General features: G+C 43.0%; 1 protein-coding gene and 3 long non-coding RNA genes across 56 annotated transcripts; 2 read left to right on the top strand and 2 right to left on the bottom strand.

Moving 5' to 3' along the window:
- The first annotated feature begins 65,647 nt into the window (after positions 1-65,647).
- On the top strand, positions 65,648-67,307 carry LOC146758350 (uncharacterized). The gene is made up of 2 exons (XR_014934589.1): positions 65,648-65,775; positions 67,245-67,307. It is a non-coding gene; the product is annotated as an uncharacterized LOC146758350 (long non-coding RNA).
- A 60,872-nt stretch (positions 67,308-128,179) lies between these two features.
- Positions 128,180-136,404, top strand: LOC107319937 (uncharacterized). The gene is made up of 2 exons (XR_001558044.3): positions 128,180-128,297; positions 134,712-136,404. It is a non-coding gene; the product is annotated as an uncharacterized LOC107319937 (long non-coding RNA).
- Positions 136,405-142,986: 6,582 nt separating this feature from the next.
- On the bottom strand, positions 142,987-163,955 carry LOC146758349 (uncharacterized). 4 transcript variants are annotated; one of them, XR_014934587.1, is made up of 3 exons: positions 159,633-163,955; positions 146,994-147,109; positions 142,987-143,464 (listed from the first exon to the last, which is right to left on the bottom strand). It is a non-coding gene; the product is annotated as an uncharacterized LOC146758349 (long non-coding RNA). The 4 variants fall into 4 exon arrangements; XR_014934588.1 differs by lacking the exon at positions 159,633-163,955 and adding an exon at positions 152,538-152,831; XR_014934586.1 differs by lacking the exon at positions 142,987-143,464 and having other exon boundaries at positions 146,658-147,109.
- Positions 163,956-190,194: 26,239 nt separating this feature from the next.
- On the bottom strand, positions 190,195-474,963 carry MAGI1 (membrane associated guanylate kinase, WW and PDZ domain containing 1). 50 transcript variants are annotated; one of them, XM_015875213.3, is made up of 25 exons: positions 474,204-474,947; positions 337,715-337,831; positions 271,009-271,128; positions 260,262-260,468; positions 257,793-258,003; positions 254,897-254,979; positions 251,934-251,972; positions 247,927-247,984; positions 246,252-246,346; positions 245,324-245,416; positions 242,864-243,046; positions 241,554-242,174; positions 226,605-226,636; positions 220,640-220,856; positions 214,993-215,070; positions 212,171-212,262; positions 211,337-211,529; positions 208,049-208,342; positions 204,398-204,601; positions 198,896-198,986; positions 198,711-198,774; positions 197,747-197,893; positions 196,645-196,783; positions 194,534-194,622; positions 191,535-193,042 (listed from the first exon to the last, which is right to left on the bottom strand). In XM_015875213.3, the coding sequence occupies exons 1-25, from the start codon at positions 474,490-474,492 to the stop codon at positions 192,986-192,988; spliced, it is 3,813 nt and encodes a 1,270-aa protein (XP_015730699.2). In that variant the 5' UTR covers positions 474,493-474,947; the 3' UTR covers positions 191,535-192,985. The 50 variants fall into 50 exon arrangements, with proteins under 50 accessions (XP_015730687.2, XP_015730689.2, XP_085372384.1 ...); XM_015875214.3 differs by having other exon boundaries at positions 197,747-197,890; XM_085516270.1 differs by having other exon boundaries at positions 204,398-204,565.
- Positions 474,964-551,580: the final 76,617 nt, after the last annotated feature.

Below are 551,580 nucleotides of genomic sequence, written 5' to 3'. Positions count from 1 at the left end.
TTGTGCTTCTGCAATTAAAGACATAATACTTGCACACATTATCATTGAGAGGAAAAGCACGCATCAGTATAAATGCACACGAGATTAGATCTGGAATCGAACTGACCGCCTCCAGCCACTGCCTTGAATGCGTTCTTCTCCCCATGGTCAGGACCTATTGTTAGAAATTCATCTTGCCTTAATTCATTGCTCAGAGCAGAGAATTTACAGAGACCTTTTGGTTCTTTGTAACATTGTTAGCAAGAGCAGAAATAGAACCGCTCTTTTGGGATAAAGCACCTTCTTTTCTACAAACATTTCACTGCAAGCTCTTAAGTAGGCAATAAAATGATGTTTAGTTCTATAAATCTTCTCTTGTTTAGGTTCCTAACGTACTAACTCACCACTTACATTCCCCACATTCAGAACACCTAGAAAGCTCTATCAGTAACCGGTCCCAAAGCAAACATGCTATTAGATTCCAAGATCACCTATTCTAAAGAAGCATGTAATCCTCCTGAGTGTTTTAGCTGAGGAGCTGGTGGCTCTGCACAATTCCTTCTTGAGAGACAGCAAGAAGTTAATGCCTGCGGCAAGCAGCGCTCAGCCAAAGCAAGCACTGAAAGTGTTAACTCAGAGGCAGGATAATGTCTTATTTGGTTAAAGTAAAAAGTAAATAAATACAGGATTTACTGCAATTTAAGGCTTAAGATGAGATCAGATGCCTGTCATCTCCAAACACCTCTCAATCAGCAAAAAATAATCCTTCACAATATAGATTGTTATTTCTTGGTGCGAGTTTCTCTTTTTCTTCATCTTTTTTTTTATTTTTCCCCCTGGAGAAAATGGAGCCATATGTAATTCCTCTACAGGCTGGAGGGAGGCACAGTATAAACTCAGCTAAAAACTTATCCAGGGCTTCTGGCAAGTGCAGGCCAGGAGCGTGTGATTTGTGCTGCTTACCAGATCTCTGCTGTTCATGAATCCCAGATGATGTGCGGGGGGAATCTCTTTAAAAGGATGTAGGAAGATGAAACTGTCATCAGCTAATGAAGAGGGCAGGGAAACAAAAGTGGAGCAAAAGGGAAAGTGGGTCTAAAGCTCTGCTCCAGCCATGCAAGAGAGAGAACTAGCTGGGAACTGCTGACTTGAGCCACCTGACTACGTGGTTAACTTTCCTCCCTTCTTTATTTCAGATTAAAGGAGTCAACCCAAGCTTTACTTCCAGACCTAAGTCTTGATAACAAGCACAGCAGTGCAGTCCAAATGCAAACACAGGCTGCAGCAGACCTATTTATAAATACTTTAGAAGGACACCATGAACTGCAGAAGGAGGGGAATTCCTTCCCTCTCCCTTAAGTTTGCTGCCTCAGTGCACATGTTGGCATGCTTGAATTTACTCTCTCACATACCAGAAGGCCTGCAGCAGAAGATGAACTTAAGGCCACGCACACAGGCTGCGGCGGAGCCAAGTGGCAGCGTTGCAGCACAGAAAGGGGCCATGACCACAGCCAGGCTCTCATCCTTCAGCACAGGACTCCAGGCTCCATTAGCGATCCTGATGGTGGGAATGGCCCTGTACAGGGGAGCCCAGGGGAAAGTCCTGACCCAGGTCAGCCGGCAGGGAGGAGATCTGCCCTGAAGGAGGCCAGGAAGAGCCTCCCAGGCTGCCTTTAGCTTCCAGCTCACTCCAACTGAAAATGCTTCTCTTTGTAGAGTTCATAAAGAACAAATAAACAAGCCTCTCAACTTAGCTGCATACCATATTAACATGAACAAATCACAAAGCGAGAAAATAACCCCAAATAGCCAACACCCAAAGCCCTTACAGGTTTGCACAACAATTCAGATTTATCGGAGCCATAGACTTGAAATGCAGCTCTGCTCACATGTACCATTAGCAGCACTCTTCTACTTCCAGTTTTGAACCTCTGCCCTACAAGGACTGACCAGATGGCTAACCTTTGTTTTAAAGCATGTCATATGTAAAAACATACTGGCCTTGCAATGCTTCCTTGTTTATATCCTTTTTGCCCCCAGATTACTCAGAAAATAATCCAATAGATTAACTTTCCATTTCTGAGAAGCATTATCTAAGTAGCAAAGCAGCACTGGTGTCATCAGGCAGATGATACAGTCACTTTAGTGCAGCTACTTGGTCAGTAGTGAAAATTCAGATGTTGGAAATAAACATTACAGAATGAGCAAAAACCCCAAACACTTCCAGCACGTTCCTCATGGAGCTTTGGCATTTACGCTTTCGTTTCATCCCTCCTTCGAATGCACCACGTACACAAACACAGAGGATCAAGGGAGCTTTTTGGTGCTTAACAAAGCTAGAGCAGATCAGAGAGCTGTCTGGCTGTATTCTGTATGGCTGAAGAACAACACCTAGTTACTCATTATAATAGACACATCTTTTTCTCTCCTACCTGCAGACATCATAGCTCTCTCTTCATCCAGTTGAATCACAACACTTTTGCAGCTGTACAACATGAGTGCTGGGAACAGAAGTCAATTAAAGGTGAGATGCAGAGAAGAAAACCACACACCTCTGGTTCATTACTGTAAACAAAAGGTTAATCCACACGCTCCTTTTTGCAGGTCAGTTTTAAAGCAGAGGGAGTTTTTACCATAGCAGACCTTTGCTTTTACCTTTATTTTCTTTTTTCCATTTCATTTCTCCTTAAACCTCTCTCACAAAGTTCATGGGGGGTCTCAGGAGCCAGAGTGTTGTCTTTCTATTTGTATTTCATAGCCCTCAATAGAATTGTTTTCCATTTGGTTACTCCTGAACTTAGGAGACTCACAGAGATCCAGCTGTAGAAAGGAATAGAAATTAGATTTTTTCTTTTTTTTCCAATGGTAATAGATGCAGACAGACTTCTATCTGCAACCAGCTGCCTGAATCATTCCATTTGATTTCATAGCAAATTATCTTCGAGCTTAGCTAGAATGGTCATTGAGTGAGTTGCTGGCTACATCAGTGGCAGACTTGCTCTTCTGGGATAGCTGCAGCTAAGTTACATTACAAAGAGGAGAGCCAGGTCCAGGTGTGGCATCCCCAGCTCTGGACAAAAGCAGAGTCCCCAGAAGTTGATCTGTGTCACAGGTCCTCTACAGACCAGCTCCAACAGGGACCTGTTAACAGCAGGGGTGGCAAGGGAGAGAGTCCAGAAAGTGCCATGCCAGCATCAAAGCTCCTGATATTACTAGCAAAGAAACCATTCCATTTGTGGGCTTTGGATTAGACTGATTAGAGGAACAGCTGGTAAGGTGAGTGTCTTTAATTAAATGGATGATAATTTATGGACTACATCGGATGCCTCAATGTAAAAAATAAACTGTTTATTAATAATGGTTTTAAGGCTCAGTTCCTGTTTTTAGCCAAATAAATTTAAGTAAGCAATCCCAGCTGAACTTCTGGAGAGAAGAAGTTTACTGGAGAAAGTAAACAACCTAAAAACTAAAAAAAGAATAAGAGAGAGAGAAAAAGAGCTACTCAGAACTTAATAGCGTTCATTTGCCATCAACAAGTTCTTAGAAGAAACCACATGCAACACAGCTCTCGCAATTCAGATGTTCCAGTGAACCGCTACCAAAAGGAATAATAATCCTTCTTTGGAAGGGAATATGGAGTCTCCAAAGTTCTCTTACTTCCTTGACTTGTTTTCTTGCACCTAAGTATACTTATTTCTGATGCAAAGCATTCGGGGACTGTGAAGAATTTGATAGCTGAAATGTGCCCAGTTCAAACTAGCAGCTCTTCAGAACACAGCACATGGGGCAGAAAGGCCAGAAATTAAACACCGTTTTGTTGCTGGAGAAGGATCACTTCCTTGCAATACTTCAAATTCCTTCTGTAACTAGAGGGGAATGATTTAGTGACAGACATGCAGTAGGATTTAGGTTTGCAAAGATGCAAAGATGTATAGGAATGTCTTTAATTCCTGGTGCCAAGGGAAGCAGGACATCTGGGGAGAATTCTGAGGACAGCTCTGTGTACCTCTTTCCATCTGATTTAGTTTTCTCTGCCCCAGCTCTTCCTTTTTAGCAAATAGCAAAAGCAGCACTTTTCTCCCTCAAGAAGAAAGATCAGGGAAGTGAGGTGCTCCAACAAACGAGCTGAAAAACAGAGAAAGAGGTTGGAAAACTCAATGTGTCATCTCCCCTTTACCAGGCATCAGTGACTGCTAATGTACTTGCTAGCAGAAATATACAAAAAGAACATCAAAACCACTACCTTCATGTTAATCCGTGCTACCTGGAGCCTATATGGCGTCATTGCTTCCTGTATATTGCCTTCTTTCTTCTTACTCCTAGCAATAAAATGTTCACACAGACTTGGAGGAGAGCTTCAGACCTGAAAGTGACATTCAGCTCCAGCACCTTTTCTCAGCAATGCTTTGTCAAGCAGTTGGTCAAGCATTTTGGTTTTAAAGAGGCCCCTGTCCCACTCCACGGCAGAGATGAGGAATCTGTTGAGGTCTTCCAGGCTATTGCAATCCCTGATGTCAGGTTTTGGAGGTTTATGTGACACTGGGAGCAATGGTCACATTGGTGGAGCCTGTTCACCACTCACAAGCAGCAGTCTGTGCTACAAGGCGCCAGGTGTTGCCTCTGATGGTGACTGTCAGACACAGCCCGTCTGCTTTCTAAACTACATGAAGAAAGCTCAGTCTGCTGGCAAAACACAACAGCAACATAATTCTGCCTTGAATGTTAGCAACCAAATAACCAAAATATGCATTATTTCACAATCCTCTCTCAGAGAGAGTGATGACAGAGCTCCAGGAATTCAGTCTTTCCTTCCTTAATGTACTTATCAGGAGAACATCTCACCTACCTCAGTTTTACAGTGTTTTTACCTCCCTTTCATTCCAGCTTTTCACCAGGCTCCAGCCATGCTATAGGGCAGAGCTGGAAAAAACAAGTGATTACGTGAATATCTTGAGGAAATGCAATCAGTGACTAGAAATAGCAAATATGTTATTCAGCTATTGCTTGTTCGACATTATGCTCATGAAAAAACAAAAATCCTGACCTTAGTTTATTTCATAACTTTAAGTCTAATATTAAGCATTTTGATGCATATTTCTGAAACTTCTGCTGAAGCCTAAGGAAAGATTCCAACCACTTGAGAGTTTAGAGCATCAGAACAACCAGAGTTTTCAAAATGACTTGCAGATGTCCACTGTCAAAATTAATAGGTGCACTACCATTTCATGGAGGTACATGTTCACTGCTTTCCAGAAGTCTGGCATCTTTGGCTTGAGCAGATACATTTGCTTAGTGCAGATAGGAGCCTTCCTTCTCCCTTGGAGAAAGTTCAAGTTCATTTTCTCATACGAATTTTCTTTCTGGTTTTGATTCAGCACCACTCAGCTGAAGCCCTGACCCACATCACTGTGCCTGACTACAGACCAGAGTGCAAAAGCATTGGCAGCCATGTCCTATCTTTATCTGAACATCAAAATGTTGTCTTTTCTAAGATATCTTCAAACAATTTGGATCTTCAGACTACTTCACTACCTGTACACCTATACATTAGGCTGGAGTATTAATGTCATAACTGAACCACATAAATCCTGAAAGGTTTTTAAAGCTTAGCTATCTTCCAACACCAAGAAGGTCCATTGCAACAATATATGCTCTCTTAAGCAACGTAGTGCTCACATTCCCAATATATTTTAAAATGATATAAAACTTTTCATATGTCAAATTAAAACATACACAGAAAGCTTCATGTGGACCATCTGTGTTTGACCACTCAGTTAATATTCGCTGCTGGAATCCTGGGTCACAAAATTCTATTCATTTCAAAAGCTGGCTAAAACATCACTTGGACTTCATCCTGTTGGCTTGAGTCTTGTATATCTCATACAACTTCCTGGCTGTGTAGATGACATGTTGCAGCAGTAAGCACAGAATGCTTAAAGGAATAAAACTGAGCAGCCTTTGGATACTGGGACAGTTTTCAAAGGGCATTGCAAATACACTCAATCCATCATTCGCTTTACATTACTTGAGAACACTCATATTCCCAGGGAATATAACTAATTCTGGGGGGAACATTGATTGGGGGCAGGCAATAGGGGAAGCGGAAGAGGACAAGAGAGGGAAATCAAGTAAATGTAAATATTCAAGTTAAACATTAATAGTGGATAAATACCTATTTGTGCTAATCAGACAGTCCCAGGCTGAATATGAAACATTTTCTAGCAAATACAGACTGAATTATCTGTTTTATATAAGTATAGTTGAAATAATAGTTAATTTCAAGAAAACACTATTTTTATAAATAAAATAATTAAAATAATTAAAATAATCACTCAAACTCATGAAATACCTCAGTACTTAAGAAAGGATCTGCATCACTGCTAGAATTCTGAGCATTCGGTTTCCCTTTCTGCTCCCCTCTTGGCTTGGAAGAGCTCTTAACTTCCTTTTCTTTCACTTTCCCCGGTTCATGAACCCAATAATCAGTTTATCTCATATTGCCTTTTTCCTTTGGTCTTTTCCTCATTGGGAAAGTGCTTCAGTTTTTGTCCAGCTCTAAAATTAAATCAGCTGGAAACAGTAAGCAGTACCCAGTTTAGGGAAATAGCTGAGACAAGGGACAAAACCTGGACTCCTCCTCCTGTCATCCTCTCAGTTTCTAGAAGTCTTGGGCCATCATTCACAAACCATTCACAAGTGGTTTCCCACGAATTTGAGCAGTTCCTTTTGATCTCATTCATGCTTTGACTTCCTCAACATCCAGAATTAAAGATCTTTGCAGGCAAATCTTGCTTTTAGGGCCAACCATGCTGGAAAATGAACAATGTGAGAGACAGATGGCATTTAGCTTTCCTCACTATTTCCCCATAGTCCACTCACAGATGCAGAGGCTCATGCTGAAGATCTGCAAACCCAACCCATGCAATCAGACACCCCGAGCTGGGCATGCACTGAGGAGACACATCAAGATGCTTATCCAAATAGTCTTTTTGTTAGTCCTGTCCACAGCTCCCTCCTTCTTTTATTGTAATCATAAATCTCAGAACTGAGCAGAAAGGGACAGCTTCCTTGAACACGAACAGAATTTTTCTTGCCCTTACTCTGCTCTGGAGTGACATTCCCAGCAGCTTTTATCTTCTCAGGCACCATCAGTGATAGAGCCTCACCCTCAAGAGACAAACCGATCCCATTCTCAAATACTCTTGCAGCTACAAAGCTTACCTTAACATCTGCTCTGAGCCTTTGAGTAAGAGAGCATCCCATGGAGATAGTGAAGTATAGCATGAAAAATGCAAAGCAACAATAGGAGCACATCAAGTCTAGCAAGAAAAACCTCATTAGAAAGAAATGGTTTCTAGTCTGGAACCCTCAGTGAACGTTATCTTCAGCAAAGTGGGTTTCTTGGTTCTTTTGATCAAATGAGTTTCAAAGGTGATCACAGACCCATAAGTGTTTTCCTAAGCAGCATCCTGTGGGATGGGGAAGGCCAGAATTCAGGCAGAAGCTTTCTTCTGTACTTGCCACTGACATTGTCAATGGATCTGTTGCACTCCATTGTGTCCATAATCTTCAAATTAAAGCTCCCTAAATCCACAATAGTCTAATAAACCACAAGCCTGTAACAGCCCCTTCAATTTTCCACGTTAATAATCCATGGATTAAGAGCCCCTCTGCTGCTACAATAGACAGAACTGATCTTCTCTACTGTGTCAATGACCCATGAATTATAGGGCTGTGTCTCAGATGGTTAGATAATACTTCATTCAAGTCCTTGATGTAGATTTTTCTAATGCTGCAAATTTAGGACTCTGTTTTGGAGTAAAGACACACTGTGACTTTCTCATGTTTTGGTCATCTCTTCATATTGCTCTTGGCAGGATCCAATCTCTGTTTTCATCATACCAATCCATTTGGTTTTCAATAAATTGCCCAGTCACCTTCCATTTATAACTGTACATTTAATACAGCATGTGAAAGTTGAGTCAGAGAAACAGTTTCATAGCTAGCAAATGAACTGATGCAAAATCCTTCTATATTCTTGTAATAGGGCCTTATAATAACCTAGAATATTTTATATTGATCTGTGGATAGCAATTCTTAATGCATTTGCTCCACTTAATAATCCTTTATTATATCATTTACTACTAAGTACGTACAGCCAAATCAGAGGGCAAAAGGAAGCAGAGTGGAGTCACTCCAGATGATAGGTTTGGGCAGCTCTTCTGTAAAATGCTCATCTATGTTTCTGGTCAGGAGCAAGCAAGCTTCTTCAGCAGCTGCATGATTTCACCTTTACAAATATGACTGCGGCTGGTAGCCTGGATATTGCATATGGATGGAAGTGTGCCGCCAGCCACCGGCATGGAAAGAAATGTGATGGGTAGGAGCGGACAGATTGTCTCCATGGCATTGCCACTGGGGAGCACAACCCCTATGGCACATTGTTTGCCAGAACAGAATGCCAGTGTAACGTTTTTCTTGTTTTAAAGCAGAAATCTGAGTGCTGAACTCAGTGCTGCACAAATCATTGCACGTTGCAGCAGGGCTGTTAGAGACAAGGAATGCCTGTTAAGTTAGTCAGCCATGTCTCCATCAAAGCTGTTTCATACCATTTCTTTTACAGCATTTGGTCCCAGACTTCTGTTACTTAGGATACTTAAGACTACACTGTTAGCTCAGACAGGCATGGGAAGAAGATCTGCTCTGCTCTTCTGTCTCTTTATCTGCATCTCAAAGTGTGTTTGGTTGTTTTTTTTTTCCCTACCATTACTGAAGCAAATAAACATCTAGTTAAAAGTTAGAGCAGACAGTGCTTTGGGAGAGATAATATATGGCCAGGATGACTTCTAGTAAGGAGGGTTCTATTCTATTACTGGCTGAGGAAACATATTTGCTGATACTATGTTTTTCCAGAGTCAGTGAAGATGAGTTTTGTAAATCACCCTTAGTAGCAAAGAAAGTCTATTAAATAAAATTGCCCCAAATAAAGACTTGTTAACATCGATTTTGGAGCTTCACTCCACCATTCAATCTTTTAGTGTCAGAATAAAGCTCTGTGCAGCATCTATAGACAATTAAAATTACAGTCAAAGCAGTGGCAGTCACAACCAGTATGGTGGCTGTCAGGGAGTAGTGATAAATCTCTTCTAACGCTACACCACGAGAGCAATAAGAATATGGAGCAGTGATAGATAATGTGTTTTTTCTGGTTGTATAACTCTTGAGAACAAGTGCCGAGCCAAAGTAAGGTAAGTCGTATGCTGCTGGCTGCCACATGTGATGTGCTTCTACTACAAAACCCAGCAGTGCCATAAATAATTGGATTCACCTTAGCTGGCAGCCTGGTTTACAGCTATCAGAATCTCACCTCTTATTTGACCCTGGTGGAGATGTCCATGACTTACTTTATCATACTTTAGAAGATGATAAAACAAGGTTTTGAATTGCTTCTGTCTTGGGCTGCATTTCAGATTTGTGAAACAGGATGTACAAAGCTAACTGGCAAGAAACAAATATAAAACCTGACTCCTTTGCCTCATGGAGAGGCACTGCAGTTCTGTCCTCAGTTCGTTTCCCTTCCCAAACAAATGTAAGAACAATAACTGTATTGTCATTAGCCAACATATAGAACAAATAAAAGGAACAAGTTCATACTAGCTGATCCATATGTGACAGAAAGTGCTGCTTTATCTCCCATTAGTACTGGGACCTGAATGATGGGTCTCTGCTGACTGTGACACAAAGTCAGCATTGTCTTCTGAACACATCTCAGCCTTTAAGTTGACCCTGCAGTATTTTTCTTGGTTGTCATGCTGAGCACAATGTTTATCTAGTTATGCTATTTATATAGAGCTATTTCCATAAGAGAAATCTCAAGTATCAAGCACCTGAAGTTCCAGGAGGCCATTCAGTTGGGCCAGGATCCCTGCTCCACAATTGGGCCATACGCAGTGGGAAAATCACACCGTGGAGATGGCTCTGGGACCTCCCTGCAATACAGACATGAGAGGAATCTGATACATTCACTATTCAGCCCCGACTGGAAGAGTAATTGCTACTGAGTCCTTCAGTAGCTGGGATGTTATACCCATTTTACAATAAAATACTAAGCTCAGTGAAATAAGGACAGTGTTGACCCACAGAGAGCCTATCACTTTACCTGTGCAGAAACCTGGTTTATGGATAGAACCAATGTACTCTCAGCCAAGCAGGTTTCCATTGGAGCTGAGGGCAAGAAGGACACCTAAGGAAGCTCGGGATAACCCTAGGCCCACAGTGCTGAGCGCGATGCAATTTACATCTCTGCTTCCAATTTTTACTGCCTTGTATCCATGTACGCAAAGCTTGTTAGCTGCTTCACAGGGTCCCAGCAGCAGTAAACGAATGGCAGCCAGGATCCTACCAACCAGCTTGGTTTCTTTTGCCTTCTGAACCTCCCTCCCCAGAAGGAACAACTCCTGAGGAAAGGCCATGCATCTGTTGCTTCCCTGACCACAGAGCAAATGACCTTGTTTGAGCTACATGCAGCATTCCCTGCTACTGAGCCAATAGCTACCCTACAAATGCTGGTAGTACATAAACCACCCCAACTCCGCCGTCTACTCTTCCCTCCCAGTGCAGCTTAATAACCAGCGTGATGCTGCTGGCTGCCTCTGTCCTGCTGGGCTACAGGAGCACTTCAGGAAAAATCACTTCAGGAAATATCACTTCCCTTCTCTCCATGGCATGTGCACAAAGACGATGCACTGAGCTGGGCTGCTATCAAAAAGTAAAAGGGTTCAGAAAGCTTCATGGGGGAGCGGAAAAGGTGGTGGGAGTGTTATAGGAAGGGGGGAGAAGTGGGAGGGACCCCCAGTCCAGAAAAATAATGTCCTTACAAGTGTGCTGCAGTGCTGCCACTTTCCTAAAAGCAGTGAGGGATCCCCAGAGCTCACCATTCACAGGGGGGATGCATTGCTTTTACAGTCCGTAAGGAAAACTCAGGGACACAAACTCTTAGCTGCAAGTTGTGCTCCCATCATCGGCATCCAGAGCTAAGTGGATTAAGGCTGTTTGTTAACCCCTCCTCTCTGATACACATGCCCTGTTATTAAGAGAACACACCACATCCCCACTGCTCTTGTGGTGAGAGCAGGGTTAAAATGCTTTGCTGGTCCTCCTTAATCCCTCTCACATGATTTAGTCAACACAAGTGGGGGAGAAAGGCAGCAGATTTTGCATCCACTATTCCTCCCCTTCATTGTACTGGAGCTGTGTCTGCAGAGCTCCCACTCCTAAACTCCTCCTGCACAGACACAACACTTGCTTATTTTTTCCACTACAGCACCATTTAAACCTTGAAACAGCAAAAGACAAGTGGAAACTGAAAACTCTGATTCCTGCTCCTGCTCAGAGTTGCTGAAGCATTAATTCAGTGATAGGGAGAAGTTCATCATACAGGAGAAAAAGCCAGCAGGTAAGGGGAGCAATTGCACAAAACTGTGCTGGATACATTCCTTATCAGTGGTCTTGATATAGCAATGATCTAACCACAGAATCTCCTTTTCAAGAGCAATAAAGCTCTGTTAGAGAAAACAAACGTGGGCCTTATTTCTGGGAACTGGAGGTAGCCCAGAGTCAGCAGCATGATAACATACTAAGCAGAACTTTGGAGAAAAATAAATAATAAAAATAAAATAGGAAACCAAAGCAGCTCACAATGTAATGACTGGTCTTCACTTATTAAAAACCACACCAATAATAAAAAAAATAAAAAAATAAAAAAAAAAATCCTTTATTACTATATTTTTCTATTTCTTTCATCCCCCTCCTATTTTTGTTCCTTGAAAACCTCTGAGACATATATTTCAATCACTTTATGCTTGCTACCGGCCAGCCCCTTTGTCCTGATGATCTAACAGCAACAGAAATAGCTTAAATCCTGTATGTTTAACTTCCTTCCAAAAGCAAAACACAGGATGGGTAGTGCAGTCTCTCTCAAAGAGCTTTATAGGCACGAAATGAGGACAGTTTTACAGACCCCATTCTTGTGCTGGATGATTCGCTGCTGCTGCAAGACAAGGGTCTTTTATTGAAACCCCAGCAGAAAAGTAAACATTTGTGAAATAAAGCTGAACAAGAGTTCAGTTGTTGTGGAAAAGACAGTCATCTGTCAGCATTTGGCAAACATGCTTTTCTTAAGAGTGGCCTTCCGCAACGCTGGACTGGGACTCCAGCAGTCAGATTTAACCACTGCAGCCTGAATCCCTTCTACCTAATGAGAGGGCTCCCTGCTGTATTGAATTTGCAGCACTGTTGGCTGCTGGAAGCATTATTCATTTGCCAAATAGATCTTAGGAAAACAAACTGGGGTTTCAAGTCTTGGGAATACCAAAATATGCTACTGAAGGATATTTCTAAGGAGGAGACACAGAGCTCGCCACCTCTCTTTGAAAGCCATTTGCAAATGGTGGTGTCTTTCTTTTGGTTGTGCAATCACTGCCTTCCCTCTTTGTCCCACCAGAACTTTTATGTGCTATCCTCTACCCAAACTGACCCCTTATGGGAGATGCAGAGACATGTGGAACAGGTGTGTGGGCTCCAGGCTCAGAGATAGCGGTCAGCGACTCAGTGTCCAACTGGTGGCTGATTACCAGTGGAGCTCCTCACTACTGGATACTGGATACCACTCTGTTTAGCCACATAATCCTGGTTAATGTGATGGAGTGTACCTTCAGCATGTTCTCATAAATACCAAGCTTTGAGGAGGGGTTGGTTTAGATTAACTGCAGTCTTTCTTTCCATCCTTAATCAATCCATGAGTCTATGAATTTATTCCACTAAGAATCATTTGCAGAACATGACATTTGAAGCTACTTGACTCTTGAAGAGCACATAGAGCTCAAAGAAAAAGCCACAGGGCTGCTTCTCATCTACCAAGTCTTTCTCTTGAGCACTCTGGGTGATGTGCCAACCCAAACACCTGTTTCATGTGGCCAGGGTGCAACAAATAGCTCACCCATATCTGTGATTAATCTTCAGGAAATTTCGATGTTTCAGAAGATTAATGCACCTAATGTTCTCAGTTGGAAAAAAAAAAGGTAGCCTAAACAATCCAACCTTTCTCAAAACCGAGCAAAACCTGAAGCAGATGGGTAGACAACGGCTGCAAAACTAACAAATGTTCTACGGTTCAGCTCAACTTCAAATAAGTTCAGCATTAAAAACCTGAGTAAGCAAAGGCAGCATGTTACCTTTGGCAATCTGCATGGCTTCAGCTTCGTAGTATCATTTCTGATCTATGCAGTCTGCTAATCAGAAATGACTATTCAGATCCTAATCAAAATAAACGTCCAGATTACCCTCAGATGCAAACTATGGCTGAGACTGAAATGTCAAGTGCTCAAGTGTTTGAAAATGTTCTTTGTCTGCATACCCAAACTCAATCCCCTCACATCAACAGATTGTGTTCGGTTACATGAAGTGTGTGAAAACTAATAGGGGAAGCAGCTTACAAGCCCCATTTACTACTCTGCTTTATAGGAGTAACATAATTTGACCTTGTAAAGAGTAAGGCACCGTCTCACATGCCCAGGAGACAGCAAGGCTGGGACATGCTGATAATCGTGAGATGACTTTTTCACGAGGCATTTTTCATAAATACCGATCCAGGGCCTGAAAAACAAGTTCCTTTTCAAAGCCGTCTTTTACTGCAATAATTGATTGAGTCACATGTTTAAAACTTATTTACTTTAGAAACTATACTTTTCTTCCTCTTCAAATTTTCACTTGCTACCCAATTTCTCTGTCAGAAGAATGACAGGGAGAGCACATCTTATTAAAGATGCAGAAGTGCTCTGTGAAACCCAGCGCTGGATTATATGGATGAGGAGGGAGAAAAGGGAAGAAATATAGCACGAGCACTTCTCACTCTGGAAGAAACTGGCATCCTCATGCATGCTTTTCACACCATGATTCCTGCAGGTGTTGAAAGGCGTAGAAAATTTTGCCTAGAATGGAGGATGTGCAAAAGATTAGTTACGGCCTGTGTTAGTGCATCTGATCTGTTTCTAATTGAAAAACCTCTTCTGAAATTTCTGTTGGTGTGGCTACAGGGAAAATCCTTGTTGCCAGATACTCAGTTTATCTGTTATCTTATGCTTTTTGGTGCCTACCTGCAATATAAAGGCTGGCCTGCACAGAGGCATGACAAAGCAAGTTCCTTCCTACTGTATCCCAGCCCCACTGAGACCAACTTAAGGCCATGTACAGCTTTTTTTCAAGCATGCATCTTCTTGTCAAGAAATGTTAACAGTATTTTGGTACCAGCCTCTGGCAGGCACAGCTAAAGTTTCAGTGTGTAAATCAAACTCCTCCACACTGTCTTCACTCATCTTGGTGCACAACTCCTTTTCTTGGGGACTCCTTAAACCGCCACATCCACTGGTCTCCAGTACCTCCAAGGATGTGGATTCCTCCACTTTCTTGGGCAGCCATTCCAATGTTTGACACTATCTCCAAGAAGAAATTCTTCCTAATATCCAAAATTCATATTATTCCCAGTATCCAATCTAAACCTCTCCTACACAACTTGAGACCATTACTTGTAATGTCTTTCAGCAACAAGACCACCACCTGTAATCAGATACATTGCACACATCCATGTGTATAAGAGCTCCTTTGATCTTCAAAAGAATTGTGCTTCTTTGATTAGGAGTTTATCAGCAGCGCGTAATCAGGCTGTAGACACAAACCTCAGCTTAGCCTTAACCCATTTTGTCTGTAGGTACACAGCCAGCAAATGTCCTTTTTGTTTTATCCAAGCATTCATTGAGATAAACTGCCTTCACTTTTCCAGGAGACAGTCTCTCTTGGCAGGTGTAACAGAGTCAGTTTCTCATGATATCAAGAGCTATCACAGCTAATAAACTACCTGCACTGTGATTTTTCTCCCTTAAAATAAACTTTTAAATATTCCATATCCCACGTCAATCCTGATGGCAGCACAATACACAGACAGCATCTTTTCACATGGTTTGGCTCTCAGGCTGTTTTTAAGAGAAGATGGGTCAGAAAACAAAAACAACATAACATACCCTAGTAAAAATCTATAACTGGAGATTAAAAAAAATGTTTTTTTCTCTTTTGACTTTGTTGAAAGCCAAGCCAGAGATACTAACCTGGAAACTTTCCTGATTGAAAGGTACAGCTCATAAATGAATAGAGAGATCCTGCAAAGACAGAATTGGAAACTACTGCAGAAGCAATTTGTGTCATATTTAGCAGCCAGTTTGGTTTCTGACTCACGTGAAGTGCTGGCAGGACAACTCAGGGCACCCACTGCCATTTAGGCAAAAACTAAAAGCATCAAAACAAGGGCAAAAAGTAATTACTATTTTATGTCTGCAGGCCTACAGCTCATCAGTTAATGTTCTGAAATCTATTAGATGTTAATAGCATCCTGTTCAACTGTTCTTTAGAAGGAGATGAATTTCTGGGTGAGCTGCATGGTCAAAGTTGTGTTACATGAGCACATGGGGAAGAGTGACTCTCATTAAGCCAGCCCCTCCAGCTGTGCCCTGCTTCCCCCTTCCTGCTCTCTTCAATTCATTGCTGCTTTCTCCAGCTCACTGCTGCTAAATCAAAGCTCTGAGCTCTTTGCATGTCTTTTCCCTAGGCAGCATCAAACCAAATACAAGGACCCTGTCAAAACACGACCTTCTGAGAAGTATTCAGAATAAGGAAAAATAAAGGTCAGGTTATTTTTCCATAAAGAAGATAAAACCTTTCTATAGCAGCCGAGAGAGGATGAGATTTTTCAGAAGAGTGCAACATGCTGTTTATTATATCCAAATGCCTCAGAAAACCTGGCCTCCTTTGTGAGCACTGAACACCTGGAACTGACCATGATTGTTTTTGGATGTCTGGTCTTAAAAGCAACAATAGCTTGTGCTACATTGGATAATTCAGCTTTGGAAGCAAAAGCCTTGTTTTACACAAACTCCATGCTAATGGAGAATTACTTCCAGTTTGTTACAGATTTCAGCACTGAAATTAAGTGACTTTCTTGCCAAATTCAGGACCAATATGATTCCAATTGAATGGGTTTTGAAGAGCTCCAGCTCCATTATGCACTATAGCTCGCAAGCAGCTTTTACAAGTTTGGGGTTACCCAGTGCTACAAATTGTTGTTTTATCAGATGCAGCTGACTGAAAAATGAGGGGAAAAAAATCCACTCCCTCCTTCCTCCCACTCTAAAAGCATTTAAAACACTGAGTTTCCAGGAACCTGGTTGGGTGGAGGGAATTGGCAGAGTAGATTGGGCTGTATTAAGTACAGAGGGACAGATGTTCAACTGAACGCTTTAACAGATTCCATGGTGACACGAGGATAACAGCTCTATTAGATTTCAGGAGGTGGTGTGTCACTCGTTCAGTAGGCCACTCCACATCTTCATAAAAGCAGTTTTTATGGGGTGAGACAAGAGAAGTTCTGATAAGGGCGACGTAAGAATGGTAGTCAGCCATAATCACGAACGTGATGCAAGATTTGTTAGAAATCGCATTAAATGGGGGCTCAGATCTGCAGATCACTTGCATGGCATTCCCAGCCGGCAGCAGGCCTTCTCTCCTTGCAGCCCAATGCTCCCATCCATGCTTTCTCTTCTTGAACTTGCACTTTTCGTTGCTCTTTTCAAGCGTAGTGAACTTTTCACTGCCCAGATCATTGCTGCACAATGGACATTTAGAGAAGATCCATGCCTGAGACAACAATATCCCAGTAGTGCTGTGTCACTAGAAACCAAGGCTGGAAATTCCCATGAGACAAGGAACAGCCCAATTATGCCTTCTCCGTGCTATTATTTTAGGTACTCCCATCTTTAATTTCTGCCTGCGATCTTCTCCTGCTTCAGTTTGCATTTCCTTTTGGAATTGATTTTTCAGCTCTTGAATCCCAGGTGTTTCTCTTTCTTCAGCTGACACTAGGGCTGTGCATCAGGCAACCATCACCACTTGGCAATGGCTTACTGGGTCAGAGGAGGAAGATTCTCAGATCCAGGTTTCTACTATTAGAGTTGTCAGTCACACAAGTCCCTAGAGACTGCAAGAGTATGGAAATGTGATCTACAGATTGAATTATCCTGCGTTGTTGTTTTTTCCCCTTCCCTAAGTGCACATGTGGGCTTGTCATCTTGTCATTTTTTATCATTGTTAGTGACATTCCTGAACAAAACACAGAACAAAACCATTCGATTTGGTACTCCTGCTGGGAGCTGAATACCAAATATGAGCTCCTCAAATTGCAGTAACTTATTCTACTCTGACCGTCGCACCATTAAACACAATGCTTATGTAGCATTTGCAATAAACAGTTAGAAAGGAAAAAAATATATTTTTATAGGATAAAGCAAGGAAGGTTACCTATTTCAAACTCCAGTTCTACTAAGTTGAGGTTCATAAAAAAAGAAAGTAAATACACCAACAACTCAGAGCATAGAAGGAGAACTACGTCACAGGCATCAATGCAGGAAACTATGCCCTTATATCAACAAGTGGTGCTACCTGAGAACATTTGCAGCATGCCTAGCAATCAGTCAAGTTGGAAGAATAGGTAAGACTAGTACAATGGCTCTGACCTATAGATCTCAGCCTCTGACCAATCACACGCAGTGATTACTAAGACACTTACAAGAGCCCCTGGAAATCCAGGGCATGGAAGATACGGTTGACAGCTATGGAAAAATTGTGCTGTTCATTTTAAAGGCAAAGTTCATTTTTACCAAGCTTTCAGTCCAAAATGTCAAGTCAACCGAGAAGAGACAAAGACACAAACCCATGAAAAATTCTGCTTCATATTCATGAATTCTTCAGCAACCTCATTTTTGCTAATATTAACATAACACCCTATTAAAATAGACAAAAAAGAAATCTAAACAGTTCTTTCCTTTGGAAAAATAGAAAGCAGATAACAACCAGCTGCATGCAAAAGCTGCACAGCAAATCATGCTCTGCAGATGCAAACAGTGTGCTGAGAGTGGCTACAGAACAATATGGACAGGCTTCAGTACCTCTACTGTAGGCATGCTGGGTCTAAACAGAAAGAAGAAAGAGGTGACTAATTGACAATAAGAGTTTCAGGTGTGATGAATATTTTTTTTTTAAATCAGCTTCTGACAGAGCAATCTTATATAGGGTAAATAACTCACAGACACTGAGGAAAAGGTTGGTTTGCCACAAGGCTGGATTTCCTAGGAAACTAGCAACAGAGGACAGGATTGGGGAAGTCAGACCATCGGTGAGCTGAGGTCTGTTGCCTTCTCTACAGGTCAGCTGTCATCTGTTCAATGTCAAATCATGCTCTGTTTATCTGGGTAAATGTCAAAATGAAGTGAGGCTTCATAACACAGAACAACAGAGTTGAGCACCCTACACATGGGCATTAGGAGCCAAGAAACCCCTCATTAAAATGTAACAGGTTTTGTCTTAGATTCATTATCTGGGACTTTCATCGGTCTTGAACAGGACAAACATCTTACATTGATAAATGACTGCAGCATGTCAAGCCCTAAAGCAAATGATGTTGTGTCTGTACAACCAAGCAATCAATCTGACATCTTATGTCAGCACTAAATATTCATGTACGATTGAAGAGGAAATATTTGAGGGAGTTGGCTCTGAGAAGCAAGCTTGCTTCTAAAGTTTCACAAGATGTTCTATAAACAATCTCATCAGTAGAAACCAACTGTTTCAATACACAGCAGGCCTTAGAGCTCGTCTTCATGCTGAAGTACCCCAGAATGTCAGATTACATTGGAGCATTATATATGTAGCTCCTCCAAATATGTCTCTCCCATACCTGTGTGTTGTGCCTACTCTCAGCTTCTCCCACCCTTCCCAGCATTTACTGACTCCTGGTTCTAATAAGTCCAGAGTTCTGACAGGCAATATGGACATAGGTGTGACCCGTCTATTCTTAAAAAAAAAACAACACTACAATGAAGAGTTGTGATAGACTCATTCTGGCAAATACAAAACATACAGCTCCACAGTTTGGTCACATCTACTCACTTTTAGGGTTCAAGGATAATTAGGCAATTGAAAGAGATGTCTTGATTGTGTCCCTCACCTGAAGGGGGATGAACATGGATCCACTTCTCACCCTCTACGATGAGGAATTTATTTCCTAATTCTTAAAACTTAGACCAGCACATAAGATCAACTCTAACCCAGCGGTAAGGATTTCTACATATCAACTACACTGCTACATCATTTGTATTCTGTCTCCTGGAGTAGCTCCAACACAGATTTATTTCTGATTAAATTGTATTTTTTATTTTTATATAAGAATTGTGTAACTGTAAAGTTGCATTTTGTTTGCAGTTTAGTACACTGCCCCACTGGTGCTTGTTACATGAAGAACTCGAGGGTACAAATACAGAAAATGTTGTGCAAAATGTCAAGGTTGTTTTAGCAGTTTCTTTTCCAGGGCTGCATTGCAGGAGAAAGGTAGGTCCACAGGGAAAGGGGAAAAAAAACAAACAAAAAAAGAATATACATACTCAGTAAATTCTTTATGCTTTATGAAAAATCTTGGCCAAGATTCAGCCATGGCTAATAGCCCAAAATTAGGCTAGCAGGGAAAAATTTCTTGTACACAAATGTGTATTACTACACCCACACAAAGTATAAGGCATGGGTGATGAGGTATCTGAAGAGGTGTGTACCTATGTCATCTGCATGTCACTATTCCCATGGAAAGCTTCTCCAGCATGCAATAAATAACACTACAGGAACTTTGTGGGTATATTTGGGAAGACAATAGAAGACCTGTGTATGACTCTTCCCTCAAGGGCAGAACAACTGCTAAGCAATGTCCTCACTATAGGCATTGATAAAAAAAAAAAAAAAAAAACCAGAGCTAGAGATAACCAAAATCAAATGTTTTCTTCCTAAAACAAAAGCCAGCCAACCAACAAAAACAAAACACCAACATCTGTCATTTGAAACCAGACAGGGTTAGTTTGTGTTCCTCCCTCTATGAATAGTCAATCCAGCCTGGTAGCCCAGCCCACCATGAAGGATTGGAATGCGAATCCCTCATACTCTCTCCCGTAGTGGCACCACTCTGAATGAAAATGTTTAGGCTGTTAAGTGAAATATTATTGTGCCCATAGGAAATACAAACTTGAACGAAACAAAAGAGTAACTTTCATTGGAACAGCACAATTTTCTATTAAGAAAGCTATTAAAATTGGGCTTCTTAACAGCCACAGCAGGACATCATTTCTTCCACTGTTTTACTCTATCTCCACAAAGAAGAAAACAAACAAAAACAAGAAACTAAACAATATCCTAAGTTGTCTCTTCACAAGAAATCCATCCCTTGGCTTGATATCTCAAGCAAAAGTTCCTTCAAACAAAATAAATAAATAAATAAAATGGAGAACAGCTATGGCCTTTAAGAGCATCAGGGATTTGGCCCTCAGACGTTCAGAAATCAAAAACATACACAGCAGATGCAATTTTGTCTCATAGCAGAAATGAATATTCAACTTACTACAGGAATGTCCCAAAGGACATCTTTTCTAGAAATAAATTTCAACCGGAATTCATTTAGTTTTGCAACAGATGCTTTGAATCTGAGTCTGCCTGCTCTCAAAAGCATGAGGCAACAGCTGACCATAAGCCATATTTTTTTTTCTATCTCCTTCATTCTTGTATCAATTTATGAACTGCTGAATGAAGTCAAGAATAGAATTGATCACACATTTAGGATTTACAAATCACTTGGAAGAGTTAAGGCTGCCCTGACTTTATTTCATTCACGTTGCTAAAACAGTCATTAACTACCGTTAAAGAATCACTAAATGGCATCTAGAGTTTGTAACACAGCTATTAAAAGCCTTTTGGATCTGAACAGTAGTTGTTCAGCACCAATCCATCTCTCCAACTCTTGACAGGCATCACGCAAGAGGAGCTGATAAAAGTTTAACTGAGCGACCTGCTGGCAGCGGTGAGGTTGCACACCTCCAGTGTTTGTGCAGGGCTTAAGTCAGGGTGCACAGTATGAAGGTGCCCGATGTCCCACCAACATTCGGTACACTCAATCATTTGTGCTTGAAATGAAAGCAAATCTAAAACCTCTCTAGTAAACGTTGTTTATAATCTTGGACAGAAAACAATGTAGGAGTTAACATGCACATATCATATGTATTTAAAACTCCCTTTCTGTTGTCTTACTTGTTTGAAACAGTCCAAATGAAAGTAGTGATATTCCTTTTTTGTTATCTGACAAAAGGAAACATTTACGTTTGTGCAACCAGACATTTAATATCCTAATTAGAGGTTTGGTTTGCTATTGATATTTGAAGAAAAATATACATTCCTGATAACTACAGAGTAAATATTTACACCTCCTAATTAATAAAAAGAAACAGTTCAGAAACAGCTTTAATCCACTGTTATGCTATTTGCTAGCAGCATAATGACTTAAAGCATCGTGAGCATTAAAGAGAAAATCAGTGCTGAGAATAAGGATCGCTGTGATGCGTGAATAAAGTGACTCCTCAGAAATTAGTTCAACATGAACTTACAATTATTTATGTCTAGAAAAAACACACATTTACACCATCACTCTTAAGTGTGCATTTAGGCCTAAAGTGTTCTTCAGTGCTTAACTGCAAAGGGGTGAAATCTGATTTAGAGACCTCATGAGATAAGAACTTAACAAGAAGCAATTCTCTCATAATTGGAAAGTTGTTTACAGCTAAGAAGCCACACAGAAAGCTTAGTCACTAAAACTGCTGAGCTAAACTCTGGCCTGTTGATCTTATCCTATTTCTCAATAAAAAAAAAAAATAAATAGATAGCAATCAGGCAACATACTTGGATTATCCAAGCCATGAGTGAGAACACGTACTTAGAGCAGTTCTGAAATTAGAAATTTTCTGTTGGAAGAAATAAGAATCTTCAAAGCAATTCTGAAGTCCTCCTGTGGGGAATCGTTTTTCCTCCCTACCCTTACCATTTGCCTATCCCAAATTCTATACGTCTGCAAAGAGTGGGGCATTACTGACTAATGATGCAATTTTTTGTGTTGACAGAGAAGAAATGAAACAGGAAAAATAGGAAAGCTTTGCCCTCAGACTGCTGCTGAACAACAATCATTGCCCAAAGCTTTTTTCCAAGAACATTCCCATCCCCCAAAATCAAAATTAGGGACATCAAACAACTCAGGGCAGCTCTTCGCTTTTCTTGAAAGTTTTGCTCTATCACCTACACTTGGGTCATGAAACACTGCATGCTTTTGGACTCCGTGCAGAAAAGAACTCTGAACATTTCACAGTTTGCAGGTATCTGTTATCAGCTGTCACTACACCACTCCCTGGGTTTCTTACTGCTTTCATTCTCCCAAAGCACCTGGTTGCACCAGGTATCAGGAGAGACCAGACAAGTTTGTATGAGGTGTCTCCATCCCTGTGTGGGACCAATCTCAACCTTCCATTTGAGATAAGGAGAGTGCTCTGTATGTGATCATGGCACAACCACATTATCCTCCTAGTTCCTCCTTTCTCTCTACCCTCCCATGGCTGTGTTCCCTTCCTAAGGCACAAAGCAGCATTGGGTGTTCCAACCCACCTGTCTGATTCTCACTTCAGTGCAAAACCAAACCTGCAGCTGAAGTTTTCTGATTGCCAAGTTAATTTGGTTCCATGGAGTTGTTTGGTAATGGTGAACATACTAAGCAGGAAGAGGTATATAGTCACCTAACCTTGGCATTCCACACTGCCAGTGAGCACAACATCCATTCATCTGCACTATGCACAAGAATCCCCTGACCAATGTTTCTTATTCTATTTTAAGTCAGCTTCTATTAAGTTCTTCACTTCTGAAACCTGAAGCAGCAAGCCTTGGACACTATATTATACATGAAAAATACACTGCCTTTGCCCCTCATAGAATAGTCTGCTGACTTACTTAAAAGAAAGAAAATAAAGAAGAAGAAGAAGAAATGAAATCACACAAAGATGCTATTAAAAAAGTTCCTTACTTTGAAGGACTTTTCTAAATAGCTCAACAAAGCATAGCAGATGAATGGCTGAAAAACACTTCAGACAACTGCCTAAACAAGAATCATTTTTCTTATTTTAATCTGTGTGATGCATACACAAGCAATGTTAATGATAGCAAGGAAACAATTTCTGTAAGTACTCTGTGATAGAGTATAATAGAGTAAATAGGCTTTTGTTGGCTGGGATTAGGCTCAGGTGGGTTCCTCAGAAGAAAACCCCCCAAGATATGGCTGGACAAACACCAGACACAAATACATGCAGAAATTCCATGAAGCACTTTATTAGCAGGACCATTCACTGAATGGCAGCCGATAAGATTTTCAATAACATGGGCACTGCTAGCTGTATAATGCTCTGTAATCTAAACATAATTAAAAGTGTTAACAATTTTGTAGCCTTTATCTGAATGCATTTTTCCCACATGCTTTGGGTGACCGGGTCATAATCTGAAGACAAGCAACTCTCTTGTTTAACTCTATTAGAGGAGCAAGCAGCAATTTTGTTCCTGTGCTCAGAGGTCATTGTACCCCAGGCAACATCTCTTGTCAGTGTCTTCCACAAATCCAGGATGCACCAAAACAAACACAGATGGATTACATGGTGTCTATTAGCTCAGCATTTCTCTTCCTTTCCTCAGATGCCAAAAAATAATTAAAGAGCATTTGTGTGCAAATGGTGGTAATGAATTCATATAATTTGGCAATTATCTTGTCAGCTACCTTTATTAGATTCTCAGTACTGTAAATTGCTTTAAAGCATGTGCTATATGGCTCTGCTGTACTTACTGAACTATCTTCTGCAACTGCAAGCTCAGAGATAAGTTTTAAGGGTAAACAAATTTTAGAAAATTTTGGGATGTATTTATATAAAAGCCTTCTATTTGTACTGTTTAAAGGAGCCAAATCTTCTCTGGGAGGTTAAGTGGACCTTCTCTCTTTGATATTTTGAGAGGAACTCAGTGCCCTTCTAGATATGTACACCAATTACCAACTTGGAAGGTTGCACAGCACTCCAGAGACCTACCCCTTAGGCATCAGTACCAAGTTTTTCAGTGGATTTAGAAATCTAGTAGAAGTATGTCATCACAAAATGGGGCAGTAGGACAGGAAATGAGGATGTGCATCTCCATGGAAGCCCAACTTAAAATATAAAGCTTCAGTCAAAAGGAAAAAACAGAAAGGCTGGGCCACTGGTAGGCAGAAATACAGGGATATGAGAGCTTGAGTCCTCTCCTTGGGAACTGGAAGGCCACAGGAGTAAAAACATGAGATTCTGGAGAGAACAGCATAATTTCTGATTACTATTCTGGGTTCATCAGAAATTATGTACCCAGTATAATGATCATCTTCCCCTCCTTTCCCCAACACAGCAAATATGAAAATCTCCAACAAAAGAGTTCTTGGCTGGCTCGGTTTCCCTACATATTTTAAGGGAAGATTTATCTGTCTCCAGTTTCCAATACTTACTGACATAATGAAATAGACCACAACAACAGCAAAGCCAAACTGCTGCTGTCATGCTGAGACGCATGCAGTGCATCTGAGCCAGTAAAACCTACTTCAGTGCTACTTGGAACACTGAAAGATACTCAGAGGATAATTACTATCTTGCTTTAATTTGCAAATGCTTCTCATAAGCCAGGATAATTGAATGCTCTATAAAACTATTTTAATTGTTTGAACAGTATGTTCATACTCCAGTGCCCACCTAACAAATGCTGATGTTATTTAGGGTATCTACTCAGCTGCTCTCTTAACTAATGCCTACAAAATGCAATATTTTCTGCTCTGTAGAATATGGGTATTCCTAAATAATTGTAGGTAGGACCATAGTATCTCTCCCCATGGAAAATTTTCCTTCCTGGATGACATTTAACCACACCCAGTGTATGCAAGAAAAACACAGATGTGCGAAAAGTGAAAGATCCTAGGAGTCGCATGCAAAGACAGTCCAGTTCAAACATAGGAGTTTCTGCCTTTTCCATCATGATACAGAAGCACAGAAGTGGACATACCATGCTTGATTTCATAAGGCACAATCACAGCACTGAGTATGCAAGGCTTGATTTCACAATGCAGGCAAAATCACAGAGCAAAAGCTGACATACTCCTCGTTTGACTGCCTCCATTTCTCACCTGCTTCATGCAACATGCGCAAGAGCTGCTCCAGATCTAAGCTGAGACAGCTTTGCCATCTAAATGACATCCTCAAGCATGAGATCTGGCCTCTCCAGCAGTTTGGGATGGATACTTATGAACCCAACATCAGGCAGTGGTGATGGGTGACAAGACTCGGATCACACAGGCAACATATAGAAACCCACAGTCACCACACATGTAGGAAGATACTGCATTATCCCTACCAAAGGTCAGCAATAAGGATGGCAGAAGTTACAATAACAGTCATAAGCGCAATGGGAAGCTGGAGCTGAAAGTTCCTGGGTTGGGACTTTGAGGAACAGACAGTCTAGAAGGGTAGCAGGGTTACATCCTATGCCTGATCTCTCCAAAGTTCAGCTCATGGATTTATATATACTCTCTTCTCAAAACATTACGGCTATCAGATAAGCTTAAGACATTAAAAAAACCATGAAGAAAAGCACTGCTGCTCTGTAAACATACAGAATACATACTTTCAGTGTTTATAACTAATTAGGTTCAATACAAAAGTTAACAAGAGTTCATTCCAGATACAATGAAACAGCATCATTTGAACATTCAATGGATGTACATGGAAATTTTGTAGCTATAGCACAGTTTCCCAATTTATAAGTTATGCAGTTTAGTACTTATTTAGATCTGCTAAATGAGCACATGAATATTACTTGTGACTTCTATGGATTGTCTGTATCTGGAAATCTTAAGTAGGGGAAAGAAAAAAGACATATTTCCAAATTGGAAATCTCAGTATTTCAGCTTCCAGGTGAGTGTCTTAACCAACACCTTCCAGACTCACTCTCATTATTTTGCACTGTCTTTACTCTCTTCTTTGAGTCATTTGATGGAAATAAGCATAATTGTAGCTGAGGAGCCCCCTGCCCTGCCTTTCTCATAGCATGATGGTTTGGGCAGCCCTGGTAAAAGCAGAGAAAGGAATATCAGCTTGATGGGGGCTGAGGGACCCACTCCACCTGGATCCATCAGCCATAGGGAGGATGTTCCACTCCCGGAGCTGGCGGGCTAATGAGGCCTGGCTAGTTGTTGCCTTTTCTCCTATGCTACACAGGCACATGGAAATCCAGCAGTAGATTATTTTCTCTATGATATCTTCACCAGCCAAAAACATAGATAGCATTGTTCTTGTACTGTGTTAAGTGTTGCTAATCCCAAAGGCAGTGCTTCCTTTGTTTGTATGGAGAGGAAATATTGCTAGCTAAATAGTTCAGCTTTTCCCTTGGCATTACTCATTTGTGTAAGCAACCACCACTTAGCATTGCCTGGTCAACTCATTTTAGTATGACACTGTCACTATCACAGATATTTTTCAACTAGAACTGATCTCTGCCAGCCTGCTTCCGAACTCACATTAAGTTCAAGCTCAAGCCATATTGTGTCTAATCCCTAAAATGCCATTCCTAGTTATAAGCCTGTTAACGCAGCACATTAGTCACTGTGCTTTGGGTACAGCTTAACACATCTTCCCAGCATCAATGCCACTTGCACCAGTTAAACAAATGGGATGAGTCATCCTTCCCAGGAGAACATGTACCCTAGCACGATTGTCCTTTGCCCCACCGAGATAGTTCAGGTGGTAAGCTTTGCCTCAGTGATACCATTGCTTGGAAATGGGATTAAGGGGAAAGAAACAACAATTGCAGAGCCGGTGCTAGAGGTCAGCTCACACATGCTTCCCTGTACATATCTGGCAGCCTCGGAGAGGCAAATACATAATCACAACGGTATGTAATCTGTATGGAAAGTTCAGACCAGATACAATTACACCATCAGGAAGAAAATAATCAGCGCTCATTTGCAAAAAGCCACATTAGGAGGGGACAGTCCGATACCTCCCCGATGATTTATAAGCTACGATTGTAATTACCTCTTTGAAACAGCACAGTGAATGACCTCTCACCAAATGTGCATACGGCACCCAGCCGTAATTTCTAACCTCTTCTTGGAAGAAAGAAAGGAGATGATTATTTCATTCCAGTAACAAAGACCTTCCACAAAGGGAAAATGATTCACATTAAACAATTTTGAAGTGTTGAGGGGCCCTGGAAACAACAGTCCTGCCTTTGAACCTGAGGGAAGGGACCCATGATCCTGTCTAGTAGAAAAAAGATACCTGCTCCATGCCAAAGGTGGACATGACTATAGTTCCTTGTCCAGATAGCTGAAGCCTTTGAAGATGAAGGCATTAGTTGAGCTTTGAAGATGAAGACATTAGTCAGAGGTGTACCACTGTTCGACTGTTTATTTATACTGGTGCATGAAGAATAGATGAAGAGTAGCCAGGGGAATGAAGTAGAGGAGGAGGGAAAAATCAATTAAAACATACTCAGGAAATTGCTAAAGAGAAGAAAACAAGCTAGTGAAGTAATGGTGGGGCAGAGGTAAAGGTCAGGACAAGATCCTTGGTGCAAAGTTTGGGCAGAGGAAGCAGAAATGACCATACACTACCTCTGTGTAACAGGGCTCCCAAGAGCAGAAGGTGCAGAGGATCCATAAACCTCAAGCTGATCCTGCCTCATACATGATGATCACCCTAAAACTGCCTTTTCCCTCAAACAAGAGGAGAGGACTGGAGCACAGCCTGAGGATAGCCCAGCAGCTCCTAAATGCCCTGCTCAAGCAGTGCTGGCAGAGAACTTCCCCCAGAACCACTGGTTGCCTTCAGTGAACACATTCACTCATCAATCAAGATACTGCAGAGAAGAAGGGTTTGTTAGAATGTTTCACAGAGAAATAGTGAAATACCAACAGTTTTCAAATATTGCCTCGATGGACTTGCTGTTTCAGAGCACATTGCAAGACATTCCTTGATTGCATGATGCATTTATTTAGTTTTGTATTACTTATGCTCATTTAAGACAATAGGAAGGAAGGAAATCGTCCCTAGGATCTCTTCTTTAAAACAAACATTTACTACCAGTGTTTCCCCCCATCCCTGTCTGACTCAGTCACTAATGCACATTGCTTCCCCCAGCCACCCACTCTGTGTATTCCAAGACTGTAACAAGAGCTTTTCTTTTAGGCAATGAGACAACTCAGAAGCTGGAACTGATTGAGCTAAACTGGGGAAAAAAGAGATACAAGTCACTCCATATCCTCATCCCAAGGGTTCCCTAGATCTCTTGAGGTTTAAAGTCAGGCCTACCTTTGTTAAACTGAGATAAGGAAGCATATCTCCCCTGCCTGAGGGATGTCTTCCCTCTTCCTTCAGATAACCTCCCAGATCAGCCATTTGACAAAGTCTGAAATCCTCTGTCATTCTGCAACTGAGAGCCAATTACATACAAGTTCTACCTGGATGTCTCCAGAATGTGTGCAGGGGCCGATATCAGGAACCCAGTACAGAGTGTGGATGCACTGAACTCCAAGCAAAGGACAGCAAGAAATTCTTTTAACAAGACTAAGAGAATGAAGGCAATGAATTAATGAAATAAATGGATGTAATTAAGCCATTCATAAGGAATCAGGTGGGCAAAAACTCATTCTTGTCCAAATGGACATAGAATAAGAGTTATTTCTCTGTTCTGCAAACATTTCAGAAGCGCTTAAGTGGAATGAGATAGTTAAGTAAAACAAAAGCAAAAGAAATGCAGAAAATGTACAGCTGGTGGGAAAGATTTCCACATCGCTTTTGCCAGGAAAAAGATGTGTTCTCATGTGAAGACCAGGGGACAGAGTAAACACTGAGGCACAAAGAGTGCAATGCATATTGTACGAAAGACAGTGCTACAGTCTGTGGGTAGCGGGGACAGAGCATGACTTGTGAGCTCCTGCGTACCAGGTCCATAGCAGAGTCAAACTTGACTTCTGTCTGCTTTCTGTAGACAGAGACTTAGAATCATACAGCACCAGGGTGCAGGTTTTGTCATTCAAAAGCTTGACACAGAGCCATCTCTAGCAGGATAAAGAGCCACAAATGATGTGGATGAAGATGAATCTCCACAGCACGGTGGAAAGGAGAAAGCCCCTCACAGCTGCCAGAAGGGGACTCCCAGCCCTAAGCCCACACCAAATGTCACAACTGAATGCTTCTTCCCTGAACCAATTCTCCCAAACCCAGAGCATTTTCCCCATTCTCCACCGCAGACATTTCCCCATTCTGAGAGTCTGCTTCTGTTCAGCACATTTCACTTGAATGCAACACCTTCTGGCACGAGCCTTGGTGTGTGTGTGTGCATGGATCTGTACCCTCACTTCATTTGCTAGCTGTGAGTCACAGAGAAATAGAGCACCCTCTGGTTTTAATGAAAACAAAAGGTCACACAAAACCCAGGAAGATGTCAGGAAAGGCTCGAAACAGCAAAGCTATTAACAAACGCAACTGGATTAGTAGTTATTTTCCCAAGGACCACACAATAAGAATTAAAACTACCGCAACAATAGAAAACCCCAACACGCTGCTCTGCTTCACTTCTGTCTTCACACTGACTCACAGCTGGCTCCCACTGCCAGTGGAGTTCTGGGATGCATGTTAATCAAAACTTCTGTTGGTAATCGGCTGAAGGTTACATCACTTTCTACAGACACCACTGATTGTGCCAGGTTACCGGCAGGTTGACAGATGGCTGCTTGGGAACAGCCTTATAAAATCCCCCAACCCTGGCAGTTTGCTTTGACAGAGCATTATGGGGTGCAGAAGGCAGATTCATCCCAGTCTCTGAATATCAGAGCAGAGATAACAGATTTCCACATTGATTTTGCCATCTCTGATCCTTGAAGGTCAGACCACCCATATGCCAAAAAAAAAATATCCATTTTGTCAGCACTGAAGCGGCCAGTAGAACCAAGGTGACTGCTCTAGTCTTTCCATCCCTAGTAGCCTGGGTGATGAGCCTGATGTTAGATACAGGAGTTAACAGTCAGCTCTCACAGATATTTATCCTGCACAGAACTCAAGAACTGGAAGCCCACCACAATGTACTGTATGTATTACTCAAGAGGGCTATTGAATAAAGTCATATAAAAATGCACAGGGTTACAGCTGGACTGCAGCTTGTTTCCCCTAACCCCTGCAAACCAGGAAAAAACTCTCTGTGCAACTGGAAAGTAAAAAGAGAGGGAAAAAAAATTATCAGAGATTTATACTGGCACTGAGAGGCTCATGGACATTGTTCAGCAATATGAAAAATAATGTGCAAAATTCACACAGAGGCAAAAGGGACCCTGTCTTAACCATAAAAAATGTCCGTGCAATTCCACAATTGCAATGTATACAAAGTGAAGAGGATGAAGAGGACACTCTGGGAAACCGAAGAGGCCACTGAGTGGGGATGGGAGAGCTGGCTCCAGGAAGCATCTAAAAGTAATACAGCTGATGAGAGAGGAACCTTCAGCACTTTGCTTATCCATCTTGTCACATCTCAGAGGTGCATGGACACTCAATAGAAGCACTGGGAGCTCCTGGTGGATGAGTTATGCATCAGACCTCTGGGCAGATAGCTCCATTGGAAATTTACCTTTGAAATGTACATTTAAATTACCCTGGATTGAGTCACTGAAATGCCCTCACGTTGATGAGCCATCAGACTGCTAGACGACACATCCACAGACACAAGGATGTTCAGTAACCATCTCACAGTACACTGTGGAACATGGAAGATTTACTTCCTCGGGTAAAGAAGGGTATTTGAGAAGAAAAAAGAAGAGTTAAGGAAGAAGCCATATCCTCACTATTCTTTCCTCACTGGGAAGTCATGGAAATCCCCTAAACTTGTCCCTTCTCAGTCACCCTCTTGCCAGGAAGGCTGCTCTCGCTGCCTGGGAGTCCCGCAGGAAATCACGATCATGTCCCAGGGCAACTGCCAGTCTGGGCAAGGGATAAATTAGGCAAAACAAGCTCAAAGCAAGAATCCGTGACCGCATTACATTTCCAGATTGACTGCCAACGTGTTCCCAGAAAGGTGCAAACGAGTGAATCGCCCATCCCTTGTGGGTTTTTTTAAGTGCATCTGAAGACAAGTACCAGTATTATCTGCTGCTCACTTAAGATGGATGTTACAAAAAACTTTCCGTTGTGAATTTCTTTTCTTTCCAAGAGTAAAAATATGTTTTTGATAGAAAACAAAGCTTCCAAACTAAGATTTCACCCTGGACAGAGCTAATTCAAGTGCTTTCCGACTGTGAATTCACAGTGGGAGAGAGAAAACTGCTGAGCACAAAACTACAAGAGCTGTTTAGCTGAGACCTCTTCAGATTGCTAAGAAGTGAGTCATAGAGGCAACACCACTAAGCTGGTCATTCATCAAAACCAATCTGGCCACAGACACCACAAGCCCTGTTATCTCGCTGCCAGACACTACATTTTCCCATATCAGTCTGCCTTGCAGCCTGGTCTCCTTGCGGTCTTGCAGTCTTCATCATTTTGCCTTTGTATGGATTTCTTTCCTTTTTTCAAACACTTTAATTTTGCCCCCAGGTAAGAGGGAGAGGCTCAAACAGAGCATTTCCATATATATGTGTGTGTGTGTGTGTGTGTATGTATATATACATACACACATATATATACATATATATGTATACATACGATATCTGGTAGGCATAAAGAAAGAAATATTCTGCCTACAAATAGCAATGAGGTTCGTGTTACTAACTTTCCTTCTCATCTATTAGAGAAAAATACAAGGCAGAGGGGAAAAAAAAAGGAAGAATAAAAAGCATCTTTTAGCCAGATCTCTCATCTGAAAGCGAGCAACGTATGAATTTGGGGAAAGAAGTCACACTAAAATTAAAGCAGTAAGCAGATAGTTGCCCCCAGATGAGAAACACATCAGATTGATATCAGCCATGTCACTTAGTGCATGATTAGTGAGTATTACAGTGACGAGACAACTGCAATAACATACAATCAGGAAGTGAGTGTATTTTTTCCCCTGAAACAGACCTAAATTATATAAGTGCCTTCAGAAAGAACCTTTGCAGAGCATCCTGGATTTTAAGCTGGCCAGTAACATGTGGGCAAGCCATTATTTGCTTGCACTGTGCAAAAATCAGACATCCTGAATGGCAGCTTTGTTTCTCCATTTTTAGATTTAGGAACCAGTTCTGCATTAACTTCTCATGCATGACAAAGCCAAAGTTGCTCTGTGCACACATTAGGCTGCCACTCATCCAAGATGGCTCAGCAGCTCCAGGCACATGTGTGGAGCTCCACTGCACCCCATGATGTGCAACACATTTAGGGTACCTGCTCACTTTGAAACCTCGCACTTGGAACAACCACAGTTTCCAAACACTGCTTTTGCTGAATGCAATAGAAATCAAATAGCTCCCTAAATATTTGTACCAGTGCTCCTACTCAATTTGTCTTGAATGCATGAGCACCTGTTACACAAACATGCCATCTTCAGCTGGGGAATGTGAACACGGCTCCAGTGACAGCACTGTGCTGAAACCATCTCACACCCACCAATACCCAGACCCAGTGCATTTTCCACCATGTTACAGCAATTGATTCAACTTCCACTCCTCTTTATGGCATCTATGCTTGTCTGATTAATTCTACTTTCTTACAGGAAGTCCAGCTGCTGTAGACTACCATTCTATTTGGTAGAGAACACACAGATGATTTCAATAAAACACTTTAAAAAAAGGAGTCTAGTTTCCTGGTATTACAATAAAAAATTACTCGGAAGGAATAATTTCAGATGATAAATCTGCTGCCATTCATCAACTTTTGTATAGCTGATTAGAAACAGTCCATTGTCCAGAGCGTGCCCTCTCCAGCTCCCCAGTGCTGCAATGCCCATAAGTATAGACATGGAACATATGTCTGTAGGGTGAATATAACACTGGTGATAAAATGGGAACACCTACAGTTTTGCACTAGGCTTCCTTGCTTGTTTGCACATATCCATTTTTACATATAATATTTAGGTCCCAATATGTTGGGATACCTCCTAACATCTTTTTTTTTTTTCCTTTGTGAGTTTTTATGAATCAATACATCAAATCTGGAGACATTAGAACTACCCACTGCCTACATGGAAACCATCAAAAACCAACAGATTACATTGAGGACAATGACAATAGTGTCAGTGGTGCACACAATAGAACCCAATTGCATCCACTATAAATAGCATATTCTGGCCTGGGTCTAACTTTTCATTACGCACTGAAGTACCATTCTGCCACAGCAGTACTCAGGAAGGCACACAGGCAGTAGAAAGAAGAGCATGAATAAGGAAGAGGAGGAAAATGAGCAACAAAACCCGACCAGTTTCCTGCTTTGACCCCGTTACAGCACAGCTGATGCCTCTATAACCACACATTCAACATCCAGACCCCAAATATGAGTTAAACTGATGAGAACTGGGTGATTGAAACCTCATCGTAAGACTAAGCACAAATTTGGAGTCAGAAGTCTGTGATTAAGTTCAAAAAGACTTTTAAATGCTTATTACAGAAGTTATTTGTACGGCAAGAAGAAGACAATCTGTCTGCCCATAGATGTGCTTAAAAGAGAAAACAGAATAGATTCTGAAGTAGGAATCTCTGCCTAGCTAACATAATAAAGGCTAAATTCATGGGCAAACAATTGACATAAGTCAGCTTCCTGGTTATCCAAAAGCCTGTAACTTTTGAAAGAACACCCGGACACCACAATCTATAATCAGCCTGCAGTAAATGCATCTCTCTGGGCAGAAGCCTACACATCATCCAACCTCATTTTAGCATCAATAACTGCAGCTAACAGTCAGAGTGAAATCACAGCAATGATTTTCTATCATATCTTGGAAAGCACTGCTTTAATTAAGACCTGAACTAGATCACTGTGTTTGTGTAGGTTGCAGCTCTGGGCCATCCCTGTAGCGCTGAATGTTTGTGGTCTGTTCAGCTTCCTGCCTCTCAGTTGCTTCTTGCTTGGTGTTTGCCATGAGACGTGTTGGATGCAACATCTGTGCACATAACATCAAAGATCCGCTCTAGTTTACATTCTGGTGAGATGAAGTAAATGCAAGTTGTTTGAGTCACTTTTTAATTTATTTTTCCTCCAATTTTTTGCTCTTTAGATAAAAAAAAAAGCATGTCACTGATGGGTCTGAGTCCAGCTCCAGGCAAATACAGCAAAACGTTATGGTTGCCTGCCAAGATTCTTGCATGTTCTCCCCATGATATGGGGGGAAAAAAGAAAGTGAATATACATAAACACACACACACACACACACACACACATATATATATGTCATACATTCTGGTATAGGGGGCATTACAGGAAAACATCATCTATTCCAACTCAAAAATGAGAACTAGATTAGCTGTAGCACTTCTACTGTTGTCCTTAATTAGGGACTAGAATATTTTGATGAATCTGGATGCGACTCCCAATTTGATACTCTACTGTTAGAAAGAAAACAGTACTATTTTACTAATACACGCATAGAAAAAGTGTTCATACTAGGATATGCTTTCCCAAGGGCAATTTCTGGCTATTTCCATATCACCATGCACTGAAAAGTAAGAACTGCAACTCCTAAGCTTGGTAAGGCTCATGTCCACATGGGCAAAACCCCTCGTTTCACAGTAAGGAAAAAAAAAAAGCCACAACACCCTTAACATCTGTTTTTTCTTCTTTGAAATGTGCATATCTCTGCACTTCTTCATCATTCATACATACATGCATTTATTTCTATATCCAGTTATAACCATCCCTGAAATAGTCTTTCGAAACTTAAGGCAGGAAAAAGCCACTGATTCAACACAGAATATTGACATTTTATTCTTGCTGGCCTGGATATCTGCCCAAACAAAGGGCTGGTTAAAGGCAAATTACAAAGAACTCTTTTGTGAAGGGCTAAGTTCACCTGGGAGAAGTATTAATGAAGCCCCACAGGGGTGGGGACTCAAACTTCCTAGCTTTTAACTAGAATAGAAACCAGGCAGAGAACACCAGACTCCCCTACCTTTCTCACCTCTCTCTTTAAATGGCGAGAAGGAGGGTTAATGTAATTGAGAATTAGGGGCCTTTCTGCCATTAATCTACAGGGTTTGTGGTGAAAGACGCTGGATTTTCAGATGACATGCCAACTACAGCATAGCAGCAGACAGCCTAAAATAAAGTTCATCAGCCGGTCACGACAAGATGGCTGTTAGCTCAGACAGAAAGACCTTTTGAGAAATCAATACCATAAGCAATAATTACACGCAATAGAGGTACGAATGACTGAACTCGGAATATGGATGTTCTGGGGTATATTAGGTCATTGGATCAATTTTCCTGCTGTTACAGAAGACAAGAGTGTTGCTCTGTCAGATGAACATCTACTCCAGCCAAATATAATCTACAGCATCACTGTGCAAAATAACCCTCCTAATTAAGTGAAAAATAGGAGACTGCTCTTTTTTTGTGCAGTACAGTGAGATTTATGCAGTGCACAAAGAGAAGCCTACAGAAAATAAGATGCTTGCAAAAGATGATAGAGGTTAATTAATTCCAAGAGCTGAAGATTTACATGCCTCTTGGACTGGAAGAAGTGGTTTTCAAACACAGCCATTCTTATCATCACCATACCTATTCTATGGGCTTTCTCAAGAGCTTTCAGATACAAAGGCACTACACTAGAAATACCATCTCGCAAGGCTGCAAGGCCAAGTCGTCGACAGGTTGGATACCAGGAAGAAATTCACCTCAAAAGGAGTGACAATGCTTTGGGTACAGGCTGCCCAGGGAGGTGGTGGAGGTGTTCAATAACTGTGCAGATGTGGCACTGTGGGACGTCATGGGGATAAAGTGACAGACAGACTTAGTGATCTAAGTGGTATTTTTCAGCCATACTACTTCTATGATTCTAAGACTTGGCTACGGGAATAGCAGAGCAGCCCTGGGAAGAGGGGCTGATACACCCTTCTTTGCTGAGGCTGAATATATCGGTTTCAGCTGTGACAGAGTTAATTTTTTTTTCCTTTGTGGTGTCTGTTATGATGCTATGTTTTGGCTCTAGGAGAAAAACACCGTTGATAACAACAGTTTTTTAGCTGTGCTATACCAAGCCAAGGCTGCTTCAATTCCTCAGCCTCTCATACTGTTCTGCCTCCCAGAGGGCTGAGGGGACAATCTGAGCTGGGAGGGAACAGCGGACGTAAACTGGTCCAAGGGATAACCCATGCTATTTGACATCATGCAAATAAAACTTGAAAACAGTGGCAAGCTGGCAGGGCTGGGTTCAATCACAACAAAGAGCCGGGCTTTCAGCTGTTGGTGTACCCACAGGAAGAAACCATCCCTTCAAAAGAGAAAGGAAGAGATCTCCATACAATGTTGTCACTTCAGAAATGGCACAAGAGGACAGCCAGGCTGATAAGTTTTTCCTTGGAAACAATAGACTGTGGTGTCTGAGCTACCAGAAAGCTTTGAACCAGCTTCACCCACCTGTGGCACAACCATACCACCTACTGTGCATGAACGCAGCCCAGCTCTCAGAGACACATCCCACTTCCAAAGGCCTTTTGTAGCATAAGTTCAGCTCCTTAACAGGAGCATCAAAACCACTCCCTGCAGCTCTTCACCTGCGCAAAGCATAAAGAAATCCATACAAGGCTTGAGGATTCAGCTACTTCTGCAGCAGACACAGCTTTAATGAGAAGGGCACGTTTCCAGGTCATCTCCTTCATTCTGAAATCCACCACTTCAAACTGCCCATCTCTGGAAGTACACTCACATCACAATGCACTGAGGAGGGCTACAAGACAGCCCTGACAGAGTCAGGCATGGCTCTTACTGAAGCTTTACACACACACTCCTCTGCTGAGCACAAGCTGAAGATACAATCGCACATCTTTTTCATAATGGCTAAGTATCACAACTGAATGTTATTAAGGACACGTATCTTGAATGAATAAGTCAAAGCTAGGAACAATTAAGACAGGCTGCCAAAGCAGAAAGATTTATGGCATTCAGGAAACCACTATTTTGCAGCAGACATTTTTCAGACTTGCACTAGAAAATAAAGCAAAATGGTTTTGATGAGCCAATTTCCTTTTCTCTTTCCATACATTCAGACCATACACTACTGAGTTTTTTCTATTATTTAACTTCCAGCAAACTCAGAAATACCAAGAACATAGCAGCACTTGACACTGATGCACTGTCATTTCAAGTAACCCTCATCACTCAAGAGAAATACTACAACAATGAGCTTGTAACGTGCTATTAAGTGAGACTCTCACTGAAGAAGCACCATAAAGGAGTTCCGACTGGACTTCAAAAAGTGAAAATTCCATAGCTGGTAAAATGCTTTTGTTCTGGGTAGCTTATTTCATTCTGACTGCAGACCTGAATCAAAATGAATCTGGTTATTGTTCCTAGATAAATTATTCTGTCATTTAAAAAACAAGTCTGCAAAGGTAACTACTTTTTGAAATTTGATAGAGGTTACAATGACACCATTCTAGCTACACTAAACAGGCAGCCTGTTACAGTAAGTCAATATAACATTAAACAGGATGCAGTATGCTGCCTTTGTTATAAAAAACCTATTACGAGGAAAAAAGAGGATTTTCCCTCCCCCCCCCCAAGCACAATCCAAGACATGCTGCAAAGAATCCATGGATATCACACAATCTTCCAATTCCATCAATATTCTAGGCTAAATTGTGAGCACAAATTCCTTACTGTAGCTGCACACCCACATGCAGATCTCCCATCTTCACACAAAAAAGGGCACAAGGTAGATTTTCGTTTAAACCGTGGCACCTAGCGATAAGCTTTGCTTCTGGGAACACAGAAATCCCTTTTCCACTCCAACCCCAAAGGACTCACCACAAGACCAACTAATTTCCCCCCTCCTCCCCCTTAGAGGAGAATGATGGATATGTACTTATCCCCAAAAGAAAACACCTTGACTTCCTTTGAACCTGCAAAGTTCACACTTCCTCTGTTAGAGCTAGATTGCATAGAGAGCTGAGGGGCTACAGGTGGGCAGTGTTACCACCACGACTAACAACCCCCCCACCACCTGCAAGCACAACTTGAATGATGACACTTTAGCTACCATATATAACGCTGTCCTCAAAATTCTTACAAAACCAACCTGCATAGATGCATAAATATATATTAGGAAAAAAAAAAAAAAACAAACACACCACACTGACCAGATTGGAGATACATGAATGAGAAGCTCTACGTGTATCAAAGTTAACAGGCATCCTACTTATATTGTCTAATGGGATTTGTCCCACAACCACTTCTTAAAAATTTCACTGTGTAACTGTTGTAAGTAATAACAGTATCAGTACAAGTTTGGCTTTCTTGGTTTAATCTAAAGACTGATGGATATTCTCTGGACTCTTGTTGAAAGACTTTATTTGATTAGGTCATTTGCAGAACTGTCTTGCTGGAGAATGATAGAAATTCATCTCCTTGGTGATAGCATGCATGACTGACATGATGCATTCACCAACATCTTGCAGACAGCTGTGAACATTTTCAGTGGTGCCAATTAATCTATGATAGCATCAGTGAAGAGAGTGAAACAAAGGGGCAAACACAAAAAAGCTCTATTGGATAACATAATAAATGAGCGATGCAGGTGTTCTGTGACTTGGTTTAATTTTTTCCATCTTACCAAAAGATAATGAGTCAGCACTGGTTGTGGTGTTTCCCAGTCATTGCCTTCTATCAAACAGCAATACACAGCCTGTGGGTTTTACATACATGTACAAAGGTTGTAGCTATAAACACTGTTTTATTCATGGCACAACTGGATGTACATTGGTTTCTTGAGCAGCCCCCACAGCTCTGACTTTGATGATTTTCAAAGGATATATAGTAACATTAAAAAAAAAGTAATCTGCACTAACCATTAGAAACAGCTAAAATGTCCAATTAAAAAAATAAAAGGCAAAATGCAAAAAGATGAACCTAAAACTCACTTAATATAATGGGACATAATGGGATGTACTTTTTGCTTTGCTGAGTGGGGACCTTACGGTCATAGCATAATGAGTTGCTTTGTAAGCTCAAAGCTAAATGGAGCTTGGAATCTTTAATGACCAATCTGTGTAAACAGCAGCTACTAAATAACATTTTAATGCCCTGATGATCTTTTAATTCAATAGACAAATGATGAGACAATTTTAAGTAGCATCATAGCATTAGTGCAATAGGGAATGCACACTGGGAAGAGCAAACAGACTAAGAAAGCACAAAGGATGAACAGTATCTGATACAACTTAAGTACTCTGATCTGCTTCCCAGAAATCAGATATCCAACATTTGTCCCAGTTCAGAATGCTCATATATTCTAGCAGAATTGCGGTAAGGTGGTACTTTAATCATGATGAACACTGGGTCAAGGTTTTAGAGCCATGTTTCCACTAATGCTAAAGGATACAACATGATTAAAGCACAGCATTGAAAAACCTCTTGGCATGCTCACAGTGAAAACTGAGATGCAGCCTGGTAATATCACAACTGTGTCAGGCAGGGCTGTGCAAATGAGGAGTAATAGAGCAAGGTCATGATGATCGGCACAGTCATTTACAGCTCCAAGTGCCTCTGCCACAAGGACTGGGTTAGTTGTCAGTCAAGCAGTGAAATAAACTCTTTAGGAAAAAGGTGTGGTTGAGACCACATTGAAAGCAAGGCTCTATGCTTACAGTGTGTTGCAATGTCTTTAAAGAAATGCTGACCATTCACCTGGAGTGCCTGAGCCAAGAGTACACCTAATGTCTGCATTTAATCTGCTTATGTGCAAACGGAGACTGCATGTGAAATAAGCAGACTGCAGGTGCAAGTGCTTTGTCAACTTACGCTTCTGAAACCTGGCTGCAGCTCTTTTCTCTTTAAAATCCATTATGGTCTAATCCTATGGAAGATGCCAGCTACCTACGGGGTCACTTGGGTTGGATCAGATAGGAGAAAACACTTCCAATACATACTGGAATGGCCTCTCAGCTCAGGCTGTTCCTTTCTTCTTCCCAGTTCTGCTCCCTCTCCCCAAACTCTTTGAACCCCATTAGACTCCTTGGTGCCCATCAGAGTGGTCTCATGGGCTGGTGCTGACAAATAAGGCTCTAGATCCACGGAAAATACACTTTCAGGCTTTTCAATGGAGCTTTTCTTTTGGAGATCCTCTCCCCAAGCTGTCCACATTGCTCCCATCTGGCTTAGGATATCAGCATCTACCTGGATCTCCCAGCTGCAGGATGCTTGTGCTCCAGGTAGATGAGCTGGCACAGACAGTGGTGAGAAATTTCTTTCCAAAACTCAGTTAAATGGGTTTCCACAAGTAGATAAGCTGTTCTTTTGCATTTTCATTATGTGGCTGCTGATCCATTCTATGTTAGTTTTTATGGGTACATAAATGCCTCTTCTTTGAAGGCTTGCCAGTTCATTATTTAATGGCTCCATCAAGACTAAAATTCCCTCTCTGCAGAATAAGGTCTGGCAAAGCCTTTTGCCCCAGACAACATGCAAAGGGATGGTCATCCTGTACTTAAGCCAAATGTGCTGTCACGTCACTCTATGGCCATGCCTACGCCTTATCTGTACTGCTGGAGGTGGCAAATCTCTGTGCCAGCAGCCAAGGCAGCTGTCCTGGGGGCTTCTTATCTCCAGCCTACATTTCCTCATTGCCCTCAGGATGTATTTCTGAAGCCTTATTTTTTCTACTTATCAGATGACAGCCCAGCTGGAAGGGAAGAGCCTGTTGATTCCATAATGCAAGTGAAAAAGCAGCTGAATGATTGGCAGTCCTTTCCTACCTCTTGACTTACTGAGTTCATATCTGACAAATTCACACTGCAACATCTTCCTTTGCATTGGTTTCCTCTTTAGTTTTTGCAGTTACTAAAGCTTTGGGACAAAGAAAAGGTGCTTTCCATGCTCTTTGCACTGCAGCTCAGAGATTTTCTATTCCCTTCAAGATAGGGTTATTTACAGAGTGAGGGACTTCATCAATAGTTAACAAAACTTCCTGTCTCCAAACTTGTGGTTCTAGACATTATTTCTCCTTGACTGAAAATGAGAACATCACTCACCTCCTCTTTAAGACTGATGTGCTTATCAATCACAAATGATCATGGACAGCAGATCTGGACAATAAGGCTCTCCTTATCTTCTTGTTATGAGATAAATGCAAGACAATAGCTAGGACTTTTCTACCACCCCAGGCTCCATTGACAGTTCTGGATACAAACTCACCTCTTACACAAAGCTCACACAACACTAGTCTCGCTGTCTCTAGAGGCTGAATCCCACCAGACTGCCTGTTTCCTTCCCATCCTGCCTTTTCCCATTCTCCAAGCCTCCAGACGCTGCTCTGTGTTTTGACGTCTCTCTTAGCTGGGGATGTGCTGACTATTAGCCTTCGATAGTCTCTGATGGACAACACCAGCGACTGTCTCTAAATTCTCTCCCTCCCCCATATTAATCCACATGTGTATAAATATGTTCTTACTTACATCCTGGCCTCAGGAAAGATTCGCTTCCTAAAACTATTCAGTCTGCCAAAAATCATCCCCAAATTTAAGTGCTGCTGCTTAAAATGTTTTGTTATTCATCAAAGGCTACTTATGACAGCGCATGATAGAAGAAAATTATGTGTCACATTCAGAATTATCATGTAAAACCCTCTGTAAACCATCATGTGGATGTTTTTTAAACTGCTGGCAGACTCCATCAGAACAGCTGTCTATCGACAAATCCCCCACCAGCAGAGCAACAGAGCAACAACTAGGGGCCACCACACCACGTGCTCTCTATGAATTCTGCTGCTGGGAACACAGTACTATTTCTACTTCTAAATACAAAAAGCATTCTAAGAGGACATAAGCTCGTTTTACCTGGCCATATGTACACATAACTAGTATGCACAAAGAAGAATGGAGGACTGGCAGTCAGCATAGGACAACACTATGATTTAATTTTGTCAGAATCTGTCTAGCCTGCTGACTGCAGTACAGAGAGCTGGGAGCTTTCCAGGACTTCACGTGTGACAGAATTATCATAAAGCAGACAAGCACTGAAAGTGAAATGCTCTGGGAGGCTGATCAAACCAAAGGCAACATTAATAGCCATCTCTTTCACTGCGATCAGCATTCAGATTGAAGGTTTTGTTACAGGATGCTTTAGATATTTTCAAACAAAGACAGCGATACTTCTTGGATGTTAAGTAGCCAGTTCCTGTGCCTCACCATCATTATTGTAAAAAAAACCTTTGTCTTAAGCCCAATCCAAATCTACTTTTTGTTGTTACTATAATATAGGTCCAAAGCTTTTAAAGCAAAATCCTGAGCTCTTTCCATTCCTCCTGATACCCATAGCAGGCAAGGATGCTAGACCTGCACTTACACACCCATCACAGAGACTCTGGGCATCACAACTCCCCCTGCAGCACCTCCTAAGGTCCAGGTCTCTCCTGGACACTGAGGTCAAAGCAGAAGGTTCTCCCATTTCTTGCTTTGCCAAGCTGGGTTCATCTCTGATATAACAGTAGCTAGCAAGAGAAAAAGCACGCTTGTATTTTTAATGACTGTATGTGGCCGGGGAGTTTGGACTTTGGAACTCAGTTTTCATTTTCCAAAAAGCCATATGTTTTTTTCTGCACTCTAAGCAGCCTTATTTAATATGGAAAGTAGAATATCTTTTAAAACAGAAACCAGCTGTGCAGTTTATGGGTATCATCACATGGCTCTGCTTTTTGTTTCTTTACTTAACCGGAGTTTGGGGTTTCCAAGTTGCCAAGCTGCTAACACTAGTAAATGGAGTTTATTAGAGACAGTGTTTGTTGAACAATAACATTTTATATAGTCTGTCACTGTCTAGTACCTTAGATGAGTTACACATTTCTGGTCTCTATTTTTGCCTTGATTGTTTTGGCGCTTTAGATTCCATTTTCAGCTGTGCTCACTGAAAAGCAAAATGAAAGTCCTGATCTCGTGCTTAAAGCCGTTCCCAATGGAGTCACCCAAATGACTGAAGAGAATCAGGCCTGCAAGGGTTAACCCTGCAGCGCCTTTTGGCTGAGCTCAGCCAGCAGGAAGGGATTGGATGGCAGAAGAAATACCTCCCCGGGAGATCTCTTCCAGGAGAGGGGCCCCTTTGCCCAGTTGTAAAAGATAATGGGTCCATCAAAAGGCTGTGGGCTGGGGCGGGTGGGAAGTCTGGGAGAGATGGGGACTGTCCCCACTGCTGCTGTCCCCTCCAGGGTCCTCCCAAACACTGTGAGGGTGCAGCGTGTGGCCAGCATGCAGAACAGGGTTACACAAAGTTCCTCCCGCTCAGGAATTATGGCTTCTTTGACTACTGCTAACTCAGCTCTAAAGGAGGTGATTTATCTTCATGGTTCATAAAAATACTTCTTGAGACATTTCCCTTTTCCTGTCTCCTTTGGAATAACCAGACTGCAGCATGCCTCAGATTTAAAAACAAATATGGCCTGAAAAATTGTATCTTTGGATTTCCCCTGCTCATACTACACGATGGCTTCGCTCCCAGCTTCGAATTAGATGAGTCCTATGTTAGCAATATACTTCACATAAGGACTGAGAGCAAGGCATAAATAATCCCAGCAAATGGGCTCAGCAGACAATTGTTTGCCAAGGGTAAGTTGTCACTAAAAGGTAATTTTGATTCCCAATTTTTAAGAGGCCCTTACCAAGAATAACAATAAAAGAAGTTTTACAGCTTTAGTTTCTTTGAATTATCTTTAAAGAAATAGAAAAATTACTTGTACTGAGAGGAAGCTCTGACATCTGGTGAAGTCTGTTGAACTGATTCAATGTATTTATTTTATCCCATGTACCTTAATCGTGGTCTGTGCAGGGATTGGAGTTAGTCACTCTGTTAAAGGAGCTCTAGATCCTTGTGCACATGGAGTGTGCATCCTTGGGTGCTCTGTTGCTTTTCTATGTTGCCATTTAGTACAGAATTCATGGGTCAGGAATTCATCACTGTTCAGGCACAGCACAAAAGGGATGTCTCTGTCCTAAAGTTATGGGAGAGGTTTTGTTTTTGTTTTTTACTCTTTTGGAAAGATCAGAATACGTTTCTGATCCTTTCAAAACCAGACATGCCTTTACACCATGCTGTGCACAGTCCAGTGAGATCCATAAAGGCAGTATCCATACAAAAAGTGGAACATATAAACACACTTTTGCAAGTCTGAGGAATAGCAAATGTATCCCCCTGAGTTTTAGCAATCAGATAGCATACATATTAGTGATGTGCAATACCCTGTGTGGTGCATGGAAATCCACAAAAATGTGGACCGCTGGAGATGAGTTCCTGCAGACAGAATTCCCATGCTCTCAGAGGTATATCCATTGATATCTACACACAAATCAACTGCAACAGTAAGAATTTGTTTGGCACAGACTTCCAGCAACTAATGGATAACACAGACCACAGCACTTCCCTGGCCTTTTGTTTGCCCTGGAATGTTGCTGTCACTGGAGACATCCACAGCAGAAACATACCCTGGGGCTAAACTGGGAGGGTAGCTACAGTTAGCCCATCTTTGTCTATAGAAACCTTCGAGCCACATAAATGTGTTTTACAGATGTCCAGTGGTAATTCACTCAGCTCAGAAGAATACACTCCACAGCACAAAGAGGGATGCTGGGTTTAATGCGCAGCCAGCGAGCTGCATGTCACCACCACCTGCAGCTACAGCAGACGCTGGAGACCATTTTATAGCCAAGGGGCCTGATCCACTCCTATTGGCACAAGGTGGTGCCAGCTCCCCGTTCCCATGGAGCCGAACATCAAGGGGTGACCCTGCCTTCAGTCCTGCACTGCAGGTGCTGCTGCTGGAGCCATCACCCCCTTCCACTCTGCTTTGAAGCAAACAGAGCAAAAGCGATTTGGACTAGCATGTTCCTAGCAAAGAGGATGGAAAAAAGAAAAATAGATATAACCATACTGGGAACTAGAAAAACAAATCTCCCACTTTGTTCTTCTGCATCTAGATCACTCACGTTGACACACACATTTGAGCCTTGCAATTGATCCTGTGCAAGCATTTGTATCCTCAATCTGGCACTGAACATGGAAAAGGAAACTACTAGTCCTTTCCTGAAAGTTAATTACTGCTGGTTAAATCTCAGGCAAACTGGAGATCTCTCAAGTGGCCATCAGTACATCCAAGGCCAAGTTTCTACAGGTGTCCATGCATTTACAGTCAACTTGAACTTCTATGAACTTTGTGTCATCACAAAGATGCAGAGATTAAAAATAAAGAAGTAAATATAAAAAAAAAAGTATTAAGGAAGCCATTAATTTCTTGTCAATTCCTGAAAACACTGAATGTGATTTGTGAAAACATCCTTGATACCAGTTGGAGCATAAGGGGTATTTCAGATACATGCTGAGAAGTTGGATGAGTATCTTAACTTCCCCCCAGTTTCTGATGTGGTTTACAGATCTTTCTTGTAAAGGACCCAGAGTCATCTGATGGGGAGTAAAAAAAGACCTCTGTAAAGGTTGAAGAAATCACTGAGCCTACCAAAGCTGACAGGAGGACTCAGAGCTCAGCTGCTCCCCACGGGAAGGACAGATCAGACCCCAAGTTCTGCTTAATAAAGGAGTTCGCTTACAGAACCCTCCCTTCAGCAGCTAAGCCAAAATCCTCTGCAGGAAGGAGATACCAACAAACAACAATTTAGAAAGGAAAAAGGAACAGCTTAATGGGCAAAGCTCGCTTTGCCAAGGCATGCCCCCACGCTCACCCACCAGAGCTCTGCCATTGTATCCAGCAGGGCTGGTCCCCCACACACAGTCACAGGGTGGGACACACAACCACAGCAGCCTAAAGGGCTCCAAAAACGTTCCAGTATTGGCAGCTTTCATTTCCTTTGCCCATTCCTATTCAAAGCATCTCAGAGAAAGATTTTCCATCCTCAGGCTGGCTTACATCACCCCCTGCAGCATCAGACATCGCACTGAGTGCCTCTATGGTGATACAGGTAAATACAACCTTGTCCACTCTTCATTTTTTACAGCATTAACACACTTAGGACCAGCAGATTTATTTTTTCATAGAGAGCCTTGAAGATCATGTTGAAACTCGAACCTAACCGTAAAGATTAAAAATTGCATATTGGAAATGAGATGCAAAGGTTTTTAAGGGAAGCATGAACACATTGCAGAGGTTGAAGTTATGAGCAAGAACAGCAATGAAATTGCATGTTAACAGCACAGTTCTGATAATGCTGCAGGAATCATTAGTTTATAATGGAGCTTATTTCAACCTTATGTGAAAAGATTCAGCAGCAGAGTAAGTGCAGTCATACGTTTCTAAAAGAGCTACAGGAGTTCCTTTGAGAAACTTATCTATTGGTGAGCTGCTCTTCCAGAGCTGCTATCTGGCTGAATAAATTCACTGGATGCACTGTGCGTGGTACAGACGCATGAGGCAGAGCTGAATGAGGGTATTGGAGCAAGCAGGTTTCTGTCTTTATGTATCTCTCAATTAGATACAAACCTTAATGCACTGCAATCAGTAACTGTAGGTGGTAAAAAGCTCAAGCAGCACAACAGCACTCTGCTGTTTTGCTTTATAGGATACCATGGAAGCATCACTAGTGCTTGTGAAACAATATTAGAATAGTTGTTTGGACATCATTCATCAGAGAAGGCTTTAAACTGCTGCTAAACACCTGACAGTCTTTTATTTAGAGGAGGCTGGGAATCTGCCAGAGAAACATCTACACTGCAAAACGTCAGCTCAACAAAAATCTTTAGGATAACACATTGATGCCAGTGTGACTTAGATCAGGAAAGGTTTCTCAGCTCCTGGCCAGTATTCTACAGCAAAAAAGCCAAGAGAGACTCACTGCAGAGCAAGGAACTTCCTACTCATTGGGCAGCTCCTGAGGAACGTGGGAGAACCAAACTCAAGATCCTGCACTGTGACTCAGAGTAAGCTGCACCTCCCCAATCCCACGCAGCTGGCCCTGCCCTTGGGCCCTCCCTTGCTCCTCAATAGGCCTCTTTCAATCTTCTTGTTTTCTGCAGAATCATTTGGGATGCCTTGACTTTGTGTTGAATCAGAACGGGAAAAAAGAAATAAAAAATCTAAAGAGTAGAAAAACTTTGTGGACAGATCGCATGTTTCTCTCCCTCCTCTTCACACCAGCTTCTTTTTCCTTAAGCTATTGATTCAATAAGTGGAGTCTGCAAAGAACATCATCACTCCTCTTCACAGCTCAGCTGCAGTCATTGCCAGCATCTCAACCAGATCAGAGCTCTAGAGCAACTGCTTGATTCTCAGTTCTACATTCACTCACCATCTTAGGATTGTTAGAATTATTAAGGTTGGAAAAGACCACTAAAATCATCTAGTCCAACCATCAATGTCAGATTCATTTTCTTCCACCCCAGCCTTCCTGAAGGAACGGCTCAAAGCTGCTCAGGGTACACTGCCTGCAGCCCACTCATCAGCCAGCCCTGACTGGGTCACTCTGCACATTTGCAGCCCCTGGCTTGGTGCTCTGTCAGCAGCTAACAGCTTGGCACACAGACCCAAACCTCCTCCTGTTTATCACTGTAGTTGCCAAGATACACTTTAGACATGCCTGGCTTCTCTGTGGAGCAGGGCATGACCAGACGTTGCAGCCATAGAAAGACAGGCGTGGGGGAAGGCAGGAGAGGGCTTGTTGCACATCAACAGAGGGTAAAACTTTGTAATTCATTAAAAATCTCTCTGGAGGACTCTACTTGGATAATTCCTTTCAGCACAAAACCAGCATCCAAACTCCTCGTTCTCTCACCTGTTGAAAAGATCATGGAGGGATAAAATATAACTAAGAAGCCAGCTTTCACTTCATTTTCCACTTGAACTTCAACAATAAACTAACAATGTTTGCAGGAAATGTACCTTTACAGCTGCAGTATCTGCAGGTATGCAGCGTCTAGACCTGTAAAAGCATCTTGGGTTTGTGCATTGCCATGGGAGCTGAACTACCAAAGAGTTCTTGTGGCTCTGCCTTGGTATTAATAAAGAGCCGTGATCATTTTAGGAAGCTCAAACAAAATAGTTAAATATATATCTAAATAAATATAATATATATATATATATATTAATACACTTTATTGGCTGTTTTCCCCTCAGCAAGTGGGTTTTGATCTCTAGGAAGTTTTATCCATTTCAGAGGTTGTTTCAGCTCAAATCCTTGGCTCTGTTAATGCTTCATTGGCATGTACAATTGCAGCACTTGCAGACATGATTGATGGAGCTTTCCACTTGTACAGTCCCACAGAGAGCCCAGACTCAGACTTAGAGGAGGTATTAGCTCAGATACCTAAAACACATGCTTACCACCTAAATCTGGTGTCTCGTTGCCATTTGGGCACTATTTCAGGACAGTGTTTTGGCTCACATCAGCTCAGATCCTACCTGCCACTCCTTAGATTAACTGAGATTTTCTCCTCTATGGATGGAAGGGCAGCAGCATTAAACCAACCACAGTAGCACACAGCCTTCTGCCACACCTCCTACCACATGTCTGTCACCAGCTTGCCATGCATCCCACTTGTATCCCATGAAGAGGGGAATGCATGCCTTGAGCCTCTTGCATCTTCCTCCCTATGAAAAACCCTACGCCTCTTTTCTAGACACTACAACTTTCTTGGTAGCTCCCCACATCCATACACACATTTTATTGCACTACTCCTGACACAGGGAAGTAATGAGAATGGGTGATAGTAAGATATCCACGTTTTCTTTTGCTGACTCAGAAACTGGAGAACAACAAGAAGCAGCAGCAGACGACAACATAACCGTATAATGCTGGAATCCAGTTGTGTGGCTCGCACGGAGAATTTCCAAGGCAGGCCATCACTCTTACTGTTTACATTGCATCACAGAAACAGCTGGAAAAACCGTAAACTCCTTCGTTTTGCTAACTGTATAGGATACTGGTTGTTTCACTTCAGAGTATTACACAACAATGGCAAAGATTCTTCTTTATATTTTTTAAGGAGGGAGAAGAGGTGGAGAAAACTGTTTTTGTTGTTGCAACTGCTGCAAAGGTTCAGACTTGTTTAAAAAAAAAAGAAAGAACTCTGATGACTGCCAACTATAATTGCCAAAAATGTGCTTTCAGTTATTAAAGTCCTAATGAAGTAAGTAGGGGAAAGGACAGTTTCTTATTTCTTGTTTAGGAAAAAAAAAAAAAGAAAAAAAAAGAAAAAAAAAAAAAAGAAGAGAAAGAAAAGCAATAAATAGCTAAAGAAGTTCTTGGGGTGCAGATAAGGCCATGACCTATTGGTCAAAGCCATAGGCCCATCGGTGCTGCAGTGCCAGCCAAGCCATTTTTTTCCTAAGGATATGTCTCTACTACCTAATAGCAGTAGTGAGGTATTGCCCCACCTCCAGAGAGCAGAACCATTTTTCTGAGGCCACTGATTGCCTCCTGACATGTTGGGAGAGATTGGAGCATAGAAGGGGGGAAAGCAGTGAGAACACAGGTGAAGGACAGACACATTTTCTCATTTCTGGCCAAAACTCATTCCCAGCAGCTCCAGTGAAATAAGTAACCTCTTCTCCTGTGTGACTAATGCATCCACAGCTCAAATCAAACTGCAAGGAGACTAGACAGCAAATCTTAAATCTCTACAGCCAGGGAGCCCCCATGATGAAATAGGATGTAGTCCTCCCCTTAGCATCTGTAACACTTGTGCAGCAATAGGAGTGGGGGTGAGAAATGCTGCTGAACATCTTTGTGTGGAAATAACACTGTTCTGGAGACCGTGTTAGCTTTTAAGAGTCAATGAAAAGACAAGGATTGTTTGGTTCAAAACAGAAACCAAAAAAATCATCAAGGTCCACACAGTTCATCACTACCTATTGTTTTCCTGATCCAAACATTTGCTCCACTGAAAACCCTAATCCATTACCTGCCATGGACAGCCCTCTTGTAATGCCCTCAACCATACTGCAATGCTTTGCTAAGCTTTGATATTTTGGAAAGACCACGAGGCTCTGAGATTTGGGATTCACAAACACCCACCAGGCACAGTGCAGACAGTCCAGCATGAGCTCATGTTCCAGCATCTGAACCTAATAATATCATGCCAACATTTGCAAGAGGCAGCAGGGTGATTCCTCTATTTTGGGTGGCCAGGAGCACTACTTGAAGCCAAGGCAGGCTGGAAACATGCAGTGCTATCTGCAGCTGCTCTGCCAGAGGGATGTCATGCACCCTGCCATCATCCATGCGCCTCCATCCTAGGGATGCTCAACATGGTTAAACACTGAAATTGATTCTGAAGAGAAAGATATTGAGCCTTGGGCAATGCTGCCCCAAAGAGGCAACACTTTGCGTGTGTGTGTCTGCAATGGTGTTTCTTAATCCCTGTGCACATACTATTCTTAAAAAAAAAACTAAAAAAACCACCAAACTACAGTATTTCCAAATGGTGGCTTACGTGTCTCAGCCATAGGCTAAGAAGACATACTTTCAGCACAGCAGGCTTTGAGCTTAGCTAGCTGTTTGCACCAGACAAAGCAATAGCTCCAGCAGGAACAGAATCTAGCTTGCATATACAGCTAGGTTGAACAGCAGTATCAAAGACATGAAAAAAAAAATACATATCACACTAATCCCTTAAACAAAGCATTCAGCATCCTTTGCACTAAAAGGAAACCCTGGAGATCCAGACAAGAAATCATAGATTACTATTTCTCTCTTAGCTGAGAAGGTGCCCTTGCTGAGCTCTAAGGCTGGCATCAGATATGTTGTCTCATACCAGGATAGGGTCTGTTTATAATGTTCAGAAAGAGCAGGAGTAGGTAACGTTCCAATTTTGGGATAAACAGCTGCAAACTAAACAAAAATCAGTTTTGGTTTTTACTAATATGTATTTTCTGAGAGCATGGGGCTCATTCCTGTTGTTGCAGCTGGAAATATCAAGGCAGCTGCAAGGTAAAAAAAATTAAAAACCAACAACAAAAAAAACCAGAAACAACTGAAATTGTACAAGCAATTAGTTCACGGTAATGTCTAATCACTGCTGGCATCTAGAAAATACGAAGCAGCAGGGATAGTTAACATTGAAAGCCAACTACTACACAGATGCAGGAACTTTGTTCAGGAAGTTTTACTTGGCGTATTGATGCGAGCTGTAAGAATTGGCTCAAAACACAGTGATATAAAGGCCACAGATCTGTAGAAGAAAGTATCATGGCTAATCGCATCAGCATTTCAGGGCAGCTCCCAGGAAAACTATTCCCAAGGATCAAACTGTTCCTAAGGGTCATCAGCTTCCACCACATCAGTCAAATTATTCCCAGCTGTTGTGAATAAGCCTTAACTTTGTGCTCTTCTGAGCCATGAAGATCAAAGGTGTGACCCTGCATTTGTCCCTTCCAGGGACAGGTCCCTTTGCACAAGCTCTGCAGCAGCCTCCAGGGGAGATGAAGTTCACACCATGGCAGCAGTCACTCTGAGCCATGGGCACAAGTCCTGTTGCAGTGGTGCTGACTGGGAGAACCAAAGCATCCCTACGTTTTCAAACATGGCAGAAGGCCAGTTTGTTTCCACTCATTCAGTACTTCATGACTGCTGTGTGATCTCCCAGTGAGCAGTGGGGTGGGTGTTGAGCTCACCACATGAGGATGCTGCTATTGTTTTTACTCCTATAGTTACTGCTGTGGTTTATTGCTGTTTCCAGAAACGTGTGTCCTAGAAGGATGGGCTGCAGGATTCAGAGATGCAGCAGTTGATACCTTATTTCTCCAAATTAACTCAACTACTAGAAAACACTGGAAGAAACAAAGATTTTCTAATTCCAGACCCAGAAAACACTACATCAATATTTCATTGTCACATAACCCACACAAAGCACAAGAAAGATCTACATAGCTCTAGTGACTGCACAAGAACCATCTTCAAGAAGAGAGACTTATCAGTCCTTTCCTCTTGTGATCCAACCCAACACCAGCACCCAGCTGTATCAGAGCATGTCATCTTACATATCACACTAAATCCATTCTGGCTATATTATTACTCTTTAAAAACCTTCCCTGCTTTGAGTTAAACCAGTACAAACTAATGAAGTCAGTGGGACACAACTACATATAACTACTATAACACAACTACACCAACTACTAACCCCACATTTTCAGCCGAAGCAAGAAAAAAAAAGCATCACACAAAGCCACTTAGAATTACATTAGAAAGTAGAGAAGTAGTTAAATACACTCCACAAATCTCCTACCTGATACAGCCACTTTGGTCAAAGCATGTGGTACAAGTCATCTGAAGCGTATCTCCTTCCTCCCCACGTGGGACCATGTGGTACAATGGAGGACCTGCTCCTGCACTCTGGAATCCTCAAAAGTAGAGTAAGGACAGGACCAGCAAGTAAGGCAAGCTCAGGCCTTAAAGCTTTTAAAGGATTTTTGTGAATCCCTAATGCTCTACCATGAGTGGCTGAGCTTCAGGCTGCTCCCCAGCTGCATTGTTCATCAGGCACAGGAGTACATCATTTGAGCAGGTGCAACATCTTAGTAATTGGGTTTAGAAGGCACATTCATTTGTTTTCTAGTTAGAGGTTTATTTTCCTCTATCAACTCCCACAGGTTTCATGACCCAGTAAAGATGAAACTGGTATTTAATTCGTGTATATTATGTGTCCATCAGAAAAATATATTGGTAGTAGGTGGACAGCTAGACTAGATGATCTTAGAGTTCTTTTCCAACCTTAACAATTCTATGATATTATGAGTCTATGAAAACAAAACTGGAGAACCATCTTGCAAAAACTGCATAAAGAGCCACTGTGTATATAGTATTAACTTTCTTTAATCCACAGCTGGGCATGCTTTCAAGGCAGAGAAAAGGAGATGAAGACTTAAGTACTTTTAACATAATCCTCTAACATCACGTAAATCATGGAATTAAAAACCAACTCCCACAAAACACCAACCTGAAAATGTACATAGGTAAATCTGGTGATTCTACAGATCTGATGGAATTTTGCTGAACAAGTCAAATAAGCAGGTTCAAGGCTGGCTGAGCATCAGTATTATGTTCAAGTCTAGCCCCACCATCATATATTTAATCTTCAGTAATTAAACTTCTAAGTGAATCCATTTCACTGTGCATATAGTGAATTGGTGAGTAAAAGTTTGTAACCCCCTGTTTGACCCCAGGTTGGGCTGGAGCTGCTCTCTGCAACAGTCTATGGAAGAGATTAAGTGGTAATTGGCAAAATAAAGGCAAAAGAAACAATACAAAGAACTTTCGTGTCTCAACATTTTCAAGTTCTCCCAGAAAGGGCACAGCCTTCTTTAGGTGTGTGTGAGCAGCAATGCGATGCTACCAACAGTGCTGGTGTTTGTCTTCTGAAGGATGCAGAAAAGCAGGAGGTGCATTTAGTGACCTGAGCACCAGGGAAATACTTATTCAGTCCATTCTTAGAGAGCTTGTTCTTTGCAATAAGAATAGGACAGAAAAAACCTTTGGGAGAAAATACTAGGCACTGAAAGGCTATTCAATAATGAGGGAAGACAGTGAGAATGACTGGGTAGGGACTGAAGCCAGAGAGATTCAGATGAGAAATAAGGTATCGCATGTTCAGAGTGAGAAGGATTAACCTTTGAAATGAAATACTCGATGAAGTGATGGATCATCTGTCTCTTGGTATCTTTAAACCCGGACTGGATGCCTTCCTGGAAGACATGTGCAAGCCAAATTTGGATTTCTTGCTTTACACAGTGATAGATGGGTGAAGTTATACATCCTGAGACACAAGGAGGCTAGTTTGAGTAATCTAGTGGTCCCATCTAGTCTTTAAATTCTCCTAATGTGTGGCTCAATGAAACATGATGCAATGCAGAAAGGCCCTCAGGTCTTTGGATTACTGTTTGCTACAGGTTGCTGTAAATTGTCCCTTGCACAATAGGCAGTCCTACAAATCTTCATGGCATTGCTTACAAAAGAAGCTGCTGTGCCACATGGACAATGATGGTTCCATCTGGACATACGGGATCATAAAAATTAGTCGATTCTCATCTCTGCAGGACAAAAAGAGCTAATGAACTGCACAGGTCATCAAAACTTAATCTTATTGTCCTTACCTTCTGGCCTATTAGGCTCAGAAATACTTAAAGCAGAATATTAACAGTCTCATTTTAAACACATCATTTCTAACAGGGAAAAGATTCTTTCCCCCACTCCTTATAAAGTATGCCCTGATTCCAGCAGACACCTAAGCCTCATTGATCCCAAGGGGTCACATACCTGTCAGCTCCCCCACAAACTTCCCTACTTGCTGTACAGGTGCTAACAACTCCCTGTAGACATTCCTACTAAGAAACAAATTCATCCATAACAACACTGGTAGGAACTCCCAGGACTTCAAGCAAAGTTCAAACTTCAATGAGAGAATAATAAGGAGACACATGAAACATGAGGCTGGCAGCGTGCCCCAAGTGTCAGACCTCTAGGCTGGCCCAGGAGCAGAAGGGATAATGCTTCCATCAGCGATGAAGGATGGCAAATCCAGAAACTCTTCCCCAGAATCAGCAACATGTGGCAAACAAGGCCACGCAGTGCTACCCTTCTATGTTTCACCTCAGTTTTTATCCATTCCATGTGTTGCTTTCTTGCCATTTAGAAGCTTAGTTCTCATTTGTCAGCATTTTCACATTTCACTTCTGGGCGCTGCAATCCATACATTAACCATCCTTTTTATCTCGCTGTTTGAACTGTGTTCTGCAGCTCTGTTTCAGTTTTACTATTCATTCATCAGCATGAAGTTAAACAATTACTAAATGACTTGGGTAGCTGGCAAGCAGCGAGGAAGCAAGATCCATTTCTGCCCAGAGGGAAGAAAGATTTTATACAATAGCATGGCCTTTGTTTTGCATCTCATGGGCGACGCTATTGATGTGAAGGTTATATCGCATTATGTGCCAAACCGCTTGAGCTAGTTTCAGATTGCAGTTCCCCTTGGGGTATTTCCACTTGATATATAAGAAGATAACCAGATCTGTTCTCTGTCCACTCCTAGCCTGGACAGTGCTTAGTCAGCTCCCCCAGTCTTGGCAAGACAAAGCAAGAAAGTGGAGCTGCACTTCCCCAGTTATTACCGTTTTATCAATGATCATTCCTCTTAATGCTTTGGAGCACAACACAAAACAATGAGCAAATTGCCTGTTCTCTTGCGGTGAACAGAAAGCAGTTATGTGACCGTAAAATACAATACCCCATACGTGTCAACTTTTTCTGCTTATGTCTGCAGAACAGTAATACTTTGTTTCAGCTTTAATTTTTGACCACAAAACTGTTTATTTTCTTGCTGTGAAGAAATGGATTTCGGGTGCACAGCAGAGATGCAATTCTGCTTCCCACGCATTGAGAACATCAGGATTTGGAGAGCTGATCTGTGTCACTTTTTATTTTTCTTATTATTTTTTTTTTTAATAGAATTACATCAGTTAGTATTTCCCACTATCAGGATATACAATATAGATAATAGCAATATTCGCTTTGTTTTGTAGACCTTGATATATTTTTTTCCCCCCTGAACCTTTCTTTCATATTGTAATTGCTGTTTTGCTTTGTTCTTTCACTGTGCTACAGTGAAATATCAAAGAGATTTTTGCAGAGTTTAATACCTCATGGAATAACTGCCACTGGCTTGCTTGGAGTGAACCATCACTCCAGAAATGAAGCATGAAGAGAGGCCACCCAGCTAAGGGCACCCTATGGCTCCAAAGAGCTGCAGTGCAGGAGATGGGATGTGTGCTTCAGCCCAGGGACGCTGTCCAGACCATGTGCTTGGAAGGAGAGGGGAATGGGGTTGAGATTTTTGCTGATTTAACCCTCTCAAGCTGTTTAAAAATAACATTTCCTGCACTTAAAACATATCTCTGCTAATCCGGCATCCCTTGGTCTTTTATCACATTTTTTCTTTTTTTGGGTTAATGAGGTCTGGAGGCACGTAGCTGCTCTAGCAAAAAAGCTTTGGGCTTAAGGGTCTGCACCTTGGGGCCCATCTGTCCAGGAAAGATGCCAGATATGGGACTTTGCCTTGAAGGGTGTGCAGAGGTAGTTACAGGATCAATAACTAGAGGGGGTTTCTCCAGCATGAGGGACTGGGCCAAGGTTAAGCAGTGCTGGAAACAGCCAGCATATCTAGTCAGGGTCTGGTGGCAGTCTTAATGTCAAACAAACACTATGAGCACAAGGGCAGTGGGTCTGCAAAGGTCTTATTCTAGTGCCCTGAGTCTGGAAATTTAATAGGTCATTGGGAGACTACAAAGGGAAATGCCTTAAAACTTGAAGCCATTACTAAAAGGCTGAACTAAAAACCTCCCTAAAGAGCCTGAAAGCACTGACAAATCCATCATCTGAATACCGTGGGCTGGGCTTCTTAATGGTCAAAAGCAAAACCTCCTCTTTCATTTGAAAAATATGCATGCAAGTACTCATCTCAGAGCAGGAGGCTCAGGTTCACTTCCTATTTTTGCTCATTACAGGCTTTTTTTTTTTTTTTTTTGCTCCGTCCTGTTGAAACTGCTTAATTTGTCTGAACAGTGAAGCATTCACCGGATTAGAGCGCCTGCCAGCATAATCTGGTAGTCAGGACAACACCAGGGAGATGGAAACCCCCGTGCAGGTCTCCAAACCAAGCACAACAAGGCCTCTTGCATTGCAGGGAAGCATTGTAGCTCTTTCTGAACCCCCAAACCATCCCAACCAAATGTTTCCCACCATCCCATTATTGAGCCTGGCACATTTCCATCGATCAGCCTCACGCAAAGCAACTCCAGTGCAGGAGGACATTTCTCACTGTATCTAATCAAGGTCAGCAGAAAGGGGATGGTGATTTCATCCCATTACAAGTGCGAGTTCAAAGGCACCTTTCACTTTGAGTATTTGCTACATGTAGACGTGGCCAACATTTGTTAACAGTTAAGCTGTGTTGCTTATCAGAAAATAGAACAAAACAGATTCACTCTGTTTTCTCGCCTCACCTAATACAAATCTATTGTTTATTTTGAGTTGAGAGAAGAAACAGCAGAGGAAAGTTCACTAAAAAGTTCGCTGACATTTTTTTACAGAAATATTTTCCACTGGAGGTCAACTCCACATTTCCAGCAGTAATTTAATAACCCAAGGCCATCGTATTGAAAATCCCTCTGGACTCGTAACAAACTAGACAGACATCCATAGGTCATTTTCGAAACACTTTGAAGACGACTCCAGAATCCATGCTGCACTATGGATCCATGTTGGACAAATTGTCCCTGAATCTATTTATATTTGTTTTGTATTGTTATGAGGAAGCATTGGCTTATCCAGTTAGAAGGGTCTAGCACTGGTCACACAACTTAGCTAAAGTCTGGCAGAGCACAGCAATGGTGATCGAGAAAATGAAGGAACAGATAGGAAGGCATCGAGGAAAGATTTCTTTACTCATTTCTTTTTAGCAGAACTACACAGTTTAAAGTCACTCAGAAAGTGAAAGAGATACTGACAGTGGCTTAACCGAGTCCCACTGCTTGTCCTTCCTGAAATGAAGATCCATTCATTATGTCAGTGTTTTTTGAATCTTCAACATGCATACTTCTGTGGTGGATTTCCTTCTTTTTTATTAAAAACAATATAAGGGAATTCAGGTTTACTCAAAAACATGATGTACTCAAACCTGAAAAAAAGCCTTGCTCAAGGCTGGATTTGCCAACCTACAGATTACACTGAGCAGCAGCAGGCAGAAGCTGGAGTCGATCTGTGCTTTCCATCAAGCAGCCCTATGCCATGGAATGCTTCTTGCTGTGTCGGCCAGGCAGAGCATCCCAGGTCACTGAGCCACAAAGGACAGCACAAAGTCCAGCTCCAGCCTTTTACTCTGTGACATGGAAAGAACATGAGTGAGAAAAACCCTGATCTAACCCATTTTGTTTTTCAATCAGAGGATTCAGGCAGGAGTCAAGCACTGGACAAAAAGGAGATGAGCAGCTTTTCTCCTCCCTCATACCTGCACCATGAGTAAGAGTCACAGTTAATATTCTTTGTCTGCTCCTGGAGCAGCACACGCATCTAATATATTTTTTCCTAGACCAGAGGGGACCCTATAAAACAAGCATTTCCTCTAAAAAACAGCTCCTTGCATGGCTCCGGATAATACACAGCTGATGTGAGTTGATCTGGCTGCAGAGCTTGGCTGGAATAACACTAACAAACCCAGAGTGCAGGCATCCTCCGGCTGCCCCAGGAAAGCTGTCAGCAGCCAGAAGAAAATCCGGCACCTTCAGATGCTGCCTGACCGGTGTCTGCGGTGGTCTGTCCATTCATCTACCCATCCACACATCTGTCCATCCATCCACACATACATCAGTCCCTGACTGGTGAGGAGATCCATGCAGGGTGCATATCGATGTCTCTGCTAAGCAGCAAGGACACACTGGGTTTCTCCAGAGGAAAAACTGGAAGTGTTTGTGTCCCTGGACAGAGTCTGGAAGAGCGTGGGTGTTTCTTCAGGCTCTGAGGGCCTGGCCCCACAAAATACTTAGGCACATGTGTAACTAGAAGTGACGTCCAACAGAGTGCTGCAGACACAGGCGCTTCCAGATCCAGCAGGATCCAAGCAGTTTCCAGGATCCCAACTTTCCAAGAAGTTTTAATTTGCTGGGTTTTTTGTTTGTTTGTTTTTTGTCCAAGGCTTCTTTCTGCCTGCCCATGCAGCAGCCAGATTGGACTCCCTGCAGGGTATGGCAGGTCTTACCCCGCATGAGGAAATACATCCACAGAACAAGACTTTGCACTGCTGAACACTAGTTATTAATGAGAAAACCAGAATTAATTCTGGACCAGAAAGCTGGGAGGAAAGCAACAACAATGATGGGCACCATCTCATACCACAGCTATTTTACAGCAATTCCACTTTACATTTTCTGGCCAGCAGAGCTGCTTGAATAATGACATAGCCAGATGACACACAAGCAGAAAAGGCTTGAATGTGAATGAATATCAGTTTTCCAGTTCTGAAAGGAATTTAATCATGCAAACTTTCTACCATATTCCAGAGAGCCAAAAAGCAGTGATAGCCCTGAGCTCATCTTTGTGGCGCTTTCTCCAGCACCAGAGGAAACCAGAACTGTTGCCTTGTGGGGAACCTGTCCATGGGGTACAGCTCCTGAAGACCTGGGGGGGGGAACCCCTCATGAAGATCTAAGGGGAGACTTCTTTATAAAGGAGATACCAATCACAATCCCGATACAAGAAATATTGTTTCACCTAACAGTATCCAGCATGCATTGCATTGCAAATGCTGTCTGCTAATCATCTTATTTGAAGACACAGCATTTCTCAGCATATAAAACATCTAATTGCGATACTGACTCACATTTGAACTGCAAAGCTAGGCATGCATGTTTTCTGAATGTGCCAAATAGGCCAAACACCATCTAGCCTCCGTATGTAGTTAGAACATGCTTACACCACACGCTGAAGGAAACATGAAAGCTGAACAATTTCTCTGTGTGTGCCCTAACATTTTCAAATTGAATCAGACAAGTATGAAAGTGAAACCATGGAAGATCTCCCATTTTGTTTTGAAAGCTGTCATAAGGGGAGCTGCACAGAAACAGTTTGTGATCTGCACTGACTTAAACTACACAACGTTTATGGGAAACCCACTTCTCATCCACAGCATTAATTGTTATCTGCCAAGTTTTTAAACTGAGCACATTAAAACTTTCCTTGCTGGATCTACATTTTTGTTCATGTAGGACAAGATTCACTGTATTCATTCAACTATATCACATCTGATAAACATACTTTTCCATCATACCTTCTGGGTCCTCCTTAAAGAAACTACTGAATCAATGCCCAGACCTGTGAGTCACTGCAAGAAAGCTGTTGGCGAAAGGGCAGTATAAGAAGAATTTACAGCAGCTGAATCTTGTGGCAGATCAGTGACTGCATTACGATGGTGTGTCATAAACAGAAAAGGTATTTCCAGTCTTGGATTATAAGGCAAAGGATGGGAGATCTGACTTATGAAGGGAGAATAAAACGGTAAAGCCCCCAGTTACATATAACTGCAAGAGCATAAGCTCTGGTTAGAAGTGCACATGGGGATCCAAACTTCCAATGAGTCACTTCAAAAAGAGCAGTTTGCACATTTGTTGCCATACAGCCTGGGACGGCCTGCAGAACAATAGCTGTCTTCCAGCCCTTCCAGGCATCAAACACAGGGCTTCAGGTGGGTGTTAGCCAGTGGTGCATCTGCACCCACCTGCCAGCTGCCTCTGTTTTGAGAAGATCTGCTCCTGTCAAACATGATGTGGTGGTGCTGCTGTTACACATCTTGGGTTAGCAAAGCCAGCATGAGGCTTTCCTGCCTCTCCATCACTCATGCCTGTCAGAACACCTTCATCTGTTAGCCCAACTGATGCCTGTTAACCTGCTGCCCCAAGTCCAGATGCACCAGTGCAATCCACAGGTGAATCCTTGCAAGTCTTCCTAACGTGTTCTGACCAGCACCATAGAAAAGACCTGGCAGGAGCCTTGTGAAGATAATATCCAGGCTTCTGGCTGTGAAAAGGCTTGCAGAGAAATACCAAGGAAGAGGATGGTGGTCAAAACCTTCCCAACTACATTTCTGCATAAGGAGGCAGAAGCACGAGACAGGTCCACAATAGGGTATGTGGGATCCCTGCACAAAAGCTCGTTGGCCTGAGCTATTCAGTACAGTGAGGATCTTCATTGCTGGGATCTGGTCTGAAGCCTGCCTCTAGGATTCCACTTAAAAAATCTGTTTGATTCTCATTTTGTAGATGTAGCATCTGTCCTGCTTTTTCTACTGGGAGGAGGGAAGGAGTTGTGTAATTAAGTGCAAATAGGGTTCTCATGATGCAATACAGACCCATATAATACTTCCCAGGTGCCACTGTCTCAAGCAACTTGGCAGGAGTTTCCCAGTTGTGAGGCTCAGCTTAAGAATAGCAGCAAACTTGTGTGGTCCTGCAGAAGTGCTCCTTACGTGCGGTGCTCTGATAGTGCACTTGGGAACAGCTGTGCAAGTCCTTGCGTATGGCTGGGATGGTGTTTGGAAGGGAAATCTGGGTTACTTCTTGTGCTTTCCCATCTCCCTCTTCCCTTACAGCCAGCCTTCACTGAAAAACCAAATCGTGTAAGTTTATCACAGGGTGATGGTGCTGTGAAGCTGCTGCAAGTGGCTGGTTGGTGTGGTGTTCAAAAAACAGCCTAGGACTTAAAAAAAAACCACCCAACAACAGTAGAACAAATCAATGCAATCGCTTTATATAAATAATCCTTACAGGAAGCAAAGTGTGGTGGAGTACAGTAAGTTGCATCCAAATACAGGATGGCAATTTAGGAGAGCTGACTGGTTTGCCAGTTGCAGGCATGCAAGAAGATGGGGAGTGGACTGGCACCAGTGCTGTAAGTGTTGTGATTCCTGAGCCCACAGAGACTCTGTAGGGCCATGCTGAGATTTCCATCTCCCTCAGCACCACCATTTCCTCTCTTCTGTGACCATGCTGGTTGAAATAGCCTTATTTTTCTGGCAAATTCTCTGCTGACGGATTTCAGCTGCTTACCACATTCTTTGCCTTTTGGCTGGATCCCAGAAGCATTTAAACTTTTGGCAATGGAAATAGACAGGTACAATTTTATTTATTTATTTTATTAAGTAAAAGTACGAGCCGTTATTTTTTCTCCAAAGTGATGGCTCATCCCAGCTTATGTTCTCACTGCTGCTGCTCCTGTCTCAGGCATGGCAGGTGGCACAATAAATAGATAATACACTGCACAATCTGACATGGAGCTTTATCAATCAAAACAAGCCTTGCTTTTTTGCTCAGCAGGAAAGTTCAATCGCTCTCCTCTGGTGGAATCACAGAATCACAGAATCACAGAATCACAGAATTACCCGGGTTGGAAGGGACCTCAAGGATCATGTAGTTCCAACCCCCCTGCCTGGCAGGGCCACCAAACATACACATTTACTAGATCAGGTTGCCCAGGGCCCCGTCCAACCTGGTCTTGAACACCTCCAAGGACGGGGCATCCACAACCTCACTGGGCAGCCTGTTCCAGGACCTAACCACCCTTCTAGTAAAGAACTTTCCCCTAACATCCAACCTAAATCTTCCCTCCTTCAACTTAAAACCATTTCCCCTAGTCCTGCTATTATCAGCCCTTTCGAAGAGTTTACTCCCCTCCTGGGAGTAAGTTCCCTTCAGGTATTGAAAGGCTGCAATGAGGTCACCTCGCAACCTTCTCTTCTCCAGGCTGAACAAACCCAACTCCCTCAGCCTGTCCTCATAGGGGAGGTGCTCCAGCCCCCTGATCATCTTTGTGGCCCTCCTCTGGACCCTTTCCAAAATTTCCATATCTTTTTTGTACTGAGGGCTCCACACCTGGACACAGTACTCCAGATGGGGCCTCACAAGAGCAGAGTAGAGAGGGACGATCACCTCCCTATCCCTGCTGACCACCCCTCTCCTGATGGAGCCCAGGATCCCATTTGCTTTCCGGGCTGCCAGAGCGCACTGCTGGCTCATGTTAAGTTTCTCATCTATCAGGACCCCTAGGTCTTTTTCAGCCGAGCTGCTCTCAAGGACAACTCCTCCCAGCCTGTACAGGTGCCTGGGGTTCTTCCGGCCCAAGTGCAAAACCTTGCACTTTGCCGTGTTGAACCTCATTAGGTTCACCCGAGCCCAGCTTTCCAGCCTGTCAAGGTCCCTCTGAATGGCATCTGTTCCCTCCACCGTATCGACTGCACCACTCAGCTTGGTGTCGTCAGCAAACTTGCTGAGGGTGCACTCCATTCCCTCATCGATGTCATTAATAAAGATGTTAAAGAGCACCGGTCCCAGGACAGACCCTTGAGGGACGCCGCTTGTTACCGGCCTCCACCTGGACATAGAGCCATTGACCACCACCCTCTGTCTGCGGCCTTTCAACCAATTGCTTATCCATCTAGTTGTCCACCCATCAAATCCACCTCCCTCCAATTTGGAGATGAGGATGTGATGGGGGACCATGTCAAAGGCCTTGCTCAGGTCCAGGTAAATGACATCGGTCGCCTTCCCTTCATCCACCAACGCCGTCACTCCATCATAGAAGGCCACAAGATTAGTTAAGCATGACCTTCCCCTGGTGAAGCCATGCTGGCTGTCTCGGATCACATGCTCGTTCTTTATGTGATCAAGCATGTTGTCCAGGAGGATCTGTTCCATAATCTTCCCAGGCACAGAGGTGAGACTCACCGGCCTGTAGTTACCCGGGTCGTCCCTGCTCCCCTTCTTGTAAATGGGAGTGACGTGACCCTTCCTCCAATCATCCGGGACCTCACCTGACAGCCACGACTTCTCAAATATGATGGAGAGCGGCTCAGCAACCACCTCAGCCAGCTCCTTCAGGACCCTGGGATGCACGCCATCTGGCCCCATAGACTTATACTCATTCAGTCTAAGGAGGCACTCTCGGACTTGCTCTACCCTTACAGTGGGGAGGGATTTACCTCCTTGGTCCCCACATGGAGGTATGGGGGTGCAAGACTTAGGGACGTGAAAAAGACTAGAATCCTGGCCACCAGTGAAGACCGAGGTGAAGAACTCATTCAGCACCTCAGCTTTCTCTTCATCTGTTGAAGCCATTTCTCCTTTTAAATTTACCAGAGTAGGCACGCCCATTTTGGCCTGTCTCTTCTGGCCAATGTACCTGTAGAAGGTTTTCTTGTTGTTTTTCACATCCCTCGCCAAGTTCAGTTCTGCCTGCGCCTTGGCTTTCCTGATCCCACATCTGCAAGTTCGGACGGCATCCCTGTATTCTTCCCGGGTGACACAGCCTTGTTTCCAGAGCTTGTACACCCCTTTCTTCACCCTCAGTTCTCTTAGCAGGTCCTTGCTGAGCCATGCCGGTTTTCTACCTCTCCTGCCCACTTTCTTAATCAGGGGAATGGAGACCTCTTGTGCTGCCAGGAGGGCATCCTTGAACAGTAGCCAGCTCTCCTCAACGTCCTTATCTTTGAGGGCAGCGCGCCAGGGGATCTTGGCCAGCATTCCATTGAGAAGCTTGAAGTCTGCTCTTCTAAAGTTGAGCATCCTGGTCCTGCTCTTCGCCAGGCCCACATCGCTTGAGATCACAAACTGAACCAAGGCATGATCGCTGGAGCCCAGGCAGCCTCCAACCTTGACGCCTTTGATGATCTCCTCAGCGTTGGTGAGCAGCAGGTCCAGCAACGCTTGACCTCTGGTCGGTCTGTCCAATACCTGAACCAGAAAGCTATCATCAATGGATTCTAAGAGCCTTCTGGAGCTCTTGCAGCTCGCCGTGTGGTTTTCCCAACAGATGTCAGGATGGTTGAAGTCCCCCACCAGGACAAGAGCCCGTGAGCCAGACGCCTCACGCATCTGGAGCAAGAAAGCCTCATCAGCAGCCTCCCCTTGATCAGGTGGCCTGTAGTATACCCCTAATACCAGCTGACCTTTATTAGTCCCATCTCTAATCCTAACCCACAGGCTCTCAACCTGTTCTTGACTGTTTCTCATGGGGAGCTCCTCACAGTTTATCCAATCTCTGACATAAAGGGCGACTCCCCCACCCTTCCTACCTCGCCTGTCTCTCCTAAAGAGCCTATAGCCATCGATGGTAGTATCCCAATTGTGGGAGTCATCCCACCATGTTTCTGTGATAGCAACAATGTCATAATTTTCAGAGTGCATCACAGTTTCCAGTTCCTCCTGCTTGTTACTCAGGCTCCGTGCATTAGTATAAAGGCACTTCAGCCGGGCTGTCCGTCTCACCACCTTCATAAGCGATCCAGGATCCACTAGAACAGTGGCATCCCCAGCATCCCTCTGCCCTACTCCCTCCTTTTGCACTCTGCAATCTTTGCCCACAGAGTTTGGTACAATCCCTCGAATGCACCGTTCAACCCCAGTAGCCCTTATTTTGCCCCCTTCCCCCTTCGTTCCTAGTTTAAAGACCTATCAATGAGTCCCGCTAATTCTTCAGCTAATACCCTCTTACCCCTCAGGGACAGGCTGCTTGCATCAGCAGCCATCATTCCAGGTGCAGTGTAGATTGCCCCATGGTCAAAATAGCCGAATTTCTTGTGTTTGCACCAGCTCTTAAGCCATCTGTTTAAGAGAGTCAATCAGTCAACACATAATGCTTTCAGCCCAAGATAATGTCAGACTGCAGATTTGGATCTGCTCTCTTGCTGCTTCAGGGCTATTTATATCTTTGTGCCTTGAGGGCTTACTAATTAGCAGCCTTCTTCCACACCCTTTGATATCATTAACGTAATCTCAGTGTAAGTGACTGCTCTCTGATGATATCTCTGGGGGAGTGGAGAACAGCTGGAACCGTTCTACATAGCAGAGCTGGAGCACTTCTCCCAGAGCGGTGGTTGAAAGACGGCAATAATTTTTCCTGTGCAAGCAAAGCCAGCAAAGCACCCTGCCCTGCTCAGAGCGGCTGTGGCCAACGGGCTATCACAGAATCATTATGGTTGGAAAGGCCATTAAAATCATCTAGAAAGACTATCACTCTATGGCAGATGTCATCTCAAACTGAGTCCAGAACTGGGAGGTACTGAGGAGGCCAGTGTGGGTTTTTCAGGCCATTGCCAACATTATCAGGTAAGTGCCTTTCAATACAATTGTTCTTCTTTTGCTCTCCCTCACCTGCTTGTCTTGTCTTGTTGGTTCTTTTATAGTCAAAAGACCCATCGTGTATTAGAGGCAAAGTAACAATGGAACCAAGATGTGAAAATCAGGAATTTGAGACAGCAGCTGAGAGCTCAGTGCTGGAATTACTCAGCATTTCCCAAACTGTTCAACCCTGTGGGGCCCAGATTCTCACTTGGGAGAGCTGAGGACAAATGTAACACCGCTGAAATCTCAGCTCAGGTAGTTTCTAATAATGCAGTGGATAAGGTTTATTTAAACCATAATTGCTTCCATTCTTTTTTTTCCATATTACTCGCTCTGCTGCCCCATAACATTAGTTAATTTAAAGGCCTGTCGTTAACTTAGCAACTCGTCCTACAAAGAACAAAACTGGAGATGGGAAAATGTTTTCTCCCTGTTACAAATGCACTTCAGACCAGAGCAACATTGCTGCCTTCTGATAGCAGCTCCTCCTCAATAAATGAGCCCTTGTAGGAAAACATGCGGTTTCCAATAGCTGCTTTGATATCTGCCATTAATTCCCTACTCTTGCTTGCATGGTCTCTTAGCAACTTCCTGCCCTTTGCTCCTTTTTATTCTTGTTCCTGTTCAAGCACTTCCTTTTGTCGCCAGTCTTTTGCTCCTCTTCAGACTGCTTTAGAGAAAGATAATAAAATCCTTGTGCAGATACAGAGAACCAGCTACAAATGGCTGTGCTAGTGTATTTATGTTTATAGTACGACGCAAAAGAACAGGCTGTCCTGGGTTCTGGTTTCCAACTACAGCGTAAATCCATCAGCAAATATGTTACAACTCTGAAGAAGGGAGCAGAAGCATAACAGCAGACACTGAAGGACTCCAGCAGAGTCGTGTCTTCCAGGGCTCCGTATCTCTTAACTCCTCAGAAGTGTGAAAAACTGAGACTTTCACCCCAAATTAAAAGAGCAGCCATCTTCTGTTCTCTCATCCTAAAGCAGTTGTTAATTCAGTAATGTCAGCCCTCCCGGTCACTCAGGTAGCAGCATCCATTTGGTGACTCCCCTTTGCCAGGCTTCAATGCCCACTCTGTTTACTGCTCTGTGACTCTGTCCCAGGATGACAATAAAATAGGGAGAACTGGTACAGATGGGTTTGAAGGCTCAGAGTAAAGACATGGCAATGCTTTATAATTTTTTACTTCCTTCAGATGTTTCGTATGCAGAGCCATGCTAAGCACAAACCCAGTGACAAGGTAAGAGCATATTAGCGAGTCTGCATCAGGAGTACATCCCTGTTCTGATGGAGGGAGATGACAGCAACATGTGCAAGAAAGGCTGGCTGAACTGGAGCTTTAGTGCAAGGTCTCCACATCTTAATAGACTTTGAGATAAATGGCCTTTTCTTGTCTCCCATATGGTTTTGCTTTCCATGTAACGGGGGAATCATTACTCTGGCTGAAGGAAAGGAGCTGTCTGGAGATGGAGCTGTGAGTGGAGGGAAGAGGAGGTGAAAGAAAAGGAAAATCTGAAAAGGAAGAGAGACCACGTCTGGAGAAGTCATTGTGCAGATGGGGAGTAACAAGATGAGAATGATGCAGAAACTACAAGCAGCCGAGTAGAGGAGAGCCAGCAGTTTGGGTACAGAGTGGTGACTCTGGCTGTGTCCCTGTAGTGCTTCACTCAGAAGGGTTTGCACCAAACACCCTCACACTGAGGGGCAGAGAACAGTGGCTTTCCAGTCCCTATTCTTACCCTACACTTTTCTATTTTCTCTGCTTTCCCCTAAACTTCTGGTTAAGGAAAGAATTTAAATACTGGCTTTCTTAGCTCTAAGTATATACATAAATCCTGAAGTGCTCAGTGTGCTTCAGGCAAAGTCCTTGCTTAAGCACTTTGCTGGTTTGTGCTCTCAGAAAAACAGTTGAGAGGATCTTATTGCCACCAACAGCATTACAGGTTTTTCTGTGCATGTCACTGGTACCATGATCTTGCTGATGCTCTTGAAGAGATGGTAGAAGCAAAGCATGAGTGGACTACGCTCCAAGGCTGTGCTTACACCATTAGCACCTCATGCACAGTGTAAGTTGGGAGCTCCAAACACTGTCTTTTACCCTAGCAATATTTTATGCTTTAACACATTATTTGTCGACATTAAAAAGACATAAAACATATTAAAAGTCAAAGCTAATGCACTCAGTGAGAGGGCAGATCCATGCTTCAAGAAGTCTTCAGTTTTATAAACCAATTTAGCCTGGGTCTATTAAGAGCTTTTCCTGGTGACAGAGTGAGAGCATTTTCTCCACTATAATCATATCAGCCTATATTCTGGGTTAATGGAGATGAATATTACTGCCAGATTTTGTTCTTTCCCTGCATGTAATCTAATGCCAGATGGTTCTGAAGGGGTATTAAATCTCCCATGTGCATGACCTCCCCGAGGTTTTTATCATTACAACCTTAAAATAATTCAAGGAAAGCTTTCCCAAAGCCTGATCATAAACCTCCTAATGAGGTACTGAAGTCACAAAGAAAATCCTCTTGTTAATTCCTGTTTGGTGTTTTTTCCCCTTTATGACAAATAAGCAAAAATCACAGCAGCAGAGATGCTTTTGAACAGTTTCAGCAGAAAACATATTAAAATGAGCATTCAGGTTAACAGTTCAGGTTCCCAGCAGGGTTGGGAGCTGCAGGAATGGATCAGCTATCTCCAGCCTCCAACACAGGGCCCAGCAATGCCACCATCCCTCACTGTGAGTACAGCTTAACTCTGTCAGCAAGTGTCTGCTTTACTCCTAGTGCAACATAACGCCTGGTGTCAGAATGAATATGACCCTATGTCAGACAAGCAGCTGAACTCAGACCTCATCTATGCAACAGTACAAGGATGTGCACGAGCACTGTAACTTCAGTTCAGCAACAGCAGTCAAGTTTCTAAGAAATTCCTTAGAGTTTTCCTAAGAATTTTCTGCTCCTCATCTGCACGGAGCAGATGGCACATTTTTAATGACTTTATGTTTGGTTTTCTATTTCATGTTTACTGCATGACACCATGCCTTATTTCTGAGATCAAGTAACAGCAAGACAGGTCTGTACAGAGCCTCGTGGGCTTTCTGTACTTCTCATTAACGGGTCATCCAAAAACCAACATAAGTTTTCCTGCAGTCATATCACATGTTCTGAGAATAGGGACAGATGAAACATAATCAGATTAAAATAAAAAAGTTCTTCCAGTCTTGGGGTATCCAGACTGGCCAGAAATCTTGTTTCTCAGAGACATATATGTTATGCTTGTAAAACCCTAATCTCATGAATAACTACTGTGACTGGGAACACTCGATGCCTTTGAAAAGCAATCCTTTTCTCAAAAATACAAAAGTAAGCTTCAGGTAGCTGAAGAAACTAAACCCAGTTCATCAGGATGACATTCAGGTGCATGGGAACACCCTGCCTTGCCCTGAAGCCCCAGACTCACCTCTCAGCATGTAGGAAGTATTGGTCACTACTTGGTCAGTACTTGACTTTCAAGGTCAGACTGGATGGGGCTTCAAGCACCTGATAGAGCACTGCAGGGCAGTTGGACTAGATGAGCTTTAAGGGTCCTTTCTAAGTCAAACAATTCTCTGACTATCACTAAGGATTGACTCACTGAGCAGTATATAGTTCCCTACATCAGAGATGTTCTTGCTTGCTTGTTATCACCTCCTCTATCCACATGGTGCATGTGTGCAGATATCTGACATGTCTGCTGGCAGACACAGGTAACCTTTGGGAAGGTTAGATCTGAACCATAGGTGCTGAGCTCTGTACAGGTACTGGAGAAAGCACCATCTCGGTAGACAGCAGCTCAGTTCCTTAAACATCTCAACGGGAGTCTATCCCAAATACCTCAACTTGACCCTTTCCCAACCATGACTTCTCCACCCTAAGTCTGTCCCTGTCACATTCATTAACATCCAAGCGGACCTGAAACCACTTCCTTCCCTCTCACAAGTTCCTTATTAGCCTCATTAGCAGCACTTTAGATCCCAGCACCACCACTGAGCCCTAAGCTCACTTTGTATGGCTCCACCACACCTCATTTTCCCTCTGCCTTGCTAACACATCTCCATCGAGTGCAACATGATAGCAGCCTGCCCCATACAAAGCATCATCTCACCTGGAGGGGAAACATCTTGATTTGTAGGGATGATTCCTGGCAAAGGTTTTAGGGCCAAAACCTTCTCTGAGGCTGGAAAAGGCCAGAGCATGCAGGGCCAGTAGCAGATTGGCATCATTTCTCTGGGTCTGTCTGTACCCCAGTGGCAGCAGCACAGAAAAGGCAAAACTGAGTATGGAAGAAACTGATGACAGAACACAGAGCCTGCAGCCTGTGACATCCTGCCCTGAGCTCAGTCTTTTACAGCTGCGTGTGTTATTTGCTATCCCGTGCCAAAAACCAACCAAATAAATAAATAAATAGTCTATGCTTTCTGTCTGCTGAACCTTCAAATGAATCCACGAGCAGTGCTGCTACCAGCCCTGGCTGGGAGGGACCTGATGGGCTGGGTGGACTGGGGCTCGGGCAGGGCCACGGGCTGCGCGTCCCAAAGGACCGCGGGTATTTCTGGCACATGGTGGGGCCAGCAGCACTTGGACAAGGAGTGATTTTACTAAAAAAGGAACTTGGAGAGCACTGCGGTCCTGCTCTGCCTACATCAGGAGGGACATGGAGGCAGATGCCTTTCTGCATCCCCCTGCACTGCACAGAGCCCAGCACTCAGCGGCAAACTTCTACATGGAAACTATTAGCAAATAATAACACTTCCCTTTATAGCTGTGCATTTCCACATTGCTGCTTTCATTTTCTTTCTTTTTTTCTTTTTGCGTTTGGTTTTTCTTTCTTTTTCTCCTTAACACTTGGGTTTGTTTTGTGTCACCGTGCACTAGCAAGGACGGAGAGACTTTTAAATTGCAGTAATCTGAATTCTATAAATAACAAAGCGACAAAGGTCTGTGATGAAACACAGCGTACACCGTATCCACAAAAAATAAGTACTCTGTGTTCCTTAAGAGATCATTGAGATAACAGTGACACAACTGAGTACCTGCTCGCATCCACTTAAATCAGCTAATATGCTCCCAGAGCAGAACTATCTACCTTAGGAAAAGAAGCAGCAGAAAAGAAGCAGCAGAAAAGCCCCTACCAGTAGGAGAAATTATTGCATTCCACTTCGACAGAGATTAATTATTATGAATCAGTCTAAAAATACGCTTGTCCCGTGTGGGAGTAAGCGCTCTTCTATTCATCAAGTTGCTTTCAAATAATCATTAAACATCTTAAGGCAGAAGACAATTTTGCTCATGCAAAATAAATGCTGCTTATAGTTATATGACAAAGACCATCTATTTTTTTTTTTTTTCTCTTTTTATATTTTAAAGCATCTGCAGCATTTTTGATCAGGAGAAAAATGTACAGGGGGCTCTGATAACTGCAGTGCTGTCTTTTCCAGTTGCATATCACAGCTGATTTTTCCCAGTAACTTTTATTGAATTAAATTAATATTTGGTAATAATCTTCTAGTCTCAGCTATAGTCTCGGTGGCTTCTCAAATGGAAACAAATCAGATTTAAAGGCCAAAAGTCACTTTTGTGGTGTTTGGGGGAAAAGAGCATGAGTAGGTTGATGTTTTTTTTTGGCTTGGTGGGACAAGTACTTGCAGGTATGAAACGACTTATTAACAGAGGTGCTGGCTCCCCTGCACCGCTGCTTTCTGGCACTTGATTTTCCAGGTGTCTCTGGGCGGACCCTGCAGATTCATCTTGGTGGCAGTGCTCTGGGAGAAGGTTCCTGGCTGAGGAAATGTGGATGAACAAGAAGTTAGGCAAAATAAAAGGGATTAACCATTAAAAATGATGATAATACAAAGATGGAAGGACATCAGGAAGCAACAAGAGACTATTAAACTAAATTCATGTATACAGAAAATTTATCCTGTGAATCATTCCCCAAAACTTTGCTCTGCATTTAGAGCTCAACATTTCTGGTAGAAGAGGAACAATAAACCTTTTCCCACCTGCTCTGCAGGGCAGGTGAAGCACAGAGTGGGCAGATACTGCCCAGTACTTAGCCTGCAGATCTGGTGTTACTGCTGAGGCTGATTCCACAGATACCTTTATTTGGAAGAGTGAGAGATAGGCCTCTTAGCTGCAGCATTTCCAGCAGTCCTCCTTTTCTTCAGCAGTACAGTCATAATTTAAGGCTTAGCACTCATCCAACCCAAGCAGCACTGAGAGGCGGTGCTTCCACTGACGCTTTTTCCATTACAAAATAGCATTCTACCCAAACATACTTTGTTTGACACCAATAAATCAGGGCAGCTCTTTTAATCAGATCTGAGACTGAACGAGGCTAAAGTTGGTTTTTGTTTTTTGCTTGCTTGGGTTTTGTTTTTTTTTTAAGCTTATAAAATTTGGTGACTTTTCAAAGAAAACTCTTTCTGTTATTGTTGAAGTGGCACAGCCCAGCACTCCCTGTTCCTGGCAGCAGCTTAGAAGGTCTCTGAGAAATGCATCTCTTGTGGCAGCTCTGACCCAAATGAAATCAAGAAACCTTGGAAATCTCCCAGGAGATGGATTTCTGTGGGTTTTCCAATTTAAACAGGTGCAGATAAGCGAAGATAAGTGTCTGAGAGAGATCTGCAACATATGGAAGGTTAATCTCTAACAGAAATGTCTATTTTTGTGATCTTCTCCTCCTTTTGAGATGTGCCTACAGACACCTGATTCACGGTGGAGAGAGTTATGTAAATTAATGAATGGGTAAAATAGATACAGTAGAGTGGAGCTTTCATTCTCAGCTGCAGTCAATGCTTTCCAAAGGAGATATTATTTTAATTGACCAGTCAGTGCTTCAGGATGACAGGGAGAAGATCTTCAAAAGCTCAGCACTTCTGATGCTTTTCCCAGGAAACAAGGACAAAGGGAAAAAACGCTCTTGTTCTGTTAGTTATGTATTTTAAATGTGCTGCTTCAGATCAGATCTCAAGCTCTTCTACCATGCTCACTATGCCAAAAAGAGAAACAGACAGCTTTATTTGCAGAACAGCTTTCACAAGTTGTACCACAGTTTATTTTATGATTTCAATATCTTCTGTATTTCTTTAACTCCATTTCTTCATGACTAACTCAACGACACCAAGTGTTGCTAAGTAACATCCTGTAGGCATCTATAATTTTCCTACATGACTGCACTATAACTGAATGTTAATACTTTGCAAGGCAGTAACTACCAGCAATAGCCAATGTCTTACTTCAAGGCCAGGTTGTACGGGATTCTGGGCAGCCTGGTCTAGTATTAAATGGGGAGATGGTGGCCCTGCCTGTGGCAGGAGATTGGAGATTCATGACCCTCGAGGTCCCTTCCAACCCAGGCCATTCCGCAATACTTTAAGGGGAACCATGGTACATTCTCATTACAACAGTATTATGCCTCCAAATAGCACCCATCACCAGGGTAATTAACCATTCACCTCCTGGAGCTTGATGTCCTAGAATGTCCAACACCAGAGGAATGCACTTTCCTGAAGAAGGAGCTGAAAAAGACATAGACCAAGATATATTTTAGCTTAACTCCTGCCTGGAATGATTTGCTGGTGTTAACCAGCATGGACAGAGTGAAAAATCCATGTCTCAGACAATAGGTGATGATGGCACTGTGGTGATGTAAAGCGAGATGCTATGGTGTGGGTCCCAACACACACTGAGTTAAGAGGGAGTTTTCTGCCCACATAAAATTTGAGAAGTCAGCCACATAATTAATTACTGGGGAAATACATCATTTTTCACCCTTTTCATTCTGTGGTAAAAGAAATTAAAGGAAAAAAAAATTACCTTTAATAATTTCAAAATGTGTTTTCTCATCAATCTCCATTTGGTGTAACCAGACTTGCAGGAAGTTCTAAAGCTGCAGTGGAACAGAGGAGGGCTTTGGGAATTCAGAGCATTTCAGAAACATAGCTCAGATTGTGCCAGGTGATGTCTGCCTGTCTCAATCTTAATGATACTTTACAGTAAAACTTATGCTAGAGTAGAGACGCTTTGCATGCATGAGAATCTGTGTGTTCAGACACGCACAGGCTGTACATGCACAGGCCTTACATGCATGTGTGTGCTGCTGTATACATGTTCACACATGCACAACCTCATCTAACAGCAAAGGGAATGGAGTCCATCAATAATTGTACAAATTGTACTTTCCCCCTTTTCTCGGTTGAAGGTCTACCATCGACATGTTTCGTTATAGAAATCAGATTTATTCCATCTCAAGAAACTGTTTGTTTTGCCATGTTCAATGAGGTAATGAAAAAGTGAATAAATCTTTCCAGTGGAGTAACTGCATGATACTAAACCAATGTTTTATCTTATCCTCACCGTGTACTTTGGTTTCTTTAAACGCATCTTTGCAGCAACCAAACGAGCCATAAATTAGTCATGATGATATTACAGCTGAATTTAATTTAAAGTCTCTCAGCAAGTTGCTAAGGGTTTCTTGCCTAGGTCACTCCTAAGGAAATTTGAAAACTCTGGTATGATTTATGAATATTGCTATATTACTAGAGTATAAAGGACTATGGGGAATACAAGCACATAAACCTCTGTTTAATTCAGCTCCAATAAAAATTTCATTCCTTATAGCAAAATAAACACGTAAATCAATGTTTAATGATTCTGTTGTTTTATTATGTAACTTATTATTTGCCTTTAAACATCCAAGCCAAATAAAATCTGGGACCCTGCTCATTTCTGCTGAAACATAATTAGTTAACAATTGGATCTGTTCTGCAGAGGTTGCTTCCTTTAGTGGAAATCATAACACAAAATAAGAGAAGACAGCCCAGGAAAAAAAGGCCTGGCTTCTCTTTTTCCCCCATGTATAAACACATTAGCTCTGTTATTAGCCAATTCTTCAATGTAAACATCTTTTTTTTCCCCCCCCTGGAATTTAGTCATCTGTCTAGGGGATAATTACTTCCCTAAAATTACCATGCATTCAGTATTCAAGTTCAGAGGTGCTTTTACCTCGAGACTCCTGTAGGTTCTCTGGACACGCAACTTCTTTTGCTCCTCTCATCTTGCAGTCTCTCCTTGTATATGGGAAATAGCCCCATTGGTATTAATCTCCTTCAGGTAATGGGACAGCGGCTGGCTGCAGGTGACAATGGGAGAGAAAGGGTTAATTTCTGGATAAAGGACTTGAAGCTTTAGCCACTTTTTTTCCCAGACTTCAGGATATACCTGAATAATGTATAATTCCTTCCGAAAGAAGTCAAAGTCACAAAACAGCTCATCACAAATTTAGACTCATTTTGGTCACCTGCTGATGTTCTAGATCTCCTTTAAAGAAGTAAGGACCATGGGACTTCCACAGGCAGTAACGTGGGGATGTTTTTCATCACCTACCCATTGCCATCCATAAGCACAAGGATCTGCTGCCTTTTGCAGTACTGTGCCATCTCTGTGTACTTGCCCTGGTGAGTACGTAACTTTGCAAGCTAGTGTCATTTCTGACTTACCATAGGGACATGCACCTTAGTTTCTCTGAAATACTGCACACAATCCCACAATCTTTGGTGACTGGGACACAATAATTCCCCAGGATAAACCAGATTTTGTCTTGGCAATGTTGCTTGGCCTTAGATGAGCCACTTAATCTGCCTCTTTCCCTATTTAAGTTGGATAATACTGGCACAACTAACCTGCTGAAGAAGGTGACAGTCTACACAAATAGTTGATGTAGGTTTAATATTTCTCAAGTACCAAACTGCTGAAAAATACTGTCAGTCCCAAGCGTACGCTGCTGTAATTACAGTATATGATGGAAATTGGGCAGCTAGGCAAATCACTTTGTGCCAGCCTTTTTCTTTCCTGCTCAGCTTCGCATGTACATGTTCAATGGAAAGGAAATTTGAAAATTTAAGTGCCCTTGAAACTAGATCAGAAACTTTCAACCAATGGAAGATATCTATTAACCACGTCTATCAACATCGACTTGGCTGTTTCTTCTAGCTGACTCTCTCTGATCCTCTTGCCACATGTGCCAAAATCCTCTATTCTTACTGGTAAGGGGAAAACATTTGGAGGAAAGGATTATGCTAGCTCAGGGGTCACCCCATCTCTTCCCAACACCTTGCTCTGCAACCTGCTTGTCAATGAATTCAGATGTCATTATCCCATTTGGTTGGAAATTCCCAGCAGAAGAGTGCCAGCCCTATATTTCTTCCATCCTCAGAATAACAATCCAGTTTTCTGAGGTTAGTATTACATTACTTGTACAAACCTTAATGCAGTATATTCTGTTTCTTCTGCAGGAGGAGCAGGAAGGTTTTCGGTTCTCTGTAAGAAAAATGTTTCTTTTAGTGTATAAAGTTATCAGAAAGGGCTGAAGTTTTCTGTGAACAAGACTGTGCACCCACTAAATACATGCTGTCTTGAATCCCTTCCCTCCCTCTCCCACATCTTCAGTTGTAACTTTCTTCTGTTTGCAAAACACCTGGCCCATTTTTGGGCACCACCAGGAACAAGAACAACCTTTGTACATTTCAGTCACAGCCAGTTGGAGGCATTTTAGATAAACAATCTACTTTGTCCTCTCTTTGGGCACAAGTTTGACTGGGGAGCAAAGATGGCCTTCTCATTTTCTCAGTGCCACATTCCCACAGGGAATTCCTGGGATTTCTCAGCTTCCACCTGAACGATTCACAGTGTAGCTATACCACATTATGTCAACCAAGTGTTCTACTGCCCATCAGGTTTGTGCATCTTCAAGCAGAATAAAGCATGGAATAATTTGATTGCATGCTATTTTGTTATGAAGATGAAAAAACTGGGGCTATTCTCTGGTAAAATGGCCAAGAAAAGAAAAAGCAAACAAAACAATAGCCTAGAGATAAAAAAAACCCCAAAGTCCCAGAAAATGTCAACTCCAAGAAATGTGGTGGGTGTAAAAACCACAAATTAAGCTTTACATTCATATACAGCATCAACACTTGTTCCAAACAATGCTCAATGGTGAGAGCTGGGAACACCGCAAGTGCTGCCTCCCACTGCGGACATGCCTCCCATTCCTTGCTCTGTGTGTCCCACGGCTGCTCCTTCCCACAGATCCTTCCCATGGTCAGCCAAGCACAGCCACCATCTGTTCTGCACTATGCCTGGAGCAGTTCTGCTTCCTCCTTGTGACACCCTTTCCAGTAGGATGGAAGTGGGGTTGCTCCAATAGCTGGGGTAATACCTCATGGCACTGTGCAAACAGGGATTAGAAGAAGTCACTGGATACAGATCTACCTTTTCCTCTGCATAAATTTTTGGGGATCTGTAAGCAGTATTTATAAAACTGTAGAATGGCCTGTGTTGAAAACAATGTCAAAAATCATACAGTTTTAACCCCCTGATATGTGAAGGGTCCAAACACCAGACCACACTGCCCAGAGCCACATCTAGTCTGGCCTTGAATCCCTCCAGGGATGGGGCATCCACAGCCTCCTTGGGCAACCTGTTCCAGTGCATCACCGCCCTCTGTATGAAAAACCTCCTCCTGTCTTAGTTTCATACCATTCCCCCTTGTCCTTTCTCTATCTACCCTCATGGATTTCTGGACTAAAAAATAAATCACATCAGAATATTCTTTTTTTCCCCAGCAAAATCTCCAAAATTTGACCAGTGTTGTTTTCTCTTTGTTTGCTGAGCAAATACTTACTGTTATACTGACAGAACAAATACACTAAATCTGTACAGCATGAACATCCTCAGCTCTGCAAGACCTCAGTAACTACTAACGATATTATGGAAGCTATAACACACAATGCTTCAGTGGAAAAAAAAAGTACATTTCAACAGGCTGTGTTTTATTATGTACAGCCAAAGCATCAGAAACTATTTTAAAAGTCTTTATAAATATTTGTTTTAATGCAGTTGGCATAAGTTCTCACTGAGTGGAAAAGAATATTCTTATATAAATCTACATTTTCTCTGACCTATACATTTTTTGGAAGTTAATCTAGATGCTGTTACATCATGCAGAGAAAGCAAATACACAGTAGGACTTAAAATCTTCAATCAAACTCACTTGTGCTGTGGTATTTGTGAAAAATAAATGCTTGCCCACCTTCAAGACATTCCCAGAGAGTTTGCTTGGTAGGTGTGCTCAAATTTTTCGAGCGTGAAGGAGCTGCTGAATTGCTGGCAAAGTGAGCTAACGTTGAACTAACATGAACTTCATGCAAATTTTTGAGATTGCCAGAGCTGCTGGTTGGGGTGAACTTGTAGTAACAGGCTTGTCGGAGAGCTGCCTGTCTGGCAGGCTGCATGCTGCAGCTGGAGCTGCCTTGGCTTGATTCTGCTCTGAAGCTGGGACAAGCTTGTCCAGCCCAGCAATAAACATCGAGCTACAGAGCAACTCAATAGCCCCAGAGCAGCTAATGTCAGGGCAATCCCAGAGCCAAGTCGAACCTTCAGAGAAGCTCCGAAGTGGAAAGTTTTTTGAGACCAGATTGGGTCAAAGCCCATTTCAGCTGTGCTTAGGAAGCTGTGGTCTTGGGAGAGATGACTATCTGGGATGCCTATAGCTGTAAAGGCATCTCCGTATTGAAGCCATGGAGCTGGACAAGTGGAAATTAGCTCTATTCAGCACAGCAGCGAGGCAAGATTTCCAGGGAGAAATGATACCTTAAATAAAACCCAGTATAAAAAATGAAACAAAAGCCAAAATGGATAAAGGGGATAAGACAAGGGGGAATGGCTTTAAACTTAAGGAAGGGAAATTTAGGCTAGATGTTAGGAAGAAATTCTGTACTCAGAGGGCAGTGAAGTAGTGGCACAGCTGCCCAGAGCTGTGGGTGCCCATCCCTGGGGGTGCTCAAGGCCATGGGGCACCTGGGCAGCCTGAGCTGGTGGAGGCAGCCAGCCCACGGCACGGAGTTGGAGCTGGGTGGGCTTTAAGGTCCTTTCCAACCCAAGCCTTTCTATGATTCTCTATGGACAACCTTCACCAGCTTCTGTTGTTCTTTTCCCAGCTCATTGTCAGAATGACTTCGCTGATATTTCGCCAAATGACATATAACAAATGGCCGACGAAGCAAACAGTAAGACCAGACCAGAAAGAAAAGAGGAAACATCTCAAAGGAGGAAAGGGACAAATGAGTCTTCAGAGAATACGAGAAGCATAGAATGCACTGACTTTGTGTCTGGTACATTTTGCTTCATTTCCAGTAATTCACGCCCTTTAAGATTTCTAGAAACAAATAGATCAAACATTTACAAAAAAGAAAAAAGAAAAAAAAACAGAAAACCAGCCCAAAAAACAAGTTGAGCCACTGCAGCCAATGAAAAAGTAGATCCAAGATGAGCAGGGAGAAAAATACAAGATTTCCAACAGTTCTGACAGTCAAAACTGACTGTCATCAGGTCAGCAACTTAGAATTCTTCCACTTCTAATTTCAGACGGAAGAAGTAAATAAACAAGATCATTTCTTCTGTCCCTGAACTCTGTCATTAGGATTCCTCCCACCCCTACTGCTTTGCACTAGATGGACTGCAGACCTCAGACAACTTTGGGCCAAGGTCTGTGATTCTTTTTTGGAGCTGACCACTGTTTAGCACACTGCTGGAGCTAACCAAGCCTCCAGTGACAAAGCCAACCAGTGCTATGAAGGCAGCAAACCTTCCAATATCACCACTAGGTACCTCAGTGAGTCGCTGCTGTCACCAGTGCTGGGTGTTTTAATATACCCTTCAGGTGTGACACTGGAAAGAACTTTGGAGATCTGAAACAGGAAACAAAGTGGGCACAAGGTTGAAAAAGACAACAACAACAACAAAAAAACTGTAAAATTTGTATATAAACACAAATACACAAATATAAACATATATATATATATATATGGAAATAAAAATAGAATATAAAAATATGGTTAAATTAAAATATCAATGAGAAATGTGCTGGAACAGGCTGCCCAGTGAGGCTGTGGATGCTCCATCCCTGGAGGTGCTCAAGACTAGGCTGGATGGGGCTCTGGGCAGCCTGGTCTAGTAACAGATCTGCAGGTTGGTGGCCCTGCCTGTGGCAGGGGGGGTTAGAATCTGATGATCCTTGAGGTCCCTTATAACTCAAGCCATTCTATGATGAATTATAATAACAAAATAAAGCTCGTTCATATCCTCATTGTGAACAAGCAGTAGCTGCTTATGGGCAGAATCTTCATAGGACCACTTTCCACATCTTTATTTTCCATTAGGACAGAGGAGGTGTCTCTGAAGCACACACTGTTTATGTCTCTCTCTACCCAGTGAATGTGAAAATCAAAACTGTGTCTGTTACACAAATATTGGGAAATAACTCTCTAGATAAGCTGTGCATGTATTTGCAAGTAAAATATGCAGCCATACCAGTCTGCGCACACAAAGCACACAATCTGAACGTGCAAATAGGAGCTCCTGGCAGGTTAATGCTTTACAGGAGACCAAACTCCCAACCAGAAACACAAATCCAGAGGAACTGTCACTACAGCCACACCACCAAATGACAGCAGAACAATTACCCCTAATAGCTGTGTCTTCATTTCTGTTTGAGCTTCTTGCATGATCCTCCCTCAATTCCCTTATCCATGATTATAGCTCAGATAAGAACTCTCCTAACCTCACCATCTAATATCTGTACAATCTAACAGGCATGGATCAGACCGAGAGCACTTGGCTACTAGACAGAAAATTGCATTTGACTTCTGGTTTTCCATTTCTCCTCTGGTTTTGTTTTCTCTTAAGCTTAAAAACATTTTCCATTAAAGAAATCATTTCCTTTCTCTGGGAGGCTGAACGAAAAGCCACTAAAATCTCTGACAGTCTTTTCATTAGGGTACCAGGGCTTTACATTAGAATTTCAATTAGACGTAGTGAATGTAGAAGCATAAAGAAGTGAAAGATAAAGGAGGGGAAGGTAGGAAGTTGAAAAGTCCCACCAACATTTACAAACCTCTAGGGTTTCATTTGGCTTTACCTTAAGTTTAGGTCAAAGGTTTGGGACAGCTTTTATTCTCCTCATTCCCCATTTGCTCTGATCTTCTTTTCCAGAGGGAGAATCCTGACAGATGAGCTGTGAAAAGGGAAGAATCGATCTGATAAAGTGGGACTCAGAGCTAAGTAATGGAGCAACCATCACAAAACCAGGGCTTTGCATTGCTCTGAGCTGAGAGCACAAGATGAGGTTGCTACTGGGAAACAGTTTGCTTGGGGACAGTATTTTATAAAGCCTCAGCCAAGGGGATAGATATTTTATCCTCCAGAAGTGGAGGGATCCAGGGTGACCCTGTTGCTGTCCTGCCAGCCTTGGCTTTATAAGAGGGACAAGGCAGAGAGAAATGGATTTTGGTGGTCGAGACAAGGAGATATGAATGATACAGGTCTGTAAGGAGAGACTGTATCTTCAGGTTAACTTACTGGTTTTAATTTTCAGCTGATACAGTGTGAAAATCAGAGCAGATTCTGGCTTGTCTCCTAGCTAGCTTCAAAGTAAGTACAAATGAATTTAACCAAATTAAGCTAACCTATTGGATTTAGAAAAGAAAATATAGCAGGAACATGGGAGGAGTGAAGGATGTTCACAAAAGGAGCTGATAAAACCTGTCAATAAGGGGGTGCAGTGAGGGAAACAGGGACCTTTCAGACCATTTTCTAACTATCAATACTATCTAATAGTCCATCTTCTGAGAAACTTTTAATATTTTGGGAGCTGATTCTTTTCAGACGCCTGGTTTACAACCTGATGGAAGCAATGCTGACTCCACGGGACAGACAGCCCTGAACACCTGCACCTTCAGCTCTTGTTTTCTCCTTGAGTTTGCTTGTACAAGTGTGGTGAAGCCCCTCTTGGAGCAGAGGGACCAGATGTTGCTCACACACACATGCAAGCAGCTCCATTATAACCAACCAATAAGATGAGATAATTTAAAAACAAGCCTTCCTTTGTCCCGAACAAATAATATTTTCATTATTCACATTCAAGTAGCTAAGCAGCAAAAATGTGACTTTCTTCTTAATAAAAAGCTTATGCTTTAAAATCAAACAACACCAAACTGGGGCTGCTGGAATTTTGCTCACTGGGGAAGGCACAGCAGAACTGATGAGGAGCATTGCATGGTAACACACCCTCAAATCTCTTTGGAATAATTAAAAACACCATTTAACACAATACTTTCAATTTGTTCCCATTCATACCTAGGATGGCATTTCCCTAGGAGTGAGCCTCTGGGCACTGCATTATCTCACCTCAATGCGCCAAATCCCAGGAGGTTTCTCTCCATTGGGGTGCTGGGCTGCTCCATACACCCACTCTGTAAGCAAACAGGTCATTGCAGCAAACCATAAGATACCTGAAGCCCCACTTGCACAACCCAAGTGAGATCTTTTTTGCATTAGGGGTAATCAGAGAAAGAAGCCTCACCCTTCCTTTGGCTGAGAATCGCAGTTCTTATATGTCCTACAGACATGGCTGTTTAAGGTATGCAGGAAAGACCCTGGTATGTCCTTAATGCATTTCCTGAGCCTTTTTACCTTTAAAAATGTGCACACTGCCACTGATATTGATGCCACTTAAGCTCTGATTTGTGAAATATATATATACATATGTATATATTTTCTTTTCCATTAAATAAGTACCTACCTGTACACTTCTCCAGAGGTTTGGGGGAATTACATGTAAATGGCTGCTGCTGAAACACGAGCACTATGTGCTGGTGCAGGAATTCAGAGCCAGCTTTCCGGGATTAGATGTCCCTGGCTAACCTCAGCTGTTAGGAATTACTTTGGAGCTTGGCCCTAACAGGTGAGGGGGAACCACCAGGAAGAGAACAAAAGGGTTTCTCTCCCTTCTGCCCCTGCCTCCTCCCTTCCAGGCCTTGGGCAAATGTGGTTTTAATTCAGAAATACAAATGTCACCTCCAAAATCACTCCAGGGAGGAAGGAGAGCTAAAGAAAATTCATTTGGATTGTAATTTATCAAGCTTTTTTCCCATGAAATTGAACTGGAGAGTCTTAACATCTGCAGCAATGAGAAACAGGGGAAGCTGGAGCTGGGCTGTTCCACACTGGCAAAGCAAAGAACTTCTCTGCTATCCAAAACAGCCTCTAATTCTTGGTTTTCTTCAAGGGCAACCCTTTCCTAATGTAAATAAACTTGTCATCCTGTGTAGCATAGGGAAAACAGCTCTACCTTAAGTGCTGCTTTTGGAACACTTTGAGCTACAGGTGGCACTGAAAGCCGTTTGGGAGAGTAAAGCAGTAAAGAGCCACATTCTTTTTTCCTACATTATCCCCCACCTTGTGCTTTCAGAGCTCTCCAGGCTGGGAGCTATTTTTGTTTCCTGCAGGTTTGGACAGCCACAAAGCTGGGGCTGTGTACGTGCTGCAGCTCTGACAGCAGATGTGAATAATAGAAACGGGCTCTGAGCATAAGAAGCCATTCGGCGCGCTCGCTGTACTTTCCTAATGGATATGACATTGACATAATACACCCCAGGGCGTTTTGGATCAGACGGCATTTTCCTGTTCCACGTGCTGGTTTTATGAACAGCCATCAGGTTGCGGAACACATGTCGCAGCGTGGGTGGCGGGCGGCTCTCCATCCCGTGTGCAGGGCATGGAGCTGCAGCATCACTCCACCTGAAATCCTTCTGGCATTAGGGCTCTGACTCCATGGCAGGGCTCGTGGTGGATGCTGCTACAGGCTGATGGGTAGATGGGGCCATACTAAATGACCATACCTAGAAACACAGAAGTGTAACCAAACACACCCCAGTGGGGCTGACCTGTGAGTTGAATTTGCTCCTCATTGCTATAAAATTATTTCCCAAGCACACAGGCTGGGCAGGAGCATCACAGTTCAGCAACGATCAGCCCAAACCCCTCATCTCCAGGCTGTGAGGCAGCATTCCCCCAATTAGATATGGAGCTGCAGTGGTGAATCACCAGCATGGAAAAACCTCTCCCCTTCCACACCCCCACTGTTTGGAAGGAAATATCCATTTCTGCACAGGCAGGAAGCAGGACTAATCCCTTTGTGATTTCCTTCTCTAGCCCCTTCTCCCTGACACCCCATTCCAGCTTTCATCCTCCTATCTGGGCTATTTAGTCTAGAGCAAGGGAGGCAGAGAGGAGTTGTGATAACAGTCCTCAGTTATGTAAAAGTCTTCTCCAAAGAGATAGGCAATAAATTGCCGTCCATAGGGAAAACGCAAAAAGTAATGGACTTAAATGCAGCAAGGGAGACTTAAAAAGTATATATATATAATCTGTGAAAATCTTCCTTGTTGCAAAGACCATTGGAAATCACCTGGGAGGCTGGGGGGGTCTCACTGCTGCTGGGAAGGTTAGGGAAACATGTCAAATAAACAAGTGTCAAGAACTGTTTGCATTGGGTCAGACGAGATTACCTCCTTGGGTATCTTCAAGCCCTGTTTTCTTCCATTCTGTGGTAATAACAGTCCCAGCCTTGTTCTTCGTTAGCCACGTTAGCCAAAGAGATGTCCGTGATGGAGGAAGGAGTGAATGCCCTACCATGGCAGGCAATGGGCTTCCTTCCCCCTCATTGTCTCCTGATGCTCTTTGTGCTTTTCAGCATAGGATAGCACTGATGCACATGGTTCAAGGTACTCCAAAGCCAGAAGATCTGATGAAGTGTCCAGATGTCACACAGCAAACACAGCTGCTGGGTCCTGCAGGACTCAGAAGATTCCTCTGCCCACTCCTAGATTATTTTGTTGTCTCTTTGATAGTCAGCAAAAGAAACCCAAACGTACTAAGAGGTGTGCAGTCACAAATGTGCACTTATGAAGAAGTCACACTTCACCAGCCTCCCCTGAGGCATGGAGCCATCACTGCAAGCAATACTGTTGAGCAGAGTTGCTTTGATGAATGCAAGACAACCAGACAATTTGGACTGAGATTGCATTTGGTGCTGGTGAACCTTGGTCTTACACAGCCCTTCCAAGAAGCAGCGTCTTCCGAGATGCTCCACTCCAAAAAGCACTTCTTGCCAAATCCTGCTAAAAATGGGGCTCATCATATGTTTACTTGAGGATATCCTTAAGTACTTTGCTGGACTGGGTCCTTATCCAGCTACATTTCAGATTCTTGGAGATCAGTAGGGACTGATTAAACTCTCTGCATGACTGGGGCCTGGACATCTGCATGTGTCAAAATAAAGACATTATCCTGAAGATATTTTTTCCCCGTGTTTCAGCTATCCCAGTCAGAAAAGATGGTCAGAATCAGAAAACAGTCATTGCCTTCTGATCAGAAAAAAGATGCAAGTGAGCTTTAACAGATGTAATTTATATCATTACTGCTGATGAAGTTAGTAACCTTTAGCAAGGAGACATGGATCAATAGTTATTTGAGAAGATGCAGCTGCAGATATCTAAATAGGCATGGACCAGGGAGCGAGGTGTAAAAGGTAATAGCAGAATATTTAAACCAGATGAGAGCTATAAGGTAGGTTAGTGACCTTGAAAGAACCAGATAAGTAAAAAAAGTAGAGAAGGGCAACTATGATTTATATACTTGCCCTGCACAAATATTACAATGCTTATTGAATGGTATAGTAAATTATGAACAAAGTAGTGTTTTATTAGATTAATGACAAGGGAATTAATATAATAAGGTATGTTCTTTTGAAAGTAGGCAAGAGAAATGAGTTTTTTATTAACTTATGTGTTTCCAGGCTTGAACATTTCTCTTTCTGCCACGGAGTAATATGACTTACACTTGGCCATTGCACATCCATCTTCAGATCCTTGTAACACTGATAGAGCTCAAGGCACAAAGAGAAGTACAACACCAGGAGGGGACACATGGAGATAGGAAGTGTCACAATCCAGAGGCTCACCAGAGACCTGTTTCTGCCACTGCGGAATCAGGAGAGTGTAGGGCTTGCCCAAAGGCTCCCATTAACTCCCAAACCATTCTGATGATTACTATAGTGATGTCCTGACTCATCTTGGTCTTGTATCATACCTGTATCTAAAAAAGACAACAGAAAGCATCCACTCCCCATAAATATTTACATCTAGGAAGGTAGGGTAAAGCTTAGTAGGAGACACCACAGCACAATCACACATAAAGATGGGTCAGCATCCCCAAATCCCACTTTTCCCTATGAACCCCAAGTGAAACTGGTGGCCAAATTCTTGCTGCTGTCACCAGGATCAGGCCTGAGGAGATGGCACCAAGTGTTTTGCTGCTTATTATTCACTCCTTACTTTGTATGGGTGACCCAAAAACCTGACCCACAACGCAGATAGCCCACTTTGGGTTTCACTGCACTCTGGATCAAGCCTCAAGAGGACAATTAGAATGTATGAGCTCAAGTAAAAATGGATTATTGTGCAAGTATTCTTATCATTTCCATATGCTTCTCTTTGCTCTCAGTAAGAGCTGTTGCCCAGGTATAATGCAGTCAAAGTAAGGTTAGCTAAGAAATAAAAATATTCAACAGCATCGCCACCAGCAGAGAATTATTTTCACAGGTAGGATAGGACAGACGCAGCTATTATGGAAACATGGATCTTCAGCTCCATTACGTTATTCTGCTTTTCCTTCCTTGTGAAGTGCATTGAGAAAGTGGAATATGCTAATAATCCATTCTAATTCATCTCCCCCGAAGTTTTGTGTGAGCAGAATAAGTCATTCTGCTTGAACTCCTTAATTCCTATATAATTATTTTCAGTTCTATTGTCTTTAACACTCTGCAGGCTTCTAACAAATCTAAGAAAACTTATGGTCTCCTGGAATTACATGCTGTAATTTCCCACTGCTGACAGCTTGTGTTTAGCTGGTGGTTGCTTTCTGTTTCAAAAACTGTTATTAAAACCCTTAGCAGTCCATGAGGGGGATCTGGACAAGGAGTGTTACCCACTGCCCTCTCATGTCTCATCCTCAGCCATTCCAGGCTCTGGGATATAAAAACTGAAGTATTTCAACCCTCTTTTTCCTCTGAATTAAGCAAAGGGTAAATATGCATTTATCAGTCCCCAGCAACTACAGTCACTCCTGAAAATCACATCCCATAACACATAACTGTGTGTCTGCAGAGAAAGTGGTCTCATGGGACTGGGGCTGGACAACTTGAATCCATCTGGGAATGGGAAATGCTGGGACAGGGCCCACCACTTCCGCACAGCAGTGACACAGCCTGCAAACGCACCCTTCTGCCATGAGAAAAGGCAAACAGGAGGCATGAGAAAAAGGAGGACAACTCCACTCACCCCACGCTCATTCCATCCCTCCTGCAGCTCCATGAGAAATGGGAAGCTTTGGCCTTGCAAACAAGGAGTCCCTCACACCTGCAAGTTCCACCGGTGGCCTCATTTCCTCTCTCCTCCAAGTCCTCCCACTCAAACGGCTTTATCTGTTCAACAGAAATAACACTGTGGGCTTTTTCAGTGGAATATTTCAAGATATCCATCCCTGTATCTGGAAGCTGGGGACTGCTTTTACTAAGGAATCTGCATTTTCTGAAGATTACAGGAAACTCTTTTAAAAGGAAATTTGTTATTCTTTGAGAAATCTTTGCCCTCCCAGTCTCTTCTTCGTTAAAAGCAAGTCTCATCCAGATGGATTAGTTGGAAGTTCAATATTCCTGATTTAAGCAATCATTAAAAGCCAATCAAGCAAACCTCACTGTTGTTTAGAATAAAACATTTTAGCCCGATGGTGCAAAAAGTGCCATGATTGCAATGCACTGAAAAGTAGAGCTAAACCTGAAATGGTAAAAAACACAGAACACAAAATAAATAAATGATTATTGGAACCCATTGCAATGAAATACAACATTCAATAACGCTTTAACACAGAATAGTAAAAATGTCAAACTAACTGTGAAGTACTTGATTCTGATGAAATTGCTTCCTATGGAAAATAGTCCCCACAGAACTTTTTAACCCTACTTAATCAGTGGGAAATAATAATAATAACAACAATAAAAAGAAAAAAAAAAATCAAAGAAGAACATTCTCATTTCCTTTTCTAAATGAAAAATGTCCATTTCATGAAGGAAAGGTCAGCTGTTCTTCAATGGAGTGCTGGGGCACTTTAAAGAACTTGAAATCTGCACCTGGACTTCCTCACATCCTCAATATTCCCCTCCTTCAGCACAGCTGGGAATCTCTGTTTAAACCAAGTTTTTCGTTCTTTGTGCCTTCATTATGCTGCTGGTTGCAACACTTTTTCTTAAAATTTATTCCTCCTGTAGTATTTGCTGGATTGCATACAATAAATACTGCCTGATGTCATAATCCCAGCTAGACAGCTATAGATGTGTTAAATATATACTGTGACAAGTCCAACAAATAGCCATCCATTCAAATTACAAACAACCTCAATTTCAGTCCAATGAATATTGCAATAAATTTGTTCTTACTGGGGCATCTGTATAAATATCAGTAATAAGATAGATCAGAAAGGCTCACCATGCCAAGTAGGTTTTATTTTTGTAAAGAGACTATAAGAACTACTTAATTCCCCTTTGTGGAAAAAAGAAACCCAGCGAGGAGTGCAGGATAAGGGAAGGGAGAGTTTACTGAGCAAACTGCAGTTTATTTAGATGAGAAAAATGAGGTATGCAAAGCAAGACGTGTTTAACTAAGTGTCTACAGATGTTGCTCAATTTTTTGTATGCACTGAAAGAGAAATCACTTTGTTTACTTGTCTGGCTCTTGTTCCTAGTGCCATTACCAGTAGCTGAAAACATCTACTGAACACAGGTGGTGGTTGTTTTTTTTTTTCACCTGTGGTGGTGATGGGGTGGGGTTTGCAACCAAGGGCTGTCTGCCAAAACTGATGGAAAATATTCCAAGCATTTGGCTGGCTGTTCAGCAGCCTTATCAATACCTGCTGCATCAGCTTTTCTTCACCTGCCATCCACTATTTGAGATGCTTTGACAGACACCACAAGCACCTCACAACCCCAGCAGGAAGGGCAGGGCAGTCTGTACTTCTCACACCTGAAATACTATTCACTTGCTGTCAGTTGCAATGCCAATACATGCCACAGTTCTGTGTTTCTTCAGTCTGCTTAGTTTAATACCACTGTTGGTTCCCTCTTTGGACCCCCCTGAGTCCTGGGATCAGGAGATAACATTACTGATTTCCTCTCAACGTCTGTTGACCCACAGAAGAGATACAAGAGCTCTATTGTTGCACAAGGTGTGTTCATAACCTAACATTTTCCACAGGGCCAAACTAATGGGTCACATTGGCTTCTAACTGCTCAGGTCTTTTAAGGACTGCAGAGTGAAATTAAATGAGGAAAAATAAGGAATGTTTCTTCCACATTCCTCTTCCCTGATCAGAAGTGCACACTGGAGCTACTAAAGGCTGTCTATAGGAACTGAAGCCATGGGCAGAGCACCAGTGATGTGAAAACAACAACTTTCCAGAAGCCTGTAGACCAGGGCAGTAGAATAAACCATACATGCTTATGCAGAAAGCTCTGTTACCTTGTCTTTTGTTCCTTGGGACAGTACTGCATGGTGAGTTTGAAGTCGTCATCAGTTGTGTCATTTGTCAAAACCTTCCTGGAAGTTGACGTATCTACAAGAGAAGAGGCCAAAACTGTTTGCAGTGTTTGCTCCTTTCTTCCCTCTGAAGTCATCCATGCACATCCCTCCATGAGGGACTGCAATTGTTGCTTTCATTTGAGAGCATCTCCATTTTTCTCAGTGTTTGGGCATGATGTGGTGCACTCAGAACTGACAGAGCACTGTAGGATTCTCAACAAAGCATGGAACTGGCAGATTTTAAGCAGATTATCAAGTGGGGAAGGAAGAGCCTTTCTCTACTGATAGCTTTAGAGTGGCACCTTGTTGAATGTGGGGTATAGTTACAGGGAAGTATGAGCTTCAATTAATAGGTCAGAGCCTGTGTGCATCTAATTATAAACCCATCTGGCCCTAGCCTAAACATATTAATCTTAGTCCCAAAATACAAATTTGCCTGCAGAGACACAAAGTACCATCAGCCCATGCAGTGACTTGCCAGCCTCAGACTGTCCATGTTGTTCTCCCTGTTATCAGAGTTTATTTTTTGGACAGATAGACTCCAGAGGCTGCCTGATGCAGAGCAGGAAAGCAGCACGGAGGATATGCTGGTCTGTGACAAATCACAGCAAGGACAAGGGGAACCTTTCCAGAGATTTCACTGTCTGTCTGTCTCCACATGACGTGCTGCAAAGGTTAATTTGTTTTGAAATCCTCATTTTTTATTTGCGTTACTGATCAACTTAGCAATTATAAATGTTAATATATTCTTCAGTGGCCTTAACTTCAGATATTGAGACTGTTGCACTAAATAAGGATTCCACACCTTGCTGTGATTTATTAAGACTGGAGTTATTCTGAAAACTCATTGAGTTACAGCACTGAAAGAAGCATGTTTTCAAGGTACATCCTTAATTATCTTTAAAGCGAGACAGACCCATTTATAACACTGTGGTTTAAATCAATTCGGTTAATTGTCATTTAAATCAGAACCAAGAAAACCCAATTCAGGTAACTTGGTCTGTGTTGAATTTGTGTCTTCTAAGGGATATTCATAAGAAAGTGTTATTCTCAAGGACTAAAAATGAATAGAAATATTTAATTACAAAAAAATAAAAGGCAGCTTTGATGTTGTGAGCAATTGCTTTTGTTCACTGTGAAAACACATTGTAACTGTGTGTACATCACTGTATACATCAGCATTTATTTCGTCCTGATTTTTACATCTGACGTGCTAAAAAAGAACACTTTTAAAAGTGTTCTGTGTCACGCCTCTCCTAAACAAAAACATGCACGAGACTAAAATCATTTAATTGTGTCCTGAATATTTTGGGAAGTATTACCAAAACATTCATTGCATGCCAAGGCAGCTGATGTACCTAACATCAGAAATATTATTGATGATTAATGACCTGGGCTATTTTTTCCTTGCTTCTATGTTATCTGAGATCAGAATCTGTTGATCACAGACTCCTACACACACCTCTTACTCATAAGACAGGAGTGGGTAAACTGATTTTCCTCTTGTTTCAACTCCCGTCTGTTTTCACGACTAGGAAGATTTTAACTAATGGAAAGTGGATAAAATAAAAAGATGCTCCTTTTGCACCTGCAAGAGGCTACAGCTGTCAAGAGCTGCTTATTACTCACGGAGCTCCTATTCCAGGTGTCTAAGCTAGTCATTTCTCCAGATTAGTCATTTGACATTCTTTACAAATTCAGCAGTGAATGTGTGCTCTCAACTGCTGTTTTTGTGTAAGGTACGTTAATGTGAAAACAGGATTATTTTTTTAAAGGCATTTGTACTGAATTTAGGCTGTCACCATTCCAGACATGTGCACCTTCAAGTTTAATTTTTAGGAAACTTATTAATTTAAAAATTAGAAGAAGAAATTATGCACGTTGTGAAAATTCTCAGAGCTAATCACAGAGCAACTGACAGATGGACACAAACCTGAATGGATTAATTCACATCTGCTTTAGAGGGAAACCCAATAGAAATACCCTGGGTTGCAACTGAGACTCTGTACAAGCCTCAGGCTTCCTGGAAATGACAGATCAAATGTGCAGGATGGATAAAAGTAATCAGTAAATATCTCAGTCCTGTTTTTGGAAGGATGCAAGATAAGATACAAGACCAATGAAATCATTTTAAAGCTGAGAGAGTAGCTGGAAGAGTTATATCTGCTGAAATCATCACGACTGCAAGGCTTGCATAGGAGAATCATAGCAGAATTTAGCAAAGGAGGCTTGGCACAAGTGTAACTATTAATGTTTAGAAAACACAGGAAATTCCAGCAATCATTGAATCAACCTTGAATGCCTTTCTGAAAGATGTGCATTAGTCAAATACAAACCACTAAGTAAATGCATGGAAAAAGTAATGTCCTGGAAGAAATAAACTAGTGATATATACCGCATCAGACTAAACAAGCTGGCTGTTCTTTCTTGGCCTTGTACTAACTTTTAAAATTGCTGGAAAATAATCACAAGGAAAAGCTTGAAAAAATAGAGTAGAAAACAGTTTGTTTTCCCTACCTCTTACATCTTCTCACTGTGCACTGAATAAATGCACAGCAGCCTAGAGCCTGATGTACCACCTTGCTTTAATCCCTTCCTGTTGACAGTGAAAAATGTTATACAAGTGTTCTACAAAGATATACAATATCTGTTCATCAGGAAATCACCTCCCTGTGCAAAGATTCCTCATTGTACCATGCTAAGGACGTCAGGCAGGGATGCCTGGAGAGCTATCCTGCAGTGGGGCAGATACTCTGTTTGGGAACAAACAGGCATGCACTGAAACAGCTAATGCTAAATGACAATGAGTACGTGCATCTCATCCCAATCAGAACCAATATTCAAGTTGGATCTTCTGACAACGGCACTGTTAAGAAATCAGCTAAGTGGTAGAACTACCCAAGATATCTATGCCATCTGGATACTTGCCCTCCTGCATGGGGAGGGAAAGTGAATAGGAGAAAAACTAGCTGACAGCAGGAAAACTGAGAAGCAGCAAATCATGCAGAATTCGCCAAGAAATAACCATTTATTTGTACCTGGACTGGATCCATTCTGACTAGTTAAGCTCCTCCTCAGCACAATTCAGAGCTTTGCATGTTGATGTAATGAAGTGATGGGTCATACTGCTGCTGTCACATCTGGGATTTATGAGGAGAATTTTTCAGCTGAAATCAGGGAATGGAGGGGGTAGAGACATTTTGATTCTGCTACGCAGACAGGTTTGTAAGGCAGATTTAAATGGGTGGGATGGAACCAGTCTTATTAAGGTGTTCTGTGTAGATGTAGCTGCACTTACCCCAGAGATACCAGCGTGCATCAGGAAAGGATCTGACCAGTCAGGCATTCATTCACGAAGCAGCAACATCTGTTAGCAAAAGCAGGCACACCTCCTACAGGTAACGCAGCATATTTCCTCCCTTTCCTTAAAAAGAAAATGTTCAGTGCAGACACGAAAGCTGCCCTCCCTGTTGATCGCCTCTTGTCTCTCCCTTTGGCATGTTATGTGCAATATTCATGCAGCAACAGATGTGCACAGAGAGTAAAACACTCAGAGATGTTTGTCAAACATTTCCTAAGGCTTTTCATGTCCTTGCTTTCCTGTGAGGTGCCCAAACATAAGTCATCTCTGTAGGCTTTAGAGTAGATTAATTCAGAGCACAGCCTCAGAACAGCGTGTGTGAGGGGAAGGGGGGAGGGTAATTTTGGAGCATTTTTCCTAAGAAGGACAATTAAAGGGTAGGAAAAGCATTTTTGAATTAGCACATTTTCATCCAGGTAATACAGCTCCCTGCAGAGCTGTACCTCTAATGCAAGCTCATGGACAGTCCTTTCATTGGACACAATCTGAGAAGCCAATGGAGGTGGAAAAAAGTGAATCAAAACAGAAGTATGATTTAGCATTTCTCAAAAGCTCAACAGGATATTAAACAGGAGACTCAAGCATTTGGCCCTGAAATACACTGCATTTTCCTGATCCATGGGGATGGAAGGAGGAAACCTCCCAGTAATGTCACTTCCCTACCTATTGGAGATGCCATGAGGCAAGGTTTTCACCAAGAGAGGCTATGAGCCACCAAGTGTCAGGGTTAGGGGCATGGAAACTCTGCAGCAATCCTCAGGCAAACAAGAGCATAATACAGAACGAAGGGCCTTGGTGGTCCAGCCATGCACAAATTTTGCCATGCAGTGAAGTGGGAAATGGGCCATATCTGCAGCATCTTGGAGCTCTGATCTAAAGCTAGTCAACTAGAAATAGGAATCTTCTGTAAAGAAAAGGAACTTGCCTTCAATTTTCACTTCATGAGTCCTTATACCAAATTTATGCCCAAATTGCATCATGTAATGTCAGGCCAAGTAGGTTTACAGGTTTTTGAGTTGGGTGAAGGATTAAATTTCACCCCTCTGTCTTCAAGTCCCCAAAAGATTAAGGATGTGACAAAGTTTCTCACCTTAATCAATGGGAATATTCACATGAATGGAGTTTGATGGGTACAATCAGGATCTGACTCCAGAGAAATGAAATGGCATAAGTGCAATTATTTATTGCAACCATTCTGCTTCTGTGGAAAGGGAAAATGGAGGGGGGAAGGGAGAAAATGAAGGGAAGTTTGAATGATAGATGTTGGATAGATAGCACTGCAGAAGACAGGCTAATCCTTGTAATCCACCATCAGAAAAGGACTAAATCAAAAGATGTTGTTATCCATCTTGTATATCCATTAATACAATCCACTGCAATGGTTATTCAATATTTATGCCGTCTCTGTGAATTACTGCATATTTCATTCTCCTTTGAAAACTGAGAGAGTTGAAATAGCAGAGCATTTCTTTTTAACCGACTGAGCTTTAATCTTTTGCTCATCATGGTTTTACCTGAACCCCGGCTTAAAAATAAATAAATATAAAATAAAAAAAAATACACACATGATTTTTTTGCAAGATAAGGAATTCCCAAATTACAACTCTATAGTCATCATTCTGAGTCATGATACATCCGCCACTCCTTATAAATAATAGATATACGTAGATCTGTTTTTTCTCAAAATAAGAGTCAGTGAATATGGCATCCACCACATTGAACAACATTCAGTAGGGTTCGTATTGTAGCCAAGGAAGGCACATTTGACCTTGTAGGAAGTAAGAAAATTACTTGCAGTAGTCAAGAAAGACCTTCTATTCTACTTATGGGAATAAACATAACTTTTGACTCCTCTCAGCAAAACACAAGGATCCAGCCTGGCACTCGATACAGAGCAAAATATCCCTGAGAAAAATAGACCACATTTCTCTACATCTTTAGAATATAGCTTGTCCCACACTCCACCCTTTCATCATTTGACCCAAAGAAGATTCACCTGAATGTTAGGACTGGAGGAGAACAACTGCAAACACAGACCTTGGAAAGAAAATCACCCACCTTATTCTAGGTGCCCATCAGGGCATGGGTGTAAGGTCTGCATCAAACATAGCTGAAATTTCTGATATTAGCTCCTGAATGGACTTTGTTGTATGTTTGAGGCTGGCTCCAGGCTGAGGAAGACAAGAGAGACCCTGAGAAGCCATCAGGAAGGTCCAGCACGACCCACAATGGAGGTTGTAGAATCAGTCAGCAGGTCACATTTCTCTTAATTCCTGTGGGAGGATTCAAATGAAGATCTAATCATGATCTTAAAAACTGGAAACAAAAACAGGAGACAGCGCTGCTGTGCCATAATCCATGCTACCCCAAACTATCCTCTGAGGCAAGAAACTGAAAAACCCCATCAAGGAACCAGCTCCATAAAACAAAAATAAAGCATAAACAGAAAAATAAAACCAGACGCCCATGTGTACCCAAAGGAACTATTAAAAGCAAAATGTTTGTCAGTATAGGATGCTCCACCGCACACATCTGGTGCTCTCAGCAATACAGAACATTTCTTTAATTGCTACACCTGAGACCAAGAGCAAGAAATAGATCTAGGTACTGATCTCAATGTATTTTGAGGCAGGTGGAGATGAGTAGTGGCATGAGGATTCCATTGTCAGTAACCAAGCAGTTATATATTACTGCGTTAAGCAGATACTTTCAGGATATAGCTATGTGTCTATAATTTGATGTCTGTTTTTCAGATCCTCCTGGTAAAAGACCATGGGGTCTTTGATAACAAGCCTCTTCTTTGGTATATATCGCTCAATACTTCTTAAACAATCCAAGAGGTCAGTACGGCAATGTCCAGTGAAAAGGCGACTGGGGAGACTCCAGGCTGCTGCTTCCTCTCGTGGGGTTGTTGCACCTCACTGAACTTCTCCGTTCCCTATTTACGTGCTCAGACTGTAAGCTCTGGCTACACCTATAGGGAACACCTCGCAGAATGGACCCTTAAGCTCTCCTGGGCCCTTAAAATGCGCCACAATTTAGCGCTATCCATTCAAATTCATGACTTCTGTGAATGAGGCTTCAGTGCAACAAACACACAATGAAGACGATAATGCACCCATTGAGACAAAAGGATCAAAACGCAGACAAAAAAGCAACAAAGGAGATAACTACCACTCACCTCACTCATTGTCTGATATTTCCAAAGAGGAAAATGAGCTCCTGCTTCTCTTGTTCAGCATGGTTAAGTGAGTGGTGAGTCTATACAAAGGGAACTTTAGACATCTCTTGACCTGCGACTGCCTGGGATTATCCTCATTCTTTGTAAAGCTTTGTAAAGTTTATGTGTTGTATTATGGTAATTTTGAGGTCTGGAAAAGGTACCATGATGTTCCCAAGCCTCCTAGTTCAGGTTGGTACCCAAGCGTATGCTCAAAGTAAAGCACACATCCTTGTACCCTATGCATTCTAAGTGCATGACCAGGAGGTATCCTTAAAACACTCGTTACCTTTGAGCAAACTCGAGGCAGTTCACATAGCCTTTCCCACCCACTTTGCCCTACTCTGTCACAATTCATTAAAAAGAAAAACCTTTGATCTTAAAAGCACATCGGACACTTTAATTTTATTATTTTTTTCCTTAAATGATGGAAAATGTTCCCAGATATGACGGCCCATCACTGTGATTAATCACAGCGCAGCCAGAGCAGAGGACTGAGCAGGGCGTTCAGCAATCAAAGCCATCAGTCCTGCCTGTTGGGATCAGATTGCAATTTCTGGCGAGTGTGGGAATCAGTTTCCTGATTTCATCTTCTGCAGAGAACAAGCAGAATAGGAGATCAACAGCTCCTTTGGTGAGTGCCTGTGGCTCATTCCATCTGCATCTGTGGGATGTCTATCCCTGTGGAACGATGCTCCACAGACCTTACCACGTTTGTATTGGCAACGTCAAAGAAAATGTACTTTAAAATTGTCAAATCAGGGCGAGCATGAGGCTTGCTGAGCATTCCCTTTGATGTTCAGGGGAACTGAATGCATTTTGAATGTCTGATGGGATTTGCAAGGAATACTGTGCTTTTCATTTTGTTTTGAACAAAGCTCGAATTTTCCACCCTGAAAATAAAATCAAGGATCCTGATATGTGCTCTTGTGCTGATTCAGAAGGAAAAAAAGAACCACGCAAACAAGAACACACACAAAAAAACATCAACCAAATCAATACCAGAGCTGGAGAAAAACCCACCAAAATAGCAAGAACAAAAACACCCCCCTCCCCAAAACAGGAAGAAAAAATCACCATCAACAACCTAAAAAGCCCATACAAGAAACAAACAAAAAAACAACAACCTGAAACCCCACCTAGGCTAGTCCTCTGTTTTTTTCTTGTAATACAGTCATCACAAACTATTACACAATAGTTACGTTTTTGCATACTAAATATTGAGCATAGACATGCTTTGCCATTACAGACAAAATTAATAAAGACTTTATACATGCTGGAGTTACCAAACAATATCAGAATGAAACATTTCACTTCTCCCCATCATCTAGGTTCAGAGCACTTCTAGACTATATTCCCTTCCCTTTCTAATGTAAGCTTCTCCTATCCAGAGTTTTGCAACAAGTTCAATGACACGGTAATTGTTCCTTTCCTGTTTAGAAATATCCCAAAATAGGATGAAGTTCAATTTCTGGCTGCAGATACCTCTACATAATTATTTTGTAACTGGCTACCCTAAAGAATGATGTTAAAACTATTTTAGGCATTTATTTCAGTTTTATTTAAAATAGATTTCTTGAAGCTGAAGAACCTTTGCATTTGCTTTTGGCTTTCTCCTCATTACTGTTTCCCTTGTAATGATGCCATAATGATTCACTATTTGATGTTCTCCAGTTTCAAACTTATTTATTGTAATTGCCCAATTTCTTATGAGAATGACAGATAAGGAAATATTTCAAGAGGCTTGTAAATAACTGCCAAGGACCACAAGACTGCAGTTATTCTTGATTTATATCTGGACTGTTTTGCTGTGCTAGCTGAAATAATGTGTTTATATAATTTTTCAGTGCAGTTTGTGGTATTCATCACTCAGCAACCAGTATGAACTATGCATCTTGTTTTAAAACTTCAAGGTATTTTTCAGGTTATCACTACTGTGATGTATTCTTCTAGAAAACCACCATAGGGTACTAAAGTGACTTCAAAAGAACAGGACAGTCTTTAATACAACTCCAGGAAGTCTTACCATGAGAAGAAAAGTATCCCAGGTCCTGCAAGTTGTGTGGTTGCTTGGCTTCCCAGTGCAAAAGGAGTCAGAATTCAATCTTCCTTAGAATTCAGCTCTGAAAGAGTTTGTTTTATAAAATATATAAAAAAATGCATATTTTAATATATTTTTATTATATGTATTTACTTTGAATGCATATATATGTTACTGCACCCCTTACAAATACTTAAGGAGAAAATACCTATCCTGAAAGCATGACCTTGCAATATTCTTCTATTTTGCCTATGAAGGAAACTGGCGAGCTAATAAGTGCAGCTTCCAGCCTCATGCTGCTAATGTGATTGATGTTGCAGGTGGTGGTGCTTATGATAATAAGGAAGTTAATGAGAAAAGCCAGGATGGTTCATGTTTCATAAGAAACAGAATAAAACCCAGCATTTCTTAATGGGGAAAAGATAAACACTGAAAAGAAAAGAAAGGTTGCAGCCCAAAACCCCCCCTAAAGACCTAAATAAAGGAGAATGAAAGTACTGTAGCTAGAAATATCAATGAATAGTGCTGTATATCAAAGCAATGATGTTTTGTTTACATGGTTTATATTAATATTGTTAGTTACTTCCTGAACAAAGACTGGGGATCTGTTGAAGAAAGGATATTTAAAAATAGAGAGAAGGGACAAAAGAAAGGAATGTTCAGGAGTCCAGAATAAATACTGTTGAATCTGGATGGTGCTCTTCAGATCTCTAGCTTACTCATAGACTAAAACTGCAAAACATACAAAAAGAGTTATAAGCCAGAACCAACCATCAACAAAAAACACACCACCAACATAAAACACGACTAAAATTTTTGCCATAGGTGCTTGGTAAATCTGGAAGAAACATCACAGAAATGATAAAACTGGGAAATTAAAATTCTGCCCAGCCTGCCTTTATTTCTGCATCTACTGAGCTCTGCAGCGATCAATACACAAAGACCAGACACAGTCAGGTAAGGTCTTTCTCTTCCACTGCCTTTGTGCACAGCTTTCCAGAAGTGAAATGAAGTGGTGTACACCTTTTACAACAGAACCCAATGGAAAATAATGGCTCTGGGGTGATGCCATTCACTCCTCTTTCTGTAGGCAGAGGTATGTTACACCTCTAGACAGGACAAGAGGTACTTAAGTTGTCGTAAGGAAAGTTCAGGTTGGATATTAGGAAACTTTTCTTCTCCAAAAGAGGAGTGAGGTATTGGAAGGGACTGCCTAGAGAAGTGATGGAGCCACCATCCCAGGAGATTTTCAAGATAAGGGTGGATGTCATGCTGAGGAACATTATCTAGAGCAGATTGAGGTATAGGTTAATAGTTGGATTAGATGATCTTATTGATCTTTAAAACCTTCATGATTCTATGATTCTATATACATTATTTAACTGGAGCTATGGCTAAAAGTCATCTTAACATCATAACAACAGATTTTGTTATGATATACGTGACTGTGTGCTGTATTTGAACCTCCCTTTGACTAAATCTGATTGTCAGACACTTGACATTCTTCTTTGTGAGAGAATCTCAGTTTTGGCAGAAGTTCTGTGAAAGATAAAGAACCGCATCCAGAAATAATTCTAATATGGAAAGAAGAAAAAAAAAAAAAAAAAAAAAAAAGAAGAGAGGATGGGTGAGCAAGTTGAAAGATATGGATTAGGTTATACTAAAGCGCACTAGTATAAGTAGTGGTGAGAATAAAGGGAAGGGTTTGTCAACACAGATAGGCCTTGAATTGTTCTAAGATAATCCTAGGGGCTGACCTCAGTGCATGCTGAGACAGGCTAACAGCAGCAGCAGATGCAGGTTTGGACAGCAGAGCATCAGGACCTCATTTTGTTTAGTAACACTTTTCACCACTCTCCTTGAGAAGAGTGTAGAATGAGACTCAAATAACGTCAAGAGTTCTTGCTCCACTAGTCAGTGTTTTGGTCCACAAGCATCTTACAAACAGTTCTGGCATCAATTCCAAGGTGCTGAGTAAAGATACCAGCACACGATCCCCAAAGGAGGACCTTTGTACTGTTACGATCTGCCACAGCCTTTGGGGATCTCTAAAGGATGCTAACTCCCTGAGAAAAAGGAACAAAGCTCATAGCCTTTTCCACTTAAAAACAAATCTGTTAAATGAGAGGAAGCAGGGCAGGTGTCTGGCTTCCTGAGGGCTGAGGGCTGATTGCAGGGTGAGCCCAAGTGTTGATTCACAGCCAGCTTGGAGCCATTGTCCCTATCCGCCCGCGCACAGGAAGGAGTCTGGTCCTGGCCAGCCACCGCCCCATACACCACAATGCCCTGGGCACCCAAAACCTCTGTGGGACTTAAAAATGTGGTGACAGAGCAAGGCACCTTACCTCAGTTGACCACCAGCTCACTGCTTGAGGAGAGCACAGTGCCGCCATGTTAAATGGGATCCAGTATTCCCAGGAAACAGAACAGTGATAGCATGTGCACGCAATGCATGTCAGAGAACTCATTGATATTTCCCTCTTCCTTGGTTCTGGTCAAAAGAACAAGCGTCAGACTCGGTGACAAAGCACTTCCTATCTCTGCTGCTCTGTTTCAGGACGTGCTCACCCAGCAGCCACAGCATGGACATTCTGTGAACATCTCTCACTAAAAATAGGAGTGGGAAAGCACTGATTTACAAGCAAGCCCCTCCTCCTAGTTTAAAATATGTTTTACAGCCTCATGGGTACTTCTTTAGGATAGCTTTCCCCTTCAGTCAGGGTTATTCTACATGGCAGGGGGTAATGAATGAAAGAGAACAACGTGGGCTGCTCAGCCTGGCCTTTTTCTCTGCTCCATGCTACCCAGTTCAACCAGATTGCTGCCCCACACAAGGCCAAGGAACAGTCTGCACTGCCATAAATCCAGGCATTCCCAGCAAGATCAAGGGGGAAGAGGGCTGTGGGAGGCCTTGGAGGAGGCAAGGGAAGCAGTAACAAATGTGTGAAAATTAACTGGATGCGTGTTTACATTGATATATCCATTCATGTGGGCAAGGGCAGCGATACACCCGCTTAGCCCTGCTTGGGTCCCACCAGATGTGAGCTGCTTACAGCTGGGAAGTGCCTTTTAAGTTTTCCTTTCATTACGGGGTCTCCGTTAAGCTGCCTCAGCACATAAAGCCCTGCTGCAAAGCTCCCAGCCTGGACTGCTTCGTATCCAGATGGAGATGATAAAGCAAATGTTTGCACCTGCTTGTGTGGATGGAATTCCAGAGGTTTTGCTGACCATGCCAAAGCAAAGCCTGACTCCAACACAGAGTGAATGAGAAATAAGAAGATAAAAACTCTGTGACCACTTTAAACTTGGAGTTTGAGTTGACGATGAGCATACAAAGAGAGGCATTCATTTTCACTGTTGTTATTTTTCATAGTCCTTCTGAGAAAAATGTCTAAAGTAATGACAGTGCAATCTACTTTGTTAGCAACAACCTCACATCTACTATTTTCTGTAAATAAAAAGGGGAGGGAAAGGTTCAGATTTGATATTCTTCAAAACTGAATACATCACTATGCAGCTATTTGCAAAAACAGACCCAATCTTTAATCAGCTTTTCTCTCCTCTTCTGGAGGATTAATAATGCCTCATGCAAGAGCTATAGTCCTGTTAGCAACATCTTATTAGGAAAAAAAAGTGTTGTTTTTTGTTTGTTTTGCCAGTTCATTACTTAAATAGTGAGTAGTCACAGCGTAAAAGGACAAAAATGGGAAAGGACATTCACTTGCAGATCACCTCCTGTACACCCACCTGATAAGAGATCAAATGAAGCACAGCTTTATTGCTCCCTGGGAGAAGATTTTCATGTTGGCTTGCCAGCTTCATTATGAATGACCATTCCTCCCCCCCCCATGCTTTTCTATGAACTATAACGGTTATTGTCCAGTAGAACAAAGTCGACCCAAAGGGACAGAGCTGATGGCTCAAGGGGGCTGTGGCAGCTGTGGGAGGGGTGGCATGGAATCTGCTCACCTGCTGGATCCACCCAAGGACAATAACTGCAGAGCTCACAGAGTGCAATCAAGTGCATTCTTTTCTTGGGTGATTAAAGAAATATCCAATTTGATGCAACTGAGGTACAAAAGCTCTCTGTATCCTTCTTCTGCCAAGCGCAGAAGAATGCTTTGCTTTAAGCAATCTACAACAAGTGTGGTATGCCAAAGACATATCACTTACATGGAATCCAGGTAGCTTCATGCAATCACTGCTTATGCGTAATTATACCAAAAGTAATGGGGAAAAAAATCTAAATGGAGTAAGTCAGCTTAGCAGTGGTCAAGCTTTATTGTACTTCTCCAAAGGGGAAGCTGTGGAGGTTCACCAGGAAACCCTCTTTTATACTAATGCTAATTAATACTAATCAATCTAACATTAACAAAGAAAGATATTCCTTCATGCTGGTTTTGTAACTACATCCAGTTCAAAATCTGAAAACAATATAAAACTAATACAAAAACTCTTTCAATTATCCAAGACAAGATGTAAAGACAACAAGTGAAAAATTCAAATGAGTCATGAGAGTTTTCCCTATTTCTCTTAGGTTTCTGTCCTCCACAGTCTCTAGCAACAGTATAAATCACATCTCTGTCTCTTCAAAGTGTGATTAAATGTACAACATTATATTCTGCTGTTAACAGCAGTTGTGCCCTAACGTATTCAAAATCAATTACCTTTCACACATCATGCTGTCTCAACTTTTAGCAGTTGTTTGTGGTGCTAATTCAAGTTGTCCTGGATAATTAGAGGATCTGCATCTCCATCATTATAAAAGATTATGTTTGGTAGGGTTTGTGCAGAGGTACTAACAACGCTACAGTCACAGGAATTTTAATAAGGGCCAGCTTGTGTCCCACACTAACACTCCAAATCTTTAATGACTTTAGCCCACAGAATCCACAGAAGACAATTAAATACCTATATCAACGTTTGCTGTCAGCAAGAAACAGAAGCTCAGAGGTAACGTGGCTAGATGCTTACAGAATAAGCACCCCTGCTTACCTACATCTCTAAAGCACATACTCTGGGGAGAAACCACAACACAAGTGTACTGATGGTAGAAGAAGAAAGAGTTTGGATCCATTCAGACTTGAGCTTTTGGCACCAATATACCCATGTCTTAAAGTACTGCAATAGTCCCAGGCCAGCCTAGCTTAATTAGGGAGGATTCACAGGCAGGAGTCCTAACTAAGCTATAGTACGTGAGGATGGGGAAGAATTAAAATAAAAAAACCATTGGAGTTTTGCCTGCAGCAGGGGAAGGAAGTTTCCCAAGGAGGGTTATTGTTTCAGAACTGTTTGATGAAATAATAAACAAAGTATGGCATTGCTAATAATTTCTGTAGACCCATGATGCCTTGCAACACAGAGGAGTAGGTATACTCCCTGCATAGGAAGGGCTTCCTCACAGTTTCAGTCTGAAGAAACACACTCGTGTATCAATGACAAAAGGGTAGAAGGTAATTTCTTAGAGTTAGTGCTTTCTCTTGAGCAGAAATGGCCCTATCAGCGTTCAAGGTGTGTGAGAGAGTCAAATGGGTTTAACGCTCAGGCTTCTTTCCCAAATCAAATTGAACTGCCCTGAACAAATATTGCAAAGGACAAAGGTCAAGGCTTTATTTATATAATACAAGGATGTAATGCAATAACCGGCTGTTTGATACACGTAACTAAAAGTCAGGGACAAAGCTGCAGACAGGATGTCAGCACTGCACAGGGAATTAGCCACACAACTCCCTCCCATTAATTACAAATACGCGCATCCGAATCACCATACATCATCATGAAAATGTACTAAGTGATAACTATGATTCATACTTTACCATTAACAGTGCAGCAAAAGGTGAAAGAAGATGGTGCTCTTCCATCACCATTAGGTAACTACAGCTGCATGTTCTGCCTATGTCCAAGAGCAGTCATGGAATAACACGGTAGTTGTCCCTTTCATTATGTTTTGCAAAATGTTACTTCTATTCAAGGGGTAAATATTCCCATACCAGTTGTCAGGCACCAATAAAAATTTTTTCTACAAATCCCTAACAAAAGTTAAATTTTGTTACAGCTTGCAAGATCACCAAAAGCCCATTGTGTATCCTCACATCCGCCAGAGGCAAAAGGGATTTATAAGCCCAGAAACACTTTGAAAAGTTTAATTTCCAAATCCTTTGTGTAAAGTAACTTCCTTCCTTAACATGGGGCATATGCTGCAACTCACAGTGAGTAGATCTACAATTTGGAGCACGCTATATGTTTTGGGTAAAGGAGTACATCTTAGTTCTGTGACATACATTCTCTTAGCAATGTTCCTGTCCAAAATAAATAAGTAAGTAAGTAAATAAATAAATAACACAAAGAAAATTTCCCTACATATTATCAACATATGTAAGGGATAAATTATCATGCTTATTACCAGGATCAATTGTGCTCAAATATTCTTGCACATTTGTCACTGATGTGAATAAGAGGATGAGTGCATTAAACAGCCTGAACTTGATCCCTGAAAATCCCAGTGACCAGATTCAGACAGCAAGGAGCTATTTCTCAAGAGCTGGTATCTCTTGCAACAAAGCTCCTTGGGTGTACAGAGTCTGTTTGATCTTGGTTCTTATAGTAAAACTGAGTTCAAAAGATAATGAAAAATGCTCAAAACATAGAAAAGGAATTTATGAAAAATGGATTGAAATATCTCTAACAACATAGAAATGTAATTGATTTGGTTGGACCTGCTGTAAATGCCGGTGTTCTCTTTCCTTCTGTAATGGGATTACTGCATCTAATACAAATGTTGACTTTCTGATTTATGCAGGACCGCCACAAAGACAAAACCCATCAAACGTTAACAGGACGTCTCTAAAGCTTTGCTGCATTATTCCACAAATCTGTTGACATTTGGCTTTGTCCTCATGACATCTGTAACTAATGCAAAATTGGAGCCCTTAGAAGGGCTTTAAAATAATGTTTATCAGCATTAGTTTAGGTGAGGTCACGTATTTTCAGATGTTTTCTATATGCTTTCTATTCTTGCTGTGGAAACCATGGCTCTTCATGCAGTCTCTAAGTGATGGAAAAGACCCATCAAAGCTTTTCTGGTAACCAGGTGTATCCCATTTTCCCAGGAGCAGTGTTTCTCTGGCAGCAAAAGATAACTTTACCTCAAATGAACTGCACCCTGTAGGCCAGGAGAAAACTGAGCCAAGAATCTGCTCCTCAGCTGAGCTGTTCTACAGGTGAAGTCACTGGTTATGGCTCACATTCACCAAACTGAGCCTTGAAGGGGTCTGTGCTTGGAAATGGGAACCCTTTAATTACCCCTTGTTCCTGCTTGTCTCCACATAGGTCCAATATTCACTGTCTGTAGGCTTTGCTCATCTTTCTCAGGGCACCCTCCTTCACAGGACCCCTCTCACAGTACCCATAAACATGACAGTGCCTGTAGTCACCGCTTCTGGAGTAGCACAGCCACTGACAAAGAACATGGGGAACAGCTTTCTGCTTTGCTCTCTCTCCTTGTCACAGTAAACAACAATCAGACAGCATTCCTAACGACATTATTTACTGATGTTTCTATAGCATAGCAATCAATACATATATCTCTACAGAGTACTTAAAAAACTTCAGTTCCAAGTTCTTTTTGTTTTGTTATTGTTTTTTAAACTCAAAACTTATCTTCAGACATGAAAAATGATTGTGACCCTTTATGCTTTACCAGTCTTTGCCAAGCTGACAACAGATATCCAAATTACCAATTGAACTACAAAGTTTTTGGTCACTGCTGCTATTTCATTATAATTACATCACACTCCAGCTTTGAGATGTAAAGGCCTTAAATTAAGGCACAGAAGATGAATAATATAAGAAAGGCGAAAGGTGTGTTAGGAATATTGATTTTTGACATTAGAACTCAGTTCCTCAGGATGGGAACATGCTCAGTCTCCAGGGTTTTTGACAGCTGAAGATGCAGAGTGTGCAGTAAAGGCTGACTAGCACCCAATTAAACCTGCCCTTTAATTTCTATAACTAATCTCCTGTCTAAATCTACTAAAAGAGATTCTCAAGAAAGATGAAAGCTTACCTCAATTTACCATATCTCTTGACCTGCTCCAGTGAACTACAGCTCTGCCGTTTGCAGCCTGAAGTACTTATGTGAAACTTTGCTGAACACCTTTTTGTAGACATAAAACTCATGAGTCCAAGTTATCATTTTTGTCAGCTTCAGGCTGCCCTGAGTCCTGCACTACATACATTAACCCACGCTCAAGAAAAGAGCCCCATAGCCTAGCTCAATGTGAAGGGTAAAACCTTTCCACATGAGGAGAATACACTTCTCTAAGGTTTGTTCCTCTATATCAAATAGGGAGGTAACTCACAAGTTTCTGACCGCAAGTTGAAAGGCATTTTAGCCAGCTGCTCATCCATTTATCTAAATGTGAGCTATCACAGATTTCAGAGTCTTTAATGGGCTTGATGACATTGTTATGCCTATACATGATTGCTTATAGGAAAGAATAAAAGTGGACTGGGGTTCCGGAACCTATGCTTAATCAAAAAGGAGAGATGAGAAGAAAGTGAATGTATAGAAACATGGTGCCTCAGAGAGAAGGGAATATAAATGTTCTTTATCCCTGCTCAGCGTCAAAAATAGCTGAACATTTCACGTATGACACAAATTTAAGCACAGCATTGAGAGACGATATTATTATTCTAGGTCTGCAGAGAGAAACCCGATCCCAGAATAAGGCTGCCTAAGTAGTGGGAAACTCCCAGAGACCGGGCATTCCCTAATTCAATGCCTGTCTTGTGCATTTTGACATTTGCATGATGGAAAGTACAAAGGGTCTTGTGTTTACTTTTTGCCTCTGGCTGCTATTGTAAAACACAGGAACATAAATATTGTTCATGTTATTTCAGCAATACTCTACAGCAAATCTAGAAAATGAAATGCTAAATTCTGTGCTAAGAGTCCAGAGTGTCCCAACCAACAGTTCATCTGTCCTCCTTACAAAGGAAGAAGAAACAGCAGTGGGAGCAGAAGGAAGATGGGAACAGACAGAACTTCTCACAGATCCATCTCTGCAGGATGCCTTCTACTGCCCCAGGCACCCAACTGCTGGAATAAAAAGAAAGGTCAAAAAGCAAGCCAAGCCTCCACAAATCAAACTGCATCCAGAAGCTCATTCCTAGAGAATACAGATGGATGCAGCAGAAAAATATTGATGCAAACATCTGAAATGAATGCAACTGAACCTGAACCATGCAAACTCAAGGGGATTTAAAGAAAGGCCATTGAAGAGATGTTCAAGGCCTTAGAAGAATAGGGAAGGCTCCAGAGATGCCACTGTAACTACAAATAGGGACAAAGTTTCTTGAAGGCCTTCAGAAAGAAATTAACATCTCCATGCTGACACACACACACAGTGCATAACCAGGTACCCCCAAACTGCCTTGTTCTGCAATTTCAGCACAGATGTATGAGTAAGAACTACAAGTACAGGGGAGCATGATTATATGCTCCCACAGCATCCACTGCGCCTTTGTGCAGGTATAAAATCAAGCAAAGTGGGAGATTACTTCTCCTTGCTACATTCACATGAGAGGTTCTAATCCCAACTGGTTTGGATCTGCCCAAGGACTGAGTCAGCTCTTGGACCATCTAATTACCCAACGCTGTTTCTGTATACTGGAGATACATTTGCATGCTGAGGGGAACACAGTGGGGTCATCACTACGCAGCACCAAGCCAGGTTAGCTGGGATGGGGAGCAGCCACAGTCCAGAGGCAGTATGGTGGCCTAATGAGGCAGCAGGCTCAGTCCCCAGCACAGCATCTCACCTCATGCAGAACTGTCACCGCAATTGGAAATAATTGGAGGTCTTTTCGCCAGGCTCAGCAGGGAGCACAAGGAGCAAAAGGGCAGAGGTGAGCAGCTGCTGGGGCCCGGCTTCTGTCCTTGGGGTGGGGGCAGGCTGGTGGCAGTGTGCGGAGAAGGTCGCGGTGCCACTGGGCTACCCTGGAAGACAGGGTGCAAGCCCTGGGGCTGTCAGCCACAACCACGAAGGAACTTAAAAATAAACCTGAGCTAAAGTGTTGCTGACATCCTCTGTTATATAAAGGGCTGGCTTTAGAAAACAGCCTTTCCGCTGTGTCGTTATGGACTCCCTTCCACCTTTCTTGCTCCATTTCTCATCTGTGGCTATAGCTCAGCCTCAGAATAGAAAGTCCCATGCTTGTGCTGGTCTCCTCACCACACACAGAGCAGGAATTTGGAGCAGGTTTATTGTTTGGGGTACTTCAGGACTCAATGTTCTCCTGAAGTGGGCTTTGTTTCTTTTAAAAGCATTATTATTTAACAGTTTGAATAAAAATAATACTGAAGTGTGAGAAGGGGCACTTGTGCTACACCAACCTGACCTATTAAATTCCAAAGTATTCCAGTGCACCACCCATCAAATGGAAGATGTTTTGTAATTGTATTTGCTACAGCCATGTGGAATGGTATTCATCTCAGGCCAAATCTTTTGTTTTTAATACAGCTGAGGTTCTCCAGAGCATCCTCTACCCTCAGGCTGCAGCGTAGCTGAGGTGCAAAAGCAGAAGCTACAGGCAGGGCTTACTCTGGGTTGGTTCTACTGTGTTCCATGTTAGAAAACACAGTTATTCATTAGAAAACAGCATTCAAATTGGCTTTCAGAGGAAACGGGAGCAAGACATTTTCTGTAAACACCGAAAGAAGAGCCAAAGCAATGACAAAATAATTGTAATCTGCTATTCCAGTGCCACATTCTTGGATTTTGTTGCTCTGTCTCAATCTTTAGACTATATACATTTACTGAGGATATCTTTTTAAGTCTTACATTCGCTGCTATAGGATATAGCTGCTTTGTGCCCAAAGAACATCCTGAGGCAAAATATTATGGTAAAACTTAATATTCTGGAAGGCTGCATAGGATTTCTGATCCCAAGTGAGTCTTCGAGTTTGCTTTATTGATTTGTTTTGGCTGTACGTGAACAAAGAGCTGAACTTTATCTTATGTTGACACTGTATTACAGAAATGGGAGCTTTTGCTCTGGTCAGAATCAGGCCTTCAGTCCTAGAGCAAACAACAGCAAAAGACCCAAATATGACCTCTGCATGAAAGAGCTGTCTGAAGAATGAGCTGTGCTAAAACCCAGCCTCGCATCTCCTCTTAAAGTGGTGCACACTCCCACTCCCTTTCTGGAGCTCTGCTCATAACTTGTTCCTGGAAACTCAAAAGGCAAAAGATGAGAGCTGTGATTGATTTTTCATGAGATACTCTGCTTTCTCTTTTGTCACGAGGAAATCTCCTTTTGCCAGATTTCATCATCCTCCGCTTGCCTCCCATGTGTCCATTTTAGCCAGTCTCCACTCTTCCCTCTAGTGCCCAACACTGCTGTCTTTGTCAGACAAGGTGCACAGAGTTCAGGTTTTCCCCTCTTCATTTCTCTTTGGACCTGACATCACTGCTGACCCCTGCTCAGCCTTCTCTTTGAAGTGCTTTCTTTGCTCTCGGCGTTCCCACTGGATCGCGTTAACCCTCCTCCTCTCCCCACTCCATCAGTTGGCTTCAATAAGGGAGAGGAGCTCACTGGAACCCCCGTTTTTGTCTTATCAGCTCTCTTTCACTTCTCATAAAATCCTACCCACCTTCCACATAAAACAGTCTGGCAAAGAAACAACCACTGGGGAGGCCTGGAAGCCTCTGCTAAATGTCTCACCAGGAACACTGCCCGCTGCATGACACAAGCTGACTGAGCAGGTCTCCCTTTGACCCACTCTCCAAGAAACCCACTCTCCAAGTTTTACATGTTATTTTGGCTGCGTGCTCTAAATGATGCTGCTCTTGCAGTTCTGAATCATTGTTCAGCTCTACTGCAATTTTAATAGTAAAATAAACCAGTAAACTTGGCTTAAGTATAGATGGCTGATTTAATTCAGTGACATTGGTGCTACAGCTACTAACTGATGGATGTTCGGGCCTAAACAAAAAATGGTATCAGCACAAAGAGAATGGTTTTTCTCTCACTCATTAAAGACTCCTGAAAGCTTTCCAGATCTATAAATATTCACATTATTCCCACAGAGGGGCAGAAAGAGAATGATTTGTATCCTTCTGGCTTGTTGTGTTAACACATTCCCATTTTTCAGAGTTTCCCAGTTGGATAAATACCATGACAAACAGAGGAAACCCCTGTGAGAGAAAATACGTTTTAAAGTAAATTGCGCTGATGTGTCATTTATAAATATTTGCAATAGTAGAGGGAAAATATCTCTATTCATCACACTAATGTATGCTGAATACAAAGATGACCGTCTCCATTGATGCTCCCCCTTCCCCCACCACCACCACTACGAAGAGAATTTCCAGCATAGGAAAAGAACTGTAGATTCGTGCATGTCGTGTAAACATCTATAAACTTATACACAAACCAAAACACTTCAAAATAAAAAATACACTTTAAGTACAACAGCAAAGCTTGATTTGTTTCCTATACCTCTTCTGCCAGAAAGCAGAAGATATCACAGAACCTAAATCATATCGCCTGAGGATCAAAAACAGAAAAGAAATTTCAGAGCTCAACAAATATAACCTCTTAATTACTCCACTAATAAGAATGGATGATGACATTTAAACAAGCATGCACAAACATTGTTTTGATCAAAAATCACATTGCAAGGATAAACAGTAGGGGCTTGGGAGTACTCCACTTAACAGAGCAGGACACGTATGGACACCTCTCCCCATCTCTTCAGCATTTATCATGATTGCTTTCCATATCACTTACTGATTTATAGGATTATCATAGCTACTAATCCTGCCTCTGATTTCTTCAGACACCACCTGAGAATAGCCTCAACTCTGGCTTGTTTGCAGAGAGTGAACACACTTCCACACATAGATGTGACGTACATACACACGTGGCTCTCCAGGTACAGCATATGTATGTAGAGAAGAGCATTCAGACACCCCATGTGTAAGACTGGGCTTAAGTGTTCCTTTGCCATAGCTGGACAAGTTAATCCTTTTGCGCCGTACAAATGTACCCATGGAGAGACAAAAACAACCCCGCCTTGCTCCCACCTTTTCACTACCTTGCCCATTTCGTGCGAGCACTACCTCCTACTACTCAGGTAATCACGTATTCCTCCCAGTTGCTCATTCTCTAGTTCCCATCATCATCATGCAATTAAAGGATTTCTGACGCAACTCATTAAAAATCTGCCCCATTAGGCTGTTCAAATTACAAACTGTTCAAAAGGCACCAGGCACTGCACACAGCCTGCTCCTGTGCAGCAACTTCCCACCTCCAACAATAAAAAATAAATAGAAACCAAGACAACTTCCCCAGCCTTGATTACCCCATGCTCCCCATGAGCACCAAGGTAGCCGAGGCCACTGGAACAGCTCTCCCTAGAGCAGATGCCTGAGGGCTGCAGGAGCCTTTCCATCTCCTTCAAGGATTTTAGCAAGGTGAACTCTTGCTGTTCCAGAGCTGGCTAAAAGCCATCAGTCATTTTGCACTGGCCATTAAGCAGCCTGCAGGCAACCAGCATAGATCCAAAGTTGTCTCATATGTTTGTTTTGCTGGGGGGAAAGCAGGTAGGGAAGGGAAATGCTGGCACAACCCATGCCTCAATTCCTTACACAAATACCATCTCACATCCTTCCTTTCTGGCTTATAAATTTCATTACATGTGTTTTTAAGCTCTCAGCACTGTCCCAGATAGTGTCAAAGCAGCATCTCTCCACCACACAGCTTGTGGGCAGAGACAGCCATGTCCACATTGGTGAGTTCAGGGCATCAGAGGAGGGCAGAAACCTGCAGCCATGAGCAGAGGGAGTAGTCATGGGCCATGCCCTGAGCTGTTCCTCCACAGCACGGGGGAAAGCCACTTCAGAAACAACAAAGAGTACGTACATTTTGTACCACGTTAAAGAGGGAAAATAACAGCAAGGAGAAGAAAGCCTGGGTTGTGAGGGATGTTCCAGCAGAGGTGATTAATGGTGTTGAAAGAAACCCCAACTGTTGTTTCAGATTTCTTTCCAGTTAGCCACAAATTTACTCCCTCTCCTTTTCCTTTTGTTTTTATTTATATTTCTTCTTCCTTTTACCTGTGTTTGATTTAGAGTTAAGTTTGCTGATTTGTATGTATTATGACCGCAAAAATAAAGGATCTGCATACTGTATGCATGTGGGTTTAAAGCATTGCCTTTGATGGCTCATTAGCTGCATGTGGCTACATGCAACACTGCTTGGCTGAGATATATTGCCCAGCATTTAATTCCAGAATAATTTCAAAGGCATTAAATTGAATGCTTGCCCTTTTCACCATGGTATTTAAATGGTACTTTGTATGCCAAGCTGAAAAAAAAAAAAAAAGAAGCAGAGGAAACACAGATGCAGTACTGTGAGCATATAGTGAACTTTGTTTAAATGTTAAACATTTATTAGATTTTTTTAATTAATTAATTTATTTTTTAACCAGATAGTGTTGAATCACTTGTTACTTCAATTAACTTTCTTTTCTACAAGGGAAAAAGGAGGGGGTTTGTACTAACAAGCACCACTCAGAACTAGTGAACAGCATCTTGTTTGTTCAAGGAGGCTTAAAGACAAGAATGGTTTCAGGCTGGAGAGAAGGAAAAGGAAGAAAAAACAGTCCATGCACACATTTCTGTGCTGACTGAGTAGAATCAGTCAGACAAAGCTTCTCCCACAGTAGATGGGATATCAAGACCCAGAATGAGATGAAGATCCCAAACCACGTGGCTTGGCAGACATGGCCATGGCTGCCCTGGTACATGCAGGCAGAGCCGAGGGGAGCACTCAGCTGGCAGCCCCACGGGGAAGGGCCGGGTTGGAGGCCTGCCCCATGCTCAACAACAGTCCTAAGTCAGGCTGCACCCTCAGTCCATGCTAATCTACAGACCTTGTGTTTTCTCGTTTTCCCTCCACTTGCCTCAATCCCTGCAGCTCCATAAATGACTTCTGGTGAAACATGATAAATCTCACCTTATTGATTTTTAAGGTCAACCTTTCACTTTTGAAATGAAACAAACTCTAAAGCACAGCACTGCTTGAACTTACAGCAATGTGTCACACTGGCACAGTCAAACATGCAGCCACAGCAGCCCAACACTTTGTCCTCATGCCTCATCTCTTCATCGGCATCCCTGCACAACCAGCACTTTGACATCCCAACAGTGGCATGGAAATCTGGTTACAGTGATTTAGAAACAGAGTAGCTGCTTTCACCGCTTTATCTTACATGTGGTTACAGCCAGGATGAATGCCCAAAAACCAGAGCTGGTGGGTCATGTGGAGCCTGAATGACAGCAGACATCACATCAGTCCAGATATATCCAGAAGTCACATTAACCTCTTGAATTCCAAGATCATTTAAGTCTCCTAACAAAATTTCATTAACAGAGAGTCCAAACTTCTTCCCATGCCTGAAAGCACACTCATGCAAACACCAATCCTTTCCATTTCTGCCCTGCACTAAAGGAAGTATGAAAAGCAAATTTGCACACATGACACTGGCTCTCTGCCCTGTCAGCAGCAGGGCAAATGCTGGGGGCAGAGAGGCTGCACAGACTGCTGAATTCCTGTGTGTCTACTGCTAATTGGGAACTTTGTGTTACCTGTAACCAGCATATATCAATGATTCTATCAGCCATTTAGTAACTAATGAGAGCTTTCCTCTATTGAACCATTCTATCATGTACAAAGGTTGGAAAAGAGACCTTGCATTGCTCGACTTGTCACAAAGATGCAGAACTGCAGCTGATCCTAAAAGGATGGAGCTATCCAGTTATGATTTAAATGTAACATACAGCCAGCTAAAAGTATACCTTCAATGTCATGTCAACAGTATATCCTACTTTCATCCAGCCATGGGATGTTTCAACATAAGGGCCCTGCAGAGTCTTCCCTAAGATCTATTTCATATGCTTAAGAAAAGCTTCAGCTTCAAATAAGAAGGGTTTAAAGTCTTGCTTTTACATGATTTCATGGCATGTTGAAGCACCAAGGACTAGGGTTTAGGACAAGTGATTTACTGACATGGGGTTATCCAGAGGTTTAATTCGTCATGCATCTCCCACACACAATTTGTTTCCCTCTTCTCTTCCTTAGGAGGCAGTACGCTGCGCACCACCAGCAGTCAATGCAGTGAACGAGCCTCCCTTTGCACAGGAGCAATTCATTTTTCTCAGCTTCCCTCCAGCTAGATATCAATGATTCCCCAGGATCTGCAAAACCTTTAAGAGCCTGTCAGAAATATGGGAGCCTCCTTTTTTCCTGCTGCTCAGTTCAACACAGCCTCTGCACTTACATTACCCAGCTTTGTGCATCAATCTCATTCCTTCCACGTTTATAAAATATGAGGCGTCAGTGTTTTAATCCCATGATCTGCCAGCCATAGTCCCATTCATCTACCAGGATGAAGGCAGCCCTGCTGAGAGCAGGCTGAAAGTTACGCCTGATCCATCACTGCCTTTACTTTTGGAAGCCGGATTATTCCAGTGCCTAAAGACAAGATCCTGTCCCATGCCTTGCCACCAGTCACCACAGCTGGGGAAGTTAGATTTTGCCATAGCAGCATGCAGAGAGGCAGTCAGAACTGACATTTCCTTGCTTTCTCTGTCTATCTCATGCCTGCAGGTTAGAGATTTGCATCACAATGACTCCAGCCACAAAGAAAACCATCACACATTCTCCACCTTGGTTCTTGTACAAGGCTTATATCACACACACGAGTCACTACATAGGGATGTCCTCAAGGAGTTAAGGCTCCACAGAACAGACCTATTTCTGGTTGATACTGCCTCAAATCTTCTGAGTGACCAGCTGCTCCAGACCCTGCTCTTAACTCATGCAGAAGCTCCAATCTCTTTCTGCAATTCATTTAAGTCATTGAATGAATGGAAATTGATGGAAAACGTGTTAGTAGAAATGACTACTTATTTTACAAGGATATGCCAACGGTTGGGACAAACTGTCACATCACAAATATACCGTTGCATGCACTAACATGAACCTTAAATGAAACTAATTAGTGAGGCTAACTTAAAACTGATTAAAGTCTACTAAACCAGGCATAATTTCCTCCACAACCTGCTCAGTTTCAATGTGACATATTCTATAATAGTGTTTTTCATTGGGTTTGTGCTTTACCCTTCTGTATCCTTCTCCAAAGAACTCCAAAGATCTTCTCCAAAGTTACCTCTATGGAACAGCCCAAGGGGTTCTGCTGAGGACCTTCGTGGCAATAATCATGCGAAGGAGAGAATAAATGTGTACTTATTGAATCTTATAAGGGCCTTTGAAACACACAGATGGGATTAGTACTCATCTCTTGCTGACACCTGAAGTCATGCATCTTCCTCAATTAACCTGCAGACTTAATTTAACCACAAATTCAATGGATCCCAGAAATAAATGGTGAACACTCACAAGGCTGCAGCGCCACAACACATGCAGGCAGATGCCTGCAACCAAACCTGAAAGAACACATCTACAGAACCCTCCATCTGCAGTAGTTAGGATTGTATTACAGTAATACCTTAAAAATCCCCACTGAGATACAGAGCTGTCAGCTACCATAAAGCCACAGAAGAAGCAGAACTGTCTGAAGGCTACATCCCTTGGGTGCAGGGCATGATTACCTCCACGTGCTGCTATCCCCTGGGTGCACCGGTTACCTCAGGATGCCTTTGTTGCTTGCCTTGTATGCCCAGCAGACCATTGTGCAGAAAGAGAGGCAATGAAACTGTTTCCACACTTTTTATTACAGAGAATTTCTCTGCATTCATCTGCACTTTATATCCTATGGCCCTCTGCCACAGATTTGTGATAAGCAGAGAAGTATCTCTCCCTTACAGTTTAACATCTTTAATGTGAAATAGAGATAATACAGTCCACCTCAGTTCCAAATCCAGCCAGAACATTTTTCTTTTAAAAGCAGTCCAGTAATTTTAAGGTGTTTTTTTTCTTTTCTTTTTTTTTTCTTTTCCTTGGGGCAGTGAAAATATGAAATAGAGCACTCTCCAATTTTAAAATAGACTTTGTTCTAGGTTTCGGGGTATTTTACTGAGCAGTGTGCCCTCAGTATAGACCAATAAAAGGGGAACTCAATTTTCTGTCACAATGAAGCTGGCCAATAACATTTTAGACATGGACAATACCTGTACAGCTCTATAAAACCTGAGCAGATTCATAAAGCTCCCTTTAAAAGCCTAGAGACCCTCACAGAATGTATTCTATAGGAGTATAAATTCTCCCATTTTACTGTAGAAGAGGTACACTGCCCATCACAATACACTCCTCAGCGTTGCCTGAATTTCTATCCTGAAAGGTTAGGGTTTGTTCTTTGGTACCAGGGGGCTGCTGGACAATAGCAATCAGCCAGCAGTATGGAACGCCTTCAGAGCAGAACACAACGCACCAAGAGAATACAGGCTGCTAATTAAATTAAAGCAAATGTGACTCTGCATTACACAGCTGCCTGCAAGGTTCATCTGAAATCATGAACCTCTTGGAAAAGAGAGCGGATCGCTGGCCTGCAGTCTGAATAGAAAAGACAGATACAGAAATGTGGGGAAAAGTGCTGCTTAGAAGTAAAGTCAATGTGGTGACTGCTTGCAGATGTTTTGAGTCCTGTATATGCTTTCTGACGTTCACTTCTTGAATGTGAGCGGGTGCAATTCTTCCAATCCAATCAGGTGGAAAAGGAAACAAGCCAAAATGGAGCAGGCAGAGAGGCAGCAAGAGGTTTGGGAAGGTTCAGGCATCCCCAAATGGCAAAATCCAACATGCTTGGAGCTTGCTTGTCTGCAGCAAGACAAGGCTACCCCAGAGTCCACCAGAAACCAGTCTGGCACCAAATAAAAAGGGAGATGATGCAGAACAAGGAAGGGATCACTACTGGCTGGTACTTCATAAGAAGATGCTGGGAACCAAATTTAAGGCAGTAGAATAGCAATCAAACATTTGACAGAACTTTTACAGTTGCATGGAAACCAAAGCAGAGATATTCAGAAAAGACCTTTAGCCTTGGAAGGGAAGGTTGGTGGCTGGGAGGTATTTATTAGGTTCTGCCCCTCTGTAGAAGGCAGACGTGTGTTTGGTGCAGCCAAGGGTCAGATGCTGATACTGAAGTGCTCTCAGCTCTGGAGCAGCAACATCAGACTACAGTGAAGGGTCTGTCCTGATGGTACCTACACAGCACAGCAGATTTATTGCCTGTGTGCTTAGAGACAAGGAGCCAAAATGCCTTTAAGCACTGATAAGAAATTTGTGAGGCATGCCAAGGAGAAAAAAAGAAAAGCAAAAAAGCCAGCACACACTTGGCTTCTGCCTAGAAAAGCAGAAATTCTCCCCAGATCATCAAGGAAAGGTCTCTGGGAACATCTGAATTAGAACGTGAGGATTTGATTAAGCAAAGCACTTTAACATACTTAAAAATCTTTGCTGCGTTAAGGCCCAAATCAAGCAAGGTACAGATGTAAGGTAATTAGAGAAAGAGGATTAGAGGGTCAGATTCTCTCTTCATTATGGAAAAAGGATGCACAGAGTTTACCATTTTGCAGGGCACACAGAAAATAAAGGCCATTGGTCTGGGCAACCCAAGGATTTTTCTTCCTGATTTCCTCCCTCGTGCTGATTGGAGCTGTCATGTCAAATGCTTGGATGCCTGCACCAGGCTGAGCTGTGTTTGCTTCAAAGCAGTCTTCACTGCAGTGTAAATATTAGAGGACTATGCTATGATAGCAATCATATATATTAAAAAAACACCACATTTCCCTATTTTTAGTTTAGATGCATCAAATATAAACACCCTTTTGAAAGCCCACCAGACTACAGAACATGCATGCTCTCTATTTTTGCCTGCTGAAATGACTGAAGCCTTGCTATGCAAGCAGTTGGTGCTGTGCTTCACCTCAAAATGACTCGGATGTGGTCCTTGCAATACTGGAACAAGACTGCATCATTGGCAGGATGCTGATTCACTTCAAGTGGCTAATGATGGCCTGAAGAATAATGAAATCCAGGAACATATGAAATTCTTATCCTTTTGCATTAGCCAATCAAGAACTGTTACTCCTTAATTGCACTCTTACCTACTTCTTTTCCTTTAATGTCATATTTGCCTGTCAGGGAAGATAAAATATATCTGAATTTGGGGATTTATGCTTTGAGTCGCTACTGAAATGTTCTTGTTCCCTTCTTTTGCAACCCTAGGCACTGAATTTTCAACACGGAGAATGTGTCAGAAAAAAAATTAAAAGGTAATGATGGAAAAATATTCAAGAACATGTGCAAGAGCACAGATGCCTCAGAAACAGGTTCACAGAGAAGAGCTTAGACAGAGAAGCAACATAGGGATCAAGAAACACATACAATAATCACATCTCCAGATAGGTAAGAATGCAGTGAGCACACAGCCCGCTGAATACCTGGTAATGCTGATGGCCATGGACATGAGGTGGCAGGAACATGATACACCTGGTTGGCACAGGGGGGTCCCCAAGAAATAATGCTTGTCAGCATCAAGGTAAACTATCATTGCAAGCTCAGCCTTGTTACTGCTGAAGGGATGTCAGCGCCCGGCTCATTCAACATAATATATTGACACTAAACAGCCTTAAATCCAGGATGCAGCAAGTGTTCACAAGCACCAGTGACCACTGATAAAAGATTCTGATAAGAGAAAGATACGGACCATACTTTGTCATAGGTATTTGTGTGTTATTAGGAGGAAAGGAAAATAAAATACCAGGAAAAGTTTACCAATGGCTTAAAAAGTGAAGATTAAACATTTGCAGTTACACTAGGTCTGCTGTAGAGTACCATAAAGAAAAATCCCACTAAGAATTCAAAATATGCCTTCCAAAAAGAACAGAAAACAAAGATCTAAGTCTGATGTGAAGCATTCACAAAGAGTATTTGCAAGCAAAGAAAAAAAAATGAAACCCTCTCAACTGGAAACATAGGCCCTGAGAAGGAATCATCCCCTGAGAAGCTCTATTGGTTATAGCTCTCATGAAGTCCTTACAAATTCCCACTCAACCTATGAATGCAAATGGGTCTGGAGGGTGCTTTCACAAAGGGCATCCCACCCGCCCAAGCGATGCTGCCCTGCATGGTGACGTGTGTGTGCCGCTTTGCCTGGGGAAGGCTGGCATTGTGCTGGAACAAGGATTCTCAGCATGGGCTTCATGAGCAGTGCTGAGGAGCTGGGCCATTCCTTTGCTGCTGAGGACAAAGTCTTCTTGGTAAAGCGCAGCTGAGATGGAGGAAGTCTCAATCAAAGCATGGGAAAGAAGAGCTTTGCTGTGCAAGAAGCTGGGATGTGTTGAATAGAGGAGGCGAGGGGAATAACGGATGGCTAAACCAGCAGAAACAAGAGGATGAATTCAGTTTCTGCAGACACAGTGTTTCACCAGCAAGATAAGGCTGAAGGACTGCATTTTAACTGGCTTGGTCCCCGACCAAAGAGCTATAAATCTAAAGCCCCAGCCCCAGCCAACATGAAATAAGTTTGTGTTTCCCAGTTTATTGAGCCTCTCACTAGAAAAATGAAAACACCAGGAGAGACCCAGGCACCCAAGCAGAACTCCTTGCGATAATGAATGCAGTGTTCAGCACAGAGGATCGGTTGCCAAGGAAGGTTATCAAAACCACTGGATAAAGACAGTTTTAAAGAAACATCTGGACACTGTTATGACAAGAGCCATTTGAAGCACACGGGGATAAAGTTTTAATGAAATATTCTTAATGGGACAAACTTGCTTGGCTTAGTCAGATGAGAAAAAGCCACAGCTCCTATAAGAGCAATTCATCAACAAAGGTAAAACCCCACTTAAGAAACACCAGCATAAAAAAGGTGCTGGCAGGGACATTCCTCTGGCATCAGAGAGAAAAAGAAATAATAAATAAATTTCCATTTATTTAAGAGGTGTTTATCCACCCTGAGGGGTTGGCTCTTCCTCAGAAAATGGGCTAGCTCCAGTGAAGTGCTAGTGCACATACATTAAGGGGAATGGATTTTGTGGAAAGAGAAGGAGAGGTCTTATCAGAAAAGCAAGGCGAAAGAAACTACCAAACAACAACATAAGTAATCAATACGTAACATCTCTTTGTGACCCTAAGCAGTCTACAGAAGCCCCGAACTATTCAATCCAGCAGCCAGGAGCAAAGCTACCTGCAGGTCACTCATGGACATGAGAAAATTTCTGGTTTTTATCCACATATGTGTGGTATAAAATGCAGGCCAGAGCACGAGCAGAGCTTTTTGTCTGACCCAAGCAAGACCTGCAGCTTCCATAGGCAGTGGCCAGACCAAATTCACAATGGAATCACAGAATATCCTGAGTTGGAAAGGACCTGCAAGGGTCATCGAGTCCAACCCCTGGCTCCACACAGCACCACCCAGAATTCAAACCCTTTATCTGAGAGCACTGTCCAAACACAACTCCGACTCCAGCAGTTTGGGGCTGTGACCACTGCCCTGGATGACCACATACCCACCACACTCTGGTGCAGAACCTTTCCCTAACCCCCCCACTCCTTCCAAATCCAAAAGAACAAAGCCAGACCTCCTAAGCCTTTCCACAAGCACTCACAGATTGAAGCTTTGGGCATTGTCAAGATAGCCTCGAATATAAAAGACAGACTGAGCTTCCCACTGCACACACACATTTATTAAACGAGCACTTGGGAAATCATTGCTGTTGGCTGAATACAGTTATGAATCCCATATCACTATTTTTCACAAGGAACCATTACAAATCCAGTCCCTGTTGTAGAGGTGAGAAGTAGTGCAGCACTCCACACCATACAAAAAGACTATGGATCCCAGCACACCTATGAACTTCAGAGCTAAATTTATGTTCCTGGGGAATGTTTTTCCACCGAGGACAGCAAGATATCCAGCTGCCCATTCTGTGGGTGTCCTGAGACACAGGGTGCAGGAGTACAGCAGGCAGCTGGTTCTTCAGGGGAAATGCTGGAGGACATTTCTCATTAAGGAAATGTTCCTGTAAATAAAGGAGACTACTGTATATCATCTCCCACCCGAGGCAGATGCTCTAACACAAGCCTGGGAGGCAGGACTGCTCAAGATCAGAATGAGAGTTAAGTCCTCAAAAGGGATCTGGAAAATGCCACAGCTGACAGCAGAGGGGAGGCAGAGGAAGCTGATTTAAAAAAAAAAAAAATCACATAAAGAGCAGGCTGCATGTGGACAACAACACACAGGGGCAGAAGGAAGTGAGGGGTGCAGGTATTCAGTCTTAATCACCAAATACTGGTTTGCCTCTCCATTGTGTGCCTGCTCTAAGGAAAGTCTAGCTCAAGTTGTGCCATCAGTTTGCTCTGAGTCCCATTTATTGTACGTTTATTCAAAATAACAAACTTTTTCCTCCACTTCAGAGCACAATTCCCCTTCCACAGACAGATCTCCTGGCTGAAAATTGACCTGGGTAGGCTCAGATGGAGTTAGCTGGTCTTAAAAGGAGAACATTATCTTATTAAAATCACCAGAAGTTTATCCCTGTGGCTTTCAATAATCAGTCTAGGAGATACTTTAGGCCTTAATGCTACCCTTCTTAATTCTGTTGAGCAGCATTCTTGCTTTGCAATTGAAATCCTTCTTCCACACAGAAGCAGCAGAGCCAGAGATGAATCCCTCCTAACTTCAGCCATGCACATTCAAGGCACTTAAGTAAAACTGTAATCTATGCTGCTAATTCAGCCAGGCAGCGTAGAGAGAAGTCTTGACTATAGATTTTCAAAGATAAGAAATCCCACCACAGAAACACCTCTTTCTGCCCTTGCTTGCAGAAGATACTGGAAGCTTATGGTTGCATTACTGTAACACGTAATAAAACACTCAAACCACTATTTCCACATCTACTGATGTTCAGCACACACTTAGCTGCTTTGTTAATCTGAAGCCCTAAAAAACAGAAATATAAATCACTTCAGCTGCAAAAACCCCTCCCAAAGGCCAACTGACTCTGTTTTATTCCAGAAGAACAGTTTGTACATATCTAATTAGATAATTTACAAGTTTTACAGCAAAGCACTGACTCATCTGTACAACAAACTCAGAACAGCATTAGCAAGAAAGTCACAGAAGCTTTTCATTACGGAGAACTTAATCACAGTATCACAGAACTAATTCCTTGCTTGGAAAACAGACCAGAATTATTCACAAATTTCCCTAAGATGACCAGTGAAATTGGTCAGATCTCAATGACAAAGACTTGCCATACAGACGCAAGGTAGTAACAACTCAAGAAGTCAGAGAAGTGCTGGGAACAAATACCCACAAAGCATTAGTGGTAGTATACAAACCAGAAAACCACACAATGCCAAGCAGACAAACTACATGCAAGTGACACAAAAGCAATGCACACAAGAAGGGAAAGAACGGAAAAAATCCTGATACCACATTTCAGGCAGAGCTTGTTCCAGGAGCGTTAGAAGGTCTGTCCAGACAGCGATGACCATTTCAAAGGTCAAACATTCCAGTTTTCCCATGCTTCCCTTATAACTGCTCCATAGTCAGGGTTAGTCAAACCTTGCTATTATTGAATCAAGTATGAGCCCAGGAAACATAGTTCTAATAAAGGTTAACTTTCTTCCTGCAGATGGGGTGGGAAGGGGGGAAACTCCATTCTTAGATGCTTCAGTTGCCTGAAGATTTAATAGTTTCCACTTGCAAGAAGAATTTTAAAAAAAAAAAGAAAAAAAGAAAGAAAAAAATGAAAAAGAATTTGAGTAGGACCAGAGTTTTCCAGAGTAAGAATTTAAATACATGGTTGTTGTGGGTGTTCCCTTTTTGAAGAAGTGATTTGCATAGTTGTGTTTTGTCACTTCTCCAAGATATTTGCTTCTCTTAGGACAGAGAATCAGCAAAGCAGATGGTGGTGTGTCCCTACGGTAGTTCAGGCATTCCTCTGGAGCAGGGAGCACAGCTCAGCGTCACCCTGGCCAACCTTCTCCAGAGAGAACAGAGTAAAGATGCGTCCTACAAATCCCACTCTATGTAAACAGCTGGGCTTTGCTCCCCTGCCAAGCTGCAGACTGTCTCAGCCACACTGCTTTCTGCATCTGAACCAGTAAACTTTCTCCCTCCCTTCCCCCCCCCCCCCCCCCGCTTTCTATTTCTATTGTCACTCTCAGGTCATTCTTCTAAAATTGAACACACACCATTTATTTTCTGCAGTACCTACAGTGTTAGTTAGTTGTTATTACAAGTAGCAGATAAAAAAAATAACACCTAGCTTATGTTGAAAGCTTGGGTATGACCTTTTGTTTATTCACTTCTCCTAGGAAATAACTAAAAATAAAAGGAATCTGCAGGGAGGTAAATTAAAAGGCTTTCCATGAGTAAATTTAGGTAATTCACTGCCACCAAGTGCTTTGAAGTTTTGTTTTTCAAGGGTGATTTGCGTGTGCATGTGTGTTAATGTTTAAAACAGCATCAAGCACAGATTAACCTCAAATATGAAGGTGTCAAAACTCATCTTACATCCAGTTCTTCCGCACCTTTGGTGATCTGAAACATCCATTTGCCCTATTTCCTGTGCATGCATCCCTACTGCATGTGCTCAGCCCCATCAGGCTGGCAAACCCCTTCCCATCTACACTGCATGGGACAAATCCAGACATTTTAATCTGCTTAACAATATGTATAAGTCAACACTTGCTGGTGATTCTACTGACATGCAGTTGCTTTTGTTCCCATCAGCAAGAAGGAAGAAGAGACCATTTCCTGTACTTTGAAAGGCACTAAGAAAAAATAGGCATTAAAAATAACTATGTAACAGTTTCTAGCAGAAACATATCTGATAGCAAACAAATCACACCACCAGAACTGCTGAAAACCCTGTTTTTCCCCACCTTGTAAGCACGCAGATGCAGAGCAACAATCAATGTGTGCTGGATTCAGCAATAAGATGTTTCCTACCAGCGCAATTTCCCACAACACAGAGAGTTCAACCCCATCCCTACATCATTCTTAAGCCTCTGAGACAAACGAGGGCAAATTCCACCTTAAAAGATCACAGGCGCTCTCAGGTCTAATCATAGGTTACACAGAGGTAAACACATACTGTGGATACCCTGCATTCACTTAATATCAAGGCAAGGACACTCACTATGTCTCAGCTGTGAAGATTTAAGAGTAAAAAGCTAGATGGTTTCTCTGCTGCTTTTCCTACCATGCCACAATACAATGCCTGTTCCACAACCTTAGTGTTTTCAGCACTAACAAAGCAATTCAGTTACTCTTCTGTTCCGCACATAGCATGACTTTTCTATCAGACTTCAGTGATGATCACCTTGCTTTCCAGGGACATCATATCATCTGTGCTCCACAGGGAATAAGAGGGCACATTAGGCACCTATGCACATTAGCTAAAAGAAGTAGATCCTCCACTTGATGCAAAAATGTAGTAGCTAATGCACAGCATGCTATTCTGCTTAGAAACTTTCCCAGACCTACTTCCTCCAGTAGTAGGAACACTTGAAACTACAGCGAGAGGTGTACATTTTATCAGAGCTGAACTCCAAATAAGATCAAGTCCTATTTCTGACAGAGCTGGAACGGGAGGCAAGGGTCAGTAAGATTCACTCAGGGATTTCATATAACATAATAGGCATAAAACAACATAGTTCTGGCTGATAAAAATCTTGGTACAAGGTCACACAGCAAAGAGCAATAGATTCTGATCACTGTACAGGAGATGGATGTTTCTGCAGGAGCCTGTGAAATTCGGTCATGCACAAAGCGTATCAGATCAGCTGAATCGTTGGAATGAGCATCCATGACGAAGTGACTCAGATTCTACCTCAAAACTGAAGTTTCAAAGTAAACACAGCAGAAGTTTTTCTGCTTTTGTGAGTGGATGAATGAAAAACAAAATATATTGGCTGAAAACTTTGGGTGCAACATTCCAACAGAAATAATATTTTCCTAAAACTCTTACGAACATCTAATTCTGAAGATGAAAGGAGGGAAGAAGCCAGCTACCAAAGAACACCACAAAGTATGGCTAAAGCCTCTGTTACACAAAGCCATAGAGCTCCACTTGCACTTGGTCGTAACTGTCAGCCATACTCCTCTCTATGTTTGTCAAATACAGTCTGGATTTAACTTCGGCTCTCAAGTTTCTGCCAAGCCTTGTACAAAATTGAACCTCAAATGTAATGAAAGAAGGTTGAAAGAAGAGATCTGGCAACAACCTTTCAGGTTTTATTCAAGTAGTGCTTTAATTATGGAGGAAAGTGGACCTGGACATCTGTCAGCACATTAATATAGTGTCTTCCAGTGCAAACATACCATTTAACTCCTTCAAATCAAATGGAAAAGTTTATTTTGTAGTATCACTCAAAAGAATTAGTCTAATTGTTTCTGCTGGGCACTGATATCAAATGACAGATTAATCAGAAATTAAATCTAATTTGAAATAATTTAAGATCAATCATCTCTTCAAATTTTGACTTCAAGCAGATAATTGAGATCTTCAACAGCTTTTCTATCTTCCTAAGTGCCTTCCTGCCTTCTGTCTCCACAAACCTTTTTCCTCACATCCCATTTGTCCTTTCTAAACACTTGGAAATCAGTATCTTACAGATACCTACAGGAACAAACGCAGTATAACGTTTTATTCAAGCTGGAGTCATTGGTTAACCCTGCACATGCTGCCTTGCACAAGAGCAGCTCTATTAAGTCATAGAAAGAGATCCTATAATTTACAGAGGTTAGGAGAAAGCCTTCCAAAGTCGTCATTTACTGAACACTGGAGAAAGTCACATGCCCACTGAGGGATAAAGGAGGATGGAAAAGAGCTCACAGTCAGTACCATTTCTTTGCCCATACTCAAACACAAAAACAGTTATCTGCCATAATGTGGAAAACAAGTACCTACATTTCACTTAGAAAAATCTGTGTGAGCAGAAATACTCTTTCATACAGCAGTGGTGGCATCTTGATCCACCTCACCAGTGTCTGTTCTTGGTGATTTGACTAAGTCTTGACTGGGAGGAGAGCTGTGCCTCCCTTATTTCATTTTTAATTGTTTCTTTTCAATACAATGAAAGCCTTGGTCTTACAATTCATTCCCCTCACTCCTCAGAGATTTTTATGTCGTAATCTGATTTTTGCAGGCAAAAGAAAATTTGTAGGCAAATTCCCAGTGGAACTAATTTTCATCGCCTTTAGCACTTCTGTAATTGATTGCAGCTCTCATTCCATCACTTTAATAAGGGGGTTGGGAGTTCTTTGTCAGCAGATGGGTTAGGAGATCCTCAGGTTTCTTGATTATGCACTCTGTTAGGAGGACTGTGCAAGCGAGCAACAGAATCCTTCCTGCTCATCTAGTAATGCCCAGGATATTCAGATGAGTTTTACCTCTTTCAGCACTCATTCCTATAGGTTTCAGATAAGCCAGCCTGCATGGCTGGCGAGAACAGAGAGGATACTAAGCATCCCCGAGCCATGCAGTTGCACACTCTCCTTCAACTGCTGGAAATGCTGTCATGATCCTCTGGGAATTGCCCCAGATCCTATTCTTGGTTGAAAAGCAATGGCCTCACCAAAGAGGCCTTTCCTTACGTGGCAGAGCTGAGCTCCTTCACACCTGGCTGTCATCCAGCCTTCCAATTCTTGCTTTCTTCCCACTGCACAGGAGCTATGATAATGGATGATGGGGGAAGAAAGCCCATTCTTACCACCTGGCAGGCTCAGATGATACTGTTTCCATGGTTATTTCACACCATAGTTTCTGTATGAAACATGCCATGTTTTCTCTCATTGACACCTCAGAGGGACATCCCAGCCAGTAACTCTGCCTCCAACTTTCACTTACCAAAAGCAGTCACACAAAGTCTCTGCCACTATTGCCTCCATAACACAGACCACTGCTTGACTGAACATCTAATCTGAGGGATGCAATGGCTCCTAACATTCCCCCAACAGATTTGGCACACTTCCAAACCAGTAAGTGATGGAGGTGACACAAAGCATGGCATTGTCAGCAACGCCAGGCTCTGATATACAGCGTACAAACAGCTGCACCTCGCACCCATCTTCCGCAGAACATTTCTTCCCTTGTTTAGTGCACAGACCATCCCTGAGAAGCCTCACAACACTATAGTCAGAGAAGAAAGTGAAACAGAGGAAAAAACTATGGAAAATAGCTTGTACCAAGCAAGAGGAAAATAAGTAACTAATTCTGGATTAAAAACTCTGAGGATCCTGCCCTCTAATGGATGATATGCATCCCTATGTGATTTATTGGATAGATTTCATAAATTATAGAACAGTGTGTTACTTTGAGATGCATCCTTTTGTTATTCATTGCACGTGTTTCAGACTACGAGAAAGGATTTCAGTTTCCAGTGCACTAAATCTGTAAGTATATAATACAAGTTGTTATCATCAGAAAAAAAAGAGACAGTTCTCCACATGCTTGATCTTTTCTTGGAGAAAAAAAAACAACCTCAGAGTCCTTGTGTGCAGCCCTATCCCCAGCCTGATCTCCACAGTAGCCAAAGAGCATGTAAACCAATTTGGCACTACACTGCATTTTTCAGTACATTATGTTTAATTCACAAATACATTGCACTTGTTAATACCTTGAACTGCTTGAGAAAATGTTTCATCTGCATTTGATGTAATCACAAGGAGCATTTTACAGTGACGGACTGATGAAATAGCAAGACTATTTTGTAATCTTCACAAGGCGTCACTAGCATCTGAAAAATCACCAGAAGGATATCTTGCATTCTAAAATTCACTCGGAACCATTAAAATGTCTGTACAAATCACTGGCAAAATGCTCATGTAAGAGAAAGAAGAAAAAACACACAAAAAACCCCAATGGTTCCTAACGTTAGCTCTGCTCTAAGTTATTAAGAGCAGCCAGCAGGACAGAGAGGACTGGCGGTGCAGATGTTTCTCAGTGTTAGTGCAGCCAATGGACTGCAGATTTCCCAACTCTCTGAGCACTTCAGCTGCTTTCAGCAACTTCACATTCACATTCCAGTAATGGGAGACAGTTAATTCAGTCCGTTGCGCTGCTTTGAAAATTTCCACCCTTGACTTGCAAACAAACAAAAACACCAACCTTTAAGCTAATGCCTTTCCCTGTGTGAATATAATAACTTCTCCCGGTGACAGAAATTCTGCTGTGAGTAGTGGCAAGCGTTGCTTTGTTGAAGCCTCCTGCAAACCCGCATTGTTTGATGTCATTACACACAGAGAAGCTGAAGCCTGGTGTTGGTAAGTCGTACATTTTTGCTGAAATTGCTACAGCTGAAAATCAGCATAAAAATGGGGGGGAAAATGCAGAACTTGATTAAAGATGCACATGTTTTCTTCTTGCACGGACAGATCCTGTTTAAATTTGTATCAGCACAAACCAGCAACTACAACAGTTGTGTGGATCTTCTGGCTTGTGTGCTGAGACTTATGCATAAAGCTACCCATAGCTGAACAGGCTCATTGCTATAGAGGCACAAAAATAGCATACGTAAGATCTACAGCGTATTTAACATTACGTCCTGATTTGTCTTCTGGGCAGACACATCTCTGCAGAACAATGCAGCCATGCAATTTAATTCTTTTAAGAATACACACATGGCACAGTTAGGAGTGCTCCCACTCCCTGTGCAGTAGTAAAGGGTGCTATTATTTTCTCAAGACAAGTAAAACGTGCGCACACACTACTGTAATTTTACTATTAAATTATTTGCATCCTGTCTAATGATTACACCCCAAAAAGTCACTGCTAGAAGCAGCAAAAAGCCACTGTAGTACTCACAGGTTAGGAAGCACCCCAGGCTCATGCTTATTCAGCTGCAGCACTGCCAGAGCTGTTGACTGCTGTGCACCACGCTCTCCTGGGATGAATCCTGCCTTGGAAAGGCAAGCCCTTGTCACCAGCCCTGCTGGCTTTACATCACTACTCAGAAAAGCAGGTTCTCTGGCAGCTAGTGATCCTTATCTACTGAGATTGTTAAGGGTAAAGAGCCATTTCCTTCTTGCAACACAGCAAGATCCTCTAGAAGTGTAAACCAACTTCAAGGGACCCAGTAGGAGCTTGTAGGAGGACCCAGAGTCTCCCAGCACAGTAGTGACAGCAGATTTTCCTATTCCCCAGTTGCTGGCTGCTCTGCATCTATTGCTATTGCAATAATCTGCAGAGAAGGTGACCAGACCAGACCCCAGCTTCAGACCTCTCAATGGGGCCAAAACTTATTTGAGATTTAGAATGTAAGAACTCTTCTACTTCCTCAACATCAACAACAAAGAGAGACAGATATTTTTAGTTTTAAAAGTAAGGCATTTTAAAGTTTATGCTTAAATGAAAAAGGATCAGAACAAATATCCCAATGCACTATTGTGTATAAACATTGAACTCCTAGATCATATCCTGCTAATCACAGCCCCGGGTGGAGTAACATAAATTGTGTTTGCCAAGTTAACACGGCACATATAAAAGTAGCCATTACAGTTTCACTGCCATTTGTCACCTGGTGTGATGGGTACAACTACTGCACCAGATCTTTCAGATAGGAAGAATCTCAGTCTGCTTAGAAGACTAGGATCTCATTTATTCTTGCTGAAAGAGCATTAGTCTGAATAGCTGCCCTATTTTGAAGAAGAGCTGCTCCTACTGCATCAAAAACCAGAGCCAGAAATGCAGAGTGGAGATGATATGTGGAAAAGCAACAGTGAGATATATTCATCTTGTAGTTTAGCCCAGGCCCCACCAAGAAGCCAAGGAAACTACCAGAACATGTGTCCTGAATGGCTTTGTCCTGGATGTACCCAAGACACCTCTCCCAACAGATACATGTCAATAGGAAATTAATAGCATTCCATCCAGCCCTCATTTTAAGTCTCAGAAGGAAGCCATAATCCAGGCAGAGAGGGGAGCAAACCAGCAGCAATTTTAGAGTCAGAATAACTTATTAGAAATGCCCAGAAAAAAAAATGCCAGAAGCAGTAACGAAAGACAGAGGCTTGGGTCAACGTATCCTTCTTGCAAGTAGTCCATGTCATTTAATATTATTTAGAGTCCCAGGAATGACTGTAACCAGATACAGCCATGATTCATCCTCTTTGAAGACATAACATATCTCCTGATGTTTCAGAGGTAGAGAAGGACCAAAGATGGAAGAACAGAAACAAAACCAAAGTCCAACCCCTAGATAATTTGTTTTTCCACAAGTCTCTTATGTACACAAAATAGGAAGCTCTTCGAGAAAACAAATCTTTGACTTTCAGTGCTTAATACAAAAAAAATACAAGATGAGCAAGAAGGCATGGTGCACTCTCCCATAACTTAAACTAAAGTTATACCCATAAAAATAGCCTGACTCTTTGTTTCCAAGAGTCATGTTTCAGTCTTAGGTTGTTTTTTGGTGGTTTTTTTCCCCCATGATCTAACATACCTTTCTGCATCTTGAGAAGTAAATACAGAATTATTATTTTGTTAGGAAATTTCTGTTAAAAATAAAAACAAAAACAACAACAACAAACATTTCTCACAACACTCCAGTAACAAGGCAGGAGTTGAAATGTCAACCATTTACAACAGCTCCAAATAACCTTTGACATTTGGTCAGTAGAGCCCACAACAGAGAAATGGCACTAGAGAAGCGTTAAATACTCAAGCAGCAAGGAGAGCCTTGAGAAACCTGCCAGTTCCTTTTTTGGATAATAATAGAAGATAGAGCTTCAAGGCAAAGGAACAGCAGTGGTAAAAGGAAGAGTCAGAATGACAACTCATAGCATTTCTCAATCCTCAGCTCCTCTCCACGAAGATCGTGCCTTGACAAGAGGTAGTCATTTCTGTCATAAGCTATGAATGAGGTAGTTCATTATCAGCAATTTTGCTACTTCCTCTGCTTGGGAAGTAAAAAGAATTGGGAAGTGTAAAAAAAGAATTGCTGTGCTAGTTCTCTCTCTTCCAAACTGCCACACAGAGTACAAATAGATATTAGAGATTTTAAGTTGGATGAAGGAAAAAAACATTCAGGTGGAAGTAGCAATGAAAAGGACAACAGAAGTAAGAACAATCCCCAGTCAATAGAGGGGGCATGGGGAATGCTCCTCACCTGCTTGAGGGCATTGTTAGCAGAGCCAGAATGGTCTGTTCCACCTCAACCAGACCCAGGAGTCTTCAACACAGGGTAAGAAGTGAAGCTAACTGCAGATACTGCATTATTTCTCAGCTTGGGCATCATTATTTCTAAAATAACCAAGTGCAAAGACAGAAATATCCAAATATTCAGGACATTATCTATGAGCATTTACACAGTAGAAGGGCTTTCATTTCCAAACCATTTTCTCAACTAGGAACAGCAGTAGAGCTCCCACTTGAGGTAGATATTTAACCCTTGAGAGCAAAGAGCCCACCTCACCTACACCTTAAAACAGCTTCATCTTTGTCACATCTTCCACAAAGCTGATAGAGGAAGATTCTGAGCTAGCATCTGTGCAAAAGCCTAGCTCCTAGACTTCTTTTCATGGTCCCCACAATTGAGTCCTGGCATAAACCATCTAAGTTAACCATCTTAACATCAAGAAAAAGGCAGAAACAGGAAGAGAGAGAATCATAAAATGGCTTGGGTTGGAAGTTACCTCAAAGACCATCCATTTTCAGTCCCCCTGCTGCAGGTTGTGTTGCTAACCACCATATTGGACACTGATCAGGCTGCCCAAAACCCCATCCAACCTGGCCTTTAAGAGATCTGCAAGGATATCATGCTTCAGGAGCCCTGCTTTAAAGCACTCTGCCTGTCATCAGGTCTGGTTGTGGAGACCAGCTGGTCCCTAATGCTTGAGCTGATCACTTCTATCAGAGCAGCTCAATACATATAGGGACTGGTGAACAAATAGCTAGATGGCAATGCAATAGACCTGAAGCCAAACAGGATGCAGTAGTTTTCATCCTGGTACGATCCTCTGCACAGGAAGCAGGTTGTTCCAGCAAAGCAAGGAGACTGATCTCAGAGCAGCAAAACAATCAGTTTCTGTCTAAATTCAGGAATTCCTTTAAAAAAATCCAAAACTGTGCTTTCTCCATTAAAAACACCAATATCAGGTTCAGTAACAGCACAGGAAAAACTCCAGAAGCCAGCCAGAAAAATGGAAGGAGGAGAGCAGAAATTACATTTGCAGATCAGGAAGCAGATGCTTCTGGCAATGGTTCTGCTCAGCCACCAGAATGCCTCGAGGAGGATTACGCAAGAAATAAACTCTCCGTTTAAAATATGTAAACTGATAAAACAGCCTTACTTTGATGCTTGCTCTGCAAGAAGCATTTCAGCTGAATCGATAACACAGCGTTGTTCTCTCACTGCAGCGACACTGCAGCGTCTGCAGAAATAGTATCACGTTTCAGCTGTACTGTTTATTCCAGAAAGTAAAAAGTTTGCAGTGATTACATTCAGGAGATGTAATCTGTGGTGGTACATTGCTGTAACCACTCAGACTTTGTCATGGGATGGATGATAGAGGATTTAGCCTTCTCTAACAAACAGCACGCCAGATTTATGTGTGTATTGTATTTCTCAGTAGGAATGTCTGACTTATTACAGAAACCCACAGACAGATCCAGGTGGAGAAGCATTCAGGATATGACAACCACCTATTGCAGATTAGATCAGAAAAAGGGAGGCAGCAGCTGAGCTTAATATACAGAGAAAAAGTCTGTTTTACTTTATAGTCTTTTCAGAGTATCTAAGAAAACAGCCATTCATCTTAAACAGTCCTAGCACATCACTGGTAGCCTTGCCATGCCAAAGCTGTTATTTTCAATAATGTGAAATCAATGAGGAATGCAGATCTGAAGATCAGTATCAAAAAGGGGAAGATAAGCAAACACAGGATGTGCTGAGTTTGAGTGCTCCGGGTTTCAATCAGACAGAGTTTCTGCTGAAGCCCATCCCCTGTTCAGCACATCTTCCTCCTCCAGTACAATTACTTTGCTGTGTCCAAGGTGCAGTAGGTGAGCAGCTTTCCCAGTGGCAGAGTAAATGAGTTTGCATTGTCTTCATGAAAATATTCCTCACTAAAAATGAGTTTTAGGCATCAAGGAAAGGGGATCTGAACACCTGCATTTATCACAGTACATAGTTAGATTTATTGTCAGGATGACCGTATCCTACCAGGGATGTAACAGCCTGACCGCCCCAGCAGATCAGCTGGGGAGCACAGGCTGCAGCATCCCTTTGTGCTGGCACAGCCAGGCCTCCTTCAGTCCCTGCAGTGATCTCAGCCCTCAGGACTGCTTGTTCAGCTGGATCCCTGTGAAACGCTGTCAGATTTTCCATAGCACCATAACAAAGGCTTATTTATTTATCTATTAAAAAGGAGCGTTAAGAGGTGCAAATATTTGAATTGGCTCCTAAAATTCTGTCTCTGGACTGGAATTCAGACTACTGGGCGAGAAGGCTAGCAAATACCCAGTTAACATCTCAGGGTGCTCCAAGCCATTTTATTCTCCATTTTTGATTATTACCTTTTTTTTCCCCCCCAATGGTTTCTGTGCTGAAGGAGCTGATGTGATTTATCAAAAAGCAGCGGCAGATGTCAGCTGAGGAGAAACATCCTTTTTCAAGCACTGAGGGCAGTAACAGCAGCAGCAGAGTTCTGAGAGCAAGCTGTTATTTCTGTGCATCAAAACAAAGCTGTGACTGGTGCACGGTGTTCCCACTTTGACTTTCGTAGAGATTCTCCACATTACTTAGGTTAAAATCATTTGAAATAGAGACTGAAGCGTGCCACTGTGACATTCTGTAGTGCTCTGCTTGGGGAGCAGTGAATGAAAAGTTTCAGTTGTACCACTGCAATTGCTTTTCCATTTAAAGTTGCCTATAACTTCCAACTAGAAAAATAAACAACAAACATTCAGAAGTGCTGCCTTCTGTGCTAATATGCACCAGAACTACAGCTCACCTCTTTTTTTTCTTCCCCCTCCCCATATCTATTTTAATCAGTGCTCCAGCGACTGAAGGAGCAACACAACGCTGCAGAAATGAGATGGAGAAAAGGAGATGCTGATGACAGTCCAGGCAATAATTTTTTTCTGGTTTTTCTTTGGGATTAAGTGCCCTTTTGGAGTTTTTCTTTCAGCTGTTTCCAGCTTCACTGATTACCTTCATTTTCAGACATCTTACTTTTAATTTTGAACTAAGCTTCCAACTGCAAAAGGAATGTGCCACTATTCAACTTTTGTTTCTTGTTCAATCATATTCTTCACTATTCTTTCTGAGCTCTGTTTTCTTTCTCCTTTCCACAACTTATTTTCCCTTTATTTTTGTTTCCATATTTCATGGATTTGTTCCCCCTCTCCCTCAGTAGTTTTGATTTGGACATTTGGCAAGACAGCAGTTAAATGCTGCTCTCACCCACTGACCCCTCACTGCTGATGCACACTTCAAAAACACGTGCTCTCCTACTTTCATTCAGTTGGTAGGAAAGGATTGCTGTGAGTGCTGCCTCCATTTATTTACAATTCAACATTACTTCTCTGATCCCAGCCAGGTTGTTTAGGATGGCTTTTCATGGCAAGAGGCAACACCTCCGTCTACTGATCTCATAGGTCCTTTCCAACCTTGTGATTCTACAAGTCTATAATTCTCACTGTTCTATTTTGACTTATTCTCCTTGCATCTCTCTTAGCTCCAGCCTATGGGGTAGAAGTCAAGGCATCACGATAAACTCTGAGACAAGCGGCACAACTCCACAGCATGACATCGAACACTGAATGTGGAGTCATGGGCTCCCTCCAAAGAGATGTGCCAAATCGTTTTGCACAGGAATAGAGTAAATCAACATTAATGACCTCAGCAAGCCATCAGAAAGTACATGGTCAAACTGGAACAGGGTCACTGAATTCCAAGAGGGACTATTTTCTGTTCACAGTGACGAAAAGGTCAGCTCCCTTGGGGTGGGATGTAACTCAAGTACTGCCAAGACAACCATGGGAATCGCATCAGTTGGACGAGCGTACTGCACTTGTAACAGATGATGACAAAAGCACTTGGGAACAGATTTTGAACATCAATTCTACATTGTCCTTATGGGTTTAAATCACGCAATTGCTGCTCCATATTTTATGTGTATTTTTCCAGCAGTTTGTCAGTCCATTTGTTGATGCTGTTAAATGATATTACTTTGGAGGTCAGCTACAGAGTCTGTTTTCTGACACAACTCGTATTTCAGCATGCCTCTCTGCTTCAGTTAGAAATAGAAGCCCACTACACCGCTGCACTCAAAACAGCAAAAAGTCTATCCCAGCTATGAAAGGTTTGCATCCAGCAGCACAACACTGGGAACTCAAGGTGGTGGTCATCTCCCATGTATGCATGAATGTCCTCTCATCTCTTTTGATGTGCTTCTGTCCTACAGGATCTGCCAACTCCTCTTCTCCTCCCAGGGTTCAGCAGCAGGTAGCTTCCCAACTGCAAGTCATTGCAGTAAAAGCATTGGGTCCCATGCCAACTCACTTATTCACTACAGCTCCTTATTACTACACCAGTGGTTCTGCAAGAAGTGGCTCATAATGCAGTGCCTCTGAGGAAGTGAGTTCTCTGCTCTGTCCCTATGTCACATTGAGGCATGGGTACTAGAAAACTAGGGCAGCTTACATTAGACCATCATGTAAATTAAAAATAGCTCTCACTATAGTACTGACAGTAGCATTACTTGCCCTTGAATGCACAACATGCATGTGGTGGTATTGCAGGAGAGGAAGGCAGTGCACTTTACTGTTCAACTTGTTTCCATGCAGCTGACTCAGGCAGGTAAGTAAGTGGCATCCTGCCATGTACAACCATCTCCTGAGATTCGCAGGAGTTTCCTCTGCTATTGCTACATTACTGCAAGGAGCAGAAGAAACACAATACCCTTTGCTGAAGGAGTTCTTCAGCAACTTGCTCTTGTTTTGATTGGCTCCAAACCTGAGAGGACTGGGAATTTGGAATCTCAAGAGAATTTGCTTCTTAAACATTACTGACACAGTTAACACAGCCTCCAAGTCCCATAACAAGCCCTCCTTCCCACGTCATGTTTTCGCAAACATTTAGCGATCCTGAAGACCCTACTTGGATCTCTGCAAATGTTTATCATGCTGCTACGTCACTGCTCTGTGCTGCTGTCCAAGTGCTTGCCTAACGTCTGGTTTCTGGAAGAGCGTGGCTGTTTATAAAAGCTTTAAATGATGCGCGTAGTGATGAGACACATCACATCCAGCACACTATGTCCAAAGCACTACTATTAAAAATAGCCTGGACTGCATCACAGCATTTGTTCTGATCTAGAGAATTCATGTGCTCTCCAGTGCCACTAATAAATAATTGACTGTTTAATATAACGTGCCAGAATAATTTAATGTTTAATCTACCTAAAGTTTGATGGAGTTTTTAACTCCTTGCTGCTTTGGGCGAGCTTCTCCATTATAACACATTATCCCTGTGCAGAGGGGAGGGGAAAGGGTGAGGGGAAAAAGCACAGCAACATCTGGTCATCTTTCTAGGTCTGCACATCCAGCAAGCTCATTCCCATGATGGTTTAAAGCCACACAGCAGCTTCAGTGCTGCCCTAGAACAGTATCTCCATGCCTTCAATCACCTTCAAGGATCCTCAGAGATCCAGCTTGGAACAACCCACCAACTCTTGCCTCTCTCACCATAAGGCTTTTCCCTTTGGTCTGCTACATTTCCAGGAATTTCACATTGGCAGACATCCCTTCCTCAAATTACAGTAAAACAGCCAATTCTCCTTCTTTATAAAAATGTTCAGCTAGTTTTTCACAATTCTCCTGAATACTTTCCACTGAGCAATGAAAAAACAGAACAAAAACATTAAAAGATATAAAGTCTCCAACAAAGATCATCCCATGCTGAAAGTTTCCTCTGCAGATCTTGTTTCCTCCTTCCTTTTCCTTCATGTTGTTACCCTCTATAAGTCTCCTTTTCTACCTTCTCCGGAAAGGTTTCTGTTCTCTTGACTTCCTTTAATCTCCCTGCATCTCAGTGCTTTCAGGAAACATTGTGCTCTTGTCATTTCTAGAGCTTTACAGCTCAAACAAATTCACCACATCAAGCCAATGCAAATCCTACAGCAAAGTTATGTCACCGCTACCAGGTTATACCAGGTTACATGATAGGAATTGGTCCCAAACTCCGTATCTTATTCATGAGCTGTATCAACATACTTTTGGGCTTATGTAAGATCATCTACTCTTACATCTGGTTAAGAAAAGTAGTAGAAAACATGTCTTATACCTCTAAGAACCCCTGACTACTCCTTACATCTTAACAACAAACTCAAGCTTTTACACTTCAGCCATGCTCCAATAACTTCTATTTGCTATCTATTTTCTCGTTTTCAGCTGTCCTTCCAAAGAAATGAAGGGGACAAAAAAAACCAACAAAACTCACAACCCAAAGCAGTGGATTTTATAAGTGCTCTGTGACACAGTGCTCTGTGATACTATCACCATTAGACACATGGTACCAAGATATTGGCTCTGTTTGGACTTGTTGCAGTCCCAGTACGGAGAACATATCCATTTTCTCCTTTCAAAGGTGTCCTTCATAATAGGCTCCTGCAGGTATCACATCAAAGATTCACAGGGAACTTCAGTCATCAGTACACAACAGAGCTGCCGGTAAAAGAAGCCCTGAGAGGTCAGGGATCCCATTTGAAACTAAAGACAGTAGGGCTTTCACTGCAATATTGCAGTATTTCATATTGCAAGAAAAGAACAATAAACACACTCTTTCCTCCTCTTCAAGAAACGCCGTGCCACATTCGTGTGGTATTTATTTTTTCCCCAGACCATATGGAATTCCTTTCCTTATTTATGTATATTAGATGAATCTGCTGGCAATAGCTGTTCAGTAGCTACAGTTCTAAGACAGCAGCCACATAATTTCATTTCCAGATTTGTAGGAAACCAGCACGGATGTAGAAAGAGCACAATTCACTATTTATGAAGTGCTGCTGTTCCATAAAGAGTGAGATCCTGGTTATCATCGTAACTGTTCATTAAATCCAAAACACAGTTACAGGCAAGCAGCAATTAATCCAGAACAGTGAGGTTTTAAGTCTAACACTTGTTGGGCCAGACCTACCTCCTCACACCTTCTGAAACACACTGAAGTCACCAGAAATGCTGAGAGATGCAGGATTACACCTTAACAGAATGGATAGCAAAAGCCCTAGAAAGCTACTGGAGATACGGTCTTCAGCAGCACAAAGCTCATTGATGCTGGGACCTATCGCTGTACAAGTCATCACATTGCCACAAGAAGACTTCTTGTATCTCAAAGAGATACAAGAGAAAGAGAATCACACCGCTGGTCTAAAGCAAGCATAACCAGAGATGCTACCAAGACTATAACTCTTCAAAGAGAAATAAGCACTCACTGAGCAATATTTTGAGGACTGGTCGTTTTGGACGTCATCACCTCTACTGCTGGTATCCCACATTCAAATGAAATTGGACTGCTGGCTGACTTGATACAGCAGTTGCCCTTTGCTGTTTGGCTATAGCTCCTTTTCTAAAAGGGAGTTTTTCCTCTCTGACCCCCCAACATCACTCCTGCAGTCTATCCATTAAAAGAAAAATCCTCAGAAAAAGCAAACCTTTGGTTCCTGTCAGTGCTGATTTGGCACAGGAAACAAGGTGATCTGTGAAAGATATCCTCATGAACAACTTCAGGCTCCCTGGGACTGTCAGAGCTGCTCATGCAGTGTTCAAACCCACAAGGCAGGAGATGACTGCAAAGTGTCAGCCCTCCTTCCTGCTCAGGGCCCTGAGGTGGGTGAGGAAAGCTGTGATTTATGAAATGCTCTAATTAATATTAAGTTCCATGAATCAGACTATAGCCAACTATTTGCATAACAGGCCATAAGGCATCCTGTACATTTCAGCGCAAGGAAAGGAAACCAGTGACTGGGATTGAAATTAATTCTAACACGTAGAAGATTTCTTACAGTTTAGCACTCTCAGTATATGGAACCAACAGATGGTCCCATCTCCTGCATGCTAAATGTTTAGTTTCTGAACAGAATGAGGAACACAATGCAAATAAAACCCAGTTTTTGATCCTCCGCCCACTTTCTCTGTAGCTGTGCCAGTGGGACCAGTTTGATGTGTCCTCCAGGAAGTCCCATCATCTTCTCCTGTCTAAATAGCCAACGCATTTATCCTGGTTAGGCAAATGCTGATGTGGATAAGAGGGAAAAGAAACACATCCAGAGGGGTCCGTTAGCAGAGCTGCATACGTAACTCTCTGAGACAAGCTCACTAATTCCAGACTGAGCTGGTAGTCTGGAGATTCCGATCCATCATCATAAGGTATAAGAAACCTAAGTTCCCAGAGCTGTGTTACTTGCAGAAATGGGAGAAGATGTGGAAGCAGGACAACACCTTGAGATATCGTGCACCGGAGCCCAGCCCCCTTTGAAAAATACACACTCATGTCCAGCTAGCATGAATCTGCAGTTGCTGCCATTGTGCATACAATGTGGCAAGAACCATATTTACAGAGATTAACATTGTAAACATGTTGTCTCACAGCCAACTTCCTCAATACAGCAGTCTGATGGAGATTTTCAGAAAAGCCCAGCTGCCACAAGCAATAATCCAGCGGCTACTTTGTGCCTGTGAAAATCTCATCTCCCTCCTTCATGCCTGCAAAGCACCATTTTGCACTAGATTCCTAAATAGGAGCAATTACTCTTGCCTTGGCAGTAATACAGCTCTTAGAGAGCTAGGACTGCTTTGTCTCCTCACTCCTGTTTCCTCCCATGGAGCTATTTCTTTAATACAAGTCTCTGTACAATGCTTCCAGAACTTGTGCTGCTATAAAAATCTTACTTCAAACCATCTGACTCTTATTTCCCTCTCACTAAATCTGAAAAAATTACTTTATGATATCTGGGGCTTATAATAGATGGGATACATGCCAGAGGGAACAATAGGAGGAAATGAAAGATGAAATTATTAGCCAGGAGTTAAACAGGAGATGAAATTACTCTGAAGTGCTTTAGATATGAGAAGTCCTTTGTTTTTGGAAAAAGCAGGAAGATTCTTAAGACCAGTTCTGGATGGGGAAAACCAGTAAAGAGACAATTGCTATCCTCTGGTAATCATTGCTATTCCACCCCAACATACTTCAAGGATAATTTCTGCTCTCACACACCTACTGTGTCGCTTCTTCCCCCATGCCCCCCTGCTGGCTATGATTCAACAGTCTATGACTAAAATGATAGCAACAGAATGAGCAAAGCCATACTCCATAACACAGAAGATTGGAGAGTATTTGGAATGGAACCTCAAAGCAGCAGCCACAAACTCCCCTGATTTAATCCTGACCCAGGCTTCACACAGTTCAACCTGGTCTAGCACAGCCATCAGGCTTCACTCACCACTGGGATGAGAAGATGGTGCTCTCAGTTTTGGACGCTCCTCTTCCATGGATTAGCTTCCTCCCATTGGGAAAACACAGCTTTTCCTCCCATTTAAAACCTGCTTAGCAGGCTGGAGAACACCTGTGGCCATTGGGCACTCATGAGAACCTCCTGTAGCTGAGGATGTTTTATCAGCACCATGCCCAGCTGGTGGGATTGGAAGAGAAGTCAATGCAGAAAGCTTATCTTCAGCTGGGGGACCAGCTCTGACTCATGCTGCAAATATGCACAATTTCATAACAAATTAAGGCACAAACCACAAAGTTTTGGCTTGTAAGTTTGCATGTACAAGGAGAAGAGAAACTACCCTAAAATCTTTCATGAGTGTTAATGTGAGAATCCACACCAGCTGAGCTCCACTTGCTGGAGCTGCTTTAGAAGGTGCTTGCACCACACTTGTAGAAGCAAAATGCTTTCTGACCACAAATATCACACTTGTGCCATGACATTGGCCTCTGGAGCAGCCCATGCTGAACAAGGCAGGGCACAGAGAGAACAAGAGACAGAAGTAGGGGAGCTGGGTGTTCTTCAGTGAGGCTGGAGCTCATTAGAACAATGAACACAAAACCTGTATTTCCCTTAGCTGAAGCTTCAGGTCAGGGCAAAGTATTTCTAAATGAGCCAGCAGATGAGCTATTTTACTTCCTCTGCCATTTTTCATGCTGTGCTATTGATTTCTTATTTGGATTTTGCAGATATTTTTGTACTCTGGATTCTTAAGGCTGTTTTCCCCCTTGCTCATTAATGATACTACCCAAAGTTGAGCTACAACAGCAGTTCCGCTAAAGTTTCCCTGGAACAAGCAGTGGTCAGGGTGACCTTCATTTGACACAGCAAGTAAAACTCATTTCCCTTACAACCTGCTATAAAAATAATAAAATATAGCTGTTACTATCAATGTTCTCAGCGTGATGAAGGCTGTTAAAAAAGTTAAAGTTATTGTGCATCTGCTGAAAGGCAGAATTCCAAGAAAAATGCATATTGCTCACTATTCAAAAGTGAAAAACTTTCCCAGATATAAATTTCTATCCGTGCAGAGAGGTGGGAGTTGAGGATAACAAGGCAAGCTCCATAAGGTTTGTGTTTACAGCTGCTGTGTCATGTATGGCTCTGCCATGCTGGGCGCTTAGCACCAGCCCTGCCCCTTCCACAAGCTTATGAATCGCAATTGTTTTTCTGCAACCACTCTTCCTGAATTGCCCCAGCAGCATCTGCTCTATGTCCTGCAGTGACAGATCTATTAACACTTCAGTGCCTTCCCATTGGTGGCTGGGCACCATTGGCAGCAAACAGGACCTCTGGGTGTTGTCTGGCCTTTGGTGGCTTTACAAAGCCATGCTGTGAGCCCAGTTCTTCTTCACAACCTGAGAATGAACCTGTTTTTACAAAATTTCCATGTAATATATCCTCAGTGGGCTTCTGACATAATGTTATGCAAATCTTTGCTCCTCTAGAGAAGAACTGAAGAAAATAAGCTGAGAACTATTCCAGACAGGAACGTTACGTGTGAAAAATACATTAGAGTAGTTTAAGAGAGGATATTAAGGATGAATCTGAAGCAGAGCATTATTTCACATTAAGTAAATAGACCATCTCCGATGCGTACTTAGTTTACCTGTTGAAGCTAGAAAGCACATATTCTTGTATTTCTTAGCATTGCTCTTTGCTGCATAGCACACAGTTTTTGGCTCAGCCAGTGTCTGTGAGGGATATTCCATGAATGGTCACTGAGTACAGGAGAAAAACTGGGTAAAGGCTCAATGGCTGGGCTGATACACAACACAGTAGCTATCACAGACACTGTCAGATCCAATATGCTTGGAAATACGTGCAGTTCTCAAAATGGACTAAATCTCTATTCCAGCAGAGTTTATTTCTCCAGGTTTTGCTTGTCCCTCCTCTTAGTAAAGCTACAAATGGTGTTTGATCTCCCTGGGTAACCTTTTGCTATCTGTGCTCTTTGTATTTCTGCTGGTGTAAATCACTCTGTGCCACTTAATGCCACTGCAGAAGAGGTATGGGCATGATCACTGTGTCCAGTGTTATCGCCTGTTGGGATTCATTGTGGAAGCCATGTCTTCTCTCTTGCAGGATCAGGAAGACTCAACCATGTACAATACTTGTGCACAATAAAACCTGAAAATCCATCCCAGTCACATTTCTTCAGTTCAGCCTTAGCCATCTCCTAGATTTATAAGCCACTTTTGAGCAGTTTTGTTCATCCTGGCTAACACTGCCTTCACATGCATCATGACGCTTTTGATTTAATCTCAATAATTATTTTTGTCCAGGAATTCAAAGCCCACTTGTCAGGGGCACTGATTTATAGCACAGGGCATGAAGTAGCCAGATTCTATTAGGAAGATTTGCAGTTACGAGACTGAAGCATTATTTATTGGGGTTTCAGTAGTAAATGGCAACTTTTCATCCAACACCTGTGAGTGGGCAAGCAGTCCATGTTATTCACATTCACTGTGATGCTTCCTTCTTTTATTAATATGTCTGTTCTCACCAGACTTAAATATGCAATAATTACAGGCAGCTAATGACATAAATTTAAAGACTTAAATACTCTCTAAATAGAAAGTAGACAAGAGGGACAAGCACTTCTAGCACTGAGCATATCTAATACCTGAATCTATAGGCAAAAGGACACAGGACTTATTAAATCTCAATTTAATCATCCAAATGTCCAGAAGTAGGTATGTTGAGCACTGACATCCAACATTCATTTTCATGGCACTTAAGAATATACACATCTGAACACAAATTGACTCTCATACACCATACATTACTGCTTACCTGCCCCACTCATGGCTCCCGTGTATGGACACCACATTCAGCTGTGCTGCTTCACTTCCCTCTTGTCTCCTTTAAAATCCAGCCTCTCCTTTAAAATTCAGCCTGTAGTATATCTGCCTTTTCTCTCTGCTTCCACTAGGGTGTAAATGCTGCAGGAGAAATGTCTTATTGATTATTTGTCAATTGGAGTTACTAAACAAGGGAAGGCCCGTGTGTACAAGGGAGAGGCAGAAGAGGACCTGGTGGGTTTGAGGGGTCAAGAAACCCTCCAGGGCCCAGACAGCTGGGGGACAGGTCCAAACAGACGTTATGCAGACAATTATTTGCATTTTTGGGGCTGTGACACTGCTCTTCTCTGCTAACCAGCAAGCTGTAGATACCATCCTTCATTTACTGCCTCCACCAAAATGTGGAATTTCTGTTCTAGATTAAGAAGGATTTGGTTGTTTGAATGGATTCACGGTCTAACTTTCATCAACTTGATCTGGATACGGGTCCATTCCCAGGTTAAGGTTCTGATGGAAAAACGGAGGCTGTAAATCCATGCTGTTTACTCAGCAGCCCATCACTTACACCACAGACCAGGACCTGCCCTGATTCCATGGTTCTGGGTAGTCACATACTCAAGCCATTCCTTTCCCTCTCTAATACAAAGACTTTTGTATAGCATGTTAAAGGAAAGCTCGGGTCTGAGATAAATATTGCCTTTTCCTCTGCACCTTACCCCGAGGTCCCATCATTTTTCACAATCTAAACAGGACTGGCCTCTTCCAGAGTGCACTCAGGATCACCAATGAGCAGCACATAGGAAATGAAGGGAAGGATGCTGGCAATTCCGTGGCATCTTTTATAATAGATGGGGTCTTAACCCCAGTGTCCTGGATAAACTCCAGTTCTGGTAATTGCATTCTGCATAGTTAAAATCCCCCTGCAGTTTCAAATGAATCCATTATTCTTCACTTCCTTTCCTAAATTGCTGTGCAGCCTTGCTTTGTGCTGCTGAAGAGTTGCTTTGTTTCACCTGAGGGATGATGGCATTTCATGGCTGCATGAAACAGGCCTGAGTGCAGTTTGTACAACAGACAGGGAAACACTTTGGGATTATTCATAATTAAGTATCCGCTCCCTGCAAATGAATGGGTTTGGGTGAAGCAGCAGGAACACAAAGCACTGCTTCTCTTGGCACTTGGAAGTTGGTAATATAAAACGTACAGGGCAGCAAGAGACAGAAGTTCCTAAAATTCCCCTCAGTTAGCTAAGCATGTGAGCTTCAAGCGAATGTCTCAGTCTGTACTTTCCCATATTGTTATTGATTAATTGCCCTACTTCAATTTCCTTGTTCTAAATGGAAACATTACAATCATAACTCCAATCTCTGGCTGCGGTACAGACTGATTTTAAATCTTTAAATCGTGTCAGTGGGAGGAGGTGACGGGGGGTGGAAGGAAAGCTTTTTATTCTTATTATTAATCTTCATGTGTTCCAGGACTTACTAATTCCCCCCAGATGTAGAGAAACCATGAGGTATTTCTGCTCCAGCTGAACCCAGGAGATCCCTCAGCATCATAAGCTTACTCTCGTCCCAGCAGTCTGTCCTGGTAAGCACCAAGAGGATATTCCACAAACATCAGAACATGCCAGGCTTTCTGGAGCAGAGCCAGTGGCCTTTCTCAGCTCCAGCTGGTTGAGTTATAACTTTGTTCCCCACCAGGATTTGGGCTCAGCCTTATTGTACTCAGTGTCTGCGGCTTTGCAAGAATGCAACAGTCATCTTCTGAGCTTCCAGCCTGCCCTGGAAGGAGTCGATACCACCTCATAGCTCTGCATCCCATGCAAGAGATGCTTTCTAGGAGAAAAGCAAGGGAGAAAATTGCCAGGACTCCCATCCTTAGAAAAAAAGCATCATTTAGATAGTATTCTTCCCCAACCCGAAAGTATTACCCCAAAAGTAGAAAGCCAACAGAGCAGTGGAAGTAGATGGCTTCTGCTCCTTCTCTGCAGGGTAGGTCCTAGTTGCCTTTTTGGCATTATTTTGACAAAGGCTAGGAATGAAATCAAGAGTATGGGAAATGAAGTATGATGTGGCATCTTGAAGAGAAAAGTTTAAGCTGAGACAAAAAATGCCAGTTTAGGAGCCACATATGCATCTCATTTAGAAAAAAATCTGTACTCTTATTAAAGTAGCCACAATGCGAATATTAGCTACAAATTAGGCATGTACTGGGGAGCAAGCTCTCTGTAGTGCATGGAGGAGCAGCAGCATGTTTTACACTTGGAGGCAAATCAAATGAAAGCTGAAAGATTGGAGTGCTAGGCAAGGTCAGCTCAGGACCCAACTGAACTTCGATGGTATTTTATACATAAACAATATTTTATCCACAATCCACAGTGTTTTAAGAACAATCCTCCAGCAAAGAAAATGTCAAAGCATAAATAAGGTCTTTTCTTGAAGATCTTGAGGGGCAATGGACCTAGAACAATCACCAAACTGCAGCTGATGGTGTGTCTCCTGATGCCATGATGTGCACACACAGCACTGCTCCCGTGTGGCTGAAGGGGAACCCCAGCCATAGGGTCTTTCTGCTCTCCCTGCCCCATCCACTCCTTTGCCTGCAGAATGGAGGGCTGTTTCAAGGATCCCTTCTCTCCCCTCCATCCCCAACTGTTGTAGGCTGGGTGCTCTGGAAGAGGAAACAAGCAATGATTTGCTACCCACAGGCTCCTTTGTCATGTCACCCAAACTTGCTCCACTTCCTCCTTCAGGAAGGAGGTAATATTCTATCCTTATTATATTAGTATATATACTGGCAAATACAATAGATTAAAATTAGCTTAAGAAAGATAACAGAATCCTTTCACATGGCTATGAGAACTGGCTGGAGGGTGTGCAGGACTTCTCCCCCAAGCCCAATTGCTGGTCTGATTGTAAAAGGTGGTATTTTCACCATTAGGACTTCAAGGATCTTGAAAGCTTTCCAATTATTATTATTATTATTTTAAACAAAACTAGGAAATGAGTAGTATAACTCATTTCCATGTTCCTCTCTGCCCTTTTTGCCTTCTCTTTTAGTATGAAAAGTTTTAAAAAATAAAGGGAAGCAGGAAGCATAAATGAGAAGCTATTCTGGAGTGCAGTATTCTGATTAAAAGTCCTGTTGGACCTTCAGGTGAAGGATGTCCTTTAACCAGCCGTGCGTTGGAGAGAGGAGTGTGGAAGACAAATCACAGGAACAACACCTGTGCCTCCAGCCTCAGCCTCACAGGGTTAATTCCATGAGTTGGTTAACCATCACAATAGCAGTATTTACACAACCACCCTCTGTGGGAATCACGCAGTACCCTTTTACCCAGTATTTATTTTACACAGAAGTATGTAAACCCTGCGATCCATTTTAACCTGCAATCTCTTTCTGATAAGTTAAACAGATTGAACTCTATGAATCCCAAACCATAAGGTACATTTTCCTGTGCTCATATGTCTCTTCCTGGCACCCTTTCCAGTTCTGCAGCATCCTCTCCAAGATGTGGAAACCAGAACTGAGTTCACTCCTCCAGTCATTCTGTAGAGGTGTTACCACTCTGTTCTCCTGCATCCCCACTCCCAGCAGAGACACAGCACTGCAGCATCCAACACCGGTGATATGTATGGATCCTTCCTGCTTTAATAAAGGAACTCACCTTGCAGTCATGGCAGCTGTTCACACCATGCCAACTAATGTGCTGCTGAAAAGAGGTCACCTTTGCCTTCAAAAGAAGCTCCTTCAGGAATCTCCATTCTACCATCACCTGATTTCCTGGGAGGAAAAAAAACCCCACATTAAGAGACAAATTTACAACCCCCACTGATTCCGTTTCAAACCATTAGTTCCTCAACACTGTGGCCATAAAAGAGCTGTAAAAACAATTGCTTGTGAGAAGCCCTCGTGCTGTCCCATGAGTACTCAGCTACTTATTTATGACTGAGACTGCAGAAGAGGGGAGCAGAGAAAAACATACTAATGTAGGTTCCTTGGAGCAATCCTTTCTCTATAAGAAATGAGCATTAATTTGCTATGTAAATATTTTGTTGTTCTTTAGTCACAAGGATGGAAATAGAAGCTCTCATACAGGTTGAGCAGAAAAAAAATGATGTGTTCTCAGAATCAAATACAATCCATACTTTAATGCCCAAGTCAGGCCCAGGGATCTCAGCAAATGCAATTTAAGAGGTAATTGAAACATCAATATATATCTCTGTATTATTTTACTTGCAGTCAAGTAATTATTACAGCATATGTCATCTGAGCTGGCCAAGATATCTAACGTGACAGCATTCCATTATCCACATTGACAAAGTGGGTTCAGGCTTCACGTGTACAGCTCCCACTGTGGCCATATCAGTGGTGACTGAAATTACTACTGAAAATGCATCCCCTGAAACTTATATGGGGAACCTCAGGTAAAGCTGGAGAAACAGAATAAAGCATCATACGTAACCTTGATATTGCTTTTGCTGCAAGTTTTTGATGAAAATCCTATGACAGAAAGAATATAAGATTAATTTATAAACATTCATCAATTAGCTTTCCTATTCTCAATAAATATTCTATTTATCAAGAAAATAAGTCTCATTAGACTCTGCATAAACCAACTATCATCTCAGGCTCATCATCTTTCAACTTTCATAGATTCTTAATAACCGTGGAAGAGGAAATTGCTAAGTAGCAATTACTACATGATCCAGATATCATGACTGTTGCACCAGTAAAATCCAATCTATATTTGTTTCATTCCTCCTAAATTTCTTTTCCTCTTGTAGTAAAGAATCAACCTGCACAAACTCTCCATTTAGCAAAACAGACACAGCAAATGTATGTATATAGATGCGACACAGAAAATATATGTACATACATATGTAATTTTCTCGTGCATTCCTTTTCCACTCAGTAAAACCAGGGAAGATTCCAAAAGATGCACTGCATCTTATAACTATAATTCTCCTGAACTAAACTGCTCCAGGCCCTAAAAATTCAAGAATTCATTAAAAACATCATGACATCTAAAAATAATAACTCTAACATTTTAAAGACTGCAGAGTCTTAACTTGTCTTCCGAATTCTAGCCCTGCAGCTCTGCATGTTCAACTTGCGTTCTGGAAACGTTTTAGTGCACTAAATATTTACTTCTTTTGTCTCCTTTAACCAAAGTGGAGATTCTCATGAAATACCACAATGAATTAACCTCAAATCACCCCACCAGTATCACCAGCAATAAGTCTTTTCAGATCGAATGAACAAGGAAGATCACCAGTAGCTTTCAGATAGGACACAGTAGCGGGGGGTTATTTGTGCAGACCCTGTAAGATGTCTATTATGGTGAGGTATCTAAAAAAGGACTAATAATTTTAGATAATGAATGGCATTTTCTATGGAGAAAACTGGATGTATAAATCACTTGGGAGAAAGGAAAACTGCAGTGTCATTTCAGGGACTGTTTTGAGGATCTGCCTTTGAAAGCTTGCTGCTTAACAGTGAGAGAATGTGACACAGTGAAGGGACTGAAGCTAAAGAATGGGCACCCAGGAACAGGAGAAAAGGAGCAGAAGGGGACCAAATAGCACGAAGCCAACTTGGAGAATCTGTCAGGCCTTGAAGGAAAAAACCACTGCTCCCAGCAGGCAAACGTCACCTTTTCCTACCTGAACAAATGACATTCACATCCCAGAGCATCAGAAAAAATGAACTGGTGAAGTGTAAAGAGTTGCCATAGCTGAAGGAATAAAAAGGCACCAAAGTGACTGTCAAAGAGCAGGACTGGAAGACTGAAGGTGAGACAAAAAATTGCAGCCCCCAGGATAAGTTTTACCACCCACTTGGGATGCTCCAGGCAGTAAACCCACAGGTGATTCTCAAACACTTCTGTCACACCTGGGGTATCAATCTACTCCACAGTGCTCCCTGTCCTCCTGTTACAGCCTCTGTTGGTCAGTACTTTATCTTGCATCTCAGGTTGTTGCGCAATGCTGCTCTCTAAACGGCACCTGTAGAGAGTGGAGTGAGTTGCTACCCCTGGATGCTTTGTAAAGCTCTGTGGGATGCCCGAGGATGCCAGTGGCTGTACACAAGCAAGAGCTTAATGTTGCTGGAACATCGCCTGCAAATGATGGTTGCTAGGAGGTAAATATGATGTTTAGAAAACTGAAAGGAAGCAACAATTTCAGGTCCAGTTTGAGGCTCATTGAAGTCTTTCTGTTGACTTTAAACAGGATGTAATCCATCCTGTAGCAAAGGTAGTGGAATTCTTTTAAAAGAAGTAAAAATAAATGTCACTCAGATTATTCCAGGTAGTAATGGCTGGCGACAATTGGCCATTGGGAAAGGAGAGTGAATAGGGAAAATGAAAGATGACAGCAAACAGCTTTAATGAACAAAACCCCACAAAACAAAGAATTTAGCTGGGAACAGCTAACAAAATAAGCAACACCAGACCTCAGGTGAGACTTCCCTAACACCCACACTCATTTTGGTGCCTTGGTTTCTTTTCATTTCACTTCTTCTGACTTGTTTCTTGGTCAACATCCTTGTGCAACACAACATGCAGTACACCCATCTTCCCCTACTTGCCCCAAGCACAGCAGTGTTTGGCAACCTGCGCTGGCATCTTAACTTGTTTTGTGTTTTGTTATTGTTTATTTTCATTAAGAAGAACACAGACAGAAAAATAAGATCAGTCTGAAGCACGGTATATCTTCGCTTGTGATTGCTTTGACAGGAGTTTCACTGGGATGAAAAACATATTGCAAAACTATTTAGAACAGTATTTTCAGCACCTCAGAAACTCCCTGGTGGGATTTCAAAGTCTTTGCTCACTACAGAGATATTTACACCCACTCCAGTTCTCCAGAGAACAATCATTTCCTCAGGTTTTGACTGTGCTCAATAAAAAGAGAACCTCTCTTTGTTAAGTGAAAGAAAAAACAAAACATTGCAATTTCCCCAGAAGAGAAGAGAATTGCTGTGATCCTCACCTACTGAATGCTGATGTGGCTCTAAACAATATCATATAACTTACCCATCACCAAGGAGCATTCCTCTCATCTCCAGAAACAATATGGTAATATGCCTAATTTTTCTTCACCAACAAAAAGATGGTCAAGGACAACTACTTAGAAAAGCACCAAAATGCAATTCCTTCTCTTAATAAAACCTTCCAAGCAGACACACAAATATTTGTCTCACTAAGATGAGTAAAGTTGCAGGGTCCTCAAAAATTGAATCTTCACTGTGTGGGTGTGGAACTGAACCACAAAAACCAGCTCACCTGTGTAGGACTGAGAGCCACAGGTGTTACAAACTCATTGCACAGTTCCCAGCCCCCTGCAGACATTACTTCTGTATGTTGCCATGGGCTGCTCTGAAGCTCCTGTCCTTCACCTGGGGGTTGGCCAGGTGTGACAATCAGCCAGCAGAGCCCTTATCTTGCTAAATCAATACAGTGACAAACTTCAAACAAGCCGTTATAAATATTAGCAGATCATCGAGAATTTTTATGGATGTGAAAAAGAAAAGATAATTTTTAGTGATCTCAGATCCAAGGAATCCACTTCTGGAGACATCCAATGGCTCAGTGACAGAAGACACAAACCTGCCTCTAACAGTACAGTCTCATGATCATGATCCCTAACATATGATGGATGGGGATGTTGCAAGCTCCTTTGGGGCTCTGGGTGCCAAGCAAAGCCTGTTGTCCTCCAAACCAAACTGCTGCCAGCCAAAGAAAAGTTAGAAGTGACAAAGCAAAGGCTCCTAAATAAGAATTTAATTTAGATTGATTAAGATGGCAATTACATGTCAATTCATTTAAATACAAATGGATTATTTGGAATGTGATAATTGAAGATTAACAGCTCCTGCACACGATATAAATACATAGCTAATTATAAAGTCAAGCAGTCATTATTAATATTTCTAACGATCAATTTGTCTTCAAAACATAAAATCACCAATTCTAAGTCTTCTGCAGTCATGGTAATTGGGAAAAGAGACCATGATCTATGCAGAAATCAATGGGCTGATGAGTGCCTGGCTGAAGTCAGAGCTGTGGAGCTGAGTTTTCTGAAACACACAACAAAACTGGGAGTTCAGATCAAGCAGAAAAGAGTTATTTTGGTTATATTTTGGTTGTATTTGTCGTTTTTCTGTAAGCACAGCCAGACAGACTAAATTAAAAGATCACTAAAATGCTTGCTGCAATCGGTATGTAGACGGAGGTCTAAAAGGGCACATGCTCTGAGCACAAAGAGGCACTGTAATAAAACACCAAGCTATCAGACAGGTGATAGGACAAGCACTCCCTGTGTGCAGATGAGATGTTCTCAATTAGACATGCCTAAATGCAATAGACCTCCACAGAAAGACAGCCCAGTAATAATTTCCATTCTGAACGTCAGTTGAAAGAGCAGCAATGATTTAAGACAGAGCGCTGGCAATTCTGCACACTGTACTTTCTTGCTGTTGAGCCATCGCTACAAGGAAGAGACAGTTTGACCATACTGGCACGTTCCATACAAGCATTTCACTTTCAACATGCTGCCTTCAAAAGGGAGCTAGCAAATCAGCTCATTTTCATAGACATCCTCTTGTCTCTGCTTTGACTTCTACATATGTGTATACAGATAACAATTCCTGCATTGGTTTTATTATCCAAAACAACTTTTTTTAGGTAGAATATTTTGAGCAGACTTTTTCAGGACCTGGTGACAGCCTGGGTTCTCTCATGCCACAGTTTAATGTACAAACAGTAGTTTGCAATAGGATGCTCAGTCCAGCACATAAGCAAGGAAAGGCTTTCTGTTTTGCTGGTAAATCAGTTCAGCTTCTTCATCTGGAAAGAGCTGAATGCACCATACAAAGAAGAATCATTTCTTGCAGCTGGCTGAATGGACTTTTTGCTGCTCCTTGCAGGCACCGCTGGATTTGTGATGTAGGGACTTGTGAATCTCAGTTGTTTTGCAAGAAAAAAAAATACTTCTAAAAGTTGCCACCACTTTCGGTTTTATTCCAAATCAAGAACTGGCATCTCCCCAACTCTAATTAACAGTGCCTATTTTTTGCCATCTCTAGCAGCAAGAACACAACAATTGGCCCAGAAGTAGAGCAGAAACAGCTTCTGCCACGACCTGCTGGGCAGCCACCATTCCCCCACCCAACAGAAAAGAAAAAAAAGAGGAAAAATCACACTGACCTTAATATATTTCTTTTTCCAGTGCAAAATAAATGCTGTACTAAATCACCTGCTTATCACTCACCAGGCATTTGCAAATAAATCCAGCCTTAGGTTTCAGGCTTGTCAGAAATTTTCTGCCAGAAAACACTGATTAGATGCAATATGCTCTGTGGGGACATATTGATTCTGTCTGACCTTTGGGCATAAAGCATGTCTGGCTTTTTACATGCCCATCTACCCAACTTTTTGAGCTTCACTGTTGCCTGTTGTCCGAATGAAAAGAAGAGGGAATGGGACTGCCAGGATGGATATGCAGTTCCCAACAGAACCAGTCTGAGGACATGGAGAACATGATTCCTTCATGGGCTCCCATGAAAGAGGGAGGTATGTTGGGACTCACAGGGCCAAAATGTTGGGAAGGACTTCAAATGACCATTTCAGGAGTCTAGCACACCCTTATCCCTAGGACCAGCTACACCTACACTTTCCCAAACTGACCCATCCTTCAAGCCCTGCAGGAGATGGCACGGTCCCCTCCAGGGAATCAATCTTCATCAGCCTTTCTACCAGCTCCCAGTGCTACCACTGCACTCCTTCCTCACACTGTGGGCAGTGAGCATTGGCTCAGCCCTGAGCTGCTCAGGGCAGGACACACATCTGTCTTTGCTTTGTTTTGCCAGGACAGAGTGGAAGGAAACTCCATCCAGACCCACAGTCTCCCTTCACCCTTTAATCTTCAGCCAATACAGACAGTGTCAGATAGTCTCCCAAATGTAAAAGGACAAGACCATTACTCAGAGAAAAGCTTTGTGGCAATTGCTTGATGTTTCACTCATTCGGAAACTAAGCCTCTACCAAAAAACTTCTTCTATTCTGGGCCACTGGCAGATCCCAGGGCAGGGTCGGAAGCTGTGGTGACAACACAGCACTCCAAGTGTATTTTAGTCTTTAGCAAAATAGACTCAGAGTTCAGGAAAAAACAAAAACAAAACAAAAAACAAACAAAAAAAAACAACACACATCAAAGCACCGTGCCTGGTTGAAACACCCCTGTGTTAACATCTGGCTGTCGGTGCCCAGTCTCCCATGGCCAAGAAGGTGCAATTGCTATTGTCACTCCAGTGTAATCCTCGCCTGCTCTGCTTGCAATTGCAGGCAAATGGGCCCCGCAGCCACCCCAGAGCTCCCTGTGCATGGTCTGGCTCTGCATGTGTTAGCAATGAGCCCGGCAGCCCATTCTCAGTGCATGAGCTCACTGCACAAAATGGACCTCTCTCCCTTTTTATCCATTGGCAGGGCTACAGGCTGCTCCTGCAGCCAGGACAGAGTGCCTGCTGCTGCTTCAGGGCTGGTTTTCTGCTCAGGGACCTGCACAGGGAGTGATAGGGAGTTGGGGGGGGGGGAGGGGGAAGGGCTGAAGAAGCCATTATCTGAAGTTAAAGTTACAGTGATTCCTCTGCTCAGGGAACTGAAAACTAAATAAGGAAGAGCACAGACTACCTTGCACTGAACTGTGTGGCTGCTGTCCTGTTTGCATTTGCATGTAGTATCACCTGCACAGCCCCTGGATCAAGTCAGGCATTTTGGAAGCAGATTGATAATGTGCAACTTGTCAGAACTATCTGGCACCTTTATCTTGCCATAGCTGCCTCTGCATTTTGCCAGAATTCTGCTTTGGTGACATGAGAAACTGCTGCCCCATTCTGATAAGCCTTCTGTTGACTATCCAACCACTTCATCAGTGACTCCAGTTGGTCTGTGTCTGCACTAGTGCCAATGTTTTCCAGGCACAATACAGCAATTGTGAAGTGTAAATTCACACCAGCCTTCCTTTGCTTGACCCTTCTGTCAATATCCTACAGAAAAGAACGGAAGATTTCACTGCCATATGTATCTAAAGAAAAGTAATTAACCTCATGGTAGGAGTGCAAGACTCAGATGAGCCAGCATCACACTTAAATGATGAGCAGAGCCTTGCTTCTCCACCTGGATACCCAGTGGAGGGGCCAGGTGACAACAGTCACCATGCAGTGATATCCCCTGGGGACAGGAGGCAGTAACTACATTGCACCTAGCAGGTCCAGCTGCTAAATGCTCTCCATCCTGCACTCCTCATCCTTAGCTTCCCCCCATTCCAGTGCCCCAACAGCCAGACAAATGCTCTCAGCTGTTCCAAACATTGGTGAGCTGATCAGGGCCTAGATTCAGAGAGTAATTTGGGTCAGGAGAGATTATTGGAGGTCTTCGGGTTATCTCTAACTTCTTCCCTATCTGTCTGCTCTCAGCAGAGCTCATGTTGCTCAGGGCCCCAAGCTGAATACCTGAATATCACTGGGATTCTGTCTCTGTTCTAACATTTGAGTAAGTTTTTTCCATATATCCACTTGCAGACTCCCTTGCTGCTACTTATGCCTCCTTCTAGATACATTTGTGGCCTTCTTAATGCGTTCTGCTATTGAAAGAGTAAATGCTCTGCTGGGATTTTCCTTTCAAAAGATAGGAACAAGTCATATTTATGCAAAAATGAGGGAATGTGGAACAGTCATAGAGGACTCATAGGAGATTTTTCTTCCAGCAAAACATCATACACTGCAGCAATCCCAGCACCGTGAGCCATATACCATGCAGTGCCTGTGTCAGAGGACAGCCAGTTCACATTGCACGCATTGATTACTGCTGATGAGATAACCTGGCATTACTTACCTCTAATTGCTTCTATTTGTTGGCCACAGCCACTGCTGGTCTATGGTGACCACCATCAGTCAAGGAAAACCAAATGCAATTCTTGTTTCATTCCGTCACCTCAGTTGTGTGAGCTTCTCAGTTTGCCAGGACTGCCCAGGCTGCAGTAAAATCACACTGTGGTTCAGCTGGGACTCCTCATACTCACCCACTGCCCCAGCTGTGCTGCCACGCACTAAGGGGAGAGATGACCCCTTAGCAAAATGCCACAGAACCTATAACTCCTGAAGAGAATGGAATTCTTCTGCAGCATTTCATAGCCATTCACACGCAACGCAGCCCATCTGTCTGCAAAGGCAGCTCCGACAGCTGGACTTCTGCAATCACACTGAGATTCTGCCTGTTTATTCAAGGCACAAAGTTCCTAGAAATGGGTTAATTACCTTTTTATTTTTTCTTTCTTTCCATTTTTTAATTGCACAATCTCTTATTAAATGCCAATAATGAAAGGAAGTGTCTGCCCTGTAGATAAGATTATGCCACATTTGTAATTTGACTTTTTGAGGCAGCAGATAAACCTCTCAGCCATTTTGAAATACGAATTTGTCATTCATGAGAGCAATAAATAATGCAAAGAGAATGTGTGGCTATGCTGACATTATCACCTCATCATCACTTAAAGGCACCCCGGGCATGAATATGTGCCACTATAACCTCAGCCTCTGTGATAAATTATTGCCCATCACAATCCTATCTAACACCAGGGAATGGATGAGCACCAAAAAGATATTACAGTTACAGCCACAGTTCTTTGCAGCTGCAATGCAATTACTGCAGCTCATGCTGAAGCAGTGAGGGATGCTGGAAAGCAAGGGAAAGTCTGCATCCTTTTGGGAGGTAATGTGTAAAGAAACCTTCATGAGTACACCCCGTGGGAGATTTCCTACCCTGCAAGTATTTAAACTGCTAATTAATTCCTATTAAAACAAGGTCTTTTGTGTACATCAAGGAGTGGTGCCTGAGGCTTTGCGCCTGCAGTGGGATCTCCTAAGGCTTCACATCAGCTGAGGCTGCGAGCTTGGCTGACACAGCATGAAGCACTGAGGAGTCCATCAGTGGCCTTCACTGGCAGATTGGAGCTTGGAGCTCACGTCCACAGTTTAAGTTCATTCTCAAGCATCATCCAGCCACCAGAAAATGAGACAGCAGAAAAGCAAGCAGCCTCCAGGCACAAATAAATTATGCATGTCTACGCTCAGCTCTTACTTTGCATATGCAGTATGCATATTTCAAGATTCACCACCACAGTTACACATTACACAGTTACACAAGCATTGCTTTTAGAGTCTTTCTCCCCTGAAAAAGGGAAAAAGTTGGAGAGAACCCACACCCTCAGATCATCTGTGGAAAACCAAAGGCTGACAAAGGAGCCTCAAAGGCCTGAGGGTAAAAGAGGACCATGCTGTGAAGATGAGGTTGCTGGTACCCTGTGGGATGCAGTTCTGGCTTGGTGGAAGGGTTTCTACCCCCATCCCTCCTTCCTGGGATGAATACCTTTATCACTGCTCCCATTTAGGCACTCACAGCAGTTTCCATGCATATATTATGTTTTACCTTCTCTTTCATTGCTCCATAAGAGGCACTGAGGAAAAACAAAGTAGTCTTTTACTGGCACATCTTGGGATTGGCAAGTCCCAGAGTTGGAGCAACCATGGCCTTTATAGCAGCTGCTGGGTGGCACAAATGCTCCCACAGAGCTGGGACATCTTCAGTACATGATTGGTGCTCCTGCTCACTAAGCACAGATGCGGATGCTGAGCCCTCAGGCAGGTGTCACATGTGCATTCTAATGCCCAAAGTAGGAAAGAAAATCTCCACGGGTACAGAGAGATGAACAACAGCTATCGTTTACAGCAGACTGCCATGGGTTGAGGGTGGCTGCTGGGGCCCCGGAGCAATATTCATGCCCCACAGTGCCCCATAGCTCTGCCTAGGGCAGCAGCAGCAGCACCAGACCTGGAGATGAAGGTGCCTCCTTGCGAACAAACGAAATTGATCAGCCATGGAGTGTTCCCATGCTAATAGCACCCTTGCGTGACTCAATTCAACGTAACACTGCCCTCTTGTGCTCCATCACATGAGGGGCCCTTGCAGCTTAGATGACTTCTTATTAATTTTTAATTGGATTTACAAAGCCAGGTGTTCATAAAGAGACAATGATGGTGTTTTATCCCAAGAACTCAAACATTTTCTATTTCTTGTCTTGAGAAGCCAGCACAGTCCAGACACCCCATCCACTCTGGGTGGGAAATTAAAAAGACAGGTGAAGATAATAAAATCAAAAGGGAAATAATAACAAAATCCAAAGGAAAATAACAGTGAAATCACTACTGGAGGTGAAGGAACAATAAAAAACAGCAAATAGAAAATTGCACCATTATGAAAACACTTAACTCACACAGTCTGTGCTAAACAATTTGAAAGCACCAGGTAAAGCAGGAATCAGCACTTAATTAATGCTCTGTTAAAATTCATTTCTTTAGAAGTGCATATGCCAAGCAGAAAAACAGAAAACTGTCCATCACAATTGATGTTTTACCTAGAAATAACTGCAACCACACAGTAATAATGAGCAATAGTGTGTGTGGCACTATGGGTTTTCCCTCCATGCTGTGTTGGGTGGGGAATACATTCTCAAGATCCACATTTAGTGGATGGGTATGAAAACATTTCTGCGGAGTACAGGTGCTATGATAATAAAGCTAGACCTTTGAGCCTACCCAGTCCATGAAGGCATATCTCCTTTTGCTTCGTCCATCTAAAGGACACTGACTGCAACTCTTGGCTATTAGCTGCCCATTTATGGCAGCCACGAACCCTATACAAACTGTTGTTGCCAAGCCCCCAAAACAGAGCTAGAATCATTGGGACAGCAAGCAAAGCTGCAGAGAGAGGGTACAGAGGAGTTGGCACAGGAGCACAGTGTGAGCGGCAATATCTGTCTGCTGACATTTGTTTGCCAAGAAGTGCCCTGTGCTTTTATGACACCATCAAAACGGCTGCAAATATCACTTCTTCCTTCTGCAGGAGGGCTGAGGATCAGGTCTCATTTCCTTTCAATCTTTATCAGAACTGCTTGGACAGCACTCATTTCCTGACAGAGATAGGCAGTAAAATCTTCGTTTTTAAAAGCAGTGGTTGCAAAGCGGTAACCATAGCACTCAAGCAGAAAGTCATTAGAAGCTCACTGAAGGAGGAAGGAATGATGATCACAGAAAGAAGCGAGAATTGACAATGGCATGGAGGAAAAGGTGCTTTTCTGGCAGAATATTGAGTCTGTCCTAGGTATTGCCATTTAACATTTTGCATATGCCAAAAAAGAATGAGGAAAAAAAAAACACGGAAAGGAAACAAATTAAATGCCAAGATACAGGATGAATGTCAGCACCATTTTCAGAATGGTTTTGGAACAACCTGTGCTCACCCACTCGGCCACACATATAGCTGTGTGTTTGTGCTGTCCTCTCCAACATGCTCAAGTACGTGCTTACCCTTCTGCAGAGCAGGGCTGCCTACATGGACCTGCACAAATGTTTTCTTTAGCAGGATCCTTTGTCCCTGAGCCCTTTGAAGAAACCTCCAGGGGACCAATGTTCATTCAGAAGGGGAAGGATTGTAAGAGCACTTCAATCAATGGCCTATGAAATATGTAATCACCAAAGCTACTCCAGCTCACCCGGGCTGAAAGAAGATGGAGCTCATTTGCTACAGTATAAAGACAGAAAAAAAAACACCAGCGCTCGGTGGGCACCAAAGCCAACTTTTTACATCCAAGGGGTGGTCACACAGCTGTCCCTCTGCAGCCCAGGCAGGTCACTACTGCTGCTCATGGACAGGTAGCTGACATGAAGAGGAACACATTCCTCCTTGGCATCACCTGAATTAAACATTGAAGATGTTTATGTCAGCAAGAGACCTGGCTGAGGACTTGGGAAGCTTTTCAGACGTTGCTAAATGCACTAAGTGGCTTGCTGGCAGTTACCTCGCATTGTCACCAGCTCAGGCCGGATCTGGTTTGTCAGAAACTCCTGAATGCATTTTTCTATATAAAACCTGGATAAAAGAAGATGACGTTTCTTTCTTTCTTTCTTTTATTTTGGCCAGGAAAGCTGACATTTCGGTGTTGACATCTCCTACTAAGTACTCATAATAAAACATCCCAGGAAAGACAGCCAAATTACGTCGTGAAGCTTTCATGGGGTGGACTTCAAGGCGCCCTTGTATGAACCAATACAAAACTTCTGCAATCTCCTTTTGGCATTAACCTGGAGATCTTCCTTCCAAAGTTACCACCACTCTATCAAAAAGTTTGATTCTTCTGATAAACTAGTTAAACAAAGTTGGATGAGAATACAATAGAGAATGACCCACCTGACTGAGATTTTCTCCCATTGAAACTGATGGCACATTGGAGAGCTGTTGAAGCTCTGGCTCATATTCCGTTTTCTTTTCCAGCTGAAGATATCTGGATGTCACAGCCTGTACTGTGGGGGCTCATGGATCCTCAGCTGTTTGAAAAGGTTTTTCAGCAGCAATGTTCTGGAACATTTCCACTTATTTCCTGCTGTCTTCAGCTAATGACAGCTCCAAGAGCGTGCTTCAGATCCTGAACGTACTGCCATAAGAGTAGCATTCTTCAGCTCAGGACTTGAGCCTGTAATGTACTTCTCCCGAGGCTGCACCTTAAGGCAATCTGAAAATGGAAGGCAGCGAAGATACTGATTTATTAAGAATGGTAGATTTGGGTTGCTTAAAAACATTAAAAAAGGAAAACTAGTCCATTGGAATCTGATTTGTACTCCATTGCCTTCACCAAGTGCTTACAGTATTTTCAAATGTGCACCAGGATGCAGCCAACAGAGGGGACTGCCAGAAAGAAAAACAATTATTATCATTAGTCAGATTGCATTTAGTCTTAGAACAAGAAACACATTTATAACTGTCCTGGGCTAGACCCACTTCTGACTCAGCACTGCAGGTAGTTTTAATACAAAGACTGGTCCATTCACAAAGATATTTTCTGAAGTGCTTGCTGCTGGCAGCAGGGGACAGGATTTGCTGACCCCAGAGAGCCATCACTTATACAATGCTGTAACATTTTGCACCATTCTGGTTTCCATGTTCAGCTCTTGGTGAAGAAATACACACTAATCTCCAGTCTGCAAAGCACCAGTCTTTGCATTTGTCCCATCTTCTGGGATCCAACCTTGTTGTCAGAATAGGATGCATGCAAAGCATGTATCACTTCTTTCCCTGGGTGTGGAGAGAGAAACAGAAATAAAGCCAGCCAAATGAAGAGGTACAAAGTCCATTCCAAACTGAATCGCTATTCTCTGGAAATACATCCATACACACACACACATATATATATACATACACACACAACACATATGTAAGGAAGTAATTTCCTACAGACAGGTTTTACCAAGCAAGGTGAGGAATAACTAGCAAAGAAATCCATCTGTAAAGCCACGATAACTAAGAAGAAAGATTTCTACACATGCTAACTACACTGTGACCACATTTGTAGAGATTTAAAATATTGCTGTGTGACAACAGGAATAGATGTACGTTGGCAGACAGTTTTTTAATGTGTTATAGGGTCATAAGTCATTTCTTGGTGCTCCAACAGTCAAATGTACTTGATATCTTCATTTACTTAGAGAGTTCACAACAGCTTCTCAGCTATCTTCATTTCCTTGGAAACAGCTGTTTTGTCTGCTAGGGAAAACTAAGTAATATGTATTAAAAAAAAATAAAATAAAAAAATGAGGGTGAGTGGAAATAGAATAAAGCCAAGCACAAAAACTGTGAGGTTCTCAGTAAATACAGACCTCGGTTACATACACGCAATCAGTAAGGTCACTTGTGTAGGAACTCATACCAAAGTACAGTTGACAATGTGCTATTTTTCTGCTGGAGAATAGAATGTGAGGCTGAGCATGCTAATGACTTTTGGAAAGGGGCAATGACAAAGATTGATTAATATCAGTTGACAGCTTGTTCTGCAGCTCCCTAACTGGAATAGCAATGATTGATTTGCCAAAATGTGGGGCACAGGCGTTAGATAATAGATAGGTTACATCTTAGCTCTATCTGGTTTCAAAATATGTTTTTAGGGCCATATGTTTGACAGAAGATAAATACTTAAAGCGTAGCAATATTTTCAAAAGGTACCTCTTGCTAACAATGCTTTTTCATTGTCTAAATGCCATTACAAACCTCAAGCAATAGACTGTGAAGTTCAGGAGCAGAAAGCATACCAAAAATGCAGAAACAAAACAGTGAAGAGTAGAGCATTAATAGTTGGCTTCTTAAGAAGATCTGAAAGAGACATCAACACCTCACAACTGCAGGTATCACTGAGAGAAATCTCACCTAGCAGTACCTAGCAGAGAGTCGGTCGAAGAGTCAAATACCCACAGCAATCTTCAGTGCTGCATGCTCACTACACAAGCTGTAAAGGCAATGGAAGACAAATAGCATGCTCCAGGCCAAGAGAGAACCCCAGATTTTAAGGAAATGTGCTTATGGGAGACACAATCCCATATTTACCTCACAAGAGATGAGGGGTGGGAGGTACTGTTGAAAACCTGACCCATCCTCCCCATTATCTCTTACATTTCATGAGTTCATCTTTTTACTAAGCACAGCACAGCCCGAGTGCCCTGAACATTAGGAAAGCCAGACCAATAAGCTAATATCTATACTCATGCTCCATTTATAATGATTTTGTCTAACACAGCATGTAAGAGAAAGCAGGAGAGAAGGATGGAGAATTTCATGACAGATGTCCACCAAAGGGCGAGTCTTCATTAGAGATGTGGTCATGTGTGAAGAGCTGAGCTAGCTGACACGATGCTGGCTGTTTTCCCTAGACCAGGCCAAATTGCAGCCAGCCCCATATCAGCTAATTGTGATTAAATCCTGCTGCTAATCAAAGCAGAGCCTCTAAAGTGATTCCTCCAGACTGCTGCAGCCACTGCCATTGCAGTGTAAGGAGCTATCTCAGCTGCATCTCTCAACGTGACAGACTGTGATCTGCATGGTGCAGATCTAATTAGGAAGAGAAGGCACTGATATAAACAACAACAAATGTTTCCACAGAGCAGAGAATATGTTAAAGAAATGGACAAGCATTAGGCTGGGGAAGCTTGGAGCTTTCTTAGGCTTTGCTCCAAAATTCATATTTTAAATACAAATGGTGCAACATAATTATGTCATTTTTCATAGAGAAGCCCATGGAGAATTCAACAAGTCCTGAGGGACTGAGGAGGGAAGCTTCCCTTCCTACCCAGGCATTCCAGGGAAGGTCTGAGATAGGAGTTTTATGATCCTTCTGAACTATGTGACATTTATTAAGAAGCTTTCAAAAACAAATGCAAGACCCTCCTTCTCTAAGGTCAGCTCATTGATAAATCAGACATGTCTACAACTGATAGATTTTCCTCAATAAAATACAGTGTTCATGGTATTTTAAGACAATTGTTCCCTTTGACTAGTGAAGTCTGCAAAGAGCCTCCATTCTGGGTAAGCTTTCCCTTAAATGGAGCTCTGCTGATCATGCTCTAAAGAATTGACATGCCTATGCCTGGAGATGGGTTATTGACATAAATGACTAATTTGCAGTAGTGGCTTTGCAACAAATGAGGATTGGGATCTACAGGCTCCAGCACAATGTCTTTATTGCTTGGTTGACACTCATCTCACCTCCTTTTGGTCCTCCCAGTGCTGGACAGGAGGGTCCAAGTAAGTAATCAGAAGTGTCCTCCTGTCACCTGGGTGTAAAGGCAGGTGTCCTCAAGGGGGCTCTGTTTCTTCTGTCCCTTCTCTTACCTCTTGTAATTGTGCTAGTGGGCAGCAAAAGGAAGATTTGGATAAAAACATATACACTGAGATAGACTTTTAGCACTCATGCCAAAAATGAACCCTTTTATAACGGATAACCCACAAAGCCAAACACAATTACCTGCTAAAAGGCCGAGACTCTGAATGCTGAAAAAGAGTTCAATCAGGAGAGGGGGAGAACAACCCACAGAGACACAGGAGGTGATCGTTTTTACCCCAGAGTCCATCCAGAGGCCTCCTTGGCTCCAGTGCAGGCATTTGCAGGTGCATCCATGGTACAGAGCTTTCCCTTGTGTGCATCAGCAGTGGCTCTGATCCTGCCCCACCTGCATGGGAATTACGTGATGACATATTTTGTCTCCCTTGCTTTCTAATCTCTCTCCACAGGATCAGAAGCTTTGGTGACAGAGCAGGCAACATGATGGACAGGTACAGGGACAGAAGCCACCAATAGTGCATGTACTGCTGACCTGAGCAATTAGCCAAAATTCAGACCTAGGAGTTATTTCTTTTAAGAGGAAGTGAATGGGTTGGGTAGATCTGCTGCAGCGGTGACTGCATGAAGCCCACCTTGCTTAGTGAAAAAGAAAACAACAAGCATCACATCACTACAAATTAAAACCTTCTCATAGCTCTAAGGCTGTTTCTGAGTTCCCGTCAATACACACCATTTTCACTCATACCCCACATTGCAAAAGGGCATCCACCATTTCCAGGCTTTCAAAGTCCCAAATAAGATTCATTTTCCCCACTTCTGGGGGGCAGGCAGGGCAGGTGCAGGCAGTCACTCTCTCTTACAACCATCATATAAAAGGTCATGGTTAAATTCTTCAGTCTTGACAAGGCACATATCATCACATAGTGCTTTAAAAAAAGAAAAGTAGGAACTGTAGGAACTTTCAGTATTGAAATCAGCTTTCAGGACTTTTTAAGCCAGCCCTCCAGTGAATATTCCCTCAGAAACTGAAGAAATTAACCTTGTTTATGCTGGACACTTCATGGGACTGCATTGTGGAAGCTGACATGTCCAAATCTGTATGGGGAGTTCAGACATAGATATCATAAAAGTTTATGTTTTTGGGCCAGAGAAGATAAGTGATTATAGGTTCTAGAAAGAATAACAGATTTTAATATTTGAGTTCACAACAGATAAGTACAGCACAAATACCACTAATAGCCCAGTACCATAAAGGTGCTCAAGGCTCAGATTCCCTACGCTGCACTAAGAAAAAGGGAAAGGTCAGGGAGAACAGAAACTGAGTTGTTTTTCTAAACCAGCTACAACTTTTAAGACTTTAGGGGAAGACCTTTGCCTTTATTTCCACTTCCCTTCGGGAGGAGTATTAGCGTGCTTTCGCTAGGAGTAGTGATTCAAGCAAAACACTTGTTATCTCTACTACCCATATCTAAACAAAGTCTACAGAGCAGTGAGGCTTTGGGATGCCTAATCAAAAAGTTTTTCAGCTTCTACAAAATGTACGAGAGCATTTTGTGTGGTAGAAACCAGTTGAGATCACAGATGAGAGTAACGCTGGGGTTTGCCTTCATGGAAAACAGGGCACAGAGTTCCTGTTAATAGAGAAGTAAGAATAATTACCTCTGGAATGAGTGAATCAAAGTTTGAAATACCTCAGAACTATACAAAAGTGATATTTTAGTGCCTTGTGTCCTTATGAGATGTCAGCGAGCCCAGACTCTGGCTTTCAAGATAAAAGCAAATTGCTGACCTCTGACAGCCTCTGTGATGGTATCACATATGAGTGATTTAACTGTAACATTAACCAACATAATGAAGTGTTTCAACTCCCATGTAAGATACACTTATTGTGACGGAGGGTATACTTTGCACAAGCTTATGTGAGTAATGTCAGCCAGCCCCTGCAAGCAACAACTGTGCTTTCCTCCCTCATTAACTCAGAGGAAAAACCCAGCAATCTCCAGAGGACGAGGTAATGTGGTTATAACACTGAGGGGGTGAGGAAGATCCAATGGCACTGAATGCAAACCAGAAAAGATCCACAGGGACCTCAGTGGTTTCAGGATGAACGAGTGATTGTTAATTCATTCTGTGGTCAGGACAACCAAGTAGATTCTTAAAATTCAACACACAAAGCTTAATCCTAGGGGAATGCTACAAGCAGCACACAAAAAAGGGCATAAAGCTTAAGCAGCAGTCAAGCGCAGCAGATATCACCAAGAGAAGCTGCGCAGTCAGAGGAAGCAGTTGATGGAATGATGCCGTAAACAGATCAGACTTTGATTAAACCAGCCTCTTCCTGTGGCCCTTCCCTACAACTTCCATATCTGCACTCTGAGAAGGTGTGAAGCACCGCTACAGTCTAACTCATGATGAATGCCAAATGACATGCACTGAGGATTGGAATTGGCTCAAGTGCTTCTGTAGAAGAGCTCCTGTAGGGACTCCTCCAGCAGAGAGATGGTCCCACTATGTGGGGTGCAGAGCTCCAGTGGTGAGAGAAGTTATCCTGAGGAATGAGTAAACAAGACAGCTCCTTTGTGAAAACAAACACATTTCTGTAGAGCAGCTTGGCATGCAGACTCACATATTTGTGTGTATAAATAGTCACTGCCTAAGCTTGTTTTGGACTCTGCTTTCTCTTGTGCATTTTTACAAAGTGGTTCTCAAGCTGGGAGGGTAGAAAGGGTGAGGATGAAGGGAGGGCATTTCCTGGGAACTGCCAGAAGCAGAGTTGAATATACAAATAAGGAAAGTCCAGGAGCTGAGGGGAGACAGCACAGTGCTGGGGCTGGAAACCTCTGTCCAGAGGGAGAAGAAGGAGGTAGGGAATAGACTGGGCAAAGACAATGGCTGCTAAAACCTCCTCAGCCCAAGTACCCACCTGATGGGGCCCTGGGCAGCCTGATCTGGTAGGTGGCAGCTAGCCCATAGCAGCAATTAGGTGGGCTTTACAGTCCCTTCCAACCCAACAATTCTGTGATACTATGATACATTAGTCTTAAAGGTCCAAAAGGCACAGAAAATGCACTCAAATTCAAAGCTGAGTTTTACCTCATGATGTCAAAGCTCTTCCCAGTTTCCTGAGATCACGCTCATGATTTTTGCAAGCTAGGAGCAGGGGTTTATTTTCTCTTGTTTCCTAGCCTCAAGGAATTGCCTAAAGAAACTCTGTGATGACATTTCTATAACAGGGGACCATCCAGGGCTGGTCAGGGTAAGCAGCTGTGCCTCCCTGCTCCCCTGCTATCTTCCACCTGGCTGAGTAATTACTGTTCTGCATTGCTTCTTGTTCAGAGGATGATGCTATTCTCCCTCCAGATAACAAGGTAAAATCAACTTTCCTCACAAATCCCATTATCTACTGTGATACCCTCTCAGAATGCAAATCAACAAGTTCAGCAAAAGACAGCCCAGCAGCAACCCGCAGCCTCCATTCAATTTGCCTCCTTGCTGCAGTATGAGACAATCTGGATTACAGAGAGTCACCTGAGCAGAGCCGTGGAGGAGGGATTCTGCATCTACTGAGCTCTTGTTCCTCACATCAAAGACGTTTGATGGGCAGTTAATTAAAAGATAAACTAGCCAGCCATAAAACACCAGAATAACCTTTCAAGTACACAAATCAACTTGGAATTAAAGAATGATTGCAATTGCCAGATTTTCAGCCTTCACAGGTAATAGGTTCCATCGTTAAGGGGTAAACAGCTTGGTGAGAGCTGTGGCCACTTTGCCTTCAATGGTACTATAGGGAAAATTAGTTCAGGTGGTGTCTACACTAGATGAGATCACAGCTGCTCTTGTCTTCCAGGGCTGCACCAGAGTGCTGGTCCCAAAATAAGCCATCCTTACTCTTAGCATCAACATAATTCCTTGATGGGGCATTCATTCCCCCATGCCCCAGGGAAGAACAGCAAAAGAGAAAAGCTCATTTTGAAGAGGTACATCTGGGTGTGCTGTTAAAAACATGATGTGAAAAGTGTCATAGAAATCAGCTTCATATAACAGAGCACAGAGCTGAACGCCTCACTAAGCAGAGCTGGAGGGGACACCAGCAGCTCCTGTGCCACCCAGCCCTGTATTTGTCCCTGATCCTGCATCTTGCTGCTCTCCTCAATTGCATTTTTTGCATATTTGGTACTAAGCAGTGCTTTTCTCCAGTGCATCCTCTCGCTCCAACCCTGTGTATATTTACAGCCTGCTCTGAGGATGATTTACATTAATACCCCAGTTTAACACAGTGGAGCCCATTTTGTGGACAGATCCAGGGTCATAAAACATTTACAACATAGCAAAAATGTTTTCCTAAATCTCTGGCTTACCTCAAGATATGGAAGAGTATGTTGTTCACTTTGCCCTCTGGATGTTTTTTGCTCCTTTTGTCTTGGAGGAATGAGTCATTAGCCAGCCTTGATAATAAGGGCAGAACAACTCCCCTAGCATGTAAAATTGAAGTCCCATTTGATACAGGAGCTGTTTTTCTCTTTATACATTTGTTTCAGTAATGACATGTTTTAGAAATATTAAAGGAACTAGAGATGTTAAAACGTCTGGACGCTGGCAAGCTCTTTGATAAGATAATTTTGCATTCAAAAGCAATAAACTCCTGGTCAAAGTGACACAGGGTTTGGATTTACCCTGGATAATTCCTTTGCCATAATATATTTCAATTAAATCTGTTATACTCTGACTGTGCTTAGTCATTGGGATGTCACTGCTAACACATTGCGTTAATTGAGGAAGCATTGAAAAGTAATTTGATGTTAGCTTAATAAAAGCTGTATAACCTTAATCATAACCAGCAAGCAATACAGTCACACTGTAAAAAAAACAGACACACATGAATTTCAGGGCTCATTCTGAAAAGCAACACCAGCTACAAGAAGGCTGCAGGTCAATGCAGCCAAACCCTACACCAGTTGCACAAATACAAAAATAACTATTTCCCTATTTGGTTGCACTCAGTCCAGGCCAGATTTGGCCCAGATGCTGAAGAAGGCAGCACTATAGCTGCAAAAGTGCATACAAACAGCATCCAGTGCTCAGCAAGCTGTTCACGGGAGAGTTTATGGATTGCATTAAAGAAAGTTATTTTTACAAGCATCCCAGTACTAAAAAAATAATGTATTTTTAACTTTCTGAGTAGGATGAAAGGTGATCAGATCCTAATAGCAACCATGAATTGTGAGTTCTGAAGCCTGTCAGTCCTGCAACTGTTAGCAGAGCTACAAGTAACCAATGGCTTGCTGCCTGGGTTTATGCAAGTAGAATTGACTGACAGCTCACTGCTAACATGATGGCCAGCACCACAAACAGTATTTTGTGAACAAATACCCCAGGCCTGAGGCTAACACATGTCCTGCTAATGGGAGGGTGTGGAAGCTGGGCAGCAATTTTTAGGTTGTTAATGGTGAGGCTCAAGCAGTCTGAGTCTCTTGAAGCACTCAGTGCCTTTGTATGGTGGAAGGCAGAGCTGAGGTCTTGTGCCCAACACCACATCTTCAGCAGGGAGGTTTTCAGGAGGTAAAAAAGGGAGCAGAGGGTAAATCCCCCTTCTCTCTCAGTTTAACTCTTCACATCCAAAATACTCCTCAGTAAGTTGTTTATAGTGCAGATTCTAGCAGTCCTGCAAAAATCCAGAGCTTCTTTATTCCTCATGATCTATCTCCTCTCTTTAGTATCCTCTTAGCATGTGAAGGCATACATCTCTCTCATTAATCTCTCCCGTAAAATCCATACTTGTTTACAAATTGAGTGAGACAAGTTCACCTCTGGGCCATATGATGCTTGGTATGAATTGACATCCTTCTGACTGCCTCAGACAGAACGATGCAGAGGCTTTGACTGCAACTCCCTCCCCAGTCAGAGGAGTTTCCAGGCAGAGGTGAAGCCTGGGGCTACCACGTGTTTCTTGCTAAAGAGATAAATAGAGTATTTCCCCCAAAAAGCAGCTTTCAGGAAGCCGGAATCAACAAAAGCATCATTACTCTCTTTAACCAAATGTACCAAGTAATTAAGATAACTCTTTTATACCATCTTTTGAGCCATCTTCATGTTTACATTATGATCTGAAACACTGTCATGTTCTATGCTGTAATCTGAACTCTGGCAAACAAGTAAAACAACACAGAGTCTTTGTGGCAAATGACATAGACAACACAGCTGAGCTACTCCCAAGTGCCACAAGCTTTCTAGAACAGCTTTTCACAGGACACTATTAACACAGGTTGCAGAGAAAAGTATTGGCAGTTACTAACGATCAGAAAGTGTTACGGGCTTGATTTATTTGGATTCTTCCATTTGATTGAGACCAGTTCCATTTTAAGATTAGGTATCTTCCTCTTTGTTGTCTTTCTCAATACTTTAAGCATCAGAAACAATACCAAAAAAACAGGAATATATTGAGCAAGGATAATGGTTAAACATTCACCAAAAGGCAGAGCACAACTAGCAAAATGCTTCCCCAAATGTATTCTCCTATCATTTATAGTACAGAAAATAAAGTACTCATTTCCCCAAAAATATTCTAATGGATACTACATTACTGATGCCTAACCTCATTTTCTCAAAGAATGGGCCCTAACACTGCAAAATGCCAGGGATCCAAAAGGTGATGGCTGAACTCTCACCTGTTCTCATAGCCCTCCTGTTAAAGCTTGGACCATGGATGTTGCAATGTGCTCAGATTACCTAGCATTAAGAATCATGGAATCATTAAGGTTGGAAAAGATGTCCATGATCATCCAGCCCAACCCATGCCCATTAACCATGTTGTTCAGTACCACACTACAGTTCTTGAACATCTCCAGGGTCAGTGACCCAACCACTTCCCTGAGCAGCCAGTTCCAAGAAGAAAGGTTCTTCTTCCAACCACGTAGCTTTTTTCCTTTAATAATAGTTTTCAAGTAGTAACACTCTTATTATTAGTGCGAGCAAAAGTAATTGTACCTTCTATACAATATAATCTTTGAAACAGATAAAAACTAATAGCATCTCTAGCTGCAATGGAAGACAATGCATTAAGAGTAGTGATGGGAACCCATGAATGTATGTGAAAAAGTACTCACAGACACCTCCAACTTTTCCCAAGTCTCTGGACATCACCAATTCTTTGTCTTTTCCTCTCCCCCCCCTTCAAATTCGACCTTTCTTGCTCCCACTTTTCCAAGTAGTGGCCCCACTGACTCCAAGTGACATTTCAGTTGCAGAGGTTTGTCTCCAGCACAATGCATTATTTAAGAAATGAAGCTCTAAACCAGAAGGTGCCATAAAACTTCAGACACAGCACTTCTGGTGTCACTGATCAGAAGAAGAGAATCCCTGCTACGCTGACTGAAGTTGTCTTCCTGAAAGATGCATGGGGAAGAAAAAGGGAAAGGAGTTTTAAAGATGAAAAGAATAAAAGAGAAAGTTCAGCAAGTCAAGAGTTCAGCTGAAATACATTTCCATTCATGTAAAAAGAAAAAACCCTATTCTTTCTTGCCTGATTTCTTCATATGCCGTTTCAGACTCCCATATTCCCATACACAATGCTGCAGACAATGAAAGCATGTGCACAGAGCATTACAAACATCACTGTATAAAGTTGTTTACCGAGTGGCAATGCACTGATGGGGCAGCTGTCTTGCAGATATTCCCCTTCTGATGACACAGCTGAAAATTTCTGTGTAAATAGAAATTTGCTGCCATTCATGTTGGGGAGAACTACAATTTCCACCATTTAACAATGAATATGAAATGAACATCCATTTAACTATGAATATTCATGTAAACCTTTGCTGAATCATCTGCTTGGCTGTTTAGCAACAGCATTCTCAGTAACCATTTAATTTTGCAATCAGGTTTTTTTAATGAGTACCTGAAATACATGCGGTTGCTGGAAGCCCTGACAACAATCAGCTCCTGAACTCCTACATGCCCTGCTTGGATTTGAGATACACGACCACCAGGTCTCCAGCTGCAGGGAGATGTTGGCAGACGGCTCATGGGGTCCATAGGTGTGTCAGCCCCATCCCTCCATGGCACACAAGAGGAATGCATTACCTCTCTCTCATCAACCTTAGGGCCAAGGCAGAGGCACTACACTACCCATCCCAACTTCTGCAGCCCAGCATTACAGAGATGAAAGGCATGTTTCCAAAGCCACATGAATTTGAGGCACCAATCCTGTTGTCCTCCAGAGGACCAGAATTCACATTCTAAATCAATTCAAATTTCATCCACCTTGCAGTGCAATACTGCTGATTTCAACCATCCCGATAACTGCCAACATATACAGACATAGAAGCAAATCCTCCCTGCAATCACCCAGGGCATCCAAAACCAAGAAGCATCTTGGCAGGATGCACAGATGGCCTGATTGTGTCCATCTGAGAAGGAATACATATGTATAGTGCTGTGATCCAGCTCAGCCTGTACGAGACTCAGCTCAGTTTGATGAGCAATCAGCTTGCTGCAGGAACAAACACATGCTGGCTGCTTTCAGCTGCTAATGCCACTGCTTTTTCTGGAGCAATAGAGAGACCTAAACTGCAAATTCACATCTGGCCTCATAGGAAATTAACTAGGAATCAAGGCTGTTTGCAGTCAGCTTTTAGGAAGATCAACACTCATTCACAACAACAGAACAGGACACCAGAGCTTGCAATGATATCTGGGGGAACCTGGGAGTGTACCCATAATAAGGCTCTTTGTGTATTTATTTTAGGGGAGGGCCATCTTCAGTTTGGCATCAGATTAGACTATGAAAGGATTGAGGAACAGAGATGCTCCGAACACACATTGATACTTATTTCCACAGCAAAATGCTATTTGATTGCAGCTTTCCACTGTGCACATTCATTTCTCATGAGTGTTACGAGGATTAAAATTTTCCACAGCTTTCTTTGCTTTAAATATGAAAACTGGTATTAATATTTGGACACCAATTTGATTCTTGAAATTTTATAGTTTCTTCTTTTGCTGAAACACTTCGACAGATTTAAAGTCTCCATGAAAATTCATTTCCCACCATTTCATTTATTAGAATTTCTTAGAGATCTTTCCTTCAGACTGTTAATCTCCCATAGACTGAATTCTTTATTGATCCAAAGTAACTACACCTGTCTTGGGCAGGTAGCACTAACCTCCAACATCCATCAGCCAGATGTTACTGGTGGCCAAGTGAGAATAAAAGCACAGCTTATCAGGAAGAAAATAAGACAAGTAGGGTAAAGAGATCTAAACTTTCTAGTATTGTTAATACAGGCTGCAAATCACTGTTCTTGGATGATAAAGTGAGGTGTTTCCAGGCTGCCCTGCCTATTGCTCTTCCCAGTGCTCAGCGCACACCACCCACATTTCTGCCTTTGGGTTGCACTTGGCATTGCACCTTGGCTCCCAATAACCATTATGGATTATAGACTGCTGGAAAATCTTTCTTGACAACAGCAGTGATGGGTTGGTTGGAAAAAGCCAGGGACAGGAAGAAAACCCCTCTCATTCAGATTTCTGCTAAGTTATTTTGGATCCATTTGCTGACTCATTTTAGTTTTGCTTGCAGCAAACTCGAAGTTACTTTAGAATAATGATCATTAAGTGACTGAGATCACTTTATTTCTCTGAGCCTTAGCAACAGTGATTTCACTTGCCTGTTGCCATAACAACTGCAGCATGCACATCAAGGTCACTAAGCCCACTTTGCTTCTTGCCTGTAGCTATGTCTCTGATGGCTGATATGCCTCATTTCTATTGTAGATTCATATGCAACGAGTAGGAAGAAAAGGTACGCTTCATCTTAGGAGCAAACATGCAAAGGATGAGCATTTCTCAAGGTAAGGGTAAACGGACAAAAGATTACATTTATGGGAAAGGTTCATTTCATTCTTAATGGGTAAGAAAACCCTAAGTGGGTCTATATAGATAGATAGATACACATTATATATATAAGCAGTTATAAATGACCTAATATGTGGGGCTCAAATTCTCCCTTACAAAGGTGAAGAAAGACTCCTTGTACAGCAAGAACCAAGTCCCTTGACTTAAAAGAGGATATTCCAGCCTTTAGCACAGGGACACTGGGGGCCCTGAAGAGATACCTGAGGTGCTGAAGAAGTCTAAACTTAGTTCTTGAATAAATGTACCACAGTACAGCTTCAGTGCAAAAAGTCAGTTTATTGCTGACCTGCAAAGCTGTTCACATGGACACACTGCCTGAACTAAGCTGGATGGAGAAAGCAGGAGAGGACAACAGATCTGTCTGGGATGCTACAAAGCCCCAGGTCAGGCAGGAAACTGCAACACCATTTCCCTTAGTTATTTCTTCCACAAATTTTAACAGATGCAGTTTTTACTCCAGAACGCTTACACCACACGCATCATTTTCCCTTGTATACAAGGGTTATAAAGCATTGTTTAATACTGGTAAACTGCACTCATTTGTCTCATAAGTCAAGTAGAAGCACTTTCAAAAGAAATGGTAAGATCCTCCATTACCAGAGCACTTCTTTTCTGCCACGTGCAAGCAGAGAAAAGAATTATTCTCTCTGAAAAATATAAATAACTTTGCCACCTCTTCTTATAGCAAGTTGATTACAGCAGCCGGGGAATGAAAGATTTTGCTGTTTATCTGTCAGCTTTACACCAAAACTCTGATAAAAAAAAAGCAAAAAAATAAAAAATAAAAAAAAAATGAAACATCCAGAATTGCAGAGGGATTTATGAGACACTAAATACTTCTATGAATCAGGGCTGAAATGTAATTTTATATATAAACGTGTAGAAACTGGCAGTAGGACAAGATAGATAGATGGGTAAATAAACACAAGCAGATAGATTGATGGACAGCCAGGCTGGAGCTGGACCACTAAACATCAGATTACCATTTTGCTTTACTTTTACTGTGAAGTACATGTAGGTGGTTCCAGCAGAGACTCTGGCTTAGCTCACCTGGCATCATCACTAGATACAGGCAAAGCAGTAATCTCATTTTCCAGATAGGAAAAAGAAGAACAAGAATTGTCAAAGCTCATATGAGCCCACCCAGACAAGACAAAGATTTTGTCACATTCACAGACTGCACATGCAGCCATGACACAGTCCTCCAAAGCATCGTCAGCCTTCTGGCTAAGGAGACACAAGTGATTTGGGGTTAATAGCAAGGAAAAGCAGCAAAATATTTGGCTGACTTGTTGGCATGCATTTGAGGGGGCTCTGGGCAGGTGGAAGGCTAAGGCTGAGGGATGAGCTGATCCTGCCAAAGGTATGTAAGGCTGGAGAGAAACTGCTTTTCAAGCACTTCATTTACTCATTAGATCCAACTTCATTCTTTTCAAGAGTGTTCTGATTTAGTGCATGCTCTAGACAACCAACTCTCGGCCAGTTTAATAATTCAAAGCTTTCTTGATGTCCTTTGTGTTCTCCATTTACTGGAAAGACCTGGCTGACTTCAGGTCCCAGCAGACACAAAAAATGAAATAGCTAAGGGAGAACCACAGGCTCAGTGGAAGTGCAAAATTAAATCAAGGGAGCTTACCCAGCTCATGTTTGGTGAGCTGCAGCCCATAAACCTCCACCTGACTGCAGGTAGTAATGCCTTTTGCCAGAAAATAAGCTGAGATGTATCTCAAGAAAACAGTGCATTCAATCGTTGTGGATTCAGTTGCTTTTCACAGAGTATCTTCTGTTATTACTTTAATAACTGGAGAGGAAATCCTGTTAATCAGAAGTTGCGAGGTTGTGTGAGTTGACAGCTGTGATATCACAACTGTTGATAGGTCTGCACGGACACAATGAGATAGCAGATAACACACACCGCGATTTTCAAGAGGGAATTGAATTGGTCACCTAATTTTCATCACACGCACAAACATGCACCCCCAAAATGTCACACGTCTTTCTTCTCCTGGTTATTACAAATATATCGCTCCTATAGGCAGATGCCAACCTACAATTAAGGATATCCAGGTGTCATTAATTGATTATTGTGTCTTTAAGGTTAAAGCAAAAGTAAATGAACCAAACAAGTCAGCCAGAAAGAAAACAAATAAATGAATTAAATCCATCTCTACTGAAGTGAACTCAGCCTGATTTTTACAATTAAAATAACAGTCCCATCAGCTTGAGCTTGCCTACAACCTCAATACGCTTTTTCTTTAGATAAGTATTTAAAGCACACAGTTCACGTGACCTGAGAGAACCATTAGGGCAAGATTTGTCTGGTTTTGAGATTTCTTTGTGGGGGGAAAAAAAAGCTTCCCAAAATGGTGGCTATTAGAAAGCTTTTACACTGAAGTGCACATCCATTACTGCACACAGAAAGTAAAAAGTCGTCTTGCGCAAACTGACCAAAGCTCAGTGAATATTTTAAGCCCTTTATGGTTTTAAATGACACCCAGCGATCTCATGTTTTCACATCGTTTAGTGCTGCTGACACAGACAATTTGTTAGCACGCTCTGGGTCACAAGTCAACAGAGCAACACTGAATTACAGCGGACGGGGAGGTTTTTCTCCCTCTCACTTATTTATTCTGTGAGGCATTTAATCTGCAGTACAGAGAGGACATCACCTACAGCTCCTATAGGTGCTGTACAAATAGAGATGACACTGCCCCAGGACGGTGGTGACTAATGGACATAGACACATCCCTGTCCTTCTTCCAAAGGCTCTCACAGAGAAATGAAGGATTTTGTGCAGCACAAGGAAATTCCCAGGCAGAAAGTACAACACAAAACATTAGTAAAAAGTGAATCTTGGCAGCCATGGCCACCATGGGAATTTTCCTGGAGGAAGAGAAGAAAAGGAAAATAAACCACAAAAAAAACCCAAAAACCAAAGAGGCAGAGAAAAGGCTTCATATTAATTCTCTCCTGTCCAATCTTGCAGACATTTTGCAGCCCCAAATTTTACATAATACTTCAACACTAACAATGAAATAAGAAGAGACTTGACCTGGAAAAAAGTTCCTGCTTAGGCAAAATTCAGCCTTTTTCCTCCCCTAATTCTGAGCAAACAGCACAGACAGGGTATCATAGGTACAGCTCTGCCCAGAGGCATTAGCTATTAGTCATCTCATTATAACTGGTCATCTAAGACAGCAACTTTAAATACCTTGAACAGTTCCATCTCTGATTACACCAGAGTTGTAGGTGCCTCACTGCAACAAAATGATGAGAAGCCCCATGGGGCTGTGGTCCTCCCTTATCCCCCAATGAGCACTGTTGCTCCTCCATTCAAAGCCAGGTGGATGCAGACCCATCCCAATGTCCCCTTCACTACAAGGAGGAAGAAAGGAAAGCTGATTCAGAAAATTTCCCCCACCCCCCTCCCCAGACTGAAACTTTACGATCAACTGAAGGACTGAATAAGTCTCAGGGAGGACACTAATCTCAATTCTTTTAATAGGGTGGAACATGGTGACATCAGCTGCTAATGAAATAGCCCCTGCCTGATAATAGCCATTATTATTTTTAATTTTATTTTTAACTAAGAGAATAATAGCTGGCATTTGCTGGTGAGACCAATCCAGACTCCAATTAATCTCTGCAAATCAGCACACCTCCTGGCTGTCCTATGCACAACCATTTCTGCAGCCCTGACCACCGGTAGAGAAAATAGCTTGTTGAATGAGCCGGCGCAGAAATCTTCCTGTCACGAAGGACTCATTAGGTCAGCAATAAAGTGATTTATCAAAGGCTTGGATTTCAGCCATCAGCCTCACTTGTACAACAGACTCCGTTGCAGTGCTTCAAGCAAAAGCTTACAAATTACCATCATAATCTTGTAAGTATGCCTCATCCACAGCAGCTAGTTCCTGACCAGCGAAGTGAAGACTGAAAAACGCAATTCTTTTTGACCTCTATTATATGCTGCCAGCCATCCAGATGTGATGCAATGAATTGAACAGATATTAATACTTCTGAATGGTGATGAAAGAGAGCTCATACACTGGAAGAGATGCTGGAAGAAGTGTGAGATTGCTTTATGCAATCTTAACTTTTCCTGAGCCAGTTACCATGAGCTTCCTTTGTTGGATCACATAGCCCTGTTGCAGGGAATCCCTGTGAGAGTGGATGGACTGTCATCCTACACCAGCAATCAGCTCAGAGCCACAAGGCAGCTGACCTTCTATAAACCAAGATGACTTGGACGAGGTTTTCAGTTCCCTCAGAATGAAAACTGCCTTTCCTCAGTCCAGCAGAGCTGCGTTTGTGCACGGTTCGTGTTCTCCCTGTGTTCCTGAGCCAGAAGAACAGAAGGGATAAGGTGGGGAGGATTTCTTTAAACAGTTGAAACCCTAAGATTCCATGCTCAAGATCATCAGGTCTTCTGCCCATTGCATGTTCAACTGTTACTTTTCCTTGCAGAATAAATTTCACTTTCTTACCTAAGATGAAGGCCCAGAGCTAAGCACAGCTTCAGGAATGAGCCAAGCTGACTCAAATACATGCCCACACAAACAGGCTCTATTTAAATTTCCATTCTCTGTTTTACCTCTTCTCCTCACTAGCTGAGCCCTGCTCCCTCCTCACCATCTCTCCCTCTCTTCCACCAGCCTTTCCCACTGGAATTTTTTCCCTTCTGCCAATATGCTCCTTCCCTCAGGATGTGAACTCAGTTACATCAGCACTGAACTTTCAAACCTGAAATGTTCAAGTGGATTCAAAATTAGACAAAACAAGCTCATCCATCAATAGCTCTTAACGTCAAGAGCTCTGAGGGCAGGGGTGAGGGTGGCACGCAGGCCACAGCACATAGTCAGGAAACAATGAAAATGTTGTCAAAGAGCAATTAAGTGTGCTCCTGTGACAGGTTTGCATCACAGCTTCTATAAGGTGAGAGAAGTCATGAAACATTTAAGGTTCACCCAGCAGCCTCAAGTGCCTTGTGCACACAGCCTGCACCTCCTCAGCAGTCAGAGGACCCAAATCTGCCTGGTGCCAAGCAGCAACTACATTTTTAAGTAACACTGTTCACCTTTGATCTTGATTTTGAATGTGCCGAGTCAAATGTCATGCTCTCTACTGCTGGGCAGCCCTCTTCTCTGCACTCTGATTATTAATTAAGCAGACAGATGGAATTTGTTATCATATAATTGAGCCACAAGGCATTGACATAAGTAAAAACTCCTCACTTTTCTAGTATTAATATAAAATCATTTGTGGCTATCCAAACATACATAAGAAATAATAACACAATATTTAGTGGTTTAATGAGAGCCCCATTCTCAGCAGAAGCAAATGCGTACCTTTCAATTTCATGGCCATTAACATTATTTCCACACACAGCGAATTCTTTAATGTATGAATCCAGCCAGATTCAGCTGCTGCAGTCCTACCTGATAGGAAAGTCAGGGGCTGGACCATAAGAAGCAAAAAACTGAAGGAAAGCAGCAGAAGAGGCTGCTCAGCAAACAAACACATTTTCCCACTCAGATAAAAATCACACCAGATGAGATTTCCACAAGGTGAAGAATGTGGCTATAAGCCAGGTATGAAAACTGTGTAAAGAATCAAGCATCTGAACACTATAGAGTGAGCTGATGCTCGCTGGGTGGCTGAAGGGCTGAATGTATTACTGACTATTTTGAACAATACAGGAGAAAAAAAAAAAGATGTCAGAGAAACTGAATAGCTACCATAGTTCTGCATCCACCCCACCTCCCCTTCCCAAGCAAGGAGAGTGAAGTCAGTACAGAGAAATGTCAGTGCCATCACAGCTGGGAAAAACATTTTGGGGTAAAACACCATGGACAAAACACAAGGAATGAAAAACTCTGAGCCAGTTCCTGAGTGCAGGTTGCACCATTCACCCACAGCTGATAAGTCCTTACAACAGCTACAAGAAATTGCAACTTGTCTTACTAAACCTATCTCCCATACCTGCCAGCAAACTCGTAACAATATGAAATTAAAGCCACATTACCTTTGTTTGCAGTTATCCCATTACAGAAGCAGAGAAGTGCTGCAGAGGCAGTCAACACAATTTTACAGTATAAATGCTTCAGATGAAAGTTGAAGGGAGGTAGATTTTCTACCCATGGAAAGATGAAGTTGGTCATCCCCAAGCTTCAGCTGGTTTGTGACAGAGGTCAAATGGAGATATGAAAAGGCTGAAGTCAGGGTTTCCAGGTGATTTGCATTTTGCCTTCAGGAAGTTCCTCTTTTCCCTCATCACTGCTGCCTTTGTCACCTGTAGGAGATTACTCATTAAGTATTTTGTGTTTTTATCTCTCAGCCAGATTCATCTTCTTCCAGCACAAGCAGACAACTCCAGAAAACTAAAGGGCACCCACTGATCTCACCTCTTTCTGGAGGGCCTGTCCACCTTCTTTCACCTCATCAAATGGGGACAGTAAAAGTATTTTACAAGATTTTATCTTGTAACACGGATGCATTCATATCACATTTCTTATGCCAAGCAGAGAGATCAGCTTTTAGATAAGGGAGGGAGGCAAATGTAGGAGATGCAGATTGACAAGCATTAGGTAGTAAGAACTACCCAGGCCATTTCCCCAGAGCCCTAGGCAAACACAAAACCCTTCACTTCAAAAATCACACCTAAATCTTTTTTATGTGCCTACTGCAGGCTGCCCACTTCTCATATTGTGATGGATGTTTCCAAGCACCAGGGCATGGAAGCTCTGGCTTTTGTGAGGACACTGGGGCTTCCTCGTTGCTTTCCAGAGCTAAGTTTCACCCTACAGCCCCACTGTATCTCCTCATCTTCACTGAAGAGACAGGATCACAAGATGCTGGGAGCACTCAGAGCAGGATTTACATCCTACTTGGTCTTGCAGGCTCATTTTTTAATTTTTGTTACTGTAATATCAAAGCATTTGGTTTGTTTCTGCTGAAGACTTCAGTGTTCTTGTCTCTTCCCAGTCGTGTAAATTGGAGTCTTACTTTGTGAAAATAGGGCAAAATGCTGATCCCAGCCTTTCTCATGGAACAGAAGTCCCCCTTCTGCTCACCTCTCCCAACAGAGCCTCAATCCAAAGGGAAGATGTCCTTGAATACCCTCTCTTCCTTGAAGTGCACAGAGCTTTCCCCATCTGCCATCTGAGCATAGACATGAGTCCCAAGCCTTGTGTCAATGTGTTTCCAGCCTCCTTTCATAACATGGAAATGTCAGCGGTGGCTGCATGCAAGGCTGAAAACAAATGAATAAATGAAAGTCAACAGACTGTGGGTAGAGGCACAGGGGTTGCATAACAGAAGCTCAACAAGAGCACAGATACAGCACAACCAAATTGGGTGCCCAGTGGATTGTCAGGGCTTGCTTTTCAGGGATGCACCTCACTGTTTCACCAGCACAGCTGTCAGCTAATGAATTATTCCTAGTGAACAAAGAAATAGAAGAAGTGTTCTACCCATCCTGTGACTTGCACAGAATGCTTGGAGGGAATTTTCTGTGACATTTCTAGGTAAATTGGGTGGTGAATTATTATGGAACGATGCCTTTTCCCTGCAGGAACAGAGTTTGGAGATATCTTACAAAATCCTTACTATATCAGTGTCAAACCCAATAATACTCTCCAAAAAAATTATTGCCAGCTGTAGATTTGGAAATAACATCACACAGAGGAAATGACTCTGAGGACAGAGAGTGCCAAACTATGCTCCTTTCCCAGCCCCCAAATGTCACAATGCAGATGAGTTCTGCTCTGGTATGAGACAGCACGTTAGCAGGAGGTAGCTTACTCAAGGAGGAGAGACAAACTTGTTGCCACTGTATGGCTTCTGAACAACAGCCTTTGCTCCTTTTGTCCCCCTTTCAGATGTCTCCCTTGCCAACCAGCCCTTTAACCTCAACTGGAATGCTTTCTTTTCATCCCCCTTGCTTGCAGCAGCAGAGGAGGTGCATGTGAGCCAATGCTGCTTTAACAAACATGGCAACAGCTTCTTAAATAAACAGCACACGCCTGAGCTTCATCCCCCTTGCACAGAAACACTTCTTCAGCTTCTTTGTGTCTCTTTCCCTCCAAAACTTCAGCAGCAGCAAAGCAATTAATGAGAGAGTGAAGTAATACGGTGTAAAGCAGCCATGCTTCACACTGAGCAAACACAAATCACCTCTGGTTTCAGAAGGAGGAATGCACAAACACTTAGAAGCTAATTCCCAAACCCACTGAGACAAAGACAGAGTTAAAAGACTCAAAACACCTGAGCAAGCAAAACAGTCTCTTATCCCTCACTAAAGCAAACACAAAGACAAATTGCATTCACTCTTCAACCTGGCAAGCCAACCATAATATATTACCTGCCACAGCAATGATGATTGTTCTCGTGCTCTCCACCTCAGCCCGATATGTACTTGGCAGATCCATAACTCTTTCAAGCTCTCCAAGACAAACATGCATGTGCTTGATAGAGAACTTCAATTAAAACCTTCCTGGAAGCACCAAATGCCTCCCATTCCCAGCACAACATCAGATGCAGCACCCACCCTAGGGACAGGGTCCAAAAGGTCCCTGTGCTCTGTGTTAGGATGGGTCTCTGTTGCTCATAGCTGTGGGCATTCTCCAGCGCTCCTGTCCCATGAGGACCACAGTGGATTCACCTGTTTGGTGGTAGGGAAAAAACCAGCAGTCTGTGGCTGTGCTTAGCATGCAAGAAACCTTGTTTCCAAGAGCTTCTGTTCAGCTTGGCCCTGACAGTCCTGCAGGGCCTGCATTTGGGATGGTTTATATGCTCCCAGTGAAATATTCCACCTTTCACAAAGGGTAATAGCTTCTGCAGCCTATGAAGTGTGACAGATGTATTCTTCCATCCCTTTCACAGCAGTGCTGACTGATGGGTTGCCTTCATTTCACTGCTTAGCTTGGCCAAATCCAAGGGTTTGCTGCATTCTCATGTGTGCTTCCTCCTCCTCTCAAAGTCTCTATACCCCATGTTTCTCACCTGTGGAGTCACAGCCCCTGGATGTGTTCAAGAAACACATGGATGTGGCACTGAGGGATGTGGTTAGTGGGCATGGTGGGGATCCGTTGATGGTTGGAATTGGTGATCTTGGTTGCCTTTTCTAACCTGAATAACTCGATGATTCTATGATTTCCTTACAGTACATAAGAGTTGTGGGGTGTATGCTTTAGATGCTCTCAGAGGTATGCTGGAGGATGGCCTCACTTCTCATTGATTTCTTCTGTGGTTTTAAACAAAAAGTAAAAATCTCACCTTGTCAATATTGACTCTGATTTGTTATAGGTCCATTTGTCAGGACTAACACACTGATGCAGTGTCAGCACACTGGGATTTACGCTTGCTTTCAAAGATAGGTTCATTTCAGAGACCTATGGAGCTTAGTTACTGAGCCTTGGCCTTGTCCCCACCTTGTTTGTGTCCTTAGGAAAGCCTTTCGCTGCCTCTCCATTGGGAAAACGTGAAACCCATCCCATCCAAAGCTGTGAGTTCTGCTGCAATGCAGGACTGCTGCCTTGAGGATAAACACACACAACAGTCCCTTCCAGTCAGTCCTGGCCATACCTTCAGGATTTGTCTCCTCCCCCTTCCCACTGTGTCCCAGTGCACAAGCTTCTCCACTCTTCACCACACTTTGCAAGAGTGAGATTGGGTTCTGCGGCTCCGCCGGGCATCTCATAGCAGCCCAGCAAGCTGACAGCAGCCATAGGCAGCTCCAGGCTAATGTCACAGCCACAGCACATGGCTGGTAGAGTCTGACCTAGTTTTAACCCTGCTAAATATGCAAAGACAGCAAATGAGACCGTGCAGGGAATAGCAGCCCAAGGTTTTCACCATATCATCACTTCTCCGCTGCTTTGTCTGTAACATTCTTATGCACATCTCACATTGAAACACTTCCAGTGCCCGATCTTTGGGTGGAAAAGCACAATTACTTGCGAGGAATGGGCTGTTTATTGGCTTGTGCGTGTGTGTGTGTACACAGGCTAATAGGAAGGTGGAATTTGGAGAAGTTTGACACTTTAGCATGATATAAGAACATTCAGAAAACTTTTCACTGTCTTTTTGAGAGGAAATCTCTCTTCAGCTGTTTACCTTTCCAGTTTGCTTGCTTCTTGCAGCCTTTTTGTTCTTCCCTTAGTCACTGAGAGCTAAATGCTACCCTGACTATCATTCTGACAGCTCTTTTTTTGTTATTATTATTATTATTTTTAAGAAAATGGATTTTTGTGCACTTGGTTTTTATCTTTATTTCAATGTCTGCCTTTCCCTTCATGTTTCAGGTTCACATCCACCACAGAAAATACCAAACTTCAGCTTCTCCTGATTCCTTTTTAATTCTAGACCGTTTGTGTAGTACTTAGCCACTTCATTGCTATGGAGACGCTGTTTTATTTGAATCACCCCACGCTGCTCTGTGCACCTGGTTTTTGGCACCTTCATTTCAATACAGAATTGTGCTTGCTGACAGCACTGTGGAATTTTTTGAGTGTTTTTGTGGCACAGCATTCTGGTTTGCATCCTCATAGTGAGCCCCACTGAGCCTGGATCTGTTGACAACTGAGATGGAAATGCATCCTATCACTCAGAACACACATCTGAGCCTAAGGAATGCCAAAGCAAGACAGGGAATATTGCCCCCATAGACACTCTATATACAGTGACAATAATGAAAAGATGGCAGTAAATACCCAAAAGGTTATTTACTAAAAACTCACCCATATGGAAGCCTTCAGTCTGCTGGGAACCACTAGGACAATCTCCACCAAGGAGCGATCTCCAAGAGATGCTGCCTTAGTGGTGGTCAGCCCTTAAATAAGGTCTAGAGAAGGTGGAGTCAAGCTTCACCACTTCCAGGAGCGCAGCTAAATTACTCTCACCTGTGCTCCCACAGCTGACCCAACACTTGACTCAGCTGATTAATCAGAGGCTCAGGCTGTGATTACCAATTTCCCATACACTCCATAAGAACTTGTGGCAAATAAAATAAAATAAAATGTAGAAACTCTCTAAATATTTGCTACTGGACATCATGAGAGAGATGTTTTTCTCAGTGAAACCACCTAGATGAACTTACATCTCCAGACTAAACCCAATTTCCAACCTGGAGAACATGAACATAGCAGGCAGAGAAACACAGAGGAGACACCACAAAGAGGAATTCCATAGGGATGGAGAGGTCAACACAGAATGAGATGACACAGCCAGGCTTTGAGTGCACCCATTGCACACGAGTGGCACTGCCATTTGCTAGCACATGTGGAACATGTCTTGGCAATAGAGATCCTTGTCAGAGTGGTTAAGAAAAAAGCCAAAGATTGGAAAACCATGAAAGCCATTAATCAGCAGACCACAAGTTTTGTTTTTTCTGGCATAAGTTGAGACAGCGCTGGTCATTATGACTCCAATGAACATTCTTGACCTCAGAAAGATTCTTGATTAAATGATTACAACCCCAACTTCAGCATCACTCAAGCATATGCTTGTATGCTTTCCTTAACAAAGCTTTTCTCTGAATCAGGATCTCTATGATTACAGTCAACTAATTATCTGAAAAGCATTTTCATCTGGGCTCCAAGCAAGCAAATTAAATACCATTAATGTGGGTTTGGCAGGACAAAAGTTGCTCGATTTTTTTTGCTCACAATCGGAAAATCAGTTTTTGCAAAGAAAACTTGATGTATGAAATCTGCTGGTGTAGCTTTTCCCCATTTTCCTAACTTTTTCACTTTGCTGCAAAACTGTTGATGCAATGCTACTGTGATAAATGAAGTCCCAAATCTCACAGCATCCGGCCTTTAGTAGAAAGCCTTGTAGCAAACAGAGACCGAGAAAGAATGAATCGCTGTGCTTTGCAGTAAAAGTTGATGAAGACAAAGAGCGTGCTGAAAATAAAGGTATCAACAGTATGCCACTTTATCAAGAGGTATGACAAGACAATGATATAAATCGTGAGCTGTAGCAGCTGTGGGAGAATTCAGGTAGGAAGGCAAGCAGAAAACATGAAAAAAAAAGTCCCCAAATGTTGAAACACGTACAGAAAACCAAACCTCATTTTGGATGGAAGTAAAAATAAACACACATCCACTTTTTAATGAAGCTTACAACAGCCTGCCTGCCTTTTACTCAGTACTTTACTACGAAATTCACTTGACTTTTCTCTCCCAAGAGATATCATTATGGATAATTTTTCACAATGAAACAGGGTCTAAAACAAGTCTAAACCTTTAGTCAGTGTGTGTCTATTTTTGGCCCACTGAACTTGAGTGCCTCCTTTTCACAGAAGAAATTTTAAAGTAAAAGTCATGAGACTGTGTGGCTGTAATACATATGTCAGTAAGAGAAAGGATGAATCATTTGGAAAGGCCATGAAGCTATGTTTGAAGAAGGAACTATATGTATTAAATCATCATTGGAATAAGGAGAGTCAACCTGATTGAATGAAGAAATCCTTAGTTAGCAGAGGGACACACATTTTTCCCATACACTGAAGCAATTCAACAGAAGAAGCAATGGCCATAAATACTAGCATTAATTTCATACAGAGATTAACCATGGTCAGGGGCTGGGCAGCATGGTCAGTGGGACAGCGGTGCACACACGGGTATGGAGTCCTTCACACAGGCTTGCTCCAAGCCCTTGACACAGGCTCCAGATAATTAACATTGTGTGTACCATGCCATATTAAGCACTTTGGAGTTGTTTATCATTTGCATATTTTTGCATTGTTATTGCAGAATTAATCTGAAAACTTTCAGACTGAGCTGTCCCCAAGGTACAAGGAACTTAGTATTTAACTTTCAATCCTGCTAATTGGGCAAGGGGAAAAAGTGAGCCACACATAAGGAAAGTTCTGTTAGCAGTTTCTTTTGTTAAGAACTAAGCTTTATCAGGGTAGAAAATATATATTTAGTGATAGCACATCCTGCTTGTATAAAGTGATATTTTCCAAGGACCACTGAAGATCAAGTTTAGACATTTTCACTAAGATTCCAGCAAGATTTCCTTCTGACTTGCCCAACATTTTGTCTATAAACATCTGTCCCATCAAGTTACCCTTTCAAATGCAGAAGGGACAGGGGAAGGAAAACAGATGTCTTAAACATTCTCAACAGTGCAGCCACCTCAGCAAGAAAATAAAAGGGCACGACAAGAAACAATGGCCATATATTTTCTTATGGTCTTCTCTTTCTGTTACTGTTATTAATACCATGTTAATAAGACACCCTGGGATAATCTTTAAACATATTCTAACCATTCAGTACATTTCATAGAATAATGAAGTCAGTTCTGTGAATCAGCTATATAAATCTTATACTGCTTTTAGTTTTTATGTCACATCTGGAAACCCACAGGACATGGTACTTTGGTGCTTCTTCAGAGTGATTCTTGGCTTTGTATGGATCCTGAGGTTGCCCTTCCTTCTGCTCTCCATGCCTGTGGTTGGGACCTCTACTTCCACTGGTACACAGAAGAGGGACATGCTGACCATGCCTGGTGCTGTACTAAATGTCAGAGAAGCTGCTTCATACTCTTGGATGTGATCCCCGTGTTACACAACCACAGTTCAGAGGTTACAAAGACAAGGGCTTTGCCAGCAGACTCAATGCTTCAAAGCAATAGCAACAATTATTGGATCAAGTAGAAAGGAAAGAAGTTGCCTGGAGGTCCCCAAAGTGAAAACAGGATCCAGAAGAATGTTACTGAGAAACAATGAGCAAAAACTGCACATTTATGTGGAACAAAAGCTCGAGTCCTCAAGAAACTCTCCAAGTTGCTTCCATATCCAATCAGTATTTTCTCTAGCACATATGGGATGAGCCTCAGCCAGCTTCCTCCCCCAGACAGTCCTGCTGCTGGCTGCCCTCAGACAGAAGCAAGATAGCCAGCGCAGCAGATCTCATTCATATTAAAAAGGTTCACCAGCCTTGGAAGAACACTCTTGCCATCCATTTCCTGACTCAGAAAATTACTGGAGATACATCCATACATTCGTCCTTAGCCCACAGCAAATGCAGGTTCCTATTACCTCAGCCCAGTCCTCTAATAACAGACAAAATGTGAAGACTGAAATTTCTAAAAATTTGCAACTGAAAGAGGAGATTTAAGGCTGACTGTAGAGGAGACAGGAGCTAAGATAAAGCCTGGTCAATGGCAGCCACATAAACAAGGTGTGATTCCTGTTTCCTACAAACATGACTTGGTCTAACACTAAGCAATCAAGCCCCATCGATATAGGAATGACGCCAATAACCTTGGCTGCCATTTGGATTTGCTTGAATATAGCTGAAGAGAACACACTAGAATAAAGTATTTCATTGAAGAGTGTTTTCTGCTCTTCTCTCCTTCTTGCTGCATCAGCCCTTCTCAACAGCTCTCTCTTAAGATACCAGTTGTTGCAAAATTAAAGCTGAGACTCCTTGAAGAGAGGAAAATGCCTTCATTTCAACTCTACCATCTCAAACCTCAGACAACTCTTTGAAACACCTCATTCAATTTGCATGCTGACAGGGACTTGGTAAGAGCTCTCAGCTCCCCCTCACCTGCCCAGGCAGTCAGCAGCATCAGTGGTGCATTCATCTGCTGCTACACTGAGAGGTGCATCTCTTTAACTCACATTAACACTGAAATGGCTTTGTGCAGAGATGCCTCATATGCTCTGAACTGGAAGCACCAGAGGACCCATTAACTTCCACTGACTGCCCAGAGCTCATTTCTGATGGCCCTATACCCACAAAGTTAACTGGGCGCTGCATTCTGCTGAATTATGGGGGTAATAAATATTAATAAATAATAATCATTACATATTTGTTTTGTTTGAAATATAAACTATGATACTGGAAACTACTCACCGTTACATTCGATATATAAACAACAAAACTGAGCTCAAACCGATGGATAAACCTCATTTGATCTTTATGGCATTTATACTCTGCTATGTCCTAGATATAATGTGCTCAGAGCTCTACACAATTACAGCTATTTAACCAAAAATTCAGACACTATTCTGCAGATGACTGCCTGTATTTTAGTATAAATTGTTAAGTCTGTTTTAGAAACAATCCTGCAGTTAGCACAACTCCATCTGGGAAGGAGTGTGTGTGCTGCCTCTCTTTCCCAGGCCCTGTAAATATCAAGAAACACAATGATTTTAAATATTTTAGAACTGTGTCCACATTTGAACTTTGCATTTTTAAACTTTGATAACCATTTATTATTTAGAAGAGCATTGCAAAGGGTAAACTTCACATCACAGCAACCTGTATGCTAATTGCCATTGAGTTTGGGTGAAGACATGGTCCAATGGCTTCTTGTAGGAACGTGGAAGAGGATGTCCTGCAAAGAGCCTTTGATTTTCCCACTGTGTTGTACAGACGCAAAGGTATCTGGCTGCAAGTTCAAGGCAATAAAAGCAGTATGGGAAAAGAAATAAAAATGCCTCAAATTCTGAACTGCAGACTCTGAGTTAAAGTTAGGGTTTGTTTGGCAGATTGTCATAATGTGGTCAGTCCCATCCACTGAATTTCTACAGGCTCTAAGCAGCAGTGCTTGTGGCAGCATGTATTTTATACTCCTTTCTGTCCTGACACCCATCGATTTTCCATTTGCATTGCACTTTACTGCCTCTTTGTCACGTACAGAGGAAGTAATGCTGATGGATTGGCATCACATGCAACTCAAAAAATGGCATCAGACTCAATGTGATTTCAAACAACTGCTGAGTAAACTGAGATTCTTGTTTAGTTCTTACTATTTTTTTTTTAAGAGATACAATCCCAAAGGCCTAACAAACACATATTTACAGATGGCAGGTCATAAATGACATCTTTTCCTGGTGCTATTTATGGTAGCCAAATAAACGGAGCATATTATGAGCCATTTATAATGTTCTGCAGCAGAACAGTTGGCCAAGAGACAGAGCTGAAGGCCTGTTGCAACAAAAGGTACCAAAGTGAGGAGGAGAACAGTATATATAATTACTGCTCCGGTGATAAAACAAGCACCATGCAGCAGATGGATTTAACTCGGCATCACTATTAAAACACTGGGTTCAGTGCCAAGAAATGAATGTTCAAGGAGGAGAGAGCAGAGTGAAAGTGTATAAAGGTGAATAGAGTTCAGGAGTTACTTGTACCTCCAACCACTAAGATAAAAACCCACATAACTCCCCATGCTGTTGAGCAGCCCCTTATCTGCAGACATAAACTGCCAGGTTCAGATATTAATCAACATGTGCACAAATAATAGGACTGAGCACACTGGTGGCAAAGGATCTGATCATGTAACACTGATAAGTAAAAATGATTTCAACATTAAAAAAAAAAAGGGAAATAAAGAGAAACCAACAGTATCAATTGACTGAGCTTTTTCACTTACCACTCCACAAACTGTTCAGTTCTTGGTCACAAACAGACTCTAATTCATCCTTTTGTCAGCCCCTTCATGGCAGAACACCACTGTACAAAGCATCAGCCAAATTGCAATTTTGAAATGAAGTGTTTCTTTTCGTTTTTAGAAGTTTTGAATAATGCATTTTATGGTCAGAAGTAAAGCTGGAATGAATTAAAGGAAATAAAGCTGCACCATGGAATATGGAGCTGCAATGCTCCTGCTTTAACTCCAGCTCCAAGTGGGTTTGGAAGCAGCACCGCTACTAAAAAATTATGAGCAACTAAATATTTTCCCCCAACTTTCAGTATTTTTTACATTGAATGGTTCTGTAATTTTGGTATTAACAATGTATGATCTTTGTTAGCTTGAGACTGAAAAAAGCTGAAGACTCATTTATCAGCTCTCTAAGACCATTTAAACTATGTTGCAAGAGAGGGCAACCAGTGGTAGCAGCTGAGGGCAATAATTCAGGAGCCATGTAAAACACTACAACTTAATTTTGTAGTGAAAAGGCACTGAGCATCATAAATGAGTCAAACCTAAAATATCTGAGCATTTTCCTATGGATCCAAATGCACCTTTAAAGGCTGCACCCCAGGCCTAATACCAAACTCTGCTCCACTTAAACCCTCAGCTTCTCCTTATCCTGGGGAAGAACATTTTATATTGGAAAACTGGGAACCTGTGCTTTATCACTTGTCAAATATTACCATATTTAATGGATGGCCCTTGGAACCTGCCAACTACTGCTTTAGACAAGGGACGAGTAAGTAACATTATGGTGTGGCTCTTCCTTCATCTTATCACTACACTCATATGTATGCTTTGTATGGAAAAGTTTATTTGATAATAAAAATAGCATTCACAGACTTTCTCCTTCTTTGTTGCTACATCATATACATAGTGTCTGTTCCAAGGAAAGAAGCTCATACTGGGTAAGTCCACGTCTACTCATCCTAGTGTTATGTATAAACCCAATAAGTCAAATAAAGCTATGAACAATGTAGTATTTATATATGCATAGTGTTTTATAAAAAAGATTGGCCCACATACTGCTTTTCATCAACACAGAAAAGAGCATCATGTCAATAGCACATTGCAAGAAATGATGATTGAGGAACATAGACCGCATACATGTGCTTAAGAATATATAAGCAGGCCCACCATGAAGAAAGAAATGATATTTGAACCAACAAAAGCTTTAGAATTACTTATATAGTCTCCCATTTTAAAACAGCTTTACATACCTGATTCAGTTTACATTAAAATATATTCCCCTGAATCGATTTGTTCCATTTTCAGAAATATAAACACGTAATCACATTCCTCACAGCTAAATTTTGTCATAAATCCTCTTTTATACAAGAAAAAGGCAACAGTTTTGTGGTTTTTTTTCTTCCAACAGGCTCTATTAATTACAATTTAAACTGTACACACAATGATTGGCCATCTTCTTTCTTGGTTTTGTTTTTACAGTACCATGGCAACAACAGTGATAGACTTGCAATGTTTTTGTGTTCATATGGAAAATGTGAAACAGTATACATGTACACATCAATGCACTGTAAAAAGCAGCAGGTTACTTTAGTGGTCCAACAGTAACGGCAGACATTTTGGCTCAGCTAGGCAGTAATCCATTAAAATCTCAGACCAATACTACAGCAGACTTACCACACAACTTGCAAATTGAAAAACACAACTTAGAAACTTGCAGGTTTCCCTTTTGCTGCTGTTCTCAGACTCAATTTTACAGCATATAACCAGTACGGGAAGGCTTCTACAACCAGGTTGTCCCACATCCTTTTTTTTTCCTTTTCTTTTTTTTTTTTTTTCTCTTTTCAGCAAGTGCACTCCTTTTGTCTCAGTAAGGATGAACCAGTAAAATAAAAACTTAAATACAGAGCAAGAAGAAAGAGTTTGTCTGAATTTGGCAAAATAAGAAGAGCCCACTGGTTTTGCCTGAGCAGAAGGAATACACCTGCTCCAAGGGAGGACCCCCCACCGCATTGCCTTCCTGGGATCCCACTCCCTTCCCTTGCTCCAAAGCAGACACACAATACCATGCACGTCCAGGTTGCTGTCCGTATACATCTAGAAGATGAGGAGGGCTGCAGTGGCTGCCTTAATGAAATATCATTAAGTGTTGCTGAGGCTAATGAGAGATCAACAGTCTACGTTAGTGTGTGACACAGGCATGGTGGTTACCAGTCTTTCCTCTCTGCGCATCCTGTAGAGGGGGCCTGAAAGTATAAACTGTTCATGGAACAAACTAAAAACTCCTTATCGCAAATCACCTTGTGCTGTGTGGATTTCTATTTTTGTTTTTTTTGGTTGTTTTTTTTCTTTTTTTCGTTATTATTATTATTTATTATTATAAATATCCTTCATTGAAACAGTAGTCTCTTCAAACAGTTCTTGCAATTTTAAGAACATTTTGTCTCTTTCTTTTTAATTCCTTCAGCAGGAGCGCGCCATTCCTACTGAGATGAACAATTTTCTTCCTTCCCCACCCCCAACCCTTAAAAAATTTTCTACATACAGTGTAGCAGTGAGTCACTAGAGAACAGTCTGGATCAAATCATTTCAACTTGGTCATAAAATCCTTTACCTATGTTATATTAACGGCTACCCCCATTTACTATATTGGGGAGGGGGGAAAGTAGCCCGATAAAGGAATTACTCTTAAGAAATCTACAAAGAATGTAGAAACAAAACTTTATAATCCTTTAGGACCAACATTTGGCAAGTAATTTAAAAAAAAAAAAAAAAAAAAAAAAAAAAAAAAGAATACATTGAAAAATACTTTCTTTAATATTATACATCAGGCACAACACTTCTTTTAAATGTTTTTTTTTTTTTTTCACTATAAGATTTCATCTGCATAAAAGGTTTGTAGGACCAGCGAGTGCCTCCTTGCCTCGTGGAGCCTGAGTGGTTTCAGCTCCCGCGGCACGGGGGACCCCTCAGATGCTAAGGTCAGTGCTGCACTCCTTGTAGGGCCGCCTGCGCAGCTCGGTTGGGTGCCGGCGGTTCACCTCCTGCTTCCAACTGGTATCTTCCCTCTGCCGGTGGCCAGCCCGCTCTTCCCTGAGCCGCCGCTCGGGTGACCGCTCTCTCCGCCGGTCAGAGGACTTGGCTCGCCGGTCCAGGGAGTTCTCCCTTCTCCGCTCCGGTGACCTCCTGGGCTCTGTGAGTCTCTCCAGTGAGCGCCGGCGCCGGCCAGGTGACCGCTCCCTGCGTCTCTCTGGGGAGAGGTCTCTCCTCCTCTCGTGCCGCTCCCGTCTCTCCAGGGTGTTGTCGGCGCTCCTCGTCCCTTCTCTGCGCTGCTTTTCGGGTGACCTCCTCTTTTGCCCGTTCACCGCCGCCCTCTCCAGCTGCCTCTCACGTCTCTTCTCCGGTGACCGCTCCGTCCTCCTGCCTGGCCCGGTGTCGTTGGCTTTACAAGTCCCGTTCCAAGTGTGGTGTTCGTTGGGATGTCTGCTAACCTCTCTGCTGCCTTTTAGTTCTCTAACGTAAGTCCGCTTGTCCCCATGTTGTGATGATTTGTGAAGGTCTGGTGGATAACTGGACTCCAATGATGGGTGCTGCCGTCGGTCAGATGGTGTGGGTTTCATTTCCGGTACATTTTGTGAACCTGTGGCGGGACTGTTCCTGTCACTGCTGGGGTCTGAAAGAAAATAACAGCAGAGCGTTTGGTACCGCAGCCTTCCGCAGCGCCGTGACACCACTTAGCACTCTTCAGACTTCATTAGTGACAAAAACAAACAACTGTTAAAGCAGTCAGCGAGGGCTAACCAAAGCTTTTGTTAATTTAACTGCGAATAACGAGAGTTACAGGTTAGTACTGGTGCTGCTCTGTTCTTAGCCGTGTTTTGGTCCAGGCCGATAGCATCGTTATACTCTTCTTGTCATGGGGCATTTTACATTTCCCCCATCCACTTATGCTACTTTCTCTCCAGTGGGGATAAAAAAAAAGGTACTTTGGGTTGTGGGAATGTTTTTGTAATAGTTTCCAATAAAGAGGGGCCTAAGGGCATAATTTTTTTTTCTTTTAAACCTTTTGAAAGCATTGCCTACCCGTTGTGGAAGGCCTTGTTTCAAAAAGTGCAGAAAACAGAACTGATTGTTATGTTCTGACCTTGCCAAAGAACATTTTGAAGGTGTGAGAATTAGACTGGTAATTGTACAATTTCCATTTTAAGACATTACTTAATCTCACTTAATTCCACCACATTACGAGAAGTCCTAGGGTAGATTTTGGTTTTGCCACAATGATTCGACAGATGATGACAGAAGGTATGGTTTTTTTGTATCAAAGCAATGGAAAAGTATTATAATATGTAGAATGGCTTTGATTAACACCTAATCTCCAGCTCATTATTTTCATGTAAAATCCAGCTGAGCTACCTCTGTAACCCAAACTGCAAAGCTGAATAAAACCCCAGAACCGAGCCTGCAGCCCTGCCCTCTAGCTTAGCCTCAGTCATTCACGTCATTTGGAACGATGCTTATGAATGATTCATTACAGATGTGGCAATCATTAAGGTAGCCATGCTGACTTAATGTGGGTGCTGCTTTTACTTGTTATTGTATTTTATTTCCTTTTGTAAGCAATTTCTGCGGGGCAGCTTCCTTCAGCCCACGCTGACCTTGAGGTGGGCTGTCCCAATGGCAATGACCAAAACACTTCACAGACATGTAAGGGGACAGATTTTTTTCCCCCTAATTTTCTCCCTTTTGTCTTCCCCCCCCATGCCAAACGCTAGACATACTGCTTGCTCCTGCCACCACAGTGTCTCCCACCTGGTGACATCTCCATTCCTTAGCCTGGGAGGGTCGGTGTGGGCATGTACCATTACGTTGGTGATTTCCAAGTGAAACCCATATTGTGATTCACATGTGTGTATTTTTGCTCATTAGCTTTCCCAGGCAGGACCATACCTCTTTTCCACAGCTGTAAGCATGTGGCTTGCAGCAACCTGGCTATCACACATGGTACAAGCGAGGCTTAAAGGTGTTCAGTGGTGTACTTACAATTCAGGGGACGCAGGGTGCTCGGAATGAATTGCTGTACATATAAAATATAGCGAAGCGGAAAGCAATGTGAGGGAATTAGGCCACAGCACAAAAACACCTAGTATTGATTTTAGCTACAAACCGTAGTTTGATTATGGCCCATAAGGTAGAAGCAAGACTCCCCGAGCTTGTCATTTCTCATACATGCAGCGATATTAGGAGGTATCATCGCTGAGGAAGGAAGAGCCCAGCACCAAGAAAAGTAAGAGAAAGAGAAAGAGAAAAGTAGAAAATTTAGATTCCCCATATTAAAGGTGAAAGAAAGAAAAATGTTCATATTTTATCTTAGAATAAAGAAAGTTTATTTTTCCAGTCAGATTGTCTAGGCTTCACCCAAATATAAGGCTGCAAAGACAGCGGTTGTTATTATTGTGACATAAAGAGACATCTAAGAGGTGATTCGATAACCCAGACAACGAGAGCATCCATTCTAAAAGACAGCTGGAACAGTGACACAGAATGTCATAGAAAAAACATTAACAATCAAACAACAACAAAAAATAAAGTCCACCAGAGACCACAACATTAAAAATAAGTACAAAACTCATTACAAAAATATACAGCCTCATAGAGAAGCACGTTCCAATCAAGTCAGAAAAATATTGGAACTTAACATTATTAGAGGAACCATTTGTGACTGCAGCAAACAGAACAAAGAGAGAAAGGAGTCCCAAACATTACAAGGATATTCTTTACAGTAAGTAGTGCAGCCCCTGTATCCTTGCGTGGAGAATGAACGTTTAGTGGTTTAGCATTAGCCAAAAGAAAACTGGTGTTGGATTTTCATCCTCAGTGCAACAGACATATGCTTTGAGATGTGAAGCACTTAATTTACAGGGTATTGATGCAGTCTAGCATATGATACAGTACTGTACATCCAAAGGAGTATAGGAAAAGACAAAAGTAGAAAGAACATTACAGAATTTCAGTGCCATCATTGAACCTTCTGGTGTGCTATTTATATTACAGAAGTATAAACCCACAACTTCCCTTTTGTATTGTTAAATACTTCACTTGTTGGTTGGTCGTACTCTGAATAGGTCATTTTAAGTTAAGTTAAGTAGTGAACAGAGTAAGCAGAAACTCTCAAACCTTGTACAGTAAATGAAAAGAAAACCTATTTCATAAGTTGTGAAGAATGATTTTGGTTTTGTTACTAGAATATGGAGCGAATGATAAACACAGATCTTACTGACACAGAAATAACCCAAATAAGGGGGGAAAAATGTAAAGGACATCCCTTCAATCATCAGTTTCTATAGAAACCTCAAAGACCTTTGGTTGGGAGTAGCCCTCCAACGAGGGCACAATATATGACAATTATCTCAAATAAATAAGACATAATTGTAATATTAAGTAGTGTGCTATGTTAAGCCACCCAGCAATCCAACCTCCGGGGGAAGAAAAGGAATTCTAATGCAATTCTTAGTAAGAAACAAGGGCTGAACGTTCCCCCACCACAGAGATGAGAGCACCTTTTCATGACCTCCACGCCTTTTCAGACCTTATGAATTAACAAGTTGAAACCAGCAGACTGTTTAAAGGGGGAGAAAAGGGCTCAGGAGGCCAAATCAATATATATTTTGCAGTAAAGCTTTTTTTTTTTTTTCCTTCTTTTTTTTTTTCTTTTTTTTTTTTTTTTTTTCCTTAAATAACTTTATAAATATTTACATAAATATTAAGGGAAGGCAAAAAATCCCATAAGCCATCTTGGCATTCATGTCTATGAATACAGACAGGAACTAAGAGAAAATCCTAACCAAAAAATAAATAAATAATCACTGCTTCAGAACAACAACTCGAGATCCCAGTATTTTGCATTGATTAGAAGTAGAGACCTATTTGAACAACAATTCAGCCGCTGAGAAACAGTTTGGCACAGTTCAATGACATTCCTTGTTTGGCTGGACAAGACAATAAGGTTTTGTTTTGTTTTGTTTTCCTCTCTGATCACCAAAAAAATACTGCTATGATGATCTTGCCTTACACTGTGCCCCAAGTCCATGGAAGCAAGCAAAGGATGAAATGTGTAGAAAATTCAGCACAAGCGAGGCAATTAACCATATGTTGCAAAGGTTGGTAAGACACTGGTGAGAAAGGAAAATAAAAAAGAATTCCCGCTTCAGATCTTGAGACAAATCATTCATGGAGTGATGCCAGGGAAGAAAGGAATGTTTTCATAGTTTGACCCACCATATTCTGGGACAGAGCCATCTCCTCGTTTCAGAAAGAGGCGGACCCTGCGGCCACCATTTTTAATCAGTTCGATGGCCCGAGCATGCTTCATGTTCTTGGTAGTTTCCCCATTGATCTCTAGGATTTCATCACCAATCTGTAAAAGTAATAAAACAGAAGAGCCTATGTGAGTACTGTCTATGTAAGATAGGTCTATGTGAGAACTGTTTTTTTTTTTGTTTTTGTTTTTTTTTTTGACTATTTTCAAGGTTTTCATCAAACAGTTGGATATAAATACCTGCTATGAACCAGCAAATCCCCTCTTGTAAGTATAAGCATTTATCAGGATAGAACATCAGGGCTTGGAAGAACTTGTCAAAGCATTGGCTTCCACAGGGCAGTGATGATTTATTTTCATATTTTAGACTTATAAATCTAGCTCTAGCAAAAGAATTTTGAAAATGCCCTTCATCTAATTTGTCTGGAGGAGACAAACATACTTTGAAGTTACTACACGTTCTCTACCAGAGGAGCAAGGAAAACATAAAACTTGGTAATTTCTTTTTTGTAGGCATTTTGTAACTATGCCTATGCAACAATGTTTGTAATTTAGATGATATGCAAAACAAACAGATAATACTAATTAAAACCACACCACAATCTTTCAACTCAATACTCAATATATATGGATGGTCCCTCACTGCTCTACCCCCAGTAGAGACGAGGATCAGGTAGAACAACCTAATTTTCTACACATCTCCAGCTTTAAAGGAGCTCGCAAAGATTGTGACTTACATTTTCACTGCTTTCCATATCTTTCTTAGTTTCAAGTTATTAGAGGTATTTATGTATTAGAATTTGGAAATATGGGTTGCAAAAAGGATGTGGTTAAAGTTTTCCAATGCATACACACTTATGGAGATTGTAGATACAATCCTTTTCTATACAGAATGCCCGAAGCCACTGACAGCAGTAAGCAGGTACAACTGCACTTTCCAGTTAACATTTAATTCTCCCATTAACTATTAGCTATTCACTGCAGAAGGTGTGTCTGCAGGGGACAGGCAGGCAAGTCAGCTCATTGCAAAGCAGCACACTTTTAAAGTCTGTTTGTGCATACCCTCATCTTCCCACATCTCTCAGCCGGCCCATCCTCAGCTAGCCGCAGCACGTAAAGATCCATATTATACTCCCGGCCACCTCTCAGGCTGAAGCCAAACCCTTTGGCTCCTCTTTCCAGCTCAACAGTGTAAAAATCCTGGTCCTGCTGGAGTGAAGACAACATATGTGCAATTGAACAGAAAGTTAAATGCATCTCTAGTTCTCATTTTGAAATTATTCAGCCAATGAGCGTTATCATTTCTGTCACTCATCATTAAAAACAGAATCAGTTGAGTTTTCACACACACACGAGGATTTCCTTTGCAAAGGGTGGTGAAGACAACCCTGCTCCCAGAGCTAGGCTCTAATTAGCTGGTAAATGGGATGAGTCTACAACACAGCGCTGTCTTCTCTGTTTTGTTACCACCCCTTCTATCCTTTTGTCAGGTCAGAAGTACATGCATTGTTTTTCTGTACAGCACAATGCTATTGGCATAGGGATGTTTTGAAGTCCCTGATGGAAGAGGTTACTTCTGGGATGGCCAGTGGCAAGGAAAGATAACAGTGGAATAATCTCTTTAATAAGGCACGTTCTGTGAAACCTGGAGCACTTCAGCAACAGCTCATTATTAAGTTTTGCTCTTTTCTATTCCCCAATTTTATCATTTGTACACAGTGGTGCTTTGTAGAGAGCCCCCTTAAAACATACACTTCCATAAACAAACCCATCAATCACTACTGCCATAAAAACGTTTCACTTTTTCTTAAAGTCTTAAGTGAGAACGCTTTGGAAATGTATGCCAGCTGAAACAAAAGCAACACATAGTAAGAAACTAATCAGCAAATCCCTCTTTCTCCAGCAAACAGACAGAGGGAGAACAGCCTCCCAGTATTGATTTTCAAGGGAAACATTTGAACAGAGCCCTTAAGCAGACTGGAAGCAACAGTCTGGTAAACAAAGCAATTAGAAAAGCATTCCTTACCTGTGCTGCTTGGGGTGGTTTGAAATCAAACTGGGATTCTTGCTTTGGTTTTGTGTTGTTCCTGCTGCAGTGCATGAGAGACAAAGGGAGAGAGGAAAAAGACAGCTCATGGGATGTGAAGATGATCAAGAAGTAACCAAACAGAGAGCAGGACATCACGCTCCCCTCAAGGAAAACAATCTGACCTGGTCTCCTGTGGTATTTGCTGAGGAGTATGTGTGGTTGTAATTGTAGCAATTTTTTCTGCATTGGTCAATAAAGTAGCATTGGAGGATTCTGCAAAACAAATTTGTTTTTCATTATGGAGGAACACCATTGGTTGCTCATTGCAAAGAAGTTTTGCAAAGTCATTTCACTGGAAAGCATCAGAATGTTGGCTTCAGAGAATCTGAAACTAGTTTAAATTTCCTATATCTCAAAATTAACAGGACAAAAAACTAAGATATGTCATAGTAATTATGTATACAAAACCATACAGAACCTCTATTGCAGGGAAATACTGGCCTTTGTTTGTGCTGTATCTTATAGAATTACAGAATGCTTTTGGTTGGAGAAGATGTTAAAGCCCACCTAGTTCTGACCCCCCATGTGTGCAGGGACACCCTGCACTCAATCATGATGCCCACAGCTCTATCCTCAAGGGTCTGCTTTTTCTGGTATCTATCATCAGATGTGCAAAATCATTTTCTAATCTGTTTTTCTCCTTTGTAAGATAAAATACTTCTAAGAGCTCCTAACCAGCTAAGAAACATCGTCACATCACTGCTGTTGTTGTAGACTATGCTCCTGATGATCTGTCAAGGCTTTAGTGAAAACATCAGAGTAAGCTCCATCGCTGAATCACTTTGCTTGAAAAGAGTGTACCAGAAGTTACCACAGCCACCCATCACAGACAGCATTAAGCAGAGAGTAAAATACTTGTACATATTTATATTATATATATAGTATATTTATATCATAAATAAATATTTTTTTCTGCCAATGAAGCCTTTTCAGCAAGCAAATGCATTGCTACCATCACCAATCTAAAGGGAATCCTAAAGCCACTCAATTGGAAATAAAATAAAAGGCAATCTGGATTGGAGATCTCTGATTGTCAGACATGCTCAGAACAAAGGCTGAGTTCTGTAGAAAGGGTTGAAGAAAGTTTTGTCTGTTATATAATGACATGAATGCCGATATTTAAAGTCTCCAAATATGGAAGGTTGGCTGGATTAATTTTATAGTAGCAATAACTATTCCATGTATTATAAGCTTATCAGTACTTCCTCCACCACAAACTGCAATCTTCAGTGGAATTGAGATATGGCTTTTATCTAATACCTCACAAGGTGATATCGAATGTGACTAAACCCCCAAATTACTGAACTGTGTCTTTGAAATACAACACACTGCTGTCTGAGCTCTCAAAGCTGCACGCAGGGACACAGAACTGCCTGCATCAGACACATCAACTGTATGGGTACCGCTTACAAAACTGCTCACCAAGAGAACACAGAGAAGGGGATTAACTTCAGAACTCAATCTACACTGCAGTGAAGGACTCTCAGCCCAGCATCAGTTTGCACAAAAGCTGTATTTCTCCACGCAAAGCAAGAGGCGCTTCTGAGAGGTTTCCTCACTCCTGCTTCAGAGAACAGGGAAGGGAGTTGCTGTAGACATGACTTAGAAGGGACCATTTTGCTGTCCCTCATGGTGCAGCCTGGCAAAATCTTGCTATTTTGGAGCTTTATCATAGGCTTCAAAAAAAGATACAACAGGGTAAACTTAGAACTCCTTTCAAACTCTCTAAAATGAAGGTAATGCAAATGCCATTAGTCAAATTTTAGCAACTTAGATTTGAAGGACAGATCTGGAACGCATGCATATCAAACTCAATGCACGTTCCATAAAATGAATCAATCCTGAACTGAAATTAGTACTGACGGTTTCAAACTTTGAACCATTTTGGTGTGCCTGCGGGCCAGCAAATCCTGAAAACATCCTCCTGGTCACACAGGAGTTTGAATTCAGGAAGAGTCCCTGGCCCACACATAACCAAAGTGCTGAATGACCTCAGACAATGGTGGACGTTGGGATTGGGAAACCATGGTCAATAGAAACATCCACACATTGGGCAGGGCATTCCCAGTCCAACTCACAACTCCTCTGTGGAACAGTTCTGCACACAGGACATCCACCCCCACCACATGCCTGTACACACTGTGTCTAGAAGAGGAAACAACTGATAACAGAATAATGATCAGTATTTTTGAAGAGCGGAATCTAAGTTAAATGAAGAATCACTGGCTACAAAGACGTATTTTGTTTTTTTACTGAATTTCTGCAGTTCCAGTGCCTCCTATAAAAGTCACCAGCAGACAACAGCAACAAAAACTGGGTGGAAATAGCTGACGATCCAGCATAAAACTACAATATCTTCTGTCCTACCCTTGCTTACCTCATAAGCTCTTGGCACCCAGTAATTAACTTCAATTACTATGAGAAAAGCTCCCATTATTAAACAGAGTCCAGCTACAATAAGAATTTGAAGAAATGGGAGTTTTCTTTGCCTAGTTAAAGGGAAAATGGCAGTCATGTGTGTACTTGGTCCTGGGAACCTATTTTAATTCATAAATTTATTTCAGTCATGGAGAAACCTAGAAGAGCTGAAGGTGTTTCCTTTTCACCAGTCCATGTTAAGAGAAACTCAGGAAAAGGGAAAGAAGAAAAAACAAGAACCATTTGAACAGATGAGTTCAATGAGAGCACAGCTTCTTTGCCTGCAGCACTGTGCCCAAGTCAACGTGCCCACGCCCTTAGCATATGGAGTGCTAACATCTTCCAGACCAGAGCTGGCCTGCATCCAGTGTCTCAGAGAGCAAGAGGCTCTGCATGGCTTGTGTGAGAAGCCTCCGTGTCCCTATTAAACCCTTGGATTCTAAAAAAGAATTCCTTGTATTTTGTAAAGTTTCTCTGATGCTTGAATCTGTCTCCAACACCAGAAGGTCCCAAAACATGCTTAAGTGCATTGTATTCACTCAGAACAAAACCTCTGGAATCCTCCACAAATATTTAGAGATGAGATGAAGACAGGCTTCAAAGGAAAAGCAACATTCCTACCCTTTAGTAGTTGACTAAGTATACCGAGTTGAGCAACAACACATCTTTGGTACAGATGTATCTTCACACCAACTGTTCTGTGCCTGTTTTTGGCCCACCCTAACCCACGAGGCAGGTTTTGTGCATCATTTTTGCTAATGTTTTAGACACAGGTTCAGGACACATGCCAGCCACCATGCAAAATTGGAACAGAACACAAATACAGGAAAACCTATCTCTATCATAATTAAAACAGCACATTCCAAACCCTACGTAATTTCACTGTTTTCCTTCCCCTGTTCTGCCATAGAATACCCAGCCACCAATTTAAGATCGGCATTTTTTAGCTAATCATCCCCTTGTGTCATGCTAAACCACTGCAATATCACCGCAAATATACTCCTGTGGTGGTCCATTACAGTGAGCTGGTGCAAGACTATGGTGCAGCAAAAACCTTTTGGTGGTTTTAATAATGTTAGAAAAGATTAGCAATGTGAGTTTATGGTGAGTTTTGTGATGAGTTTTAGTTTCACCCTTATTTGAGATGCACAGCTTCCAATTTACTTTTATCTTTCCCCAACAAAGTATACACTGCTAAAATGCTTAGACTTGCCAAAAAGCACCCCTAAGTTATAAGGCAACAAAAAGAAAACAACACTGAGACTGATTCCTTAAATTTCATGGGTTTTGAGCAAACCTCTCACCATGTTCCCGAGTGGCTGGCCTTACTGGCTTCTGGAAATTAAAAGCAGACAGAGCTGGCAATCTGACTTTGAGTTCCCAGGGCACAGCAAACAAAGAGGCTCAAAGCATGCATTGCTGAGAGAGAAAAGAGTTGGCTCCTTCTCTAAATTATAGCTCTCCTTCTCTAGGAATGCTTGATGTCAGTCACAGCTGCAGAGGTCTCTTCAAACATAAGCAATTTAGCAAGGTATTCTGTACACTCATTTGCATGAACAAGGCTGGCTGAGTGCTCGCACTGTTCCTCTTAAAAAATCCAAATGGGTCATAAGTTGTTCATTTCAAAAACTCAATTTCCTTGACTTTGATGAGATATCAAAATAAAGGTAATGAACAATTCTTCCCCTGGTTTACCTTCTCAAACCGGCACACACAGGCCAGCTCAGCCACTAGCCTGATTCACAGCCATTTTGTTATTCATGAATACTCATTTAACTGGAAGTAGAAAAGGACCACATACCATTTAACCTGGTAGCTGCTAGACAGTAGGAAAATAAAGCCTTCATGCAAAACAGATCACACTAAATAGAAATGATTTATAAGCAGATCACTTATGGTCCTGGCCAGCTTTTGCCCCATAACCAAACACAGCACCATAGTTTTGTATGGGGTAACTAAAACCATGTTTCAGATTACTACAGGAAATCACTTCATTTAACTTCTTCATTCCGCATTATGGACTCTGATTCAATCCACAGCTTCCCTCTGCTTCCTTGAAAGCATTAAGTGCAGTAGTGCTGCTCCATGTACACAGAGTAAAAGCAAATTGTTTCCTGTCAGGCTGCAGAATGAAAAGGTCTCCTTCCAGTAGTTTTCATTGTGAGGGGGGTATCTTCACTTCAGTTACAGCTTTTCAGCCTTTCTTTCAAACTTAATTGTGCTTTCCCTACGTTTAACTGAATGCAAGGAATGTACTGTACAGAAATGCTCATTATTTCTGTGTCTGAGCCAGCAAATCCTATACAATCCACAGACTCAGCTTAAACAAAAAAGAGCAATGTGAAAAAATCTCTGAGTTCTCCCTGTGAGCCTATCCATTGCAGAGCAGGACAAAGAACAAACAAAATTCTTGCCATTCCAGCTACGCTAAATATCTGCTGTACCTGTACCTGTCTGCTCCATCCCTATTTGCATCACAGCTAAGGATTCATTTCATGAAAATGATACATAACACAGATCTTTACTTTTACTGAACAGTTCAATGAGCAGAAATTAGCACCAAGTGTCAGCATGTTATCAGAGATCCTGCACGTTCCGTCTCATCAGAAGCAATGAGATCCTTCCTGTCCAGGGGAACTCCTTATCAGTAGTAAAGCATCTCCAGAGCCACTGCCATTAATAAAGGCATTTCCAAATGCACTGAGATCACTTCAAAGAGCAACTTACACAGAATAAGAACAAATCTTCTTTCCAAACAGCTTAAAACATGACAAAGTGTTTATCCCTTTCTGTGATCTCTTTAGAGGCTGTGGAAAGCTTCAGGGATCCCACATACTGAGTTACTGAGTGTGCAGCAGTTCTCAAATATTCTAAAGCTGTACCATTACCCTAAGAATCGAACCAGACAGTACCAAGATATGCATCAAATCTGGAGATCGTTTTAAGGAGATACTTGGAGAAACACAATGGAAGGGAATATAGTAACTTTTAAATAGAGAATCACTTCAGCCCTGTTGAGAAAACAGCATTCCTATGGAACAAAAATCAGCTGTCTAATACAGCTATGGAACACTCACAACCCCTGAGCTCCAATTCCCCAAGCAGGAGACAAAATCTTTACGATTCTGCAGCTCTGACAGATGAGAAAAGCCCAGGAACAAAGCAACAAAAGGGTCAGAAAAGACAGCAGGGAACAGATACTTTACCATCTCCTGGAATGATGCGCAGAGTAACGGTGTTTCCCGCTTCCTTAATGAGGTTGACGATGTCTGAATGCGACTTGTTGGTGATGGAGCACCCATTGACGGCCAAGATGCGATCGCCTACTTTCAGCTTGCCACAGCGGTCTGCGGGACTCCCTTCAATTATCCGACCTATTTTGTGAGGCATGGCCACACATGCATTTCCCGCTTTTGTATTGGTTTTGGGGTTTGTTTTTTTGTTTGTTTGTTTTTTGTTTGGTTTTAATTGTTTACATATGTGGGAATATGGTGAAGGGGAAAAGGAGAAAAAGGGTTGAAAAGGGAAAGAGAAGGTTAAGGGTTAATTAATTAATGCATCAAGCAAAAGTTATTATAGGATAGCTTTGCTGCCAGTGTTCAAAACATTGGCAATCAACTAGTATGAGTGTACAACACTTCTTTTACAAAAAGGTGCCTGTTAATCCCTCAAATCTCCCTCCCCCTTGATTTCTGTGAGCTTTTAGGGACTACAACTGCATTTAGCAGCCCCAGAGAAATCCAAATCCTGGTTTTATTTTTGTACCAAAAAACTGAAACCGTGTGGTGAAAACACAACCTTCCTCCTCCAGGATTACATCGGTGTCAGCCTCTCGAGTCTCTCTCTAAATCAACTGCTGTTCAAGCTTCTGCCAATGTTTTGTTCTTTCTCCATTTAGAAAGATTAAATCCTTCTAGCCCTGGGAGGGAGTGTGGCTCCCTTTCCACCACGAAGTCTCAATCTATCAGCACTGGATGGGGAAGCAACACAGAACAGTTTTCTTCCACTGCAACAAAGGTACTACCAGGGAAGGCACAGGACCACTACAGATGGGCCAAGACTGACAAAGGTAACTCATTTGGTGCAGGCACCCCCCTCAGCCCCTGTTGACTCTTCCCCTTCTACAGTCCAAGAAAGCACAGGGATGGGAATAAGGACATTCTGATGTAAATACCTCTAAAACCAAAGGCAGAACCATGGAGATGTCTGATACACCGAGCGAGAGCACTTTGGAATGAATATGTTTTGGAAACAAAACTCCCCTCCTGTTCCACACAACTGCCTGGCCCCAGAGACACAGAGTCATCCTCAGAATCAGATTTGGGACACAGAAGATACAAAACTTAACTCAGATAAAACCACTAGGCTTCCATCTGGCTTCCCTATGTGGGCATGAAGCCCTTGGGCATGCAGTGCATGTTGAAAAGGATGAAGTATGCAGAGTGGTCATCCAATGCTTCACAAATACATGTGGAAGCGATGTCTTTTTTTCTTCATACCATGGACTCAGGAGATGATGGGAGATTCTCATCCTTCCTGTTTTTAGAACTATGTTTCTGGTTAAGAAACATTAGAAAATGAGATCAAATACACCCAGAAAAAGCCGGAAAAGAATGGAATGCAACTACAGATATCAAACTCATTGCTACGTGATACATTCACCCTCAAGATGCACTTTCTCATCTGTGCTGTTATCTTTGATTAGTAGTTTTAGAGATAAACACTGCTGCATGCATGAAATACCAGAAATACCATAAAGAAAAGGAACATGAAGTGAGAGAACAAGGTTGGAAAGGTGTCATGAAAACTAGCAGAAAGCATTAATGTTAGTTGCAAATGGTGGGGGACTTCCTGTTATTGTTTTATTGTGATGTTAGAAAGTTTCCCCTTCTGGCAATATAAAACCCGGTTCAAAGGCTCTGTTAAAGGCACCTGAAATGAGTTCCTGAAGTAAGGAATGAGCTCCCTCTCAACCCAGCCCCTTGGACACTGATGGCCCAGCCCACACCAAAGTGACCAAGGTGAGTTTTAGAACCAGTTTGGCTCATCTCTACATACTACTCATGAAAGGAAAAACTACAAAGCAAGTACAGAGCAAGCACCACACAGGAGAGGGAACACATCTCATGCAGAGTATTGGGAAAAAGCTGAATACACTTGAAAAAAATTAAAGGAAAAATAGACACAGATCAACAGATCTCCATGTGGAGTCCCTGCACAGAAAACTTCCAGTTAGAGAGTATCTTGGGCTAAAGCAAACACAACTCTTAACAGTCTCACATTAAGGTTTCTCTGCATTAAATAGTTAGAGCATGGATTTCATACAGCAAGAGTTACTACTGCATGTTTGCAAATGCTTTCAGAAGATAAAAGCTCTCTCTCTGGTTTAGACTGAGTCCAGTTTAATCAATATTGCATTACACTGTTGTGTTCAGGCACCAAAATATCCACTCTGGAAGAGTAGTTTCCAGCAATGATGACAGCACAAAGGCAGCCTAGCAGCTGAGAACTGACAAAGCTCACTAGATGAAGTCTACACTGGACATTTCACCCTTGTGACCTCTGCTGCTCTGACTGCCCAGAACCTGCATGCCCCAGGAATATTCAAGCTTCACAGGGAGACTGCAGTGTATTTTGTCTACAAAACACAGCCCTGCTCTGAGACATAATGGGAATATAGCCAGAGCACTTGTTCTGTACTTCGGTTCCCCTTCCATCAACAACACACGTCACAGACCAACAGGAAGAGAACAGTTTTTTCCCCTATGAAGTCAAAGTGGATGCTGCCTGTTGGACACTATGGGAAGGGAAGTAAGGAGAATTTCAGAATGATTTCCCCCTTGCAGTGACATTTTTGCTCTAAAGGAGGCTTCCCTGTGCACACCTGCAAAGCCAGCTTATTACTGCTTTGCCATCATTTGTTGGGCAAATAGAATCACACCTCTCTTGCACCAACACCTGACAACAAGTATAGAATCATGTCATAGAATCACAAAATGGCTTAGGTTGGAAGGGACCTTAAAGATAATCTTTAGTTATAATCTCTGACATGAGCTAGTTGCCCCCCACCAGCTCAGGTTGCCCATGGCCCCATCTATGGCCTATCTGGAATGGCCTCGACCCAAGGGCAACACCTTGCTCTTGGCCTTGTTAAACTTCATTAGTGCCTGTTTGACAAGTGCTTGTCTAGCAGAAGAGTGGTCAGACCAAAACGCAGCAACCCTTGTGAGGGCAGAATACCATGGGTGGTGCTGCATGAGCATTGTATCCCCTGACTCTGAAGAAAAAGGTTTGGGAGGAGACAAAGTGGAATGGGTAAAAAAAAAAATCAATCATGTCTTTTTCTTAAAATAGGAATTCTCAATTTTATGTCTCACAAGCAAGGACTATTAATTAAAACTTCCCAGCTATCAGCATGCTCATTCTGTAATGAGGATCAGAATAATCCCTGACTGCCAAAAAATAAGTTAATCAGTTGAGGCATTACTGCTGTTAGCAATGGCTCAATTCCACCATCAGAAGACATATTTCCTTCCACCTGCTTCCTTTCTGCATCAGAAAACAGCTCCTTTGGGGGGATCCCTGGCTGCTCTTCCGAGTGTGAACCCCAGGAAGGGGTCCAGCCCACACAGGGAATGGCCACGGGTGGCATTTCTCATTCTGCTTTATGTGACTCAGTAATGAACAAAACCCAAGAGACAAACACCTTCTAAGTCTCAGCCTCTAATTAAACTATTAATTACACAAATTAGGGCAAGTTCATGACTTTCAATTAAACATCCCCACTTGCCTCCTTGAGCTGCAGCACTACAACCTGCGTCTCTCTCGAGACGCAATGCCAAACCCCCAAGACTTACCGAACGTCGTCCCTGCCTCTGGTCTGCTCACCGACGAGACGATGACAAAGCCAAAGCCCTCGTTCTCACCACGGCGGATTTCCACATCATAGGGCTGGACCACGGCACTGACCACACCACTGCCACCTCCGCCGCCACTGCCAATGCCGCTGGTGCTGCCGCTGCCCGAGCTGACAGTGTTGAGGGAGTTCTGGCTGCCCTGCGGTGTTCGCTTCTCCTCTGTCAGCGAGGCCGGCTGGTTGCTGCTGTGATGGGAAGAGGCTGGGGATGGGACTTCGTTTTCTGCCTTAGGGACTGGGGAAGGAAAAAAAACAAGAGGGTCTGAGCAAGCTGTTGCTGTTCAGTGCTTGACAAGCACTGCGAGCTGAGAGAAAGAATTAAAAAAGGACAGCACCTGCTTTACTCTATCAGTCACAGCCAGAACAACTAGGGGTTCTGTCCTTCATCTCCTTTCCCTAGCACTAGCTTTACTAAATGGCAGCACTGACCACATGCCCTCATCCATTCCTGTGTATGGCCATGCAGCCAAAGCCTTCCACTGCCATAACCAGAGCAATTCAGTGCACTGCTGCAATGGATGCTCTGTGCCATTTCAGCTTGGATTACATTAAGTAAGTCAAAGCTGTCCCTTTGGGTACCATATCCCCACTTCAGTTACATATGCAATGGAACTGCAGAATCACAGAGTGATTAAGGTTGGAAAGACCACTAAGATCAGCCTGTCCAACCATGAACACATGCATGACCATTCCAGATCATGTTTCTCAGTATCACATCTACTCGTTACTTGTAACACCTCCAGGATGGTGTGTCCACTCCTTCCCTGGACAGCCCATTCCAGTGCATTACCACTCTTTCTGACAAAAATTTTTTCCTAACATACCACCTAAACCTTTCCTGGTGCAACACACAGCCATTCCCTCTTGTTCTATCACCGTTAGCTGGAATAAGAAACAGACCCCACCACCCCACAATCTCCTTTCAGGCAGTTACAGAGAGTGATAAGGTACCCCCTGAGCTTCCTCCAGACTGAACCATCTCAGTTCCCTCAGCTGCTCCCCAAAAGACTTGTACTCCAAGCCCTTTAACAGTGCTGTAGCCTTTCTATGTGCACAGGCCATGGGGATACAGCATCAGAACAAACATGTATCACCCACCACCTATTTTTTTTAGCTCAGTGTTATCAGTTGGGCACAACTGATTGTTTTTAATTAACATGATCTTGATTACAAATTACCACACTATAACAAAATAATTTGTGAACTAAGCTTTTCTGGATGGAAGAACAAGCAATTTTCATCTGTACAGTCTGGCACAGTCGGGGGGAACCTTTAAACATTATTAACATTAATATTAACAAGTATTTAACAGCAAGTGAAGTTGATATTAGTTTAAAATCTAATTGGCTACCACAAGGCTTGAAGAAATCTCAAAAAATCTCTTAGTCCACACTCTACCGAAGCCTGGGCCAGCTATACTTACTGTCAGTCTTGACAGATGTTTGCCTAATCTGCTGTTAAATATCTCCCCGGGCAATCTATTGGTTGTAATATCTAACTTAAATCTTCCCTGCTGCAACATAAGGCTATTATTTCTAGTTTTATCTCGCAGGCATATGGAGAACATATTATTCTCTCCCTCTTTGCGGCAGCCTCTTATAGTCTCAGGGAGTTTAACACCTCCTCCCCCTTCTCTGCTTTAGGCTAAACAATCCCAATTTGTTCAATATTTCCTTGCAGACCATGTTTTCAAAAGCTCTCCTTGCTCTCCCTGGTCCTCTGGACTCGCTCCAGTTGGGTCCTCTCCAACTCAAACATATCTTTCTTGAAGTGCTGGACCATGTTGCAGCTGAGACATCGTCTGCTGGGAAAGCAGGAGAGCTCCCTACTGCCTACATTCCAGCACAACGTTGTTCTTTACCTGAGCCAACCTCAGGTAAGAACAGTTGCCCATGATAATTTCCACTTCTGATTACCCAGCCAGATCTCCACAGTCCAATTCTGCAGCTGAGAGCAACATATTGCACCTGTCCCTATGGAATGTCTGACTCCGTTAACCAGGTTGCTTGTTGTTTCTCCAGTTTGTCTGGTAAATCAAAACTAAGTAGCTTAAAAGCTACTGCAAAAACAAAATGGATACTGAACAAAATCCAAACTGTAAACCCATGATCCAAAAGAAAACAAAATATTCTTGAGAGTATATGATAGCATTTGCATATTCAAAGTATGTACTAAACACATAATATTCTACATATTAAGAATATATTCTACGTATTAATTTATTCTACACATCAAAAGTGTATAAATGTTCCCCCTGTATGGATCTCAGGCTATGGAGTACCCATTTAGGTGAACACTTTTTCTAGTTGGCATGTAGATGAGAGGAGCAGTAAGGGGACCAAAATTCAAGAAAGTTATGCTGGAATATGAAAGCCTGCAAATGTAAGGTGAGAAAAGGGATATTGAATAATTTATTTCAGAGTAAGTGTCCAGATTTGAAATGATACAGAAATAACTCTGAACAATCCCCTGAATGAAATAGCAAAGGTTTATATCAGAATCTTTCATGCATCTAAATCTTTCATAATTTCCAGCCTGGAGGCTGTAAAACTAGATATAAAATCCGTGCACAAAGACAATACCACCATTCAGCTGCCCCTCTCTTCCTCTCAACCCCCGTCTCCTACAACTTCCCTCACTTTGTCTGGAATGATACACACTCCTATGATGTAGACTATTAGAGCAGGGATATAATTCAGCATTTCACCCACAATGGGAAGAAGGTAAGAAACCAGAAGTGAACAATTATTTAATATTCTGTGGAAGGCACTCAGCTGTGGATAAGAATAAAGACATGTTTTAGAGGTACTGCTCCAGTCCTGGCCTCCACTGAGGGTCTCATTTTCGACCTGTTGTATTAAAATTCTTTAAGCCTGAAACACACCACTTCCTGTTTTTCTGCAGATGCCTGAACTTGAGAACTACGTATTCAATGTATATAATATAAAGGATATACTGTGACAGAACACTTCCCTGTTTTAACAGAAACACTTACGAAGACTGAAAAAACACAAGTGAAACAGAGACGGTCATGACTAGGAACAAAATACTAAATACCCATTTGACTAAGAACAAAAAGACAAAAGGCTAAAAACAGCCACAAGAGTTAACACCACGTTCCCTGAGCTTTCCCAGCATTACAGAGAGGAGCTTTTGTTCTTTAAACCGTTTGCTGAACAGATGGAGTCTGGCAAGAAAATCCATCCCACTGATGGACACGGCAGCCTACCTGTGTAAACTACTTTGCGCCTGACGGTCAGATTGACGTGACCTTGCTTGGCTGCCTGTTGCATAAGCTGGACAACAAGCTGGTGTGATTTCCCAACCACAGGCGTCCCATCCACACAGATCAGCTCATCACCCGACCTCAGGCGGCCGTCAGCATCAGCAGCACCCAACGGTACAATGTGACCAATGTAAATCTGACAAGTTGGCACAAATAGGAAGAAAGAAAGAAAGAATGGTAAATGAGAACCATAAATGCTCACTAGCCAGCTGAGAGCAAGAGGTACACTAATTTAGTGGGGATCAGAAATTGTTGACAACTGGTCAGGATTGTTGCTAGTGTGGAAAACAGCCCCATGTTCAACTGCAGCCAGGATGCTGACATCTTTTTGCTTTAGGGCAGTCCAGTCACTCTACTGACAGACAGCCTTGGGAAAAGTGTTCAACCAGACAGTGACCAGTGGTTAAAAGCACTGAGATTCCTGTCAGGGAGCTGAGATTGAGTTATCCTTCCAGGTGCCTCCAGGGTTTACAAGTTCAGTACCATTTGCCTGTCCACCAGTTTGCTTTGAATTGTTCTGGTAAGAGAAGGATTAACGGAAACTATTTGTAAACCTGCAATAGCAAAGGAAGTCAAACTTGTTTCAGATATGAGGATTTGAGTCTGGTTTTTTTTGAGGGGGAACAATAGGAAGAAGTTGTGAGATATATTAAATCATAGCCCACTGCTTATTTTAACAAGAATGCCACAGCACAACTCTGCACATTTATATTGCTATTGCTGTGATTCTGGAAGACATGGGGAAGTTAAAACAAGCCCACTTCTAGATGTACTCACAGGTTCTCCAGGCTCATTTCCACCCAGAATCCTAAATCCAAAACCGGTTTCCTTTCTCCATAGAAAGATATCCTGCTCTTGGTAATCTGGAACTGAAGGAAAGAAAGAAAGCTATTAGTTTTAATAAGAAACAGAACTATATACTCATATCAGGACTACTCTGATGTATAACGTAGAAGAACCTGCTGCACAATTTTAATCATTAAATGAGGCGGCCTTGAACTTTCAGACATAATTAAGAACATCTATAGATTTAAGTAGTAAAGGATTATTCCTTAAATCACTATGAAAAATTATCCCATGTTTTCTACTTTCTAGTTGTCTAATTGTGATTTTATCACTGTACTTTTTACTTCCATTGGTATTAGCACCATTACCCAGAGTAAGAGTCTCTTCCAAACCATCAATACACGTGTGTGTACAACACAGAAGCATTCTGCCGGAAACAATACAGCTGCCTCTCTTTCACTGGAGACAAAAGAGCCACTTGTTCTGACTTCTACTGTTTAATTAACTTTCGCAAGCAGTGTTTGCTATCTGTCTGCTGACACTGCTTTAAATAATGACGGGACAGATCCCCAGCTGGCGTAAACCAGAAGTGTTCCTCTGGAAACAGTGCAGCTCTCCAGCCTTCCACTTGCTTGTTTATGGGTTTTATAAAACCACTGAAGAGACAAAACCAGTTGGAAAATATGAAGAAAGACCAGCCTTACCTACTCATTAGTATGGAACACCAGTGAGGTTTTTACAATGAATATTACATACAGTGAAGCACTAACCTTGAAGTGCGGTTGAAATGTTTCATATTAACTTATTCATGGCTGCTTTCATCCCTTTTTTAAAATGCAAAATTAATTGCTAACATTAAATCATATCAGAAGACAAGCTCACATTCATTTAATATTTATTAGTGGGTATCTATAACATTGACTAATTTTGTAACAACCCCCTCCCAAAATTTATAGCTAATGATCAGAAAGGCAATTCCTTTACAAGTCAGCTGCCTATAGCTTTAGTAAAGAAAGCAAAGTGTATCAGCCAGAAACATAATTTCAGAAAGTGCAGCTCAGATACTGGATGTAACACATCCAAGAAAACATGATCTACATTTCTGTATCTATCAGGAGATAAAGGATTTGTTTTCCATTAATGCTGGGGAGTGTCCAATAGGGCCCTAACTGCATTTTAAACCACTAGTGCCTGCTGCTTTGGGTTTGGTCTTATGGTGCTTTTCAGCGTTAAGGTTTTTATTGCTTTTCAGTGTTAAGGCTCTGATGCTCCCTCTTCAATGACTTATCAGTGGGTCTTATAAACAGGAACTCAAGACCTGAAAGCACTGCAAATTGCAAGAACAGGCGAGCGTTCAGGCACATATCTGGTTTGACATTTTCATTCAAACTGGCTCATAGCCCCCAGTGTTACATAAAATATTTTCACATTTTAGGCATTTGCAGCTACAAACCAAGCTTGAGCCCTCTGCATGTTACCTTGCTGAACCACAAACTAATTTCTGCCCAGCTACAATTATGGAATAACCAGGTGAGGAGCACACTGGAAGCCTTTGCAGTGCATTAGTTTGGCTGAAGGCAGCTTGCAGGGACAGCCCGACAGCAGAACTCAGACAATGAATTAATTGCTGTTTGTCACTGCCTTCAGTGAGTGGGAGCGTGAAGAGCAGACACACTGGGAAGTGCCTCTCCAGCATTTCGCAGGCTTTTTTGGCAAAGGCTGGCCCCAACCAATTAATAGCGCAGGTTGGATCTGTCAGAGGCAAAATGGCTTCTGCAGAGAGCTGCAGCGTGGGCCTGTTTTCTTGGCCTCTCTCAACACCTTCCCATTTGTTATCTCTCCAGCCTTGCTGAGCGGTGCCGTATGCTCCTGGTTTGGCACCATGAGCCAATTAGCGGCCGCAGGGAACAGCGGCACGCCGAGGTACAGCAGTGGGGCCAACAAAACACACATCTACACCCAAAGCTGCAAGATCATTCACAGGTTGCTCCTTCTGCTGGAAGGATCACAGGTTGGTGAAACACAGACACAACAAACACACAGACAAAACACAGCGTGAATACAAACCCAACAAAACTCCTTTTACCACTTTTTGCTCCAGCTCTGCAGTAGGTGATGTACTGTGAAAACCCCATCCACCTCCATGCTGGAGAATCACATCAGCAGCACTTCATCAGTGAATCATAGAGTTGTTCTAGTTGAAAGGGACTGCTAAGGGCTACCTGGTCCAACTCCCCTGCAGTGAACAGGGACACCTACAGCTCCATCAGGTGCTCAGAGCCCCTCCAGCTTGACCCTGGGTGTCTCCAGGGATGAGGCATCCACCATCCCTCTGGGCAACCTGTGCCCTGTGCCTCACCTTCCCCATTTAAAGGGAAAACTTCAAGGTGGTGCTGAACTCTTACGCTTAAAATGAATGAAAAAGAGGTCTCCTGGAGAAATTCTTAACAACTTAGCACCTTGACATGATATAAACATGTACACAGCCCAAGGGGGTAAAACTTGCCAGTCTGCTCATCTTGTCCTTAAACCAGACTGCTTGGAGAGCCTTACAAATGTGGTAAGAAGCGTTATGTTGGGGCTAGAAGAAGGGATGGAAGGTGTGAGTGCTGTAGCCCCGAGGGCAGGTTCAGGATGGAAACAGGAAGGTGACATCCCCACCACCACCAGCCAGTATGTAGCCAAGCAAGTGCCTTGCACCTCCATGGCCAACCTTCCACACTGCTCTGGTGATGAAGGGCCCCACCATGGAGCGGTAATGAGACCAGAACAGAACACCATGGGACACAGATACATTCCCGGCACAGTCTTACATTCTCCAAAACTCGTGGAATTGATTTCTCTCTCTCTCTCACCCTTGTTCAGTCCAGTTGCAGGCGAAGGTGACATAGCTGTAATATCAATTTTACAGTTTTGCAAAGCTTAATGTATCTGCTTTCTTGTTAGTTCATTTCATTAATTTTGACTGCATGGATTGTGTTAAGCTTGCATGCACATAACTGCTAAGGTTATAGCTCTATGGATAATTAGATACATCTACATCTACTTGTACTTGTCTGTGTACACGTGGATACATTATAAACACACATATGAATTTATACATTTATGCATATGCCTGCAGGCATATTTGAGACTCATCGTTTTGTCCTTAAAAATACTTTTCTACCAAAGAAAAAATCAACATCACAACACAGCAAGTTCTCCGAATGGGAACCTCTTTCTCTAGCGTTAAAAGAAATTGAAATGCATGGTGAAGAACAATGAAATCAGTGATTAATTAGGGGTGATTTTAATTAAACTTCTCCTATATAAAGTTTAGAAATTATCACGTTACATATAAAAATGTTCTGTTTGAGATCAGGTTCAAGAAAGGACGGATTCAGAAATATCAGTATGAGCTTGCTTTAGTCACTAGCTCATCTGAGGCGGCAACACTTCCAGTGACTCACATCTTGGCAGCATGCAAGAGTTTTAAGGCCCAGATTCAGTAAAGTATATAAGGACACACTTGAAGTTACAAATGGATAGCCTCACTGGAGCTGCTGGAGAGTTTAGGTGCTGAAAATACCTGTGATTTTGCCATAAACCCCATTAGTCTCCTCATTCGCAGGAGAGACCCGCTTTCTAAACTATCCTACTGCACAAAAATCAGGCCTCTCTTAAGCAGACATCCTCCACATCTGTGTGCTCAAGTGCACGGCTCTAAGTGCTGTCCCCCATTCATTTAATAAAGGAGCCAGGGACCGCTCACTATCGCCTTTAAGTCAGCCTGACCAATTGTGGTCAGGAGGTGGCTGCAATTTCCTGTGAGAATTTCTCTCTTCTATTTAAGTTAGAAAGTACTGAATGTTTGGTATCACTGTGCAAATATTTTTAATTCTACGTACTTGCTGATGAGTGAACGCTACACACTGAGGTCACACCTTGTTTGTATTGTTTTAATTAGATCTGGGGAGAGAAAATCCTACCAAATAAATCACGTGCCTGAAAATAAAATTCTAACATTAAAGATAAATTAGAATATTTTAAAAGCTTTAACAATTATCCATAGTGTTCTGCTTTGCTTTTAATTAAATGCTTAAGCCCTTCAAAGGGATTCATTAACACATCTGCAATTCAGATTAATTCGTTTTGTCACTGCTGTTTTGACAGATGGCCATATGTAGGATATGGTATTTTGCAAAGCAATCAGGCCTCATGAGAAAAATTTGACAACAGATTGTGTTAATCTTTGAGGAAGTTTAATAATACGTTGAAAAATAAAAAGCATATTATAAAAATATATTTTCAATAAAACAGTACAAGATTTCATAACTGCAGCTCTCTTGTAAACTATTCAATTACTGTTTGTCTCACTGTTTGCTCTTCACGCATCTTATTCCTTGGTCTTGGAACTGTTCCATGTTTTAAGCCTCGAGGGCTCATCCTTCTCTCTGATTCACGAGCACAGCCCCCATGGGCAGCAGCGAGTTACCCATCGAGAGGAGCTCAGGCAGCTGAAACTTTGCACCAGCAAAGAGTGTGTTTGTTCCCACCACCAAAAGATCTGTTTTCAAATTCACTCACCACAAGGCTGGCTATTCTTGAAAGCCTTAATCCATCAAGCATTGCAACTCAGGGCCATACTGCAGCACAGCGTTTGAGCTCAGTCTTAGCCTTAAAGCATCCAAGTCCCTTTTGGGTTACAGCTTAAAATTAAGCTTTGTTGGACAGCAGCCTGAGCCCTGAGCACTTTGCAGGGCTGATCCCCCCACTTAGAGGAGCAGCATGTGAAGGACCTTAAGGTTGCAGTTCAATTTTGCTGCTGCTCAACCAGAGCCCAGACACAGCTATGGAGCCATCACTTAGCTTCGCATTATTAATTCTAGCTTAATTTTTCTGTTTTCCTTCTTCCCTTTTCCTTTCTTTTTTCTTTTTTTTCCCTAGGCAATGTCTATAGCTCCCTCCACAGAATCTGAATTCTTCCTGATATTAAGATGCATTGGGAAAACTGAAAAAATAGATGGTTTTACAAAATTATTCAGCACTTTTGAACCAAATTCTCGTCTGCCAACAGCTTCAGTGAGACAAGCCAGATAAGTCAAATACAGTTCTCTTCTATGTAACAGTGATCCAAAAAAGAAGTCAGAGAAATGAAGAATGCACTTCACCAATCCTGAAAAATTAAATGGTTGCCTGTGCGCATCCCATGTCCTCACCATTAACATTAATAACAGTGAGATGCACTCCCAGTCAAAAGGCGGTAGGTGGTCATTAGGGAATCAGGGTATTCAGTACTTTTTAGAAAGATCCTGGAGGAAATGTATTCACATGTCGAATTAAGCCTCTTTATATTATAATTTTTAGATGGAAAAAAATTCAGGCTGAGTTGTGGCTAATGAATTCATCTTTCTATGTCAACTGCACTTGAAAAACTGCACTATGTTCTCCTTAGACTCAAATGAGACTAAAAATGCTGATGATGATCTAATGCTCTGAAATTCTCTCTTCATTATGTTTTTCATGTATTTGAACACAGGCCTATTTCTGTTTCTCAGCACACTCGTTGGGGACTCAAAACACTGCCTTTTGAAAGACCATTATTATCCCTATCAGGTTTACTGAAAATGTAAAGCAATGAATCAACAGGCAGCAAGCACTATGCTGGTCAGGCAAGGAGAGCCAACATGGGGCTCCCTGGACTCACCCAAAGCCCCAGACAAAGGATGTGTCAGCCAATCTCAGCACTGGCACAAGGGTGGCAACCCTCTGCTGTGCAACCAATGCTCATTTACCATCACTCATGTTTTTGTCAGAAGAATTCAGATACTCATATCTATCACCCAAACCAGGAGATGTTAAGGGAGAAGAGATGCCGACCTCAGCCTTAAAGCCAAGCAGAATGGGTCCTCAAGCAAAGAACTATGACTGCTCCACCAGAAAGCAAAGGAAGAGATGGGTTTGAACTGAACTGAAGCTGAGTGAAAACACACAGAACCATACAGGTGGGGGAGACAGTGAAGCTGGAGGCCCAGGGAATGGTTTCTCCCACCCCACAGCTTGTGGTGCTCCCTACAAGCAGTTGCAGGGAAATGAGTCTCCATGGGATAATTCACTTCTTTCACAGAGCAGCCAATATTTGTCCACTTTTCATGCAGAAGGGATACACAGAAGGAAACATAGTTGTTCACCCCAACCTCCTCAGGTCCAGGAGGTGCAGGGTTTCAGCTGTGAACCACAATCTCCACTGACAAGACTGAGGAGTGGGGATGAGAGGTAAGGGCTTGCTGGGGGCAGGAGAAAGAGTTGGCCCTGATCAATAAATGAAATCATCTGTAATGCTTTGGGACCAGACCATGAGAAAAAATGCAGGGTGTCGGTCAGCCTTGTTCACGTAGGCTATTGCCTTACTGGTTTCCTTCAATTTCCATTCAGTGCAGCAAAGCGTCAGCACAAGGTGAGAGCATACGCTGATCCCCAGGGAACAGGTCCCAATTCAGCTTAGAGGCTGAAACTCAACAGCTCTCAGACACTCCTAATGGCATGTGCAAGGAGATATGATATAATCACACTTTTGACATTCTCATAAAATAGAAATGGATGTATGAAACCAATAAATCACCAAATACACCTTCCTGGTAAGGAAATGGACAAAACGCTGGTAGCAAAGCATGGATGTCCAAACAGATAGGTCTCACCTGGAAGAGAGGCAGGAGATACGGACTGAAGCAAAAGAGGAGGACTGATCTCACTACATGAAGACACTGGCCACGGAAAGGTGCAGGGGCAGAGCAGATCCAGCACAGCAAAAGGCTGAAGCAGAGAGGATTGTGGCAGAGGGAGAGATGGGTGTGGGAAAATGGAAGGTCAAGAGATGAGGAACAGGCTCTGGAAGGGCTCTGCTCACAGACAAGGACAAAATCTCTACAAGATACTGGCAGCCATTGAGGAAAGAGAGAGATTTAGCACATGGTGTTGGAGGACGACACTGAAGGTGACAGCCTGAATGTGCCTTTCAGGATTTCTCCTCCTCGGCCTCAGGATTTTATCGGGAAAGACAGGCAGGAGTTAATGCTGCTAAGTTGATACTAATGACTAATTAGTATAAGTTAAACTGTTAATTAGAAATCAGCGAAGTAGCTGCAGGGGTTCAGATGCAATGCCTGTAGAGTGTCTATGGGAATGTGAGCTGAGCAAGGATGATGCTGGTGCCATGATATGGCCTCAGCCACCTAGGCAGGGCTAGGAGGGGCTCTGCCCACAGCTCTGTGGGGCCAAAACCCCTATCCCTATTCTTTCTGCCCATCTTCGCCATTTCAATGAGACACACATACAAGTTCAGTTACAGCACTTCTCTGTAGACCAGCACAGCCAGCCCAAGAGCCTTCGTGGTCAGAAGCACACCTAACCCCTGGAGAGGGAAAGGAAGCAAAGCACAGAAGCTAAGACACCTACAAACTGACTGAGATACTCAGTCTGAAGAGATGCATCTTCAGCCAAGAAACCATGACTCATCGTTTAATTTTTCCAGGACATAAGATCTAGAAGTGATTCATTTGGTAAGGAAAAAAACAGTCCTATCATTTTCCATTCTGGGGTAGTGTTCATTTCAGATCATTTCTACCAAATTCCAGTTAGCAGAATGAAAGTAAACTCTTACGGTACCAAGACTTTGAATCTGCCTTTACAGTAACCACAGAAACTATTGCCCTTGGAAATGAACCTAAAACTCTTCAACTCTTTCTTTAAGAATTTGTTGCAGATTTGTCCATCTTCAGCAGTGCAATTAAAGTAAAGCCAGAACTTTTATTTTGTTTGCAGAGAAGAACCTGATTGAAACCATATTTATAGCCTTGGAGAAGAGTCAAAGTCCTTCTGAACTATTAGCCAAGTATGCAGATTATTAATTGACATGAAAGCCATTCACAGTATGCATTTGATATCTGCACTGTTAACAGTGTCCTCTTTGGTCAAAGTAAAATAGCTTAGCTGGATTTTCTCCTCCATAGAGTGAGACTGGAAAGCATCTAATATGAATTTCAGCAAACTAAATACTTCCCTTCCTCACCAAAATTCCTGTGCATATCAGTTAACGAGTCTTAACCTCAACAAAAGAATACAGGATCTGGATAATAAACTTGGAAATTTTCCTTCAGCTTAATTTACAAGCAATGAAAAGAAAAAAAAAAAAAGAAAAAAAAAAAAAAAGGAGGGGAAATAAAAAGAGCAGTCTTTAATTTAATGGGATTCTTGGTGTTAAGCTTTGGTCTAAGCACCTCTCTCTGGAGATGATTGAAGTTCATTCCTTACCCGAAATGAAAATGCCCCTCTACCAGTCAGACATTGCTGGCAGATAGATTAACACCCCGAAGCCTTCTATTTGCAATATAGATCTAAAAGACGCAGCTCTTTGCAAAGAAAATATAGAGAGCGCAGCTGCCGTAGCCGTAGCCTTAGCAACCACACCTGTTCTATACTCACGTCGGCTTTCATACATGCTCCTGGACTGGGCCCAGATTTTGAACGGATCTGGCTTTTTCTGCCCAGAAGCGTCGGGTTGGTCGGCAGCCGGCGGCTCAGTGGCGGGGTACTCCGGCAGCACCTGCGTGCTGTGAGCGGGGGACGCGGTGTGCCCGCTGCGGTGGCTGGAGACGCTGTGCTGAGAACTGTTTTGGCTGTCTTTCCTTTCAAGTGGTTGCTGTAAGGAAGAAAGCGAGAGGAGAGAGAGGGAGAACAGACGGTTATTGGTCTTTGAGTGGGTGTTTTCCATCAATTTTTCTCCCTCCTTTGATCAGGCTTTCTGCGTGCACGTAAGTAAATATATAAATCACAGTTCTGCTGCCACCGGTTAATGCTGGGTACAATTAAATTCCCCGGTGACACATTTTGATAGACTGACAGAAAGAGATATGCAAAACAAAGTCATTTATCATAAGAAAAAAAACCATGCAGTTCTCCATCTTGCACATAAACCAAACCTCAATCTCATTCTAGGTTACAAGTTTCAGCACACTTATGCCTTCCTACGTAAGTCAGAAAAACTCAACCACCTTCTACTCAGATCACATTAAAGTCTGACTTGAGCCTGCAAGTAAACAGAAATACGACCAAATTTCACTGTGAGAACTTGAGTGGCTCCCTGCAACAGATCCAAGTCCTTACTACAAGAAACACTTTTCCCTTGCAGCCCCCACACTGCAAGTGGGCTAACAACAGAGTGCCAATTTCGTGTCTCTGCTTCCCAGAGCATCCAGAGGATTACAGCAGACCTTCACAAACATGAAAACGTCTACTTGAGGTTTGATTTCTTTGTTTTATTTGAGCACATAAAGAAAGGAGAAAATACGTGCCCCTAATTCAAAGCTTATTGAAAAGCAGTACCTCAAGAGCTCTGTCTGCTCAATATTTAGCTAAGCAGGGAACATAGTTCCTAACTTTGCAATGGTGTGGTCAAATGAAGCACAGATCATGCTTGCATTGCAGAGAGAGAGATGCAGCTTAGTGGGCATGGTGGTGGTGGGCTGGTGGTCTGACTAAGTGACTTCAGGGGTCCTTTCCAATCTTCATGATTCTATGATTTGTGCCACTCAGTATGCAGCGAAGTCCTCCCTCACAAAGAGCTCCCCAAAGGCTTTTCAACGGAGATAACCTTGGCACCAAGGCTGAGTTCCACCTCTCACCTGCTCCAGCACAGGGAACCAGCGTGTTGTTCTTACAACATCCACAATTTCCTGGTCAAAAGGGGTCAACCAGAAAAAATAAACACTCCTGGTTACTGAAAACACTGCAATAGGAGCTTTAGCTTTGAGAGACGCTGCCACGATAAACCTAGATGGTGCAGGGAGCAAAGCAGGGCAGGATGGGCAGCTGAGTGCACATGGCTGTGGAGACCCATTCTTTTGCTCTCAATGCAAAACCTCAGGTGGCCAGTGCTCCACCACAGTGGGGACAAACTGATAACCGAGGAGAAAGTCACCACACCAGTGTGAGTCTTAACAATAATATTTTCTGGTTTGCAAACTGCACATCTTTTTGGCCTTACATTGAGATAGAAAAAAAAAAAAAAAGAAAAAAGCTCCAGCAGTCCAAATGGTTTTGACATTGCAGCCTCACATTCACATCGCTGTTCCACCACTAGCACTTTTTAAAATGCTATCTCGATTGACTAGAATGTGAAAATGCCTTTGTCCTTTAAAGTAATTTTGAACAAAGCATGCCTGCTGTGATTACTCATCCACAGACTTTAGAATACAAATATCTGAACCAATTTCAAACATTTTTAGCTTTTTAAGTGGTAAAAGAAGCTAATTCACATGCAGCCCTTCAGTCTTTAAATGCAGCAGTTTAAAACCCTGCTATGCTGCAGATAGTCACTCCTTTGTAATTTTTTATTTTTTTTTTAAAGGAATACAAATACAACAAACAAAGAAACAAACCCCAGCCCACATTACAGCTCTCCATCCAGCCATCTGGATTGTTTTGTTTGTTTGGTCAAACTACTGAAGTAACTAAAAGCATCCTGTGAAATTTCAAGCCAGTCTCGCTGGAAATAGCTGGCTTATAGAACCTGGAGTATGGGAACTAAGATGGGAAGCTTCATTCACCTGCTGGGGGAATCTTGAGAACTCTCTGAAAACTTTCTGACTTACAGAGGAACGAAGTTGGAACTTGCAAGAGTGCTCCCACCTTATGATATGGAAGACCTAAATATTGAACAAGCTATGAATTCTGTTTTCTATTTGGGCTGCACATGGAAGTCAGCACATCTCAAGCAAAACCACCTCAAATTAAATTAGGGTTGCATCTGCGAATACACAGACATTTTGCAAGAAAAAGGGGAAAACTTCTTCAGAGGGACTGTTGCTTTTTCCAACAGTAACATCTTTAGAAAGGTTGAAATGTTTATTTGGGAGCTGAAGAAGACAAGAGAAGGGGAACTGAACTGCCCAAGGCAGCAAGAGCACCCCTGCCTGACTGTGCGGAGTCTGTGGTCTTCTCTAGAACTACAGATAAGAATAAATAGCTTGCCAAAAACCTTTTCTTGACCAATACTGGCTAGAAATGAGGACCAGAATGACATCACCAAGTCTGCCTAGGCAGACTGCACACTGAAATAAAGGTGCTGGGAAAAACCATTTACATTGCTCTTGTATAAGAGCCAGGACTGAAAAAGTGGGAGACTGGAGCTCCTCATGCTCTATGCAAGCCTCAGGTCTGAGAATGAAATTTAGGGATGCGTGTGCTGTCAGCTTTCCTATGCCTATGCTGAAAGCTTGTAGTGCTGATCCTGCAAAATTTAAGTCTATATAGAAAATATAAAGGTGGCTGCAGGTGGGGATGTGTTGGATGGAGAAACCTGCAGCACAACTGAACACCTCAGGCTGTAGCACCTGGGTCCCAGGTATAAAACTGCTAAAGGGGTGAGCTGCTGAGGTTTGCTCATGCAGGGAAAAAAAACAAGGTTTTTCAATGGTGTGGGAAGCATCACACGTTTATGTGCTGTGAACCAGTTTCTCCTGACAAAAACAGGACATCAAGCAGAGCCCCAAGTACTGCCTATCCAGCCAAAACACGTGGCATGTCTCTTGTCAGGGACAGGCTGCGCATAGGAATTGCATTTTGGGTCACCACTCAGCAATGCTGACAATGTGCTTATTTAGACCCAAAAGAAAAGCAAGATGTCAGGAAGAACGTGGCACTTTGTCCTCCTGCAGAGATAACTCTTCTAACAATCGAGCTGGGGAGTTTTGTGCTGTTTGGGAAAGCTGGTGCTGGTGGTGGTGACAGCAAGCAGAGCCGGGAATGAGAATCTTTGCCCCCTGGTGGAGTGTTTTGATGCAAGCAACCAAAGAAAAAAAAAAAAGAAAGAAAAGAAAAAAATGAAAGAAGAAGAAGGAAAGAAAAGTTTGTTTTCATCCATGTTATTATAACAGGATAATTGCAGGGGAAATTGCTACACAAAGAGAACTTGTTCATCGAAAATGTATACCCACAGGCAGTCAATACAAAAACACTGTCTATTTGCATTTAAAGAAGAATCAATGGGGACTGAGCACAAAGCAGAAGCACAGGGTGCTGCAGATACAGCCTTGGGCACAGCATAGGTGGGAGGAAGGACATGAAGTGCCCAGTCCCTTGTTGGGCTGCAACTTCAAGTTCTGAAGATCTGGCACTGAAGACTAAAAAAAATATACAAATCATTCGGCTCTTTCACCAACATTAAAAACCTCTCTCAGAAGCTAAGAAACACGGCAAAGCTTGTCAGAAGATGCACAGGCTGAGAAATACAGCCCAGGAAAATTCAGCCCAAGGTAGAAAACAATTCCCAGACTTTGCCACAGCTCCGCATGAACAAAGACACTTCCTTCATGACGGGATGTACCCAACAGCCTGCAGTCAGCCCCGTGGGAATACGGGAATGGGGCTGGTAGCTAAAAATAGTGCCCGGTAGAGAAAGAAGCAACTGACAGTAGTGAGTCGGGAGTGTGTTGGGACTTTGGGAGAGGATAGGGGTAATGTGAGCAGACTTAGCACTGAGCTGGGAGCTCGTGCCAAATGCATCCCAGCAGGGACTACTGTGATGGGACTGGATGGGATAGGATAGGAACAACAATGTGCAATGCAGCAGCACAGTGATGCAGCGGTGCACATTGTTGCTGCTAATTGTCAATGCAAATGATCTGGCATGCAGGCAGCAGGAATAGGAGGCTCTTCTTCTAGTGCATCCTGTGCTTCCAAGGCCATAGCAACACCTGGGGCTATAGTAGAATTTACAAGAGGGAGCCTAAAGCAAGGCATTAGGGTGAGGAGAAGTGCACGAGGGGCTGCTCCCTAGGGCTGACCATCTCCAAGCAGACAGGAGGAGGCAATCTACTACAGCCTGCAGACAGGTGTAGCCCTGCAGCCTCTTTGTTCCCCAGGCAGGATTACACGGGTTCAGCTGCTGCTTGGACTCAGGGCTTACTCTGCCTCCAAACAAACGTGGGCAGAACCCAGGGCTCAGCTGGCACAGTGGCAGCAGCCAGACTTGGAACCAAGCACTGCAATTCCGGCTCTGACTGGGGGAAAATGTGCGGGCGGGAGCAGAAACGTGCCAGACACGGTCATATCCTACACACTGGCTTCTGTTTTACCAAAGGCTGAATTAATCCCTGCATATGACATAGAAGCGAATGCCCAGGGTCTGACATGCCTGAGCCCTGCAAGGGAGCACACCCCGCGCTCTGCCTCCCCACATTAATGCGAGCTGACAGCGGTATAGGCCTGCCCTCACGTGACTGTAATCAGCGCTGCCCTAAGCCATCAGAATCACATTAATTATTGCAGGGCTTTCTTTGGGGAAGAACAGAGAATTCGTATTGTAAGCAGGAGCCTCCCGCTCAGCCCCTTATTGAAGCTCTTGCCTGAGTTGCAGCACTACGGCCAGCACCCAGCTCTAGGGAGGGACTCTGATCCTTATGGACCCCTTCCAGCTCAGGATATTCTATGATTCTATGACATGAGTGTCCTCTCATTTGCTTGGTGCTGGATGCAGGGTTTGGTGCCCATCAAGGAGTGTGGGTGAAGTTTGGCACCATCTTACAGCACAGCAAAAATCTTTCCCGCGCTCTGCTTCCCCAAAGCTACTGGGAGAGAAAAGCCCATTTTTCCCCCACCATCAGAAAATTAAGAACTTTCAAGTTCAAGTATTTCATTTCCTTTAAAACAACTGATTTCTTTCTGTTGCATTTAAATAGCGTATTAATATCTTCCACAATATCATGCACGGAGCTTTAATGACACTTTAGATCACAGCTTGCATGCTATTAGCTAACGTGTCACCCAGCTAACAGCTTTACATGGAAATAAGATCAGAAGGGATAAGAAAGGGATAAGAAAACACCCTTTTTGTTTTTTCTTTTACTTTTTAGTAAGGAAACTCACACCTGCAGCACAATCCCGCTTGGTAGGAAAATGCCTGCGGAGCAAACATTCAGACTCTATTCACACGAAGCTGCACACACGCTTTGCGGGGCTTTGTCTCTCCCAACACAGCGCACGCTGCTATATTCTGCCTGTAATCCAGCTGAGGGCATCCAGGAAAACTCGGGCAGTTAATGGGAAAGGTTGGTGCCTACAAACACCCAGCAGAAACTGCTATCTGGCAAGAAGATGGAGCCTCCCAGCTTTCCAAAAGGAAACAATAGTCTTTTTTTTTTCTTTTTGGTAAGTTAAACAGCAGAGAGGCTCATCTGCCAGGAAAGGGGATCTGCAAACCTGAGGCTTTATTTGCAAACTGCACTGCATTCCCCCTCCTATCTCCCTGTGCAGTATGAGCCGTGCAAGTTAACCAAGGCTGCAACAGAACGACAACTTAAAAACAATTGAAACCTACAAAGAAAAGCAGCCCAACTCATCCCTCCTCCACCCACACAGATAAACACACACAGCAATGAGAAGCACTTACCGACTTTGGGCTCTTCTTTGGGACTGGCAGTCCTGAAAAATGGCAACAAGGGAAAAACAAACATTAGCATCTAACCGTTACCTTCTTGCACAGACCAAAAAAAGCCACAACCCAACACCCGCTTAGGTGTTTCATCCGAACGCAGCCATCTGCAGAGTTATGTCAGCTTTCACTCTCGCGTCGGAGTTACCAGTCTGTTCATATCGAATCAAAGCCTGGGGAGAGGGGGAGCGAGCGCGGCAGTGGGGGCGCGGGGGGAGAGCTCGCTCCGCATTAGCGATGCTGACTTGTGCTGCAGCCGCCGGGAGGCTGGAGAGGAACCCACAGCCCCAGCACAGTCCCAGGCACTCCCCCAGCTGCCGGCAGCCTGCGCTCCCAATTAAGCTTAGGATGTTTCCTTTTGACGCGATCCGCTTGTCAATTGCACTGAGCCAATCACAGCGTTGCAGGGGGAACAGGTTGATTTTTTAAAAAGTATTTTGCTAGAAATAGATTTTTTTTTTTCTTTTCTATTTTATTATATTTTTTTTCAATAAGTGAGATGTGCATTGAGCTGGGAGGAGAGGCGAAACAAAAGCATGCAGAGGAGCGAGCTTTTATCCCTAAAAGCGTGAACGCTACGGAGAAAACATGCTTCCTTCCTGCCCATCCTGAGTATAAATGTTTGAAGGCACAGGTTTTATCTGCCAGCTGCAATTTCAGGGCTTGAAAGCAGCACTGTGAGTTCTAACCCCAGGAGGATGCCAGGAGGGGGGCTTACACAGGTTGCAATCCATGCAAAGGGAGAGCACAGGAGAAGGTTTTCTCAAGGACAGTTTTGCATTTTGGAGCAGCCTGTGACAAGTGTGAGCCAAGGGAGAACTCAAGTGGGATTTCTACCAACTACTTCGCATGGCTCTGTTCCCAGCAAAGCAGACACTTGTCGGGGCAGTTTGCCTACAGCGCAGGACAAGTTGCCCCCTGGGCAGGCTGCAAATACTCCCCCTCTCCTGTGCTGCTGGAAAGGAAGGGAAACCCTGCTTTGCTCTGCACTCCAGAAAACAACCATAAACCAAAACAGAGATCACCCTCCACACTAAGTGCTCAGCGATTCAGACGTTTGAAATCTGCTTTTGTCTTTAGGATGCGATTTATGTGGCATTTATGCTGCATTATGTTTACCACTTCATGCATTTTGTCTGTGCTAAGAACCATGCCCTCATCTAACTTTTGCATGGAGAATAAAATACACGATGCAAGGAAATTACAAATGCATCTTGAAAGAAGCTCATTTTAAGGTAATTAGGCAAATGCTAGTTCTGAACTGAGAAGTTCCACAATTAAACACGATAAACAGAGCTCACTTTGCTACCTGCTCACAGACAGCTATGAAAACTGAGTATTTCAAATGAAACACTTGCCATTTTTGAGGAATATCTGCACTCTGCACATCACTCTGGTGCATTTCCAGGCAAAAGCAAATACCCCTCCAGGCAGTGATTGATCGAGGGGCAGCAAAACATCAAAACTGTCTGAACTAAACAACTAAGGCTGCAGCTTAATTTCTGCTGACAGTGACTGTGCTTGCGTAACAGGCTTTAAAAAGTAAAGCCCTAATTTTTAACAGGCATCATTTATCATAGACATAAGCACACAGATAGAAATTCTCCCTCTCCCTCCTTCCACATGCATGCACACACGTTTACTCTCCCATTCCAAGAGATGCTCTTTCCTATTAAATCAATAGGTAGAACAGATCTCCACGCATGCATGCACCCTTGGCTGACCAATATGAGCCTGAAGAAGTACTACAGCAATTTAAATGTTCATTGCAAAAAATAAAGCTGCGATGCAGCTGGGCTGTCGGTTCTAATCGTACCAAAATTAACTGCGTTTCAGCACAACCATTAGATGTTACAATTTACTAAGTACAAACTACTGAGCAAACCTTTCCTTCAAAGTTTGTCATTAATTTCAGCTGTCCCAATGCCAAAGAGGTGGGAGACGGTTGAAAAAGGACAGAAAATACACACGAGGCCATTGTGCAGTGGATGCTTGGGGAGGCCGATGAATCTCACAGTGTCACCACAAAGCAAGCAGTAATTGATTTTTTACCAAAATATGTGGCTGCAGAGCATGTTCACAAACGCTGACGGTTTTTCATGGGACAAGTTTCCAGTCAGGGGGATAACCTGCCTGTGCATTTTCCTGTGTTTAAGTTATTTATTCACCTAATTAGGGACTGATTCCAACCCCTCAGCTCTTGACACAGCAGGCAAAATGAGCCAATGATAGGCATAATGTGTAGTTTTCATGCTTAGATGATGGAAGGGATGCGGTATTTAACAGCGAGGAACACAGAGCTTCCATAGGTTCTAATTCCTGGGTGTGCCACTAGCAAAAAAACACCATGCTTTTCCAAAAAGTTTATGGCAGAAATAAGTGCCCACAGCTCTGAATTCAGTATGGTGTCAAAAATGAATTACATTCATCTTTCTACTACATTAACCACCTCCCATCACTGTTAATGCATCAGGCACTGCTCATGCCATGCAATGCCTGGCTGTACCCATCCTCCCCATTCTCTCCTGAAAGCTTTTATGAGGTAAATGGACCACATGCAGACTTGACACCCACTTTGCTTCTCTTTCTCATTTCCTAGTTTTCTAGGGGTCCAGTCATAACACTCCCATCCCTTGCAGCTAAAAGAAGCCACAAGGCTTTGCTGCCACTCCTCAAATCAGATAATGGAGCTGTAAGAGTTGATATCAACGCTGCTTGTAATGCTGTTCTGAGATTTAAACCATAAAGACATCTATCAGTTGAAATGCAGCTCCTAATCTTGGGGATTTTTGGAGGTGCAGATGATAGAAGATGGAAGGTAGAGCCATGGAAGAGGCTCTTGTCATCATAGAGTTAACTGTGTTTTAAAACAAACTGGCACATCTGGTAAACAATGTCAATATGACCTAAACCCCCATGAATGGGCTCATTGTAGCTACTTACAAAATGTGACTGGAATTAAATTAATTAGAAAACACAAATTACTCTCCTCTAAATAACAATGTAATAAAGCAACTGCTTAATGAAAAATACCAGTGATCAGTGAGCAATCCACAAGCACAAAAAAACCTCACAGGCTCGTCAGTAAGGGAAGAAAGGCTTCATACAAGGTTAGTCAAAAATGAGTCAGAGGCAAGGATCTAAATTAAACTAATTATCACAGAGATTATTACATTTATCTTAACAAAAACCTCTCTCTTTTTCCCCCAGCACTCCCTAAAGCTCTATGTACAGCTGGCTGCATCCATCTGCTCAACTACATTTTGTAATACAGGGAAAAAATGCAAATCCTTACACAAGTTCTGTACCATGACTTCAGCACTCTTAATGCCTTTTTACCCATCAGGAGCAGCTCTTCTGTTGGGAGCAATGCAGTGCACAAAGTGAGGCCACAATGTGGTTCATTTAATACTATTCAGCATGTGTTAATTTTGCATTCTCCTGCAATAAAACTTTTGATGCTGGGAAGCTGTAAGTACCCCAGCCCAACCTGTGAGGGGATCATGGAAACACCCAAAGACAACACTGAAAATAGTCCTGCATTATGTTTGCCTGTTACACGTGGCAGGACTTGATTTTTACAGGAATATTTTCTCCAACCCTTCGACTTCATTCAACCAAAATAACGCAGGAAGACCACAATACATGGCAAATTCTCTTCCACTGAACATATACAGAATACGGTGTGTAACCACAAATCAGCACCATAACCTGGGCTGTATTTGGGTTACAGTTCTTAGAAGGCCACAGGCACTCAAATATTTCCCAGTTGGACACCAGACACATCATTCCTTGTCCCACAGCCACACACTATAGAGACTGTGGATCAAAATGACCAAAGGCTGAGTCCAAAGTAAGACATCCAGTCCTCCCCTCTGAAGGGCTCGGTCACATGAAGGTCAGATGGCAAGAATAGTTCCCCCTCCACCACAAATATATAAATATACTACAGCAAGGTTTAGGCTGAAGCTGAAACAATTCAATACCTGTTTGTACAGTCCATCACAGGAAAAAGTGCCTGAGATTGCTAAGAGCCCATCCAGAAGGAAGACATATTTACTGCTTACAATGCCAACTGCTACTGCTAAGCGTTTTGTTTTTGTTTTGGGGTGCTTCCATACACAGAGAAAACCACTAATTGTGATGAGATCTTCACTTCCAGTGATCACTTAACACTTCCAGTCAGGGCACTCTGTGCTCCATCTGTGTTCAACAACAAAAGAGCCGCTGGTGAGCCTAGGTGTAAAGGTCACCTCTTTGGTTTTGCCATTATGTATGAAGCTCAGAATGCACAGCAGCTGAAAATTAGGTGGAGAAGAATCAAAATGCAAGGAACGGAACATCCCAGACCTTGTCATGAAGGTTAACATTTACAGAGAAAATGTTTCTGCCTGGGAAAGAAAACCAACACAAGTTTTCTAAACGGTGCTGCTTACACTGCACTGAATAAAAGCCAAAGGCTGTATCAAAGAAAGGAGACACACTGAAAGACGAGGGGTGAAGTACCAGAGCCAGGGAGCACACAACTGGCACCGCACATCGATCGTGTTTTCCTGCAAGCAAAACAAGGAACTCTAAATAATTAACTCTAATGGCCATTAGTGCTGCAGGGGGCAAGGGAGGGGAGGATGGTGGTGACAAAGCAATCCCCTTGGTTCTGTATAATCCACCACCGGAGAGTTTTTTATAAAGGACAAATATTATCGAACAAAAAATAGATGGAAGCCGATCTTTTCCAGACTGAAGTGCATAGCAGAGTAACAGGCAGCAGGAGACACAAGTCTGCACATAACCACAAGGAGCACCACCAAAAAAAGAACCACCAAAAAGAGAAGACCTTCCTTGTCCCTGCCCATCACCCTCATCTGCAGGAGTGTCCCTGTACTAGCAAAACTTAGCTCTGCAACACAGGCTTTAACTGAGAGAATAATGTACATGGAAGGAATGTAGCCCTGCTATAAATCAAGAGTGGTAGCTACCAAATAATGTGAAAATGCCACGTTTCTCATGCTAATGCTATATGCTAATGTTAACAGAGTGGCGTTTTCAAGAGACCATCTCAGGCTTTCTTAACCCACTGGCACAAGCAAAAAACATAATGAGGCATAGTACATTATCATCAGCTAGACTTTCAGTTCTAGGTGCTTTAAAGATGCTTAATTGCGTTAACACAAATTACTCATTCTTAGCTAGGCTGTCAAACAACTGCTTGCAATCCCAAGTTCAGTCATATTTCAGCATCTCAAACCAGAAGTGATTCTAAAGTGATAAAAAAAGATATAGACCAATAAAATGCTGTTTAATTACTACAAATATATAAATTTAACTATGTTGTAAGAAACATATGGCAAATCCGAGGCAGTAAGGTAATAAAGCAATTGAGAACCAGCGTGACCCCTCATCCACCTAGCTAATGGCTGGAACCACATCAACCATTGTTATGACTCCTTTTATTTATGAAGTTCATTAAAAGAAGAGGTTTTCCTAAAGCCCAAGCTGTTGGGGCCACTTGTTTAAATGAAAATTTTGATTAATATTTACACAAATACACACACATCAGATTTCTTAAACCACAGGAATCTGAGAAGGTGAATATCAGAATTGGGAAGCAATTAGAAACCCTCATGTCCTTTGCATATACATACACGTGTGTGTATCCATGTGAACACCTGTATTAGGTATATTTTTAATGCATTTTCATGTACATAAAGATGTGGCTATGCATGAAAACATACATATGCAAGAACTCACCAGCACCCAAAACCGTGAGTTACACACTTTACTTCTGGAGCTCACCACGATTCTTCACTCAAAGAATTAATTATTGTCTCTGAGGTAAAGTGAAACAAATCAGGGGTTCCATTTCTGGCTTGGAGAGTCTTGGTCCCAAACTCCACCTAATCAACTGGCTGTCCCATGGCATGGCCATGCAGGTCCCAAAGGGAGGTGGCACCTGATGGGCTATCTTAGGGGTCTCCCCATGCATAGCATAGAACAGGACACTAGAGGATTTTTGCTGCTGTCACATCTGTATTTATCCTGCTCATCAACAGTGTTTGTCTTCAGACTGTTCATTGTTACAAGGTGTAAATTCCCATGGTCAAACCTGTTTGGTTTATGGTGGGTTCTATTATTTCGTATTTGGAGATCAGCCTGTAAATAAGGCCCTCCTGGCATTAGTTTGCTGTTGATATTAATAAGTAGCATCCCATAACAATATGCTAATATTTACAGAATGCTTAGCCAGATTCAGCCCTGGGGCACGCGCAGACACACATCACACACTGAGACAAAAGATCTTTACAAGAGGACAATGAATTTGCACGTGCTTTCAAGAAACATTATCAATTTAGAGTACAGTTTTCTAGGAAAATAGATTATCAGCTCACTGTAATTCCAAGTATGTAACTGTGCATCTCAGGAACTAACCTTCAAGGATCAGGATGGAGTTAAAACTTCCACCTACCACATCCCTACCAACGTGACCTTCCTGGTCATGGGAGCACCATCCCCAGCTGCACCATCGCCCAAAATTCAGCCTTCTTGACCCAACCCATCTGCACTATCTGCCCTGCTAGCTCCCCATGTACAGCTCGAGGTACACTGCAGGTCTGCTAGCACAAAAGTCACTGTTTTAACACTCTTTGTTATCAGCACCATCACAAAGACGAAAACACCAGACCAAGGAAAAAGAAACATTAAATGAAGAAATAGGAAATCCTAATGGAGAGTGCAAAATTAATAAATAAGTTGATTTAGAATAGAATTAAAGACAGGAGGACATATATTTAAAAACAATCTGTCTCAGAACAAAACCATCTACTAGTGCATTATAAAACCATTCTTCTTCCTCACTTTTGCCCATCTGCTATTGCTTCTAATGAGTCTCCAAATGTGTTTAATTACAGCGATAAACAAAGACCTTTCTTGGATTCCTGATACCTCATTAATTCTGTTATGACTGGTTATTATAATGCCAAATCAGGGCAGCGGCCACTGCACCCATATGCATCGTTGCTGATAAAAACCCACTCCATGCACACCAAAATGCCACCCTGGAGGGTATAAGGGTAGGAGGAAAACTGGGTGGAATAAACCCCTTCAAGCTGCACAGCTCCAAGTCTGCTCCATTTGCTGTGCAAATTAAAACGAAGATGTGGGAGGCACATCTTGAGTTAAGTCTGCCTTATCTAGTGCCTGGTATTAGGTTCTGCTGTGCCACCTTGTGTTATATCACATCACGTTTGATTCAAAACAACACCATGTGGGTTTGGGTTGCTCCACTTCTACCACTTCAGCATTTAATAACAAAACCAAATCAAACATAAAGGGGGGGGAGGGGGAGGGAAACATACACATACACACACACACACACACACACACACACACAGAAAAAACAACCATGAAAAACCACAGCAACTTTCAAAACCTCAAGATAGGGAGTAAAAAAGGGCATAGGAAGAATTTCAGAGCTCTCATTTTTCATTTGCTAAGCAACCTCCAGTTTTGTCCGCATCTCAGAACACTCTGCTTTTGGAAAGATAAGGTGGTTCATGCAATAAAACATCCTGACGTGAAGATATTCAGGCATTTCTTTCTCCCAGCGTTCAGCAATTGCTTTGGTTTTCTTACTGATTGCAAAGCAGATTCCCTGCCACAGAAATGCAGCCAAGCGTCTAACGCGCACAGCGCTGCTATGGCGTTGTCAGCACGCAGCGTTATGCCGAAGTGAAATCATGGTGTGATTCCAAATATGCTAATTGCTCATCTCCTTCGTAATCAAAGCGCAAGGTTTCCTCCCGACCTCGAGGCACGCTTTGCAAAAGATCTGCAAAGTTTGGGAAACTCTCTCAGCCCTTAAAATTCATGCAAAGTGTGCAATTAAATGCCAAGCAGTGAATCAGCAACTGTTTCATTCTGTTCCCCCCTTCCCAGAGACTGGAGCTTGATGACACATATATCTGCAGGACATGAGCTGGGGCATGGATAGGCCACACTGCCACAAAAATGCAGGGCAACTGATGTAAAACAAATGCTGACCTGGAAAGCAGATTTCACAGGCCTTTCCACTTGCCTATTCATTTCTAGAAGAGAATCGGTGCAAATAGAGTTAATGAAGGGCGGCTGAAGCGAAAACATTTGTGCCTCAAATGGAGAGCAGATCATTGTCAGTACCCTGCATGCGCCACATCAACGAGAGCTGGAAATTCTGCCTGCAATTAAAATGTTCACCTGCCAACAATGCCAATTATCCTTTATTATCAGAATTGCGATGTTATGAAGCTGTTGAGCTTTGGAGTCAGGTGCTAGTATGAAAATCTGCATTGTTTGATGCTTCTTAACCTTTAGGGTTGAGAAAAGGCAAATGAATATGGATAGTAGAGGCTTGAAATAAACAGACAGAATAGAACTGTAGAATATCAGAGTTGGAAGGGACCCTTAAATGTTATCTGGTCCAATGCTCCTGTTATACACAAGGACACCCACAGCTCCATCAGGTGCTCAGAGCCCATCCAGCCTGACCTTGGATGTCTGTAGGGATGGGGTACCCACCACCCCTGTGGGCATCCACACACCACCCTGGGTGAACCCCAGTGCTTCACCCACCCTTATCTTAAAGCACTTTTTCCTTATATCCAGTCTAAATCTCTCCTAATTTTCAGGCCCTAAATGAAGTGTCTTTTGGAGGTTGACACTTGAATTTGCCTCTTCCTTTTTTCAACGCGATGCCTTGCATTGAGAAATTCCAGCACGGCCTGGTAAGACTAATTAATTAGTTCCTGCAAATGCACCATTTATATGAATATTAGTAATGCACATCAAGCTATTAGGTGCCGCAGCAAGCTGCCAACAATTACCCTTAGTGCCTTACAGGCATTTTGTAGGCACCCAAAGCCTTGGCGAAACCCTACTGCCTCCTGCAGTCAAATAGGAGCCTTGCCTTGTCATCAGCAGCACCCAAATTCCATCCTTCATGTTTCTGGTAAACACAGTTATCCCAAGCCTTGCAAATTCAGATCATCAAAAACAAACAGCTAATGTCACAAAGATTAACACCTGTAAAGCACTTTGAAGGAGAAAAACACTGCATAATCCCCAAATATTACATTATTTATAAGATGACCTGATTTTAAATGTTAAGTTTGGCTTATTTTTATCACAAAGAAAAACAAGTTCCTGCTAGCTTGCTTTACAAAACCAATTACCAGTGATCATTGTATTGTGCTGCACAACAATACGCAGCATTGCCCCAAAAAGGCATATCTAATGCTCCAGAGCTGTTTAGCGGAAAATTAACTTGCACAGTGTATTGCAATACAGGCATACATGCAATTCTAATAATGGGCATGAACTTCAAGCTTCTCTTTTAAAAATATAAGAACGTGTTAACATTTTATTTCATCTTTTCCTGACTTCAAGTGATTTCTGTATTTCTGCTCCTCTCCAGGCTGTCCCTGATCAGAATAAAGCTGTAAGAGAATAGTAAATGCAGCATCAAGACTCACTTCAAACTTATTTTAAAGTCTCATCAGCTATTTTGGCTTTGTTAGAATGCAAATCCATTCAGCAGAGAGAAGTCAGTAAAGAGTGACATGGTGGCATGGAAAAAGAGATGCACAGGCTTCTGTATGAAACCTGAGAGGGAACCCACAATGTGTTAGGACTGTCTGAATACAGAAAGCCAATGCTGCAAAACACTTAAACGTATTTAAACACATATTTCATCTCATTTTTATGCTTTTTGTAGACCAACTTAAAAGCTTCACTCATTTGATTTCCTTCTTCCCAGGGGAAAGTCTTTAAAAAAAATAGTAACAAAATTAAACAACAGGAAACAATCGGAGGCAGATCTTTAAGTGCCAAATGAGGTTCCTAATTAAAGGGGGAAGTGCATAAATCAAGAATGACAAAGTAGTAGCCCTAGAATTACAAAGGAAATGAAATACAAGTCTTGAGATTATGCTTGAAATTATGTATTTCTTTAAACATACTGTGATTCTCATTAATAAAAAAACAACAACAATGTACTAAATAAACAGGGGCAGCTATGAGTTATCGGAACTACACCACCAGCTGCTGTTTCTGTTGGTGCTACTTGCACTTACAATAGCTGGTATTTTACAACATGCACACTGAGATAAGAGACACTGAGTGACAAATTGCTGAGGGACTCAACCAATAGCTCTGATGGGAGACAACTGAGGAGCACAAGGTCCTGGCAGCACCACTGGTTGCTGAGACAGGAAGGTGAGATAAGGAAAAAAGGGAGGACATGAAATGGAAATTTCAGAAATGCTGAGGTTGGTGGAGCACACCAAGTGGCAGAGAGGAATTACATCTGCTCCTGCTTCTGCAAAGAAGCTGCCACAAAATGGTGTCCCATGGGGTACATACTGTACGAAATCCTATCATAAGGAAGGAGGCAGCTCCGAGCCCAGTGGGATGGAAATCCATTTTCATGGGGGTTTCTATGGATCCAAGCACGGGACAAAGAGCCCAGTATAATTCTCTGCTCTCTCTGCACTGAGAACTGAAATCACTGCTGGAAACCCTGAACTTTTCTTCCCTTTCCAGAAGCTTTGGCACAGGCACACGGGCTCTGTGGTAACGGTCATCCGATTCCCAGGTTGTGATTTTGTCCTAAAAGAACTCTGGACTCACTTTTCTCTATTTCAGCAGCTGCTAAGGCAGTCTAAATATTCTGGCAGCTAGATGCTCAAGTGGCTTGACTTTCAGCTCATTCTTCACTGCAGCCTAAAGGGCAAACAGAAGTGAGTGGCTTGTTCAAAAGAGTTCAAGCCTCTACTGAATAGCTGATTGCAGTTCTAATTACCATGGGTTTACATCATTAGGGATAGCAACTGAAAAGGAGCTCTAATTCTAACACTGAGATCAGCTATAGCTCTTTTTTTCTTTGGCCATCACCACTAAATGACTGCTTTCCGACACTTCTTGTACAGACAGGAAGGAAAAGTTTGCTTTCTATGGGGGGAAAGGGATATCAATAAAGTGTAATTATGATGTTTTTGCTTATAAAAGTAAGTGGACATCCTATGAGTCCAGCAGTGGGAGCAGATCTCACTCCACTCAGGTATTTCAAACTCAGTGTTGCTGCTCACTTATGCCAAAGCACTGTATTTTGACCCCCCAGATCCCAAAGAGCAATCTGATGTCAACCAAGCTGTCATAATGTGCGTGCAATTAGAAGTAGTTACGATATATTGTTTGTAAAGCTTTTCCACTGCGTCTAAAGCATCTTCTGACTCTACCGGGGCTGATGGGAACCCAAAGCTGCAGCCAAAACACTAAAGGAAAAGACACCTTCATATCACTATGTGATGTTTCGAGGGTCTGTATACCAGATATACAGAGAGAAAATAAAACTCCTTCCATTTTAGGCTACCAAAAGACATTTCAAGTCCAGAGCAGTTGACTCCAGCACGCACTTTTGGCACAAGAAGGAGAAGATACCTCATTTCTAAGGAAAGCAGTGGATGTTAATGAGCTTCACATGCCAAGAGCACCACTGGAACAGCAAGGGAGGCTCCATACAGATAAGCAGTCTTAACAGGTTTATTGCTTGAACACTCCGCAATTTTGTTCCATTGCTGCAAATCTCTGCTAAAGTTACACGTATTACCTTCTTGAGACCTCTAAGTCAGGGACCAAGAGAGGCTTCCCCACTTCATCCCGCCTCATCACTCACAGCAAACATCCTCTATTCGCAGCTGAGCCATGAATAGAGATTTTACTACTGACTGCACTTACATGGAGACCAGCACTCAGGTGATGGGCATTTGATATTACTCAGCTCTTTCCTCCCATATAATACACTTAGTTTTGAAATTGGTATTTATCATCTGTGTCTCAAAAGACTGATTTCTATTCCCCAGTTTAATGTGAATGTAGCACTAGGGAAAGTAACCATAAACTGCACTGGTTTGCAGATGGCATGTGAGTGACATCCCACCTGCATGCTTTTACTTTGATCTGGCACAGAGTGAGAATACATCTCCGAGGGGATTATGTAGATCAGGCTGAAGGTCTGTGCTATTTTCAACCTCCTGGTCAACAGAGATGCTTAAAGCTTGGAAGGGAAGTTATCCATTCAAACCTGCAGAAAAACTTCTCAGCCCAATTCTTGTAACTGACCACAAAACAGATACAACAGTGTTGGGTAGTTTATACAGAAAACTAACCTAGACTTGGAAAAAAAACCCATAAAATCGTATTTAATCTGAGGTTATTTGAATAATACGTCAGTAAGACATGCAGATACTGAGACAAATGCTAGGTCTTACTGACCCAGATAAGTGCAGCACAGTAGTTTGGCAGAATCCCTTGTTCTGAAACATCTGCCACCTGTCCTGGCACAGACACAGCTCCCTGCAATAGAAGTCACTTGGGAAACAGGGAGATTATTCCAACTAATGTTGCTTTTATTATGAATAAATTCTATGCAGAATGGAGAGGTATTTGAATCACTCCGGTCAGACAAGGCTTCAACGAAAATTGGATTTCAAGTGGTAAATATACCTTTGTTTTGTTGTTGCTTTCTTTGCCTTCACTTGGTAGGTTCCATGTCTAATGACCTCTTTGCAATTAAAAATATCTGAACTAAAGGTACGCCTTTTTGTGACCTTACTAACAGTAAATCTCTAAAATAAATGAGATGTGCAATGACAACAAGTGCACTGCAGGGACAAACACATACGCTTAACTCTTCATTTTGTAACTAGGAGCGCTGGCACTTTCATGGATCCAGACCTTGAACAGACTTCCTTTGCTGCCAAGCATCTCCATGTCACCCTTCAGATCTGCTGGGCTTTACCCAGCAAGGTCTCCTGCCTCCTCCAGTCCAACTTACAGGCTCAAATGGCTTGGCACCTTCACCCGTTTAAAATCACTCAGAACCAAACAACACCCATTTGATCCTCAGTCAAGATCTCTATTTGGCTTGAGGGATCTGCTCTGTCCTGCCCTAGCATCTACAGGCAATTATGTTATCCCTTAGGAAAGCAGGTCTTCCACAGGACCTCTTAAGAGCAAAAATGACCTGACACTGCCCCTCTCTTAAAGCATTCATCCCCATAGCCTCACACAAGCCTTACAAATGATTTTCATGCAGAGAGGACCCTTCAGCTTTAACAATTAAATCTTGTTGGGAGCACACAAGCTGCTCCGAGCAGGCAAACCTTGTCACATATACGACTCATCCCTTCCTGATATTTTACTGCCTGATTAGTAATAATCATTTCTGACAAATCCTTTCTACAGCTCAGAACCAGTCGTAGCAGTGCAGGGATGCTCCATGCAGAGCCCAGCTGAATGCAGATGTCTGGCTTATGTGTGGCTGCCTGACAGCAGCTGAGCACTTTCTTCACTGGACACCAGAGGGAGAAGGAGGAAAAGACAACTGATAGGGACAGTGTGGAAGAGCTGCTCCAGGAGCCCTGAATTTGCTTACAGACTGCAGAGTCAAATGTATTTCTGCAATGGGATCAAGAAGACCGGCACGTCATCTACCTGGGAAGGCGACAGCAAACACTCAGTATGTGCTCAGTATTTCAATTCAGCAAAAAAACAAAGGCAAAAGAAGAAAGAGACTCAGCAAGATTACCAGAGAACTATTTACTATCCTATTAAAACTCTGCTTTTATTTCCTCATCAAATCTTTTCATTATGCCTTCAAGCCATAAGAAGGATTATTAAATGTCATCCACAATTCAAATAATTAATGTATGGTGGTACCAGATACGTATGTGCTCTCATGGAGAATTAATTACAGCTGCTATCTTTCTTCCAACCATATTTTTTCCAAAATACATATATTAATCATGAGTCTGCCGTGCATTTTTTTTAAGCCTATCCAGTGTTGAAGGTCTCCAGGGAACTCACACTTGGAAAATTGGAGAACTCGTAATATATTCTGTTCTCTACTTTTTAATTTACTAACTAAATGTTACAGTAAAGTAAGCACTTGGAAAAGAAGAAGGATAAGAAAGGCTTTGCTTGCTCCAGAACTGCTAATAATTGCAGAACCCACGTCCTCCATTCTTTGAAATAGCCCTTCAAAAACAATAAACCAGAGCTGCCAATTCAGAAGGCAGCGTGTCCCCATTCAACAGACCAGCTTTGGTTGCTAATTTTCTACAATTAAAACACTCTGGGAAGGTTTCAGCACTTTCACAGTCAGTGCAGATCCCAGGGCTGCATTTGGCCTCTGCTCCTTGCTCTGCTCCCCTCTGTCCCTGCAGTGTGCCTGTAAGGTGCTGAGCACCACGTGTGCATTATCCATGCAAAACACTGCGCTTCAGCAACACAACCAAAACTGAGTTCAGCTCCTGATTGCCAGGAGATAATTATCAGCAGATAAACAGGTCAAGAAGTAGCACTTCAATTGCTCACAACCTGGGGAAGTTTAAATGCTCTGACTTCAACCCAGGTTACAATCTGCATCCCAGGTGTAGCCCTTCCACACTGAAAAGTCCATGGCTATCTGGCTTTGGACGCTGCAAACCACAAAATATATCACAATCCTCTTCCATCCCAGCAAAACAACACAAGAAATACCCACATTATTTAAACAAATCAAGTTTTATGAGCAGATCAGGGGACGTCATGTAAGGCAACAGTGTAACCATACAACCTGCTTGCCCCCTACCAGAAGCTGTGTGTAGTGCAAGAGCACACAGGAGCTGCAAGCACATTCATCCCAGCAAAGCACCAAACAACAAATAACTTTAACCATCCATTTGACGCAGCAACTGCCAACATGCAGCAGTTCTTACACCTCCAGACACAAACCTTTTCAACACTGAAGATTAAGGGAGCAGATCTTTCATGACATGCATGTTTTTGGATAATTTGAGGAAGAAATATTTTCAAGTAGTTTTAAAGACTTACCTCCTCGCTGCACCAGCAACGTGACCTCGCTTCCCTTCGGACATTCAATCAGCATATCTACCACCTGGTTGTGAGTGAGGCTCTGCACATTCTTCTTGTTGACTTCGACTATAAGGTCACCCTCCTTCAGGCCCCGGCATCGCGGGCTGTCCACAATTTGTTTCACCCTTTGGCCACCCCCACCGGGACTGTCTGCTATAGTAAAGCCAAAGCCCATGGGCCCTTTCACTATATGCACAGTTATCAATTCAGGTTGTGTTGCTATTGAAGACGCCAAAGAGACCGTGTCATTGGGGTACCCATGGGGTCCGTTGGAGGAGACCTCAGCTGGGCTGCTGGGTCTCGCTTCCTTTGTGCCATTGACTTTCCCTGTTTTACTACTGTGGCTGGCTGGGGAGTCATAATTTTCCTGCCCGTTCACAATGATCGGCTCTTTGTCCAAAATTGCCACGGACGTCACCAAGCTTGTGTTGGGGTCATCGGGATCGAAGGGCAGGGGGTAGCCTCGGCACAGTTCGAGGTCCACGCTGGCACCAATGGGGATGGACTGGAAGATTTTCACAACTTGGGCGTGAGTGTGCCCCAGCACACAGGTGTCATTCACGCTGACTATGACATCCCCTGCAGAGGACACAAGAGAGATATATCAGGTGCATACAGCCACAACACACTTGTATACCTCAGGAACACAGAACTGGAGCCCCAGAAGCCCACAGGTGCCACTTGTGGGCAGAGAGCAGCACTAAAGTATTTTGCAAAGAAAAGCTGTGATAATATTTGGACAAGCGAGAACTACCAGCACACAGTGGATTCAGCACATAAAGCCTTCATGTGCATAAACACTTTCTGAAAGTGCAAATGGAATTTGGTTCATGCAAAAAGGTAATAAATTCAAGCAACAATATATCGCCTATTTTGCAGTTATTGCCAAGCCCAGCTCTCACTGTCACACCCTGCTCTACAATGACATCTGACAGGAACAAAACTGAGAGCTGTAACAGAAGGCTCAAACAGCAACTGCTTAAATACGGTGCCATGTACCGCGTCTCAGACGTACTTCAGCCTGAAATCTCATTCAATTCTTTAACACTGTGGCTGTAAGACAGGGATGTTCAGCGTGTGATGTTCAGGTGAACCCTACTGGGATTTCCTCCTGTTGCATCCCACCTCCCCGCTTGCTGATCGGAAAGCTGAACATCTTTCCCCAAAAACACGATGAGGACTAAAGGTTGTTTTGAATTGCATATAAAAACAGCCACAAAACCATAAACCAAAGTGAAGGGGGTGATTTTGAGTGATGGCACCAGTACCTGTCTCCATTTTGCCATCCAGCGCCGCAGGGCCGTCAAGCACCAAACTTTTGATCTGCAGAAACTCATCCGGCTCATCTCCTCCAACGACGGTGAAGCCGAACCCCCTGCTGCTTTTCCTTAACTTCGTGTGGATGAACTTCCCTTTCAACTCAGAAGGGTTTCTTGTAAAAAAAGGTTTCCCTGTGTAGGAAGTTTGGAAAATCTATAAAAAGGCAGGCAAGAGCATTTGGTCTTCTTTTCCTCCATCCCTCTGCGTTCTAACAAGTGCACAAACAGCAGGGAGCAGGGACAGGACCAGACTCTGCTGCCCTGTCACCTCACTGCCCTCCACCTGTCTCCCTGGCACCAATCACGCAGGGAAAGGAGTGAACAAAACCCTCCGACTTCCAGCTGTTGTCTTTGCTGTGGTTGGATGCACCACAGTACTGAGGCTACACAAGGGGAAAGGGCTTTTTTTGGAAGGGAATGCATTAAAGCTAGCAGTGCTGGTTCTGATAATATGTCTTATCTCTGTCTTGAGGTGATTTTATCCTCTCCACTAAGGATGAGATTGAGTCGGCAGTGAAAATTTCTGCAGAAATTAGTATCATAGTTTTATTATACATGGCTTTCTCCAGCAGCTCCAGAGCGATGTTCAGACACCATGTAACCCTTCAGCTAATCCCCTACCCACCCCACCATCACTACCCTCCTATCACCTCCTCTGGTGAGGAGCAGGGGGGATGCTGACATTGCTCTTCAGACACAGTTCCAAGCCTGACTCCTTCCTTCCTGCTCCTCACCTGCAGTGGATGAAGCAGTGCTGTAGTGAAGGTGGATCAAAGAGCATCCCGAATCCTACGGGGGGCTGTGCTGGAGGACTGCTAATACTCTCTGGGAGCACGGATAAGGGAGCACAAGGTGCTCCAAAAGCAAAAGCTCATCCTTGCACAGCACATTGCACAGGATGGGAAAGGAGTCACGGTTGTGTACTTCACAGTGCCAACACTACGCACCTCTGCACTTCTAATTATTTTTAACGTTTAGAGGGGAAAAGCCTGTGCCACTAAGCCCTCTGGTGACAGCTCCAGGATCAGCAGCCTGTGTCATAGCCAGCAGAGCTGGCATGATTTCAGAAACCTCGGCAGCATTGCCGTGGGGCTCTGCTCAGAAAGCAAATCTTAAAGGAAACTGGAGGCTTGTAAGCCTTTGAATGGGGGAAAAAAATAAAATAAAATGTATATTTGAAGATTATTCATGAGGGGGCAGTGCAAGGAGTCCGTCTTCTGCCTTTGAAGGGCAGCACAGGAACGTGGCAGTCCTGCACATGGCAGGCAGATACTGTGCTCAGACCCCAGGGTGCAGAAAAACATAGGCAGCTTGTAGCAGGGTTTGGCCCTGTGCTCATTTTTGGTTAAAAAAATAAGCAGAACAAGCAAAGCTTGCCAGCATCTGCCTACGAACATGGCTTGAACTTGCCCTTAGTAACAAGAGACAGTAGCACCACAGGCTATGTCACACCTATGGTGTTCGCAGGGGAGAATGTTTTAAAGGAGTGTATCTGGAAGATCCCAGCAGTGCCACCAGAGGGAAATGGAAACACCCAGGTACAGGGCAAGGAGACAGGGAAGCAGGGAACAGTGCTACAAACAGGGAGCAAGAGAAGGAGGAACAGCACTAAGAAAGGAAGAGGAAGGAGTGAGAGAGAGAAGGAGTATCAGTGTGGACCAGAACATCATTGAGGCAGGCTAACAAAAATGTTGGTGCAAGATTTTGGTGGATGGCAGTTGGCAGCAGGTGGAGAGCTGAGTGAGGTCCCCTGCACAATGGGTCCTGCATTGCCAGGTATGGAGTTTGGGCAGCCCTTGTACCATCTCAACAGTATAAAAAATCAGCACTCAAATGAACTGACCAGTGTTGGATGCCTGGTGGACAGGGCATCATCTCCAGACACGTTTTTCCTTGGTGCCAATCTGGACTACCCTAATATACTCTAATATCCCATGGGAATGTGCTGGAGGGTTTGCATGCTTTTGTTTTTGGGAGGGAAGGCTGCCCTGTGTGAACAAAAAGAAATCTATTTTCTATTTTCTATGGATCGTACTGTAAGAGCCATGCCATAAACTCAGCTATGAAGACATAAAAGCCTAATCCTTGCCTAACAATACAGCTCTGTAGCAAAAGCTCCCCTATTTGTACCTGCATCCAGCATCAGTGGTTAAATCCCACTGATGTAACTCACATTTTTGTGCCTTTTTGAAGACTTGGGATACTACATGAAGAACAGTCATGGTTCGTTTTTTCATGCAGGTAATCACGTTTGCTCCTCACATTTGGCAACAAATGTGGTTTTGAGGTAATTAGTCTCAAAGTCTAGGGGACTGGTGTGTGATACTCCCTTTATTGGTTATGGTGGGAACTTCCTTTGCAGGAAAAAACCTTGTTGGGCTTTTACAACTGGTTTAACAAGGTTGTTACCTTGCACTGGTGCTTCCCGAACTGTCTCTTGGTTGTTTGAAACAAGGTTTGGAGCAGCGGGTGGTGGGAGAGATGGACACTCCTCTGTCCATTCTGGAGAGGGCAGAGAGGGAAATGTTACTCGTTTCACAACAGCACTATGAGTTCCTCCACGTACACACACTGGGAGCATGGGTTTGAGCAAAGGAGATATGTAAAGCATAGCAAGAACAGAAAGAGACACAGAGAGAAGGAACAAAATGAATGGGATGTTCAAAAAACAGCTCTGGAGGATCCTCTATGTTTAAGTCAATCAATCTGTGTGTGCTCGGACAGTATTCCTCACACTCACACTCAGGACTTGCAACAAAGTGGTCTCAATATTTACATTAAAGCTATTCTACACAGTCCTCACAACATCAGTTCAGCCTGACTGAGAAATAGAAGGGATGATGTTGCGGTAACTGGGGGTGTAGGATGAATGCTGAGACCTAAGTCTTCTCTCCCTTTGACAGGAGCTGCTGTTCAACAAGGGGTGGGAAATCTATGAAAGTCCAGAAAGAAACCTGTAGGTCCCTCACTGCCATTGGGTTGCTTTAAAAAGAAAATAAAAGGAAAACATTTTTTAAGACATGAATAAAAGGGAAAAAAATGGGGTGGGTGAAGTGTTCTGAAATCATGAAGTTAATTCAGATATCTGAGCTACACAAAATGCAAAAGCTCTCTCATGCAGAGGGGTTTCTCTAGCATACGTGTACAATGCTCACTCCTCATTCCCTTCAGTAGACTATGAGTCCCAAAACAGCCTTTCCTGTGGGTGTTGTTTTACCTCTAGAACACATCATGGCCACAGAACAAAGGACAAAACCATCAGCATGAGGCTGCCAAAGTGAGGGAGGGCAGGTTCCCCCCTGAACACCCCAATCATCGTGCCCTTGGTGCTGCTAACCTTCTGGTGGCTGCTGCTGTTGTTGTTGTTCAAGCTGCTTCTTCCTCTTTGCTTCAAGAACCGGGTTCTCATATTGTGTCTTCCGGTTGATGTGGCTGGGGATGGAAGAGAATGGTGAATTAGGAAATCTGTCATGTAACAAGCAGGAATCATGGTCAGGTGTGAAACATCTCTGAGGAAGGAAACGAAATACCAAACAATATTGACAGCAGTGTATGTGAAGCAGTGAGCCAAAAAGCCTGCTTAAGAAAACAAGAGGATTCCAGTATCAATATGATATCTGAGGAGAAATGGCAGATGATATCAAATACATTAAAGTAGTGATTCACTCTTTTAAAAAAAATGAAATTACAGCAGGAAAGGTGAGGTCTGTCTGATTGCATTTTAAAAGGCCAGCCTACATCGTCACCGCTTTAACTGGATTCCTAAGGGCAAAGTCATTCTCACTGGAGTCAAACAAACAAAAAAACAGAGGAAGTCCAAATACCAGGTAACATCTGCAGCAGAGATGAGCTGCTCGTCACCCATTAATTCAATGGTTTCTGTAATCTCCCTTCTACTGTAAAGTTTCTCCAGCACTAAGAAGAGTTCCCACTGTGAGGGGATGTGCAGATTGAATTGCATTCTCTTAAAGCCCATCTTTGTGTCCAAGGCAAGGTCTACCCTTCAGAGCTTGTTATTTTATTGTCTCCCATCCCACAATATCTTTAATAAGAACAAAGCACATTTTAAGTAATTATGCTATGAGCACTGCAGAGTGCTGGTTCTGAGCATTTCTGCTAAAGATCAATACTTAACCAAAGAAACAAGTAAAAGCCAGTTCATGAGTTTTGTAAAGCATTTTCCATTTCAAGATAGCTTCAGAAAGTTAGGAGAAATCAGAATGATTTCAAAAAATGATACAGTTTAAACCTTTTCACCCTACAGTTGTTTCTCAAACAAACTCAGTAAGCAGCAATAATGCAGTGCCTGAATTAGAAGGAAGAGACAGATGCTCAAATTCAAACTATTCTGCCAGTTTATTGATAGCAAGTAAAATAAACTTATGTGTCATCGTTGTTACTTTCCAGTTTAATTCCAACAGGAAGGAGTGCTGCAGAAATAACTGGCATCCATATGTGAAGTGGTGGGAAAAAACACTGGAAACAATTCTTGGCATGGCATTTAATAGCAAAAAAATATTCTCGATGCCTTTGATAAATAAATGTCAAGCCTTAATTATACAGTTTGCTAACCTTGTTTCCCTAGGCACAGATGGTAGGGTCAGAAATGAGCCAAAGCAGACAGAAATTGTATTCCATGTCTATTCTGAGGGCTATCGTAAGCCATCCTAGTAGACAGGAGTATACACATAATTAAAAATTCATTTTATGGGGTCAGTGATGAAACAAAACTCAGCTCTGCAGTTTCCCAAGGGAGGAATTTGTCATTCAGATAAAGGAGCTGTTCTAATTCTGGCGAGAGCTGCTCTAACCCCTTAACTCTAGTCTGAACAACACAGCCCAGCACAAGAACCTGTGTGGGGCGGTGTGGGTACATCAGCTCCTCCACACCTCCTTACCAATGACTTACAATGGAGCAGGCACCAGGGCTCCACATAGGATGCCACTGAAACACCGCAGAGTGCAGCCCCCACTGCCCACCAGCCCCACCAGAACCACAGCACAGCACTTACTCTACATAGTAGACACCATATACGGGATCCTCAATTTTCTCCCAACCAGCAGGCAACTCTGGAAATAGAAAAAACATTACTGGAGATCCGTGGGAAGACACCCCAGCTGCTCAATGTTAGGTCTGCTCTTGGCATTAAATGAACAAGTGGTTGATGTGTTTTCTTTCTGGGACACCACAAGTACCCTCATGGTTTGGCCACCAAAGGCAGAGCAGCCCTCCATGGAAAAACTGCAACAGAAATGGACTCATTGAACAGGTCACATTTATTTAACACCAGCATCTGAAGACGGGTGAGACTGCAGCAGACTAACAGAAAGAGCATTTTCCTCTTCTGTACCCCAGACAGGCCATTTATGATCACCCCTGCTGATAAAAGCATATTTTTTGACTCATTTCTTAGAGATTTACAATGTATGCCTCAGCCCCCAGCCCAGTGTAAATGTACATCTTGGAATGGGACAAAAGGAACTTAATGTAAACGCTCAGCATATGGAAACCACCCATGTGGGGCTGGCACACACAGACGTAATCTCACTGCATAGCACTTAATGTAAAAACACATATTGCCATAATCACATGTAACAGAGATTCCCTTTTTTTAATTAGCATAATTAACAAAAAAACAGTCCTGAAGATGAAATTAGTGTTTGGAAATGCATCCACTTTTGTTCCCGTTGATTTTCTAGACTGCATATAGTACTTTAGCTATAATTAGTGAATGTAATAAAATCACTTCAGCATCCAACTGAGGGTTATTAAAGCTGCATGTATTACTTAAGGGCCTGATCCTTGTCCTACTCATTTCAACACAGTTGGCTGTAAGTACTGAAATTATCACTGGATCCAGTGGCATAGTTCTATAATACTGTAACTCAACTCAAAAGAAAGCTTCACCGTGCAATGGACTGCGAGATTGTGATCCCTGTCCCATGGCCTCAGCACTGTCAGATAACATACATTCAATGCAAAATAGTTCCTCAAGACCAATGGTGAACAATCAGTATTCATTTATTACCAAATACAAAGGTTTATTTTCATTAACAGTATCAATTGCTCGACCAATACAATCAGCAATGGCCTGTTAATTTGGATAAATGTAACTATCTCATCCTGCCTTAATAGACTTCAGCTATGTTGCCATAAGGACAGAAATATCTCCAGACTGGAGATGAACAGAATCTATACAAACACACATGGGCTAATTACTCAAAGTTTACGTCTGTGTTCAGAGTTGGCTGAAGATCAAACGAAATCGATTGCATGGTTTTCACTCCACATTCTCTTATTTGCAGATAGAAGGTAGGTTTTTCATTCCTATCACTGTTTTATCCTTGCTGGATTAAACATCTTTGGATTCCTTGAGACATAAGCAATTAAATGCAAGCCAGTGCTAAGATTTGAGTATAAAAATACTATACAAGTTTATCAGAGGACTAATTTGAAATGAATGCTTCAGAAACTGATATTCCTTCACACTATACAAGGAAGAAGATGGTATGAAAACAAAAGTTACAAAGCAGAAGGCCAATCTTCAAAAGTATTTTTGCAATGACAGCTCTGGTTTGCAAAGGAGGCCTCTCTGGTGAAAACATTCTGGGGCCAGCTTGAAGAATTTCAGTACAGGAAGATTAAAACTTGGCAAGCAATCGGGGACATCACAGGTTGTAGCTGCCATTTCACTCTTAACTTGCCCTAGGTTGAAAGCAGAATACCAAAGACCAAGCAGTGGAGAAGCAAGAAAAGTGAATATGGGAAGGGAGATGTAATGTATAAATGCCTCAAAGTGAGTTTTCCACCATTATTCTTGCTCAGTTATGTTTATATTTTAGTATTGTTTTTGATTTTTACACTCAAGAATACTACACTTTTCTTCTGCTTACAATAGGTTTTTTATGCTAAATCTTGTTTTGTTTCTTTTCTTTTAAAGAATGTCCACAAAACAAAACAGAAATTCAGTGCTTTCTTAATCCCAAAAATGCTCCTGTGCCAAAATCATGTCAGGCCCCCAGACAGTTTTCTATCTCTTCAGCATTCCACTTAAAGAACCTATGTCTGTGTTTCCAGAAATACCAATACAAAAAACTGTAGCTTTCAACACATTACTTGTTGATTACGTAGATGCACTTTCAGACTTCTAAAGGCCTTATGAAATTTATCTAACAGCAGTAATCTCCATAGCAATCTAAACCATTATTTTCCGTAGCACAGTCGAGCTTCTTAGCTGCTTTAAATAATTCATGTCCCTTCTCTACCTCTTCTGCTGTGCTGAAGATGACCCAGGGTATTCGAATTTTTCATAAACATAAGACTTCAAAAATACATTTTGCACCATTAGGAGTCTGAGAGAGTCGTGTGGTTTTTAATTTGGCATGTAGCATTCTGCAGCCTCAGGGCATTTGTTAGCAGGTAAATTCAAAGGAAAAAATCCCAATTTTTATACTTTAAAGTCTGAGATAAATAACCAGATTCCTACTGAGATGCTCTTGTTTAATACCCTGTTCCACAGAGAAAATGGTTGAGTGGATGGATTCCAACAACAGAACTCCAAAAGCAGGGAATCGGGTTTTACCCAACCATAAAGGAGCTGGAGATGAGCTCAGCGTACTCAGCTTGTATTGCTCCCCATGTAGGTGAGTGAGCCCAGAAGGATCTGCCCAACCATATAACAGTTCTACTCCAAAGCCCAGATTTCTGTGCCCTTCAGTGCAACATTCTAACAACAGAAGGGTGATAACGTTAAGAGATGATTCCATGTTGAGTCCATCTCTTTGAAAGATGCTTCCACTTTCCATTTTCTCATATTCATAAAGCAAACTGCAGATACACTGCAGAGCAATTTATCTGGCAACAACATGTTTATACTCAACACTAGTGCACTTAGTGAACAGGCTGTATGTTTTCATGCCCCCTCACTAATGCTGAACCATTTGAACATCTCTTCCCCCTCATGGCATTATTTCCTAATCTCAGCAATGTATCAATGGGCTGAGATCTCAATAAAGCTTTCCTGCATTACAACAAAGGGAACATCTCGTGATGTTCAAACAGAACACCTGGGTGCAGAAGTGCCTGAGGAACTCGGGCCAGGCTTATCAATTAATGAGTTTTCCTGCATCTGTTTTTCAACACTTATCCTCATGCACTATTCCAGGTATATTACCCAGGAGAACTGCTCTTGGGGTAGTATTAAAAGTCATTCAAAAGCTGCTGGCTGCCAATGCCCTATCAATCACACAGAAGCAGAAAGCAAAATAACTTGCAAATCATTACAGACACTGGAGGTTAATTTTCTGGTAATGCAGGCCTCCTGTATGCACAAATATAAACTGCAATCAGCCATCTTTAAAGCAATAATAAACAGAGTGGAAACCCTGTGCAATCTCATGCCTTTCAGTGCACTACAGTGTAGGTGAACAGAAGTAACAACTACCTCCACCATCAGCATAAACAGAATGAGCACAGATGAGATTAGATATTGAGACAGCCTTCTTCACAAAATGATGCAGCAAATAAAAATGTACCATATCACTGAAAATCGTCTGTTTGTAAAATCACCTACTGAAGCAAAACGTTCTGCTGTTTCATTCACAAGCTCAGCAAAAGCAACCCTGTGTAATACTGAAACTTCCTAAACCACAATTTAACTCTCTTGCCTGGGAGATACTTTCACCTTTACCCACTTGATTTCGGCAACATTAAGCCTCACCCTGAAGGCAGTGATACCATCGTAAAAGCCCCTAACTTCTGCAGGAAGAAATAACTTCTAACAAACCTTGCACAATTAAGGCCCTCCAGCTTTCTTAAAACCCTGAATTGGTAAGAAAATCAGTATAAGAGCAGAGGAAGACCAATACCTTTGTTGGCTAGGGGAATTTTGTTGCTAAATTATGCTTGTTGAAATGAGCAAAAATTGAAAGATGCAAAATGACAAAAAGGAGAAAGCAATTGAAGGCTTAACACAGTGCAGTTGAAGTCAAACATCAAAACGAGAGATGGATGATTTACCTAGTTCACTGTCCAGTTCCTCCGTGTGTACCCCTTCTTCTCCAAGGGAAGAGCAGTAAATGAGATAGAAAAAATTAAAAGAAAAATTCAGATACCAGCACCAAGCAAGAAATTCCCTAGAGCAAAAAGCAGAACCAGCACTAACTTACTATAGATTGAGCCCAAGCTTCCCATTCATTTATCACAATCTAGCGACCAGAATATTGATGGATTTCACATATGTAATGAAAAAAAAATGGAATACCTATATCACTTGGTTACTTTCATGCCACAGTTTGATGTGGCAAAGCATCACGTTTGTATGCTTCTCGCTGCAGTGAAGCTTCTCCCTCAGATCTGCATAGTCTGACCTTTGTAATCCATTCTGCAGACATATGGATCTATAAGGTGGCCAGACCTGAATGCCAATGAGGAAATCTGAGAGAAAAACCTTGCATCCAAATAAGAACTAATGTAGCAAGGTTCTCAAGAACAGCCCTAAATTTGTGTGCATGAAAGGTCTGATTGACTTCACTGTACCTCCTCAGATGATTTAAGATGGATGTGAAGCAACTCATGACTCATTTAACTGGAGCCACAGGCCCCTGCCAAAGTCCAGAGGCACTGGTAAAGGCATAGACAGGAATTAGGCAGTTTTAGAGGCACCTGGGACAAAGATCACGTAGTTTTCTAAACACACAAAGCCATCAATATTCGCTCTTGCTCCATTTATCATTATCTGCTCCATATTCATAAGTTAACAGTGACACAGATGATTAAAGTACTGCTTAGCCTATAAATAATAATAATGCAGTCAGAAAATGAAGGATGATGACAAAACCAGAACAAAGATGGTAAAAACAATCGTGGACCTAATATGGTAAAGCATAAGCTGTATAAGTGAATGACAGAAGCAAACAGAAGGTGTAGTGTCATAGTATTTGGATACCTAGAAATCACTCCAATGATCTGCAATAGGTTCTACCAAAACATCTGTTTAGGAACATTAACATGAAATATGAACTATGATAGCCTAAACAACTCGAAACTACCACCAACTTGTCAGGGACAAACCTCACAGAGAAATAACACCCGACAGGCCAAAAAGAACATCCAACAAGCACAAAACCCACAAACAGGATGGGATTGAGCCTGAAACTCACATATACGCACACATAACAGACACAAAAAATGGAGCTACAGTCCCATGACTTCAGTGGGACCCCAACACAACCCTCACAAAAAAAACCCATCCAATATCCATGATAATTTTCTCTGTTCTTAGTGCTGTGATGTACAATTGTTCTTATGTGTGAAGTAAGATCAGAGAAGCCAGGCAAAACACTGCAGTGCGCTGCTGCACTATGAAGCAACTCATCTAAGTACTGAATGTTAAAAACGTTCATTAATGAGTAACTTGGTGAATGAAGCGGAGGGGCACGTGGGAAGATGGAGCTTGATACTTTTAAGGACATGATAAACAAAAATGTTGCTACTCTGTGAAATTACCAACTAAATTAAAAAGCAAAATGATGCAGCTGTATGTCTCCAATCCCAATTAAATACATCATGCCAGTGCTTGCCTTGCAATTGCAAAGAGGACCAGAGGTTTAGAAGGCTTTTTCTTCTGCAAGAAGAAGTGCCATGTGATGTTATCAGGGCTACTGGCATGGTGGGTGAACTTCCGCCAGGGCAAAAGTTGTGCTCAGGGGAAAATGCCCTCGAAAAGGATAAACCTTGTGCTGAGCTTTTGCAATCTCCTTTTTTAACTTCCAGCAGTGCTTAATTGCAAGGAAGAGGGAGTTCTGCCTGTGTGTGCTACAATTTCATTTTGCTCCAGTTCTGATTACCCACTGACGTATCTGTTTTTAGGCCCAGAAAGAGGCTTTCATTGGCACAGCTCTCCCCTGACAGCTGATGGCTCTGCTCAGTGGGAGCAGCTGGTGCCTGGTTGCACACACAGACGGCTCCTCACATCCTGCAAACCTCACAAGTGAGAGGAAGGGGAGGCCTGAGAAACAGGGCATTGCAAAAATCAGAACGCCTACCAGTCATAAAGGCCCAATGGAAAAGCTGATCCTTTCCCAAAATCAAATAGTGACCAGACCAGATGATCTTAGTGGTCTTTCCAACCTTAACGATACTATGAAAATCATAACTTGCAATGGGCTGATTCACACCATAGGAGGTTAATCACACTACGAAACTTCGTTTCACAAGGACAGCACCAACACCAATGAGGTGAAACTCTCTGCTTTTAACTGTCCACCACGATAGCACTGTGTCAGCCAAAATTATTCACTAAGATCCCAACACCTTTTCTGGTCTGTGGACCAAAATTTCCATGCAAGTTTTCCCAAGTTTAAGTTATTTTTTGTCATTAGTTCCTTTTCATCCAGTGCAGGGAAAGAACCTCCATTAGCAGCCCTGCCTCTGGCTGCTCTAAACCTGACAGTGGCTTGCATTTCCAACATCTCAAGGAATACAAAATTACATTGATGCAGATTATCAGTGACAAAAATCTACCATTTCCAACAGAACTTGTTTTGAGCAATCCTAACATCAAGTGTACCTCCAAACGTTAAGTTTAAAAGTGAAGCAATTGAGTTATTTCTGCCCAAACACAATTCTGATTAAAGCAGGGCAACACAATGGAGCCCACTGAGGCCCTGATGTGTTTCTGCTACATGGGGACCCACGGAGCTCTGGGGTATGGTCAGCACTGGTGTGTACTGGAAAGCCTCTGCAAAAACAGAGCCTTGTCCTTCTACCACCTCTTGCTGACTTTCATTAAACAAACAGCCTTCCTGATGGCTCACACACACACACAGTGACTTTACAACATAACGAGCACCACCTCTATGCACTTACTCATAAACCTTATCATTATTATTTTTACACATTTCTGAACACAGGTTATTGCAAAGGAAAGAGAAAGTCAACGGCTCAAACACATTATTGTTTAGCTATTTTCAGTCTCTTACCATCGTCTTCACATTCTTCTAGAGGCTTCTGCTGTTTGCTCAGGCACCGTGGATCTAGCCAAGATGTTGTTTTTGTATTATGGCTGGAAACAAAAAATGGAAATTTGACCTTTGTTAATAAACCAGAGCTGAAGTATCAGCGACAGAAAAATATATATCCTCTGTATTATTCAGCAGACCTGAAGGCATACTTTTTGCCTCAGCAGCAGCAGCATTGCAATTTGCTATTCTGCAAACTAGATCACCAAACCACGGGAATTGTAGCATTGTAAAAACAAAGGTGAAAACCAAAAAGCTAAACTATGGAAACCAGTGTTCCTGACTGGCAGGAGGCATGTGAAAGCTACAATATTGTAATATGAATTTCTCCATTTCTGGCTTTGGTGATTTGTTTCTTAATTCCAGGAGCTGTCTCAAAGCCATTTGCCTCCCGATGAAAATACATAAATTTCCCTTCCCCCATAAAACACGCAGTGACCTTTCTCATTGCAGAAGACCTTTAACGTTTGTTTGGATATGGCCCTCACATTAGTCAAAAGCAAAACTTCCAGTGACAGCTTCTAATTACACCAACACAAATGTTCTGTGGGAGCCTTGGATGGAAGCAGAACAACTTTGTTTTCAACTCTTCCTCCCTACCAATCCCCAGGCAGCCTGGCAGTGACAGTCCTTGCAGTGAACGCTGCAGTGTGAACAACATTGCAAGTCATTCTCTAAAAATTATCTCCTCCCATCATTTCATATGCATATGGAGACAAGCTGGTAATATAATGCCACAGCCTGATGTCATCACAGACCTGACCTGCAAAGACAACCCTCTGGTCCCTGAGGTGCTATTTGTCTGGCTTACGTCTTCACTGCTGAACAGTTTGGAGCATCAGTACAGTAGAAAAACTATTCTCCTTCAGGGTCTTGGAGAAGTGTACAAGCTTAACCTCAGCATCACAACAGCTTCATGACATAGGAAATGCCATAATGAGAGCTGTAATCCTCGAGGAACTAACACCTGACCAGCAAACTCGTATTTATTGCTATGACTTGTGACTGCCCTGCCCCTAGCATCCAAATCATTGGATATTAGGAAAATTGTCTTAGGAAGAATGGTGAGGCATTGGAGTAGGCTGCCCTGGGAGGTGGTGGGGTCACTGTCCCTGGAGGTGTTCAAGAACCATAGAGATGTGGCACTGAGGGACGTGGTCAGTGGGCATGGGCTGGGGTTGGACTTGACATTAGCAGTCTTTCCCAGCTGTAATAATTCTATGATTCTATAAAGTCATTGCTTTACACATTCTGCTGCCCTGCCTGCCCAAGGCAGGACAAGCAAACTGGTTTTTAAACCTTTTGTATGCTTCAGAACAATTAATCTCCAGCTTGAAAACTGAATGGCAGAAATTCAGCAAGTTGGGCAAATTAAAAACAATAAAGCTGAGGGGTCCTGCCAACTTATAAACAGGAAAGTGTAGCCTAGCTGAGAAAAAGGGCTGTGGGAGAAGAGCAAATGAATATTTACATATTTCCTCTAACTCTGCATTTAGCAACCCAAGGCTCACAACTGTGTGTTTTCTTGAGGCGCAGAGAATTTAGCTGAACACCTTTCAGATCACACAGAGGGTCAGCATTGTGTCAGACCTGCAACATGGACTGGCCTACATACAGGGTAAGGACTGGGATAAATGGGGTAATGAAAATCCAACTAGCACATCAGTTCAGTGTATTCTGAGGATAAATCACTTCAGTTACAAGCCAGCAGGGTCAGTTCTCCAGCACACAGCTCCAGCCCCACTAGACCTGTGCTGGTGGTTTTGCATGCATCTCAGATGCTCCCTTCTGCACCCTGACTTGATAACTCGAAGTGCTGCAGATGATGGTTTCAGGCATCTGAACCAGCTTGGATGCACCAGCTCATTAGCTTGAAACAAATCAAACTAAATTGTTTCTAGGCTCAGAGTGTCCTTAGAATTAATACAACTGCAGCCATTCAACACCATATCCACACCAACACGCTCTCGCACAGACCCTGTGCATCTGCACCCTCAAAATCTGCACTCCAGGTAAGGCAGCAGTTGGTGTGCTTCCAGACTTTGCCATCAGACAACAAGGCGTAGATGCAGACTATATTTTTCCACCATGACTATTAACTCTCCTGCATAAGATCTAACAAATTACTTGATCTACTTCTGTGCTAGGATGCTCAAAATTTCCCTGGTATCTCCAGCATTCTGGCACTCTTCTCTAATTTGCTCCCCTGCCCCTGCAACCAAGAGAAAACCTGCAACGATGAACCTCTCCTTGGCTTCTCCCAAAGCTCAAATCAATTCCTTATCCCTCCCTCTGCTTGCACAGCTAAGGCCTCGAGTTTCATAAGTTAATTGAATTTTAATCTAGCTCAGCTCCACAACAGGTTCTATTTTATAAGTTACTCCTATCTCAATAAATCTAGACAAGTATAATTAGAGACCATTATTTATGGCATGAAGAAAAAATCAATATCATCATAAAGCTGCTGACAGCACAGAGCTTTTAGGCAAAGCCTGTATAACACCAGGTGCTTTTTGCTTTCCTGAATTTACTATGCCTGCTTTGCACAGAACTATGCCTCCTGCAAACCACTGCAGCATGTTAACACATTTGGCTGTTCTGACAATGCACGCAGTCCACAGCCTGGCTCTGGGTGAGAGTGGAGGAATTCTCTTGTCTTTGAACTTGGGAATCATCTGGACGTTAATCCAATCAGGAAATGCAAACACCCTTCACAAGCAGTAAAGAACTTTTAGCTCTGCAACATAACACAGACACTAAATATTTCATACACACACACACAGTGCATCCATAGAGGTTTACTTCTGCCCGCAGAGGGGGAGAGAGATGGAATCAGAACAACGAGAATGAGCTTTACTCTATAAAATAGACTTCTCCGTTCTCGGTGTAGGCCATCTCCCAGTTTTCTGGCAGAGGACCTAGGTTATCCTCGGCAGAAGGAGGTAGGTATTGAGGGAGGCTCTGAGATGGTTCCGTGGTGGGAAGATTGGTGTGGCTATCAATCGCAGACGGTGGGGCTGTCTCTCTGACGATATGCGTGTGATGCTCGTCTTGGTCACCAGACTCTGCTGTAGATTAAACACATTTTCCATATTCAGAATTAGGAGAATAACATTTCCTATCTGAAGAATGATCAAAAGGAGAGATGCTTTACAAGGCAGCCAGAAACTCAAAGTCAACAAGCCAATGGTGAACTTCTCTAGCACTGTATTTTTTCTTTTTTAATTAAAAATTAAAATGAATGTCAGCACTGTACCATGTGTCCACATGTTCGTAAGTGCCCATCTGAGATGTCTAGAGAGCTCTACTACACAGATCTACACTATTTCCTACCAAAGTCAATAAGGGTTATTTTACGATGTATTTGTCCCTTCTCCCTTTATGGAAATACTGTTCATGCCTCTATTCGTGCTGTTTTGAGCTATATACACGAAGTATTGCTGGTCATTCCCCCTACACCTAATTACAGCTAATTAAAGAGCCCCCAGCCCTGTTTTTTGGGGGGGCTCACTAATGGCAGCTCCTGTACTGTTTCAACCACGCATGCTGCCTCTGCAAAAGGACAAGATATTGAAAATAAGAAGCTGGAAGATGATGGAAGAAAAGGATCTAGACTACAGCAGCGCTCTCAGATGCTTGCTTTCTAGCCTTCCCGCTGTTTGATATTTTTAGGTAGAAGCTGACAAGATAAAAAGGCATGAATGAATCATCGCCAGCTTGAGACTGTGAGTGTAAACATGCCACAGCCTGAAAAACACAAGTCACTGAGAGGTCTGCTAAGGAAGCGGGAGCATTTTAATATGACTAGCACACTTGCATGTGAAACAAGCATAAGGAATCACTTTGGTATAGGAGGAATATCTCTCTTTTCTTGATTCTGTGCCCATTTCATGGAGGCAAGGGGCCAAGGTGTGAGAACGTTATGACAAATGAGTTGCATCTTCCAGTATTTCATCGTGTTGAAATAAAATGAGGAAAATAAATGATGCTACGCTCAGTTCAGGGGCGAAGTACTGAGAAGAGTGGAAAGGAAGGCAAATAGCATCTCTCACTGCCTTCCTCATAAAATCAGGTCCTGCAATAAGAGTCGAGCTTGCTGCCACCTCACAACCCATGAAAAATTACCCTCAAGTGAAAAACTTCATAAAGGAGCTGGGAGGCAGAGACAGGGATTCGTAGCCTGGGAAGGATGAGACCAGCCAGCAGTGTTTTGAGTCAGAAAAATGTGAAGAGTAACATCCTGGCAGAGCACAACCCTCAAAACCACCTGACATGAGAAAGACCAAAACTACATTGTGGCCTAAATCCTTCTCAAGCTCCACAGAGATGTGTGACTTTATATTACACAAGTTTCTAGTGATCTTTCAGCTATTGCTTGATGATAGCCAGAGCCGCATTAAGATCTGCACTGAGTAGGACATCAGGCCTCACTTCCACAATGCATAGCCCTCAGTCTGTTGGAAGGGACCATGGGGAAGAGGATCTTGTAATTGTGTGCAGTATCTCCCAGTGCAAGGAGGGGAACAGGACAGTCATATATTTCAGAAGGAGCAATAATTAGTTTCAAATGTGCCATGCCCGAACCATTTCATATTGATTTTAATGACTGGAACTCAACCACAGGTCAAGCTCTTCCTTGAACTTTCTGAGCTTGTCTAAGATTGAACTGACAATGAGCTGACAAAGCTACAGACAGAATTGAGGTTCTGGGCCAATTTACAATGAAAACGAGTGTATCTCATGTAGTATTCAAGATCATTTCAACTTAGAAAGTTTCTGATTTCCAGTGGGAGACTTATATTTCAAGCTGACTGTCCACAAAGCGAAGTTCAAAATGATGGCATGTTCCTTGACATCAGAAGTAATTATATGATTCTTTTAAAGAAAAATCTCTGCATTTGCCAGAATGATTAACTCAGAGCATAAAGGGATTTACAAATGTTACCTTTAATTTCTACCAGACATCATTTCATCTTCCTGTACTTAAACTTGTCATTTGGCTCAATGTAATTGAAATCTACACTGGAGTAAGTGAAAGCAGAATCTGTCTGCACCCAACAGACAATTTCTGAAAGAAATATGAATGTGTCCTTAATGATGAAACTGCACGTTACCACAGAACATCTTTTATACAATTCTCAATTATTCTTCACAGTTTAAGAGCCCTGATTAAAAATCTAGCAGTTTCCTACGCTGGAGGACTTTAAAATGCAAGGCTGCAAAATAAAACGCCTCCCAGGAAGCAAAACCCACAGACAGACAGACAAATTAACCAAAACCATTTCCTGTGCATCCTAACTGTCAGAACGCACTATTTTCCATTTACCTGTGAAGCTACTGCTCATTTCAGGTGCATCATCCTCTTCCTCATTCTCTGTGTGCACTATGCCAGCATTTTGCATATCATTGTAAGACTTGGTTCGCTTTGGAGTCGACTGCTTGGAGCCAGACTGCAGGTTTTGCAGAGCATCGGTGGAAGTCACTTTCCCACTGAGGGGCTGGCTGGGAGGCTTGGGCGTTCCATAATAGTTACCTAGGCAATAGAAACACATTTGCATCTTCAGAAGGGAGCAGTTTAAAGCACCGAGATTTCTGTTTTATTTTCAATTCCATCAAAATCTCTACCCCTCCCCACTAGTATGTAAATAAATATGTAAACTAACACAGCGTTCCCATTTTTTGAGGGCCATATTTCATCTCTAGAGCGGACACGGACATATTTTTGCCTTTTAAGTTATTCTTGTTAGTTGTAAAAGCAGAAGCAATGGTTCCATTGTTTAGGTGCACTGAGCGTACAAGGGCTAAAACAAAAGGCAGCCGTGGTGAATACCAAACTTCATCTCATTACAGCTGAATTTCAATTAGTAGCCTCTTTTACATGTGTGCACCCACACAATGCTGTGGCAGATCTGGAGTGAGCCCTGCAGAAAATAAAAAATTCATGACTGCTATCACCCAGCAAAGTGATGAAAGGCTCGATGACCTGCTTTAACACACAGGTTTTTTTAGAGTGGATGCTGCGTTTAAAAGCAAAAACTGGTCTCTCTCTAAAGGAAAACTTTGTCAAAGGAGAGGCACCACGTGGCACTACTTCCTCCAAAAAGGAAGCTCAGCAGTTGGGTCAGCCTGGATAGAAGTGAACAACCAGACACTGAGGCAGAGCTGGCATGGACACAGACATAGCGGCACTGTGACAGCATGGCTGCTCCAGGGGTGACATGAGTGCTGCAATGCACCTGGGATACTTCAGTGTCCCCTGAAGTGATGGTTAAAGAAGTATGGACTGCATGCAGGTGTGCTGGCAAAGGAACCACACGGAGATTTGGCATGGGTTTACTACAGCCCAGTGCTCAACATGCTCTGAAATCCCCAGGGAAGCTGAGGACTGGAAGTGGTTTCTGCAGTTATAGGAGCTCAGGCTGCAGCTCCAGGCTCTGCTTCTCTGCCCAACAGATACCTTTCACACAGAGCTCTGTGATGCACAACAGTTTACATCCAAACACCCTTTCAATGATTTCTTTTTGGAAATCAGAGGTGGCTCAAATATTCTCCCTAGCTGCATACAGAGCCATGTGAGGGTATACTGGTATAGCTTCCACTTCCGCAATAGCACAAGATTCTTCTTTAAATCACACGAGTACATTTGATTACATTCCTCATCTATCTCCATAAGCTACATGTAACACAATTATTTTTCAGTACGTAATTATGTATTATATTCAACATCCAGCCTCCAAAAGTACTAAAAACCCTTTTATAGTGTATCCCTATTACACTGGAAGGAAACCACATGCCAAAGGCACATGATGCAAGGCCACTTTAAAACCACACCAGTGCTAAAAAAAGCTTCTTTTATTTACATTCATACATATATGTGCAGGCTTTTGTTGCAAAAGCCAATGCTGTGGGTTCCACTGGATCTACTCTGTGCTCACACAGCCTGAGTACCAGGACAGCAACACGTGCAGGTTTGTCTTAACAAGGTGTGCTCGAGCCTGTACACAATGTCATGGATTCAGCTCCATGGGAGCAGCAATGCTCCACAACGCTTTCATCTTCTGTTCGTCATTTCAGAATCCTAAATGTACACTGATGCATAATTTATAGGGAGAAGGAAATTACTTCTTCTGGAAAGTCTCTAATGGGGATGGAGGCTCCTAAAGCAGGTTGCAGCCTGTGCTAGAGAAAAGATTCTTATGCTCTACATACTGCAGAACTGTTCTATGCAGAAAGAGGAGGAATGGGGGAGAGAGAGCGTAAAAGGAAAAATACCAAAGTAGGTGGGAAGAAAACAGCTAAATGCTGCGCTCTCCTCCTGTCCTCTTCAGCATTTCTGCAGACAGATGCTGCTACTTTTTTTGTTTGCTTCTGCTCTTTTCAAAAAGTAGATGTGTTTTACAAGGACATTAACTGCTAAGCCACAGATCCAGATTTTGCAATGGATGCAACAGAGCAAATGAAGGGGCTCTGTGGATGTTGCTAATGTGCATTTTTATTCCTTCTAGACAAACCCAAAGCACAGATGTTACCATCATTCCTTCAATCACAGATACACATTTTTGAGTTTGCTCATTTTCAGCTCCTCCGCTAACAAGCAAGGCTGAGCTTACAAAGAGCTCATGGAGAGCGGTTTCTCAGGAGCAAATGGTGTTTCCAAGTGGTTCCAATTTACCTACACCGAAACCACCAGTTCTTTCTCAAACTATCCATGATTGGTCGGTACAACTATTAGCAAAGCATTATTTTCTACATCAACTGCGTGCTGTCTTAAGAGGACCCCCACAAATACATATGAATGCTCATCATGAGTAAACATGAATATGAAATGAAGTGCAGCTATGGATGCATGGGTTTTGTTTTGCAGAATGGAGGAAATACAGCCACGGGGGCTGAACTTTTCTTTTTCCTCCACAGGAGGCAGACTCAGACTGAGCCAATACTATAAAAGAAACAACACAGCTCTTCCTTCAGATGCACACAAGGAAAGACAGACAGGTGTGGCAAAGCACCCAACTCACAAGGAGAAACTGCAAAGGGAAGCTCCAAGGCAGCTTCCAGCTGACAGATTGAGGGAACAGAAATATTCTTCCCCTTGTGTTTGCTGGATGTAGTCAGATCTCTCCTTTGCTAAGCAACTCATTGTGAAGGCACAGCACGCGGGCTCAGGCATGGGGGCAAACACACCATTAGGAGGGTCTGGCACTTAAAAATTATCTTCCTACAAAATTATAAGGAGAAAATATTTACCCCATGACTCAGTAATCCAAACACGCACCATTAGAAACTGATAGCAAACAGCCCAGGAAGAGTTTTTAAGCACTCAGACTCAACATCATTTGCTCAAATTAAATCTGACAGTGTTTATGAGAAAAAACATATATTTAAAAATATGCTTTAACAGTGTTTTGTGAGCCACTTGTAAGCCTACAGAAGGGTCTAACTCCATAGCCAGTGTAATTTGTACTGAATATCCAATCAGCTCTAATTATTAACAGCATGGTACATGAGCATACACAAGCATCTGCCAGCCCGGAGGATCCCCAACCATTGTGGCAACTCAGCGCATTGGTTCCAGCAGAACTCTCCAGGGTGCTGAGCAACCAACAAGGCATGGGTGCCTCTAACGGGATGCCCTGAGGCTGAAAAGAGCAGCTCAGCTTCCACCTGAGAGAAACTTCTTCCTCTGTTCAACCTCTGTTGTTCCGTGGAAGCACCAGTTACAAAGCACCTGGGAATGTTCTCATGCCTTACTGCTAAGGGAAGCGAAGCAGGTTCCTGATCCTTCCCACTCCTCACTCTCATTGGGATCCTGCCTACAGTAACTGCAATAATAGTGAATAATGCATTCACTCAGCAGATGCACATAACATTAGCTGCATTCTTTGTCAAGCACCTTTCACTAACCCTTATTTAATTCAGTCCTTTGGCGCTTAAAACACATTTAACCACAACTCAAATTTGATGGCAGCTCTTGCAGCCAAAACCATGAGTTAATCCATGTATTCTAAAGTACCACTCAGGAGAGCATGCAGAAATACCAATAATAATGAAGAAAACATAATAGCTATTTGGAATGAGTTGATTTCTTTTCATCTCCTTATCTCTAAGTGTCGGCAGCTTACACATTTCAGCATCACACACAGTAATTAGACTTCAGTTACAGCTAATCACAACAATAAGACAAGTTCTCATCATCATAACACTTCTTCCTCTGCCAGCTCAAGCATAGATAGTAATCAATGAAAGCTATCTATCCTGTCCCATAGTTATGAATTAAAGCAATGCTGTCCATCCACAGAACTTGGGCTATTTTCTGTTTAAGTTTTAGAAAGCTAGTGGTAATGAAAAATTTGTGTTATATTTCAAAATAACTACGTGCTATTATTAAACATTCCCCTGAAGGGAAGAAAATTTATCCATTCTAAGTTGTTTAAGTGACCTGGAATTTGAAATGTAATTCATAAAAATACACAAATTACTATCCTTACATGAAAATAACTGTGAAACCAACCCATAAGAACTGCTGTCAATTCCCATTTGATTCAGACATAGCTGTTATGAGTCCATTCATGGAATGGGGAGAGATACATAAGACGGCAGATGCAATCCAGAAGGGTCTAAAACTGTACAGATATGAGGCCAAGTGTCTCTTCTTGCAGAGAGACAAAAACAGACCACAGAGGCTGTGTGTAGCAGAGCTGATGGGAGCTGTGCAAGGAGGAAGAGGGGCTGTGAGCAAGAGCAAGCATTAATCCCAATGGCACAACACCACCTGAAGAATGCAGTCCTAAGTCTTACAGTTCAGATGCTTGAGCTTTCCAGGGCTGGTTTTGCTGTAATTATTGTCTTTTTGTAGGGAGAATTTCCATTGAATTTTTTTGTTGCAAAAAGATTGAGGCCTAGGACTGCAAGTGCATTTGTCTGAGGAAAGTGCAGAGCAGAGTTCTTTTATTGATGCCTACTGTGAGGCATAATTCTGCAATTATAAAAGAAAGAAACAAACAAAAAAAAAGCCCAACAAGACACTCAAAAGCTTCTGTGTAGCACAGAGGACCCTGTGTCCATGAGAATGTATCTGACCTTCAAAGTTACATCTCTGCGGTAACAAGGACTCCATTAAGAGCTCATGTTTTAAAAAGCAGTTTGCAGCACACTGTGCTCATGCAAATGTGTATTTGGGGAAAGAGACTTGGAGATAAGCACCAAAATTAAGGCAAGGTCTTGACATGAAGACTTCAAATGTAATTATTAATGTAATTGTTTTCTTTTCTGAGATGCAGCTCATGTTCTCTACACTCTACAAGAACCGAAACAATTGACCCTTCATTTTAGCAGAAGGGTCTCTGCTCATTTAATACAGCAAAGAGTGCTCATGTCTGATTAGCACACGATGAATGGATTCCTGGGAGCAGAGCTCCTGCTATACTGTTTTGTCTGTTCTCTTCCCAGATCATATTCTGCTACAGATTTCCACATTCTGATGACAGATCTGGCTGCTGTCTGCAGGATTCACCTAGCTGCAACTGCACATTGATTAGCAATTGCCTTGAGGAAACTCAGAGTATCCAGGCAACCGGGAGGAGGCCACAGATATAGCATCTGGATCGGAAGCAAAGCACACACAACGGAATGGAGCTCAGAGAAATTAGCCTACAACATATGCAAATCCAATTTGCTATAACGAGCAGATTCTCTGTCAATTTTTCTTCAGTTACAAATGGAGAGGTTAACTAAAAGATCAGTCCAGACTTTGGGATAAATTAGTCGAAATACTACATTTGCACATTTCAATTCATGCTTGAAATCTAACAAAAACTGCAGTTCGTGGCCCTGCAAGCAATGACAGGTTGGCAGGAAGTCACCTTAATATCAATTCAGTCTCACTTATTCTAATATTTAATGCGTTATCACCAGGTGTTGCCATATGCTATTGGCAGCGCTCATGCACAGCTACGTCCAAGCACTTATAATGCAGAGTACATTTCTAACAAGCCAAAACAAAGGAAAGACAATTAATAATAACACATACATAGAAAGATACTGGTGGCACAGGACAACCATGGCATCTCATAGTGCTTCCAAGCTCAGCTATATTAGATTATTTGTTATATTCACACGCAAGTAAATTCACATGAACTTGAGCGTGGCACATACAGAGAACACAGGAGAAGTGGTTGGAACATAGCCTATACAGCACAAGGCTGTAGGAATCAAGAAAATACCATGCACGGTGCCCATTTTGTCAGAGGTGCTTCAGGACAGCCTCCGCCCCCAAGGTCTGTGTTTTAAGATACACTAAAAAGCAGTGAAAAGCAAAACTATCAAGGAATAACTTCAGACATAACTCACAATGGAAAACATCTCATTGCAAATGCACAGAGAAGCCAAGCAGAAATTCTACAGGAAATTCAAAGCCTGTCTAAAACACTATCAGATACTTGAATATTTGCTTTTAGAGAGGAAGAGTTACTCAGCTGTGACTTTAGCTGTTTGTAGAATGAAGCACTGTTATCTGATGACACTTCAATATAGCTGCATTCACATGTTTAATACTAATAATCACACACCGACAAAAACATCCTTTTCCTTCTTACTAGCAGTTTAAAGAAGAAGCTAAGCATGAAAGCCAAAGGTAGACGAGGCATCTTTCTGCAGCACACAGATGTATGTGAGTGAATATTCATCACAATCACAGAACAGCTTGGGTTGGAAGGGATGCAGGGATGCTCCCAAGGAGCCCTTTTCCCGGTCAGTATGCATGTAGGATTGCTGCAACCCACATGCAGCACCTTCCATTTGGCCTTGGTGAGCCTCACTAAGTTCACATGATCCCACTTCTCAACTCTGTTCAGGTCCCCTTGGACAGTATCTCTTTATTCTGTCATATCATTACCAAGTAGTCCGAGGAGACAACAGCAATTTGATTTATTTTACTAACAGAGACTACTTTAATGGGAAAAAAAAAGACTTTAACCTTTACTTGCTGTCTCTGTCACAAGCACACTTGTGTGTGTACCTCCTTTGCCTATAAAATATGGTGCCAAAGGAGCCATTTATTGAATTATTGAGTCAATCTGCAGTACAGAGACACTAATAAGCAGATCTTATCTTATTAAGTGGAACATGTTGATCTGCTGCATGGGCATCCCCAGCATCTGCCAGCCCAACTTGCTCAGCCTTGCATTCTGCATAGCACAGACGTGGCACTCATTTCAAGTTTGGACCAAGCTGATGAGACACACAGGCTGTGAAGGCACCAGAAGAAGAGCTATGAAAATCCTGCCATTTTGCTGCCGCAGCTGGGTGAGCAGCTCTGCTGCAGAGAAACCCAAGGAGAGTGTGCACATCAGGCATGTTAGGCTAAAGGCATCTTGAATTGAAGCATGTTGTTGAATACACCTCTCTACTTCAGCTGAAATTCTAACTACACTGTTAAGGTAATTTATTACACTCATTAAGTACCGCAATCAGAGACCCTGTCTACAGTAGCTAGTTTTATACACTTTAAAAACGTTAGCAAGTCACCCCATTACATCTTAGTCATGAGACTAATGCAGATTACTTATTACTTCTCTTGGCAATCACATAACACTTGTCCCGTGAATGAAAGATGATGCCTTGACAATAATATTCCATAATGTAATAACCCTTCACATGTTATAAAGTGCAGCACTTTTTCTTTTGAGGATCACTAAGTGCTGGGCAGGCATTCATTAATTCAGCCTCGCCAGACCCCAGTGACACAGCCATCCCCATTCAAGATTCAGCCACCATGCTAATGTCTCCATGCAGTGCCTGCATCCAGCTCTGAAATGTCATCAGTGCCACCATCTCACTCCTATTTGTAACAGGAGATAACCGCAGGCACAAGATATCTGCTGAAATATTAATGAAGAAAGAAGGAAGTGTTGTTTTTATATTCCTCCAGGCTGGGAATCCGAAGCACAGAGCAGCCACCTGGTTTTCCCATGGCCGCTTGGTAGGCTGGGGAAGAAATGGGAATAAAACCTAGAAGCTGTGGCCCTGCCAAAACTGCACTCCCTCGGGGTCTCTGTGAGAGCCTGCAATTCAAATGCAGAAGTGATTGCTAAGTAATTAGTAACCTACACAATTATGTCCATGCATCCATCAGTATTTCTATACTCTGAAGGATTGGTCAATAAATGCCTGAGATTGCAATTATATCAATTTCCTATTCACCAGAAGGCTCAGATAATGCGCAGGCTAAAAAGATTTCTTTTCCTTATGAGAGCTGTCAATGGGAATTACCACCTGGCTCGAGCATGTGGTGCATAACTGACCAATACTGGTGCAGCACAGCAGCTTTGGGCAGGTCTTCCAGCATTTCAGCTCCAGCTCCTGGATTCATATGATGAAAATGGAGCTTTCTTAAGGGAAGAAAGGGGAAGTTTCTAAGCTTTATGGTTAAAAAGCAGCATCTTAAAACTGGATATGGGAACCTCAGGAATTAAGGCTTTCAAATTCACCCTCCCACCTGATTGTGATTTTATGGAGGATTTGTGGGTGCCAGAGGTGGGAGGAGGTGGCCAGAAAAGAGGCTGCCGTGCCTGCTCTGCATTCACAGAGACGTCAATCAAAAACTGCCCAGAAGAACACATTTGCAGTGCACCAGAAGAAATACTGATGGTATTATGCAGCCCAGTGGGTAGGCAACACCTTTTCAGCTTGTGGTTTCTCCTTGCTATTAGAGCACTTCCAAAGCCCAAGTTTTTCTTTCAAAACCTGATATGCTCTCCTACTATCCTGTGGTTTCCAGCTGTTCTCTTCTTCTTGTTCGTTATTCCTTCCAAATCAATAGTATCCATCTCAGCATCAAAGTTCTGCATTTTACCCCCCTTCCGAAAGCTCCCTGTTTTCTAATCTTCCTTCCCAGAAGCTCCCTTCAGTAACCGTTATTAAACAAAAGCTTTTGTTGCATCTTCTCCCACAAAGTTTTTCCCAGTGATAGTGCTAGATTCATGGGGGCTTTACATCTTCAAAAGGCAAATGAAGGTTGTCTGTTAATAGCAGAACAAACTGTTCACTGTTGAGGTCACCCTCTGCTGAAACGTAGCACAAGAACTCCAAGCACACCAGCATCCATCTCCCACCCATCATCTCGTGTGGACTCTTAGAAACAAATGACCAAAGGGGAACCTCAGGACAACCCTGTCCCCAAACCATCATCCTGCTTGAGTCACCACTGGGGCAGCTGGAAACACAAACCTCAGCCTCTGCTCCCAACATCTCAAACTTCAGGAGCTTCTCATGAGGTGTTCTTCCCCAGCATGAGCACTGGGTCTTAGAAACCATTCTTAAATACTGCCTGCTGCATTTTAAAGGAATTGTGCCCTTTCTCCATGCAAAATGTTGCTACCTTACTGAAGAGCTCAGGAGCTTCTTTCACCTCTCAGTTCATTCAGTACCACCAAATCTGTCTTACATCATGTGGCAGAATCTCCCTAATCAGCATCATTATTCTCCACTCCATACCAGAACCCTCGCTTCATCACTATATCATCTCATTACAGTGTAAATGAACGTAACTATCTCTCCAACTGTTTAATTCCTGTTTGGTACAATAAGTAGCATTATTAATAATGAAAGCAATGCATTAACAGTATTATTTTATTGTTCTCCAGAGAGAAATAGAGGAATATTTCCTTGTTCTGACTTCATGACCAAAGAGCCATGTCTTGTCGCATACGTGTGCACACATATTGTCATTCTGTTCTTCCTTCTTACTGGCTTTCCGTGGGCCAGCTCCCCAGCACTACTAAGCAGCAGAACTACTGATGACAATGGAGCTGAGAAGCTTCTTTCCTATTTCTCAAATTAGCCTCTCCAAGCTGACATGTCTATCATCCACAGAAATGAAAAACCCATTAGACTTTAAGAGATTGACCCCATGCACAGCAACTCAAAATTTACCCATGAAATCCAAATTCCTTAGCAGCTATGGCATTTAATTGCAGAAGCAATGAAACCATCAGGTTGTAACTGTCCCAGGTGGGTGCAGCATTTCCTCAAAGCTTCTTCCCAGCTTGTCCCAGGAGCCAGCTTACAGACAGTTACCCATTCTATCTTTCCAAGTGGAGAGGACACCAGAACAAATACCATCGGGAAGCAACAGCAAAGCAGTTCAGCTGATCTATTTCAAGCACCGTGACAGGGAAAACTAATTTAATGTTGTAATTAGAAATAAGGGGAGGAAAAAGCTCATTTTGAAGAAGGGCTCTTGCTGGAATGTTTAGTGTTGGTACTGATGGGGCCAATCAGCTCAGAGAGATGGAAGACCGAAACCAAGTAATGTTTGCAGCATCTTTATGCAAACCATGGAAAATCAAAAACAGTAACAAAACCCCACACCTCCAAAAGTAGTTTCACATTAAATATTGAATGCATCTTTAGATCAACAAATCCTATTGCATAACTAAATTCAGCCAATTTGTCTTGCATTTTCTTGAGGCAAAGCCATCTTTTCCCTGCTCTCACCCCAGTGACATTTCATTGCCCCTTGGCTGGCTCAGCGCTGTTGTTTGCAAAGCTGTGCTGTAGAAAGAATCAACACAATGACTTGGCTTCTAAGTAATTATCCAAGAAGAAAGAAGAAGAGAAAGGCCAAAAGCAGTGCACCATGTAGCTGCATCCAGAGACACAATCGGGCAATGAAGGACGTGTGTACACAGGGAAGAAAATGAAGAGATGAAGGTGAAGGAGAGAGCAGGAGGGAAGAAAACGTGAACAGGGAGAGTGGTTACAGAGGATACAAAGAAAAGATGCATTTCCATTCACTGCTACACTGCCTCCCTTCAGTGTTTTGTTATCAGATCTCATCTTAGATTTTCCTGGCAACTGATGCTAATCTTTCAGGTAACTGATGAGAAGTTACACAAAAGCACAGAGTAGTACTGAAATTCCTTCTCTCTGGGCACAGGCAAAACGGGAAAGCAGGAGGCTAGAATAGAAAGCAAGGCCTTGAATGGGACTGGTTAACTCGAGCAAAGGTGATGCAAGGCAGACATCCTACCACAGCTCCTTGAAGTGCTTTTTCACTGCCTGTGACTCCATACCTTCATAGGTTCCTACTTCCAGAAGGGTCCCACTTCGCTCCAACTCCCGAAACTCCTCCACAGTCAGAAAGTTATAGTCCACACCAGGCACTTCTCCTTCTCTCGGAGGGCGGGTTGTGCCTGAAAGGAAAAATTGGTACATTAATACTGTTTTCTTATCAAGTGTTAAAACGGACAATAAAAATGATTGTAAAGATATAATGATATCTATAAAATACAATTCTGCATTACACAGAGCAAGGACAAGAGTCAGGAATCCACGTAAAAACAAACTAAGACATAAATCTTAGGCTGAGCTGATGATACCACTAGTCCAACCCTCCTGCCATTAGCAGAGCTTCAGCTTCACTAAAACTGCATCTCTATTCTCAGATAAGACAACTTCTGCCTTCTTCTTGTTTCTGTATCACTTTTTCTCACCAAACATTCTTTCACATCATAAAGACCTCTTCTCACTTATATCTACTTATTACTTTATTTATGTTAGGGAGAACTAAACTAAAGAAAAGAGCTGCGTCTTTGGGTTGGAGGTGTCTGAGTGCTGTGGTTGCAACCAATCTGCTGTCTTGGGAGTTATTTTAGAGACATGGAAACCATGTCTAATACTTAATGAAGTGTGACTTCTCACTTCTGCAGGACTACCCTGGCCCCTGGGCAGTATCTCCTCAGTGCATACAATTTCTTAAACCCTTTATAAAAGGGCTGAAGAAAGTATAAAGAAGTTGAGCTTCTGGAAACTAATTGGGAAAATTCCAGCTCTCAGAAGCTGAAAGAGCATAAATTTACCATGCCCATATGTGGCAACTGTTTTCCCCAAGTGCCAGGAAAGCAGAAAGTCTTCCTTTACCCTATTCATCCAAGAGATTATTCAAGAGGTCAGTCTTGTTGGAATGTCACCCTTGAATCACTATCAGTAGATTAATTTCCTTGACATACATCCACTTTCTTCAAAACCCTCCATTTCTTGTTTCAAAATAGAAACTCTCTCATTTTATTTACCACCAGCCTTCATGATATAGCCCATAAATTCCTGTGGCTTTGCTATCATTCCTTCTCCTGGAGCTGCATGTGAATGGGTAAACGTAGGAGGAAGGAAAGCCAAAAAGGGGATGGACAAGATCATGGATACCTTCACCCTATTAGCAGAACAACTCTTTCCAGTTTGGATGTTCACGCTGCAATGACCCGCATTGAGGCACCATGGCTCTTGGCCCCTGTCTAATTCCCCTACGCTGGGCCCATCAGAGCAACAAAACGCTCCAGCAAGGACATCCAAGGCTGTGCTGTAGCTGCTCTACGCTTGAAGCCCAACAGAACAAGAACCAGACACCACAACACTCTTCATCAAATGCATCTGCCAAACATCCATCACCCCGAGCCAGGTGAGCTGAATGGCAGGGATTGGGTCTTGCTTCTCCCCAGTAACTGACAACACATGATTGTGAGAGACAAAGATCAAGGAACTTCAGGATTCATTTTACTTTATCTTTTCAAGTTCTCATCTTTTCTTTATCTATATCTTCCCACAGAGAGTATTTATTAATCATTTTTTTTCCCCCTCTGAATTTTTATAGTGGTGAAATTGCAGTCAGCAGTTTACTCGTGCTGGCTGCCTATTTGACATGACAATTATATCTCTGCCATAATTCCTCTGAGCCATTTTAATGGATCTATTTGTTTCATCTCAGTGTTCTTAATTTCCTGAATATGTTCAAGTCGAAAAATCGCAGATGTGCTCGCTATCAGCGCGATTGCCTGCAACACACACTGAATGCATTAGAAACGCCAAGCCACAGCATAAAAGAAAAACATTACATCACGGAGATAACATTTGTCACCTCCCGTCGGTCTCCAGCAATAAACAGGGGGAAAATAAAAACAACACTGGTTAGGATATCTTATCTGGGCAAAGCGAAAAGCCCAACCACTTTCCATGTTGCTGTCTAGAGCAAAGATTGCTTGCAGATGCTCAGGCTGTTATCCTGCCTCACATCTGAGCAAGTGTTACTGAATGCAATTCAGAGGCAGGGGGAAGGGAAAACCCGCCTCCGTTTTTCTTGTAGCAGAATGACAGGCTGCCGGCTGGACACACGCCTGGCAGATGGCATTTCAAAGAGTTTTCATGAACCATCTGGGATGTGTACAATGATTACAAACCACACTTACAACAAAGCCAGAAGGGCTGCTTCACAAGGGGGTGGGGGGAGAGGGCGGGCAGAAAGAAAGCGTGAAAGAAAAGAAAACTAAGAGGTGTGTAAGCAACCCCAGTGGGTCTTCTTGGGAACGGGACACTAAGAATTGACACCTTCCAGCCCGAGTTTCTCTACAGCCTGAAACAACTGTACAGCACACAGGGCAGCCCAACGCTTCAGGCTGCAAGCTACCGACAGGGCTTTCTCTTGATAAACTTGAAATTGTAATTATGTCTCTTGATATTAATGTGACTTAATTATGTGCAAAGCATAGGGCACGTTTTCCCTGTTCTATTTCATTGCAGCATCCTTACCGCAGGTTGGTCAGCACTGAAGGAGGGGGCTGTGAGGTGGCTGTATGCTTTGTCAGAGCTAATAGCGGATCAGACCAGAGATAATGGCAAAATTAATTGAGCACAATGAGTGCCGCAGACGGCCCAAACAAGAGCTCAATACACCATTAGAAAAGGAGACCCAATTGTATTTAAATACGTTAACCTGCCTGTCACGTTTGCACTGAAATATTAAGTGGCATCAAATCTTACTGCCATTAGGTAGCAATTTAGCTAATTAATTTGAGCTATGTCCCACTGCGTGACTAGCTCAGAATTGCTAATGCTACCACACAGAGCAACCAGAGGAGAAACTGAGCTGTCCCAACTACTTCTGCATGTTTAATGGCTCGTAAACTTTCACTCCTATTTGGCTAAAATGTCCCATAATGTATAAAGCCATGTAGAAACATTAAATAGACAGCAGAATCGCTCAAATCTTCCCCCACAAGCACAGCAGAATGAAGAAAACATGGCAAAATTAGGCTAGTCAGTACTGCAGGTCTTGCCTTCTCTCTTGCTCTGGAGGTAAAACCATGTCTTGATGGCCCTGACACTAAGACAAACATGTGCTCAGCTGTTGGTCTGGCTGTCACACTAAAGCTGGTGCACAGACCATCTAGAATACCACCATTAGTGCCCAAGCTACAGAAGAGGGATTCTCATCATGGGCTGGAGAGCCCACCTGAGAAACTGCCCAGGGACACAGGTAGGCTTATCTAAAGAGAGCCTAGAGCTATGCATGAACTAAATTAAAGCCTCAAGTAACCGACTATGGCTCAGATGTATGGAAGGCTATCAACTATAATTCTGAATAATTTAATTGCCCATTTAAAAGACAAATAGCTGCTGCTGTTATGTTCCCTATCAACCATGCTGACAATTACCCAACATGAGCCTCAATTATAGCATGGCCAGATTGTAAATATGTGATTCAGGGCCTGTTTAGCTCCTTATCAATCTATCAGGGCTTCATGTTAAGCTGTTAACAGCCACTGATGCCCTGCTGCTAAATTAATCAGAATCTTGCTTATTTTAATCTAAAAATAAGATTTCAAAGGGCTTGTAGGCACTTATTTTCTTATTAGAAAAAAACACCAAACAACAGTTCTTAAGCAGTGAATTTGTAAGCATGCAGTAAAAAAGCCTCTAGCAAGTCATGTGGAAGATACCTTCTTCAGGCTCCCCATCCAGCTCCAATGCCTGGCAGTGATACCATGGTGAGCCACCAAAACACAGCTTGTTGGACCACAAACTGTTTGTTTCTCCCCTCCACTGAGAAGTAAATGAAGAAACCAGCCCCTCTTCCCCTGCAGAGTGCTCAGAGGGCACCTTCTCCCCCCCGTCACAGGATAAATTGGAAAGCCTGCTTTGGCTCTCCCATATCTGGCACCTACAGTGCAAGCCAACTGAAAGGCAGGACCAACATTTGCCGATGGCAATTGAAGAAGGGAAAGGGCAGACCAAACCCAGCCTCCCTCCAAGAAAAGAACACTTGATCAGCAGCCTAGCTTTTGCCAGAACTTATCAGCAGCACGGTGTTAGAAATAGCCTTATCTACATGAGCAAAAACCAAAGTGTAACCTATCTGTAAACAAACACTGCACAGAACACTTCATCCTATTGACTCCAGGGGTTTTCCAAACCAAAGCTACTGATTTTTTTCTAACAGCAACAGAAGGCGCCATGTTTGGACACTTCTGATATCCATTATGCAATTAACATCCCTATTAACCTAAGGGACGGGGGACAGCAGTATCTATGTGAAAATACAGAAGTTTCAAAAAGAACTGGTCTGCCACAGATCAAACATGCTCGATTCATAAATGCAATTTTCTCCTGTAACCCCAAACTCAGGAAACTTGGGATTTCTGGGACTTTTAAATACTGTCTGTCCCTTTTCTAAGCCAGTGACTTGATACCTATAAACCACACAAACGTGACAAGTATCCAGAGAGTCTTGGTGGTGGCGGAGAAATTCATTCCAAAGGAGAATGTGGTCTGTCACTAGAAATTAATTCACAGCTCTGTTAATGATGCATGTGCAGGAACAGATGCTGACTGACTCTTCCTGGCCACACAGACAACGGCAGTACTAAAAGCAGAATTCCTGTCAACACCGTCCGCTGAACGACAGATTAAACCCAGAAAGCAGCTGACCAAGACAAACCTATCTTTCTGCAGAGACATTAAGGAGAGAAATGCGTCTCATGCCTGAGGTCTACATGCTTTGTACAAAGGGAAGGGATTTGCCCAGAGAGCTCAGTATCTCCTCCCATTCTCACCAGCCTGCCAGCAATGCTCCTTGGCCAAAGCTGGATGCCACAGGCGGACCTTGTGGAGCTCCCTCATGCTCAAAGGACCATGCACCAATGGCAGAATGACCTCGCACAGCATAAAGAGCCACTCTCTCTCTCTGTCTGGTGCACCACATCCAGCTGCACACGTTGGTCCTTCCTCTGGAAGAAGCTCTGACCGCTCACAGCCTCCCTAGAGAAATGATTCAGCCACACTGCACAGCAACAGCTCAGGGTTTGTGTGCCCCCAAGGCTGCAAGTTATTTTTGTCCATTTTAAACCTATTTTTGGTATTCCCATGGCCCTCACTGCCACCAAATAAGAATGCTGATAATCCTCAACGTATTTATCCCTGTAGCATTTGGAAGCAGGGGAAGTGGGTTGCATTCTGTTTTACAGCACCGGCAGGAAAGATCAGTCCAACCCAGGCTCTCAAAGGACTTCAGAAGCCTAATTCCAGACAAATCAACGGGATTTAGGGAACCCTACAGATCAGGATCTAACAGATTAGAAGGAACAAAAATAACTTGCTGCTGTGTTGAGGCTTCATTTATGTGCAGTGAAACACCATGCCAGGGCTATGCAAAGCCAGCTGAGCACAAGGAGTTGTTCTGGACTATAACATCAGTTCAAAGAAGCTGATGCCTACAAGAAGTAAAGGTATGAAAACTGCCACCCTCCCCCAAAAAGTTACTTCTTCTCCTTTATTATTATCTTTTTTAAAGGATTTAGGCCAAATATTCCATACCACAGCAGCACCTCCCCAAACCAGAAACACATTACCAATGGTACAATATCAGAACTGTAGTCACTACTGCAGTTCAAACCTCCTTGTGCACCTTTTGGAGCATTTATTTTCTTCTATCTTAAGGGGAGAAAACGGGTATTCTGGCAGCAAATAAGTAATGAATGTTCTTACAGCAGCTCACCTTCTCAATCCTTCTTTGAGAGATTGCTGATGCCTCAGCAGACACCTGCAGCCAAATCTCTCTCATTTCCCATGAGATGGGACACCCACCAAGAAGATTAAACTTCGTGAACTAATGAGTTTGCCATTAATCCTGTGCTTATGGAGTCCAACAGCATGACATCCACTGATATACACTGTGGATAACTGATGAGAAAGTAAACCACTCTTGGCAAGAAGACCTTGGATCTAACTATGCACAGGTTTATTCTAATATATGGATTAGTGTAATAAACTGTAATTTTATAAATCAATAAAACTGTAGTAACAAGATTGCACTGTAATGTTCTACTTTTAAATATTGGCATAGAAAGGAACGAAAATTGCCATTTGTGTAAGCACGTATGTGACTTATGAGAAGCGAAATTAGCTGAAAATAAATTAACAGGGTTATCATTAGTCACCTTTATATTCAGTTTCTCTCATATATATTTTTAAAAGTCTACATAATGCTACAACCGTGACACGCACCTTTACTTCAAAAAGAGCACCCTTCTTGTCTGTAGAAATTATTTATGCACTTCCTTTCAGTAGCAGTAATGTTGTCTACCTCGGAAAAAGGCACAGCCAAGGATAATGAATTAAATATACACAGAGGATACCTGCAGAAGCTGCCACGCACCAGCCACCTCATGCCTTCCTATGTGAAGTAGCTATGGAAAAGCAGCACATGGATGAAGATGACTGCATGCAAATGTGCACAGCTGTACTACATACTATGGACCAAGGTGTGGGGTTGAATTCCTTCTAACACCAGATGTTTAAAACATACTTTTTAGTTGACGATGCATTGAGTGCCACGGTTTGGAGGTACAGCTGTGATGGGTTGATAGTTGGACTGGATGGTCTCAACAACAAGCTGAGTGTGCTGGCTTTCCACAAACACTATGGGGTTTTGTGAACATGATGCAATCTTTTTCACCCACAATAAAGTGCTGGGGGAATTTCTCAATTTAGTGGAAGATGCGCAGTGAACAAGAACACAGGAACCAGCTTTACCTTGGATTTTTAGATAGAAAAATAATCAAAACTTCTTGGGGCAATATATGTGACTACTGAAACCGAAGAAATAACAGAAACCAATAGCAGAAGCTACCATTAGCCATGTAAGTGTATATCTGTCTCACAGTGAGATGAGCAGCAGATCTTTCCAGAAGCAAGACTGTCTGCTTGTTCTTACAACAGCACAACTACACAAGCTGTCACAAATATCAGAAGGGAAAGCTTACATCTTTCCTTTAAAACTTGGGTACTAAAGCAATGTATTCTCCACAAAACAAGGGATCCTATTGTCTACATTACTTCAAGGCTTCAGACTTGTGCTGTGAACAAACGCTGGAGTTAAGCATCCAGTAAACTGAGTATCCAACATAAAACAAACACCTGCAGTATTTCAATTCCATTTTGATTCATGAAGAGTATTTGCTTTTGACACCCACATACATATGTGCGCATAAAACCATGAAAAGAAGTTGTGTGCTTTAAATCCACAGCAATAATTAGATTATGTGATGTCTAATTGCTCAGTTGCTTCAATAAGGACCGCTCACCACCCTTGCTATTTGTCTTCAGAGCCTGTTTGTATTGCCAAGATAAAGTACGACAGAATGTGGAACATCTCTGCTTGGCTGTGATATAAAACTCTTTCTGTTGACTTTCACTGCTCTTCTAGCAGACCTTCAATTTGCAGTTTGAAGTGCCAATAAAACAGCTCACCTACCAGCATGTGCCCTTAACTAGATCAGTTCATTAGCCCAATCTCTGTAAAATTCCACCACAGAAAGTCACGAAAAACTTACACATTTATCACTGAGACATTGGCTGAACTTTGTTTCAGTGACCACACGCCCTGATCATGAAAGAAAGACCCAAAGAGGAGTGTTTTGTTTGTTTTACAAGACGAACACCATTCCATCACACCACACACTAGTTATTCAAGGCATTCTTTTCCCCTACAACATCCAATGGAGATACAATCACCACGGTATACTTTTCCCCGTAGCCCAGAGCTGTGAAATGCTTTAAACCTAATAGACTCCCAGCTGTGATAACCTCATTGCACTCTTAGAAAAACACCAGTCTCTGATGGCCCTGCAATTTTTGCCAAGGCAGAAGTTTGCCCTCTCATCACCCCTATGTTCAGACAGGTCTTGTACCCAGACCAATCCTCCTAACCTGTGCTGGTAGTTATACAGCTTCATAGCCAACACTAAGTATCAGATACAGCAAGAAGCATGAAGATGACAGAAACGTGTGGTTATGCGTCCATGTGGATGCACTTACTGTGAAACTCAAAGGAAAGACTAGAACAGACAGAAAATCTACCCAACATTACGCCCATCTAGGCACTATTCCCTATAGATTCTGTCCCTTAATTTTACCTGTTCTTAACTGCTACCATTATGTTTTTCCTTGGTGGCTCTGTATGCATAGCACGCTTTAGTTCTTCACCATCGCTAATGCTTCAGCTGGTTGAAAAGATCCTGGTTCACTCCCTGCAATGCTGTGATTAGGTAACTGCTCAGGATGCTGAAAAAATGCCAAGCATTTAGGAGTTGATTGGTGTTTGAGTTTAGAATTCGTCCCTGTTGATAACTGGGAGCATTAAAACAAAAAAGAAAACAAATACATTAATTCTAATTCTTTTATTACCTCACTGAAGTAAAAACCATTAGAATAGTTTATTATTCGCAATTGCCTCGCTGTAAATTCCACACCGCCAGCTCTCATGCAGCACAATCTTATTAATCCTTACAGCTCTGGAAGAACTGTAGGATCCTTGAGAAAACCTGACTTAGAATGCATGCTCCTCACTTCTAATTACAACCCCCTATCCCACCTTGACACAGGAAGCCCACTGGTTAGTCAGCTGTCTGTCCTGATACAGAGAACAAATGCACACTTCTCCATTCGTATGGTTTCCTCCTGGTTGTTTTCAGTGGTATGGAAGCAATGAAAGCCTCACCTACTAATGCTGTCATTACGTCCATGTTTGATAGGATGTGTGCCCACAGAATGCTGGACATCACCTTTCTAAAGCCAAGAACCCCCCCCTATAAAATACTCCAGCACCTAAACTGGGCACAGTGACACAGCATTTGGCTCTAACAGGCTTCGCTTCATTTCATCTGATTACTTCTCATTATATCTTCCCTCTGCTAAACATCCCTGCGTAGGCGTCTTGAGCTCTGCCTTCACACAAAACAATCATCACATTACACACTTTGCCATTTCGTTATCTTCTTGCAAATCACTTTCCACGAGTGTCCCCAGTCTAAATGCCACGTTAAGCTCTGCCAGTTTGCCCTGCTGGCTCCTGGAGCTGGGCTGCCAGCAGCCCTGCCCTCACCGCGGTCATTCCTGACTACCTGGAGGTCCCCAGCACCACTGGTTGGGATCCAACCTAAACAGACAGCACACAGCTATTATCCTCAACCTTCTGTCTGGCAACAACAAAAACAAGCTGCTCCTCGTCCTGTCTTCAGCTCCTGACACACAGAGCATCACCAGCTCTGGAAAACCACAAGTACTTTTGCAGCTTAGACACGGTCAGTGGAGGACATCGTCATCTGGGGTGTCAAGAAGACGGCGTGCCCAGAAATCCGCTGCCTCACACCACTAGATAAGCACATCCCTGGAAAATGACTGCTTGAAAACAGTCAGATCTGAGCTTTAAAAAATGCCATAATGAGATTTTCTCTCCAATCCCGATACGTTCCTTGACTTAGAGGACAGTCGAGTGATTATTGGAGACAGAGTGCTTTTCTTCAGGACAAGGATGTCACACAGCAGATAAGACCGTATCAAAAAAATAAAGTTTAAACCTAAACTCCTGTGCTCGTATTCAAAGTGAGGCATTATCCTGTGACAACTGTGTTCAGCCCTTCAGATGACTGATGCGGTTGAAACCACTCTGCCAGATGGATGCTGGCACAGAACCTAATGGCACTTGCTGCAAATCACCTGCTTTGTTTCAAGCACACAGGTGCACATAATGGCTTCAAGGCTTTTTTCTGTGCATTGCACTAAGCAAAACTTGGGTTTTTTGCAGATCTCCCTCTGCAACTGCAGGATGGTGGGAGGCAGAGCCCAGAGGACGTGACACAAAACAATCACACGCACCAGAAATAAAATATACAACAGAATAAACTGCCAACACCCACCATAAAATCTAAGCAGCTCCCACTTGTCTGGGTATTTGCCTTGAAAACTCCTATGAGATGAGAAGATGGACCTGTGCCCACTTTGTAGATGGGATGCAGAGCCACAGAGTAAGCAAAACTAAGAAGCAAAAGAGCAGAAGGTCACTTGTGTCCCACGAGGCTGTGGTTAGCAGACAGCCTTTGGGGGCCAACAGCATTCTGTGCTCTGTGATGCTGATGTGCTGAGATAAAAGCGACAGCCCTCGGTGATGGCTTCATCAGAAGCAACTGCTGACTCAATGTTTAGGTGCAGCGGCAAGCGCTGTTTGTGTGCATACACTGAAAAACAACAGATGACTTCTAGAGCAAAACACATGGGTGAAATTCTCTCTGGAAGCAACATGGAAAAGCCAAAATAGCTGAAGTACATTTCCACAGTGACTGTGCAGTAAACTAGAGCTCTATATAGCCATCATCCATTATCCCATTTATTTTTAGCAATCTGAAGATTAATGATTGGAAGGTGCCAATGAAACAGCATTATGAGGAAATGTACATCCTTTGGAGAAACTGCCACTCGCTCCTTTCAGCACAATTCACACCTCAGCAAAAAATTGAGGTTTGAAACACTCACGATGGCACTTTCCCAACTGTGACTGCCATTTAAGTTATGCTTTCTGCTTTATAGATGAACGAATCACATTCATTATTATGCCATTATTTTTCAGTCTGTTTAGTCAAATTAGGCTACTTCTACAGGCTAAGGGGAAAATGAAACTACTTAACATGCTTAACATCTGTTTGGGGGGAAAAAAAACCCACAGAGAGGGTAAAACTTTGCCAAGAGCAAAGTAATTTGTCCATTGTATGAATACCGTAGCCTTCTTTTATTGGTGCAGCTCTCATCTAACAGGAACATCATTTGAGACAGGTGAAGGCTGTAAGCAATATGTTTGGTCACCACAGCTCTGGGACATTCTCCAAAACACATAAGAATAAGAAATAATTAACCCCTGTGCTTCCTTGGAGCCACCCAATGTGGCTGAAACCTCAAGACCTGCGGCATGGAAGACATCTCCCACCCTCTCGTCTCTTTCCAGCCTCCACCAGAGGGCCAAAGCCCATCTCCTGGATCATTTTGCTCAATGAGAATCTCATTTATTATTGAAAACAACAGAAACTTGACCTTCCCTGGAGACTTTTACAGAAGTTCAGACTGTAGGTGAATCTGTCCACCCTGCATAATGCAAGTCAATTCCTCTCCAAGTAAAGCAGCACTCCAAGTGAGTGAGGATGGCAGGATTCAACCTTTTGTGCATAATTAATGCAAGCATCGATCTGAAGAAGCTCAGATTCCAAATTCTTCTGCAAGATAAATGCATGGGGACGACCTCACACACTTTTAAACAGTTTCACTTTGAGAAGGCTGCTTTGATTAACAAGAGCCTTGCTACCCCAAACCAGACACTTTCCATGGTGTATGTGTTGGTGTCATTCAGCAGAAATGGTTGACAGTAAACAAGGCCAGCTGTGACTCTTGCCTGTCACACATCAAGATACAACAACCCTCAAGGACAAATAAGTGATTTCCTGGGCTATTCTCAACTTGGTGTGTGTAAGCAAATCCCATTAGTGTCAATGGGAGTTATGCAGGTGGCTAGGAGATGTCAGCAATTAAAGCTCAAGTGCTGAAGACATCCACAGGCTATATGATGTATTGTTCCACAATGCTTAGATTATACTCCTTATTGTTTGGGAAATCGTGGCTACCTAACTACTACAGAGTTACCACGATGTATGAATCTACAAGTATTAATGAATTAATGCAGACTGGTGTACAGGTCAGCCAGGTAGCAACGGTCCCAACATTTATACAATCAAATTTATCAACCTGCTCATTCTCAGACAGAGTTACAGCACCATAAGCGAAGAATCCAAGCTGGCAACTACATTTGGTCCCAATGACCAGTCTCTTGGAAACCATGAAGGACAGAGAACAGCCCTCCCTGTCACTCCCTTCAGGGATGATGCCTACACAGGGTAACTCTTGCCAAGAGGCACAGGAATGGAGCAAATCACCTCCACCAAGGTCTCCTCTTTAAGTCTTTAAATCACAAGAACTGACAACACTGTAATCATGCAGTAAAAAATTCAGGAAGGAGGCAGAGTTGCTCTAAATTATGTCGGAGTTGTAGTAAAGTGTGCTGGTAGAATAGGATTATTATTTTTTTAAATGCATCCAAGCCAACTCATTCATCTATTTTGAGAGTCTCTCTTAAAAGCAGTTTTTACAAAGGGCACGGCTACATTGCAGTCACTCGAGGACAAAGCTCAGCAGCCAAATACTTATGGATTTCTTAAGGCAGGTGCTGCAGTTTGCCAAGAGCAAGAGCTTGTGCAACCCAGTTATGAGCAACGCAACTTCAAACCCAGCCACAACTCTTTATACATCAGTGATACCACACAGTCCCCTACACATACAGGCTTATAAAAACTCACATTGCAAAGTAAAGGTTTAAAAGCCAGCAACACTAAGCTCCCCATCTTCAGGTGCCACTACCTCCCCTGTCCCCACACACATCACATCTCCTGCATCTGGCTCAATCTCACACCGCTTCAGGCAGCACACAGCTTGGCAGCCCTCAGCAGCTGCACTTGGATTTAAACAATACTAACTAATTTAAAATGATGTTCTGTATAACCTTGGAAACAGCTGTGTGTGATGATCGTGGTCCAGGCAGATAAGTGCTGGGAAATGATGACTGAAAAAACATGTTTAGAGAAACAGGGATGCATTAAATGAAAAGCAATGTCTGCATTGTTCTGTTCTGAGCTTTGTGCAGAGCTGTAGTTCACTACATTAGCATCTCTCTGAGACCTGGCTGGGATCATGCACAAAGATTAAAGAGCAGAGCATGTCCTCTCATGCTGGGTTCACACCTCAGGAGAGCAGAGAATGCTGTGGTTATGCTCTTCACTTCTTGGGAAAAGAGCACCTTCATCACACACCAAGAGCTTCCTATGGCAAGTTTCTAATTCATCTGCAATGCAGACCCTCCCTCACTTTGCACACCTCTGCCTGCTCCTCAGGATGATTTTGGGAGCACTGAATTTGTGCAACACATGTTAGGGCTATTTCACAGGGCTCGCACATCTCCTACAGCCCATTCTCAGGAGCAGAGAGTATATCGTAGGATATCCAAGCATTACAGACCTGACAGCACCATTTTCCTTTTTATGAAGGTCTCACAGACAGCCTCCTGTCCTTGCCTCTCCCCTCGTGCACCTCTCATAGGGAAGACAAATACATAATACTCAATTACCCTGATAAAATTACAGTCTTCCACTGCTCGGCATGTTTCACCTCTTCAGCTCAAGGAAAACAAGAAAGACATGGTTGGCTGCACAAGCGTAGCTTCCCATAAACATACAAATAAGAAACAATGTTGTGAAATAGGAATGCATTACCCCATCAAAGCTCTGCTGACATGTAGTCTGGGCTTCATTATCACCTCTGGAGTTCAGAGCACCGTTTTATAATTAGAAATGTGTCAAAACTTGGGCAGAGCACTGCAGCCATCACTGCTCTGCTGGCCTGAGGCTGATAACCAGCAGAACAGGAGGCAGAGTTGTTAGAGACCAAGTCCCACCCTCTTCTCCGGCTTGAAAAAGACCATACTGAACGTTACAAAGAGCACCAGGCTGGTTCATACCTCTGAGACCCAAGGGATATAGGCAAATGTCAAGTTCTGCTCATCATTCTTGTTGCTGTAAATGGGGCTGGGGGTAACGGGAGGGAGAGGGCAGTCTACAGTGAGAAAAAGGCCACTACAAAATTAAGGAAAACCAACCATGAAAAGCTGACCTTTGCAAGACAGACTGAGGTGCCAAGTACCATCCTCATAACCAGTTATATATATATATATATATATAAAAGATCCAATACAACTGTAATATTAGATTGTTAACTGTGTATAACCAAACATTTCCTGGAGTAGCACAGCTGTGCAGGAGCCATTCTTCACCCTCAGTAAATAGTCCCAACGTCTTGGCACAGTCCCTACATTTTTAAAGCTGGAATCCACATCCATTTTTTTCCCCACTGTTGCAACAATCTGCAAATCCTTCTGAGTTTGTGCACTATTGACCACTCTACAGCCATTCCAGACCTTCACTTCAGACCTTAAAATATCTGCAAGACTATAATTGACCAACACCAGTCATAAGCTTTCTAAATGGGAGAGAAATGCTCACTGCTTTATGCTCAAAACCTGCAGGCTGCTGCATACCATCCAACTCACAACACGCAAGGCAATGCTACCTTAAAACTGCCTCAGTAACCTGCAAAAAAGGCCTTAAAACCACTGCTATTACGTGGAAAAGAGCCTCATAAAACTGTTTCAGCCAGTAATTTTTTGTTTGAATAGAGGTATGCTCTGCTACCCCTCCTTCTCTTTATACTTTATGTTTTCCTGTACCCCTTCTTTTACCAAAGCTCATTTTAAAAATATCTACACCCTGAATTTCCCACAGGATGATAATTACCTCTAAAAACACCTGTTCATTCGATAACAGAAAGTTCCAACTGCAACACTGTGATCGGCTCTAACCGCTATTAATAAACGCCTAATGAACGTTGATAAGATTAATAGACCATTCCGAAAATGTCTCACTTTACAGCATCACGTCCAAATCAGCAGCAACTGCAGCACAGCCCCAACCCCTGGGCACCAACCAGTCCCATTTCCTTCCCTCCCTTCTTCAAAACCACCCCGCCGCCATTCACCCACTGCAGGGAGGGGGGGTCAGTGAATGGGTGCAAGCTTTCTGGTTGGTTTCCCATTGGTTGGACGCCCCAAGGCATTTCCAATTTAATACGTATTTCTTTTTAAAGTTAGTGGGATTGAAATAAATCCATACTGTTTGCCAATTTCCAGCTTACGTAATCAAAGTCAACTGTGCATTCATAAATACCTCCCCACTCTGCAAGCTGATCTGACAGCAGCGTGGGGGTGAAATGTAGCAAGGGAAAAATAATCTCCTGCGGTACTGTCTTGATTTACCCAGGAAAATAAAATGCCTTCGGTTTATAATGGCTTAGTAATGAAATAAACATTTTGAAACCCATAAAGGAACCTCAATAATCAGGTCTTTAAAAACTGCAGATACTGTGAAAGCAAAATAGAAAAAAAAAAAAAAAAGTAATAATAATGAAAGAGAAATATGCCTGAAATTAAGCGGAGAAAAATCACTAAGACACAGACATGGTGAAGTCCAGCAATGGGAGCACTGGGAGAAGGGGAGAAAATCCTTTTGGCAATCAAAGCTCACATAGCATCTGCAAAGCAAAGTTACTGCAGCTAGGGCTGTTCTCTCATGCAAAAGACCCAACTGGAGGTAGGCGTACCTCACTTTGTTACATACAGAGGAGTATATGGAGGTATCACAGTTTTAAAGCCTGTTGTCTGACAATCGAATCAGGCTCCCTGGTTAAACACAAATCTGCTGCTTCACTGTGCTGGGAGGTTCAGAAACCCCAGCATTTACATGGCTTAAAATGGCTGCATCAGTTCATGGCTTCTGTAACTTATCACGAGCACGGGAAAGGGGCCTCTTTCTGGCTATACACTACTTTAAATGTAACAAAGCCAATGTAATTAGTCCCACGAGTAACCCTCCAGTAACAGCATCAGCTCCCAGCACTTGTGAGCTGTATGCTAAGCAGTAATTATGCTACCAAGCTGTCAGAGCCTCCTTATCTGCATGCAAATGAGTTCATATGCTATACATCTACCATAATGACAGTATTACAACAAGAATTTTATAATGAAGCCATCCTCTTTATAACAACATAGCACAATTACTTTATTAACAAGTTGCCTATCCATGTCTGTAACAGCTCCAAGTCAAACAGCCAAAACTTCCACCCCCTGCAGGGGAAGATCTCCTCCTCTCTCCCCATATCTTTTAATAAATGCAAAGAACAGGATTTTTGGAACTACCCCTGTACTGCTTCATTGTTCCTGGAGAAGCACTGCACCAAAAGCCATTAAGCACGGATAGGTGAATAAATAATCCCGTAATGCTCGGAAAGGTTAGGAGATGAAACAGTGATAATCAAATCAGCAGCTGTGTGCTCCCCACCCCAACATCAATCAGTGAGCACTGCGGCCAAATGGCAGCGGGAGGGGACAAGGCCTCACTGTGACACAATGAGATGCCAAGAGAAGGAAACATGAGGTGAAAGAAAAGCTCCAACAAATAAATATTTACGGGCAACTTTCAAGCAAAGCCTTCATTTTTAGCTCTATTTCTAATCTTGCAGCTTGCACCACCACAGGGCAGTGGTGCTTTGGGGCACTCCAGCCCTGTTGCAAGTGTATGCCCCAAAGGCAGGCAGTGCCTCCCAAGGTAATCAGGGAAGGTGATCAATATCAGAGGAATATCAATTCGAAGCCCTTAATTCACTCATACAAGCTGACAGAGATTATTTCCATTCTGACCAGCGGGTTACTTCTCAAAGTCTACGTGGGGATGAGGCAGTTGTGCTTTATGAAAAAAGGAAAAAAAACCCTAACATTTCCCTTTCTCGTGTTTTATTTCCCCAAGCACCAGAAAGGTGTGGAAAGGTCTCAGCCAAAGTTTGAGCACTACTTTGTTCTTCATGTAAATCACCTCTTTCATCAATGATCATAAAGGTATTTCTAAGCAGGACTGATGTTTCAAAGCCACGAGGAGGCAGGTGTGAATTACCATGGACAGCACAAAGATACTCAAACACTGAGCAAACCCAATTCTTCTTTTAAAACCTGTACTTACAGCTCCAGTGTAGCTCTAATCAGTACTGACACCACAGTGTATAAAACAACAAACAAAAGGCCTAGGAAAAGGCACGGAGCAACGCCGCCTTCTCTTCTACAAAAGCATGTTTTGTTTTTGTTAGCATAACCCGTAGTTTGCCAGGCTTCTGTGAGATCAAATATTTGATCAATTCATGAAAGGGATGAAATTATGTGTTTGCCTGAGGGAAGTAGGGTCACTGGATTTCATGACCCCGGAGTTTATTCCGCCACTTGGTTCCCATGAGAAAACTACTAAATTACCCTTTTCCTTTGGGAGAATGAGAAACAATCAGAATCTATCACAGTCCTCCCGCAGCTACTAACAAGATCTTCTGTAGCCTTTGACACCACCCCATGAAATAAAGCAACACAAGCCATCTTATTAGCGCTCAGCCTGCACCTACAAATGGGCTGCACTCTCAGGGCACTCAGTTCTGCAATGAGCAGCTCAGTCCCATCAGCTGGAAATCTCCCCACTCTGCTCAGTGTCCATAAAGGCACTGTCACAGCTCCAGCAGGGCTTGGGTGGAGTAGTGAAGGTTGCAACCATCTCACCCAACATCTTCATCCGATCCTTTGGATTTCCCATCCAACCCCCTCTCCATCAGCACAAAACTGCACAGGTTTTTTAGTCATGTTGCTGCATTCCCCAGCAGCACCCTCACCAGTGCTATGAGCCCCAGGCTGTGGTTTGGCAGCTGAGTTCCCATTGCCTACTTATATTTTTGTCACATTACTTGGGAGAGATTCTGCCATCAGCACAGTAATCTGCTGCAAAATAAAAACACACGGAAATCACCTGCAAGGTGTGCTATTTTAGATGGGACTGCTAATGTAGGTCAAGTTTTCCGTTCTCCTCTGGGCTGCATGTATTTATTAAGAAACATCTTACCAATTCTGAATTTTGAATCCATGCACCATTGTCTTTTAGAGGAAAAAAAATCACATCAGCACATACTATCCCTCCTCTCTGATTTCAGTGACTCAACTTGCAGACACAGATTTTGGGAGATATTCAAGAAAGTGGAAATCATTCTATTGCACTTAAAAAAAAGAAAAAGAAAAAAAAGAAGTCACATTTGATGGTGAAAACCCACCGAAGGCTTTTGGGAATCAGATGGGGACCACTTCTCGATCCTGTTACAATTCTGGCTGCCCAACCTGGTGATTCCTCTTCCTGAAGCCCATTTCTGCTCTAGGAGCCAAACCACGAAGAATGTAACAGCTTTCCTTGCAGCTCTGGCATTTCCTCTCCCTCACTGTAGCAGTCTTGACCCTATCTGGGAAACTGTAGTAGCAGAGTCAGTCTGCAGCAATACAGCACAGCCACCTCGATAAACTGAAACACCACAGTGACCTTGTTTCCAGTATGTTTGAATATGCTTCATGCGTGCATGACCCATATATATAATACAGGGTTTGATCTTTTCTTTTCCCCCCCTCCCTTAAGCAATTGAGATTGCTACTGCACCTGAGCAAAGTTTAATCATCACAGTATTTTAATTTTGTAATTAAAAATGGCTGCACTTCACAAAGGAGAGAACTGACAAGGGATAAAGTAATTTATTCACTCCTCCTTCCCTCACCTAGATATTAAATACTTTACAAAAGACCATCAGCAAGAAACTCAATTTGTAGACACTAACAACCTTGGCAGTGTCCTTTGTAGCACAGAACAGCTGTTCAGTTGATGGGCACCTTGTCCCAGCAGGGAACACTTGAGCCTTTTCCATTGTAAATGTTTCTGTTTTCTGCTTTTCAAGCACTCTTGCTTTGTGTTCAGCTTGCAAGAGAACCCTGTACGGAAATATTGCCACCAAGACCATAAGGACTGTTAACCTGGAAAATGGCTCCGCTCCACCGTTTGTTTCATCTAAAGTGTATTTAAATTCCAACAAGCAATTATATTGCAGGTTTTTCAAACATTAAAGGAATAAACACAAACATTCAGCCAGTGCAAGGTCATGCAGAAGATGACAGGAAAGACAGAGCCTGTCATCTGGTTTTGGGATCCCACTTCTGAAGTCTTTGGAACACTGGACTGCTTGTTTGGTAGAAATCTGGGAGGTGGAAATAATGGTTTGGCTCTTGTTTATAACCTCACGTGCAGGGAGTGTTAATACAGCAGGTTATTGCCTCAGTTGCACAAAGAACTAAACGCCAACGCTTCGGGAAGATGGAAAAGCACCACTTTGCTTTGTAATTAAAAACAACGTGGAAAAGTGCCAAGGCTGAAAGGTAGAGAAAATCCTAATCTCCCTCAAGCAGAAGGAATGAAAAAGCCCAGTGAGGGCAGAAAACCTCTTTCTACCTTTGCTTCTGCTGCTTCAGAGATTATAGACTGATACTCTAAAATTGCTGGGAGTCCAAGCAGTGGTGAGAACACCAAAGCAGAATCTATTAGCTCCTCTGTCTATTAAACATTAATTAATTAGAGACCTAACTAAGTCAATATATGCCTCTCTCTGTTACATACTGCTATTTCATGTTCAGGAATATGCACTAGCAACCCATTTCCACCCCTCTGCCTTTAGCAGCACTTCCACATCCTCCAATACTCCATTCTTTCCTGCTTACACTCATGCTGATACACATCCACGGTGAGACTCCATCTTAATAAAGATAGACACACTGCACTGGAATGTATTTCTGCACTGATACAGAAACTCAACAGAAAAATATCAATTTTTTAACACATTTTAAAGTGTGACAGCGTCCAATTCTGATTGCATAGTCCCTGTCAAGCCTACAGGGCTCATGGGATAGGAAAAAATTTCCGCGCTTCACTAATATACAGCTCTTGTTTCTCCAGCAATTTAGAAAACTTATTTTTTAAGCACTCAACAGCTTTGCTTCTAGGAAAGCTGTGCAAATCCACACCACCCTGCCCTCAGCTCTGGCAGCACACTGAGCTCTGCGAAGAGGAAAAAGGACTTCCCAGAGCCACCTCTGTGATCAAGAATATTAAGAACGTCACATTAAAGATTAATTTGTGGGTAGAGAGCAGGAGAGAATTTTTCTTTTCAAGCAGATGTCACCAGTTCAAAGTCCAGCTGAGATGCCGAGTTCAAATCTATACTGAGATTGTATCTCAGTTATCACAGCTGCATACCTGCTATGGAATTCACATACACACATTTTGCTCTACATAAAGATATTTAGCACAGAGAGGCAGCTCTTCCTTGGAAGCCAAATTCATACAATGCACCTTTAAAGTCACTTCTTTATGTGCTTGGCTATCTATTAATTCCTGTTAGTAAAGGAAGTTGTTGCAAACATGAGTTCTGGCTTGGCAAGTGTTGCAATGCTCCTCAAAAAGCTGCAGCAGAACGCCAAAATAGCTATTCAGGAGCAGCTTGGCTCCTGGAATCAATGCAGAGAGATGTCCCGTGGTCATGCATAATTCACCCACCATTTGCCTCCATGAAGACAAAGACCAGGAGGAGAATAAAGACCCGCAGCACATCCGGTGGTAGAGCTGAGCTCGCAGGCTCTGGGAGCTGACCCAAGGGTGCTCCCCTGCTGCCTGCCCCAGCTGCTCTGCCATTCGGCAGCACTGGGCACCTCGGCACAGACCTTGGCACCACATCCTCTGCTCTAACTTCTCCCCCATATGTTCTCTTGAAAAGGCGTTTTAAGACCAAAGGATGAGCCAAAAACCTGGCGGGAATTTTGATGGTTCCCAGCGTGGAAGGTCTCACACGGCATCCCGGTTTCTGCAATAGCAGCAAATGGGGCAGTGAGCCACCACTGTGTCTTTACTAGAACTAAAGAAACCTCCATTCAGAATTCCAATGAGAATTTCCACTACGCATAGGCCAGGTTTTCTTTCATTTTTTCTCTTCCTCCCTCCCTGAGGTTTAAAGAGATCCCTCCTCAAAGAGATCTCATGTAGGACACAACCCTATTCTGAATGCTATTATTCCTTGCAGCTTGGTATTTTCATGCTACAACTCTGGAAGGGTATCTATGAGAGATGCTGGTGAAGGTTATAACTGACATTCACTAGATAATCCGTGAACTACAAAACCCTTCTTTTGTGTTTCCCAGTTATTCCCAACATATAGTCCACCCAATGAGATGAACATACAAACCAGGCAGTGCACATTTTCACCATAAATCACTCACTTCCCCTTCATTATGTTTTGCATAGTTCCTACCATTTCATTTCTGGACAAAATCATGACTAGTTACTGTCTGCCTTAAGAAACTAAACTACCAGCAATGTTTCCACAGGGACCATCTAAAATGAATTTCTAATAATGCATAGGTTAGAAGGTTTTCTTGTTCACCCCTTTCAGCATCCAGCATCTAAACTTTATGGCCCCAGTGATGCTGTGAAAGGCACATGTGCTTAATAACAAAACCTGTTAAGAAACACATCTTAAAACTGCTTGCTTAAATATAGAGCAGACATGAACTTAGGCAGCCACTTAAATGCAGAGGAGCAGGTTCTATTTATTGCTCCAGCAGCTAGCCTTACTGCAGGAATGACAGACACGGCAGATAAAGGCTCTTATCCCAGGCTGTTTTGTATACAGCACCTCATCAGTACTCTTCAGGCACTTCAATAAAGCAGGGATGTATTACTATCCCTATTTTACAGTAAAGGGAAAGCATCTCAAGGTCACAGCAGATGGTCAGAAACTCAGATCTGCAGCCACCACCTGTATACCTTAATTCCTGTGCTTTGTCCATTATTCACTCTATGTAAGAGCTCCACAGATTAAGGTTCTAATTCAACATTTTACTCACCTCTCTACAGAACTATGAGCATTCACAGCACTATCAACAATTGTGTTGACTTAGACCAGACTATACCACGCCCAAGTGCCCAACACTGATGGTCCATCTCTCTACCTCTCCCTGCACAAGAGACAGTGTTATGTTCACTTAAGCTTTGCAGGGAATACATACAGTCCCATTGGATGCCACTTAAACAGGTAGGTCAAGGAATTTCATGTCTTGGCTGCATAAGTTTAGGTAATGCTTGGTGAATCACAAGGTGGGAGTCACAAGAGCTGGACTCTGGAGCTGACACATACACACAAGTTTAAAACCACCCTTCACTTGGAAGGAAGAACATGAAGCAACACTGTGCAAGTTTGATAACATATATAGAACACATTCCTTGCATGGGAAGTGACACTAAAGACGTCCTGGCTGGAACACTGCTCCCCGCACCTCCATGTACCACAAAACATGGCTTGCAAGTCACACTGCCCCGTCACATCCATTTTGGCCAGACCAGCTGGAGATGGCAGCCTCCTCTGACCTCTAGAAGCAAAGGGAAGCCTCAGAGCACCTCTGATTACAGTTCTCCGCTTGAAACTTTCCTTGCAGTGACTGCTCTCCTTGTTTTCTGCAGGCTGCCATCATTTGTTCATCTTCACTGCCTTCCCAGCTCCTTCAGCAGGGCATTGGCCTGGTAGGACAGGAATATACCAGAGCTTCCAGCTGACTGCTTGGCTCTCCCTCCTCTGCCTCAGTTTGTTGCCTTGTTTTGTAAGGCAAAGACTAAAGAGTTCCTTTTTACAAAGCGCTCAGGCAGGCCGTGTGCTGTAAGCCTCATTTTTCAGAACATGTCAAATAACTCTGCTCCTGCTGGGTGCAAATGCATCAGCAATGGGCAGCAGGACTATGGGGCAGGAAGGGACACGGCATGGGGCTGCGTCCTGGGAGGTGGGCAACCACCACACATGGCCTTCTTTAGGCAAGGCAACCACCAGCCATGCCCTGCCAGAAGTGAGAGATGGAGCGGTAATGCTGAGGGATAACAACCTACAACACAAAAATAGCAGCAGCCTTAACACAAGCATCACTTGGAGGTCTATTTCCTACACACTTCCTTCTAAAACATGGGAGAGAAACAAATGAAATGAATAAGCAACAGCTTTCACCGAGAAAGCAACTAAAAATCAATTGTGCCAGACACTGCTGCCCAGACTGTCTTGCCTGTTTGGGTGGTGACAACGTGGAAGCAAAGCCTAAGCGCGTTCAGCACTACCTCCCATTTCCACGTGCAGAACCCCACGCTGACAGCACCACAGCGCGCAGAGGAAATGGCTGAGCTGTTCGCCTTCGCCAGGAATAATTGGGAAATAATGGAGCTACTGTTTGCATTTGCAATCAAGAGAAGTTCACGCACCACCAGCATCTACTGGAAGGGCTGTGCTGACAGCAGTGGATCCAGAGCGGAGCTTTTTTAAGAGTGCTGCACTGGGAAATAGTGGGTGAATTGAGCACAGGGCTCTCTAGAAACTGGTTTCTATCTTGCTGGCTATTTTTTCACAAGCAAAGAGACTACACAAAGGTATTTAAGTTACCACACCCAACCAGTCACAAATTCTGTGCTGTTTATTGAGGCTGGAGAGGACTGTCTCATGAGCCTGCAAACAACCTCACCATTCTAGAAGCAGCCATGCAGCCATCATGGCAGGCAACCTTACATCAGTGGGGTTTTCTTTCCTGTACTAAATTGTTCCCGACACGCTCTGCTTTGTCTGAGTGCTGTAATGCTTTTTTATTTTTTCCAAAAGCAAAATCCGTGTACCGTGGTGAAATAAAAGCATGGAAGCAAACACCTCCACAACGTGAGACATCCCCTCCTCAATGCTCTTTCTATGTTTCTAGTTGAAAAGCAGGTATCAGAGAAGGCTTGGGAAGAGCACAAGATCAAGACCTGATAACAATAGATAATGGGTTTGCAATCTTGGTTACAGATTTGCTGTTAAGATACCATAACACATTTTTAAGCAATTTGCTATCAATTTATTGAAACACTGGGGCTTCTTTGAGACTGCCACAGATTATTGTTTAAACCGCTATTTAAAAGTGCACTGATTCACAGCATGGATAATTCATCCTTATGCCATTACAGCACGTGTGCATATAGCTACACTGCAACTCGCTTTTAAGAAGTGATTTTGCATGCAAAGTCAATGCTCTTATTCATATCCTGACTGAGAACTGGACGCATCCACTCTCAAACAACAAACCTATATCTTACTGCATTGCTAAACAGTATTTCCAAACAAACATAACTGTTATTTTGACACTTGGATACCTCACACAACAATAAACAAAGTGGTTAATAAAGGCAAGAAGGCACGGCTCCATGCTTTGGGACACGCCAGACCGTCACCTTTTGGAAAGGGCCGGGTGGCTTCAGAGACAGGGAACAACCTCATTAAAGCTCTTCGTCTGTCTGGAGATTTGCTCATTTGTTCAGGCTGAGAGACGTTGTGTATTTTTTTTGCAAGGGATTAACAAAGAGAAGAGGAGCAGCGCTTTCTTGTGCAGGTTATTATTTTTAATAAGAAAAATAAATACTAATTAGAATACAAGCCGACAGCAGTCCCAGTGAAGAGGAAACGCTTTTCTCCCCCATCAAAAAGCAACTGGACTGCAGAGGCTGGATAGCAACGCAGCAGAAGGCCTCATTTAATTGATGGATACACTGGAAACCTTTGGCAGAAAGTGGTCAGTTTCAACTTTGAGCTCAGTAATGAGCTCTCAAGTTCTCTGTTTCACAGAGTGGGCCACAACATGACTTCATTTAGCTTTGTTTTATAATTACAAGCCCTGTTCTTTACTCTTTTCCCCCTGCTTAAATACAGTGTGTTTTTTTTTTTTTTTTCAAACCAATACCAGGAAGAAAAAAGGGAAGGAAAAAAAAGAGAAAGAAAGAATAAACTATTTTAATGAACTCATGCAAATAGAAGCCTGGTGAAATGAAATCACAGACCTAAGCAAAATACCACATTGAACACATTTGTAGGTTTTATGCAAAGCTCATCTAAATTTCAGTAATTCAACCTAATTTGGCAATCTGCACAATCAGTTTGCAAACTTCAACCACAGAATCTTAAGCATAAGCCTGGAAGGTCATTAACATTTGTATTTATCACACAGGCCACAATCCAGCAGAGTGCTGAAGTCTGTGTTCAAGTGTCCTAAGTGAGGTCTTAGCATACATGTGGCATCCAGGGGAGTATTAGGAGCTCTAATTACAGAGATAAGTCACTGATATGTTCAGATCACAAATTTTAACCTCGAACCAATCTGAAATCTCAAATCAGTGAAGCTCAAGGCCTGGAACCTTCCTCCAAAAGCCCAACATCTTTTCTCTCCAACACCATCTGAAAAACGTTCCCTGATCACAACCACTGCTCCATAGCTTTTCATCTCCACCCCTTCTCTTCTCCATGAGCCCCTATCTGCTCTTTCCCCCCTCACACAGAGGTGCAGACAGGTCCTTTTCCGTTCCCTATGCACCTGCTCTCCATCAAGCTGCACAAGAACTGGGTGTGCTTGCCATGCTCCAGGAGCATCAGGATGGTTATTGAAGGGCAGCTCTCCCATGCTCTTCCCAGCACATGTTCTGGCTGCGGTGAGGGCTATCTTTCATTTGTCTTCTCTTTCCTCAGCAACAAAATGAAGTGGGTCTTGGACTCATACAAATGTTCTTGCTGCGGATAGTTTAAAATACTTAGTAGGAATGAGAACTGTTTCTCATCCAACTCCACTCATTACTTTTTCTTTTTTTTTCTGAAGGCATCTCCTCAAAGAGAAGGCAAAGCATATTGTTCAAGGTGAAAACTGCCAGCATGAATTTGAATCAAAGTCTGCATCCATTTCAATGGGAAGCTTCACAGCATCTCAGCCACTTGCTCAAACACAGGAGGGTAAGCAGACTGTGCTGGCACCTCCAACCCTCTCCACACAACCACACCGCCACCAGAGCTGAAATATGGTTGTGTTTCAGCAACACAATTTTAAGTTGTAGGCATAGCCAAGATTTATTAAGGCAGAACTATGCTAGAGCACACACAAGTTCAGCTTCTCTCCATGTGTCCTCAGGAAATGTGCTAATTGCTCACAGCTCTAGCACAGATTTCCAATACATCTGCAAGACACAACAACGCACATGCTAGCACCAGGGGGAAGATCTGATTCTTGTACTACCTAAGACTATGCACACATTATCTGTATAATGCCTTTTCCCTTCCCAAGCTTCCCTTTCCCACCACATCTTTCCCAGTACTTGATCCCACGTACACATCACCAGCAGCATGGCAGGATTGAGCTCATCTGCTACATGGATCCCATGGATTTCTGGTCAGGATGAGGTGCCAGGGGACGCATGCAACCTTGTGCCATGACGACTAAATGGTGCAGCCCCACACCTCGAGACTTCACAAGTCCCACCTCTTCTTTCTGTATCTATGATCAGTCCCATACACACTGGATCAAACACTGATGCCCAAATTAAGTTCTGCATTTTTGTTGGCCTTCTTAAGCAAGAAGCAATGCTACTTAGCGCAGAACTGAGAGGAACAAGTTCCCGAATCAGGATGGCCTTACAAGGGATTCCTATTGCTCCTGGAATTCCTACAGCGCAGTCAGTTACAGGAAACTGCTTTCCTTTCGACACCTCTGCTCTCAAATTCTCTTCCCTTAGTCTGAGAGCATTTTATTTTGAATCAGGAGGAAATTTCAAACTTATTCATTCCCAAAACATTATATGAAAGTTGCAGTTGGGTGGAGGGAAGTCTATGCTGGAAGAAAGCCCAGAGCAGCTGTAAGCACACACGCCAAGCACAGCAGCATCACAGAGACCTAAGCAGCTCCTTATGAAGAATAAACCAGCTGAACCACACTGCACGTTCTGGACATGATGCTCTTATGACCATGAACCAAAGATAGTTTCTTCTAAAGCAAACTTTTCTCTTTGAGTGCACTGCAGTCCAAGTTCCCATACCATGATGGCTGATCCACCCCAGCCTTGTAGAGAAAGAGCTGTGGTGGTGGTAAAATGATTTGATATGGGAGATGACGCCAGACCTGAACTTCAAAGATACTCATGAGAGAAACTGCTCCTCACAAGCACAGCCACGAGGAAGATGAACCCCTGAAACAACTGGGTAAAGCTGCTTTGCAAACCATGGAGCAGCATGGTCACATCCAAGGGAACAGCACTCCTGCAGCTGTCAGCAACCTGGCTGTGCTGTACTCCCTGCAGCACTCCGTGCATGCTTGTGCTCCTCAGACTCCAAAGTCTGATCGTCAAACCTGATCCAAAATGCTCAGAGGCTCTTCCTTTCAACAGGGGCTGTCAAATGTCTATATTAATCACAGCTGACAAATATTTTCATTTAGGGACTTTGGAGGGGGCTACGTGCCTTGTTCCATATGAGGAGATGACAACTCAGACCTGAAGCGCCTGATTAATATTTTATGGTTGCCATCCACTGGGTACGCAGTGTGACGCTGGTACTCGCTTTGCTCGACGTTTGCTGCATCTCCAACACTTATTTGTGACAGTTTTGAGGAACAGCAGCTCAAGGAGGCTTCGTTCCAGCAGGACGGTGCTGACCGACCTCTCTTGTTGCCTCATGTAATTCAGAGGGAGCAACCATTAAACTGGATCTGAAAGTGCTTTTCAACTTTTAAAGGCGGGGAGGGGGGAAAGGCACTGCAGATTTACATATAGATAACATCTCGGAGAAGAATGATGCTGATTTCTCCTGCCTGGCATTCATTTTCCAAGGCAGCCTATCAGGGCAGCCAGCAGACAAGCCTGCAACAGTGCCCTGCTAAACGCACGCCCCTGTGTCAGTGCCAGCAGCTCGGTGCAAACGTTACAATGACATTAAAGCACAATGAGATCAGCGGGAAGACTGAACGGAAGCAAAATGTATCACCTTAAGCACAACCCCACCACCGAGCTCTGCCTTTGCACCGAGCTCCCTGATCTAACTTTGCAGCAACTTTTAACTGCACATTGCTCAAAAACTCCCATTCTCTCTTAGGAACACAAGCAGTGGTTGTTATGAACCCCATCCCGAGAAGGTATGTGTCACTGAAAGACCAGGGTATTTCTTGATCTCCAGTCTCTTGATGCAGCTTAATGCTAATGAAAGGAAACCATTTTTTTTTGCACACAGTGAAAGGGAACAGATGGTGTCACAGTTCTGCTGTGGAATTTAAGCAGAGTGACAACCTATACAGCAGATCATCACCATGGGTGAAGCTCTTTTCAGGCAGCAGCATGGAGGCTTTACTTATTTTTTTTTTTTACTTCTTGCTATTTAATCTGTTAAAAATCTTATTCCGTCCTTTTTGCTATGAAACCTAAGGAAACAGCAAAACCATCTCACTATCCTACAAAACCTCAGGAGACACACGATGACCAGAATGTTCAATGTACTGTGAAGGGACAGCTGAAATACAGCACCTCAAATTGCAAGCTGTGATTTTCCAATCATTCTATCCATCTCGACACCGGCTGCTGGAGAGCAAAGCAAGGCGGGCTTAAAAGAGACACTGTCAAGTTGAAAATCATTCCTCTGTCTGGAATCTGGTCCCCAATCTAATTATGCCTGCAACACAGATAATAGGGAGGGGAGGGAAGAGGTCTTTTTTTCCTCTTAATTAGTTTTTCATAGTTTTCTGTTTTACACTTTGGGTTGCCAATATACTTTGTGTGGTTCATGTCATTGCTTCCTTTCCAGGCTTACCTGCTTTTTTGTCCTAGGGACATACAATGGAGAAAAAGCAAACAAAAATCACAGCTTTGGAAATTTACCTAGAAATATGGAATTAAAAAGGGACTTTCACCATGTAGGTTTGTTGTTGATGTTGCTTATTACATTGTTAATTACACTTTCAGAACCTACTGCCAACCAAGTCAGACATTTGCTTCCATGTGCTTAGTCTACCGGATGTGTCTGAATGCCCACAAAGCATCCCCCTCTGGTGAGACAGACCACATGCAACTGGAAATGTCACCATTTTTAGTGTTTTCATTCCTTCAGATTCATCTTCTCTCAGCTTACATCAGCTGCCCGTGTGTACACTTTACATTCATAGCACTAAAAAGCAACAGATGATAGGTTCATCCCTTCCATCATTCACACTGAAGGAGCCGTTCTCTCCTCCACCAGAAAGAACCACCACCACCTCAGGCTGCTGGGAGGAGGAGGGAAGGCGGCTTCGAGACCTCCTGGAAAGGTCCAGACCTTCTCCATTCCCTGACACTTGAGAAAACATTGGCCTGATGACAACTCCAACAGGGTTAGACCATGCACTACCACAGGGCCTACCCTTAGCAGTTTTGCAGCTCTGAAGACACCTCTAAAAACTCAACATTCCTATGGGCACTTCAGTATTTGTAATATGCTCAATGCTCACAGTGGAGGGTCAGAAGCAAATTGCTCTACGAGGCTTAAGTTCGCAAAGCTGAGGAGCTGAGGTCCAGGGAAAGTGGAGCAAGATGAGCATGTCACACCAAGCACTCCAGGTATTATGTCCTCCTACATCTGTAAAGCAGCAAGCTCTTAAACTAAGGCACCATGTCAATGAGAAGCTCCACTCAATGCAGGCAATGGCCGGCCATAAACTTCCCATTACCCTCAGGAAAATAAACCTATGGAGATAAATTAATGCTTTCTTATCAAGACAACCCATAGCAATAGCACCTCCAGTAAGAGACCACAGGGACGGTTATCCCACAGCAGCAAACACTCCACTGCAACAGTGACAGTCTTTACAAGGAGACAAAGGTGCATTTGGGATGGAAGCACTTCAGGGATGGAAAGGTGGTAAATATTCACAGTGAGTGAAATCTAAACTCGCCACAGCCCTTCACAAGATGTAACCTGCTGATTAACATGTCTTGCAGGGAGGGACACGCCGCTCAGGTTAAGGAGGAATTTAACAAGGCATTTCTTAAAGGCATCGGGTAAAAGCACTGCTGCAGCAGAAACTCAACGGCTATCACAAGGCAAGTGTGAAGTGAAGATGCAGAAAGAGAAGCGATTGTCAGTAAATAGGGTTAATCCCTGCAGGTAATACCCATTCCATTAAACTGTGCAGCATTTTCCAGCCTGCGGATCCTCAATCCCATTTAGCGTCTCTCTCACGCTGCAAACAGACACGTCGGAGCTGCTCCCCCCCAAATTCTGCGAGGCTGTTTGTGCAGGCGGCAGCCAGCTAAGCCGAGGGCTGCTGGTGCTACCCCGGGAAGCTGCGGGGGGGTGGGGGGGGGAGCGGCACAAAAGCTCTCCGCACAAAAGGCCATCCCTTTTCATTCTAGTTTTTTTTTTCCCTTCACCGTTTTCTCCAGCTGAGCCGTAGCGTTATTCAATCAACACTTAAGAAATAGATGTAAATCTCCGGAGTGGGGGGGAGCACAGAGGAGAGAATGGTGGAGAGGATAACGTGGGCGAATGGCAAATTCAATACAACCACTGAGATTTGGAGGGTGAGCCTTCAGCTCTCACCTTCTCCCTATTCCCAACGAGCCCATCCCCAGCGCTCACAAAAAAACCATTACAGCCATCTCCCCATTTATTTCTTCCTCCCGGAGAAGATGCAAAGGGCCTGACACCGAAAGGACGGCCAGCATCCCTGCGTTCCCAGCGAGACCCGCACCGCGCACATAATCACACGAAAAACATGGCTGGCTGGTGCATCGACAGATGCAAAACGAGAAGCACCAGACTTAGCCTCATTTAGATCGCAGCAAAATTAAAATGGGGGAGGAGAAGGGGGGGAAAAATAAAGGAAGGGAAATAATAACTGTGCCTGCGGAACATGGCTGCACGATTTGCAAAGCCTCCCGAGCGGCAGCTTGCAGGGAGCAGTTGGAGCAGCCCCGCAGCCCGGCCGAGCGCTCCGCTCCCAGCAGCGCGATCCACGGCGGAAGGGCTGAAGCAGTTACCTGATGGCTGCAACTTCCCCGAGCCGGAGGTAGGGATTCCAGAAGAAACAACGACCCGCTCGGATCCTTCTGGCGGTCCACCGTCTCATCTACATGCGTCTAAGCGAGCCCCGTACCGGCAGCTGCTTCTTTTATCGAGCCCACAGGCACAGCAAATTAGTCCGGGTAGACTGTTCAGTCAATGTGGGCTATTCACAGAGCTGCTGCTCCGCCAGCCCGGCCTCTCCCGTGCCCTGTCCCCGGGCAGGCACCCGCCCACCTCCACATGGCCCTGGATAAACACGGCCCCGCGGCACGAACCACATGATCCCCCCGTCGGGGGAAAGGCAAAGCCGAAAGGAAGGCTTTGCTCGGAAAGGTTCGCTTTAAAAAGGGTTTGTCTTTGGAGGGTTTGTTTTTGCGACCCCCTTATTTTATCTTTATTTTTTTTTCCTTTTATTCCCACCCCCTGCCAAGGAGGAAAAGAATGTGAAGCAAACGCAATGATCTGAAGGTGGGTAATACCTTCCAAATCAACTTGGTCTGGAAAATCACCGGGCAACAAAGTGCCATTCAGCTCTCTGATAGGCACACAGCATCAAGCACAGACCCTACATGAAGCCCCCACATGCTCCTGCAGGGAGATGCTGGCCACAGCCAATGCATCTTTGGGCTGCACTGAGCCATGGGTTTTCATATTCGCTCTTGAAAGAAGCAAACGTGACAAGCCTTTTTTCCCCTCCTTTCCCAACCGCAAACCAGCTTAGAATATGTATACAGAAATAAACACACACAGGAATGGAGCTCTGAGGAGGTGGCAGACGGCATGCACCACTGCCAGCCCTGTGAGGGGGAGTGAGCCTCATGCTCCAAATGCACCCACAAGTGGGATCCACAGGGTCAGCCATGAAGAAATGCTCATAAAAGCCTCAACTTCCCTATTGCTGCACAAAAGGGAGGAGGATTTTCCTTTCCTTCAGTGAGAGAAGGGAAATATAAACGTGGAAAGGTGCTATAAATACACACACATACAAATATATCCTGTAAATAAAGCCCCCCCTTGGATGGAGATGCTTGAAGCCAGGCTGGATGGGGCCCTGGGCAACCAGATATAGTGTCTGATGCAGTGCCTGAGGCTGAGGGGTTGGGAAGGGATGACCTTTGAGGTCCCACCCAACCCATACCACTCTGTGACTCTGTTAGTTAAACTCTACCTTCACCAAGGAGCACCATCACTTGGGAGTGGCTGCCAAACAACCCTGCTACCCATTTCCATTCAGCACTGTCACTTAACAAGAATTTAGCATAAGTCATCTCCACAAAACAGGTAAATAACTGTTAGGCATAGCTCGCTTAGAAAGGACGGACTTATCCAAAAGGCAGGTAATAGGCACACCGTGGCTCAGAGATCTTATCACTCTACAGCCACCTGGAAAGGAGGTTGTAGTGAGGTGGGGGTCAGCCTCTTCTTCCAGGTGACTGCAATAGCATGAGATGTAATGGCCTTAATTTGCACCTGAGGAGATCTGGGCTGGCTATTAGGAAAAACTTCTCATGAAGGAGTGGTGATACGTTGTTATAGGCTGCCCAAGGAGGTGACAGGGTCACTATTCAATAAATGTGGAGATGTGGCACTGAGGGACACGGTTAGAGGGTCTGGTGGGGGTGGCTGACAGTTGGATTTTATAATCTTAGAAGTCTTATCCAACCTTAATGATTCTATTCTGTGATTCTATTACCCTCTTGGCACAACACTGCCCACTCTTGTAGCTTGATCAAAGACCTGGCTCCTGAAGCTATCGTCCACAAACCACAAAAACACAAAACTCACGTGTTACCTCAATTTTCTTGGCCATTCTCAGCTTCTCCAGACCTGATTCAGCACAATCCATGGTCCAGCCACAAGCACCATGACTGCAGGTGAACTGAAGGATGCTGCACCCCTGGTGCCTCTCCTGGCTGTCACAATGCAACCTTTCTAGCAGCAGCAGCAGCAGCCATGGCTCAGCATCTCAGAGATCACAGAGGAGCTCCAGGTGCCCACAGTATCAGGGCAAAGCTGGCTGATAACCAATCAGGTAGGAACCAACAACAGAGAACGGACAATGCAAAGTGATGCAGGCCAGGTGTGACAGCCCCAATGAAAAGCACAGCTGGCCAAAAACTCACTTGTCAAGCTTAACTAGAACTGAGCCCTGATAAAAGGTCAAACCATTCTCCCGTTTAAGTCAACAGAAGTTTGTCTCTGTCCTTGATGGCATCAGGACATGGGACATTATGATAAAAAATGGGCCACTTTATTACCTTGAGTAGGCGAAAATTAGAGTCCATTCTTTACTGTCCCCTTTTATTCACAGAAGACAATTTAGAGCATTGCTGGCATTTAACTTTATATTTCTTAAGAATTACTTTCGGGCAGGACAAAGTGATGTCATTTTTCCCCTGTGTATTTCATCATTTGTTAAGGAAATGTGATCTAGTACTCCAGAAATCTATGCTGAGATCTTTCTCTCCAGGGATCTCAAAAATTCTGATGCTCAGCATCATTGGGACCACAGTGCAGCCCTGGTACAGACAGTGCAGTATCTCCTGCCAGAACACCAATGCTCACCACGTAGCCCTGGTGTTGGCCCACACCCCGCAGTGAGGAACAAAGGTAGGATTAAAACGCAGAGGCAGCCTCACAGCACTCTGAATTTGGGACTTCAGAGGAGAACAGTTGGAGCCAGCACCAAGAGGAGATTGTGTTGTTGCAGCAGGAAACAGTCTCAGCCTTTGAAGCTTGCTGGCAACACAACTGGTGGGTTCCCATCTACTCACGCTTTCATTTGACACTGACGTCACTGGATTTATTTATTTCATGGAGAACAGGAGAAGAAAAAGTATCATCAATGTAATATGGGCAAATACTTCAAAGAAAGAAAGGAAGAGCTCAGTTCATCTGTAAACTGGTCAATGGCATCCATACTTTTGCCACACGTACATACATGTGTGTATCCCTGAGGAGCACTTCTTGTTCTTCTGAGGGTACTACACAAAGGTGCACAAATGGGACACAGTTCTGAAAAGCAATACGTCCTGATCAGGAAATTGCAATCAACTGAGTGCAGCTACACACTGCTTTCTTCTTTGTGTTCATTGATTTTAGGGACAGATCATTTAATTTGCTCTGTATACACCAGACCCAACACTTCACTGAGTTCCTCTGGTAGTGAGCCCAGGTAGATAAGATGGCAGAACTACCACCAGATTGAAAAACAATATGAAAAATTCTTTACATTGAATTTTTGGGACGTATGTGTTATAGTGACTTCCTGCCGCACCTCTGAAGGTAGGCTCCTGCTGGTGACATGTGTGGTTCTGTTGCAGGCACCAAACATTTCTTTAGCATAAAGAACATGGGGACCAGCAGTATATGAACTGGTAGCGCAGAGGTCAAGTGATGCCATTAAGTTTGCCATGGACTGTAAGAAACAATTGCATTTTGCTTGGAAAGAGCTGATCGAAGCAAGACAATGCTGGTTTGGGGCAAAAGATGATGGAGACATTGGAAATGCTCAGTAAAAGTGAGAGCAAAGGGGCCCTGGGCCAGGAGACCTTCCTCAAAGCCCCAGAGACCTCAGGGAACCTGGGGAGATCTGCATGTTCTTGAGCCATTTCCCTGGCACTGATTCAGTGCCTTTATTCCATCCAGAACAAGATTCTCTCCTGGAAGCTAGCCTGGTTAATTGAAACACAGGAGAGGTCAGGCTGAGGATTGGAAACTGCACCTCCAGTTCTTATTAAGAACATGAAATGCACATTTATTCTTCCTTTTATTTATTTTTTTAACTTAAAGGTAATGCTCCCCAGCACTGCTGCTGAACATGAGGCACTAAATGGCTCATTCCTGCACTTTACACTTTGGTGAAATAATAATAGCAAGGCTGTAAATAGAGTATTGATTCTTTGGAATTCAATACACTTTATACAAGAACCAAGCTGCATTCCTGCTAACCAAAAAAGACAAACAAAGAGGTACAGAGGAGGGGAGGTCACTTTCCTAAAATCAAGCAGGCAGCACCACGAGCTGCAGAGAATGCACCAAAGCCAGACTTGTTCTATCACCTCATGTTCTGAAGGAAAGCCTGATGCTGCCTTCACCTCTCTGCTGTGTACACAGGCATGCAGCCAGTTGCATCCAGCAAGCAACAAACACCTGTAAGAGGATTTGTTTTATAGCCCAGCTATGGACCAGGTCACTTTCTGGAAGATACTATACAAACAGAGTAACAAGAAGCCCTCCAAGCACCATCAGTAAGTAATAATGATCCTTCACCCGTGACCCGCTCCTACACATCACTGTCAGCTACAAGAGCCAGAAAAACATATACATGTGATAATTCACACAGTGAAGATGAGGCAAGGTTTGTCTCACTGAGAATGGATCAGGAGAAAACTTCTCAGCACAAAAATAAAACACACAAAAGCCTCTCCTGCCCCTTTTCCCCATGGGATTAAATGAGACCATGCCTAAGCCCAATACTTAAGACTGCGCCAGTCTTTTAAGTGGTTACACAGCACTGAAGTTTAAAAACAAAACTTTAAGAAGCCTTGCCGAGCAGCCTAAACAGATCCAAAAATGAACCCAGAGCAACTCAACCCCTGCTTTTACATCCACGTGGGCTCTTAATGCACAATAGCCGTGACAATATGGATCAAAGCATGAAACCAAGAGTCCCTGCACGTGTGCTGAGAGAAAGCCACACAGCAACTCAAGTTAAGGTCATTAAAAAGAAAAAGCCAACGCAAAACACACACAAAGTATTTTTCTAACATGTTGCCTGTGGAAATGAAGGTAAATAAAGGCATTTAGGTCAGCAGGGTGCTTTGAGCTGACTCAGTATCCTTCTATAATGGTGCTCTTGCTTAATATTGATGAATTTTCATGCTGGAGAGGTAAGCCAGAGGCAGCACAGTGCGAACACCTTGGTACAGTGAGTGCTGTGGTTGTTTTCTGCCTGTTGGGTTTTGGGGGACTGCACATCACCTTTCCAGGGCTTCCCATCCAAACACAGACAGCATTTGGCATTGAGCTCCTTCAGAAAACTGCAATCTGCTGGCTACAAGCACAATCCAATTTTATTATTTTTCATGTTTTCCTTCCACCTTCAAGTATTCCATTGCTAATTACACGGCAATGAGCTGTTTTCGCTCCTGGAAAAGCATCTACCCCACTGGGCCTATCTTCTAAGAGCAAAGATGATACCATGTAAAACCAACGCATAAAAGAGAGTCTACAAGGAATGCAGGTGGGAAATGGTCTGCCCCAGTCCTGTCCCTGTGGCCAAGCCGAGGTACAGGAGGCCCAACCTGCCCTTTACAAAGGCACCTCGGAGCGCTGCTACACCACCACCAGCAGTGCCAGGACCTGCTCCTCGTAGGCTTTGCCATCAGCCTCAGCCTCAATTAACTGCATCATTTTGAAAGATGGAGACGTGTGGGAAGAGGCGGTGAGAAGTTTTAAAAATGGCAGTACTTTGATCCTAATTAACGGAGTTGACTGAAAGCAAAATATGTAGAGCTAATTTTCATGATATTTTTCCACCATCCCCAGACAGAACCTTTTTCCTGGCACTGTTTAAAATTAATGAAGCAAATATGTTTGCATATTTATCTTTTCAATACACGGAAACAACAACAAGGAAAACAGATTGAACCGATAGCAGAATTCCTCCAATCCAAAGCAGCCTGGATGTGGTTTCTGTTTTAGTTTGTACAGTGCAACCCAAATCAAACAAGCAGTTTAAGTTCACTGGCCATGTAAGCAATCAGTTTTATCCAACAGAACTACTACAAAATAACTGCTGTAGGAATTGACCCCTTCATTTTATTTGTGTCTCTATGGAGAGATACTGAAACAATTTTCAGGGAAGACAATATCCTTCCTGAAGCCTAAATAACAAATCTCTTGCCATTTGCACCATAGCAGTAACAACAAACATACAGCAAGTCAAACGCTACCATGTGGCCAATAGACTTTGCTAATGGGAAACAACGTGAAAGGAGATATAAATTCATTAGGACTCTTGTATTAATTCTTGAAGAGATCTTCCTATTTTTCAAACCTCAGCCTAGAATCCAAGAGGTCCCTATGCCCCTCTGCAAACCACCATTGGGTCCACCCCACCAAGCCCTCTCCGTTTAAGTATAGCTCCCAACATGTCTGTTACATTGCTGGCTAGACATCCCCTGGCCTAGGAGGACAGGGTGAGAGAGGATTACTTGTGGCATCAGAAGTCACCTCTCTCCTTACCCAGTTTTACCTTAATTATCACAGACAATAATTCACTAAAATCAGATTATTATTTTCTTTTCCAAGGGTCACAGAGGCTAAGTAAATGTGATGGATTTTGCTCTCCTCAATGATTCCTATTTATGCCTTGATTACTGTATCGATTGCCATTACAAATGCTGAGTACCCATGATTGAAGTGATAATTAAAAAGGCAAATCATAGTAGGCAGTTGTTCCTCTATTACTGCAAAGCTGTAGGTCTCGGACTGGGCTGTTCAGAGCATCGATTACATGTACACATACAAAAACCCTACAGAAACTCAGATTTCAGAGCCCAGGAGGAAAAATAAAGAGAAAATACTCATTATCCTCTCTTCATCAACACACAGTAGAGAATTAACTACAGTTATTAGCTATTGGTCGAGCTGGTAGGAAAGAACACAAAAAATAAAGTTCCTCCCCTGTGACTGCATCAAAACAATTAAATGTTGCTCTGCTTTCAATTCTGTGATGTTACAGCAGGGATCTTGCTCTTCTGGATCTTTATCTGATGTACAGCTTTCATTACAGCTTTGCAGGTGGAACTACAAATACACACCTTCCACCTGTTTCTCACTTCCCCTCCTGAATTCTGCCATACAGATGTCAGCCTCTACATCGTTATGCACAGATGGCAAAACCACCTCCCATGCTTCTCGATTTGTTTCTGGTCCACCAGGTAGGAAGAATGTCTTAAAGGAAACAAAGATCAGCTGAAGATGACCATAACCAGACACTAGAAAAGCACATTTCCAAAATCCTCTTGGATCTCTGGGCAGAGAATAAAATGCATTATGCTGCAAACTTGATCTCATTAAAATACAAACCTTTCTCATCTCAAATTCCATTGCACTTTTTAATATTAAATTTTTTTTTTTTTTTTTGCTTTTATTCAATGTCCTTCTGCTTTCTTTTTCCAAACACAAATGAGCAAGACCATTTAAGTGCCACTGGGGCGAATGGCATAGCAACTACAAAAAGCCTAGAAAATAGCAATGGATCTCAAAAGTAAACTTGTCTATGCGCACAAAAGGGTTTGCTCTTTGAACATCACAGGGATGACACAGCCATTACTATATGAAAGTGTGATCTTTTTCTGATATTTTGCAACAATTGTCAAGCAAGTGAAAGCTTTATTTGATTTCCATTCGCGTGAGACGACAAGATATAGTGCTCTTATGGAATAGATTGTGTCAGAAGGGTTTTAAATTGTAACGCTATCACTTTAGCATCTTTAAGGCTCTTTTTAGAAGATAAACTCATCTGTCTATAATAACTAAATGACACAGTAATGGAGAAGAGCTAAAGATTTTCTTATGGTAATAAAAAGGAATACTTCACCCCAAGCAAGGAAAGCAGAAAACTCCGCACTTTCTAGAAACACTTTCAAGAATCTTTCAAAATAATGGAAAAATAAATACATGCGTTACATTCACCCACACAAACTGAGCCAGGACTGACATAGGTTGAGATTTCTGACAGCAAGTATCAGTGCAGAGAGGAAGAGGCCAAAAGGAAAACACTCAGCAGAGCGCTGGATGCACTCGCACAGGAAGCAGGAGATAATGCTGGAACTGGGGAGAGCTGTTGGCCAGTGCTCTGCCTTCCAAAAATACCCTCATGATATGCTGTAAAGTCCCATGATATGCAGACAATCTTCCTCAGCTGAAATCCCTCAGTGGAAAACATCAGGAGAAGATCACATTGAATCAAAAGGCAACAAAGCCAAATGAAATAGCGTTGTCTCTGTTGGCCCACACCTCAAACGAGCATTTGTGCTTGGCATCAGGCAGCAGATAAATTTATGCTCAGAGAACTACAGTTCCCAAAGTTCACTGCAGAATAGTTATGCATAAGTCACAAGGTGGCTACAGCTGGACCACTTAGAGGCCTTAAAAATAACCATGCTCTTTTCAGCAAGACAAGATAGCAATCTCAGTATAAACTGTATCAAGTTTTCTTGGTCCTGCAATTAGATTCTTCATTTGTTTGCATTATTCCATTCGAATTCATCACAATAGCTGATCACTTCGTCAATACTTTCCAAAAGCAGAACTCTGTTTTGCATACATGCCAGTGCCAAACAAATTTCTCCATTATAAAATAGCAGTTGCAATCCTTCCTTCCCAACTGAGTGCTAGAACATAAATATGCCCATTTAATGAGAATGTTCGACCATGAACATTTATTAAAAGCGCATGAGATGTCAAAACAACAGCAGAAGCCAAAACATACATTATGATTTTGGTCTTGCTGTCAATACTCACATGCAAAAATGAGCAGGAGAATTTACACTTTTCATTATTCCTGCTTGGAAATAGCCATATATATTTGGCACAGAAGATTCACCGTTAGTTTTTTATTACACAAAGGAGGGTTCCTTTGATGTTGTCATGTCAGGTGGTGATTTGGGGGGTTGGAAGACAGGCTCTGCAATTTATAAAACAGCACAAAGGTATGGAATTAATGATTGGAATGGATGAGTGTATCCTGGTGGGACAGCTGGTAAAAGCTGCAGATACCAGCTTCTGGGGACAGAAAGCCTTTGCTGCTGAAAGGCCTCAAGGACGAGGCACTGCAATTCTCCCTGCATTCACCACAACAGTCAAATGGAGGTTTTCAGACCGAGTGGATGTTGGCCTCTGTTCACCCCAAACTAATAGCAAAAGTTCCTTTTCCATGGACTGGAGGAGAAGCAGCACAAGGAGCAGAGCTCGAAATTATAGCTTTTAGCTTTAATAATAAACCAATAAGCCTGACTAAGAATTAAACTAACAGCCACTGCAGGGGCAAAAATAGCAGCAAGTGCAGCTGCAATACAGAAAGAACTCAAATCTGACCATTCAAGGGGTCACAAATACAAGGAAGATGCCACTTTCAAGAAACTGAAGGTCAAGAATTAACAGCTAGGAAGCAATGAAGAGCATGTCCCATTTTGTGTCATACCTCTCCTTGTGCTCCTCAAACCTGATTCCGAAAAGACCTTGCTCCATGCAAATACAATCCATTATGTCAGCACAATTAAACTTAACAGTATCATAAAGTCAGTGAGCATCTGGAACTATTGATAAGGTTTCTGTTTATGGACACTTCGGTGGGGGAGCTGCTGCTTCCTTTTACATAATGATGCAGCTATTATGGATTTTGGGGGCTTGAGCTTGGACCTTTTTTCCTAGGCTTACAGTTTAACAGCCTGTTTTACCTTCATTCAAACATACGTGTGAGACCAGCGATACTGAATTCCTTCCAGTTATAATTTTGAAATATGGTGTTTGTATATAAATATATGTACACATATATGTGCACAAGGATATATTGGTATGTTTTTATAAATATATATATATATATATAGTATGTATGTATGTGTGTCTGTGTGTATATATGGAAGCTTTCTCTTCAGTTCAACAGCTTGTCTTATCCCAGTGCATTGGATTCCAGAGACAGCTCACTTTGGCCATATGTTTCAGTTGTTCCTCTCACTCCCCCGCTGTCTTTCCACACATACCATGACCGTGGACAACCTTTCCTTAAGTGGGCAAACAAATGGTTTAACTCAGATTTGCAGAGTGTTTGCTGACTTGTGTGGGATCCAACTCAGCTTTATCATTTCAGGCTAACGACAGACACTGTGGTAATTAGAGCAGCTCAATTTTATTAGATTGACGGCAGATTAAAGGCCAGGATTTCAGCTAGCAGAAACTGGTATTGCTGCCCTCAAACCCATGGCACTGGGCTGGTCTATGCCAGCTGTAAATACGACCCCAAGTCTTTTACACTGTGTTGTGTTCCACTACACAACCAGACTTCTAAATGTTTTCAAGCCTAAGTGGGGTCTGTAATCTAGTTGCCCATCCTTGCACTGATGTTTCCACTTCACATTCAAACCCCAACAAATGGTTTGAATTCACAGAGGAGAACACAACTACAATTCAGCTGAGGAGGGTCCTTTTGATCCCTGTACAGTAAACTAAGCAATCAAAAACTCATCTTTTGGGACCTCTGTAGGTACCAATGGCTCTGGGCTGTCCTTCCCTTAAAGTCTTCTGAAATTGCTCACTATGAGTCACCTTTATATAGTGCATTCCAACCCTATGGACTATTTGCAGTTCAAATTGGTGCTGATTTCTACTCTATTAAAAATACAAAAAGCCAACACAGAGCAGGCAGAGTCATCCAATAGTAGAACCCTTATTTTAGCAGTATCCTGAAACAGGCATCAAATTCTCAAGGACCAAAAACCCAAATGTTGGCATCCAAACAACAAGATCTCATCAGACTGGAAAGATCACTAATAATGGGGAACTTCATCTAAAAGGCTGATCCAGATGGGGTGTGGTGTTTCTTAGCATTACAGGACCCACAAACAAAACCTTGCTCTCCATACAGATGACAGCAAGGCTCCTACTAACGCTCTGTCAGTCCTGAGGCCACCTCTGGCCCATCCCCACAAGCAGGTGAGCTGAGGGCACAGGGATGGAGGCAAAGGAGGACTTTTACATCAGATGGGTCTTTGCCTGTTTTTGTAACCATCAACATTAGCAAATCTCACCAAGCACCCGTGTGACCTCATATCGGAGGTGAGCTGCATTTGTGTTGGTCAGAGAAAGAAAAGAGGATAAAAATCCATTAAAACGAGACGACTGTAAGAGGCAATTGAAACTATGCCATTTAGCCAAAGTAGACATCCTATCTCTAAACATTTTGAGAGCTTTCTGATGCTTGGTCTATTTTTAAAGACTTTGGGTTAGTCATAAAGGAACCTCAGAGCATTCAGCAGCTTCATACAGATAGACAGACCTGTGACCTGACACAGAACAGGCTTCTTCTGCAAGAAGATACCACTGCCATCATCTAATCTCTCTCTCCAGGCAAGCAAAGAGTGTTTCACCCAGTAACTACTCCACCACATCTATAGATCTGCACTTTAGCAATACTGTACCTTTCAACACAACATTGAAAGCATTTTCACTTGACCAGCCCTGGAAGAATTCTACTCATCCCTTCCAAAGTTTGTCAGGATGAATTCCGTATGTAGTTAACCAACAAAATAAAGCCAAGACACTTAAACTGCTCAGGAGACAAACAAGAGAGGTCTCTCTTTGTTCTGTTAAATCTTTAGCTATTGCTATGCAAATTCCTTATTTACAAGACTATGCTATTTTGAGCAGTGCTGTCCTGAGGGATCAGTGCCACCACTCACAAAGCAGCTCCTTATACAAATAGCCACATGCACAGATTTATCTCTGCTATCAAACCCGTAACAGAGCAAACAAACAAATTGAACCCCAATTGATGAGCATTATAAATTAGCTGATGAATTATGATCCAGATTAGGAGATGCTCGGGAAATGGGTGGCTAGGACTAAAATGTCACAGCTGGCAAGGACAACCCCAGCGAGTGACCCTTGCAGAGCAGCATCACAAAGAACCTCTTCCCAAAAGCAAAGAACCACGGATCCCATCCAACGCTCACCTGAAATCAATGGGAACAGGTCAAACACCAGCACCCTGCCTCTGTCATACCCACAGGCTCTGAAAACATTGGAAGGGAATTAAGACAATCTATGCTTGCACATCCTGCACCTGGAACGGATCACTGCTCTGAAAGCAACATTCATCCCTCGATTCTCCACAAAAAGCTGCTGCGAGCACATCAGAAATACTGAGGGTAAAACCACAGTTCTTTACATTCCAAAACAAGTCTCTACAAGCTCTCCATAAAAGTTTGGTTTCCAGAAGTAATATCTCCTGTGTGATAAAAGACAGGCTTTGCATACCAAAAAGACACCTGTCTGCATTAAAAATTAACTACCTGTAAAATTCTTCTTTTTTTTTTTTTCCCTTTTTTTTTTTTTTTCCTTTCAATTAAGTACATTTTTGGCAGAAGCAGGACTTTTCTTTTGGCCACGCTTCTGTAACTTGCAAATATTTTAACCAACCGGGATCACCTTTAGTTTACCATTTTCATCTGGGTTTACAAACAAATCACACAAAGTTCATAGGAAATTCTAATCGGTTCCACTGCAAAGGCGTTACAAAAGGTTTGGCAACCAGTAAGTCTACTAAGTAACCTCTCCCTCTTTCTCTCTCTCTCTTATTTTTTAATATTCTGCATCATAAAACGAACAGCTTTATGATCATTTAAATCATTATCATGTGTGCTGACCCCATGAATACTGGCTGAGCTGTTTGCTTTAGTGCATTATATTTTCCCAGCTGGATGATGGACAGAATTGTTTGCTGTTTGATCTGGCCCCGTTGGATAGCACTAAGGAGAAAAGAATTGGTGAGCATGAACAACTTGGCCCAATGCATGGGAAACCAGACTATCCTCCCTAAAATACTTTGCTTTTCTTGACTTGGAGACTGAGAGAATTCACTTCTACCACCTTTTATTTTCATTACTTGGATGACCCCATCATAGCAGCAATGTTGAGTGTATTTTTTCTGCTGTCTTCTTTTTATCTTTATTATTTTGGTCTCGACCCAATACAGCATCATTTTTGCCTCTCATTTGCCAGGTAAACCATTAGGCTATCTACAATGGCATGCCATTTCAGAAAGCCAGTTTAGGTTGCGATTAGCTACCAAATCCATTATAAAACATAAAAAGCACATAGGTACAATTTAAATGTGAAGTCCCATTTTGATACCAAACCACTCCACTTCCATTTGACAGTACAGTACTCAGAGCCTTTATCTATAATTATCTGCATACATTTAACAAAGAAATAAATATTTTGAAAGATATTTTCTGAGAAAACAATCCTGAAACAAACCAGTGAAGCACTCATTTCAGCCTCTGCTTACTTTAAATTAGGTAAAAAAAGGCATTTTGAGGTACAATTCCCAGTCACATTGCACACAGCACAGCTGCTTCAGAATTTGCAGAAGCTCTCAATTCTTTCATCCTAGGGAACAGAGAAGCATTTGAACTTAATGGCCATGAAACCAATGTGGCTAGAAGCACATTCAGCACCAAAAACTCAATCTTACATTGCCAAAGCATCTCTGAGTCCCCATGACAGGCACGTGCTACAGGCATCATCACTGCTTTTACTTTATCTGATTTCTAACCAGCCCTTCCTTATTTCAGTTTGCCTTTCTTTTTTTTTTCTCTCCTTTTCCTTCCCCCCTTTTATGTATTTCCATTACTGCAGAACACTTCTACACATCACACAGAATCACTAAATAACCCGGGTTGGAAGGGACCTCAAGGGTTACAAAGCTCCAACCCCCTGCCTGGCAGGGCCACCAAACTTTACTAGATCAGGTTGCCCAGGGCCTCATCCAACCTGGCCTTGAACACCTCAATACAGGCCTGGTTTTGGTATGAGAATACACAACAGAACTGTCTTTTTTAATTTTAGCTTCAACAATGAAAGTCAGATTCCCAAAGGCCCATTTACAACACAATATTTTGCCAAGGGAATACAGTTTTTTTCTGCTCATTTTATAGGCTGCACCATAAAAAGCTGCACTTCAGTAATTACACAGTGCTTTTCATCCAGCGATCTGAAAAAGTTTAAAGAAGGGAAAAAAAGAAAAATAAAGAGCATCCTCAACTCGCAACAGGAGAAAAAAAAAGGCAGTAAGACCTAAGGGGATGACTTCTCACCATCATTTGCTTTTTAAGGGGCAAAAGGAACTCTAATGGAGTTCAATGCCAACCCTCTCATGCAGTGATGAACAGCTGAGGGCATCGCCCCTTCCTTGGGACAGCTGATCCATTCCTGCAAAAAAGCCACCAGTCTCCATTCAGGGCAGCTCTATCATGGCCAGGGTCATGCGGAATAAGTCAATTCAAACCCCTTCCATTTCCAAGGCACACAGTGACTTGCTGCTCATCGCAGCCTGATACATTGGAAGCTCAAAGAATATGGACCAGGCAAGATCCTGCTGTGTGCATGGTGCTGCCTTTCTTCCATTTTGCTCCTCCTGTCTTTTGAAGAAGATAACAGATCAGCAATTAAAGTAACCAAGCAGTGCCTGTGCAGTAGGTATGGTCTATTCATAGCTTGCCATGACCATTGTTACTGTGGACCAGCTGCAGCATACCAAAAAGTTAGCCCAGTAAATCTAATATCAGGTGCTGTTTAAGCTGCTGACAACCTATTAAACCAGCTGTGTCATAGGAAGCCGGCACTTAATTACTGAGATGGTATAATTCTTCACAGTCAGCATAGCATGGTATGTATTGGTTTGCAAGCTGAGCTCCCAAAACTGTTTTTACTAATACTTTAAAGCTAGAGAGGCTTTGAACAGAGGAGTTGGTTTTGTCCTACTGCTGCTGTTTGGGCTGCCAGCTACAGAGCCTGGCCATGCAGCCACACCACCTCCTGCAGCATTTCTCCAGAAGGAAGGATTATTCTTCACTGCTGCCTCATGTAACGTCTGAAATTTATCTTTCTTTCCTCTTTTTCTTGAAACACGGCAGACACATAACAAAATAGCTCTTTGGAAAGGGCGAAAATAATTCCTAGGATTGAGATAACAAACTGTGCAAGGATATACAAAGGATCAATCATTGCACCCAGCTAGAAAATTATTAGCAGAGCCTGCAGTATCCTAGAGAGAAGAGAGGATTTTGTGTTTTGGAGATGGATCAGCCTGCATCATGCAGGTGAAGGTGCCACTGGCCAATCCAGGAAGCTCGAAGCAAATGAACAGCAAGGGGACGTACATCAGCCAGCTCCAACCCACGGTGGCCCATCGCACAGCACCCACTGCATGCTGCCAGCAAGAACTGCCACAAGTCTTGGGGCATAAAGGTGGGATTTGGGAACCTTTACTGGTACAAATCACACAAATCAGAACTGGCAACCTCTGAGAGTCTCTGTTTCTTATTGCCTAGTTGCATCAGTATTAATCAAAGAGGAAGCCCAGAGCTGTGCATGTCCCATCACTGGAGGTGCTCGAGGCCACATTAGATGGGGTCCAGGGGCAGCTTGAGCTGGCAGGAGGCAGCTCTATCCATGGCACGGGGGTTGGAACCAGATTATCTTTAAGACCTTTTCCAAACTATGTAATTCTATGATTCTATGAAAACTTAGTCAAACAGAGAGAAGTGGAGAGAGAAAAAAATAGAAAACCTGTTGGGATCAAACCCTATCTCAGTAAGAAGGACAGACCATGGGTTTGTGGAGCACACTGGACTCTGTGTAGGAGGAGGTTCAAGTACCAAGGGGATGGTCAGCAATATAAAATAACAAGGCTATAAAAATTAATAGTGTCAGACTCATTTGAATGCATGTTCACAAAAAAATGCATTTAAAATAAGCAACTCCTGAGGGAAAGCTATCAAAAAAATAATGTAATTAGATATGAGGTCAAGAAAGACATCAAAGGAGCTTAAGATTTCTTCCACTCCACCCTAGAATACCCATGGAATATAGTTTCAAAGCCCAAAGCATAAGTGCAACTGTTTGCTCAGGTGGTCGTCACATCACAGTTATTTCTGCTGCTGTAACAGCACTGCAGACCTCCAGTAGCAGCAGCAAGGCAGCTGCCTACCACCATATGGGAAAGAGAAGTATTTAGTTGCTTTTAAAACACTCTTCTCCTGTTATAAACAGATGACCAAACAGATTATAGACAGAAGACTGAAAGAAATTAAGTTACCGCTGGCCACGTGACAGCACTGGAGCGCCCCAGTGTTGAAGCAGAACGTGAGCTTTTAAAATACACAACAGTTTAAGATTAGAAGCTAACATATTTCACTTTGTATTGGCTCAGGGCAAGGAACGCATCCATGGCAACGTTACAGCAGCTGAGATGATGAGCAAAAGCTTGTTAGGCCACACCAGCTAAATCAGTTTTGCTGTGCAAGGATACCATTATTTAATGCCACTGTTTGTTCTGATAAACTGATTCTGTATCAGGAGAGTAGTTGTTTGGATCAGCAGAGAAGTCAGAAAAGCAAATTTATTAGGCTCCATGAATATGGAGAGGAACAGAGTACATTTGATACACCAGTAAACGGAGAAAAGAGATCAGAGAACAGTTACCATAAAACCTCATTATGAAAGCACCCATGAGAGCCATCGGTTTGCACTATTACTATATAAAGACTTCTTGTTATAAATGGGAATATCTGAAATAGTGCTTAGTGCAGTGGGACACCCTTTAACTTCACAAAGAATGTTACAACAGGCAACTATTTAATAAGGCTGCTAGAAGATCGGGTCAGCAGGTAATGCACCAGGAGTGAGCCACTTTTAAATATTTTAATAAAAGAACACACTGAGATAATAACATCTCATTTACCAGCTTGCCCTTCAGGATGATATAACCATAGTATCTCTTTTACAGCAACGCAGACCTTTCTTGAGAAAGGTCCTTCAATTTACAGATCTCCCCATGGAGACAGCGTGCCATTTTGTAGCTGGAGATGCAGAGCATTCTACATATAAACACAACGTTTGGGTGGCATTAAAATATCCCCTTGCACAAATCAAGCTTTGTGCATGTCAGATGCAGCCAGCAGCAATACCTGAAAGGGTTGTTTCAAGCACACAGTTATATGCTTCTGTTATCAATCACTCCTACTTCAAAGCCTCCCAAACTTTACTTTCTGTGGATGAATTCTCCTATACTTTAACAGCTTGTACCCTGCTTTGGGAGAAAGATGAGACTGAAATTTGATGTTCCTTTGCTCCTCCTTTCCTTTCTAAAAGGTGAAATGCTTGCTAAAATACAGCCTCCTGAATTAAGTACTTCTGAGCTAGAAAAGGCCACAGTCCAGGTTGCTTAGACGGTCTTTGGTTCTTCTCTTTGTATGTGCAGATAGTTCTGAAGAATTCTTCCATCCCTATGCCTGACATTAGTATGTCCCTTGTAAAACTCATTTTTCACCTCATTTAGCATGCAGAGGAGAATAACAAATGAGGCGGAGAGTTACCAGAAGGAGAGAATAGGTTAGAGCATATTGCACCACACACATCTATTTGACAAGGCTTGGTCAGATAATAGCAGAATATAATGCATAAACTAATCGCGTTCTAGCAGCACCAGTTCTGAGATTTCCTAACCTTGGAACTCCATTCTCTCTTTAAACCCGTATCTATTTGAGCTCTGACCAATAGGCAGAGTCCCAGCTTAGGAAATGCTCCAGAGGTGCTGCTCAGAAAGCAATCCCTCCTCAAGCATGAGCCTAATACTACAAGGCTGAATTTTCCAAAAAGACCTCTATTGGTATGACAAGCTCCATAATAAAGTTACTGCTAACTCTTTCATTTGTTGTATAGAATGTGAAAATTCAAGTTAATCATGCTTGCCTTGATGGCCTTTCCTAGGTCTCTCCCAAATCCAACAGCATACTTCTAGATGTGCCATGATGCATTTCTTTATTTTGGTCAGGCTGACAAAGCTCCACGGACTGTTTTTTCTTCCACCTCCTTTGCAAGGACTCTCTTCACCCCACATGATGAAGCAGAAGGTTAGTGACACAATGTGCTGAGCAGACACCTCCCTCTGCTCTGGTTCGCTCTACAATGAACTCACAGATGAGTAGCACAGGGCAGCTCAGAACAGGGCTGCGCTGTCTTGGAGAAGCCCAAGGAAGATGAATAGAGGTCACTGATATTTAGTCAGCAAGACCTTCATAAAGAAGTCAGAATACTTCGACTGTAATGACCCAAAAAGGCCACTGAACTAGTAAAACAATACATGAAATATGAGAAAGAAAAATGAGATAAAATTGAAAAGGAACCATCCAATCAAAAAAAGGTGAAATGACCTGATAAGGGGAATTAAACACTGCATTGTGCCCTTATAAGCCAAAGAGAGACTGAAACTTTAAATACTGAGAATAGTAGTGCTCAGCCTTCATGCTCAAATCACATATGTCTAAGAAGATAAGTTCTCTGTAATGGGAATGCTGCTGCTTCAGAGCGATGATAAAACTAGCTCAAGTACTCAAATCCCAGCACCACTGTGTGGCTTTCTAGATCCATTCCAGTTTCCCAGTGGCTTAGCACTGCGAGGATACTTTCTGGGGCATTCATCTCCTTCATAAAAACATCCTCCCAGCAGCAGGTAACGTGTGACATCCTCATTCACAGTCCCAAGAGCAAAGCAAAGGATTTAATGAGCACAGAATCTGAATCACTTCCTGATTGAGGCTCCAGATGAGTTGACTTCATCTTCAGTGGGGAAAATAAATCTCAGGTTCTTTACAAATTAAAATCTTTGCAGAAAAGGCAAAGGACAGATTCAGCTCAACGCATCTGAATGTGGAAAATCCTTGATTTCCCCTAAGAGTTTAGGATGGCAGATTATCACATTAAAATGTTGCTTTGCCTACACTAGAACAGCAGCACCTGTCAACTAAACTGCACTCAGAGCACAACGTCAGCCAACTATTCCCAGCCTTCATTTCCTCAGACATGCTCTTTTCTCAAGTCTCAGGCTTTTCTTGTGGTTTTTATAGAAAGAGAGGAAGATTTTTCCCCAACCTTCTCCCCGTCTTTATCACAGCAGGCATTCTGGTGCCTGATTGTTAGCGCTCCATCCAAGAAATGACACCCCATTAATCACCACTGCAGAGCTGGTAAAGGATGCAATTCCAAGAGCACCTTCTAGATGGCTGTTATTCAGCCTGGTCCCCGTTTGTTTAAATTAATTTCAGATATTAACATCAGAATGTGGTACTTGCTAGAAGTATATGTACCAAGACAGTGTACCTGGGAAACCAGTGGGGAGAGATGGAAGTAAATAGTAAAATCAAAATTAAGACAAAAAGTCGAGCTGAGATTAAGCCATTTCCCTTGCTTAAGTAACCTTTTCTACTAAATCTGAAAATGCAAAGAAAAACTAGGAAAATCCAATACCTTACACTAGGGGAACAGCATTAACTATAGTCATTACTACCAGATTCATCAGCTACATCTCTAATTAATGAGATGTTGTTGTAGAAATTCAGCCTCTTTATCATTCTCTCTTTTATTTTCTCTTTAATCCCAGATGAGGATGGATAAAAGGTCAATGCCACCTCAGTTCATGCCCTTCCCTTCCCATTTGTTGATGACTGAGTATCATGAGGACATCATCCTGCATGCTCAGAGCACTCCTTCAGATGCAGCACAACAGATGAAGGATATTCACAGAATCACAAACATCTCCACGCCCTTCTTGGCAGAGCTCTTCTCCAGCAGGCCACCCCCAAATGTGTACTAATGCATGCAGTTATTCCTCCCCAGGCGCAAGACTCTACACTTCCTCTTGTTAAATGCCATCAGGTTCCTCTATGCCCAATTCACACCAAGAACATCATTACTTAGCGGATGAAATAGAGACTTCCCCCAGAGCAATTCCCTCCACGAACTTTTAGACACTGGCAACTTCTGCAGCCCCATCCATTACGTGCAAAGTTTTTGTCATAGGGACTTCTATGTTTCTTAAACATAAGAGATGCACAGACACCTATACCTTGTGCTATTTGACAACAGGAGAGTCTGAGTTTCACAGTACAAGACAGGCAAAGGGATTAGGGCTTTAAATGCATGCTTCAGTACTTGCTATAAGCTGACTCGTGAACAAAGTGCTTCATAAAGCTTAGGATGCTGGCAGAACCCCTGTAAAGGAATTAAACAGCATTATGGAAAGTTCAACTGTCTCTTCTTCCTGTTTGTCTAAGGGTACCATGCTACTGTCCCACATCCCTGCTCCTTCATTATGTTTGCTGAGCTGCACCTTAATTAAGCCCATATGAAGATCCATGGAACCACATTATAAACTGGGTCACTTGAAGATCAAAAGATCTCCTTTATTTCAGAAAAGGGGATATTTTCTGCTATGTTTTTGAATCTCCATCATTTTCTTCTACTTCTCCAGGTTTCTCAACTCAAAGAAATTCAGCTTGCATGCTCAAGAGAAAAAGGAGTAGGACATTTGATCTGCTATCTTCTAGTAGTCAGCTGGAATTCTACTAGATATCATCAACAGGAGGGGGGAAACGAAATCTTTCATGTATGCAGAACAGCAACAACAGCTCAGGATTAGCTACAGACAGAAAGACCATATAGGATTAACACAGTGAACTAGTCATCATGCTTACCAGAATATTCAAGAGCAAAACATTTTCAGAGGATTTCAGGACAGGATTTAGCAGAATTCGACTGAAAATAGCACCCCACTTTGAATAAGCTTTATTGAATGCCACAGCAGCCAGCATTCCCTGACCAAAATGACTTAATGTGCATTAAATTCAGAAACATTTCTGGCAGAACCATTTGAAGACTCAGCGCTCCATGAAGGATGGGAGGCTGTCAGAAAGGCATCTGCACCGCAAGCTTCAAAGTGCAGGCAGGAGCCTTCCCTGCAGCACATGGAGCTTTAAATGACTGAAACGCAGGCTAAGTGTTATTACTGTCAGATGCAGAGTCGAGAACCCAGCACCATTTAATCAGCTTCTGCTGCTGAATTAATGGCTTTCATTGCTGTTTTTTTCTTCCTGCAACACTTCTATCACAAGTAAGGCTGATATAGCAGCCGGGCTTGTCAATAAGGGATATGCTCAGCTTCAAATTGCAGGTTGGATTACCTGCATTAGAAGAGTGCATGGAGAAGAAACTCGCCTGCAAAAGGTTCGTTGCTGTTATTGTAAAAGCCAGTCCTGCACCGCTCTGACAGCAAGGAGCGAAACGCTCCTGGAGCAGCTGCCTGAGCTCCTCCTCACAGCTCTGCAGCAGTTTCCTAGAAGGAAGCCAGGCATCATTCTTGGATCCATACAGACCCATCGCTGCTCCATCTGACAGGAGCTAGCAGGAGAGGAAACAAGTTGCCAAGGGGGAAACACCGCCTGCTCCTCTGCAGCCCTGCACAGCAGATCTTCGCTCTCTCTAGAGCAAAGTTGTTCCTCGATGCATTCCCTCACATCACAGGAGGAGCCACACATAGATGAGCAACAGGTTCACAATCTGGCCCTTTGCTGAGCCAGATCTTCCAGCAGAAAAGCCACTCGCAGCAGACTGCAGTCTCCTAGGAGTCAGACTTTGCATTTTGCCCATTTGTTCCTGTGCTCCGCAGTGTTAAAAATGAGCATAATTAACAAAATAAAGCTCAGGCTGACTAACATGGTCGTTCAACTTAAAAATGAGCTCCATACATTCACGTAACATGTAAGTGTGCTAAAATAAGTCTTATTAAGCTTCCAGGCACTGTCTTAAATTCAGATCCATTTTGGCTACCACGTCCAGCGCTGCACTTGCAAACCACCCCCACTACCATGCACACAGACTGATATCTGAGCAGCCAGAGCACAACACAGACAGGACAGTGCACACGGAGCAGCTGATACAACTGTTGATGCTACAGCACCGTAATCCAATCCTGCACACGCCACCTTAGCACGGGCAGCTGCAATGAGCTCTACAAGTGCTACTGACAACCCCAAATGCTCTGTTAACTAGTTGTGCAGTAACTGCCTTTATTAACCCACAGCCCTACAACAGGCAACTGAACCTGACACCCCAGTAGGCTCTTGGTTGATTTTTTGCAGCTCTTGGTGGCAGTTCATGCAGCAGTAAGGGATGGAAGGCACACAAGGACTACACCAGGTTCCTGGTGACCTGCCCATTCATCCACAGGGAAGTACAGCTGTAACCACAGCACTGCTGGCTGCGCTCTACCTGTCCTATGTGCACATTAAGCTAATCACTCTTCATCACTATTAATGCATCGACAAGAATAAAATAATGATAATGATAGTATAAATCTTGCCTGCAAAATCTTCTGGAAGTTCTGGAGAAATCAGAAACCCTCCCCAGGCGAGCAGCGGGCACAGACCAGCAGTTAAGTTAGCTCTAAAGGCAAACATGCCATTTTCACTGAGATGCAGCGTGCCATAATATGAATAAGGAACAAAGACCCCTTTCATACTGCTGACAAATACAGTATAGCATGTCACAAATCACAAGGGGAGCAGACAACACAGCGGCACCAGATAAATGGGTGTCTTTTTATTAAGAAATACATATAATACTGAGAAATTATGGACACCTCCCCCCCTCTCACAATGCCTTCAGGAATTACACTGGCTAACACAACTGCAAGTCTTTACGGATAGTTTTCTGTGTAGCAGAAGTAACATTTAAGGAGAGGCTCAGTCAGTGCAGCAGGACACGCACAAATGCAGAAATAAATACCTATTTTGTTTCTACATGCATTCTACATCTTGTTTATTGCAGCGCTCACACAGCTTCTGCTACTCGTTCTCGATTGATGTATTTCTGGAGGAGCTCAGAAAAAAAACGTGGGCTTTTTGTTTGTTTGTTTCTTTAACTCTCTCACTGCTGAATTCCATCTGAGAAGCACATCCCTGCCTCCTCCCGTCTCGCCCTTTACCCTGACAACCCAGCCTTCTCTCCAGAGATTCGTCCTCAAGCCTACTTGGCTTGGGGATGCTTTACACCCAAAAGGCCCCGAGGGCTCCGTTCCACCCCCAAGCCACCTCCAGTCTCTCCATCGGCCAGAGCTGGCATTGGGGACGGCATCCCAGCAGCTGCCTCACCCTGCGAGCCCAGCAGCGGCACCGCGACGACCCGCTTCCACCCCAGCTGAGCGCATCCCTCGTGGGGTTTCCCTTCCTGCCCCCTCCTCGGCCGAGCCGCAGGGGAACAATGCGGGGACAGACACTGAGCAACACCTGCTGTAGCGCATTAACATGCACAGGGACGGATTGATGGTTTTTCCCATCCAGCACTAAGACCGCATTGTTCGGGGCGATCCACCGGCGGATCGCTCCCCCCGCCCAGCCGGCCCCACAAGCCCCCTTCTGACACGTCCCTTGTCTCCCAGCCCGGGCTGACGACCGCGTTTAGGAATGCACTTCATTAAATCGGAGCTGCCCCATTCCAACCTGCAATGCGGAGGCAGTACAAAGCGAACGCCACGCTTCCTCCCGCATTTCTTTCAAACGCCCCATTGTTCGGCAGGCATCTGCTCCCAGCTCAGCCTATTCGTGCCCGCTGACCCCGCTTCTCGCCGCGCACCCGCTCAGCAGCGGGGCCTCCCGTAAAGCCTGCTTGATGAATTAAAAAGCGGCATCAGCCATCTGTCCTCCCCTCCCCGGTCCCACAGCCTCCCCGTCCCCCGGCCGCCAGCCCAGGAACCTCTGGGTTCGTTCTGTAAACACGGACCGAGCTCATCGCATTCGCTGCTTTTTAATTTCTCGCATTAGCATCTTTAAAAAAAAAAATAAGGAGAAGAAAAAGCAAATACAACAGAACGTTCTCACTTGCCTGAGTCCTTCGAAATTCAAGCACAAATACAAGATTAATCCTTCCTTTATGAGGTCTTGTCTTTAAGTCGTGGTATGTAATGATCCTCAGCACTGCAGCAGAGGGGAATAAAAAATGCAGGGATCATAAGCAGGGGGAGGACAGGGCTTACTTACATCAGGGTTTCTGCCACATGACAATAGGTTTGAGAGGGAAGAATAAGCTGGCAGCAGCAGCTGACAGTGCAAAAGGGAGAATGCAGAAAGCTGCCTTTTATATTATTGGTGACATTTCTAACACATGACAACAATTTCCATCTGTATTTAAGCCGGGAGTGTGAGAAAAAGAGCATTACATCACGACTCCTCTATTCCTAAGGGCTGTGGAATATGTAGGCCAGAGGGATTAAAAGGCACCTGTATGTGCTGCAAATCTGAAACACCACCAGGCAGATTTCAACCCCCCGCCCCCCCACTCTCCCTCACCCCTTTTATTTCTCTGTCACCTTCAGTGAGCTGCTGTTTGAGAACGTGCCCAGGGAAGTACAAAATGGTACTGTCCTGCTTTGCGAGGCATGAGAACAGCGGAACGATGTGAGCTGGGATTGCTGGCTCTGGATCTCTCCATAGGAGATACAGCCCTCATTTTCACAAGCCAGCAGACAAAACATAGAGCATCACTCTGCTTTCTCCCAAGGGTTTGGAGCTTCTCTTAAAGTACCGACTTTCATCTTCCTTTTACATCTGCAGGGAATTTCAGTGACAGTAGCAGGGATTTCCCCCCCCCTCCCATTTCTTTTATGACTGACACACAGCAAACATAAAAACAGGGGCCAAAGATACTTTGGAAAAAGCACTTCAGAGGCAGCAGGTGTCTGCCTTGGATGCTTTCTACCTGTCCTACAGGGCAGGATGGCTGAGGTACAGCTCCAAAATCCCAAAAGATCCCAGAGCTCGGTGTAGAACCCCCATTTCACCTCATCCTTTAAGACTCCATGGGGGGTGCCGGTGGGGTGGGTGTGGGATGCCAAGGGCTCCTATGGAGACAGCACCAGCTCTGGACTGTATGAGCGCAGGTTGCAAATCACAGAGCTATTAAGGCTGGAAAAGACAACTATGATCATCAAGATCAACCCCAACCCACCCCCACCACGTCCCTCTGTGCTGCATTTCCACAGTTCTTGAACACCTCCAGGGATGGTGACTCCACCACCCCTCTGGGCAGGCTGTGCCAGTGCTTGGACACTCTTTTTAAGAATAATTTTTCATAATATCTGATTTTTCCTCTTATCTAACCAAGCAAAGCAGCTCATTATGAGCATAGACGTGAGCAACAAGCATGGTTTGGAGTATAAGTATGCAAAGGCCAGGCAACACAAGAAGAAAACATTCACTCTCTGCTCTGCCAGGAAACCCAATGATGCAAATACTAGCACTGCTTTTGCAGAACCACCTGATCCCCCAAAGTGCTTCACATGGATAAGGGCAAGATGCCACCATGAGATTCATCATCCCACTTCTATGAGAGGCATGGGCACATATAAACAGCAGGACGGTTTGATTATCAGGATGTACTGCAGCCCCATTTGAACAGGGACAAACATCTCCATGAAAATACCACTGGAGACAGGGCTGGACCACCATGCATCTCTTGCTTAAAAGGAAATAAGAATTCTTTGGCATTCAAGACCAGGCTGGATGTGGCCCTGGGCAACCTGATCCAGTGCCTGCTGAAGCGGTTGGTAACCCTGCATGTGACAAGGGGGTTGTAACTGGATGGTCTTTGAAGTCCCTTCCAATCCTACCGTTTCTTTGCTCAAGGGCTGCCTTCCCTATCTTTCAACAAGCCTCAGGTTGGTTGGCTGTGTCTGGCCAGCTTGCAGACTCCATGGGAAGGCTAAAGCCTTTCATAAGGATGGACTCAGAGCATGGATGAAGTACATCCAAAGGCTGTGCTGTGGAAATAAATAATTCTTAATTCCTTGCTCTTCCTTTTCATGTCCACAAAGTAAAGAATTCTGCTGCAGCCATACTGAAACACCCTCTGGATGATACTTCAGTGTAGCAGCACCTAATTGGAACATTCCAGAAGAAAGAAAAGCTTTATTAAATAACGAAACGGAGCATTTTACTTCTATTCAGAGATGCAGCACCCCAGTCATTTATGAAAACGAGAACTCTTTCATTAGATTTAGAATGGGGGGAAAAAAAGGAAACAATGAAATGACTTATTTTTAATCTGAGGTTTAAAAGGCTTTTTTCCTTTCCAAAAAGAAAAGTCCCCCACACACAGAAAGAAATTCAATGCAAACCTCTGTTTCTGGATCATGAAAGCTCCTTCGAGCAACAGAGTAATCTATTTCTCAGAGCCTGTGTGGTCCGCAGCAAAAGCCAAAGAAGGTATTTAAGTTTATACAGCCTTCAGTAATTTGATGGCTTGCTTTTGAAATATGACATGTTGAAATCTCGTATCTTTTTCAAGTTGGTTATGTCTTTAGAAAATGGTTGCCGTCAGTAGGAAAAATAAACCAAAACAGAAACAAAGGAGAATAAATGCGATTCAACCTGGTTTTGGAGCTGTTTGTACAGTTTAAAAACAGAGTAATACGAAGTTGCACCAAGGAAATGCTCAGAATTGTAATTACCGCTCCCCCCTCGTTATATTATACCCAGGCTTGTTTTAGCATCAAACACTTTGCCTCAGCTTAACAAATAAAAATACTATTTCACAGGAACGTCGCTCCTGTGCCAAATGGCACCAGAGAAGCATCCATGCAAGATTACAAAAATGGTACAAATGAAGTAAAAATACTTGGTCAAATGTAGAACTCTGTACCTTTTCACGTGCAGAAAACCAAAGGCAAATCGTAAATCACTTCAGGATGGGGAAAGGATTCTTTGTCCTCACAGTAACCCCAAATTCCCACCACGGAACAAGACCATCTTGAGGCGAGATTTTACAGCTGGGATTTAACTTGCAGGGTGAAGAAGTGTGAGATGGAGCACTCTTGTAGGTAGGAACAAACCTCTCCAACAGACTTCTCAATCTTTCATCAGCGCATTTTGGATCCAATTCACTTACCATGTGGGAACAGCAAATGGGGAACAAACTGTGAATTCAAATAACTGTAAACTCAGCAAGATGTGGAAATAAAACACAGATGGTGCACTTCAGATGAAGGGTCAGTGTTTCAGCGACACTTTCCACTTTTGCATTCTGACAGGTGACGTATAACAACAACCTCCTCCCTGAGACAGCCCGTGTGTCTCAGTGTGACTCGGTTTGGAAAACACAGAGGGGAGCAATACCTCTGAGGAAGGCAGGAGCTAAGGTTGCTTTGTCGAGCTCATAGGTTTTGCTGCTTGAAGATTAACATTTGGGAGTAGAAGCTATGTCTGCTGGATGGACATTGCTGAGACAAGTATTTTCTCAGCTGCCCCAGCTCCCAGGCATACAACAGCAGGGTGAGCTCTGCCTGATGCCCAGCTCAGCCCTTTACACCCTCTTGATCCCTTTTTCCCCACTACAATTCCAGCAAGCCTTTGCAGGAGCTGCTTTGACACGCATCAGTAAGAGCTAAGAACATGATCACTTCTAGCAGCATTACCCTGTGTCAACCCTCACAAAGGGCCCAGCACTAAAATACCCCTGGAGACCCACATTTGGCTTGCCTGAAGGTTGGGCTCATTCTTTCCTCCAGAACTGATCTTGTTCTGAATCCCAGGAATGGAATTTCAGGATGACTTTATCCGTGTTATGAAGTGATAATTGCATGCTCAGGGCCCTCCAAGAAAGGGCCTGCTTGCATGCACAAGTTCAAAGAAAAAACAGAACAGTAAGTATACACTAGATGACAGAAGAACTATAAATCCATAGGAGCTTGAAATGTCAGATAGAGAGGAGCAGTAGTGATTGTGAGGTGACTATTACCTTCAAAATATGCCGGAGGTTGTTTATTGGATCAGAGTTAATGAGGGAGAAATCTAATAGAACCATAATATTAAATTTACCATTTTAACTGTATCATCAATGTTCTGTAATGTGTGCAATTTGCAAGGTGTCTGTCAGCACAGCTCTCAGTGTGGTTAGTTACATGGCCACAGCACTATCGCACCCTGGCAGCTGCTCCTTGCAGAAGATGCACTGTGTTCAGCAGAGGATTGCAGAAGCCTAAGTGAGATAGCAATATATATTTTAATTACAAGAACACTAAAATGGGCAAGATTGATGAATGCGATAGGGTTCTATATTCCTGAAAGACCTGGGTTCAGCTCTGCCCAGCTGCTGAGCACAGCCTTCCTCCTGTGTTGCCATTCTGAGTCCTCTGGTTTTTCGTCAACCCTCTCACACATCTATGTTTCTCAAACCCTTTAAACACTTGGAATGAGGAGAGCTAAAAGTATTCTCACCATTTAAGCTCAATTTTCAGATCTCACTTAGTACCAGCTCACCCTCCCAACACATAAACACACACACAAAGAAAGGACGTGCCGCATAGTCAGAAAAACATGAAAGATGAGGGAAGGAAGGGCTCAGAAACAAAGAAGTAAATGAAAATAACGACGTTATCCAGTTTTAAGTTTCTACTGACTAACTCAAAACCTACAAAGAGTAGGAAATGGTAATACTGCATTTATAATTATCCATCTGCTCACGCATTCAAAGGAGGTTTGCTGAAGGAAGCAGCTTCTTAATTTGGAGTTCCTCCTTCCTTTGCCACCTGCCCCAGCCCCTCCATTCTGATGTATGCAAGTTCAAATTCCAAACACAGCAAAGATGGCCTGCATATTTCAGCATATGACAATCTCCCCTTAAGTAGCTGTAAAGGAAGAGTAACAGCATTGGCTGTGTTAGAGTTGCTGTGATGGTATGAGATAAACAAAATCACCTATTTAACCAACAGGAGATACTGCTTCTTCCTACAGACCTTAACATTTCTTTACAGCACATATTGCTTTTTGTAAATGAAGTGTTGAACCTGATGCTTAAAGAAGAAGTGCAGGTAAGGAGTAAATGATGAAGAACAAAATAACTCCATGGCTGGTGATGCTTCTGGGGATCTGATGTTATAGAACTTCCAGGCCAGCATCTACCTGGTTACACAGTGCTTACATCTCTCATTCTGAAGATACATTAGCCTTTCAAATGCCATTTATTAAACATTTTCATTTAAGTAACAATTTTCCCAATTCTCAGTGAAATTGATGTATTCCCTCTTAAATCACTAATTAAGAGCAGTCTGGGGCATTACACAGCCCTTTTGAAAGGGATTCAGGGAACTAGCATCCCCCTTAAATCTGTGCTGGCAATGACCCAGGAATCTTGTCTTCATAACTCACAGCTCTAATTATTCAAGAGGACATTATAAAAGAAGGATACATCTAGGCCATTATGACTAACAGGAAAGATTTATTTCTAGTTGCACCCCTACTGAAGAAGAAATATTTGCTCTATTTTTTTTTCTACCTTCCTGTTCAATAGGAAGGAAAAAATTAAAGTAGATCAATGAAGATTAATTTACAGTGCTATTCCCAGTAAAGGCACTGGGTATGACTCTCCCCAGGGAAAAGCAGCCTGCTGATTTGGAACCCATTTCTAAATGATCATATGGCTAATCTGCTCCCTGCTGAAATGAAGGCAGAAAGGATTAGAGGACAAATACAGTATGCTTTAAGAAAAGAAGCATGGAAATGTTTAAAAAACCTCATAACCCCATAAGATGAAATGCAGCAAAACTGCATCCCCATCTAAGCTTTCAGGAATTTACATCTGCTGTTGCCCTGAGTACTGACACCTTTATCTAAGGAAGCAAAGGACACACAAAGCAACACACCTGGGCACAAACGTACCTACAGAGAGATGGGTGCTTTCTGGATGGAGGTAATCATGAAATACCAAGCACTCATCCCAAACTGTCAGTGGAAGAACAGGTTAAAGCGTGGCTACGCATTTGATTTTTCCTAATGTTAAACCGCTCACTTTGCCTGGAAAACTCATTCTGTTGGCTTGCAGTATAATCAATACGCTACAAACCATGAACAGACACATGGCAGCAGTTGAAAAGAAATCAAACTGCCTGGTTGATGAAATCAAAAGCTGGGACAGCGCAGCCATCACAGGAGATTTAAATAGGACACTTGGTCATCGTATAAAAAGAGCGGGATGGGAGGATACTCACCACTTTTGGTCACATCTTCCTCTGCTGATTTTCATACTGTGACTTGTAGAGACATCGTGTTTTGCCTCTTCTGTAGTTTTAATTATGATGGTGAATAAAAGCATTGAAGGAAAAAGCAAGTTTTGATGTAACTAACCTGAGGGTAATTCACCTCCACCCCTTCCATCACCCAACATCTCACCTCTGACTTACTCTCAGCCTTCCAAGAGACTCTCAGCTCTAGAGAAACCTTTGCATGTCAAAGCACATGCATGTACTTGGCTTGCACTACCTAAATAACCACTCACAGGTGTTCTGCTGCAGTACAAAGCAACTATAAGTGAAAAAATACAAAATACAGTACGTTGTGGACATAGAAAACTTGCCATGTATTCACTTCCCGCACTTCTTACCCAAACCTCCTTTGGCAAATGTCATAGGAGAGCCCATAGGGCTGAGCTCTTTTCCTTCGTACTGTCTCTGGAGCATCACACAACTCCAACTGGGTGTACAGCGAAATACAAAACAGCTATTTCTCACAAATGGGTAAGCAGATGGAGCAATATTTGCTATCATAAGTGCTTTTATTTCCAAATGTTAAAAAATAAAATTAAATTTTAAAAAAATACCCAATAATTCCACTGGCACAAATCGCACTATTGATCTAAAAGGACGGACCAGATGGAAGAATAAAAGGTCTGAAGCCCCCTACATCAAGCAGAAATGACAGTGCATGGAAAGGAACTAAAGAGTTATCAATCCTATTGCTCAAAATGGGGCATTTTTCTCTCTCAAACCTGAAAAAGAATTCAGTTCTCTAACTTGTGAAATAATTATATCCCTGAAAACAGCAGGAGATCCAGCTGTAATTCTGCACTCTCTGAAACACAGCTACAGGAATTTCCTAAGCCCACTGGTTGTACTCAAGATACAATCCCTGCTGGGAATTCAGGGAGAAAAAGTAAATTGGAGTACATTAGCTGGCATGGAAAATACACCCCATATTCTTTGGAGTTAGATAACTGAGAAGGAAATATTCCTGAGAAAAAACATCCTTACATACTGCTGGTAGCTATGCATTGCACCACAGTGATAAAGGCAATATTTTAAAACATATTTCAAACTCCCTGCTCACACAGGTCTTGTAAAACAATTAATTGTTCTTCTTGTGTTGGAAAAAGATCAGCCCACTGTTCATCACCTTATCAGTGTGCGCTTTCAGATGAATATTTCATGGATTCTGCAACTTTTTCTCATTACAAAAGCAAAATTACACTTCGAGGAAGGGAACAGCAACAAAAGAAACTTGGATAATAAATATGGCTACAGCTCCGGAAAGCTTCTGAGAATTCAAAGAACATTTGTTTACATAAACTGATGATTTATTGCCTATGGAGAAAAATAATTTGCACTGTCAGTGATTCTGTTTACTCTTAATAAAAATTAGTAACTAAAAATAACTACAAAATTGTGGCTCAAATATCCCCACATGTAAGAGCACGTGCAGTTGCAATAAAAAGGTCTTTCTGCTCCATTTCAAACATTACTTTTTCTGCAGGACATAACACCCTGTTATACTCAATATTCTAAAGAAAAGAATCACCTGTAAGCTGGTTTCCCATGTCTTCCTATCAATTCAGTATGAATGAACTGATGACAAATGGCTTTAGAAGCTCTCCTGGGAAATGATCCCTGCCCCTCCGTGAGATGCAGCTGATGGTGGCTATGCATGTAGCAGCACACACAAGTCCTGGAGAAGCTCACAATGGTAGTACAATGATCCATGAAGGCACCCATCCAGCTAATACAGTTCCACGTGCTTTTCTTCATCTACTTGCTGAACATTTTCCTAAAAATACTGTTTAGTTTCCTTGGTCAGTATTGTTTTCTTTCCTTGGAAGAACACGTTCCCTTTGCACCAGCCGTAGCTTGGAACACAGAAACACTTCAGCAGGAAATCCAAGCATGAGTGCACTCAGGCCAAGCAGGTGCCGGGGGAGTCACTGTCTTTCTGAGCCTCCTTACAGATCACTCAACACTTACACTATTGATTTTTATCCATTCTTTCCCATTTTACTCCACAGACTAAGCACAACACTGGAACTACTGCTCTGTAATTGACGACACAGGAACAGATCAAACTCTGGGAAGGCAGAGAACAACCAGCAGAAATGAAAGTGCGATCTCTCTAACATTAAACTCTCCTACCACTTATCCCAGGGCACATACTTGTTTTGGAAAAGTGAATTATCTGCTGAGTGATGGTCCCTCAAGGTTTTAAATGTCAACTTTAGGGATAAAAGGAAAAAAGAATAATCAAAGGATTGCTACAGAGTGTCTAGGCTGACAACATCTAAGGTTTAAGTCTAGGCTGGGCATTGCATTGTCCCTGTTCCAGCCATCACAAAGGACTTGCTTCTACTGGAGTTTTCAAGTCTACAGCCAGGCAAAGGAAGGAACTGCACAGAGCTGAAATAAGACAAAAATAGAATAGACACGGATAAGAAGGTGACTACTGGTACATTAGTTTATCCATGTCTGCATCATGTGTGCTGCTTTGGCAAGTAAAGATATAGCAAAGCCCCACCAGAGCTGCCCTTGGACATCACACCAGACTTGAGCAAACGTGCTCAGGCAGATCAAGACCACAACCCACCCCAAGCACGCACAGAGATAAGCTTCTATGGAAATAATCTCTCCCCGATTCTTCTTCACACGCTGTAAAAATAAAACTGCTATCAGGCTGTTGAGAAGAAGCAAGTAGGCCAAATGGCCAGTGCTGCTTGTTTATTTTAAACAGATGCCCTCTACCATCGTTTCAAAATGAGGCAGATAATCCTGTCTGTTCACCCTGCTGTGAACAGTGGTTCAGACACACTGCTGCACCATCGCACCTAAGGAAGCTGCTATCACATCTCTTTCCCAATTAACACTATTGCACAGCTATCTCAAGGTAAGGCTATTTGGAAACACCTATTTAGGATGCAGTAGCATGGATATATGCTTACACATGTACTTCCAACTGCTCCCATTTTCCACAAAGCCAACCTTTGCATACAGCAATCCTATTTTGAGGAGTTCTGCTCCTAGAAATACTCTGTGAAACCCAATGTCAGGACAACTCCATCCACACCATGGATTCACAGACTAATCCTCCCAGATCAGGTGCAATACAAACCACATCAACTTCTCTTGAGCCATCCCACTCAGCTACAGATCTGCCCTTCTGTTCTCAGGGTTTCTTCCAGCTCAATTTTCCTTACTTAAGTGAAACCCGTGCTAGAAGAAAAGATGTAGGCAAACTCTCTGCACAAGCCAGAGCACTTCTAGTACAGCCATGGCCAGTAATGATGAGACTTGCTAATTCACAGCCTACTCCATGGTCAACGGAGCCATTAACCAGCCCACAAATAGAGCATTCTTTCAGGCGGTCTTCATTAGGCACATCAGAAAATTGGAAATGTGCTACTTCAAAACAAAATAAGGCAAAGGGTGTAGCTAGAACCTGGCTCAACATCTTCCTCATCTGGATAATGCACTGCAGTCTTGGGTCATCTTAAAGTTTTGACAGCAAATCCTACGAGCTGCAATGAGAATACTTATCTATGTGAACACATAAAGAGAGCAAATGTGCTGGAGTTTAAGGTGCTGATTTCTCTTAAGCACAAGACAGAAAAACTGTAAAAACATATATATGTCTCAGACCCAGCATGTGAAGTCAACAGGAAAAAAGTGGAGGAAACAACACACAGTTGGCTTAGCTAAAATAAAAGCTAGCTCAATGGCTGAACAGCACTTTTTCAAAGATTTGCACATTGCAAATGCATGGTTTCATTAGTATAAATGCACCATCCAAACACATAAACAAGGTATCCCGCCTCTCTTCTTTGCTCTGACTGAGTCCTAGATTACGATGGTGAAGTAGTAAAATCCAGGGAGTGCTTTGTGTCTGTAAATAAACCCGTGGGTGTGGTGTGACAGCAACAGCAGAGCACTGGGAATGGTACAACCACCAAACTTGGAGGCCACCTGGAAGCCTGGCACAGTTGTTGTTTACTATGGATCTTGGCAGGAAAAAATCAGCTCAATGGGGGAGGAGGGAGGTTGGAGCATGGAGGGCAGGAGGAGGCACGCTGGGGGCAGAGGGAGGCCACCAAGGCTGGCCAGCACTGGGGCAGCACTGTTGGCTGCTTACCATCTGAACCAATATTTGCATTTACAGATTACCCTTGAAGACTTTGGTTTGCAAAAATAACTGTGTGGTTCATCTCCTTCTTCCAATTATACCTCCCCTTCAGGTGCATTTTTAGGTCTCCTCTCTTTGCAAACAGTTCCCACGTTTAGCAGTAAAGTCACCTGCTCTCTCAGAAGACCATACCTGTGTCATCCATTTATGCATTTCCTTCTGGGATCTGACATCATCCCAACACTCTTATCTTAGAGATCATTCTTAACCAACTCTCCTACAGTAACAAATTTAAGTGATAATTAACCAGCAATAACCACATGGGATCCTCACTACACATTTTTTAGGGAAGAACTGGTTAACATCACCTTTCTCCATTTTGCATTTAGTAATTATCACTTCATTTTGCCCTTCTATTAGCACAACACAAAGCAGCTGGCAGGCCCAGCACTCTCTGTCCAAGTGACCTTGTGTTCTTGTTCGTGTTTACCACATAATCAGCAGAGAATTCCATTTTCAAAATACAAGACTTCATAATCCATTAGCACCGGAGATTGATCCAGGGGCCTGGATTTACTGGTCACGTGTACTAAGGAATAAAAATATGAGTGTACCACTAGATTAATCTCCAGACCTGTAAAGCATTCCAACCCACCATGTATACAGTAGCCTCATTCAAATTCAAACATGAATATTAGCATCATTCTTTAAAGCTACCACTAATACCATTTCAACTGTACACAAAGAGAAAATTAAACGTTACCTGCTTTATAACTCAGCAAGTATGGAGACACACAGTAACTCCATTACTCAGATTCTCCATGTATAAAATAACAAGAGTTCTTAGTAGTGTGTCAGCAACACATACCTCTTCCTGCTACATCCGAGAGGCAGAAATTGCTTTTACTAGTCTTAATTTTAAATCAAAAGTCTTTAGCAAGTCCAAGTAGATTAGCTCACCATCAAGTTAAATACATTAGAGAAAAGAATCAATGGAAAGCATCTCAAAACGTAACCTTGGCAACACACAAAATGCTTCCACTGAACTTCACTCATTTCCCTTATTTGCTGCTTCAGAAATTGGAATGTAACACATAGGCAGAAGGACATTAGCATCAAGACACTGCATTTACCAAGTCTGCAATACCACAAGTGTTTCCCTAGAAGGCACTTTCCGCATTATACCTTAAAAACCTGCATCCAAGCAAGTCAGACAATTCCAAACTAATCATATTTCATGATAACAAAATGGAAAATGGAAGTATTCAATAGAAAATAGCAATCCGTATTTATTCTTCACGTCCACACACAGCACTTCATAGGTAATTTGGTTCATGCTTTCAACTGATAAAATGAAAATAAACTCGACAGTGACATACAATGTCTGCCATTTGAAGAATCAGCATTTATCAGTGTTATCACACATTTTTAACCGTGGCCCTACACAGTTCCCCCGCATGCAACACTTAGATTGAAAACAGCTATTACTCTACCTACCATTATGTGGTATTTGTTGGCAAATACGGATTCTTGAGTGGCAACATCATTATTCAGTGTTTATACAAGTCTACCAGGATAAACAACCTCTGATTCATGTCGACAAAGAGAGCTTAAAAATGTTTTGCTGCTCCTTTCAGCATGCTGTAACTGAGAGTTTACCAGTTCTTATCCAAACCCAATCTGAAATTCAGAGCACTTTCTTCAGAGCTCATCAAGGCCCAGGAAAACATCAAGCAGAAAAACAGATGGTTTCATTGCACCATCTTCCAACTTCCAGGAGAGGATACAAAAAACAATCATCATCTACTTCTCGTGCACTTTCCCAATGAGCAAAGCACAGCCTGATTTTGAGTAGAGTCTGAACTTCTAAAGATTACCACCCCCTCCAATCTTCTACCCTTAGTTGGTATTGAGGGTGAAGAAGAGTATTTCTTTGTTAGCTTCACTAACTTTTGCTGCTTATCTCCTTTTGGAGCTGAGGATGACCTTCCAACAGTGGCAGTTTCCTGTTTCAGTGTCACCCAACCACAAAACACTGTCCAATTTCTCCCGTAAAATAAGCATCAGAAATGAAGTTTTGATAACAAAATAAATAGAAAAGCCATTTTTTTATTCATAGATTTCAAATCAATGCAGAAACACACATCATAACAACATTAATGAGCACTTCCTAAGGCCATCAGCTGGTTTCCCTGTAAGCACTCCCTGAACACTATTTGCTGTCACACATGGAATTCTGCCCAGTCTGAAACCTGAGCTGCACACACTGCCACACAAAGGCTGCCCCCAGCCAATCAATAAAAGCAAAAATGATATGACAAGTAATCCACCAGGTCAGTGGTTTGTTACTTACAAGGCACAGCATGGCGATAAAGGTTATCTCTAATAGTCTGCTGTAGGTCGTGATCCGGCGATCCTTTCTGAAACCTCTGGTTGAGATAATGTCTCAGGTCTTTGTTCAGTCTGTTTCCTGCAAAGAAAACACAGCCATTTATTTACTTCTAAATGCACACAATTAACATTTCCAATTCAGGCAAATGTTAGGCTTCGATTCAGAGTCCACTAAATAATGGCATGCTGACTTTACGAGCGGAGGCTCATCTTCGTCTGCAAATGGCTAATTACCAAAAAACACCTTGCTGTAAACAAGAGGTCTCTCTCGTCTCGTAATGCATCTTTCTTCTTGTGGTGTTAAGCAGATCATCATTCCCTTTTATCACTTATTTGTTTCTGAGCAAATGGAGAAGGACAGATGATGAGAAAGTGATGAAAAATAATAAAGGTATTGTTTTTGCAGCTCATTGGAGAGTGAGTTGAGCAGAGAGATAAAAAGCAAAGGCACTAACATAGCTGAACATGGTACAAAATTTAAGAACAATACTTTGCACTGGTATCTACCTTAACATGCAGTTGGGTAAGAATTGAATAAAGGAGTTCAGAGTAACCAAAGTCCTTAAAAAAAAACAAAACAGAATAACATGCAACACTTTTCACTTAAGTTTGTTTCCCCATTCATAGAATCATTATAGAATCACAGAATGGCTTGGGTTGGAAAGGACGACAAGGATCATCAAGCTCCAAACCCCCTGCCACAGGCAGGGCTGCCAACTCCCACATTTGAAACTAGACTAATTCAGCTCTTAACACTTTCATAAGTATGTGAGAATAAAGACAGATGAGCTAAAAACAACCAGCAAAAAAGAGATATTTAGTTGGAAATGAACATGGAACACCAAATACTTTCCTGCAGCAGAATATAAGAACTGGAGTAACTTCATGAAGTCTTTTCCCAGAAATTAAATATTCTCAAATAACTCTAATTTCAGTCTGACTGAAAAGCAAAAAAAAAAAAAAAAAAAAAGCCCCATACGATCCTATAGAGAATGGGGAATGGAAACCCTTCTGTTCTTGAAACCGGGAGTGGAAAATAATTCACACAGTTTGAGGCAGTGGAAGAAGGGCTGGTTTGCCAAAAATGGTAGGACATCCTTTGAGGTAAAAACAAATTGCTGGTGGCCAGGGCTCTACTGGGAGAAGAAGCAGTGGAATATTATATGTTTCTTTCCTTTGCTTGGCACCTTATTTATGGCCACAGCTCGAGCAGTGGGCTGCACAGACCTTGAGCTGAACTCCTACAGCTGTTTCCATGGACTTTCCTAATTTGCATCATGATTTTTTTTAGATGGTGAACATGCAATGCAGTGCAAGCCCAATACTTGTGACACCGAATGTAGCATTGCAGTTACAGATTCCTGCCCGGAGCCTCTAGGAACCACTGCAAAACAGATCAAGAGTAATAATCTTGCAACATAGGGCAGCTGGACAGCAGCTCTGGGAGGCAGCAGCAGCCCCTCTGAGTGCAGAGCACTCATTAAACAAGGGCAGGAACAGCAATCTGCCTAAGGAAGTTCTGCAGTAATATTGTTTTAAAAGCAACCACAATAAAAATGAACTTAGTCTGAAAATCAAGTTAAATTCAATAAAATACAATACGTACACTCTTTTGCTGCTGTTGTTTTTAAGATTACACTTATTGTTGAAGAAAGGAAGGCTTAAGCAGTGGCCCTCTTTCCTTACAAGGAGTGTTCAGAGACCAAGATGCTCAATGCAAGAATGGCTGAAACAATAAAACTGAAGAAAGGTAGACAAAACACTCTCATCACAATGTCCTGATTGACCCCAAGCAACACCCCTCACTCCAGGAGAAGATGATCAATCTGGTTCCTAACAAACTGTCCTTGGCTGTTCCACTGTTAAAACACAGCACACAACAACCCAGGAGGTGCTTGGATAGACTGTGGGCTGCAGCTTTCCCATTTCAGACCGGCCTTTGCAAGCTCACGTGTTTGGTGGATGCTGAGACTTTTGACCCCAAAGAGGGAGACTGGGCACAACAAAGAGCATCCTCAAAAAATAATCAAGCACTTCTTTCAGCTGAGCAGTTCACATTTTTCTTTGCTCATGATAATGATGCAAGGTGGTTGGTTACTCATAGCAAAAAAAACTAAGCATGATGAGCAGTTTGGACATAATGCAAGCACTTATTCCAGTGAAGGAATAAGTATGTAACCTACAGGCTTTGTCCTAAAATACTGTGCAATTCACAATTTAACAATTAATGTCACAATTGTGTCTAGAGGTGAAAAGGCTCTACTGAGATAGGGTCGTCTTGACCACAGAAAGCATGCAATTTACTGATGATATCTGCAGCTATCTTCCCTCTTTGTCTATTCATCTCAGTCTATTACAGCCCCACTAAAACGTTTGGCTCTGTTTCATAGTAGCTGGGATTTCAAGCTGAGTCACCGATGTGCTGCCCAAGATGGCAGTTGCAAATGCAGAGGCTAGAGCAATACTTGCACTTGCATACTTTTTCCTTCGGGGAGCTGACAGAGACACTCATTCCTATTACATGCATTTCAGATGGGAAGGAGGAAGAAAAATAAATAAATACCTCATGTCACATTTTTGTTGCTAAATTCCAGAAAATTCCAGATAGAAAAAAGGCTTCTCACATCTGAGCCCAGGACTGCGGACAAAAGCAGGCTCACCCCTTACAGCCCACTGCAGAGTATGGAAGGAGAAAACGAGCTAACACAGAAACAAACTCCCTATGGAAAACTCCCAAAGGAATCCACCACAGAACACGCAGGATTCTTTACCACTTGAAATGTTTCAGTTCACGTGCTCAGTATCAGCATTCTTGAGCAGATTCTAGAGCTAGACACAAGTTTACTAAGGCTGATACACTCTTTTCAAGCCCCCACAATTCCCAAGAAAGAGAAAGACACATCAGTGACATCTTAGCAACCTCCCACATGCAAACTGCAGCACGTGCAAACTCATTCTGACCTCCGTGGGCAGCCCTGCTTCATGCAATGCTCTCTCTGCAGACGAGTCTCACCACTGATGGCTTCTGCCCATTCATCAGCCCAGGCTGGGTTAAAAAGGAGTGCAGCACCATCTGATTTTATGCACGAGTCCTCCCCTTTGTAAAATCTAATTTGAGGCATCAGTTGTGCTAAGAATACACCTGGATTCAGTTTCCTTAGAGATGAGCTGTGTAACACTTCAAAACACTCCCCTGTTTTCAAGGAGATAGGATCTTACATTTGTTCTTTGGAGAACCTTTCTTTTCTTCTAAGTACATGTACAGAGGCCATACAGTGGTAGGAGCAGGCCAACAGCAGCTGTAGTCCAGAGGAGATGGGTCAGTGCCCAGACCTTCCTTCTTGTTGGCCAGGATAGGTAGGAAATACATTGATTTGCTCACAGAAAAATCACTGCATCCTTTCCATAATCAAAACTGGCCTGAGATGTTCAGTTCAGATCAGACACAAAAAAGAAACCAACCACACAAAAACCCACTGTATAAATAAATTTCTTTCCTACTAAACTCATCTAAGTTAATACTTAAAAGTTTAAAAATTAAAACATGTTACACAATTGATTATTGTTGTTGAAACAGATGTTGAAACAGATCCTTTCCATTTTTTAGCCCTGGAACAATGAAACAGTGCCTTTCTTCATAGAAAAGCCAACCTACCAATGCTCCTCTCCTTGTGCTCCTCCAGATCTGAGAAGTTTCCATCCTATCACCAGAACCCTTTATCTTTTACAAAGGATGACTTACTGTACATGTCTTCCCTCAATTACTCTCCATTATTGTAATGCTTTTCCGAGCAAGTCAATCAGTCTCTCAAATCATTAAACCATAATAATACCTTAATAACAAACACCAAGAGAGAAACAAATAATCTCTCCTGTTAAAAAATGAGTCCTGCTAATACAGAGTTTTCTGAAAAACAATAAGAAGTGCTTGTCAACTTTCTGGAGGTATATATATAACCTAAATGCTTTTGAGACTTCTTTCACACCTTCAATCCTCCATCACACATTCACCCTCCAACAGTAACCCAATATAAAGCCACTAGTGAAACTCTGCTTTGAATGATGCTCTGTTGCTTGTTGCTACAGCTCCCAGTTTCTGCAGGGGAGAAGGTTGCATCATAGGAGCTCATCTAATGCTGTCATTGTTGCTGAGAACATTCATCACTCCCAGAGCCCCACCATCAGTGAGCAGCAAAGCAGACCTGCCTGCGGAAAGCTGCTGGCTGTTGTAACACATGGGCTTCAATAAGGAAAGCAGACTGCATAAATGATGAAGCAAAATCCAAGATTTCCCCCATAAAAAGCTGAGTAAGAACATGGAAGGGCTGACAGCACCTTCCTGCCAGCTGGTAGGCAGCCTATGCCAGAGCTGTGCAATATGTGTATTCTGAAGACACATCTTGAGTCCATGTTTTGTGCACCTGGAAGCCAACATTTTACAGTTTATGTTCATATTAAATGCTGCAGCTGTTATTATCCCATTTGTGCTTTGGGACAGCCATAGATAATCCCGATAAATAGCTCCAGTCTGACAGCAATGCTTGTGCAAAGGGATAGGAGTCAGGCCCAGCACATAGTAGTCTGACCTATATTACACTCCTATAAAAATATTTATCAATGTAAATCTTCTGTCTTTGCCCTTCTTGGGGAAGGCTAATAATTGCCATATTCACAGGGACTGAGAAACCTGAACTAGAAAAATCCATTTTTCATTCCTGAATTCCCCTTTTCTTGTAGGGATATCTTCATTTCAAGGCATCTTTAGCTGAGCCACCCTTCGTGGACAGACAAAGACCATTTCTAAACAACAGGACCATGAAGCAAAGGTTAAAGGCCTTGCTAAAGGGATAAGAGTGCAATAGAGTCATCTGGATTAAGACTGTCTCTTGGCATCTGATGTCTACATTAAGGGAAGGATTCCATCTTTTAAAAGACACAAAGATTGCACGTTGGATGTGCAGAATAAACCCCCGATTACAACATACAGTCTTTCAGCCGACAAGTCGTATCTGAAGATATTTAGCAAACATTAACAAGTTATTTTTGTAGCGCAGGAGCAAAACTTGGCCAAACGAATGCAGAAATGCAGATAATGGGAAAATAATGATTTTAAGAAGAACTTCCTTAGAGACATGAGCTCCCATTTTGCAAAGCAATGAGCAGACCTGAAGTCTCACTGGACCACCTTCAAGGCTGGGAGTCTTTGACTGCACTCCTGTGCCCAAGGCTGCTGCATAACCTGCAGATGGGATCACATACTCAGCTGTAACTGCAGCCAAAGCAGCTCCTCTTAATTAGAAAGTCTATTAACCCAAGTTCATTTTAAACCCATCATCCTAATGAAAACAAAACCAAACCCCAACCACCAATCAGCCACCAAAAAAACACAAACCTGGTTAGCTAGATACTTCTTTTTTGGGAGTTTAGGTGAGGGTTGCCATTTCCTCCCCCTGCCACCCTCCCTTGAAAATATTAAGTAACTAATGGCAATTTCCCAATCTGTTGTGAAATTCTTACTGAAGACAGGAGGCAAACACAGCTCCTGGGAAGCACTTCACACTCTTCCATACAGCATTTTACACAACCACAGCGCTGGCGTCGACTCCGCATTCATCACCATGCACTTTACTGAAGTTTGAAATGGACTTTCCTCAAGTCCTCATGTAAAGGCAGCCCTTTTTTAATACCTGGAGAGATTTGTATTCCATTTTTGAACCACTTAATACAGTTCTTACAGTGAGGGCAATGGGCAGAAGCCCGTCTGAAGAGACACAATGAAAGCTGAGTGGATTTTTTAGCATTTAACAAGACTGTGCTGGTAGCCACACCATCATCAAATCTCCCTAATCCCAGCGGTTGTTACATAGACAATAATATTTTCTGCCATATCATTTTATTCTCTGCCATCCTTGTCTTCCAGCTGCTGTCCAAAAGTGATTATAAATAATGGAGCTATAAAAGCCATTCAATAATTAGAAGATTCATTGGCCATATGCCAGCAGTGACAAAAGAGAGTGATTTATGTAAGATGAGTCTGTCACATCTGCCAGATCACAGCTTCATTACGCCGGTGGCTTTAAGGTCACAGTTAAACACCATCCCAACAGCCATTTGTCAAGGGGGCAATGGGGGAAGAGTTGAAAGAAATCACTGTGTTTGCTTTCCTATCTTAACTACTAGGTAAATAAGTAAATAAAGTCCAGCACTGACTTTTGTTATGTCTCTTGTGAGGTCAAAGACACAAGGATATATACTAAAACCCAAAAGATTCATTCATCATTGCTAGACAGAGATCAAATAAGATCACAATGCAAAAACATCCAGTTTGAAAGCTTTAGATATTCATGTGGCTTCTTAAAACACAACACAATCTAAGCATGCTTCATCTTCCAGCCACCTACAAAATGAAGGAAACCTGTAACAGCAGCTACTTTACTGGCATGCTGTGGGTTTACACTTTCTTAACACAAGTAAACTTAAAAGCTTTCTATGGATCAGTGCTCTAAACAGATACTTGGATACAATCATGGGAGCTCAGATAACAGTTGATGTGACTCAGCAGACACCCAACTGGACTCCAGTTCTGTTTTCTCCTATATTAAAAAAGAAACAAAACAAACTAATGAACTTTTACTGCCGCGTGCAAACCAGTCTCATAAAGTCCAGATGCTTGGATGCCCCACATAAAGAGCCTCATCTGTCATTGTCGACAGTTCCTTCCATATCAATTTGGAGAGTCTTTATTGACTCCTGGTACAAACCAGACCTCTGCTGGAAATGCTGCATACACTCCCAGCCTCACTTTCATTCATTCCAGCCCACTACAGCTGGACTCAGATGAACTGCCGAAATCAATCTCAATTATTCTAATGAAATTCATACCACAACCAAAGCAAAATGACTGCTTGTCCCGTTCCTACCTTCCTGAAGTAAAACATAAAATACTTGCCAATTTTTATGCTCAGAACAACAAAGCCACATCCATTGCAGTATCGTTCTGTGGAGGGAGATTATTATAAGATGAAGGGTGATACTGTTAAGAATTGCAAAATGTTCCAGGATGAACTACCTACATGGCAATAAAACTCAACTTTGATGGAGCACGGATAAGGCTTCAGCAGCAGCCAAGCTGCTGAATCAGCAGAGAGCACTTCAGCTCAGCTAGTAATTCCTACCTGGAGAACCAATAACACTTGTTACTTTATTACTAACAGAACTTCTTAAAATATTATTTTAGGTGTAAGCTGTGAATCTGAAGGAGATATATTTACTCAAAACTTTCTGGCCGTGTTCAGAATGTGGAGCAGGCAAGAGCCTTCTTGGCACAGTCCCTTTTGGTATCTCTCTCAATCTGCATGGGTGAATGCACCAACACTGAAGTGGTAATTCAGCATTTGCTGCTAAGAAATGCACTTAACAGATCATAAATCCCCAGGAAACTATTCTGTGAGCACCTAACCTAATCTACTGTATTCACAGGGCACTCCACATTATTTTCTGCGCATTAATAGTGATTCATTTTTCTAGTGGAAATTCAAACAAATAGCCTTTCAGCTGAGTAGTGCCAAAAAAATAACAGTGCTCGAGCATAGGAGGCTGAAAAGAAAAATATAATTATATAGATGCTAGGCCTGAAAATTTGGCACCCTTGTGACAAATACTTTGCTGTTGCCTCTGGCTGAATACCAGCAAATGCTGCAGGAAGCCCAGCCTGGCTCCCATTTGGCCTTCCCAGTGACCTTGACTTTCAGCCATGAACCCAGAACAGCCCTGACCTGGGGTAGAGGGAAGCCAAGCAGCATCCCACTGAGGCAGCCAGGGGCTGCCACACAGTATTGGCAGGAGTGAGGCTCGATAGCAGGGTGTCCAACAGTGCTGGGTAGTGCTACCAACACTCTCAGAGAAATGGATTAAAGTACGAGTTCCACAATTCATCCTCAAGAATTCTTCTTAGATTGCCAAGGTAGAACCAATTACACACCATCTCATTTAAAATCTACTGCACTAATAAAACACCTTGCCAATCCAAGTTCCCTTTTCCTGGGGATTCAAAGGAGATCCTGGATAGGCATAGTTCAGTCACCTGAGAACTAATGCATGAAGGATGGGACAAAATCTCATCTTTCTACCTCAAAAAGACGCCTCTATTATTCTGATCTTTGCCCCAGCTCTGCTGTAGACAGCAGCACGTTTGCACACAGAGAGGTCTTACCTCAACGAAAAGGCAAAAGAAAGAATACGAGGGCATTTTCTGCCTCTCTACTTGATACATTTTACACTTACGGAGCCCGTAGCATCAGGACACCAAATAAATAGTGTCGTTTTTCCCAGAAAAGTCTAAAAGTGCAGAAAAATTCAAGATTGGGATAACATTTAGAGCTATAATACGGATAAACAAAAATATGCAGCATGAACACACAATGGATAGAAGAGGGAAAAAAAGGTCAGTAACATTAACTACAGTTGGCAACAGATAGCTCTAAATTCACTCAAGCAGGTCAGGCACTGAGCCCCAGGAACATGGCTTTGCTGCATCCACACGGGAGTTAGCAGATGTAGAGCCAGCCCTAGTGGTTCTCCCCTACACCATGGTTACTCATTAACCCAACTAACTGAAAGCTGGAGGTCAACAACTACTACTCTGCTGTTGACTATCAGGAATTCTCTTTTCTTCCCTTGTGCCCTTTTTAGGCAATGCTACAAGCTCCATGTTCTTGGCTATTCTTTTTCCCTCCCCTTTCTCCTCCCTTTTCCACTTTGAAGAATCTACATCAAATACACAACAGGAGGGAACCTGGGCTCTTGGGAAAGCTCCAGAAACAACAGTGAGGAGAGATGTGAGCCAAGGTGAGAGAAGGGACCTGCTGGGACCACAAATGCAGGACATCCCCTTATTGAAATTAAAAGTCTCCCAGATAAATCATAATACTGATCAATGGCTACTTGCTACAGTCATCACAAGAAAGCTCAAGGAAGACAAAAAGATGCAAAGAAGAACAAAGTAGTACAGTAACATGCTCTATACTTGTTCACAACGAGATCTGGATTAGCATTACACTAAAAACTTTAGGCAGTTCTGAGGGCGGTCTGGTGTTGGATGAGAGGCTTGAGTTGGGTGGCTGACAACTGAACTGTTGGATTAAGGTCACATCCAGAAAGGCTTCCCCTGGGCAGTGACCTTAAACCAAGCACCCGGCACAAAGCCCCTGCTCTGCAAAGCTTTACACAAAGCCATACCCAGGGGTGAACTTTGGGAAGCAGAGACATTCCTCTGAGGAAGGCATTCTGCCTCTCACACAAAGACACTGCTGTGCTGAGGCCTTCTGCACTGCGTGTTTCAGTGAGAGAAAGCAATGAGGACCACAAAGCGGTCGTGAGTGGCAAGAATCGTTCATGTTGCCACGTAGGCTTAAAGGAAAAATAAAATGAAAGAAGTAAGAAAGAACAGGGAAAAAAAAACTCCTACACATCTGAAGTGAATGCAGAATGAAGTCATTGTAAGAGAACGAGCAGCATGGGATGCAGCCTCTTTCCAGGAGCTCTGAAAGAGTCAGGCTGAGGGCTCATGGCACATCTCTGCCAAGCCTTCCATCAATGAACACAGGCTGGGCTATGTGAGTCTCTGCTAACGCTCCAGGAAAACACAGCCTGCACGGGAGCCACGTAACAGCATTTGTCACTGACACCTACTCTGTAAAGCCGTGTTGCATGAAGGGAGCGTTGTTCCTCTTCCTTTGCTCCACCTCAAAGCAGCCAGCAGGCTTTTCCATTTTGTGGGAGGTAGAAGCATGGCAGGGGCGAAGAAGAAAGTCTAGACTGAGCAACAAGAACAGGAAAACCGAGATGAAAAGCATTTGCAGTCTTTCAACCAAAGGCAACGACCTGTGTCTGGAAATTAGATGCAGATCTCTAAGTCTCCTGAAAGGAGTTACCATATGCTCTAAAAGTAGGATATAATATTTGAGCTGTAAAAGCCAAATCAGCTTGAGAAACAGACGGTATTACAATACTTTAGCAGAACAAAACCCGCATAACAATATGCCAGACTCATTTTCTAGAATGGCACTAGGAAAACATTTGCAAAACCTGCAACCCATTCCCTAAACGCTGCATCTGATTCTTTAAGTCAAAGTAGGAAAAAAACCCACAAACGTGACATAAATACCACTATATGGGAATTCTGACTAGCTATTCATATTCACTGGTGGGTTTTTTTGTTTGGTTTTTGTTTGGTTCCTCTTCAGTGTAAATTAAGCATGGGGAGTGGTCTTCAGTGCTGCTTTTTAAAACTGATTCCAAAGTCCTTCAGCAGTCAAGCTAAGCCCCTTTTCATCATTGCTTTTCCTTGATTGCTGGAGGGACAAACTCCTATCACCCAGCCAGGTCACCTCTGAATTCTAATCACAGCTTTATAGGTTTTTGCTTTGCCCTTGCTGGCTCGCAGGCATATGTCGATACTACCAGCCTGATTTTCCAGAGGTACTGAATACGTAAAATCTAATGCTAAGAATGTGTGATGGGCAGGCAATAAATGCATTCCTAATGCACACACCGACAGAACACTAGAATTTTGATGCTGCCCTGCCCCCAGGTATCTCCATTAGACGGACAACGTTGGCCTCCTTGGAAGAATCAACCCACAGATCACCAAGTGCCTGCTCCAGGCTCTGTCCTAGGCAGTGCTGATTGACAGCCTGTTCTCTGCTGGGGCTGAATGATGTATGCTCAGCTGCCCCAATTTCTCAGCAAAGAACAAGAACTCTATTAGGTTTTTTATTCCCCAAAATATTCATTTTCACAGAGGGCTACAAGTTAATTTTCCAACCGGCTCAAGCAATTGCTCAGAAACCAGATCTGCCATGAAACCAAACCAGGAACACGACTTGCCATGGTCTCACAGCAGCAAGCAGAGGTCCTGTTCCCACTACACTGCGTTCATAGGGTGAAAAAACGAACCCTAGCCCCAGGTGAAACTGCCTTTGATTTTTCCTCTTTTAATATATTAATACACACTCGTGGAGGTGCAGAAATAACATGAGACCACTAGCATACAGTACATAATGGAAGCACACGGACAGCAAAGCGCTGTGAATTTAGAAAGTTAGGCTTTCCAAGCTGAATATAATTATGAGCTAAATCTGTTGGGGAAAAAAAAACCCCGCTTAAGCAGAAAAATGTGTGTAACAGTCAGAGCTGTTGAAGCACACTTTACAAGAGGCACAAGCAGCCACAAAAATCGAGTAAGAAGGTCACACTGATTAAAAAAACCAAACAACCTGGCTTATAGGGAAAGCAAAGGCAGCTGTTTTTAATTTCATAATTGTAGACAAAGAACATGATCTAAGGAATGAGACTAACTCTGCTTAATTATTCAAACTGCAGATATGTTTGTCTTATTTTTAGTCTACTATTGGAATGGTCTTCTAATGGTTGGAGGATATTCTCCATCCCTGGGAAATGTTAAGATTGCATGTTTTTCTTGAAGCTTGATGAGGAATTGATTCAAACTGGTTTTATAACATCCTAAGCTACGACTTGGAAACCTACTTTGGAAAGACAAATGCTGAACAGGGTAGCTGAAGGACTTGGAAGAATGAGAGAAGTGAGAGCAGTTTAAAGGAAGTCTGAGCAAAATGAGGCAGTGCAGTGAATCTTTACCATTGCTCAGTTGACCAGGAGCCTACACCAGCTCAGGAAGTCCCACCAATTCTAAAGTACAATTTTCAAGCATGCACAGAAAAGATGAGATGGCTGAAGCACGCAGCAACCCATGGCAGGCAAGCTTGCTAGGACTTTTAGTACCATACTACCATAACTTATTGCTAAAACATAAATTAGCAGACAAAATAAATGGGGGCAACACTACTGTTAGCTATTTCACATACAAGGAAATGCAACAGAAATGCTCAGATTCCTGGGACTCTCTTCCAGTGGGGACAATCCTCTTCAGTAACCTCCACATTACAGGCTGTTCAGTGACAACTATTAAAAGAACGAAACACTCACATTAAAACAAATAAGCAGGCATAGCCTCTGTCTCTATCGTAGGCGTAATACCTTATACAAAGCAAGGCTGGCAATTAAAAAGAGTACACAAAGAAGTTTAGCGGGCTCTATAGCAAACATCCCTATTGCCTTGGTTGAAGGTCTTCTTTTCTTGATGTGTTTATAGGAGTGTCTGTATCATGTTTCTGTCACCCTAACTTTTCCCTCAAGAACCAAATATGAATATTACAGATGGTAAAACCCATCTCAAACAGGAAATGGTTTGTATGTGGCACACAGCAAAATATATATTTCCAGAGACAATAGCAAGAAGATGTAGATTTATTAGAGCAGGGCAGGAATTTTTAATGAAAAGCACATTTTTGGGGATAAGAATTTTAATTACAAGGAAACAGCACAGAAACGGCTCCTTTAGATGTAAAACAGAGCAGTTCTGCTACAGAATCAAAAGGACACATTTTCTTTTGGTAAAAAATTGAATATGGGAATAAAGCGAGAAAAGCACGTGGCAGGCTCAATGTTCTCCACACAACACTTTTGATCACAAAATTGCATTTGTCAAAACGAAGACATTCTGCAGGAACATGACATTTCTGCAGAACTCAGGCATAGCTCTGACGGTGCCTTTTCAGATTACATCTCAACCTGCTGGGCTACCCCCTGGTCTTCGCTTACTAACATGGGTTCATACGTTTCCTAGTTTGGACAAGTCAGGTTCTTTTGCTTGCACCTCTCCTGTCACTCCTCACAGCTCTCAGATAATGAAACCTGCAGGAATAAGCATGCTTATGCTTATCCAGAAGTACACAGAAGCTTATGAAAGGCTACCAACATCCGGATCAGATCTCCATAGCACAAAAACCAGCCCAAATAGCAGCTTGGTTCCAAAACCAGAAAAATTTGGCACCTCCAGGATTAGGTTTCACAGGTTCTTGCTGGGATTGAAGAGCTGTTTTGGCTCTTCAGCAACATCCATGTGAGGACTTCCCATCCAGGAACACATTCACTAAGCTGTGTCTCATGCTACAAACATAGCACGTCTCGTGCTACAAACAATTAACTGGAAAACACAAGTCCAGAAGTGGTCAGAAAAAACAGTTTCCCAGAATTCAAAATGGAAAGAAACACTGGTTTCATTCCCATTACATGACTGCATCTAGCAGTGGTCTTGGCGGATTTCTCATATATCCACAATGAATGGCTTTTGTGAAAGATTAAAAGGAAAAGCAAAGATGAAGGGTTTAATCAAGCTCTGCTGCTGGCTGAAGCTTCATGGGATTTTTCCAATTTTGCAGGATGTAATCAGCTTGGAACAATCTTTAGGCCCATTTTTGCCAGGCGATGGTGAGCTCTCCCGACTCACACAGCTCTAACCAGTTTGCAATTCTGCCAGGAAATCTGCATGTTCAAGCAGCAGTTTTATTCATTTTCATTAAAACCAAAGCCACATAAAGAGTTCTGGGGACCCAACGACAAACAAGAGGTGCAACAGAGAGCAAAAAGAATCAGCATGAAGCATCTAAATACTAATTCCTCCTCCTTAAATTATTATTATTTTGGAGAGCTCTCTATACTTTCTCAGTTGGTTTGTTAACAAGCATTTTTCACCCCCTCTTAATCAAACGCATTTGAATGTCTCATACACTGGTTCAGAAACGGAAGGCCCTGATCAGCTTAGCCTCCAATTCATTTTACGCTTCTCTTGCTTTTGGAAGTGTGCAGCCACAGCTGTAGAAGCCCTGCAAAGAAACTATTCAGGCAACAAAGATGAGCTACCACGTTTGATATGCTGTGCTTTTGCACATTGCTGTCCTGGGAGCTTCTAAATTAGATACCTAAAGAAACATTCCTTGGTCTTAAGTTTCTTTGGTTTGGCCTCTCCTTTAAGAGGCAGCCTATTTGATAGCTGAGGTTTTACGGAAGGATTCAGCAACTGGGACTGCTGTGATACCATGGTCTCCTAATGCTGCTTTTCCACATCTGCCCAGACACAGAAGCTTTCTTCAGCAAGGTGCACCCAAAGCTGCCCTATAAACATGATGTCTGCACAATCCTGCACCACCAGACCAGAAAGGCAGATGCGTCTGCAGAGGCTGACAATTGATTTACCCATAATTTGCAATCCCTTTCAAAGGAACCAGGCTTCCTAGCAATCAATGAGAAAATAACCTTGTTAGCAAATAAGACAAGGTTCTTTTAAATTAATCAGTTCTTTTTCATCCAAACAGTACAGATAATGAAATAGATGATGACATTTTACATGACCTATAAAAGAGGAGAGTTTCTATTTTAGGCTCTCCTTCGGTAAGGGTGCCATGATGATTATGTTTTGTTTACTGGACAGAATAATCTCTTATTTGTTAAGGCTCGAATGCAATTTTGTACAGTACAAAATTTTATCTTCCATTGTCTTAATTATCATCTGGAGGGTTGAAACATGAGACGATGGCACAGAACAAAATGAATATTTATGCCTTCTAACTGCAATTTATAGAGAAAGGACTTGGAGCTTTCTTTAGCTCGTACACTGAACATGCTGCAGATGGGTGACTTGTATCCCATTTAGCTCTTATTGTTCCTGCCAGCAGCAAGAAGACAACACACATCAACCTTTTGCAGAGTCCAAGCACTTGCAGCATTCAAATGCACCACCTCTTCCTCCAGTTTCCTTGTACATCATTTGCTAAAATAAAGTTTTAAAACAGTTCGTGCTAAAAACAGTGTGCAAAGCTACACTGCTGTGTCACAGATTTCTAGAAGACTCCCTTACCACCTGCAGCACGTCCTCATACTGATGCAAAGACGCAGGCAGCAAGAGCCTGCTTTTTCTTTCATTCAGCTCATCAGCATCCTAACAGCAAGTGAACCTCGTCTGGAAGGAAAAGCTGCTGCACATCTAGAGGAGGAGGTGGGGAAAAGAGAAATCTTAGACAGGGAGCAGTGCACAGTGATATTCATGGTCTGGCTACAATCCTTGGGAAGATCAAAGCAATCATTGCAATGAACTTGTAATTAAAACACATGTAAGGCAAGGCCTGACCAGTTTGGAGTACTGAAAGGTATTGATGCAGACCTTCTCAGGTCCAAAAAGAAAGAACTGAAAGATTTTGCTTGGGTTTTCTTTGAGGATGACTTGGGTTTTTCTATGTTGTTTTTCCCAGAGATGGGGAGGTTGCTTTTTCTGCTCTACAGAGATAGAAATTAAGTAAAGAATTGACAAAAATCAAATCCCAAAAGGGAGAAATATCAATTAGCATAAGTTTCCTTTGCAGTTTTGAGCTGATATGACAGTCAGGCTATGCTGACAGAAAAAATCTGCATTTTAGAGAAAGAGAGAGTTTGCATGACTTATCAAGATAATCCTTTTTAAATATAGCTCTAATGCATAGGGAGAAATAGCTGCTTGGAGACATAAATGCCTCTATGGCATCCTGCACCGATGGAGAACTTGAGGCCAATCTTTCAGGTTTGTCTTGGCTCTTATGGACTTTGGGGGCAATTGTGAACACAGAAACAACAATTTCAATTTATTTTTTTTCCCTCTTATTTTAAGCTTGTGTGCATCTAAACAGCTGCATAACAGGTTCTCATCTTTGGGATTCTTTTTGTTTGTTTTTACTACTCTGCAAAATCCCTCCAGTGCCTAATTCTGCTTCAGCAGCTCCAAATTAAATCGAGTGGATTAACGTTATGCCCACCTAAGCAGCATTCAGAATACAAAAACATTCATCATCAAGGCACGCCTGCTGCAAAAAAAAGCCCAAAAGCCCCACATACATATCCAGGATAACACACCTGCTATGGGTGCCCAGCCCTAGAGCCATGGTGTGACAGACTCTTCTGCCCGGCAGACTGCTCTCCAATATACACCTGACATACAGAGACTACACAGGTAATAGGTAAGGTTTAAAGATATTAAATGTTTGAGGCACCCCACCCACACCAGAACAGCATCCCTAAGCCTTTCCTTCCAAGGCCATAGTATTTCAGGGGAAACCTAATGCTGTACTTCTGCCCATCTCCTGTTACCATCACCTGCATGCCTGTCCTTTCACTGCACTTCCAAATTACTTAAACACACCTCATGGAGTAGTATGAATATCTTCTGCTTATTGGATAACATAGGCAGGACCTTCATGCTTGAGCACCTCAAACCAGCAATCACTATTTGTATCTGTGCAATGCCACTCACTGTCATCAAAGGATAAAGTCACCCAGACATCTATCTAAAACACAAAAGGGAAGGAAATTTTAAAAGGGGAAAATTCACAGCCAAATAAAATTGAGAGTGCAGTTAAGCTGACAGAAGTAAATGGTGAGCAAAGCATCGCTGAGAAATGATCAGATCACACCGTCTAGCAGATTAGTGTCTGCTGAACAGAAGGACCAAAGAACATAAAGACTCCAGTGTGACAGCTATAAATCAGAGTTTAATGAAATGACGAGCTATTTATGCAAGCTATTCATGGCCACACCAATTCATTTGCACTACGTGACAATGGAGTTGAAATTAGTCAAAATAGAAATGCAACAGTGACCTACCGACATGGGGTAAAACGAGAAGAGTCAAGTTCAGGACCCAAGGGTTACAATTACTGCAGTGTTCTTATAAAAGCGTGCCTACTTACACTGTGATTTTCCATCACAAGACAGTTCTAAAAGAGCCTTGTGATACAAAAAAAGAAATAAATCACAAGTTATTGAAAAGGAAGTACAGAATACACATTTTCTATCATTTGAATTAAGATTTCCTGCTGGAGAAGGCCTTCATCTTTCTGGCCAAAGTAGCAAAATGATTTTGCAGGAGAATTTAGATGAGAAATATGGCATACGAAAGGGCTGCTCATATGCACATGTTGCTGACAGAGGCAGAGGATAAATAAGTCCTCTGGACAAAAATGAGTATTGCACAACTGTTGCCAAGCGTTGCTGCTCATCTATGAAATAACAGGTTTAAATCTGTTTCTAAGGAAAGCCACGTTGGTTCCCCAATAAAAACTCCGTTATTTTTAAAGTTACTTACAGTTACAATACACTAAGCATAAATATATCCATGCCAAAGCAAAAGGAAGCACTTGCATCCAGTTTTGAAAGTCACTGATCTGGTTAAGACACTGTTATTGTGACCGCCAGGTTTAATTTTGAAGGGATTTCAGCAGCTTTACTGTCCAGCAGCCACAAAGAAGTCTGTGCTCAAATAATTCTTACAGAAATACATAAAGCAGAGCACCACTGCAGCACACCAAGTGCTGGCCATTACTCTCACCAGCTTCATTACACAGGCAAATGAACATAAGGTATAACTCCCTTCATTCATCCATCCATTGAGTTTTCTGGGGTTGTTGGGTTTTTTTGCGCTAAATATACACACATACACACACAGGTAATTTATTTCTTTTTTCCTGCAGCATTTCAGTTTCCTTAAGCAACACAACAAATTGCTTTGATCTTCCTAGGAACAGAAGACAAATGGATTACGGATTCTCTCTGTGCCCAAAAGCTCACACGCTATGAAAACCTGTGAACACTGCTGCATTTCCTCAACAGCATGTTTTGCTCTGCATTCACCTCTTCCCTTCTGCCTGAAGACTACAAGCAAAACATCTGATAGAACAGAAAGCATTGCTGGTATCAGGAGAAGGTTGACTTAGATGACAGCAAAGAACTAACATGGGTCTGCTGAACGCACACATGAATAGACACACAAACTCATTCAATTAGCAACGTGTTTTGTGACATTCATTGAAGAATACAAAATAGGCAAGAGAAATGCAGGTGCCCAAGGGGAAGGTAGAAAAAGACACCTGATGGATTTCTGTTAAGCTCCATCAACTACTCCAGGCTCTTCTTAATGCCAAAGGAGTTGTGTCTGCATAAGCTTGAGGAGAATCACTACACCCGTGTAAGCTGCCAGCATTAAAGACAGCAGCCTGCTGTGGTTGTCAGTGCAAAGGAAATTGCACATCTCTGAATGGTGCCTCACTTTCTTCATAATTTCTCACAATGGATTTTCTCCTCTTTTTGCATTTTACAGCTTAAAATACTATAAAGCTTGCCAACTCCACTGTGCCTTTTCCCTCCTGGTAAACCACAGTTCTATGCAAATAAACTGGCTGCTACCCCTTCAGCTCTCATTAAATGTCATACTGAGTATTATGTACCCTGAACATTAAAATCGCACCCAAAGCCTTCCTGTCCCAAGTCCTCACCTAACCAAAGCAGCAGGCTCGACAGTTAGCAAATTCCTGATTCCGCTGTGGATTTGCAATTAAATATCACAGGAAACATTTTTGCAGTCAGACTTCAAATATGGTACGTGTCACAATGTTGTGGGGGAGCTGAAAAGAGAAGAGATGAAAACAGCATGGCTTGTCATCACTTCCATAATTTCCTTGAGAAAATATTTCAGAAATATAATACCAAATAGATGGAGTTTAGAAAGACAAGGTTCTTTTTATGCAGTATCCACAGGGCAGACAAAGAAATGCTAATGGGCAAACTTCTTAACTACCTTGAGGTGTTCCACAGTACTTCAGTTTGCCCTTTAGCTTGCTACATGTGAGCAAGCTGCAGACTACCAAGTGAGTGATTGCTATTCTTCTGAACCCTTCAGGGACCACAAAGTCTCCATTAACTGCTGTGCTTCAAATGCAACGTTCCCCTTGCTAACATCTGATAAAATGGTGCACAGCTCAGGAAAAAAACACAAACAACCAAGCAAACAATCTTCTTGTTTAAGTAGCCAGTGACCACAGAAGTAAATAACAGATGGTGTGAGATATGCAAGTGCACAAGGATGAGGACAGACAATCCTTAAATAGAACAGACGCTTCTCTTCCTCCTTTCTTTTTATTGTCTAAAAGAAACTGCATCTTATTTAAATATCCCAAATGAAGTCATTCTACTTTTCAGATTGCTGTGCCATCTTTTCTCCCTTGGCCTAGCCCTGCTGTCTGCTCAGATGGGAAACTCGGTGAGTGACCAGCCCCCTCCTCCAGCCCCAAGAGCCACGAGCTGTGCACGATGCCAGCAGCAATACAAACACACGCTTCTTACGTGCCACAGTTGTACCATGTTCCAAAAGTCTCACCTACTTGAGGACACAGGACATTAACCATTGCCATGCATTCCCATGTGACTGAGCAGAAATAGTCTAATTGTTCCATTACAGAACAGTACTGGACCCAATAGCCCATGTGCTTTGCTGTACAGAACCTAAGAAGCCATAAAGAACAGTAAATGCCAAAAGTTACTGTTATTACCACATGTAAAGTACAGAACAAAATGAATTCCCATCAGTTCTGCCACGAAGAAAGCACGACTCTGGGATTATAGTTTTCATGCTAAATAGCACCACTGAAATTAAAGGCAATTTAAAAGAGAACCACCTAATAAAATAACAAAGAAAGCAAAAAGTCTCCTCTGGCAACACAAAACAGCAGATCCTACAAGCTGGCTGGGGCACAAGAGGAGAATATGTTCAGCATGAAGGCTGGAGGAGGTGGGTAAATGGCTAAGAAGACTGTCGTCTTCCATGGAACTCATTCAAGATCTGAGACACAGCAAAAATGCAGCTAATAAAAGCATGCAAAAAACAATTAGCACCAGGTTTGAAACTTGAATCATGCAATGTTTTAAAAGTCACATATTTATTCACTGACAAAGAAATCACTGTGTTCAGCTCAGTTTCTTTTTTTTAGATGCACATGTTGGTGCATCTTAACATACACACAATGCTATAACCTGCCACGTATACAATAATGCAGTATATTCCAATACATTTTACATCATTTTACATGGGAAGGATGTTGGTTCTGAATGACAGGAGCAATGCACACAGGCCGAAGAGCTGCAGATAACAGCCCACCCAAGGCTGCTCCATGCCTGACCCTGAGCACTTTTTCTACCCTTTGCCCTGTAAGAGACATTTCTGAGGGCAGCACAGCTACAGCAGCCAGAGAGAAAACTCCACTAGGAACCATTTGGGGCACAGATCAGTCCTAAAACATTTTGTAAACACGTTCTTGCGTTTAGACTCTATCCTCTCGCTGTGGTTTTTATCACACAACACTATAATGATTCATTATACTATAAATTATTTCAAGACCAAAGAATTGGACTGTGCATTGAAACACGCAGGGCAACCATGAAAATCTCAAAATCTGTCAACAAATGAAGCTCATTTGGAAGAAATTGAATACAAAGGGCAGCTATGAAACCACACAGTGTGGAGCAGCGGGGAGTTGGTGCAATGGCATGAACTTGAAAGTAACTGTCAGTGTAGCATTTCCCATGATTGAAAGCCGTACAAACCCAGGGGTCTTGGGGTAAAGCAGAGCTGTCAGCCTGCGTTGGGAATCCAACCAGACCACATTGTTACAAGGTTCAATATGCAGCTAAGTGGGAAAATTTCAGAGAGGCACTGGCACGCTATGTAGGGTAAGGGAAGGGAATGAATTAAGGTCCAGCTTACGTCTTTTTCACTAAACTAGACAGCTGACCAAGTAAAATAAACCAGCAGCAAAGACAAAAACTACAAAATTAATATCTCAAAGTAGAGTATACAAAAATACTCCCATAACACACATTAAAAGAGCAATTTTCCTGTCCTACCATGGTGAGGAAGGAATTGCTCTCAATTTGGCTCAATGATTGAGAGGGGAAGATGGAATTATCCACAAAGCACAACCAGGTATGTTCACTACTGTCATAATTTAATACTTCTACCTACTCATCTTCCTTACCATTCAGATGGGGAGCTCTAAGATGTTTAGCTACCTGCATTGGCTACCCAAAATTGTACAAGATACCAGGAAGTCATATTTTATATGCCATGGCTATTACACTGCTGTTAACCTAAGCTGATTGCATAACTCCACATTGCCTCAACATAAACCGTCAGAAAAATACTGCATTCTTAAAGCAAACCCACCAGTTCCCCTCCCTCCTTTGCTAGAGCAAATTTAACCCCTTCTGAAAATAAGAACAGGTCAAAACAGATTCCAGGCTCTTTGAAGATACTGATTCATAGCCTATTGCCTCAATGTTTCTTATTTTCCTTTTTCTTTCTAGCAACCTTTGATAAAACTCACACCAATATATATTATTTTTCTGTAATGCAAAGTGTCAGCTTCTCGATTGCAAACACTCAGTTTTCTCACATATCATTCATTTTATTGTAAACAAGGGGCTTTGTCCTCCTAGAGATTGGCTGGGAACGCTTTGGTTGTCATTCTAATTCACCATCAGTTCAAGGAGGAGAACCACTACATTTCCAAAAGAAAATGACAAAAATGCTTTTTAGTTTTTGGGCAATCGGGTTACAATTAGATTACTGAAGTTTTACTGTGATGGCATCCATTTACAGTAGCAAAAATACCAAGGAGTTGAATCTAGGCCATCATTATGTATGCACTGATACACTATTTAATATTCTTTTCATGGCACTTCTAAGTATATTTGATCTCTTAGAAAGCTTCTTGACAATACTTTTGCATTAGACTCATTATCTAAAAAATCTTTTAGTTTTTGTTTTAATACACATGAATTTGTTGTGAAGCTGACTTAAATACTGCCAAAGCCATTTGGTTTAGGGAATTCAAACTTACTAATCTCCACAAATTCTACTGGCTGAATACAACATTTTGAATTTCAGATTGGCTGAAAGAAAGATTAATAGGGGCACAGAAGTATTGTTGATCAGTAACGAAAAGCTACTTTTTCTTTTCCCCACTAAAGATTTCACCCTAAACAAGCCAATAGAGATCTTCACTCTGCATTTAATAATTAAGTTCATTAAGAGGTTCGTCTCACAGAAGAATCCCAGGCAGTGAACAAACAATAATCTTTCAAATTGACTTCATTGGCAGTGTGACTTGGTCAACAGTAACTTCTCTGGATCTCAAAGTTTCTAGAAGTAGATCTTATGGGTAATACATCTGTCACTTTAAAGCCTTTGAATTTTATGGGGCATTCTAGAATTTGCTTTTTTTTTTTTTTTTTTTTTTTTTTTTTTTTTTACAATTTTCAACATGACTACCTCTGGTTATAGGGTCACCGGTGCTATTATTGAATTCCTGATTACTAGTAGCTACCAGAGGAGAAGAAGAGAACCAAACCTGCTGGATTTGGAATTGTTGCCAACATCATCATTCAAAAGCATGTTCACAGATGTATTAAGCTCTGGTTATTTGGTTTACACTGCCACAATAGTGCTCCACAATTTTCTCCTTTATATATTCTGGCCTCCAAGCCTGGTCAGGGAAGCTAGGAATTATGACACCCAAAAATGCTGTGAAGAGCCTGGGGCCCTGCTCAGCCCTCACAGCCTCAGGGCAGAGGAGCCCAGCTCTTCTGCAACCTGGAGAATCAAACAATTTGCATTGGAAGCGACCATTACAGGTCATCCAGTCTCCTCTGCAATGAACAAGGATACCCATAGCTCTATCAGGTACTCAGATTCCTGTCCAGCCTGACCCCCAAATGACTCCAGAGATGGGGCACCCCCCAACTCTCAAGACAAACAGTGCCTTACAACCCGTACTGTCAAAAACATTATTCTAAATCTAAAGGTAAAGACATCAGGTTACCAGGAGACCAAGATCAGAGTCATGTTTGAGTCACTGGACTAACTATCATATGACTCATTTTAAAACGTTTCACTTAGCGAAACCCAAGGGTGAAGCTATGAGCCAATACATTTTGCTATTTGATAGCGACTGTCAATTCAAATCAGATTAAAACTTAACAACAAAGTCTAGGAAGATTTAGAAAAAAACTCATACTTGATGTATTTGAAAGATAAGTAACATTCTCTGCTTTGGAGAAGACCAGGATGGGAAGAGCAGAGTTGTCACCTGCTTGAGCTAAATTAACACAGCTCTGTCAGAAAGCTCAATATAGGACCTTGTATTATGTATGGTCTCAGGCAGCCTTAATAACTTCTTGCTCTCCTAAAAGATCACAGCTCAGCCCAAATTCCACACACTTAATTCCTCATCCCACATAACAAGATGATTGTTGCATCATTGACAAATACAGAATAAAGAATTCAGGCTTTTGTTATGAAATATGCTAACCAAGAATCAGAAATGATTAAACCCAAGCAATGTGAGAGAATTGATGTACTTTGCATTCATGAAATGTTGAGTCATTTACATAGGAAGTGCAGAAGCATCTTTAACAACTATGCTAATGGCTTGCCTTAGAAATCCCCAGACCTTCTCCTTGGACTCCCTACTCAGATGCTCTCACGTGAAAAGAACTGAGGCACCAGTGAAGTGGAAACGATAAAGTGTGTGAAGGAGGAAATAAAAGCAGACTTGGCAGAGCATCAGTATTTTAACTTAGGGTGTTATTGTTGTGTAGTGATCTATGGGTAATGTTGAGTTACTAAATAAACACAAAGCTTACAGAAATTCTTCCGCAGGACTTGGTCAATGTAATGATTTTTGCTGTTGTGAAGAAGCAGAGCTTAATGCTTGCATCCGACTATGCTGCTGATAGGTCTTCAAATTACAAAGGAAAAAAAAATGACAAAAATCACTAGTATTCCTCAAAGCATGTCATGAAATTTTCCTGCAAAGGCAGCAACGTCATTCTGGGACATACCCTGCAACAGAGCATCACCACTTCTGCATTGCCTTGAATGCACCACAAGGTTTGTCTAGCAGCAATACCTGTGCCCAGTTTTCAGCCCAGCATTGCCCAGGGATGCTCCCAGGCCCCAGCTGTGACTGCCTGTACTATTAAGCTGTTACAAGTGTCCCTGGCACAATTTTGGCTGGCACCAACCACCATTTTCCCATGCAAACCCAGGCACAGTATGAAAGTTGGCACCATTTCCAGACCTATGGGAATGATTTGTAGGTTACGAGACTCTAAATGATACAGATGTGGGTCATTCTGTACCAGCTGGCCTTGGTGCCCAAAGCATTCCCAGGCATATTTACTAGCACAAAGATGACCTCTAATAAAATATTCATTACAAAGTAAGTATTTATTATGCCTTCCCCCCCTCCTTCCCCCCCCTCCTCTTTTCCCCACTAAGGTTCAAGACTCTTCACAACACTGAAAACTAGCAAGTATTTTTTCAGTAAATTCTGAGTTAGCACAACAGACGTTTTCAGTATTTATCTCTTGGAGTGTCCCAGAAATTCAAGCTAAATAAACAAAAGCTTGTATCATTCAAAGTGCTCTGATAAGTCGCTGCTGAAAACTTCAACGCTTCCGATTCGCAGAGCTTACAGAAGCAGAAGCATTTATATTCTGAAGCTACATTTGTAAATTGTTCAAGCATCGTACCATGAGAACAATCTTATAGGATAAAATAATCTTTAATAGCAGAGAGAGTAAGTCTATATTCATGCTTCTTGCTTCTAACAAGCATCAAAGCTGACTGCCCGTGAGACTCAATGGCAGCTTCTAAGAAGTAGATTTGAAGCCCTAATGCCACAAACCCTTACACATGAGATCAACCTCCCACAAACAAACTGCCCCACACAAATCATTGGTTTACTGTATCAGAGACCTTCATGATAATCTGTCCGTCCATATCTTACATCTTTAATGCACTCTACTGCTGGTAGCAGTACTCCCTGCTATGTGGGCATTACCACTCCTATACTGGCACCAGTGCAGATGGAAAACACCTTAAAATCCTACTCTGACTGGTCAGGCCACACTACAGGTTCAAGAGAATGCAGGAACAGCATGAATGGACAACAGGCATATGGACGGGCATGGATTGCCTTCAGGTCCAAAACTGCCAGAAGGCCTTAGGTTCTCCTTGTAAATGGGGAAGCAGCAGCAGAGGAGTGATGTGATGCTCACCATATCACCTGGCTCTTGGCCAACAGTCCCTTTTGGCTTCCCCACCTCAGCACCTTCCTAACAGAAGCCATCAATCGGTTCTACCTTATTCAAAATGAGAGCTAAATTTCCTCTCAGCTAAATTTCAGAATCTGGAAACCAGGATACTGCAGGGCTAATGGCAGTACTGGCATTCCTGGAGAACAGCAACACCTCACAGTAGGAACAGCTACAGAAAAATCAAATGGCTTTATTTTTTCATGCAGCCTACCCATGAAAAGACTCGAACCACAGCAACAGAAAGAAGAACTTATTACCATGGTTATCGCTGCTATTTCTAGGCAACGTGAATGGGCTTTTTAGGCTTTCATGAGGGAATTTACAGACTGTGGGGCAAGCACACTGTTAGTAATTGCAGTTGCATTCTGCCACTTGAGTATTTTTGGCAATTGAACTGTCAGAAACCATTTGATAGAAAAATGTCTCCACATCATTAGTGCCAGCAAAGAGGATATTACATGCCAAAGTATGAAGTGAAAAGCACTTCTACTTTTACAAGTGAATCTTCTGCTGCTCATGGATTTCAAACTCCATGAAGCTGAAAACTTCTTCTTCCTGGCCTTTTGCAGGTTTCAGCTTTGAGGTTGGCACACGTGCTAACCAGTCTTTCAAAGGGCTTTTTGGTTCTGCACATGTGTTCAGCTTGAACATTCAAGATGCTCTTCAGCTGTTAGGTACCAGCTCTTTTCAATTTAGCAGCTCATAATTACATTGGAACATAAGCACATTTGGAGAGATTTATGAATCACCAGATCCACACTCCGAGTTACTGACACTGAGTTACTCTAATCACAATGGAAGTGCCCATCTACATTTTGCTTACTGTTTGCTCAGTCCTTTCACTTCAGCCTTGCTTAATTTCTCACCACAGCTTGTGGACTAACAACAGCTTTCTTTTAATGAGGGTGTACATTCAGTGGTGAATTATGGAAGCTGTAATCAACCAGGAACACATCCATTTCCATGTTCAGCCTTGTAAGGTTGCAGATGAGGAAAAAAATAGGTGTTTCAGGGCATTGCCTATGCTGCCAACTACTCATCTTTTGTCCAGTGAGACTTCTGCAAAGGAACGATAGCAATTTTGCACATTTACGGTGCATGTGTTATTCAATCAGCTATATGTTAAATAAAGTACCATTAAAACTGAATAAGATAGACAAAGCAATGGCTGATTTTGCACCTGCACACCCCTAGGAATTTGTGAATGCAACTGATACTAATGTAAAATGAAAAGATATGCAAGATTTAAACGCCTCCAGGAAAGGAGACTTAGTCACTAGCGACTACACCTGCCACTGAACTGCACATTACAGCTTCCATCCATACTCTCCTGACAGTGATTGAACATCAGGACTCTGGCAGTAACTTTTTTAAGCAAAGAACTTTAGCAGTTAATTTAAGCACATTTCAAACCAGAAAGGTTTTACAGTGCCTTCACTGATCATTGGAGAGAACACAGTAATTCCAAAGGTAAGATACTGCCTTGTTGCCAGTGGGATGAGCAGTTCTACTGTTCTGCCTAACCAAAGGATAATTTTGAGCTAAGGGAGCTTGATAACCAAACCACGAATCCGCATTTCGTAGTCAGTTCTGCCTCAGATGCCTCATCTGCAGTTCAGCTGGAGTAAAATGGAGACAACACTATTTCCAGCAGCTTCTGGCAAGCTGAGCAGGTGAGCTCTCAGACCCACTTGCTATTGCTGCTGTGTGTGGGGCAGGGGAGGACCCACTCCAGTGCCCATCACAGCCCAGGAGGAGCCCATCATTAGACTCATTGTGTACAAAGACACACAAATCAGAACCATACAATTCATGTGTGCACAGACACAAGTTTGGATTCTGGAAGAAAAAATAATGCTAAAACCGAATTAAAATGCATAGTGCTACCTGCAAACTCCACCAAGATTATATTTTAAGCAGCAGTGGATTGAATCAAAATACATAATTCACAGTTTCTTCCTAATCCATTTCAAAGTGAAACATCAATCAGAAATGCTTCATTCCACCATTTATTGCCTTTTCTTGGGAAAAATACACTTCATTCTTCTTCACTGCTGTGCAGAGGGGTAGGGCTCAGGATGCTCACTGACAGCTTCCAGGTTTTGCTTAGTTCTGTGCTAAGCAGCTGCACAAGCAAGCTCTGAAAAACCTCCAATATAAAACATCAACAAAATGAACTTACCTACAAAAATCAGGGTATTTTCTAGCTATTTCAGACCTTAAACTGCACATCAGGATGCAGCACTGCATTTTTCCAACTCCAATGAGGCTCTGCCTTTGTTGTGGAATGTGATCTTTTGCCAACCTGAATTCATTAGCCCAAAGGCCAACACACGCAAGTGAGCTCAAGCTGAAATTTAGGCTGCTTCATCATCCTTAGAAACGTCTCCTAATTCATTTGTAACCAGCAGAGTCCAGCATCATCTCTAGAGTTCTAGTTGCAATTAGTAATCTTGGAAAATAAACAGCTAAATAGTGCTGGACATAGAGAGAGCAGTATCTGACTTAATATAGCTCCCACTGACATTCTCTACACTGAGGGCTATGGCTCCTACCAGCCTGTTTCTAAGCATTCTAAAAACACTCACAACTTCAAGACCTTCACAAAAATTGTCTGTAAACCATCAAATGTTAATTATGTCTCCTTAAAATCCCCTCTACTCTCTTTCACAGTGTCTTCATCGTAAGATGAACAGCAATCTTTACATTTCACATAGTCCTGAGGAATAAAAATTACCATTTAAAGCATGTCTTTTTCCATGATTTTATTAGAATCCTCCAGGCTGATAACAGTCAAATTTCCCTTCCCTGTCAAACAATACATGCTATTTACTGCTACTAACCTCCTGATAATGATGGAAGAAAGGGATCTGCTTCTGTTCTACGCTTGCAGCTCACACGCGTGGCTAATGCTGCGTGACCCAAGGCATGTTTGAAAGACAAAATGCAATTTTTAATGTACTTCCATCATGTTTTCGCTGAATACCCTTCTCAGAATCTGAAAACCAACGACTCTTTGTTTGGGAGCCTTGTGATCAATTGGGATGGTTGTTCTGAGGCTGTTTCAGCTATGCTGGCTGTGTGCTTTGCTGAGTACATGGCTTTGAAGAAAAGACATCTGTAACTAAGGAGAAATAGCTGATTAAGTGTCCTCTCCCAAACTAACATTTATCTTGATCAACAGCCTCTCCAAGGAAGCAGGAACAATCCAGCCAGGCACCCAGCTTCCATAGGGCCAGATCCTCATCGTGTTCACCCCTCTGGGCCCCACTGACTACCCATTTATTGTTCTTGTCTTGCTCCTGAACAAAGCTTTTGTACTGTTCTGTGAACACAGTAAACGCCAACGAGGCCAAGAGGCAAATGGGACCACATGCTATTTTCCTGTGACAGCGCTCTGCTTAGGGCCTGCCATGCCCAGCATAGAGGAGTATGAACGCCCCTTATTTAATGATATTATCCTCCTCAGTTATTTGTCTTCTCAGACTTGAGCCAATTACTGATAAATCTTTGATGCAACGACTGCACCACAGACACTGTCAGTCTTTACATAGACCTAAAAGCAGTAAGAATATATGAGGAGCAGGCGTTCAGCAGGAACAGCCCCAGCTCTCAGCTGTGTCATGACAGGACATACCAAACATCACATTTCAGCACTCGGTTTCAGACAGTCCACTAAAGTTATCTCGAGTTAAAGGACAAACTAACCCTTCCAGCGACTAATTAACTGATAATCAGAATGGCACAGCAAAGAGGCCTGATTTTCCTGGTGATTTGACATGCACCAAAACACAAATCCCAGTGCATTTCAGTAACTCAAGCACAAATAGCACATGCTACAGATTTACATTCATTGAACCTGAGAGCTGTTTGAATTGCAAAGGACCATTAAAGCTCCACCCCATGGCAATGCACAGGGACACCTATAGCTCCATCAGTTGTTTAGAGCCCATCCAGCCTGAACTTGGGTGTCTCCACCAATGGGGAACCCACACCACTTCTCTGGGCAGCCTGTGCCAGTGCCTCACCACATTTATCATAGAGAACTTCCTCCTTACATCCAATCTCAACCTCCCCTCTGCTTCTTGGAAACCATTTCCCCTTGTCCTGTCACAAAAGACCCTACTAAAGAGTCTGTCCCCTTCATTCCACAGGCAGAACAAAGTATGAAGAGACAACTGTTAACAGAAGTAGCTGGGTTTAGCTCCCCTCTCTGTGCATTGCAATTAAAAGTAAATAAAATTACTGAAAGCTCTGTGCACAGTCACCACACCATAGCTCCACTGTTGAACCACAGCCACGCATTTAAGACTACTACCAACTCTGCCAAATGACTCTCACCATTAAACATGTAGCTCATGGTCTAGGTCAAAGCAAGTTACAGTGCTATTTGAAAACTGAGCCTGATGTTACGCCCAAAATAATGGCCACAGTGAGTGCTTAAGAGAAATTTCACACTACTTTTGGAAAACTATTCACACACACAAAAAACCTGCTGGATTTTGCCTGCTTGCATTCAGCATGAGCAAAGATAGCCAGACACAGCTTCACACAGCAGCTGTTGTTGGCAGTGAAAGGCTCAGGTCTTGCTTCCTATCCCTCCCAGTTGTGTGCATTTGCAGCACTGGATCAAAGCTTTCAGTCCATATTCCGCTCAGCCCCTTAGTATGGAAGAAAAGCAGCTCACTGCCAGTGAGCTTCACTGTGCAGGATTTATACTTCCACTCAAAAACTTGCAGGCATTCATAAATCAAGAGAGATGGGGAGGTGGGAAAAAAAAGCCTGAATTAGAGCAGTGCTCTACTGTTTGTTAAATTAAGTTCCCATTTCTCAGCTACTAGCCTAATTCAGAGACTGCCATCAAAAACGCCATTTCATTTATCTGTGTCTTGCTTCAGATTTTCTTAATGTACTTAACTACAATCTCTTGCGCACAGAGTGTGGTTTGGATAAATCCTGTAATCTAATCAATCAGCTAATTCTACTGCAAGCCAAAAAAAAAGGGAGGGGGAGGGAGACAAATCCTAAAACTTTTCATTACATATTTCTCTCAAAAATAAATCACCACGTAATGGATTGCTAAATTCATGCACGAGTAAATTACCAGCAGATAATTAAGAATTAATGGCCTTTTGCGATCAGAGGTTGCTATTCATAATGAGCTGACAGAGATTATAAAAGAAAGCTTTTTCTATAAAACAAATTGAAATACAAATGCTTCTACACCACAGTGCACATGAAAAACTAATAAAGAATATCAGAAATGAAATCACATTTACTCATTCTCTCCATGGTATATGAGAATTTTAAGTAAGCTGTTGCCTTATTTCCGTATTTGTTTACACTGCAGTGTTATGCTTTTGTTATTAGTTGTAGCCACAAACACCGAATGAATTCCTAATGCCAAATTATGGTTTCAGTAGTTTCTCGTGATAGATCTGTCATCTCAGAAATACAAGATATGAGTGTGTACATGGATAAAAAGTTAAAGACTTGCCACGTAGATACAAGGTTGCCCAGGGAGGAGGTACAGTCACCGTCCCTGGAAGCATTCAAGAGAAGCAGAGATGTGGCACTGAGGGATGTGGGCTAGTGGGCAATATTGGTGGTAGGTGGATGGTTGGACAAGACCTTAGATGTCTTTTCCAACCTTAACAATCCTATGACTCTCTACAAAACACACAGCACAGCACATGCCACTTCATGTGGAAAGATGACGAATCTCTCTAATGCAACTTCAGAGTTCTGTCCTGCCAACAGCATTTACAAAAGACAGAGCATGCATCTTTAGTTCTGTGTTTCTCCCTGCGTAGGCTTCAGACTTGTGACCTTCTAGACTAAGATAAGGGAACAAGAAGTTAAAAACATGAGTTTTAAGAAATAGATCTTTTTTTCCCTCCTGATTTTACTGGAAGACCATCAATATTGGATGAACTCCTTTAGATGTACTATGCCCAGAGCCACTGAATACCAAATGCTACAGTAGCCGTGCTTCAAAGAGAATATTCTGTCATAAGCTGAGTTTTAGAAAGGCCAGTTCCAGTTCAGACCACTGCCAAAAACCTTGCCAGAAAAGCACATCCATGAAGGCCAGGCTTCATTATTTCATGACTGCTGTTACTGCACACGCCAACATTCAAGGCAGAAATACATGTCAGCATCAAAAGCTGTAAGACACAAAGGCAGTAAGAGAAGGAAGAACAGACAGTGCAGAAAGTGGCAAGGAATGGTTCAGTCCATGATATGGTGTTCCTCTTAGAAGATGTTTGCATGTAGCTACGGACAGCTCCAGCAGCATGTTCTATGAAGAAAAAAATACATATAATATTCACTGCAGCTCTGTGTTGGCATCCACTCGACCATAAACTTGTGGAGATGTAGGGGAGTGTATACAGCACAGACAACGATGCTGTCTCAATTCAGTAATTAGATCCGGAGTCAGGATTAGATTTTAAAAAGGCAGTTGTCAGTCACAGATCAGTAAGAGGCTTCCTACCCTACAAAAACACGGGGGCGAGGGAGCAGAAGGAATTTCAACAATTCTCTCTTTTCTGTGTAATCTCAGATTTCTGGTTTCTACCCCTGTAAAATAGGCTTATGTGTGCATCAATGCACTGTTGCTCTGGTAAATCAGCCTTAAAGGAAACTACGTCCAAACAAAGAGCAGTGAAGAAAAATCACTTTCCCTTCTCAGCAAGCAGAAAGCACGTTCAGCCTGGCCAGGGTCACCAAAACATTCATTGAGAAAGGTGTGCACACCTCAGGATGCTTTTGTTCACCTCCACCTTTCTCCTGAAACACATTACTTTATGAATCCATGTTATGAGCAGTTCCCTGAATCACAGGCATTAAGATTTCCTTTGTCTTTTTTATGCAGCTCCAGCTCAGAGAACAGCTGAGATTCTACAAGCCATCAAAACAGCACTCAGATCATCACACTGTGGTGTAGCAAATCCTGAAGGCTTCCTCTGGTCTTCTACAGCAAACAATCAGAGATTTTCTTCCACAAATAAATGCTGAGCTTACATTTTAAGAAACTTCGTTGATCCAAACAGGTTCAGCACTCTTTCAGTAACTGCATCCCTTCAGCGTTTGCCTAGTTAGATACAGCAATCGATTGCTTAGATCCTCCCATCCATCCATCTCCCCACACAATACAACAAAACTGTCAAGTAAGATGTATTGCTATGAAATTACACAAGCAATTCTAATCAATGCTCACTATGGAAGTGCAATTGACTTTTCCCTTTTCTTAAGCATGGTGGTCTGGTGTAAAGCAGGTGAGAGTGGACTTCTGCAGGATGGGGCTTAGCTCCAAGCTCAGCTTTGGCCATCTCTAGTAATTACTTTATTTCTACATTCTTCAATACCTTAGTCAGCAAAAACACAGGTAGATACTCTTCCCTCAGCACAGTGATGATTTGTTTGGTTTGCTTTTTCCTTTCCATTCAAGTATTTCACTGTTGTCCAAACACAAGGCATGCAGAATGAGTCAGGGCAGCAGCCTCTTACATCCTCCATGCCTCCAAATCCCTAAACAAATGCCATCAAGGATTTTTGTGGTTGTGTGTGTTTTGGCAAATAAATGCTTGACATACATATGTACTCAAAATGTACGATCTGTTCAAGAACTGGCCTTTCATAGTACAAGCTTGCTTCAGTTGTCTCAACTGGCATTACCACTATGACACTAAATTAGCTGCAAGTCAGGTGAATTGATTGCCTGTTGGGCATTCTGCACAGCCTGTGCATGTACTTTTAACTTGGAACAGCTTCCTAATGTGTCATAAATCTAAACTCTAGTTTATCTAGCAGTGTTTTCTTTTTACGTATCTACTAGGACATAAAGATACTTCTACATTGTCTACTAATAAAGAATGAAAAATTAACAATGTATTTGTACACTAAGGATTTCCCTGGAGCTTTCCTAAGATCGTGCTTCTCACTGCTATGCCATTGTTTAAGTGCATGACCCTCTCACTGGGCACACACACATTGTACTGGTGAGACTGGAGATCGCAGCCCATCACTGCAGCCAACTGCAGAGCAGTAGAAGAATGGAAATATCTAGGATGAAACCACAGCACCACTAAAGATTGTTTTGAGATGTTTTGAGAAACATGTTACATGGATTTAACTTCCTGAATTTCCAGTGCATGCAGCAAACAAAAGTTGTATTTCCCATAAGGTCACCACAGGAGATAACCAGTACATGTAAAACATTTTCATGTCCTGGAGGTCATACTAACGTTCTGCCGTGAATTCACCTCCGGACCAAAAAGCCAACAAAATTTCTACCCACTGAACCCCTTACCACTCATTTGATACTTACTTTTAATTAAAAAGACACACAGTCCCTTCAAGGGCACTAAAACAGAGCAATTGTTTTGGGAACAAAAAAAAATTATCAACATATGCGTGGTTATGTCCCCCTATAGAGAGCTTAATTGTTGACAGAAGATCTGCAGCAACAGACAAGAGCATGAAGAGACCCCCAGTGCCCCAGTACAATCCACTCCCTGCAGTGGTAGCTGCATTTCATCACATCTGTTCTGCTGAGAGGGCAAGATTGATCCATGTGGCTCTATGCTGTCAAGACTTCTGTTACCAAATGAGGAAGATATTAGGATTGTTTTATTTGTTTGGTTGCTTCTTTTGTTTTGTTCTGTCTGCATCTAACTTCATGCAAAACACGTAGCTAAGCTTCAAAACCCAAAGCAAGAGTATTAACTTGTTGCTGCTTCATTATAGAGCAAGTTGCTCAGCCCTGCTGACCTCACTGGATGTCTGGTACCTCACTTCCATGGTATGGTTCAATAGCTGACCTGGGTGAAAGGAGCAGTGTGACTTGATAGTCATCAGTCCCCTCCCCCTTGGGTGGCTATCATGGATTTGCAAACAGTGATTAACTGTCATGATCAATAGAACTACACTATTGCTGTACTAGCTTCCTCCCTCAAGAACAAACAAACAAAAAGCAATGCAGACTTGGAGGGAAAAAAATATTAAATTAAACCTAAATGCCAGAGACTGGATTACTCAAATATTTCTGTTCTAGAACCTTCATCTTTACTTGATATCCAAAATAACTTTAATCTTTTCCTGCTATTTACAGAGGTAAAAGGGGGATCTAAGAAATAGAACTTGGAACACAACTGCAAACAAGCTGAAGTACAATAAAATACATCTGCCTATTTATTCTAATGGCTGTGACAAGTTACAAGAGCCTGAATTTCATCTAGCTTTTTAAGTTGAAAGAAATAACACTATTTACTTTGGTGCTTTCTTCATTCACCTATACAGAGAAAAAAACAACCTGACATAACTGCTATGCTAAGATAACATTGAGTTTTGAATTCAGACACTTGGCTTTGTCCCAAATAAATAGTGAGACTTACAGGGAAAAAAACCCAACAAATCATAGTGCACGTCACAGACATAGCAGATATACTCTTCCACCAAGTATTATCTACAGTTCAGCACCATCTTCGCAGTGAAGATCTATCTGAGATTATGCACATATGCCAAAGCATGAAAAAAAACACACATGGGGACTGCATCATAATAAGTATTCTGACTCTACTGAACTATTTTAAATGGCATAGCACAACTAAATTTCATTGCTACTCACTTGATCAATCAAGCAGAAAAAGCAATACTTTTAATGTTTGCAAAAGCTATCAGCAGGCTGCAAAGCAAAATGTCTTCGTGTTTACCTTGGTTACATAAAAAGATTTTTCTCTGCAAATATAGGAAACCTTTATATAGGAAATCAACATTTTGGACATCTTAAGATTGTAGAACTTGTTTCCAGCAACTGGTGACCCCAAAAGAAAGGCCTTCAGAGAATGCTAACAACTCAAATGGTCTACTAAAATACTGAAGCAACTAAGTCATTTTTTTCCTGTCATGTAAGATGAAATAAATTGCCTCACTATGAAATGTTTGCATTGGAAACAATAATAACCACACTGCAGCAAATCCTGCTGCAATTGTAATTATATGGGCCACAAATGAAAAAGGATGGCTGCCAGCACACAACAAGTGCAGTAGCTTTGGAGTAAGTACAAGCTCCAGCTACACTACACTACATCTAGCCAAAAGGCCAAGAAGCAATAAGGCTAAGGTAAGCCCTTGCTGTTTTCAGAGACTGTTAACACTTGATCACCTACAACACAGCTCAACTTCTTCACTTAAGTGAGAGAAACACCACCTTGGTTGCCACAACTGCCTGCTATGGAAGCCACCATTGGTAGGTGTTCAACCCAGCTGGCAACTCCCAAGTCCAAGAGATGCGCATCCCTTCCACACACATCATGAGGCATTGGCAAGATAACTGCAATGATAGTAAATATTCAGGATACTTGAGCTGTGTGTTTCTCTGTCAATCCTATGCCCCGAATGGTGGGTGTCAAGATGCCCATGCTGGGCACCTTTATCCAGAATGCCACAAAGGCATCATTCCTCTGATACCTCTGGCTAGGTGAGATAAACTGAGCTACACCACACTAGTACTGTGCCACAGCCATGGGATTTATATATTAATACATGTTAAAAGTAATAAAAATAAGGTGTAATTTACACAGGGGAGAGTCCAGTACAAGTTTTTAAAGCACAACGAACTCGCCCTGTTTCTTGCCAAGCTAAACTCCAGAGGATCATCTATTTCTTTCCCCATTCAAGCTGCCCTTCCTTTCACCTTGCCTTTTATGAGGCCCCATTTGGAAAGGTGATCCCTGAACTTGGTCTTTCACGAAGCCCAGAGACAGAGCAGTTCACTTGAGTACAGGCCATCAATTCTAGAAAGAGACCTCTGCATCTGGATTTGAAAGGGAAGTTGCTGAGTATCTTTCCAAAAATAACACACTTTAAAATGTGTGCTTAATATGTGGATTAAAGGGAGCTGGCCTGTGCTGCCAGCTCGAGGGGAAAATAAGAGCTCTGACTTAGCAGTTTAGAGCACATTAATGGAAAAGCCGTGAGGAAATCTTTCGCTTGCATGCGTAGCCAGGACATGAAAAAGCATAAACTCTGCCTATGTACATTTGTGGTTAGCAGGCTAGTGGGGACTGCAACAGCCAGCTGAGATGTTACTCTGCATAGCTGGTCTCCAGCATTGTTGCTGATCCATTGTTCCGTGGCTTCAGGCTAATGCCACAAAATAAAAACAAGACCAATGCTTGGTAAATAATTTAAACGTGCAGCCATCAACATGGCAGCACATCTCCCTGGAGAAAAGTTCTTATTCAAGGAGAAAATCCTTCCTAACCACAAGCAACAGGAAAATTCTTGCAGTCCTTGGTCTGGTCAGCATGATAGGAAACCTGCTATGATTCACAGTTACATTTGCATGTGCTCTTGTTGTGGGAAATCAAGTAGATTCAATGTTGACATACAGAGCTACCACTGAAGACTTGACCTTTTAGAGTTTTCTAAAAGTCATGGATAGGTCATTTTGGCTGAGTATTTTGTGCCTCAGTGTTCTGCTTAAACCATGAGTAACTGAGAAGGGTCACATCCAAAACATAGAAGGATCTGATGATAACATTCTGAGGTCTGCATTTGAGACGAGGCAAATTAGCTGAGACTGTTAATTAAACTGGCATTCCCCTACATAGTAGATGGGTCACATCTGCCTATTATTTACATTCCCCCTCCAAATCACTGACTTGAACAACATTATACTTAATTTAGTCAAGTCTGAATGAAAGGTGAACTGGGAGCAGCTTTACAAGACATTGCTGACTTGACTTTCAAATTTTAGCTGTTCGCCCCTAGGACATGGCATGGTCATTATTTACCTAAAATAATAAGAATTCCTGTTGAAACTTAGCATTCAAGATCAAGAGAATAAACACTAGCTGGCCAAAACTCCAAACGCATTGGAGTAACTTGAAAATGGGATCACAGCACTAATAAAGCAACATTTCTTAAAAGAAAGCTAAGCGTAAGTTACTAAGCGATGCTCCCTTTAAAGTAAAAGTCGCTCATTTAAAATTAAGGCCCAAATACAGTTCGCTAACCAGAGCGTCCAGATTTTGATCCTGCAGAGACAACAGTGATGATGTTTTAATTAAGCCCTCTGCTAATCCTCAAGCCTCGAGTCTGTCTAATTATTTTGGAGAAGAATGATGCATTTCAACAAAGAATGCCACACATCAATATCACGCAGGGGTAAGGTCACACAGCTTTAGTCTTTCTGGAAAGCAGGTTATATTTTTGTGCAATTATAGATGCAGTTATTTTGGTAAGGATTGTTATCACATCCTGAGAAAACATGCCAAGTTAACTGTATTTTTCTTCTCTTTAGTGCTGAAAAAGCAATAAAATTAGGAAACCGCTATTAGAAATTTGGCAGCTCCAACCCTTGGCTGCTATATATTTAACATCCACCAAACAGTTTCCAAGAGCCCATGCACGTTCAGAAAGCATCTGAACAAGATGATTTTGTCCAATGACAGAAAGGTTTCATGCCCTCAGTGCCAGTTTTACCAACCCATCTTCCAAGAACAGAACTTATGTGAATAGAAGAGAAGCATCTGCAGATAGTCTGTATTAAACAGAGGGAAATCATTAACTGTATCTGGCCATCCTCTGATATAGAATGCTTATTTGGGAGTCATGGTCACAGTAGCACCTTGAAAGAAGGGCTGCCTTGAGAACTGGGAAGCCTGTGACTAACTTGGCTGATCACCTTTCATTGCAGAAGTGCACTGATTGGGAATGAGGGACAAAGGTCCACCCAGAGACAGAGCAATTAAAACCAGAAAGAGACAGAGATCTCTTTGGTTACTTCATTTTTTATCCCCTGTTCGATGCTGCTGCTTACTGAGACCATCACATCTCCTGTACCAACACACACCCAGAGGAGGAGGGCTGATTTTCCTCCTGCTTGATACCATAGGAATCACAGCAAAGACTAAGACAGCCATCTCTGCAGACAACATTTCTCCTCCGTGCTGCCCCCTCTAGCAGTCAAATAACTTCCCCCAACAACAGTTTGCAACTCCTGCTGCATGTAACTAAACCTCCACATCACACAACCAACATCAGACACGAAGCTGTAAACCCAGCCACTGCAGCAAGGACAGGGATGCACGTGCCCTGTTGTACCACTGCCGGCTGCACATTGAGTGTGATGAGGAGGGAACACAGACACACTGCAGGTCTGAGAAGGGCATGCAGCACTCCCTGACCAGCAGCAATACACAGCTTGGTTCCAAACAGACCCGGATCAATCCATGCTGATAAGCTGTAGATCACAGCCATTTAATTCAGCTGTGTTTCACAGCAGTCACAAATGATTACAGAGCAAAGTCAACAGTATCGACAATTACTGCAGCGCATGAATTTCCAGACATCTGCTGTGCAACTCAGAGGTTACTGCTGCACTATGCGTGCAAAGGATTTAGTTTCAACAAATCCAAATTTCAGTACATTTCTTCCTATATCTTTCAGTATATTTCTTTCACCAGTAAATATAATTGACTCAATGGGCAACTTCAGTTAGCTCACAAAAAAAAGATTAAAAAAAATAAATAAATCAAAGCTTCTCTGCTCTGGCATTGAAACCCATAAAATTATTCAAATGCATCACCTTCATGTATTGCCAGAAGAATGCATGTTCAGTTTTAATGCGTGTTTACATCACAGCTACATAACACAAAACCCTTCTGAAAGCTCCAGCACTGAGTTTAGCTCAGATAATGTAAATTCACAACAAACCTGCCTTGCTTTTCCCTCCCTAAACTCCTCAGGTTACTGGTGTCTTGAAACACCTTCAGAGAAACAGATTTATGGAGCTCTTTAGGCATCCCTGATTTCTGTGCCTGCTGCTGGATGTGCAGAACTTGCTGCCTGCTGCCACCACCATGACTTGCTCAACTCCTTGCTTAATGCAACATCGCCCTCTTAGTCCTCTTTCCCTCTTCACTTTTGCACAGGCACCAAAGCTGCAGCCATCACCATGGAAACTAGCCGGAGGATTTAAAAAAGCAAAAATCAACATGCCTCATCCAAAGCTAGCACACTGCCACCCACTGGGAACTGGTGTTAGAGAGTCTCCAAGTACAAAGCAGCCCTCTTCACTGTAAGCAAATAACTGCTCACTGCAGCCGCCTGCATTCAGATCCAAGTGCACGCACTTCTGTGTCAATTATTCTCCCACCAAATGGCAGACCTTGGCCTTAGTGTAAAGAATATCCTGGTGGAAATCAAGGTTAAAGCACCCAGCCTCTCTTTGTTACCTTTTCAATAGAGGATGGCTCTCATTTTCAAACAAGTTTAATAAGCAATGGATTCACGCAGGATGAATTGCTTCACTCTCTGCAATGGCAATGTATTCACAGAGCGCAGGCATGGGCATCCAGGGTAGCTAAGCAATGCAGTGTCATTGGGAGCTGCAGGCGTGAGCTCCATCAGGGATCATATCAAGAGCTTATAGTTTCCTTCAGTGTGGTACAAAACACCCAAGAGAACATGGAATTTCAGGGAGCCAGGTTTTGTTAAGCCATAATATTGGCCAGTAAAGAATCATTAACTAATATCAGATTTTACTTTGGGAGGATCTCCATGGTGATCTGAGCCTGCTGACATCAGCTGGTTTTTGTTGTTGTTGTGAGGATGTAAGTACAAAAAAAGATGGCCTAATTAAAGGGAAAATGGTCTCAAAAAATGGTACAAAGGAAGAACAACTCCTTTATGTATGGCAGTTCTGTCCCCCAGACAGAAGCGAGACACTGAGGAGATCTCTCTGATGTAGTTTAAGTCACAAGAAACCCTGACTTTAGAGCCTACTGTCATTCATCGAAAAATAAAGTAAGCTGACGTGGGGGAAAAAAAATGTGAGAAAATAAATACTCCCCCAAACCCTAACTCAGAAGAATCGTAGGCAGATCTAATGCAGCATTATGTATCAGCTCTCTGGGATAAATGTTTAACAAGAGGGAGGAAGAAATAGGGAAAGGTAGGCAAGACCTGGTTTGTTCTTTGCTTACAAGCAAAATACAATTCAAAATGCTTTCAATTAAGCAAATTGCTGAGATATCAACAAACTTAGATGGGTGTTTTTCTGTTTCATCTCATGCTGCTGAAAGCAATTAGATGCTTCTTTCCTACATGACTATTTTTCTCTCCTCCTCTCTTTTAATAGGCTTTGCAAATACATCCACGTGCTTATTGCAAACTGATGCTCCAGAAATGATTTAGATTTAATATTTTTATCAGGCACAAGCCAGGCAACAAAATAATTTAAAGTAGCAGGTAATTATACCAATGAAACATTTATGGAAATTAATTATGCCAAAACACTCATTTATATCTCAGGATATTTGTGTTTTATGTAACTAAGCAAAGAAAAAAAAAAGTTTAGGAGTTCCATGGAGTTACTGTTCACTCCTTTTGCAATAGAAATCAGGGGCAATAATTTCCAGAAGGTTAGCCAAGTGCAAGCCTCCCTTTTTAGTCATATTTGTAGTGGGGAGGGATAGATATGAAAGAGCTGTTTTCTCTAGTCTTGAAAGAGCCCTGAAGAAATAGAATATTTAAAGTCATCCATTCTACAGTCAGCACAGAGTCCACCTATGTCGGCTGATGCAGAGATTTGGCTGTGTTGAGGTACTGCTGAATAACATCACTTTCCACAGCAACGTGAGCACAGCCTTTTATTTGCTTCTCTTGAGATGTGCCAGTAAAACCAGTGGGATGAAGTTTCATAGAATCATTAAGGCTGGAATAGACCTCTCAGACCAGCTAGCCCCACTGTCTACCCACCGCCACTATGCACTCTGAGGTCCTTATAAAGGCTATATAGATGCTCATATAGATGCTAAAAAACAGAAAGCGTTCCCCAAATGGATCAACAAATAGTTACCTATAAGCAGGAGCTGGAGTGGAACCACACTTAACACACTGTATTCCTAAAGCCATCATTTATGTGTCAAGATGCAGTGTAGAAAAAGCAGTTTTCAGGCCAAAGTCAGCCCCTGTGTTGGTGCCAAGCCCAAAATCAAGTGGAGAACTTGCAGTTCTTCCATTGAGGGGTTTTAATAACAGCCTGTGGACAACAGACAGAAAAGCTTTGCCCAGGCACCACTCCCATGCACTCCTGCACCCTAAATACAGCTCAAATGCTGCTGGCTGTTTCACCATGTTAATCTCACCCATCCTACACACATCCTGGAGGAGAATGAGGAAGAAAGTTAATATATTTTATATATATTACATATAGTATATATATATTATTATTAATATATTATGTAGATAAAGAAAAACAAATCTGACTGGCTTCGTTCTCTACCATCCCTCTGCTCTGGCTCCTGGCAAGCACCTGGGACTACAGAGGACCCGGCCCAGTTGTCACCTTCAGATTCCCAAGCCACGCAAAGGGCCACCAGTTGGTAGCACCAACAAAGTCTATGTATACCAAGGCATGCATTCCATACATGTAGTCTGCTATATTAGGAGAAAAAGAGAAATTATTACAAGATTTAGGAGGGGTTTAAAAAAGAACCCACACCACAAAACCTCACACACTAATAGCTGTGCATGCGATCAGTAAATGAAGGCTATATGATTTCTGCCACCTTGATTTAGAGGAAAGAAATTGCTTCCTAAAGATCTCTGATGAGAAAACGTTGAACAGAAAGAAAGATGATTAGTTCACAAATTTGCCAGCTTTCCACTAACCTGCAGCTGATAACAGTATGAGAGATAAAAAGCAGTAAGAAAGCAGGGAATAAGAAGCACAGTGGAAGTCGCAGGATAACCTGTGTGAACTCCACAAGGAAGAAGATTGTGAATTTAACTGCTTCAGGTATTTCCACTTCATCTTAGAGACATGGGTGAGAATGCCAGCTCTACAAGGAAATACTGCAAATATATAACGCCGGTGTACATATGTACAGCTACATAACTCTGGACTGAATACTTCCCTGGCCAAAGTGGAGAACCAAAGCAAACACCCTTCTGGCTGCCCTCTTTGTTATGGAGTCACTATACTCTTCCTCTTTATGAAGCATGCAGACATAATCAGGATGAAACTAAATATCACATGCAGTGGAAGTTATATACAGTACCTCCATTTGACAGACTGGAGTGGTTAGGGTGGTACTTCCCAAAAATGCTGCCAAAACCAATACCTTATCCAACAGATAAAATTACCTTTAAACATTATTGCCACGTAAAAGGTACCTCTTAAATCCAAGTCAGATGAAAAAACGGTGCAAAATGAATAATGAAAACATAGAAATCAAAGGACCCGAAACAGAATTTATGCATTATAAGTTTCAAGGTAAGATAGATGCCATACACACATTAAATATGGTGACACCCCTAGAGAATAATGAACGCCCTTAAATAACACTCAGAGCGCTTCACAGACATTAACTAATTAATCTTCAATCCTCACGCGGATGGAAAAATTATACAGTTGGGAATTAGGTCAGACCTGCAGAGGAGACAAGGCTGAGATGAAGCTGCCTGCCCCAAGGCCATACAGCAGTGTGCCACTAAGCTGGGCAGGAGCAGAGCAATAGCAGCACTGCCCTCTGCAGAACACCCCAAGCAATGCTCATGGGGCAAACCAGGAGCAGCAGCGGGACCTTGCAATGCTTCCAGACACTTTTACTGTACAAAAGTTCTGCCAGCAGAACAGCTATGGCACAAATTTGCTCTGAAGAAATTAAATGAAGTAAAACAAAACTAAACAAACTAACCGAGAGCATGAAGATGGACCGGCCAGAGGTGACCTTCCCCTCTCCCCAGAAAAGAAACAAACAAAACCCAAGAAAATAAGTGGAGCTGTTTGTCGTGGTGCTAGAACAGCTTCTGGCAGTGAGAGCAATGCCCCACAGGATGGACTCTGACTATTTCGAAAGTGCTTTGGAGTACTTTGAAAGTAGCAAGGCACTGTTTAAAAGGTTGGGTACTCACTGCAGCACTGTCAGCAGATAAATCAATTAAAAGCTTGGCTGCTGCAAGCAGCAGCGTGTCTGCTAATCCTTGGCTTCCTTTGTGTGATGATCTGCGCTTTTGGTTTTTGAAGTAAACCTGTGTCTAAACTTACACAGAGAAAAGTTAAGTGCTAGAAAACAGCCAGACCTCACAGCTCTAGTGGCAAACCCTTTAGAAATCAAGGACCAATAAGCCATTTTATATTCCTTTCTTTTCCTTCCTTTGGATACTGCTTTGGGGAAAGAGAAGTAACAGGACATTGGCAGCACTCCTTCTAGCCCTTGTACACAAGTACAGAGCAGAAGACCTATTAAATGTGAAGATTTACTTACGAATTACAAACAATATAATTATTATGTATTACCACAATGATAACAAAAAGCTTTAAAGAAGTAGGGGTGGGAAAAAAAGAGTGGCTAAATGTCTTGTCCCATTCAGTAGGATGGAATGTTTCCTCACACTGAATAACCTCAAGAAGAAAGGTATTCAGTGCAGTCCAGACCAGAGAAAGCACCACAGCCGTAAAATCAAAATGTCAACAGCGAAACAAATGCCCTCTTAGGAAATCAGGGGAGCAGAGGAAAGGCATTATAGTGACCAAAGGAAAGTATTTCAGATATTTTGACACTGCACATTTGGACCAATGTCTTGAAATTCAGCAGGACTAATTGGAGATGTCTCCTTTATCCTTTTTGCTGTGGGTCAAACCGGTTTGAGACTTGGGCTGCAAGTGGGAGAGGGCAGAGGGGAAGGCCCCACTGACACAGGTGAGGTTAGATGGGAAAGGATGACCTGGGTGAAAGCAATTAAAACAAATACCATTCATAAGTGAAGACAAAGATAGCAGGGAGGGGTGAGGAAGGGCACAGAGCTCTGAAGAACTAAGAAAGAAAAAAGCACATGAGATTTCAGCATGAAGGAACTGGCAGTTCCACTCTGTCACTGGCATTTACATCGCATTTCCTCCAGCTTTTATAAAACCTGTCTCCTCTAATTCATTCTAATTCACTCCTAGTGCATATGCATGCAGTCTAAAAAGCAGTAGTTGGACACCTTTCGACTGAAAGGAAATGTTTCAGGCACAGCTCAAAGCCGGTGGGAGTCAAGAGAGAGCTGAATTTGGCCTTTAAAAGAAACAGGATGCCAGGAGACTCACATCAATGCCTAGGACAACTTCTCAGCTTATACAGAAGACACATACGCCTGGGTTCAGTTATAGCCACTAGTTGGAGCAGGCTGTTTTTAATTAATAGCAGGTGGCAGTTCTCTCTTTTGGCTACAGAGCAGATACTCACAGTTTGCCTTTCTTAGTAAAAAACAAAGTGCTCTGCAAATTGCTGTCCAGGGCCACATCTGTACAAACACCGCATGGGGACCAGGGCCCACAGGGACAGTCAGCAGCACATGAGCCTGAGCTGCCGGGATAACCCAAGGCTCTGCCTGCAGGCACACCAGCCAGCAGTGCATGGGCAGCAACTGACACTTTTTGCTCAGCTTTCATTATGGCACAAATGGAATATTCCTAATTTCACATGCCCCTAATCCAAGAAAGATGCTGAGCAGCTAAAGAGAGTCTAAGCCAGGGATAGCAAGATGGTCAGGGATCAGGGCATGCAGCTGTTGAGGAGAGAATTCATAAGCTGTGTGCCTTCTACAGGCCACCTCAGATGCTGCCAGATGCTCTGCTCTCTTTTGAAATGGAAAAAGTTCCCAGCTGATCTCAGTTCTCCAAGATGGTACAAGTGCATTAATGATGTTAATATTCCAGACGTCTAAGAGTCAGTGCAGTTCTTAAATCTAAAGGCAGCAGCACAGACTGTGAAAGCCAAGTAAACTGTTTTTACTCTAATAACTTGCCTGGAGTATTTTGGGATAAGCAGCAGTTCAAGGGTTCAGATCGGTTTCTCTATAAATCGATGGCAGACTTGGAACTGACTTCAAGAGGGGCAGAACTGAGGTCTGGCGTCTCAGAATCACACATCATACCTTTGCTTTCCTCTACAAGAAAACCTCATCTGTGTCCAAGATAAATTTTTCCTGTCTGACAAAGAATGAGGATAAGAGAAGAACTATAAGGCAAGATGAACACAGTATTTCAAACCTGGGTACCCTGCTGTTAATTATCATAATTCCCACCACAGTTTACACATATTAGATTTATGCTGGCACTTCTCCATCTGGGAAAATAGCTTGAAAGGAGAAAGGCAAAGGGAATCTTTAGAGCAGAGCAGGCAACATACAGTTTGTGATTTCTCATGCTGTATCACTGAGTAGAGGAGCCAATTTTCCAGGTATATAAATCTGGGTTTAACATCTCCAAAGAAAAAAAAAATACACACACACACACACGCACATCTCCCTTATCATAGTTAAAGGGACACCTCCATCAGTTAACGCACAGGGAATCAAAATGAAAATGCAGACTGAATTCCAAACCCATGACCCCCATATAACCTTCATTTCCAGAGCTTCATTTCGGAACTAAATGGTAAACCATGAGCTCTGCTGAGGATGCTGCTCTCCACTGCAGAAGCCAACCAAATGCCCAGGATTCGTTTTGTTTCCAAGAAAAAGACAGTGATTAATTAGAATGTGAAGACATGTTCCTGCCAAATATTTCCCAGCCTTATGTTCAGCTAAGTATAATTAAGGCTTGTCCGTATCATCCAAATGACTTTTAGCCATTCTCAACATGACATCATCTATCACCCAACAGAAGTCCATGTTTGCTGAGGAACAGATTGCAGCCAAGTAGAAGGGCTGCACATTAGGCAGATTTACTCATGTCTAACTAACAGCTTCTCTGATATAAAAGGCCAGTAGCTGCTCTCTTTACTACAACCATGCCTGGCTTGCCTATAAGCATTACCAGCAATAGCTTTAAATAAGCATTACTCCTTGGCCTCAGATGCTGCTCACTACGTACTGCCTTGGTGAGCTGCTGCAGAGAGAAGAATGCTTTGCGGGTAGAATGAGCTGTGGGATGGAGCCCTGGGAGCTGACATCACAACAGCTTAAATCCCATTCTATGAAACTTAAGCATGTCCTCAGAGCACTTTCCTGATGAAAATTATCTCCACCGTAGGATTAAAGAGGAGGAGAAAAGAAGGGGTAGAGGAGCCCTCTCTAAGTAGAAGCTCCCTTATAGGAGCCCACTACTGTGCCAGGGATCTGCCCTGCAATTTTGGGACACGTTTCTCCATCTGCTTCTCTAATTAAAATGATGATCTCCTAACACCTTCAATGCTGAAAAGACAAGAAATGTCATCACATTAGGATTAATGACTTGAATTAGCTTTCTTGCACCTGTGCTTTGCTCTATCTACAGCAAAGATAGACAGTAGCTTCACCCTTATGAAGTAACATTTGAGGGTTTCCTGGGCACGTGTTTGTCCAAGCAAAACGTTTTCTCTTCTTATCTTACCAAAATAAACTACTTAAGGAGGAAAAACATTTTCCACATATAAAAATATAGGTGAATTTCAAGCAGCTGTAATGAAGATAATCAATTTTAAACACCTGATGGCTGCCTTCCTGCAAAGCTTTATTATTTTTCATCAAGTATCTACAAGAACCAGATCACGTTTCCAGCTTTCTGGTCCTCTCCTGTGTAATGAAGGAGAATCATGTGCAATGCTTTCATTTCATTTACCCTAGAAATAAAGAGTTATTGATTGCTGTTGGTAGACTTCCTAGCAATGAGAGAGGGGAAGCAACATTGCTATGCTTCTTGTATTGCTTAACACAGTGATGGACTGGAAAAAAAAAAGAAAAAAAAAAGAAGAGGAAAATGAAATTTTGAGGCAGGGGGAGAATATATCTGCAGAGAATAAATACCGAGTGGCATTACCTAAACATACAAACTTGAAGCTATAGGCTGCCATTTGTAACGTTAAAGAAATATTGTGATATAAAGAATAATTGTGACATACAGAAATATATGTGCAACCATATCTGAGCATTACCAGAAAGGTGGAGGGTTATCAGACAAAAATTGTACACTAAATTTACTGGGGAGGAAAAAAAAGAAATAGAGGTCTGTGTAAAGACCAGGAAATATTCTTTAATTTGGATTGTGATTTTAAAGTGTGCACAGGACACGCGTGACAGAGAAATCAATATTAATCACAAATGAAACGCTGACTCAGTGATGTACAGACAAACAGTTGACATCTTCAAGGTTATTTTTCATGGGAAACGTTAGAATAATTTCAGGGTTCGTAAATTACTCTTTTCAAAATACCAAAGGAAGATATATATTGTTTATTTGCCTCGTGCTGTTTGATGTCATCCATCAGAACAGGAATTTAATGAAAAGACAAATCACTGTAAATGCTTCAGTTATCACAAAGTTTTTTTGCTCGAAGTCACAAAACTATAAACTACGTTGGCTTTTTCACATCAACTTCATCATCAAACCTTTGAATTGCACTAGAAGTGAAGATGAGCTGCTGGTTTTGCTTTTGCAACCTATGCAAGGCACACCAGCACTTCACCACCAGGGAACAAACCCAAATCCTGCTCCAAATCCTCCACTACAGTGCCTCTATTCAGGCTCCCTCTCGCTATTCCCTTCTTATTTAGCACCCACTATTGCTCTTCCCCAAGTAAACCCAGCAAAACCAAAAAGCAATACAACTGCTTCATGTAACATCTCTCCCTTACCCCCTGAAACCTGTTATTCACAGCTGATATTTCATATCAACTGTTTAAAAGCAGCATCTCCCACTCAGTGAAAAACTTACTGTCCTTGCACAATCAATGAATGCAAAAACGATATTATTAAGTAAAATGAAGACATTGTTCTTTTTTTACATTTGGATATTCACTTCCCAAGTCTCTTAATTGACCACAGGTCAGGCAAAAGCAAGCAAACAGGACCATGTGGTCTTACTCACTTCTGATTTACTTCACAAAAGCATAGTTCCTTATTTTTTTAAAGCATGTTTTGCTTTGACAGGCATCTCAGCCCAACCACCATGCTACCAACAAAGCAGCAGAACAGCAGAGCTCTTTTCCTGTGTCTGTAGATTGTTCAAACCAACCATTTTCAATGCCCAGTTTGGAAAAACAGGCACAAAACCCACTCATCCAGGTGCTTCTCCAAGTACTTTGGGAAACTGCAGCATGACATGCAGTCACATACCACCCCCCGGGACTCCTTCTTGTCCAGATACAGAAAGTCCTATACTGTGTTTGGTAAGAAATTTTGCTAATTTAATGTCAACTCTCAGCTCCTTGAGGGGACACCTGATGGCCCATGCAACTCACAAATCAGGCTGAGACATTCACCAACATCTCCTTCAGCTCCACTGTCTTCACCAAGCTAACAAGAAAGAAAATGCCTTACTTACACTCAGAGCTCCTAATTTTGCAGGCTAGAGTACTTTGCATGATTTGGTAGCTTACAAATGAATACAAGAGCCAGCATCTGTCAACTCCCTTAGGCAGTCTTGCTTAACGGAATGCAATTTCTTACCTGAAAAACACAAAAAAGAAACACACATTTACATTTTATTCTGCATAACTTAATATCTTATTTAGTACCTTGAATCATGTGTGAAACCAGTCCTCCCTATTAAGCATGCAAAGACTCCACATCACTTGTTTAGACTGCTTCTAAAATGAACAGTCTCTTCCAATTAAAACAGCCCAGACGTAAATATTTATAACAAATACAGAGAAGTGATTAACATTCCTAGCACAGACAGCAGCTCACTGAAGCACAACGCTCTCTGGTTACTCCCAGCTCACGGACCCCAGTCCTCAATAGCCCCAGACATCAGGAGAAAGGCGGATGCTGTGAGCAGCCCAGGGGCCACCACCTGCACCTCAGCAGCCACAGGCAAACCTCCAGCAGTGGGTAAAGATTGACCCTGCTCTGAAGCACAGACCAGCATCGAGGAGAAACTGAAAGAGTGCTTCTACTCTCCCTGTTCATGGCCAGACTGCAGGCCCTATCCACCTGGATCAATTGGTATTGAACATGAAAGTTCATCCCCAAAGCTCTGAGGTATTAAATGTGTTTCATGCAGGTCTCGGCAGTAAACTGGAACAAACTTGTAAGCCCAGCATGATCCAAAACCCTCAGCGGTCTAGCAAGAATCCCTACAGCTGCCATGATGTCCTTGGTTGCAGTCTTAGATTGATAACACTTGTTTTTAAAAAGGTATTAATGTATAAAGCTTCCACAGGAGACAAAACCCACAACAGTAAAAGAGAAAGCATCAATAAAACACAAGAGCTTTTCACTGACATCCTCAAGCAGCAACCTAAAGCCAAGTCACACAGTGAAAGCACACATGCCTGGGAAATGTGCTTTGTCTCATGTGGGTTCACAAAACAAGTTTTTCCCTCCTTTTCTCTTTTCCTCCTCAAAATACCTTCTGCTACTAGAAGCAATGGAAGAAAATGGCAGTAAGCCCAGAGTCAGGATCTCAGTGCACCAAGCAAGTGATCCTTAGAAAGACCGGGAGAAGGACCTCATTTCCCAACAGCTGCAAACAGGTCATCCCAGCTGCCTGGGTTCTGAGCTGGAGCTGAGGGAAGGATTTCATATCTCAGAGCTGCTTTGATGTGTGGCTCTTAAATGGAATACACACAGCAAATGTGCATCATACAAAAGTCTCTAAGATGTCCCCTTACCTGGCAAGCCACTTATCATGGACAGACAGGACAAACAAGATGCTCCTGAGCTGTGTTTCAGGAGCAACATGACCTCAAGCAGTAGTATGAGTAAGAACGCAGAGTGGGGGATCCTTACTTGCAATGCCTGAACCAGAGGGTCTGACCACAATACCTCAGTCCCCAGCCCTACAAGACTGATGGCAGCACACACAGCCCAGGGACTGACAGCATTTGTGCTTCCTGAGCACATGCATCCCCTCACACACTATAATTCACAATTACTGTACTTGTACATGCAACTGTTGAGTGCTTCTCAGGAACTATCAGCAGCCTTTATAGAAGAGCAGGGCTACACCAGGCAATCACTTCATGTAAAAGCATCAAGTGCTCTTCACATTCTTAACACTAATACGCAGAAAATGCGGCCCCCAAGTGCCTGAACATTAAGCAGGACACTGTGCTACCCCACAATCTGCAGAGGGATCACCGGGGATCAGCACTGCTGCAGCACACAGCCCCCCCTTTGTAGCAATACAGCAATGCATCGTGCTGCTTGCCCGCCTGGTTGAATCTCAACTTCTGGTTTCTGTTACAGATGTGTTATGCAGGAGGGCTCCGAACTGACAGGTTTTAACCACTTTTGATGGAAATTTGACACAGATGTTGCTGTCTCAGCACAATGTTACATGGAAAGAAAAGCAAACCCTACTTCAACTTTACAGTAGGTTTCCAATGTTGAGTTAGGAAGTGTCTCAGCCCCAGTTGTTGATTCTCATCATCACCTCTCAGCTTGTCTGCAGAGATGGGATCTTGCTTCATACCTTCCCCAAACACAGAGGCTCATTCCTCCCTGCAGAGCACTGCTAACGCTGAAGCTGCTGCACCTCACCCCCCTCTGAGAGGTATCACTAACACATAACAGTGATCTGCAGCTATGTTTGCACAGCACCATTTCAGTGCCATGGGAATCTGAAAGAGTGTGGAGACAGCGTGGCATTTCCATTTAAAATACATACCTCTTGGACAAGAAACAGAGGCATTCATCTGCTTGCTGATGAATGCATGTTTTTATTACTATATCTCTGGCATAAACCAATGTTCTTAAAAGCAAACCAAAATGATTCTGATACAGCCTTATGATTATGATACAGGGACTTGGAGTAAACAAACAACAGCAGTTGAAACCATGTATTTCAGTAACACCATCAAACAATTAGGCTTGCTGCATTCAAGGCTTTGGAAGAACAGAGCTGCTGCAGGACCTGCACTGCAGCTATCTCTGTTATTCACTACAAGACTACGGCCAGAGCCAAGGAAGTCCATAAATCCCATCTATGCAAAGCAATAATATAAGATTATTTTCATCTCTTATTTCAAAACTTCAAAATCCCACCACATTTTGTGCGGTGGTTTGAAAAGTCAGTGTTATTTTAGCAGCAATAGCATTTGCTAGCGGCTATTGGAACACAGCTGCATGAGGAGGAAATTATTTTCCTAACATTTACTTCTTCCAAAGGCTAAAAAAATATCATGGCTAAAAAAGGCACGACTGCAACCGTAGGTACAGACTAATATCCATTTAAGTCTTAGCTAAGGGTGCCAAAACCTTAGGCAAGTCATGGGTCAACCAGTAGCAAATAACAAAATGCCAAAGAAAAGCAGCAAAAGTTAACTTCTCTGCAGTCCAATTAAAAGCCCAGCAGTCCATTTGAGTAAGTGTTGTCAGGAAATGAGGCCCTGTTGCGGGGCAAGCAGAGGCATTGCGAGGAAAGAGCATCATTGCTCCTGCCCATGGCACAACCTCAGCTTTGGTAGAGCAACAAAAGGTGTCAAAAAACATCACCAAGGAGTAACCTTACACACCAACCAACCTGAAGCCATCTAAATTTGCACCGCTGACCACAAGCCCCCATCACGCTAAGCCCCCAGAACTGCTGCCCTACACCCCAGTGCTGTCAGTAAATTACCCAAAGTTCAGGACAACAGAATGAAGCACGAATAAGCTGACGTCCAAAGATCCATTGCTAAGGTAATAAATTTCCCTTCACCACATAAAATGAGAGGAACGTGCCATTAAAGTGATCAAAAGCTCAGTATTGGAGCCACTAAATCTCAGAGAGCTGCCATTTTGGATGCCTATTAGGAGTTTATATTTATGTTATAAATCATCTTAACGCGTTCCATGGAGAGCCATGGGAACCCCAGAATCATACCCTTTAATGTGAAATTTAAAGGCTGAGGAGCAGTAATGGCACTATTAAAGACACCTACTTTTTGCTTCCTGAAAATAATAGCATGCTATGGAGCCACGAAAAGAGGAAATGATAGCAGCGTTAACCTGTAGTAATTACACTAATAAAGAGAAAATAGCACTGAAGAAATTACGGAGGAGAAGACACTAAAATTCCTGTGTCTCACTAAAGCACCAGCGTAACCTTTCAGAGAATATATTTGCAAAGTACATTAAAAAATTCCAGTTATCTCAAAGGTTACGACTATCGCCTTCCCTTATTTAAATTGAAACTAGTTATTACTATACTTTCTTGGTTCAGAGTCTAAAAAACGAAGAATACAAGCAACATAACTCGTAAATATAAAATTACATTGTTTATTATTACCCTGCCATTAAGATGATATGCACTGAGTTCAGGCTGCTCTCCTCCTCCCTAGTGTAAGATCCAGCAAGGAACAGAGAAAGCCTGATTTTAGGAGAGAATTAGCTATATAAAATTAAACCCTACTTCCTCTTGATCACTGTATCTTGTCATATGATAGCCAGGACTTTATTTATTATTATTATTATTATTATTATTATTATTATTATTATTATTATTATTATTATTATTATTTCTCTTCCCCCACAAAATTGCCTAACCCCATTGATGGAGCCTCCTTGGAGCCTCGTCTTCTCAAGAGCTTCCCGTTCCACATGACACACAGTGCAATGTCACACATGTCAAGGCAGGGAAGATGAACACCAGCTCCTGCTCCAGAGGTGAGGCAGAGGTGATAGCCAAGTCCTTGCTCTCACAAAAAGGAAGAAAGCACATTCTCCCATGAAGTCAGCTTTACCCTTTGCCCAGGTAAAGGATCCTGCCCTTGTCTGAGCTCACACATGCACAGCACTGCGAGCAGATCTAATCACAGCCCAAGGGATGACAAACAGGCATCACACAGGATAACATTACAAATGTGCCAGCCTGTTTTGACAGCAGTAGTGTTGTTGGTCAGCATTTTTATTCTTTGCTCTGAAAGCAATGGTTGTCACCCAGCTCAAGACAGACAGTCCCCTGAGATTGGGGAGTTCCAGAGCTTAAAAGGGAACCGTGAGCTAAACTCCATGGAGCAGAGCTGGAAGCTGTGGCATGACAGCCCACTAAAGGGTTAAATCATGGAAGGAAGAATAATCCAAAACAGATGCCTATTTCTCACAGCTTTTTCCAAGCCTCTGCTCCCTCCTCTTTTTAAGGGCCTATTTCACTATTTTCTAATTGTAATGGAAGCATAAACACAGCACTTAGTTTGGAGAAGGAATCTGATTTAAAGGCTCTGTGTAACAGCACATAATTATAATCAAAGGGAGGGGCTTTTATTTATTATTTTTTAAATCAATAGAACTGCAGTAGTTACAAACCCTAACATAAATGTGAGGCTCATGGTGGGAAGGTGCCTTAAGCACTAATAGCTCATTCCCTTCCTCACCAGGGAGCAGCCAGAAGCATTACCACCCTATAGCTACCCCTGCATTAGGAGGTTGTGTTGGTATATTTATTTACAGCAACCATATCACTAACTCAGATGTATCCTAGGTCTGACAACCCTGTAGTTTGCTTTTCCCATCTCATCAAGGCAGCAATCCTTCTGCCAGCCTGATGCTAGGAAAAGCTGAGGTGCCACCACAGCCGCAGGCAGAGATCCAGGCTGACCAAGCACTGCCAACCCAAACCACCCATGGCTGCTGCCATGTTGGCTCCACTCCATGCCTGTCACAGGATCACATTTCACCAAAGTCAAGGCAGGAGGGATGAAGGGACAGAACAAAGCTGCTTTGGTAGCACTGGCAATGCTCAAGGGCAGAGCATTGCAGCACAGGCATGCTGGCAAGGGGCTGCTTTTACACACCTGGCTTTGCACATCTCTCCTGACATGAAGAACAGATGATACCTTGCTGCCTTCATCCACAGACTGGTCAGTGCAGCACTCTGATGAATACTGAAGCCCACCCCTAAATGCCACCATCTAAGGTGGACCTCAGTCTCATGCTCAAACTATTTCATGAGCTGGAAAAAGGCTAAATACCCAAGTTTTGATGAATCAGCACTCAAAGACCTGAGTTAATGTTGGGATTACATCAGTAGATGCACTTTAAGGAAAGGTTTCTGCTGTCAGATTTGAAAGTTCTGTTTTTTTCCTAAGCAGATATCTGCCTATTCCAAATTGGACTTGCAAATAAACCCACCTTGTACTCTTTGTCCTGCTCAAGCAGAAAATAAAAGGAAACTGGAAGATTTTTCCTATGTCCTATAGAAAATCAAAGATCCACAAAGAACTGTCCATACAGCCACAAAAGCTCCACACAGTGCACCAAGTGATGTCAGCAGCACTAGGATCACTGCTGGGCTTCAGCTTCACCTCTGGGACTCAAGGACCAAGCAAAGGGTTTAGCATCTATCTGGCTGGGTGTAGGACTGCTGTCCATTGAAAACAGGTGCTCCCTGCCTTTGGTTGCAAACAATATTTTCAAAACAAGAAATCTAAGAGAAAAAACACAGAACAAGCTATTACCAATTAAATTAGAGCACTACGGCCAAGAGAGGAAATCAAAACGTTATTTTGCTTTGTCATTTTATTTGTGGGACATCAAAACAGAAAGATTCTTTAAAATCTCAATACCATATGTCAGGAGTACGCATTACTGCATCGCTCATATGATGTTCATCAAAGTAATAGAGAACATAAAGCTGAGAAAGCTGCAGAATAGACTTAAGGATAACTGAGATTGCCCACTTGACTGGCCAACATCATCTTCAGTTACAGCTGACAAACACACAATACCAGAAATTGCAAGTAAAATAGTTTAAAAGAATCCCTTTTTATAAACCTGAGCCAATAAATATAACTTCACATCTGCTGCAACTCTATCACTTTGCAAGAAGACCATTTTGTTGGCAAGGACACGAGGCTTTGGGTGTGTGTATCACTAAAATAATGAAACCCAGCCTCGCCCCTCACACTAAAGAATTAAAGATGATAACAACAAAAGCTGGTGCCCCCCATTGCAACCGCAGATTTAATAGAGACCATGTTTTATGCTCTCAGCAGCCAGGAACAGATGAAAGACACTTGTGCGATTAGTTAACAAGTGGTCATTTAATCCCTCCAACAAACCCTCCCTCCCACTTTCAGGTTCTCCTGTTACTACTGATGCCTGACTGCCTCATTCTATCACAGTCCCAGCTCCGCATCTCACGCACAGGCCTGCATTCCCATTGAGAACACAGATCCTTTTGCTTGTGCCAGCAGAGTGAGCAAACACTTCCCTGACTGGAAGATATTTGCTTTCATTCTGCAGGAATTTCAAGTTCATGGATGACCTCAGATTTACTGTTTAGAAAAACTGAATGGCTGAGTGTGTGATGCTTCCAGTCCATGAGAGGTAACCCACAGGTCACATGCTGATCTATCCTAATCCTAACCTGAACCTCCAAACCGGTTTTGCTCTCAGTTTTCACTCTGTTCTTAAAGCTCCTCACAAGTTCAAATGATAATGATGTATAATGCACAGTAATTGCATTTAAACCACATTCTCTTAAAAGAGAATTCCTCTTTCTGGCTGTACTGCACCTTACAAATATAATTCGTGAGATAAACCAGGGAATAAAATATAATAAAATAAAATCATCACTTCTCCCCCTTCCCTTATCTACTCAATTCATGAAAAATTACTCAGAGGTGCCTTTAAGGCCAAGGAACACGCTGCTCTCAAGTCATTTGGTTTCCAGCCATTGACTTTTAAATGGATTGCTTGAAGCAGTGTAAATTTCTTAAACCCTACAACAGTAGCAAGATACCGAGTCTCCCTTTCATCTCAGCTCCTCAATTTATGCTCCAGCACACATTACTGCAGATACAACCTCCTCCATCACAAACCGGTGATGCTGCCGGTATTAATGCAAACAGCCTTGTTCTACAGCTGCATGCAAACAAATTGATTCAGCTCTTGAATTGACATTAGAAGGTCCCAATTAGTCCCCAGGAGAAGTCTAGAAGTATTTGTAACTGTCCTAGAACAAACGAACCAATATTTCTCCTCTGCCATTTGAGTTTGATAGTTTGTGTGCTTTGCTAAACAGGACTTTTAAAATACAAGAACTGCTTGATAGCTCAGTATGCTCTATGCCATTAGAGCATTGTTCTGCTGACTGAAGTCAGCGCTGTTGGCTTCTTTGTCCCAAGAACATTATTCAGCACACATACCTCTGGCTGAATTAGTGCCTTTCAGATCAAACAGTAAAGTCTCACAAAGATGCCAAGGTGCCTTTCATCAAGCAAAAAGCCCAGATTTCCTAAGGTGTGGGAGCAGTGCTCTGTAATGGCCTGAGCACTGTGTGACCCAGGTTCACAGGCTGCAGAGTACGGTCACACACCTGCAGCACAAAGACCTCCCCCTGCATATCACTTTCCAACTAATTAATGCTTCCTTGCAGCCCAGTTAATCTAGATGGAAATTCCATTCTCAACTGATCGTACGCTTTGTCAGAAAAGCCCAATGGCACCAGCTTAGCAACATGTACATCTAAATACATCTAAATACAGTAAGTCGCACTAAACCAAGAGGGATGGCCAAGCTTCCCAACTTTCAGGCTGCCACCACCTGAGCCTCCAGGGGCTGCCCATCATTGCCTGGGGAGCGAGGGACAAACCAGCCAAAGCAAAGTCATCACTATAATGAGACGACAGCCCAAGAGGAATACCTGCATTTAATGCACTAAGAGAGAGCCAAGCCAGCTCTGTCTCTTAAGTGGATATTCACAAATAAATTAATAAATACAAAGTGCAGAAACCAGCACTCACCGCGAGAGGGCACTTAAAAAAAACAAACAAACCTGTAGCTGAAAGCTGGCACTTAATAGCAGCTGCTACACCAGCAAAGGGGGAAAGAGCTTGGGAGGAGAATTCAGACCATCTCTTCTGACTCAGTCCCCTCAAACACACAGGACAGCCCCATCCTTTGCTGTAACAAGCACTGGATTGTAACCAACAAGCTTGTAAGCTCCAACAGTAGATACTCTGCTTCCTTTGCAACACTTTCTATCACAAGTATAAATAATAGCATGCCCTCAAAGCTTGATGGAAACATTGCAAATAGAATGTATTCATTTGTGACACAATATAACATCACACGTTACTTTAACGGGGCAGGGGAAGGCTCCAATAGAAGACAAGAAATAATACTTTATTTCAACCATTTTAAAGCCCATGCCACTCAAACGCAGCCCCAGTTGTTTTATTTTCTTTAGTATAACAACAGCGGCACTTCTCTGTGGCAAACACATTGCTGCAGAACAGGAGCAGGCAATATCGGCATTGAACCCTCACTCTGCCATCCCATTCAGGGCTTTCCCTATCAATCTGCCTGTTAATAAACCTTTTGAAAGCATTTCAAAGGAAACTTGCTCTCCTCAGTCACTCTCACATTTCTACACGCCTGACATCAGGGCCATCTCTAATGAAACAATTAACAACGATTCTGCCCTCCCTACAACCACAAAGCCTGTTGAGAACAAAACCCCACCGATAATAAGAACCCGGCACTTCTGTCGAACTTTCTTTATACTGAAGTGTTGCTGTTTACAAGGCTGAGGAAACCAGCCGTTACAATTCAGCTTGTAAGGAAACCTGATGAATTCAGCACACCCCAGCAGTCATTCAGACATACTGGCAGAACAACAAACCTAAGCCAAGATGTGTAACAGCCCTACTAATGCTAAAATTATCTAGCAAGGGGGTATGAAAAGGAACAGCTGGCTTGCAAAGATAGAGGGCTGATGCTCAGTTATTCCTTATTAAAATATGACACCTTTCACAGCAGATCCACGGGTGAAGCAAAAGCTGCCTGAGGAACTCAATTGCTGTGCCACAGCCTGAGCTCCTCTGTGGGGCATACCCATACACACAGGAAGGGCTTTGCAACTAAGGAGGGCTTCCCAGGAGCTGGTGTACATCAACAGCAGTGAAAAGAAACATTCCCTTCCAGCACCATTTCAGAACTCATCCATTCACCTTTTCCAGAAGATGGTGCTGTCATTTGAAGGCTGCTGCCTGCCCTCTCTGGAGCTCACTATCCCCATAGCAGTTCATGGCACACAGGTGACACCAGATGTGACTCTTCAGACCCTGATTCATCAGAAGGAAGCTGCCCATGGCAAAGCCAGCACACACCTCAGCCCTACTTTCCACAGCAGCTTTCCAAACAGACAGTTGACTGCAACTTCTTCCAGTGTCAACCAGCAGCCCAAGACCTAGCTAGGACCCAGATAGGTGTCAAGCCTACATGTTCCAAAGAGGTTTACAAACCTTTCTCAGCCATCTTCCCCCTTCCCCAGGCACTGGTGCTCTCCCTAATCATTTCTCAGCATTTTCCCTTTCAAGATTAACTGGCTGCAAATTATTTCAGTGTGAACTCTGCGGACTACAGGCACGCAGCAGACCTGGCAGGAGTCCTGCTTCACTGCCCTTATAAAAGCCAGGGCTTTCAAACCAGGCTTGTTTCAACACTAGTACAATCATATCAGGAAAAGCCCTGACAAGCAAGACAAAGGAAAGCAAAGCCTCTCAGCCAGCTCAAGCCTGATGCATTTTGTGCTGCTTACAACAGGAGCAGACAGGCAGTAAGCACAGTTACTCTACACCCCTTTTTACCACACTTCTACCAGTCCCATCAGCTCCAGCAGACACCAGTCATCTCCTTTGATGGTCATTCTCTAAGCCAGCTTTGTTTCACAGGCTGAACTCATGAGGTGTTTAAGCTGTCCAAGGCAGGACTGTCACCTACTCTTGTTTGTGAAAAGACATTGAAGCTCAGACACCACTCAAGTCTTTCTATGTTACAGCAACACCTACCTATGCTGATTTCAAATGTATACCAACCTATTTAATTGCTGACTCTACTTCCCTGCAAGAATCTCTTTGCAAATAATTGCTACTTCATCTAAATAATGAACTTAGGAGCACAGTGCAAATAGCATTCAGCACTTGGGGCCACTGTAATGTCACAACTTCCACAGACCTCAGGCACACACACAAGACTGCACCGTGCAAACTGAACTCTGCACCTGCCTGCCTCAACACAATATACTTCCAGCTAAAGCCAGGTGAAACACTGCATAGTGTTTACCAGATATGTGACCATAGGAAGTTCTGAAGAATCCTTTAGGATGGAAAACATTGATAAATATAAAGCACATAAAAAGAAAGAAGTGCCAAGTTCACATTTCTACTTGTACAATTCCTTTGGACTTCTGAGCCAGTTGCTATTTCCTCAATACATCAGAACAGACTGGGCAAGAAAACAGGCATCCTTAATGCTTAGACAGAAAAACTGCTTCAGTTTACATATTTAGCTGAAAACCACAACAGATGCAGTGAAAGCACCAGTCCCTGGAGTCACAGCAGTGCTGGCTCCAGAGGGAGCCACTGTCTCATTTTTGCAGTGCCAGCAAGAGGCCGGCACACAGAAAACACTGACAACTTAACCACCAAAAAGGCTTTTTAAATGAGAAAGCAGAAAAATATGAAGAGTCTCTTTTCTGCATTAAATGGTGAATAGTGTAAAGACAGCTACTTTTCCCAGAAGAAACAACAGCAATTATGTATTGTGCTATTGTGATCAAACAAAATAGCTTGTATTATAAATAGCTGAGCATAGACAGAAGAGTGTGGGTGCATGCACGCTTGTCTGTGGCTAGAGTAAAAGAGCAGTTTACAACCAAAGGCCATGCCATGAGTTTAAAAGGACCCTTCTTGAAAGGGCTTATGGAACAACAATCCAAACACACACTGTGAAATGGTAAGGGAGAAGAAAAGCTGTCTGCTTCAAAGATGAGGAACCCAACAGATGATGCTCTTACAACAGAGTCTCCTCAAGGAACTGCTTGAACTGTGCTGGACTGTGCTCAGCTGAGCACCTTTGTGATCACAGAACCCAGGAAGCCTGTACAAAGCCTATTGTGTGGCGTAGCACCCAGACCCAATCTCAAACACCACCACCACATTCATTGCTGTAAATCACAGTAACAACACAGAGCGTTAGTGTAGTAGCATCACACACCTTCCCAAAGCCTCCCCACATTCACTGCCCCTTCTTTGAGCAGGGGATTGGTCCATCTCAAAGCTGTACAAACCCTAATCCAGAGCTCAGAATTTGCCTTGATCTCTTCTCCAAAGTCTGAGTGTGGACGGGTAGCTGACTTATGGGCAGACATAATCCAAATACATTTTCTCTTTTACACTGGTCCAAGTATGGCTGCCAACTAAAATCAAAGTTTTGTGGTTTTCTGTCTGCATAGCAGCAGTCAGCCTTTGTGAGTGGAAAGCAAATCCCACAGGCGCATAAGGGCCAGGCTGGCAAATGCTCCAGCTTCCAGCAAAGCAAGAGAGAGCATTCTGCAGATAATAAAGCAACATGACGCAAGTTAGGCAGGCTGGTCTGTTTTAACTCTACCTGCTGCGTACCACTAAAAAACAGAAGATGCACATCTCAGCTACAGCTCGTTCATGAGGAGACTAATGGACACAAGCTTTGCATAACTCTGACTGTGAGTTCACGAATAAGCACACTGGTTTTCCCAGAAAAGATTACAAAAGCAGTGCTCCCATTTTAAGCTCCATAATCTATCAGTGCTCCACAGGGCAGCAGGAGAAGAGAACCCAAGCACTCAGCTCACATAAAGCAGGCACACACCACAACTCAGCCTCCTGAACTCCCTGCTTACATTGGCCCATCCAACACTCCCTGGAACAGGGGATCTATCAGGGACAGTTATGGCCTGCACCTGTTGAGGTGAGCCTGGCCAAGCAAAACAGGGATGTAAGTAACCCCACAGACATCACAAGGCAGGATGTGGCAGATGCTGGCTCTGCTCCAAGTAAATTCAGAGCTCTGCTCACCACCAGCTGCTTTACAACCCAAAAGAGAACTGGGCAGGAGCACACACTCCCTTGGCATCCCAGGGATGCTCCCCCCCTTCCAATGGAAGCCCTCATTGGGCAAACAGAACTTGCTGGCAGCTTCAAAAGCTCTTCTTTGAAGTCTGCCTTTCACCACTAGTGTAGGCAACATGCAGACTGGAAGTGAAGCAGAACTGGACCGCATGATGTCCTGACACACAGCCAAGGCAAAGCCTTTCCCTGGTTATCTTCCTCATCAGCTTTCTCCCCACACCAGCAACCCTTCCCACTCCTCCCATGCAGAATAGAGACACTTCTCCAGCAGATCTGCTCTGTACAGAACAGAGCCAATCCCAGAGCACCTATCCAAATGCAGCAGCCCATCTCTGTGTTATGCAACGAAAATGTTCCTGTATACCTATAAGAGCTGGTTCAGAATTATTAATTGCTTGCTCACAGGGTGTATTCTGCAACGAGAGAGCAGCCCCTGAGTTCCTTTCATTGCAGCCCTCTCCTCTGCTACATGGGGCGGAAGCTACAGCCTCAAACACCACTTGGTTCTGTCACAGATCAGCAGCTTTGGTTTCCATCATATCAGAACAAGGTTGTGATTTAACACAGTTTTTGTTCAGAATCTATTAACATTCATTACGCCACAATGAGTATTTTGGACAGAAGAGCTGTCATAGTGGTTGGATGCATTTACTACATCAAGCAGAAAAAAAGAAAAAAAAAAATCAAGGAAACACATGTATGTGTTTTTAAAGGAAAAGCTGCTTTTATTCAAACAAATGAGATAAAGGCAGTAAAACATAAACAGGAAAAACTAATAATAAAAAAATCCCTTTGAACAGACTGGATGGTCATTTGGAAATTAAACTATATTCTTAATGCCTCAGAATGCTGCTATGTCAAGATTACTGCCAGAAGAAAAGCTAATTTTCTTTCATTAATGGTCAACAATGTATTTATCTGAAGAAGCTCCAGTCTGAGAGCAAGACCATTTCCTCCCCTCTGCCACTAACATGCTGTTGAATCAACCTTTCTTAAAGAAAACTGTCTGCTGAATTAAGGGAAAATCGAGTAGGTCGCAGAAAAATAAAATAAAGGAGGGCAAATCGAAAGCTTGGCTTCACAGGTTAATCTGTGTTGCTTTAATTACTGTGCTTAATGTCAATAGGAAAGAAGAAGAAGAAACAAAAGCCTACTGCAAAGCTGAGTGTCCTGGATGCAGTGTGCTCTGCAGGACTTGTGCCAAAAGCAAAATATTATTTAATTGGAACAGCTTCTGATTAAAGCTTTGCTCCTCCCTCTGATCGTCCTGTGCATTTTCTTCTACTGATTTAGAGCCAAACTAGCTGTGCATTCCATGGGTTAACATTCTTCGAAACCTTACTATGGGAGCTGTCTGCTCAGAGCTGCCATGCATGAACTTCAATACGCCACAACTCCAGTGCATTATGGCAATACTACATAAGAGTCAGATAGGATGGTTGGAACTGCAGCAGACACACAGGACTTGCTTGTCCTTTGGTGAGCTAAGCTGGGAGGTAAGCAGGATGAGTGCTCTACTGCTGGGCTCCCATCTCTGGGCTGGCTCCCAGCAATGCGGGGAGTGCTCCTCCCACATGGACCTTTCCCATCAGTGACCTGAGAGAAAAGCACTGCCTACAATGGAACACTACTTTTGGTCAACTGACAGCCTTAGGCCAAAGGAAAGTGGGGAAAAAACCTCCCTGTTTTGTAGTATTTCATTCAGTTTCTTGTAAATGACCTCACTGCAGAAGCAGGTATCTGGCCAGTACTGCGTGCCAGGGGCAGTTACATTCATCATCAACTCTGAGCTCTGCCTGCCGCCTTAGAAACGTCAAAATGCAGAGCAGCCCTGGGGATTTACCATGGAATGAACCTGCTATCACTACTTTCTCCTTCACTTAAGGAAAAATGCCAAGCATATAACAGAGGCTCCAGTCAACAACATTACTCTTAAGCACGCACACCAAACAGTCCTGCAGGCTTCGGATGAAACCCAACACCACACCAGAAGGGTCTCTAAGGCATTGCACACTTTATTTCACCTGCAGGTGCCGCACACAAGGGCTGATCCCAGTTCATAATGCAGAGAAGCAGTAAAACAAGCAGGCCATATGCCTTCCTCAACCACTATCACATCTTAAGGGAAACAGCTTGTCATTTCTACCACAATATTTCTACCCTACCTCTCAGAGGAAGTCAGTGAAGCATTTCATAGAAAGCAGTACAAAGCATTCCTCGCAGCACCCTTCATTTACTAACACAATTGTCCTAATTTGTTTTTACAATCAAAGAAACAAAGCAGAGAGACTGTACCTCACCTCCTCACAATCAGCTTGTTCTGGGGCAGCTAGATCTGACCTGCTCCCCACCCCATAGCCCCTCACCATCAGCTTACACTACCCTCACTCAAGCTGCACAAATTCATTAGTGCTGTAATGACTTTCTTTATCTAGTTGTTTTTTTCCCCCCTTTCCTCCCCTGCAGCACATCTCTGAGGTATAAACCAAGCCTGGAATAAACCTAGTTAGCACAGCCAGCACTGCAATGCAATTCACAACATTAGCGGCCTCTAAGCTTTCAGGAGAGCACAGAAAGCAATAAATGTGGGTCTGCTGATGGAACCTCTGAAAAGCCTATGGAGGGGAGACCCTATTGAATAGGGATTAAGATTTGAAAGACCGTAAGGAAAAGCTTTTTAATTACAATAATATATGTAAAGACAACTGTTACTTCTGCACTGTGCTTGTTTAAGGTTTTACCATTAATTAGTTTACAGAAAGCAGCAGAATAGAGCTGGGGGGGGAGGGAGGGGAAGAAAGGCTATTTGCTCTAAATATTAACATTTGTCTGTTCACTTTGATAGAAGCTCATCCCTGAGCTGCACTGTAATGGAAAACTGAAGATGTGAAAGCTTTCCTCTTTGTCTTGCTATAGCACAGCATTTGCAAAATGCAGATTAGGCCACACAGAGCAGACACAAATTTTGTAATTATTTCCTTAAATGTTTCTGATTAAAGCACCAGCAGAGGATACAAATGCAGCAGGACATCATCAGCCTTCAGTTTGGGCTCTTGGAAAGGTCAGCCTGCCCCAGCACTGCAATTCCTGCTCTGTCCTGCAAGCTCAGCTCTCAGGACCACAGGTACAGAACAGAGGCTCCTGACATCATCTCGCAATGAGCCTCAGCCACAGCAGCACCAAGATGCTTGGCTACGTCCTTCTGGGAACAGGAAGAATATTTTAAAAGGGGGCATGAGGCAACCTGAGTTGATTCTTGGGCTCTTTATCTATTTGAAATGGTGAGATCTGTGTTCTTAACAGAGAAGACATCCTCAAAGTGTAGCAAATAGGCTTCGAAGCCAAAGCCAACAACAACTTGCTGCCTGACTTGCAGGAAATAAGGAATTCACCCTAATGAGAAGACTTCACAATACAAATGAAAAGATAAACTAACTCATGTTTTGGATGGCTTCACTGTCTTCTCATTAGAGCTTTTTACTCTAAAGAGAGATGCAAATGTCAGCACTGTCTGGGAAAGAAAAGAAACAACATCAAGCCCTGAAGTTCAGATAAGCAGGCATAGCAACAATTCTTATGCCAATCAGCACCTGTTTTTCCATTGACTGCTTCTTTCTGTTTTCAGGCAAGGGTAAGAAAACTGCATTTATTTGGTAATGTCATTTATAAGTCAGCCCAAACTTTCCTTTACTATGGGCTGGTCCAGCTGAGAGTAGGCAAAGAAATTTTATCATCTTCCCAATCCTTCCCATGCAAATCTACCCCTTTCCTCCTATCATCAAGGCCCAGACGAACTCCAACACAGTTGCAGAAAACATGGCCAAATGTAATCTAGAGACTCACAAGCTATTTTTCCTTCGTACCATCAGCAGCACAAAGGTTGGCAGCAGGTACTGTTGCTAGCAGCTCCCAGCTCTGTGCTGAGGTGCACACAACCCTAAAGCAAACAGTGACCTTGAAAGATGCTTAGGTAGAAAATCATGGAAACCTAACCCAAAGGAAAAGTGAGTCAAGAGAGCTGGAATAGGTCTACTCACAATGGAGCTGTACAAACATGTATCTCCCTCCAGTGCCATGCCTTTACTGCCTCTTTCTATTCCTCCCAGATCTCTGGGATTTTATTCAGATTCTTCAGCCTCCAGGAGCATAAGCTTCTCATGTCCTGTGTTCTTGAGCGCCTCAGCCCCTCTCTGCTCACAGTCCCTACATAGGAAACCAATTCAGACTGTTTAAAAGCCTCTGCTAAATACAGTTCCCATTTTTCAACTGTCTTAACAATCAGACATGGAAGGCAGCACCCACCTTTCCAAGATACTGACTGAGCTTCAAGTGAAGCACAGCAAGAGACCATTCTCTTCGCCTTTCTCTTCAGTCTGTTTGCTGTGAATTGATACACAGTAAAAGCTTCAGAAATGGCTTAAGCCCTGTACTAGTGAGTAGCTCTTGCCTTAAGACCAGCAAGCACTTTAAAATAAGCCAATATTAATGCAGAAGATTCTGACAAATGCACCTCTTTCTAAGAGTCAATAATTGAAACTGTAAAAGTGAAAACTAGTTTGAGAAGAACACACTGACAGATACCCAAAGGTTAGACTAGACAGACCACTTTGTACTCTTGTTTCTGGTGATACAGAGGGCAAATACGAGCCCCTTCACAAGTGTCCTCTCCATTTGAAACTGTTATTGAACCAACAGTAGGCACAACTCACATTGATTTCAGGAAGTCTACCAAAGTAAAGTTCACAGTTCCAGAAAACATTTGCTTATGCAGGAAAACTATTAATCTCATATATTCAGTTATCAATAGAAGTTATTTTCAACTGCTGGACATAAGTGAGCTTAAAAGTGTTCACCAAATGTTCCTAAAACCTTGAAGGGACCCTGAAACACAAGATTAATGACACACTCAACCTCAGTCAGGATCAGCCTCTACCTGGAATTATAATAATGCAGTAACAAGAGGAAAAAAGAAAAAAGGAGAAAGCCAAGGACAAAAATCAGTACCTTTTGATACACCTCTGGGTCATCTTAAATAAAACCATGCCTCCAGGCACCTGACAAACCATATACATGTTCACAAGCTGAACTAGTATAGATAAATCTATTAGTCATTTAGAAAGGAAGCATCCAGCCTGTCCTCCCAAATGTACTTTTGCCATTTCTAGAGCAAATTTACTTTTTCACAGCACATCAGACTTTGGGCCACTGCTCACATCACCTCCTTCACCTTCAGGCAATGAATGATTTAACTGAGCCAATTACAGAGCTGGGAGCAAGTCCAGAAGAGAGAATGACAAGTTTTGTTTTGCAGTGGAAGCCTAGCTTGTAGATACCAATAGCAGGGAGTACCTTCAGAAAGGGAAGAGATGGGATGATGTGTTTAGGACCCCACCTGCTCAGTGGCTTCTGTCAGAAAACAGTTTTAAGGGATGTCCTGAGAAGGCACTTCATATCAGGATTGGGTGGGTTTGGGTTGCAAATTAGCAATGCTTTGGGGTATTTCCTTCAGGTCTTCCCAGCTTGTTTTTGCTAGAGGTCTAACAGTAGTGCCAAGAGACAGAACTTGGCCTGTGGATGGTCACAAAACATCCCCAAAGCAGGAGTCCACCAGGGGGTGAACCAAGTGTAGCTGATACCAAAGTACCTAAAGGGAGGTATTGACAGAAGGAGCCTTCTGCTGAAAAGCCCATTGCAGAGAGGTCCATAAGAAAGGAGGATAAAGAAGAATCCAAAATCTCACTAAAATAAATAAATAAATAAAATTACCTGTTTCCCCCTCCCAGTTGCACACCAGGGAGCAAAGAAGCCCAGAGCAGAAGCTCATATAAGCCTGTTTTCACCGTTAAAAATATAACATAAGAGGATAAAGAATAAACAAACTGCCAGCACAGCTTATCCCAGGATGAGCTCCAGTTCACTAAATGTTTGTTTGGTCCAATGCAGTAGCAGAACAAGAAAGCTAGAAAACACTTACAGAACTCCTCAACCATAAGCTTGGAGCCACTCATCTAACAGAGAGAGCACAAGCACAAACACTGCTAACAAGCCTGTGCTTTACCCTCACCAAAAGGATAAAAGGTCTTAGGTACTGTGAATCACACTTCTTTCCTATGATCTTATGGAACATCTTTATGTTTAATGATGCTCAACTGCCATCTCCACAGCAGAGAAGCTTCTTCTGCTATTGCTATTTTTCCTCTGACAAAATCCAACTCGGGATCAGAACGAGCACCACACAAAAACCCCTCACCTCTGCACTGCACCCCCCTGCTGTCACCAATGGCACTTCTCACATTGCTCACTTTCACCACCATCCAGCCTTCTGCAGGGCTGGTGGGTAAGGATCTGACACAAGTCTCTTCAGGTACAAAGAAACAGGATTTGGCAAAGCTCTTACACACATGGAGATAAGCACCTTCCTGAGAAAGAAGGCATGTGCTTCCCTCTATTCTTCCTAGATTCTCTCCTCAAGGAAAACCATCAGAAAAAGTTTATGTGAGAAAAGAGATGGAAGGGGCAGCAAGGTTTAAAAGAAAATAAAGTATGGCATAAATCCTTTTTGGTTCCTAAAGGAACAAATAAAATGAGAAGACATTCAATACAACTAACCTTTTCCTTTCACAAAATTGGGCTACTGCCCAGAATCGGAGAGACAAGAGTTTGGCAACAGCAGCCAAGAGAAAGGGTTTTCACTTGATAATAGTATCTCATACAAGATAATAATTGGCCCATTTTGCCATGGATCACATCTAATTCTTGCAGTGTCTTAGAATGGAAGAAGTTTGGGGTTTTATTAGTTTTGAATGCGCTCAACTTTCCCTTCACTCATTTTCCTTGAATGCTCCATCTCTTACTGACATTAAGTCCCTCTTCAGACATTTACCCAATTAATTTGTCTTAATTAAATTGAGACTACTCCACTTAGGAAATAAAGTGAACCAAAATCAAATTAAAGCAACTTTAATTCTGAGAAGAGTGCAAACACAAAGGCTTAATGAGGTTTAAATAATCCTGTTTAAATTCACACCTTAATTTCATTTAATTCATCTTCCCTTAGAACCCCTGTATGACCATGTTCTACATTCCAACTACAGATTTTCCCTGCAGCAAGTTGACATCACTTATTTCTCTGCTTAAAAGCACCCCACTAACAGTAAGAGGATTCCACCTTCATCACAACACTGATGGGAATCCTGCATGAGCTGTACTCTGACCCACATGGCCACAGCTTGCAGAGATCAGTGGGACCACTCAGCACACATCTATGTGCTTCTCCAAGTCATGGCTAAAACACAGATGTGTGCCCAAGTATGGAATAAATCCATGCACGGCCCTGGTAGCAGCACAAGCTGCGCACATTTGTTACCTTCACACCAGCTCAAACGGCGTCTGTCGGCGTCTAAAGATTAGACACTGACAGCACAATAAAACTTTAGTTTTCATACAAAGACTGTCACTGATGTATTCAAAGGCAATTTCAAATTAGCTGAATAATTCCTTGTCTAAACTTGCTTTCAAATAGAATGAATTGCCAGGTTTAGTTCAGGCATTCACATCTTCAGCTCGATGTGCCACAGGAGAGAATTCTCCTTCTCTCTGACACGACTGAAATGCAAAGAGCTGCTGGAAATACAGGGTTTGTGGCTGACTCGCTTGCACCTGCATAATCTTGCTTATCGCTAATGTGAGACATAATTTATTTTTTGTAAAAAAAAAGAAGTAGAAATGGGAGAGGAGAAGATAAAATATAATTAAAAAAAGCTTTCAAGACATTAGAAACTAAGTGCTCAGTCCTTAAATAATCCCAGCACGCCTCTCAGTTTCACAGATCCCAGCAGGAAGAGTTTGCCAGCAAGCCCAGGGCACTGGGAATGAATTCCTCCTCTCTCCAACACAAAAGCAGAGACACAACTGATTCACACCAGGAGCAGAATTTGTACTGGGAAGCCCCAAGAAGCAGTAGGTTAATTGCGAGACTGCATACAGCACTAACATTTGCAGCAGACCAATGTAAAGCAAAAATAAAGAGTCTCATGCAATTTACTCAAAACATATTCCCCTTAAAAGAAAAAAAAAATCATCATAAAAACCCCTCAGCTTCCAGTGCAAGCTCACTGCTCCCCTGGGTTCTCCTGAAGCAATTCACGTGATGCTCCCCCCTCCCTTACAACAACCAGCCATAAATAAAGCCAAAATATTTTGCTGTAATTTTCATACAGAGGAAGAGAAGCTAAGGAAGGGCTGGGTCAGCCAACACCATACAGATGACAGACCAAGAAAAACCTCCAGCATCTTCCAAGAACACCTGTTGGTGTTACAGATGGCCCCAAGCAGCTCTCAGCCACCTTGCACTGACTTCATGTAGGGAATAAATAAATCACACAAGGGCCTCATGAATTAGGAGGAGGCTTTTGCAGAGGATATTAAATCTCGTGCTTTGGGGATTAAGACAGTCTTTATCTGTTAGAGATCAGGATGTGGCTAACAGTCAGGGACAGATTATCTGCATCTGCCGACTGGGCAGGATTTACACCTTCTGAAGCATCTGTGCTGGCCATTGTCACAGTGGACTTTCAGTTTAAGCCAATGTGCTCCTATGGCAAGACAAAAAAAAACACACCAAAACAATTCTTGGTTGCATGCAAAGACCCCTGAGTGGCAGCACAGAAGACTTTTCAAAAGGCTTTTGGTAATTTGGAAGAAGAGAAATTCAATATTGATTGTACTGGGCTTGACAGAAGTTAATTTTTCAACAGCAAACACGTGGGCTGACCATAACTTGTGAAACCTGCCCAAAGAAACACCCAGCTGAAGGTCAGCTATTGAACATCAGCCCAGTGATCTGGGCAAAAAGCCTCCTAAAAACATCCCAAACTTCTGGAGGGATCCTTTGGTGGGAAAAAGCAATATAGAAGGTCTTGGCCTATGAGGAAAGAATTCAGATCTACATTCATTCACCGCTAGAGGTGAAAATAGCCACAGTACAGCTGTGTCCGAGATGCTGTGTGCTCAGCTAAGAGTGCACACTGCACAGCATTACAGCAACTAGGCTGGGTATTTACAAACTCTTTAAGTTAATTTACCCCAAGTTCTCTAACTGTACCCCTGCCAACTGGATGACATATCCATTTATAATTACAGCACCAAAAACAGCACATTAAATCTCCAAAATACCATTTCAGAGCCCATCTCCACTGTCGTAGAAATGAATCAATCCAAATATACACAAAATTCATCTTCCAGAAAAGCTGATGATCACATGCTCATAAAAAATAAATGTTCAACTGGAGTCAGTTTTGTAATATATTAATTAACATAATTTTCATCTGCTGTGACAACAGGCCATCTGCTTACTCTGGCATCAGGAGAGATGGAGTTTCAAGGCAGTTTAAGCTGCGTCAAGAATTTTGCATCTCCAGACAAGCTCAAGCAGCAGGCAGCCTGGGGACCAGCAGCCCAATGCCCCCACTCTTGGCTCACTGCATCCCGGTGCTCAGCAGCATTATGCCACATTCCTGACTCCAACTCAGAGTGCACCAATAGGAAAAACCACCCAGAGAAACAGCCAGCAGGACTTCTACCCTTATAAATTAAGTGTAAGCTTTGGAGGCAGAAGCTATTATCTGGTTTATCAATAAAGCTGGCCTAAAGGCATAGGACTTATTGCCGTGCACCTCCACAGACACAAATGTGTCTGACAAAGTTGCTGAGCTACTATCAGCCAGCAAACTTGAAGTTGTATTTTTTATTTCAGAGGGAGCACAAATGCCAGCAAAATACAATCTCTATTTGTCAAGACTGCCTCTACCTTCCAGCTTCACAGTAAATATAGAGAGGAATACAAAAATGGATGAGGTTTTCCTAACAGTTATCGTCACTCACAGGTTCCTGTCACATAAATGGTCATTCTCTCAAGCAGCACCCGAATCTGCAGAGCCCCAGGGTGAGCAGCCAGCATGCTGGCAAAGACAGGGGCTTAGGAAAAGTCACCCATATATAGAGCAGTATGCATCCTGAACATAACCAAGAAATAACCTTGCAGCCCAAAAGCAGGTTCATTTACTCTGCTCATTGCTCATCTATTTCCAGTAAGATCTGGTAAGCTGCAGTGATTTTGTAAACTGAAAATTCCTTGGAAGATGAAGTTCAGCCCCCAGTCAGGATCCAATGCAAGAAACAACCAGCATTAAGCTCTGCAGGCCAGAATGGCTTCTTTGCCTCCTACAGCTTCACGGAACTACACTTAAACCAGAACTTCTCATTTACAGCAAAGAGTCGCCTGTCTCACCGTGGGAGCAGAGCCAGGGAGAAGTTAAACATTTGCAGAAGGTGGTTTCGAGAGCACTACACTGAAACCCACAGCAAAGTTTCGAGTATTGCACAATGTTGACTTTCTGGGATCTGCCAACTGCCCTTCGCCTCCACCAACAGTCCTAGAAGGGCCCTGGGTCATCACAGACCCTGAACTCATAAGGGAGAACATTGCCATCCATCAGAGGTCTGTAGGACATCAGGCAATAGATGCTGATGGTTGGATGCAAACAGAAGCAGCTCCCCAGTGAATGCCTCCAGGCTCTGATACATAATATTTTCCAAATAAATTCTTAGAGCACCGATAAAGGTAATTTACCAGAAATCAATGTTTGAAATAAATAAATAACACGGTAACAACGGTATTTACTTTCATTAAGAGTAATATTTGCAATAACCAAACTTTATTCTGTGCTGTGCACGGCATACACGAGGAAATCTAAACTATTTAAATGTAAATGAGAACATTCATATTTGACACCAAGACTCTGCTACCCGTTATTTGCCATTAGCATTAAAGGATTGTTATTTACCAATTTCTGCACGCAGTGAACCGTGTAGGGTTTTCGCAACACATCTCGCCTGACCCCTCCTGGTCCCCTGTCCCCTTCCCACAGATTACATTAATCCCCTTGTTTGCTCTTTCTTTAATTAAATGATACAATCTTTCAGGCAGTCTGCACACAGATATCAGCAGATAAAACTTACAAAAACGGAGCGTGGTTTACCATGTTAATTAGCTCCCCCAATAACCCTGAAACTACACTCAAGATTTCTAACAGAGAAGCACATAAAGAGGGGTGAAAGCAGAGCAGGATGCTCAGTGCCATGCCCAGCTGGGACAGCTCCATCAGGGCCCCGGCTCATCCCACCATCCTCACAACAGCCTTAAATCAAACCAAAGGTTCCCAACTTCCAAATTCCATCCGTTGCTTCTCATCCCTGATAAGCCTGAAAATATACGGCCCCAGAGAGCTGAGAACAGTTATATTTTAGAGGACTCCTTACAGGCACATTAAATAAATATCTGCTCAGATAGGCAGAAGTAAAGTCGATCCTCTCTGGTAACAAGAGACTGGGAGATTTCTTGTGACCCCTACAAAAGACATATTATAACACTTCATTGTGACATTCAGCATAGGGACCAATTTCCTGCCTTGGACATGAATCTACAGGAGAACAATTCACCCGAATTAACAGGCTTGCTAGGAAGAGGCTTACTCATAACCTGGGGAAGAGTTGATAAGCACCCAGACAGCCTTGATGGACTTTGATGGATGAGGCAGAGTGAAACAACCAACTTCCATTTGTTTTCTCTCCTTCTTCAATAACATGATTAATTACACAATAATCTTGGAGAAACCATTTGCTGCAACAATCCAATCACTACATTTTAGTCACTACACCAAGGAAATGATTAAGGCTTTTTTGATCTCATGAATGAGCTTCCCTTCTCCCTCCACTAATAATGTTCCAAGAGAGAGTAATTTTGTCTTTAAAAAAAATAAGTCACAGAAACTCTTCAAAGCGCTGCCTCTCTAGCAATTAAAAAGTGACAGCCTGTTAAAGAACAGGAGGATACGTGCTATTTTTGTACGCTGCTAAATAGGCAATGCCATGCCAAGATACATCAGAGCGGGGGCCTGCGTGGCACACATCCATGGAATGCATGAGAACAGACCTGCACCAGCATGGGGAGGTGCTGGGATTGGGGGTAGTTACAGACACGTGCTAGGAAGGCACATTAATAAATGACAAAGGTGTAAAACCAACAATTCCCTGTGTTTTCCCATGCACTCACCACAGCACCAATCTCAGTGAATACTTGAAGTGAGAAGGAGGCAGAGCAGGTCGCAGTGCTTTGGGAGCCCTGCCATGCCCACACACCAGCACTGGCACTGCCACCTGCACTCAGCAAGGCTTCTTACAAAGGCTTTTAACCACCAAAGCAGGGAGGTTTGGAGCGTCTGGCAGTAATAAAAAGAAAACTATTTCATATGCAATACTGTTAAGGAAATTGATAACATGTCCATTCCTGGCTCATAGGGATCTATCCAAACTGCTGACCATAAGGTCTGCTCCAGCTCTGCGTCTCAGACATGCTAAGGAAGCAGCTTTCACACAACAGCTAATGAGACACCACCAAGATCTGTCTTATCCTTCATCAGGGGCAACAGCTTAGTAGCTCAAGCAGATATTTGTTCTGCAGTCCAGACAGCTTTCAAACAAAGATTTGAAAGTATAATGTTACTCATTAACAAAATTATGAACTTCTAATGCTTTGTGCAAAAATAAAAATTAAAAAAAAAAAAAAAAAAAAGAAAAGAAAAAGAACCAAACAACAACAAAAAAGGAGTTTGCATTTAGTCATTTCATGCCAGTAGTGAGATGCGTTTTGTATCAGTTCAAGGCAGTTCATGTTTTTGCTGTTAAGGACACTGTTAATCTGAAATCTAATCCTTTGGAGAGAAGTTACAAGGGCTTTGAAGTGCTTTCACAGTCACATTTCCACAGTCTTACAAAACATTTAGGAGCCTCTCCCAGAGCTACATGCAAACAGCAAGAGAATGCTATGAGCAGATTGGACCAGAAGGTACAGCACTTCAGTGGCATTTCTCTTATGCATCAATAAAGTGGATAAGAGATGACAAGAAGCCCTATTTTGACTCGCAGGCAATTCTTTGCTATGTATAACAGAGCCATTTAACGTTCTTAACAAGCAATCTGCACACACTGCCTGACCCTATCCCCAGGATCTCCAAACAGAGGCATTCAGAGGACACCATGTCCCTGTGTCCAGTTCCCTCTCCAGCAGTCACTTACTGGCCTGCCATCAGCACGTGTCCCCCAGCCCAAAGGCCCAAGCCCATAGCAGCACGCTCTTCCCACTCTTATCACTGTATCACATAAGGATGTGGATGCAAAAGAAAAAGCTTCACACTGCGATATTTCTGGTGATGACATGACATGAAAAATGTCAAGCACGTGATTAAGATTCTGTGGTCAGACAAACAGCCCATATGCTAGCAATTAAATTCTCTGTGGGCAACATGGTCGATAGACAGCTACCAAAATACAAATGGAGCCACTCTGACTTCAAGGGACTGGGTTACAGACCCAAAGAGCTGCCCCATGCTTGGCTAAGGGCTCTCCTACCACACTCCCCATCTCTCACAGAGAGACACATCCTTCGGGTTGAGTTTCTAAACTCACTGTCCCATCCCAGCACTGTTTTCGCTCCTGTCCAGCTGGCTCCACGCTCTGCTCCCCAGTGCCCACAGTCAAGACATGAGCCAGTTGCAAACACAAACTAAAGCCCTTCCAGACTCCTACTTGCTTTAATCTCCCACTTACTACAGCAGACCTTAGTTACAGATGTTCCTCACACAGAACAAGAAGTTGGGATTTTTTCTGTTTACATATATTCCAAATAGACATGCCTCTGTTTTCTATGCATAATTAACCACCATTAATTTCCCCTACCCAGACCACACCGCTTCAGTAACGCACATCATTAGCACAAGCGTCAGCTGACTAAATTGATGTACTCCAAATGCCACTTAATCCTCACAAAATAAATCTGGTAATAAAACCAAGCCCGCTAACAGGTCACTAAAGACTAAGCTAAGTTCAGGGGCAAGCATTACCCAGAATACACACACTATCATTTCACACACAGACGTATTGGTGTCACCCAGCTGTTGCTGTGTTTGTGACAGCTCTTAATACAACAGTGACATCCAAAACGCATGTACTGGATCCCCCCCCATTCATAAACACAGACATTGAACTCCTAGTGACTAGCTCAGCCCGTGTTTCGATTTCCAGCATATAGCCTGTGTCTGTTTTAACTTTGTGTTTCACAGTGTGGTTGACAAATAAGACACAGTACAGCATGACTAAAAGCCTTATTTCTTTTTCCCCTTGTAGAACACACCACCTGCCCACAACACAGGCAGAGAATTAAGACAAGCCCCATACAAAGCCACAGAAAGACTTAATGCTCAGGGCCAAGAGGGGTCTAACAGGGAAGTCACCTTTTTTCCCCACACAAGAGCTTGGAGCCAACAACACCAAATCCCAGCAGAAAGCTTTCCCATTACATCACAAAGTTGACATTTGCTGCTCTGTACACAAAAGTGAAATCATTTCCTTTTCATTTCCTGAAGACAGAGAGAAAAAAACAACTCTCTAAAGGAAGGAAGCATTCATCTTACAATTACAATTTGGATTCATGCAAGCTTTGCTGTAGCCCTTGGTTTGTAGATATGCCACTAAGCTGTGATTACTTGGAAAATTCAGCAGATCTGAGAAATGAGATGGTCAGACTCCTAAGTATGGAAGTGATTGCTTTTATGTTGGGTGGCTTTGCTTCATTTCAGATGAAGGCAGTCTCTGAAAAACTGTACTTCACAGTACTCCCAAATATGCAACATTAAAATTCCCCACTCTTATCATAGAAGGGCTTGAGTGGAAGGGACCTCAAGGATCAAGTTCCAACCTCTTTATCTGCATCTTTCCTCAGTATTAAACTTAAAACCTTGTTTCATTTCCATTTTTATACCAAATAGTGCTTGTTACTATTGCTGCCATAAAGAAACAGAAGTTGATATGGAAGAAAAGCATCCAAAAACATAGGAAACCCCAGCCTGGGGTTGAATTCCCTCAGCCCCATTGCACATTTTCTGAACTTCAACGCTTCCCCCATAGAACCCAGCATGCATTGAAGTCAGTTGTTTGGCTCAGATCTAAAAGCCAACTTATTCCTCCCACCCTGAGCAGAAAGCAGCCATACAGCCCCAGCTGTAAATGGAAGATGTCCTCCTATCCAGCATAGGCAAATAAGTCAAGGAAACTTTACTATTTCCTCCACTCTCTTCCCCACCTCTTTCTCCCACCCAAAAATTCAGTTGTCTCCAAAATTAACACAAAGCCAAAACAAGTAATAGGTGAGGAGAGAGAGAAAAAAGGGCTGATGGAGTTGGAACAACTTCTGTTCAAGTCTACTTTCTGCTATCTTCAAATGGTCTTTACCACCCTGGGGCCATTAGCTAGACTGCCAAAGTGGAAGCTGATATCCCCGACAGTCACAGGGCTCGTTACACACCAATTTATGGAACCAGAGCTCAGAGGGTCCCAGCACACAGTCTGAGGAAAAACTGCCACCACATCCATCCAGAGGTGACATTTAATAGGTTTGTGCGTTTTATAGGAGCATACTCAAGGCTGCTATAAAAGGCAGAGAGGATGTGCTTATTCAGAAGGAAAATTCACTTCTGTCTCCCAGTTCACTTTATTACACAGCACTCTGTTTAAAGACTGGCAGCATCCTCCAAAGGAACAATGCCTGGGCATAGGCATCCCAGGGGAGAGATGCTCACATGTTTCCTGTAGATAAGGCCAAAACATTTAGCTTTAAGCCATAAAGGTTTTACACCAGCAAATATTCAGGTCACAGCAGCAAAGCCTCCTTTTAACTCCTGCTCCTCCCTGCAAGCTCCCAGACCTGGCCACCAATTCTTTCTCCACTACAGCCAGAGCTGATCACCCCAGCCCAGATGCAAACCTTGGGGACAGGTAAGGACGCAGCAGAGGCCAACAAGAGACAGGGCTCAATCATGGAGATGGAAGAGCAACAAAATAAGATGACAACCTCACCTTCTAGAAAGCACGCTCCCTATTTAGAGCAAAAAATACACATTTATTTTGTTCAAACTGATGGAGTTAGAGAAAATACAACTTATTTTCAGTATGCTACACATAGTCCAAGTACAGCTCCAAGATCCATCTCCTCCCCTGCTCCAACTGGTTAGGAACCTTCTACAGAAGTTAAAATGGGAATTACATCTTGAAACAGCTTGTGTTTGCAGGACAGAATGGAATCAGTGAAAACAAGTCCAATTAGTCAATCACACTAAATTGATTAAAAAAATAACATATGAAAGCTCTATTTTAAAGTGTAAATATTTAAACATCTCATTACAGGGAGAATAAAAACTTGCAATGTTATTGCTACATATTATTGCAATAGTGACAATCAATAGATTCTTACACTCTAATTACAACACTCGACTACAGCACTTTGATTACAGAAAAGGAATCTCAAATCCCAGTGAGAAGTGGTGGAAAGGATTTACAGCTCCCTAATAGGGGTGTTACATACAGCACATTAAATCTCAGACAGATGTTTCCCTACGCAAACAAAGAGCTCAGCGACAAGACCTCTATGGCTTTTTTACTCCACAGAGCTCTACTGTTGCAGCTTGCAACATCAGTCAGGCAGCCAGGCATGCACAAAACCAGGTACATGCTGTAAAACACAAAACATTGCTTTCTTCTGAGCAATGCCACAGAAATCAGTGCTTTGCTCAAAATGGTGCATTAAGAAATTAAATTCAGACTTTTAAAGCAGAAGTTAATTTGTGCATAGCAGATGACAACCAGCCAAGCAGTTTGCTGTAAGCAGAGATGCTGTTTTCTTCTTTCATGTTTTCCTGTATTACAGTGATGGGGTTTTAAAGCTGACCTTTAAAACCAGCTCTAATTTCAGTTGCTGAAAAACAATGAGAGAAGAAAAAGGACAGAGCAAAAAAGGATGTGTGAAGTCCCTACAGAAGTTGGAGCACTCACCCAGTGCAGCTACAGCCTATGGGCTATTAAAATGCCTCAGCCAACCAACTGCAGACTGCAAATCTAGTTTAGCTCTGAAACGTATTTGATCCTCTCTCCAGGTACTTATTATTGTGCTACTTGTGATAACGCAACACTTGAGAAAGGCATTGAGAACCTACTTAAGGCTGCACAGTTGACACAGAAGAAAAATCAGCGCTTTCCTTTGTAAATTTGGAAAGCTGCTGTATAAAGGATACGGATCACATCTTCCCTCCCTGTTTAACTGAATTTAGTTCAATTTTGGTTTGCCCACATGTACTCAAAAATCAGTCCTTCCATGTTCCAACCCTTCAGCTCAGTCAGAAGCTGTGAAATATACAATACACATAATACTAATAACCAACCTCATTTTCCCTACAGATATCACCAACAGTCCTTTCTTCACACACTTCTATCCCTTTTGGAAAAATGCTTTGAAGATGCAAAATCTTTCAGAGCCATCCCCACACAACACCAGTGCTTTGGGAGCCTGGCCTCAGCCTTGCCAAAAAGCAAACAACGCTCTGGATGGCCAGAGCTGATCATGAATAAATCTGGTGCCTGGCATGCTTTGAGATTCACTGCAGAGCTAGAGGAGTTCAGGCTTATGGCAGTCATTACCACCACTGCCACTTCAGGAGCCACCAAGTACAAGGCACATCAGTACTCAAAGCTGAGGAATCAAGTTGTGTAATCTAATTTCAAATAAGATTACGACGTCTGATGAAACCTTAGCTGAAAGAAAAATAAGCAAATAACCAAAGAGAACAGGAAATAGTTGTAGAACTACATTTGCAAAAAGCAATCCAAAGTTGTTGCATTAAATCTTAATGCTTTAAGTGTCACACTGTAGTTAAAGAAAAAGGAGGAGTGATTTCCTAACCAGTGGGTGCATCTGTACCTCTGGTGGCCTTTGCACTGAGACCAAGGTTACTCACATTGGGTTTTGCCTGGCAGATAACAGACGTGGAATACAAAGATACTGTAATTTCCAGAACCCCCATAGTTATGATCTTATTATCTGCTGTTTTTATTATATTACGCAACAGTATCATATTTTATATGCACACACTACATATAGATACGCTATAGGTGCATATATACATGCACACACAGTATGAACACTACTTTAGTACATAATACCACTCTCTAGCATTTACTTCTAGGTGCTGGCTATAGAGAAAGCGTGCTGTCTCAGAAACATTTTAAGTACAAGTGGAATAGTCACTACAGTGAAAACACAATGAAAAATAAATGCTTTTAGACCACTTGAAAAATCACTCCTTTATCTTGCTGACACAGTGATAGGTGATGGTGTCGTTTATAAAGTTGAGCAGTCTGATTTGGAGAAGGTGTCATGCTTCACTTTTGCAGTGTGAGCCATTTGTTAGGGAGATACTTCATCAACATTCCTCCAGGGGGGAAAAAAAAGTTACATTTAGCTAATTTTAAATCCAACAGCTTTGTTATTTCACTTGAATCTTTAATCAAAGTCTCTTTCAAACAAATGGTTTGGCACTTCATTTCTCCTATCTTCTGATACTTAGAGTTTATAGCTATAAGACAGCATTAGCAGCAAGGGGATGCCTGTGTGCTACAACAGGCCTGGCTTCCCCACCTCACTGTCTTTGGTGACAGCATCACTCCAAAGACACCACACAGGCACTCATCTGCAAAGGTGATGAGATTCTACCCTGATCTGCTAAGAGGAAAAAGGTTCAGGACAAGTTGCTTGTCATTTTTCCCCACCCGCCCTGTTATTTGTGTCCCCCATGCCCCAGTGCTCACTGAGCACATCTCCTGCATCGCTGCCAAACTTCAGGGTCCACACCAAAAAGAGGGAGTAGAGCTATTTCATACAAATAACCAACCTCACCAATTCCTACAGCTTGGGCTGTTCGTTCTCCATTAACTACACCTCTCCTCACAAAATGCTGTTTGCTCTCCAAAGAGCACCAGGCAGTTATTGCTGGCACAGACAGCAGCCCATAATGCTGACAACTGCTATAATGATCAGTAAAACACTCATTGGTACAGCAGACCTTGGGCTTAATCTGTAACATGCTGACAGCACATGGCGATAAACACTATATTCAGTTGCACTTGAGCAGTAACATGGCACAGAAGTGGCCTTTCCATACCCAGGGAACATCAGCTGTAGCCTGAGGACACTCCAGGTCACACGTCACCTTCCTTATACCTCACATCTTTCATCACCTTCAAATGAAATGGTTGAGATTCTCCATGCTGCTTTGTCACTACTGAATGCAACAAACGCCAAGAGAATAAATGGTGAAGAATTAAAGCAAGCCCAGACAAAATCCTTTCTATGAACACTGGATGTACCTATGTAATGGTATTGGCTAAGCTGCCACAGTAAGTGCACTGCCAGGAGTGAGGGCTGATTTAAAGGAGGAAAGTTCCTTACTTCACAGAAAATATAGTAGCAATATAGAGGCTCATGCCTCCATCACTTAAGACTGGATACAGGAAGGGATGGAGGGCAGTGCTGCAGATTTTGTCACTGGGGCCAACTTGGCTGCTCATTCCTCCAGCAGGACTGGGGACCTGGTACTCAGCAGGCCAAGGAGAACCCACCTGCATTCTTATGTTATGGATGTTCACATAAATAATTACACAAAAAGCTATTTCAGATGAAGGTGCACAGCTGGGCAGACTCATAACATTGCTGTACAGTAAAGAAAAACAGATTTCCTCATGCAATGCTGGCTCACAACTGAGCAATCTTTGCGTGGGTTATTGATAACAGGTCTACATTTCAACAGCAAGCAGCAAACAGATGATTCAACCATTTTTCCCACAACATCTTAATAGCAAAATAAATAAGTTCAAAGTATTTCTTAGGCTTTCTCAAGCTGCTCTCCACTGAGTGTGCACCCCAGAAATTAGTAAATATGTGGGTTTTGTTTCTAACCCTTCTGAGTGTCTACTTCCACATTTCACTAGCCCAGATGGAAGGGAAGCCATCTCAAGCCAGGGCAAGACTGAGAAACCAAGGCGCCAGGAGCGGTGAGGATCTGGCTGCAGCCTTGAGTCTCTCTGCCAAATAGGTTCACATTGCTGCCATAGGTCACTGGAAGCACAGGGTACACAAGGAAGAAGGAGGCTGGTCACCCCTTCATCTCTCCTCTGCTTTTTTCTGGGGTAGCCTCAGAAACAGAAAATAACAGCAGAAACCAAACAATGTGAAAAGCTAGAGCCCAAGAGAAGCAGAGTTATGTTTCCCTGAAAGGAGTGGATATTAGTTTTCTGACAGTTTAAATATTGTATTCTGCTTACTGACTGTCAGTAAATTTACAAATAGTTGGCAGCTTGGCTTATGACCAGGACCCATAGGAATGTCGACTGTAGCAATTTTATGGCCTGTTCCTATCAGCAGCAACGTTTAAAATACTTCTCATTGCGAGTGAATTTATCTAAAGGGGGGAAAAAAAAAAAAAAAAAAAGAAAAAAACCAACAGCAGGGGAGATGTTAGTTTTATATTTTTCACCCTGCTGAGGCCTCATATTGGATCATTATTCATCCCACACACCCTCAGCCACTTCTCCAAAGCTTTGAATTTTGCTTCACTCCAACTGCTAGGATTGCAAACTCGATGATGAAAATAAACATCTCCTGGCTTTTTAACAAAGAGAAAAATCCCTCACTCCCTAACCAAGGCTCTATCCAGTATTTAAGCACTGATGAGTCAGCGATGCCCCAACACCAGAGACATTAAGACTGCTTGTTCACAAACTTTCCCAATTTCTTGATGTCAGAACAGAAAATGGATAGACAGATAAAACTTTAAGAGACCCGTGCTTCAAATGCTCAGAGTGCTCACAATACTCATACTCCAGAAGCCTATTTACCTGCCTTGTATAGCAGAGCTAGTTCTTCCCTGCAAGGAAATATTGCAGCTCCTATCCAAGAGGAGAAGACTGTTTCACAGGGCCTCCTTCCCCCCCTCCTCCTGTCAGCCAGCAATGCTGACCAAGTGGGTAATTTTAAATGACGTTTCCACCCTGTCCAAGTGCAGTCAGATAGCCAACATCGCAGAGCTTTTGCCAGTACTTGCATCATTCTGGGGCCATAAGACATCTCCACCAGTAGAGCTCCCCTAGCACAAGTTGCACCTGCACCAACAAAACTGTACTTTCCAGTTAGGCAAAGCAGATGGATGAATTATTTCCTTTACTACAGCTTCCTCAATCTCAATGTTCCATCAAAGAAATATGTCTACAAAAAGGGCTGCAGTTAGTTAAACTAATCAGGAGATCGCAGAGGGTAAAATGAGTGTGGGAAAAGCATCAAAAAGGAAACAGTATCAAAATAAACTCAGGATGCCCATCTAGGAACATGAACTGGTGCTCTCCAGGCAATTATACAGAAGACAAATCATAGCTCTGGTTGGAAATATAAACATATCTATAAGCAATAGAGGAGGAAAAGCAGGGTATCCAAACTAAAAGGCTCTCACACCATTAAATGTAATCACTAAAACTATTAGCCAGTCTGCAAGGAAGATGAAAGGATAATAGAGGGAGATACGGACTGGCAGTTACAGTGAAAGCAAAGTGAAGTAGTCTGCATTTATTTTTGTTGTTATTAAAATTCCACAAACATTAACAACCAGATTGTACAGGGTGGGTGGGAGGAAAGCAACGCACCTAGGGGTCAGGATTAGCTTTGAGTTCCCCACATTCCCTGAGACAAGGATAGATTTATGGCTACCACAGCTCCAGCCTGGGTTTGGCACACCAGGGAGCACAAGGCCAGTAACTGCAGGAGACTTCATAATGTAAGGAGCAATAGTATTATGAGAATATAATAACAAGAATAAAACTTGTATTTGAGGGTACAAAATTCTTTGTTTCCTCTTGCTGTTTTCTAAGAACTAAAGCTTTGCCTAAACTAGCTGACTAGCAATGATTCGCAATACTAAAATATGACATTAACAGTGGGTAGGCAGTTATACAGCCATCTCCCTCAGCAAAGTCCATAGCAGCTGGCTGCTCCTGTTATCACTTCATAGACTGGGAGCGTGGAGGGGCAGAACAGCTCACTGTGCCCACCCTGGAGACCAGAGCCTGCAGTCCCTTCCCATCAGACCACACACGTTTCCCCCAGCCCCCAACTGAAGAATTTCTAAAGATTTTACACAATTCCCAGACTCAAACACAAATATAATGTCAACAGTCCACAACAGACCTCCAGAAATATATGTATATGCAAGATACCTTATCTACTCCTGCTGCTTTCTTTTCAGGATATAACAACTGCTTTCAAAAGAACCACCTCACTGTATTTAAGAACTAGCATCACACAGCTGCACCCAAGCTGAGATGTGCTACAAAGCACCACTAGACAACATCTCATGGCAGAAAGCAGAGCAGCAGCTGAAGCTACTGTACTGCTTGAAAACACCCCCTAGAAAACACAGTACAACACTCTGGTACTGTAAAGCACAGTAGGGTTCACTTTTAAAATGCTGTGAATTCTGCTCATGAAGCACAGTGACCAGGCATGAGAAATACCTATTTCAGAGCACTCACCTCTCCTTAGAAAAGTAATAATTACTTTTCAAGAAATCTGTTTGAAACATTCAGTGAAGGACCCAGAAGGGATGCTTCAGGGAGAACCTCCTTAGGACCACATTGAAGGACCACTTACAGTGATGCCTCAGACACTGATGCCATGTGTCAGCAGCACTGACCCACTTAATAGTGGGCTCAGAGGTTCCCCTCCATCCCTGCCAAGCTGGAAATCACAGTAGGAAGCTGTACTAGCACTAGAATAAAAACCCATTTTGCATAACGGTGGAGCTTTCCAAGACAAAGCTTGTCATCTTTGCTACCTGCTGGGTAACACCCACAACAAATCCCTTGCTTTGGAGTGCACTCGTGAATGATATTGTACCAGTGTTTCATGTTTCCTCATTCAAACAGGTATACAGAAGAGCCAACAAACTGATGAAATAAAGAAAACATGAGTACTATTTGTAACTCTTTTGTGATGCTGCTATTCTGAGAATAGCAAGTAAAAGCTCTAAAAATAGTGATATATGGATAAGCAAATGTATAGTAGATAAAGTGCTAGGAAGACAGGCACTAAAGGTTATATTGCTAGCATCACATATGCTCGGATGGTGAGCTGGCAGACCAAGGCTTGTGAATCACATGCATCTGGTCTACAGAAGTAGTAGCAAAATTAAACAGTTACTCAATTATATTTTCCTATAAAGGATATCACTTTCCTACAAATATTTATTGTTTCTCGTCCAGAGCACAACAATAAAACAGATAGTTAAGACATCTGCAGACTATGTTCAAAAGGCACCACTACAAGTTGAAGGAAGGGTAATACCAGATTTTTATCACCCAGCAGACTTAGCTCTGCTGCAGCCCTTTCATTATTGGCACAGAAATTGTTTGATTGTGGGGCTTCTTTCTAGTATTTTTTCTTTTTTCTTTTTTACAAATGAATTGTGATCTCAGAACACATCAAAGGATCGCACAGGAATAGAAAGACCTGGTAATGCCATGAGCATGATGCTTCTAAGAAGCAATGGCCACCATATGATCCAGGAGCTAAACTGCTGTGTGTCACAGCGACCCAGCACCTCCTGCATACCCACATCCACATAAGCATCACTTCATACAATGGCAAATCAAGTCTGGAGCATTCTTCTCTCCTTGTTGCTCTCACCATCAGTCTCCTTCTTAACAGACCTACTCAATACACAGAAATAGCAAAACGTTTCCCCAAACAAACCTTATTCTTCTACATTTAGTGGTTATTAGGATTCATAATAGCACTTATAGTAACACATTTACTCTAAAAACCGACAGAGAAAGAGTTCAGTAATAAGCCCTGCTCAGAAGCCACAAGTCTTGCAAGCAAAAGGACCAGACTTCAGTTCTTGTGTACTGCAACCTTCAGATTCCACCTAAAGTCACAGTTTTTGAAGTTATCTCAACAGTAAGGGAACTTAGGACTGTTTCACACAGGCAGGAAACAGAGCAGGAGCTTAACTGCTAAATAAATGATTTGTCACAACAATTAGAAATGAAATTAAGTCTTTCTGGAATCCCAGTGCAGCTCTGGCAGTATGCCCCAAGCTTTTCTGCCAGTAGAACTGTAGGGAACAAGCCAGATTTACCAGAACAAAACCTGTGCTGATCCTGAATTAGGAGCGCCCTGCAAGGAACTGAGATCTTTCTTCAGCCTTCATACAAAGTCATATACATTCTGAAGCCACCAGTTTCATCAGGACTAATTCCATTTTCTTTTAATGACTTATTGGAGGGCTTTTCCTTGGAGCTGCAGTCAGAGGATATAAAGAATGACCTTCTTCCACAAGATCAGAGACATATTTGCACATAAACAGCTGAAAAGTACTGGACTAAACAGTCTGCAGATGCCCATGATATAATAAGAGCAAATAAAAAGCTTATGACACTGTAACTCTGCACCACCAAAGACATAAATCCTGCTGGAAGCACTGGAAGTCAGATGGCTTTTGAAATCCCTCACAGGTTCTAAAATTCCTGGCAATGCACTGCAGGGCTGGTATTAAAACTCAAAATCTTTCTGTCAAACAAATACTGAAGCAATAAACAATGATAGTAAAGCAGAGACATACAGACATTTTAATCCATTGGTCAAGAAAATTGGTACCTCAAAGACAGCACACAGACCTGCTTACTGGACCTGATCAAGCAGAGGCAGCAGACAGCTAACATCTTCAAGGCACTCTGCAACAGCATTCCCCTACCTCCTTTGCTGAGCAGCAGTGATCTGCCTGGAATAGCCATTAAAAAGCCAGAAATACAGGACATAAAATCACTTGCAAAGTCTACTGACCTGACCATACAAAAACAGCGTTAAACTTCACAAAGGGCTTTTTCCATCAACTCTGCAGGCTACGGGTGGGTGTCCAAAGACTGCAGATATTTCCAGGTTTGGAAGGCTTGGGCATCCGCAAGCCCTGCTAGCTGCCCCCACACAAGGAAACAACCCAGCAAAGAACCCAAAGCCTCTGTGTTCACAGGAACAGATTGAGAAGGGCTGAGACCCAACAGCCTTAACCTGGAGCAAGGAGGGATCAAGTTATTGCTGAAAAACAAAGTACTTCTAGTAAATCCCCATGTCAACCACCATCTGGGCATAGAATCAGTTTAGAAAAGTATGTCTAAGCACCTCACCCTTTAAAACCATGACTAACTTCTCACTCCCTCATCCAACTTAAGGCACGCTCCCAGCACTTTTGAAGACAAATTGATAAAGATCAGATCAAATAGTTTCCATTAAGGAACAATACAATATGACTTATTCCGTGAGCAGACAATTCCAGCATCAACTACAGCTATGCCATCATTTAGCAGGTAATTAATTCCAAAACAGGCTGCAGCACAAACAAATCTGTGATTATGTAAATGCTAATATAAAGAAAACTCTTACTATGAATCCAATGGCACAGGTACAGAAATACCTCCTTAATACATTCTCAGTAATCCCACAAAATGCACATAACCTGTGCAGTAAATCCAACAGTACAATGCAAAGAGGATTCAATTTACAATAAGAACAGAATGGAACTCAAATACAGGAAGGTATTGAAAACTGAAAGCCTCTGAGTTTTCTTCATCTCAAGGAAAGTGAGCAAATGTTTGCTTTTCAGACAAATATTTAAGAGTAGCCACAAAAGGAATGTTACTTTAAAGGGACTTCTTTAAGATCATGTATCATATTCCTCACTTCTAACAATTTTCCTTAGTAAATAGTAAAACTACTTATATTGCCTTCCTTTTGTTTATTTGCTGTGAGGAATGAAGATCAGTTCTTACTGTGAAATCTGCAGCCCGAGACTCTTATCTCTCTCGCTAGTTAAATCCAGTCAGGTTTGGTGGACACCCACCGAGGCAGCAACACAGAAGCCCTCATTAAATCACCCCGTTAATTCACAAGGTGACACCAAGCAGCAGCTGAGCAGAGCAATGACTCAACACATCACTTTGGTCACTCGAGAAATTAAAGATATTTTACTCATCCAGTTCTAATCTTCTATCAATATTTATGGGTAACAGATTCACACTGATCTGTAGCCTTCAGGGATCCAGAAATGATCTATTCCCATCTCCCTGTGTAACACAGGCCACATCACATCAATCAATTCTTCCTTGGTGTGTGCTTAAGCTACCACATTTCCCTATAGACCAATTATTGATTTAAACCCTTTCCCAACAAAGAATCCACTGTGTAACACTTGATAAATTGCTTCAGTGGTTGATTATCCACCCTGTTAGAAAGGGCCTTCTATTTCCTGACAATGTATTACTTAGAAAACTACAACAGAGTTTTAATAAACTGCCTCTTTTTTTAATCTTTAGCTAGTAAAGAATGAACTAACAGGAACATAACCTCCTATTTTTCATATACTTGAACAAAGAGGGCATTGAAAAAGTAGTTGACATATAGAGAAGATGGAGAAGAGATATTTCAAAAGACCTCCCAGGAGAACAGATAGCTACAGGGCACAGAGCACTTGCCGGCACGTACCCATCTCCAGTATACTCCATCAGAGTCACCTCAGTTAAAAATGTTACATCCACAGAAAACACAACCTACAGCACAGAAATAGACACAACTTTTAATACAGTTTACTGGCCAGGACAACACTTTGTGCTGTGAAAAATGGGCTTGTCATGCCAGGAAAACCATCATGCCCTTGGTGCTGGTCTTTATGATCAGGAATGCCTTGTGAAGCACTTCAAGAAAATCACATTATACACAAAAGGTTGAAGACTTCACCCAAAGGGCCAACAACTGAGTGGGGCTGCCCAGACCTACCTAACCCACACCAAAGCTGGGATGAATTCTGCCAGGATTAAGGCCTAGTAATGATTTGTGCCATATTAACAAGGCAACATCAAGCACAACAAAATGAGGGAAGAGCCTCTCTCAGTTCTAGCTTCTCCTATTAAAACATCTCAGCAACTAAAGAGTTACAAGTTACTTTTTTTCCTGTGTGTGTCAAATATTTGAAGACATAAAACAAGCCAAGCATGTAGAAGCTTCTTCTGATGCATATTAAAAAAAAACACATCATATTTAACCTTGGCAAATAAAAGCGATTGGGCCTAAGCCAGAATTTTTAAGACTTTCAGGATGAAACTTTAGTGCCATGCCTAGATCATTTATTATAACAGTAAAAAATAAAACAAGAAAAGTAAGAATTATTTGCAATTTCAAACTATTCTTTACTGAACACTTTGCAACAGCCCAGATCCCTGTCATGACCATTTCTTCTCAATAACAAGGCAATACAAGCTCCAGACTAGGCTTCAGAAAAGGGCAGGATCTCAGTACCTCTGTTACCAGCCTGAGCCAAATTCTTCAGGAGAATATAATGAGCCTGCAGGAGGTGAGGTGTCCCACCCCAGAGGTGACAGCAAGGCACTCCACAATTGTTCCCCCAAGACAACGTAAATCAGGGCCAAGAAGTGACTGCATCCAAGTGCAGCACTACCACAGCACTCTCAGGACCATGGGATTCACAGCAAGCAACGTATCAAGAAAGGACTTGGGAGACTCCACCAAACTAAGCCATTCACTATTCCTAAGACACATTTTAGGGGCTATCATCATAGAGTTGGGATGTATGGTTTGAAAGCCCTCAGCTGGTTGGAGATGACCTTGAAGGCTGGGCTATTCTAGACTAGAAGTCTTCAGCCATAACCACACTCATTGTGAATGAGTGGAAAGAAAATTACGCAGTTCATTTGTGAGAGCTGATGAACAGGGTTAACAAATAAATAAAGGAAAATGACTACGAGGATGTTGGTCAGGGATGATAAGTCTAGGCAGCAGCAGTAGCTGAAACAATGCAAACATTCTCCCTTCCTTCACCATCTCATTCCATTTACAGTCCACCAAATCAAAGTCTAAACTATCATCAATTGACACATTTCATTAAGACTGGCTTCAGGAGACAGCTTATTATTGCAGAGTCAGCTCCACCTGACTGACTGTACAATACCCCCTGCTTTTGACATGGCTCCCTGCTGATGCCATGCTCCTAATCACACTGTATCTGAGCAGGGACTTTCCATGTCCTTCCAGGATGGACACAAACATCTCCTCCATTGCTTTAAGTATCAACTCTGTTACAAATCACTTATACACAGCAAAAATCTTAAAGGAGTAAAAGGGTTTGCAATTCAGAGGTGGCTCAGAGCCTACCTGCAGTTGCAGGGATAAAAGTACCCTCTTAGCTGTTAAAAGCCCCTCTGAGGAACAAAGTGTTATCCATAAAAACCTCCGTCTTCAAAGCCTGGTATAACTTTTAAGCCCTGACAAGAAACCCAGACAAAATAAATGCTCTCTCAATGCAGAATCCCTCTGATTATTATCAAAGGAATTGCTTAATCTAAAGTTATTGCAAGTGTAAAATGCCAACTTTGCAGTTAACGTGATGATATCAAAAAGTGAGTAATAGAGCTGGTGAACACCCCAAACCTGCGAACCTACTTATCATGAGAATATGAGAGGGTTTACTACACAGGTTTAAGCTGTCAATAGATTTTATCCTAAGTAAATTTTAAGCCAGTCAAAACGGAATGTATGACCAGCTGTGCTTGACTCCAGGTTCACCTGCAGCCAATTAACACTTTAGTAATTCTAGAGAGAATTAACTCCCTCCTCGCTGCTGTCACACTGCAAAGCCTGCAAACGTTCTGCAGTCCTTCAATGCAGGCATTCCTCCTGGGTAGGAGCGCTGCAGCAAGGGGAGGATGCAGAGCTCTGTGATTCCAGAGCACGTGAGCTTTCATCGAAAAAGGTCAAGTCTATTGATCGTGCACACAACAGTGCCCAGGGGGGCAGAAACCCTGAGCTTGCTCACATGCCCATCAGAAATTAGGCTGCAGAACGCTAGCAAGGTGAAAGGTTAACGAACTACAGGCTGAGGAAATAAAACAAGGCCACAGATGACTGTGCCATGAGGCTCCTGGGGCAGCTCTGCTGCCTGGAGTCATTTTCCCAGATAAAGGGCCGCAGATACGCTCCAGGAGTTAGAAGTCAGGGTGGCACAGGGTACTTTCCTCCTATCAGTGGGGCAGTTGAGATGTCCTCACAGGCCCTTTTGCTCACTATCACCTAAATCCCCCATAGGAACAAGGACGATGCAGAGACCCCTCTTATTCTCCATCAGCAACAGAGCTGAGGGGTTTGCAAGTCCAAGGGGGAGAATCCCTCCATTGTCAGCTCCCTTGCTTTGTTTTTTGAGGTAGGCAATACACTGTTAAGGGTTGAAAACTAAATCAAACAAAATCTAAATAAGGTTTGTTTGTTTGTTTTTTAAAGGACAACAGGTTTTCCAGTTGCACAGACTTGCTGGTACCACATTTCTGTCATCACTATGGATTCCTGTAACAGGCAAGAGTTTATTAAAGAGAGCTACAGTCTCTAGGCTTCAAGCGTAAAAATCAGAGCCATAAAGTCATTTTTTCTGTTATCTAGAGATACAAAGCTCCCAGTTGATTTGGATACAGATTCTGTGTCTTTCTAGCATTACCTAATCAGAGCATCCTAAAATACATGCAAATAACTGCATGAGAATAATTACAAGTGGTGCTTTAAGGTGACAGGCTTAGGAAAACAACAAATGCAGTGCAAGACTAAAGCAAACCAAAAGCCTCAAACAATTCACAGCAAGGACACTGCCAGCACTTCACCAGGTAAATAAAATTAGTAAGCCAGCAATTAGCAAAACAATTAAGTACTCAAAAAAAGCAAGCCAAAAAATAAATGTTCAACTCCACAAACACAAAGAAGTTGGCATCACACTCTCTGGTTTTAACAATGCAATATGGTTATCCATTTCTCCACGGCATATGAAACTTAACTCAGTATGAAAACAAATCACTGAAAGTCTTGGCAGATTAGCAAATGTCAGATCAAATTAGGCCTTCCCCGAGACTATGCAGGGGCTGTACACATTTATCACAGTCTAACAGATTCTTTGCTTTCTTGACGTGAATAGGTCAGAACAGCCCAGAGACAAAAGGCAGCAAGATTAGAAGACTCCAAGTGCACAGTTTTGGGAGGCCACTTACTGTCAGGCTTTGCTTTACAGCTACAGTTATTCACAGAGAAATGGTTTTGGAGATAGGTAAAGCCACAGGAGACAGCAGACACCAAAAGAAAATAGCTTTATGTTCCCACATCACTCCCTGCAAAACTCCACAGGGCCAACACTAACAGGGACACTCACATCACAGTCTGTGAAACTGCTGTACTCTGCACATGCAAACATAGCAGGCAGGTTTCAGATTACTTGCAGAAACTGGAGAGATTCCTGAGCGCTGCACAATGGGACACATCCCAGGATTTTTACCCAGAGCTCCTGAGCATAAAGCCACAGGGCTCAGGCAGCACACACACATGCCCTCTTCCAAAGCCTAGGCCATTCTGTCACCCAACCCACTACTTCCTATGGGAAACCAAGGCACACAGAGCAGGGAGGTGTACCTCAGCCCTAGAAGAAGCTGTACAAAAACTGGAGATGAGGGAAGATAGCAACCTACCTAACAGGAGGGCTGAAATATGATCACACACCAGCCTCTTCCACCTGATGGAGAGAACCAGCTTCACTGCTGCCCTCCTGCCAGGGGCAGATAGATAGAGGAGCATCCTAAGCTCAGCACCCATCGCCCACCCTTCTCTCCAGCACTTAATGCAAAGCTTACAGCACCTACACAACCCTTTTGAAAGAATTTAGGGCTTTAGCTCACCATGCTACAGCCATCAGGAATGCTGTCTTCTCTCTGGAACTAGATGTGTCTGCTGGTGGTCCCAAAAGCCTTGCAAGGGATACTGCCTCAACAAGCTTGTCTTGCAAAGACCTTCTCACAGCTTCAGTCAGACCTACTACTACCAGTCTTCCCCTCAGCCACCAAGGAATCATTTGTCTTGCCTGATGAGATGATTGGTAGCAGGAGGGATCTAGTATTTATCATCAGCCCCTCAAAGGAAAGAGCAAAATCCACCCACCCACTCCCCTCCCTGGCCTCTAATGCTCTCCAGTGGATGCAGGTGCAGGTAATTTAGCAGAATGAGTTGAAGCTCAGTTCAGTAAGTTATTTAAGCCTACACTTAGTTCAGGGAGCCCCAGGTTCTCCAGTTTCCTTAGTGCAGACAGGCCGGTACCTACCTTTGCTCTTGTGCTGGGCAATAGGAGGTCTGGATTTAGGAATTTGCCAGACTGATCCTTGCTAGGACAATCTGTGCTGCAGGAGTCCTTCAAGTACGGACTTCCTTCATTTACATTACATTGTATCATAGGTTAATGGCTCTCGTTACATAAACTGTTTTTAAAAATCCCGGTACAATTAGTTCCAAAAAACACGGAAATATCCACCAACTTGAATTCTCATTAAGAAGATAAAACTATAAACAAGAATATAGTTATTTTCAATAGATACCGCAGCGCACACTGTTTATAAAAACAATTGTTAGGTTTCTATAAGGCAGGATCATCTTGTGCTTTTTATTTAAGGAACACAATGGTGGAGGAGAACAGAACCATTACAACACATAAAGCAACTGTGCTTGGATGGCTACTTTGCCATTTGAAAGGAAAATCGGAGGCACAATAACGTCTTATTGTTTTTCTTCTAAAATATACAAGCGAACAATATACTACTTAAAAACAATTTATTGTAAACAATGCTAACGGCAGAAGAAAACAATACCTTAAGAGATAAAATGAACTTATATCCTCCAAGAGCAAGTCATCATTTTGACTTGTTGATTCGAAATAAATGGCTTATTAGTGCTCAAGTCATTTAGGAACTGCAAACGCATTGATAAAGACAGGTTAGCAAACAGAAACATAACATAAATATTTGGGAATTCATTGCTGCAAAGGACATACAATTTTCTAGCCACATGGGGAGAGGGTTATAGTACTGCCCCTTCTGGTGGCACCAACAGTAATCAGGGATGCAAGGAATCAAAGAGGCTTTTTCTGAAGGGGTTTGGAGGGAGCTGGGTGGGAACACCCAAGAGCTTTTCTTGGTAAGACTTGCATCTTGTAAACTAGAATTACAAAGCATAAGCCAGAGCCAAAGCTGCCACCAGCACTGAGCATGCAGATTTGCTGCAAGCTGGGCTGGCTGATGGGGAACCCTGCCCTCCCAGCCATCAGACAAGGAACTTAATGACGAATAAACCAAATAAAAGTGAGCTCTCAAGATGGCTCCGAAGGATGGGCTCAGAACGGCAGCAAACAAAGAGGAGCCAGTGCAGCAGCCCGGAGATGCACCTTGAAAAGCGCCTTTCAGATCCACTCCCTCTTACTTAAGTTCTTCCTTGCATCTTAGGGAGAAAATGGAAACAAAACGAGCTCTGGAATTCAGTTACGCCATTCAAACCCATGCTCGGCACTCCTTACCTGCTTCCTTTCCCACTCACTCATTCCATTTTGTGATCTCCAGACAGACAGTCAGACAGACAGACGTGCTGCTGGGGGAGGGTGGGACCACAAGCACTCCTCTGCTTGTACCTGTGTGCAGGACACTGAGCATGCTCCAAATTCCTCACCAGCCAGGTTTCAAGGGGAAAAAAGCTTCCCTGGAAGCAGATTAGAGTTGTCCCTGTACCAGCAGTGGATGAGCTTTATCCTGGATCCTTTTCAAAGCATTTAAACTTAAAAGAGGATAAAGCAGTGAGCAAGTTGTGCACAACAATAGCTTGTTTTAACAACTGCCTCTAAATCAACTCATATGAACAAAAATCATATGGAGCAAAACTCGGGACATGAGGGTCCAAATTCAGGCACTGGTACAATACACCTGCATGTTCAGTGGTGCCTCAGTTTCCCACCTACAAACAGCAGCTGGAATTCAGCTTATTCCTTTTTTTACTTGTCCTTCCCATAAAATATTTGGATAATGCTCAGGCTTTTACGAGGCATTTTTACAATACCTAAGACAACAGGGCCTTGACCTCTATTAGAGCTGCTAAATAGTTTCACATTGCTTGCATTACTGTAAACCCAGAACTTAGGCAGGAGGAACTGTCAGAAAAGTCTCTTCCAGCATCCAAACAGTAACAGCAATGTAATCAAAACTGCAGGAGCCAGGACATGAAAAATCTCACAGATCGGAAGGGGAAACAGGCAGAAGGACAAGAGCAGCGAGTTGCTTCCCTGTGGCTCTAAGAGCACATTTGGTTCAGGGACTACTGCTCCCCCAAAGCTGAAGGCTGCCAGGAATCTCACACCAGAAACAGATCAAATTTCCATATAGCTTCCTTCTGTCCCTTCTTCAGCAAGAAAACCCATTCTTCTTGATGCCCATTTGACAGCAGGGTGCCCACTGTGTGTCTGTATCACACCTCATGTGAAAAAGCCTAAATCAGCCAACTTCCCACACACATTCTGTCGATGCAAGACACCGGTGCCAGCTTGGCCAGACAGCCTGGTCTGGGCCAGGGCTCCTGCATGTGCCTGTACCAGGTCTTCCAATCTGCAAACATACTCCTTTAATAGAGCTGGGAGGAGCAGGAGCAGCCACAGCACAACCTGGTAGGAGGGGAGCAGTGCTGCCAGTACCCATCCCCAGGCAGAAGCCACTAGGGTCTAACGCAAACACCTCACTTCCCTGTCCTCAGGACTTTCCCAGTGCTCACAAAAGCTATGATATTAGCCCACCTCATTTTCCTTTGACATTTAGCACAGGTTAAACTGCTTGAGGAGTAAATGTGGCTACGGATAAGTCCTGCAAGACAGGAACCACAGTGAAATAAACTCCTGAGAGTCAAACACTGGGAACAAGCCACCTGGGTGCTTTCACAGTCAAAACACTGAAGGTGTTTAGACAAAAATTCAAAATACGTGATGCAAAGGGGAAAATATTTGTTCTGCTGCCTTCACTGTACCTCACAGAATCATTGTGCTTGGAAAAGAGCTCCAAGATCACCAAGCCCAACCCACCCCCACCGTGCCCACTAGACACATCCCACAGTGCCACATCTCCATGGGTCTTGAACACCTCCAGGGACGGTGACCCCACCATCTCCTGGGCAGCCTGTGCCACTCTTCCTGATAAAGCCCTTTACTTGATAAAGCAAACACCATTCTTTAGAGTACACCTCTTGTCAGGGCTGAGTTTTCAGTTTCTTAAGACTGAAAGAGAGATCAAAGCCAGACTGACTTTACTGTAAGAGCATACAGTGATTATGGTTGAAGCCCTTTCTTTATAAACACCTCTTTTCCATGGCTTGCAACTTTCTCAAAAACAAACAAACCAAAAAGCCTTTGGCTTGAAATACCTTTTAAAAAGCCTTAGCCTGGAAGGATGCTGCAAAGGGCATCCATCTGATTGGCTCTTTGAGCTACCAGAAAAATGAAAGCTGTGCCAGGCAAAAACTGTTTGTTCTACTCTTACACTCTAAATATTTTTATAAGTGTGTTTTAAGTCTCCAAGCCAGATGAATATGATGTATTCAAGGAGTAAGAGTTCCAGCTAAGGGAACAAAACACACAATAAGCACACAAGTATCCAACAATGGATTTCCAACACCTGGCTTTGCAATCCATAAAGGAAACACCTTGAGTGGGAAGGCTCACAGCGCATCTCCAGGCGCTTTCATCTGCTTCTTTTACAACAGCAGCTTGGCAAAGAGCAAAATCCACATCTCTACAAAGAAGCTACTTGCACTTCTTCATGATTTTGCCTTTAAAAAGTCAATAATCGCAGCAAATCAAGTTTTATCAACTGTGGCAGAAAATAAACTCCAAAATACAATCATCTGCACACATGCGAGGAGCTTTAATAAAGCCACGCTGTTAAGCAAGACGGCGTGCTGCAAGTTATCCAACCTCAACATGCTCAGTTCTGAGCAAATGCAGCACTGAACATCTCCTTCATGACTTCAGTGCTGCCAAGACTGATGATTTTCCCACATATCTGCTGGTTCTCTAAAAAAATTCAGCTCCTGGAGTCATGAGATTAAGTAGAAATACGCACTTTTATTATGTGAAAGGTTTTTAAATCATCATTTTTGCCCAAGAAATAAAGAAAAAGGGCCTTTACATTAGAAAATCCCAATGGGCTCCAAGGGCAGGGACAGACACAAGGCACAGCTCTATACAGACTATGGATTCTTGGGGCCACACCAAGCAGGGATCAGCTCTTGGTGCTCCTCTTCCCCTCTGTCCTCCCAGCCCTTTCTTGGGCACTCCTACAGGCATGAAGAGAAACCCCACTTAAAATTCACCACCTTCCTCCTCGGTTCACTTCCAAACCCCAAGGAAATGAGGCCAATAGCAGCCCTTCTTTCTCTCCCAGTAGCAGGAGCAGATCGAAGCTCCCCCATCATTTCCTCATCTACACTCAAGCTCCCCTCCTCCAGCGCTGCAAGGGAGCCTCAGAGCAGTGGTTTGGGATCCTCTTTTCCCTTGCAGTGACAGCAGCTCTATAAGACAGGTCTGCCGCCCCACAGCCAGGACCTTCCCGCAGCAGCAGGAGGCTCCCAGCAGGGCACGTCCTCACCTCAACTCTTCACCCAGCTCATTAAGACGTTCCTCCCCGCTGCCCCCCCCCCTTCGTTAACCTCCACGAGAACTAATGGGCTCCTTTGCAAATCCAGTGCACGCTCATAGAGCACGGCAAGCTTTAAACGCTGATGTTCTCATGCATATACAGAAAAGCAAATTTTACTCTAAATAGAAGTGGCAGCTTCTAATTTAGGAATATACAATTTGACTGCTAGGCACAACAAAAATTACCTATTTCCCATGCAGGCAAACAGGCTGTTGCAATGCCAGCTCAATGTGCAATTTCAAATAAAGGCTACCATCTTCTGCTTTGCATGAGTCCCCTCTGCCATTAACCCTTTCTGCTCAGGCAGCCTGCCTGGAAATCCCATCAGATTTTTTGTGGATGAATTTCACTCCTTCCACTAATGCCATCGGACCAGTTGCCATGAGAAATGCAAGAATTATTTCATAGCCATGCTGGTCATCAGGCTAAGGGCAGGGATCACAATCCCATGGGATCCAAAGCACAGACAGACCTTCCAATCTGCCCCATTCGTCTGCTTTGACTAAAAAAAGCTTGCAGACTTCATTACGTGGGCGTGCTTATATCTCAATACACATACATACATATACAACCCTATAAAATGCAGATTCACACCATGCACGTCATCACTGCAGAGACAAGCGAGCATTTTGCATGCACATCACCCACAGACTGAGCAAAGCTCCTTCAGACAGCCCCGCAGAGGTGTCTGCAGTCAGTGGGCTCCCCAGCATGCACAAAGCTTTATCCGCTTTATTCTGCAACCTGCCGAATTACCAGAATATGTTCAGCTGTTACACACTGACCCCAGAGCCATAATCTCCACCTCCCAGCAGCTGTTCCATGTGCTGGGGCATTTACAGCAGGCATTACGGGTAAACAATGGACACTTCCCAACTCAGGGCTGGGGGAGGCAAAGCACAGCCCATGTACCCCACTGCAGCATCCCTGCCTGCAGCACCAGCACACACTGCAAACAGCCACACAACTGCTGCATCCAGGGCTTATGGAAATTTCAAGTGTCTCCCCTGTGACATTAAAAAGCTGTTGACTTCCAGCACATCAAGCAGCAGAGACTGCAATTCGGTGTTTAAAGGGTGATTAAATGCAAGTGACTTAAATTATATATCCCAAGTTGCTGGAACTGACACCATTTAAAACTCACCATCCATCCCCCGTTTCCTCCAACACTGATTATTACCCACTAAGAGATGAGTATTTTACAGGCACTGAACCACGGATTTATAAATTGGAGATAATTAAATGGGTTTGCATTACAAATAGAGTAAAAAATTCCCATTCCATGGGCCATCTGAGAATGCTTACAAAGTCAAAGTGGATGTTTTCATACCTGAAAACTTGCTGCTAACTTTGGCACAAGCTTGGAGTTATTTCACAGTGGATTCATACCAGACATTTACTGTACTGGTGAGTAACCTCAGATAGACTCAGGATCTATCATTAAATCTCCTACACACAGCTCTGTAATAAAGCTCCATACAGCCAACACAAAACTCGCCTGTTTCTCCTTGATAAAGACATGGAATGACTTGCAAGATGCTGCCTTTCAGATTTCAAGGTGTCGCATGATTCCCCGGGCCAGTGATGAAGGCACAGCCTTTCTTCCTAACCCTGCTGCCAATCCACCCTGGGCAGGGACAGTGGGAGCAAAGCCCCCTGAAAGCCTTCGTTGCCCCCCCCCCCCATTTTCCCTGGCATTTTTAAGCCAGAAAAAAGAAAGTGTTGTATTGATCTCACCACCTGACAGAAATAAGAGAGACTCATTAAGCACAGAGATCTCAGGGAAGGAGTCTCCAAGGAATTTTATTCACTTGAATGAGGGCTCTTGTAAAATGCCAGGAGGGAAAGAAAAGAAAGAAAGAAAAAAGCCAAATCCTGGTTCTTCACTGTCAGCTGGCATCTCCCTGCACTTGTGGGAGCACAGAGCATCGCAGACTCAAAGCAGAGGCTGGAAGATGCTTGGAGGGCTGTGCCTGTGGGCATGAAGCAGGGGGAGAGCAGAGGCAATGCAAACAGGAGTGAATATCAACAGTGACTGGGGACACACAGCAAATAAACAGTGATGTAACAGCTTTTGCAATTATAATTCAGACAAAAACAAACAAAAATGACAACCCAGCACAACAAAAGGGAGGATGTCAGGAGGGGGCCGCAGGGACTCCACCACATTCACATCTGTTGCTATCATAACATCCCAAACAGGCAGCTCCAGAAAGCAACAGTCAGAGGGCAGGAAATACGGATGGGGCAGCAGCAAATTCTTGTGATCTACAACTGTGCTTGAAGTGTTCATGGCCACACTGAGAGCTGAATTTATATCCCAAATCCTTGTAACAGCCCACAGTGCTGCTACTGGTTTTGACCCCATCCCCAGAAAGCACCTCTAGGGACTGAAATAGAGAGTCCAAGGGGGGTCCATAAATAAAACAGACCCTGGAGGAAGGAGGAGGGGTATGGGAAGCAAGAGAGCGTGGAGGGAAAGCATTTAATAAGGAGTGCCATGTTTAAGTGAGATGTCTCTAAAACAATCCCACATCCCTCTCAAAGCTTCTGTCGCTGCTGTAGGTGAGCTGGGTTGTCCAACAGAAAACGAGCATTCTACCTGTGCAGAGTGTGGTCCAGTGCTTGCACGGAGGTAGAGGAATGGATTTAGGGGAAATCGTATATCTGGACCCCATGGAGACAGGTTTAATGCACACCATCCGTGACAGGCATCAGTTTAACTGCTCTGCAAATCCTCCCCTGAAACAGTCACAATTTCTTTCGCTATTGCTTCATTACCTTCACAGTAAGAAATTCTTCCCCCTGTACTCACCTCAAATATTCTTTTCAGGGAAATAGAGGCATTTTCCCCCAGTGGGTCCTAAAAAGTGATCATTATCCTTTTTACAGAAATCTTTCACGTGCCAGAATATGTATTGCCTGCACTCAGGCTTGTATTTCCAAATACAATTCTTTCAACCTACCCCTTCAAACCTCATCCATTTTCTGAGCCTCTGATCTGCACCATCCATTTCCAGCCTCACCACTGAGATGGTCCTCCTTCAGCCACACACTGCCCAGTACCATTCAATGCAGTGAAAAGTAATCATCATCCATGTTTTATGCATGACACTTCTGCAATGATGACTTGGAGAGAGATTAGACTCTCATTCTGAGAAAAGGAGAACCTTGGAACAGTGCTGACACGTGAGCTGGTCACATCCAAAGCTCCTGTTGTGCATAAAGTGTTTATCCCCTCACAAAGGGAAGTTGGGCACATATACCTTTATCATTTATTATACATATGTGTAATTAACATTACATTTTGTGAGGGCTGAAGCAGAGGAAGCACAGAGCACATCTGCTTTTCACGATCCTCATCTCCCTAGACATGCTCTGTTCCTGTACGACCTTTCTCGCACATTCCACTACTATTTTTGCAAGAACTTCACCCAATTTGGAAGCCTTCAAATAAAGAGTTTTTCCACTAGAGGGCACAAAGACGATTTCTGCTCAATGAAAAACTAATGTTAGGAGGACTACAATCTAATTATTACCATCTTACCAAAGGTATCACAAACACCAATAAATGAACACTTAATATATCGAGATGTAGCTCATACTTCCCATGTGTTACACCACCAAACACCTCTAAAACAACATAGACTGAAAAAACAGAAAACCAAAATTGACTCTGCTCTGGCAAGGTCTCCTATATAACACTATATAACACTACATGTGTCCAGAGTTCCTCAGTGCCCACAACTTTTCATTAGCTACAAGACTATAAGATTATGTCAGCACTGGAGAGTGAAAATCTATCCTCCTGTTGTCTAAGTTCAGCATTTAGTCACTGAACTTCTTTTCACTGTTGATTCCTCTATCAATAGAAGTTCTCTAGATCTAGTAGATCTTCAGTTTACAGATACATTTAGATCACGATAAGTCACCTCCTGTTTTGGGTAAACAGATTATAGGCTCTCAGGCTCATCTATATAAGGCAGCCTTTCCAGATTTGAATCTCACCTTGTAAACTTCTCACTACCTGGATCCATCACCCTGACACTTTAACCAGTTCCTCACAAAGCCACGGTGAGGATGATGTTTACACAAACACAGACTCACTGGGTTGAACATCTGACTGACATGCAATCCAACCAGCACAACGTTAGTGATGATTTCAAAGCATCTCCATAGTTCTGTGGCCCTGGGGATCCATCAGCCTCCCAAACCCCGACAGCTACAAGTGCCTCTAACCTACCTTGCTCATTCCTGTACTTCTGAGACCCCGACCTTCCAGGGCCCAGGCCAAGGAGATGAGTGATGGCCTGGTAACCCACTCGTGTCCGTGCATCCAGACGCAGGGCCACGCTCCCCTCCATGGCTACTGTCCCTGGGTCTGAGCACAGCAGGCTCTGCTCCGTGCCCTCCTGCTTTCCGTGCACTTCCACTTACAGAAGGTTTGGTTTCAACAGAGTCAGCCTGGAGACTTTTGCTAATGGAAGAAGAGAGACAATAGGAGCATGCAGGTGCTTCCTCCCATTTAAAGTGTTTACTTGTGCAGCTCAACACAGTGACGTTATTGTGAATTAGATCCGCGTGCTGTTTCACAGAGTTCAAAAGGTAGCACGTAACAAAAGAAACCCCAAAATACTGCTTATTAAATTAAATGCTGCAGATTCAATACTTTTTTTTCTTTCCTTTTAAACTCTGCTTCCTTTGCTAATGCCAAGTAAGAAGGTTTTTCCAACCATACAATTAAAGTGGTTTGAAATGGGAAGTGATACAGACTGTACCAAAACAAATAAAAACCCTAACAAAAGCAATGAATTTATCAGCCTATCTCCACTGCCTGTTCAGCAGGCTCCTTATGGCACTGAAAGACAACGCTGTCAGCTGCTGGGGAGGTAAGAACCTGAGATTGTTGCGGCAGTCCAAGAAAAAGCAAGAAGATGACAAGGAAAAAGGTACAGTATGGCTGAGCCACAACACAGAGTTAAGGCAAATGCCAGCCTGAAAGTGAAACAACGGCCTATTTGTTTTACAAGATACAGTAAGGAATTCAGCTGTATTCCATAGTAAACCATTTGGCTTAGGACTGAAACCGGGGGGAAAATAAGAGCATCTGATTCTAATTTTGTTGTCTTAAGTTTATGTTACATGAATCAAGATGTTTACTAGAGGTGCCAGACACTCAAATCCATGGTTGGACCTTGTACATAGGAAGTATCAGATGTACTAAACATCTCACAGTTCCCCTGTGCAGTGAAGGCTCAAAGCAACTCAGAGCTTGACAGCAAGATAACAACAATAATAATAACAAAGTCAAGATGCTTTTTGTGGCATAAACACAAAAATCCAACTTACAGACATCAATCTGTAAGAATCTCAGTCTCCTCACAGCACCACCTTTTTATTGCTCTGGAAATTTCAAACAAAATATCCTTATATTTAAGATCGTGCAGCTTCAGAATTGTACCTCTTTCCCACATGAAACTGTACCAAAAAAAGAATGCCAGAAATGCCACAAGCAATACCACACATAATGAACAGAACTGAGTCCTTTCATCTGACTGCAGCATTCTCCTGCCCACTCCCCACAGTCGCTGCTATTTCAGAAGTGCTTCCATTGATTTTCCTGCTTGGTGGGAGTGGGCTGGATGGGATTCAGCACTTTGTTCTCTGCTCTCATTTTCTGAGAGGTCCTGTGGGATGATTGCTCTGAGAGAATGCATGTCAGTTCCAGACTCCTTCCACTCTCTATCACCACTGACACTAGAAACAGCAATTAAAATCCTTCTCCCTGTTGCTTTGCCACAGATGTGTGCTAGAAAGTAAGTGGCAAGTGCCACCTCCTCTGATGGACATGGCAGTAATGCAGTGACTTAAGATCAGCAGGTTAATGATCTATAGAATTGTTTTCATGCAGCTCAGCAATGCCATGTCTACATTATTAGATATCTCCTTGAAATAACATCAGAACATGGGTGGACATGTGCCTGAAAACAGCTGCAGCAGCTCATGAGCTCAACTGTTCACTGACTGTTTGGACCTAATCCATTCTACCTGTGCTGAAACAGTCCCTCAGCACACTCCTCCCCTCACCACACACTCATCTGAAACAGCACCAGCAAACAGCAGACAGGGTTCGTAACCTCTTCAACCAACATCTGCTCTTCAAACAAATCTCTGGCAAGCAAAGGCCAAAGGAGCACCTTCAGTCTTCTCTGAGTTACCCAAAAAACAACTACAAGTCCCCATGTGCACAGCATTATCATGTATGAAGACAAAGGCAGAATAACCGCTAAGTAATGCCTGTCCCAAGTGCCCAGATCTCCCCAGCTCACTCCAGCAGCACTTCTCTGTCTCTTATTGCTTATTTTAGCCTTTAAAAGCAACCCATGTGCTTTATTTTTGTGGCTTTCATTCCACTGCCAGATTTACAGCAGTTCCAGACGGTGCCACTGATTTAGATGCCATTGCTTTAGAGGAGATCCAAGAGAAAAGCAATTGAATACAAACACCGAAAGAGAGCTGAAAGAAAGTAAACAGGTGAAAATAACTTCATTTACCAGTGTTGGTTTAGAGATCCACAAGGACACTGCATTTACTACATGTTGCCTTGGGCAGCTACAAGGACAGCAAGAGGAAAGGTATTTCCAAAGCTACTAAAGTGACATAAGAGCAAGACTTAAATCCCACTGAACAGCCAGGAGCCCTGGGCTGCAGACAGCTACAGAGCATTGACAATGCTCAGCATTCCCAGCTCCCTGCTGAGGAACAAAGCAAATGGAACGCTGTAAAAACTGCCACACCACTGCCCTCAGCAGCCCTTGGGGTGATCCGTCTCCCCTGCACTTCAGAGATCTGCAGTGCCCACCTCAGCCAGACTCACCAGCCTACGCAGACAGCAGCTATGAGAAAACACCCCTATGAAACAGACATTTCAGCAAAATCCCAAGCTCTTTTTAAAAGAATAATTTAAAGGAATCAGTCTCGAAGCAGTGCAGCCTGACAGAAACGAGTTCTGCAAGCAGAAACTGCACAGGACTCAGAAGCAAACACAACGGGAGTTGACAACAGTAATAAATTAGAGGTTTTAATTGTGGTAAAAATAGGCCTTCTAAAAGACCAGCAGTAACAGTATGTTCAGAACTTCGTCGCATTACGTTTAGGATTCCTACCAGCAGCATGCAACAAAACATATCTGAGCTGCAATCAATTTCCTACAGCCTCACGTAAACATTACAGGAATTTTGTCCTCTGCAATACTTCTTGCTCTCCAGGCTGCTATAAATAAGTCAGTTACAGCCCCACTGCCTCTTTGTCTCCTATCTTGCCATCTCAAGTCACTGCTTTTATTTTCCTTGTGCTACCAGTACAACCACTTTCCGACTCAGCAAACATTTTAGTTGTTACCCATAGCAAAACTCTCCGCAGAATGAAGCATTTCACGTTCACAGGGGAGGCATGGAAAGAAGAAGCTGTTTTCCAGTGTGCTCATCCTCCTTCCATACAGGACTGGGGAAGGGAGGCAGCACGTTCCAACTTCAGGAGCCAGGAAGGACGCTCAGCTGCAGGAGGGCAATGTGCCATTGGGCCTTTTGCAGGCAGGGACTTTCTGGGAGACAAACTACTCCCCTGCAGGACAGGATTTGTACCCCAGTACTAAGATACAGTACTGGAGTGGGTGGGATCAGGGCAAGGGAAGAGACACCTGAGCTGACTTCAATGCATCCCCATCCTTTGAACACTGCACTCATACATAAATGAAATAACGATATGTTTGGACTACACAAAAGTGGCTTTTTTTTTTTACCCTACCACCAGATGTGTCATGTGAAGGATACTGTCATACGATAGCCATGGGGGAGGTCTGCAAACTTGGGAGAACGTTCCGAGCAAAGTAAACTACTACTGACAGCAAGTGGAACAGAGCCCTGAGAGGCTCTGCCAGTGGGAGGACCCAGGGAAAAAAAAGCAGCCTTGACCTTGCACTGGGGAGAGCAAGAGAGAAAGAATAGGCACTGGGGATTCAGTATGTGATCATGATCACTTAAGTTACTCATGGGCAGAGGCGCAGGCGCTCATCCCAGGAGAACACATCCCAAGGTGGAGTTAACACAGAGCAGCCCTGGCACCAGCCATGCAGACTGAGCACCTGTGTGACAGGGACCCAATGTCCTTACAGCCAGGGAAAGCACCGTGCCCTGCCTGTCCCAGCACAAGGCCGTTGCCAGATTACAGAACAAACAAATCATGGGTGTCCATGACACCCAGCTCGCTCTGAGAGCAGCTGGAACGTCAGGTGTTCAGCAGCACACACGTCCCACAGCGCTGACAGCTGTGCTGTTATTGTACTTTTGTCCTCTTTAGAGCATAAACTCTCCAGGGGCAGGGACTGCACCTTCACTGATGTACTTACAACACCTCACGTGCTACATTCTCCTAACACTCCATTACTGAGGCTATTCAGAAACTGCTGCCATGAAGATGCAATGCTCGCACCTGACTCCAGCCTCTCCTTGCTTAAATCAGCATATCTCAGGCTTCACTAAAACCCTGTAATGCCTGCCAGGTCAGCTTAACTGTGCCAATATTGAAGTGAGCTCAATATAAACCCTATAATTTTCTAATTCACTTTGTTAAATAGCTCCCAATATAGGCAACACATCAGAACAACTGCACAAAGACTCCTCAGTTATCAATATAGTGACAGCGACGTGAGCTTGCGCAAAGTTTTCCAGCTGCTGATGACTCTCCTGCCCCTACACGTGGATGCTGTGAGCTCCTGGCACTGCGTGCTGCTCATAGACATGGCAAGGGCTGAACCTGAGCTTCCATCTGTGACAGCTCAGCACTGAGTGCTGCAGCACAGTGAGACGAGCTGCAAGTGAGCAATGCAGAGAGAGTGCGTCAGTGCTCAGTGCACTGATCCAGGTAGACAGTGGGAGGTGGGGGGTGGGCTGGGGGGGGATGTACTAAAAATGCTTTTGACAGGGTGAAAAATGAGAGCAAAGTGAAGCACAGCTCAATCCGTCAAAACAAAATCACAGCAAACCTCCTGAAAAGAAGGATAAAAAAACACAGCTCAACTCACATTCTGTACTAACCAATGACTGCTGCATTCATTTTCTTGAAGATAAGGGAGTGGGTTAAGTTTGCCAGACAACACACAGAGTAGATTTGAAAGGTAATCACACCAGAAAAACAACTGATCAAATTCTGAAGAGGTTCTAAATGTAAGTAAGACAATGAGGACTTCCTTCCACTTAGCAATTCAAAAAGACTTGCAAAATAGTTCTTAGGTTGCACTGTTGGCCTGCTTGGTTTCTGCTCCAGGCAGGCTTTGCCCTTTCCCTCCAAGCTCACCTGCCAGGGGAGAGATGGGGTTCTTCAGAGCACCCAGATCACAAATTGGTACCAAACAATCCCTCGCAATGCATTTTTGATTGCAGTGCTAAAGGTCAGCCTAACATTCAGAGTGCAGAGGGCCCATTAACGTGGTAAAAGAGTCCTAACCGTGTTAACCCCAGTGTGTTTTGAACGGTGAGGCAGCTCATAATTAGCTTAGGTGGGCCAAACTAATTATTCATAGCCAGAAGGAGCATCTCCCAATGCAAGAGGAGTACGAGATATATTGATAGTTCTTTCCCGATAAGCCCATTATAAGCTTTCAGAGATGCATGATCAGAGCATTTGACTGTTTTCTCACAACCTGGAGGTGCATGCAGTAAGGAGCAAGGGAGGCAGGAGCACAAAGCTGGGTCTGTGTGTGTCTGTCAGCAAAAGAAATTCAAAAAGGAAGACAAAAAGCAGGCTTCTGTCACACTACGAAGTGCAATTGCAATTTACCAGCTTCGTTTTGCAAAGGACAGTTATATCTGATGCATGTCTATTCTATATAAATGTCTGAGCACGCTTTTACATCAAATCCATTTTAACAAATGCCTCCAGCATTAAAAATAGGAAATAATATGACAAAAACTGTACAGATGTGCAGCACCCCATATATAAATATATATGTACCTCCAGAGCTGCATTCACACTCTAAAAGCTTGATCATCCCCCTCACCCCCGTAGCATTTCTGAACCCCTCCCCACAAGCGCACACAGCTTTTCTATTTGCATCTGCATTGTTTTACCCTCTCCTCTTTATCCAGTCCATTGCTTGCCTACTATTTTTTTTTTTAACTGAGGCCAAAATTCCACCACTTCTGTGTCAGGAATTCCCTCCCTCCCTCCTCCCTCGAGGTTTCCCCTTCCATTACAAATTAACTCTTACACATCCCTCTCCTCCCAGCTAAAGGCCTGGCGTCAGGTTCCCATATTCCCCCAGAGCCCTTGCAGAGAAGAGAAGCCACCCTTACTGTCAGCAAGTTTGGGCCACTTCATTTAGGCAAATATTTACATACGTGCATGCCATATTTCACTGTCAAATATTTTTAAGTGTGAGTGTGTGTGGGGGGGGGGGGGTTGGGGGTAAATCTTGAGGAACTCTGTATCATGCTGGCTTCAGTTCCACCACTGACTTTAGCACAGTTGCAGCCCTGCTTCTGGCAACAGCACACGAGAGGATTCCTGGCACTTGTAACATCCCAGATAACCTCCATGCAATGGAGATGGGGAGAAGCAGTACAGCAGAGAGAAGAAAATGAAAGTTAACCCCTGGTTGCATTTCCTGCTTTCTGGCTCAAACTAACCCTCATTTAAGTGCTACTTCAGTATTTTCATTTATTAAAATATATCAAATTGGGGTCTGCTGGAGGAGGAAAGGAAAAGATATACTGTTTGAATATCTAACCTCACTATGGTCTAACGACTGTAGTATTTATTGAACTGCTCGTAATTACACAACTCCTCACTGCCTTCTCTTAAATGTTCTGCCCAGTGTCCCAATTAGTGTGATTTATCCACAGGCACAGAAATCACAAATAAGACTTAGGGACCTGCAGCTCTGCACAGAGCAAGCACACACAGCGCACACACGAAGGCAATGTGGAGGGTCTCCACATTAAGTGCAGCTTCATTAAACCTCCAGATCTCAGACAGAACTCACTGCTGGCACCTACAGAGCTGCATCTTATGCTGGGTTAAGTTCAACCCCCATAGGTGTGTGTCTGCCATACGTGAGTACTCATGGTGACTCAGGGAGGAGCCCCGTACAGTCTCAGGGATGTGCTCCTTCCAATAAGCCTGCTGGCATCTACCTGAGATTCCAGAGTCAGTGCCACCACCCCTGCAGGACACTCATCACCTCAGTCCCCCTGCATCTTCCCCTCCCGGAAATTTCCTTACCCTTCTGTAAAGAATAACTGGAAATTATATGTATCTTAAAAGGGTAAAATCTGGGAACTGCTACCCAAACAGTAAATGACGTGGCAAACTCTGCTTCCTTCCTTCTCGGGATGAAACACTTCTGAAATTAGTCACCTCCAATTCACAGCTTTAAAAAGTGCCAGCATTCAGTGACACAGACTGACTCCCTCAAAGAAGCTATAGAAACATATGGTTTTCAAATCAAAAACAAGAATATCATGCCTAGAATCCAAAAGCTTTTGGTCCCCCAGTCACCTTTCCCCTTCCAGTGTACTCACATCTGCTCTCCTCTTTCTTTCTCCACTATGTTCCTGTGTTTATCACACTCGGAAACGCTGCATGTCCTGTTCACCATCATACCCACATTGCATAGGTCCTGCAGTTGGCTGCTACATAGTTTGGGAGCGAAGACAGAATTGAAGGTAAATGCATGTAAAATGCATTTAAGAATCAGCTGGTTTGGGTCTTGTTTTTGTTTCTCCTCATTTTTCCAGACCATGTTTCAGCAAAGGAAGAAATTCATCTTGACTTAGGATACTTGGTTTTCAAACTAGATATGTTTTATTTTTTGATTATCCCTCCCCATAAACAATATCAACACATTCAGATTCCGGTGCCCAATTAAATCATCACTCTTCAGATCAAACCCCAGGTACCAAACTGACAAAACCCAAGCACTACAGAAGATATAGTGGTCTTAAGACAGACAGAAAATGTGTAGAAGTATTGCCTTATCCTCATTCTGCCAAAGAAGAAGAAAAAAGCCAAAGCTAAAGTGTCTGACAATAAAACTCAGCAGCTAAGCACACCTGCTGGAAGAGAATCAGTCTAGCAAAGGGCATGAGGAGATGCAGGGGAAAAAATGTACTTCAAGCAGCAAAAATGTCTTGGGTGACAGAGAGGCACAAAAACGCTTCTTTGTTGGCACACCGGTCACAGCCAGGCACTCAAGACTCCAAACACTCCAGAAACAAATCCAGGCATCAGTCTCAGCTCTGCGGCCGGTATCTACATTTTGCAAAATAAACATGGCAGAACAAATCCCTCCAGAAACCGCAGGCTACAACTTTTACACGCTGAGTTTTAAAGCGTAAGATCAACAGAAGGGAGCAGTTTGGTTTTAAAACCTGTTCCCAGGCTAAAACCCTCAATTATGGAGTGAGATTAACATGGACGGAGGTGTTTACAAACCTCTCCATGAGGATTTTATACACAGAACAGCTGCCACCAGCTGAAGGGCACCCCTGAGAGCTCTGAGCATTGCACTGTGTGTTTCCTGTCCCCAGAGGTGACCCATCTCTTGCAGTCTCACACATCAGCGTTAATTTGGGACCAATGACTCGTGATTCCTGTTTTCCTGAACGTTCAAACCAATATTATGAGGAAACCTGGTACGTTGGGTTTTTTTTTTTCCTCCCCTCAGAGCCACAGGAAAGGTAGGAAGAAATAAAAGGAAAACTAAAAGACAAACAGCCCAGACGCAAAATTTCTCACGTACCTCTTCCAAAATCACACCACTGGGGAGGAGTATTCCAAAACATTAAGCTTTCATTTGGCCTAAACAAGGAGCCTGGCACCAGAAATGCTGAAATTACACACAGGGAAAAGACAAAAGAAAAGAAAAAACCACACAGCAATACAGGCAGGTCTCCCTGGGCCTCTGGCCATAGGAAGCCAGGCTCTACCTTTGGTGCTGCAGAGGTCAGCCTCTGACTTTGGCGTCCTCTCTCTTCAGCACCATGAAGGCCAGCTGGCACTGAAGCTGGAAGACTTCTGCACTGTGCCCATTCAAAACACTATGCAGAAAGCAGGCTGGCAGGTGGAAGCCCATCCCAGGTGTCCAGGTCCCTGTGCAAGCACATAGTGCCAGGCCAAGAGCTGAAAGCTTTACTGGCTGCAACCGTGAAGGTGCAGACAGGCCAAGGCTCCACACGTGGCACAAATGGATGCTGTCCCCGTGCCCACACACCTCTCTGCCCAGAGTCCCAAGGTGCAACCTTGGTAAATCAGCCTCAATGGGATCTCTGCCATTAATTATGACCAAACACGACACTTCTTTATTTTCCAGCAGCCTCCTGCCCACCTGGCATGGATTGGGGCAGAGGGAGGTTAACAAGCACCAAGGCTGCTCCCCTGGGGCAAAGCAATTCCAGTGGAAAGCATCCCCAGCATCCTCGGTATTAAATGCTTCTGGCAAAGACAAAAATGCATTCAGCTTGCATTTTTTATCTCCAAAGTTCTGCAAGAGTCACATCTTTCCCAAAAGCTGCCCTCACAGGCTGGAGCTGTGGGAAAAGGCAGATCTCTCACAAACACGAGCCAGCCCAACTCACTGACTGCCTGGGGCCACTTGTGCAGTCTGGTTCCTCAGGAGAAGCACAATTCAGCACCCACACTACACACACAAAGTACTGAGCTTATACCCATCACTGTGTCACCCCAATTTCCTGTGATTAAACCTCTTTCAAATCCTCATCTAAATACAAATGGAAAAACAAAACATGCAATCAAGCCAACGTCTTAAAAAAAAAGAAAAAGCTTTGACTACAATTTGGCTGGACAAGAGCATTATGAGGAGCAGCTGTTTCTTCCCCCAAGGTTTCTGAATTATTTTATTAGCATTCCAAGAGCTCTTAGAAGAGGCTGACAAGACCCCATTAAATCACCCAACATTTAACAGTCCCATTTATTACATTTTGCCCTTCCCCCTCTGCCCAGCACAAATCAATCTTCTTTTTCTTTTGTTTATTTCCCAACTTCATCCATTCTGCACACAACGGATTTCTATCACAATATTGCATGGGGAGCACCTCATCTATTAAAATGCCATCAGTATCAGCTCTGCACATGATGACTTCCGAGAGGAAATAACATTGCTTTTTTTTTTTCCTCCTCCTTTTTTCTCCTCTCTTCACTCTACAGCTTCACATTTTCCCATTCTCTTGAAAGGAAAAGGGCAGCATGCTCTAAGACTGGAACTCAAGAACAAAACCATAAAAACCTATGCAACAAAGAAAGGCCTAAAAGCCTCAGAATGGGCCATTCTGAACTCCTGCAGAAAGCAATTCTTTTCCTAGCTTGAAGAAAATGTTACCTGGGGAAGATACGGGATGAAGGAAAAAAAGGATTAGAAGGGTTTTTTGTGTGTGTTTTGTGTGTGTGGCCGTAGGTGTCAGTTTGAACTCTATTCAATTTAATCCACGATGTTTTTATAAGACAATGAATCAAAACATTCCAAAACAAGCACAGCCAGCAATCATGTTTAAACCCAAGCAAAGCCTGGCTCAACAACTCTTCTGAGCAACCTGGAGTCAGCTTCCCATGCACACCTCCCATCCAGTAATGACATCTGCCCTAAGACCAAGTTCTGCCCTGCACTACCCAGCATCAGACCTGTGTTCTCCAGGCTGGACCAGGACAGCTCACTGGATGGAGCAGTGACAGTAAGATGTGCTAATATGCTTCAGAGAAAACATCTCAATGTCAATTAATATCCTGGAGTACAAATCCCAGCCCTTTCAACATTGTTAATTTCAAAAAGCGAGGGGTTTTGAGGGGTGGCTTTTTGCCTTACTCTTCAACTATCCCTATAAGCTGTTTAATTACTGGCACTGTCTCAGGCACCATTGAATTTTTGGCCCTCAGTAACACCCTATGGTAAGGAGCTCAGTGAATTACCACAGGGAAACCATTCCTTTATTCCTTTGGAGTTCAGCATTATGGCTGCATAGCCGAATTCCCAGGGGTAAGGAAATGAAAATACGAAATACTATAATAACCTCACTAAAGAACTCATGTTTTACATGTATGTCATTCCAATGAAATATTTTTCTGATTTAGTCATTTAGGGATGATTAAACCCCATTGCAACTCATTCTGGTGTCAAAGGCTCAAACACAAAAGAAGAGAACTGAAGGAACTGAACAAGAATCCTGTACAGGGTGTAACATAACCAGGCAACCACTACTGCAACACTTGAATTTCACATTGTCTGCTTTTGTTGATTCTAACTAGACAAGTTTAATGGCAACGTAATTATATAAATTACCTGGAATATATGACACTGCATAAACACACAGTAAATTAACTGTTGCAGAGGAAATGCCAAAGAAATATTACAAACTGAGTTTCTCTTTGGTTTTCTGCCTAAAAAAACAAAGACTGTGCAACTGCAGCAAAACAAGATGAGCAAAACCAAAGCTTCTGCAAGAAGGCTTCTTTCTGCAGACCTGTGCTTAAATCTGGACGAGTGAGGGATTTCCAAGAGCCTAAGGACTGCAAAACCAACAGGGACATCTCCCCCAAAACTGTCACATGAAACAACTCAATTTTCTTGTCTTTTTAACAAATGGATATTGGTCAGAGAAACAAAACTGGATGGGAATTGCAGCCTTACTGGAAAAGGTAAGAGAAGCCCCTTATATTTTACACGTACCCAACAGCCAGTTGGGTAATCCAGAGCCATACACTCCTTCTCTTGACACTCATTCAACTGAGGGAACAAAAAGACCTGCAAACTGAAGGGGGGAACATAAAGTTGGTATATATCTATACATACATTAAAGAAAAATCAAACCGTAGGCTTTTGAATACAGCCAGAAGAATAAAGCATCTGACTTCATTCTTCAAAGAAAAGGAAATTCAGAAATAACACTGACTCCTATTACTCATCTCAATTGTGCTCGTTTGTTACAATTCACACAGGCCACCCAAAGTTAAGAGACCTCCAGAAAAACGTTCAACTCAAAGGGATATGTAAAAAAGAAGCCCCAGGCAGGTTATGTGGTTGAAATATAATGCACAGTATCCATCAAGAGTGTTGTATATGTCATTCCTGTACTGCAACGGTTACATTCATATGGTTGTAATTTACAGATTAGCAGTGGTAAAATGAGAGTTTCCTCACGCTTTGAGCTGAAATGCCAGGTATTTTACCCAGAATTAACTTTGTCCTCCTTTTCCTTTTTGGGATTGACTGCCATTTTTCATGGCAATGGTGTATCTCTGGCAAACATTAAAGCTCTTAACTCTCCCATAGGTGACCGTCTTATGCGCAGCAAAATTGTCACAGACTAAAAAAGCAGCAGCCAATGTTGTCTGAGCCATTCATATAACAGCACGTCAAATGTTTTATGTGTCCACCCACAAAACAATAAAGAGGAGTACAGAGGTGACAAGGAGTATAGCTCAGGAATAGGCAATTTTACGCTAGTCCAGCTCTCTGCTCAGAGAAGCAAACAGAAGCACTGTAAGAGTGCAAGGGACACCAAGAGAAGAGACTGTCCCACTGGAGGGAAATATGAAAAGCCTTTCTTCTTCCAGTAGCAGCACTTTGGCTGTATTTAGGTGGTGTGTCATCTCCCACATGTGGTAAAAGCAGCAGTTGAGGCAGGTGGAATTTCTGCAGCCCACTGCCTCCTGGTAATGTGTGCTTCCCTCTGTGATCCCAAAGCACAGCACAGCAGCTCATTGCATTGAAACATCACCAGCAAGTCAGTGCAGCCCCAGAAACCCAAAAAGCACAAGGACATTTCCACAGGGCTCATGCTGCAGCACTCTGTGGGGCTGAGCAGCATGAAGGAGACACATACCCACATCACTGTGCAGTGAGCATAAGGAGAGGTGCAGCCATGCTGGCTCCCACTGCCTTGCAGACCAAGGCTGCAGCAAGGTGAGACAGTGACTCAGGAGCAGTATGTGAGCACCATTAATTACAGCTCCCACATAATGAGGTCATGCCTGTACGGGTCCTTCCTAAGCCTCCCCTCAGTTCTGGCTGTGTGATGGGAACATCAGCAGGAAGGTGCTTGCAGCCACATAGACTAGGAAATGCAAAGCACAAATGCAACCCTGTGATAGAAGCCTTCCTCCGTTCCATGCTAGCCTAGCTCAGGAACAGCATCTCTGCGGAATGAAACAGCTCAGATTCACCCTTACCACAGTGCTGGTTTAAGCTCCACCAGGCACAAAGCCAAAAACAGCTTCTCACGGCGCTGAAGATGATCTTAACTCCATCAGCTCGTTGGGACAGCAGAAGGACTGAACACACTAAAATTCACCTGTCCCATCCTGCTCCAACCCTGATCGGTGGCTTCTCATATTGCAAAATCCTGTCTGTGCCAGGACAGCCTGCAGCATTATCACCTTTAACTTTCGACCACACAAGGTCCCCATCTGCACAGAGCAATTTCTCCTGTTAGTGCTGCTGCAGCTCTGCTCCCAGCAGATTCTGCATACTGCTTAAGTTGAATGTGAAAAGCATTGCAAGCAAAATCACAAAGCGCTGCTGGAACTTGCACCAGTGTGTTACAAAATGGCTTAGAACCAGCGTTTTCATAAAAGGTGCTTCTGCCTCACCCTTTCCCTCTTGGGAAAGAGGATGAATACTGGACTCAAAAACAGCTTTGAGCAGCAGCTCCCAACACAGCAGAAAATCCATCTGCTTCACAGTATGACTAGAGCATGATATTCTCTGGGATGGGGGTAAAACCAGACCTGCAAACGTTTAAAAAATTGAATTTCTTGTGCAAATCTACACTGATCTTGCAAGCTACTACAAAGAATTTTTCAGAGTGGTGTTTGCATGGCTAACCAATTACTTCACAGCAAACCACGTAAGTTGATTAAATACCACTCTGCAATGTGAGCAACACGGTGTCATGGATCATCCAGCACTCTAACAGTGGAACCACTGATTTTATTTAAAGGCAACAATCTGCTAATAAATACAACATCATGTCCTGGCTGGCAATTGATAGCATTAGAAAGTATGTGTTGCACAAATCACAGAATTAATTATAAAGTCGTGTCAGACCACTCGGTTGGAAAGCAATTATTTCGCTTCACGACAATGAATGAAAGACAGTATCCCACCTTCATCAGCATGCAAATTGCACTGGATTGCTTGGGACTAATCCAGCAATCTTCAGCGCTGGCAGACACCCAGAATTACCTCATAGACTTCTGAGGGGTGAGACGGATGAGTATCACCTGGAAGAATCTGGTTTGGCAACAAGGAAACCTCAGCAGGTAAAGATGGATGGCAATGAAAAACCACAGCTCTGGTGAACAAGTTCTAGGTTACCTGCAGTCAAGGAACATTCCAGATATAGCAAGCGTTGGCATCATTACTTGATGACAGAAAATCTGTATTTCCAAGGCAAAAAATAAGAAATAAATCAGGCCCTCTTCCTCCCTGAAACATCTGGCACAGCTGATGCCATACAGAGCAATGCACATTGAACCCCATCTTGTTCCCCTGTGTGCTTGCATCCTGCTTACCTGCAGCTTAGCAAACTGCACAGCGAACTGAAGGTGGCTCCCAAGGAGTAATAGAGAGATACTAGATATGGGGCTGTTTAAGATTTGTAAAGACAAATAAAATACACACACATTTGCATACGGTAGCGCTGACATTTCCTTATCAAGGCAAACAGCCTGGCCCATATGCTTCCTAAGGCCGTGGGGTGATGGGAGGTGTGGGTGCTGCCTGGCACACAGCTGTGTCCCAGGAGTTTTCCAAGTTAATCCCTGAGCTCCTGCCTCCGGATTTGCCCCGGCTTTGGTATGTGGCTGCCATCACCGATTCAGAGAAGTGTGATCTTGTGCCGATACAGGGGGATCAGTTTGCATCTCAAAGCACAAAAGGTTTAAATCTCCCGCCTGGAAACCCATAAAGATGAATAAACATTATGCAAATCCCCCTATTTAAATACTGATTGAGAGAGGAGTAAAACTGCTTGCTTTGCAACGGTTAACACCCCACCAACACCACGCACACTCACGCAATTACACTAACAAAAACAAATAAATCAGACCGACTTCTCCAAGCCATAACAAAGCCCAGAAGTCAGCAAACTCAAACGTTGGAGGCATTATCATTTCTGCACCATTGAGCTCTATTTTATATAAACACCCGCTTTGTTTCTGTTACAAGCACAGGGATGGCAATGAGCCCCACTGTCTCACCCCAGCCTTGGGACACCACTCGCCTGTTCGTTCTGCTTCATGCTGCCACCCGGCTTTCCCACTCCAGACGAGCCTGGCTGCATCTGAACTGCACACCAGCAACAAGTGTCCAAAATCCCAGCAGGCCCTCAGCTGCATTTTGGGTCGTATTGTTTAGTAATAGTAATAGTAATAGTAATAGTAATAGTAATAGTAATAGTAATAGTAATAGTAATAGTAATAGTAATAGTAATAGTAATAGTAATAGTAATAGTAATAGCCTCGTGCAGGTTGGAAGGGACCTTAGAGATCATTGAGTTTGCAATTCTTTTCATAGCTATTCACTTTTAATTCTTTTTTGTTTATTGTTATTGATTTTCACCAATCTGCCTTTGCTTATGGCAACACTATTTCTCTCTTTTTTTTTTTTAAATGAAGTTCTAAATTTGCTGCTTTTTCACAGTTTTAATCAACTTCTTTCTATATTAATTTCCTCTGCGATTCAGACAGAGTTTAGTCGTATCAGTTCCGTGTGCTCTTCTCCTTGTTGAATACAACTCAAACATACTCATTTCCTTATGATAGATTCCTTTAATTAGATTCGAATCCTCTTTGAGCTGTATGTCATCTCTGGATGGCTTCCATCCTTTGTGGATTTTCACCTTTTGTGTAACCACGCCAGGGCTCGGCTCCTCACCAACCCAGCTCTCTGTGTGAGCGCACAGGAGCACTTCAAGCATCTTCCTCCTATCAAAAGAGTTTTGCAGAACATACTGGTTTATCAGGTTCCACAATTGAAACTTTGGCTGCAGCCTAAGTGAGTTTAGATGGTTCATAAAATATTGTGGGTAGGCCAGATAAATGAAAGTATTTACATTCAGAGTGATGATTAGACATTATTTATTTTAAGAGTGCCTACCACTCTGTATCCCTAATGAGATTGTGCCACAAAAGAGGCTTTAAATGAGAACAGGTGAGGGATGAAGGAGGGCTGCGGTGGAGGTTTGGAGGAGGAGCTGCAAGGCTGCTGAGCAAGCAGAGCGGTTGGGACCACTGCAAAGCAGAGGGTTGGAGGAGTATGATAATAAGGAAGGAGGCTACAGAGAGCTTCAGAAGTGGTGACATTCCAGATGCTATGATAGGAGACTCTCAGCCATCACACAGAGCAGCTGCAAGACTGCATGTGATCTGTTTCGTCTTGAGCACAGCAGATGCACAAGTCTTGCACACATTCAAGGCCAGCCCTAGGAAACAGATCCACGTGGGATTTGTGACCACAGAAATCTCTGGAGCAGGGAAACCCCTCCGGGCTGAGGGAAGCCCAAGGCTGGGCATGCTCAGGAATCCACAAAGTTTCAATGGAAACATCCAGGAGGTGCTCAGCAGCTTTTGCAAAAGATCACGACAGTTGATTCATCATGTCCTTCATTTTTTAGTAATTTCCAAAGGCATTTTGAAGACGTCTGAAATACAACTTCATCCAGAAAATTTTCTGGCCCAGATCAGAGATTAGCAAGCACTTCACCAGCAAGTCCAAGGGGTTTTGTTCACAAGCTCCCTAGAAAGAAGACGGCAAGCCAAAACCACCATTCCAGGGTGCTGCCTTTGTGATGAGAGATGGAAATAAAGTGGGGGGAGAGGGACGATCCTTGTATTGGCTGACATTTTGCGGTCACGGCCCAACCAGCCAGACGATTCCCATGAGAAAAGTCTACAGTGAAACACTGACTGGCCAATCATAATTAAAAAAAAAATACATCCTTAATGTGTGGAGCCAGGACAAGAACACAACCAAAACTTGCAGGATTAAAACTGATTGTGTCAGCCCAGTTTGATGCATCTTAAATCCTCACTCAAGAGGGTAGGTAGCCTAATACTTTCTGAATAACTTCACTCCAATAACCACGCAGCCGAGATCTGAGTCTTCAAATCATTTTTAAATTCCCGACTGTCTGCAGTTCTTAAAACCCAAAATAAGCACTGTCTCTCGACCTGCTCATCTGCAGGAGACAGTAGCAGCTTTTGTTGACGAGCGATAAACTTAGTCAATACGAGGCTAAGGGAAGAATGGACCGAGCATATTGAGGGCCTTCAGCTAAGATGCAGAAGTAATTCCAGCTGACAAGCATTAATATGCAAAACTCAGCCATCTCCTGTTTAATTAAGTTTTATCGAAAGCGCTGTTATTTTGTGCATCTTGAAGAATTGGGTGTGCTTCTGAGTTACTCGAAGGGTCAGCGTACCACAAATCTTTAAATGCTTAAAGTACTTCTGTGGGTTCTAACTCCACTTCCATGGATTTTCCACGGTGCTTTTTCATCTACTTTCATCTCTGCTTGATTTTTGAGCTGTTATCATATTGCTGTAACAAAAAGATTAACTTCTCCACTAACCGCAAGTAAATACTTTTAGCAGTTCAAACCGGTGAACCTGAGGCACAAACTATTCTAGCTCAGCCAGCCTGGGAGATGGTTTTGTCTCACTCTGTCTCAGTAACAAACAGTTTCAATCAGATACCCTCAACTTTTGTCCATCAGATTTAGATTTGTCCAGAAATGCAAGACAGACTTTGCTCCCTCTCCCTCCCCCTCCCTGCAGAGCCAGAAAGCACAGAAAGTCTGAAAATTAAAACCTGCTGCTTTATCCTTCAACATGGTACAAAATGTAATAAAAGGACAAACTTCTCTTTGCCTTCCCCTCCTCATCAAGTTGAACTTAAAAATAAAAATACCCAACAAAAAGCAGGAATGTAGTTGCAACTCAGCCTGTATCTCCGATAGCCAAACAATTATGCCACAATAGGGGTATTTTGTTCACTCAGAAAAAATCATCTAATGAAAAACTATGTTGGTGGTTGAATCCGTTTCCTTTAGGAGGAGCTGGCTGTAATCTCAGTGGGACTTGTGGTTTCAGCTATTCATACTGCTCATAGCAGTTTCTGTTTTTTCTCAAAGCAATGTAACCCAGCAACACAGAAAAAGCTGTGATTAACTTCTTCTGAGATACAAGATGTCACAGCAATGCAAGTTGCCTCTTTGCTGCAGAGAATCATAAATCTCAATTGCTCTGTCTTTACTGCAGGGCCATCTCACAGCCCAGACAGTGTCTAAAGGGAAGTTTCGAGTCACTGACATTTTCTCTCCTACCCCAGCACAAGCTGACTGTAACACTCAGACCAGAGCTCATCCCTCAGAGCTGCATTTCTTGGAGCTTAATCCATAGCACCACTTCCTCGCCAACCGCAAGAGCTTTAAAAATAACAAGCATTGTATTAGCGGACATAGACCAATGAATAGCTATCAACTGTCTATAAACAGAAAACCTTCCTTTTACTTGGATGCAAACGTCCCTGTGCAGTGGAATGAAACTGGAAAGGAATGTGTGCGTGTGGAAATCTTAAATAAACTGTATACTCATAAAAATAATGTACTAAAAGCTGGTGTCAACCCTAATAAATTCAAAAAGATCTAAGAGAATAACATCATTTAGGTAAAAGAAAAAAACAAACCTCTTTCCCCACTCTGATGACCCCCACAGCACAAAGCTTGCAAACAGAAGTGAACTTTCTGAGGCTCAGCCAGGCAGAACACTGAAGCCTGGTGCACAGGGAGACGATGGGATCCCACCACCCACCCAGCGACGCTGCAGATGACCCATCCAAGTGCTGAGGGCAGCCAGCATCTCCAGGCCAGGGCAGACGGAGCCAATTTTCACACTAACTCATGGCAGCATGACAAATGCTGGAGCTTCTGTCAGAGCAGCAGTTGGCCACGTGCTGCAGCGGGACTGCAGCCCCATGCTCCTCCATGGCCAAGCTCTGCACCCTGCTCTGGGACAAAGAGCAGCCAGGCATTTCACTAGCAAACATTCTGATGCAGTCACTTTTTTATGCTCTGAGAGGTTTACTTTTTTTTTGACAAGACAGGTTCTATTATCTGCTCCGTATATTAAAACTGGCCTTTTGGCTCTTCCATTAGTACCAAACCCCCAAGCCAGAGATGAACTTTGAGCAACACAAAGCTGCACTTCCAGATCAGGGCAGCGCTCTGACAGCGCATTTGACGTGGCATCTTTTCACATCTCTTGGGTAATTTTTTCCCTCTTGCTGCAGCCCTAACTCAGGGTTTCCAAACTGCTCTCCAGCAGCAGATATTTACTGCTGCTCTGTCCTACAGTGTCATTTCCCAAGCAGCCAGGTGCTGCAGGAAGAAGAAAGATGCCATTCCCTGCTATCAAGAGCTATGAAACATTTTGAGAAAAACTTGTGAAGTTAGTTAAGCAGGTGGGCACGAGATGAAAGCAAAGCAATCCTAAGAGTGAAAAGCGCGACTGCAGTATTTTGCAGTGTTGAACACTTTTTTATATTTAAAAGAAAATGAAGAAGAGAGAGAAGACAAACTTCTCACAACCAAAGTAACAGTGAAGAAAACTCTCTCCCATCAGGATTAAAACACACTGCTTGCCCACAACTGGACTCACACAGTGGGTCTGGTTCCCAACCAGGACTCACAATATTGGTGCCTGTAACTCTTCACATTTACCGTCTCCCTCTGCTTCCCTGCGCAGCACCCAAGCCTGCCCCTGGTGAAACGATGCCAACTGAGCAGAAACAACAAACTCAAAGCAGGCAGCTCCAAAGAGCCCCATGACATGTGGGAACGGCACGTCTTTCTCCATCTGTGCTGCCCTGTTTGGGAAGCAATCCTTCAGGAGCCAGTTATCAGCTCCTAATGACTAGTTTTGTTACTTACGGGCTTCCACAATGAAATAGAGGGCGGCTGAGGTTACCACGCTGTGGTAATAAGGAAATATAAGGGGATTAGAATCATTAAAAGCTAATCAGGGTAGAATTATATATTTTTAATTAGCAGCTGCTGTGTGGTTAAAGCACTAGAATCCCCTTGCTGCTTGCTGGAAAGTGCAACCGACTGAACGCTATTTGAAGTGCAAGAAACATACTTTTACATGGAAAATATATTAAGGAAATTTTTAAAATGGCTTTAAAAATAATAGATGTTGTAAAACCTCATTATAGATCATTCTTTTTTGCTTTCAGCATTGGAAAGATTCTTTTTTTAAGCCCATAAATTCTTGTTTTTAATCTTAGACTGAATGCAGGCCAAATATATAAAAAACGGAATTGTTTACAATACATTGCACATATTGTTTCTTCAAACCACAAAGTAGTTACCCGTAAATCCTCCAGCATTTGGTATAAACATATAGTGTTTGTCTACTCATTCTAAGTCTAGAAAAGGACATATTTCAGCAGAGCCTGAAGAGGTATTCGCTGCATGAATAACAGAGTGAATAAAACTTGTCATCTGGATTTTCTTGTAACAACACACTTTAATCCACGACTCCCAAGTACAGAACCAGATCTCTGTGGTTTCTATAACCACTCCTGTTCATACCGCTGTGTTTTTAAATTATTCTTTAGTTGCATTTTAGCTGAGAACCTTTCTACACTATCACAGAGAGACTCTGCCAGGCACTGCTCCCCAAAGACTTTGCTTTGTTTAAATCTGAAGCCAACCCAACAGCCCATCATCTGAAAAAAAGCTTTTTTTTTTTTTTTTTTGTTGCAGGGAGTTCAGCTCTAAGGAGGCTGATCACAGCAGGCAGACGCTTGCCAATAAGGGCTGCTCTTTTAGCACCTGAATCTGGCAGAAGCCTACTGAAAAACCCCAAAGAGCAAAGCAGCTGGTCTTGTCTTTGAACAAGTCCTTCATATTCCTGGTGTTAGCTCAGCCTCCTCCCCAGCCCAATAGTACTGTCCTATTTTGGCCCAACAAATGGCAGCAGCAGGACAAGCTCCTCATTCCTCTCAGCTCTGTTAACTGGTTCTTTCCACTAATAAAAATGCCAATAAAAACAACATGCTGGTGGGAATCTCCTGCAGACCCTTCCCACTTGCTCTTACCTAAATCAGAAGTAAAATTAACACAGAAGAGGGGAAGATTCACAAGAACCATTAGCATACATCAAGACATAGGTTGGCATGGTACTGATGAGGATCAACAAGCTCTTTACACTCCAAATTATCTCATTTTGACTACATCACATCCACCAAGGGTGGGCATCTCCCCACGGGTAGGCAGCTGGACAGCCTGGTCTGGTTCCAGTACCAGTGGTGGGCATCGTCCTGCCCAGGAAGGGGGACACTCCTCAGTCTCCCAGGCATCTCTTAGGGAGATCATGTAAAGATTCTGCTACTACAAAAGACAAATTTCTTTAGATTCGGCTGTTTCTGATTAAAAAAAAAAAAAAAAAATGTTTCCTCTGAGATATCTGCAGCATAATGCAGTCAGCACAGCGACTGCTAACAGGAACTGCTGTTTCAAAGAGTTTTCAAGTCCTGGATGACACCCGCTGCCAACTCAGGAGGCTTTGACTAACTGTTGGGAAAAGCCGACTCAGAAAACCCAACAGCCATGACATGACTTCAGGACCAAATACTTCAGGACCTCTGCTGATTCAGACCAATACAGCCAGCCCTGGAAAAAAGAAATCAGCCTCCTCCTTGGTAAATGGTTGGGCCTCAGAGATGGGTGCTGTCTGTTAGCCTGTCCTCATCAACACCACACAGAAGTAACACCCAAACTATTACCATAGACATGGCACTTTGAAGTCAGCCATCCCTGCAGACACCCCCTGCCAAGAAAAGGCGAGCAGTGGAATCAAAGGCTTCCACACAGCCATGACATGGAGCTGCACCCAGGCAGGCAAATAACGGGCGAAGTTAATTGCCCGTAGCATGACATGACTGCACAATCCTAGAGGTATTGACTGCTTCGCAACATCTTTCTTTCAACTCCACCCCATGCTGGGACTTTAATCTGCAGGGCTGTGATGGCACTATCAGCAGTGTTAGAGGCGAGACTAAAAATAAACATGGGACAAGAAAAATGCAAAACTCCTCCTCCCCGCGAGGTCTGGAGGGAATTTCCTGAGTCAGGCAGACTGCTCTCTTCCTTGTTTACTTGTTACTAAGTATGAATTTTCACAGCAACGTGTGTGGTTTTTCAAGTCAAAGCCAACAAGACTCTTAATGTCCTTACACTGAGCATCACTAACCCTGTCTGGAGGGATGAGATCCTTGCTGCTTCCCTATCACACTGCACTTCCAGGTCAAATATACAAGTTGTGAAGCAAACACAGTCCATTGGGCCACAGGATGAAGGACACCAGCTCCCACAATAGCCCGCATCATGTCCATTACCTGAGATACCATGCTAGACCCATTAACGTGTGTTTACCACCAAGTAAAGAAGGCATCACCCCACACTCACAGGAGCTGGAAGGCCTGCCCTTCCATGAGGCACCGCTCCCTGCAACAGCCATGGAGCACACAGCAGCCACCACTACATCTGACTTCAGATCTATATAAAAAATTGGCACAAAGATTTGTTTATGAAGAGCTAAAAATTAAGTTTGATTTTAAAATAGCGCAACCACCAGTAACGGCTCATAGGGTCACATTCTTCTCCCATCTCAGCCGCCTCCCCTTTGAGAGCTCCTCTTTGTCCAGAAGCCTTCCCAAAATGGCCTGCAAACAGGGCAGAAACCCCCACCGAGAGGGGAGGGGGTAAATCCCAGACTGAAGAGCTGAAGGAAAGGAGCAGACTCATGCAAGGATGCTCAGCAGCTCATGGAGCGCTTGCTGTTTTCTCAGAACCAATGCTGAAGCAGAGGCCATTCCTGTCTGCAGCAACTTGGTACATTAGATACTGTGGAACTGCATTAAAATTTTAGGAGATGATTGCAGGTTCTTGCCTGCTCTCAAATTCAGTCAGGCACTTTTTCCACTTCACGACCTGCAACTCTCCATGTACCCTCGTTCACCTTCCCTAACCCTGAGCACACACTCAAGGAAACACAACTCTCCAACTTTGCAAACTTCCAGCCTAAGCCAACGCTTTGGAAAACTATGAGTTAAAAGCAGGAACACTTCAATCCCAACCCACAAAGGCTGTAAGAAGTGTGAGCTTTAATTGATTGATAGGGGATCTAAGCAGTCAGAATCACAAACTGGCTGATTGCTAAACGTCTGCCCCTGTCTGCAATGCAGTGTGTCCAAGAGCTAACTCAGTACCCACGGAAAGAATCAGAGAAGCATCTAAGAAAAATAAAGCATTAGCCCAAAGATAGCAAACTGGCACTACACGTTACATGCCTTCTCCCAAAAAAGATTCTAGTCATCCAGAGATCTTCCCCTGACCACAGAGGGATGGACTTTTACCATGCAGTATACAACACCTTCTGTTACATACTCCTTGACCTTACATATAATTGAAAATCTGACTAGTTAGAGCTACTAATTTCCAAAGGCTTTGCTATGTACTTAAAAATCTCGTTATCTAGAATTAGAAATTAGATCCTTTGAATAAATACATCAGTCCCAAATGACAGAAACAGCCTCTATTGAGCAAGTGCCGCAGGTTTTGTGGCTTCATTTATCTAACACAGTCTTCAGAGTTATTCACACGTATGTCCAACTTTACACTACTGGCATTACAAAGCACACAGCAAGTTCTGCGATGGTTCACGTGTAACTTCAGAACATTTGAAGGAAAGCTCTGAATCTCATAAAACAGCTGCAGTAATCTTTAAAGCCACAGCATTTTCAGTTAGCAGGGATGCCCTTCTAGGGTTAATGGAAGTTTTACAGTTTAGTTCCTCCCTCTACTTAAAACCGTCTTGTACCCAAATGAAGAAACACACCAGGCAGAGAAAGTGAAAATGGCAAAATAAAAGAAATCCACAATGAGAACGTAAGGTACACATCTTGTAAATGCAACAGCCAGCTGACCTAAATAAAAGCAGCACAGGGGGGAAACACAAGGCAGTATCATCACACAGACAGATGAGGAATTGCTGCTCTCAGCCTCTTCTCTTTAGTGATACGCAGTCCTCAATGGCAGCTCCTGCCGTGGCCAAGGCCAGGCATGGGACTGCAGCCCTGAAGATGCAACAGAGATGAACTGGAATATCTCAGCTAGCTCAGTTGCTGGCCATAGGTACATATATTCTGTTTTTACCTGCTCGGCTTTGTTTTAAACCAGACCTTGTCCGCAGGGTTCCAAAATAACGCAGTTGCTCATACAGCTTTTAAAGAGTCAGAAACTTTGGACACGTTGGGACAAATCCCACCAAATATAAGAACAGTGTATTGTACCGATTAACACTGCCTTATGTGGCCTTTGAAAGACAAGCAGGAACATCTGCCTCAACTCTGCACAGAAGGATGGCCTCAACCTCAATTCAGACCCATATATGCTAAAAATTAAACCAAAACAAAATGGAAGTTGATGCAAGCAAAGCTTCTCCAGTTGTTTGGCGCTATGACCAGGTGCCTACATCAGCCTGCCAAACTTAAAGGTTGGCAAACTTTTAAAGGCATTTGCTTCTACTTTTGGTGTATACTCTTGTCCTGAATCATTAAAACAAAAGCACTGAGCTCACTCACCCCCACCCCCACCCCACATGCAAGTAGCAAGGCTTCATTAGTGGAACAATAACTGCAGCATTTTGCTGGGAAGAGACTGGAGCGCAAGGAGGAAAAATGGTAAATGAGGCAGTTATTAAAGAAATGGGTTAATTATTAACCACAGGCATGAGACTGTGGGAACACAACAGCAACCTGGTCTGGCACAATTTGGACAAGCAGAAATTGACCAGAATGTGTTGCAAGAAGAGAGAAGTTGGTTTTGCAACATATCTGTGGGGTATTTGAGATGCACTAATTTTATGGGATGCAATAGCCAGTAGGACAGGTTTAATAGCCATTAAAAAATACGTTTTATGTCTGATATCAGGATTCAGAAACAGATCAGACATTTCTTTACATAACATGAAGAGCCAAAGGCATAATTTATATGAAAAAACAAAAGGAAGGAAGAAACACCATAAAGAAGGAGCAGAAAACCTCCGTGTTTCTGGGCACAAACTGCCTCTGTGTGCAACACACCAGGACAGTCTCTCAGGGACAGGTTTGTCTCACCAGTGGGTGCCAGTTTCTAATGCTCTCGTCTAAAACATGCTGTATTCACAGCAATCTGTAACAGGAAACTCACTGAAAGGCAGTGATGCATCGTACAGCAAAGCAAGCCACAGAATTCCAGCAACCAGTTCATTTCCTGAACCTACTCACCAGAAGGAAAACAAAGTCAAAATGCAAAAATCATAGCAAAAATTATAACTAGCAAAAATCACTTCACCACATCAGCTCAAACTTGTCAAAAATGATGGGCTCATAGCAGATTTTAAAATATATATATTACAAAACTAGTGGGTATAAATAGAAGTGCTGGGATATGACATGCCTTCAAGATATAGAAAGCATCAGGATTGTCCTCAGATTGCCTCCTGACTGCTGCCAGCATCCCTTCTGAGCAATGGGGCTTCCCCAGGCAGAACAGTGGGTGATACCGACCTAGTGCCACGCAGGGCACAGCACCTCTGGGCCAGGAGGGATGATGGGGTTGTGCCCTCAGTATCACAGCTCAGGTGCATCCAATGGACCTTGGTTCATCACAGTGGTGGTTGGCTGTGCACATGTGACATTCTTTAAGAGAAAACAACCTTCTCAATTGAGCAATTCTGAATTTCCCAGCAGTTACCGCCAGCTCTATGGCTTTGCATACAGCACCTGCCCACATACGCTCCTTCTGGTAAAGCATCAGCTGCACGGAAGTAATTGAAAACATTTAAGCAAAAAACCTTTTGTCATATTGCAAAATGTTAACACCACTCAGGGCACTCCACTGCTCTAAAGGACAGTACAGCCACGTGGCTGCAGACACAGCTTTTCCAGCCTGAATTATGGATTTATAACACTCAGAACAGGGAGTCCAAAAAGCCAAGACTTTGCAGTGCTCTTCCACTGCTTTTCCCCGTGGTCCCCATTGACTTAAGCAGGGAGATAGTTGATTTTTCATGTCTAAGCTCAGGCACTGAAAAAGTAAAATGAATCCTCATCCAATGGGAAGTTGAGGAAAGCAAATCCAAGCAGCTGCGTGTGAAAATTACATGAAGGCAAAAAACCACTAAGTGTAAGCCTCAGGATAGAGAAACATTCAGTCAAGTGCACAAATGCCTTCCACGTGTTCTGGATGGAAAGAAACTGAATTTTTTAAAGACCAACATGGAAACTGCTTTAAGCAATTTGTCATTTTCAATAGAGCTTCTGCAGCAAAAGAGAGATGTGGACAAGTTAAACAAGTTCCTACTGGAGCAGCTGCATGCGATGCTTCAGCTCCTGCTTTCAGTCTCCTTAGAAAAGAAATATTTATAATTTTGCCATTCAGGAAGACTTTGAAATGTCACTGCCATTTGATTTTACTTGTTAGGAGGAAATGCAGAGTTGAGAGCAGAAGAAAGCGTTGCAAACACCATCCTGTATTTTATACGCTTTGGTTCAGGCTCTTTGGTGAGCAGGTGCCAACACATGAATATTTCCCATTTACCTAAGAATGAGGAACCTGGATATATTCCCTGTAAGCATCACAAATTAAACCTCACCTGAAGCTTTGAAGTACATGAAATGCAATCAGAAGGAGAACTCCGTTTTAGAGCATCCAGGTGCTCAGTCTGACCTTGGGACAATGCTCTCATGGATAAAAATTCTCCAAAGGTGATTCACCACAACGCACAACAATTGTGAGGTCTCTCCTGCACCGGGGATTTGGGGGAATCAGACACACAATGAATGTTCCCCACTATTTGTGCTGCTGTTCTGACTGCTATTGGCATTTAGCAGTAGCCAGATGGCTCTGAAGAGCCTCTGGTAGAGAAGAGGTGCCCAGGAAGATGCTTGATATCTCCTAAAATCAGAGCAACAGAAGTAGAACAGTAAGTACACAAATGCCCACAATGTGGCTGTTGCCTGTTACAGTGAATTGTGCCTCCATCCGCAATCAATACACCATTTGTCATTTAAGTACTCAAGGTGGCTAGAAAAAAGTTCCAGAATCTCTGGAAAAAGGCTCAAAGCAGAATGCAGATGTAACCTTCCCTGCCCAGTCAATGCAGTGTGGAAAATACTTGTATTTGCAGTCAGGGGTAAGATCCCATCCCATCAGGGCAGCTGCCACGACAGCAGATGTACCCAACAAAAGCAATGTGAAATAGGGTTTGGTTAATTCATCACAACCTTTGAACATCAGTGAGCTCTCAAAGATGATGACACTGTGCCCAGCTTTTATACAAACAGCAGTTTGCACACTGGTTCAGACAAGCCTCAGCACCTTTTATGGACAGACAGACAGACAGACAGAAGAAGCCCTCTGTGATCTACTTACTGTGCTAGCACACACTTAAATTTAAGCTCTCTCGTTTTCACTGGGGTTTTTCTCCTGTGTAACAGCTTCAGCAGATCCAAATTCACGTACTCACTGCTTACTACCCCATGACGCAACCAAGCTATCCTATCCCAGCTCAGTATTATACAAAGGCTGCCTTAGCTCCTGGAAAACCTGATGTGTTTTCTACTAATAACTGGAAAACTGGGAGCAGAAAACAGAACTAAATGGAAAAGCCACCTTGGATAATCCCCAGGTCATCTCTTTGGCAGATAAAAATCTCAGTTTTGCAATATTTGGCCTGCACACAATCTGGCGTCACTTTGAGACTTCACAGCCCCTCTTGCCCATCTCTCCTGTCCCATTTCCAGGCAGGGACAGCTCTGTGGGCGAATGCACTGCCAGCAGAACAGCCTCCAACTCCACCAGGCTTAAAATATTGCTGTAATTGACCCGGGTCTTCATTTCTTCTGCCACTCTCACAAAACCAATCACCGTCTGTTAAAGTTTAACTTTCACCTGCCTTTGGAATGAGGGAGCTCAAACATCTGCATTGCCTTTTAAGGGACAGAGAGCTGCCAGCAGGGTGGAACTAGGCACCTTCCTCAGATAACCCTTGGAGCAATGCTCCAGTTTTCCCACCCAAAATGACTCATGGGAAACAAGGAAGGTCATGGCAGCAGCTGCCCCATAGCACCAGGCAAGGAGTCGGGGTCCTGCTCTACTGAGGGCTCAGGAACACACGTACCCCATGTTCCTGCAGGGACTTATCCAGGCATCACTAACTCACCTTCACCACATGAACGGCATGGAGCAGATCAGGAATGTTTTTACCATGATCGGATGTTGCTTGTGCATCCCATGAGAAGGGAATGGGTATGGGAACTGTTTGGAGCCACTGCAGTGGTGGTTTTATGCCATCAAATAGCTGTTCCACTGCAGTGTTTTGCCATTTACTGTGAATTTTACAGCATTGGCTGTTTGACAACCTGAGCTGCTGCTGTCATGGGATAAGTTTCCACTAAAAAGAAAGAAAAAAAAGAGACAGAAAAGATGCCAGAACTTCTTACCAAAGCAGCATTTGACAATAAGAATGCTACAGTGCAAAAAAGTGAAGATATCTATATAAACACACACAGTTCACATGTCCGAGGAGCCTCACCCAGGAATTCAAACTATTTTGATAGGTGATGCACAATGTTTTCTCAGGCTCCTCCTACTTGGCTGGGTGCAGACTGAAAACTTTCCCCTACACATAACCCTTGGACCAGCACAGCCCTGCTGTCCTCAGCGCCCTGTCTGGGTTTTCCTGCTGTGCCTCCCGCAACAGGCAGCTATGGGGCTGAGCAGCCTCGCTCCTTGCAAACACAGCCTCCAGCTATGGGAAGGACTGATGCAGGCTGTGCTTCAAGTTCAGACCAAAAGACCTCCATGTGAATTTGGGTCAGTGATTGATACTCTCAGTCAGCCCACGCTTCTTCATTTATAAGTGGGGAAAAAAAAGAAGGGGGAGGAGTGGGGAGAGAATCCAGCTATGGTAAATGTAGGACAGTATTCTTCAGCACAGGTCTCCATTTGGAAGCAGTCTGGTTTAATAGCAGCAGGTTGCACTGGACAGGGAGGTACCAACAGAACACACAGATTATGCATAAGTTGACAAAGAGCTGCACACTGCTGCTATTTGCACATAAAACCATGACACAGAAATTACTGTGATATGGGCAGAAGACAATTCAATTACAAAGAAAATTAAAAGAAACAGTCAACACTACAATAAACAAGTAAGTTGTGATTTACTTTGAACATAACCCCTACAGAGTGCCTGACTGCTCACCCAGCAGAGCCAGAGGACGTGCTCAATGCAGTCACACTGCTGCCATTCCTTTCAACCACAGATCAGTGCAAATTAAGACATTATTCTATATTAGTCACTTCATTGTTTAAGGAAAAATACATACAGAGACAGAGAAGAACTTGACTCTTTGCTGTGCATGAAACCAGCCTCTCTTGTCCTGAGGATAAGGGAGGACAATGCTGGAGCAGCACCGAAGGCTGCCAGAGCCCTGCAGCTCCAACACCACACAGAGGATGTTCAGTGGGGGGGACAACCATGTCCCCAAACACAACTAGAACAGATTTACCCCATGCCCACCAGCTATCAGCCAGCCTAGGGTGCATTGTGCCACATGGCCCCAGCTGTCCTCATGCAGGCTGTCCTCTAGCAGCAGCCTGGGGCAGCACAAGCTATTTCAGGCACCGCATCCTCACGGGGATCCCACAGCAATGCTGCATCCCAGATTCTACATCGATGCAGGCATTTAGGGTGAGCAGAACAAAATGATTTTTGCCCAAACTGCCCTGGGAGAGCTGTCTAATCAGCTGGAAATACACTTCTCCAGTCCTGCAGAAAGCTTTCATGCCTCTGCTTTTAAAAGACATGATGCCGTACAGCAGATCCTCTCCCAACACCCATCTCCCATTTAGAGGCAGGAGACAGCTGTGGCAGTGGTAGCAAATCCAGAAGGGAGCATGGGGAAGTCTCTCCTGAGACCAAAACCTGAGCAGTCCCCTCTGCCTCTCTCCAGCCACCCCCAGCTTCCAGTGAACTACCAGAGAACCGTTCCTCTGGCAGTCCAACCCCCACGAGATCCTCCTACATCACTACCTGGGAGCTGCACACACACCTTTGGGAATGGAGGACTCCATCTTTTCCTTACATACTCCCCACTATTTTTAAGAAAGATCCTCTCACAGTTACTCTGAAGCCTGGATTCTTACCTTTCCAGTTTAACCTGTTTGGAGACTGCTTACCCATCTTTTGCTTATGCATCACCCTCAAAATAAAGAAAAACAAATCAAGGCATCTGTGTCTGTCATCAGTTAGGGCTAATATCCGCTCTGCACAGGATCCTCACCGCAGCAATAAGTGGAGCTGAACATGAAAGTTTTTTTTGAAAGCATACAATATCTGCACAGCTTTGTTTGTGTTGAAGGAGTGGCAGGATTTTAGGCAGCCTCACTTTCAAAGGCTTTTTGTTAATAACTAAGGGAAAAAACCCCAGAGCTGAGGTTTTCCCCTGATTGAAGGATATGAAGAAAGAAAAGTCTGGTCTCTTCCCAACCTAATTGTAAGGAGGCACTGATCTTCCAAAATTACAGATGTGTAGTCCAAGACAATGGACTCTTTCCACAAGGATTAGCAAACCAGGCAAAGCTGATGCCTCATTCAAATGCATTGCAACTGTGAGTGCATCTGCTCCACTCTGCAAGGGAGCCTTCCTTGTTTGCTTTGGGGGTTTTGTTGTTCCATTCACAAAGGCAGGAGGACACCTTGTGCTATTTAGGTACCAAGCAGTGTTGTTTGGCCTCAAGAGGACACTCAATGAAAACAGTAAAAACGTTTGTTTGTTTGTTTTCATTTCAGTTATGATACAAATCCTCTGCGACACAAAAACAGGAACTGTTCTCAGCCAAAAGCCAACTCTGCAAAAACGTAACCAAAACATCAGGACCTGAAGAAAAAACTGCATTGCTTCTGAAAGGTACACTAGGGGCAATTAAAAATATATATGTAGGTTTAAAGTATATTATTAACATAAAACAGCTCAGCACAAACGATGCCAAAGGCAGAACCGGGAATTAGAAGAGAATGGTGCCATCATTCCAGCCTGCAGCAGCTTTGGAAACCACGGGAAATGTCAGGGCATGAAGGATGGATGGAGAGTCTGACCTTTGGAAAGTGGAGGGTGGATATGGATAAAAACATCCCAGCTCCCCTGAGCCACACCATTCTGATGGGGCCAGGAGGGATGCTGGCCCACCTGTCTGGTCCGAAGGAAGAGACATGAAAAAAACATATAAAACAATAATAATAAATCCAAGCCTGACAGCATATCAGCCTAGGGTAAAGGCTGCCAAGATGCTCTGGGATTAGGCAGCTTCTGCCACAGCTCTCCATCAGATCAGCAGAAAACAAACCCTGGCCAGTAGCCCAGGCTGAGGTTTGTTTCCCAACACCGGCTCCCTGAAGAGCACCTCGCACTTAATGCACGGCATGCATTTCATCTGTGGCTCTCCGGATGGAGCAGAAAGCCTCAGTGTTCTTCAGGAGCTGCTCCTGCACTCCTGGCAGTGCTGCTGCTCAGTGCTGAGCTGCTGCTGCTGTCCCACAGGCAGTACCTCAAGTGATGTTCATCTGACACAAGGAGGATGGTGCATCCCTGTGCCTTTGGTGTAAAAAGATCACTTAACATGTAGGGAAAAAAATAAATATATATATATATACACACACACACACACACACACACACACACACAATGTTTTATATGAGTTAGAGATCTACTCTGCAGGAACATGAAGCCAGGGGGGTCAGGATTTTGCTGCTCCAGGGCCTGGTACCCACTGCAGGAAGAGGGGGGACATTTCTTGGGCAGCAAAGAGATACAGCAATGGTCAGAAGGTTCGTGAAGGATCTTGAGCCACAACAAGATGACAATCCCAAGGACAGCAATACAATGAGCTACAGATAGTTTGGTTTTCAAAGCAGTTAAGAGGTTAAATTGAAGTTTCTAACAAGACACGCAGAAGATGAACCTTAAATCTCACAACAGCAGCTCAGTAATTCACTCGTGCAGAAGATGTAACTGTCTTAAAAAATAAGCTGAAACAACACACAGGATGCTGTTAACATCTTATTTTGCAACACCACTGCAATACTGCTCATAATGAGACTTTAATTGTGATTTAATTGCACTGTGATCTGGCTGTCCATAAAGAGGGAGCCCGGAGTCCCATCACAATGAGTGGAAAGATTAACCTCATTGTGAAAAACATAATCCCGTTTCACGCCATTAGAAGGATCGTATTAATTCCAACTCAAGGATGCAGCACTGAATCATTGCCCGAAGCAGGACGGCTGTGCCCTACCACAGCAGCATCAGCTTCTGCACCCTGACAAGGAGAGGGCCCTATGGTCAGCACAGCAACAGCCATCCAGCAGCAGCATTCCAGCAGGCAGGCAGACATCTTTCAGATGATGAAGGCAGTGCCACTTTAAAGAGAGAAGATTAATGGTTTGCAACAAAATATATGAGATGCGACGCGAAAGAGAAAATCTGTCCTCTTTTATTTTACATCTCGTTAGTGACTGGCCCTGTCTGATGCTCATCCCAGAGGGGCAGTGTTGAAAACAGACCTTACCAATCTAAAATGCACCAACATCTCCGCACTTGGCATGTGGGAGCTTTCACTCTGAATCCACTTCAGTTCTCAAAGCACTGTTCTCACAAACCATCTCCAGGAAGAAAAAGCCCAACCTCTGTTCACACCAGCTTTTAGGAAGAAGCTGTTTTTATTCACTTTGGTGAGTGAAACTGATCTCAACACTTTGCTTCTATGGCAAATGCCAACCTGATGCTGCAAGTGTTCACTCATCCAACCATGCCTGAGGACTTACCTCAGGGCCAAGTTAATGTTTGAAAAGGAAGGAACGGAGCCCATATCACAGGGTAAACAGCCAGCAGTTCCATCTGGGGCCACACCTGCTCCTGCTCACCCTGAACATGGCTGACATAAAGCCACAGCTCCTCCTGTCCACAGGACCAGCACAACTCCAAAGTACTACCAGAATCATTAATTGCACTGACCTGATGGAAATACATCACCATTTCACAGCCATTGGTTATGCAGGGAGTTAGGATCCTGAGAAAGACTTTTTGCAGGAGCAAAGAGTTGAATGAAGGATGGAAAAAATCAATTTTAAAATAAGCATATGGGAACAAGAGCTTCAGCAGATCTCCTGCCCCAGCGCCTGGCTCAGGCAGCAGCTGGCACAGGTCACCAACCAGAGTACAAAAACAAAAGGCCACAGCTTAAAAGCTCTATAAACGCATCTCTCCCCCTCAGAGGGAGAAAGAAAAGCCATACATCTTGCCTTAAAGGAAATGCCATGTGTAGATATGAAGATACAGCCTTCATTCTTCCCTCGTAAAGACAGTATGATGATCTGCTGCTGTGTTGGTCCACATTGCCGTACCCCCACACAGGGTGCCCAGTGTTGCACCCTGCCACTTACTTCTGATTTCTCTGAGCAAGCACAGGGGCACAGATGTAAGATGAAAACAGCCTTAAAAGCAGTGCATGTTAACTGAGCTTCCCTTCACACCTCTGAAAGACACACAGCAGCAGATTCTTCCTCTCTCTTCCCAAAAACAACCCACTACAGTGGTATCTTTTCCCCCTCAAACATAACACCAAAAAAGGGCACAAAGGTTTATTTCCTTTCTCTCCCCCATAGAAGTTCCTTAGCTCCTCACTCTCTCTCTCTCTCAGGATAAGCAAAGGACCAAGAAATCCCACGCCAGCAATATGAAATACTGCTCTTCCAATTAAGCAAATTCATAAACGTTCCCCATTTTTGTACTTTGTGGGAACCTACTCAAACTTACAGCTCACAAAAGAAAAAGAAAATATTGCACGTGGACCTGCAAGTCTATAAACCTCAGTTTAACGACAGAACACGTGCACAGCTTATTTGACCTTAGTTTCACATCCCGGTCCCTTGTTGTCCACTAACTGCAAGGTCAGAACACCTATTTTCTCTGTTTGTGCTCATAGATGACTGACTCATTTATAGTAAATTTCCTGTTTTTCCAGCCTTGTAAATGTCATACGAAATAGACCAGGCAGTAAAATGTATACATTACCAGGCCAAGATCACCCTAGTGCTGCAGCACCAGCAGACCAGGCACCACACACTGGGAAGAGGAGGAGATGTGTGCTTACACCCTCATCTTCACATTCCTTCATTGCCTGCTCCAGTGCCACACGCCTCCTGTTGCATGACAGCTGCCATCCCCACAATGAGCTTTTTAATCAGCAAAGGAGTAATGTATTTTAATTCAAACACTCTCCTTTCCTACGCGTGGAATCCTGACCCACGAGGGAGCTCCCTGCTCAGTGCAGAGCAGCACACAGATGCCAGGTTTTCATTGAGAGGCACATAGAATGATTCCAAACCACAAAGAAAGAAAGAAAATGAATGATAAGACAAAACTATATATTTCTATTCTACATTTCATTCTAATAAAGCATTCAAAATCAATCATCATCATCACCATAACCAGGCTTGGCTCTCCCCTCTGGGTATGGATGATGCAAGGCTCAAGTGCCTGCCCCGACTCCAGGCACAGCTTTGAACTTTTTTCTCCCCAGCTCCAGGAAATCCCAACCAGCACCCTACAAACTCCTCCCGTTTCGACCATCCTGGAGCCAAGGTGTGTTTACCATCAAATTCTGTCATTTCTGGTATGTTTCAAAGACAAGTTTCTATTTAGACTAATGAATGTTTCCAAAACAACCAAAAGTTTAATCACCGGTCGCTTGCTGGGAAGGACTCGCACACCTTCCTTCACCCACCAACCACACTGCAACATCACAGGCTGTATTTTAACACCTACTACAACAACTGGTTCACCAAAACCTGCCCTGTTTCCCCATACTTCAGCCTCCTGCTTCCCCCCCCCACCCTGTCAGGGCAGCCTGCACCGACCCACTCTGTTCCCCAGCAGCAGGGAGAGCAGGCGTTAAAGACAGCTGGGTTTGGTGGAGTTTGGCACTGTTTGCTGGAATATCTCTACAATGTGAATGTTCCTAGAATCACTAAGGTTGGAAAAGACTTCTAAGATCATCCTGTCTAACCATCCACCCACCACCAACACTGCACGCGTCCCTAAGTACCACATCAGCCCTTAACCACCTCCATGGACTGAGACTCCACTACTTCCCCTGGCAGTCTGTTCCCAATGTTACTGTAACCGCACATTGGTAACCTGTTTCAAATTACCGATGAATGGCTGCGCTTCCATGCAGCTCCACCCACTGCACACCCCCAAACTTTGCGATGTGCCTGGACCACGACAAACTTTCTCCTAACGACTCTCCCTACGGAACCTGCCCTTCCTTCCTCCCTTCCTCACAGCTGTCATCGCAGGTGCCCATCTGTCGTCCCACCCATCCCATAGCAGCAACACGGGCAGTTTCCTGGCGCTGAATTCCAGTCCTGCCCTGGAAACTGCAAGTTGGTTGCCACGCTTTTGACGTTGACCTGTTGTATCACTGCAGCGTCTACATGGATACAAAGTGGATTCTAAAGGTCTCTTGCTGTTCCGGCCCCCGGCCCAGCCACAGAGCTATACCTGTGTGCGCCCTCACCTAAGGGGCAGCAGCCCTACACTGGCCTTAACCCGGAGACGAGCAGCCCTAAGGGATGAGTGACAGCACTCCCCCTCCCACAAGCGACGGTCCCACACAGGCACGGAGCTCACGCTCACTTCTGGCCAAGTCTCCATCCACCATCGCTGCAGGGAGCGATGCGGGACTGTGGGAGTGAGGAACCCAGCACCCCGTGCCCCAATACCAGATGCCGGCCCCGCAATCACTTAACACAGACTAGGAACGCGCGAGGAGCCGTAGGGATGCAGGCGCTCGGAGGCACGCTTGCACGTGGCAAAGGTGAGCACCCGCGTGTGTGCAAGCGTGACACGGGCAGCAACCTCGCTCCTCGCTCAGCCTGCACTGCCCAAAGGGAAAACGTTCACCTTTCCCTTCCCGCACCTTTCCCACGCTCGGACACCCCCCGGCCCCTCGCACCTTGTTTGACGGCTTTCACCACGATGGGCTCCTTGCAGCTCCGGATCACCTCCAGCACGTCGTAACGCGGCAGCCCGGAGACGCGCACCCCCTGCACCTCCAGCAGCAGATCCCCCTCGCACAGCGACTGCTCGCCGCCTCCGGCCGCCACCGCGCCCGCGTAGGGGAACTCGCCGTGCTCCGCGCCGCCCAGCAGGACGAAGCCCAGCTGCCCGCCGGGCCCGCGGCTCAGCGCGCACTGCCGCACCCGGCTGGCCCAGTGGTTCTTCTTCTGGACGACCCGCGACATGGCGTTGCGCGGTTCTCCGCGCCCGCGGCGGCGGGTTAAGCAGGTGCGCAGGGGCTCCGACCCGCTGCCTCATAGACCTCTCCGCACCGCCCGCTCACAGCCATCACCGCCGACGCCGTGCCCGCATGGCTCCGCGCCCGCGGAAAGGACTTTAAAATAATAATAATAATTAAGGGAAAAAAAAAAATAAATAAAAACTAAAAGAAAAAAAAAATGTAAAAAATGTAAAAAGTGCTCAGTAAGCAAATCCGGCTCGTTCTCGCCCTCCTTCTCTCCGCCGCCGCGGGGCCGCTTTGTTTTCTCTCCTCCACCCTCTGCTCTCTTTCTCTCTCTCTCTGTCTCCGCGGGCGCGGACTCGGCGCCTTTAAGGCGCTACAAAGCCCCGCTTGTTTTGTTTCACTTCGCTCCGTCCCGCTCCGCCGCGCTCCGCACCGCCGGCGCAGGCGCCCTGACACGGCCCGCCCCGGCCCCCGCCCGCCTCCCCGCCCACGGGCCGGCCCCGCAACCCGGCTCGAGCCGCGCGGGGCTCCGGGCGGGTGGAGGCGGAGCGACCCTCGGGAGAGCCGGGCACGCGGAGGTCCCGGGGGGCGGTGGGTGCTGAGCATGAGCCGAGGACCGTGCGAGTTGTGCAGGTGCGGAGTGGGAGCCCACCTGTGCCCACCTGTGCCTTTGGTGGGAAGGACTGCACGAGCTTCTCCGCTTGTCTGCTCCGAAGTGCCCGAATTTCTGATGTCAGCGATGTTCTCGCCTTTTGTTTTTCCCACGCAGAACAGATCTGCACTTTCTGGTGGGGAGAAATGGTGCGCATCCATCCAGCCACCTTTAGCCGCAGCTCTTCGAAGTTACCCAGAACTCGTGCAAAAACTCTAGTGGGGACTGTCCGTGTGCCTGCACCGGCTGTCCCTCCCCACTCACACTCTGTACCTCCAAACCTGAAAGCCGGGCTACATTCTGAGCAGCCTAATGCATGACCGATCCCCGTTCAGCAAGGAGTTTGGTTGTCAGGTGAGTGCCTGCCCTGTTTCAGTGCTAATCAGAACTCAGAAGTGACACTGAGGAGCAAAGCCTCTTCTTGTTCCCTGCGCTGCCCTCTCGTGTGCCCTCATCTCTCCAGCCATGCATGTACCCAAATGATCTGTGATGCCAACAGGCCGGGGGATGTACGCAACAGCTGTGGCTGCAGCTCAGCTGGGCTTGGTTCCCAGACCCCAAAAGTGGGGTGACAGCAGTTTCCCAGCCCTTCCATCTGTCCCAGGTGAAAGAGAGGATCCCATCCTTCTCTCATACTCAGCATCCCCATCACTGCTTCCCTGCAGCTGAGATCCCTCCCACAGCTTTTTCCTCGAATTCCCATTCACTGCAGGTAATGCTCTGCAGCCACAGAAGCAGTGCTCTCCAGCCTGAGTGGCACAGCCACCTTCAGGCCAGGGAATGGGCATGTTTTGTCCCATTGACAGAGCACAGCAGCACAACAGTCAGCCCTGTGCTCTGCATGCCTCCATGGGAAGCTTATGGGATTGCCAGGGCTCGGAATGCTGGAATGAATAACAGAGCCCCTTCCAAGGAGCACAGCAGAGTCTGCCTCCCTGGGAGCAAAGGGAAATGCAGAAGTGGACTCGTGAAATACAAATCGGAATGGAACAAAATGGAACAGAATAGAGTTGAATAGTTACATTAGAAGGGACTTTCCAAAGATCATTGGATCCAACGGCCTGACCTCCTTAGCACTAACCAAATGTTAAAGCATATTAGTGAGGGCATTGTTCAAGTGCCTTTTGAACACTTGCATGGGGCAACAACCACCTCTGTGGTCCCCCAAAGGGGAGGCTGCTATTGACTCCCTCCAGTCACCGCAAGGAAAACTGGGCTGCCCTCAGGAGCCTTGCAGCTGGTTGGCACTGCAGCCCTTAAAGCCATCCAGGGGCACTGACCTTCTGGTACATGCAGAGCAAGGTGGCTGCAGCAGGCAGTGCAAGGCCAGCATCAGGAATTCAGTTCCACCCCTTTTCTCCGTACGCCCCTCCATGTCAGACACCATTTTGTCAGACCGCCCCTCTGCAGTCTCAGACAAGAAATAGTTTTCCAACTGTTAGGGTAAGCAGTTATGAAACAAAGCTGCCAAAGGTAACATTGGATTCTTCACTGCTAGACATGCTTTTATTAAGACCAAATATCTTTAGAAAGAAATTTTCGCTATCAGAGGCAGATAAATGCACCCTCCGTTTCTCTAAAAGATTTCTTTCCACTTGGAGCTTTATTTCTCACCCACTGAAAGCTGTGCTGATTCTCTAGGTTGCTGCAGCTGTAGCTGCCTTATGTCTGCATTGGCTGGCTGTGTAACCAGCTACCCAGTTTGTCACTTTTAGGATCAGGGCACGCTTTTTATTGTGCCTTGACCAGTAAAAGCTGGATCAGTGATCAAGCTAAGCCCCCCTAGGGAATGAACACAGCAGCGTGGCTGAGGGGAAGGGTTTGTATTTCATCTGCCTGCTGGCTGATGGTTGTATCACCCATGTGAGATCACAGCCCACAGAGACTCTTGTCTGCAGCTGGGACCTGGGTGTGACGTATTTTCATCACCACCGTTGTGGGTGATGTGTGATGTGACAGCCCCACAAAGCTAAAATTCATCTGGGACCCACGTGAGTGTCACATGAGTTGTGGCTGCCCTGAGCAGAGCTTACGGAACTGCTCGTGCCTCATGGAAAAGAAAACAAATTGAAGAACATTATTTGGAAAAGCAATTTTGCTGTTAAGATTTATGGTGTGACAGATTTAAGAGGGTCGTTTTCTGTTTGCTTGCAAACACTGCAAAACTAATGCAAGTGTCATCTGTTCCTGTTGTAATGCTAATGTTGTACTCGTGTCTGGGCCACCGTGTTCCCAAAACTGTTCTTTCTGGTAATGAACAAAACCCACAAACCTCACCCAGTGCTTTCTCTTGATTTTAGGACCCTCCCTTCAATTTTCCTCCATGCACGCAGTGTTTGACTGATTTCCTACCACATGGCAGGGAGAAGCACAGACAGCTCTCACCCAAGCAAGGCTTTGCGGCCATCCTGCCTCACCTGCTGCTCAGGCCTCATTCCACATGGGATGCCACGCACTTCAGCTTCCAGCCCATCACACTGCCATGAAAAGCTGCTTTGGACTGGCTCAGAGCTCTAAGCAGAGCCCAGTTCCTTTACTCTTTCATCTATAGTAACTATGGTTTGGTGGCCCATCTGTCAGCAGCCTCTAATCTGTTGGGATAAGTGAGATGAGGCTTTCTTCCTCCTCCAGAAGGGGTTTTGTGTGCTCTGAGTCCCACTGCAAATATACAATAGAAGCTAAAATGTTTCTTTCAAAAACAATGACGATCTGCAGTCTTGGTCTCATAAGCATCTCTGAAATGTTGTGCTTAAAAAGACACTGATTAAGGTTACAAATGAAAGCATAGATTACTTAATACAACAGAATGAATTCTTAATTCCAGCTAAAAAAAGAATCCTCAGTACTTTGATATCAAGGGCTTTTAGGCTTCAAAAGCCTGAGCCTTTGGATCCTGGGACAAAAGAGACCTTAAACAAGGTCTGTCTGTTTTCCTGTTGGTACACTCATGCTGCCAGCATCTATCAATAGGAAAGTCATGGTTTGCTGCACTTCCCAAACAGGAACTGTTGTTCATAGTAATCCCAGCATCTACCAGAAAGGAACTTTCTGCCTCGTGTTTCTGTACAAGCTGGTACTGCTCCATGGTAAGTGCTGCTACTTGGAGGAAAGCTCCAGATTCAGACACATTCAGATCTTCTCAGTGCCACAGAGCAGCCAACATGGACACACTTGAGGTTTCTCCTTGGCTTGGGCACCATCCCACAGCATGCTCAACAGAAGACCATATGACTTCGGGACCATAGGAGCCCAAGAAAAAGACAACTCACCCCTCCCTGGTATGCACTATCACCATCCTCCACCATTTATTTCAATAATATCACACTCAGTGGAATAGAAAACTGACGATCAATCTCATAACCATATTAAGACACTCCGGGGTGTATTTTATAGGGCCATTAATATACTTCTTAGGTGGTTAAAGTCACCCACAGCCTCAATTAATGGCACCATAAAGAATGCTCTGTCATATCTTATGGCTTCAATAACACCCAGCAGGCTGGGCATGGGGGATGTGGTTGCACTTGTTGGATGCAATGAGAGGGCATGGAATCTGACTGCCTGGCTATGGGCACAGGTGTTCTAATGATAGCATGAGATCGGCAGTTGTTTTAAAAAAGCAAGACTTTAAAAACCAGAAACCTCCCCAGTTAAAAAGCACAGATCTGTTTAACTCCCACTGGCATTGTGCTCCTGAGCTTAACAGCTTCTTTCAGGCATACCTTCCCTACAGAAGCTGTCTCTGTTCCAGGATGTGATTGCTGTGGGTGCGGCTTTTTTTGGCACAGATGAGGTCTGTCTGTTCCCAGCCTTGTGGAGCTCGAGGAGTCCAGAGCAGAGGGGATAGGGCACAGCCTGTTGGTTATATTAAGGATCAGATTTACTTTGCAAGGGAGGGTGAGCTTGCCACGTTTTAACTTTCCAAAAGATAGCTGAGGGAAACCTCCACACAGAATTTGGGGCAGTGGAGGTCTGGGACATGTAGGAGCATTTACCACTAGTATTTTCAAAATGGAAAAAGACTTTTTTAGTCTTTCTCGTCTACGATCTATTCTCAGAAGGAGGGAGTTCCTTCCCCTAGTCTGGTACATATTAAGTTTTACCACTTCACATTCTTCCCTGGGAATTTTTCTTTTGCTATTTTAATGGACCCACATGAGTTGAGAGGGACTTTTCAGTAGACAATAGCTTTACTCTACTATCCTAGTTCATTTGTGCCAGCTGATAAACTTCCCTCTTTCTGCTTCTACTGATAGAAAATGAGAAGGTCTACCTCTGATTTATGCTGTTGGAAGTTAACACAGCTGCCCAGGACCCCAAGTGTCCCATCTTGTCCTCCTTTATTCTCCTTTCCTTCTGAAGATACATAGTAAGCCTCTCTGCATCTTCAAACTTGTTGCCAGCTTTGCTGAGGCAGAAGAGACAACATTCCTTGTTCTTCCACTACTCAGTACACACTACCTCGCTGTCTCATTCTCTCTATCACCTATTTTCTCCATGCATCTTCAATGCTTAAAACTTCTTATTCTTTCCCTCTTTAAAATGATGAAAGCTACTTGGGGACAGCTAAATTAGGAAAGGCTTCCGCTGTAAGTCTTTACAGTACCATAAGTTCACATCTTCAGTACTGTGTTCTGTGTTGGGCCTCTCACTACAAGAAAGACATTGAGGCACTGGAGTGTGTCCAGTTAAAGGCAACTAAGCTGGCAAAGGACTGGAGCGCAAGTCTTATGGGGGATGGCTGAGGGAACTAGGAGGGTTCAGTGTGGAGATGAGGAAGCTCACAGCAGACCTTTTTTTCCTCTATGACTGCCTGAAGGAGGCTGTGGTGGGGTGAGGGTTGGCCTCTGTTCCTGCGTAACGGTGATAGAACAAGAGAGAATGGCCTCAAGTTGCACCAGGGGAGATTCAGGTTGGATGTCAGGAAAATCTTCTCTGAAAGAATGGTGTGGCACTGGAATGACTGACCAGGGGGTCACTGTCCCTGGAGGCATTCAAGAAACATACAGATGTGGCATTAAGAAATATGTTTTAGTGGGCAATAGCGGTGGTAGGTGGATGGTTGGACTAGATGAACTTGGAAGTCTTTTTCTATCTTAATGATTCTACTATGACAGAGAGGCAGAAACTGAACCTTGGAAAGATGCTGCATGTTAAGTTGCAAGTCCTTTGCGATGAAAATATGTTCAAGTTTGTCATCCTAACTGGGAAAAAGAAGGGAAGGCTCAGAAAAACCCACATCTCCTCGCCCTGCAGTGCAGCCTTGTTCAGAGAGCTTACAAGAAGCCAACTAGAACTGTCCATGCAATTATTTCATTTCATGATAAAACTACCCCCGGTTGCGATAAGACAAGGGGAAGAGGTCACAAACTAAAAGAGGAGATATTTGGATTGGATATAAGGAAAACATTGTTTACAATAAGGACTATGAAACAGTGGCACAGTTGCCCTGACGTGGTGGATGCCCTGTCCCTGGAGACAGCCAAGGTCAGGTTGGACAGGCTCTGAGCACCTGATGGAACTGTGGGTGGCCCTGTGCATAGCAGGAGAGGATGGTCTAGATGGCCTTTAAAGGTTCCTTCTGACTCTTCTGTGAAATAAAGAAGTCACAATAAGGCACAGTGACAGAACGTGATAAGGGTTTGGGGAGGAATTCCTTCAGAGCAATATGGACGCATTCCTCCTTCAGCAGTGCTAAGCAGCTGGGAGGTCACAGCTGTACTTCTGGCAAAAGCCACAGCAGGCAAGGCAGCAGCACAGCCCTGATCCTGCAACCATCTGGGGAACGGCTTTGCTTTGCTTTCATGAGAGTGATTTACAGGCATCAGACAAGCCACATGTGTAAGGCTGAGCACACACATAAATGTTCTCAGAAGCAGAGCCAATTAACACACCACAGATATCATTCAGTGATTTGGGAGACAGATATACAACCCATCTCACTTTTTGAAGCACAAGAATTCATCACAGTGTCTGATGTTGTGCCTTCACAGAAGTGTCCCTGATCAACTTACTGCTTGCTGGTCCTGCAAACACAATGTTACACTGAAGCAGCACCTACTTCACACAGAATCTTGATCCAAAAAAGCAGCATCTTGGATACGAGGCACTACTCCTACAGTGCATTACCCTCTCTGGAAAGATAACCATATTTATATATAATAAAGGCCAGACGCCTCAGCCAGGATGGACAGCCCCCAGCTCTGACTCTGCTGAACATCAAGGGAGACACTCTTCTTCTTCAAGCAGCTCCAAAGTGGGACTCAGGGCCTGGGAGCAGGTCAGTGGCAGTCAGGATTAGGATTCCTGACTCCCTGCCTAGCGTCCTAATATTAGCTTGCATTGTCTCCCAGACTGTCTCGTAATTCTTTCACATGAACCACAGGCCTGAATTAGCATGTCTCACTGTATAATCTGCCAGATCGTCCCGCGCACTAAATTAACCAGGGGCTGAGCAAACATCATGGGAACAGCTCTTGTATATTGTATGTGGGCTAAGTTTTTCCTGCAGAGTTGTTTGTATTTTCCTAGCATTATCATGGAAACATGATGGACTGAGGGGCTGGCTGTATGCTCCCTCCTGCTGCAGCCTCTCATTTCTCTGCAGCCCTGGAGATTAAGCCTGGCTTGGCAGCAGAACTAACAAACCAACTCCAGTTGGGTGTCAGATGAAATAGCGAGCAACAGCACGAGGGCTTATATGAGCAGCAAGCAGCCTGTCCTCATGGCACACGCTGGCATCCTTCATGTGATATTTACAAGCTTCTTCCCTTGTCCCACATCCAGCTTGACAATGGGCTTTCCTCTGCCATGTGGACATCTTAATGCAATTTTCAATGTACTCCTGTGGAAAAAAAAAAATCTAGCTTTCCACTGCCAGCAAGGCTTGAATGAGCAGATATGGGGAAAACAGTGCAAAGCCCACACAGGTCACTGTTCTCCTCCACTGGTGAGGACATGCAGGCTCAGAACATGAGCAGCCTGGATCAGAAGGAGGGTATGGAATGTTCAAGATGGCCTGCATAGTTCTCTGGACTCTGCCCTTGCACAGCTGCTAAGCCATGGGACTAGAAGATGTAATGGGGCCTTGGGCAGGAGCAGAATGACAAGTGACTTGCTAAACACCATCCCTTCCTGGCAGCAGGATTGGCACAGCCAGCTGTGACATCTGAGTCACATCCCTGGGAGGATTCAAGAGGAAGCAGCTCCACCTTCCTGCTCTGCCCAGCCCAGATCCAGGCACCCGCAGCACTGCCCTGCCTGCAGCTTATTGCCAGATCTGTCATGGAAGAAATTTGAGTGCTGTCCCCATCAGGCAACAGGAACAGCTCAGCTCCAAGTGCTCAGCCCTCAGCATGAGATCTCAGAGGCTTTCCACAATCCAAGGCTGCACAAAGCCCCACACAAGAAACACACTTATATAGCACCACAAGGATGATGAAGATTGCCTCCCATACATCTATGCGTGCCAATAGTCACATCTCAGCACTGTTAAGCTCACTTCTTTTTTTACTGCTGTAGAAGTCTTAACACTTCTGACTTGCATCAAGTGAGCTTTTATTTGAAGATCTGGATCCATGGAAACGGAACTACATCACAGAGCAGCAAGTGGTTCACTCAGAGGATCAGAACTGGGAGAAAGCCCATCGGGGATAACCTTGCATGAGATGTTGATGCCTGCTCTTATGAGATGTTGCTCTTCAATTACTCTTTGTAGACAACACACAAAGCAAAAAGTTGTCCTTGCACTTCTAATGTGCTGATTATAAAGCTGCTCCTAAAGTACATGGCTCTGTTTTCTATCTCCTCTATGTGTCACCAGGCCCTACATACAGCTCCTCTGGCTGGAGATGAGTCACATTCATCCTCCACAATATGACAGGGATTAGACTCAAGGCAGAGTGGAAGGTTTGCTTTGGACAAGGTCCAACTTCAGCATGTCGATAACTTAGGCAAACACATTGCTCTCCAACCAAGCAAGTTTCAGTTCCTAGATGATTCAGCAGCAGCTCTACAAGGAAATATGGATGTGAAAAGTCCCCCTAGGAATTTCCGTAAAATTCTTCATTAAAATAAAATGCCTTGGGCCCAGCAATTGGATGGAAACTGGGAGATGATAATTTTGTGCTTTCATGTCTGCAGAGACTCCTAAGAGCTGGGAAATTTTTAGTGAAGTTTCAGGGCAGGAGAAGAAAAAAACAATTATGAGTAAGAAGGCAGAAACCAGAGGGCTGAGCAGGAGAAATGAGGGATATGCCCTGGGTTTGGTTCCAACCTCTTTGCATGGGCTGAGACTTTGTGATCACTAAAAACAGTAAAATACTGTGAGCAGGTAAGGGGAAAGTTGCAGCGAGAAACCTTTAAAAGCCATGTATGCAGAAGGCAGCCTGAGAAATGTGAGGAGGCAAAGACAGCTCCAAAGCCCATCTGAGCAATCTGGGTTTTGGATGAGATCCACATCTACTTAAAAAAATGATAGTAAAAGGAAATATAAAAAACACCCAAGAACTGCCTGACACAAATTAATTTCTGAAAGGGCACGGTAAGCCAAAGATGAAATATTCATCTCCTCATCTGTTCTGACCTCTTCCAATTCATTATCCTGATGTTAACTTCAGCACCACACTTAGCTTCTGCCTGCATGCAAAGTCAGCAGAGACCAGCCAGCCCTTGCTCAAGGTGTAAGAGCTTTTCTGAACGCATTTCAACAGCAGACATAATGGAGGGGATTGAGAGCTATCAAACCACTGCAGCAGCATGAAGTTTCTCCAGTCAGTGTTTCTGGGCAAACTGCTGTATGCTTGGAAACACTTAAGATGCAAGAGATGGCACAGCCCTGCTCTCCTCTTTCATCATTAGACCATAACAGCCACTTGACCTGCTGTGCCCAAGAGAGTTGCACAAGGATACATAGCACTTTCTGAACACACTCCTACAGAGCAACATCCTCTCATTGGGCAGTTCTCCAGCTCATGCTCACCTACATGCAGCCTTTAGAGAATCCATCATCAGTTCCATAAAGAAAAGCCACTTAAGTTTCCCTGTGTAGCACAGAGCTGACCCTCCATCCTCCAGGAGTCTCACCATGGCTCCCAGCAGCCAGTGCTTAGCCCCACACTACTGGGCTCTAATTGCTACTCAACACTGACATTTCAAAGCATGCCACTTCATTCCCTCATCTGCATAGAGCTTGCTTGTGTTTTTGGGGTTTCTTTTTTGCTTCGTGCTGCCTCTTCCCCATAGCCCTCACTAATAGATGCAGCATGTTGATGACCTCTCCATTATAAATAGTTTAATATTTTTAAATAAACACAGGCTGGTGCTATGGTTGTTCACCCAGCCTGCAGCACAAAGAGCTAGATCTGACAGAGGCAACCGTTGCTTTATTTGTCTTGGTGCTGCTTATTCATCAGAGAAAGCAAGGAGAAGGGGCCAGCACCCCCATCTAGCAGTGTACAGCAGTGGAAGTCTTATTATAAATGCATCACAAGGAGCAGCTCCTCATCACAGTGCAGCAGATGGATGCAATAAGGAGAAAACTTTCTGGTTATTATCCAGTTACTTGAGATCTACAGCACTGCAGAACTGTTAGTGAGCCACAGAATGAATCAGAGGAAGGTGCATGGAGGGGTTCTGTTATATAGGTTTCCACTGCACTGCAACAGAACTAACACATTAGCTTGACATTTAGCTGATATAATTTATTCCTAATATGGGAGCAAAAAGCATACTGAGCAGTGGTATTAAAAATCAGAAGCCAAGCCAAATGTGACAATGAGGAAAGGGAAAGAGCCTACATTCAGGTCAGATTTTGCGATACATTGGATTTTTCAGCCCAGTAAATTTTATTGTCCTGATTTCCCTTCCTTCCCTCTGTGTGTATGCAGATGTACTACACAGATCATGGTGGGTTCCATCCAGACATGTTTGTCCCTCACAGTTGTCTTCCCTTTCAGCAAAAGGCTCACAGGGCTCACCCAAGAAGTACCCAGGGACTATGCTTGCTCCCAGGTGGCACACTGCCAGTCCTGATGCTCCTCATCTTCCATTCCCAGCCCACGACTTCACCAAAGCACAGGGTGTGAGCAGGGCCCACTGCCAGCCGAGTCATTTACAGCAATAAAACCCATCCCTGTGGACAAGGAGGAGCAGAAATAGCTGATACCAGCTGTTCTCCAAATGTTCTCACCAAGGAGGGTGCTCCTGGGCTTAAAACACATCTCCCAGAGCTGAGAAATCTCAACCCTGCTGTCACACACCTCCGAGCATTGGGCAGGCCAAGGCTGCAGTGCTGCAGTTAGAAGCAGCAGGATACATAGGCACACACCCAGGGTGCTTGTGTGGGCATGGGAACAGCAAAAGCTCTACTACCCAAAGACTCACAGCAAACAGATGTGTAGCAAAAAGTCTCTCAACCAATTTTCTTTGCGGAGAGCAACGCACAACCTGCCTCAGCCTGAGAGCTCAACTCAGGACAGCAGAGGTATAATTACATAATTGCCAGTAAATAGCGTTATATATTAAAGTGCTTTGCATAGTACAGCAGCCTTCAGAGGAGGCAACCCCTGCCATGATCAGGTCCCCTCACGCCACCCTGCCTGTCAGACCAGCTCCTGGGGAGGTGACAGCCTTGGGGACTTATGGGTGCTCACAGCCTCTGCAGTGCCCTCTACTCTGCTACCCGATGGCCAAGCACTCGTGTTAGACATGGTTCACTGAGTGCCTGAATGGTGATTCTATTATGTAAGAGTGTGCATGTACATACACATGTGTGTACATATATATATATATATATATATATACACACACAGAGCTCTGTGGAGTTAACCTGCCCTGCAAGACAGGGTGGGAATAAGTGCAGTGTTATTAACCTCTGGGAAAAAATAACTGAGAGCATTGGCTAAGAAAGGGACAACAGCCATAAACGACCTTCTCTGCAGTTCCTGAAGTGCAGTTCATGAAACATTACATTCCTAATTACAAAACCAGGAAGATTTAATGTCAGAAGTGGCTTTCTGGGCAAAGCATAGGTCTTTCTGCTCATTAAAACATGCACTGCACATAATTTCTTTGCCCTTAATTGTGGGCTTAAAGGTTTCTCCACAGATAATTAATTAGCACAGATCAACCCCCCCCCCCCCCCCCCCATTGCACAGCTCTTGCAGCACTGCTGGTTTGGCTGCTGCTTTTTTTTAAGTCACTTTGGGGACCACAGCTGTGTGTCCCCTCATGCAGAGCACAACATGCTGGAAAGCTACATCCCAGCTCCAGACAGCTCTTGGACATTGGGCAATTCACTTCCACTCTGGAACCAGCCCACCAGCCCCAGGGAAGCCCATACAACCCATACTCAGCACTGCAGCTCAAGGCACATCTCATTTGGAAAGTGAAGACTTTCCGTGAGTTATTTCACATTGAAAGAAAAGCAATAGGGTTCTTTACCCAGATTTATTCACTAAGATTAAACAGGGCTTAACACCAAGATCACCTGCCTTCCAGCCATACTTCACTGACAAACAATCTCCTTCCCATTTGAGTTCAAGATGCAAATTCATTAAGCCCAGTGTTTCCTGCACTTCTCACAACAAATGCAGACATATCTGTAATATCAGACAAGGGAAGAAATGCTGGAGTGGCTTTTTACCTTTGTATCAAACACCCTGGAGACACCCAAGGTCAGGCTTGACAGGGCTCTGAGCACCTGGTGGGGCTGTGGGTGCCCCTGTTCATTGCACAGGGGCTGTAGTAGACAGACTGTAAAGCTCCCGTCCCACTCAACTCTATACCTGCTCTACATCACCACGGGCATAGAGTGGGGTTAGAGAGCAGAGGGTATAGAGCACATTTATCACATGTGAGCAGCCACTGAACACTCTGCAGCAGCTTCCCTGTGTGCACAGGTGGCAACAAACCCATTTCTTCCTCAATGAAGAAAAATAAGATGTAAAACCAAGTTATACTCTGTTTATGTACCTAATTCCCTGCAAGCATAGATAAAAGCATGCCTGTGGCCTATCCTTCTCTGCATCTGACTCTCATTAGGTGCAGTGATTCCTGCTCAGTAGGGTTTTATTGCTCCCAGTGACACAACCCCAGCCAGGCAGCTCCCTCCCTGTACCTGCTTCAAGCAGAACCAAGTCAATGAAGCTTCCCAACAGAGCACAGGGAAAGCTGGAGGCACTCAGGGATTTCAGCTGTTCAGGCACAAACCCTCATCTTAAGGTGTCTCAGTATTTCATTTTTCAATTAGTTAATTTGATTAAAGAAACTGGTGTTCTGTGGGGGGAACAAAAACAGAGTTCTTACTTTTGTTCATGGCCACCTTCAGTTGTGGGAAAGGATGTCATATAGAGTGCTTGGGGCACTTTACAAGCATCCATCCTGATGGTAATCCTGCTTATAAAATGCAGGTTTACCTTGCATAAAGAAATCCCTGCAGTAATCAACAAGAGAATGATTTAATATATTCACAGATTTTTTTTTTTTTTCCTTCTGGCAAAGGAAGAGCTATGGATTTACCCTAAACCCAAAATTCTTTTGTTAACTCTGAAGAGACTGAGAGAGTTATTCATACAGAACAAAAACATTAGCTATCCCTTGCTGTAGCAGCAATAAAATATACAAGTTTAAGCTGAAAAGAACACATCAGTTTTTGATCCACAGCTGAGATATCCTCACAGCCCCAATTTCATAGTCCTCTGCATGACCAGCCCCTGCCAAGAAAGAAGCAACAAAGTTCCTTACCACCTTCCTGGCTCAGAAGAGTGGAAGAGCCCTTCAGAACAACCACAGGCACCTGAAGTCCACAGCCTCACTAGGGCTGCACCAGAGTTGCCAACTTACTGCAGCAAAGCTCCAAGCATCTCCTTCCTGCAGAGGACTCAGGATGCTGTGCTGCTTTTATACCTTTTATATCAGACTGCTCCCCCAGCACCTGGTGGCAGCTGCTAACTCAGAGTCAGAGGCAAAAATGGTTTGGGAAGGGGTGATTTTTAAGTGAGAAATAGAAGATACATTCAAATGCTGAGGAGAAGTGAGGCAGGAAAAATTAGTGTACCCTGCAAGTGAGGTGGCTAATTAAATCAGCACAAGCATAGCGGCTGTGAGTGAGCCATGGGTCAGAGACTGTGGAAAAAAGCAGGCATGGAACTGATTAATTGAAGGTAGCTGTGATCTGTCTATCTATAATTCAATCAAGCAATTAGTACTGGGCAAGGAAATGTTTCTGCACTTGGAAGATTTGGAAATATTTCTGTTTTATCTCAGGACAAAAGAAATGTGAACTGAAAAGGAAAAGAAAATTCAGCTGAAGTCTGGCCTGAATCTCTAGGTTAGTTTCAAAAGTACCTTTTCCACTCTGGCCTTATTGTAATTACTTTATAATTATCTTACCTCTGAATATGAGAAAGATGACTCAGTGTAGATATCTGGAAAGTAATTTCATTTTAAACATTGAAAATATTTCAGTCTCTTAAATAAAGCTATATTGAAACCCATCTTCTTAAAGTGAAAAAGACATTTTCAACAAGTCAGCGCTATTTTATTTTATTTGAGAAAAAGTCTTCCAGCTAAAAATCCTTGACCCCCTCAGTCATTACCCATGGCACGTTACCAAAGCTCTAAAGGCAACAGCATCGGGGAAGGTCATGTTTTCTTAGTTATCTTAAATGAGACACCCTGTCAAATAGCACTTATTAATTATCCAGATGTTGAAAGCAAAATATGACTAAGGGAAGTGGGACAGGATGGTCACAGTCCACATCTCCCTCACCTCCTTAATCCATGACTTTTCTTCTTTGTTTTAATCGTTTTAGTTATCTTAAATGAGACATCAGTCAAAAGCACAAGCATTTCTCCAAAGAGAAGACGGAGGAGATAAGATTTCAGTTGAGCCTCGAATTCACAATGGAGTGACTCAGTTTCCCATGACAAAAAGTTTAACTTGTTAGGCAATAAGATACCCCAGAAAGTCAGAAAAAGGCCAAAGCAGAAGCTCTCCTGCTACAACACTGCACAGATACAGCCTCCAGCACATAGCAAAGCATTCTGGAAAGTGATCTTTGGACGAAGAGCCCCAAAACTGTATCCCAGCACCCTTACTGCTGCCAGGAGCCCTGATAGCTGATGGCAGGACAAGGAGGAGCCTGGGGCATTCCTGGCTCCAGGAATGGAGAAAGCAAAGCAAGGTGCCCTTACACCTAAGGGCTTCTTCTCTCCTTTTCAGACAGGGACTTGCAGACTGCACGGCTCAGCCCAGCTCTGGTCACAGCATCCTGGTGACACATCCCCTGAGCAAAGGACACTACATGGAAATAGCAACTTGTCTCAACAATTGGCACGTGGCTGGAAAGGTGACTTCAGTTTGCCCTTCAGCCCAGGGACAAAAGACTGGCGGTGTGATGATGGAGCTGTTCGAATCCTGCCTGGCAAGAGGAAAACTAGCAGAAGTACCACCTGGCTTTTTTGAAGCAAAGAAACAAGGTCAAGGACTCAGCTCATTCCATCTGTGGTATTTTTACCCTGTAATTTATTTAACAGTAGGAACAAGAGGCCCTGTCAGAAATCAAGACCCTCATAATCCAGGAACAGCAGCAGAGACTGAGACCTCAAAGCTGCTGTGCTCCAACACCAGCTCCCCACATCTCCATCCTGGGAGGGTGTTGCCATCAGTGATGATGAACCTCCAACCATCCTTACTCTGCAAAGAGCCCTGAGCAGCTACCAACAAGGTCCTCACTGTTCTGCCTCCATCATGGGTGGACCTCACTGGGCACAGGGTAGGAGACAAGGTGGATGCAGAGGCACCGTGGGGCAGCCCAAAGGGCAGGAACCATGATTTAGCTGTGGCTTGCCTCATTGGGCTGTTATTGTACAGGAACTTACTCCCTTCTCTGCTTCACTGATGGTATTGTTATGCTAGCCTAAAGCCTCTTGGATGCTGTAAGCATCCTCCTGCATGAATTATGCTCTCAATGGAAAAACAACTTCTACTCCCAGTTACTTCAATATAAGTCTTCAAATGGTGATTTGAGCTTTGCATCACTGCCTTTGACAGGCATAGACTCCTTGAGCCCAGCTTGGCTGTGGCTCAGACATGGATTTCAGCAGTGCTGCGCTGCAGACATAGCTTTCCTTCCAGTCTTAACTCTGCTCAACTCTCTGGGAGAGTTGGGGCTGAAAGCACAAAGTGCAACTTCTCCATCTTTTCACCCAATCCTATCCTTTCAGCATTTAGGGAAGGCTTCTGGTCTCCTCATTAATTCCATAAAATCATTTAGGTCGGAAAAGACCTCTAAGAGCACAGCCCAGGAAGATTTGGGGTTATGGTTTTCCTGGGTTCATTTAGGAATCGTGGTCACTCCAACATGGTCCTTTGCTGTGTTGTGTCACTGTTGAGACATTTGATGTAATCAGCTTGGTAAAGCCAAACTCCCTCTGAAATGCAAATGGTTCTTCCCTGGGCAACAAGGGCATTCAATTGGCCCCAGAAAATAGTGGTTATAGATAGTTAAAAAAAAAAAAAAAAAAAAAAAAAAAAAAAGAAAAAGAAAGAAAAGGGCAAGAAGAAAATATAAAAGAAGGAAAAGAAAGAAATCTCCCTCTGGATTTAGCATCTAGTCATTAACAAGGTGTCCCACAGGTAGAACATGATTTATTGAAAACTAAAGAGAATGTCCTGGTTTTGCTAGAATGGAGGTTTTTGTTCTACTTGGGGCACTTTATATGAAACAGATGCACAGTCGATAAATCACGCTGTCCTGCAGTAAGGATAGACTGCATTTTCTGTATAAATTATCTTGCTCTCTGTAGGCAAAAGCTGGGGATGAATACAGGGGTACTCTCACATCCTAAAAATCATTGATTATTATTGCTGGAGAAAATAAATCCCTTGGCTTGCAAAATGTAGCTGTGGCAAGAACAGCCAATGCAAAACTCCCTATTGAAATCACTTCCAGAGTAAGAATTTGATTAAAAGATGAAACAATGAGGATACTTGAAATTTATGACCAGCAGGACAGGCTGCTTTCTCAAGTTTCCCTTAGAGTGTTTCAGATGGATGCCCCTAAAAAAAGCAAGCGCATTCAGATACTTCTTCAAGCTGAAAACCTATTTGCAAACATTTTGGTTTTTATTTTTGGCAATCTCATTAATCAGTGCTTGGGCAGCTTAAAGCACCCTGCGAGGTTTGGAGTGATGCTGTGTGGAGATGTAGCAGAGAAAGCTGCAGGACCCACCAGTCGAGAGAGGAATGGTCTCTGTTGGAGAGCTGCTAAAATATGTATACAAAAAGCCATAACGTGGGTGGCTTTATACAGAACTTAGAATGCAATAGGATATTGCAGTTTTTCAATAAAACTAGTGAGGAGCACTGCCATGGGACAGGATTTCCTGGAGCTTACTGCTTACCAATGATAAATATGTAAGACACAAGGCAGAAGTTCACCAACCACTGTTTCTATCTGGCTGTGTTTAAATGTGGTGTTTAAATGTGTTTTCTTGCTTCCCTTCCTACCACGTTCAGTGAATTGTTTGGAAATGGGGTGTTGTCTTGAAAATGCCCATGAGGATGGAGAGCATGGATGGTGGTATGGCACAGAGTGAAGATCTGAATGGAACCAAGCTGGGCCCTGCCTCTTCCTTTGCTTTTCTTCATTTAATCTGCATAAGCTGCAGATGAAAAATATATAAATAGGGATTCTATATATAGTCCCAGGATAAAACTGTAGTTCATTTATGACAGCTGACAAATCTAAAATGGGCAATGTAAGTGCATTACAAAATGATTAAACCTTAAGTTCTCTCCCCTCTGGCTAGAAGGGCGCATTAACATTACATTACCCGCTGAATAATGTAATCTGCTGCAGTTTTCTGCCAATTCAGAAATATAGCCAAAATAGCCCTTTCTCTTCTATTTACAGATGGAGCCTCAAAAGCCATCTTCCTTGCGGCAGATACAGCATCTACTCATTTAAGTTTGCTCAGATTCAATAAAATCTGAATCCTACTGAGTTAAAGTTGGATTGAAGCATATTCTTGGTTTTAAGCCATACAAATGGCACGCACGCCTAGGCTTAGGCCCCTGCTCATGGGATTTCGGAGGTATCGGACTACATATCCCTGGAGTTGAGACTGAAATCAATACCTGGCACTTGTGAGGGATGTAATGGATTCAGTCTGACCAAAGCTTTAATTGCATTTTTCATTATGATACAGACTTTCCTATGTCTTGTGTTTAGAAAGAGTATTTCAGATCACTACATAGAGGATCATCGAATATCCTCATCAATCAGTCTCCTGTTCAGGATGCTGCTCTCTGCATCACAGCAGTCAGACAGGTGGATGGAGACGGGGTGTCTCAGGTGTCCCCTTGGCCATCTTCCAAGCTGCAGGGTGCAGAGGTGAAGCAGTAATAATTCACTCCCAGATTTACAATCATAACTTGATTTTAAGGTACACTGACATTAGCGCTTTTCTAGTTGCAGTCTCATAGTGACATGATATGAGTTGAAGGATGTGAAACAAAAAAAGTATGTTGAGTATGTTGGGTGTCTTGCAGAGAGGTTTGGGCTTGTTGGTTTGATTTCTGCTGGGGTCTTACATAAGTCCAAGGGACAGCAAGTTGCTTAAGAAGCAGATTCAGAGAGTTCAGAAAGGAGTAATGGTCCCTTTGGATTTTTGCAGGGCTGCTTCTTCACCTCATGGTTCAAACCCTACTTTATGGCACTGACACCACTTAATACACCATGGTCCCCTACAGCTCAAGATGATAGGTAATGAAAGCTGTGCTGGAAATGGAGCAAATCTTATCTTTCATCTCCTGTGACCTTCTGGATTTGGTCAGGGCTTGTCTGGGGTACGAATCTCATCCAGCTTCCCAGAGAAGGCACCAGATCAGAAAGCCCTGGGGGAAAATCCCAGAAACAGCGTGTGATCAGGTCACGTAAGCAGTACCTGTTTTTTCCAGAAAACTCAAAGCCATCCCTATAAAGAAAGCCAGCTATCAGCCTTCTTTTTAAGCAGCTGTGGAGCAAATAGGGAAGAAATAAAATCATCCCATTTACATATGGAGTCTATTTTTTCCTAGGGGAAAAAAAAAACCAACAACACAACAACACTTATTCCAAAAAGTGCTGTTCTGTCAATACTGCTGCTGTTCACAAAGAGGAGCTATCAGACAATTCAAGCTAAAATTGGCATCATACTAATATATCAGTATCAAGACTTGAATGAAACTGAGCTGGGAGCACTTGCCATATTATACTTCCACTCAAAGTCTTAAAACAGCTGGTTTTATCTTCACAGCACTGATTCCTGCTCCATCCAGGAGGTGTAAAAGCTCCTTCCACAGCAAACAAAAGGGAGAGAAGAGGGACTGCCGTCCACAGTGTTGTTTACTTAGGAGCTGCATGCAAAACACAGCGTTCACCCTCAGGGATGCTGATCCCAGCATAATTTGCCCTGTGCCATCCAAGCAGGTCCCTTGAGGGTGGTGGTGCCAGGAGACACGTAGACATGCAGAATGTGCCTCCACTGTCAGAATCCTGCAGTCCCTGAGAGTCACCCATTCCCTCTGACTGCTTGGACCCACAAGGTGCTGTTGCTACATTGCCACAAAGTGTCATGAAGGGGAGAAGCTGATACACAGAGCAGGATGTCTCCTCACCCTGCCCTTTGGCTGTGGCTGCAGTTCCAGTTGTATGCTATTACTGATAATCCTCTAGTTATTACCAATAACCCAGTGCTCCATCCCTCCTGTGGCCATGAAAGCTGTCTCTGGGCGGGTGCCTATTGAGAACCCCTGGGCTAACATGGCTCCAATTGCCCAGAGCCACTCTCCCTGCTGAGACCAGTCATGCGGTGCCGGCCTCATGCAGCCCAGATGCACCTGAGAGCATCTCCTGACTCCACTGACACTCTACATTCATGGCTGCCCAGCAGCTTAATGCAGTACTACTGGCTGGAAAATTCACAGACCAGCATGTGTGCCCAGCTGGGAGTCTCTTAATGGAGAACTTTCGCCTTGAACATGATCTCAATGTTAAGCACAACCACAGAAAGGTCTGAGAGAACTTCAGTGTGCAAGTGCTGGGGAAAAAAAAGAGTTATTATCAATGTGACTGGGTGGTGAAGTATCCTCGTATCAACCAGATTTTGGGTTTCAGCCTGCCCTGTGTCCTGTGCTGAGCTGCATCCTAAGATCCCTGCCCCAGCTTGGGAGCTTTGGCCAAATGTATTACCTGCAATAATTTGCTTTATAAACACAGCTGCCTTTCTGGATATATTTTGAAATATTTAATGATGTGTGTCTGAAATATAGTGATATCTTCCTAGTGGAATGCAAGGGAAAGCTCACACACACATGGAGACATCTTATCTGTCTTGGCAATTAATAACCAGGAATTAAAACAAAGCATAAACCCAAAGTGTTTTAGCTGAAGCCATGGGATATGAGCCCACAATTCCAGTCCAGTCCAGTCAGGCTTCCACAAGGCTTTGTTGCAGTGGAATCTGGATGACAGACCTTTTAGTTATTCATTTCTTGTAGGCTGGAAGTTTCTTGGTATTTTGGCATCCCTCAGCTCTCTTAACATCCACGTATTTGTAAAATCACATTGATAGAGATTTTTCTCTCCCTTCTATAGTCTTGTTTTAAATCAGAATGGTCAAATGTGAAATGTTTGAGTTATCAAAAGTCACTGCAGGCTGCTCTGGACGTGGCACAAACATTTGTTCCAGGATCCAACTCTCAGCAATTCAACTGCATTGTGACTCCAATCTTTATGGAGTATCTAAGCCAGCTTCAACAATGCTTCTCATCAATTTGACAGCCAGTTAATGAGTTCAACAGCTATCACCAATGCTATACCATTAAGAAATCCATTGCTTTAGGTGACAGTTGACACAAGATGCATTCTCCAAAGCTTATGCAAGCTAGATGAAAAGTCTATACCTAACTTGATTAAAATAAGTTTGCTTTGAGAAAAATATACCACTGGAAAAACCTGGATTGCATTAGGTTATCCAGCTTACCAGGCCAGACAAAAAATATATTGAAAATGCTGCTCTTTGATTTTGCAAAATTACTTTAGTGGATTCTTCTTGTTGCAAAGAAAGAAATCCAAAGGCCAAAAGTAATTTAGTCTCATCAATTCATTTTTAAACACAGAGATCTCCTGACAACCCTCAGCATATTGCTCTTACATGATCAGAATAAGTGAAAAGAAAAATTTCCATCTCCTAGCAAAGCTAAACCTCTTCCATTGCTCTTGAATACAATGAGAAATTGCTTTTCAATATTAGGCTCACAGCACGCCTTCACTAGGCAGAAATACTATTTACATTCTTCCTTAGCGAACTTTAAATTAAAATCATTAGCTACCTTACATAATTTAAGCTGCAAAGAAAACAATATGTAATTAAATGTAGGTCACAGGAAAGTGACTGTAAAATTGAAATATAAATGAGCAATTTCAGACTATCTCCATCTCACCAGGCCTCATGGTGTGTATTTCACCCTCCCTAAAGTTTTAATAAAAGCATTGTACTGTCAGCACTTAGTAAATATTAAAATAATAATAAATGCCATAATTACTTTCTAGACATTACTAATGTGTTCCCATCTGCATAAAGCTTGGTTCTCAAGTTACATCAAATCCTTGGAGAGGAATGGTTGCCTGTTCTGCTCCCTTCAGGAGGAGCCAGCGCAGCACAAGTGCTGGGTGCCAGGGTCCTGGTCCTCTGCCCAGGAGGTCTGGAGGGGAGCAGACCATAAGTCAGAGTAACGTTACAATACAGTTCTTCCCCTCCCACCTCAGCTGTACTATGGCTGCAGCCTCACAAACATTTTGAGGTGTAGACAACCCAGTCGGAAATGCTGTGGTTCCCATCCCACAAACAGCTATGCAGGTCTATCGGAGGGTTCATAGAGTCACAGAATCATTAACGTTGGAAAGAAAACACAAAGACGGCCAAGTCCAATAATCCACCCATCCTTACCATGCCCACCAACCACGTCCCTCAGTGCCACATCCCCATGTTCTTGAACACCGCCAGGTACAGTGACACCCCACCTTGCCAGTGCCTTACCACTCTATTGGAAATATTTCCTAATATCCAACCTGAACTTCCTCTGGCACAATCTAAGGCCATTACCTGTCATCCTATTGGCTTATTTTCTTTGGCACAAAAATGTGCATTCTAACACAAGGGTGGCCCATTGTTTTGCTCCACCTGTGCCACCTATGTCCCTTTGTTTTCCTTTTCCTGTTTATTTGGGATGTTCCTGCTGAGGTCCCAGCCAGGGCTTTAAGCAGTTGGAAAGAGGAGGGTTTACAGCACTGCTGTTTATTGGGGCCCAGTGCCAGACATACGAGCAGTGATTAATTGGTCAGCTGGCGTACATCAGGCAGTTTCCTGACCTCACATTTGTGTCCTGTAATCACACAGAAGCTTTCAGAGAAGGAAACTAAAGGTAAGAGAAGAGACGACTAAGCTCTTAGTCAACAGGAAAATACTCTCAGTGTGATGACTGCTGCTGGCTTCAGGGTCAGCATCCTCGGCGCACAGCTGGAGTGGCAGCACAGCTGGAGGCAGCTCAGGTGACTACTTCTCATCTGGTGCATCCTAAGCACCTGGTTTGCACTTTGGGAATGACACCAACAAGCTCTGCATGAGCAAATGCTTCAGGAAGGTGCTAGTGGAGTAATGCACTGTAATGCCCAAGAGGTCAAGAAAAGTACTTCTGATTTCTTTTCTAGGCTACATATAATTTCCACACCATTGCCTTAGCTGCTTGGGATGGAAATGGAAGCATATTTAGATTTAATATTTTAGGCTAAAACCAGAGGTAAGTGAAAACACAGGTTGTTCTGACTCATTTCCATTGCAGCATAAAACCATGAGCACACCATGTCCCTTTGCAAGGTCCTTAAGGGGAGGCAGAGAGTTCTCCCTGCAGGTAGGTGGGACAACTCCAGCACCAGGTTGGGAGACTGCAGCCTGGTGGCAGTCAGGGAGTAAAAGAATCACAGAATCATTAAGGCTGGAAAAGACCACTAAGACGATCAAGTCCAACCATCTCCCCAGAGACAGCTGAGTATTTGGGATCTTTTGAGTCACCTCTCAGAGGCAGAATTACCCCACTGGGCAGTGTGGACATGTTATTAGTCCAGGCTTCCCTGTTGTTTGGGTTAGGGAACACAGCTAAAGAAATGTGTTCCCATTCCAGCCCACATTTGTAAACCAGTGTGTGCCATCATCTCTTTATATTTGCTAACATTCTCTTCTGTTCAGTACCTAATGCTGGACATTTTCAGTTTTACAAAGACTTAAAAAGAAATGTTTGTGCTGTAATTGTAATAAAACAATAGTTTTAATGGGAAGAAAAGCCAACACATTTGCAATTTCCTTTCCCCCAGTATGCAGTAATTTAGCAACGCCATCATGAGATAATAATTACTTTGAGAATAATTTTCTTTTAATAGCTCTGTCTGAAGCAGAGTAAAATTCCTTCCTACTCATTACAGCTCCTGGCTTGCACCAAATGGTTGGAGACTGAGCAGGAATTGAAAGGCAGCGTCCTGCTTTCACACACACACAGTGCATACCATAACCAAACTTAAAAAAGCATTTCACATCCTTGGCCACAGCACTATGCCTGCACTGACTATCCACTGATGTGGTGGATACCTCATCCTTGGAGACACCCAAGGTCGGTCTGGACAGGATCTGAGCACCTGATGGAGCTAAGCGTGTCTCTGCTCATTGCAGGGAAGTTGGATCAGATAGCGTTTCAGGATCATCTACAACTCAAACAATCCCCTTATTCTTTGAAAAGCCTTTCCTTCCAGGAGCCAGGGTGCAGTGAGGCGCCAGGTAACCGAGCACTTTCTGAAGCAGGGATCCTGAATGAGACATGAGGTCTCACTAGCTGTGTTTGACCTCAGGGCTTTCAGTGGCAGCTTCTTCTGTTTCAAGTTTCTATACCTGTCACACCCAATATAAGCTTCCATTCTTTAAGTGTCCACAGATCCTCAGCCCTTTTCAGTGTGAGATATTGCTTTGGAAATGTGTATCAGCCTGCTGGTGTGAAATCTGGCTGTGTAGCCTTCCCAGAATGTGAGAGATATTCAGACTCCATCTGCAGTACAAGGACTGTCCTTGTCCTACCATGTTCCCCTTCACTGCACACATCATAGCTGTGGGGCTGGATCTTAATGCCAGTTTACAAATGCAATAAATTGTGCTTAGTTTTTAGCAGAAGCAGAACAGAAGTCTCAGCAGACGTCTTATCCAATTGTTATTTATCAAGTTCCTCACTCTCTTCTGCTCCTAAGTGAAATCTGGCTCTGTTGCATTATCTAATTGTGACGGATATTTTTAGATCTACAGTTTATCATATGGAACTCGTATCTAACAAAACTGTTTTTATTCTTCCCAATACAACACAAGGACAAGAGCAACAAATTTTCCCAGGCACTGCTGGGGCAATAAATGAGACCAAAGGACTCCTTCCCTATGGAAAAGTAAAATCTAAAGTCAGTTCTTTTTGTTTAGTATAAAGATTTACAGCTTTTACTTTGGCATTCAACAGAGATTCCCAATCCAGTTTTCAGCTGTGACCACCAAATAAACTGGATTAAAGCCTGAGAATGTTATTCCATTTTGAAAATAGAATGAGAGCCATCCTTCTGTGTACAGTACTTTTGATCTTAATGTTGAAGACATTAAGCACAAAATACCACGTTATCATTTCAAAATTGCAGGCAGGACACTGAGCATTTGTATCAGAAAAAAAATAATGTAAATAACGAGTATGTCTTGATCTAAGGCCATTCAATTCCCTTATTGTTTGTGATAAAAGAAAAGCAACCATGACCACATAGGGTAACCTCAAGTTCAAAGAACCTGGGTAGCTCCAGCTCTGCAGGATATTGGTCTCACAGTGATGCAAGGACAGACCACTTGGAGGAGCAAAGCCAAGCTTTGCCCATTCCAGGCCCAGAGGAGACCAGCTGGCACAAAGTAAAGTGGAAGTGGCAATCCTCATGGAGGCAAACAGCTGAGGGTGCTTGTTCAGCTCCCCCTCATTCATGCACACTGGAAAATGCTCCCTGTTTACAATCAAAGGTGAGCAATTCATTAGAAAAACCAAAGCAGCCTAACTTCTCTACTGAGTTCAACAGCCATGGTAGCCGTAAGACACTCTTGGGCATGCATTTCATTGATACAAAAGGAGCGATGGATGAGTTTACTGATGAATCAATTAGAAAAATCAATATGATAATTCAGAAAACAAAAGAATTTCTTCATTTAAATTAGGCACATTCATTTTCCTAAAGAGCAAGGGAAGAATATTTCAGAGGCGCAGGTCCCCCACAACATCTGTTATCTCTAATGAGGACTGTGGTTACTCAGCACTGTCAAACCAGAGCGTATATTTCTTTCTCACTTAATTGCTGTTTTAGTTCCACATTATTGATGATGAGCATAAAGTGTCCAAATATGCCACCAGAAAAAATATTACCTTTAATTGAAAAGTTCAGAAGTTAGTGATGATGGGAGCAATGATTCATGTCCTCCAAGTAAAGTGCTGGATTAACAGCTTCAATTACACAGCATCCAAATTGCCCATTCAGAAAAGCGTTTGCAACATTTAAAGGTAACATTGATTGTTATCTCAGTTGAAACGCACATTGTTATGGCCATACCTGAATTGGCATCTTGCTGTAGTAAAATTCCTGACCATCAATAGCAATTAACAGAATTTGCAGATGTCACAGCTGATATAATACAAAGTTCTCCCTCAACCTGTCACACCTCCTGCACGCCCAACAGCCCTGCTTGTGGCTAAACTGCAGTGCCACTGGCACCACATGGTGACTGAGTATGTTAGTTATCCATCAGCTTTGCCAGCAGTGAATGACCTTCTCATATTCGAGCCAACACAGGAAATAACCCTAAGCACACCAAGTTGAAGCTGCAACCCATTTCTGGCTAACTCTCCAGGTACATCTCTCTCTGGATCAGTGGTTGAACGCTAGAGAACATTGTGGGCAGGCATTAAGCAGTCACTCAGCAGTTTGTTAAAGATTTTTTGCTCTCACAAAGAGCAAAGCCTCTGCAGAGGCAAACTGCAAGGTTCCCCCAGGCTCTGGCAGACATTTCATGTGATAGCTGAAGGCTATTTCATAAAATGACCCAACTCTGAAACAATGCAAACAAACATCTGTGCAAATTGATCAGAAACCTCTGTGCATTCCCTGATCTGTTGCTTACACAAACCTTCATTCTAAAGGAGGGAAGCAGAGATGTAGGTTATCAATGAGCCTCTGACAGAAAGCAGAGCCCAACTTCTTGAAGATTGCTTGGTTGTGGGAAAGAATAAATACAGCAAAATGTTTCCTCGATGAAAGGTTTGGATTATTCTGTGCTTGTTAATTGGTTTTCATATCTAACACACAGTTTCATTTTTGTAGGTGGGCTGTTAGACAGATATAATGGGGAGAAAACTTTGCAAATGCTTTTTGGCTGCAGTGAGACTGTGCTGTTTACCCAAAGGCTCTAATTCAACTAGTGGATTACTACTTGTGCTCCATTTGTGCTATCAGATCTTACTTTCTGAAGAGAAATAAAGCCATGTGCACTGATTCCTACATGCTCATAAAGCAAGCTAATGTTTGCTGTGCTCTTATGCTATACTATGCTACGTGAGTGGCTGAGCACATGCTGCAGTGGTCTTATGATATTCACTGTGGAAAGCTCTGTGCTCCATGTTGTGCTGAGGATTGCATTAAGTGTCCTTGAAATCGGTGGCCTGGTGAAACACCCTTCCTCAGGACAAATATAAGATCACTTTGCTCTTTGTGTAGCTGGAAGAGGAACGACTGCCCAAGCTCACATGGGAGGCAGGAAGGCAATGGTGTTAGCAGGTGTCAGTGGCCAGGTGACGTTTATGTGCATGTGGGAGAGCACAGAGACCATGACACAGAGACAAAAAAATGAATAGCAGAAAGGTTTGGGCAAGGCAAGGTGGCAGAGAAAATGCAGCTTTTGCAGAGGGCTTTGTACATGAAATTGTTACCCAGCCCTTGAGAACTGGAGAAGAGAAATACATTGCTGGACGTGCAGTGGTAATGGAAACAAGGAGTCAGGTCTGTCTAATGAGAAGGAAAACACCACAGAATTCATTAATTTAGGCTTCTGGAAATTAGTTTGAGGAGCATACTTAAGGTCTAAATACAGGAGTAAAGCCCAGCCATTCCCACGGTAAATTACATGGTCTCACCTACATACATAATCACTGTCTATTTAGGGCATTTCCATACAGCTTGCTGTTACCATATCCAGGCAATGATTCTCATACTGGTAACTCGATTCCTGTTTTTACAGTACTGCTGAAGTACTAAGTAGTGCTGCTTTAGTCTGTCCTAGAATTATTTCCTAATGTTACCAGAGGAGCAAATGCAAAACCTGATGTATTGTTCCCCAAAGGTTAATATCATATGTTTCTGATTGACCAAGGAAAAAAAAATCATTTCCTTACAAGATGGATTTTGTTACGCCTCTCATACAGGCGTGGAGGAGGGGAAAGCCCTCAGAGGATCAGTAACAGGACTGGAGCTTTTGTCCTTGTGTCAGAGCCAGCCTGGGGCAGTTGCTCCAGAAAGCTGTGGCCACTTGATGCCTTCTGTCCACACTCTGGCAGGCAGGTGTCTTCATTGCAGGTGGCAGCACCAGTGGGGATGGTGTCACCTAGGATGACACCAGGCAGCAGATCACCCAGTGGGACAGCCAAGCCCTTGGAGGTAACTAGAGGGTATGACTGAAGCTTGCCTTACTTTTTCTTCTGCTTACACAGAAAGGAGATTGTCAGTCTGCCTGCAGGTCTGAACATCCAGCAATAAAACTTCTAGCTTTGCAGCCAAAGTGCTCCTGACCCCATCCAACATCCAGGGCATTTTACTGTGAACGAGCAAGCAAATGGACCCTGCTCTGATGCTGGTACACAATCAGCCAGTGCTTCTTTTCAATATACTCTAAATTGCATGGTGGAGTATGACTCTTAACAGCTAAGTGATGATTCATTTATGATGGCACCAGGACAATCCAAGTGAGTTTTTACCTTTTATCTTAAATGTAATGTGCTCCATCTTTTACAGTTTCAGCAAGATCTGAGCAAATTCAATAATCAGATAAGTATTCAGCACTCTTTATGCACAGATCTGTGCACAGAACTGCTACTAAAAGTTTAACGAGACCAGCCTTTTGCATTACTATATAACAAGAAACACAAGACTGCCTGGGTTTTGTGAGCACTGTCTCTCTACAAGATGTGCAGGCTTTAGTTTCAGGCTATGGAGCCACAGAACTTGGTGTGTTTAACAGCTGCAAGAGGAGACAAAGGGGTTCAGGGCTCCCCAGTTGTGACTGTGAGCTGTGCACTGGGGAAACACCTGGCTCTGCTCCAGCTGCTCAGCCCTATTAACCCACAGCTCAGATGCATTAAGTGCATTCCTGCTACGGCTTTCCTGTGTAAGCAAATGTAAGTGGGGAGGGAGGTTATGTGATTGGGAGTGAGGCACAAGGCAATCTTTTAGTGAAGATGTTGACCATGATATGAAAAGAGTTAGAGAATGCTTGAGTAATACAAACATTCCTGAAATAACAGGAAAACTTCAGCAGATGTTTCCTCACTCTGGTTTTCCCTCCTCCTTCCCCTCTTTTTCTGTGTGACTTTTCAGGTCTCCCAGATTTCTAAAAATCCTTTTTGTATGAAGGGTCCACATTTATGTGTCAGGTCTTATTTCAACAAAAGACGGCTGCCAGAAATGAAACCCTAAATACTCATTTCAGCGCTAGGCAAGGATCCCTCGGGACCTGCTGGGAATCCCACCCATATTTCTGATTAGATTTTTTTTGTCAGCAGCGTAGGAGCCAAATTCTCAGTTGCCAAAAGGCTTTCATCTAGATGAGAATCAGACTTGGATGCATTCTGAGGTATCAGATTGTATTCACTATCTGTGTCAGTTATTGTCAAGGCATCTGGAAATACCTTGGGGTTGATGCTTTGCTTAGAATTTGATCAAGACTTTATAAAACACAGGTAGAAATGATCTGAGTTTTAAGCCAAGAACTCAGCATATTTGAGGAAGTGGACATTTATACATATGAGAAGAATAACTGTTAGCAGCAGTTTACACAAAGAACTTTGGAAGGGATCAAAACCTTTTGCTGAGCAGAGCAAGGCAATCTCTGACAATCTGGGAGTGGGAGAAGCCTTTTGTAGGATAATTACTTGGCACAATTTGCTTGAGCATCCTCTAAAGCTCCTGATAATAACTGGAGCTGGGAGACTGATGTAGACTGTGGACCAATGTTGATCTGTTTATGGATCGAAGGACTTCATTTGCTCCTGTTTATATCCAAGGTGGCCATGGACCAGCCCTGAAAGGTCTCACTCTAAAGCCCCCATTTCAGTGGGCAGGCATAAAGATTGTGAGCTATTCATGTACAGAAATATATAGGTGGCAAGCAGGAGAGGGTTATATTGTCCAACATGCCTCTTCCACTTCATCCGTGGGGTCTGGAGCAGTTGGCTATTGTGAAGGGAAGTGAGGATGGGGCTGCGGGCAGGCTGCAAGAGGGTGGCTTTGCCCTCTGCTGGATGCAGCCAGATATGCCTGTGGAAATTCTGGAACCTCTGGGTAGTTTTTTCCCCCAGAAGATCGAATTTAAAAAGCGGTTCCAGCCAAACAATCACTTTCAGATCTGCTACCTTACTCTGTAAGAAGATAACTGTAAATTTTCACCCAATATCTGACTGGGTTGAGAAAGAAGGAATCCAGTGACACTGATAGAAAGTGCTGGGAGATGCTGAAACTGCACTGCACAATAAGAAAGAAAAGGAAGAACAAAGTGGCAGGTTGTGACCATTTGACTCTTGTCCTTTGCTTGTAAACATCCTTTCTTGCCTGCAATCTAATATGCTGACAATAATCTCAAATGAGCATATCAAGATGAGCGTATAAAGCAGATCTGAAGTACTTTCGACAGTTATTGATTTAAAGACAGCAAAACCTACATGAAGTAAGAGGATATGCCATCTGCTTCTTGCAAGAGAAAGGGCAGAGAATTCAGTTCCAGGAACGTGGAAAATGTGAGCATTTTCTACCCATTTCTCTTGCATGCCTGGCAACAGCCACTCACAGTCATGCTGGGCTGTGGGGAATCCTTTTGGCCCCTAGGCTGGCTACTCATGACCACAAGGAATGATTAAGTAATAGAATTGTTTGAGTTGGAGAAGACCCTTAAAGGCCATCTGGTCCAACTCCCCTACAATGCACAGGGACACCTACAGCTCCATCAGGTGCTCAGAGCACATCCAGACTGATGGGTGTCTCCAGGGACAGGGCACCCACTGCTTCTCTGGGCAACCTGTGCCAGTGCTTCATGGTGCTGTCAGAGAATAGAGAAATGCACTGAATCACTGCACAACAGATTCCAGCCCTTCAAAAGACTTGGTTTCTGCTTTAAAAAACATCAAGAACTAATTATAATAGAGCCACTATTTCTCTTCTTTCTTTCATAGTTTAAAATCCCTTCTTTAATTTCAAGCCTACAAGTTCCCAAAAGATAAACAAAATCTTCATAGGGTAAATGATTTATCTGAGGTCACCCAGAGTGGCACATGCAGAGTGAGAGAGGAAACAAAGAGGTTCAGGCCCCCCTTACCCCCACCATAAGAAAATGGTGGTAGCTGTGTTGTATTTTCATTCATCAACTCAAAACAAAGCCAGAGACAAAAATACAAATGCTTCTGGGGCACCATTGTCAGCCGAGCAGTTCTATTCCAGTGTCATTTCGGAGAGCTGCAGTGCGAAACCCAGCTTCATCTCATCATCTGTGCTGCACTCAGGAAGGTAATAACATTAATTTTAATAGCAACAAACAGCCTTAATTAAAATTGCAAAATAAATACATAGATGTGCATCTTTTTTTCTATGCTGGAGTTTAGCATCAATCTCTATTACTGTTATTAAGTGTTCGGAGACCAGAACATTTTGATGAGTAATAACGGTGTGTGCCCGATCAATGCGTATTTAAAATATATGTTTACAAAAGTCAGTGGCATGAACATATGACTGGTGAGCTCTGAGGCTGCTATGGCCAGATAGATTAATGCCAGTAATTCATCATGTGTGTGGGGATTGCAGAGATGACTGATTGCCATGGCTCTCTGGCATGTGGGCTGCAGTGACATCCCTGCTCCATGCCCCAACCTCTCTGCTCTCATACCTCATCCTCAGAGTTGTGAAGTCCAACTCAAAGATATAGCGACTTTGCTGCCTGTTTATAGTCACTTGGAAAGTTCACAGAGAATAAAAGCAGGAATTAGTTCTACATTCATTTTCCTGAGATGAAGCTTGGGAAATTCTAGCTTGCTTTATTTTTTCCAGGGATTTTCAACAAGTAAAATGGGAGTTTGTACTCCTGTCATGTGAGGTACTGTCAGCAATGACCCTGACCCAAAATAAAAGAGCAGAACTTACTTTAAAATGGTAATTCAGGCAGCCCGCAGTCAGGATCTTGCTCTGGAACCAGGTTTATAGATTTGGAGGTACCACTGTGGTCACTCAGAAATGTAAGGACCTCAAATGATGTACCCAGCACTTCCCATATTTAATCCAGGAATTTGTGGATGAAACAGAAAATATGCACATAAACCCCCAAACTTCACCTTGCCCCTGAGGCACGTGGGAGTCATACCATGGCCCACCAGTTTGCAAAGGGATTAAATCTCCTCATATGTAGGATAGCCTGACCTGGCCAACAAGGATCCTAAAAAGCTGGTTAAATGAACTCCTAATGCAGAATGCACCTCTCCTTGAGAATCCCACTGCCAGAAACCAGTGATTCATAGTGAAGTAAAAGTCCTTGTGTGTTTTATCCTCCCTCATACCAGTTAATGTAAAGCAGTTACACCAATGAATCTCACTAAGAATCTCTTGGCTGTGATTTAAATCTGTGTAGCTCCATTGAAGTGATGGAGCTGTGCATATTTATTATCAGCTGTGGAGCCAACCCTATATATTTTCCAGAGAAACAGCAGGACTTAAGACAGCAGAGTAAGTTCTTAAACGATGGAACCAGGACCAAATCCCAAAATGCAGGGAGCACTAAGAGCACCAACTAAAACAGGCAAGTGGTTCTGATGCCTGATCCCACCTTTTGACATGGATAAATCATTTGCCTTGATGCACAATGATAGTGCTGCCCTCACTGATATGCACGGGCATTTTGTTGCAAATATCATTGTGGTCAGCCCCACTTGATGGAGTCTCAACAGGAAATAACAAATCCAGCTAAATTGTACCTACAGTTTTCTTGGGGAGCTGTGTCCATGCCTTACCCACCACAGACATCCTCCCCCAGAAACACACACAGTTTACATGCCTTTGGTATTTATCGTGGTTCATTTCTTAAGGTAATTTATGACATGTTTGTGCTGCTACAGTACATCATTTTGTGATTTTCGGCAATAAAACCATTGCACCGACTAGTCTTAGTTCTTTATTACATTTGAGGTCACTTAGAAGGGTAATTTCATCTACTGAACATTAAACCCTGTAATAATTCAATACTTTCAAGCCATTGAAAGCAGTGCTCTCCTTCACTTTTACAGGATCATGTGGCTAGCACCGAGGGTAGCCATGGCTGGGAATGGCATGCAGCTGTGGCTGGAAGGAACTGCTATGATGGTTGCAAAATACACTCCGATGACAATTTCAGATATGCTAAACATGATTGAAATAGCTTGTATGGAAATATTGAATGTCAGATCCTTTATTAACAGGATTATGAGGACACCCCGACGAGCAGGGTTGCAATTTATAGGGGAAGCTTTGATCCAGTCCCAGTGGAATTTCCTTTCTAAATGGAGTGAGAAATGAGGGCAGGGTGGGCACTGGGTGCAGATCCACAGGCTGGCACTCAGCTGAAAGAAGGTAACTGTTTGGTTTCTGGCCATCACCCTGTGCTGAGAAGCCCAGGCTACTTAGTTGCAGAGTTCGGCCACATACAGTTCAGAGAGGAAAATGATAATAAGCAGAAAGCTGGAATGTCTCCAGTGACTTAAAGAGGATGCTGTAATACACACAAATGTGCTGATTGCAAGGGTTGATGTCTGGGATATGCTAAGGCTGGAAGCTGTGTGCCTGTATCTCATTAAGATTTTTTTTTCCTTTCCTAGAGAGCAATACAAGCCATTAGGCCCCAGAAGCAGCTTCTCCTCCTGCCCTCTGCTATTTCTTCTGCCTTGTAAGGTTTTCCACTACCTACATTTCTCCATCACTCTTGTTTTCCTTCTAACATCTGTATTTCACTGTTGCCTCTCTCTGGCCTTCCTTCAGAACAAGAGGGCAGGACTGAAGGTAGGGCTGTCTACAAGGAGTCATTTGGTGGCTCACCTTTGCCACTTCACTCTCTGGCTTCTTAAAGCACTATTGTTCACAGGGAGTGGGGATGATTGCAAGAGTGGTTCCCCAGCAAAGAGGCTGGGACAAGCTGATGACTTGGATGCTCTAGAGGAAAAGCAGTCTCGACCTATGCTCTTTGGTTTTACCAGCTTTTTTTGCTGCTTCATCCCTGTACTTGTCCCAGATGCAAACCAGGGATTGGAGAGGCTTCAGAATCCCTGTGCAGGAGAACTTAGATGAGAGGTTACCTTGGGGATCTTCACTTTTTACCAATCACTAGTAGCTTCTCACTTCAGGGAAAGAAAGCAGCCCCAGCCCTGGATGTTCGATTAGTGGAGGAAAGAACAGAGACACGCTCTTCTTGTTTCAGCTGAGCTGTTAGTCATCAAAATAATTTGTGATCATTCTCCAGTGATTCTCAGCTTTTGCTGGAAAAGCCCGCACTGCTGTTTCCTTCTGAATTTCAATCAGGTGCCATCACTTTGCATTGCTGTCATGGTTTAATAATTTTGTATTTTTTTGCTATCAGTATTCCACATCATAACATCATATAAAGCATGAATAATTTTACTGAATCTGCAACTTACAGAAGAAGACTACATCTCCCAGGGAACAACACGATAGGTCACGGGACCTGGACTCTATATTAACTCTGTCGCAGAACAGACTGAGGTTTTTCGAGTTCTGGCGTTCAGGGGAGTGTGTGGGAGCCTTCAGCCGTTCGCCTAGATTCACAGTAGGCCTCTCGGTTACGGGACTCATTCTCTCTCCTATTTTGCTTGATTCGTTAGCTCAATTTCAATTATATTGTATTATATTGTGTTATCCTGTATTTCGATATAGTATTTAGTAAATAAGTGTGCCTCCTTAGATCGTTGCCGCTGTTTTCTTTTCCTAATTAACTTTTTCCTTTCGGCCTAGGGCCCCTCCGGGGCCTACGGCCCCCTGTCACGGACGCAGGTGGATTTTTAGTTCAAACCGTGACAGATTTTGGTGGAGAATGCGGGCAAATTGAGTTGCTGTTTTTCTGTGTTTTCTTCTGTTGCTCTTTTAGCTTTTAACAGAGCTACGAGTTTTTTTCCCTGTTAAGGAGCTATCTCGTGTTTGGGATTCTGCACCTGCGAGCTTGACCTTGAAAGTCCAGGCGGACTGCCAATACTCCGGTATATTTTATAAACACTGCTGAGCTTTGTTTTCTTTTACTTTTTTCTCTCTATTGGAGGAAAAAAGATGTTTTCTCTACTAAATTTGTTTTACCAGGGACTGTGTGCCATTGGTTCCTTTTTTGAGACGCTCCGAACATATTGGGCCATGTTTAAGCTAGCCACTTTTCCTTATGGAGCTATACAATTGTATAATGGATTGAAAGCATGGTTAGCAATGCTCACTTCGTATCTGTATACAGCTCCAGAGGGAGCAACTAATGCAACTAATTATACAGAAATGGTGATTTTTAAGCGTGCTCCTCTTTCTTTCTATGAATCCTTTATGCAGTTTTTGAATGATCAGTGGGTCACACTCTTAATCTCCCTGATCTTACTGTTGATTATTGTAATAATCTCACTCAGTATCTGGATTTATAACATCCGGAGGAAGTCTTCCCTAGAACCAGAGAATACTGAGTGGCAGGGAGTGTGGAGAGGTTTTGAAGAGATTCTCAAAGGACAGACATCTTCAGTGTTATGGAGCTTTACTCCTGAACACTTGAAGAATCCTGAGAGTTTGATTGCATATTTGAGGCAGGAATGTTGTGGCTCAGGCAGATCTCAGGAGGCACAAATGATTTTGGGCCTAGCTAATGCTTATCGGGCCTTAGTCAATACCATTCCTGAGAGGGAAGTTTTAGAAGCTGAGAGAGAGAGTCTCAGGGCCGAGAAGGAGAGTCTTAGAGCTGAGGCAGAAAAACTTTGGACTGAGAAGGTAGAGAGAGAAAAAGCTTTTGAAGCTGAGAGAAAAGATCTCCTGTACCAACGAGACTCAATCTGGTACGAGAGAGAGAGTCTTAGAGCTGACGCAGCAAAACTTTGGGATGAGAAGGTAGAGAGAGAAAAAGTTTTTGAAGCTGAGAGAAAAGATCTCCTGTACCAACGAGACTCAATCTGGTACGAGAAAGAGAGTCTTAGAGCTGACGCAGAAAAACTTTGGGATGAGAAAAGCTCCCTGCAATCCCAACTCAACACTCTCCAGTCCGAGTACAGCGCCCTCCGGTCCGAGCACGACGCTCTCCAGTCCGAGCACGGCGCCCTCCGGTCCGAGCACGACGCTCTCCAGTCCGAGCACGGCGCCCTCTGGTCCGAGCATGACACTCTCCAGACTGAGCATGATGCCTTCCAATCCAACTGCGACACCCTCCAGTCCGAGCACAACACTCTTCAGTCTGTGCATAATGCCCTCCAGTCCGAGCATAACGCTCTTCAGACTGAGCACAATGCCCTCCAGACCGAGCACAACACTCTTCAGTCCGAGCATAATGCCCTCCGGTCCGAGCATAACGCTCTTCAGACTGAGCACAATGCCCTTCGGACCGAGCACAACACTCTTCAGTCCGAGCATAACACTCTTCAGACCGAGCACAATGCCCTCCAGACCAAGCTCAACACTCTCCAGACTGAGCGCGATGCCCTCCGGTCCGAGCATGACACTCTCCAGACTGAGCGCGATGCCCTCCGGTCCGAGCACGACACTCTCCAGTCCGAGCACAGCGCCCTCCTGTGTAAGTGCGTCGATCTCCAGGTCAAACATGACTCTATTGACTCGTTGTACACTGACCTCAAGGCCGACTACAACGCCCTCAAAGCCAGTCGCAGCACCCTCCGGTCTGTGTACGACGAGCTCCTGTCTGACTACGACGCTCTCCAGTCTGAGCACGACGCCCTCCAGTCTAGTTATAACGTCCTCAGGGCGGAATGCGACACCCTCAAGTCTGAACCGTATGTACTCCAACTTAACCAACCACCGGGGGCACCAGATACAATGTTGGTTGCCCCTGTAAGAGGGCGAAAAACAAAACGAGTTTCAACTCAGATAGAGAAAATGCAGAAGGAGTTAGAAGAGCGGAGGGAGTTAGGAGAGCAGGACTCAGGAGAGCAGGGGGACTCAGGAGAGCAGGGGGACTCAGGAGGTCAGGGGGACTCAGGAGAGCAGGAGGAGTCAGAAGACCAGAGGAAGTCGGCGGAGCAGAGGTTGTTAGAGCAGTATAAGAAGATGTTAGAGGAGGAGAAGAAGTCAGAGGAGCAGAGAAAGTTAGGAGAGAGGAAGAAGGAGGAAGGTCGCCTGGAGGAAATAACACAAGCGTCAGAGTCAGGGTCAGAGTCAGACGAGGAGCCAAAAGCTAAATTTTCTTTACGAGAATTTCTCGAGTCCAAACTTATAGATGGGGCAGCCTCATCAACACAGCTGCCAACATTAACACCTGAGACTCTTGATAGAGCAAAAGGTGAGCAAAGTATTACGACCATTATTGATCGATCTTTTAAACTGAGTGAAATTCGAGATCTGAGAAAGGATTTCACACGTCAGCCGAAAGAAAATATGGTCACTTGGTTACTTCGCTGCTGGGACAATGGTGCCAACAGTGCGTGGCTCGATGGCAGTGAAGCTCGCCAACTGGGTAGCATTTCCAGGGACTCACGTGTGGACAGAGGTATAGGCACATGCCAAAATCGGTCCTACACCCTCTGGAAGCGGATGTTGATAGCGGTAAGAGATAGATTCCCTTTTAAACGGGACTTGGAGCCTGAGAAAAAGAAATGGACTGATATGGAGAAAGGTATCCAATTTTTGAGAGAAAGGGCTCTGGTGGAAATGCTCTACAGCCCCCAGTTCAATCGTAACAATCCAAACCAATTACATGATCCTGAAGCAGTCCACGTTCCACGACAAATGTGGCGTGACTTTACAAAGGCAGCTCCAGAAAAGCATGCCAGTGCACTTGCATTGGTATATGGCAAAGGGGAAAGAAAGCCCCTTGTAAATGAGCTAATTAGCAGACTTCAGGAGCTTGAATTATTTATAAGCGCTACAGAAGTTAAGCTTTATACTTCAGCCATTGTCCAAATGGGAAAAAAAAATAGTGGAAAGGTTAGACAAAGTGGAGGAAACACAAAGTGATATTATTGACAAATTGGCTAATGTGCCTGATGTAGATGAATCCACGGTGGTACCAGATGATGGAAACCAGGATTTCCACGATCGCCTATTGAGAGAGCTAAACAACATGAGTTCCTCTCGACCTGTATCATCGAAAATCTCAACCATAAAAAAGAGACGTCCTCGTATTCAAGCAAATGACAACGATAAGACACCTCGTATTCAAGCAAACGACAATGATAAGACCATACGTTTTGCTTTGTTGTATTTCTTGAGTAATCATGGGGAGGATATAAAGAAGTGGTATAACTCATCCACTTCTGCACTTCAGGCACGAGTGAAAGAATTACAATCCAAAACAACCACCAAGGTGAACTCTTCCAAACGGGGGAGAGTTCCAGTTGCTGCAAGTCAACGAGGTAAACAATAGAGGGGCCCTGCCCCCAGCCAGGGGGGGGAAAGGGACAACAGAGTATACTGGACTGTGTGGATTAAGTGGCCTGGCACATCTCAACCACAGAAATATAAAGCCTTGGTGGACACTGGTGCACAATGCACCCTAATGCCCTCAAGTCACCAAGGGACACAACCAATTTATATCCATGGAGTGACTGGGGGTTCCCAAGAATTGACTATGTTGGAGGCCGAAATAAGCCTCACTGGTAAAAACTGGCGAATGCACCCTATTGTGACTGGTCCAGAGGCTCCATGTATACTGGGAATCGATTACCTTAGGATGGGATATTTCAAGGATCCCAAGGGGTATCGATGGGCCTTTGGGATAGCTGCTGTAAACACAAATGGTGTTAAGCAGCTGTCAACTTTACCTGGTCTGTCAGATGATCCTTCTGCTGTGGGGTTGCTCCAGGTAAAAGACCAAGAGGTACCAATTGCCACCAAAGTGGTTCACAGACGGCAGTACCGCACCAATAGGGACTCATTGCTCCCCATTCAAAAGCTAATTCGCCAATTAGAAAATCAGGGAGTGATTAGCAAAACGCACTCGCCTTTTAACAGCCCCATATGGCCAGTGCGTAAAACCAGTGGGGAATGGAGGCTGACGGTAGATTACCGTGGCCTGAATGAAGTCACACCTCCATTAAGTGCTGCTGTACCAGACATGCTAGAACTCCAGTATGAATTGGAGTCAAAAGAAGCTAGGTGGTATGCCACCATTGATATTGCTAATGCCTTCTTTTCCATCCCATTGGCTGCAAAATGTAGGCCACAGTTTGCTTTTACCTGGAGAGGTATTCAGTATACCTGGAACCGTTTACCCCAGGGGTGGAAGCACAGCCCAACAATTTGCCATGGATTGATCCAAGCTGTTTTGGAACAGGGTAATGCTCCTGAGCACTTGCAGTATATTGATGACATTGTGGTGTGGGGCCATACAGCAGCAGAGGTTTTCAAGAAAGGGAAACAGATAATCCAAATTCTTTTGAAAGCTGGTTTTGCCATTAAGAGCAGCAAGGTGAAGGGGCCTGCCCAGGAAATCCAGTTCTTAGGCATAAAATGGCAAGATGGACGTCGTCACATCCCAGCAGATGTGATTGACAAAATCACTGCTATGTCTCCGCCCACAAATAAAACAGAGACCCAATCTTTTCTGGGAGTAGTGGGCTTTTGGAGAATGCATGTCCCAAACTACAGCCACATAGTGAGTCCTCTCTATCAGGTAACACGGAAGAAGAATAATTTCTCATGGGGTCCTGAGCAGCAGCAGGCTTTTGAGCAGATAAAACAAGAAATAGCCCGTGCCGTGGCCTTGGGGCCAGTACGGACGGGACAGGATGTGAAGAACATCCTCTACACTGCTGCTGGAGAGAAAGGTCCCACCTGGAGTTTGTGGCAAAGAGCCTCAGGAGAGACCCGAGGCCGACCCCTAGGATTTTGGAGTCGAGCATATAAAGGGTCTGAGGAGCGCTACACTCCAACTGAGAAGGAGATCTTAGCCGTGTATGAGGGGGTTCGGGCTGCTTCTGAAGTAGTTGGGACAGAGGTTCAGCTTCTTCTAGCACCTCGCTTGCCAGTAATAAACTGGATGTTTAAAGGACAGGTTCCCTCCACCCATCATGCTACTGATGCCACTTGGAGTAAGTGGATTTCATTAATTACTCAACGAGCTCGAATGGGAAAACTCAGCCGTCCTGGAATTCTAGAAGTGATCATGGACTGGCCTGAGAGTAAAAAAAATTGAAACACCACCTACAGAAGAGGTATCACGTGCTAAAGAGGCACCACCATACAATGAGCTACCAGAAAACGAAAAGAAATTTGCCCTATTCACAGACGGATCATGTCGTATTGTAGGGAAGCATCGCAGATGGAAAGCTGCTGTATGGAGCCCCACACGACAAGTTGCAGAGGCCACCGAAGGTAAAGGAGAATCAAGTCAATTCGCAGAGGTAAAGGCTGTTCAGCTGGCTTTAGATGTGGCTGAACGGGAGAGGTGGCCAATGCTTCATCTTTATACTGATTCATGGATGGTGGCAAATGCCTTATGGGGGTGGTTGCAACAGTGGGAAGATGATAATTGGCAACGAAAGGGTAAACCTGTTTGGGCTGCTGAACTGTGGAAAGACATTGCTGCCCGAATAAGGAACATTGTTGTAAAGGTGCGCCATGTAGATGCTCATGTGCCTAAAAGTAAGGCTACTGAAGAACATAAAAATAACCATCAGGTTGATCGAGCTGCCAAAATTGAGGTGGCTCAAATAGACTTGGACTGGCAGAACAAGGGTGAATTATTCCTAGCTCGGTGGGCCCATGAGACTTCAGGTCATCAAGGAAGGGATGCAACATATAAGTGGGCCAGAGACCGAGGGGTGGACTTAACTATGGACGCTATTGCTCAAGTTATTCATGATTGTGAAACATGCGCCATAATTAAACAAGCCAAGAGGATGAAACCTATTTGGGGGGAAGGGCGATGGCAAAAGTATAAATATGGAGAGGCATGGCAGGTTGATTATATCACCTTGCCACGATCTCGCAATGGTAAGCGTTATGTACTCACCATGGTGGAGGCAACCACTGGGTGGCTCGAAACATACGCAGTACCCCATGCTACCGCCCGAAACACCATATTAGGGTTGGAAAAGCAAATCCTGTGGCGGCATGGCACTCCGGAAAGAATTGAATCAGATAATGGGACCCATTTTAAAAATTCCCTTGTAACCACTTGGGCCAAAAATCATGGCATTGAGTGGATTTACCATATTCCCTATCATGCACCAGCTTCTGGTAAGATTGAACGATTCAATGGGTTGTTGAAAACTATGTTGAAAGCAATGGGTGGTGGAACGTATAAAAACTGGGAGAACCATTTAGCAGAAGCCACCTGGTTGGTCAACACTCGAGGATCTAGTAATCGTAATGGTCCTAACCAATCCAGCTCCCTACGTACTGTGGAGGGAGATAAGGTTCCTGTAGTACACATAAAGAGTGTGTTGGGAAAAACAGTTTGGGTCCTTCCAGCATCTGGAAAGGGCAAACCTCTCCGGGGTACTGTCTTTGCCCAGGGACCTGGGTGCACATGGTGGGTGATGGACAAAAATGGGAATGTTCAATGTGTACCACAAGGGAATTTGATGTTGGGGGAGTGCAGCCAATGATTTTCCTGTAAATATATAGGTAGAGTCTCAGAAAATATTTCAATTAGGTACAGAATAGTTCAATTAGGTATAGGACTTAAGATAGAGTGGATTAATGTTAAGGAAACACTTTTTCTCTATATACCTTAATTAGGCATTCTGTAAGCAAGTTTTCCATCTGGACTCTATATCCTGCACTGGCCATGCATGTGTAGAGCACACATGGAAAGAAGTATAAGTCAAAAGGAAATCTGCTGTGGTGGCTGGGAAGGGATGAGTGCACCTTGATGTGGGGGACGCCCTACTAGCGCTGCCTTTCCCCTCTACCGCTGACATGTTTTCCTTTTTCTGGCAGTTTTGCCATTTTCTCAAAATTAATAAATAGTAGGTTAGGTTATAGAGTTTTGTTCTCAACTTAGGGATTTGTATGGAATAAATATAAATTGTTGAGAAAAATAAGGTTGCTGATTATTCACAATTATACATATGAGTGTGTATGTATGTATAAACATAATGTAATGATGTAGAATAAGGGGTGGAATGTCATGGTTTAATAATTTTGTATTTTTTTGCTATCAGTATTCCACATCATAACATCATATAAAGCATGAATAATTTTACTGAATCTGCAACTTACAGAAGAAGACTACATCTCCCAGGGAACAACACGATAGGTCACGGGACCTGGACTCTATATTAACTCTGTCGCAGAACAGACTGAGGTTTTTCGAGTTCTGGCGTTCAGGGGAGTGTGTGGGAGCCTTCAGCCGTTCGCCTAGATTCACAGTAGGCCTCTCGGTTACGGGACTCATTCTCTCTCCTATTTTGCTTGATTCGTTAGCTCAATTTCAATTATATTGTATTATATTGTGTTATCCTGTATTTCGATATAGTATTTAGTAAATAAGTGTGCCTCCTTAGATCGTTGCCGCTGTTTTCTTTTCCTAATTAACTTTTTCCTTTCGGCCTAGGGCCCCTCCGGGGCCTACGGCCCCCTGTCACGGACGCAGGTGGATTTTTAGTTCAAACTGTGACAATTGCCCACCTTTTGCTCAGGAGAGATGCTTCTCTTCACCTAGTGGAATTGTTCAATGCAGTGAGCTTATTCTCTTTAAGAATCTGAATCACTCTAAGTGGCATTGCTTACCATCTGCTTTTTTAATTTGCTTACTCTTCTCCTGCTCATGCTGTCTGCAAGAATCATTTGTTTCCATGCCTGTAAATTAGTGGTCCAGAAAAAAAACTGCAGTATTGTCAACATATTACTGAAATACAGCTCCGAGAATGGACCCACAAAAGAGGTTTGGAAGCAGAACTTAGCAGAGAGCCAAACTATCTATAATTGGATTTTGAGACCAAAACACTATAATGAACAGAGAGAGAGAAATAAACAGGATCATTTATTTTATTTGATCGTTAGCAAAACTCCTCAGTTACATGTGATAATTACTGGTGAAGATTTCCGTACAGAGTGTGTGCCAGAAAGTGTTCAAGCCTATTTCTTTATAGCACACCCACTACCAGCATACCAATTACATGACATAAAATGCATCAAGCTCTGAGAAATCCCACAAGGCTTTCAACAGCATAACCTGCTAACCTTTCTCTGCTCTGTGCTTGGGATTGTTTGCTGGATGTACTGATTTAAGCAATGAATATACATTCTCAGCAATCCATCACGTATGTTTACAAAATTATCTCTAGAGAAACTTACAGGTTAACCTGGAAATGAGAAGTGACACAAGATCAAGATCTTCAGTCTCTGCTCTGATAACTCACTAATGGATCATAATGAGAGATTTTGTGTAAAGAAGGTATTGGATACTTCTCCATTAAGAACTTTTCTTATCATATTGTGCTTTAAAAATGCAAAGTTTAGAACTTTGCTAGAGTTTATGTTTGTTAAAATAGAGAACAGAAGTCCAGCTTGTGGCTCTGAGACTCTACAACCTCAGGGGCTTGTAGAAAGGTCATTGACTGGAAGATATGTAGAGACATCAGTATTTGGATCCAGTGGGTGAAGAGCCAAAATACATTAAGGTAGATGCAGGGAAGGAAGGAAACCTCCATACCCAGAAGTACACAGAGATTCACTTTTGGAAGAAGGTGTTGTTTGATAGGCTGTTTCCACATACAGAGAACAAGAAATAGGAAAGTGCACATAGCTTTCACAGCTGCCACATGTTTTGTAGGCTGGCTTGATGACTTTCTGTAGAAAACAAACACAAGAAGAACCTGTTAAGACTTTGTTTGTGTAGCCTTTGGAAAAAACAAACAAACAAAAACACAACGACCTTTCTACCCAGCTCTCCTGCAGGCTTATTGCAGAGAAGTGGAGCGGCAAAAGGAAGATGGCCTTGACAGATGTCCAGTCTTGAGCCAGGCCAGTCATCTATTAAATGAAGTATGTGGGTTAGAGAGCCCTTTGCTCAGCTTGCAACTCTGGATATCACTTCGGCTCCTGAGGCACTTTCCAGGTGACACAAAAAGGGAATGTCATAAAGATGACAGAGCATCTCCATTCCATTGGTTTGGATGCCAGTGTGGCAAGGCTAGGGTTGATGCTGAGTAAAGCCATGTTATTAACAAGCTTTGGCTATGGAAATAGAGGAAATCTTGGGAGTCTTTTGCTATTTTGTAGAGAATTCATACCTTTTTTCTGGACCTTAGGAGGGGGTTCTAAGATTTTCTGGATCCTGTATACTTTGATTTGAGCCCTAAGGCTCAGGAAAACCTCTTCTTCAAAAGTTCAAAGAAGTTCTGAGAAACAACATTTTATGTATTTAGAGGAATGATTTAGCAGAAGTGACCTGCGGGATCAGAAAGATGGGAAGAACTGGGTATCATCAGGAAGCTAATGTGACAGGCTGGTAACAGCTGAATGACATTTCATAGCTCTGAGACTCTTCGCTGCAGCCTCACAGGGAGAGGATGTGCTGACAGGAGCTGATGTGCCCTGTGCTGCCTGAGTCTTACCCCAGCCCCTGCTGACAGTCATTCCTCATCAGACTGCTGAACACGTGTCTGGCCTTTCTAGAGGATGCGTGAAGGCAGATGGACATGATTTTCACAAGGATGTTGCTTTTGTCTACCTTCATCTTTGTATCTTAAACACACCAGGTTGGTGTAGCACTGAAATAGAACTGTTGTCTGCCATGCTTCTTGTGTTGCAAAGACTTTCATGGCATCATTTTGGACACTGCAAGAATGAGAAAGGTCAAAATCCAAAAGATAGTTCTGAAATTCACATTTGTAGGTGAAGAGAACACAATACCTATTGCTTATATTTTAGTTTCCAAACAAACTCTGCTTTGTTTTGTTTTGTGTCATTTCATTCCCTTACATTGCTGTCTTTGTTTACTGGAAATGCACATCCTGTGCCATTTTCCCTGCTCCATTTTAGTCCTAATGTTGCTGGTAGAATGGATTAATGGCACACTATTTTCTAGCCTAGCAATCTTTGTCACAAAAGTGAGTGAAAGCATACAGCAAACATGAAGATCTATCAGCACTGCCATCAGACTGATGGCTCACTCTGATTGCTGATGCTGAGATGAGAAGATGAAAAGAAAGAACCCTTTCTTATTTTAATACCAAGAACAGCACACAGCACCTGTATCCATCTTTTTGACAAAGACATAATGAAAACTGTAGCATGCTGGGATGTCATCTTACTGCTGTAATTTCATACTCTTATGTGGGCACCATGGACAGTCAGTGGTCTCTGTGTGGGTATGCAGGTTAAAATGCCCATCACTCTCTGTATGTTGCATCTTGGGATCACCAGATAGTATTTCAAGCTCCTCACACCACACAAGCTACAACACATCCAATTTTCTACAACTGGGTAGGGACAAAAAGTACAACATGCATCACAGGGACTCATGCAAACCATTTTCCTGACACAATGTATTGTCTGCTGTCAACACAACAGCTTGTTGTCTGCAGGCTCAAGATGCAAATGCCACATTAATACTCCAATTCTTGAATACTTTAAAAATCTGTGAGACGGTCAGATCATTGGTCATTAAAGTAAGCCTAAGGATGACTGGCAGCCTTTTAAAGGGCAATCTTTTTATCAACTGAATATCAAATCCCTTGCTTAAGTTAAAATAAAACCAAACAAAAAAACAAACCCCAAACTCTACTATGAAAACTTGGCTTAAATCCAGTCAAACAAGGCTGAGCATGTTCTGGTTCTTACTGACTCATTTTTCATGCAAGGATCATAATTTAAGTTGGATCTCGGAACTGTCCTGGGAGGAAACCCTGCTCTACACAGTTCTGCATTCTGAGATGTTTGAAATGCAATGAGGAACGAGGCATCTCAGGAAAACCACTGAGTGAGAAGTTACAAAATGGATGCATAAATCATTTATCCTGGATTTCTGAGTCAAGATCTCTAATCTTGATTCCTAGGACATTCAGGTCATTGTCTCCTGTCTGAGGACAGCACACAGGACTTTACAGAGGTCTTCAAAGTAAAGAAGTGTCCTGTAAGGACAGCTGAGGTTTTGCAGCTGGACTGACCACATCCTTTGGTCAGAGCACATTTCTAAACTGCAAGGGTACATTAGTGGGAAAAAAATGACTGCCCATGCTGTGAATTCAGGTGGCAAAAATAGCTTTGAAACATGCCTCAAGTGAATCCTATTATAGCACCAGAAAGAAAGTCAAACATTTAGAGCAGCTGAATGATGCATACCCCAACTAACTACATCCTCTCTGCAGCACCAAGTCTTGCTAATCTGTAGCAGAATTCACTTGAATCATCAGATGAACAGATTTTCATTTAGTTTGCTCATGCAGGCTGGTACACGTGGCCATGCCATGCCTCCAGAGCCTGCTGGGGACACAGAGCATACACATGTGTTGGCTGAGCATGCTACATACAAGCTGCCCTAGATCCATGCACCAAAGACACTGCAAGGGGACTTGGTGATAACACCTCAGACATCTTCATCCTCTCTTTGAAATTCATTTCTGCTGAACAGAGCTGTATTTCTCCTGGTTAGAATCAGGACATCATGTGCAGCCAGCCACTAGCATATACCCATACTGTGCCTTTGCTCAGTGCCATTTCTGGCTTAAGCCTGAGTTTACAGTGATTAAATGAAATTTTTATTTGGCCTGAGTTAATATTGAAAGAAGCAATGTGACTTCAATGAGCTGTTTATTTAAACTTAAATTGGAACTAATTACTGAGAGATGGAATAGCTGCAGTTCTGTACCCTGTAGAATGACTGCGCCACTCTCAGTACAGGCACCGCAGTACCTTCCTGCATGCCATATAGTGAACACAACAGGACAGTTCTACTCCTGTCTGAATGTGCATGACTAGATCTTTGCTATGCTGAGGTTCCTGGCTGGGAACAGAGTCACTTCCTTTCACAGCTTCAGCACCAGCAGGGAGTTAATCATCATCTTCCATCAGGAATGTGCCTTTCTGTCTAAACCTGGGGCTGCGTGCCCATGTAGCTGTTCTCTATCAACATGTAGGTCCTTTGGGCACTTAGAATCTTTTCCAAGGCACCTCTAAAGTGATGGCTTATTTTATTCAAAGAAATGACATAAGCTACACCAAGCAAAAACACACCGACTATACTTACAGTCATAAATTATCTCTAGGACCAAACTATGGATAAAAGTTTTGCCAGCATAGCAATACTCCTTAAGAATGCAATTTTTTCACAACATTTCAATGCCAATAGAAGTCCTGTGAATGCAGCGATGCCAGCATAACATTTCTTTTGCCAGCATAGAAGTGCTGGCCAAAAAAAATTTAAACTCTTAACACTTATTTCGTTCCCAGGAAGTGTTTCTAGTGTAGAACAATATATTTTACATTTGAAATCACTTCTTTCAGCTAGATAGGGAAGGCACCTCCAAGAGCATTTGTATTGTATGGGTTTGTGTTATTTTCAGTATCCTGGCAGTGCATCATTTTCGCAAGCACTTATGTAGCTGGAGCTCTGCACCAAAGATAATGTGCCAAGCAAATAATTTAGGAGATGAGAAGCTTTATTTGTGCTCAAGGAAACGAATTGTCAGAGAGGAGCAGAGCTGCTAATGCTGGAGCACTGGCTAATGCTGGAGCCTGGTGTGGCACCCTGGGTGAAATGGGACCATGGAGGTGACCCACACTGATATGCTTTCATGGGAATTGCTTGCTGTACTTTGCAGCAGGGGACAGTGCCCGAGCTGTGGTCTGAAGTGCTCAGGCACGTGCAGGTGAAACCAGGCCAACAGACAAAGAGCCAAAGTCAAATTCAAGCTGCTGCAAGGACACTATCAGCTACAAGAGATAACAGGGGGATCCTACTGAAATGTAACAACACTACAGCTGATACATAATGGGAAGGTGTTTGGCAGCTCTCCAAGGGAAATGATGGCTTGTATAAGACTCGTGATGCTATGGTCAGACTGCTTGAGTAGCATGAAGTAGAGGGGATGTATCCAAGTGAAAATAACAGGGCTTGTTCTTGTGCTAATATTCAGCTCATCTGCCTCATCCCATCTCTCTAAAATAACCCTTAATGGAAGAAAGATAACAAGGCATTTAACTTGCACGTTAGGAACAAATGGCCCTACAGTAGTTAAGCATCAGAATGAATTCACAGGAAGCTTGGGGAAGCCTTTATTTTTTTTCCCCTGGAGACCTTTAAGCACTGGTTAGATGACATCTACCCCAGAGATGGAACAGCTCCAGCACAGGGATGTGTGAAACAACCTGCCCTACTGTGATACTGCAAACCCTGAGCCATTCCATGGCAAGTCACATAGGAATTTAAAAACAAAAACCCTAAACCATGGGATCCCACCACCCAAAACTCCTCGCCCTTCATCACCATTTAAGCTTGGTGTCAGCAAGGAGAGGCAGTGCTTGTTCCTTCCTGAAATTCCTCAGGAACACGCACGGATGCAGTCTGCTTCTGGCCATGCTCTCTGGATTGTAGTGTTTCTACTATCCTCTGGATGCAGGGCAATAAAATTAGCATTCACATTCAGATTTATAGCCCAGTAAAAGCAACTTCCCTCTAATAAAAACATGCTCATTTATGAGACCAGATTTCAGGCATGACTTGCAAGAGGGAAAATAACATCCTGTGTAATTCTAATGGCCCATTCCTCAGTGAGAAGACATGATGCATATTTTTCTGCAGCTCTGTTTCTGCAGTCAGCCTCCCCTGTCTGTGCAGGGTCTGTGGGTCTGCAGGTGTGTGTGATGCACACTTGCTGAGATATGTTTTGATCGAGTACATCCTCATGCAATGAGACAACTTCTCACCCCCTGTGCCCCTGGCTTACATCCTCTGATCGAGTACATCCCCCTTGTGCCCTCTTTTCTTACATCCCATATTAAGGCTGCGCTGGTTGGGAAGTGCATAACCACCCGCATAGCAAAATGAAGAAAGAAGTGAGTTTAAGACCTGATGTTACTGTGGCATTGCTTGTCCTACCCTCAGTTCTCATCTAACAGGTTGCCATGTAAGATTGCCCTGGTTTCATATATTTCACAGTTTCCATGGGCTGCTTCTTCTCTCTTGAGCTCTCCTGCTCAGCAGCAACCAGCATGAACGTGGGTCACTTGAGCAGCATGGGAAGGAGACAGCCAAGTGTGGGAACAAGGGGACAGCTCAGGGCACTCACCAGGACAGATTTTAACCTCTGATACAAGGAGAGTTGTGAATTATGGAGCAGGAAAAGCACAAGCAACCAGAAGACTAAAGGCCACCATTTGTCTCTCTGTGTTTACTATACCAATAAAATACCTTCATAGCAGCTGGCTGTAATGTAAATCCTCTTTAGGGGGTAAAAATTGTACAGGGGACCATTAAAAAACCAGCTCCATCATTAAGGCTCTGGCTGGGCATTTGCAGATGCTGTTACTCTGTTACACAGAGCTATATGCAGACTGCCTTGCTCTCTATTTCACCCTGCCACCAAAATCACAAGCCCACTGTAACTCAGAAGGGATGCTCAGTGCAAATGGGTGGCTCTGAGTGCATCTCCCAGCCCACAGCCCTTCTTGTGCTATAACTTACTGCAGCATTTCTCTGCAGGCCTGTGATGTGCTGCTCTCCAGCAAGCCCTGCCTCGGGCAAGTTTTGCATGCCATCTCTGTGAACCCTGGATATATTTTTCAGAGTCCTTGTAACATAACACTTTCATGGACACATTTAAAAAAAATAATAATAAAGTCAGGTATCACCTGAAAAGCCATTGATTAGCTGCAGAATCTGCTCCTTTTGAAGCGGTAATATAACTGACTGTCTCACTCTTTGTTCCTGGGGCATCTGACTTTAATCTACCACCTTACAGGCTTGCAGAACACCCATAAGCTAAGTTCCTGGCATGCAGTACTTGGAGTGTTCTCTTCTGCTGCACACAGAATTAAGTAGAGAGGGCCCTGTTTATCTCACTGCATCCCAGGGCAAGACTTGAATTCTTAACACGTGAATGAAACAAAGCTGCCAAAGGGCAGGCAGAGGGCATGCAGAGGAGTGCAATGGGAGTGATCAGAGAAGGAAGCCACTGACACAGCCCTGTTTGATGGCTTCAGTTTGATTTAACCCGTGTAGAAGGGTACTGACAAAATCAAAGCACACCATAGGAGCAAGAGCCAAGGGCACTGCACTAATTGAAGAGTATTTGCTTGTTCCTCACAGTGCAGCATCCTTCCTCAGCCATTCCTCCCAGCACCTTGCTGGATCCTGAAGCATTCTGGCATAATCTCACTAAGCCCACACACAACCAGCCCATGAGCAGTAGGATGAGCCTTTGCCCAGCAGCCTTGCAGCATGATATTCCTCAACTTCCCCAATTTTTTAATCTCTAGTGTATCAGGTTGGGCAGTGGAGGTGTGGCCACCTGCACTTATTTGCCTGTGTTCAGGCCAAGGGAAGAAGACAACTGCTGTCCACTTGCTTCCTCCTGCTGCAGTCAGCTGTGTCACTTGCTCTGCCTGGGAACTGAGCACACCAACAGTTCTGAGGTTTCTTCTCCACCTTGGCTGATGCTGACCAGTGGGTCTGGAGGGTAGTGACGGGAAGGGACAGACAGACAGACGTCGCACTCTTCATTTTGACCATCACCAACCGCAAAACATTATAGATGCTATGGAGCCATGGACTGCCAGCTTTGCCATACCACGTGCTGTGCTAGTGACAGGCTTTTATCTTTGGGGTGATGAGGCAGATGATGGGCCCAGCTCACCATAATTCAGACTCTTCCAACAACTGGGACCAAAACCCCTGATGCTGGCTGGACCCATCACAGAGTTGTGGCTCAGAGCCGTGCTTTGCAATCTGCTTTGGAGCAGGGAACCTGGCAAAAGGTTCAGCTCCCCTGCAGCATTTTGGCTGGTGATCACCTGGCAGGATTTAACAAGTCATGTTCATGAGATCCAACTCAGCCTGCACCTGCTGACCTTGGGCCCAACACATGCAGTGTTACAAATGAACACAGACTTGCAGTTCCATTGCTTTCTTCTTCTGCGGACCAGTTTATCATTTATCCAGCTCATCTTGGTGATTTCTGTGCAATCAGCATACAGATGCCTGTTTCCTTTTCTTAGGAAAAGAAAGAACAATGATGGAAGAGACAAATGAAAAGCAGCTGCATTTTCACACTTTCAAAATGGATGCCTGGAGGCAGACCCTCAAAGAGGTTTCACTGAGTTAAGGGTTCACACTATCATTGCTGAGATTTTTAAGATAGACAGAAGAGCCAGAAAAAGATGTGCCAGTGCATAAAGGACCAGATCCAAATGAAAGCTCATTCATTATCATACTTAGAGATTAGCAAAAGCACACTGTATTCTCCAGGACTTATTTGAGGGAGGTCAGCTTTCACACCAACATAGAGGATTCTTCCTTTCCAGAACTCATTGAGTCTTTGCTACAGACCCATCCACAAATAACAATGCCACCTTGGCTATAAGAAGCTCTGGTTTGTTCACAGTATGAGTGAACTCAGCTGAAATTCCAGTAAGTATCATCTCACGTTGACTATGCTCATATTATTTACTGTATGGAAATCTGATGTTGTAATTCTCTGCTTTTACAGCCTACCAAAGTTTTCACCTTGATCATTAGAAACCACAGTGAGCAACAGATGGCTAATTGGCACAGTGTAGTTTGCCTTTAAAGCAGCATTTCTTCTGACTTTTTTGGGGGCGTAGGTGACTCTTAGAATTTCAGATGTGAATCTTCTTATAAATCATGTCATAATTTCGACACATAAAATCCACAACTGCATCATCAGGAACTGAAGTTGCAATTACACGTTTTCTTCTCTAAGTTCCAACCTGATAAAACGTTCCTGCATTTCTATGCTTGGTGAAACTCATCACGGGAGCAGGCAGCCATGAGATTTTCTGAGCCTGCTTTCCAAGCTTGGTTAATCACACAGTTTTAAATAGCAATAAAGCACTATTTCAACAGAAGTCTGTCTCTTCAGCAGAGACATGCAACTTTTACTCACAAAGGTGTGGGTTTATCGTCTTTATTAATAGACTTGCTCTACTACTTTGCAAACTGCAAGTGGTGACTCAGCTACCATGCCATGGGCACACAAACATCGTTAATAAAACCTTATTCTGCCACAGTTAGACAGATTACGTACAAATGATAAGGAGGTATTTGCATACGAGCCATCCCATCAGAGGTACATGAAAGAAGATCATATTTTCTGGTGTATTAGATATGCCATTTTCTCTGGAAAATAATCTGAAATTCAGGTGGTTTATCACAAAGTGAATTATACCCTCAAATATAGTAAACGCAGCTGCTAGTGTTCACATCAGTACTTTGTTCTGTCAGTAACTGGGACATGTCCGGATGCCTCCAGAAGAGGATTTACAGCTGGCAGCAGGGCAGTGCAGTGTGCAGGGTCTGCCTGGGATGCAGGATGAATAAAGTTACTTGGTGCATAGCAAGAGCTCTGCTCTGTTTAGCCCCAGCACACACTGCGGAGTTAAGAAAGCTTTGTGCTAAAACACCTTCAGCTGCTGCTGTTAATTTCAGGGAGCTGACTGTTAGAACTGCATGGCAATCATGACTGAGTATCCCCTGAGTCCCCACAGAGCCAGGTCATCCCAGGAGCACCACTGGCACCCCGTTCTTCCCAGGGCTCTGTTGTAGGAGCAGCAGTGATATTTTATTGCACAGGGAAGCATTTATCTTTGAAAATTCCATCCAGGCAAGATATTGTGGCAGTAGGACATCCTGATCAACCCCCAAATCTCATTGCTGGTGTAGGAACCCTGTGTGAAGACATCTGGCTCCACACTTACTGCTGCATGGCAGGGCTCTGCTGCAGAAGAGAGAATTGCTGATGGTTGTCAGGTCCCAGAAATTCTCTCTCTATAGGGGTGCTTTCAGTACCTGTCTCTTTGTGAGCCTAATAAGAGCCACCAGCATACGAAAGCCTACAAAATACAAGTAAACAAGGCTTGCCAGGAGGGAGATAGACTCTCTTCCCTTTCCCTCCCACCCTCTCTCTGCATGCAGGCAAAATTTAGCACTGAGCCAGGATTTACAGCTTTAATTACGAACTTTAGCCCAAGCAGTTGCTCTGTAACTATCCTCACTGGGGAAACGGAGAGCTGGACTCAAGCATGCACAGTGAGGTGTACTGCTGGCTAATTGTAATGATTCTGGTCCTTCATTAAGTTGATTTCATGTGAAGGGATTTTATCTCCCCCCCTACTGCTTGTGACAAGCAAAAAAGAGAAAAAAAGAGAAAAAGTTATCTCAATTTGTCTTTTACTGTGTTATCCAATAAACCAGAAAAACTTAGCATCAGCAGCGAAGATTAGCTCTGTGTGTGTGTGCTTCCAGCTCATGCACCTTAATTAACCATGCTGAGCTCTGGCTGGCATCACACTCACAATGGTTTACGCTGTTACAAACATTTATTTTACTGTCTAGTCACCCTTATTTTTACCCATAATGATGACCAGGACAGCCTAGCAACAAGCTGATCACAATGGTTGGCCACCACTTTGAAACCCGCTTATTTGTTTCACTGAGATTTCAGGTAAGAAAGGGATATTTTGGGAACATCTTCAAAAAATGAAATCACATGTGAGCCATTTTATGGTGCAGAACACTGCCACAGTGACCCATGGTCTTTGCACTGGGATATGTTTTGGATGTACAGACAGATTTACGGTTGCAGAAATTAATGACAAGATATGTTTCTTCATTGTATTTATTACTCAACAACCACCCTAGAAAGGGGACTCACAGCTCCCCATGGGGGCAAGATGACCAACACCATCTCAGAAAACATCACACCAGCCCCACTGGGCAAACCACCCTGGGGCAGGTCCTAGCTCAGGAGCAAAAAGCAGCATTCTGGCTGCAATGACATGACATGCTGAGACATTCCATTATGCTACATTTGATCATGCCAGCTTTCCTAATAGATTGTTCTAGTCATTGGGACCTAAAAAATGCATCTCCTTGCTGGTATTTTCTGCTCAGCAACAAGTGCGAATCTGAACCTCATTAGCTTCATTTGGGGGTCTCCAGCACTCTGATTTAAAAAGTAATTTCAGAGGCTAAAAAGCTTACATTTTTTCCTCTAGAAATATTTAATTCTTAATCTTTTGGTAAGAAAGCATTTGCAGTTGAGCAGTTCTTTTAAACTACATTTCACTCTTGATAGAAAAGAAATTGAAGTGCATTAGAAAACATTCAACCAAATCAGCCTTCTTAAATATTAGCGTGCAGCAGATATGAAAAGTGCCTTTCCTACCTGAGTGATCCAAGAAAGGGACTGAAGGGACTTCTGAAGCCTTTGCTCTGCATCCATGGTGTGTTTCCTCATTTCAAATGTCCTCTTCATTATTCTTTGAAGACTCTCAGCTGGCTGACACCCATCTGGTCTCGGTGATCTGTCTAACAAAAGGTCAGTAGTCAGCAATAGAGGTCATTTTCTCAACAGTATACTTTATTGTATCATTTCTTGATGTCCCTTTTGATAACATTCACATTACACTGAAGATAGTTGCAAATATATTTACTAATTTTGAACTAATTCTGTTTTCCTAAGGTCACACCATTTGTCCTTCTACCAGCCTCTCCTAAACCACTTCTAGACGTAAGACCTCATGATGGCTACCTCTCAGAAAAGAGCATATGAGCATTGCTGCCATTAATAGAGAATTATCTTTAGCCCAGCTAGTACAGTATATGCATGCTTTTTAAACCATCATCCCTTGACAAAGTGCAAGCAGGAATTCAACCCTTTGTAAAGTCCAGCATGGCATTTTGGCTGTTCCTTGCCTGCCAGCATCCCCTCCTGAGACATTAGCATACCTGCCTCTGCTGTGGTCTGACCTCACTCCTGTGGTGAGCAGACCTGACAGATCTTTGATAGTCCCACAGCCAGAAAACTCAAACACCAAAGTATTTGGGAATAGCCCAGAACTGAAGAGATGGGACATGAATGCTGGGGATCGCCTTTGCTGGCCAGGCCAGCCTGTATCCACATTAACAGATGTTGCCTCTGAGGAGTGTGCAGGAGCTGGCTGGGAGATTGCAGCTGGCACCAGCTAACAGGTCTACAGCGTAGGCCCACTTCCCTGTGCAGTCTCAAGACAGTGTTTAATTTACAGCTGCACTTTTACATGGGGAAAAATGGACATTAGAAGAGCCTATGAAGGAGTTCTAAAAGGCTACGCAAATATTCACCTTAACCTCCCTTGTATACCTACACCTTCACTCTTAGCACCTCTCTCAAAAGTTGCCGTGAAATTGCATACAACGACTGTATTTCCTTTACTAGGGAAATTATCTGGAAGAAATATTGTATTAGCCGGAGTTCACTATTGCGCAGCCAAAAGCTGTCATTAAGTAATACATCATGCATTAAAGATAAAGTTATGGGCTCTAAAACAGATTTGGTAAAGGAAAATTTAACTTACAGTAAATTACCTATAGGAATAACTCTCCTAAACATTAACTTAATTCATTATGATTGGTACCATTATAATAAATATCAGATATATTCATAATTGCATGACATTCATATTTGGTTAATGACCTGTACGAAGGTTGTTACATAGGTTCCACCCTCTGGTTACTGTATAGGAGGTGTTCACCAGGCTTGCTTGCAGTTTCACCTTCATCCCGATGAGTAGGTATTGCTGAGCTCTCCTGCAGCATGGACCAGATGATAGCTCAGCTTTCACCACTGCTGGCATAACCTGCCTGAGCAAGGAAGCAACTCCCTTTTTATTGCTACTGCCTGAGCAAAATAGTAAAGGCAGCCACGAGCCCCAGGGATCTCTTCTGTTGAAGGTAACAGGAATCCATCCACATGCCTTGTGAGCTTTAGGTTTTACAGACAAGCCACCAGTCTGGTGCCATGTTGCTAGCAGTGGGTGCAGCTGCACTGCCAAATCCTAGAAGGCAAGTATGAGCTTATCTCAGGCTTTGGGAGCTATGGTCCAAGAAGCGAGCTGGCTGAGTGCTGGGTTAGAAGTTGCCATCTTCTTTTTACTTTGTGAACTTGTTTGTCTTCCTTTACCAGTAACTAATTCAGTTAGTGAGGGTGTTTGAGGTGCTGTGAATTTGAGGAGTGAGGGGACAGATGTTTCACAGCCAGTACAACACTGAGAGGAGAGGTTGGTGTGTCAGGTGGTTGTGCTGCCCTTCAGAGGGACCTTGTCAGAATGGAGAAATGGGTCAACAAATGCAAAGCCATGCACCTGGGCAGGATAACCCTGGGCATCAGGACAGGCTGGGTGCTGCCAGCTTAAAGCAGCTCTGCAGAGAAGGTCTGGAGACCCTGGTGGATACCAAGCTGGACATAAGCCAGCAGTGTGCCTGCAGGACAAAGAAGACCAAGGACATCTTGTGCTTTATTAGGTGGAACACTACCGGGAGGTCAAATGAATAGGGACAAGGCAACCTCCAGAGCTGCCTCACAGCTCCAGTCACTCTACAGCCTGGTGATGGGGGAGAGCTGTGATTGAAGCATCATGGTTACCTGACCCCTGACAGAAGAGTGAGATCAAGGGAGAATGACAGCAGCAGCCTTTCATTCCAGCATTGTTGTTGTTCTGGTTTTATTTAAATTGGAAAGGCGAGAGAGGTTGGGAAGCTGCCAACATTAACGCTATAGCCACTGACAGTGTAAAACGTGCCTTGGGAAGATACACAGCTCTCCTCTTACAAAGGTGGCCGCCTCACTTTAAAGCTGAAGCTAAGCATCTTCACAGAGCAGATATGAGGGGCAGTGATTGCTTCAGTTCCTGGCCTGAAGACATTCAGCAGAGATTCAGCATCTCCAGCACAGCCAGCCCTGCTGCAAGAGAGTAGGCAAGGGTCCAAGATGCTCTGCATGGGGTAACTGCCCACAGCAGTGGTTTACTGAATTACAGCTAGCACTCACCACTGTTTCATCATGAGAAATAGAAGCCAATAATGAAGCAGAGCATTTAGTCAATGGTGGTAAATAAAAACAATTTCTTTCTTAAGCAGAGAGATCCAGAAAAATATATAGGAGACAGAGATAGGTGATCAGGCACTTCTTTTCTTCATCACCAACCAAACAAGGAGTTTTAAGGAGTCAGATGCACACGCATAAGTTTATTAGTGTGGCAGAGCAGATTCCCTTCTGACTTGGCTCTGCCATCTCAAACCTTAAGCCTATTCTCAATTGGGCGTGCATTTTAAGAGATGCTACTTTTCTCTTTATTTCCTCTTGCTTTAATCTCCTGCTCTTAGCAAGAGCAGAGTCTCCCACAGAAGCAGAAGCTTCTGTCTTCCTACCCTCAATGGCTGGACTGGCTCCCTGTGAATGTCCTAGTGGTTTGCACTGTCCTTAATATTGCTACAAAGGGACCTGCTGTTTGGAGGGCCAAAGAAAGACTGAGAGGAAAAGGACCCTGGTTGACAGCAGGATCCCACCCACAACCCCTCCAGCATCTTGCTTTGGGATTGAGTCCAGTCATTGATTGTTCAGAAAAGGTTAAATTATATTTAGGAACTAAAACAAGTAACCAGGATATCATGTAAGCTCTTACTGCCTGCACAAGAGCAATTTACAGAGTCTGTTTAGAACAAACAAAATGCCTTGGGATGTTGCTGGCACTGCTTGGTTCCTGTGTACTTACTCATTAGCTCTTTGTATGCTCCTCCTACAAGTGACTGCTATCAGCATTTGGAAGGATGGTTGCGTACCAGTGCTGACCAGGCTTCCTCTGCTCTGCACTTCATTAGTTGCTCCTGGCACAATGAGAAAATGCTCTCTCTACTGCAACAGGTTGTGAAGGAATCAGAATGACACAGAGGATCTCCCCATGTTGTACCTTATGTTTATGTGATGGGGGGTAGTTTGGATCTCTCTGGGATCACCCAAGCACCTTGCCCTTCTGCTTTTGTGAGTAGGCCTGGGGCCATGTTTGGGCTCATCCAGTGGGAAAAACCTGGGCCTCAGTGAGGTCTGGAGCAAAGTGGTGGAAGCTGAGGCTCACCACTGAGCTTTTCAAAGTGAAAACACCTTGTTACTGCATGTATGTATCAGCAGAGCCACACAAACAGTGAGCTTGGGGTGTGTGGGTGTCACCCTAACACACAGCACATGCACTAGCAAGAGAAATGGATGCTTTCTGCAAGTCTTCTGGTGACGTATGGCTGCCAGCATTAATACAGCACGATAAGCACTGCAAACATCTGCAGCACTGACAGCAACCAGGTTTGATCCATGGGAGCACTGTGCATTTTCAGCAAGGATCAGGAAATCAGCTTCACGAGGAGAAAAACAGAAAGCTCGTTGGTTAACACCTCATCTTTCCATGTCCTCCCTGGGATATGAACACCACATTTTGGCTCCTATTTCACACAGCTCCCTGGAGGACAAAATGGCGGCCCCCGGAGCAGTGAGGCACCACCAGCAAGGAGAGCGGCCTGACCTGCGGCCTGATCTGCGGAGATGCTGAAGCGTCTCAGCTCTTCTCCAGCACAACTGCTTTATGTTCTCCATGGGGAGATGAAGAAAGGAGAATAACTGCATAAATTACCAGTAGAAGCAATTTCTTCTCTGACAGTCTTCTCTGCCTGCTCCTGAAGGACCAGTATATAGCGATGCTAATCAGACTGTCTGCTCGTGTGGGGAATTTCAACGCCAGCAAGGATAGGAGAGACTCTGCTTTCAATCCAGGGAAAGATCTCCTGTAGCACAGATTGCTCCCCTGTGGCACAGGCCCTTTATCCCCATTGATCAGAGGGAAAAGTTGCTCCCAAGCACTACCCAGACCCCTTGCCCATCATTTGCACAGCGTTTGCTAGCAGAAGGACATGTCAGTGCCCCCTGCAGGTCCCATCTCCGAGCTCAGAGGAAAATCACTTCATCTTTTATTGGAATTAAGAAATTTCAAGGGTTTGTAGTTTCCTTTGAATTGTTTGCAAGCCTTGCAGAGGCAACAGCTGCTCTCTGCATTTTAGCACCTGCAAAAACCACTCAGATCAGCAACTTGCCAGAGCTACAGAATACATAAACCTGGTATTTTTGCATCTCTTTAGTACATGCTGTTTGCAGGAACCAGCTGAGTAGGTTCCTGCTTTTTGTGTTTGTTTCTTTGTTTTTCTTCATGGAAAAGGAGATGACAAAATCCCTTTCCTTACAATTTTAGAAGAAGGCTAAGAGAAGCCACTTCTCTCTCCTGCATCAAACATTCAATAGGGCTCATTATTTTCCACATTTTGGTATACATGTCAATAAGCTAAAACTGCAGCTGAAAAAAAACACCTGCATCATATAAACCATGAGACACTCATCTGAGCTGACCTGTCCTTGCTCTGTGCACCAGACCAAACAGCAGAGCACTGATACCTACAAAGTGAAATAGAGCCTTGTGTCAGCTGAGGTGGGACTGAGCAGGCCCTTTGGCTTGGGTTTGCATGAAACAACTTTGTTCTGTATACACCAGATTTTTCAGCCTTCTCACAAGTTGTGAGGATCTGGGGGGTTTTCTAGGGAAATTAGATGAGAAAGAAAAGAAAAAAGCTGATTCTGAGTTGTTACATCTCATCTGAAACTGAATGGCTGGAGCATGACAGGACCGTGCAGCTGCACATCGGGCTAGAATCGGTTATTTAACCTCTTGCTTCTCCTCCTTGGGCACCACCTGCTGGCACATAATTGAATTAGCATCAGCAGCCTGATAAACTCAGCAGTCCCTGAGAATATGCCAGGTTTTCTACAGATTAAGCAAAGTGGAGGGGAGATCTATTTAAATCACCTTGCACATTCCTAAGGTGCACAAGGTATGCAAGTATACCAACCGTTGCTTCTTATAAAATTAAATACATTTTTATATATGCATACATGTATATATCTCCTTGCACTCATTTTTTGCAGTGTTCAGACTGTGACAGGGAGCTCTAATACAAATTTCTTTTTGGGACTTGCTGCTGACAGCAGGTAGGACTAGCTGGGAATGGTATCTTTTGTGGGGCCAGCAGCCTGGGGACAGCACCAAGGCTGTCCCTACTGCTGCCTCTGTCCCCTCAGCATGTGTACGACATGGGCTCCCAGCCAGCATGAGACCAGACAAAGCACAGATAAAAACGGGACTGAAAGAAGTCAGGGCTTCTTGACTTACTGTAGCCCCAGATTAGAAAATCACTTGGCTGAGAAACGCTGTCCTCACTCACCTGGGCATCCCTGGGTAGCCATTCATGTGCTGGCAGTACAGTAAGCCACAGCACACACCGTGCAGTGTTCCTCCCAAGGTATTTCCTACTCAGCTTTTGGCTGGGAACTTTACAGCTGGTTCCAGACATGCTGTTTTGTTTCTCCTTATTGAAAGGGAAACGATAACCAGGGCCTGGATTGGGAAAGCTGAGGGGAAATGAGAATTGACATCCAAATGCCTCATTGCTTGCAGGATGCATGCACACCATGGGAGGAAACAAGAAGAGAAAAAAAGAGAGAGAGAGAAAGAAAATTAAAAGCTCTGCTTATAAGAAATTGCACTGAGAGTAAAACCCTCCCAGCTATCATTTTTGCTGTAATTTGCTGCTGAAGGCTCACTGGGTCCCTGGTGCTGTGGGATTGCTGCATGTCAGGTGGCTCTGCAAACAGAAAGGAAAGTCCTTGGAGGCACACGGAACCATTTACACAGTACCTGCCTCTGACTGCAGAATAGCATGACTTTTATGAGCAAGGTTGCTTTTGGGAGCTCTGAGCACTCAGATACGTTCACAGTTCATCCATACCACCTGTTTCAGCAGCATCATTCCCAGAAGCCTTTTAAGAAGGCAGAGAAAAAATATACTGAGTTGTACTAGAAGTTATTAAAGAGTAAGGTTCACTTACAAGGTAACTTTGCAAAAATGCCACTTCCCAGACCTTCATGAGAAATCAATGCATAAGGCCAAGTAAGATTGTTTCTTTATCAGGCCCAGAAAGAGAAATCCAAGCATTTTGAAGTGAGCTCTGGAAAGGCTTCTGCACAATGCAGGGCATGTGGGGCTGCGGTGTAATTTGTGCAGAAGGGATACAGCATGATCTCACGTTTGTGAAAGGATCTCCAGGCTACACACATTAACACTCATGTACCATGATGGGTCTTTTGCTTGGCAACCCAATGCCTGCTCTCAGTCACTCAAATCTGAATCAGATCCCTGTACAGATAGGAGAAAACTTAAAAATAGTCAGAAGAAAGATTTTTAAAACATAAAGCTGTAAACTTCCTCAGCACACAGAGCAATGCATTGCTGGAAGAGTCTTCCAGCTCTTACAGAGACAAGAAGTGAAAACAGAACAGCACAGCAATTGCATTTGTGATCAAAATTGCACCCACATGCAGAGGAGCTGGGGCTTCCTCCGGTCACTGTAATTTCCTGTGGGTCTGCCAGAGCCAATTACAGCAGCACAGAAGGAAGCAGCAAGATGCAGTACCTGGCACAGCTGTGATTTCTCCACTTCTTTGTTACTTCAGCACTAATTTAGTGCTGAAGGGGAAATGGTGGCATCAGAGGCAGTGTGGGCATGGGGCTGTGAACATCCATGAGCTCACTCTCTTTGCTTGTAGAGACCCAGTGTGTCTCTAAGGCTACATCCTCAAAAAATAGCAAGAAGGATTTGCAGCATAGTTGGGCAGCAGTAAGGCTTCCCCTGTGTAGGCTCAGTCTGACAATCTGTCCTTATACAAATTTCAAAGAGGGTTTTGCCCTAGTGAAAACAGAGCAAAAGGCTCTCTTTTATATGCTTTTTAAATCCTATGCAATCAAAAAGCTCTTTGAAGCTCCAGGAGCCTGAAACATTGTCTAGGAACATCTGCTTCTATTTTTCCACTGTAATTTTTCTTGATTGGAAACAAAACCAATCAAGCCTTGGATAGAGGCAGCACAACACTGACAGCCTGGGTGCTGGCTGGATTGTAGCACCTGCACAAACCAATATCACCCAACTTCCAATCTCAAGCTCAGCTTTCATTGCCTCTTCCCTCCCTCAAGCTCAGTGCCAGGAAGCCCTTCTCTTTGCTCAGCCCCATCTGTGATGAAGCAGAGCTCAATGGATGGCAACAGAAGGCTCAACATTGTCCCCATTCTGCAGTCCCTAAGCACAGATTGAGGGTGATATTGGCCAGCTCAGGTCACTACAGAGAGCAGTCTGAACTTGCCATATTCAAGTGAATTGGAGAGAACTTCTGTGGATTTGCCATTTGAAAGCATTTTATGGGAGGAATGCATTTTTCAGTGCAAAAGCAAAAGCTTGGAGAAATTATGAACTGTGAGCATTACTCTATGCTTCTTTCACAGCATGTCTGAGCCATCTCATCTGGCACACAATGAGGAAATTATTTTAAATTTCAGAAGAAAACTGATGGCTAATGGAGCAGCTACCTTGCTGCTTCTCCTAAGAGGTAATTGCTTAATACCAATGTCCCACTGTCTTCAAAGAAATCTAAAATCATCAGGCCCCTGAGTCATCTTCCATATCCATTCTCTGCAAGTGCCCACAGATGCTGTGGGTGACTTCTAGCACCATGGCTGCTAATATATCACAGTTGCAAATTTAATGCCACTGAGAACTGCTCCAGTACAGTGAGCTGGAATCCCGTGGTACCAGACAGGGCAGCACATCTTGAGTCCAGGGGCAGGCAGAGCAGCTCACATCAGGTCAGCTCCAAGGCTCCTGGCCTTGAAGGACCACTGAGCCTTCAGTCTCTGTCCCTCAGCCCTTCTTTCCCATGGAGGCAGGTTCTTTCCAATGGCCAGCACCAGCTTTCAGTATCTCTGATTTTTGCCATGGCAACCTGTAAAATTCTGTACTTGGATTGAGGCTGAAAATTAGTGTGCTCCCCATTCACCTGGTTCCTTCCCTCCCTGTTAGCTCTGCGTTGAAACATCACGTAGCGTATTTCTTTATGAGAGGGGCAGGAGCGAAGATTTGGCTTTCAGAATGCATGCAGTTGATGGGAAGAAACCTGTGTGCGAGAAACACTAGCGAAACAGGAAGGTTATGAGAAAGATTCAAAGCCTTCAACGCACACTTTCTAGAAACACACGGGAAGTCGTTTTTAACAGCGAGGCCGACTGGTGATGACAAGGGGTTTGCAGCGCAGCACGAGCCGCATCTAGTGGCAAAGGAAAGTAATGCTTCTCCTTGGGGGAGCAGAATTGCAGCTTAGTGAAGAACCAAGCACAGGAGAGGAACAAGAGCTTCCTTCTATGCTGCTCAATTCTGGAGCCTATATTGCAAGTGTACTGCCTTCAGGAAAAAAAAAAAGCAGTTCACACTAAGAGTCACAATGCTCAGCAGTTCAGCCAGGCCTGGTTTGGAAGCTACACAATAGCAGCCCTCAGGCTACTTCAGCCTCCTTGAAAAAGGCTGCTGCTCCCTGCACCAAACAGGGCAGCATGGGCAGAAGGGCACCAAATGCAGACCAGTGCAAGAGAGTTGCATGCATTAGCCGAAAGCTAAGCACAGAGTAAGGACAGTGGGCACAAGCTGGTTTGCACAGAGCTCTATGAAGTTGTCTGCCTCATAGCTGCTTTGTTACAGGAATGAGGAAAGGAGAGGTAAGAAGTGATAGGCTGGCAGATAGAGAGCTGCTTTGGAGGAGCAGTGTCTGCAGAGCAATCAGACTGGAGAGGAGTCTGCTTTGCCCCCAGGAGCCTCGCTTTACCAAGGGACTCTGCAGCTCCATATTCTGCTCAGGGCTAAGAAGTCCCTGCTTGCACATTATTAGGATCCTCAGCATTTCCTCCAGTAAATCTTGACAGCATGCTGACAACTCAATTTGAAAGCCAAGGTATTTCCTTGATGTAGGACTTGTTCTAAACAGGAGGCAGAGTACATCAACCCATGGCACGATTCATTACCCTCGGCTCAGAATTTATGGCACATCAGGGATACAGCCGTGAAGTTTTGATTTATACAGGCTAATCAAGGGAAAAGCTATTAACCAAGGGGCAATGGATTATTAAATAAAATGACAGGAGGAACAAGATGTCAAGACACCCAGTTCTGACTTTTGGAACATGTAATTGCTCTTCCTATCTACGTCAAGTCTTCACTATAGAAGTTAAAGCCACCCCTCCAGCACAGATAACCGCGCCATTTTAAGTATATTGAGGACCTGATCAAGCCCTCACTTCAGCGCTTGGAGCATGGTAAAATACTCGCAGGTCTAAATAGCTTCACCCAAGGGCTTTCGCAAGAGGTTTCAGTAATGATAAGCTCAAAGATGAGGACCTGGATGCTACAAACTGCAGCAGTTTTACTCCTCCTGCTCCAGCCCTGAAGCTCTTCCCCATCTTGGCCCATTCCTGCCCAGCACCACTGAGAACTCTCCATGTACTCCCACCATATGCTTATAAGCCATATTTCAGATCTTTCTCTAGAATCTATGTTGCTAGCTATGTTGATAACTGTATATTTAATCACAGATTAAGTGCCCTTAACCAGTACTTTTATGACCTGGTTAGAGATAGTATTTATTAGAATGCCTTACAACGAACTAACTTTCACTTATAACAATTCTAGAGACACAGCATATAACAGTTCTTCAGTGATGCAAGTAACAGAACTGATCTTTAAAGAAACATAAACAAAAATACTCACATCCTATTTGCCTGCTTCAACTCTTTATCTTACTTTTACGTATCTCTGACTTTTTCTTTTCTTTAGGTTCCCTTCCTCCAAGCTACAACCTATTACTCTTCTACCTCAATGTCTGTTTTATAAAAATCTAATAACTGCTGAGCATCTTTCTTCCCTCCTACCTTATTTCCCTTTCAGGGAGAGGAAGTCACAGCTCTTCCTCTAGCGTACTCTCCTCCCTCACCTTTTAAAGGACTGTCACTCCCAGTCAAGGCAGTATTTACCTTTGATTCCTGAATGTCTGGGATCAATTGAGGACAGGAAGAGTCTGTGATCCATCACAGATAAAGATGAACCCAGTTGCCAGCAATTTCTGCTCCCCACCAAAAGCTTTTTGGGCTGGATGCTGCTTGTTGGTACAGAGCAATGAAACAAGATAGAAATCAATAAGTGAACTCACATTTTATCTTTGCTCCCTTAAGATCAAGGGGGTAGCAAAGCTTTCCTTCTTGCAGTGCTCATTTCTCAAGATGAAGGAGATGAGTGCTGCTCTGTATTGATCTTCTTTGCACAGTTAGCTGATTGTGAGCCTTTCCTGAGTACTTTTTAGTTCAAAGGCAGCCTGTGTATTTTACTGGGTGATAACAAATAAGTCTAGAGTTGGAATTCTGGGTTCTGTTTGGTTGCTTATGTAAAGCAACTCTTCATAAGTTGATTTCCTAGTTTTTATGATTGGTCAAACATTTATGAGCTGTTCTGGAACTACCATGACATGTGAACATGTGATGAGCAGTAGATGAAAGTCAGTTGTCCCAGAATTTGGGCTCCATCAGGAGAGGGGTGGTCAGCAGGGATAGGGAGGTGATTGTCCCTCTCTACTCTGCTCTTGTGAGGCCCCATCTGGAGTACTGTGTCCAGGTGTGGAGCCCTCAGTACAAAAAAGACGTGGAGATTTTGGAAAGGGTCCAGAGGAGGGCCACAAAGATGATCAGGGGGCTGGAGCACCTCCCCTATGAGGACAGGCTGAGGGAGTTGGGTTTGTTCAGCCTGGAGAAGAGAAGGTTGCGGGGTGACCTCATTGCAGCCTTTCAATACCTGAAGGGAACTTACTCCCAGGAAGGGAGTAAACTCTTCGAAAGGGCTGATAATAGCAGGACTAGGGGAAATGGTTTTAAGTTGAAGGAGGGAAGATTTAGGTTGGATGTTAGGGGAAAGTTCTTTACTAGAAGAGTGGTTAGGTCCTGGAACAGGCTGCCCAGTGAGGTTGTGGATGCCCCGTCCTTGGAGGTGTTCAAGGCCAGGTTGGACGGGGCCCTGGGCAACCTGATCTAGTAAAGGTGTATGTTTGGTGGCCCTGCCAGGCAGGGGGTTGGAACTACATGATCCTTGAGGTCCCTTCCAACCCGGGTAATTCTGTGATTCTGTGATTCTGTGATTCTGTAATTCCTGCATGGCGTCAAAGCACTGAAGAAAGGCTCTTGTGCATATTTCTATTTGTAAGCTTCCACCATTTTTTATTTCTTAAGTGATCAGCCTGGAATCTCCTTTGGGTCATGATCTCTGAGTGTCACCATGTCCAACTCAAGCAGTTGTGTGGCTGCTGGAGGCCTTGGGAACTGCAGGAGCAGGGGTTGATGTGCTCCCAGGCTCTGTGCAGTGAGAACACTAACAGGTAAATGAAAGGAAGGGGTGAGAATCACAGTACCGTAGGGGTTGGAAAGGACCTTCAGAGATCATCAAGTCCAACCCTGGAGGGTAGGAAAAACTCTGCTGATATCACCCCCAGGCTGGTGGAAATAGTCTCTGACTGACCACCCAGGTTCCTCTTATTTTTGTGCTATCTGTGGCAAAGGAAAATGTTGGTGGCAACTCTGTCTTGTAAGGCTTTCTTTGAAATTCATGATACTACTTTTTCCTAAAGAGGATTTCTTGGCTGCTGCCACACAGCCAGCATCAAGAGAGAAAGGAGCTATCAAGTTTAGATGTCAATAGTGTCAGTTTAATGCTAGAGGGAATTACTTGCCTGCCTGCCAGTCCTGAATGGGTTTTCCCTTTTCTCATGCTCTGGCTGTAACAGAAGTGAGAGAGACCATTGCTTCTGCATTGGCCTTTACTTTACTTTTCAAAATCTCTTACCAATTGCTGACCAGAACACCTTGCTGTTCTGATACTACCTTCTTGCCTAGAATCATCTTTCTCAGGCCTGCAATGAGATTTGGGTGATTTCTTATTAGAAAAGCACATGTACAGCCCATGCTGTGACAGTCTCAAGTAGGTGCTGTCAATAATCCCAGAGCTCCACTAAACTGACCATAACAATGTGTCTGCAAAGGAGCTGGGATTCCCTTTATAGACAGTGCTATACACAGAGAAACTAGCCAGATCTTTGTACATATTATACACGATAGAAATCTGTGACAACCCCTTTGTACTCATGCTTGGGAATTTGGGTCATTTACGGCACTGTCTCTTTCCATTCTCTAGGTGGGGTAAACTGAAACAAGGGCCCTCCTGTCTTCAGGAACCAAGGCCAAACCTCCCGCATAAAGTCTCTATGCCTCCTTGGTTTAAGTTAATTATTTCATTGGCTTCAGTTGTTTTATGAAGAGGGAAGCAGTCATATTTCCCAGGCATTTGTACGTAAGATGTTTTGTGGGATGAGAATTCTGGGTTGGCTTTAAGCATCCTTAATTGCTGGCCCCAGCACAGATGAGCAGACAATAGATTTCTACTAGGAAAGATTTCCTTCCCTTCTACCCCACTGTGAAAGAGCAGAGGGCTCTGCTCTCCAGCAGCCTCTCCCTTTACTTTGTTTCTACTGCTCCATGACAGGAATGCCTCAGCTCTTAACCTGGCATAGCCAGATTCTCTTTAACCTATGCTACTGGGCAGTTTTAATTTTCAAATGGCCTTATCAACTGAAAGAGCTGATCAGGTGTGCTGAGGATTACAGCTCGGCTGCCTGAGCTGCAAGAGAAGTCTGGGATACAAGCTCTCCAGTGGACTGTGAATAATTTAAGTGAGCTGAAAATGAAAGGCAAATGCTCTGAAAATGGTTCAAGAGCATTGATACCATTAGCCTGAGGATGTCCAGACCCCCTTACAGCACTGTGAAATTGTCAATTTGAAGAAATAAGATACCTTTATACTTTCAGCATCAAAAGCAATGTAATGGCTCTTCTTTGCTGTCACTGGGTTAAAGGCTTTCTCCAAACTACAGTGTTTTCAGTGGAAAATGTATCTAATGAGCCCGGCATGGTGCTGTCTGTCACAGCTCATTCAATATCTACAATAAAATAGAGCTGCCTGAACAGTCCCTAATGCAATCTTTTTTCTACTTGAAAACGCTGTTACAGCACATTGAAAGTGTAAGTGGAGGAATGGGAGGAATTTAAGGCAGCTTCATTTGGAAAGGCAGAAGAGTTTTTGTCGGTCAAAGGGGAATTTCTCTCTTTTTTTTTTTCTTTGTTGGTGTTTCAAAACTACTTCGGAAAGCATAATTTCTATTGTGAAAGGTAACTCAATAACAGTCAGAAGCTCGAGAAGGCACTTTATTAATTCAGGGCATTTAACATTCCAGTGGCTTCCACAGTGTTTTCCAGTTTCCCTCTCAGCAACCTGGCCAGAACAGGGAGTCCCCTTCCCCTTGCAGGGCTTGAAGATCACTTGGTATCTCTTGATATCAGCTGATTTTGCAGCAAATCTCACCTAGATGGCTCAGTATTGCTGGAGTCACCATATATGTCCAAGCTATACTAATACCAGAGTAGAAGTGTAATCTGTTTTACTGGACCTTTGGATGTCAAAGATGGAAACCAAAGGCACCCATTAGGCTTCCTGCAAAAGCTATTATTAAACCGGCTCAGTTCCAAGCTCATATAAGCCTCACTGATTTTTCCAGTCTAAAGCAAGCAGGAAAATAAGATGGCATTGTATGGCCTTCGGGCTGTCTTCTATTTGTACATGTCTCAGGAGATGAATTACTTATGATAATGTAATTATAGAAGAGGACAAACGGTTTCATTGTACAATATTTCTGCCCAAAGGAGCCGCAGTCTGTCATCAAGACACTAGATGGTAGTGTCAGCTCAGGAACACTTGGCTTAGCGGTAGCAGTGAATCATGGCTCTATTTCAGTGGAGGTTGCTCCCTCCAGCACTCGAGGTGAGAGGAGGAAGCAGTGCTGCGGAAATCCTCTTCACAGCCCAACTCTTTGCAGTGAGGTGCTGAAGCTGGTAGGCAGCTCCTGGCTTGTGCACAGAAAAAGGGAATCTTAAGTCTGATAGTTTTTGCATTTAACTATTCCTAAAAGTGCCGATGTCAGAACTGTGTTTCTAATGGCATAAGCACTGAATCTGATCCAAAAAAGCAGTCTGATTCCAAAGGATGTTGATTACTGGTATCAGTAGGATGTAGGAGAAATAGCAGTCCTTTTTTACGCCCAGTTTGGTGCAGATGCACGAGCAAGTATTACCTAACAAGAAGAAATTGCCTTGGCTTGATTGTTTTGTGAAGTTCTCCTGCCATACATTTGAAATGAAGAAAATGTGACCACAAAGCCAGGGTAATTTCATTCTATGTGATTATTGTGGTATGGCTTACTTAATGTAACTCATTAGGGGCTCATTGTATTGCTTCCACTGCCGTTAGGACTCCAAAATGCTTTAAGGTGAAGCCTCTACTTTGAAGGAGGCGGGTCAGAAACCTGAACTCGTATGTTCTGTAACCAAACCCCAACACTGCAAGACATTTCCTTTCACCTGCTTTTCCCCTGAAAGCCATTTATTTTTTAAGACTTACTGCTGCAGGTATAGTTACATAAAATAAAATCCACAACTGCCATAAAAATTCATGAGCACAAGAACTTAGTGGTGAAGCAGAAGAGGCGCAATTGGCTCCATTCCCCACTGACCAATATTCAGGCTACTTCAGATGTGCTGCTTAGAGAGGGAGCTTCTTCCAGCTTTCCCTGAATCAAAGAAAAGATTTCCTTTGACAGTGACATTAAGGAAAACTCAAAGATATGTTCTCGCTTGCTTTGTTCAATATATGTTTAAATATGAGGTTAATAATAATAATAATAATAAATAATAATAATAAAAAGTGTAAGGGACTTGAAAATTGCTTCTTAAAATTATGAGATATCATAGATTGACTGAAAACTGAATCCAATTTTCACACTGGGAGTAGAATGCAAAGAGAAATCAGGCATACATTACTGGTAACTTCGGCATTTCACAGTTTCAACAAATTGCAAACTAGTATTGATTTCTATACATCAGCTGAGAACAAACAAGAATTACAAAACTTTTAAGCAGCCTGAAAAGCCAATATCGACTAACTTAGAATGGCATTTAGGAGAGCAATGCTTAGCTGATGAAAATAAATGGCAGTAAAATAGCTTCTCACTTGTAATTTTTATCTAATATCGTATCAGGTCTGTAATCCTTTGCAAGTGTCATCTAATGCATCGCTGGCAACCAGAGAAATGGACAGAATGCATAAAGAGATGCCTGGTTGTGGAATAGCTAACTACATCCAGCCTTCATGAAAGGCTTCAATTGGATATGATATTCTTCTGATGAATGTATAAGATCTACCCAATTCATATAGCAAGCTTTATTCTTGATCTGAAGTAAAAGTAACACTTTAGGAGAGGCCCCAGTTTCACAGTGCCCATCCTGTGAGTGCAGCCATGAAGTTGTGTGGCTGCAGTTACAGCACTTCTACAGGACTGGCTATGGGATTGCAAATGGAGATTAGAATCAAATTTGAGTATTTTGCTATCTCTAGGTAACTGAAGTAGAAGAAGCAATGGATAAAGAATGAGTGTGACTTGTCAGGCTTCTCATGAAGGGAACTTTCTGACAGGAGTCAGAACACAGCAGTGATAGGGGCTCCTGGGATACAGTGAAATGAAAAGGCACGTCAGAAACCCCCCCATATAACAAACATTCCCTAGAAGAGGGGCAGATTTGTTTCTCTGGAGATACTTTATTTCTGTTCTACACAAAACATCACTGTTGTAGCATATAATGATCATTCTGAGCAGTTAAGGGAAAAAGAACAAGAAATTCTTTCTTATTAACACAAGCCAATCATCATTTTGCATTTAAACCTTCCCTGCCTATGTTTCAGTTTCTTCTGTTTTAGAGCAGGCTAACCTGCAGAGCACAGCATACAGGATTGATTCCTTTAAACATGCGGCTGCAAGGCCTGCTTCCTATATATAGTAACCCCGGTACAGAAGAGCCTGTGCAGCAGGTTCTAGGTCTCTGAATGCATCTGCCAGCAGAAATCACTGTTCCTTGTATTAATTTTATATGGATGTAAACTCTTGCTTAATATAGGAGGTGGTTGCTTGCAGTGGGATGGGTACTGGTGTTTCAAGTTCAGCACACTCTGCCAGACTGGAGCTCAAACCTTTATCAACGTTTGACTGATTAGAAGCAAATGTAACTCCCTCCCTTAGGTTAGAAATATTATTGCTTGACTGTTATCTCAGTTTGAAATTAAATTAAACTGAGAAGCAGGTGTTGCATATGACCAGACAAAGTTCAGTGAGCCTCTATCTATATTTTCAAATCAAGATGAACTTCGATAAACTTAGTTATTGAAAAAACAAGCAGCATTTTTTCTTCCTTGTCTGACTTGCAAATGAAGCTAAACTCGCATTATCAAATCTGATTGGAATTTATTTTCAACTGAAGAGTTTACCACAGATCTAAAAGACTAAAGCCAAGAATGTAATTACACATTGTGGATTGCCCCTGCTGCAAAAGTTTTGCTGATTTCAGAGTAAAAATCTACTTAGTGAAAGGTTTTTATTTTGACTTTTTGCTCTAACCGAATAGTTAGAAATGCAGTAATTGGTGTTTCTCATTCAAATGCAGAAAGAATTTTTATTTCAGTCCCTCCTCCCTCCCTTTGAAATGCTATTTACCTACATCAGAGTCTAATAAGGTTAATGTGCTAGATGTTCCCCCAGTGTAAATTGTATCAGTGGGAAGAATGCTGCTTGAATAGAGTCCTCCAGCTCTATTCATTTGCTTTCAATGTGTCAAATTAATTTTGCCACATGGGTAATAAAAGCTGTGCTTCTGTGTATTTCTGTAAACATTGTACGATTTAGAAAGTGTTTATGATTTCTTTTAACAATGAAACTTAAACTGCGCACAGTCCAATATCAGCAAGTAATTTCAGGAGCAACTGAGGCATGTAATTGAGTTTGTCAGTGTAATTGTATTTTGGAATAGATAGGGGTATGGTTTTTTTTATTTGTTAGTGAGTCTCATATTTAGTGCGCTGATTAATTCTATTAGAGAAGTTAATTAGACTGAGAGGGTGGGGGTGAGAATGGCTACAAATCACTTTAAAGCACAGCATTTAACTTGGAGTTGATTATTCTGTGTACAGAGAAATGATGCTTCTCCCTGTTTCAGGCTCACGTGTGTGATTAGAGTTCATCAGGGCAGCCCTGTGCCTGCCACCAAGGACGAAGGAGGAGTGTGGATACAATTCCTTCTCCTTTCAAGTGTGAACTTCCAAATTGAGGCACTGCAGGGTACAGAGCTGACCTGACTTGAAAACAACAAGCTTCCTTGTTTGCTCCAAAATAATAATTACAATATCTATTTCTGGCACAGCCTCTCCATATTGGTTCTTGCAAGGAATAAAAGGCAACAAGGAATAAATAGGTACCACTTAAGGGCACTCTGGCTTTGCAGACCTAAGGGAAGCTCAGGCTCAAGTCTTTGCTTGCAAGGTACAGGCTTTCCAAGATACTTGGGTGCTGGAGGTCTGGCAACTGTAATACCTACCCTAAAGGTAGGAGATACAAACCATTTCTGGAGTGCATCCATAGCTTTGGGATGACAAATGGAGGAAGGACAGATGTTAACTCTCCTTGGGAACTGCACATAAAGAGCACCCTTAGGAGAAGCAGAGTGTGATAGCTCAACCACAGAGGAGCTGATGTGGCTCTTCTGCACCTGGGCTAACACAAATCCAATGAGATGAACTGCAGGCAGGCTGAGCTCGAGCCCCTCTACACTTCTCCATCCCCACAGTGTGCCCCAAAGAATTTCTGGGTGTGAAATGAGAGGGACTCAGGAAACCTGGGATTAGTGAATTGAAATAACCTCCTATAAAGCCAAAAGATATGAAATAAATCTATAGAGAACAGATCTTAAGAAGCCGTGTGTAAATTGAGTCACCTGAAATACTTCCAACTAGACAAACACAAGATGCTCTCAGAAGAGCACTAAAACATGCCTTTGAGACATAATCTGAGCTGGACAAAAGTCAGGCTCCCTCTATAAAACTGACATACATATTGGAAGCTCATGTTATTTTCTAGAACAAAACAGTCTGTGTAGATGTGGGGGCAGGATAGCGTCAAGTGAAGCAATCAATGGTCAGGACTACACAAAACCCAGGTCAACAGTCTGCACATTTTCAAGGAACTCAGATATCGTGTCAGGGAATGGCTCACAGCCTGCCTGCCCAGGCCATTATGACGCTGTCAGTACAATTCTTATCTTCAGACTTTTTCCTTATATAGATTATCCAGCCATGGTCAGTATGGGGCATATTTTAGTAAGATTCAGAGTGGTAACATCTGGCAAATTCACATGTCATGTGCTTCTCCTTCCCCGTGTACAAACAGCCTGTGTTCCCAAGCTTCTGTGTTTCCCTTAGATAATGGTTTCTCTGCAGCAAAATACAAACGATAGGTTATCTGCCAGGAACGGCAATGCATCTCCTGATGGCGTGATATGAAGAAATGATCAGAAACTTTCACCGTTGGGAAACTTTAAATCGGAAGGTGGCTGTGATAACCTTATTGAAAGGAGAAGAGCGGGCGACGTTCCCTTGCTGCACAACAGAAGGAAAAGGAAAAGGGCCCTGGAAATTCACAGCAGGATGAACAAGAACTTCTTGTCAACAGCCTCCTTCCTCTGTTCCTGGGAAGGACCCTTTGACTGCGTCTCACCAAAGGGTTGGTCTGCACAATGTCAAAGAAAATACAAAAGGTGTTGTCTAAAGGCTTAAGTATCTCAGTGAAGAATTTAACTTGTGTGGAGGGAGAAGTCAGTGGGAGCCTCACACAGAAGAGCAGCAGGGTGGCTGCCCAGGGATGTCATGTGCTTTTAGGATAAAATGACTGGGCTTTTTTTGCAATGGAAAATCATGTCCTGACTGCTGGGCAAAAGAACAGTTGTTGGGCTCAGTGTCTATTGCAATGATAGTCCAGGGCTACGTGTGCCTACAGCAATACCTCTAAGGATATTGCCCAAGAAGTCAACAAGAAGTCTCTGCAGTCAATGAGATTTATTAACCTGAAAATGTTTAGGCACCACTGAGACTCTCAACATCCTGTTTTATCTCCTTTTAATATCTCTGTTGTGTAGTTGGGGTTTCTGATGTGTAGAAACTTGTGGTACATGGACAACCATCTTCTGTGTGTGGTACTGTGGTTCCTTTGTCCTTTTCTGAGTGGCCAAAACAGACTGAGAGAGACTTTTCCCTGAATTACAGGATACTAAGAATGAATTATATCAAGTACACAGCACCAAGCACACAGCACAAGTTTTCTTAAAGCAAATGTCATTATTTTTATAGTGTGCATTTAAAAAATAGCTCCAGTTTACATGCTGAAATTCAGCTGTTCAAATAAACCCTTAAGCTCCCTCCTTCAGCAGCATCTCCCCATAGGTGTATCATTTTGACTGCGGTGTCTGATCTATATGTCATTTTGAGCACTTCCCATCAGCCATGCACCGTGGGAGCCAGAGAATGAATTTAGCTGATAAAACCTCAGAGCTGAGCAAACAGCTGGCAATGAACTAATTTTCTAAAATATTGCTCCTTGTCTGGATTGCAATTTACTTCTGCCAGGAGGCTGATGGAGTCGAATGGAGGTGAGGGTCACCCCTGTGCTAGAGCCACACGCTTCTCCTTGGGCAGTGCTGGGTGGTGGTTTTGGGATGCTCGACCTGCTGGCACCAGCAAGGAAGCAGGCAGCCTTGTGCTTCATTAGGATCAGGACGGGGCCAAAAACTAACATGAAATTCAAGGAAATTCAATTAATCATACTTTACAAAGGCCCAGCCAAACTGCCCAATGGGAAGCTGGGTCTCTACCAGGAGGGCTTTGTCTCTTGTTGGTCCATATAGGTAGGAAAGGGAGGGACAGAGGGTCTAGAAATAATGTTGCACCCACTCCTTCTCTTAGGGGAGCACAGCTCACCCTGAGTTTCATTCATCCTACCTGCAACATCTGGCAAAGACCAGGTCTGTTCATCATCTAAAATAGAGGAAGGCACTCAATCACCAGAGGAACGACTCAAGCAATTTGGTTGCTGAAGGATGCTGGTGTCTTTGTTCCAGCCACTACTGAGGAGTGTCAGAGATGTTCATCTCAGGCAGTTCGGTACTTCACAACTGGCTGGGCAGTCTAGGGCCATCCTGCTGCAAACTTTTTCTTAACTCTGCTTCCTGAGTCATCTAAGTAGTTGCATCAGCCCACAATACGAGCTGAGAACAGATGTGAGTGATTTTAGTTGTCCAGTCTTTGGACTATAACCACAAACACAAGCATAATTAAGATTTTCCTCCATTTCTCTTACATGCTAGATGGAAATATTAAATCAATTCAGCTATGCTGTAAGGCAAACTGCAAAGTATCTGGAAGACACTCTCACATGGAAAAAGTCACTGCATTGCCACTGGATTGTTATTTCACTTACTTAACCCTGCAGTTAAAAAGGACATTTTGTGTCTTTCACAGCCCACTCAGTGTCCAGGCAGCCAATAAGGCGGAATAAATGAGGATCATCAGAAGGCTGTGTAATTTAAGTCTTTCTATCATTATGCAAAATCCACAACTTCATTAATCACTTTTATCTTAATGAATTTGGGGACTAACATTTCTGCTGCTAAGTACTCACAGAAGTTATTAAACCTCTGTCTGTCTGGTTCCCCCATCTGTTTCCATAAAGTCTTTCTGCAATTAGTATTTCAGCAAAATTTCTAACACCAGACAGACTTCTTATGAACGCTGCTGTAAGAGACAAGGGGAGCTTAAGGAATGCAAGGAGCAAAAAAAGAAAGGGTTGTAAAATCCACACTGAAACAGCTTTCCCTGAATATCGCAAGAGGATCAAGGCAGTAAGGGGGAGACTGATAAAATAGGGAGAGGCTGGAAAAAATGCTGCCCATCCAGGTCCAGCTGTCTGCTGCTGGTGAGATGTTGGTGTAATATTGAATTCATTCTCATTTTTTTCTGAAAGAAACAGATCCAGAGGCCCATGCAACAGCCAAGGACATAAGCTGATGTCCATAGCACAGCAAATGAGCATGCAGAGGGGCTATGGGGCACTGGTGTGGCAGCTGGAGTCAAGAACCAGTTCTGGGGTATGCAATGGGCATGATGCCTTGTACCTGGACACTTGGTTTTAGGTTGCCTCTGAGATTTTACTGCACTGAAGCTGAATTAACAGGACTCCTATGCTGTTCTGTGTTCCTTTAGTGCATTGCAGCCCCTTGGGTACCACATGTGGGCATAACTTTGAAATCCCCCTCCAGCTGGCCTTCTTGGCCCAATTATGTACCTGCTCAGGATCAAATGAGAGGGATCTATGAGTCCTATTTTTTACTGAATGCCAGGATATTTTTTTTGCAGCAGATAAATTTCCATCTGCTTTTCACAACAGTGGGATAGGCCCAGTTCCCCAGAAAGGAAGAGTTGCAGGGTGTTGTCTGAGCTGAAGCAAATCCAATGGTCCAGAGGGGGGCTGGCTGACTGGAAGAGACTAACTTGGCCACGCCTGAATTGCCCAGGAGAAGGATAATAAACAGAACGAGGAGAGCAACTGCTTTAATAAATAAACTGGAACACGTGTGCGACTGATATCACCAGAGGCTGATATATTCCAAAAAGTCTGTTTTTAGCATCTGGTCTTCAACAGCCTTAATATATTCTGACCAGATCAATAAATCTTTTGCTGCTAGTGTCAGACTTCCCACAGCAGCTAGAGACAGAGGAGGAATTACAGAGTAAATAATATATATACATACATATACATGCATGCCTTTTCCTACAGAAATATCCACCAGCGGGAGGATTAGTAATGTGAAACTGATCCAAAGTAGTGCTAAAGTAGCCCATAAAGAGAGGACCTACCAGTGCCTTATACTCATTCCCTATGATCTGTTTTACTTAGAACAAACCATGGTGTCAGCAACACATATGCAACTCAGGGCACCCACAGTTGCAGTATGTTCTTTATCATGCTGTGATTACACAGCTTTTCATCTTTTACCAAAGCTTTTACGTGCTGCAAAGGTTGAGGGAAGCAGGTGAGGTGCCATAGGCATAATGGTCATTTTTAAGAGCACTTCCACCAGCATGCAACCACAGGATGAAAAAGCCTTTGAAAGTGAGGAGTAGGAGATAAAAAAGGAGATTAAAAATGGGCTGTGAAGTTGGAGGCTTCTGGGTTGCTGTGTTTAACTAAGGACAGAGTGCTAAAGGGGAAAGGAATAAAAGAAATTCTAGAGGCAGGAAGAAAGTGTGTGAAATTATTCAGTGTTTGAAAGTCATGTGGGTGAACTGAATGAAAACCTTGAACTTATGTGCTATAATGGGAAGCAGGACCCTACAACAGCAGGGTATGCAACATCTGCTGTCCAATGCAGATACGCATTCCCTATGCTTCTGCTCAGCCCATCTTTTCTGCTTGCAGTAGAGATGCTGTGCAGTATCCGTGGTGTTTTCTCACAAGGAAGAAAGGATGTGAGAAAACGGGTTTCTTTATCCACTCAACTTACTCCACAAGCTCAGGGGGTGCCCAGTGAAGGACTTTTGCACAAAGATTAATGTTTGGCCTGCAGCGTTAAGCAGAACTTGTTCATTTAAGACAGGGTGGTGGTTCGGAAGAAGAGGAGGTTGTGGCCTCTCTGATGCAGCAGCAGATCTTCAGACAGAAGGTGATAAATAAAAGAGACTTTCACTGAGAGTATTTGAAAGCTTTGAGATGAATGATGTTTAAAAATGCTTGCTATGACCCCAAGCACCTTTACATCAAGAGACCTCCTGGACACATGTGGTGAATGAGGTCTCATTTTAAGTGCTGCCACCAATGGATCATTAGAATTCATTTACTGCAGACATTTAATTTTTTATTTTTATTTTTACTT

Source organism: Coturnix japonica, chromosome 15, assembly GCF_054131305.1.
Source record: "Coturnix japonica strain WE chromosome 15, WE-NBRP24, whole genome shotgun sequence".
In the NCBI taxonomy this organism is placed as follows: domain Eukaryota; kingdom Metazoa; phylum Chordata; class Aves; order Galliformes; family Phasianidae; genus Coturnix; species Coturnix japonica.
This window is presented reverse-complemented; position numbering and strand designations above follow the sequence as displayed.

Bases quoted from the DNA above. Each gene is read 5' to 3' on its own strand.
- MAGI1 (XM_015875201.3), bottom strand. From the start codon at position 474,492: ATGTCGCGGGTCGTCCAGAAGAAGAACCACTGGGCCAGCCGGGTGCGG. The intron at 208,343-211,336 runs GTAGGCTGCCGT...TTCCTTCCCCAG, and splicing joins GCGCAAAGTAGTTTACACAG to TCCCTAAGGCAGAAAACGAA. The intron at 197,894-198,710 runs GTAAGGAATGCT...TCTTCACTCCAG, and splicing joins AACCACCCCAAGCAGCACAG to CAGGACCAGGATTTTTACAC.